The sequence below is a fragment of the Caretta caretta genome, chromosome 15 (assembly GCF_965140235.1).
Source record: "Caretta caretta isolate rCarCar2 chromosome 15, rCarCar1.hap1, whole genome shotgun sequence".
Taxonomy (NCBI): Eukaryota; Metazoa; Chordata; order Testudines; family Cheloniidae; genus Caretta; species Caretta caretta.
The window spans coordinates 29,283,392-29,776,224 of record NC_134220.1 but is presented as its reverse complement, the minus strand read 5'-3'; the positions used below and the strand labels follow the sequence as shown (position 1 = coordinate 29,776,224).

The 492,833-nt window shown below is 44.7% G+C and overlaps 11 protein-coding genes across 39 annotated transcripts; 6 read left to right on the top strand and 5 right to left on the bottom strand.

The window, feature by feature from the left end:
- The first annotated feature begins 54,552 nt into the window (after window positions 1-54,552).
- Window positions 54,553-80,225, top strand: FOXN4 (forkhead box N4). Of its 2 annotated transcripts, XM_048821504.2 has the most exons (10): window positions 54,553-54,737; window positions 55,615-55,703; window positions 67,174-67,337; window positions 67,889-68,004; window positions 68,103-68,216; window positions 69,494-69,621; window positions 70,137-70,233; window positions 71,146-71,353; window positions 77,065-77,445; window positions 78,108-80,225. In XM_048821504.2, the coding sequence occupies exons 2-10, from the start codon at window positions 55,618-55,620 to the stop codon at window positions 78,356-78,358; spliced, it is 1,545 nt and encodes a 514-aa protein (XP_048677461.1). In that variant the 5' UTR covers window positions 54,553-54,737; window positions 55,615-55,617; the 3' UTR covers window positions 78,359-80,225. The 2 variants fall into 2 exon arrangements, with proteins under 2 accessions (XP_048677461.1, XP_048677462.1); XM_048821505.2 differs by lacking the exons at window positions 54,553-54,737; window positions 55,615-55,703 and adding an exon at window positions 56,529-56,616.
- Window positions 80,226-83,060: 2,835 nt separating this feature from the next.
- ACACB (acetyl-CoA carboxylase beta) lies at window positions 83,061-167,264 on the bottom strand. Of its 9 annotated transcripts, none has more exons than XM_075120116.1 (53): window positions 167,088-167,264; window positions 153,304-153,971; window positions 139,598-139,730; window positions 138,119-138,257; window positions 137,534-137,643; window positions 136,613-136,694; window positions 136,136-136,234; window positions 134,858-134,967; window positions 133,193-133,303; window positions 132,459-132,668; window positions 130,660-130,830; window positions 129,907-130,068; window positions 129,440-129,603; window positions 128,426-128,576; window positions 128,215-128,318; window positions 126,664-126,745; window positions 125,748-125,893; window positions 125,353-125,503; window positions 124,994-125,128; window positions 124,295-124,441; window positions 123,373-123,561; window positions 121,891-121,991; window positions 121,384-121,472; window positions 121,163-121,287; window positions 120,013-120,126; window positions 119,784-119,897; window positions 119,177-119,266; window positions 118,878-118,996; window positions 109,279-109,416; window positions 108,437-108,536; window positions 108,249-108,356; window positions 107,944-108,000; window positions 107,421-107,462; window positions 105,501-105,716; window positions 104,334-104,489; window positions 102,969-103,172; window positions 102,104-102,259; window positions 101,541-101,663; window positions 100,446-100,715; window positions 98,124-98,221; window positions 97,627-97,747; window positions 96,981-97,091; window positions 93,107-93,250; window positions 92,611-92,731; window positions 92,313-92,409; window positions 91,844-91,940; window positions 91,439-91,574; window positions 90,653-90,830; window positions 88,514-88,626; window positions 87,581-87,735; window positions 86,736-86,906; window positions 85,108-85,244; window positions 83,061-84,851 (listed from the first exon to the last, which is right to left on the bottom strand). In XM_075120116.1, the coding sequence occupies exons 2-53, from the start codon at window positions 153,960-153,962 to the stop codon at window positions 84,725-84,727; spliced, it is 7,383 nt and encodes a 2,460-aa protein (XP_074976217.1). In that variant the 5' UTR covers window positions 153,963-153,971; window positions 167,088-167,264; the 3' UTR covers window positions 83,061-84,724. The 9 variants fall into 9 exon arrangements, with proteins under 9 accessions (XP_074976217.1, XP_074976216.1, XP_048677449.2 ...); XM_075120115.1 differs by lacking the exon at window positions 167,088-167,264 and adding an exon at window positions 166,572-166,601; XM_048821492.2 differs by lacking the exon at window positions 167,088-167,264 and adding an exon at window positions 159,285-160,386.
- A 1,101-nt stretch (window positions 167,265-168,365) lies between these two features.
- Window positions 168,366-175,972, bottom strand: UNG (uracil DNA glycosylase). Of its 2 annotated transcripts, XM_048821513.2 has the most exons (7): window positions 175,731-175,972; window positions 174,784-174,996; window positions 174,558-174,653; window positions 173,978-174,075; window positions 172,971-173,059; window positions 170,856-171,034; window positions 168,366-170,301 (listed from the first exon to the last, which is right to left on the bottom strand). In XM_048821513.2, exons 1-7 carry the CDS (start codon window positions 175,818-175,820, stop codon window positions 170,161-170,163), a joined length of 906 nt encoding a protein of 301 aa, XP_048677470.2. In that variant the 5' UTR covers window positions 175,821-175,972; the 3' UTR covers window positions 168,366-170,160. The 2 variants fall into 2 exon arrangements, with proteins under 2 accessions (XP_048677470.2, XP_048677469.2); XM_048821512.2 differs by lacking the exon at window positions 175,731-175,972 and having other exon boundaries at window positions 174,784-175,302.
- Window positions 175,973-178,032: 2,060 nt separating this feature from the next.
- On the top strand, window positions 178,033-181,598 carry ALKBH2 (alkB homolog 2, alpha-ketoglutarate dependent dioxygenase). Its single transcript, XM_048821580.2, has 3 exons — window positions 178,033-178,971; window positions 179,744-179,942; window positions 180,746-181,598. Exons 1-3 carry the CDS (start codon window positions 178,701-178,703, stop codon window positions 181,053-181,055), a joined length of 780 nt encoding a protein of 259 aa, XP_048677537.1. The 5' UTR covers window positions 178,033-178,700; the 3' UTR covers window positions 181,056-181,598.
- A 2,949-nt stretch (window positions 181,599-184,547) lies between these two features.
- On the bottom strand, window positions 184,548-205,078 carry USP30 (ubiquitin specific peptidase 30). Of its 3 annotated transcripts, XM_048821564.2 has the most exons (13): window positions 204,988-205,078; window positions 203,564-203,673; window positions 202,203-202,385; window positions 200,196-200,299; window positions 196,612-196,710; window positions 195,854-195,896; window positions 194,426-194,520; window positions 193,492-193,551; window positions 191,870-191,956; window positions 191,154-191,234; window positions 189,799-190,018; window positions 188,596-188,704; window positions 184,548-187,332 (listed from the first exon to the last, which is right to left on the bottom strand). In XM_048821564.2, exons 1-13 carry the CDS (start codon window positions 205,047-205,049, stop codon window positions 187,068-187,070), a joined length of 1,518 nt encoding a protein of 505 aa, XP_048677521.1. In that variant the 5' UTR covers window positions 205,050-205,078; the 3' UTR covers window positions 184,548-187,067. The 3 variants fall into 3 exon arrangements, with proteins under 3 accessions (XP_048677521.1, XP_074976214.1, XP_048677523.1); XM_075120113.1 differs by lacking the exon at window positions 202,203-202,385; XM_048821566.2 differs by lacking the exons at window positions 191,870-191,956; window positions 193,492-193,551; window positions 194,426-194,520; window positions 195,854-195,896.
- Window positions 204,195-246,699, top strand: SVOP (SV2 related protein). 8 transcript variants are annotated; one of them, XM_048821562.2, is made up of 16 exons: window positions 204,195-204,389; window positions 219,686-219,846; window positions 222,485-222,570; window positions 223,763-223,861; window positions 225,803-225,874; window positions 226,460-226,584; window positions 229,667-229,730; window positions 231,436-231,561; window positions 232,673-232,801; window positions 233,942-234,015; window positions 234,331-234,407; window positions 236,106-236,213; window positions 236,970-237,081; window positions 238,746-238,827; window positions 239,067-239,156; window positions 241,612-246,699. In XM_048821562.2, exons 3-16 carry the CDS (start codon window positions 222,493-222,495, stop codon window positions 241,816-241,818), a joined length of 1,443 nt encoding a protein of 480 aa, XP_048677519.1. In that variant the 5' UTR covers window positions 204,195-204,389; window positions 219,686-219,846; window positions 222,485-222,492; the 3' UTR covers window positions 241,819-246,699. The 8 variants fall into 8 exon arrangements, with proteins under 8 accessions (XP_048677519.1, XP_074976211.1, XP_074976212.1 ...); XM_075120110.1 differs by lacking the exon at window positions 204,195-204,389 and adding an exon at window positions 205,190-205,909; XM_048821561.2 differs by lacking the exon at window positions 204,195-204,389 and adding an exon at window positions 211,316-211,529.
- Window positions 246,700-248,280: 1,581 nt separating this feature from the next.
- DAO (D-amino acid oxidase) lies at window positions 248,281-275,019 on the bottom strand. 5 transcript variants are annotated; one of them, XM_048821575.2, is made up of 11 exons: window positions 274,719-275,019; window positions 264,397-264,606; window positions 262,838-262,952; window positions 262,364-262,440; window positions 261,661-261,726; window positions 257,764-257,818; window positions 256,881-256,985; window positions 256,180-256,262; window positions 254,253-254,370; window positions 252,836-252,934; window positions 250,246-250,732 (listed from the first exon to the last, which is right to left on the bottom strand). In XM_048821575.2, the coding sequence occupies exons 2-11, from the start codon at window positions 264,588-264,590 to the stop codon at window positions 250,601-250,603; spliced, it is 1,044 nt and encodes a 347-aa protein (XP_048677532.2). In that variant the 5' UTR covers window positions 264,591-264,606; window positions 274,719-275,019; the 3' UTR covers window positions 250,246-250,600. The 5 variants fall into 5 exon arrangements, with proteins under 5 accessions (XP_048677535.2, XP_048677532.2, XP_048677531.2 ...); XM_048821574.2 differs by lacking the exon at window positions 274,719-275,019 and adding an exon at window positions 266,443-266,553; XM_048821577.2 differs by lacking the exon at window positions 274,719-275,019 and adding an exon at window positions 266,391-266,424.
- An 800-nt stretch (window positions 275,020-275,819) lies between these two features.
- Window positions 275,820-340,827, top strand: SSH1 (slingshot protein phosphatase 1). 3 transcript variants are annotated; one of them, XM_048821559.2, is made up of 15 exons: window positions 275,820-275,983; window positions 282,496-282,536; window positions 305,438-305,541; window positions 315,257-315,321; window positions 316,011-316,132; window positions 319,475-319,543; window positions 320,115-320,180; window positions 321,554-321,748; window positions 322,009-322,102; window positions 323,089-323,217; window positions 327,960-328,006; window positions 329,395-329,541; window positions 331,432-331,632; window positions 332,665-333,286; window positions 333,813-340,827. In XM_048821559.2, the coding sequence occupies exons 1-15, from the start codon at window positions 275,918-275,920 to the stop codon at window positions 335,082-335,084; spliced, it is 3,240 nt and encodes a 1,079-aa protein (XP_048677516.1). In that variant the 5' UTR covers window positions 275,820-275,917; the 3' UTR covers window positions 335,085-340,827. The 3 variants fall into 3 exon arrangements, with proteins under 3 accessions (XP_048677516.1, XP_074976208.1, XP_074976209.1); XM_075120107.1 differs by lacking the exons at window positions 275,820-275,983; window positions 282,496-282,536 and adding an exon at window positions 302,256-302,338; XM_075120108.1 differs by lacking the exons at window positions 275,820-275,983; window positions 282,496-282,536; window positions 305,438-305,541 and having other exon boundaries at window positions 315,290-315,321; window positions 315,979-316,132.
- Window positions 340,828-364,183: 23,356 nt separating this feature from the next.
- Window positions 364,184-446,384, top strand: CORO1C (coronin 1C). Of its 3 annotated transcripts, XM_048821569.2 has the most exons (12): window positions 364,271-364,339; window positions 366,452-366,527; window positions 398,132-398,331; window positions 415,985-416,107; window positions 429,606-429,735; window positions 437,096-437,277; window positions 437,905-438,024; window positions 438,783-438,887; window positions 440,769-440,914; window positions 442,137-442,194; window positions 442,284-442,529; window positions 443,490-446,384. In XM_048821569.2, exons 3-12 carry the CDS (start codon window positions 398,137-398,139, stop codon window positions 443,607-443,609), a joined length of 1,425 nt encoding a protein of 474 aa, XP_048677526.1. In that variant the 5' UTR covers window positions 364,271-364,339; window positions 366,452-366,527; window positions 398,132-398,136; the 3' UTR covers window positions 443,610-446,384. The 3 variants fall into 3 exon arrangements, with proteins under 3 accessions (XP_048677525.1, XP_048677528.1, XP_048677526.1); XM_048821568.2 differs by lacking the exon at window positions 366,452-366,527 and having other exon boundaries at window positions 364,184-364,339; XM_048821571.2 differs by lacking the exons at window positions 366,452-366,527; window positions 398,132-398,331 and having other exon boundaries at window positions 364,261-364,339.
- ZBED2 (zinc finger BED-type containing 2) lies at window positions 430,079-434,891 on the bottom strand. The gene has a single exon (XM_048821582.2). It carries the CDS (start codon window positions 433,467-433,469, stop codon window positions 432,819-432,821), a length of 651 nt encoding a protein of 216 aa, XP_048677539.1. The 5' UTR covers window positions 433,470-434,891; the 3' UTR covers window positions 430,079-432,818.
- A 3,001-nt stretch (window positions 446,385-449,385) lies between the features above and the next one.
- Window positions 449,386-463,641, top strand: SELPLG (selectin P ligand). Of its 2 annotated transcripts, none has more exons than XM_048821573.2 (2): window positions 449,386-450,755; window positions 461,891-463,641. In XM_048821573.2, the coding sequence occupies exon 2, from the start codon at window positions 461,896-461,898 to the stop codon at window positions 463,006-463,008; it is 1,113 nt and encodes a 370-aa protein (XP_048677530.1). In that variant the 5' UTR covers window positions 449,386-450,755; window positions 461,891-461,895; the 3' UTR covers window positions 463,009-463,641. The 2 variants fall into 2 exon arrangements, with proteins under 2 accessions (XP_048677530.1, XP_048677529.1); XM_048821572.2 differs by lacking the exon at window positions 449,386-450,755 and adding an exon at window positions 454,581-454,920.
- Window positions 463,642-492,833: the final 29,192 nt, after the last annotated feature.

Below are 492,833 nucleotides of genomic sequence, written 5' to 3'. Positions count from 1 at the left end.
AAAGGATGCATATTTATATCTGATCTGCCAGACAGTCCCCAGGTATGAAATATTCTCCTAGGTTGTTTGTACCTGAATAGGCTGCAGTAAGGCAAGCTGCCCTGCAGAACGAAAGCTCAGTTGGAACAGTCAGTCATCCAAATACAATACTAGGAAGATCCTCAAACTGAAGTTTTCAAAAAAACTGCATTTCTCTAACCAGTGGGAAATTCAATCCTGATGTGGGTTTATTGGCACTGTGACAATTAGCTTCCCATTACTGTGAACCCCAAGCCTACTCAAGATTTGACCGTTAGAATGAAGATCTGAGCTTCCATAACAGATTAATATTTTTCCAGACAACCAAGATTAGACAGAAAGAAAAAAGAAAGCTCAGGTTTTCACATAGGGTTCTCTAGAACTTAACACAATTGCCCAAAAGCCAGACAAACCTGGTTCCTCAACTCAGATGAGCTATTAATTTAGACAAGCCACTAACCCCCTGTCTGAGTCATCTCAACTGCTTCCAGCTGAGTTGGTTTAGTTCAGATATAAGGAGATCAGGTGAGCTCCTCAAGCTACAGCAGCTGGGGCGACTTTAAAAAAAGGAGGGTCTTCCGAAAAACACAGGTGCTGCCTCTGACCTTATTAGTTTTCCCAAGGAAATAAAAATTAAACTTGTGTCTGCTGCATGGAGGACAACAATGACATTTTTTAAGCCTCCTACAAGCAGATGAGGAACAACAACTTTTTAAGTTTGGACAGCAGATGTCTCCATACACCAAGGAAAGCGTTCTGGACGTAAGGATGCAATGATTACTAGATACAACTGAGTTGTCTGGCTGGAGACACTGAACTTTTGGAGTGATCTGGAGATAACAATGCTGTCTCGGCTAGCGGTCTCCTCTCAAAACAGCGGAACACTGTGCCAGGGCTATTGCTGAGCAAAAGGCCTCTCCATTTCTCTGCGCTATTCATTTTTGACAGATTACCTTGGAAAAATACTTTTATAATTAACGGTCTTTCCCATGACTGGGATACAGCTATTCTGTTCTGATTTAGAGATTGCATTAGATTTCTTACCCTTCCGTTTTTAATGTGTTAAGTGGACATATTTAACACTAGCAAGTGGACAAGTAGGATATTCTTTATAATTTCTATAGCACTTACATTTCAAAAGTCCTGTATAAACATTACACATTTCCAAGAACTCATTTCTCACTCTGTGCATGATTTACTTTCCTTATATTGGGCCAAAAAAATTAAAAAAAAAATAAAGTTAAGGTGAGCTCAAAATGTTTTGAGCTGTTCTGGGACTTGGTGAATTAGACTAGAGAAATAAATTTGGCTGAAGATCACTATACTTATGTAAAGGTTTATCAGATATGGGAATTGTAATGTAAGTCTCATGTCTGGTATTATTGTGTTGGCCTTTATGACAGTGGTTCTTGATATTTTCTACTCTCTCAAAATGATGATGCACAAAAGATTGGGAACTGGCGTTGAAAGGATGTTGTGAGAGGCTATTTATGTAGCTGTTGTGGTGCTATTTTAGTTTTTACCAGAAACTACAGGAAAAGTCAGAATAAAATGCTATTTCTGCTTTTATTTCTAGTTTCTGATTTTTGGCAAACCTTGACTCTGGACTTGAGCTTTGGAGAAGGTCTGGATAGCATGAATGGAAGAAAGCAAGTCTTGCTGTCAGAAGTACAATCATGCAAGAAGAATTTCACCAAAGGCGTATCAAAGCACTGAACTGAAGTTCACAACTTGTTATAGACCTGGGATAAGGAGATTTAATTGAGCTCAGAGGCTAGTCATTCTTTCACAAGACATGCAGTACATTAACCCTGTCTACGAACACACTAAGTGCATTACCTGGTTTCATAAAAATGAAGTATCTCCGCGTCACAAAATCCATCCCGCGCCCCCCCCCCCCCCGATTTCAGAAGTAATCTTGCCACATGTTTCAGATCTACAGAGGTTTTGACCACTTAGTTATTAAAAAAATCTCATTGTAATTACTGGAGTTAAACTTTTGGTCCAGATGCAGGGACATTCTCTTAAAGGAATTTTAATTTTAAGTGGAAGAAAGAAATACTACATCCTCTGAATTGCTTCGTTCTATTGCTGGGCCCTCATTAAGCAACTTGTGTTCCAACCCAGAGGTAGAAGTGGCGGCTGTATTTTTAGTCATGTGTGAAGGACTTGATCTTTGTGCATGAAACCTGCCCTTACTCAAACATTGTATCTGGAGGCTCACCTTCAGAATTATTTTCAAGTTCTTAACAGAATAGATACCTACAGGAAAATACTGGACTCTCTACAGTACATAGAAGACCAGGGTGTACAGGAAGAGAAAAATCACCATGAATTCCAGCATGCTTTTAACACACTGTAAACCCTGAATTTGACTCTTTACAAAACTCAAAGTAGTGTTAGGGCTTGAAACCTCTCAGTTTTTGATCTGCATGGCATCACTACTGAAGCAGATGTGTGGAATGAAAGTAAACTGATTCACAAGTTTTATACTTTTAGTGCTGCCATTTTCCAAGATGCTAGGGACAGGAACAGTTAGGACACATTTCTAGGGTCTCTAAAGGGGTTACAAATTTGCAAGAATTAGTTCATTCTGATCTCTTTCATAATATAGTATTGAATGACCATTCTGACAGGAACAAAGCAGCAACTTGATTCAGTCTGTTTGGAACTTCTACAAAAACACAGGAGAGCATTCATATCTGGTTTTGTATCACTTGGTTATAGATGTCACAAACATCCAAATTCAGTAAAAGCTAGTTCTGCAGGAATTCTCTTGTCTGGCAAGGTATGAACTACAAGCTTCAGTATGCCAGAAATACTAAAAAAACCAAACATGTATTTATGATAGGTTTCAGAGGAACAGCCGTGTTAGTCTGTATTCGCAAAAAGAAAAGGAGTACTTGTGGCACCTTAGAGACTAACCAATTTATTTGAGCATGAGCTTTCGTGAGCTACAGCTCACTTCAAGTGAGCTGTAGCTCACGAAAGCTCATGCTCAAATAAATTGGTTAGTCTCTAAGGTGCCACAAGTACTCCTTGTATTTATGATAGAGTCACAAGAACTGTCCTCTTGATGTTCACCTTCCTTTCAAATGCTATTCAACATTATCTGAGAATACAGTTGCCACAGAGTCATGGGGCTAATGCTCTGGAACTACTCCATATGAAGCTAGTCAGGACTAGGGCAGCATGCCTCCTCTCTCTCTCTGAACATACTGTCACCAGGGCAAGAAGCTTACACAGCTTCGACCTTCCTGGATCTGACCTCTGAGCATTCAGCATCCCTTTCCACACCGTGCACTTCCCACAGTGAGTCTGCCCGTACAGGGCTCCTAGGGAAGCCAGAAGGCCCTGCACCCCAATTCTGCAGTCAGTTGTGACTCTCAACCAGTGTAAAATGGAATGTTTATTAGTTGACAGGAACACAGTGTAGAACAGAACTTGTTAGCACAGAAATCTGACTTTCAGCCAAGTCCATCTTGGTACCCTGGACTCCCATCTTCAGTCCCCCCAGGCAGACTGCCCAGCTTCAAGCAACCCGACCACAGCATCCCCCAGTGCTCCACCTCCTGATCTTTGTCTTGGTTCCCAGGCAAAGTGTCACCTGGTTGCATCCCCCTCCTGGGTCTCAGACTACGAAGAGCACCAGCCATAGCCTATGGGCAGGCAACTGGAGCAGTCTCACCTGCTGCCAAAGGTCTCAACTAGAGTCTCTCATCCTTATTCCCACCGCCTAGACATTGGTGCAGCACACAGAGAAACTGAGTCACACAGTATTCATGCAAAACAGTAAAAAACTCACATAGGCTCAACAGTAAGACTCACATACAACATCACAAGGGAAAATCTCCACTTCATCACAACGGTATAATAAGTGACATCTTTCCACCATGAAACAGACTAGAGTCTTTTTGGAAATACCATCCTACACTGTTTATCTGTAGGAGTCAGCCTCTAAAGAGGTGATTAATTTACATTCTTAAATACACATTTTATATTTATGCCACAGAACATACAGGATAAAGATTTACCTGGTAGGTCTTTGTTTTTCCCCCCAGCTACTTTCCTCACCAATCAACAAAGGAATGCTTTCTAATTTTAATCATCTGGACTTCCTTAAAAACTTGCTGCAATTTCAATTCTGATTGGAACATAGTCCCACGAACAGGAATTCACGAATACAGCCAGGAAGGAGAACAACTTTTGTAAGACCTGACCAAAGTGTACAAGAGTTTATCAGAGTTAACAGAGTCACTGTTTGTAGCACAGGTCATGAACGGATCAGAAGTTACTTGTTCCAGGGTGATGACAATGAGAGGAAATGAATGCATCAATTCAAACATTCATTCAGACTGTAGGATCTGGTGAAAGGAGGATTTTGATGGGTGTGGGGGATGAGTGAACCCAAAGTTTAGGGTTTGCATCTAGCCACAAAAGTTAAACCCAAACTCTTCAAGTTGTATTTCCAGCTGAGAGAGACTTTGCAAGCCCATCTGTAGAACACTGAATGGGGAGGAATGACCCAATCCCACTGGCCATGGGCTAGAGAAAGGCCTCTTAAGACACAGGCTCTTGGAGAAAATTCTAACTGATCAGAGCAGTTTCTCTGCTAAGGCAAAAAGGTAAATGGAAACCAACGAGCAGGCTATGGTGTGGAAGTTAAAGAAGCCTCGTCCTAGATTTGTCCAGTCAGAAGCATTCAGCACCTTCCCAATACACACTTTAATACTGACCTTAACTGGAAGAAAATGGCATTGAGCTACTCTTTTCCCTACACACATTCAGTCATAGCTGTGCTGGACTAGGCTGCACTGGTATCTCCCAATAAGTAACGAACCACAATATTTTCCATTGAACTATTCCTGAATATCCTAATTCAACTGTCACTAATTTTGGATTATCTTCAACTCACTTGAGCTGTCAGTTCTGGGGTGCCAGAGATCTGTCTTGGGCTTGGCATGTATTCCATGTGTCACTAGTATCTAAGCACCAGTCTTTAAAGTCTAATACATGTGACTACATGCATTACATTGCAATCATTCTTTTTTGGATCCTCCTCTCTCAGCAAGGTACAGCCTGTTCTCTTCCCAGAGCCCCACACCCCTTTCACCTTACAGTTTGTTGTATATGTGTCAACTCCCACCCCTAGCTTCCCTTTCACTGACCTCTTCTTGTTACCTGCATAAGACTTTCTATTTAAGCCTTTCCATTGCTGCTGCTTAGATGAGAGATGATTCCTTATCCTAACATTTCTCCCAGGGTAAAGCGATTCTTAAATGGGGGGTTTAAGATGCAAATCATATTTTAGGTGTTTTGCTGCTTGATAAACATTGCATGTGTTTAGCTAACTAAGAAGTGTCTTACAAGTCTGCTACTGACACTGCTCTGCCAAAGCAAACAGAACTGAAAACGGATACTGAAGGCCTTAACCCTGGCTGACCTAAGGAAGTTCAGAACCCAAACCATATCACAATATAAGCCATTTCCCCATATTTTTTGCCCCTGAACTGCTGGTGACATTAATTTTTCACACTGCTTTTGTCAGGCAGCTACTGTACTGTAGCCAGGTTGAGTGTATCATTTTAATGAGATAATGTTTAAAATGAAAAACACAGCCTGTCTGCATTTTCAAGAGGAATGTATAATTCTGATAGTATTCTAGAACATCCGCTCAGTATGGAATGCAAAGAGCCAGTCTTCTTTCCAAACCCAGGAACATGAATGCATGACTAATCCTGAAATCCCAGGAGCTGCCTAGCTGATCAAGTTTCCTTAGCTTATTTTGTTTACAAGTTAACATATCGGTAATTGGTTTCAAAGTGGTAGCCGTGTTAGTCTGTATCAACAAAAAGTATGAGTTGTCCTTGTGGCACCTTAGAGACTAAAATTTATTTGGGATAAGCTCATGCCCAAATAAATTTGTTAGTCTCTAAGGTACCACAAGGACGACTCGGACTTTATATCAGTAACTGACACTCTGTTCCCCTTTGGGCAAAGATCCTGCACTCATTTCTGGGCTTGACTGTGCTCAGATTAATGCAGCATTGTCTCACTACTGTGTTTGGCTCAAATGGTGGCAAACTCATTTCTTAATGACCATGTTAGTTAAGGTGGGATTTTTCCAAATCCAATGCTAATTATTCAGATGAAGTCCCACCCTCACCTAGTGAATATGGGAGACTCACTGTTCTGTCATCCTGAAATCTCTCCTCACAGCTTACCTATGAGAATCAAGGATTCTTCTGATTTACTGAAATGTGAGCTCTCTCGGGGAATCTATTCCTATTCATTTAGCTGGCTAGTTTAGCCACCAAGCAATTTGTTTTAGCCCCCAAAAAGATGAGATGCAAAGACAGTTCCAAAAAGAACCAAACTCTGAAGAGGCTTAGATTCTTCATCCACCTCCAAGAAGAGTTTGATTTTGGTACAAACAAAGAAAAGTCCACAAGAAGTTTTGCTAAAGTATTACCATTTTTTGTTAAAAGTGTGTGTGTTTTTAATTTCCCAATTGGCTCTAAAGCTAAGTGCTGTGCTTTTTTGGCTGCTTCTTCTTCTGTGGCAATACCGCGTAGCGAGGAATGGTCATGTCTGTTTAGGGGAACAGTGTTATATCTTATTTTGAAAGCACTGGAAAGCGTGCTGGACATCATTCAGAACTGACGTGAAGATAAGCTCTCTGCCCTAAACAGTGGGCTACAAAAAAACCCTGCACTCACACAAAGCACCACTAACTTTAACAGGGTGCCTTATGGCATTGGGGCCTAGGTGCTATATATGACAAAGTGAAAGTACCAACAAGGATGGTACAGTTGAAGGAGAACAAGGGTTACTAGAAGATCACTTGGTTACTCACTTTAGGTCTTCATTCAGACCAGTATTAAGCTTTATTTTTAAATATATGCAGGAATTAATGTTTTTGATAATATACAGCCATCATAAAAGATTTTTCAACAGATTCACAAATAATTTTAGTGTCCATAAAAAGTGAGGGTCTGAGAGCATGGGCTTGAGGCAGGAATAGCAGCACCACACAATGTGCTAGTTCCCACTACACAATGCTCCTAACTCACATCATCTTGATTTACCTACTTCAGTTTGAGGCTGAGGTTGCCAACAGGCCACTTCACCTTGAAGAGTCTCTTAGAATGTGATAACTACTTATGCTAAATAATTTGTTCCATCTCCTATTTAGCTGTGACACTGAGTATCTTTCCCAGACCTGAAGAAGATCTTTGTGTAGCTTGAAAGCTGCTCTTTCATTAAGAGAAGTTGGTCCAATATGAGATATTACCACACCCACCTTGTGTCTTATATTTTGGGACCAACATGGCTACTACTTGACTGACTGTTCAGTTAATTTGTAACACTGATCACCTAGCTGATTTCACTACAACATCAGTCTACATGGATAGCAGGATAGCACAGTCAGATTTCCTTAAATTACAGACCAATCCTATGAGACTTGATTTTAGGGAGTTTGTGACTCTCACTTCCTGCCATTCCTTGGTGAAGTTTTATCTGCTATACCCACCCCTCCCAAATTTACCAAGATAAAGTAGGCTAAAGCCATTGCAGTGGATCCCATTGACAGGCTGTACAAGTTTCTGGCTTGCCAACCAGACCAGATTTAGAAAAGCATGTCACAAGGCCACCTGTGCTCCTGTTGCTAATTATGTCCCTTGGGAACTAGCTATTACAATACCTTCTGAGTAAAAGCCAAATGTCAATGGTAGGTGCTGGAGGTAGGGGGAAAATTCTCTGTAGTACCAAAACAAGTGAGGGAAAGAGGAAGAAGAGCACCTTCACAATAGGGCTGCCACCATAATAACAGGTGCAGAGAACATGTACTTTGCTGCAGACAGGATTGGGTGGCCAAAAAAACCAAACTGAGGTAATTTGTAGGAAAACACTAAATCTCTCGTCAGTTGGTCATAAATAGAATTTCAGCAATGTAAAGCAAGTTTTTAAATAAAGGTTTTAATACTTAAATTTAAGCAAGGGACAGAAAGATTTGATGTCTATGATAAGCAGGAGTTCAAGTTTGCTTTTTTTTAAATGGTTTAAGCAAGATGTTTTATTCTTTTAGTGATAAAAATGGTGTCTGAATTCCTTTTATGTAAAATGTATTCACAGACCACGTTTGTTCTAGTAGCATGGAGGAATCTGTCTCTTCTGGGATTTGCGGGATCTAAGGTTTTTGGAGTGGGAGTGGGATAAAGCTGTAAGAAACAATGTGGGAGTGGGTATGGCAGGACAGGATGAAATAAGTAGTCCCATGCAGGACTCTACTTCACAAGCAGCACAGCCCTAAGCACATATGCCCTGAATTTTTCTACCTTCTCCACTCTAAGATTTTTGGTGGCTAAAAACTAGCCTTTTGTCTCAGCAAAAGCTTTTGTCTGCTTAAAATAAAATTCACTCACTGACTGGAACACTTCATGACAGATAGAAGCAAGGTCTTGTGATCTTCTAGAAATAGTGGGATTCCCAAGCTTTACACTGAGCTAGCATGTCCTATTTCAGGTTTGAGACACAAATTTGGCAGAGCCAATTACTGATGGCTTTGCACATCTCCATGACTGGCTGCCATCCTGAGAAACTGGTCACGATACATATAAGACCCCTTTTCAGCTCTTTCACCATTTACCCTTGAGATGTAAATAAATAGAAAGGCTAGTGGCAGTGATTTAGTGCAGTTAGCCTTTTGGGGCTTCTGGTTTAAATCAGAAGTGAAAATAAGGTCAAGCCCCTTGGTGATGCTCAGGACAGATCTCACAGCTCCCCTCATTAGCAGGGCTGCTTCCCCACACTAAATCTGCTTAATCTTGGACATGAGAAGATGCGGTCCATACATCTTCACTGCAACAGGTGGTGTTGCCATAGATAGTGCTCCTGCTCCCACTGAGTTCAGTGGGTGTTTTCCCTTTGACTTTAATGAGAACAGCCTCAGACCCTCAGTTGCATGGATCACTCCTGTGTTAGAGATGCACCAGGAAAGCTTCCCAGATTATATACCTGCCTCCTTTGCTTAAGTCTCAAGAAAGAGGCTGACTAGGGATGCAGTGACAGAGCTGAACCATGAAACCACAGAGTGGAACACTTTTTTTTATTAAAAGATGACAGGAACAAAAAAAGTCTTGAGGGCACACTAGTCAGTCTCCCTGGCTGGTAGGGCCTGCAGACTCACTAAGGACTGAATAGGCTTTGGCAAATGTACTTTCCTCTTCACCTCCCTAGCAGTTGCCTCAATCAGGGGCCAGGCTGAGGCACACTGGAGGGTTCGCCTAGGGATGCTCACAGTGCGGCTACCTGTGTAGTCCCTGTTCTGGAGATAGATGGGGCCCTGTACCACTCCCTGTCCCCAGGGCTGTAAATCTATCGTCTTCCATGAGGATTTCCATTGTCATGTGCTTGAAAGGTGCTCTTGAGCCACAGGTTAGAACTCAAACACTGAGCTGATGGCAACTGTAGGGTGATTTCCTCCTCTGGAGGACACCCCCCCGGATACTCTGGACACACCCTTGTGGCTCAAACACATATCTGCAGACTACTTTTCTTTTTAAAGAAGTGGAAGGGACCACACTGCACCAAATGGCAGAATTATAAAAACATTCCTCCTTAAAGGTTAACCCCTAAGCTCTTAAATGAGGTCTTCACTATATTGCAAGTGACACACAGTGAATAAATGTGCTATAATATTACTCACACTCTCACCCTTCCTCTGCCAACACTTGCATCCTGGGTCACAAGATTTATCAGGGGCTAAGAAGGGGACAGAACTTGGAAGCCCCTTGTTAAATATTGGTCAATATAAAAACTGCAACAAAGAGCCCCAAAATCTTAGAGATCCCTCTCTCCACAATAAGCACTGAAGGCCTTCTACCCTCCTTCTCAAGATAGTTTCTATGAGAAAGTTCTTCCAAGGATTATTTAGAAACCCTTATATACTCCTGGCACTATCAGAAATGTTAGAGACTTCTAAAACTCACCCAGCAAATCAAAACCTCAACCCTTGTGCCTGTTTGAGACAAATTAGACTCTTCACTAGAAATTAAAACTACACTGAAAATCCTGGGAGAGGGAAATTATTGATACTTATGTAGCTTTCCTAATGAACTTCTGATTTTAACATGAACAATGCAGACTTTACAAATACAAGCAACAATTGTGCATTTTCAACTTCAAAGAGACTGTGGTCCATACAAGATATCCCCATAATGTTTTTCACATTTAAGCGGCATTTCAGGTTTTCTTCTACAACTGCTGAGCAGTTCAATACTGCAAGAAGCTTGCTTGTTCCAGGGCTAAAATGTAACTAGAATATCTGAACTACAGTACACAGTTTACAAAGAACAGAATTCATAAATACAATTATATTGTGGAAAACATGTACACATTGTAACCTAATTTCTTTTCAAAAGAATACAGAATAAGAAGGTTTTCAGGTTAATCAACAGCCCAGAGAAATGCCAACAATTCTTAAGGCCTCTTGTCTGTATCTAGGGAATAGTCTACTATAGACTTGTTAAAGGGTGACTGTCTGTCCTTCTGAATAGGAGAGGTCGAGGTGAACTACTTCACTTTCAAAAATCAAAAGAAAGAAAAAAGTGAGAAAATCTCCAGAGTTCAAACATTTCTTTAAAACCCAAACTTTAAATACTAAATGGGCTTCATGGCTGCCATTTTGAAAAACATTAGTTTGCCAAAGGACCCTTTTGATTTCTATTCGAAATGCAAGAGCTCACAGATAATCCACTGAGAATCAAACCCACACAAAAGGCTTTTTGAAACAATCGTGGTGCTTGTGAAGGACAACATTTTTGTGCGCAAAATAAAACATTTTAATGCCCTACAATCCATTACACATATATTCTTACATTTCCTTTCAGTAATTATTCATTAGAAAACATTTAACGTCACTGCAGATTTCACACTGGGCAGTCTGCACACAAAGGAGAAGAGTTGGCCCATTTATAAGGGACTGAGGCCTTCTTTTCTAATCTGAGAAACTCCAAGGAGGTGGGGCCTACCGGACACAACAGGCAAGCTAAATTGTGCGGTTAACGGTCAAAGCCCCCCTGCCTACTTTGACACTCATTTAAAGATGACAGGGAACAATAGAGATTTGTTCTTAGCAACTCTTTCTTGTTATGCGGTCTACATCGGCTAAGCTGGGCGGTTCAATACATGAAACCAGTACAGATATTCTGTTCCACCTGCCATCTCTCACCCTCACTCAGTCCCGTCTCTCTTCAGCCCCCTTTTCCTTTCCCCACTTTAACACAATGAGACAGGTAAAGAATATCTTTAGAGAGTCCCATTCAACATGTCAGCTTTAATAAAACAATTGCCTGTCAGGTTAATATGAGGAGCTCAAATTTTGGGTTAATGCCAGTAATCCTGCTCCTCAGACATAGGTTAGTAACTCATCTATCCTTGTATAATGAAAAAGCATCTCAGGAACACTGTCAAATATCTAAAATGACTTCAGATGGCAATACTGTTAATTTTAATGTATTTTTGCATACTATTGATAAAAGTTACACAAAAAGTTATGAGTAACTGTTTTACACTAAAATGATATGAATATAGTGAGTCCAATGATCATTTTGCTGCCCCAGTGCAAGTTATCTGTCTAGACACTGCTGCAGCCTGATGTCCACCTGCTAACTCCTCCACAGGGAGGTAATAGGCTAGTAAACTGAAAGGAGGCTATGTTTCACTTGGGAACTTATAACGTGCTATATAGTACATAAGATTTAAAACTTGAACATAAAGAATTAGAGTGTCCTACGCTTCATAAATCTTTGCTTTCTAATGCAGCTACTATCACTTTCTTCAACAGTGACGTGCTCAGGTTTACGACCACTAGACCAAAGACAGCTGCTGAATCTTCATTATGTGTAGAACATCATGCCTTGCTAGAAACAGTGTTACTGCTGATCAGCTCCATTAAAAAAAAAATCAGAGCTAGATAATAAGCTGGTATCTTCAGCCAGAAAGAAGAAATTCAGGGTTGAAACTTCTGGAAGGCAAGAACTATAAGAACCCCGGCATAAATCTAAACTGGGGGTCATAAGGTTATTACGTGGGGGGCCATGAGCCATCAGCCTGTTCCCCCAAACCCCGCTTCTCCTCCAGCATTTATAATAATTAGAGTTAAATATATTTAAAAAGTGTGTTTTTAATCTATAGGGGGGGATCACACTCAGAGGCTTGCTGTGTGGAAAGGGGTCACTAATGCAAAAGTTTGAGAACCATTGATTTATGCAACCCTGTGGCTAGAAACAGAAGAGTCCTTGAATACATTAAGGTAATGTTATCATTAACCATTGGCAAGTTAATGGAATGGGGTTTCCCCCACTCCTGGGTAATAAAATTTATAGCATGACTAGTATCCTTTCCCCTTTGGCTAAAATGTGGGGCCAGACATCAATTTAGCTCTGATGACTAGAGATGAATACACAGGGTAGCAGGGCCATTTACCCCCATTTATTCTTTTCAAGTAAACATTTCTTCTACAATCAATTTCCAAAAACAAAACTACAAGATATTTAGTTTGATCTTATTTACCATTGCCTCCAGGCTTTGCACACACCGTATCTTCCCCTCAGGTTACAGTATTGTATTATTTTTATTACAGTAATCCAACAAAGATTACACTCCATTGTGCTTGGTCATGTACGTAAATTTAGTAAGAGGCAGTCAGTCCTGAAAAATTTACAAACTAAACAAAAGGGTGGGAGAAAGGAAGTATTATTCCCATTTTATAGATGAGGACACAGAGATTAAGTAACCAGCCCAAGGTCACAGGGAGTCTGGGCTAGACACAGGAACTGAACTCAGATTTCCCAAGTCCCATTCCTCTGCTGGAATGATAAGATCCTTCTATTGTACAAAAAAGACATATGCACTTTTAAATGATGGAACCTCCCCATTTGGAGAATTCCTCCTTTTTATACAAGTTTGACTCTAAAAAAATGGAACCAGCAAATGCTCTTTGACATTCTTCTCACCTGGTAAGAAACTACAAGAGAAAGGCATGTAATTTGAATTGGTAAACAGAAGAGGTAATCCAGTGAGAAATTTTTATTTTTGCAAATTAAACAGTAAGTGAACAAAATAAAAGTAATATCCTTTAAGTACATCTTGAAGAGATAGTGTGGGAGGGAAGACATATGAAGCATGACAAGAGTCTAAAAAAAAAAAATATCACTAGACCAAATTTAAATTTACTGAAATCAGTGACTACAGCTGTTATAGTATCCAAGTTTTGTGCAATGGATTTAAGCACAATACTATTGCCTGGAGTGTTACAAATATGATAGAATGCTTACTGGAGAATTAACTTACATTTATGATGGTACTTTTATGCTCACATTTTACTGTATTTACTACAGTACAACATTATTTTAACTAGATAAAGATTTGTTTAGCTGCTGGATCAGTCAAAGTATCTTCTGTGGGAATTCTCCCTGCATAGCTGCATTCTCTATCATCAGCAAGTGTCATTGTGGATAACACCACACAGCATGTAATAACACTGGTGACTATAGATGTAGAGCGTGAATCACAGTCTCAAATTACCCTGGAGATTGGTCAACCTCTTGGTAAAAATTAGCAAATGTACTTCAGTTTCATTAAAGATAGAGAAACCACATCTAATCAGTCTTATAGATATGGACAAGATGGCTGTTTTGGGCAGCGTCCTTGCTGGTTCATAACACCGTAATTAAGTAATTCAGACTTCTGATATTTGAGTAACATGATCTTCCATGCATGTTGTATTGCTAGTCAGTAGGCACTCATGCACTTGGCCTTGGATAGCGAGGCACAGGGAATGCTCTGGTCCAGGTGAATTCCAGACAAAATTTCTGTGCTTATCTGACATCACTCTCAGCAAATCCAACAGCTCATTTATCCAGTCTGCCCAAGGCTTCCAAAATGAAATGCCTTTTATCTTCAAAAAGGTAAATGAACCAGCCCACCCAACCCAGTTTCCCCACCTCCAGCTATGGCCATCTTTGATGCTTCAGAGAAGAGCAAAAACAAAAACAAAAATAAACAGCACCTCAAATCTTGAATACATTGGGGTGAAAAAAAAAAAACACTTCCTGACCCCTACAGGTGACTAGCCGAAGCCCTGAAGCCTGAAATTTTAGGCACGTAAGACACAAACCAGCCCTGCAGATAGCTTAATACACAGACATTGGCATTATACCCAAAGAGTGAACTATATGTTACAAAACTGCCTCAACCAGCAGGTAAAGGATGGATTGAAGCTTCACAGCATTATGTAAAAGAGTACCTATCCCCAGGCCTTTTAATGTTTAGTATTGGGCAAACCTGTTCTTTCAGCAAAAAGAGAACTGACCACTGGAACTTCTCCCGTTGACACACACATGGTGGAGGCCACTCAGCTAGAGAAAGAATGGGAAGTGCCCTCTAACAGACTTTCTGTCACCACTGTGGGTAGGGAGTAGTGGACAAAGGAAGAGGGCTCTAGGGCAGAGTATTCTAATTTTCCAAAAGAAAAAATAAATGTTTATTGTTCCCCACATACATGTCAGGACACTAAAGAGCGTGGGGGGGAAGGAGCACACCACAGGAGAAACAGACTTTTCCTCCCTCTCTAGAGATTTTCTTAAAACAGATATGGCCTTTTATACATCTATCAGAGATATGTATTTCCCTAAATGCTTTGTTTTTAAACATCTGTTCTTCTCCACTGGCCAGCAAATCTCTCCCCTTTTCCTTTTAGTTTGAGGAGCCTAGCTTACTACTTTCTTTCACATCCCCATCCTTTGGGGTTCTACAGACCATCAATCTAAGCACTAAGGGGCTGATAGGGCTCTTAATTTTGCAGTGAAAAAAAGAACTCTTGCAATAAAGTGTGTTTGCATAAAAACCTAAAAGATTAGCAACTCACCATCTCCTCCATGTTGTTACTGAGCAGAACAACTAACCCCACTCCCACCTAAACAACAAGCTGCCCTTTATGAGCACTTTATATGTTACTGGTGCACTACCTCATGGAGGTGACTCAGCTGTTTGAGCTTATGGCTAGAAGGATACTTAATCGCCAGAGATCACATGACACAGGGAAATCCGGTTAACAATTGGGAGAAAGCAGGTGCACATAACACATCACTTAAGGACATGGTTAAAAAATAACGTGGCTGTAAGTGAACGGGTGTCATTTGGTGGCAGCAATGAGCCCTTATTAAAGGCACTTTAGGCTTAAGTAATTATGTAATAAGTAGGATACTGTAGGATGGTAGCTGTAACTCTCCCCTTCTCTAGAAAAGAGAATGCTGGTTTAATAGCTTATCTACTTAATGGCTTCTGGAGTAGAGAAGAAAATATACTGCTGTCCATGAGGGATAATTTTGTTTATGTTCTAAGGTAGGGAAAGGGAAGATATAAAAAAGAATATTTGGCTGTAATATTTTCATAGAAATACAGTAACTACAGTCAGCTTTATTATGATCAATAAGTTATTAACAAGTTGTTAGATGTTGTAATGCCTTCATCTTTTAAAACTTCCACATAACCTACATGGGTGACTGCTTCAGGAAATTAGATTTTTGTAATGCAACTGTAGGCTGACAAATCTTAAAATCAATAGATGAGCTGACCCTTATAAATTTACTATAGTGCCTTTTAGGCTGCTACAAAACTTTCAGAGTTCTAAGCCTATTTGAGTTAGACGATATGACTATCAAAATGTCTATTTCCAAGGGACTCGAAAACAAAATGCAATTAAAATGAAGTAACTTTATATTGAGTTATATTACTTAGCTTTGATAATTACTAATCCTTGGAGATGAAGGATGGTCTGGGAGTTAAGGCACTGGCCTAAGGCAGGGAGATGTGGGTTCAAGCCCCTTTCCCCAGCACAGGCTTCCTGTCTGACTTTGGGCTAGTCACTTAACCTCTCTATGCCACAGTTTCCCATCTGTACAAGAGGCCTATACTGGAGCTGGTTGGCAGCCTAAGACAAGAAACCAACAGAAATCTGCCCTATCCAACTTTGGTGTGGGGAAACAGGTGGAGGAGGTGATGATAATTACCCTTAGCTCTGAATGTTCCCTGTGAAGCTAGACCTCACCACAGTTTGTCTGACTGGTAACTGATGTAGTGGGGAAGTCCTGACTGTGTAAACAGGGTATGTGGATTTTTCTAAGGAAAAGGGAAGGCTGGTTAGTCCTTATGAGTTTGTAATTCTTTCTTGCAATGACCCTTCTTGTTACTGAGGGTTATTACTGAATCCAAATCTTCGTGGAGTTAGAGAAGTTTCATTCTGGGTAGGTAGTGAATTAAGAAAGAAAGTGGAGAGAGAGAGAACAGAATGTGTTCTATCCTGTACATGGTAGGAAGCTTTCTCACAAACATTGCAGCTACAGTATTTGACCTGAAAGTGCTATTCTGTTCAAGCTAGGGTGACCAGATGTCCTGATTTTTGAGTTTTTTTTTATATATAAAGCTCCTATTACCCCCACCCCCTGTCCTGATTTTTAATACTTGCTGGCTGGTCACCCTAGTTCAAGTGCATCGTCTTGTACAGTGTTCAGATGTCTCATATTAAGCTGAGACGGTGACAATGTTTACTGGTACAATAACTGCAATGAGAATGTTCACTGAAACCTCCTTTAAAATGGTAACTAACTAGATAGGCACCTGAGTAAGAAGAGAAATAAAGACAAAGCTAGGCCTAAGCCACTGTTAAGTGTGCACAGCTCACTCCAGGCAAAACATTTTCTTTCCTTTGCCCTTCATTAATGTTCCTGTAAAATCTCCAATTTCATGGCTGGTGGCCACCTTCGCCCACCCAGATTAGAGTCCTGCTAACACCACCCACTACTCAGCTGGCCCTGCCCTGAGCTGTGACTTGCTATTTGCTGAGCCAGGACTCCCGAGGGCAGTGCGCTTGGCCCATGAAATAAACAGTAGGGTGAAGCTTAATTTATTTTTGAACACACTTTTACAAAGTTCTTCCACTCCTTTAGACTCCTTCGCAAATCCCAGGCTCAGTGCTTAACAAATAGGAAGAAACTGTTCCTGCATCTAGGAGATTACAATCTAGTTCAGATATTAACAAGACATTTCAGAAACAACTGGTAGGTGGCATGCTATCACGAGCTGGAAGCACTGCAACAATCTTCACAATATTACATCTACCCAGTCTGTGATACACAGGGTGACTTTGCCTGGAGAACTACTATTTGGCGTCAGCATGATTACTGTGCTAGTTGGACAGTATCTTTAAAGCTGATCTTCAAAGGCGAAAAATTAGGTGTGTGATGTGAGATTCTGCTCTGGGTTTTTTTACCTTAAAAATTCAGGTCTTGTTTTCTCTGTTTTTCCTGGAAGGACGAACTAGTTGTTTGCCATCACTGATATAAGGCACAGATGGTTAACTGACAAGGGGAAGTGATTTTTATTCTGTTTGTTTTTGTTTGACTTTGCTTTAACTCAAATTCCTAACAAACATTTGGAAAGATGGAAGAAAAGGTCTAATAACAAATTTACAACACCCCCAACCTTCAATAACTAAACCCCTAGATCCTTTAAAGAGACCACAAATAAAACAGGGAGAGACAGGAGTTGAAATTCCTGATATTTCTAACATAAAAGCAAAAAACAAAACCATTTTTTTTTCCAGGGAGGAATGTTTTTTTGGCCTTCTAGATACATTATGAAGAGGAAGAAGGGGAAAAAAAGACCACAAACAATTCTTCATCTTTAATGCCCCGATTTAGCAAGGTACTTAAGCATGTTCTATGGACTACCAATGTGCTTAAAGTTAGACATGTGTGTAAGCACCTCATAGAATCGGGGTGTCAGTTCGTGGCTAACCCAGCATAGGCTGTCCAACACAGAAATTGGATGATAATTGCTTTGAAAATGTATTGCTATATTTCAAATATTCAGACCAACATGTTGCATTCATTTAAATACCCTTGGTGGGTTAAAGTAAGCTCTACCCCAGAGCAGCAGCTTTGGAAATAACATGCACACTAGAATAAACATTTTAGAAAATACTGTTGCTGGAGCACAATGCTCCAGCAAACCCCAACAGAATCATCAGAGTTAAACACTCAGATCTTCTCACAATAAGTTTAACTATCAACACTCTAACTGATGAGAAAACGTAAACCTTGGTCACTCTCTCAGATCAAGTGGTGATACTAACGTTAAAGACCACATTATTTCCTTTAACCTCATCGCCTTATGCAGAGGAATTGAAAGGGGAAAAAAGGAATATAGTTCATTAAAAATTAAATGCAACTGAACTAAAAAAATCATCTTTTGACTTGAGTATGGTGACCTTCTTCCAGGGCTCCCTCCATCTGATTCAGAACACTGCAGTTAAGTAATCTTTCGTGCTCCCCCCTTGGCCACTTCTTATTCTGGAATCAATTTGCTTGCTTACTTCTTGGCTTCCACATCAAGTTCTTTTGTCTTGTCTTCACTGTGCCAACTGCACAGCTCCAGTCCTGACTACGCTCGTACTATCCCTGTGCCACTCTCCCCAGTGCTTACCTTCTCCTGAGCTTCTCCTCTACACTGGGAAGTACCTCCCTCTTCTTATGTGCCAAACTGATTCCCTCTCTGTTTAAATCACTTCTTGAAACACCTCTTCTGCAAAGTCTTTCAGCCCTGAGCCCCCATAGGACATCTAATTCATGTCATGAATGATCTTCATGATGTGTGTTGTGAGCGCAAACTCTATTGCCTCTAATATGTGTTATAGTTTCCTTTGTAGGTGGAAAGGGGAGATGGGAAACCATTTTTTTCCACATCTGAACAGGGCTGAGCACACTGATGTTCAATAAATAATAGGCTGGATAAAGAAACTTCTTTTGCTGCAGAAGAAGTGCTTAATGAATAGGAAGGCAATGGCTCTGGCTCAAGGAGACTACAACCTAGTCCAGACTTTAACAAGACAGTTCTGGAATAAGTAATACGTGGTATGACAGGATAAGATGCAGATGCTGTAGGAATCTGATGCTTGTCCGAATAGGCCAGTTTTCAGACCTTCCCAAACTCTTCCAAATCAGTTCAATTCAAATCTAGTTGGTATGCAGAAATCAGTTGGCATTAGTGATATGGTGTGGTGAATACTGCCTTGCACAGATTTTTACTTCCGTTGCCTGCTATTAAATTATCCCAAGTAAATAAATTCCTTTGTAAGCTTTTCTGCAGTCTATGGCAAAGCGAAAATCATCAGCAAAAACCTGACAACATGCATCTTGATTACAAGAAGCTGTTACAACCCTCTGCATTTTAATCTGCTGTTGGAAAAGCTAGCTGTCCTGACACTGGAGTTGTATCTGCCATCTCCATTGTTGATCCTTTATTTACATAACAGTGAAGTTGTTGGCTCAGCTGTAGCATCTTAAAAAGTTTCTTTATCTAAATCCACTTGAAATTAAATTTCTGAGTATGCAAATATCAAATATAAAAATAGTGCTTACTGCTTCGGAGTATGGTCCAAAAGAATCTTAACAACTACTGACTATGCACCATGACCTTTTTGAAATGAGTCTACAATCAACAGCTATTTATGACTGCATTACATCAATTATGTGCTTTCTTAGAATATTCATTCAAAATCACTACACCATAATCTAATCTATTCTAATGCAATCTCCACACATTTGCTGAAGCACTTAATGTCATCTAGAGCTGCATCTTCATCTACTAACTAATATATCCATGACTACATCCGCTCATAATTAACATTACCTGGATGTCCATCCTGTATGCTGTTAAAGCCAGTTGTTAACAATTATTCCAGCTAACCATTCAAAACTTGCTTTGAACTTGTTTATGGTCCAGTGTAGCACAACACTGTGCAGCTCGGTCTGACAGGCTACTTCCTCACCTGAATGGAGCACTGTTAATAATTTAGTCAGTGACTGTGTCCTATGGATACTTGTATCCCCACATTGGCTGCAGCTCAAAGATAAGAACTAGAAACCGTATCGTCTTTGAGATTATATTGCAGCCAGTGCTGATCTTTGATTAGTCAGTTACATTACATGCTAATCACTAATTACTGAAATGAGCACAAGTGTCTCATATTAAAATTCCCACTGGAGCCAGCTGAATCTAGAATAGTCCAGCATAGCAGACACAATGCTAGTATGTTCAACCTCCTTTTCAGAACCCTAAACTTTAGAAGATGAAGGAAGTGAGTCGAGTTGGGAGCTCTAAGTTTAATAATGTATATTCCCTGGGTTATGGTATCTCTTTTTCCAGGCTTGGTCTAGGTGCTGCTTAAAAATTTAAAATACATTTACCCTGCAAAGGAAGAACTGATGCTAAGCTGGCATGTTAATCTTTAATGTGCTTCCAACTCAAATAGTAAATTTTACCAACTTCTTGGACTCATTACAACCCCTGCAAGATCATCATCTTAATGCACAAAATGCCTGCTCAGTACAGCAGGCTGCACAGTCTGGGATTCAGATATAAAATGCCAAAGTACAGCACAATAAACAAACATCAAAAAAGTGCTTTTACCAACTCTCACCCTCACGTATTCTGCTCTCCTTCTTTCTTCTACAGGATTCTTACCTGTAGTGACCAGACTGAAGGAGAAGCCATCATACCTCTGCAGACATCCTCATGGAGTATCCTGATGTTTAGTCCATATCAGCCAATGCTAAAATAGAAGAAAAATCACTAGCTAGTTCCACAAATTGCTTACATCAAATAAAAGAGAACTCTTATTGGATGTTTACAAATTTACACAGCAGTTCATTCGCTTGTCTTGTTTTATATAATGATACATATGCAGAGATGAAGCGTGCCTATGTGTTTGTGTATACACACACACACACACACACACACACACACAGAATTATCAGCTATTTGCCCCAACTGTAATTTCTACATACCTCTAGTATAACTTTGCAATGCTATGCCTACTACACGATGGGTTGGGACAGAGAGGCACATAGGTACTACAGTGATGGTTGCCAATGTAAGAACTTAGGTAGATAGAAAATATTTATCTTGATATTATCATTACATGTTTCTATAACTCCCATGACTGCCCTTACCACCACAAAAAGCCCACAATTAATGCAAAACAAAGTTAGTTTAGATTTTCAGATCTGAAATACAACCCAGAAGGGGAGGCGGGAGAGAGGACAAAAATAAATATAATACATGGATGTAAAGTATGTGAACACTAGTTACTGGGGTCCCTGAAGAACTTACTGAGAGATGTTCTCTGGCCTCCATTATGCAGGAGTCAGACTAGATGATCATAATGGTGCTTTCTGGCTTTAAAATCTATTCATCTAATTTTAAGTGTTTAATCCAAAGTATTAGCCATACAGGGGCACTATAGATGTGTCTTTACATGTCTTTTATTGATCATCCATGTGCAAGCTATTAGTTCTGTTCACCCACAGATGAAGACAGGGGAAGTTTGTAGGTCCAAGATACAATAAAACCTTCCAAAAGAAACTTCATTTGCTACAGAGGAAACTGGAAGGTATGGAAGTTAAGTCTCTGTAAGCCGGAAACTTACACCAAATTAATGCTAACCAGAAGAAGCCATGAGCCCTGGGTATCATTCCCCAATCCATCAAAACAAAACAAGAGTTGGCTACATTCATTAATTACTGTATGGAGGGGGTGGGTGGGGAGGAGGGGGGATGATACTTTTTAGTGGTCTACTCAAAAATCACTTGAAACACTCAAAGGTTAGAGTCCAGTAAGTATTCCTCTCCATCACCCACCTATTTTGCTCATTGTATCATCTGAAAAGAAAGAAACCTCAAACCAAAGTCAGTATCTTTGCACAGATACAGCATGTGGATTCCGAAGCGCTCTGATTATCTGCTTTGTGTTGCTCATTCACGCATAGGCACCTAAGCACTTAGGGTGAAATCCCAGCTCCACTGAAGTCAATGGGAGTTTTTCCTGTGACTTCAGTGGTGCCCAGATTTCACCCTTAGAGTCCTCTTCATATCAGGAAAAAACTACAGAACTAACTGCAGACAGTCCCCCGGGGCACTGAGGATTCCATATTTGTGTGCTGTGAAATTCTCTGAGCTGCATAGCCCCATCTCTGATTTTTCACCATGCGATTTGGTAGTCAACTAAAATGATCATTTTAAGGAGTTCGGAGTCAATATCTCAAACTATTCTATCTGTAACAGATCCTTGAGATGATCACACACGGGGCAGCTCTCTAAAACCTCCCATTCAAGAATCTCAAAGGGCTTTACAAATATTAAAGCCTATCTACCGATGGGAGGTTGGTATTATCATCCTGAATTATCAACAGAAAGAAACTGAGGTAAAGTAAGCTAGTCTGAGCTAATCTTAGGAAATCTGCAGAAGACATGTGAACAGAACCCAGATCTCCTGACTCAATGAGACTTTAAACCAAAGCCATTCTTTCAGCTCAGTAAATTGCTCTAGACTAGAATTATTTGAATAGGCTCTGATGACATTCCCCTGAACCACTAGAAGGATTGTAGCTCTTTCAGATGGTTAGAATTTTGAAGTTCCCAATATGTCTGATACAAAACTGACCATTTCACAGTAAGGAAGGCTGAAGAATCACCCATGGACAGAGAAGGAGGAGAAGAAATAGAGGTGGAATCAAGGTGTAGTGGAAAGTAATATTCTATATTGACAAATTTACCTTCATTATAAACCTAGATACCATGATGAGGAGCACATTAGAAATATCTAATAGCTCACTGGAGGGCAGATAGTATAAAGAGAAGAAATATGGTCTTGTGTTTTGAGCACAGGACTGGGAATCATCAGGATAACTTACTTCTGTTCCTAGCTCTACTCCAGATTCCTTAGGACTTCCCCTTTCTGTGCCTCAGTTTCCACATCTGTAAAATGGAGATAATGCTGACTCATCTCATTGGGGTATTGTGAGGCTTTGTTCGTGAATACTCATAAAACACTTTACAATTCTTGACCAGAAATGTGACAGATGCTATGGATTCATGGACTATTCAAAGACTGTTGTATCAACTTTATGAGGTAGGCATATGTACAAGCTGCTTACTGTTTTTATTATATGTTTTTGGTTCTGAATAAGTAGTACTTTGCTAATGAGAGCTGTCTAACACTGTCACTGGCTAACACAGTCATTGCCTCTAGACGAACAGGACTGCAGGTGCTGAACTAAAGTCAGACCTGCTGAAATAATCATAGTGAACCACAGGAGTCGGTTGCCTGGTACCCTGTCTGGAGGGAGTGGATTGTGGGATCGCGCCCTGAGAAAGGTGACAGCTAGGGACTCGAGACTTAAGTTTGGCGCTCTCAGGGAGGCTAGAAAGAGGTCAGAGGTGCAATTTACCTTGGGAACTGAGACAAAAAATGCAAAGTATTATTAAAGAGTTGTGTTTCCCTTTTCAGTAACATAAATAAAAGGGAATTATCACTTTATTCATGGAGACGTATAAAGTATCCTACTGTTTTAACTGGCTGGGTTTTTTTTGCATGCACAAAATTTTCTTGGTGACTGACCTAATTAGTCAAGTAATATTTTACAGTCTGGAACCAGCTTCATGCTACAGTACCTTTGTGTGGAGAGACAGCCGTCAGTGATTATCTGTTTCAGGAGGTCAGAATCCTGTCTTCTTGGGACATGATGAATGACTTTTAAGTAACATAATATCTGGTTTCCTACTCCTTCACACACCCATTTCATTGACAGTTGTCTTCAGTGACCAACTCTGAAGGGATTATTTGCAGTTGAAACAGAAAGAGGAATTCTTTATCACATGCCTGGGCTTCTCTTGTTCAAATTTAATTGAATTCTTGCTTGTGTTAAAATGATCATCAATTATTCAACCATGCATTCATTAATTCTAAATATTACAAGCCAAAAGTAGGGCTCCCCTCTTCTGTTAAGGACTTATCCCCATAAATATTTTCTCTTTGCATTTCAACCCTGATTTCTGGCTCTAATAGCAAGTCAGGGAGTGAATCATGCAGTATGAGTAGGTATTCATTAAGTTGAGTCACTAAATGTATTTTAAAAGGAGAGCAGGCTGCAGTCATGTTATAGCATGTTGCGCTACTATATAAGGTTGCTGGGGAGCAGGGTTTTAATCTGTTTTGATCCTGAACCTGATTCATCACTCCCTGATGGAGGAGGAACCTTGAGGAAGAGTGTTTCTCTTTTCTTCTTTTCTTTTAAACTTTCTGTTTTAAAATATGGTGGGCTGGACAGCAGTCTTTTTTATTCTCCATCCAGGGCACCACAAAGGGTTAATGTATTACTGCTTGGAATATCCTACTACTGCCCAGAAATTCACTATTCTCCTTTCCAGAGAAAGTCAGTGTATTTAAATAAATGTTACAGTTGTGACATAAACCAATGTAACCAACAAATGAAGGCTAACATTCTGTCTTCAGCTGACAAAAAGTACCACTGTTTGAATTAGTGTTGGGGTTGTGGGGTAACCTTAACTTAGAAATCCTTGCAGGATTCTGTACTATCATAATTATACATACACCACTTACACTCTTGTTGGCATATCCACTTGCAGGTTAAATATATATTACAATATGGAATACTAAAAGTGCTAAAACCACATGTCCTACTCATGAGAGCTGACCAGCTTTGTTAAATACATATGAAAAATATTTGTAATACATGGCATGAAACATGACACACAAGGAACAAAATTTTCATTTGCTTTAAGGCCCTGATTCTTTTACTTCCTTCTGAAAGCTACCTATTCCCTCTTCCTTCCCTATATAAGATGAAAGTCTATATGGTACTTGCTGTTGGAGCAATGCTTTTCTGGATAGTTTAAGTGAGACACACATGGCTTTCTCACTAAAATAGCAGGACAATATTTAAAAAGCACCTTTCCAATAGGTCAGTGTCCTTTGGCATCTATAAAAGGTTCAAAATAACTTGACAAAGTAAACCAAAAAAAGGCAAAAACAGACATCTCTCCAGCCACTGATCCCAGACACACTATAAACTTCCCACCATACAGTTGTGCTTGTACAACCTACTGACATAAAACAATGGCTGTGTTCTCTCTCTTGAGGACACTGGTGCTGCCAGATGTCAGCTAGGATTGAATTTGGCTGCATGTGCCACAGTAAATAGGTCTTTGCACTGCACTTTATAAGCCGCTTACCAAAAAGAGCAAAATTACTCTGAACAAAAAATGCCTGTTAGCTATAAAATTCAGGTTAGGAGACAATGAGACAAGAAATGAATATGGATCTACTTTTCGCAAAGCAAAAGCTGGAGGATTCCACTGACTCAGAGAACTGGTAACTGGATACAGCTTTGCATCTCGATACAGCTTTGCATCTCTACGTCAACATTAGAATCCAGCTGTTTCTGTAGCATTTTTTTTAAATAAGTTAGTAGTCTTCTGTTTGCCAGAAGCTGGGAATGGGCGACAGGGGATGGATCACTGGACGATGACCTGTTCTGTTCATTCCCTCTGGGGCACCTGGCATTGGCCACTGTTCGAAGACAGGATACTGGGCTAGATGGACCTTTGGCCTGACACAGTCTGGCCGTTCTTATGTCTCTGTCCAGTGGTTTCTGAACAAGAGTCCACTTTTCAGCTGGCAGTCCCCACAGAAGGGCCAAGAACTGAAGGAGGTTGAACTCCCATCCCGCCCTAAAGTACATTTGGGCATACAGGCAGGGAGCAATGTGGGGGAAGTTTGCTTTGCCACTGCCTTGGCTGTAGGTGTTCTGTGTTTAGTTTTGATGGCTGTCAATGCAACACCTTTCCCCAGCATTAATGCCTCTTACTAAAAAGTGATAGTAGTGATCCAAGAACAACAGAACAGCTTTGTACAACAGACCTCCAATTCTGCCTCAGTTACATTTATGCTTTCTCACTGTCCAAGTGAGTGTCTTGATTAGCTAAATCAAAATCCTGGTTGTGCTTCATTAGCAAACCAGACGCTTACTCCTGTCAGTTGAAGAAGATACCCAAAAAATTAGGAAATGTGAGAGAATCTGATCCTGATAAGATATGGCAACGCTGAAATCCTATCCTTCGTTAAAGGCCTTAGAGCAGTACTTCAGCCCATTCTGAAAGTCATACTGTGATTACACACGATCCGATATTTCAAGAGGTCAAAACACTTCATTTATCATGGTAACTGGAACTAAGGAAAGAACACATGATCTACTCATCATATCTAGGGCCAGAATAGTAAACTTGACAGCGTTGCACAGGGGAAGTGTCATCAATATACATTACTATTTGATGTTGCTCTGTACAGGCACTTACTAATACTGAGTGCCTTAACCTTTAAAAGTCCACCAAAAGGTGCTTTTTAAAAATCTAGATATTAGAAATGGGACTGTGATAACCACATAGACTCCACACTGTAAAAAGTTGTGATGGAAGCATGTTATGGGTCCACTTCCTTTTTTTTTTAAAGTCTTTCATTCATATTCACAGGACAAGTGGTAAAGCAGAGATTGTGGTTGAATGATGGTGCAGGGAATCCAACATGGGAATGGAGAAATGCTCCCAATGTCCCCAATTCGGCATGCTGCCCTGGGATATTCTAGAAGTCTAGATTCTTGTGTTCTGTTTCCAATTCAGCAGATGATTCACTATCTGATCTTCAGCAATTCACTAAATCTCTCTGTCCCTCTGTTTCACTATGTGTAAAATGAAATTAATTCTACCCTTCAGTTGCCTCCCCTATTGCCAGTGTTTACAGCAGCTCTGGTGGGCTTTGACGCAAGACAAGTCTTGACCACAGAGTCTCCACAACAAGGGACCTTTGACAGCAAAAGACAAGAAAGTTCTCCAAAATAATTCCAACAGCAGATCCTTTAGAAAAACACCCAGTATTGATTTAAAAATGGTCAGTGATGGAGAATCCACCACAATCCTTGTAAACTGTTCCAATGGTTAATTACCCTCACTGTTAAATATTTGTGCCTTATTTCCATCCTGAATTTGTCTAGCTTCAACTTCCAGCCTTTGGCTCATGTTATACCTTTCTCTACTAGATGGAAGAGCCCATTATTAAATATTTGTTTCCCACGTAGATACATATACACTGTAATCAAGTCAACCCTTAACCTTCCTTTTATTAAGCTACTAGATTCAGCTCTTTGAGACTATCACTATAAGGAAGGCTAATTAATCCTTTCATAATTTTCTCTGAACCCTCTCCAATTTAACAACATCCTTCTTGAATTGTGGATACCAGAACTGGACACAGTGGTCACACCAGTGCCAAATACAGAGGTAAAATAATCGCACTACTCCTTATAAAGATTTCCCTGTTTATGTTTCCAAGGATGGCATCAGTCCTTTTGGCCATCGCATCGCACTCGAAGCTCATGTTCAGCTGATTGTCCATTATCAGAGTAACTGCTTTCCAGGATATAGTCCCCCAACCTGTAAGTATGGCCTATATTCTTGGTTCCCAGATGTGTACATTAATATTTACCTGTATTCAAACACATATTGTTTGCTTGCATCCAGTTTACCTAGCAATCTAGATCAAAATGTCGTGAGGAGTAATAACAAGTCAAATGCCTTACAGAAGTATAAGTATATTATGTCAACACTATTACCTTTATCAACCAAACTTGTAATATCATCATAAAAAGATATCAAATTAGTGTGACAGGAGCTAGTCTCCATAAGACCATGTCGATTGGCATTAATTTATATCACCCTCCTTTCATTCTTTATTAATTGAGTCCCATATCAGCCACTTCATTATCTTACTTCAGATTGATGAGGCTCAAAGGCCTGTAATTACCCATTTACCCTTTTTAAATATTGGCACAACATTAGCTTTCATTCAGTCTTCTGGAACTTCCATAGTGTTCCACGACTTATTGAAAATCAACATTAATGGTCCAGCCAGCCCTTCAGCCAGCTCTTTTAAAACTCTAGGATGTAAAAAGAAAAGGAGTACTTGTGGCACCTTAGAGACTAAGATGGACTACAAGCCGTCAAGAACACTATCCCCGATAATGTCACGGCTAACCTGGTGGCTGAACTTTGTGACTTTGTCCTTACCCATAACTATTTTACATTTGGGGACAATGTATACCTTCAGATCAGCGGCACTGCTATGGGTACCCGCATGGCCTCACAGTATGCCAACATTTTTATGGCTGATTTAGAACAACGCTTCCTCAGCTCTCGTCCCCTAAAGCCCCTACTCTACTTGCGCTATATTAATGACATCTTCATCATCTGGACCCATGGAAAAGAAGTCCTTGAGGAATTCCATCATGATTTCAACAACTTCCATCCCACCATCAACCTCAGCCTGGTCCAGTCCACACAAGAGATCCACTTCCTGGACACTACAGTGCTAATAAACACTGGTCACATAAACACCACCCTATACCAGAAACCTACTGACCGCTATTCCTACCTACATGCCTCCAGCTTTCACCCTGACCACACCACACGATCCATCGTCTACAGCCAAGCTCTGCGATACAACCGCATTTGCTCCAACCCCTCAGACAGAGACAAATACCTACAAGATCTCTGTCAAGCTTTCTTACAACTACAATACCCACCTGCGGAAGTGAAGAAACAGATTGATAGAGCCAGAAGAGTTCCCAGAAGTCACCTACTACAGGACAGGCCTAACAAAGAAAATAACAGAACGCCACTAGCCGTCACCTTCAGCCCCCAACTAAAACCCCTCCAACGCATTATTAAGGATCTACAACCTATCCTGAAGGATGACCCAACACTCTCACAAATCTTGGCAGACAGGCCAGTCCTTGCCTACAGACAGCCCCCCAACCTGAAGCAAATACTCACCAACAACCACATACCACACAACAGAACCACTAACCCAGGAACTTATCCTTGCAACAAAGCCCGTTGCCAACTGTGCCCACATATCTATTCAGGGGACACCATCACAGGGCCTAATAACATCAGCCACACTATCAGAGGCTCATTCACCTGCACATCCACCTATGTGATATATGCCATCATGTGCCAGCAATGCCCCTCTGCCATTTACATTGGTCAAACTGGACAGTCTCTACGTAAAAGAATAAATGGACACAAATCAGATGTCAAGAATTATAACATTCATAAACCAGTCGGAGAACACTTCAATCTCTCTGGTCACGCAATCACAGACATGAAGGTCACTATCTTAAAACAAAAAAACTTCAAATCCAGACTCGAGCGAGAAACTGCTGAATTGGAATTCATTTGCAAATTGGATACTATTAATTTAGGCTTAAATAGAGACTGGGAGTGGCTAAGTCATTATGCAAGGTAGCCTATTTCCCCTTGTTTTTTCCTACCCCCCCCCCGCCCCCCAGACGTTCTGGTTAAACTTGGATTTAAACTTGGAGAGTGGTCAGTTTGGATGAGCTATTGCCAGCAGGAGAGTGAGTTTGTGTGTGTGTGTGTGTGTGTGTGTCCGGGAAAGGGGGGGGGGTGAGAAAGCCTGGATTTGTGCTGGAAATGGCCCACCTTGATTATCATGCACACTGTAGGGAGAGTGGTCACTTTGGATAAGCTATTACCAGCAGGAGAGTGAGTTTGTGTGTGTGGTTTTTGGAGGGGGGTGAGGGGGTGAGAGAACCTGGATTGGTGCAAGAAATGGCCCACCTTGATTATCATACACATTGTGAAGAGAGTTGTCACTTTGGATGGGCTATTACCAGCAGGAGAGTGAGTTTGTGGTGGGGGGGAGGGTGAGAAAACCTGGATTTTTGCTGGAAATGGCCCAATTTGATGATCACTTTAGATAAGCTATTACCAGCAGGACAGTGGGGTGGGAGGAGGTATCGTTTCATGATCTCTGTGTGTATATAATGTCTGCTGCAGTTTCCACGGTATGCATCCGATGAAGTGAGCTGTAGCTCACGAAAGCTCATGCTCAAATAAATTGGTTAGTCTCTAAGGTGCCACAAGTACTCCTTTTCTTTTTGCGAATACAGACTAACACGGCTGTTACTCTGAAATCTAGGATGTAAGTTATCCGGCCTGCTGATTTAAAAATGTCCAATCTTAGTAGCTGTTGTTTAACATCCTCCAGAGAGACTAGTGGAATGGAAGAAGTGTTACCATCATATGAGGAGACTATACCTTGTTTTTTCCCCCAAATACAGAACAGAAATATTTATTGAACAGTTCTGCCATTTCTGAATTATTATTGATAATTCTACCATTTCTATTTAGGAATGGGCTAATATCATTGTCAGGATTTCCTTTTTGCTAATATACTTAAACTTCTCATTATTGTCCATACTTTTCTCCTCGTGTCCTTTGGCTTCCCTCATCATTTTTTTACAGTTTCTAACTTCTAATTTATATTCATTACTATCAACTTTCCCTTTCTTCTATTTGTTAGAGAGAGAAAGAGAGAGAGCTGCCTTCACTGCCATACTAAACTTGATCATTGTTTTAACCAATATGGCCTTCTTCCCTGATGTTGGATTGTGGCTTTTTGGGCATCTAGCAAAATGTTCTTAAAAAATTCCCAATTATCATTCATATTTTTTTGACTAAATTCTTCCTCCCAGGTAATTTGGCTTATAAATGTTTTCAGCTTTGTGAAATTGCCCCTTTTAAAGCACCAAGTGTGTGTGTGTGTGTGTGTGTATATATATATATATATATATATATATATATATATATATATATATATATAATTGGTTTATTCAGCATGCACATTATAAATATGATCAGGTCATGATCACTTGTACCTAAGATACCATTAATTTTTAGTTCTGTTATCAGTTCCTCTTTATCTGTCAAGACAAGGTCTAATATAGAATTCCTACATGTTGGTGGAAACACTTTTTGAGTTAGGAAACTGTCATTTATATCCTTTAGAAATTTCAATGATGCTTTAGTACTGGCAGCGTCAGGCCTCCAGCACATGTAACTCACATTTCAATTTATCACTTAAATCCTGTAGATTTTCTTTAGTGGATAGATAGCTATATATAAGTAAATCTGTGCTATGTGAGCAGGGTAAATATTGAAAAACTAAAACACTGAAAGCCTGATTTCAGAGAGAACTATTAGATTCATCAGCAGTCTGCTGTTTTGAATAAAAAAATCTATTAATTTCTATAATGTATATGCAAAAAGAAAAGGAGTACTTGTGGCACCTTAGAGACTAACCAATTTATTTGAGCATAAGCTTTCGTGATACATCCGATGAAGTGAGCTGTAGCTCATGAAAGCTTATGCTCAAATAAATTGGTTAGTCTCTAAGGTGCCACAAGTACTCCTTTTCTTTTTGCAAATACAGACTAACACGGCTGCTACTCTGAAACCTGTTATAATGTATGTGACAGTAACAACTTCCTTACGTACAAGAAACTCTATTAGTTACAATGCTCTTTTGCCACTGCAATAAAAATACATTGGTTGGAATAAATTAAACTATCATCCCTCCTTTCTTCTCTCTACAGGATTGGCCTTAAAAACAGAATAAAAATTAAATAAAAAATAAATTAAAATGCCAAATGGATTCTAACAATGTAAAATGACAGTCATTCACAACAAGAGGAGTGAAGGTATAGCAGTCCTTTCGAGGCCTTAATCTGTGATGTCACCTTTGTTCCTAAAAAGCACTGCAGGGGGAAAAAGCTAGAGATTATGTCCAGTATAATACACAACAAAGGACTCATTCAGACATTAATCTATGCTGTGAGTCTAACATACTTAAGAAAAAACATATTAGAGGCAGCTAAAAGAGGGCATGATGGAGATTTGGTCTGTAATGGATGCCTATACACAGGCCAAAGAAACCAGTTAGAAAGATATATGGAGTGTATAAATATTATGTACCTCTGTTCTTTTTCTCCAACACATTAACCTATAGTTTTGATCACAAATGCTGTGTATGATGAAAGATTAAACACAACAGATATAAGAAGCTACAACTTGTGAAATAAATATTTGACACAATATAAGTTGTGTGATATTTTAAGAGGGCTACAATTTCTTTTCTCCTGAGCCAAAAGGAAAAACACTGCTTTGGGTTTTAATATTCCTGGGCTCACACTTAGTTGTGAGAAATGTATTGTTTAATTTAGTTTGTCACATCCCAAAATAAAAGATACAATATTTAACTTCTTCCCCCCCCCCCCCCCCAGCTTCAAAACATTTGATCTGGGGACAAAAGCAGGTAGAGGTAACAAGACTTCTACCCATTAATAAAAAAAACTGTCAGAAAACCAATATTTTTTCTTTGAGTAGTATGTTGTTTTGAGTCTTCTTACTTCTTTTTAAGTAAAAGGCCTGATTGTGTAAGGTTTACTCGCATGATTATATCTTCTGCAAGTTGTCCCATTGAGCTCACTTGGTTTACCTGCATGAGTAAAGTACACTAATATGAATAAAGACTTCAGGACTGAACATCACAATATGTCCACTGTTCACCAGCTGCATGCTGCAAATAAATGGCAAACCCCCTACTTGCATGTCTAAGGACTACTAAGGTGAGTAAGGGTTGCAGGACTGGGCCCATCGGGCTGCACTGGTACGCATTTCTCAACAGCACCCACGAGAGGATGGCTTGATTCCTTCTCTGTCCCTTGGCATGATTACAGCAAACCAGCACTTGTTAATCACAGACACTCTGGCTTCCTTGCTGAAAGTACCAAGGATTCACTAAGTGACAAGGTCACATTTGGAGATCAGGAGCAGGGTTATTGCCCTTCTGGTAAGTCTGGCAACATTATCTATCAAGAGACACCATTTTCATTTTAAACTCTGTATATGAGTAGGAGTTGTGGGAAGCTGTTTATTCTTGTCTTGCCCCATAGCCCTACTCACTTCCAGGAGTTTCTTATACTTGTATGTCTGGCAATAGAAAATCTGTTGAATAAAGTCTAAACCTGCCAATATGAGGAGTTAATGAATCTCGCTTTGTATAACTGGCAGGGATGTAGCTGTAAGAGTAAACAGTGTTCTGCATCACTCACTTGGACAGTAAAGGAAAGTGAGACAAGAGAGTTGGTGCTTGAACTAAGGAGACAGATGAAGATTGAGGCCCCTTCTTTTTGTCCAGCTAAGTACTGTTTTTGTTCAAATAAAAAACCTTTTGTTTGTTTCCACATATATATTGAGGTCAATTCAAAGATCAAATTACTCTTTGCAGATGTATTAGCAAAGACACGTCTACAGTGCATATCGTCAAGGAAAAAAAACATGTGGAGATGAATCTTCATGTTTTTTTGAAGATTACTGTGCAACAACTGCACACCACCTCAGTAAACTCCCTCTCTACACAAGATTAAAAAGAAGAAAATAAGGGAAACTGACTAGCAAAATGTTCCATTTGATTATATCGGCAACAACCAGAGTCATATGAAAAAGTTAACTACCTATAATGTGTATGTTTGAAACTCTTGTGGTATTATTTTTAAAACACTCAGTATACGACTGCTTGTTCCCAAGGACTGACAGAGGCACAATTATGTGAGAGTTGTCAGAATTGCACTCTTCCATGACAGGACCTTTCTATTCCCCGGGGATGATTCTGCTGAAGACTGTTCCTCTGTTGTGAAGGGCCTGAAGCACATTATCTTTGGGGAAAGAAAGTGACTAGAATCATCATCCTGTCCCTTAGCATTCTCCTCATCCCTCACTTCATTGAAGATTTCCGACTTCTGCCACAGGAAGGGCCAAGAGATTTCAGATATATGTTCTGATGGGCACCTGATGACTTCAGATGCTCACTTCTGCCCACCATCACGCTGGGACACCACAGATCTTCTTTTCCAGTGGCACTAACAATGCTAAATCTCAGAGGTATGATATCTACTCGAATTGGGTATACTCCAAAACCTACATCCCTCCCCATAGTTACTGTCTTTGTTTTATAGACTAGCATTCCTCATCATCTGGAAAAAATCATCAGAATTGACCCATTAAACTTGGGTGGTTCCGTAATTTATAATACACAATATATAAACATAGTATTTGATAAACAAGATCCAACCATTAGCAATTAGTCTGATATTGTGCCTCCAGCAGTGGCCAGTACCTGATACTTCAGAGAAGGAAAGCTCTACCCCATTTACACTGCATCAGGCCAATTTCTGCAGTATTCCATATGGGAGAGAAATAATGCTTTCCTGACCCTTGTGGTGATAATATTATGTCTTGGAGCATGAAGTTTGTTTATCCATATATTAACTTCTACAAATGATATATTATTGATCACAAAATTATCCAGTCCTCTTTCAAATCAAGCTGCAGTATTTGACACTAAATACAGTTTCAGACAGAAAGCAATTATGTTTGATGTAATGAAGAGACATTTTTCTAAAACATTGTGCTCAGTTCTAAGAACATGATGCATATTGGTGGAGAGATGGACAAACCATTAAGGAAGTATTTCCTTCACTAGCATAATTTGCCTTCAGAAATGTTTGGAAATGTTTCAGCACTTTATGTGTGTTTATCTTGAAATCAACTCCATCTATATTTTAACCCATCCATCCTCCCAGGTTCGTACATTCATTAGTACACACAAGTTACTTAGGACTTTATATAAGCAAGGCATGTATGAAATTATTCCCTCATAATGAGATGGTAAATTCCTGCATTTCAAATCTCAACATGTATTTAATGAATAGGTGCAACAGACGTTTAGAAGTCTCAAATTACATATAGACATATTTCATTTAGATACAGTCAAGTTTCATACAGCTCACAGCAGTAAAGCCAATTGGACACAAAAACTGATGTTTTATAAAACTTAAAATACAACTTTACTCTGAGTCTGTCAAACCAATGCATATGAGCAATCTGCATTAAACTGTGTTTAATTTAACTCTAAAACTATAGGGACCAATTAAAAATAATGAGGCCTGTCTCCAACTGTCAGGCACAATTAGAGATAATGGGGACTGATAGCTCCTGGAATAGATTCATTTTTGTCTGATAGATGAATTGGGGCAGGGGTCCTGGCAGGGGTCAGTGGAATAGACCTGGCAACAAAACATGGGTCATTCAAGCTTAAGGGGTCTTTAGGAACCTAGTTATTAAATAAGGAAGTAAATCAAATCCAAAAGCACATGAATAACCCTAACAGATTCTCTTTCTATTACATATTATTATATTATCATTCATCTACCTTTTCAGCCTCCACCTTAAACCAATAAAATATTTCATCCGTAAAAGATGAAATGTATTTACTATGATGACCGAAAACTTTAGAAGAAAAATAAGGGTGCCCAACTTCATCCCAGTACTTGCTTTGAAGAGTTTAGGAAGATCAGGAATTTTCTTATTTAATGTTTAATAGATATAATTTTGATAAGATGATTTACACTGGATTTCAGAAAAAGTAGTATTAAAAACCTTGAAGAGTAATTTGGATCCATGAAAGAAACCTGGCTGTTTTGGTAGCAGTAAAAGATGGTTACTATACTATTTTCTTTTGGGTCAAAAAATAGGAAATATTTGCTTGTCATTATTTGCTCAGCATTTTCTAAATATACTATTGGAAGAGCTGACAAATGGAGAAACTTGACTGAGACAACTCAAGGTATTTGTGCTTGAAGTAACAAGGATGGAATGGTGAGTGACTACTCTAAACTTTTAGGCATTAGACAGTAGCTGTCATTTTAAATGAGTAATTAATCTTTAACTGAGCGGGAGATGTAGAGTATTGTTGCCTGTTTATTAGGCTACATTGACAGTCACTGTCTGTTCACCTGGGGAAGTGAGGAAACAGATTGACAGAGCGAGACAGGTACCCAGATATCACCTACTACAGGACAGGCCCCACAAGGAAAATAACAGAACACCACTGGCCATCACATACAGCCCCCAGCTAAAACCTCTCCAGCACATTATCAACGATCTACAACCTATCCTGGAAAATGATCCCTCACTCTCACAGACCTTGGGAGACAGGCAAGTCCTCGCTTATAGACAGCCCCCCCAACCTGAAGCAAATATTCACCAGCAACTACACACCACACCATAGAAACACTAACCCAGGAACCAATCCCTGTAGCAAACCTCGTTGCCTACTCTGTCCCCATATCTACTCTAGTGACACCATCAGAGGATCCAACCATATCAGCCACACCATCAGAGGCTCATTCACCTGCATGTCTACTAATGTTATATATGCCCTCATGTGCCACCAATGCCCCTCTGCCATGTACATTGGCCAAACCGGACAGTCCCTACATAAAAGAATAAATGGACACAAATCGGACATCAGGAACGGTAACACACAAAAGCCAGTGGGAGAACACTTCAATCTTCCTGGACATTCTATAACAGATTTGAAAGCAGCTATACTTGAACAAAAAAACTTCAGAAACAGACTTCAAAGAGAAACAGCAGAACTAAAATTCATTTGCCAATTTAACACCATTAATTTGGGCTTGAATAGAGACTGGGAGTGGCTGGCTCATTACAGAAGCAGCTTTGCCTCTCCTGGAATTGACACCCCCTCATCTGTTGTTGGGAGTGGACTATATCCCCCCTGATCGAATTGGTCCTGTCAACACTGGTTCTTCACTTGTGAGGTAACTCGCTTCTCTTCGTGTGTCAGTATATTTATGTCTGCATCTGTAACTTTCACTCCATGCATCTGAAGAAGTGAGGTTTTGACCCACGAAAGCTTATGCTCAAATAAATCTGTTAGTCTTTAAGGTGCCACCGGACTCCTTGTTGTCTGTTCACACCACTTTTACCCTGGCTGGAATTTTTAACCTCTCAGAGGCAAAGTTTGCTGGTGCATCTATTGTCAAGGTCAATGACTCTGAAGTTTGTGTTGGGCAACCCTGACACATTGTTTCTCCTTTGTTTTTCTTCAAAAAACATTTTTTTAACCTAATGATATCTTTCTCAATGTCTAATGATGCTCCTTGATTGCATTCTATCCTGCGTTCCCCTCCCCCTCATGCGTATTAACCTACGAAATCATGCTTTGCCTTTTAAATCTATTCTGTGTCTTCTGACAGAAAAAAGAATAGTCAAGGAGCATCTGTACTTATCCATGATTGGACTTTTTTCTCTTTGGGCTGAAAAAAATGGATTGTGAGCAAATTTCTCTTCAGGATTTGTAATCTTACCCAGTGTTCCACCCCACCCCACCTCCCTGTAAGCCCCACAAAAGGGATTCCTTATGTCCATGTTTGAAAAGCACAAACACATAATTACTAAAATGACAACATAGTGGTTATTAGCACTACAACAGGCTTTGCCAATCTGCTGCCATGACATCTGGGAGATACCCGTTTTGTTCCTGGGAGGAATGTGCTGTGCAGGCAGCATACTCAGGCCATGGGTAAAAAAATATGTGATGTTACTCAAATAGCCATCTGCCCGATTGCCTCTCTGGATTGGGGGGGGGGGGGGGTACGCAGATGGGAATAAACATAGACTGCAAGCTCTTTGGAGTAGGGACCATGTCCTTATGTGTGTTTATGTAGCACCTAGCACAAGGGGCACTGATCCTGATTAGAACCTCTGGCAACTATCACAACAGAAATAAACACATACACAATAATGAACTGGAAAGTTCACTTTAGCTGGAAGCCCACATGACTGAGATGGCACGGCAAGCCAAGGGGAAAATGGAAGGCATTTAGGGCCCTGAAAAGACTGGGGAGGATTCTATCACACCCAAATTACAGTAACATGCTTGCCTGTATTAAAAAAAACTCACACCTGTTAGTGTGCAACCAATGCCAGGTGTGTACATCTGTGGGCAGGTGAGGATTTGTGTGTGTATGTATAATTCCACTGAGATCCCTCAGTTTGTAATTTTCTAATTTTTTTCACAGCCAGGACTTTATATTTTTTCAAAATCTGTGACTAATCTTGAAATGTTAACAACTGCACACTTTAGTTTGAATAATTAACAAATCTTTCATTAGACTTAGCTCCACTTGCACATCACTCTTACGGTTAACACCAAAGGGCAGTATTCTATAAATTATTTACACCAATCTTTCTTGATTTCATCCCTTGAGTGTCAGAGGTAATGTGATGCTTCAAAAGAACAAATTTAAGTGTCATGGAATGGTTTAGCAAATAATGAAACTCATGTCATTTTGTCAGATGCTTAAAAGGAATTTGCACTTAAGGTGCTAACATTTGGAGCACATGGTTTAGCTAAATACAGATGAACACTATGCACAGAGTTTAAAATGTTCATATTAAAAAGGTACTTTTTAATTACCGTAAAAGCAACATCTCTGAGCTCAACTATAGTTAAGCATCCATCAGCATTTCAAATATATAGTCTATTTTTCTAGGATGTTATAATTTTGTTATCCACAACTGGGCCAGATTGAAATTAAGTATATAGCAGCTTTGCCTTTGAGAAAATTTAATTTTTCTCCTTTGTGGCAACAGCAGAACATATTATTTTGCCTTGCTATGGCATCTCCCATCAGAGGATCTCAAGTGCTTTACAAACACTAATGAATTAAGCTTTAGAGCAACATTGAGAGACAGATCCCTATTTTACAGCTGAGGAAACCTAGGCAGAGATGATCATATCATACTATTAAGTATTTGAGCAGAACACCCCATTAATTTCAGTGGCGACTTCAGCTTAAAAATTGATTACACCATGTGGCTAAGAGAGATTGAAGGTTAAATTTTCAACTGTGCCACTAATTTTGGCTGTTTTCGTTTTTGGATGCCCAACTTGAGACAGCTAAAGCCTGATTTTCAGAGGTGCTGAGAACATGCCACTACCACTGGCTTCTGCAAACTAGACCTGAGGGTATGTGAAGTTGGGCATTCCTTATTAAAGCACACAAAATTAGTTGACACTTTGGACAATGTAGGCCCCCTGGGGCTTGTAGAAGGTCACACAGAGGGATCAACGATAAAGCTAGAAATAGAACCATATCACCTAACTATTAATGCTGTGTTTAACTGCAAGACTAACCCTTCCTTATATTATATTAAATTATTCAAAGATACTACATTCATATATATGTATTAGTTTCTTCTTTTCTCTCTGCTTTTTACTGAACAACTCATTTCTCCTCCCCTAAATTGTCCCACCTAGTACTTAGATGACACGTCTAACTGGACAAGTAGTAGTCATTTCCTTCAGAACTCATGACAGTGCAGTTACAAGGAATGGGCGACAGGGGATGTTGCAAGATCAGTGCAGCCAGCACAGTCAACTGTGAAGACTGACTGCTGTAGTCATCTAGCCCATGGCCTTGAACCTGAATGTAGCCCAAATTTACTGAACTCCCATCTCCCACACAGAAAATACATAGTTCTTGCTCATTATCTTTGATGGTCTTGTTCCCGCTACTTCCCCAATAAAGCCCTACCTCATACACATTCTTAAATAATATGAAGTTGTAATCCCTGGTGTCAATCCCTAATACATACAGAAAACTATGAGGAAAATCATTGGGACTAGGTTTCTTTTTTCATAGTATCTTCGGAAATAAAAATCATGGATCTCCAACACCTTGGCTTAGAAAATATTCTGTAAATCTTGTGGCATTTATGGTGAATGCTGGATTTTCATTTGTTACTTTATATTCTCAAAAAGAAAAGGAGTACTTGTGGCACCTTAGAGACTAACCAATTTATTTGAGCATGAGCTTTCCATTCATTTTCCTGATCAGAATCTATAACTGACAAATGTGCATCCAAAACTCAAAATACTCAGCAATGTTGAGAATAAAGATTAAAGCATCATAGATATATGCTGAAATAACTCTAAACTCCATTTTTGCTCCCTCAAAACTTTCCTAGAAACTTTCTTCATGACTGAAATTTTTGCTGCATGAAAAATAAAGTCTCCAGTTCCAAGACTTCCCTAGCAGCTGATATCCTTATCTGTACTTTTAAAAAGGCAAAGAATCTTCATTTAAGCTGAAATATATATGTTATTAGTGGTTCTCATACTGAATACTTGACTTTAAGATTATTTTAGTGAATTAAACTAAATTATTCATTGTGAGCATTTCTAGAGTAGGACACTTCCAGTAAAAACATGGTATTACACCTAACCTAAGGCTCTCTTGAAATTATCTTTAAGACAACATTTCAATCACAGATCTGATGCTATGAATATATAAGGATGAGCAAGAACAATTTGTGCATTAGGAAGAAACCCCCCAAATTTGTAAATGCAGAGTCACACCAAAAGTTACACAGCAATCTGTGAAGCAACAGCTGAAAAGGAAGTTTGTGTGCCTGAAGTAGAATCTTGCTATTGCGACTGTCTTTACATACAGGAACATGCATATTTGTAGTACAAGAGGCCTTGTTCACTTATTATAAATTTGACATTTTATGTTTAAGACTTGTCAACATTTCTAGTAATAAAACACAACAGTCAGAGCTTCTAACTGAGCAGTAAAAACTTTGCTCCAAAAAGAAATTTGGTATAACATCTCAGTCCTCAAGTGATTTTTCTTTTAATACATGTTTAAAAGGTTAGATATGGCCATTTCTCCTTCTGTAGTTGTATAACTTAGAAATGGCTTCAGTTTATAAAATGCAATTTGAAAAGTGATTAAGCACAATGTTTCTGACAGGAATATTAAAATGATAATATTTATCCATTTAAAAACAGCTATTAAAACTGTCAATACCATGTTAACATTATTTTAAAGCTTATTAATATGCATACTAAATAATACACTATACAATATACCAGAGCAGCTTAGACTAAGTCATTCCAATCTATTGTTAATAAAACATCAGTAAAAGATATAGATATGTATTCAAAGTCAGGGAGTATCAGCTCTGTAACAACAGTTCTGGCAAATGCCTAACCAAACATTTCTGTTTAATTGGCATTAGCCTCCAGATTTGCAAAGGGTTGTACTGGATTTACTGGGCTGTTCTGATTAAAATCTGTTAGAGTCATGCAGCTAAGACCCTGGTCAACACTTTGAAAATTAAGTGGTAAGGGTCTGACAAAATGACAAAAGCCAGGAAAATTAAATGTAATGCTGTCACTCCATCTTCTCACACCATTGAACCATTTAATGCCTCACATCATTGTTTGGCATGGTGCCATAAAGATATGCATGCCTTAACTTGGAATTACCTGGCATTTGTAAGTTTATACAGTAGTTAGATCCTTAACTGAAGAATAAGTGATTTTTTAAATAAATAAGTAGAAAGGCATTGAAGTAATCTATATAGTCAGCACCCAATCAGTACGGCCCGTGATATGTCAAACATCCATTCACCAAGTTCACCCTTTTAAAATCCTACCCCCACAATGTTCTGGTGCTGAGTAAAAGAGAAACCTTCACTTGTCATTCATTCAGCTGGACAATATCCACTCCTTACTAAGTTGCTACACTCCTGTTTACATACCACTCAACGCAAAGCCAAAACCAAAGGCCAACTGCTGGTTTTTCATTTACACTTTTCTAATCTTTTGGAAAACATCACATCTCTTTTGGCCTGATCCTGCCTTCCTTTTCCAAAGCTCCCACTAACTTCATTGGCAGGACTTGGCCCTCAGTTTCCTTTCAATTCCACTATAAAATCTGGTCACTTTTGTCGCCACTGTAGCTGGACAGTATAATCTTTCCTCAAGGTCTCAGAATGGATAAACCTGATTTTTACCATCTTCTGAATCAATTTCTACTGCTCCCACAGAATGTCCTTAATTTGGAATTAAATGTTAGATGTTGCTGTCACTTAAATCTTGAGACTGTGGCCACTAGAATAATCAAATGTTTTCAATCTTTTATTTTACACTGGCATTTGAAGAGTTTTGAAAATACAAAGAAGCTCAGCAGGCAGCCTATGAATTCCCCTCATCCCCTCTTAAAAAAAAAAAAGTTATGTGGGGGAGGAACCAGCCACATAATATATCTTGAAGATTCAGGAGTTTTTCTTTTTCCTGTTGACTGGTTCCAGTTGTGAAAAGCTATATTGGTGCACACCATACCAGTAGGCCAGCACCCATCATTCAGTTGGTTGCCCAGATACTGTAGCAGAAACTGTCCAACAATTGGTTTATTCTCTTGTGATAGTAACCCAGGAAACAAATCTATGATGACACTGTTACATGCATTTGTGAACTTGGTAGCCTTGTAGGTCACTGGACAAATCTCTCTAAACTGAACTGTTGACAGTTCTTTGCAGGGTTCCCCACAGGAAACAGAAGGTTAATTGACCATTCCTTCAAACCATGAAATGCTTTTGAAAATGTTAGTTTTATGTCTTGTAGCCTAAACTCTGATGAAACAGCATGTCTGTACTATGGTGTCTTCTAATTACTGAAATTAAGAATTTGGTCAGGGAAGGTGAAGAAATGGTTTATTTATATTTCCTCGTCTTGTAAACATGAAGCAAAAGTCACCTAAATGTGGCAATGTTTAGCACACAAATGTTGAGGTAGCAGAGAACCTGCTAGAGTAAGCTATCCATGAGTAAAAGCAACTACATATCTCAATGGTGCTAATTTGATTAAAGCTGGTTGAAGAGAAGGGATTTTAGTCTTAAATCCTTAGGCAAACACACACATGCTCAACTTTACTCATGTGAGCAGTCCCATTGATTTAACAGAAACATAGGAATTGCCACAGTGACAATTTCAATATGACTACTCATGTGAGTAAATTTAACCTCTGTGAACGTGTTTTCAGAATTAGGGCCAGAGATTCCAGAAAACATCCATTCTTAGCTTTCATTTTCTTTAACTGTTCTTCTCAAGCATGTAGCAGGAAAAACAGATTTGCTTTTATGAAGTCTGATACACATTTGGAGGAAGTTGTATACTTACTTCATTTTCACTGTAGCTGGAAAAAGAAATGGAAACCAAATGTTATATCCCAGATTGTGATATTTTTTCCCACTGTCCTTTAAAAAATTATTGGATTGCTTAATAGGTGATTATGGGCTGACTGATTCTTGCAATTGTCAGATCTTATTAACTGCTCACTAAAAACCACTCCAGCTGAATGTAGTATACTAGAGCATACTTTATGGTAAAAATAGTTTTTGATGCTGCTTCTCCTAAATCATCATCATTGTATTTGGGTTTCACAAATCTACTGGATTTCAGCCTAGCAAGTCAAGGTTTCAGAAACAAATATACAACATAACAGTTTAAATTAGCCTGGCACTAGAGGAGCTTGAGCTAAACTCTGAACCAAAATCCTTAAGCTTTGCAAAGTTTGGATCTGAAGCTAAACTTTGCCATTTGGCCCGATGGATAGCCCTTGTCTTGGACACTGGATTTCTGACTAATGAAGAGCAGTTTTAGTGAGACTTTAAAGTGAGAAATGACAAATTATGATCTTGTATCCATTTGTGTCTGTATCTATATGATTCAGTTAGTAGCATAATTTCACTCCATCCACTCTATCAAGTCTAGACATTACCGTAACCTTCTCCGCAAAAGCTGCAGCTCCCCCTGAAGCTATTGTCAGTGCCCTCCGGGTGACCATCAGTGTATAAAGCAACTATCTTACAACCTCAGAGGATAATCACCTGATACAGCTCTCACTGAAGTAAAAAGAAACAACCAAAAACTCAAAGTGATCTTCTTCTAGGCCAATCTAGAATCAAAGATCCCAAACTCTGACCCCAACATGCTATGTTTCCACTAGATCTCCAAGCACGTGTTGACTTGAAACTCAGATGTTGAATGAAACTCCAAAATGGGGAACAAAAGAAAAATATTAGTGCAAGAAACAATACTTTTGACACCAACATAACATTTCAGCTGTACACTAAGCAGTAACTAGCTACATGACAACCCACACCCTGAAGGTCACTTGCTACTTTTAAAAACATTTCTTTGAAAAACAGGCATAAGCCTATCAGTGTAAACTCCTAGTAGAGACAAAAATCATATATGCCCAGCATGATTTGCTCCAATATAACTGCACAAGAGCACACTGCAGTACCAGTGTAAATCATGTCTATTGTAGGAACTTGCACTGGTAAAACAACATCAGTGGTTGAAACCCCAATACAGACAAGGCCCCAGTGTTCCAGCCACTGGAGGGCTGTGGATCAGATTTCTGCACCTGTTGCATGCATAGGAAATACGGCAGAACGCAGAAACTTGTTTTAACTTGTTCTGTGAGTTCCTTCTATAAGGAGATCAAAGGGAGAGGCACTTAAGTCTTAGCAATTTTATTGACATTTGCAAAGCACTATGCGTGGCTCAACAGAGTTTAAAATCTCACCATACACAAGCCTTATCCAAAGGGTAGGCTAAAATGACTCTAAGAAGCAAAACAGGAGCAGAGAAACGGGGTAGAAGGGCCTGTCACTGTCTGAATCCATCCCAGATTAGTTATGATTTAAGTCATGGCTATTCAGTGTTCTATGCAACATAAGTTGGTGATCTTGTCACCAAAATCAGCATTATAATTACCATCCTTCTTGACAGTCTGAGTCCACAAGCTAAGGACTGAATAGGTATGGTGATCTAACTCATCACTCACCACGTGAAGCCAAATTAAGGCTCTGGCAAGGGGCAACATAGATTGAAGCTTGCCTCCATGTTGTACCTGTTCTGTGGCTAAGTAAAGACTTTTGTCTCCAATACTGTCAGTATAGCATCTTTCACTAACACTAGACTCACTTAAAAAAAAGGGAGGATGGGAGAAAAAAGAAGGGATAGAGAGGATTCAGACAGTGCTTAATTTGTGCCAGGGCTTAGCCCCAGCACCTGTAGGCTTGGCAGTTCATACTCCCAGCATCTCTGGGCTTGCTGCATCAGTTATGAATGTAAAAAAATTGCTTGAGCCCCAGCACCTCTTTCATTAAGCCTGGATTCAGAGAAGTCTGTCCTTAGGAATGACTCCAGAGTCACTGTAAAGGAACAAATAGGAGAATGCCTGGACAGGTACAGGCTAGACAAAGACAGTCAACACAGATTCACAAGAAGAGGTCATGCCTAACAAATCTAATTATCTTTGTCAAGGAAGTGACAATGGGGGCTGATGGGATGAAGTGGCAGACGTAGTCTATCTATACATCTTGAAGAATTTTTATACTGTAATATAGAAAAATAACTATTGAATAAGGGTATCAAGGAAAGTGCTGATATCAAAGCTTTCAAACTGTGGAAAGAATTAGCTCAATAAGGAAAGGCAAGGAGTAGTGGTAAATGACTATATAAGGATACAAAAGGATTAGGTCCCTAATTGTTCACAATGAACATACCAGAAAATCCTATAAAGTACCTCCTCAGTAGCAGAACTGTCATTTGACTTGGTACATGTGATCACATGTTGCATCAAAAATATATATATTTGAACATCAAATAAGAGGAAGTTCCTGGGGGCATTTCTAGTTGTTAACAAGAGACAGCTGGTGACTGGGAAACCTTTAAAGACCATTTGGACTGTCAATAAATGGAAATCACCTCCTACAAGTATCTTGTGTGAAGGCAATGCTATGGCAAACAACAGGACTGGAGGCCAACATGAACTCTAAAGGAAGGGATCCAGTAGAGTTTATGACAAATGTTACACATTTGGCCTAAGCTGTAAACTGGTAGACAGAGGGGAATAATTCTTAATGGTCAGGAAAAAGGTGGAAAATTTTCTTCTTTGTTACAAATGTTCTTGTTTTACTTGTGTTGTCCATGAAGGGGAAAAAAACCCTCTATTGTGTGGGCATGAACACAGTTAAGAGCATGTATTATAGTCATTTGTGTCATACTCACAATTGGTCTGTGGAGACTGGGTTAAAACTATCATGAACCTGAGTCTGGAAAAGCCCACTAATAGGCTGTAGGAAGACATAAGTCACAACCATGCATGTTTCCCTGTAACTTGGATTGGATGGAGGGAAACTGTACCCTACCTAACAGCAACAGTATAACCAGGAATGTCAATTATGTAATTATGTAAGGTTTCAGAGGAACAGGCGTGTTAGTCTGTATTCGCAAAAAGAAAAGGAGTACTTGTGGCACCTTAGAGACTAACCAATTTATTTGAGCATGAGCTTTCGTGAGCTACAGCTCACTTCATGTAAGCAGTCACAACAGCAGAAATTCCACCATCCTCTCACCCAGTCACCACAAGACTTGTAAATTATATCCACAAATCATATTCCTATACATATTCCTTTAAAAGTGACTTTCATATTATTGTAAAAAGTTGGTAACAAACATGTTTAAAATAATTATCTTTTATTGCCAAAAATACAAAGTAAAATTAAAGCACAAATGCTCATGTTTAAGTAGCAATAAGGATTTCACTGAAATTCACAAATGTGAGCAAATTCAAGTTCAAACTGACAAGCTATTTCTTAGCACACCCTTTCATGCCTAGATGTTATAGGGGGTGTCTCTAAACATGGATGATATTACCTTCCTTATGTGCTGCAATTCCTACAGACAATAAGTAAAGGAAGTAACTTCAACTTCAGTCCTGAACTTCTTGCTTCTATGGGCTCACATTAGGGCCTGAATATTTAAAAAAGTTTTTAGGTTTATCATATGTCAATGTGGAAAAGGATTTAATGTTAGAAATGAAAATTCCACTGGCTTATATGTCTTCAATAATGATAACACTGAAGAACAAATAAAAATCTACAACTATACTTGAAGCGCATTACTGCTTTTGAGACATTTTGGGGTTACATTTTGCTAAGAAGTCCTGACGCTAGCAATTATGGTGGACATCGGAAGTGCTGCAACATGGGCCAGCAAATCAAGTTTATTCTTTCTCAGTGTCTGTTGTATAATATTTTATATAAAAACAATTACATTACACAATAACACTGCACAGAGATAAATTATGCTGTGCATCAAAGAACAAACCTTCTATCAAGGACATTCTAATTTTTGCAAACCATTCACAATGTACCATGCTGCAACACTAAGTTTAAGTGGAGAAATGATGGGACAGAGAGTTAGACTTTACACTGAATCTTCTACGTTTTGTGGGGTTGTCAGCCCTTCAAGCACTTATTATTATGTATTTGTACAGTGGTAGTTCTTAGAGGCCCTAGGCCCACTGTGCTAACTACTGTACAAACATATAATAATGAGGTGGTTCCAGCCCCACTGAGCTTACACATCAGCCTATGGCTTTATATAATGTTTATGGTAAATACATCTATAACTCTTCTAAGAACTTTGAGATAATTAAGAACAATGAGACGCAGTCTCCTGTAACTCAAAATTTCTCTCCGTTTGTCAGACCTTTAGAAGTATTTTATAATATTTTTTTTCTAAATGTACACACATATCATAGCCAGCAATACAAACAAAACCTAGCCTGTATTGAAAATACATATTTTTTGGATTTTTCTCTGCAAAGAGAACTTTATAAAACTCACTGAAGGAAATAAAGAGGAAAATCTAAATCTTCTGCTGTTTGAACTAAGAGAGTCTATCAAATTGTACAAGAAGTGCACTTGCACTAATACCATAGGAATAAAGGTATTTCACCTTTTTCCCATTCTTAAAATTGAAAAAAAGCAATTATGTTAGTGACAGAAGAGTATCTATGAGTGTACAGTAATGTGGATAAGTGTTATAGAGCTTGCATAAGACTCCTGAAACTTGTATAGTTAGCATTGCTCATGGCCAAAAAGAGAAGCTTCTTTTTAAAAAGCTATAAGTGGAGGCTGGCATACCAGGAAAGATGCTCTCCTTTTCTATTACTAGCCTTATCCTGGTGACCCCTTACATCAGGATAATGGATCCGTTCCTTGTGTCATCATGAAATTTGAAATCAGTGACTAGGTCAGCTGGCATTTTTCAAAGTCATGACAATACTAGGCGAGAGAGAAACTATCATTAGTCCATGCAGAGCATGACGACTTTCTCCCTTCTGAATAGAGAACAGCAGGTTTTAGTTTAAGTGCTGAAGACACTGGTAGTTAGAAGCTGCCAAACCCATATGTGCATAACTCCAACAAGTCAAAATACAGTTTTTGCTTACATGGATGCAACATGGAAAAAACAAATTTAAAAAAGAATAGGCATAAAGCTACTTTTGAAAATGAAGGGCATATTAATTAGGTTTTTCTTTGTACTACACATTAAACAAATCTTTTAAAAGTAAAGGCATTTTTAAAAGTAGCGTATTCTGAACAAGTCAGGCACTAGGACCTCCACTGTATTTTTCTTATCTTCGTTGTGAGGCAGGTCTTTTTGTCCGTTACATCCATGGGTGTAATCAGTGATTGTGCCTATTGTAAAACTCAGATTCACCATCTGTACACTCCCAAGTGGCTAGACAAGTGCTAAAACTCCATCCCTGATGGGCTTAATCTGCAATTTCACACTGAATGATTTTTAAGTGTAATTTGTTACAATGATACAGTACCATTGAATCAAAGACAGTGTTTTTGCATTGTACTAAGAGAGTTTGTAAGTTTGCTGTATTTAAATTAACTTGTATATAGTTCAAATTTACATTCATTTCATTTTAGACTTTAATATGAAAGGAATATGAATGAACAGATCTTGGGAACAGAGGTTTTTGGCAACTAAATAGTTGCATTTTATTTCTGAGGGAAAATGTATACACACACATTTGGAAGCTATGCACTGATCCGGTTAGCAGAGGAGGTAGAAGCAGATTCCTTGTATCTTATTTAAAATTAGGTATTTGCAAAATGAAGTCGCAGTTCCAATTGGAAATAGACTATGTAAGTTCTGGGTTGGAGGAATGAATTGTAAAAGACACTGTGCAAACAAAGGAGGAGCCAGGGAATACAGTCTTTCACATAAAACAAAGCGGCTTGAAGCGTGCAGGGAAATTATTCCTTTTCAAGAAGCTCTTACTTTTATTAAATAAAGGCATTACTCTTGGAGCGCATCATTATTTCCTCCACACGTTTTAAGATATTCTGCCAATGAAAAAGGAGCAATATAATCAGAAATCATGCCTACCCAGGACTATGGAGCTCAAAGGTCAGGACATTTTAATGTACTCTAACAGAAAAGATCAAGAGTAAACATGAAGCAGTTTTTCAGTCATGCTGGGCTGAAGATAGCAATTCTGTATCCCAGACCAAACAGCTTTGAGGTAGGGAAATGCTTATATTTTATCACCTGGCTGGATGGGGCACAGAGGTCACCATAGTTTTGGTAAATTTCTACAGTACCAGCTCACGTCTTACTATTCCTGTATTTTCCTCAGTTGTCTCTTGCTTTTCTGGAATTATCTCCTAAAGTTAATAAGAAAGAAATTAAAATGAAATGAATGCATTTTGGGGGAACATCTGTAGATAGCAATGTGAATTCAGTGCAAGTTAGTACAGAATCCAAAACAAATTACCACAACTAAATTAGCTGAGCTTCTTCATGCTTTTTCTGTGTCAGAAAAATGTAAGATTAGGAGAAACTCATATTTCAGAGCAAAGAAACTGGAGACCAAGTGCATTTATAAAGTAACTCTCTCTTTTGGTTCAACATTGCTTTGTTTCATGATTAATCTGCTGCAAAGCAGTTATTCCAAAAGAGGGAGAAGGTTTAACTACTGTTAAATTATTTTTAAAGGTTACATACAGGTTCAGCCATGTGCTTCTAATTAAGTTAGCCCAAATCTGAATGAAAGAATAGAAAGGGATAAGTAGAACTAGCCAATAAACTCTTTTTGCCAGTGTTCACCACAAAAATAACTTCAGTTATGCCAAATGGGCTGGCCTCATTCCTTAAATAGACAGGACTGTACAAGCCAAGTTCAACCACTTAATACAGAATAATAAGGAAAAATAAGCTTCCATCCAGCTTCTTTAACCCATTTCTGGAATTCACTTATTTTAAGCCTTGTAAGGAGGCCCAGTTGCTTCATGTACAAATGCAATTCAGTTACATTTCTTGTCCACATTGTTTTCATTGTTGTTCCTACTTCTGTCCAACAACCCAGTGTCTCCAGTGTAACACTAACTGGGTGAGAAGACTCTTTTAAAACTGAAAAACTGGCCACAGGCAAACTGTCAGAATATACCTATCAACTTGCAGTTCACCTGCACTCAGATTTCTACAGAACTAAACCTTAGCACAGAACAGTCAAAGGATCTCTGATAAAAAGCCAACTAAGGAGGTAACAGCAAAAAGAGTGACAATAAAACAGATACTGATGTCTTGTAAGGATACTTGTTTATTTAGAACAAAACCATTTTAAATATAATTTTTAATATTAGTTTAACAGTATGTTTAGCTTGTTATTGGGAGATTCCACTCCCTGCTCTGGCTAACAATAATAAAGGCTGCACTCTGTAAACACTTATGCATATGACTTTAAGGGAACTACTCATGTGCAAGAAGTTCTAAGTGTTTGCAGAATCTGGGCCAAACTGTTAAACTGCCCATCCCTTTACCTTCTTCTCTTATGTAAACTTCTCTAGTGAACAAAGCAGACATAAGCTGTACTGTCTATTCACTGCCAGAAAATACTTACCATGCTCACTAGTTCTAAACTGCAGTTGTGCAACTCAGTGATAAATTAAGCTTTCCAATTAATGCATTACTACAAGGAAACAAGACAACTGTAGAGTTTAATAGCATTTGGTCGTACAGAGGGACAGGAAGATTCTGAGAAAGCTTAGAAGAAATATTTTTGTATTTTACCCATTGCCCCCACCCACCTGATGAACCAAGGCCTTTAGTTTAAAAGTGCCTTAGCTTTAAGTTAAGCTTAATGTGCACCTATAAAGAAACTCCGTTACGGGAACCATGTAATAACATTTGAAACAACAGCACAAAATATCATTGTACTTGAATAATTTAGTGACAAAATCAGTATCTCTCAGGCTGTAACAGTTGTATTACTTTATTTTTAATGCTGCTAATATTGGCTGGTTATTGGTTCTACATGTGTGCCCGTTCCACTAAGGACCCCTGATTCTGGGAGGTGCTGAGCACTCTCAATTCTTATTGATAGGCAACGGGGGGGGAGGGCTCAGCCCAATTCCAGGGCCACTAAATCCAATAGGCTCTCACTGTCTTCAGTACCGATTGGGCCTTACGCACCCTTAAACTGTGTTTCTGAAATATTTCCACATCTGTGTGGAGTGTACAAACTCTGAATGACACCGTGATATTGCCACTGATCTATAAATGCACTCACATAAATCTCACTTAAAGGTATGGCACTTGTTTGATGGGAGGCAAGAGGAAAGAAAAATCCCAATTACCTTTGTAAACTAATGCAGAGAGAAAGCTAAGAAGAGCAGTTTAGTGACAATAAGCAGGGAGCAGAAACCAGGATTTCTGGGATCTATTCCTCGCTCTGCCACAGCCTCAGTGTTGGACTTTAGTTTGCTCACTTCCCTCTGTTTTCCTGTTAAGTGGAGATACGGTAATAAGACTGACCTACCTTACAGGTGTATTGTGTGGCCTCATGATTTAACCTCTGTAACACACTTCAAAAACCTCTGGTGAGAGGCTATAGGAAGGGAAAGTCGGTGTGAGTGTCAGAACATGTGGCTTTTCTTCTCCTATCTACTGATGTCTGTGTAGTGGTTTGCTAAAATATTACTCATCTGCATCTATCTGAAAGCCTTGCTTATCAACACAGTTCTTTATTATCCTCATAAAGGGAGCTATGGTTTTATTCAATGTATCTTTGCTGCATGAAATGCCCCTGGACCTGTCACTGGCTCTTCCACAGAGCACCAGCTTAACCAGTCCTGGTGGGCCCCACATCTATCCTCCTTCCTTCACTTTACACTATCCCCGCCCCTTTCCTCACATCCCATCTCTCTGCACCTCCTAATCTCTACAGGGGGCTGTCTCACCCCAAAAGGCCCTCAGGGAGGCTGTTTCTGTCTCTCTCTATGTTGAGACTTGCAGGGGAAATTCCTCCTCACAATCCATGTCCCCACCCCTCTCCCACAGGGAGGGTGTATCTCCCTCTCCTCCTAATTTAGGTTGGTCTGGTAGGGTAGGGAGCTGCTTCTTGGCATTAATCTGTAAATCCCCGGGGGGGCTGTGTCCCTCACTCCAACCTGCCCGCGGGGGACTGTGTGCCCAACTCTGACACTCTCTCAGGGGGCTCTGTCCCCCACTCTGATCTGCCCTCAAGGGGCCTGTGTCCCCCCCACTCTCCACTCTTCTCTCAGGGGGTCTGTGTCCCCCACTCCGACACTCTCTCAAGGGGTCTGTCCCCCACTCCAACCTGCCCTCAAGGGGCCTGTGTCACCCTCCACTCTTCCCTCAGGGGATCTGTGTCCCCCCCCACTCTTCCCTCAGGGGGTCTGTGTCCCCCACTCCGACACTCTCTCAAGGGGTCTGTCCCCCACTCCAACCTGCCCTCAGGGGGTCTGTGTCCCCCCCCATTCTTCCCTCAGGGGGTCTGTGTCCCCAATCCGACACTCTCTCAAGGGGTCGGCCCCCACTCCAACCTGCCCTCAGGGGGTCTGTGTCCCCCCCCACTCTTCCCTCAGGGGTTCTGTGTCCCCCACTCCGACACTCTCTCAAGGGGTCTGTCCCCCACTCCAACCTGCCCTCAAGGGGCCTGTGTCACCCTCCACTCTTCCCTCAGGGGATCTGTGTCCCCCCCCACTCTTCCCTCAGGGGGTCTGTGTCCCCCACTCCGACACTCTCTCAAGGGGTCTGTCCCCCACTCCAACCTGCCCTCAGGGGGTCTGTGTCCCCCCCCATTCTTCCCTCAGGGGGTCTGTGTCCCCAATCCGACACTCTCTCAAGGGGTCGGCCCCCACTCCAACCTGCCCTCAGGGGGTCTGTGTCCCCCCCCACTCTTCCCTCAGGGGGTCTGTGTCCCCCACTCCGACACTCTCTCAAGGGGTCTGTCCCCCACTCCAACCTGCCCTCAAGGGGCCTGTGTCACCCTCCACTCTTCCCTCAGGGGGTCTGTGTCCCCCCCCATTCTTCCCTCAGGGGGTCTGTGTCCCCAATCCGACACTCTCTCAAGGGGTCGGCCCCCACTCCAACCTGCCCTCAGGGGCTCTGTGTCCCCCCCCACTCTTCCCTCAGGGGGTCTGTGTCCCCCACTCCGACACTCTCTCAAGGGGTCTGTCCCCCACTCCAACCTGCCCTCAGGGGCTCTGTGTCCCCCCCCACTCTTCCCTCAGGGGGTCTGTGTCCCCCACTCCGACACTCTCTCAAGGGGTCTGTGTCCCACTCTCCATTCAGGGGTCTGCCCCCCCCTCCCCCGCTGACACTCTCTCAGGGGGGATCTGGCTCAGTCCCGGGGGTGGGGGGGTGGCAGCCCCTCCCCGTTTATGCTGGCCCCCGAGGGGGGCAGTGCCCTCCGTACCCCTCCTCACCCCTCACTCCTCCGGGGGCGGCCGCCCCTGGGCCGGTTCGGGGGGGCGGGGCCTACAGGGCCCCCCGCTCCCGGGCCCCTTCCCGCGGAGCGCAGGGGCGGGGGCCGGCCCCAGGCGCGGGCCGAGCGGCGGGGAAGGAGCGCGCCGGCCCGGGGAAGGGAGGCGGCACCAACCGCTCCCTCCACGCCGCTCCCTCCGCCGCGGCGCTGCAGGGACCGGGCCGATCCGGGCAGCTGCGGCTCGGCGTCCCCCTGCCCGGGAGGAGCTGGAGGGTCCGGCCGCGGCGCCCCCCGGAGGAGCTGCAGCGGGGGGGGAGTCTCTGCGGGACGGGAGCCTGCAGCTGGGGGGCAGGGGGAGGGGGCGAAATCTCAGTGCAATTGTCCCCCGTCCCATAGCGGTAGCCGGGGGGGCGGGGGAGGAAGGGGGCTGGTGCAAACGCCTGCACTACAGCAGCTGTCCCTCAGCTCGGGGTGTGTGTGTGTGTGTGTGTGTGCAAACTCCTTCCCAAGTGCAGTTGTCCCCCAGCTCAGGGCGTGTGTGTGCAAACTCCTTCCCTAGTGCAACTGTCCCCCAGCTCAGGGGGTGTGTGTGTGCAAACTCCTGCACTAGTGCAACTGTCCCCCAGCTCGGTGTGCGTGCAAACTCCTGCCCTCGTGCAATTGTCCCCCAGCTCAGGGGGTGTGTGTGTGCAAACTCCTGCACTAGTGCAACTGTCCCCCAGCTCGGTGTGCGTGCAAACTCCTGCCCTCGTGCAATTGTCCCCCCAGCTCAGGAGCCACAGCGGGCGCCGGGTCCTGGGGCTGGGTGGTGAAAGCTCTTGCTCTCGTGCAGTTTGCTGACCCCGATCCCTCGCAAGGCGGCGGCGCGGCTGGCGGAGCAGTATCCAGCGGCCGCTGTTACCCCTTGATCGTCTCCCCTTCGCACCTTCCTCCCCCCCCCCCCGTCAGAAATACGAGGCTGCCACCAAAGGGGAGCTGAAGCGGCGCGCGCGCTGTTGGATTTGCACCACCCCACTCAAAAGCAGGAGACCCTTTGTTTAAAAAAAAAAAAAAAAAACAATTTAATGTGGTCCGCGCCTAAGCCCGGGACGCCTTCTTAGCCCCCCCCCCGCCTTCTTTTTTTTTTTTTTTTTAAAGCGAGGGATGCCCATGTGGATGCCCTATTACACATTCTGCAACCGGTTTTTTAAAGGTTAATTTTCTCCCTTCCCTCCCAACTCAGCCCTCGAGGGACGTTTAAAGGCTACAAAAGATCGGGGAGCGGAACCGCTGGCCCCGAACCGCTCCCGCAGGGGCGGGCAAGCCGCGGGGGGGGGGGGGGGGGTTGGGGGGGGGGGGGCTGGGAAATGCAGCGGTCCCCTTGACCCTGCCCTGCGGCTGACCCTGCCAAGACACTCGCGCGCCCCAGTGCGCATGCTCCAGGCTGGACAGCTCCTGAGAGGGAAATTTAAAAACGGTTTGGAGCCCGAAACTGCAGCCAAATTACAAAAGAGAGAGATCCCCGTAGGCCAGAGAAGTGCCGCCGCCGCCGCCGCCGATCTCGCTCCAGGTACCATCCCGCAAGGCTTGCTTTGCTCACCCTTGTGTAACTAGCGCATTGCATTTTCCTGTCAGCACAGAGGATGTAATCTACGAGTTCCTCTTGAGAAATATGGGCAGAGACAGAATGTTTAGCTCCTGTTCCCTGCAGGGAGGTTGCAAGCTTTTTCTGAAAACTTGGGTCAGCCTTGTGGGCACATGTAGTTTTTATTTTTTATTTTTCCTCACTCCGCCTCAGCTGTACTTTGAGAACAGCAGTGTTGCAAACAGTTAGGCTTGGGGGCAAGTTGTGTGACTGAACCTTTCCTTCCCTTGCTGCTAAGATGAGCTCATTCATTGCCACAGCTGCTTGTATTATGGAGTGTTTTTAAAGGACTCTGCAGTCACCCAGATTTTTTGTAAAACTTGGGTCTTCACATCAGTTCTTTGGCAGATTTTTTTCTGGTAATAACTTAGATGTCCTTAAAATATTAGCCGTGGTCATTTTTAAATGTCGTTTAGTTTTCCTACATTTTAAATTGTCAGGTCATATGATTTTGTTTAGTATATAAAAACTGACACACAACTGTTTTCCTAATTTGGTTGGTATTTAGTGGACACAACCCTGATGCTGTAATGGATTCATTTGACCCTTCCATTTATTACGTCGTTATATATTCTGCATTATGTTCTCCTTTGCCTTTGTAAAATATTTAGACATTTCATAGCCTAAGTAAAACATTGCTCTTAAAAATGATAGGAAACATGACAACAACAACAATTATATCTTACATTCCAGGTTTTTTAATTTGGAATTTTTAAAATTTTCCTCCATACTGCTGAAATGCTGGATAGCTACTTCATACCTATATGATTTTTATTTTTTTTTTTTTTGGTCTTCCCCAAAGGAGATGATAGAAAGTGACATTACATCCATGATGTCAGGAATCATTAGAAATTCAGGGCAAAATCATCACCCCTCGCCGCAGGAATACAGGTGAGGAATTTATCCGTTTGTAAAGAGGTGTTGCATCCTCATGGCCCATTAGATGACTTTAACAGTTGTGTATGTTTCTAAATAAAATCAAATATTCCAGAAATCCTCTTTAATGAAGAAGCTAATTACATTTAGCTCTTGTCCTTAAAAGGATTTTTCTCTTTGGTGACTGCTTGTAGCATACTATGTGCTCAGAAACATCCTGGCTTAAAATGTTTTGATAGTAAATCATAGTCAGTGCAAATATGTTCAAAGCCTGGTGTGAACTTCTGGCATAGTCTGTGCTCTACGTGATTTGCCAGACTATGATACTCTTGTAAAATAGTAATGATTTAAAAGCCCCCTGTCATGTAGCATTTTGAATTGATAGGAAAAACAGGAGTCATGTTCAACTAGCAATTGGGAAGGTCCTAATTAAAATAAATATTTACTTTAGTTCCCAAATGCATTCATATGCCAAACTACTTATAATATGAACAGGAACAAACTTGGGTTTGCTGACAACCTTTAGCAAGTAGGCATTTATTTACTTATACCAACACTTACCCATTTACATTTTAAAAAAAAATCTTTTTTTCTGAGAAGTCATGGGACAGTTACGCATGAATTACAGTGCTTTGGGTTAATTCAGCTACATCTTATCACATGAGGTGATGTTTTATGAAACACATTATAGCATGTGAATCAGTGCAGCAAAGTGAAGAGGGCTTTTTTTGGTTTGTTTTTAAATGCTGAGTGGGTGACTCTAACAGCCAGTGGGTGTTTTCAACATTTCCTTGGGTAAAAGTGGGCAGCCGTATGTGTTCTCCTTCTTCTTCTAGCCTCTCTCTATTCAAAATGCAAACATTGCCAGGCAGCTTCTTTCAGCGCAACAAGTGATTTGTTATACTGGGTGAAGCCACTATGGAGAAAGGTTTGTGAAACCCTGTTTTGCTGTTTATTAAAGCACTGTTTGCTCTAGGCATTTTGTTGGTTTTGTAAATATTGGTAAAGAAATGTCTGTTGTTTAGGAAGGGTGTGGGTGACCTGTGGATGCTCAACTGTAAATCAGTATTAACTCTCTGAAGCATAAAGCACTGAAGCAAAAACCATTCATATAGAGGAGATTCTTTAATTCATAGTAGCAAAAAAAAACAAAAAACCCAAAAACCCCCAAGCATTTTGCAGGATATAACTTATTTTACTTTTAGGACACACAGCCAGAGTATCTTAGTTTACTTGTTTCAGAGTAGCAGCCATGTTAGTCTGTATCCGCAAAAAGAACAGGAGTACTTGTGGCACCTTAGAGACTAACAAATTTATCTGAGCATAAGCTTTTGTGAGCTACAACTCACTTCATCGGAGCATGCCACAAGTACTCCTTTTCTTTTCGTTTACGTGGAGATCAAGCAGGTTTTAAAACTGCTTTTAGTTATGTATCCTATAGTCTTAAAGCTAATAGCTCCTACATCACTAAAGTTGTTTTTAACTAGTTTGAGATTTTTTTAAAAAGTCTTTTCTGAGTTATGTGACCTCATTTACAAGTAGTAACTTCTGATAAAAATGCATCGGATCTGAACTACACTGCAAATGTGGAACAGTATTTGTCCTACTTCATGAGAAAACACTTTGGATTATGTAAAAGAAAATCTTTTAGACGGAATGATTTTAAGAAAAGAATAGACCTGTCAAATTCTATCAGCTCTGTTTACTCTCCTGCTGTCACCACAGTCCAAGACTGGAACCCACAGTCCTGAGTTCTCCATGGGGGAGCAGAAGGGCTCCGCAGAGTAGGAAATGGCCTCCAATTAGTGAATGGGAGGCTGGGACTGTGCTGAGAAGACCCTTCTGTCTCACTTAGAATCTTTCAATTGGACAGTTACACTTAGAGGAGACCAGGCTTTCCAGGAAGGGTAAAGAAGGGAACAGACAGAGGGAGAGAGACAGGAATGAAAGGCAGCAACTACAAATAATTTGTACATGTGGTTTATAGAGAAAGTGTGCCCATGCGGTTTAAAGGTCAGATTTGAAACATTACAAGGTCTCCCTTGTTTTAAAAAAATCACTTTGGCAGATCTTGAGAGCTTCCAGACCAAGAGCATATTTAAATGAGAGAGAGTGGATGGAGTGGGGATATGGACTGTATTACTCAGTAAAGTCCAGACACAGACAGACTTGTATGATGGTTTCAGATACATATTTTTGCACAGATTCAACAGTGCAACATAAAACACCATCCTTGCTAAGTGCCATCGTCTACACCCTCAACTCCTCCCTCCTATGGGATGTAGGTACCTGCCTACTTTGCATAAAAGGATGCATTTCCAACTCCTCCATAGAAAACATTCTCTCTCACCCTTCGAGGTTACCACCTTAAGGGTAGCAGGGACACACACTTCTATTGACTGCAGCCAATACTTTAGGGAATGATAAAGCTGTAGAAGAGCTTGCTGGGATTGGCATACCCTGAACATGTTGCTCTTACTAATTCATTTTTAAGATTAAACTGATTTTAGTGTAAATATTTTATTTTTCAAAACTGAAACAACAGGTGACAAGTTTATAATGCAATAGAGTATCTGTGGGTGTTCCAGTAGTGAGCTAAGCAAATTATAGGTTCTGAGTCAAAGCCTATTAAAGCAATGGAAAGACTCCCCTTGATGTCAGCGGGCTGTGGAGCAGGCCCTTGAGGAGCAAAGTTATTCAGCTTACAAATGCTGTGGTCTCTACGAATATTCTTGTTGGTAGAATTTTACAAGTAAAACAGAATGGCAACTTTGGAACCATTAAGGGCCATTGGGCCAAATATTCATGCACTAAAGCAACTTTACACAACAGAGATTTTAAAAGTTCCTAAATATGTACTGATCCCAAACACAGGAGTGGCTATTTATTTGCTAAACAGTGCTCTAGTTCCAAATCAGCATGTGGGTGAAACTGTGCATTTTTCCCAAAAATCAATTGATTGTCGATTCAGTAGACCCACTTGGGGGGAGGTATGGGGAAATATGGTTATCAAATAACATAAGGGACACGTCTCAAAATACATACTAAACTATTCTAACTTTTATAACAGTTTAAATCTAGACTGACTTGACCACAGAACTAACTGGCCCCAGAGCACGCCAGAGTCTTATATAATGGGTCTGATTCTGCACTGCAGTCTGTTTGTGTTTAGAGTATCAGGCAAAACTCCCAGTGTTGTCTCTGGAAGTTTCCTCAGAAATGACTGTGGCACTGGTCCAACTACTGTAATCCAGGTTTTAACACCTCCTAATGAAGGTCTGAATTGATTTTAACTGGCATTTCAAAAAGCCATACACATTTTCACAGAGCAAGTACATATTTGTTAAGGGTGGGACATTAACAAAAGTCAAAACATTCACTGTTAAGAAATATTCAACATTTTTGCTCACGTTTGACTCTCTTTGTTTTTAGAATATAGCAGCAGCATACTGGTTTTGGCCAATCGCTAACCTGCTTCTGGGCTACATATGTTACAGGGTGAGAACATTGACATGCCTAAAATGCTATGTTTGGACCACATGCCTCTAGAATAAGAAGGGAATGCAAGAGTAATTCATCTGGCCTAATCAGCATTTATGCAAATACAAGTTTAACAGAGTCAAAGAAACATACTTGTGTACTGGTATAGCAAGGAATACTTTTAAAAGCGTCACTAACTAAAATGAAATGTCACTTAAGGAATCACATTACAAATAGTAAATAGAGCTGGTTAGGTAAATTAACTATTGTCTGGAGCTTATCACTTTGTGTAAAGGTTGTTGGACTTTCAATGTAGTGTAGTATAACAGCATCCTCATTTTCCCCTATTTCTGATTTATTTGAGCAGCCTTGTACAATATTTTTGAAGGACTTGCAATGTGAGTATAAAGTCACTATTCATATTAGGTTAGAAATAACGGTTTAAATAGGTAGCTCTTAGCCAAAAGATGTTTAAATAGTCACAAAGCACTGACTGTATGAGTAGAAAATATCTACTTTACTTGCATCATATACTGGGTGAAGCGCACCCTCAAATAAATAAATAAACCTTTAGTGTTACAGGAATATAAATACACAAAATTATCACAGGAGCATTAACTCATTAGATATCCTGGCTAAATTCTAACGGATGTAATTACATTCTTCCAACATAAACTCCCCCCACAGATTCATCTGGTTAAGATATACCTCAGTTCCTGTCCTAAATGGTTATGTAGTATGACTTGTTCCAATAGGCCCTGATTCAGCAAGAGATTTAGGCATGTTTGTAGTCCTATTGAAACCAATGAGATGGAGAGTTATGCACATGCTTAAATAACCTGCTGAGTTAGACCCATAAACAGCTGTTATGTTCCACTCCAGAAATCGCTGCACTTCAGTGGTGGAAAAAGGGCCTTGTCTACCGCTTGTATATCAGTTTGTTTGTAAAATGTTTTGTGACAGGATGTGCTTGTAAGATACGACTACTGTATGTCTGGAAGTCAGGCTACAACATGAGCAAACCAAGTTTGGAATTTGGATCTGTGAGGAGCAATCTATGATTTAAATATTTTCTATATTCATCATTGGGGACAATCACGATCAGGGAGTTTGGATTAAAATAGAACTTGCTGCAGCTAAAAGGTTACAAATACATAATTAATACAACAGTAATTGTTCCTGAAGAGAATTGCAGCGTCCATTCCCTTGACACCGTGACGTGGCTGAGGGATTTTATCACCTTAGTTGCTTTAAGAGAGAAAGTTCCTAAAAACGAGTCAAACTCAGGGTGCTGAGAATTGGTTTAAATGGATTAGCTCAACTGTTGCCCATGCAGTTCCTGAAATTTAATAATCAATGTAAAATAAAAAATGATGGCCCTTGCTTCTCAAATTATTTTGCATTTACAATATTCTTACTTCTAGCTCTGCCAGTCTATGGGCCCCATCCTGCCAAGTTCCAAGACCCCTCCCTCAGTGTTCAATGAAATCAGTATAGAGGACCCTGAACCCCTCACCGGAGGGGCTTGGCACCTAGTTCAAGACCTGGGGCAGAAAATGAATTTGGTTTAGTGTTCAGTTACCACAAGAAGTTTCAAATACTTGTGGTACAGAACACTTCTCCTTTTATCTATAAAGCTCTCCCACATCCCCAGTGAGCTAGAATGCTTGGATCTCTGAAGCAGTGGGTAATACTCCTAACTTAGGCCTGGTCTACGCTAAAACATTAGGTCGACCCAGCTATATCTCTCAGGGGTGTGAAAAATCCACAGCCCGGAGCGGCATAGTTAAGCCGACCTCACCTCCGGTGGGGAGACCACGAGTCAATGGAAGAGTTCTTCTGTCAACCAAACTACTGCCTTATGGGGAGGTAGATTACCTAGGCAGACAGGAAAACCCCTCCCATCAGCGTAGATAGTATCTAAGGTGCAGCGTTTCAAGGGTACACAAACCCATGGTCATTTACACCTGTGCAGAGTGAATGTAGCATTCTACACTCAGTTGGCACTGGAGTAGATACAAGATGCAAGGCAAAGGGAAATCAATTCATTGTTGGTAATCAGGAGATCAAACTAGGGACATCTAATGAAAGTGAGCAAAATAGCTCTAGCTCACAGCCAGCTGCTTTTACCAGTTTACACAGCACCATGTACGTAGGGCCAGACTTTGTCTCCCTTCTTTACGCCAAGTAGAAGCCAGGTTTGCTTCCATGGAACAACTTGCAGAGTCAGGTGCTATGCAACATGAGTCAGTTTGGCAGAGTTGTGTCCACAGCAGGGAAAGACTGTTGTGTAGAGCACAGCAGGGAGTCAGCAGCTACAGATTCACTTCCCAGCTCTGCGATTGACTTCCTGTGAGACTTGGGCAATCATGCAGTTCCCCCCACCCCCACCCTCCTCTCTGATATTGATCTGCTGCCACGGGGCGCTGTGAAACTTAACTGAAATGTAGAAACCATTCTGATAGCCGTTAAGGTACCATCTACCAGAGGCTAAGCATCTTTGCTCGAGAGGTCTTTGAAGAGTTTTGTCCTTTTATCTTGACTACTATAAGAAAAAGGAAAAGTGAAACAGCAACACTGCACACAGTGATCAGGTTTTTGGTTTTTTTCCAAAGCCCTGTTTTTTTTAATGCCGGGCAGGGGTAGTCAATTATTTTTTGTCAAGGTCCAAATTTCTTGGTTAAGGTCCAGACTGCAGAGAAAATAATAAAACAACAACAAGTAGTAAATAAAAAGATTTCAGGGTCCGTTCAAAAGCATCTGGCAGTCGTATTTGGCCCACGGTCTGCCTATAGATTACCCCTGACGCCGGGGTTTCTAAACTGTGGTTGACGGAGCACTTGGTGGTGGTCCAGGGAGAGCTGTCTGGTCTCTAGGGCTACCTGAGGTTATTTCCAGGGGACCCAGAAATGAGAAAAGGTGCTGGGAACAAGAAGCAGCAAGCCCGCCTCATTGCCTGTATGTAGGGGACACTGAGTCCCTGTAAGAGACAGAGGGGAAGCTGGATTTGTTGGCAGAGACCCAAGCCAGCCATTAGCAGGAGAGGAACTTCCAAAGGAACTGTGGAGACAGAGAGAGGTGCTTGTGCTACATGGGAGATGGGAATCAAGTGGCAAGGAAGCATTTGCAGGGGCAAAGGAGGAAAAGGGGAAAGAAGAACAGAACCAATAAAGTGAGGGGCAAAAATAGACAGTGTGACTAATTCACTCCATTTTTAAATGACAGAACATTTCCTGCATTGGAGACAGCTAAAAATATGTAAGCAATTGGTGCAACTGCCTAAGGGATGTTTGCAATCACAGACGAGAAGGGAAGTTCTCTTTGTCACCACAGTGTGAGTGGAGGTTTCCATGAGAGCCTCTATGATACTGCCACCTACACTGACAAAATGTTTGAGAATGGCTGCCTAAGAATTTACCACTTTCCTAGACCATCCCTAACCTTCAAATCTGAGCTTAATATCCTCAGCCTGAGCAGTTTGCTTACAAGCCAGGCTGCCTTTATACAGCGTTAGGGCAGTACAGACAAAAAAGAACACCCGTAAAGTCTCCAGGAGAGAGCACAGCGTGCTCCCTCGGCAACAGCCGCCATCTTGAACAGAAACTGCTTTCCAAAAATGGAGGGCTTCTCAGCAAGCAAGCAGACAGACTCCTTAGACATTTTCAGTAAGTATGTGTTAGATAGACTCCATCGGTATTTAAATTAATCTGAGCCACACATACCTGGGGCTGTACAAACACACAGGAAGACATGGGCCCTGCCTCCAAGCGTTTACCATTAATTTAAGACAAAAAAGAGAAGAAGGATACAATGGAGATCTACAAAACAGATAGTTTTGTATGCGAGTTATATCTATGTAGTTGTACATTGGGGGGTGGGGAGGGGATTACACAGGTGGAAGAAGGTTGAACTCCATGAGTAGATAAATTGCCAGCTAGCTACTACTATGCATGGTTTAACTAAAGCAGATGGTTTGATTTGCATTTTTTCCCCTAAGAGTCAAAGACACACCCAGAACCCATCTACCGTTAGAAGAGTTGAATTTATATTGCCTAGTATATTTGTACATTTACAAAACCCAGCTATGGGACAGCTCTCCCTGTGTAAATCTTTGTAAAAGATCTGAGCTCTCATTGCCTGGATCGGGTTACTGTGAAATGGGAAGTATAGAAGTGACTTGAAGTCACCACTGCTGAAATTTATGTTTGTTTTGAAGACAACTCAAAGAATAATCCCTTTATGCCACATGCATTTTTGGTAACCTGCTTAGATTCTACAATTTTACTACAAACTATTAACATTTGTTAGAGTACTTGTCAGTCTATTTTAAAAAAATAGTTGTAAGAGAATACATCAAAGCTGTTTAATTGAACAAAACAAAGGTCTGTTTTGTTTTGATGGGAAGTACAAAGTCAAATGCAGACTAGAAGCCTATGCTAGGATGGAGGGGGCTAAAATTTGTTTTACAAATGGATCGGGGCACTCTATTTCACTGTACCCTTGTATCTGGTTTAAAATGGGGCATAGTGACTGATATATTATCTTTAAAATATGGCCTCTATGCCCCTCCCTGTCTCTGTTAGAAGAGGTCCATGCTTATGTCCAGTACACTGTCTGCACGCTGTTCTGCGATGTTGTGGAATAAGGATGCTGTGTAAAAGGAAAGATGTGCTTCAGGTTATACTAGGAAGTAGGAGAATCTTGAGCTTCCTACTGTTCAGACAGCACCCTATTCAGGCTGTTTGCAGTTAAGGTTTCTGACAACATCTAACCACACAAAGTGGATTACTAATCATTTAGGCTTCTAGAAAGAGCTGGATGGATCCACTTAACATTAAGATAAAGCAAAGGAATTCATCAGTTTTCCAAATAGATAAACGTAGAAAGGTTATTGTGCAAATATGGCTTCTGTGGTCCTCCTATTTGGAGCTGTTTAGCCTATGCTGTGGAGTGGAGAGAGGGCATGTGGCAGATTCATTTCCTGACAGGAGGCGTGTGCAGTGGGTTTTGACCCTCACCGCCCATCTGACCCCATTATTTGTTGAAGGAGCTGACTTGTTTGGAAGGACTGGCAGGGACCAGGGTGCCAGATGGCATGTGTGTGTCTGTGTGTGTGTTGTGTGTTGGCTGTCATTCAGCCAGATTAATGTGAAGTTTGTAAAAAGGAGGAGGGAAAAAAACAATTAAGCAAGAATGCCAAAAACAATGGAGGCCACGTGCCACTGGGCAACAGTCGTTTGCAACACAATGGGTTATCGGCTTACAATGAACGGGTCCAACTGTTGCAAACGACATGAGCCTGCCCAGTTTTCAAATCATTTAATGCTCTTGTTTACTTACAACCCAGCCAATCGCTAAGTAGGGAGAGTGGTCACCTGATGTTCTTTTTATGCATTTAAGTCCCAGGCCTCACAAAATAACTGAACAGTGGTAACCATGGCAATGCTAATTATTGCACTATAACTACAGTAGGAGAAAGAAACCAGGGTAGCCTCGGAGGAGGATTTGAAGACGTTTTTGGCCAGGATTTGAGCTTTGGCTTCTGCTTGTTTTGTATTTTAAAATCTTTGTGCAAACAAATAAAGTTCTGCCTTAGAGATCTACTGGGTAGTGGAGTTTGGGGAACTTTTGAACTACTGAAAATCTTGACTAGAAAAAGCTAAAATCTCAATAGCCTTTTGGGCTGCAACACACTGCTGTTTTTGCATTTTATGTTAAGCTGATTTAGACTCATGTAAAACGTACAAGATGCTTCAGCAGAAATATGATGTATTGACTGCCTGTGTCTCACCATTTGACAATGGACACACATTAGTGCCGTGCACCTGGCTTTTTAAAAGGTCACTAGTTGACTGGAGAACATTTTCAGTTAGGGTGTTTTAAAAAGAGAATCTACAGTCTCAGGCTAACCTGTGTCCTTCCAAAATAGAAACGTTTTCAACGGCTGATCTGTGCAGTCCGTACTCAGGGCTATGTAGAGATATCCCCCTTCCTTACGTGAAGTGGTGCCCGACTTTCTCAGCACAATTCAACATGAGTAACTCTCTCTCCCTCTGGACACCCACTTGTAATCGTTGTAACTCACTGACTTCAGTGGCAGCTTTGAATTGAGTAAGAACGTTTGCAGTTTGGCCCTCCATGTAAATGTGTTTGTTTTTGCTTTTTATGCAGTGATTTCTTTATCAGAAGTAATACAAAGTTGATCATCTCTTTCTAAGAGCACAGCCTGTGCAAGCAGGGCAAAATGTGCCGATTTCTAAATGGAACTTTTCACCAAGAGAAGTCTGGCCCGGTTTTCCATTGACTTTATCAATTAAGATAGTCTGCATTTATGGTCATAAACTCTTACAATCTGAAGATTTAGCACATCGGAGGTGGTTTTAAAAAATTAAGTTGGGTATAATTCCATTCGATCTCACCAAGGACCGAATGGAGGAGATCTGCAGTTCATCCCACAATCTACAGATTTTGCTTTATAGTGAAGATTGCAATATGCTGGTTTCTGAAGCCCTCCTAGGTTCTATTTAAGGAAGGGCTAGATCTGAATTTTTGTTATAACCTGAATCCAGTTTCCCTTCCTGGTTCTCATACACTAGCACAGTGCTGCACTGTTTGGTTTTGAGATGCTGCAGAGGAATGTGGATTTGGAATTAAAATAAAGATCATGGAAACAGTTCCATAAAAAAAAACTTGTTTTTACAAAATCTTATTCTCAGCTGAAGTTGCCCTAGCAGTGTCCATCTGGAAATGGACAGAGACCCTTTAAAGATCTTGTGTTAACAGATTTTTTTTTTAAGTTTCTCAGAGTGGTTAAAAGAACAGGAGGACTTGTGGCATCTTAGAGACTAACCAATTTATTTGAGCATGAGCTTTCGTGAGCTACAGCTCACTTCATCGGATGCATACCGTGGAAACTGCAGCAGACTTTATATACACACAGAGATCAAGTCTGCTGCAGTTTCCACGGTATGCATCCGATGAAGTGAGCTGTAGCTCACGAAAGCTTATGCTCAAATAAATTGGTTAGTCTCCAAGGTGCCACAAGTACTCCTTTTCTTTTTGCGAATACAGACTAACACGGCTGTTACTCTGAAACCTGTCAGAGTGGTTAGAATATTAATAATCTACTGCTTCAAAGGCCACCCCCACACCGTTTTAAAGTAATTTTTGAGATAAGTACAAAACAGTCACTCCTGTTCAGTACTTAGGTTCCAATTCTAAAAAGCCTTAAGCAAGCACTGGGCACAGGAATAGTCCCACTGCAGTCAATTTTCCATTACCAGTGTTCTGTGTGGGTTATTTTAAATTCAAGTATTTTTCTTTTAGCATGCCAAACTGGACCTTTGCCTGAGGCAACAAGTGCTCCTAGTGCACACCTGTTTGGTGCGATAACTGAATGTTTACAGCACGGGCTGCACGTTGAGAGCCACTTCAACCTCTGAAAAGCCGCATTTCAGATGGAAACGCCAGCAGCACTTGGAGTACAGCACCGCTGTGCTAATGCCCTTCTCTCTCTCTCTCTCTCTCTCATACTTCTCATAATGTTCAGCTGACCACGATGCAGGGAGATCTCGACAGAACAGTCTCCTAAATTGGTCCTGGTTCAAAACAGAAACACTTCAATGCCTGCTAAATAAAATGTTACCTCTCTTACAAAGGAACACATGGAGGCATTATGAATGGGAGATGTGCCTGAACAAAAAATTCACATCTTGAGCTTTGGATCCACATCCCAACTTTCATGCATCCGATGAAGTGAGCTGTAGCTCAGGAAAGCTTATGCTCAAATAAATTTGTTAGTCTCTAAGGTGCCACAAGTCCTCCTTTTCTTTTTGCAAATACAGACTAACATGGCTGCTACTCTGAAACATCCCAACTTTGTAACTCGGACCCATGTCTACTGTTAACTTACATTAGGCTGGGCCGCCCAGACATCCGTCTTACCCACAGACAATCTAGCAGAATCTTTGTGCTCTTTGGTAACCTCCCGCCTTGTTCCCTGCAGACTCTTGGCTTCCACCCCATCTCAGTTGAGTGAAGATGACCTTCCAAGCGATTTGCAGTCCTTGTCGTGGTTGACCTCTGTTGATGTTCCTCGCTTACAACAGATGGCTAGTGGAAGAATGGACTTCAGCATCAGCTCTCAAGAGTCGATGCTGCAGCAGACAGGTAACTTGCCCTGCTGTTAACTGACAAATAATAATAATAAAGAGAGACAAAACTCCCTGTAACAAGTTTTCTTGTTTGTAACTTTTCACAGTAAGTACATTAGATCTAGCTCTCTACATCCTGTTGCCTTTTGTTACAAGAGATACACCCTATATTTTTTGATTTATTTTTTTTTTAAAGGGGCACTGCGTACTAGGGGTTAGAACAAAGATCAAAGAGTCTGGACTTGACTTTTATGCCCAGCTCAGCCTCCTTGTGTGATCTTGGTGCAAGGACTTCATTCTCAGAACTTTCTCAGTACCTCTGGAAATAGTCATTTATCTCTGTGCCTTTGTTTCAACATCACTAAAATGAGAATAACTTACCAACCCTGCAGCTGTGCGCTTCATACAGCCTCTCAGTTAATGGTCACCAAACTTCTCCTTAGTCTTAACATTACTTCAGCAAACACACTTATTTGTGTTCACTTTATGGAGCAATTTATGCCATTAGACTGTACAACCTTTTGGGGCAAGGATTTTAATTTAGCCTTTGTTCTTTTTCATGAATAGGTCCCGTGCCAGGTAATATGCATTCAGCAGGTGCTCCAGGAGCACTGATTCAGGTGCAGGCCAGTCTGCCACAGGGAATTCTGGGACTGAATACTGTTACACCGCATGGAGCAAACGTAAGAGCTGACCTGAGCGGGTTAATTGTCATTGCAATGTTTGCCAAGGAAAGATGTTTGACTATAGGACCAACACTTCTGTCTTTTCATCCCAATAGATGAGCCAGTACACAGTCGGAGGGCAACCATCTCCTAGTTTACAGTCACAGCACTTGCTTTTCCCTGCTCCTCCTTCACAGCAAGTGTTTGCCATAGCACAGAATGTGCAACAGGTACTATTATTTGCCATGCAGCCTGCGTCTCAGAGTAGCTGTACAGATCGGATTTGCAGGCTCTTACACAGACCTACAGATATTCTACACCAAAGTGAACAGCCGAGCTAAAATCACCTTGAATCCCCCTAACCTAATCTCTGTGCATGTGCCTTTGAGAGACAGGTTCTAAAATGCCAATTCTAGGAACCCTTCAGGAGGAAAAACACCACTGCCTTCCCTACCACTGGTGATGTGCCATAGAAACTCGGGATTGGGAGTGTTCCCTTTCAAGAACCAGTAATCAGCTGCTTATTCCAACTAAGTTGTCACTACACAATCCCCCCAAAATTGGAAGAAAACATTCTATCCGTGTGTCATTTTACCCACCCTCAGCCGGCTTCTTGATGACTCTGCTCACTGAAACAGCAATGCCCAGGGTCTGGAAGAGTACCCCTCCAGTCCATAGCTGCAGCTTTTGGGGAGAATTCCATCACGGCCCTCTCCCCCCGTGACACTCCGAGAGGCCAAGGACGGAGTGGAAACAGAGACAGAGCTGCTCTCGTTCCATCCCTCTCCTCAGCTCAGGTCTGCTTTGCCGCCAGGAACAGACTGCACCACACAGCCCACATAGTTCTTCTACTGTGGATATTTAAAAAAAACAAAATCCCACTTTAGTCAGTCTCCAGAGCTTCAGGGCAGTATTTTACCAATGCCAGATTGCTCAAAAATGTGATGGACCTGAGATGGGTAGGGACAGCCTGGGATGGAGCTGTGACAATGTCACAAATTACAAACAAATTATTTGATAATAGCATTCGGATGAGCAAGAGCCTTGTGTGCTACTGTATAGTGAACCGGAACTGGGTAGCTTTTGGTATGTTCATTTTAATGATGTCCTGTAATTTGGTGTCTGAATCAATTAGAGTCTAAACGGCATAGGAAGTGCCTCCCCTTGCAAAAAGGGAGGGGGGTTGCACGGTGAGGGGAGGGGAGAGGAGTTTCATTATGAGAAAGAATGGAATTTGCTGTAAACTCTCCATGTCCTTTAGTCCACACTTGGCCTCACCAACTGTGGGATTGGTTAGAATCTCCTGTCTCTTCAGAGCACAGGAGCCTGTTCTGGGAAGTCTTTCTGTTGCACCCGTACTGTCTGGAATGTGATCTTTTCCAGGGAGCTTTCGTGTCTCATCAGTACAAAGCCAGAAATAACACATGGTGTGTGTGTGTGTGTGTGGGCGGGCAGAATGGGGAAAGCTGAATCTTCTGACAGTTTTCCCTCTTTCTTCTGAATACAGTGTAACCCAGCTGCAATATACAATGCATCCTATGGACCCCATCCTCAATATTCTCAACCTCGCCTTGCCCCTCACACTGCTCAGGAAGTCCATCCAAAACATTATCCCAAGCCAATCTACTCCTACAGGTGAGTGGAGGACAAGCTGGGATATTGCTCCCAGCCTGCATTTGGCATGGTTATAAATGTATCATACTTGGCACAGCAAAAGCATCCGTTTCCTTTCCTAGCATAAAAGTCATTTACTTTTCCCATGATCTTGACAGAAGCCTTCTCTGGAGAGGCAAATCTGCATCACTCCTCCCACAGCACTGTGCTGTTCTGTCCAGGTTGCTAGCATAGTTAATAATAGTGGAAAGACATTGACAAGTTAATCCCCTTCCAGCAGAACAGAGGTGGTGTAACAGCGCCAAAGAGCTTGGTTCCCAAGATTTCATTATCTTTTTTGGACCCTTAAACACGGAAGCTGGGTAACGTTACTGTAGAGCTGATGAGACCCCAAGTGCAGTGGGAAGTGACTGTTCACACGGGCACGTGTGTCTGGGCAAAGGTGGCTGTCAGGTTGCTAGGTAAAGAGGAGGATATTATGGGCCAGCACAGTCTGAAGAGGGAACTGGCTTTTATCTTCTCTCTCTTTCTTTCAGCTGCTTGATTGCAATGGCATTAAAGAACAGTAAAACGGGCAGCCTCCCAGTGAGCGAGATCTACAGCTTCATGAAGGAGCATTTCCCCTACTTCAAGGTAAGGAATCAATAAGCTTTTATGACTGAAGGGAACAAAACAGGCCTAGCCACTTGCCAGTGCATTCGATCAGTAGCATCTCAAAACACCGTGTACCAAAACCAACCACCCCAGACACCCACGCATCTCCCCTGCCTTTACCCTGACTGCATTTTAATTCTGGAGTCACACTGTGTCTAGGGGAGCAGGCTATTTATGCATAGGCCACTGGGCATAAACAGAGAAAACGGCCTGGGCCACAATATATGGCACCATGACCTCATCCCCCCTAATCCCCTCCTTGGGCTGTCCCCCAAAGCAAGAACACCCCGAGAAAAGGTGGCCTCAAGAAACGCCATCCCTGGTAGCCTTGGAGCCTCGCTCAGAACTTCCTAGGTTTTTACACGAGGCCTATTGCTGTGACATCTAAGGGCTGATATCTCCCCCCTACCCTCAAGCAACTGGTGTCCAGTTCCACAAACTCTGCCTTGGGCAGACCCATACATGTAACAAGTTCCACAGCCAGTTGTCCACCCCTGAAAATACCCTGCTGCCTCCAGCCTCCACAGAGCACGTCTAGCTGGTCAACAGCACAGCATCAGCTGAGAGCACCTGGCAGAAGGGCAAAGTGCCTAGGGAGAGGGGCTGTCTCAGAGATGAATCAGACCCAAACTGCTTTATTTAGGTTGACACCAATGCCTTGAGCTGTGCTTGGAAGCTAGTGCAGCCCAGAGCCTTGTGACGTACTAAAAACGTGAGCAAAAGGAGGCTGAGTGTGATATGCTGAAAGCTGCTTGCATTGCTACGTGGGTGGGCAGGTTGTTATGATCCGCGTGGCCTGTGAGAGTCTCCCATGGAGAATTCACAGTCCATCCACCCGACGGCTCTCCTCACTGCAGCAGCTTATTCGAATAACAACCTTCTGCCCTCCAGACAGCGCCCGATGGTTGGAAGAACTCCGTGCGCCACAACCTCTCCCTGAACAAGTGCTTTGAGAAAGTGGAGAATAAAATGAGCGGCACCTCGCGCAAAGGCTGCCTGTGGGCCCTCAGCCCTGCCAAGATCGACAAGATGGAAGAAGAGATGCAGAAATGGAAGAGGAAGGACTTGGCCGCTATTCACAGGAGCATGGCCAATCCAGGTAGACTGGCATTGGGCTTTGCCCGCTTGCTGTGTAGAAGAGTCACAGTAAACGAGATGGTTTGGCCAGTCGAACATAAATTGTTATACAGAGCAGGGCTTGGGAAAGGAGGGAAAGTGTTTCAGAGGACAGGGTCGCCCTGCGGGGCTCATTGCGTGTAGACATAAGAACATAAGAATGGCCATATGGTGTCAGACCAAAGGTCCATACAGACCAATATCCTGTCTACCAACAGTGGCCAATGCCAGGTGCCCCAGAGGGAGTGAAACTAACAGGTAATGATCAAGTGATCTCTCTCCTGCCATCCATCTCCACCCCCTGACAAACAGAGGCTAGGGACACCATTCCTTAGCCATCCTGGCTAATAGCCATTGATGGATTTAACCTCCAGGAATTTATCTAGTTCTCTTTTAAACCCTGTTATAGTCCTAGCCTTCACAACCTCCTCAGGCAAGGAGTTCCACAGGTTGACTGTGCGCTGAGTGAAGAAGAACTTCCTTTTATTTGTTTTAAACCTGCTGCCCATTAATTTCATTTGGTGGCCCCTAGTTCTTATATTATGGGAACAAGTAAATAACTTTTCCTTATTCACTTTCTCCACACCTCTTTAATCTCTCCTCATATGGGACCCGTTCTAAACTAATAATAATTTTAGTTGCCCTTTTCTGAACCTTTTCTAATGCCAGCATATATTTTTTGAGATGAGGAGACCACATCTGTCCACAGTATTCAAGATGTGGGCGTACCATGGATTTATATAAGGGCAATAAGATATTCTCCATCATATTCTCTATCCCTTTTTTAATGATTCCTAACATCCCGTTTGCTTTTTTGACTGTCGCTGCACACTGCATGGACGTATTCAGTGAACTATCCACGATGACTCCAAGATCTTTCTCCTGATTAGTTGTAGCTGAATTAGCCCCCATCATACTGTATGTTTTGTTTGGGTTATTTTTTCCATTGTGCATTACTTTACATTTATCTACAATTTCATTTGCCATTTTGTTGCCCAATCACTTAGTTTTGTGAGATCTTTTTGAAATTCTTCACAGTCTGCTTTGGTCTTAACTATCTTGAGCAGTTTAGTATCATCTGCAAACCTTGCCACCTCACTGTTTACCCCTTTCTCCAGATCATTTATGAATAAGTTGAATAGGACTAGTCCTAAGACTGACCCTTGGGGAACTCCACTAGTTACCCCTCTCCGTTCTAAAAATTTACCATTTATTCCTACCCTTTGTTCCCTGTCTTTTAACCAGTTCTCAATCCATGAAAGGATCTTCCCTCTTATCCCATGACAACTTAATTTATGTAAGAGCCTTTGGTGAGGGACCTTGTCAAAGGCTTTCTGGAAATCTAAGTACCCTATGTCCACTGGATCCCCCTTGTCCACATGTTTTTTGACCCCCTCAAAGAACTCTAATAGATTAGTAAGACATGATCTCCCTTTACAGAAACCATGTTGACTTTTTCACAATTTATGTTCTTCTGTGTGTCTGACCATTTTATTCTTTACTATATTCTCAACTAATTTGCCTGGTACTGACTTTAGACTTACCGGTCTAATCACCTCTAGAGCCCTTCTTAAATATTGGCATTACATTCGCTATCTTCCAGTCATTGGGTACAGTAGCTGATTTAAAGGACCAGTTACAAACCATAGTTAATAGTTCCGCAATTTCACATTTGAGTTCTTTCAGAACTCTTGGGTGAATGCCATCTGGTCCCGGTGACTTGTTACTGTTAAGTTTCTCAATTAATTCCAAAACCTCCTCTAGTGACACTTCAATCTGTGACAATTCCTCAGATTTGTCACCTACAAAAGACGGCTCTTTTTTAGTTCTTTTACTGTGTTTAAGTTGAGCCTCTATTATTGGTGTCTTTGAAAAGCATCCATGGAGCTTGCAGGGATTTCACTCTAGTCACTGTACCTTTTAATTTCTGTTTAACTAACCTCCTCATTTTTGCATAGTTCCCCTTTCTCAAATTAAATGCCACAGTGTTGGGCTGTTGAAGTGTTCTGCCCACCACAGAAATGTTAAATGTTATTATATTATGGTCACTATTTCCAAGCAGTCCTGTTATAGTTACCTCTTGGACCAGATCCTGTGCTCCACTCAGGACTAGATTGAAATTGCCTCTCCCCTTGTGGGTTCTTGTGCCAGCTGCTCCAAGAAGCAGTCATTTAAAGTATCGAGAAATTTTGTCTCTGCATTTCGTCCTGAGGTGACATGTGTCCAGTCAATATGGGGATAATTGAAATCCCCCACTATTATTGAGTTTTTTATTTTGATAGCCTCTCTAATCTCCCTGAGCATTTCATCATCACTATCACTGTCCTGATCAGGTGGTCAATAATAGATCCCTACTGTTATATTCTTATTAGAGCCTGGAATTACTATCCATAGAGATTCTATGGAACATGTGGATTCATTTAAGATTTTTATTTCATTTGATTCCACATTTTCTTTCACATACAGTGCCGCTCCCCCTCCCCAATCCCCATGACCTGTTCTGGCCTTCCCATAGATTTTGTACCCTGGAATGATTGTGTCCCATTGTTATAGCAATATCCTCCTTTAACACAAGGCACTCTAGTTCACCCATCTTATTATTTAGTCTTCTAGCATTTGTGTACAAGCACTTTAAAAACTTGTCACTGTTTATTTGTCTGCCCTTTTCTGATGTGTCAGATTCTTTATGTGAATGTTTCTCGTCTGATCTGGCCCATACTTTATCCTCTTTCATCCCCTCCTCCTGACTAAAACCTAGCAAATCTCTCTCAATAGACTCTCCTCTAAGAGAAGTCTCTGGCTGATCCATGTGCGCCTCTGCAGCCATCGGCTCCCCCCCCCCCCATCTCTTAGTTTAAAAACTGCTCTGCAACCTTCGTAATGTGAAGTGCCAGCAGCCTGGATCCACTCCGGTTTAGGTGGAGCCCATCCTTCCTGTATAGGCTCCCCCATCCCCAAAGTTTCCCCAGTTCCTAATAAATCTAAACCCCTCCTCTCGACACCATCGTCTCATCCACGCATTGAGACTCTGAAGAGCCTGCCTACCTGGCCCTGCGTGTCGAACTGGCAGCATTTCTGAGAATGCCACCATGGAGGTCCTGGACTTCAGTCTCTTTCCTAGCAGCCTAAATTTGGCCTCCAGGACGTCTCTCCTACCCTTCCCTAGGTCATTGGTACCTACATGTACCACGACCAGCGGCTCCTCCCCAGCACTACACAATAAGTCTATCTAGATGCCACAAGAGACAGCTGCCAAGGAAGTTGGTTTGGCTAGCTGAGTGATTAGGGAAGCACCATGCTCTTCTGGCACACTCCAAGAGTGTTTATTATTGGCCTAAAACCAAACAGGTTTCTCAGGAATCATAGAATCATAGAATATCAGGGTTGGAAGGGACCTCAGGAGGTCATCTAGTCCAACCCCCTGCTCAAAGCAGGACTGATCCCCAATTAAATCATCCGAGCCAGGGCTTTGTCAAGCCTGATCTTAAAAACTTCTAAGGAAGGAGATTCTACCACCTTCCTATGTAACGCATTCCAGTGTTTCACCACCCTCCTAGTGAAAAAGTTTTTCCTAATATCCAACCTAAACCTCCCCCACTGCAACTTGAGACCATTACTCCTTGTTCTGTCATCTGCTACCACTGAGAACAGTCTAGAGCCATCCTCTTTGGAACCCCCTTTCAGGTAGTTGAAAGCAGCTATCAAATCCCCCCTCATTCTTCTCTTCCATAGACTAAACATCCCCAGTTCCCTCAGCCTCTCCTCATAACTCATGTGTTCCAGTCCCCTAATCATTTTTGTTGCCCTCCGCTGGATGAGGCCTCACCAATGTCGAATAGAGGGGAACGATCACGTCCCTCGATCTGCTGGCAATGCCCCTACTTATACATCCCAAAATGCCATTGGCCTTCTTGGCAACAAGGGCACACTGTTGACTCATATCCAGCTTCTTGTCCACTGTAACCCCTAGGTCCTTTTCTGCAGAACTGCTGCCTAGCCATTCGGTCCCTAGTCTGTAGCGGTGCGTTGGATTCTTCCATCCTAAGTGCAGGACTCTGCACTTGTCCTTGTTGAACTTCATCAGATTTCTTTTGGCCCAATCCTCCAATTTGTCTAGGTCCCTCTGTATCCTATCCCTACCCTCCAGCGTATTTACCTCTCCTCCCAGTTTAGTGTCATCTGCAAACTTGCTGAGGGTGCAATCCACACCATCCTCCAGATCATTTATGAAGATATTGAACAAAACCGGCCCCAGGACTGACCCTTGGGGCACTCCACTTGATACCAGCTGACAACTAGACATGCAGCCATTGAATCTAGCACAAAAAGCAGGCCTGGGTTTGCTGGAATAGTGCCTTCCATGTGAAATAGTCAGCGTTGGCATCAGAACTGAGTCGCGGCAGCGCAGAAGAGGCAGATAATTTTTTTTAATGTATTTTTTGATTCAGCACTTCATCCAAAGCTTGCTTGGTGAGGTTCCTAAATTCTCCTGCCTCTGATCTTTCCAGCCCTGACTCACCCTGCCAGGCACTGACTTAGGTTCCCACCTACTGCCTCTCCCTGCCCTTCACTGTCTGATCATCACTCCCCTCACCTCTCCTGTGAGTGTCGTCTAGTGATTAATGCTGGGCAATGAAAGCCAGAACTCCTGGCTTTTATATCCAGCTTTGCCACTAACACTGAGAGATTTTGGGCAAACCAGACTTCAGCTCCCTGGGCCTCAGACTACTCATCTGCAAAACGGGTGCGCCACCTCCCACCTAGCAGAGTGGGAGGGAGGCGGAATTCATGCTGTACAATGCTTTGAGATCATCTGGTGAAAGGTGTTAAATTACCAACACCTATACGAAGCCCTGACTCCAGTTTTCTCAAAGTACCCCAGTCAGTTTTATCTTGAGACAGTAACCACGCGTCTTAATTGGGCATGCTGGCTCTTTCAGACTCAGATCAGATCCAAGATGATTTTATCTTCTGTCCCATTTTTGTCTGGTCGATTTATCTGAAGTCTTTGGACATTCTAGACAACTTCCGCTGCCTCTGCTGGTCAGTCCTTTCGCGCGCCGCATTTTAAACACCACATTTCATGCCTGTTCCGCAGAATTATTGAGATTTTTATTCATTCTCCAAGGATTTCCCCATTTTTATACAAACGGTGTATTTGTTAAGATTGTATTAGCATGGCCGTGGCTGAAACCAAAGCTGACTTTCCCTGGTAAGTCTGGAACGTGTGATCAGAATGACAGAACATTTTATTTTTGACTGAAGAGTTTAAAAACAAAGTATTATTGAAGCTGTCATGTGGCTGTCCTAAAAAAACATACTTAAGATGTAAAGACAAGTTAAGTGAATCCTGAGTCAGATTAAAATTTCCTAATCTCTATCAACAAGGCGCTCACTGTAGGTCTGCCCCAGGTGGTTTGAAGAGCGTTAGCCGGCCTGCCCTGGTAAATATCATGCCAGGGTTTTCTTGGCCTGATCATAAGACATCAAAGACAAGACCTGTGTATGGAAGGGAGGGAAGAGTGGAGGTGGCAAGAGCTACCTGTCCAGCTCCAGAACTGTATTTCTGCAGTGTGTCCCTATTTACTGCCAAAAAGCAAAGCCTGCATCGCAGACCCTCAGCAGCCTCAGGACCTATTAGCCCTGCTCACACGATGGTAGGCAAGTATGCTCAGTTGCTTGTTTTCTATGCAGAGGAATTAGATAAACTAATCACCGACAGACCTGAGACCTGCAGGCGGCCTAGTAAGCAGGCAGAATCCGAAGTGTCCACACTGACCCACATGGCAGCAGCCCAAGGCCGAATTTCCATCTCCAAGCTGCAGCCCCAGCCCATGACGCTCTCTCTGCAGTCCATACCACTGCATCACCAGCTCCAGACCCAGGCTCGCATAGCCCCGGACTCACCGGCACCTGCCCAGACGCCTCCTCTCCATACTCTGCCTGACATGAGTCAGAGTCCCCTTCCTCACCACCCAATGAGCCGCGCACCCGCAGACTTCCTGAATGTGACAGCAGATATGAACACTGAAGTGGATGCTCTTGATCCAAGCATCATGGATTTCGCACTACAAGGTAAAGGAGAAGCTGGAGGGGAGGGGAGAGGAGGGGAGGGGTGTGTGTGTGTGAATTTCCGTACATGCTTCAGTGTAATTTAGCCCAGAGGTACAGTGTCCAGTGAAGATCAGGAGTATATGTGGGGGGTTAGCTTAATGGTTCATAAAAAGGCACCGTGGTCATGGCCAAGTCTGAGAACCTGCCTAGAACAGGATCTCCCAAGTGCTAATCCTAGCTCAGACAAGGACTTCCTCTGTGGCCGTGGTCGAGTTGCAGCCTCTGTGCCTCAGTTTCCTCACCTGCTAAAAGGAGAACTTCTCCCCCTGCCAGGGTGGTTGTGAAGATTAGCTAGGTCGTGTCCATGCAGCACGGCAGGAGAGAAGAGTGCTATATAAATAATATGAGTGTGGGTGAAGAATACGTTTTAAGCAGGTGGGGAGGGACAGGAAAGTTAGCTGTGGACTGCCAGCTAAACCTATATTACTCCTGCTATTCTGAATGCCTTTGTACCACAAATACCAAAACCCTAGTTGCTCACAAGTGTCATCGTATGACTGAGTAGAAATTAAAATCTTTCAGTTAAGAGAGTTAAACAGTTACTCTTAAGACCATTGTACACCTTGACCCCAGCCCACGGCAGGTCAAAACTGTAAAGGGACTGAATTTATCATCTTTTAAAGGAAATATATGGGAAGAAATGAAAGACGACAGCTTCAATCTAGATACCTTAGGTGCCTTCAGCAACTCCCCTCTCCAGCTCTCAGACTGTGACCTGGGCACGGCTGGCCTCACCCCTGTCTCAAGTGGCAGTGATTATTCCTTCTCAGACTTACAGGTCACAGGCCTCTACACTACTTACGCCACACTGGATAATGTAGCCTCATCACAGTACATGAATGGTCAAGGCAACAAGCCCATTGCTCTGCTTTAAGATTCACACATGCGAGGACCTAAGTAACTTGTCACAGGCCTATTCCCTTTGAGGCCTTGGGATATGATCTGAAAGCTAGAAAGCAGCTCCTTCTGCAGACCCCTGCATCATGCAAGGTATTTACCAGACCTCTCAGTGTGATGCCAAAATGTATCAAGCCAGTACTAGCACAGGGTTTGAGAACACATCTCCCTCTTCATCTTCACTGAGATCAAAAAGGATTTTGGCTGTTGTGATACAAGAACGGGAAGCTGACAAAACAGAGCATGGAGTGCATCAGTTAGGAAAAACTTTACTAGAACAATTCACACACTTGTCACATTCTGGTTAAATGTAATCCAATGCTCAGAACTAACGTCGTGTGCAGGACTGGCATGCAGATCCTATTTGACCACAACACACACAGGAACCACTGCAGCAGCTCACTGCTCCCACAGGACCGAGTCAGAGATTCCAAGAACTACCTGATCGTATGTGTTTGTTTCTTTTTTTTCAAAGAGCCAAATAACTGCAGCCATCAAACAAACAGAGATCACATGCCATTTCTGGAAACACTTGCAATGCCAACACCTTTCTGATGTAACTGTCTTTAATGTATTGTTGCGGAGGCGGGGTGGGAAGGAGGGTTCAAGCAGAATTTTTTTAAATCAAACCCACAATTTTCTTATCTAGAGCTTAATAAAAAAGGAGGGTTAGGAGCTGACCACGTGAAGGCGGTTGTAGGGCTGAATTATTAAACTGATCACTGGAGTGGAATTTTAGGAATGACATTTATCTTAGGCTAAAAAAAGAAAAAGAAAGATTAGGTTTGTTACAATAGTTTCTGTGTATTGTGCTTCCATTGAGTCTTGTGCTAGGCAGTATTACTATTTGTAAATTTATTTATATTTATTGTTTGAAGAGAAAAGAAATTATGTAAACTGAGCACTGTTCAATTTTTTTTTTAAATGCAGTAACTCTTTTATTTGCATGAACTAAATTATTCATAATCACAAATGCAACACCTTATTTTAAATCACTTTTGTAGTACTTCAGTTTCATTTTGAAAGCTGAATTTAAACAAGCACTTTTGATACTGTGAAACACCTTTTAAAAAAAAAGTCAGACCAAATATTTTTTACCTGTACAGTACCAATTCATAATTGTCTTTTTTCCTAATTGATCTAAGCAAAATTGATTCTTACCATGCTTTTTTTTGGTAAACTTTTGAAAACTAGTATGTATTTGGTAACATTTTAAAATTGCATTTGAAGAAACAGTTCAAACGACGAGTTATGTAAAGCAAATTGTAAGAATTACACTTAAATGTAGTGTTTAGTTTTGTACCTCTGTGACATTGAAGTAATATTTATTATTATTTTTTATGTTTTGCTTATCACTGTGCCTCGAGAACAATTTTACACTTCCTTATAATTGTACCAACATTGTACCTACTTATATTCAGACAAAACTCTTCCCTACACTAAATTATGACTAAGAATGTTTTGAAGCAGAAAAAGGCCCCATTAGTTTAAATCTGTATACTGAAAAATAAGAATAAAATAAAACAGTCAAACTTTGCTAAATTCTACATACTGATACTCTGGGAAGATGTAGAACGCAGGTTCTTATCCCACTGAAATGTTCAGTGGTACTTTCTTGTTGAAAATCAACATTGTGAAAATGAGATGTGATAATGTCTTATGCATATATATCTTTTCAAATATGCACATACGTAATAACCTCTTCTAAAGTGGCATGATGCTCCATGTCATAATTTATTGTTTAATCAAGTCCCATTTAGAAAACAAAATAATGTGAACATCGATCATTTGATGTGAGTGGTATCATTTAAGATGTTTTAATTTTTTAATAAATATTTCTTAGTGCTAACACCCTGGGTTATTCTAGACGTACTGTGTTAAAATTAGTCTGGTGTACATAAAGTCAAGTTCAAAGGGTATTTTGCAACTAAGTGTTAAAAAGCAACGGCCTGGAAATTGCTATCTGAATATTACATGGTGGAGAATGGTTTTATCTGATTTAACAATGCAGTAAGTTCAGAAAATGTTGATCCTTGATATACTGTCTAAGTTTGCTGCAAATGACTAGAAACTTCTCTTAAACAAAAAGAAAAGGAGTATTTGTGGCACCTTAGAGACTAACCAATTTATTTGAGCATGAGCTTTCGTGAGCCACAGCTCACTTCAGAGCTCATGCTCAAATAAATTGGTTAGTCTCTAAGGTGCCACAAGTACTCCTTTTCTTTTTGCGAATACAGACTAACACGGCTGTTCCTCTGAAACTTCTCTTAAACATGAGACTATACATTATCTAAAGAGCCCACCACTATAGGAAAACAGTTGTGTCCCTCATTTCTACTATTGACACAAATTAAAACAGTTTACTTCTATACAGCACCTTTCATCAAACGTCAAACATAATACTACGCCTTGAAATCCACCATGACATACATCGGAATCACTCCCATTTTACAGCTCGGAAGAGAGTGGCGCAGAGAGCTGAGCGGCTTGTTGTAGGTTATTCAGCAAGCCATTTCTGCAGAGCCAGGAATAGGAGCCAGGAGTCCTGGCTCCTAGTCGCTTGCTCTCTTCAAACAGTAGCATTACAAAACAGGCTAACAGTTGATCCTATTTAGAATTTTCCTGAAATAGAAATAGATGTAAATCTATTGCCTTTTCCTCCCCTCCCCCCACCGCCCCCAGTTCAAACCTCCCTTGAGAAGAACACTTTTAAAAGGCGTATCGTGTACTTTCCTCCACAGCCCACTTGCTGCGGAGAATCTTTGAATCTAAACTCACCTGCAGTCACTGGTTTTTGTGTAGTTCCACTTCTCACAGAAGAAGTCCCGCAATCCACTGTGTATGAAAACAGATCTTAAAAAGATGAGCTGTTGAAATCAGGTTAAATTGGAAGGGCCTGAACGTTACCACCACTGGACAACTCTTAGGGGGCCTGTGTGAAAGTCACTGCCTCACCCCGCTCCTCAAGTGTCACTGGCTGCCCGACATTCCAGCAAAATGGCTCCTGAGAAGATGATGGAACTGGGTTCACATTCCTGAAAGGCCAGTCGGGCTCCAACCTTAGCTACCTCTTCACCTCCCTGTACCTTAGCCGATCCACCTGGAAGACATCAGAACTTCCCTGCAAATCAAATGCTGTATCGGACAGATGCCCCAGGGTTAGTAAGTGACAAGGAAGGTTTTGGATTGGGGCAGGGGGAAACAGTGTTTATGTTTAATTGCTGCAGAGCATCACACAGACCACTGTTGCCATGTTACTTACCCAAGGTCTGGTCACCACCTAGTCCTTTCTCCAGACGGTTCATCAGAGGACACTGCTGAACGTCACTCTGGTGTTCTCTGCAGCCGTTTTGACAGCAGCAAGTTTTCTATCCAGCAAAGGGCCTATGCACCCTACATTTCCCTACAAGTCTTTTCAAACATACTCCTACTAACTGGTGCCAGTGCTATAGTTAGGCCTCTTGCTCTCCAGGCACTGAAATCAAAGAGAGTTTAACCTGAGTAAGGATTGCAGGGCTTAGCCCTAAATGAATGCTCCAAACAAGCGTACACAGGGTTTCATAATTCTGCCTCAATTACACAGGCTTCCCCTACACTAAGGGTTACATTTAAACAAAATTTCAGAAGCTGAAAACTAAGCCAAGAAAAGCCATTACGTTCAGCCTGAAGCTTGAAACGTTGATCTCATCCCAAGCTCTAAGCCTCTCGTGAAACCAGTTGCACAACTCAGCAGCTTTGTGGTGAAAACCAGTGCAGTGCTATTTACCGGGAAAATACGATGGAGCTAAACTCCCATTTCAGTGCGAGTTGGGCGTCCAACTCCTTTAAACATCTTCGAAAATTCCAGACATATTTCATCCAAATAGTATTCAGTTTCCATTAAAAGACAGAGGGTTGCTGAGGGTAACTAGCCGAGCCGCCACAATAAAGTATCACCCAGTGTGCACATAACGTATGCTATTGGCTTTCACTGGTTTTAAATAGGCTTTGACATTGCAACTGTGATGATGGAAGAGAGTTCATCCCTAAATTTGGTGCAGTGGAGAGCGTTCCATCATACATGGGCTTTGCAAATATTCATGTTTTAAGAGATTTTATTTTGTAAGATTACCGGAACTATAGCTAGTTTAATAGCAGAAGTCTTCATTCTCATAGGTTACGTACAGAACAATCTAAAAGAATCATTTACTCTTTGGTCTACCCCCACCCAAGCTATCCCAGAATTCTCTTTTTTTTTTTCAAAAAACCTGCTCAGTTCGTGCACAAGTATTGCAGTGCAGGCCCCAGGCCATGCATCATCAAATGATGTTCCTGCAAAGTCCCCAATCCACCCAGGTAGGAAAGGGGAAAAAGAAAAAATCCCACAGTTACATGACAGACAACTTGGCTGTAGCACCCTTCCTTCCCCACCCCTCACTACCACAACTGGGTTAGAAAGAACCACAACCGGGCATTTCCGCACTATAACAGCAGCCGCTGGAAACCGTAATGGTAATCAACTTGGCACAGTTCACTCATGGCAGAGCAGGGGTTTGTGAATGAACACATTGCTCCAGGAAAGCGAGCTCCATGCCACTTGCTGGAAGGTGTTTCTGCTCTGCGCATTTAATGCAATGAGATGATACAGGTCATAGAACCTCTGCATTTAGTAAAGGCAAAGAAAAAGAAGTCACAGAATCCTCCCTGAAAAATGTGGTCATTTTATTTGGAGCACTTGGGCTGGATTTTCCAATCCTCCTTCCATACAGTGAGTTTTGTTAACAACACATCCTCCTCTCTCTGACAAAACTCGTGCACGTGTAACACCTTTCAAATCAAGGAGCTTTTAAAGTCTCTCCTGCAGCCCTCCTCTCAATAAAATACACAATACATTCTTTGGAAAAACCTCACCACTGGCATTGCATATAGTAAGTTGTTTCAACACATTCCCTAGCCCACTGTGTGCGTAACTGTCCTGTGCGTCTCTTTGGTTTTGTCATTATTTGGTTTAAAATCAACTGACGGGATCTGTAACATTGCCAAATAATGGCTTTAACACTGTATTTAAACTAAGTAACCAATTCTATTCCCATAAGGCCATATCTTATTCTTATGATTAAAGATTACTGTGAGACATGGTACGTATATTGTCATGAGGTTATGCAACCCAGTCGAAGGATATATTGGACCTGAGGATTTATTTTTAAAATGGCAAAAGGCTGGATCACCATTATTCTGCAGTTACATTAGGCAAATGGGTTTCTTAAATGCTACCCAATAGAACAAGGCACAGTAAGAGCTAAATCATTGCTTTTACTAAACTAAATAGTTTGAAGTGTGTGATACGTTACCCTAATTCATCAGGTCAGGTTAACCACTGACAAGGTCAGGTCCATATGTGCTTTCCTTTCCCACTCCAAATAGAGTGTACATGGGTGGGTCGGGATGCAGGTGCAGACACTGGAATAATTCCAAAGAATTCCAATATGAAATGGAAGGGGACACCAATTAAAGAAGAGATGGAAAATTCAAATGCCCCTTTTCATTCCCTTGTTAGAACTGCACTCTAACAAATCCTGCACCAAAAATTGTGTTAACAGCTGCAAACTTGGTGTCCTGACCACAAATAAAATGAAAGACAGGTTGAAATGTATGGCTCTGTCGAAACCTTCCCCGGAATCCCTGACCATGCTCCAAGAACTATTTCATAATCAGCTCTACTAAACACTGCCATAGCAGGGGAATGATGAGGATCTCCAATGGTTTTCTTGTGGTTAGTGTGAATGTTTTTCCAAAACACAGTTTTCTCTTGTTCATTAAAAATAACATTTTCTTCTTATGCTGGCAGATGGTCAGCAACAATAAACATTAGTACAAAAATATTTCTCTTTCCGGCTGTTATACAGAGTTTGAGTTCTACTCCCAGCTCCATTCATTCTAATGAAATGTATCTCAGCGTTGTATGGTTAAGAACTGGGTTTACAATAGAAAAAAAAAAGATTTTAAATTCAGTTATAAAATGACCCTGGGGCCCATCCCTACCGGCTTTGTGCTAGAGACAAGGCTCCCGAGGTCAATTTGGGTTGAATTTAAATCCCACAAAAATGCCACTGTAATGGATTTGGTTTTTTAATTGTCCCCACAAGTCCAGGATGAACATGGTGTTCACAGAAAGGCTATTTTCATGGTAGAAAATGCAACAAATGCATCATTTATTGAGAGACATCAGTAGAGTCTAAGGCTTCAAAACTAGGGTCGAATACACGCAGGCAAGAAGACATCTGGTCTCAAAGGAGTGGTTTCTCTCTGTGCACTTCCTTGTCTATAGTGATTGCTCCTGGAACCCCCACCTGTGGCCTCTCTGTCAAGAAGGGGGGGCGTTATCCATGGTAGATAAGAGATGAGTGATCTGGGCCCTCTGTGCACGGGTGATGTGCTGACTCATGTGAATCATGCAGTCCAAGGCCACCTCTGGGTTTGCTTGAACCAAGCTACAGTGGACAAAAGAAGGAAAGGAGGAGGGTGGCATCATTTAATTGCTGGCAGAGAACTGGGCATTGTACACAACACACAGGAAGATAGCTTCTGCTCTAAAGATCTTATAATCTATACACTATACTCAAACTGTGGTTTGATGAAATCATCTATTGTGGCCATTTATACCCAGGAGACATACTACTCAGTTACTTTAAACCGAGCAACACCCAGCTTCCTCCAGTAAGAGGCCAGAGCACCCCATGTACTCACGCCCGGATATGTCTGAGGGTGTAATCCCGTTTCAGATATTTGATGTTTTCTCGAATGGCTGATCGGGAACCCTCCTCTTCTTTCAAGTGTTTCTCCAGCCATTCCACCACCACCTGGTTATTGTCCCAGAGATAGCCCTAGAGAAAACAACAAGAGCATCTTCGCATACTCCTAGGAGAGAGAGGGGTCCTACAAAGTCATCCAATCCACCTTCTTTCCAGTGCAGGATTACTCCTGATTGTACTGTCAAATCCAGTTTTAGAATATCCCAGGACATACAACCTTCTCTGGGACACTATTCTTCATACCAACATATCTTACCCTCACATATCTTTTAAGGCCCATGCAGGTCCAGAAAGCTGAACCAGTTATGCAAACGATGTGATGCCTTAATTTGCATAGTAGGTGAATATGCAATGCATCATTTGCATAATTATACTCCCTCTCCCAAAGATTCCCTCCCACTCCCCCTCTCCCCTGAGCATTACTGTTCTGTCAGGTTTCTTTCTCCCATTTAATATCCCCACCCAGACATCTGGGCTAGTTTCCTCCCTCCCAGATGTATTGGTTTGCAGTTTTTCAATTGATTCTTGGTTTCTTATTAATTTATTTCCCCACTTTTCCTATTCTCTTTCGATGGTTCTGTAACCCCCTCACCTCCCATCCTTACTGGTATTTGCAACTCCTCTTTTCTCAGTGAATTTCATGAACATGCTCCACATTCCCTCTTCCTGATCATTAAGGAAGATGTTAAGTAAAACCTGAGCTAAACACAGATCCCAGAAATACGTCACTAGACCCCTCTCTCAGCTCCACAGATTACTCTTTACTCTGGGTCAGACACCCAGTTGTCAGTCCGCATGACAGTGTTCATAGCTAAAGCCAAACAAATTCAATTGGGGGAGTAAAACTTTGTGAGGTTGCAATCAACTCCTTTATTCAAAACTGAATATCCCTGAATCTTACATCGAAAGTATCTCACATTCCCTCCACCTACTAATTCCATCATTTCATTAAGCACTTGAGTTTGTTTAGTGAAACTTATTCTGAAACTCATGTAGTTGACTGCTTAGGGTTCTGTCTTTCCCTAGATGGTTAGTGGTTCTATTTCTCTTTGTATTGGTTCTATTATTTTACAAGGGACAAAAATCAGACTTACAGGATAGTAACAGCCACAACTGTCATTAACTTAAAGTTGATAAGTCATGATTTAGAGAATTTTTATCTAAAGATAAAAAAATACAACAAAGAAGCTTGAAGGCACAGGCATGCAATCTCTTCTTTCTCCACTGAGAGACACTGCTTCAAGATAAAGAGATCAACCATATGACTTCTTTTTTTGCACAGTTTTGTTTAAGTTTGATGATCCCTCGCATCCAGTGTAAGCCACCTGATCCAAAGAGACTGTGCTTGGATTTCAGTGGCCATGCACCATGGCAGGAACGTTACACTCAAGCTATGGAACAGCAACTCTGGTCACATGTTTCAACCAAACTCAGGAAGTCAATGGAGCATGTGCACGTGTGGGGAAGCACGGCAGGCTGTCGTTGGACAGTACTGGCTACACTGAGGAAACAGACTGCAAATCAGTAACATGAGAACCTGAAATAGCCAAGATGAAGAGATACCTTCACAGCTCCTTCCGTCTCCATGAACCAGCGGCGCAGCATGGACTGGATGTGAATGTTGCTGAGCTCACTGTCCGCATTCAGAATCTCCGTTTTCACTGCTTCCTCCAAGAGGAGGCGCCGCAGACGCCAGTATAAGAACGTGCGGGCATTCTTCCACTCAAGGATATCCTGGGGTGACGGAGGGAAGAGAGTTCAAAATTCAGGCTTGCAAAGGAAATGCTTTGGGGATGGCGGAGAGGAGGAAATAGCTGAAGTTCAGGATCCTGGTACACTCCATTTGTCTGGACAAATATTTGGGAGGGGCAGAGTGTATCCTTGCAATCTGCATCTCCAGAGAGATTCCCCCATTGTGACTTCCCCCTGCTTACAGACATGCTGCCCTTCTGAAAAGTAGCATCAGAATCAGAGGTAACACCTTTGCTGTTCAAACCCTGCAGAGACAGCAAGACTCTCTCCAGCAGCACAATGCAACTCCGATCACAATTTCTTTCCACATAGCACAGCGTTCTAACGGAGCCAGACACTGGAGCCAATGGGGTTCTAGGTGGGTGCAGCAGGGTTCACTCCTGCATTAGGAGTTGCAGAGACTGGGGCCTCAGAGAGAAATACCAAGTCAGAAATGTCATGTCACGCAGCAGCAATCTACTCCCATGCTCCTGCCCATCCCATGACATGACAGGAGAGGGTCTCACCCACACCAACCCGAGCACTGCCCTCTACAGTAATGAGATTTTTTTCTTTAAAATGCCTTGACCAGGTTTTCTAACGGTGAATCATCAGGGTTGTTACACTTCCCCAATATCAGCACAATGAAAGCTGAAAGCAAAGCGCTGTCGCTTAACTGTAATAACGCCCTTCTCATGCATTCTTCCTGGCGTGTCGTGAAGGTCAGCAAACTGCACTGCCACCTGGTGGAAGATAGGTAACATGAGCTCTTCCCGAGCTTTCAGCTGCTTCTCCAGCTCTCTGTGATCCTCTTCTAGGAGTTCTGGGGTACCTGTTATTCCAGGAAACAAAGCATGCGTCAGTCTAGATTTGAGTTCAGTTACCTGCAAGCCAGGCAGTAAGAGAGCAGCAAATTTTAAACTAGGAACAACCAAGAAAGGGTTAACAATTCTCCTTTAAAAAAAACCAAAACCGAAAACCCATGGACTTAACTACGGTACTAGTGACCTTAAATGGGAGTTTGTAGTTTATACACTGCCACAAATGTGCATGGCACTCTACAGAAAAATAAGGCACTGTCTCTGTCCCAAGGAGTTTCCAAGCTAAAGCTCTGCCTAAACAGACTATGTGAGTGCTTGAGTTTGACATACAGCATCTTTATAGGTTTCAGAATAGCAGCCGTGTTAGTCTGTATTCACAAAAAGAAAAGGAGTACTTGTGGCACCTTAGAGACTAACTAGCATCTTTATAGTTTCCTAAGGTCTAAGAAACAAAAAGTAACTTAGAAGAAATAACATTTGTAGAACTGATGATTGTTCTCTGAGGGCGCGTGTGAATGGGGTGAAAAACATAGACAAGGCACTATGAACACAACCCCTTAGAGAGATTAGTATTAATTTATATTTAAATAGTACGGAGTGGCCACAATCAGGTCAGGCACTGTCCAGGATTCACTGTCAAAAGAAACCTCCACTGGCACCTAAACAGGATTTCCCAGATGGTCACAGCAGCACCATTATTTACCCATCTCCAGAGTTCATGCCTCATGCTTTAAGGGAGCAACGTAAACTGGAACAAAAGGGGAAGGGGGAAACAAATTCTCTTCTTACCCAGCTGTTCAACAAGTCTGGCATAGACTGAATCGATTCTTCTCATGGTCTTTATCAAATCCTTCCTTCTGAATTTAATTTCCACTGTTCCTTCAGCCTCTAAAATGCCTCCCCTAGAAAGCACGGAGGTTTTGTGATGTCAAGTTTGGTACAGTGGAGACGTCTATATGGGGAAAATACATTCTGGGAAGACTTTCCAGTTTTACATTATTTTCAGCAGAAGTGTTGTTCTTATTGTTACAGTACAGAGGGTGTTTAAATTCAAGGATTAAGAGCAAAGACGTAGGAAATCTGCAAGGGTTTCCCTTCCCAATCTGAGCTTTCTGCAGTTTTCTCTTTCTAGCATTTTCTACTATTTGCCCCTACATTCAATAGTTATCACCAAGTATTCACGAAGATAAAAGGAGGGACATTAAAAATAATAAATATATTTAGCTCAGCAATGTATATTGTTGGAGGACCTGTTATGTAGAATATCCAGCAAATTGTGCTGTGAGAGTCCAACAATTTGTAGCTGTTGGCTCATGAGTTTGGCCGGTTAACAAATCTCAACTGTTAATGAGACCGCTGCAAATGAGTCTATGAACTCATAAAGGGATCACATAAGGGGCTTGTATTTCCTCTATAACGTGCCGTACATTTTGGGGTGTTCTATATGTATTATTTCCAATAATAATGCAGGTTCTCTCCTGGTACTTGGAAGATCTGAGCAGATCACAGTTACAGAGTTGTAGTTGTATAGTTTTAAATAGGACACTAGATAGGTATTGTTCAGACTTTTCACAATAATTGCATTTATGACGACTGCCCTGCTTGAAAGTGAGGCAGAAATGTGAGTGAGGTGATATCTTCTATCGGACCAACTTCTGTTGGTGAGAGAGAGAAGCTTTTGAGCCACCCAGAGTTCTTCTTCAGGGCTGGTTCAGTTGGTCCAGTAAACACCTTGTCTCTCCTATATCCTGGGACTGTCATGGCTATAGCTACACTGTATAAAGAAGAAATGTGTCTCTTTTCCCAAGTGCAGTTTAGTTTTCTCCTCCACCCCCATGGGCTGTTGGGAAGGTTTTATCAGTGAAAAGAACATCATTCAAAGGCCCAGGCACGTGGCATGGAGAATACACGCACTTTACGAGCACAGGAAAAGGAAGGTCACATTTTCATAGACTCTCAGATTCCAAGGCAGAAGGGACCACTGTAATCATCTAGTCTGACCTCCTGCATAGCATGGGCCAGAGACCTGCCCCCAAATAATTCCCAGAGCAGAACTTTTAAAAAAACATCCGGTCATGATTTAAAAATAGTCAGGATTGGAGACCCTTGGTAAAATTGTTCCAATGGTTAATTACCCTCACTGTTAAAAATGTACCCCTTATTTCCAGCCTGAAGTTGTCTAGCTTCAACTTCCAGCCATTGGATCACGTTATACCTTTCTCTGCTAGATGGAAGAGCCCATTATTAAATATCTGTTCCCCACGTAGATACTTACAGACTGTGATCAAGTTACCCCTTAACCTTCTCTTTGTTAAACTGAATAGATTGAGCTCCTAGCACTATAAGGCATGTTTTCTAATCCTTTAATCATTATTATTGGTCTTCGAACTCTCTCCAGTTTATCAACACCCTTATTGAAGTGCGGACTCCAGAACTGGACATAGGATTCCACAGTGGTCACACCAGTGCCAAATACAGAGATCAAATAACCTCTCTGCTCCTTCTCAAGGTTCCCGTTTACTCACCCCATGATCACATTACCCCTTTCGGCCACAGCATTGCACTAGAAGCTCAGGTTCATTTGATGACCTACCACAACCCCCACATTTTTTCAGTTGCTGCTTCCCAGGATCGAGTGCCCCATCCTGTAAGTAGAAGCTACATTCTTTGTTCCCAGATGTACACAGTTACATTTAGCTCAGCTGTATTAAAACACATGTCATTTGCTTGTTCCCAGTTTACTAAGCAATCTAGATCGCTCTGATTGTTTTGGGCTCATCATCCTTGTCCAACCCTTAAAAAAGTATGGATGGACTGATGAGAAACTTAAGCCAAAGGCTATGGAAGAATGCCTAGAACAGTAGAAAGTTACAAGGGAAGTACCAGAACAGGAGACCCCCCAAAAACTCTGAGAAAGATATTACCTACCTGCTCTCCTTGTCTGCATAAAGCTCCATGTACACAGGGTTGATTGTTGGATCAATTACTACCCAGGACCCTCCTCTTAGCTCGGCATGTGGGGGGATGTAGACAAGAACAGGCTGTTTAAACTGCCTGAGGCTATCAACAATGTACGCACCGAACTTCAACACCTGATCGTACATGTCTGAAAACCAAGACCTTTATGTTATCAATCATTTCTGGTAACGCCCTCTGCTCTGCGGAGCTACAGGGACAAGCTGTGGGTTGGGGACACATGCCAGGGAGAAGCGCCAGGTTTAATACTTCACTCCCTGTCCCTTCTCTGGACCCCTGCACTCACCTCTACTCTACAGTGCCCGCCTCTTCCAGGTGCCACCCTGCAGCCATCCCAGTTGAGGATACCCAGCGGTTTGACCCTATAAAACCTGCTAGATTTCTCACGTAAGCAACCCAACACACTTCCCTCCCCGACAGACTGAGCGGGCTGCCTCCACAGTAAAAAATAAACCAAACCAAAGACACCCCAGCCTGCAGTGTGACACTCATGCAGCCCTCCCGCCCCCGAGCCGTCAGCCCCTGCAGCAGCCGCCGTGCAGGAAAGCTACGCAGGAGGTGACTCTCGGAACAGCATCACAGAGTCAGCATGCTCCCGGGGAACCGCACACTCCTGGAAATAGCAGCAATAAAGGGGACATGCTGAGCTCGCTCAGGATCCCCATACTCCACAGAGGGTCATGTGGGATCACAACCCGGCTCTCCTCCCTGACTCCTGTTTAGCGAAGAGCGAATCACCTTTCATGCCACCGGAGAATCCCCTCCAGTTTGCAAAGATCAAGAGAGGGAGCCGCTCTCGGTCGAAGTCCCTTATAGCCTGGGCAGTTTTAAAAGCTGAATCTGGGAACCACACCTGCCCAGCCTGCTGGACTATCTGAAAGAGAGCGAGCAGGAGTGTTCAGTTCGGATTAGATCCCTCTTGGCAAACGAGCCTGGTAGGTCGACAAAGTTCTGTAGTTGGAAGGTTTAAAACCAATGAAGGGACTGAGGGTAGTTGATTCCACCCCCCTGAAAGAGGAGGCAGGATGGAGAAGCCAGATCCACACAAAAGGGTCATCCAGAGCAGGATTTTCTTCTAGCTTTACAATATGAAGCATTGCCACTGTACATATATTCACGCTCCCCAACGGTTTCCCAACATACCTTTGCTTCAGAATCCAGGTTTGCAGGGTCAGCTGGTATTGCCATCTCCACAGTCCGGGTCTCCACCGCTACCACACCAATGGGGATCCCTCCCAACCTGCAGAGAGCCAGGGACCAGGTCAGTTTCTCAAGCAGAGATGAATTTTCACTTCTATCAAGCTGACAAGTTCAACTGGTCTCCATGCAAGGCCAGGGGGCTTGCTTTCCCCACTGCTCAATAGAACAATGTAGGGGGAACGCCACAGAACCCGTTCCCAGGAAAGCCAGTCCCCCAGGAGGGGACAACGCAGCCCCAAGTTAAAAAGCACCCTTGGCTGACAGTCAGCTACCTTTTATACAGATAGTTTAGTGCCTGCTCCTGCCTGATTTACCACTCAGACAGGCGCACAGACTTCAGTGGGATTCTGCATGTCCAGGCAGGAAATGGCTCTTAGTGAGTACACTGTTAACAGCTGTGCTTTGTTGTTACCTTGCTCTGCCAACTACAACCGTCTGTGCCCAGGGCTGCATGATCTCCATGAAAGTGCCATGATCAAAGAAGCCGCTCTGCCAGGTTCCCTTAACAACTGTGCAATCAAACAGAGTGCGTAACTGTAAGGCTATTTTGCTGATCAGTTCACAATAAACTCCTAGTGCACATTATATCAAACAGTGGTAAAATTCTGCATACACAGGACTGGGAGGATTTTACAGCAACAAATAAATGTAGGATGGGGAGACAGAATGGAGTTTCCGCAGAAGGTCTAGGTTAGAACGCCCTTACTTACTTGGATGTGGTCTTCCTGCCAGCATCCATCTGGGGTCGTAGGGGGCTTTGGAAGGGACAAAATCAATTTCTCTTTCAATGGGGTCACTTGTAGCAGTAACAGGCACTGGGCTACGATTGTCCTATAAGAAGAAAAATCTCTAACCCAGTTTTACCAAATAGCACTATAAAAATCTGTTGGACAATGTTTGTTCCCACTTTACCCTTTACCCCACTGAAATGCTACTTAGGCTGTTACAGAAAAAGCATTAATCCAGACTAATTTCCTTACAGATAATTATTCTTCCGTACGGACAATATTTCACATTACTTTCTACAATGCTTCTAGTGCATTAGATGGTGTCAGAAACGCCTTCAAAAACAACTACAGAAGTAATTTCTGCACGTCAAATGGATTATAAAAAGTTGTTGGGTGTTTGTTTGTTGGTTTTAAACAAGGCATTACATTAAATAAAACGTCACAGCCAACACATTGCTGTCCCGTTGGAGCTACTCACCTTTGGCATATACGAAAGCCACTGTAAGATGGTGTAGACGCCCTCAAAGTCATCTGGGACAGTCACATGGGAAACACCATTATTATGCATGATCTGCACGCCTCCGAGCTGGTTATTGGATGTGTAGACCTCACGCCCCAGGACCTAGTTAAAGTTATAAATAGAAAAGATTATCACCCCTAGAGTAAAGTAGCTGTAGACCTTATGCACACACAAACTTGTGCCTGTTTAGTTAAAACCAGTGCAAACCTGTGTGTAGACATGCTTATTATGGTCTAAAAAGTGGCTTATTTTAGTTTAGTTTAAACCTATTCTTGACTGATTTAAGCTAAACTTTGGTTTTGTAAAATAAAAGTGTCCAGACCGCCTTTTGCATTGGTCTAACTAAATGGGTTTAAAAAAAAATCTCTTCTTAATTTAAGCTGGAGTAACTCTGCAAGTTCATACACCTGCCACGCTGAACTAGCTGACTGAGCAAGGCTCTGTCAATGCCAGCTCTGCCAATGACTTGCTCTAACCAATTTATTTGAGCATAAGCTTTCGTGAGCTACAGCTCACTTCATCGGATGCGTACTGTGGAAAGTGTAGAAGATCTTTTTATACACACAAAGCATGAAAAAATACCTCCCCCCACCCCACTCTCCTGCTGGTAATAGCTTATCTAAAGTGATCACTCTCCTTACAATGTGTATGATAATCAAGGTGGGCCATTTCCAGCACAAATCCAGGGTTTAACAAGAAGGTCGGGAGGGGCGGGGGGGTGGTAGGAAAAAACAAGGGGAAATAGGTTACCTTGCATAATGACTTAGCCACTCCCAGTCTCTATTCAAGCCTAAGTTAATTGTATCTCAAGGAATTGTATTTCAAGGAATCCTGTTGAGGTTACAGGGACAAACCATCCCAATGAGTCGAAAGAATAGTAAATATGGCAGGCGACCAGCTTGGCTTAATGGTGAAATCCTAGCGGATCTTAAACATAAAAAAGAAGCTTACAAGAAGTGGAAGGTTGGACATATGACCAGGGAAGAGTATAAAAATATTGCTCGGGCATGTAGGAATGATATCAGGAGGGCCAAATCGCACCTGGAGCTGCAGCTAGCCAGAGATGTTAAGAGTAACAAGAAGGGTTTCTTCAGGTATGTTGGCAACAAGAAGAAAGCCAAGAAAAGTGTGGGCCCCTTACTGAATGAGGGAGGCAACCTAGTGACAGAGGATGTGGAAAAAGCTAATGTACTCAATGCTTTTTTTGCCTCTGTTTTCACTAACAAGGTCAGCTCCCAGACTGCTGCGCTGGGCATCACAAAATGGAGAAGAGATGGCCAGCCCTCTGTGGAGATAGAGGTGGTTAGGGACTATTTAGAAAAGCTGGACGTGCACAAGTCCATGGGGCCGGACGAGTTGCATCCGAGAGTGCTGAAGGAATTGGCGGCTGTGATTGCAGAGCCATTGGCCATTATCTTTGAAAACTCGTGGCGAACCGGGGAAGTCCCGGATGACTGGAAAAAGGCTAATGTAGTGCCAATCTTTAAAAAAGGGAAGAAGGAGGATCCTGGGAACTACAGGCCAGTCAGCCTCACCTCAGTCCCTGGAAAAATCATGGAGCAGGTCCTCAAAGAATCAATCCTGAAGCACTTGCATGAGAGGAAAGTGATCAGGAACAGCCAGCATGGATTCACCAAGGGAAGGTCGTGCCTGACTAATCTAATCGCCTTTTATGATGAGATTACTGGTTCTGTGGATGAAGGGAAAGCAGTGGATGTATTGTTTCTTGACTTTAGCAAAGCTTTTGACACGGTCTCCCACAGTATTCTTGTCAGCAAGTTAAGGAAGTATGGGCTGGATGAATGCACTATAAGGTGGGTAGAAAGCTGGCTAGATTGTCGGGCTCAACGGGTAGTGATCAATGGCTCCATGTCTAGTTGGCAGCCGGTATCAAGTGGAGTGCCCCAAGGGTCGGTCCTGGGGCCGGTTTTGTTCAATATCTTCATAAATGATCTGGAGGATGGTGTGGATTGCACTCTCAGCAAATTTGCGGATGATACTAAACTGGGAGGAGTGGTAGATACGCTGGAGGGGAGGGATAGGATACAGAAGGACCTAGACAAATTGGAGGAATGGGCCAAAAGAAATCTGATGAGGTTCAATAAGGATAAGTGCAGGGTCCTGCACTTAGGACGGAAGAATCCAATGCACCGCTACAGACTAGGGACCGAATGGCTAGGCAGCAGTTCTGCGAAAAAGGACCTAGGGGTGACAGTGGACAAGAAGCTGGATATGAGTCAGCAGTGTGCCCTTGTTGCCAAGAAGGCCAATGGCATTTTGGGATGTATAAGTAGGGGCATAGCGAGCAGATCGAGGGACGTGATCGTTCCCCTCTATTCGTCATTGGTGAGGCCTCATCTGGAGTACTGTGTCCAGTTTTGGGCCCCACACTACAAGAAGGATGTGGATAAATTGGAGAGAGTCCAGCGAAGGGTAACAAAAATGATTAGGGGTCTGGAACACATGACTTATGAGGAGAGGCTGAGGGAGCTGGGATTGTTTAGCCTGCAGAAGAGAAGAATGAGGGGGGATTTGATAGCTGCTTTCAACTACCTGAAAGGGGGTTCCAAAGAGGATGGCTCTAGACTGTTCTCAATGGTAGCAGATGACAGAACGAGGAGTAATGGTCTCAAGTTGCAGTGGGGGAGGTTTAGATTGGATATTAGGAAAAACTTTTTCACTAAGAGGGTGGTGAAACACTGGAATGCGTTACCTAGGGAGGTGGTAGAATCTCCTTCCTTAGAGGTTTTTAAGGTCAGGCTTGACAAAGCCCTGGCTGGGATGATTTAACTGGGAATTGGTCCTGCTTCAAGCAGGGGGTTGGACTAGATGACCTTCTGGGGTCCCTTCCAACCCTGATATTCTATGATTCTATGATTCTATGTATCCAATTTGAAAATGAATTCCAATTCAACAGTCTCTTGCTGGAGTCTGGTTTTGAAGTTTTTTTGTTGTAATATCGCAACTTTCATGTCTGTAATCGCGTGACCAGAGAGATTGAAGTGTTCTCTGACTGGTTTATGAATGTTATAATTCTTGACATCTGATTTGTGTCCATTTATTCTTTTACGCAGAGACTGTCCAGTTTGACCAATGTATATGGCAGGGGGCACTGCTGGCACATGATGGCATATATCACATTGGTGGAGGTGCAGGTGAACGAGCCAACAGGAGAGTGGGTTTGGGAGGGGGGGTGGATTTGTGCTGGAAATGGCCCAACTTGATTATCATACACATTGGAAGGAGAGTGATCACTTTAGATAAGCTATTACCAGCAGAAGAGTGGGTTGGGGGGAGGTATTTTTTCATGCTTTGTGTGTATAAAAAGATCTTCTACACTTTCCACAGTACGCATCCGATGAAGTGAGCTGTAGCTCACGAAAGCTTATGCTCAAATAAATTGGTTAGTCTCTAAGGTGCCACAAGTACTCCTTTTCTTTTTGCGAATACAGACTACACAGCTGTTACTCTGAAAAATGACTTGCTCTGTGACCTTAACAAGTCTCTCAACCTTTCTATCTCAGGAAACACAGGCAAGTTGTGTATGCATTAATGTTTGTAGAGACCTTCAAATGCTGTGAATCACTTGTAATTCCCTTACTGGTCTCTTCTACACATATTCCATGAATAACTCATCTGGTTTAAACACCTATCACGTCCAGAGTACTGTGGAGTTTTTCTATGTGAAATATTAAGTATCCATTATGGAATTTTGCAGGTGGGAGACAACAAATGTTTCTGGTTCCTACAAAGGAGAGTGATAACTCAGCACAGGAAAGGACAATTTTCAGGGGAAAATAGAAGTGATGGGTGAAACTAAACTCCTCGTTACCTTATTTAAAGCACTAGCCCCAGTGAGGATGATGTGGGAATTCTCCACCTGTATCACTCGCTGCCCTAGCCTCACCAGGTAAGCGCCAATTCCAATGGCACGACACGTCACCTAAGAGATGCAGACAAGGAAGACAAAAGTTACTGACGAAAAAGGGCTACATAATCATGAGGAAGAATCAACAGAACTCTACATTCTTTTCTACCAACCTGGAAGATAGGTAATGAAATGGCTGCTGCTAGTCTGTTTCATCTAAATGATACGCCATTACCACAATCAAAGTGACCTAATGAAGACTGAACTCTGACATTGTATACAATAACCTTGTTGTTTCACTCTGGTTTCAGGTTTCCAGCTGATAGTGTCTAGTTCTGGTCAATACTCTGTTGAATGTAGCATACCACTGGCATTTTAGGCCAGAAAATACATTCTAAGCATTTCACAGCTTTAGCATACTTCATCTGAACATCAACAGCTAAGCTGGTTCATGGGGATTTCATAAATATTTGGCTCCACTTCACTTGGCCAACCCTGAGCGGCCTCAGCCTGTGTGGCTTTAGAAGCAAATGCGACAGGCGCCTCATGTGCTGGATAAGAGTGAAGGAGAATGGCTCATAAAATCAGCTAACGATTCCAAAAGCCATACCATGCTAATGGTCACAATTTCATCATAAGCAGTGGAGGACTCCCCAGCAATGGTACCAGATGCTCTCAGGTTCTCCACACCGAACCCTTCATCTTTACCGATGATATCGGTTAGGACATACCTGTGGGGAAGCAGAAGAGACAATACAGAGCCAGAGAAGACAAAAGACCTAGTTTTCACAAGGGGCTTGCAGGTAAGGCCTGGGACTCTGGCACAGGAGACACCGTGTGACCAAGCGTGAGGCACTTTGCCTCTCTAGGCTGCAGTTTCTTCATCTGTGAAAGAGGACGATACTTTCACTGTCTCACAGGGGTGTGGTGGGGATAAATCTAAACACCTGACAAGTCCACGACACTGGGTACATGCTCTGGGCAGCTAGCTCCGTGCACCACAGTGGCTACGGTCAGTGTGCTGGCTTGATCAGAGCTCGGCGGGGAACTTACACCTTCAGCTCACAGTGTAGACGTACGCAGGGACTTGAATAAAAACCCACTCACCTGGACTCTCCTCCTTCCTCTACATGCTCACAGTGAACAGAGTTCACAGAGCTGATCCTTGTGTAATCCTGTGGCGTCAGGTACAAGTACTTGAACCCCTTCCAATCAAGCGGGAAAGAATTAGCTGAAGAAGCTGCTTGCATAGCCATTAAATACACTATTTTCAACAGGCGCTTGCTACTTGCAAAAGTTAAAGTCTGTTACGATACAAGCATAAGCAGCTTGTGGTGCAGTTTTCACTGATTGATAGTTTAAAAATCTAATACCTTATATAGAATAAAGCTGCACTTGTATTTTGCTAATTTAAGTTTATAAAGCCCACAGTAATGTATTCATTTTATAATGCAAACACACATACTTTTATATCGATATACCACCTCATTACACATAACACACTGATACAGCATCACTAAACTGCAATAAAATGTATGCAAATGCCCACTAGTGGTTAAGAGAATAAACAGAAACCCTTAAATTCATTGGGTAAAATTTTCAAAGCATAGAAATTACTTAGGGTTCTTAAGCCCTAACGTCCCATTCGCTTACAATGAGTTAAGCACCTTAACTTAGGCACCTAGCTCGCTTTTGGACAATAAGACTTCAGTCATTTTGGGAGTTTTGAAAATTTTGCCCATTGTTATTTTAACCGTAGGGTTATTTTTTAGCCTGGACTGCGAGACAAAAAGAATAAACCTAGCTTTAGACCCAGTGATGAGCCGCCAAAATCTTAACAGCTGGTTCCCTCCTCATCCCACGAGGGGGTCGTGGCACACCCCTGCCCCCCAGGACCTCGACGCCCCTCCCAGGACCCCTGCCCCATCTACCCCCCTCCCCTGTCCCCTGACTGCCCCCAGAACCGGGCAGGAGGGTCTCATGGGCCACTGTAGTGGGTACCCACTCCGCCCCTAAGAGCCAGAGGAACCTGTCGAGGCGAGGTGGGGAATCCCGGCGGTATTTACCTGGGGCAGCTCCCCGGAAGCATCCAGCAGGTCCCTCTGGCTCCTAGGGGCGGGGGAGCGTAGCTAGGGAGGGAGGCGGGGGAGCAGCCACTCCCCCCACTGATCACATCAAAAGTGGCGCCTTAGGCGCCCACTCCCTGGGTGCTCTGGGGCTGGAGCCCCCACAGGGAAAATCTGGTGGGTGCAGAGCACTCACCGGCAGCTCCCCACCCTGCCCCACGCCCGGCCCCAGCTCACCTCACCTCTGCTCCGCCTCCTCCCCTGAATGCGCCACCCCACTCCGCTTCTCCACCCCACCCCCCGGCTTCCCGCAAATCAGCTGTTCGCGTGAGAAGCCGGGGAGGGCTGAGACGCAGGTGGCAGCTTCACGCTCAGGCCCAGGGAGGCGGAGATGAGCTGGGGCGGGGAGCGGTTCCCCTGCCTGGCCGCCACCCCACGGGTTACCTGCTGCGGCGCCGGCGGCCCTCCTAGCAACCCCTGCCCCAGCTCACCTCCACCTCCCTGGGCCTGAGCCCAAAGCTGCCGCCTGCATCTCAGCCCTCCCAGGCTTCCCGCGCGAGCTGCTGATTTGCGGGAAGCCCGGGGGGAGGAGGGGAGAAGCAGAGCGGGGCAGCACGTTCAGGGGAGGAGGCAGAGTAGAGGTGAGGTGAGCTGGGGCCGGGCGCGGGACGGGGAACTGCCGGTGGGTGCTCTGCACCCACCAAATTTTCCCTGTGGGTGCTCCAGCCCTGGAGCACCCACGGAGGTGGCGCCTAAGGCGCCACTTTTGGCCAGTGGTTAAATTTAGAAGCCCTTTTAGAACCAGTTCTCCCTCCCAGGACAACCAGTTCTAAAAGGGCTTCTAAATTTAACAACCGGTTCTAGTGAACTGGAGCGAACCGGCTTCAGCTCACCACTGTTTAGACCCATGCACAGCACAAAGAACCCCGAACCACATGCACAGAACTGACCATCGGCCACCCAGAGACCAGTCTGACTCAACTGAGCCTCTACAATCAGTCCACTGAATTCTCAGGCTGCCCCTTCTCCTGCGTCCTGCTTTGAGGGGCATTTTAGCGCCACCTTCTGGTTTCCTGATCCAGTTAGTGGGTTCACCAGACACTGCAGAGATGGGCTGGAGGGAGATCCCAAAGTCCAAAGGTGGCAGCCAGCAGACAGGATGTAGATGGAGGGCACGTGGAGGTGGGGGGACCTGCTCGTGAGGAGAGCTCTGCAATTGGACTTGTGTATTAACCCCGTATGTTATCAAATCCCATTTAATCTCAGGACTGCTGTTGCATCTTTCAACCCTTCTTATTCCCAAATTGCATCTTTCACAGAGCGGGTTTTTCCCCCCCCACTGTCGTGAGACACGTGCACCTACCTTGTAGGGATCCGTGGGATCCACCCAGGCTACCTGGAACATGTGCTTTATCTCATCTGCAAACCCTATCCGTGCCCCGCTGTTTGCTGCAATGTAGATCTGTGGGATGCCTTCCGAGCGAGCCAGCTGTGAAGCTCGCAGGAAGAGCAGATCCTCCTCGGGCCCAAAGGAGCCAATCTTGTAGGTGATGTCATTGCTGATAACAATGATGTCTCGGCCTCTGGGATACTCAGGGGTTTTCAGCTTCATTTTGAAAGCAACCATCCCAACCTGCTCAAAGAGATATCAAGTCACAAGGGCAAGTTTCTCGAGAGGAAGTAAATACTAGTTGTAGACTACACTCTGTCACAGATTAATCAATGGCTCTGCATACACACACAGCTTCTACTCCCAACACCATTCTCCGAACTTTAAAATGTTACTCAGGTTGATTTGTTCAACCTGCAGAAGTTCAGGCTTCTGATAAAGTGGCTAGAACACCTGGGAAACAGTCAGTCACAGCTCAGACAGGATTCCCTAACCATTTATGCGATTCAATTCATTCCTCCAAGATGCACCACACAACAAACTCTGCACAGCATCTTGCAGCGCAGGAGGAAGGGCTCCACTTGAAAGTGATGCAGCCAAACTAAAAAAAAAAGCCAATGAAATAGGCAGGGCTTGGAAAATTGTCCCAACACCTACTAGTCTAAGGATTCAGTCATACTGAGAAGCACCTGTGTCACCACACACCTGTGAGATAACGGAACAAACTGCTGTGCACCATTTATTGGGACTATATTTACTTGTAACGGGTCAATCAGCTCTCTACATAATGCGTTCGACAGAAGTGCAACTTACATCTCTTCCTTTCATTATTCTGTAACTAATCTCTCTCTCTGGTTCCACTCCATTCTCTCTCTCTTTTCCTTCCTATAACAGATCACGATCAATCTTTTTCTGTGTTGCCTTTGGTGCCTGTTTCCTTCTCTCTCCTTCATCTCTCTTTCCCCCCCACACCTCTTCCCTTCTGTTTTCTGTCTTTCCCACTCCCACACCATACCTCCCCAGCTCTACACTTGTCTCCCACCTACTCCCTACTCATTTTGTTCATACCTCATTTCCTCCAGGTATCCTGTTCATCTCCACCAGCTGCCCCTGGGAATCCAACACTAACTCAGTGTAGGTTAGAACATCTTTGGGGTACATTTCTGTAGAGCCCCACAATTTAAAGAGAGCCTGCAAAAGAACCAGTTAAGAGAATTAAACACACACACACACCACATGAGACAGAAAGCATGTGCTGAAGCGGTTCAACGGCTACTGCTGCACCACAAATGAACATCCAATTAATGATATTCTAGTTATTTAAATAAAGAGGGGACAAGAACAATTGACAACACAGCTCAGCTTTGTTTCTTGTTGTACAGGACATTCTGGTCCAGCTCCTTAGCTGGCATTCCCCCACTGAAGTCAGCAGAGCTGTGTCAATTGTACATCAGCTGAGGATTTCCTTAGAAAACACTTAACATAAATGAACCTGTTTTTATGCTAGTTGGGAGTAGAGAGGGTTCACCCCTCGGCCTCTCCCCCCCCCCCAAACAGGAAAACTGGAAATGGAACTAGGAAAGGAAAGGAAATGATGGGAATATTTCCAATGGCTACTTAGCAGGACTTACCTGCTTGAACATTTCAGGGAAGTCATACACATAGGTAGTGCCTAGCGACTGTGCCTGGAAGCGCTTCGATTGGAGCAGGTCCTTGGTAACATACGGTGTGTTGATCAGCATACCATGCTGCAACCCTTGCTTATCCCCATAGGAGTGAAACATAATCTAAAGGGAAGGTCGAGAGTCAGTTCCCCTCCCACGCAGGTGACTTGTTCTTTACAAAGTTAATGCACAATCCCTCAGATGTGAGGTGCGGAGAGTGGTTTAGAAATGTTAGATCAGTTAGTATATGACAACAGCTCTACACCTTCAGTGATAACGGGATTCAATATAAAACAACAACAACGTATCCAGCTTGGGTGGGGAAGTCACAGACGGTATTGTAATAAAACTAGCAGTGTCTGCATGCACCACTGCCCTCTGCTGCTCGGAATCAGAACTGTGCAACTATGTGTTATAAGACCTACACTGCTCAGAGCCGGCAGCAATCCTCTTTTAGCTTAAGTGGTGCTTTTGGAGCAGGAGGGTCAGAGTTCCGTTCCTGATGTCACTTGGAGGTTCCAAGTAGCTAGAGTGTGCAGCTGAATGACAACTGTGGCCCCAGACTTGTTACAATATTTTCAGGAATTGTAACACCTTGAGTGACAGCTCCCAGGCCCTGGTCGCCGTAACAGGAACTACTGACTCCAGCCCTAACAGGTGCAGAAATCCCTCCTGATGCTACCATAACTGAGTAACTGTACTTGCTCAACAATGGTAACAAGATCTGGTGAAAGGAAAGCCTGGGGAGAGACAGTCTGAGCAGAGAGGAAAACGCTTTCAGCCTTTTTTTTTTTAAATGCACTCAGCACTAGCTCCAGTGTAAATCACTCACATTCCCAGTCCTGGGATCATTCACTTCTTTGTAGAGACTAATATCCAGGTAGTAGCCAGACTCATTGGTCAGGAAGAGGCGGATAGGAATGGCTTTGCCAACAGGAGTCAAACGGATGTTGATCTTCACTTCAGCTTGCAGGACCCGGAGTTTCCACAACCTGCTGCCGTAGCGCATCACCATGGAGCGGACAGCCTCCTCAATCTAGGGACACAAACGCCAGGCACCTGGGAATGCTTGCAGATGTAACAGGCAAATCTCAAATAGTTTCATTCAGTGAAGCCGATTAGTCTCATGACTACGTAACACCACACTCTTGGCCGTAACATGGCACAAGTCTAAGCCCAAGAGCATCTTCCCCCTGTCCTGATCCTTTTCAGCTTTCACACACCGACATTTTAAATGCGTACCAATGAGAAATTGCTAGGCATCCCCCTTCCCTGGCCCTGCACCACCACCTCCCTGCTCTGAGCTCTGGTATGACTGCAACACCCTCCTAGTCCCTCCAGCTGAGTGCAACTTGGTGCTGCCAAATGTGTTTGCCTGACAGGAAAAAAAAAAAACTGGTTGTGTGAAACAAGTTACCTGTTACTGGTTGTGAGAAACAAGATATGGAATCTCAGTAACTGGAGGTTAACAGCAGGTTAGACAAACACCTGTCAGGGATGGTCTACATAACAGGTAGTCCTGCCTCAATGCAGGGGACTGGACTAGATGACCTATCGAGGTCCCTTCCAGTCTTACACATCCATTTGTTCTCCCTCCCTCCTTGCTTCTCGGTTCCTGACAGCCCAGAAAGCAAGGGTCCACTGATCCCCTGGCAGTGGTGGGCAGCCACTCAGTACCACTCATCAACCATTTTACATGAGAATTCCTGCAGGTCTAAGTTTAACATACTAGTTCATTCCTATGTTGGCGGTCTCAGCATCTCCCCAGCACACGGCACCTCCACCATGAATGCACAGTTAGAACAGGAGGCAAAGCACACAGCAACGCAGCCACATGGAGGTGTTGGGAGTCTGAGTCCTACAGCTAATGGAGTGGAATGGGGGAGAGGGTGGAGGGAGAACAGAACAGCAACAGGATGGTCACTACTTGGGGGAAGAAACATCTCCCATCCCTTCCAATTGCTGCCCCTATAGCCAAACCTACCACGGTGAAAACTTTGCATACAGGAAAACATGTGGCTGTTCCATTTTTAGTGCCCATTAGAAGTGAAAAAGAAAAGTTATGATTTGTATTACCATAGCGCCTTGCAGCCCTGGTCACGGACCAAGATCCTGGGATGCTAGGCGCTGTACCGATACAGACCAAAGAGGTGACTGCTGCCCCAGAAAGCTTGTTCTCCACTTCGACGAAGCTCACCTTGGACGGATCCATGATGACAGTAGGCACAAAGTTGAGGAAGATATGGTTACAGTCAGTGCGGACACTGGTGTTGCTGAAGGCCACTTCCAACTCATCCATTGCTTCTAGGAGTAACTGTTCACCCTCGTTCTGCAGGTATTCAAAGGAGGCCTCCTAGAACAGGGCACAGGGCAGCACGTGAGCTGGGAATGGACAGCAAGTGGCAATACCGCCACAGGTAAGACAGAAGCTTGTCCCTGCCCGAATCAGGCTGGCGAGCAAAAGCACAGCCTTAGCCTCCAGCTGTAATACGGAAGCGTAGCCCATGGCTGTGACAGGGTCAGAGCACAGCATTGGCACCTGCAGTCTCAGTGTGTCACCCTCCTCTATTAAAAAGGAGCAGAGCTGCAATACGTTCCTTCACAGACACAACTGGGCATGTAATCCTGAGCTTCTGGCAGGCCAGCCTTCGGACTGGCAAAGTTTGGGCACCCCCCAAAGCAGAAATGCCCCACACCCTAGCTATCCTAGATCGCAGTCCTTAAAGCCAGAGTAAAATAACAGCAAAGAAATCATAGCTTTTCCCACTAGGTGTTTCTGAACACTATCCATTCATGCTTCAGCAGCTTCGTGGAGGAAAAGGTGATCTCTGAGAGAAAGTGACCTGGTGGTGAGGGGCTATTTCAAACCTGTCTCCAACTGGTTGTGGCCAGAAGGATGGACTTGGGGCTAAGGCACTAGACTAGGACCACGGATACTGGGGTTCAATCCCCAACTCAGCCACAGATGCCCTCCATCAGCATGGGCAACTTATTTCAATCTCTGTGCCTCAGGCTCCCCAGAGGATGGCATGCGGTTGTAAAGATAAATTCATCAACGCCTGCGAGACACTACGAAGATGGGGGATGGAAAGTGTCATGGCTGGCCAGTAGTTTCTACCACATCTAGCCAACGTGTTTCTGCACCTCAGAACCATCCTCACAGCTGGTCCCCTTCTTGGCAGCCACAGCAGACTGTCTAAAAACAAGTGGCACATGCCTATTCAGAGAAAGGGGTAGGAATATACCACAGGCCCATCCCTCCCTGAACAACACTCTTCCAGAGAGCTGTACAGGTCTGGACAAAGCAACAAAAACATGGTGTTAATTTCGAGTCACAGCAGAAAGGAACGCAAAGTCCTTTTACCTTAGTGATGAGATCAGAGTGTCTTATAATGGCTCGTATGAAAAACCTGTAGTCAGTAACTTCATTGCCCTCTTCCACTTTGGCAGCTCCTAGATACAGGTGCATCCTGTGGTTGGCACAGGGGACAGCAGTCAGGTCAAAGTTACGCATCCGATTCAGCTCCAGCTGGAAGGCCAGGGCTGGTTCCAAGTGCCGATAAATGCGGTCTTCTGCAAACTGAGTGCACGCCAGAGAAGAGAGCAAACCTCTGTTTGACTTTGGAATAATTTCATTATTTCTAGAAAGAAAAGGAGTACTTGTGGCACCTTAGAGACTAACCAATTTATTTGAGCATGAGCTTTCGTGAGCTACAGCTCACTTCATCAGATGTGGACTTCCTGGACACTACAGTGCTAATAAACAATGGCCACATAAACACCACCCTATACCGGAAACCTACTGACCGCTATTCCTACCTGCATGCCTCCAGCTTTCACCCTGACCACACCACACAATCCATCGTCTACAGCCAAGCTCTGCGATACAACCGCATTTGCTCCAACCCCTCAGACAGAGACAAACACCTACAAGATCTCTGTCAAGCTTTCTTACAACTACAATACCCACCTGCAGAAGTAAAGAAACAGATTGATAGAGCCAGAAGAGTTCCCAGAAGTTACCTACTACAGGACAGGCCTAACAAAGAAAATAACAGAACGCCACTAGCGGTCACCTTCAGCCCCCAACTAAAACCCCTCCAACGCATTATTAAGGATCTACAACCTATCCTAAAGGATGACCCAACACTCTCACAAGTCTTGGGAGACAGGCCAGTCCTTGCCTACAGACAGCCCCGCAACCTGAAGCAAATACTCACCAACAACCACATACCACACAACAGAACCACTAACCCAGGAACTTATCCTTGCAACAAAGCCCGTTGCCAATTGTGCCCACATATCTATTCAGGGGACACCATCACAGGGCCTAATAACATCAGCCACACTATCAGAGGCTCGTTCACCTGCACATCCACCAATGTGATATATGCCATCATGTGCCAGCAATGCCCCTCTGCCATGTACATTGGTCAAACTGGACAGTCTCTACGTAAAAGAATAAATGGACACAAATCAGATGTCAAGAATTATAACATTCATAAACCAGTCGGAGAACACTTCAATCTCTCTGGTCACGCAATCACAGACATGAAGGTCGCTATCTTAAAACAAAAAAACTTCAAATCCAGACTCCAGCGAGAAACTGCTGAATTGGAATTCATTTGCAAATTGGATACTATTAATTTAGGCTTAAATAGAGACTGGGAGTGGCTAAGTCATTATGCAAGGTAGCCTGTTTCCTCTTGTTTTTTCCTACCCCCCCCCCCCCCAGATGTTCTGGTTTAACTTGGATTTAAACCTGAAGAGTGGTCAGTTTAGATGAGCTATTACCAGCAGGAGAGTGAGTTTGTGTGTGTATGGGGGTGGGGGGGATGTGAGAAAACCTTGATCTATCCAGGAAATAGCCCGACTTGATTATGTAAAGAGTTGTCACTTTGGATGGGCTAGCACCAGCAGGAGAGTGAATTTGTGTGTGGGGGGTGGAGGGTGAGAAAACCTGGATTTGTGCTGGAAATGGCCCACCTGTTGATCACTTTAGATAAGCTATTACCAGCAGGACAGTGGGGTGGGAGGAGGTATTGTTTATTATTCTCTGTGTGTATATAAAGTCTGCTGCAGTTTCCACGGTAAACATCTGATGAAGTGAGCTGTAGCTCACGAAAGCTCATGCTCAAATAAATTGGTTAGTCTCTAAGGTGCCACAAGTACTCCTTTTCTTTTTGCAAATACAGACTAACACGGCTGTTCCTCTGAAACCTGTCATTATTTCTAGAGCTGACTTAAGAGACATCAAACAGTAGAATCAGACAATGAGCCTTACCTCATCTCTTGCTCTAAATGTAAAAAACTTTGGAAATTCGCTCTACAAAAGGAAAAAAAGACACATTAACAAAATTAACTCAGCAATGGCATTAAATACAGACAGTAGACTCAAGCAATTCTCACCTGTACTAGCAAAAATGGCATTTAAACACAACACAGTGAAGTCTCCCCCAAAAGAGGAAGAGCAACTTGTAACATCTTTGTTTTGAACCCATCCCACCCCATCAAAAAATTGAGTTGACAAAATAACATTCACATTTTATATTAAGAGTACCCTCATATAAAGAGCAACACAATAGATATGTCAATCTATTGTTACAGAGGCTAACAGGTTGCTTATAACCATCCATAACACCTTCTACCGATGTCCTTCTTTTATCCCTCTAACACATACTACTCATGTCTGTAACAGGCTTGTAAACCTCTAGCCATCATTTATTAGCCTTTAAAAACTACATGGAGTGTACCTTTAAAAGTGTGACCAAAATGATAGTGCAACTCAAAGCCCTCTCCCTGCTCACCTTTTGCACAATTAAAAATGTGATTCTCCGGAGGCCACAGTCAACAAGGATGTTTTTCTGTATGAAAAAACAGGAGCCAAGCATCATGTCACCGGCAAAGCCTTCATGTGCCCAAGGGGATTTTAAATCATCACCCCCAGGAAAACAGACAACTCTGACAGACATTACCACTAACTCAGCAAATGAGAGCATTAGACATGGCCTGCCAGGAGGGCTGAAGTGACAGCTGTAGTACGTCGGGTGAGCATGTTGTACAGGAGCTGCACCCCAAGTTTACAAGCAGAATAGTGTATGAGGCACAAGACCTTCGACTGAGCAAAGGTTCTGAAGACTGGCACCAGCTCCTCATCCTCAAGGTGGCTGGCCCATCGGATGGCGGTGTTCAGGATGTGGATGGGCTCCTCTTGGACGTTCTGAAAACAAGACAGTGAGGTCAGTCCCAGAAGCATTCATGCTGCATCTCCAGAAGGACGCGACCAGATATCCGCCTCACCTTATTGTCCTCTTCTTCGTAGAGCGTGGATCGCGCCTCGCTGAACAGGGGACTCTCTGAGGGTGGATCGGCAAAGCAGGAGATCACTTCATCAAAATTCCTGGCAGAATCCAAACAGGTTGTGGTGGATAAGTCAGTGATTGTATCAAGCTAGAGAAGTCCTTGCACACAACCCACCTGATACAAAAACCAACAGCCTTGAACTATGGAGAGTGTTCCCTGAAGACAAGCATTCAGCAGGGAATTGGGAGTGTTCCCTGAGGACAAGCATTCAACAAGGAGTTGGGTACCATCAGCAGCAAAGGAAAAACTTGCCTGTGACTCAAGGAGACTTGGGTTCAATTCCACAGACTCCCTCTGTGACCTTGGGAAAGTCACATGTTAACCTAGCCTCCTCCAAAGTTCACAAGGGTGTGGTAAGGATTAACCCATTAAATGGCTGTGAGGCACTCAGATACTATGGTGGTAAGGGCCGTAAGGACCTACACACGGACAGGCAAGCACTCCAGAAGAGTTACAAGTTACAATCTGTTTAACAAGTGTTTCCATGAATTAAAAAAGCAACAGTTTGCCTAAGTGAATCATCATCTCCTCCCGCTTTGAGTGTCATGCTGGAAACATCTTCTGCAGCTGCCTGATACTGAGCTTTGGCAAGATCCTTTGAACTCAGAGCATTTCTTAATGGTCAGACTGAAGACCGTGCAGCACAAAAGTAAACACTCACATGTTTTGCTTTGGTATAACAGTGGTAGTACTGGGTTAGCATAATGGAGGTGGTGTTTGGCTAACACTATGTCTTCTATTTATTCCCCGCCCCCACCCCCCGAGTCTTCCCTCCATACCTTGTGAAATCTTCAAATCTGTCGAAAGCAACCATGGCTCCCATTCTCTGACACAGAGGAGAAAAGCCGCTGTCCATGAACAGCTCGGTGCTATGCCTGGCTAGGTCAGGGTTCGATACGCTGATCGGGATAGACATTCTGTACAAAGAACAAGAGAGCAGTTAGATAGGACATGGATACAGGTAATACGCATGTGACGCAAGGAAACAGCTTATCTAGAATTCATGCTCATTTAAAAAAAGAGAATACCTGAATAAATCTCCCTCTCCCTCCTCTTCCCTCCCCAGAGTTGAGGTGTCTAAAGAATCCCATCCACACTGCCTCCTTAGCCACCAGTGTCTTGTTAAGGTTTCCTTTTCTTTGCCCAGATCAGACCTAGTGACAACTATTCAGTGAATTTGTTTAAAATTTGCAATTTGTATAAAAACCCTTCAACAATCACATCAAGCTCACTGCAAAAGCACTCTGTTTGACAGGCCCCGGGGTTTCTGGGGAAACCTGAGGGTAGGTGGTTTTAGGGGCAGTGAGATGGGGTTTGCCGATATGTTTTTCCATTTTATTAAACTGCTGGGTGATGTTTTCACTGGTTGTGATTTTAATTGCCATGTGGTGCCTTGAGCTCTCTTCTCTATTACATTCTTTTAAAAATCGAAAGAACGACCTACCCAGCTTATGTATGTCTGAAAAGGGGCCTGTCATGGAGATCCACATGCCAATAACAATAGCAAAAACACACACACACAGGAAAATAGCCTTTCTGCACAAGTCATGTGGCTCGGGAGCTGGATGCAAGGTACCAAACAGAAATACTGGCAGCCTCAACTCAGCCCTACAAACCTTCCTCCTGGGTAGTCCCCCTGGAGGGCCCCAAAGCATCCTCTTCCTTTTCACTGACAGCTCAGTGATCCCAGTTCCTCCACTGGAGACAACCAGCCATGCAAGGAACAGGTGGGGATTTTAACTCTGCTTGGGCTCACTGGCTATCTGCAGCATGCTCTCCCCACGCCGTGCTAGCCATTTGTTTCTTGGAGTTAAAAACAGACTGCCTGTTCAGATCTCGTATGTCTCCTGGTTAGAGGATTCCCAGGAATTGCTAGTGCTTCGACTCGCAACACTGGCTCATGAGGACTATAAGAATTTCCCTTCGTTTCCAGGCCCTCCAGCAAGTCACGTTTAAAACACGCCAGTGTCAGCCTCAGCCTGACAATCCCACTGCTACCCTGTAGGCAGGTGTTACTGATGTCTCCATCACACAGTGCCAGTAGCAGCATTGGGCAGTATGCCATAAAGGAATCTGCTATAATCTTAATATACCCCATAGCCTCAAAGTCCTTGGGTCACTGATACTATTTTGCATCAGAGGGAGGTTAAATCTGGGGTGGAGTCTCACCGAGAACCCAATAATGCTGCCGAGCAAGGCAAGTCCCCTCTCCTGGCAGGGTTTGGGCACTGCCCCCCTATCATCAATAATTCTTCCATGCCAGTCAGGGAGCGTAAGATTGGATCAGTCTCCCCTGCAGAGCACCAGTGACTGAGTTCTGCACAGAGGGAGTCTAGTATTCCTGCCTCTGCCTGGGGCAGTTTTGCAATGAGATGAGAAAGCTACTCACCTTACAGTAACTGAAGTTTTTCGAGATGTGTGTCCCTGGGGGTGCTCCACTCTAGGTGTTGGTGCGTCCCGGCACCGTTGATTGGAGAGTTTCGGTAGCAGAGCCTGGTCAGGACGCACACGCTCAGTTGGTATCTCCCATCCCGCACTCTCCTCAGTTCCTTTCTCTACCATGGAGAAATCATACTAGTACTTCAAAGTAGAGGGGAGGAGGGCGGGGAGTGGAGCACCCACAGACACACACATCTCGAAGAACTTCAGTTACCACAAGGTGAATAACTTTCTCTTCTTCTTCGAGTGCTGTCCCTGTGGGTGCTCCGCTCTAGGTGAATGTGTAGCAGTTCCCACTATGGTCGGCGGGACTTTGGAGATGCGGCAGTGAGTGAGTACTGTATGGCCTACTATGGCGTCTGCCGTGGTATCTTGCATGATAGCATAGTGATTGGGAAACGTGTGTTCAGATGACCATATAGCCGCTTTACAGATGTCAGGGATGGGTACGTTATGTAAGAAGGCAACAGATGTCGACATAGCTCGAGTGGACTGAGTTCTAATGCCTTTGGGCAGTTGAATATTTTGAGTGTGGTAACAGGATCTGATGCAGTCAGAGATCCACTTGGCCAGACGTTGTTTAGAGATAGCCGTTATCTTTCGATCTTTCGGTAATGGAGACAGAGTCGTGGGGATAGAAAGTAGGCAAGTATATTGGTTGGTTAAGGTGGAAGGTGGATACCACCTTAGGGAGAAATTTAGGATGTGGTCTCAGAGTGACTTTATCTTTGGAGAAGATTGTGTAGGGAGGATAGGCCATCAGGGCGCTCATTTCTCCTACTCTCCTTGCTGATGTTATTGCAACTAAGAAAGCTACCTTCATGGACATATGAAGAAGAGATAAGGTAGCCAAGGGCTAAAATGGAGGTTTCATGAGACTGTGAAGAATGAGGTTAAGATTCCATGTAGCTGCTGTTGGGTAAATTTCAGGGCAGAGATTTTGAAGGCCCATGAGAAATCGTTTTATGGTGGGGTGGGTAAAGAGTGAGTAACCTTCTAACAAGTCATGGAAGGTAGTAAGCGCCGCCAGGTGTACTTTGATGGAGTTGAGCGAGAGTCCATCCTGTTTTAATTGCAGAAGGTAGTCCAGGACGTTATGGAGGGTCACCATATTGGGTGTTAAGTGATTACATGAGCACCAGAGGGCGAAATGCTTCCACTTCTGCAGGTAAGTACTATGCAGGAGGACGTATCGGACTTGCTCAAAACGGGCTAGTTCATGGCTTTGGAACCATGAAGGAACCAGGCTGTCAGGTGGAGCTTTTGGAGCTGGGGGTGAAGGATCTGTCCGTTGTCCTGGGAAAGGAGATCTGGCCTGCTGGGGAGAGCCTGTGGATGACAGGAGGACAGGCAGAGCAGGTAAGGATACCACGTCTGTCTCGGCCAAGCCGGGGCAATAAGTATGACCCGGGCCTTGTCGTCTATGATCTTCCGAAGAATCCTGTGTAGATGGGATAACATGGTTTTGGTAATTAAATATTCATGGTAAATAGGCCCAATGGCCTGTGATGGGCTATTAGATGGGGTGAGATCCGAGTTACCCAGGAAAGAATTTTCTGTAGTATCTGGCTGATGAATCTTGCCCATATGCTCAGGGTTTAGCTGATCGCCATATTTGGGGTCAGGAAGGAATTTTCCTCCAGGGCAAATTGGAAGAGGCCCTGGAGGTTTTTTGCCTTCCTCTGTAGCATGGGGCAGGGGTCACTTGCTGGAGGATTCTCTGCTCCTTGAAGTCTTTAAACTACGATTTGAGGACTTCAATAGCACAGACATAGGTGTGAGGTTTTTTTTGTAGGAGTGGTGGGTGAAATTCTGTGGCCTGCGCTGTGCAGGAGGTCAGACTAGATGATCATAATGGTCCCTTCTGACCTAAATATCTATGAGTCTATGGAAGGCGTAGAGGAGAGAGGTGTTCCACGGGATGAGGAACACGTCTCCTAGGGATGCAATCCCAAGTCCCGTTCTGGAGCAAAACAGGCGACATTTTCGATTCTGGGTTGTGGCAAAGAGGTCTATTGACGGGGTGCCCCAGAGGGAGAAGAGCTGTTGAAGTATTGCGGGGTGCAGTTCCCATTCGTGTTCTGTCGAGAAGTGCCTGCTGAGTGCATCGGCAGTAGTGTTGTGGCAGCCAGGAAGGTAGGAAGCAATGATTTGTACGTGATGTTGTATGCACCAATTCCATAGTTGGATGGCTTCCATCCATAGGGAATGTGATCGGGCTACCCCTTGTCTGTTGATGTAGAACATACATGCTATGTTGTCTGTTAAGACCCGAATAGATTTGTTCTTTATGAGGGGAAGAAAGTGAAGGCATGCTTGCCTCACTGCTCTGAGCTCTAAGAGATTTATGTGTAGGCATGTCTCTGACGCAGACCATCGACCTTGTGCCCCGTGTCCCCCTAGATGCGCTCCCCAGCCAATTAGGGAAGTGTCCATGGTGAACATGAGCATTGGGGGTGGTTGCTGGAAGGGAACCCCTGTAGAGGTTTTCTGGTCTTGTCCACCAATGTAGGGAAGCTAGAACATTGGGAGGAGGAGTTAGCAGCATCCCTACGGTGTGTCTGTTGGGTTTGAAGTTGGAGTTGAGCCAGCCCTGAAGACAACTCATTTGTAGCCTGGCATACTTGACCACAAAGGTGGTGGCTGCCATGTGACCAAGGAGCTGTGGGCAGATTCTTGCCTGTGTCCTGGGACGAATAGAGAGCGTGTGTATGAGCTGTGTGATAGCAAGGAATCTGTGATATGAGAATGAGGCTATGCTTCAGATTGAGTCCAGATGAGTTCCAATGAACTCGATCTGTTATGTAGGAGTCAGAGTGGATTTTTGGACATTTATTTGGAGGCCTAGGCTGTGAAAGAGTGAGATGGCAAAATGGGTAGCTTGAAGTGTCTCGCCATAGGAGTTGCCCTTGATGAGACAATTGTCCAGGTAGGGGAAAAGCATGATCCCCTGTCTGTGGAAGTGAGCCACGACCACGGCTAGAGTCTTAGAAAAGACCCTCGGTGCCATGGAGAGTCCGAAAGGAAGAACTCTGTATTGAAAATGGTCATGACCGATTGTGAATCGTAGGAAGCATCTGTGAGCTGGATGAATTGATATATGAAAATAAATGTCCTGTAGGTTGAGGGCTGTGAACGAGTCCCCTTGATCCAGTGCAGGAATTATTGAGCCCAGTGTGACCATCTAGAATTCTTGTATCCTCGCGAATTTGTTCAGTGGGCGTAGGTCTAGTACAGGCCTTCATCCCCCAGTCTTTTTCTGGGTCAGAAAGTAATGGGAGTAGAACCCTTTCCCTCGATGTTGTGTCGGCACAGGTTCCACCGCGCGTAGTTGTAAAAGGTGCGCCACTTCTGCGTGAAGTAAGTGTTCGTGAGAGGGGTCCCTGAAGAGGGATGGGGAAGGGTGAAGGGTAGGAAGGTAGGATATAAATGGGATAGAGTAACTGGACTGAACTATTTCGAGGACCCAGCGGTCCTGTGTAATCCGCTGCCAGGCATGTTGGAAACTCTGGAAGTGGGGCCAAATGGCAAGTAGGCAATGGAATCAAGGGGTGGTCATGCAGACCCTCGACCAATGTTTCAAAATTGTTGTTTATTCCCCGATGGGTGGGAGGTGGTTGCTTGAGCTTGATTTTGTCTGCGCTTAGGGGGTCTAGCACAATTCCTAGTTATGTCGTATCCTTTGGGTTGAGGCCGATAATATTGTTGTGTGCGTGGTCTTTGGTAGGGTTGGTATCGTCATCTCCTGGGAAGAGATGGGTGAATGCCCAGGGTGCGCAGTGTTGCTCTAGAATCTTTCATGGTGTGAAGGAGTTCATTGGTTTTTGTGGAAAAAAGTATATCTTTATCAAAGGGGAGGTCCTCCACTTTGGTCTGCAGATCTTTAGGGATGCTGGATGCAGAGAGCCATGAAGACCTGTGCATAACCACAACAGTTGCAGTAGTACTGGCTGCTGCGTCCACCACGTCTAGAGATGCTTGTAGAGCCGTTCTGGAAATCAGTTGGCCCTCAATAAGGATTGATTTGAAGTCTGCTCTCCTATCCTCTGGAATGGAGGAGGCAAATTCAAAAAGTTTATTGTAATTATCGAAGTCATAGCTGGTGAGGAGGGCAGAATAATTCGCAACTCTGAATTGTAGAGTGGAGGACGAATAAACCTTGCGACCAAGATGTCAAGGCGTTTAAGGTCCTTGTCTTGCGGGGTGGGCTGAGATTGTGGCTGTTTTGTCGTTTGTGCAACTGCATCCATGACAAGAGAGTTCGGTGGTGGATGAGAAAAAGGAAGTCAGTGCCCTTAGCAGGAACATCGTATTTACTTTCGGCCTTTTTGCAAGTTGGTAATAAAGAAGCTGGAGTTTGCCAGAGTGTGTCAGTGGGTTCCAGGGGTGCTTCATTTATCATGATCTTTGAGGGTGCAGACGGTTGAAGGATTCTGACGAGTCTGTGTTGTGTCTCCTGAACTTCTTCTAAGGGGATGTCTTGACTGAGTGCCACCCTCCTGAAAAGTTCTTGAAATTGTTTACAGTCGTCCACGTTCTGTGGAGGCGGAGGAAGAGGGCTCCGTCTGGAGCTAATGGAGAGTTAGGGGTCGGTGAGTCAGGATATGGTGCGTAGCTCATATTCTCAGGAAGGGGTTCAGGTACTTTAGAAGTGGACAGAGCTGGAAATCGAGGCACAGAAGGAGGTAGTGGTTTGGTGGAAGAGGTCTGAGGATGAGTGGAAGGAGGATGTGGCCAAGGGCACCACTGAGGCCAAGGCATAGGGTAGGAGAACCCAGGTGCCGCCTACAGGGGGGTGAAGTAGGGAAACTGAGGCTGGTGGCTGTGAGCCGTGACCAGATGTGGAAGAGGTTCCGGTGAAGGAGGAGAGGCAGGTGGGGAGAACTCTGCCTGCTGCTGTATATCAAGTTTGCTGTCAGTAAAGGTAGTCAGTTCAAGTGGGGCGAGTGGCTGTTCAGAAAGTGAGCCCTGTGTATCCAGGAGCAGGGAGTTAGGCTCAGGTGGCACTGAGAGGTCACACTGAGTGAGAAACTGTTGCTCCTGCTCCCTGGGCTGCGCTGAGCAGGCTCTGGGCTCTAGCGTGTTATCAAGTGAAAGGGAAAGTGTCAGCGGTGCCGCAGAGCGCTTGGAGGTGCCTTGCAGGGGGTCCGCTGCTGGTGCCGGGGTGGGAGGCAGGCTCGGTGCCGACGTTCTTCTCTGCACCACAGTAGAGTGCGCTGTCGGCACCGCGTCTATTTTCGGTGCCGAGGGGACCGGCGCAGGAGGTTGGGTCCCTGCCTCTGCGCGAGCCACGGCTGAGGCGCCTGCCTTTGGTGCTGTCAGCACAGAGGGTAAGGATCTCGCGGGACACCCTTTACCCTTGTTAAAGTCTCTCCTTTGAGACTGTTGTGCTTCTTGCCTCTGCTCCAGAGAGGGTGAAGCAATGCTCCCAACTGGTTTGGATCTGGCCAGGGAGTGTGTGAGAGCGGGTTTAACTTTCCCCATCTCCGAAAGCGGCTGCAGGGATTTTTCCATTAGAAGCATTTTAAGCCGCAGGTCCCTGTCGTGCTGAGCTCTTGATTTGAGGCTCGTACAGTGGAGACACTTTGCAGGGGTGTGGGTTTCCCTGAGGCACTTCACACAACGTTAGTGCCCATCCGACTGTGGCATGGAGTCCTGACAGGAAACACACTTTTTGAATCCTGAAGCCCCTGGCATTATGAATTAGAAATGGCAGGGGAGAGTATCTCAGAGGGAGACAAGCCTGAAGTGAAAAAAAAAATTTGTTTGTTTGATTTTAAACTAAGTAACTAACTATGTAACTACACTAAAGGAAGGGAAACAACTGGGATGTAACTAATAAAGAACACAGAAATAGTTGTTACTGTTTCCTACAGAGACCAGGGAAGAAAAGTAGCACTGCCCCGAGTCCCGTCTTCAGCCAAGGATGGTTGAGAAGGAACTGAGGAGGGTGCGGGATGCACACGCTCAGGAAGATTCCAACGATATGGGAGATACCAACTGAGTGTGAGCGTCCCGACCAGGTACTGCTACCGAAAATCTCCGATCAACGGCGCCAGGACGCACTTACACCTAGAGTGGAGCACCCCCAGGGACAGCACTTGAAGAAGAATGTTTCCTTCTTTCAGCAGGATCTTCCCCCCTCTCACAGTTAGTCCAACATACCAGAGGTTAATAATAAATTATTCATTTGTATTAACAGAGCTCTACTTGTGCCAAAAAAAAAAAAAAAAAGAGAGAGCAAATAATCACAAGGCTGTGATTTCTCTAGAACCAAGCTGGGTTTACACAAGGACATAGGCTCCAAATTAAGCAACAGGGTTAATTAATTCACATTAGAAACAGACTGGCAGATCCGAGAGGTCTTCCCTGACGTGAGCCCTTTTTTTGACTATGCCAGTACCGATTTACATCCTTTGGGCTCTGAGAAGAGAGCAGCCTACGTTTGCTGTTGGTACTATTTACGTTAACCCGACCAGCTTTACTTTGCATGGTCATGGGCCAAGCTGAAGACTGGGACTCAGGACTCCTGGGTTCTGTTCATTACTGTAGTTCTATCACTGAACTGCCGTGTGACCCTCGATGAGTCCTTTCACCTCTGAGTCCATCTATAGAATGGGGAAGACACCAGCTCAGTTTCCAGCCATGTGACAAGGAGTAACACCCACAGAGCACTTGGGAGATGTACAGCCTCAAGTCTTTATTTTATTCTCCTGCCAGGCATACTTGGCTGCCTTTAACAGCTCTCCCCTCACATTCTAAAAGCAGCATGCACGGACGTCACTTAGTAGCTTAGGGTTTGTTCTGATTTCGGCTTCCAGAGCAGCATCCACTCAGCTTGAGGGACAAGACTGTGTGCAAACTTCTGCCCATCTCCCAGCACCACTAGGGAAGCCTGATTCAGAAATAACCCATTCTGCCCTGCTGGCCAGAGAGCAAAGTGTCACCACCGCAGCCAATAAGTCACGGGGGAGAGAGAGAGAAATGAGCACATGGGGTAGAGTATTAATGCAGCGGGCGAAAATCACTTCTCATGCTTCAAAGAGAAAATTCTGCACTCTACCTGCTCAAAGCAGGGCTGCTTCCTCTGAAATCAGAATATTGAACAACTCAGTGAGCTACTGCATGAAACACCAGCTCTTCAATTCACACAGCAAACCAACACCGTGCACCAGATGGAAAAGGAGATTTATTCACTAAGAGCACCACTAGGAAGGTTTAAAGAAAAGGAGGACTTGTGGCACCTCAGAGACAAACACATTTATTTGAGCATAAGCTTTCGTGAGCTACAGCTCACTTCATCAGATAGCTTATGCTCAAATAAATGTGTTAGCCTCTAAGGTGCCACAAGTCCTCCTTTTCTTTTTTTGCAGATACAGACTAACACGGCTGCTACTCTGAAACTAGGAAGGCTTAGTAATTTCCCATTGAGGGTCTCCATCACTGAGTTAATGAGAAATTAAACAAACAGCTTTACAAAAGCAGGTGGTGAGGGGAGGATGCCCCAACCCCCTCATGTATCCATCGTTAAAGCTATCAAACCATGCAAGCATAGTCACCAACTCCGTGGGTGCTCCAGGGCTGGAGCACCCATGGGGAAAAAACGGTGGGTGTGGTCAGCTCCCCCTCGACCCACCCAGTGCGTCCTGCCCACCGGCGGGCCCCGCCGATTAGCACCTCCCCCCACCCAATCAGCTGTTTCGCAGGGTGCAGGATGCTCTCAGGGGGAAGAACAAGGACATGGCACACTCGAGGGGGGGCGGAACTGGGCAGAAAGAGGCAGGGCATGCATGGGGCCTTGGGGAAAGGGGTGGAGTGGGGGCAGGGCCTGAGTCGGAGCTTGGGGGTTGGGAACCCCCCAACACTTTCAAAAGTCGGCGCCTGTGCATGGAATAACCACACAGAACCGGGCAACAGACTAAGTGCAGGTCGTTCCTACCTATTTGGATGCGATGATGGCAACATAAACTGAAACTCTACCACACACGTGCCATCTGAGAGCTGACGATGCTGCAGGCTGTTTAGTTCATAGGCGATATATCCTCTCCTCACGTACACCTGACCAAAGAGGCAGGAGAAGAATTTAATTTGAAATCAGAGTGCTTTCCCACTGGCCAACCACTGAAGCAACCACGATGTGCAACACAGCCTCTCTCACTGGCACTAAAAGCAGCTCCAGCTCTAAGAGCTGCATTACTTCTCAATAAATGGCAGCCAAAGTCTTAATTCACCCTTTACCTCCAGAGCTGCCATGCACACCAGCTGGTTGGAGTGGTAGAAGAAGGTGGGGAGCACATCAAAGATGGTGGTTTCCGAGAGGATCAGTTTCTGTCATGAAGAAAACAGAATTCAGCGCGAGGCACGGTTTGAACAACCCAGTGCCGGCATGAAAGATGAAGAAGAGATGGAAGTTACACAGCTGCAGTTGCTCCAATCCTGAATCTCCCTCAGTAGCTTTTGCTAGATTCGTTAGCCTGCAGTTCACACTGAGGGTTTCAAATGATCTAAGGCGTAATCTAGAGTGCCCGTCACCACAGTTCTCAAATTCCTAGCATATGGCCCAGGTTTCCCTACTAGGGGAAAAGAATCCTCCATTCACTTCCTACCCCTTCTGAGGAGAAAGGCAGAAAGAGGGTGAACCTGTGCTACAGGCCTTCATCTGGAAGAGATCAGAAAGCAGCATTTCACATGGTCTGATATATACTAGCATCAATAGCTTAAGCTAAGACATTAATGCCTTTAAGGCCTTTTGAAATAAATGGCTTACAAATCAAACCGCTTCACTAAGAACTAACTAGAAGGTAAATCCCATGCTTTATAATTAATTGTAAGAAGCAGTCACAACCTTTAGGTTTTCAGGGCAGAACTGGTGGCCATACATGTCGATAGCAGACAGGAATATGGACTCCACCTGATTGTGTCTCAGTTCATAGGAAGGGAGGTGAGAGGCAATCAAAACCTACAAATAAAAAGAATCTAAATGAATGGCAGTGATTTGGAGGCGGAAGGGGAGGTTGGGGGGAAAAAAATCACCATGATTTAATAACATCGTGTAAACCATGAAACATACTAACCTGTCTGGCTCGCAAAGCCACTTTGGAGTGCTCCGTTTTACTGAGCTGTGTTAGCTCATTGAGAATGGCCATCAGCTCCTCCGTCATGGTGGAGTCTCGACCACACAGCTGGTCCTATTAAATATCCTTCCAGCGTTAATGACTAATCCTTATTGAACAGAAACCTCCATCTACCTACATTCCTTACTTTGCCTACAAACGTCTGTGCACCAAACCAGGAAAACGTGCATTTCTCTTCTAACATACACACACACAGAGCCAATTTTTTTGTTCTGGCCTTGGAATCTATATGAAGAAGGGACCACTGTGATCATCTAGTCTGATCTCCTTTACGGCACAGGCCAGAAAACCTTCCCTTTTCTTAAAAGTCAGCACAGAAAAGGGAAGATAATTTAATGAAGGCTCCACTAGTGAAGAAGCCACCAATAACAATTTTGGGGGTGGAGTCAAAGATGTTAAGAACAGATGATGTAAAGTTTGAAAAGAACTTTATGTTTTAAACGGGTAAGACCAAAATACTTCTTCAAAATGTCTGTGGAAGTTTAATTTTACAATAAAATCTGAGAGGGGAAATCTGATGTAATAGGCTGTATATCTGAGTTCTAATCGAAACTTGCCTCCCCATTTGCAAAGTAGATCTAATAAAGAGGCTTAATTAAAGATATTAAAGCACTCTGAAGATGCTCTACATCAGATGCTCTGTACAAATATTAAGTATTATTAAGTGCTGTAAGAATATTTGAGACCTCACACACACACACACACACGCGCACAATGTACATGATGAATCGATCCACTGTATTTGCTTTATTTTTCCCTTTCACAGATGACTGCAATATCTCAAATCAACTCTCTTATTACAGGGAAGCTTCCCACACTGGTAATTTTTCCAGAGTTCTCAGCTGCAGTTTGGCCTTCACTCTTACAACAATGCAACGGATCCCTTTTATAAAACTACTACCAGCAAGCCACTCGTCAAAACACAAGACTACAGACTGCTTTGTTCCCTCCCACCCTTATTTCTCGATTTCCTTGAATTCAGAATTTGCCTTCCAGGTCAGAAGTAACACTCTACAGGGCATCTCAACAGCCGTTTCTGATCCAACTTGACACCCACCCTAGTCTCACAGAGGTTGCCATTTTTACTTACAATTAACATGATCACCAGCAGATTCTTCTTTGCCACCTGGGCGTGAGAGAAGATGCACTCGAGCACCGGGGTCATGTCCAATTTGTACTGCTCCCTCAGGTTGATCACACATTTGTCATAGTGGGCTGGGGAGACAACAAGCATCCACTGGTTAGATTAGTTCCCCCAGGCCTGTGGAACAGCACTGGGCCCTCGGCAAACACGCCACCGCTTCCTCTGACCTTGTTGGAACTGGGTTTCCACTTGCAAGTATCTTCTCAGCAAGTCTAACACGACAGATTTCATGTAACCCCGAATGCCGCTGCGGTACCTGGGAACAGGGGAGAGGACCGAGTGTGCCACATCCCAGAGCTAACGCGCCATTGCATTGGCCACGCTGCTTTTGCTGGGAATCAAACATGGACTAGGAAGCAGTCAGGGTGGATCCTCCTCTCCTGGGGCAGGCAAATGACTCAAGCCAATAGCACTCGGTGCATGAGCCAGGAAGTGGTGCTCACCCAATGCTCTGCTTGCTCAGGACAAAGAGGGGTGCAGCATTACTGCCAGTCTTCCCACATGGCTCATCTTGCAGTCACCTACACCAGCACTGGTCCCGCTCGCCCTGCTGCTCTGACCCTTCTCCACCTCCCTCAGAGTCAGGGCTGGCACTAGTTTCTATGGAGCATTTCACAGCACGTCTGGAAACCTCCCACACTGTAGAGCGTGCCACGGCACAGAAAGGCATTCACCTCTGGACTAGCTGCATAATACTCTGCGTGTTCATGAAGAAGACTTCCCGGTCTGCCTTCCTCTGCAAACTGGCCGCATGGCTGTCCAGTATGCTAGCGATCTGCACAGAGCAGAAGAAACACGGGCATGAAGGAGCTAAAAAATAGCTTGGGCACAACAGTCTGGAAAACCAAGGGGATGTGACTTACAAGTACTCAGAAATGGCTAAGAAATCAAAATGAAGCTCCCTTTTCTCTTGCTCTACACATATTCCCCCTTTTAAGAGACTATATTAATTAGCAGGAACTCTAGTTGGATTTTCAAAGAAGCCACATGTCTAACTGTTTCACTCCTTTGAAATCCTCAGCCTGGGAGCAGCAGTAAGTAATTTCCATTTTCCCAAAGATCAGGGGCAGGTTCTGCAATGCCTCACTCATGCAAGTTGTCCCAACTCATGTGAGCAGTTCAATTAGTTTCAGTTAGACTAGTCAGAGTAAGGATTTGCACGACTGATCCTGTGTCTTTATGGTTGCCATTCTTGGACACTACAAGGCTGTAGAGATGTCTCCATAAATTGGAAACATTAATTCCAACGCTGCGAAGAGGAAGGGCAACAAGTATTATAAGGGGAAGAAAAACATCTCTGTTTGGTAAGCGCAGTACAGCCAGCCAGCTAACCTGCCTGCCACAAGACATTCCAAGTGTGCCTTGTCCCAGCAGGAATAATTCAGAAACCCACCACAATCCCCCCCCACTTTTTTTAATTAACATCATATGCACTGTTATGAACAATGAAATGTAGCTGTAGCTGTGTCAGCCCCAGGATATTAGCGAGACAAGGTGGGTGAGGTAAAATCTTTTATTGGACCAACTTTTGTTGGTTGGAGAGACAAGCTTTCGAGCCACACAGCTTGTCTCTCTCATCATCAGACACTAGTCTAATAAAAAGATATTACCTCACCCACTGTGTCCCATGAACAATGAAAGACAGACATTCATCAGTACACGCTCACTGGAAAGCCTTACAGCAGGGAAACGGTGCCTGGGTTGACAGAAATCTATTTACAGAAAACACATAGAGGTGAAGTACACTGACCTATTCCAGCCGCATTTACATGGAACATTCAGAGTAACAGCTGAGAAGACACTTAAATTTTTCAGATTTCAAATAGGAAAGGGATAGCTTAAAGAGGTTAGCTCAATTTTAGAGGGAAAAAAAATTGCTCCAGGGCTGAGAGCTGTGTAAAAGATTTCAAATTAAACTATATCTGTTACAAACGTTTGCTGATCAAAAAAACCATTTTTCCCCCACACAATTTTAAAAAAATGTATTGAATAGGACATTTTCCCCATTAATATTTTTGATGAAACCCCATCGTTTAGCAGAAAAACTTTTCAGGTGAAAAATTCTGACCAATTTAGCATGAAAAGAAAAAAAGACGGATAGTCACCAAGATATTAAAGAGGATGGAATACAAGACCATCCCTCTTGTATGGCTTACCTGCTGACTGGGAAACTGACACAGCACCGAGGTGATGTTACTAGCGTATTGTGCCATCACTTTTCGAATGGATTTCTCCACTGACGCTGGGATTCTGCCAGACACGTTGGTCATGATCTCCTGCAGCTCCAGAAGAGGCAGAGAGGGGTCCCGTAGGGTCTTCATCAGCTCACATACCCATTCTTTCATCTAAGCAAAATAAAGATTATTGCTGCGAAGATGTCACAGAAAAACATCAGAGGCTGATGTGTCAGGAAAGGCAAGTGAACGGATCTCGACATCCCAATGAAAACTATGCTTGCAGCCCTGTAACCAACAGGTCAGGCGGGCTAGCACAATGGAATTAAGGATGGTTTCTCAACTGTGGCACTGGGCTGGGAGTAGCATCGAACCAGGTATAGAACCCCAGTCAAAGCCACTCGGGGACTGATTGTCAGAGGTGCTGAGCACCTGCAGCTCTCACTGACCTCAGTACAAGTGGTGACAGTTCAGCATTTCTCATAAATCACGCCCTTAAAGTCCTTGTCTATAAAATGGGGATGACACCTTCCTACCTATCTACACACCAGGTGGTTGGTCGTAAGCCTTAACTTCAGGCTTGTGAAGGACTTTGAGATCACTGGATGAATGGAAGGCACAAAAGATGTGCTACAGCCAGTGCTTAGCATTAAGGAGCTCAGCAAGCTATTATCCATTTCCGCCAAGGTTGCCACCTAGAGAAATACTGTACGTGGTCTTTGTTATTACACTGATCGTGGGGGACCATTCCAAGAAGAATACAAGTTAAAGTAGATTTGAGAGTAGATCCAGGTCTTCATCCATGTATGAAAGAGAAATTGAAGAAAAGTTCGTTGGCATAAACATATCAGTTTAAACACCCTCTGGGTATTAGAAGCAGATGCCATTAGAGAAAGGCACTTACTTTTGCACTGAAATATGGCTCTGGCAAGCAGTACCCATTCATGACATTGATTAGATTTGACAGGACATGGTGAAAGACCTGGTGCAGCTTCAGGCCACCGATCGGCAACATCTGCTGGGTGGGGAGGCCACCTGTATACAACTGGGCCTGAGGTCGAATACAAGAGAAAGAAAGCATTTGGAATATAAAATGAGAGTGGAAAAGAGAAAAGTGAGGCAGATCTCATTCAAATTAAACAACCAACTAGAAAAATACATGAGACAACCTCAGCAGGCAAGGAAACTGCTCAGTATTGTCATTATTTTAATTAAAATGCAAAGGAGGGTGTCGCCAGAATGAATCAAGTGGTAAGTTTCCAAATAAGAGGCATTAGAAAAACGTATGTCAGAATTTCTTATTCTGGTCATTTTCAATCAAGTCTTAATAATCAAAATTCAGTTTTCTGTCCAAATCCCACAAAGCATATATGCTTAAGATACAGACTAGCTAGGGCCAACAGAATATTTTATATAAAGGCCACACTTTCAAATACCAAAATTCTACATCATTGCTAAGTATCTGGTGTGTTAAAACCTCAAGTGAACATACATATTAAGATACTGAGACATAAGAGACAGACAGTTACAAGTCACGGATGACCTGATTAGTCATGTAAGTAAATAGAAAATAACCTGGTTCTGTCCCAGCAGCAATACTCACTGAGTGCACTTTGGTAGGATCATCTAAGTCGAGTCTAGCTATGACACAGCCTGCCTCCAGCAATGCTCCTGGCCGTTTTATATAATGTATATGGCCAGATTCCTTCACCACCAGGGCCAAAATAATTTTCATCACCTGTAGGAGGGTTGGTGGAATAGTCAGAGTGTAATAAATGAATATCATCCATGCAACACCAAGAGCCTAGGGCAGTCGTTTTCTTCCAAGTGTCACAATAGTGACAAGACTTCTTCTTTTTTTATTGTAGGGATGCATGTACACAATCCGCATTTCTTTATCAAGCATACAGATTGGAAGCCATTTGCCACTCAGTGACACAATCTGCACTAACCTACAGTTACCTCTATCTCTGCAAAACTGTGCCCTACGAAGACGTGGCCTCCATCTTCCACCGTGTACTTCAGCAGTTTCCCAGCAGAGGGCGATCTCAGCACAGTCGGATCTTTCTCCTTTTCAAAGTCACAAGTTTTGTTACCAATGGTGATTCGGTAGCTTAAGGAGAGGGGAAAAAGAACAGGAGGACTTGTGGCACCTTAGAGACTAACAAATTTATTTGAGCATAAGCTTTCGTGGGCTTCAGCTCACTTCATCGGACGCATTCAGGAGAGGGGAAATTCTATTACTGTCAACCTATTTGCTGCCTGCTGCAGAAGCAGCTGCAATTGCTGCTGTGTCTAGTCGCGAGATTGGGAAGAAATCTGCAGCAGCGGGATAATGGGTCAGCTCTCTAACTTACCAGTTAACTTCTTCTTTCATGTACGTCGTGTAACTGTTACCATCATAGGAAAGCAGCACGCCGCCATCATTCAACCTGTGCACGTCTATCTCAATGTGAGTGTTATTCATTATAATGACATAAGTTGTCAGAGACTGACGGGCAACCTGTTGAAAAATACCAAAGAGAGAGGCTTTAAACGTGAACATTAAAATCTTCATGGAGATCAAGACGTAGGCTTGCCTTGCCAGGCTGTGGTGTATCAGCCCTTTGAGATGACACCAGAAGCAGAGCTGTCATTGTGTAGTGGGTGGGAGCAGGATTTAGCATGGAATACGGACTTGCTTCTCCATGCCCCCCCCCCACCCCTCCCGGTCACTTAGACCAGTGTTTCTCAACGTTTTTGATATCAGGGACCAGCTTGCTGCCTTCCTAAACTGTGTCAGGGAGATCTCAGGGACTGGTCGCTGAGAATCCACAGACCGGTCACTGAGAAACATTGATTTAGATCACAGGATTTAAGGTTAGTGTTTGAATTGCCAGTCCAGTTCTACAGCTCAATCATCTGTAATTTCAGCTGATCCTCCACTTTCCCATGATAAGAAAGTGATTTAACTAACTAAAGCTGCTACCTATCTAGGTTTATGAATGGGAGAAGCCAGCACTTTATTACAGGCATTAACTCCAGCAACAGTCCATCTGGAAGCAGAAAAATTCTCTATACTGTAAAAACAAATAGCTAAACTCATTTAAAATGAGACTTTTTAAAAAAATGGATAATGAAGATTTTTTTATCATCCTTTGATTGAAAGTACCCACCCAGAAGTGCTTGTCTGTACTGGTGAGAGACACATGTAGAATCTGCCTAGCCGCGTGTAGTAATGCCTGCGCGAGCCAAAGTCTCCACAAGCTTGGAAAAACACAAGACACTGTTTACCTTGAGAGCATACTTCACACCTTCATAAATAAGCTCCACTTCTACAATGTTCAGCAGGGAACCCGCTGGCAGAACTTGGCCCCTAAGGGACAAGGGTAAAAAGTCAGACACCAAGAGAACTCAGCCACACTGTATAACCCATCAGCACTAGTCCAAAGAGCAGGTTTAGATCGCAGTGGACTGCAGAAGAGAGCTTTTAAAGGGGACTTGCAGGGGAGAGAAATAGTTGGGTTTTGCAGCCCCTTTCTGATGTATAAAGGCAGTGTGAAAGTTTATAAAACATTTTAAAGGTGGTGAGGGAGGAGTTGTGCTGTTTCACATGAGAAATTAAGCTCGTCTCCCCTACAAGATTCTATGATGATGGCAGAGCTACTAACATGACACCATCACAGGAGTGAAGTGAGTGAAAGTTCAGCAACTGAGAGGGGAAGGGGCTTTTAGCCAGCCTGATTCAAACTTTGGTTTTTGTCATTATCTACTTAGCTCCAATGGCTAATGAACCATTGGGAGACAGAATGTCTTAAATAAAGATTCCACACTCCCACCCTTCAACTAAGGTGTAAAAAGTTCACAATACACTTCTCTGAAAAACCACAAGAAGTCCCACAGGAAAACTGGTGAAGAGTGACCTTGACATTTCCAAGGTAAAAAAACCCAGCAACTTAAAAACAAAACAAAAGAACCTTTATTCATAGACGTTAAAGACCAGAAGGGACCATTATGTTAATCTAACCTGACTTCCTACATCACAGAAGCAAAAAGCAAAAACCTTGGGTTTTCTATTTTAATATCTCATCTCCTTTGCTGGCCCCATTAAAGCTCTGGAGGTCGAACAGTGAAGTTTCCTTTCCTCCACTTAGCTGCCTTAGATAAAGAATATAGGAACACTGTCTTCACATCCCACTCTGGAAATCAGCAATGTAACCACGAGTCAACATTCTGTACCTTGTTTTAACTCCCTTAGTGGCTGGTCATGCCTTACTCTGCTAAGGTGGGAACTTGCATTAGACAAAATCATGCACCACTAGCCTGAATATGTGTGACAAAGGTCAGCTTATGTGCCGAAAAACCTTGGATCTCTCACCTCACTCTCTCACACATACATGTGCGGCTCAATAACAAGCATTTTATTATTACAATAGTATGTACAGTCCTCTACCAAGACTGGGACCCTAATCCACTAGGTGCTGTACAAACACATAGTAAGAGGCAGACTGAAAGAGTCCCTATCTCAAAGAGCTTTTAGTCTAAAAAGAAAAAAGGTGTGAGGAGAAACTGAGGCACAGATAGGGGAAGTGATTTGCCTGCGGTCACTCAGCAGGCCAGTGACAGAGCTGGGGACAGAACCACATCTCCTGAGCCGCAGCCCAGCACCCTGTCCACTACCTCTCAAACACAGCACCTTATGTCACATGCTCCATATACCCCTGCTCTCGCTGAAGACCATTACAAAACTCCCATTCGTTTCAGTGGGACCAGTATTTGGTCATAAGAACGGTTTAACAGCCACACTTCATTGTGCTTATCCCCATTAGTCACTTGGCACTTTACCTTTCAAGCGAATGCAGGAAGTCAGTCATACAAGTCCTAAACAGGGCATCTGCTACATTCAGAGCACCGCAAACCACGCCCAGTATGGTGTCTGGCTTCTCGGCCTAGCGGGGGAAAGAATGACACTTCCAGCACATTGTGGACAGCAGGTCCATGTGAGAATGAAGACGATTAGCCAGAGGGAAGAAAATCAGAGCTCAGCTTCTCCCACCTGCACTTTCTCAGCAATCAGGTGGTCCAGCCAGCCAGTATCTATCTCATTGTTCTGAAAACTCTCAGTCTCCAGCAGCTTAATCAGGTACTCGACTGTTGTTCTGAAATCCCCACGGATAGACAGCTCTTTCAGTGCCACAACCATATTCCTTTTAAAGAAAAGTTCCTCTGTTAATACTGAGTTTAAGATGCATGACAAATATTCAGTGCTAAGCATACCGATCTATTGGGGCACACAGGATAACTATTTCTTTTCCCCCTCTTAGCAAATGTCTTTGCCCACTTCATTTTCTACCATACAAAGTACTAAAGCCCGAGAATCTGATTTATCCAATACACAAGTGCAAGAGCAGACGTTAAACTTCTCTTTACAAAACATACAAACACATACGCCGCATTTTAATTGGATTTCAACTGACATGCAAGAAGGCTCTTCCACAGCAGCCAAGGTATATACAGCAAGCTACACAGAATTTAGTGGTTGAGGATGCTGCATATGGTGATAGGCAACCTTATAAAAACCTAGCTAGATAAAGTGTTTCTATAACCCGAGAGACAGACAGCCTGCAGTCAAAAGCTGTCTCCGAGTCTGTTATTAAAAGTCTGCCCTTTCTGCATGTTCAACTCTTAAAAAAATTTTTTTTTTTGGCCTACTGGGAAACAGTTTACTTTGAAAGATAACAGAGTAGCTCTGTGAGACCACAATGCAGCAAAGCACATGACCAGCACCAGTAAGAGCAATACACAGAGCTAAGCATTAAGTGCTTTGCTGAAGCAGGGCTAAATCACCACAATTCTGAATAGTTCAGTTTAGTTTGAACAGTCTCCCTAATTGCCCTGCAGGTCTCTTTGTCACAAGTCCACAGCTAAACTGCTCAGAAGAGCTGAAGCGGCTCATTGCCTCTTAGGGTTAAAACCAAATATTTTTTATATCTAAACCCATCAACATTCAGTGACACTTGAGTCCCCTGAAGAATGCTTATTGCTAATCCTACTGGGAGGAAATACTGACGAGATGGCCTCCTCGCGGTTCTCTCCCCAGGAGAAACAGTGCCCAAACTGCGAATCAGCAAATTCGTGCAAACCACCAGCAGCTGCCACACTGAAATAACCCCAAACGTTCTTGCTGCTACGAAAATTCAGCTCCTGCACTGTCCCTGAGCTTGGCTTGAACCCCTAGAGTCAATGTAAAAAAACACAAAGAAGTAAGAAAGAAGTTTACATTTGAAACCGAACAGGTGCAAGTCAGGAAAGAGGAATCCCATTGCAAACAACAGCTATGATATAAGTCCGCCTGTGGATTCCATTAACCCCACCAATCTCATCTGAGAATATGTCCAATATTCTGACATTTGATCAGTGGAGGGCCTCTCAGAGTTCAGATCTTGCTAAAAACAGGGTCGCGCCCTGCCCTCAGCCACATTTCAATCTGATCCAGACCAGAGCTGGAGCTTTCTAAACAGGGTTCCATTTACTCACCTCATCAGGGTTTTCACTGGTGACTCTAGCAGCAATGACATGGCCTCTGGGCACTGGGATATTTGCAGGGCTCTCAAAGCAGATGGGTGTATCAGCCCATGGCGACTCTCCATACAGCACTCGGATGTCTTTTATTCTGTGCAAGGGGACACCCATTGCAATCTGCACAAGTGCCCATCAGAAAAAGGAGACAAAGGAGACGTGGCTTGGATTCTTCTAAATTAGCTTTGAAATTAGGCTTCAGCATGACAATTATAGCCAATCAGTCAGACTGGCTGGCTCAAGTAAACGGGAAAGGGACAAGGAGCCTTTCACCCTCTAGATCTCCAGTTCAAATCCAACCCCTTCTGAAGGAATTGAAGGAAGCAGCCATCTGATGGCTGTTCAGAGCCCTGTGTGAAGTGACCTTAAGAGCAGTCATCCCAACTGGTCACTTTGTGGGCATATTTTTGAGGTGCTCAGGACTGATGGGGCCTTGGAGACCAAATGTCCCTCTCACTCCTAGAGATGGCTCCTCCGAGTTGGGAGTAAGACATCGCGCAGGGGCTTGGTCTGCTGCTGCCCATGTTCTACCTCTTGATGGAGAGAGAAATTCCTTCTCCCAGTCTGCCAATCTAGTTCCTTTCACAAGCTCCAAACTCACACACAACATGTGGCTCAAACCAACAAGCACCTCAGAGTCATTCATGTATTGCAACAGCTTTAAGGAAAGCAACAGTGGGAAAAAATGGTATGTTGACAAATTTCAAATACCTGTAGCTGAGCCGCAGGTAAGTTCACATCAGCAATCATTTCTGTGCAAGGATGTTCCACTTGCAAGCGGGGATTTAACTCCAGAAAGTGGAAGCCCCCATCTTCACTATAGAGGTATTCGACTGTCCCTGCACTCACATAGCCCACCATCTTTGCAAGGCGTACTGCGCACTGAAAACACAACACAAACAGATCTGGCTTTTGTGACGCGAGCTCCTGCTAGTCCACAACTGTAAAGCGCTTTGCCTGGTGTTCAGAGTCTATTACAGGCATGTTTCTGACATGTCCCTCATGTAATATTTCCAGGGCACTACATCAAACCGGGGAAAGACACATGTTGCAGCAATACAAATAAACAGGAAAAAAAAAAGCATCAGACCAAGAGGGAGAACGAATTTTTACACTAACACTGGAAAGCAATTTACAACTGTGATCCCTTTAGTGTGCAGCTGGTAACTGACTGTGAGCCACACAATGCAGCACAGAAACATGGAAGCAACAGAAGTCATTAGGAGATGGGACAGAGCGTCACTTGGGAACGGAGGAATAAAAGCCACTACACCTGGTTAGTTAAGCTGTGTCAGGTTTGCAAGAACCAAGACTTTGAAGTTCAGCCTGCTCCTTAATTACGTGCTTAATATGGGAGAGGTAATGTAGAACTACCAAACTCTACAGCAACCAGAGGTGGATAGTGGCAGCTAGAAAAAATTTCTAGTAGAGAATCAAAATCATCCATCAAAAATGCTAGTTAAATTAAACAAACCTCCCCACCTTAAGAGTCACTCATTCAACTGAGATGTTGGTAAGCACGGGGGTTGTTTGTTTTTCTATGTGTGTGTACAGCGCCCAGCACAATGGAGACCTGCTCCTTGATTGGGGCCCTTAGTGGCTACTATAATGCAAATACTGAAACAACAAGTGTACTGCAGAAAGGTGAGATCACATTAGTCACACAAGAGGTACCAGAGGCTTGTGAAGTAAGGAATACTCACGTGACTAAGGGCTAGACCCTTAGGTCAGAGCTGATCCACTGGGACAGTGTTTCCATACCGCAGCCCCAGGCTACAACAGTACATTTATCCCTCTAGAAAGGGGAGGTGGTCATGGCTCCCAGGCTGAGAACCCCCAGTTCAGGGAGATTGTGGAAGGGATACAAGAATTAACTTGCTGGACACTCATGAGTAGGGCAGGGCAAGCGGGGCAGCCACCCAGGGTGCAAAGCTGTGGGGGTGGAAAAGTGAGGTGGAATCAGGTGACACTTAAAGCCCTGCACAGCAGGGCTCGTGGAGAAAGCACCACCTCCCGCCCATGACTCACCACAACGGGCCACCCAGCCTGTCTGGGTTGGGGGCACAACCAAAAAAAATCAGGGGGTGAGGGCGGGACTGTAACCCTGTGTCCCATCTCCCTGCCCAAACATCACCTCTGGGAGGGGAAATGACAAAAAAAGGGAAGGGACCCAAATATGTTTGCTCGCCCCGGGTGTTAAAATGCCTAGTTCCAGCTCTGCTCATCAGGCAGCCTCTTGGGTTTATGATTTTAAACATTTGGCTGAAACGCGAGGGCTGTACACAAGCATCTAAACAGTTCATCCTGGTGGTTTTCCATTTATACCTGGAGTGTAAGCTTTCTGAGCCTGGCATGGTCTCCTAGCACAATAGGGTCTTGCTCAGGGTTCCTAGGCATTACCGAAATACATATAATAAAACTAGTAGCTAAAAGGTTCCTCTTCTTTAACATCCCCTCTCTCTGTCAGAGCCACCTCAGCCCAGCCCACAGAAAAGACCCAGAATATCTACCTGCTCCATAAAGTCTAACATGGAGGGAGCCGCTACCGTCACCGGTGCCTCTTCAATTATTTTCTGATGCCTGCGCTGTAGGGAGCAGTCTCGGCCAAACAACGAAACTGCGCTCCCGTACTGATCAGCAAGGACCTGCACCTCCAGGTGCCGGGCGTTCTGGGCTAATTTCATCACAAAGATGGGGGACCCTGGGGCCTCGCTCTGTACCTGCGAGGGGAGGAGAAGAGCGTGAGAAACACATTCACATGGTGGATGCAGGCTTGTGTATTCCCTGACACTGATGACATGTGTAAACCCATCCTCCGTGGGGGAAATTCACTACTGGACAGAGGGCTGGCACCAGGCCTAGGCACCAATACAAATATCATTCATGTTCCCAACTCCGTTATGTACTGAGCTTTACACATCTTTTTAAAACATAATATTAGCGTTTGAACGGACGATAACTCTGACCCCCAAAATATGCCTATAAAATCAGTCAGGGAAATAGTGGGGAATGAGTGCTCTTCTATTACATATACTTTTAAAGGGAAAAAATTAAAAAGGCAGGATTTGTGGGGAGGATAAGGCCCTCCTCAGAGCTTCGGGGAAGGGTGGGGAAAGTTAAAAAGGCAGGTATATGTTTGGATGGGGGTGGAGGGAGGCGTCCTCCTTGATGCCTCTTACTTCTCTGAGGGAGCAAATTAAAAAGGTGGGATTTGGGGGTACGAACTCTCCTCAGAGTCTCTCACTTGTCTGAAGCAGCCAGTGAATTCCTCTGTGTTCTCTGCTTTCCGGATTCCTTTGCCACCGCCGCCTTCTGAAGCCTTTATCATCACAGGATAGCCAATCCTCTCGGCTGCCTGGAGGAGGGAAAGGGCCAGAAAGTTGAAGGGAAAGGTTTAGATGTTTCTGGGCCAAATGCAACCCTGGAGTAAGTGGGTGCGGCACTCATCGAAGCCCACAGAGTCGGGTCCCCTGGCCCTGGGGTTCAATATGTCCAGAGCGAATACAACGGACACAGATGCACTCATTGAATTCCTCTCAATTTAACAGAGAGGGAGCTGGTAGCAGATCAGCTGCTTGGAGGGCCTCAGCCCTCAAACAGCTCCCATTAGCTCTGATCCAAACCAGTCCCCGTCTGCTGGATTTCAGGGTACCTCTATTTTTCACAGCCTGCAGCAGGAGGTGAGGTGTGGTGAGAGTTTGGATCTTCAATGGACAGGGGAGCATTGTACCAGGTAGAGGGGTCGGCTCTTCTGGCTGTTAGACATGTGACAGTCACTGCTGAGATTTATTTTTGTTTCTGTGACATGTGCTGGGGGCGAATAGCCCTGGTCAGGTCCCTTTCTATTACTATTAGGAATCCAATTAAGGAATAGAATCATAGATTCCCAGGGCAAAAGGGACCACTGTGATCATCTAGTCTGATCCCTGTACAACACAGACCACAGAACTTCCCCACAATAATTTCTAGAGCAGAGCTTTTAGAAAAACGTTGAGTCTGGATTTAAAAATTCCAGTGACGTAGAATCCACCATGACCCTTGGTAAATTGTTTCAATGGTTAATTACTCTCATCATTAAAGCTTTACACCTTATTTCCAATCTGAATTTGTCTAGCTTCAACTTCCAGCCATTGGATCATGTTATATCTTTCTCTGCTAGACTGAAGAGCCAATTATTAAATGTATGTTTGACATACAGTGACTTATAGACTGTGATCAAGTCACCCCTTAATCCTCTCTTTATTAAGCTAAATAGACTAAGCTCCTTGAGCCTATCACTAATCCTTTAATGATTCTTGTGGCTCTTCTCTGAATCCTCTCCAACATATAAACATCCTTTTTAAGTGAGGACACCAGAACTGGACATGGTATTCCAGCAGCAGAAACAATTACAGAGGTAAAATAACCCTCTCTACCCCTGCTCAAGATTCCCCTTTACTGCACCCCAGGATCACATTAGCTCTTTTGGCCAGTGTCACACTGAGAACTCATGTTCAGCTGATTATCCACGCCCACCCCCTCAATCTTTTTCAGAGTCACTTCTTCCCAGGAGAGAGTCCCCCATCCTCTAGGTACAGCCTACATTCTTCGTTTCTAGGTGCATACACTTAGCCGTATTAAAATGCACATTGTTTGCTTGCTCCCAGTTTACCAAGCAATTTGGATCACTCTGAATCAGCAACCTGCCCTCTTCATTATTTAGCACTCCCCCAACTTCTGTATCATCTGCTAGCTTTAGCACAGATGAATTTGTTTTCTTCCAGGTCATTGATAAAAATGTTAAATAGGGCAAGGGCAAGGACTGATCACTGCGGGATGCCATTGGAAACACACCCACTGGATGATGATGATTCCCTATTTACAATTTCAAATAAAATGAGCTGAGCCGCTGTTGGGCCCGGATCTTTACCTCCAGGCCTTCATCCACGTCCTTTACACAGCCTCGTGCATAAGTCTCCAGGGAGACGCTGATTGTTCTCCGCTGCTCACAATCCTCCTCCGTCCATTTTGCCATGAGACCTACAGAATGAAACATTGACCTCAGAAGGCCTTAATGCAGCAGAGGGGCACATGGTTATAGAGGGACCTCGCTAACTCATTCTCTTGCCTTGGAGACCCACAGCAAATGGCTGGATTTGACAAATTACTGAAGCTTCCTCACCACCAGCCCAGCCATAGGAACTACTGCAGCCATATTTCCACTGTGAATCATATGAGAAAGCAACCAGGGGTGCACAGTTTGTCTGGAGAGCAGCCAGGCCAGATTCAGCAGGGACCAATTGTATTCCCCAAAGCCCTGTTACACAGGAGAGCAGCTCTGAGCCAGAGAACAAACCTGCAGAGATCTCAGCATTGCTATTACCAAGGTTGTTTTGGGTTGTTTACCAAGGTTTTGGGTTGTTTTTTTTAAATCATTCTGGCTCTTTTTTTAAAACCCCACACAAATTGGGGTCTAGCAGCCCTCCAGCAGCGAGGCAGCCAGGCATCTCACCATGGCAGAGACCCCAGATTAGTATCTCAAGTCCGATAAACTCTGAGCTATCAAAAGCGCCAGGGCTGTGGCTGAGCTGAGACATGGACAGCAACACCTGTAAATTCTCTCTGCCACCCACTTCCCTGTACTGGGACAGTGATCAGGAACCAGGCTTAGGTACCCATCCCTAGAGAGCCGAAGCACAGACACAGGACAAACAGAAACAGAGGGGACCGAGAGGCAGAGAAGGGAAGGGAGAAAACAGTGAAGATGAATACGATAAGGTGAGAATGGCTAAGGCAGACGAGGAGGAGATTATGAATGGGAGAGTTTGGAAAAAAAAACTGGATGAAAAACTACTTATGAGGGTAAAAGCAACAATAGAAGCCCAAGGAAGAAGAAATGCATCAAGACAGAGCAAGAGAATTGGCGATTAGGAAGAGAAAAAAGGAAAGCACTAAGGATTCACAAAACTCCTGCTTTATACAGCAACTGGAGTCAACAATTTAATGATGGATTGGCTGTTCCTAGCAAGCAGAAAAGTAAGCACTTAAATGTGCCTGGGCAGAAGAGGGGTGACACCCACCCAAGATCTGGCCCGTTGGCTAGGAGGATCCCCACTTTTTCCCTTCTAAGTTTGATAGAAAACACCCAAATAAATCTGACACAAGCCAAGTTCAGAAAAAGCATCTCTCATGCAGAAGGCATTCTTACCACTTCCACTCCACGGCAATGTGGGGATCTGGACAGTCTGGGCTACAATGGTGGAAGCCACTTTATCTCCCAAAGCCCACATAGCTTCACTGGGAGGACCTTAAAGCCAGCAGGAAACAAAAACATGAAGTCAGTGCCTCAAACTCACAGCAGTAGTGGGTCCCTTTTCAAGGGGAGACAAAGAACTCCGTATCCCACCCACCCTCCACCCGCATCAAACACAACTGAGTACAAGCACACATTATGGGGAATGTAACTGGAAAGTCTCCATGAACCCTGGCTTGAGAGTCCCTACATTAGTAGACTAGTGTGTAGGGCCAATACACACAGACACCACACTCTGAAATAGTGGTGCCCACCAGAAGCCAAGGACACTAACACATTTGCTAACTTAGTGTATGAGACGCCCTTGGACAGTGGTGGGTTTTGCTGGTTTAAGCAGAGGGCTGCATTGAGGGGAAATAGCAAGAACCCTACCTAGGAAAGCCACCCCATGTTTCTGCAGCAGCTCCGGAAGCTTAGGGTTTTCAGAAGCATGGCCCCAGCCAGCCCACACGGCCTGCGATGAAAGAAAAGCAGTGAGTGTGTGAGGATAGCTGTCCGCACAAGTGTCCTCCCATCTTTCCCTCACAGCAGCCTGTGCTGCCCTCTAATAGAGACAGGCGCAGATCAACAGCATGGATCCCAACACCTTCAAACTTCAAAGTCCTAACCACAGTTTTGGCCTCTCTCTACAATCCACCTGTTCCCCTTCGAGAGTAAGAGTATTAGTCACAGTCTTTAAAGGCCTAAGTGGTCAGGGAGCCATTTACCTGAGGATTCAACCCCTCCCACTCTGTCCTGTCATGGTGGTAACAATCAGTGGGTGCTCTTGTTCTCAGTTCCTCAAAGGATGGAGCCATGGTACGCTAAACAGAGGGGCCACCTAGCCCGGTGGCACCTTCCCCCTCATGCCACAGCACCAAAGTGGCACCTCTGAGGGCACAGACCAAGGTACGGGTCTGCTCCGGGCTTTGAAGGTCATTTGTGTAACAGAAAGAGCAGGGATGGTTCCAGAGCCATTTCTGTTTGTAACATAGCCAGGAGACCCCCTTTGCTGCCACAGTGCTAGGCACTGCAAATAATTACCCCCCAGTCAGGAGCCAGAGCCTCAGCTCTGCAGACACATTCCATTCTCTCTTGTTGCCCACTGAAGCCAACGGGAATCTTTCCATTCATTTGTACAGGCACTGGCAGGCCCTAAGATCTCCAGTTGTCCCCCCAGAATTACCTGCCTAATGCCAGGACCCATTTCCAGACCATCAAATATGCCCAGGAGGATTCCTGAGCTTCAGGTTCATAACTTTTGTGTGACCATCCCTAGCCCATGAAGGCCAACCCCCTGTGAGCTGCTTGTACCTGCACCGGAATCCTCTTGGAAATATCCACGATCAGCTCTACGTTGGCATAGTTGTTGTTGTTGGCTCCCCCAGGGACGGGAACATAGTGATCAGCCATTTTGATGTACTCTGGAAGAGAGAGCCCATTCATGGTAGTGTACAGAGCAGTGGGCTGGTTGGGGGGTAACATGCATAGCAAACTGACTGCATCAGAGTTGACAACTTCAGCTCCTATTATGGCTGCTCCCCCAGGGAACTGCAGCCATGACAAGCTGCACACATCACTATATATTGCAAAGCAACTACGCTTCTAGAACCCGAGGAGGGGAAGAGGCTAAATCTATCAGTTGGTCTGATCCTATTGTCCATGCAAAGGAGAAACTCTGAAAACACTGGGAGATGCCCTGGCTCATGACTGCAGGCGTTTGTGCAGAATGGCCTCTGACTGAAACCAGTCACTACACAACTTCCCAGGTGATGCCGAGGCGAGAACAAAGAGGCAGCAGCACTGGTGCCTATCAGGAGATGTTTGCAATAGGTACCGCAAGGAAAGAGGGAACGCAAATGTCAGGTATTGGTTAGGTTTTATGGACCTAGGACTTACCTGCATTCGCTTTAAGATCTTCAGGTGTAACCATGACAACAAATCGAATTGCTCGCTCATTTCTGAACATTTCATAGGCCCACCTGCGGATGGAGCGCATGCACTTCACAGCAGCAATGCCATTATTTGCAATCAGAACCTGGAAGCAAGAAGGCAGAAAGGAACACAGGGGTCAGAGGCAGGTGTTTGGATCTGACTGGATTCAAACCTGCAAAAGGCAGAGAGACCCTTCATTTCCCCTGAAAACTGAGACGAGGGCACCCAGCACCTTGCAACATCTGGCCCTAATGCACAGCTATGGGAATGGTTAAAAGGCTGGTACCTTATTCAAATTCTGCCAAGACACCAAAATTGCAGACTTTAGATCACTGGAAGGGAGTTACGTAGTAACATGTATGTTGGTCATTACACACAAAGTAGTGTTATTGACATGGGAGTTTCATGGTTGTAGAGAGAGTAGAATAGCAGAATACAGAGACAGACACATTATAACAGCCCAGAAAGTTCACAAGAGCTCCTTTCCAAGAGCTGAACTTTTGCAGGAAGTCTCCAGATGAAGGAAGCATTAGGCTAGTTACCGTTTCTACACAAATGAGAAAAAGCTGAAATATGAGGTCAAATTCTGCTCTTGGTTACTCCACTGAAGTCAAAGTAGTTATTCTGGATTTATTCCAGGCACAATGGAAATCAGAAACTAGCCCAATGTCTGCAATACAATTCATAAACACCCTAAAATGACTCTCAGCCACTCACTAATAATTAATTGCGATGTCTGTTCCCATCAAACGAAACCAGTTCAGAAGCAGGCTGCCTGCGAATGCTGAAGTTGAGCCAAGATCAATGTTTCTAACAAACATGGTTTCTCGAAGCTGTGACTTGACTGCCAGTCTTCATGATGTCGAGTCTTAGCCAAAAAGCTTTACTTTTGGGATGGTGGGAAATAATTTTGACAAGAACAACTTGGCTGATTCAAGCATAACACAAGGCACTGCCCAGCCCTGGGCATGGGAAGGAATAAAATACCTCACAAAGCTCTGCAGAAGCCCTTTCTCTGAGGACCGAGAGCACAGCACTGACTGGCTTCAACAGGTAGCACCCTCTAGAAAGGTGTTGGACGCAACATCGGAAGTCAAGAGTTGAGGTTTACAATGAAAAGAAAAAAGGAAGGAACCTTCAGGCAATCAGCAGGGACAAGGGAGAAGCGGGTTCGCACACATGTACCAAGGGAGGAAAGAAGCAAAAAACTGCATATAGGAGACACCTCTAAGGAGTTCCAAAGAGTTTTGTATTTGTAGGGTCCATTTTGATGCTTAATGGTGCTTTGACATAACTGACCTATGTTAATATCCTCAGAACCTCTATGCCAGGACCCTACAGAACATAAGAACTGTTCAGGAAACCAGCATCCCAACTGCAAAGAGAGCTAGGAAGCCAGACGTCCCCGAGAGCATGCACTGGGCTGGGCTAAGGCCAAGGTACCTTTTCAATAATGCGGTTCCCCCCAAAACGAGTCATGAACTCAGCAGGTGAGGCCACAGTGAAATCCCTCTGGAGATCCAGCTTCTTCTGCTCTCGGCCTCTCTTGACCAGGTGCAGTCCTGACATGCTAGGCCTGAATCAGATACAAAACAACAGGTTTAAAAATCATCATCAAAGCAAGGCTGCTGTCTAGATACGCCAACAGTTCAGAAGGGCAGAGTCAGATTGATGTCAGGCTTGGGACTCTGAGAAGGAATGAATTTGGCAAGCCATGCAACAGCCTAAAACTTAAGATGAAAAACAAACCATCGCAGTAATACTTTGCTCCTCCAACCAAGGGTCTCAAAGCAATGAACAGCCATCAGTTAACCCGTACACCCCAGAAGAGGTAAATACGGGATATAAAGGATTGCTTTACCAATATGCAGACACTTTTGAGACAGAACACAGCAGCTGTTTAAATGGCACACTGAACAAGGGGTGAAGGAGAACACTGTACTCAATTGAGAGGCATGGGAGCAGTAAATTTAGGTAAGCAAAATGTAATTTGTCAGGGCTAAATCCCCTACTCTTATGCAAAGTGACAGGATATCTTTAATGATGCCAAGTGCCCAAGACCTTGGCTTTGTGTCACTGATTTCAAAACCATTGATAAAAGGCAACTGTGCTGCTAGGAGAGATGTTCTATCTCTACACAGATACCCTAAGAGAGGCTGAGAGCCATCCTGGTGTTTGCATTTCAGACCACAGACGCGCACACATCCAAAATCACTGGGGAATTTCAGGACTGTTGACGGACAAGGTCGAGTGTGTGTGTAGCTACCATCAGGAGAACAACAGTGCCATGACAAATACTAATCCGCTTCCTGCCTGACAAAGATTCACAGAGTACACAATGCTGGCAACGTGCCAACGCTCTGCTCATAAGCAAGAGAAACAGGAAGAACCCAGGGGTGACAAAATGCAGAGTGTACTCAACAATCGACAGCAAGAGCAAAGTCCCTTGCTAAACTTCAGAGGCTTATTAACACACACACACACACACACACAGAGTCTCTTCAGCTACAGAGGGTGCTGAGGCAACCTTTTGTCAACTAACTGAACTCCATGGGGGAAAGAGTCATTTCCTGGCAGGAAAGCGTTCTGTTTCCATGCCAAACCGGGCACTGAAGTTCAGTTAGCACAGTTACATAGCAAGACCTTTCCGGATCCCAGATCCCATCACGTGTCCACCTTCCCCTCATCCAAGGTATGCTTAGCGTTTGAGCCTTCTGTAGCGTCAAGACAGATTCAGCACAGGTCAAGTCTTCAGAGGCAAATCCTGCCCCCTGCACCACACACTCTGTACCTCTACCTTGGCAGGAACAGAAGGCAGTGGAATCAGTACAGTTCTCTTGCACAGGCAGGTGGGGGGAAGGCAGTACAGGGAACCCACGCAGAGGCTGGGGAACACACCTCTGTAGGCATTTCCCTCCCCCTAACTGGTGTGTGTGTGTGGGGGGGAGAGTTTGAGAGGTGAGCTGGAGAGGTGCATGGCTAGCAATTTCCTTTTTCACAGATCAGTCAACTTCACTTCCCACGCCACTCTCTGCACCCCCATGATACTCCCCTGCAGACAGACTCCCAATGTCTCAGGCTGCGCACAGAATCTGGAATTTGGCTCTTCCCAAGCAGGGGCCTGATCTTTGACTCCTGTTCCTTAGGCAGGAGAACAATCAAAGTTCCACACGTTTGAGAACAGACCTCTCAAGTAAGCATGACCTAAGATTTCAGTTAAAAAAAACAAAAAAGAGAAGTAAGGCCTGATTCGAGGCCAACGACTGGCTCTCCAAAGAGGGAAAGGAAAAGCTAGCGGCCTAAACAGCTTCATTTTTTACGATCAATACTGTGTGTGTTACAATCGTTCAATGAGCTGGGAAGGCTTCAAAACAAGGATCCACCCAGATCCTCTGTTGGCCAGGCCTGGTGCAGACCACAACACACCTACATCTAGCACACGGGGGTTGAGATTCACTCTCATACAGTTGCATCTTGTAACTGAAGTAGGCCACTACTGGTTACTGAATAAATTCGGAACGAGGCTGCCTTGGACAGGAATAGTGAAGCACATGGGCCAGGAGAGCATTGATGCAAACAGGAGATACTGAACTCACTGTGCCTTATGTGACAGAATTCTGGCCACACTGTGAAATACTTCCCAAGCATAGCATGGCTGCTGGTGGCGCTTCCCTTGTCTACAAATGTTGCTTCCATTCTGTTCTGCTGTGAGTCTGGAGTTTAATTTTTGCTTTGGTTTAAAATACTGTGCTGCTCTGCTTGGAGGGGAGGTGTGACGTTAGCATTGGTACTACAGTACCAGTACAGGTCACAGTGGAGAACAGAGCCCTGTCGTGTAAGATACTAGCCCTGTGCCAAAGAGTTTACACTCTAAACAGACAAAGGGTGAGAGAGGAAACAGAGGGGGTCTAGGTTACACAGCAGGTCAGTAGGAGAGCCAGGAATTGAAAGCAGGTCTCCCAGGGGCCAACGCCCTGTCTGCTGGACCACAGTGTTTCTTGTAGGGGGCAACTTATGCAAACGAGCCTGACACACAGGAACAAGCAAAGCATGTCATCCAGAGAACAGCTGCTTCTTCACTGCACCTAGAGCTGATCAAAATTATTATTTGTAAATAGTTCAGCCAGCAAGTTTTAACATAAACACTTTCAATTAAATTTTTCATAATTTTCTCCTTTGTGATTCAACCAGATCTAAATATTCTGAACCTCTGTCTAGTATTCCAGCAATTGCCATGCAGAGAAAGCGCACAGAAGGCCTCAGATACTAGAAATATATAAGAGAATATTTAAAATCACAACAAAGCTTTTACACTAGGAGATTCAGACACATTAAATCTCATTCTTAACATCTGGAAAGCTATATGTGAACCACTAAAACAGTAAGTTATTGATGAATGTGTCTATAGTACACATGCCTTGACTTCATTGTTCTGAATACTATATATAGAAAACTAAATAAGAACTGTAATAAATAAGAAGCAAAGTGATACAGAGAATCATTATGCCAATTTTAAACATCTCATTACAGCTGCAATATGAGAAGACCATTTATCAAACTTGGGCATCTAAATTAAGGCACCCAATTGTGTGCTCTGTTCTGCATTTAGGGACCTATGGGTTGATCTACACTGTGAATCTCACGCTGTGTGGGGACCCAGTTATAATGCAATAATATCTTAACAACTTTCAGAGTAACAGCCGTGTTAGACTATATTTGCAAAAAGAAAAGGAGTACTTGTGGCACCTTGGAGTCTAACCAATTTATTTGAGCATAAGTTTTCGGGAGCTGTAGCTTATGCTCAAATAAATTGGTTAGTCTCCAAGGTGCCACAAGTACTCCTTATCTTAACAACTGAAACAGGTTCAGTCATGCAGCACGGATGGGATCCAGTTCTCAACTATGAAAATTAAGTTGAATGGGTTACATCGTTAATTATTTCCTGCACAAGTTGCATTAATTGCAACATTTCTCTGTTGCTGCTACTGAGAAATCCTGACATTTCCGCATGCCCTTTAAAACATGGGAAAGTTCCTCCCACATTAAAAAGGAAATTAAAGCTGGATTGACATTTTAATATCAGAACCATTGATTAAAGTTACAGGACTTTCAACCAATGAAAAACACAATGTTCAGGGTGAATCTGTTCCACAGCTTTAGATGGGACTGTCAACTTTCCTAGCAAGTTCCTAACTGCCTCTTATTTTTAAACAGCACTGGAAGAGGATCAACTGACAGGATACAGCCAACAATTCTTTGGTCACAAGTATAAATAACACTTTGGACTGTGCATAAAATTAGACAATATTAGGGGGAGTATGAAGCCATCACGGAAAAATTCCCTACAGTTTTCCCATTAGCAAAGCACACAACAATCCATACGTTAAATGTGGTCACCTTCTGATCACCCTTTTGCTAGCAGACCTTGTTAGAATCTCAGTTTATCACCCTCCTACATCTTGCAATGATACTAAACTAGCCCAGGCCACTGCCCCAAGCACGGCACATGAATTTACATTTGTTCCCTACATAGCTCCATATTAGCAAAAAGAATACAGACTAACACGGCTGTTACTCTGAAACAGCTCCATATTAGCTATCATCACCAGAACCACTGTGCCTTCAGAGAGATTGGCCGATAACAGCAGCTTATGGCAGAATTATTTCAGTCTAGGGCTTGCTGCTCCAGCCTGTCAGGGAGTTGTGTATAAGATCCTATTAGGAATACAATAAAATCCCTCCAACCCTGCTGTCTTGCTTCTGTCCCTTGCTCAGCCCCATCACTTAGTCTTCTCTATTACTGCTGCCATCTGACCCAGTCAGCAGCTGATCTCAGTTCCTGGAAATGGCCCACCTGTTGATCACTTTAGATAAGCTATTACCAGCAGGACAGTGGGGTGGGAGGAGGTATTGTTTCATATTCTCTGTGTGTATATAAAGTCTGCTGCAGTTTCCACGGTATGCATCTGATGAAGTGAGCTGTAGCTCACGAAAGCTTATGCTCAAATAAATTGGTTAGTCTCCAAGGTGCCACAAGTACTCCTTTTCTATTTATGCTAAACAATCTGTTCCACCTTGTATTTCGCTGTGACACTCTGAATACATTTCTCAGCCCTGAAGAACAACTCTGTATAGCTCAAAAGCTTGTCTCTCTGACCAACAGAAGCTGGTCCAATAAAACATATTACCTTACCCACATTGTGTCTCTAATATAGTGGGACTGACACGGCTACAGCTACACTGCATATGGTATAATGAACAGCTTGGCTTCTGAGAAATGGGCATTGTTGAAATCAAAAGCGTAAAAGCTAAAAAGTGGGGTGAGGGAGTAAAAGGAGGAAGGTGCAAGCTGTATTTTAGAAGGGACAGAGAGGAAACTAAACACTCATGAATTCAATAACATCAGGCAGCAATTGGGCAGTAGGAACAGACACAGCTAGACACAAATACTTTTACTATAAATCACACTTTTCACCTACTTGTGATCTTTCACACAAGGGTCTCAAATTACTTTGCAAACAGTTATTAAACCTCACCACCCCGCTATGTGGGAGGCCTTTCTTATCTCCAAGTCACAAAAGCGGAGCCTGAGGCCAGGTCTACATGATAAACTTTCCCAGGTATAACTACTTTGCTCAAGGGTGAGGAAAAAAAACCACATCCCCTGAGTAACACAGTTTTAACCATCTAAGCCATGGTGTAAGACAGAGGTTCTCAAACTGTGGTCTGCGAGCTCCATTCAGGCGGTCTGAGGATAGTTCCCTCTAAGGTGCGTGCCTGGGTGGCCGCACACGGGAGAATGAAGGGCAACCCACCTAATCAGCTATTACCAGCAGGACAGTGGGGTGGGAGGAGGTATTGTTTCATATTCTCTGTGTGTATATAAAGTCTGCTGCAGTTTCCACGGTATGCATCCGATGAAGTGAGCTGTAGCTCATGAAAGCTCATGCTCAAATAAATTGGTTAGTCTCTAAGGTGCCACAAGTACTCCTTTTCTTTCCACCTAATCAGTGGAGCCATGCAGGCATGGCTTCACTAATTAGGTGCCTGGACATGTAAAGTGAGGTGGTGGCCTTGGGGGAAATACAGGGTAGGTGGCAGGGGGTAGTGGGGTGAGAAGAGGGGGCTGTGGCGGCCAGAAAAAGAGGCAACTTTCCCCAGCTCTGGGGCTGCCATGGCAGGGGAGAGACACCCCCCTCCCCCTCCTTCCCAGCCCCAGCTCAGGGGCTGCCATGGCGGGGGGAGAGAGGGCACAACCATCACATTAGAAAGGGAAGACTACTGATAGTAAAATACGAGTTGAGTGCTTTTATTTGTGGCGGGGGGGGGAGCGTTAATTATTAAGGTTTTTTTTATACAGCACTTTTATCCAAAGTGCTTTACAACAGTTAGCTAATGATACAAACAACATTTGGAAAGATCATTAAGTGGTCCGCCGAGACCCTCAGCAATTTTCAGTGGTCTGCGAAAAAAGAAGTTTGAGAACCACTGGTGTAAGACATGCAGGGCTTCTCCCATAGCTACTGCCTCTCCTGGAGGTGGATTAGCGACACCAACAAGAGAAACTCTCCTATCAACATAGGAGCATCTTCACTGAAGCGCTGCAGTGTTTTAAGTGCACACCTTCCTTCCGGCACAGAGATGCTATGTGACTTGCCCAAGGGACATGCAGCAAATCAACAGCAGTGCTGGGACCAGCTGCCAGTTCCTCAATGACCAGATGCTCAATCTACAAGACCATCCTGCTTCTCTGCTGCATACTTTGTTGTTTTTTCCATGGAAGCAAGAAATGACCTCCTGGGCCAGAGAGGCACTTTGAAGTAAGCATTGCCCTGCCCACGCAGATCAGACTGTAGAGTCAGAGCACTTGCTAGTCATGAAATCAGCATGCAACAATCAAATAAATTATGCTCTTTGTGCGTAGGACACATAAGAAAAACAAGCATGTAGTTCTGAACAGGAAATCAAACACATTGACAGAATCAATCTCATTTTCCTATCAGTCACTAAATACTGCAATAGTGGGCAGAATGCTGCCTCCCCACTGTCAGAGCCTTTACTCATAGGAGCAATTTGTACTCACTTTAACTCCAGTCAAGAAGTTCATTTGCAAGGGCTTTCTAGGACTGAACCCCTTCCTTTGCAAATCCTGTTCAGACAACAGTCTCTTGTAAATTTCATGGATGGGAATCCTTTAGTACTTAATGCTAATGATCAAAAGGCTACAAATAGCTTTAAAGACCAGATATTCAGATTGTTTATCCGAGGAGTGTCAACCGCAAGCATTCAAAAGTCATAAGAGTGGCTTACAAATGCCACGATTTTTTTAAAATACTACACTCTGGGTTCTTTTAATTGCCTTCTGGATTTTGAGAATCCAGAGCTCATATTTTTAAGTTTTTTTTCCTGCAACCTTACAGGCTAGAAATGTACTCCCCACCCTTCCCCCAATGAAATCAGAGATTCTCACATAAGAAAATAACTCCAGGAGGTGGAGCTTTAAGAAAAAGCACCAAATAATGAGGTTTGCAATAAAGTTATGAATGGGTTGCTAACTCAACAATAAAGCTAAAGTGCACAGATTCCCTTCCCTTCCCTCTCCCAAACCCCCAAAATACTCTTATATTTCAGTAAGAACTGTATCAACATCAACCCCAGCCCGCACTGGGTAGAACCCAAGCAATGCAGTGCAATGCTAGAGCAGGACAACATGACGACAACCCAGTATCTAAAGAGAAACTGACCAGTTCATTTTTCATTGTCCCAGATGCCTGAAATTCAAAGAAAACAAACTATAAAAAAGTTTCGTTTTACAAGATTTTAGCTTTAATAAATGAACAGGTAGTACAGGGAAGTTGGGTTTGTTTTTCAAATAATTTATTTTTAATCTGACAGCAGCTCTCACAAACGCAGAAAAAAAAATTAAATGCCACAAAAATATTTTTCACTGTGCAGGGAAAAAAAACAAACAAACCAGATATAACTCACTACCACACTCAGAAAACTAAAGAGAAAAAGTTGCATAAGAAAATCTGCTGCCTTAATCTCCCTAAGTACATGGATTGCTCTATAAATTCAAATCACTGGACAAACATTCATTAACTTTCACATTTCAATGAGAAAATAAAAACAACAATGCAGTGTGCAGGAGACAATGTTAGGGAACAATGCCTGGCTACCGCTAACTTTCAAGGAGTGCTTCTCTGCACGCATCTCAACAAGTACAAGGATTCATAGCTGGAACTACACTTAGAACTAGGAACCTGGTAAAGAAAAACCCTAGAAGCATATCGGAAAGGAGCAGCAGCGGCCTGTTGTTTTGCTAAGCAGAGAAAAGTTGCAGCTGCTCAGCAATTTACATTCTGCCTTGAAGTCCTGATCCCCTTTTCAAGGTACCCAAGGCAGAACATTTCTTTTGCCCCTGGTGCCAACCTTCTCAAACACTGGAACCAGCTGAGGCTGGACCCATCCTCTCACTCCATTCTGGAATTCAATGTGTGATTAGGGTCCCATTGCAGAGTCCATCCCGGGGGCTTCCTCTTCCTCCTCCATTTCTCCGTCTTTCTTCCCCTTCCCCAGGCAGCTAGAGTCGTAATAACAGCGAACTCTCTAGCAGCACCCTGTGGCACAGATTAGAAACTTTTCTGAAATGACCTCGGGCTGCCTCCATTCACTTCTCTCTTAAAGCAACAGTAGCAGTTTCACCTTTACCAGACACCTACAGAGGCCAGAGTTTTGTTTTGCAAAATCGAAATAGGGATGGGGTGGGAGTAGGGGGAGGAACCCAACTCTACCCTACTATAGTGTATGTGTAAAGGCAGAGACATCACCTTGATCTGGAGTCTGAACATTTGCATTTCCTGACTGGATTCAAGTGACATAAACTTGCATCAAAGCAGGTGTTTCCAATGTGGTGCACCAACACAGCTAGCCATGGTCTCCACCCAGAAGAGTTTACAGACCAAGACAAAGGACGACATACAAAGGGCAGGAGAGAAAGAGAATCAAGTCCATATGATGTTATGGACAATGTCATTTGCTACCTTTTAGCAAATGTTATAATTACATAAACAAATGAAGACCTCTGCCTAGCTTAGCCATGAAACATTGGTTAAGTTCTTCCAGGCATCATGGCAGAAGTGGGTTTGAATAGGGATTTGAAAGACTGGATTTTATTTTTGTTTCATGCTGCAATCTATTCCTATCAGCCTTATCATGTATAACGGGCTCATATCAGAGCAGGGGGCCAGCTCATGTCAATGACAATTTACATTCAGGGCGAGAACAGATGCAATGGGCAGAGTGGGGCCTGAACTGTCACTCTGGGTCCAAACCCCAATCAAACACCTTGCAGGAGTCCATGTCTGACTCCAGATCCCACCTTCACAGCAAGCCCAGCCCTAGAAACTGAAAAGCACTGACACAGCAAAGTGCCTTATCTGAAGAGCAAGCTCCCCTTCCTGGTAAACGAATACAGATAGGTCTATCTGATTCATTGTTTCATGGCTAGTCTGCTCCCAGATATACTGAAAAGCTGGATGCTCAGCACTGAGAGGGGGTTAAATTAATGAACCCTTCACCGTGTGACAGGGAAAGTTATTCCTACCCATGTCCCTGTTCTCAGGCTGTGGAAGAGGAACAAACGCTATTGCAAGCGGCTGTGAGCACATTGCACCCATCCTACATGCCCTGGGGCCTGGATCCTGCGCGCACTGAAGTGAATGGTGCAGCATCAGGGCTGATATAGGTCACCGTAGAGACAGCATCAGCCCTGCTGGCAAGGTGCCTGGGGAGGATCAGCACTCTGGTAATGCCACTGCATGTGCCTTCCCTCTTTACGCATAAGGTGGATGAGCAAGGAGGCTTTTGCTCTAGCGGCCACAAGGGTATGGATCCCACCCACCCCCTCTGACTCGCCACACATCTTAATCAGTCTCACTTTTTAGCAATAGGCAACCCAAAGTGTTAAGACCAAACCCCAGGCAAGACCCCTCTTTTTTAAAATGAGGGCACTTTGTTCCAAGCACATAATCTGCACTTTACTGCAATAACAGCACCATCTAGTTTGTAAGCTGTTTTAATTGTCTCACGTCCCATTCATTTGCTCAGCACCTCAAGTGCCTCAGCAAGAAGCTCTTTAGAAATACACGTTATTAAATAATATGTAACAGATAGGGCCAAATCTGCAGCTCTTGCTCTTGATTGTTTTGTCCAAGGAGGGCTGTGGATTTGATCCCATTAACACCAGCAGCTTTCCTCTCTGGATTTCAGGATAATTTACAAACACCAATTCACTCATCCTCATAACCCTGCCTGCAAGTTAGATCTGCATCATTAGAAACTGAGGTACAGGAAGATGAAGTGAACCTGCTCAAGGTCATCACAGGCAGCTGGTGACAGAGCTGGGAACAGATCCTAGGAATCCCAACTCCCTGGCCCAGCCACCAGGCCTCACACACCTTCTCCCACATTTGTACATGTAAACATTTTTACTCTGCTTTATGATTCTTCCACTAGCAAAGGCAGTTTCCTTTGCTGCCGAAGGAAGGATAGTGATGGTTTCCCCAAGCAGTGGTGCCAGCAGATAAAATTCTGCCTGGCCATCTCCACGGATAAGAATGAGGGACACAGCCTGTCACCGAAGATCACACACAAAAGTAACTTGTTTGGGATCCCAGACCCTCAGCATGACACACAGGTGAAATAAAAGCCTAACATGAATGACCCCTTTCCTAGCAGCGACTCTTTATTCTAAGCACCTGACCTGGCAAGGAGTGGTTCCTGGATTCAACAGAAATGGAGGATGCTCAGCACCTCACGGGATCAGGCCCCAAGTTTCACCAGACAGTCAAACACTGTGATCACTTAAGGTACATGCTCCCACTTTTGGGTCACAAGCAGTTCACCAACACTCACATCTGCATATTGTTATCATTTAGAGTTTTAAAAGCTCTTACCTCTAAAGGACACCAAATGAAACAATTCAGCAGCTAAAGAGCAAGCAAACCCTGCACAACCGCTATAATCTGCTGATCCAAGATGTAAGGAAAACAGCCCTTTGCTCAAGGCTAGCTCAGCCCCAGGTCACCTTATTGCTATTCCTTAAAGGGATACAATTCATTTATTAACAGCCAGTAGTCATTTCAACACACTCAGAAACCACGCGTTTACAAAGTGAAAAAGCAGAGAAATGGTCCTGGCAGGTAGCCTTCATTTACTCATTACAGTGTCTGAGTAACATCCCTCTCCCCAGCCCCTCCAGCCCAAAACAGAGAGTCAAATAATGTTGGAAATTTCTGAATTAAATATTACTTTTGGTGTAGTCCAAAGACAGGGAATAACACAGTTAAGTACAAGGCTGTATTTCTACCTGAGTTTAAAAGGGCAAAAAAGTTTAAATTATTCCTGCCCAAATCTCCCTAAGTGATGCTGGTAGGAGAGTATAAAGGTCTCCTACCCCCGACAGCACATTGCGAATTTATTTAGAATAATTACTGAAAATAGTTCCTTAAAATTCCATAATGCTCAGTTGGGACTAGACTTTCAGAACACGTAGGCATGAAGCATATTAACACAACTGTGTACCAATCTAAAAAAAAAGTTAGGAACTGCAGGGGGAAATGGCTAACTAGGCACATTTCAGAGTGATAGCCGTGTTTGCCACTTTTACAGATCCAGACTAAGAGTCCTGTGGCACCTTATAGACTAACAGATGTATTGGAGCATCCAATGAAGTGGGTATTCACACACAAAAGCTTATATTCCAATATGTCTGTTAGTCTATAAGGTGCCACAGGACTCTTTGCCGCTTTTCTAGGCACATTTGTATATGTATAACACACACAACTTCCAGGTGTGGTGTTCTGTCCCATCTAGTGGCACCAAGACCACTTAGAGAGAGTTAAATGAGTCTGCTCTACAGCCTTAGCTAAGAGCCAGTTGGCTTTTAGCTCACGCGGAAGAGGCTCATGTACAGAGGTCCCAGGTTAGATCCTGCTCACCGCTGACCAGGGTCTGGTGGCATTACATATGCAATCACCATATTTGCACATGAAGTTGCCATTAACTGTGCACTCATTCTGTGTGCTTAATGTGTCTAAAAATCATGCTGATACGTCATCCAAATAAAATTGCAGTTACTGAGCAAAACAAATACACCATACAGATTTCAGAGTAGCAGCCATGTTAGTCTGTATTCGCAAAAAGAAAAGGTGTACTTGTGGCACCTTAGAGACTAAGTCCTTTTCTTTTTACACCATACAGATAAACTCTAAGGTAAGTGTAACATACATGATGATGTTCCCCTCTATTAAATATGGTCTTATCCTCCCACCAGTGAGAGAAATTCTGCTCTTAGTTACCTCCATGCAACGCCACTAGTGAGGCTAGCATGAGGGTAACTGAGGGCAAATTTTTGGCCCATGTGGTGACTATTGGCAGTGACAAGGTAGCAACGTTTGCACATACCAACAGATGGCGTACTTGGAGAGAGAAAAAACAACCACCACCTCACAACAAGCACACAAGGGAAAAACCAAAATGAAAGAAAAAGCAGGGGAGAAAAAGAAGTGATCTGATTTTAACTTTAGTGACTGTGTTTAAAGGGGCACATCCAATGGACCAAAAAAAAAAAAAAAAAGCACATTTACATCTGATATTTTTAAACAGACAATAAATATCTGTTATAACAACCTTGGAAAGATTAGAAGAAAAAAAATCTATGTTTTGCAACGTTTCCTTTGTGCTTTTGACAGAACTTTGTGTATAGTCACTTTCTTCTCTCCTTTGCACAGTCAGCGCACATACACGATTGTAAAACTACAAAGGTTGGCAGGGCAACTCAGGGTCAAGCTGATTTATCAAATTACATCCCCCATCACAGTCCAAGGGTTAAAATACACCTTGTATTATTTCTCTCATTTTACGTTCCTTAATTCAGCTGAAATCTTTTCCTCTTGACATGTAAGAGCAAGAACTAGGATGACCTCTCTAGTTGCTGCATCCAAGCTGCAACTCTCTAATCAAACAAAAGTCCCCTCTTCAGACAAAAGTCACAGAAGTGCTCATTGGCAAGAGCGGGCTGACACTGGTGAAGTGTAGCTGCTTGGCTGGGACACTGTCTGAGCATGAATAAGGTGCTTTCAGAACTGTTCAGGCACCTCTGCTCCCATGACACGTATGCAACACATGCAGAGAGGTGAAAACTCTCTGCACAGACACTGAACACAGTTCTTGGGGCTACACCACCTCAAACAGCTGCACTGAGTTTATTATTATATATCCATTTTGAAGCCAAATCAGCAACATACTGTGCATGGTGGCATTTAGTTCAAAGTAGAGATGGGTCTGAGAAGCAACATGTGCATCAGGATCACAGCTAGGGGCCTCTTTAGATCAAGGATCCGGATCCAGGCCCATTTCTAATTCAAACAGGGGTACTAAATACTCCTACATGCTCACCTGAAAGCCCCCTCAAAACCCCAACTATATGTACACCTAAAGGCTTATCATGAAGGGGTCAAGTTTGGGCAGACTACACTCTGCAGTTTCATATCCCATTATTAATCCCTCACCTGCCCAGTCCACTTAGTAATAGATTTAATGCATCAGCAAGTTGGACATTGCAATGTTGTAATATACATAAATAGCCTCTCCAAGCATAACCTTGCAAATCTGCACTAGTGACCAGGACAACTGTTAGGAATCACTGACAATTGCAAATTATTGAGTGAGGCCCCAATTTCACAAAGAATAGCACACGCGCTGCTGCAAAGTGTAGCTCAGGTTTAGATTTAAAAAGTTTGCAACAGCGCTGGCTCTTCTTTTAAACCTTGGCTAAGATGCGGGCAGGGACTGCCTGATGTTTGGGGGCAAAATTCTAAAATGCACAGACCAGCGAAGTGTGGATTAGCGAGGTTCTACTCAAACTCCAGCACCCGACTTGTGTTAACAGAAAATAAAACACTTCTTTTTAAAAACAAAATTTCATTAAAAGAAAAAGAGCAATTTTCAGTAAAATGGGAGTGGGGTGGGATTTGGGGGGTAATTTTTAATTTTATACACCGACTCCTACTTCCCACATTCCCCCTCACTTATTTACAAATAGCTTTGAGCAAAAGAAGCTGGAAATAAATCTCAAGGCTCTTTACCTCATGGTTGTGGAAGAAGATCCAGTCTCTGACAGTGATATTAGCGAAAAGGACTCAAAAGAGGAGGAGGAACCAACGCTCACCACGCTACTTCTGCTAGTGACTTTAAAGGATCCAGATACCAGCTCATCATCAGACGAGTTATCTTCAAAAGAGCCCAGGACAAATTTTGCCATTGCTTGCCTTTTGAGCTGTACCTGAGTGTTTTCTATAAACTGCTCCTGGTTTCCTCTGGAGATGGACTTCTTTAGCTTCATCTGCTGCTTTGATGAAGGAAGCGCAACTTGATATAAAGGCCCTGTTAAACTGTTTTCTGGAACATCTTGTACCGGCTCTGACACGTCAGGGGAAGAAGGGAGATTTGGAAGTTTGTGTTGCCAAAGCGTACTTGCTGCTTGCTGAAAGGCATCCACGAACACTTGTCCAGAGGTAAGTGAAGTCTGAGCAGGCCCTGTGGACTGGAGTGCTGGTACAGCCCTCTCCTGCAGTTGGCATGTTGATCCTTTTGAAGGTTGCTCTTCGTCTTCAGAGGCTGCTGGCAGCTCTGGACTGGATCTCTCAGTCTCTGAATTTAACTGGTTAATGGGCTGAGAATTTGCCATTTCGATCCAAACAAACCATAGCAAAATCAGACAGGACAACAGGGCCAGCAGTACCATTCAGAAACCCTAAAAGAAGAAGAAATGCATATGTATAGAAGTCACAATCTATTCAGCTAATGCTAACAGGCTGCAAGTGGACTGGGACTGCCTTATTCTAACAGAGAAAGACTGGTTGGATTCCAAATGCTACCACAGGATCAAACAATACTGTAAAACTTCTGTGGTCACAGCTGATGTCAAGACGACCAATATGTATCCTCCCAGAGCACTAGGAATTGTATTATAGCAGTAAGGATAGAAATCAGATCCCCCTTGCTCCAAAACCAGAGACCCTTGCTCCTCGAGCCAGCACTATTCTCTGTTAGCTGTTTGTTAGTGGTGTATGTTAGATTAACAGAACGAAACGCAGCCGCCAGCAGCCAGACCTTGCAGACCTCCCTCCTATCACCCCTGTGCACACAGATCCTGTGAAAAATAATAACAGAAGCATAATGCTGGTTAAGAGATCTTCAGTTATATTTCTAACACTCAAAGAACATTCAATACCAAAAGCAGCCAACTACCTTATCTTTTATCCACAAAATCCTTCTGACAAATCTCTTTGCTTGGTCCTTCATTCAGCACTGCAATGTACTTACAGGCAATAGCTAAACTGAAGACACTGTTACGGCACAAGCTATTTTTACTTCCTAAAAACAGAACCTTGGCAAGAGCTGACTGGTACTATGCATTGAGCTTCTCCTAGATATGCCTAATAGACTAATACAAGTCAACAGCCTGGCTTTTCCCCACAGAAACGTGACAGTCGAATAAGTTTACGAGACTTATGGAAGCAGCAAATGTGCATTCACTTTGACATCAAATCCTAAGCCAACACCCCCAGTTGTGGGCTATTATGAAAGATCATCTACAAGGACTTTGGTGTAGCCATATTTAGAAAGGGACACAGTCATTTTGGATGGGAAAAATATAAAATCACATTTCTCCCTGAAAACTGGGAGTCCCCTAGTCACTAGCGCCATCCAAGATCACTAGAACTGAAAGACGTTAGCAGAAAAATTATTTCCCTCTAGGTTTTTTTAAGCTTGTTCATTTTGTGTACTTGACAGAACCTTGTGCAAAGTCAATTTTCCCTGCAATGTCAGTTTCCTCTTGGCTGAAAAGATCCCTATAAACATCAGAGAAAGAGATCGTAACTTAAAAGAAAAATCCTCTGTCACGGGACAATGGTCTCCCACTGCTGTCTAATGTCAAAGACTCTATTACGCTGAGTGTTGAGGCAAAGCTGATGTGGTTTATTTTTAAAACAGGACACACCGATCCTGTAAAAATATTCTGTGACAGCCAATGACTGGTGCCTGGTCCACCGTGCTGCTGACAAGTTAGCACACTAGGAAGGAACACAGTGTCTCATGGACATTACAGGGATGGGCTCAGAGCTCTCTAGTCCAGCAGGACAATTTATAGTAATTACCTATTAACAAGATCTGCCCTGCAAGTTAGCATTGTTATTACTGTTAACTATCTGTACTGTGGTAGCACCTGGATGCCCCAGGTGAGATTAGATGCCCATTGTGCTGAGCACTGTACAAACACATGGAGAGAGATGGTCCCTGCCCCGAAAAGTTCACAAACCAAAAAGACAATACAGACAAAGAGTGGGAAAGAAACCAAGGGCCCAGAGAGATGAAGTGACTTGCCCAGGGTCATATAGCAGGTCAGTGGCAGCTATGGAAAAAGAAGTTGCACTCTACGTTAGGCCCAAATCCACTGGACCTTGCTGTTGCTCATCCTCGCAGTTTTGCATTCACAGATGAGAAGGCAACAGACAAGGGTTAATCCTGGAAATACTTATTTAAATAGGACAGCAAGGCTCCACACAGACGTCACCACACGAAAGGACTAAAATCTGTATATTAAAGTGCTTATTGGCAGGTTATTCTGTTATGGAGTTTCTGGTAACATCCTCTGCAGCATTTGGTGTTGCCCCTGGAGGAGGAGACCAGACTCCGGACTAGATGAACTACTGCTCTGATCTGGGAAGGCTACTCCTATGTTTCTATCAAACCAGGAGGTTTTCTGTAAAGGGTAATCAAACTAAAATGGAAAAATCCAGACACAAAACAAGGGCCCTGCCAATCTCTGAAGGTTGCTGCCCCAGACCAGGATCACTTTCACATACGATGTATGCAGACAACAGAATAAGGAATCCTTGGATTTGCACCTCAAGACTAAGAAGTACATTTCCTTATCTGTGTTAGGTAGCAAAAAGACCATACCCCACAAAATACACCAGAACCCAGCTAGCTGATAGTACGGTCTCCCACAGTCTCTTCAGTTCTCCTCCTAAGCCTGCCTGGCTTGGTTTCCTGCCTGTGCTGAACGGATACCCCTCTCTTCCCATGCAAACATGCTCCTCTCTGCCTGCTGACACTAAATCCAAAAGAAAGACACATGGCACACAAGTGGCACAAAGAAAACCTCATGCCCTTATTTTATGTAAGCTTCATTCTTCATGTCCCATTCCCTTTCCCCTGCTTTTTTATCCCTGCCCCCCGCTTTTCCCATGCCCAACTAAGGGCCCAACCCCATGAGGTGCCAAGCACCCTCCAGCCCCATGGACATCACTAAGGGAGGCAGGAGTTCAGCTCCTCCCACGATGGAGCTGTCTTGAGGCAGGGGTATCATCTCCAAAGTGTCAGGCCCACCAGGGGTGCTGCTGAAAAAGCAACAATTCCCTTGTTGCTTTACTTTTCAAAACTGAGCAGAAACAAACAGGAGTGAGGTCTGGGAGAAACGCAGGCCCTGCTCCTATCAACACATGGGCATGTGCTCAACTCTACTCTGAGAGCTCTGAAGTGTAGGATTCCACAGGGCACCGTCCTGCCAGCCCTCCCATTCAACGTGTGTATGGGGCGGGTAGGAGGCCTGGGCTGCAGTGTTGTCAGTAGGCTCATGACTCCCAGCTGTCTGTCTTTACCCCATCTGCAGGGGCACGAGAACAATTTAGACAGTGAAAGCCACAACAAAACTGTAACCCTACATGTGACGGGAGCCACACATTCAGTTGCTATTATTACTTTAAGCCACAGGTGCTGCCGCATCCCTAGCGCCCCTGCTTGTCTGACTTGGACAACGCAGTTCAGCACCTCAGCAAGCATCTACTTGAGACTGGGGGATGGATGAGGGCAAGCTGGCTGAAGCTTAACTCAGACAAAAACGGAGTTAATGGTGGTGGGCTAGGGGAAGCAGCCAGAGGAGATGGCAGAGGTAATCTCAGTCCTTTAGACTGAGGGAGCATGTCCATCATGAGTTACTAGGGTTCACAACTTCGGAGTGATTTTAGACCCCAACTTGCTGTTTGATGGCCATATCACAGCAGGAATCCAACCAGCTTTTTACCACCTGGCTAGGAGGTTGTGACCTTTCCTTTTGGATACTGACCTTGCCACTGTCACCCATGCCTTTGTTACCTCAAAATTAGACTACGGCAATGCACTCTACATGGGGCTAAGCAGCATCAGAATCATTTAGACACGAAGTCAGTACAGACTGCTCCCATTGAGACACCGCTGCATGTGTCACCAGTGCTCCTGGATCAGCACTGGCTGCCCATCCATCTTCAGATGGACTTTAAGGTGTTGTTTATGACCTATAGAGCCCTAAATGGCCTGGACAAACCTACCTGAGCAACCACCCCTCTCCCCAGGCCAGGCTGCCATAGCTATGGTCTGCAGCGTTGCTAGAGCCATATTGGTCCCGAGATACTAGAGACACAAGGTGGGCGAGATAATATCTTTTATTGGACCAGCTTCTGTTGGTGAGAGAGATAACCTTTCGACAGAACTCTTTTTCAGGGCTGGGAAAGGTACTCAAGAGTGCCACAGCTAACTACAAAGTGGAACAAATTGTTTTGCATAAGTAGTTAACACATGTAATAAGGGAACACTCACAGCTGTGGTTAGCAGGGACACTTTAGCTGGATCTCTCTCGCTCCAAAAGAGAAGGAGAAGTAGATTGCCAGCTACCCTACAAGGGCTCCAGGAATCTGGAACTTCTCCCCCATTTGGTCCAATGTAGCCCAAATTTGGTGACCTTCTGCGCATGCTGGCTAAAGCCACCTGTTTGGTTGGTTTTTGGAGAGGGCAGCAGGCATGCTGTTCCCAACAATGAAGGGGTGGAAAGGCATTTCTATACATCAGTGGTTCCCGAACTTGTTCCGCCGTTTGTGCACGGAAAGCCCCTGGCGGGCTGGGCCGGTTTGTTTACCTGCCGCGTCTGCAGGTTCGGCCGATCGCAGCTCCCACTGGCTGCAGTTCGCTGCTCCAGGCCAGTGGGAGCTGCTGGAAACGGTGTGGGCCGAGGGACATACTGGCCACCGCTTCCAGCAGCTTCCATTGGCCTGGAGCAGCGAACCGCGGCCAGTGGGAGCCGCGATCGGCCGAACCTGCAGATGCGGCAGATAAACAAACCAGCCCGGCCCGCCAGGGGCTTTCCCTGCACAAGCAGCAGAACAAGTTTGGGAATCACTGCTATACATGATTGTCTAGCTGAGTTTTTGTTGAAATCATTATTTTAATGGTGCTGAGATATTACTGGATTATTGATGATGTCTTATGGCACTTAGAGCCTTGGATTCTTTTTATCTAAAGCTAAATAAATAAATTCCATGAGTAGTCTCATTATTTCAGTAGCAACAGTAAGCATGTACACAAGCGTTTGCAGGATCTGGGCCTTAAGGGGCAGAAAACAAATGCACCCATTGTAACAGCTAGAAGACTATTACAATCAACAGCTGAAAAAACATACCAATGCAACATTTAGGATGTCACTTTAAAAGTAAGCAGTTTTTATATTCAGACCTGGGCTTTCAAAACTCTACATAGCATTTAAAACATTCAGTATTTGATCTTTAAACAGCTTTTGTAAGAGTTCAGCGTAACATAATCCATTTAAATAAGGTCAGGTTTCAGAGTAGCAGCCGTGTTAGTCTGTATGCGCAAAAAGAAAAGGAGTACTTGTGGCACCTTAGAGACTAACCAATTTATTTGAGCATAAGCTTTCATGAGCTACAGCATCCGATGAAGTAAGCTGTAGCTCACAAAACCTTGTGCTCAAATAAATTTGTTAGTCTCCAATGTGCCACAAGTCCTCCTTTTCTTTTTAAATAAGGTCGTAATGCTCAGTTTAGATCCAAGTAAGGAACATCCAGCCCCATTATCAGTTCTTCTTCATGACCATAGGATTCCAAGAAGCCAGATTCAACCCACACTGGCAAACAATCACATTATCTCCCTGCACAGATCTGCTTCTATTTCCACATAAGCCATATTAATTTTTAAATAGCAATATTAGTTCCATTACAATTAAGCCACTTACCATCCTATCTGGTCTCTGGATCTTCACACATGCCCTTTGTTTCATGACTGCCAGACTCTGCTTTCAGCATTACACAGTTCTTGAAGACTAAATATTTATTGTACCTTGTCAGGCTACTGAACTAGAGGTTGAGCATCGGAGACTGTATTTGGCAGTGGAGGCTGTGATGAACATAAATTTTAGATTATAACCAATCCCGGCTGTACAAAAGAAGCTTATTAGCATTTAACCAACTGAAGAGAGTTAATAATCCTCTAGTAAGAATGACAGACAGTGCAGCAATATATATACTTAGGCACTTGCTATGCTTCCTAACACAAAGTTTACCTTAACGGATTCCCAATTTTCCATGGTTTGTTTGAAATTCAAAGCCAGGCTAGATATTTAAGTATCTCCAGAACTAGAATGATCTGAAAACATGCAACAGAAAACCCAAACTACTTTCGTAATGCATGGCCCACACCGAACAGCCCATCTGACCAAAGCCATATGCACATAGAGGATTATTTTGGTAACTTTCCCATGGCTGCTGGTATTTCCAATCATCAGAGGCCTTATGGGGTTAAAGACACCAAATGTCACCTGCGTTCTTTGCATGGTTTCACATTTCATGCAGTTTCCCTAAATTAAATTGCTCATCTTACTTGCGACATTGATATTAAATAAAATTCCTTCAGTCGTTCTGCTTGAGAAACTTTTACCGAAGCCACGTTTAAAAAAAAAAAAAAAAGGCCAACAACGACTCCACATCAAGCATGTGGAGAGCAGCTACAAGTTATTCTGTCGCATACCAAAATGGGATTAGATTTATATGGGACAAAGGTCACCCAGTGATGCAAAATGAACAACTGCTTAATGCTGTGTGCTCAGCACAAACATTTTTTGCTTCAGCCTGCTCTAAAATTATATAAACAAATAAGGGGAGATTGATCCATTGTGGAAAGTTTTAATTAAAAACACACACACAAAAGTCCTGAAAATAAGTAAAACTGGCACTGTGCATAAAATCATTTGTAGCTAACCTATGGCAGAGAACAGCAGAATTAAAAGCTGAAGATATCTAATTCTTTTAATGATTAACATTTAATTAAAATTATAAGACCAAGACCTATGTTTGGTCTTATTTTTGTGTGTGCATATGGGTCTATTTACTATTGTTCCAGAAGAAGTCAGATCAGGTCATGAACTGATTTCAATTTGGATTCTGCATCAAGCCATCTAGAGTTATTGATAGGTGTAGCATATTAAAAAGACAATATACATGTAGAAGGTCCACTTCCAGTAAACAAAAGGAGTTTCTTTTGCATGGCTATTAACCAAAGATTTTTCTGCCTTCATTTACTCAGAGCCCTAACACTGTCCAATCCAAAAGCTCCCACCTCATTTTTTTTGTTTTATAGATTAATTGACTTCACATTAAAAAATTATTTGATCAAAGCCCATAGTTCTGTGGGAGAAATTAGTTGGTTACTAATCGTGCAAGGCTTCTACACAAATATATATACTACAATTTATAAAGCTGAAGTAGGTTTCTTATTCTTGGTATCAGCCCCTTATTTGTGGTTCCCAGTTCCTTACTCAAAGTCCAAAATTATTTAAAAATGCATTAATGTAGGATTAAATTTTTAGAAAAGGTCACCAAATTAATGATTGAATGTGATAAAAATTTTAATTACAGATTACTTAATTATTTATTAAATAACCAAATAAGGAGCTGGGTTTTGACTGGCTGTTTGTGAGAAAATGAGTTTTGAATGACCCCAAGCGACACATCCTTGTGACTGACAGACTGTTCTGAAGGTGCCAGGACATGCCACTCACCAACCCAAAGCTTCGTTCCTGCGCAATGGGCTGCCACATGTCACACCCTCATCCCAATTCTATATTGGGCATAGAGTTTGAATAAGGTGCTGTTTTTTGACAGACTGTAGGTGATTAAACAGGTCTCAGGTCACCCAAAGCCACAGTCCTCCTCAACCATCAGACTGTTCTGAAGGAGCTGGGAAATGTTAACTCCCCCACCCGAAACTTCATTCTTGAGCAATATGCTGCCACATGTCACACCCCCATCCCAATCCCAATCGGGCAAAGGAGGAGGGTTTTGACTGACCTACTGACTGGGACAAAAGGAGTCTCAGGTCACCCCAAGTGACATGTCTCCACAACCAGTGAATAAGTCTTTCCCTGAACTAAAGCTGTGCTCCTGTGCAATCGCCTGCCAAATAGCACACCCCCACCCCACTTCCATTCTGAATAAGGAACCAGAGTTTGACAGTAGGACCATTCTGACCTAGCTGAGGCATGGAACTCCCTAACTTGAAACATTTTCTTTGTGAAAAACTGTGGTCCTTGTCACAAGTCCTTCTCACCCTCCAGATGCACAGACATCCTTTAGCGGGGCAAAAGGAGAGGTTCAGAGGATGAAGCTGTGCATCCTATGCTTGCAGGGAGAGGGACTTAGCAAGTGTTGCGTTGTTCCATCTGTTTATTCTCCACAGAATGTTGTGTGCACCCCTGGCTTTGGGCCCCTGAACTGACCAGCTGAGTCAGGTTTGTTTGTGTCTCAAAGAGAGCTTTGTTGCTGGGACCCTTCGAACAGAACCAGTGTTTGAAGTCTCTAAGTGGTTATTCCCTCCCTGTTTCCAAGGAAGGAAGCTGAGCAGTGAGGCTTGTATACAAGCCAATTGCCAGGTCAACAGGAGTGGCAGACAGGCTGTTCCTGTTGTAGGTATGGCTCTGCACCAGAGGTAGCAGATATGGATGATGAAAGAACAAACTGCTGCGACCTGCTTTGAATGTACTATGTTCTCCTTTCTGCTGGAAGACAGAATAGATTTCTAGTATAGAAAATGCAAGCTGGGAACCTTCCTGGAGGAGAAGACGTGGTCTGGAAGCATGAGTTGCCACATTGTGCAGCAGCCAAGAAAACAAAGACTTGGACAACCAGACTTGGAAATCATGGTCACAGACACCACAAGGGAAGGGATCATCAATAAGGGAATTAGTGAGAGTACAAACCAAAGAAGTGGACAGGTGATCTGAGACCAAGAAGGGAGAGAGCCAGGAGACATTCAACTCAACTAGAAGTATCACAGAATCATAGAATGTCAGGCTGGAAGGGACTACTGCATCCACTTCTGGTGTCCACATTTTAAAAAAGGATGTTGAAAAATTGGAGAGAGCACAGAAAAGAGTCACAGAAATGGTTCGAGGGCTGGAGGAAATGCTTTATAGTGACAGATTTACAGAGGTCAATCTGCGTAGCTTATCAAAAAGAAGATTTGATTAAAGTGTGTAAGTACCTTCATGTGGACAAAGAGCAGGCACCAAAGGGCTTTTCATCTAGCAGAGAAAGGCAGAACAAGAACCAATGGCTGGAAGCTGAAGCCAGACAAAGTCAAGTTAGAAATTAGGCACAAATCTTTAACAGTGAGGGTGATTAACCATTGTAACAGACTACCAAGGGGAGTGATGAATTCTTCGTCTCTTGAGGTCTCCAAATCAAGTGGATGCCATTCTAGAAGAACAATGCGGAGTCCGGTGGCACCTTAAAGACTAACAGATTTATTTGGGCATAAGCTTTCGTGGGTAAAAAAAACCCACAAAAAGTGAAGAAGTGGGTTTTTTTACCTACGAAAACTTATGCCCAAATAATTCTGTTAGTCTTTAAGGTGCCACCGGACTCCTTGTTGTTTTTGTGGATACAGACTAACTTGGCTACCCCTCTGATACTTGGCATTATAGAAGATATATTTTAGTCAAACAGAAGCTGTTTTGAGCCCAGCAACAAGGGTAACAACTGGATGAAATTTGCTGGTAACATACAGGAAGTCAGACTAGATGGTCCCCTCTGGCCTGAAAATCTCTCAGTCTATGAAACCCCATTACTGGTCCTTTTGCACACACAACTTTGTCGAAGTTTTCCTCTCCACTTGGAAGTTTAGTGCAGTAGCTGGTTGTGTACAGACCATAAAAGCCTCCTTATGGAGAGGCAGACAGCACCACATTATGCAGCAATTCTACGCAGAAATTTATGAAGAAACTTCCCTTCTATGCAAAACAGGGTCTCAGCATGCAAATCCTTCGGAATGCTTAAATATAGGGGTCACCGGTGATCAGCACCAACAACTGCTCAGGTAAATTTTTTTTTATTATAATAAATGACTTCTTTGCTTATTTTATAATTTCATAGTCCAAGTAAACAAGTGCAATGGATTGCATCAACTGAGTACATGTCATTTCATTAATCGTGATCCCTGCATCTTTCTGTGCATCACAGGAAATAAACTGAAAGAAAACAAGATGCATTTTAGTGGAATCCTCTTAAAGCAATGACCTGCCTCTTTTCAATCACCACTCACTGACTATTCAGACAAAAATGACATGCCCCCAACCCCCAAAAAATCCTTCATCTGTCCTCTCTGTAGCTCTTTTACATGCAACTTGAATAAATCATTAATATTTAAAATAATGTTTTAAATATTGCTTAGTTCAACAGAAGTCATCAAAATTATTTGCATAAACAACAGAGTTTATTAAAGCAAAGCTGTTGTCATTATAGGTACAAAGTTGTTGAGATAACATACAACACCAGGAAGCATTTTGTATGTTTCCACATGCTTAATCAAATTTAAGGCTGGCATTTCTACGATGGAATTAAAAAGGAAAGGTGGTGATATTCTAGCCACCAAAAAGAGTTATCCAAATTCTGTTAAAGTGCACTAAGACACATCGGTGTTGTACAAATCTCAGAGCAATACTAAAGACACTAGCAGGTTCAGTAATTGTAGTATATAAGAATATGGTAGTATTCATTTAAGTAGTTTGTGAGCACTCTTGTGGTACTCCGTTTTCTATGTTTTAGAAGCCATCAGAAACCACTCAGAGCAGCAGTGTGCATTCAACTAGGCCTTGTATTTTTGCATAGAGTTAGTAAACATGATTATTTGGGAGTCAATGGTGTCCAAGCAGTGTCCCCTTATTATTTTTGTTACATAATGAGCACAAGACACAACACTGACCATAAGCCATGTGTTTATATCTGTCACACAATTAAACACGGTTCTATCAGTTTAGCCAGTTTTCCTGTCCTTAACTCATGTAACAACAAACCAAAAGTTCCCATAGACTTCATTTCTAACCATCATACAATTTCTGTGAAAACATTACAACTGCATTTGCAGCAAATTTGCCAAATACTGCTTTTGTTGATTTTTTACATGCATATTGCATACTGCATTTTTCTTATTAGTTAAGACGCAAAATAAAAATTGGGGTAATACATTTGTCAGACCAGAAATAAAAGTTCACCTCTGGGAGTGGCATATCCCCAGCTCTTCGTAACAAAATAATGGTCGTAGTGATGTGTCACTTGGGTTAACCTGAAGCTTTTTTGTCACATACAATCTGTCAAAACCCAGTTCCTTATTCAAGTCCTGTGTACAAAATGGAAGTGGGGTGGGCACATCATAGCTCACTCCACACTGCTCAAGAACAAAGCTTTGGGTCAGCAAGTGAATGTCCCAGTGTTATGCTGATCCTACTACTATACAAGCTCCTTCACAACAATCTGACAGACATGGGGACACCTCACTTGGGGTGACCTGAGACACATTTTGGCACAGTCAGTCAAAACCCAGCTCCTTATTCAAGTCTTGTGTAAAATATAGAAGAAAGGTGGAGGCATGCTGCTCAAAAACGAAGCTGCAGGTGAACAAGTGCCATGTCCTTGCTCCTTCAGAAGAGTCTGTCGGTCACAGGGACACATTACTTCAGGTGACCCAAAACTTAGTTTGTCATTTACAGCCAATCAAAAGCCAGCTCCTTACTGGATTTTTAATCAATAAAATTAATTAATTAGAAACTGAATTTTTATCAGATTCAATCTTATTAATTTGATGAAATTGCTAAAAATTTAATCTTACACTGATGTATTTGTAAATTTTAATTTGTAATTTTGGCCTTTGAATAAGGGGCTGGACCATGGATAAGGAGCCAACTTCAGCTTCTTGTGCAATTTTTCACTGCACTTTTGGGATTCCAAACTCTCCCTCTAGTGGTTAATTTACTATGGTACCTGACAGCTGTTGCTTTCTTTTGGGACAGAAATAGCCTGCTGTCTGGAAAGAAAAGTTTGTAACACACAGCAGGGAGGTCTAATCTTCTTGGGAGCTGAATTTCCATTAAAGTTTCTCTGTTTATCTCAGGATGTGATAAGGAGAAATAAATCCTCACAACGTCATTGCCTTTCTAAGCAAGGAAAATAAACTGTAGCTAATCAAAGGCTTTTAACAAGGTATGAAGGACAAAATCTTGTTTTAGATCACAGAGGAGAGAGAGTCCGAAGGTATCATCCTAATCCTTGTTTAAGCCACATTATCAAAACCACAAGTCCCTGAAGAGAGGCCCAGGATTAGAGGAGCAGGACTGTGATGCAAACTAGGCCGGAGATACATTTTCAGAGCTGGAAGGGAGTACAAGCCACTGCTCCTAGGACTCTCACCACTCAGTTCACCCACCCTTCTACAAAAAAAAAAAAAAAAAAAAAAAAAATAAATCAAGCTTGGTATGTCAGTGGGAAGTTAAACAATAAACGCTCTTCCATAACCCCTAAGCGAGGAGTGACAGATCACAGTGCAAGTAACAGGCAAGAAAACCCTGAACTTATCTTGTTCAAAGACCCGTGGCCAGGGCGGAGAGGTTCCTGCTGCTTTGCTTTCCTCTCACAAAATCAATGCCTCGCCGCTCTCTGAACTCCCCCCTTTTGTCGCGCTGCGCACTTAGGGGTTAACTCTGGACAGCCTGGTTCACAAGCCCACCGGTGACAGCGGGTTGCATATTAATCCAGCCTTGCCCCAGAAAGCCCACGGTGAAGGGAGCTCCCTGGCCTCTAGCTTCGTGCCTCCCACGGGTGCGGTGCATTGCCCTCCGCGCGCCGGGGTCCCTCGGGGGGCTTTGGAAATAAAACTGAAACACCAGACACGTCCAGCAGCAGCAGCCACCAACCCGCCTGGTTCTCCCTGGGCCTCACCCCGCGCTGGCCATGGGGCAGGTCCCGGTTTCAAAGGAAAGGGGGAGTACGGGGGGGGGGGCTGGAACAGTGTGGGTAGTGGGGGGGCGGGGAGCCCCCGAGATGTAAACCCTGCATGTGATGGAAACCACGTCAGGCCGAGGTGGGGAGCTCTGGGGGAGCAGCTCTGAGGAGCAGGGGGCTTGGCAGGTCCCTGGCCAACGACCGCTTGGCGGACCCCCCTCAGGCCGCGCAGGGAGGCCTTGGGCCTGGCTCACCTGCCCGGGGAAGGCGCCTGCGGCGGCTGCGTGCCGGGGCCAGACCCGCCCCCCCGGGGTGAGGGTAGCACGGGGCGGGGGAGTAGCGGCAGCCCGCGCCCCACCCTGCCCGCGGGGCCTGGGGAGGACGCGCCGCCCGGGGGGACCCCGCAGCGGGGGCAGCGCCCCGCGCCTGGGAGGAGGCCAGGCCGCACCTCACAAGCGGCCGGCTGCCATGGCAACCGAGGCCGGGCTCCGGGGGGGGGGGCGCGAAGGGATCCCCGCCCCCGCGCGCCCCCTGACGTCGCGTGAGCCCGGGCGCCGCCGTGCTGGCTCCTGGGGGTGGGGGGAGCTCGGGGCTCAGCCCGCGGCTCTTGCCCGGCGGCGCCCCGGGCAGCAAAGCGGCTCCGCTCGGGCCTGGCCCGGGGCGCGGTTTTGTTTGCGGCCGGTCCCCGCGGCCGTGCGCGGAGTTCGCGTTTGCAAAGGCCCAGCGCGGAAAGGCTCGGGGCTGTGAGCGTGCCTTCGGCCCCCTCGCACCTCCGGGAGATGCGGCCCCGCGCGTGCCCCGTGCGGCTCCCTGCCGGCGCTTGCCGCGTCTCCGTGAGGCCAGCACGGCGCTGGGGAGTTCAGGCACAACGGCTACCCCGGAGGTGTGAAAACGAGTCTAGACACTCGGATCCAAGTCTGTTTGCATTTCGTTTTGAGCCCAGATCACTCCGCTACGCTCGGGGCTTTCCTCCTAAGGTCTCAGAGCTCTTTATAAAAGGAAACGCAAACCTAGAGCATTGCAAGGCGACGTCTACGTGTGACACGCTAGCCCGTTTGCAGAGTAACCAGCTCCATGCCTCCTCCAAGCCCTCCCAGCCTGGAGCTGCTGGAAATTCCAACCACAGTAAGAGCATATAAAACACTGGAAATAGTTCCACTGGAATTGTGCAAATGCCCCTAAAAGTTCCCTACACCAGACTTAAGGCCAGGGGCTACGTTGTGTAGTCTAATATTCTCCAGTAGGGGCCCTAGGGAATGTTGCCTAGGGACTGCTGAATGGACTAAGAGAATGGCCTAATTATTGAAGGATACTATCGAGGCCCATTTTGGTGAAAGGTGTAAAACCTTGCACATGTAAAGCGTTCTGCAGAAGGAAACAAGTGATAATGGTCTTTGACTAACAGCCATGTTAGTCTGTATTCCCAAAAAGAAAAGGAGGACTTGTGGCATCTTAGAGACTAACCAATTTATTTGAGCATAAGCTTTCGTGAGCTACAGCTCACTGCATCCAATGTAGCTCATGAAAGCTTATGCTCAAATAAATTGGTTAGTCTCTAAGGTGCCACAAGTACTCCTTTTCTTTTTGATAGTGGTCTGTACTTCAGTTGCTATGAAGGTGGCCCATATGGGTAATGGGTATATTTCATACAGGTGTTTGGTTTTTGTTTTTAATTTACAGGATGCCAGCTGAGGAAACACTCTCAGAAAGTGGTATGTTCTATGTGACTCTTAGAGTAGAAGGAAGATTTAGATGAGGTAAGCTACTAGGTTTTATTTTCATTTGAATTACAGAATTTAGAAGTACAAAAGAATATTTTGAGGGGAAAAAACAGGTCTGTGAAAACAGAAAGTAGGATGGAGAAGTAGGAGTAAGAGTTCAAGTTCAAAGATTACTATGTTTAATATGAATTTTTTTTGGAAAACAGTGTGCTGTAGACAGTTTTCCAAAAAAAATTCATATTAAACATAGTAATCTTTGAGAAAACATTTATGATAAGAGGAACTTAACACGGGGGACGCTAAGTAAATGATTCCAGCACAATAGCATAAAGAAAGTAGAATTTTTATTTAAAAACACCCTGGTTAAACAATATCTATAGAAAACATAGAATCTTTTCTTTTGTACTAGTGTTACCTACTGGGACAAAGATTCAGAAATGGCTTCTCCATACATAGGTACTAGTGTAAAATGTACTAGTATAGTACAAAATAAGGATGCAGTTTCAGAGGGGATACACTAAACTTTTTCTCTACTCAGTGACAGTTAATAGAAAAGAATCAATTAATTCAGAGCTAGATCTGAAATCCTAGAATGTCATCAAGGCCCCACCTTGCTCCCACTGACATCAGGGGGAGTTCTGTCACCAACTTTGTGGGAGCAGAATGAGGTCTTCAATTTCTATTGGAGCCAGCCATCACGGTGGCAAACAGATCCTTTTCTCCATGAACATTTTGCTCACTGTCACTTCCATACTGCAGTTTGCAACATACTGAAAATAAAAAAATAAAAGGCAATAATCCACTCTGAAGTAGTTGACCCAACTCCTGTAGATCTTACTCAGGCAAAACTTCTATTGTTTTCAATGGGAATTTCAACTGAGCAAATATTGCTGGATCAGTATGACATGAGAAATAGGTTTGCACAATCTAACCAGATGCCAAACAGGGACTATGAACAAGATTGCTCCCCCTTGTGATGTGCTAAAGAACAGATGTATCTTTTCAGAAGAAGGAACTCCGTAACTTTAGAGATGCTAGGCACCTCCAACTTCAGACCAGCTCTGAATGAAAGCAAAACTGTAATTACTGGTGGGAGAAAGGTACACACTGGAGGAGAGGAGGTTCAAAAAAGTGAAATAAAGACAATTCTGTTCATTCATGACTATGAAATGCACAGAACCAATTCTACATCTGAGGTGTCCTGATTTTACTGTACATTCAAAACATGTTGAAGAGTGACATGAAATGTTCTAATACCATCCTGAAGGATCACCTTGAAGTTCAGCTGTCATCAGCAGGTACATATGCAGGTGACAAAAGACACGTAACTAAATAACATGAGAATACGTCTTCTGGAAGTCAGGCTGTTGTGGTAGTTAGAAGGAGGTGTTATATGCCCAATGGAACTTTATGGTGAGTTTAATACGATCAAAGTACTTTGCATATGAAAAAGAGAAACATCACTAATATTGGTCACAACTTCCCCAATTAGCCCTGAAATCCTCAGGGAGTTCAAAGGCATGTTCAGTAACACCACACATCTAGTCCAGCTGCCTGATAGAAAACAATTGATATCTGGAAAATTAAACTGGGTTAAACAGATCTTTAGCAGAACAAACAGTAACTAGCTTTTTTGCTGTAAGAGTATAAAGGTGCTTCCATTTTCCCCCCATGTTTAAATCTAGATTTTATGTTTGGGTAAATACAGGGGAGAAAATAGCAAATAAGATGTGTCTCACTAACCATAAAAGGGTGCTCACAAAAACTGAATTTTGTATAAGTTTAACTCAATATGAGAATTCCCTATATAGTTCCATTTGAGCAAAGAACAGACATGGTTTTTGGTTTGAGAACAGGCTAAACAGATTTTAGCTTAAAATTTTTTGACAACCTAGAAGTTTCATTATTCTTTACATCAAACTCTAGTTTTCCCCTTTAACATATACACTATGTAAAAAAGAAAGATACTTAAAAGGTAGCACTTCTGCAAAGTAGGCCATTTTGTTTTTCAGTTAGACCAAGTGTAAAGAATAATTCTCATGCCAGCCCAATTTTTCAAGAATGGGATGATCCTTGATAGAAGGGCTATTTCAGGTTACACTCCCCAGTTCATGTTTGTAGCTCAGAGTGCTTTCCAGTCAATGGGCTTCTTGCCAGACTTCTTCAGCAGTTCATTGGTTTTAGAGAAATGCCGACAACCGAAGAACCCTCTGTGCACAGAGAGAGGCGAGGGATGGACAGTCTGTAGAATATGGTGACGTTTCTGGAAGAAGTTAGAGATAAGAATGAGAAATTTTGCAGGTTTTCAGATCCTAGATGGAGGTTGCTCATCTGTGCTATTATCAAATACAGAAATGAAATTGCAAGTATCTTTTCATTATTCGAGTTAAAAACAAGAGCACATAGGTTTGCCATGAAGCCCAGGCTTTCTGCACTCAATAAATGGCTGCATTTCTAACAAACAGCAACAAAGAGTGTAAGATGTTCTGGGAAGTTTCCTAGGGGAGATGAACTACACATCGTAATGTTGAGGCTCTTCACACAACAGTATCTTAACTTCTTCCACACTGATTGTTCTTGTTCCTAGAGGATAAGCATTCTTGGAACAAAAAGAGGTGACAGAAGTGGACACGCACAGTGGACAGTGAACTTGAGACCCTTAACTGTCTACTTGCCTTTTTAGTTTAATAGTAGGCAGCAGCAACCAGTTTTTCCACTTATGACCAAAAGCCCCCTGTGGATGGCATCCTACCAAAATGTCCCAAGTGAAGCAAGAAGCAATAGGACTTCTAGAAAGATGGAATAATTAAACCATACCCTGTCAATAGAGCTGCCTTTCTTCTGTGCATACGCTCCCCACAACATGAAGACAAGTCCATCCAAATTATTGTTTAGCCAGGACACCACTGCATCAGTGAATTGTTCCCAGCCTTTGTCCTTGTGTGAATTAGGTTGGTGTGCTCGGACTGTGAGGACAGCATTGAGCAAAAGTACTCCTAATCACAAACAAGACATGAACATATCAGTGTGGACAGAGAATACATGAATTAGTTTACAAAGTAGTAAGCTCTCTTCCAGTCTTTTGCTGGATCTGCAATGGTAAAAAAAATCATTTCATCTTTTGTTCACGGGAAACTATCGATAAGAGATACCAGTACAAAGTTTTCAAACAATCCATTTGTCGAAGCAGGGAGAAAATAAGTCACTAAGAAACCCATTTAAGAAACAGACCCATTTAGGGGCTAAATATAGTTCCTGTAAGTTAATAGTGCTTTAATGGAGTTTTCCTTTAAAATTACAGCATGCCCGCATAAACAGATTTACCACTATAATGCTGAGTCAGTAGCATTAAATCATAGGACTGGAAGGGACCTCAAGAGGTCATCTAGTCCAGTCCTCTGCACTCATGGCAGGACTAAGTATTATCTAGACCAGCCCTGGCAGGTGTTGGTCCAATCTGCTCTTAAAAATCCCCAATGATGGAGATTCCACCACCTTCCTCGGCAACTACACAGCAGCCAAGCCCAATTAAAAAAAAAAACAAAAAAACAAAAACAGAAATTAAATAAATAAATAAATAAAAAGGATGCTATTTCACTCACTCCTCAAAGCTATTCCCCAGGCAAATAGAATTTTGCCAGAGTTATTACAGAGAATATACCCCAAGAAAAATTTTAAACTCTTATCTTTGTTAAAAAGGCCAGCACATTGCACATGTGCTTTGTCGGGAGAACATGAAGACAATTATTTGGTGTGAGGCCAAGGCTGACATGGTTAAGCTGTGCATAAGCACACGCTCACTTTTTACATGCTTCGACTCAGTATTATTTACCCGCTTTACGAACATTAAAAGGGTGGGGTTTTTAAATGGCTCCTTTTAATAAATCTCAGCCAAGTAGTTTGGAAAGTACCAATAGATCAGGGGTGGGCAAACTACGGCCTGTGGGACCCTCCTGCCCAGCCCCTGAGCTCCTGGCCTGGCAGGCTGGCCTCCAACCCTTCCCCTGTTGTTCCCCCTCCCCACACAGCCTCAGCTCACTGCTCTGCCAGCACAATGCTCCGGGCGGCAAAGCAGTGAGCTCCTGGGGCAGTGCAGCTGCAGAGCCCGGCCTGACCTGGTGCAGCCGCAACGCCAGCCGCCGGTGCTCTAGGCAGCGTGGTAAGGGGGCAGGGTTTGGATAGAAGGCAAGGGAGTTGAATGGGAGCAGGGGTCCTGGGGGGGACAGTTAAGAAGGGGGGGGTTGGATGGGGCGGCGGGGGGCAGTCAGGGGACAGGGACTGGGGGGGTAGATGGGGCAGCAGGGGGCAGTCAGGAGCAGGGGTTCTGGGGGCAGTCAGGGGACAGGGAGAGGTGGATAAAGCAGGGGTCCCAGAGGGTCCACCAGGCAACAGGAAGGTTTAGATGGGGTAGGAGTCCTGTGGGGGGCCATCAGGGGGGTGGATAGGGGGTGGGGACCAGGCCACGCCCCCCTCCTCTAACAGGCCCTCCATACAACTTCCAAAACCCGATGCAGCCCTGAGGACAAAAAGTTTGCCCCACCCCTGAGCTCGATTAGCATTGCTACTACAACCTACTCACTGAGGAGGAAGGTCCCCACTTAGGCCACCTCTACACTTAAAAGCTTACAGCGGCACAGCTGTGCTGATAGAGCTGTGTTGCTGTAAGAGCACTCAGAGCCGCGTTATGCTGACAGGAGAGAGCTCTCCCTTCGAAATAATGAAACCAGCTCAACGAGCGATGGTAGCTATGTCAACAGCAGAGCATCTCCCGCAGACAGAACCCTGTGCACAAGAGCGCTTATGCCAGCACTACTTATGCTGCTCAGAGGGGTGGTTTTTTACACCCCTGAGCGACAAAAGTTTTGCCAACATAAGTGCTAGTACAGACACAGTCTAAATGAAGAGCCCAGGAAGGATGAACGGATTGATTACCTTGCTTGGCCCACCCAGTTAGATCTCCATGACCGGGATGGGTGAAATCTTCTATGTCTGCAGACAGCTCTTTGTAAATATTTTCTAAACTGCAAACAAAAATAATGGAAGCGATTTTTAGAATATTTCTGTGAAATTATCAAACAGACAAGTTAATGATTGTGTATATTACAATTGGAACTTTTACCAAGAACTAAAAAACTGAACTCCCATTTAGGAAAGTTATACTCATCTGATGTGTATGACAGGTCCTTTTCTTCACCTCTCCCTTTAATTTATACCAAGTCCCTGATCCTGCTAACTTTTATGCAAATGCTTACTGAAGGCAATGGGACCACACTTCTGCTTAAAGTTAAGCATCTGCTTAAAGATTTGCAGGATGGAGGCCTGAGTAAATAACTGGATCTGGTAAAAAACTGGATCGGCATGGAAACCCAATTTCATAGGTTTGGAGCCTAAATCTGTGGAATACATCACCACCTTGGAAGAGCCAGAAGTCTATTCTAGAATTCATCCATTTATTTTTGCAGTAATTCTTTCCCAGAAAGCTCTGGGTGCGGTGGTACGTGCCTGTAATCCCAGCTACTTGGGAGGCTGAGACTGGCAGATCGCTCAGAGGTTCTGGGCTGTGGTGCACTATGCTAATTGGGTGTCTGGTGCCACAGACAGCCTGTTTAGCGGGTGGCTGAAGGACTGGCTAGAACAACACGAATGATGTGTTGTGATTAGCGCTCTCTCTGTGAGGACTGATGGACCCATTGATCAAGGTGATCTTTCCCACAAAGCATACACCTTAAAATTCAATACAAGTCACTCTTCTGATACCTTTCTGCTCCCCAACAAGTAAAAATACTGGGTCATATGTTATAAAATTAATTTTTCAGCAAATCACAAAACAATTACCTCAAAGGCAGTCAGAAAGGCAAAGTCACAAACAGCTGTATGTTTATAGATAACCTACCTAGTAAACAGTGGCAGATTTTTAAACAGATAAAGCATAACCATACCTAGGTGGAGGTGGAACAGGTCTCTGGACACTAAAGCAGAGTCCATGAGCTTGACTGGGTCCATGATAAGGATCTTGTCCCAAGATGACAACCTTTACCTGAACACAGACACAAATTAGTACTGATAAGCCAGCAATATTTCTTAATATTTCAAAATATCTAGTACTTAATATATTGCTACAAAGCAAAAATTTCTAGATCAGAGCCAAGCTGCATCTGAAAGAAAGCAGTGCAGAAACAGGAAAGGCCTGGGGAAAAGAGGCCAAGAAAACAGCTAAAGTTTTTAAGAATATTATGTTGTAGTTATGGATGGAAATAACCAATGTATAAATCCGTATTTCAGTATCTAGATGAGAAAACAGGGGCAAAGTATACAAACGCTACAGGAGACAAAGCAGGGTTCACATCCTAAAGCACATCCTAAACTTTCCAGGGAGAAAACTATGAAGAGTCGAACACATGCGTGGCATGCTGGAGCCTGACTGCAAATGCAGCTTTCATCCTATTATCAAAAACATCAGAAGGCGGCAAATCCCGACTCTCTCCCCGGCACTGCAGGGGTCGCCCCAGGGACACTTACCTCTCGGACGTCGCACATCTGCGTCCAGGTGAAGACTTGCTGCGGCGGTGGGTAGACGGTGTGACGTTTTCGCTCGTCTGCTACAAATGCCGTTAGCTAGAGGAAGCAGGGGTGGTGCGCGGTCAATACAGGCAAGGGAGAGCGGCGGGCACCGGCCACCTACAGAGGAGCTGCCGCAGCAAGACGCTCCTCCCCCGGGCAAAGCCTCCCGCGCTCACTCGCTCACCTGGGAGAAGTAGGGCTTAGTGAACTCCCCCGCCAGCGGCCGCCTCCAGCCCTCTCCGAACCCCGCGGGGACGCTCCGCGAAGCGAGTCTCTGCAGAGCCGCCTCCTTGTTCCTGCGGATCCGCTCCAGCTGCTCGGGGCTCAGCGGAGGGGAGCAGGGCGAGGCCTTCTCCGATTCATCTTCCACCGGCTTCTGCTTTTTGGCGAAGTTGGCCTGGCGGTCGCGACACAAGAGACTGCTACAGGGGAGGCGCAGCACGCGGCGGCCCTGCCCCGCGCGGAGAAACCAGGTGCAGGCCCGCCCCATGGTGGAGGGAGGGGCGCGCCGGGCCGGGAGGGCGCAGCTCGCTCCCAGCCACCCCGGGGTACCGCAGGAGAGCTACTGTGGCCGGAGCGTCCGGGCTCGGGCGCAGTGGAGGCCGCTGGGGGCCCCCAGCCTAGGCGGGGCTAAGTGACAGCTGCTCCCTGCGCCGCGCAAACACGTGGCTGCTTCGCGGGAAAACAGCGCGTGTTTCCCCCACGGGAGCGCCCTTCCTATTGGACGTTCAGTCACAGAAAGCGCACCTGGCACTCTAGCCGCGCCCTCCCGTTCCTCATTGGGCGCTGGCAGGGCCACCGCTCCCCTTATTGGCCCCTTGCTCTGAAGGCCCGCCGACTGACCTCCCCGCGTTATCAACCCCGCCCAGGCACACTCCTCCGATTGGACACGGAGAATAGAAAACAGCTCCCTACCGGCCAGTGTCAACCGAAGTCCCGCCCAGTTGTTTGGCCCCACCCCTCTCCCAGCTCTGCGCTCCCATTGGACCGTGGGTCACGGAGAGCCCTCCTATTGGTCAATCCCCCAAAGCGGCGCCGCTTTGATCGGCGGGACTTTTAAATGAACTGTGCTCCGGGCTCGCCGCCTCGCCTGTCCGGATTGCCCCCGGGTCCCGCCCGGCCCCTCGGTACCTCAGCGTCCCCGCCCTGCTCCGGGGAGCGCTCCCGCTTCCTCGGCGGCGCCGCGCGGAAGAACGAGTGCAGCGTCTTCTGGCCGATCATGCCGGCGGCGGGTGGGCTCCGCGGGTCCGGCCACACACGGGACCCGGCGCCGGTCCGGCCAGCCGAGGACAGGCGGCCTCTTCCCCACACGGGAGCCGGCAGCGGCAGTGGCCGGCGGCTGCCTGGCTGAAGGACTGCCCGAAATTGGCGCCAAGCGAGTGCGCATGCGCGGGGAGGGGAGGGGGGGCCATGGGCGTAGCACGTGCAGGAGAGGGACCCTAGACGCAGTCAGCGCGTGCGCATTAGGGCAGTCTCCTCCCCCGCCCCTCAGAGCCCTCACGCACGTGGGTAGCAGGCCTTGGTTTTCATTCCCAGTTCCCGTGTGGATCTAACCCCCCTGCCCACGCTCAGTGACTCACCCCGCCCACCTGTGGGTCTGTCCTGCTCCCCCCCTGCTGTGTGTATCCCACCTGCCCCCCACACTCCCCTCTGGCACTCCCATGCACCCCCTCGCCCTGTTCTCCTGTGGGGTTCACCCCCGCTTCACTCTAATCCAGGTGCTGTGCGGCCTGCAGGCAGATGGGGTGGAAGCAGCAGTGAGGGGGGCAATGACAGAGCATCGGGGAGAGGCGGGCTGCACGGCCCGTAGAGTGCCCAGCCCCATGGGGCCCTGACCCTGACAGCTCTTTGGGTGCTGCTGTGATAGAAACGGAAGAACTGGGCCTGAATAAAGCAGGGGGATGACACCAGGAGGGGACACGAGCCTCAACTCCAAAGGTACTGCCCAAGTAGTGGAGAAGCTAGTTCTGCCCGTTGAAAGCTTTGGCTGTGCTTGTGTGGTTTGTCGTCCCAAGAAGGCACAGTGAACATGCACACTTCTCCCCTCTGTTCTTGCAGTCAGCTTTGTCCATTCCCAGCCTGCCCTGATCTTGTTTTCAAACTCAGAAATTGGCACTTTGAGGCTGGCCACCACATCTCTCCGTAGCTTCAGTGCAGTGCAACACAGGTGGGTTTTGATGGATCAGAACAAGGGCTATTTGGCAAGCAAAATAAAATAACTTAACTCTTACATGACAGGTTCCTCAGAGCTCTTTACAAATGCTAAGTAACTCATCCTATCATCGTGTCGGAGGAAGCTGAAAAAAATCAACAGGGACTTGTGTGCTTTACAATTAAAGTTAATTATTATTGTTTATATGACTGCACCTGGTTAGTAACCTCAACACATTAGGGCCTCATTGTGCTAAGTATTATACAGATGCTGACCCTGCCAACCCTGAGTTTACACTCTAAATAGAGGAAAGTGACTTACCCAAGGTCATCCAGCAAGTCAGTCGCAGAGCCAAGACTAGAACCTACATCTTCTGAGTCCCAGCCTATCTCCTTATGCAGTAAACCAGGCTGCCTCTTAAGTTGTGCCAAAGACACTAGGGGTCCAGAACACCATGGCCCTGTCAGTACAACTGTGAATAGCACTTGCACCTCAGTTTCATTCCATGCATGCCCCTCTTCTGCCCTGTCTCCCTCCCCTTTGCATTTAACTGATCCCCTCCTAAGTACACCTACACCAAAAATAAATAAATAAGTAAAATAAATTTAAATATGGTACTAACATGGCATTTGCCACAACCCATCATTCACTCCGCTGGTGTGTTCTACCCCTTTTCCCACCCTGGATCTATCTGGTCTGTTTAGATTGTTAGGTCTTTGGCATAGGGACTGTTTACTATTCTGTGTTTGTACAGCACCTGACTATGGGCCCCATTCTTGATTGGCCGTCAGGCACAACTTTAATAAAAATGATTAATAATATAACTGATGTGGGATAAATCCCTCATTTGGTCATTTTGTTAGCAAAGGAGTGAACACACACGTGACATGGATCCTGGAATGCATGCATGAAATGCAGCCTTAAATTTTCTAGGCCAGAACACTAGGAGCTGTGCTATAATGAGTGTTTACTAAGCTATACACATTACAATAAAAGCAGGTTTCAGAGTAACAGCCGTGTTAGTCTGTATTCGCAAAAAGAACAGGAGGACTTGTGGCACCTTAGAGACTAACCAATTTATTTGAGCATGAGCTTTCGTGAGCTACAGCTAACTTCATCGGATGCATACTGTGGATGCATCCGATGAAGTGAGCTGTAGCTCACAAAAGCTTATGCTCAAATAAATTGGTTAGTCTCTAAGGTGCCACAAGTCCTCCTTTTCTTTTTACAATAAAAGTGACATTGAGTTTTGTAAAGCCTTATATGAAGCCCTCAAAGCCATACAAAATAAATAACATTGTTCGGCCCAGTCACCTGTTAAACAGGGCTGTGTACACTTATGATGCATATAAATAATGTGGTGGATTCAGTAAGCAGGCAGATAGTGGTTTCTAATCATTTATAAATGATTCTAAGAAGAGCCAGTAGGTGGTGCCAGGGGACCTTGCTACAAGCCTTGCAGAGCACAACAAGCGCTTGGCTGGGAGAGCTGAGCAAGGGTGGAACATTTGGCTCGCTGTCTCAGACAGGAAGTAGTGGGAGGGAAGTAGGTATTGCTGCTGGAAATGAGGCCTGCCAGAGCTGTCTCCATAGCCTAGATGCCTTTAGCGAGCTGACGGCCCGGCCAGTTTCAGTGGAGTCCTCGGTAATGATCTGTCTGACCCTAGGAGCATTGCCCAGACTGAGGATTACCCTGGAATAACTGAGTGCATTGGAGCTGGCCCTCCATTCCGCAGAGGTACAGCGATCCCCCCTCTCAGTTAGGATTCACATTAAGGTATTTTTAAGTCTCTGTTACTTGGGAGCAAGGATTTTACAGGTGTGTTTCAACGAAGCATTTAAAATTTCCCAGGACACTGTAGTTCCACGCAGCCCAGAATCTAACAGAGTGAAATCCCATCAGGCCCTTTAGTTGCAGGCTGATGGCTGTTTCTTAGGGGCAGCTAGGAATGGATAAATTCTTGGTCAAAAGGCCTTCCCCAGGCAAGAACAAACAAGAGCCCTTAGAGATGAAGGGAGGAGAGCTGGACTGTATGAGAGATGGGGGAGAGAAGAAAAGGCCCCGGTCAGAAATGCCAGGTGCAGATGAGTTCTTGGTGCATTCTCCATGGAAGCAAATCCGGGCTGAGGGTCTGAACTGCGATTACAAGATCCTGTTCGGCAAAACTGAGGCTGACAAGATTTTCCAGGAGCTGGAAAAGGAAGTGGAATATTTTGAAGGTAAACAGACTAACGGACCTAATGTCTCTTCCATCTCTAATTGCCATGACAAATTCTGCCTTATGACTTCAGTGCAGGATTGGATAGGTGGGAGGAAGTTTTTACGCATAAGGCCCAAGCCTGCATGCAGTCTGCACACTCAGACTCTTACTTCTAAGTGGATTCTCATTGGCTTTAATGGGATTAAAGATCCCAATGGGTAGATGTGTTTGCATGATCAGGTAAGTGGCAAACGTAGGCTCTGATCCTTCAAATATACATATGCTTAACATTAAGCACATAAATGCAGCGAGCTCACTCACATTCTTAAGTTTATGCGTGATCAAGGCCACAACATGAAACATACAAAACACATGAAAGGTGAAAGGATTCAAGTTTTTAGCTCTGTTATTCTACAGTTATTCCCTCTCATTCAACAACAGGGAGTGACATGGGAGAAGCTCAGACCAATGTGCTATTTCCATCCCTCATAAGGAGTCTCATACATGTAGATCTCTAGTCTTAGTCAGCTTCCCGTCATTTTCCTGGACAGCAACATTTAAAAATTGAGAGGTTTTTAAGCTAAGACGTGCAGTACCACTTAGTTGCATTGTCATTCTAAGTCACACTCAGAGCAGCTGCACAGCAAGGAATATGTTGTACTCTGCTCTGCAGAGGGAATGATTGATAGTTGCACTTGACCTAACTCTAAACTTTAAAAAAAACACTGCTACTTAGCTATCTAAAAGGAGGGCAAATTGGTCTTGACTTTCTCAAACTCTTATTCAAACAGGTGATCTTACCAAAGTGCAAGTGTTTGGCAAATGGCACAACATCCCAAGGAAGCAGGTGACATATGGAGATCCTGAGTTAACATACACTTACTCAGGTGTTACCTTTTCTCCTAAGCTATGGATCCCAGTTCTCAACCGTATCAGAGAGCGCATCACCCTGGCCACTGGACACACTTTTAATTTTGTTCTTATTAACAGGTAACATTTGATTTCTGATGGCAGTAAGCATCTCTCTGTTCAAGCAACAGTTTGATTGTAGGACATTTTACTAATCAGGTATCATTAAGCAGTTATTCGCCACTTCATTTTACCCTCGAAAAGGAATTTGTGGATATGCAACTTCCAATTTAGCGTTAACTAGCTAATAGAGTACTTGAAAGCATTCAAAAAGCTAAGCTCTTTCTTTAGTGTCTGCATTGTAGTATCTAAATGGAGACAGTTCTGTTACAGCTGCATGATTAAACACCGGGGACCCAATCCTATGTTCCTTGCACACCTGTTGAGACAAGGAGTAGGCTCAGCCGAGTGGCATCCCAGTGACTACAAACCAAGCAAAGAATTGGTGTTTGAACTGGGTCATTTTCGAGGAGGAAAGAGAGAAGTGAGGGAGGGAACCTCTCTCCAAGATATGCGTTTGTTCCAGATTTTCAATGTGTTCTGCAGAAGCATAACCAAGTCACGGGAAACTCTCTTCCATTCAAGCCCTGCACAGAATGCAGATTTGTCTGTGAGGCTAAGGCAGTTATGTTTCAAGGGAGCCCCTCAGTCTTTCCCATCCAGATAACCAACTCGCAAGTGTGTGGGTCAGTTTTGTGTGGTAGAAAAGCATCCAGGAGGGTGAGAATGCTAGACTCATTTGTGACTAAATTAAGATTTGAACTCTGGTTTCCAGGAACAGTCTCCATGTGTGGGTATAAAAAATAAATATGCTGAAGTAAAGCAGTGTCTTGGCATACGCTTGTACAGTTGATGGAAGAACTAATTTAATCTTCCCCTCACAGATATAAAGATGGCTGTGATCACATAGGCGAACATCGAGATGATGAGAGAGAATTGGTTCCACAGAGTCCCATCGCGTCAGTGTCCTTTGGAGCCTGCAGAGACTTTTTCTTCAGGCATGGTGCTTCCCGTGGGAAAAACGCCTCATGCCACATTGAGCCCGTCAAGCTGCAGCTGGCCCATGGCAGTTTACTAATGATGAACTACCCCACCAACGTGTACTGGTATCATAGCCTGCCCACCCGCAAGAAGGTGCTCGCCCCAAGAATCAACCTGACATTTCGGAAAGTGATGGCTTTAGCAAAAAAATGAAGTTATTTAACAACCTGACATCTAGCTTTAAACAGCGCCTTTTACCTCTGAAAATGAGAACTTTCTTTCCATGTCATAAATCAATTTCTCTTTCAAACACTGCCTTTTCCTTTGCATATATAGCAAGAGATAGGAACCTTGCTGTGGTGCAAGCTTTGTCACATGAGTGTATTTAAATTAGGAAAGCAAACAGGGGGAATAACATGCAGTTGTTTAGATACAAATATGGCAACCACTTGATCTTGGATGTCAAGATTATATTCCTACAGCCAAGTACTACTGTAGACTCATAGTATATTTTTCGAATGCTATTCTCCTTGGTTCAGAAGGGAGGTTTATTTTTAAGCCCATGGTAGTCCTATCAGTGAGTATGCCTTGTTTTTTGTTTTTAAGTCTCAAGTGTGTACAGCTGCCTACTAAATACTAATGTACCATAGAATGTAATAATTCCCAGTAAGTCTGAAATGTATGGGAGTGCATGACTGCTCTACAACTGAGTCATGTATATTTTTTAAATAAAAATAAAAGATTCTTCTACAAGAAGGGAATGCTGATTGTTTAAATGACAAACTTCCCCTTTACAATTTGATTGTAACTGGTGCAGGTTTGGAAACAGGACTGCACAGTTCTGGAGCTTCTGAAGATATATACCAACAAACCAACAAGAACTGTTACTTATCTTACAGTAACTATGGTTCTTGGAGATGTATTGTCCAGATGGATTCCACTTTTGTTGCGTATGTGCCTGAGATAGAATTCTTTTGGCCAGCAGTGTCCCCTGGGATTGCACCTACTCCATAGATAACCTCACACACCGACCTCCCGAGGGCAGAAGGGGATAAGCAGGCCTTCCTCAGTTCCTTTGCCAATACAAATCCAGGAGGTATAAGACATCATCATGAAGCCCTGCACATCAGTGGCAGTAGTCATTGAATATGCTGCCATATTAGATGGGTCTAGAGCTGCCTGCAGAGATGTTTGGCCCACTAACTACCCCTCAGACAGTAGGGGACTGTGCTGAGGAAGCTTCTCTATGAATTGTGACACCTTGTCCCAGTTCAGATAGTTGTATTTTGAGAGCAGTGCCTGATAACTGGAAATTTGCTTCTGGAGACTAACTGAGGAGTTAGAATAAATCAAGCTTCGTAGGATTCTATGATTCTGATTCTTGTTCCTACATCGTGTCTTTGGATGCCCCTGTTGCTTAGATCTTTCATCTATCGCCGCCACCACCACTAGTGATCCGGGGGCGGGGGTGGGGTGATATTGTAAACATATTCTAATCTCAGAGGGTAACTGATAGCACTTGTCAGCTCTTTTGGAAGTAGATGCCACTGATGCTAGGATCTGTCACAACTCCTTAGCTGGTTCTAACAAGTAATGTACATGACAAACCTACCAGGCATGAAGGAGTGCAGGAGGCCTAGTAATGTGTGACTTTTCTTGTACAACCTCCACTAGAATCTCTGAATTATCTGCCATGCATTTTGGAAGGCCTTGAAGTTAGCTGGCTGGCTAGGAGTAGGAGTGACTGCCTCATCTGGTGAGGAGGAAGAAATTTCTGTTGGAAACAGCTGATCTTTCACCTCCTGATGCTATTCTTCCTCACTGCTCTCTTCTTGTTGTAGGATGTGGGTTTGCACCAGCTAACCCTGTTGAGTAGATCTCTCTTGTCTTGGAGGGAGATTAATTCTAGAGGGGGTAGTAGAAGGTGATCCTAGGTTACATATGCTAGGGAGCCCAAAATGGCCAAGATTGCATGCTGTTATAATACAAGGCTGGACACCACATGGGTGGAAACCATAAGGAATGTTCTCTATGAGATCCTGGAGTCCTGTGCTTATTAGGGTGACCTATGACTTTCTATCAGACCAGTGATGCTCAAAAGTGTGAAACTGAGGTGCAGAGGAAGACCATCTTCCTTACTATGTGAAGGAGAGAAAGAAAATGAATATTCTTCCTCATGCAGGGGAGCTACCCTGTTAGGTATCATAGGATCCTCCTGCAACGCAGACTTAACAGGTGAGTTTATAGGTACTGTGGTAGATTAGAAGTTGGTACCAAGACAGAAGCACCTCTGTTGGCTGATGAAGATAGTAGGGGTGAGTCTCGTTGCTTGGTTACCATAAGATCACTCGGTACTGAGAATGTCTTCAGAGCCAAGTAAATCTGTACTGGAAACATCTGCACCATGGAGTCTGGTGTCAAAATCATGGGCACCAAGGTTATCCATACTGAGGATTTGGTAGCTGGGAAAGTGCAGACCAGAGTTTCAAGTGGCATTGCTAGTACCTGGTGTTCAGCTAGTTCTGAGGTGTCAGAAGGACCTGGTCTGGGCTGTGAACTGCCTTTTGGCTGAAGGCATGAGCTGATTCAAAACCATGGTGGGTTTTGTCTTACTGCGTACGAGGGTGGGTGACCCTTGCCTGTGGTTGTCCTTGGAGCAATGCTTCTTCCTACCCGTTTCAGACAATGGCTGGGTGAAGGAATGCTTGTCTGCTCTGCCATACCCAGTAGCAGAGGGGTACTGTCTCTTCGACAAAGAATGTGCCTGGGAACTCAACAGGGCACTTCTCAAAAGAGACAGAGGCAGCTTAAGAGGATTTTTAGGTCCAGGCTCTGAAGAGGCCCTCATTGAGCAGTCTAAAAGGAAGAGCTAGGAGGCTTCCCTGGGTTTGTTATACTCTTGGGAAAAGAGCGGCAGACTGAACCTTTATCAGGGCTATATACCCGAGACAGAATAGTCTTCAAGAATGTCAATCATTGAGCTGTACAGCAGCTTCACAAGAGGGACAAGTTTTAAATCCTGAGGATTTAGTCTCAGCCACAGTAGCTATGTACCATGGTAGCCCCTAAACATATAGATGTACTGCCAAAAGGTGTAACAAAAACAACTATTAACTACACTAACTAATGAATTATACTAACCTAACAACCATTGCTTAGTGTGCAGAGTATGTGGATGCTACAGGGGTTCTGTTCCACTGCCATGGGCGGTAAGGAACTGGTTGGGCCCTATATGCCCTCAGGTTGTAGCTGCAGGCATGTCCCCAAGAGACAATGCTGGCCAAAAGAATCCAAACTCATGGTTAGGGGCTCCATACACACAAACACTCCAAGAACTGGTTGCCTATGCATGTGTGCTGGTGTAGCCCTCACGTTGATATTTTACTGTGTGTATACAAGATTTGTTACACTAACTAAAAACTCGAACTTTGAGTACTACAGACTTGTCAGTGTCTTGTGTTCAACCACGGAACAGAGCAAATCAGGAGCTCACACTGGCCGGTATTGCAGGCCACTGCATTAGAAAAGGAAAAGACATCGCTGCTGCCTCTCACTAGTCTTTTGTTTCAATCCATCACCACCTGTATCCAGATACCTTTTCTAATAAGTTGGTTCTTTTATTGCTACTGTACAGGACAGGTACAAAAACTCCCATAAGGCAATAGGAAGTTCGAAGACAGCAGTGTTGGAAATGAAGTGCAGTGGTTTGGACTCTTAACATCATACCTTTTATTAACATGTGCATTAAAACAAGAATAATTCAATTAAAGAGCTGTTTTCTTAGTTCTACCAGAGTAAGCAGAGGTCAGTTTTCTATATGGTTAATGTGTCATAACATTCCTTTATTCCATTCATAAGCACCTTTTCAACAACTCTAGCCTTTGAGAAATTAAAATACTGTTATTGGCTGGCAGAGACTAGCCCCACAATCCTACAAGCTGAGCCATTTGGGTGTACCCCTCCCCCTGAACAGAGACATATTGCTTTCAAAAGGTATCTGCCCAGGAGGCTCAGCTGGCCAGACTGCGTTCAGGGTCTGACTGTGAGGGGTGCCAACCATCTGCAAGTCTCTGAAGCCAATGTAAGTTGTGGTTTCTCAGCATCATGACCAAGATGCTGACACTTCTCCACAACCAGTGGACTTGTTCAAATACTATCAATGAGCAGACACTCCCACAAAATCAAAGGAGTTACAATTTCAAAGCAGACCCTGTTGAGCCTCGCTATGGCAGCATATACACTGTCAGATGGAAATGTTTTGAAGGTCAGAGGTACAACTGGCAGGATTTCTGTAGACAGATGCTTTGCATGCGTTTCTTGCCCCGCTGACAACCAGCACTGCTTTGCAAAGCCCATAGTGCTCACTTCTATCTATCTGCAATAGAGAAGCATCAGCCTCAGGTATTCTTTTTTTGCTTTTGTGGGTCACATGCTGAGTTTAGGTCTTATTTCAATAGTCACAAAGTTCATTGGTATTACATATTTTTTTAAATAGTAATAAAATTAGTAAGGTAAAAAAAGTGCTTCTAACACAGAAGCCAAGGTTTCTTTGGACCGGATAGGTCAATGGATTTATACAGACTTCTCTGGGTTATGAGCATTATTCTGAGTAGAGATTATGATCCCCACTCTGGAATGACTTCAGTTAAGTGTTATATACATTCATAGCCTCTGATCTTGTGGCTGTTTTTCTCAGTCTTCTATTAAAAAGCTCCGAATGCATATGAACAACATTGGGCTGTTGAATGATATGGATCCAAAATATACAAAATTACAGTAAAAAACTTTTTGGAAAAAAAAGCTACTTTAGAGAGGCAGTAGATATTGTCTGAAAAGTCAGTCAATGTTTTCCACTGAAAACATCTAGTCTGACTTCCTCCCTCACACGCACACACCCAAAGTACATAAATAGAAAAGAACTCCCATGTCTGTCCATTTTATCCCCATTAATTTAAAAACAGCCAAAAGGATTTCTTGACTCTGTCCCCATCTCTCTCTTTTTTTTTTTTTACACACCAAAGAGCACAGAGCAGCAATATACGGTTAATATCAAACTCTTTAAAAACAGCAATATCTAATGCAGTGATACCAACCTGTTCAGGCTACTGTACTATTTTACTGGACTAAGTGCCAACCACTGCCCATGCAATTGTGTGTATTCTAACCCACCATGACACATGTTGCTTTAAATCCCAGGCTCACAATCACAACCGGTTCAAGCGCCATTGCAGATCAGAAGGCATTCATTAGGAGGGATGATAGGGAATGGCAGTGTTCATCATTAAGATAAGAAAGGTGAGTTTAGAGTACCAATCAGTCACCTTTAAGATTAGCACTGAGAAGCACAGTCTACCTGATGCTCTAAAGCAACAGTATCGAATTGTTTTACAGAGACAGAAGACATTACCATAGTGATTGCTAGCAGACACTGCTCTCTCTTCACATCTTTTAACAGTATGAGGATATGGAACAACAAATCAGTGTCTCAGTTCCAATTGATCAACAATTTGAGTATTTCCCTGAAACAGAAAACTGCAGTTTGGATTGACATAAATACTTCTATGATGTACAAAGAAATGAAATATTAGGGGAAAAAGATACAAATAGGAAAGGGTTTTTTTGGATCAAGCATGTTTGGTAGAGACAACTTGTTTAGTTGCTTAGCTGGGGTTATGACAAGAAATGTGATTCAGTTAATAGTTCTTCATATCACTTTGATATCAATGTTTACCAGAATGTAGACAATGGTAATGTAACCATTTAAATAACCTCAAGGCACTTCATTTTTTAAATCATTGCCTTTGATAACAGTAATTTCTCATCAATCACTTCTCGGGCTCCCCTGCTAAGAAATATCTTAAGGAGACACTAAGCAGCTCCACCTGAAAACATGCATACAGGTCAGAATAAAAAGATGTGGCCCTGGAAAGTCCTTGTTTTAAATTCCATGTTTCAAATCTGTGGTGCAGAGAGAATATTATCTGAACAGCAAATATGCTTCTCTAATGCAGACACACCCTGGAGTGCCCAGCACCAGCAGACCAACTTTGGGCAGCGTCGTTTTGGTATCAGACACTAGCTCCCTGCAGTAGCCAGGCTCCATTGCCAGGCAGGTGTGGACGATCGAAGGGCATCCAGTGGGCTATTTGCACAACAGCCAGGAGGTGCAATGTACACCTCACAAGAGCAGTTTTCTCATGTTTTATCCTTCTCCAGAGGCCCAAGTTATTCTTCAGCCCTGAACTCCTGAGTTTGGTGCTGCACTCTTGAGGGAACACGCTCATAAAAGAGCAGGTAAGCACTAGATGAAAGCACTTCTTGCAAACTAGCTTTGCGCACAGTGTCATCTGAAATCCACAACCACTGGTTACTAACAGAGAGTGCGGACTTGGCAGAAGGCGGAGAGCGGCGATATGTCACAAAGTGTCCAGAATGCATGTCCCCATGATGAACTACAACAGCCATCAGACGGTAGAGGTACACTGGGGAACTGAAGGGCAAATGAGACAAAGGAAGAGGTCAGCGGCACTTGTGTATCAAACACGTACCTGGAGAATCACCAGTCACTTTAATTTTCAGTAGCAAGTTCATTTTAAAGCATGTTTTTCATTCCATGGACCCCCTTCATAAGAGATGCACTCTCACACCAACACATTCCCTCATAACACCCGAGGCCTTCACTGTGATTGTCAAAATGCTTCACTCTTCTCCATCCGGGAGAACAGAACTGCTGCTTTGAGGACTAACGAAAACAGTCTCTGGAACGTCTTCTGGAGAGGGCCACTGCATACTGTGCAGCACACTGGCTCTGAATTTTGCAGGGAGGCCTCCCACCTGTTTCCTTTAGTGTGTGACTGCTAAGTTCTGCAGCAGTGTCAATGGTAAAAGTTATCCCAGGACATGTGATTTTAACAGAAAAAACATAAAACTACACGACACTATCCCTATATAATAATGGAAGCCTCTCAAGTACTTGCTCCATGCACCTGTTTTTCTAACCTATGAATCTCACCATACCCTTCCTGAAACAAGTCATGGGTGCAAGCAAAGGCAAGGAATACCTTAAGTCAGTATATACCCCAGGGAAAAGATACATGATTACAGATAAGAACAGACGTTATAGGAGCTATATATCAGCCACATGGGAAAAGTGAATATTCTCAGAAACTAGGAGAGCTCTGGGAAAAATATTTAACAGGACAAATATTAGGCCTGATCATCACAAGAGCAGGGTGCCCACAGCTCTAACAGAAGCTGCAGGGAGCAGCAAGCACACAGCTCCTCTGAAAAACAGGCTCCTTAAATACGAGATTTTTTTTTTTTTTTAAGTCTACACGAAATGACAAACACTTATTTGTTCTCAAAAGTCAAGAGAAAAGAAAAGGGAGATATCAGGGAAGAGGCAGCAGTTAAAAGATGACGGCTCTGCAGTAAGAAGCTTGCTGCACTCGCGATTTTTTCTCCATCAGAGCAAAAGCAACCAGAGAAAGGAGATTTTGAACTCTTCACTTATAATTCACACAACTCCTTTTACTAGCTGGGGACACAGGGAGCAGAGTAGAACTGCCAAATCACCCAAACAGAAAGGGGTAGAAATCCTTTGCTAACGAGGAGGACACTTGCAGTAGCTGGGATAAATGGTAAATTATGTGACTACCGAATCACAGTAAAGATGGAATAAAGGAAATTATTAACCTACATCAGTTTTAAGCACAGGTAGAAATTATGAAATAACTTCAAAAGTCTGTCTTACCTGCAGTCTGGAACTACTGCAAGTGGGAAAGTTATCGGGGACGTTAATAATGAAGAAGAGCAGGCACCATTCATAAAGAATGATTTAGTGCTACATGTCTGCTCCAGATCTGCCAGAGAAATGATACATTCAGTGATTTAACTGATCTGCAGCTTAACTATTAATATTACAAATAGCCCTGTGCTCTCTATGGCACCTTTCATTAGAGAATTTGAAAGCACTTTACCATTAATTAATTAAACCTCACGATTCCCTAATGAGGAAGGGGAACATTATATCCAAGGACACTGTTAACAGCTCATAGTACAATTGGCTGCAAGAGACCTGCTCTTTTTGGGTTATTTGAAGTAGTAGTTAGCCTTCGATTCAAGTAATCATTTGAAGACTTGGGACCAGCAGCAACAAGGGAATTAAGCTCTAATGATGTGATACAATATAGTCATAGAAATTTGAGCAAACTGTTTCCAGTTTGTGACTATTTTCTTTATTTCTTTAAGCAAAAAGTTGTGGCATTATCAAGCAAGGGCACAGTCTGCATGCCTAACGCCTCCTCAATGGCTGTTCCTGCCAACAAAAGACTTCTTTAGAGCTGAATTCTGACTTTAACGGGCACCCTGCACACTGAAGGCTGACTGGATCCGGGGCCATTTTTCAAATGCACAGTTTTTGACACAGGATCCTATAAACTCTTTCCTATGTGAACAGGCCCCATGAACTCTATAGGGTTCCTCACATGAACAACGGTTTGTAGGATCAGGCCCCTTTCATTAAACACTGTATAATTTACACCTTGAACTGCCCTGCAATTTCAACATTAGTTTTGACACAGGGTCTGATTGTGACCACATTATATGAAAGCTCCAGGGTCTGCACTCCCCCTGCAATACAGTCATAGTTGGAGCTCCCTTGGTTTAAAAGTGGTAGTCTACGAACAAGACATTCTCTGTGAGGACCTATCGACTTTGGAACTCACTCATCCTTTGGGGCTAAAGCAGCACAGTTCTCCACAGCCCACCTATACTCCAAGTATTTTGGAATGGGAATGAACAGTAAATTTGTAAGAATTGTATTTTAAATATATGTCAAGGGGCCAAAGCCTGCTGGGAAAGGGGATCTTTCTAGGTTTTAGTAAAATCAAAATAAATATATTTTTTCTTATACACTGATAAACTACCTGATATTTTTTATTTTCAGATCAAATACCTGAGGCTTTTACTGCTGACCCATCCTTTGTTTCAGACGACATCCATGGATTGCCTTTCTGGTTTAGATCATGCTGGCTTGATTTATGGACAGGGAGGTGGTATTTGTAGATGTCCATGATCAGGAACTCGTTGAACTGCACATGTTCATGACGTTTCAGAGGCATACCTTGGTCTGACCAGCTCAGCCTTTGCAGATGGATACATAGACACTGAGGGAGCTTCAAGCACATTCCACAGAAATATGTCAACAGACATATTAAAAATAAGAAGAAACGACTGCTTGATTTAAAACTATATTCTTGGAACTAGAATTAAAGTCCAAGAGAGTAAATGGTGAAGTGGATTACTAAACTGGTTTCTCATCTGCTACTATATCTGTATGTAAGCTCATTAGAAGTAATACCTATAATACAAAGTATAAAGCATGACAGTCAGAAGAGAGGTTTCTAATAACACTAGCATAATTTATTAGATAGGATGATGGACAAAATTAACAGGGTTTGCCACATGTGGGAAAAGTCAATAAAAACACATGCATGTTTAAACTTGTCCAGCGCAGACCAAAGATTCTGATCAATATAATCCCTTGGGGACAGAGGATCCGGGTCCCTTGCAGTTAGTGCATTCTACTGTACCCAGAGCTAAGTTTTCACGTGCAATGTTTCTGTGCCTGGTCACAGCGAAACGAGCAAGCGCCGTGGAAAACAGAATCAAACAGTTACATTGTTTTACATCCAAAATGCAGCACAGGGTTTTACTGCCTCTTTCAATTAGGTTATTAGTATTACCGTCGTGCCTATGGGCTCTAGTAGTAGATCCAGACCCAATTGTGCTGCGGGCTGCACAAACACAGAACAATCTAAGTTGTTTCAGCTGTTTATTACCATGTTCGCCCACCCAATCACCGGGATGCAGAATGGGGCTTATTTATTTATTTTAAGAACATGCAATTGCTTAGGGATGGCAAAGTGTTTAACAAAATATACATAGGAATTATTTCATTCACCACTGAAATACAGAATCACATATTTTTATTGCTGAATCTCAAGGGACATATAAGCCACAACTCAGCAATACATATGTTTACACACACTGTAGAATTAAGGTGAGATTATTCATGTGCTTAATGTTAAGCATAGGCTTAAGTGCTTTGCTGAGTCAAGGTGTTATGGCATACAAAACTGCCAAATGAGCTCACATTTAAGCGCAAAATAGAATATGAATGGGCTCCAAGCTCAATGCCAAGAAGTGGGTATCAAAATAACAGACTGAAGAGATAAGTCACTGGATTGTTTTAGAAGACACTTCTGTAAAGGCTTTAAAAAATAAATTTTCCAGATCAATTTGTCTCACCTTCCCTAGCTTTAATTGTTTAACAAACGTTGTTCTCTGGTTTTCTGTGGTTTGCCCATTCAGTGTCTCTTCTGCCTGAATCTGAAATCAAAGGAAACACAATTACAGCCATTTAATTATCCATAATATTAAATTACACAAACCAATATTGGGGGTGTGCATATGCCGAAAAATAGTAGTTTCTTATCTAGGGCTATGCTCAGGTTTAAACAGTTTGTTTTGATTTAACCATTTGCCAGCTATTTGTAACTTCAGAAGTGCAGAACTATACCAGTGCATGAGAATTAAGAAGTGAAACTAAATAGAAACATTTATAGAAAGTGCCCATGAACACAGAAGTTCTGGGTTCAAGTCTAACCTTTAGCCATTCTCTGTCTGATCTTAGACACGTTACTCTTGCTCCCTGTGCTACAGTCAAGTTACAAGTATTTGTAAAACAATGTTTAAAGATCAGAAAAAAAACATCCCACCCAGGATATTATAAAATTTAATAGTTGGCAATCTCTGAGTATTCCAGGATCTGTAAAGTGCTTTACAAACTACTAATAATTTAAGACTCCTAACAGCCTGTGAGGTAGTATCCACACTTCAGAGGTGATGAAACTGAGGGTTCAGCAAGTCAGCAGCAGTGCAAGGAGTAGAACCTAGGAGTCCTGACTCTGAGTCACTTGATCTAGAAACTGAGCTGGAAGAGTATATAAATTAAAATTACATACTTTAGTGCAATTGTCACATACAACATCCTTTACTGATTCAGAAGAGATGAAATGGTGGAGGCAGTGGTCCAGTGTCATAGGACGACCCTGAGTGCGAGAAAAAATAACTTTGCACTGATTTTATGATGTACACAATTAAATTCTGTTAAAGGATTTTAGTCATCTATTTAATAGGAATTAATACATTCTGAGCTAAATCCTGGCTCCTCCACAAAGCTAGAGTAGAAGGGCTTTGAGCAGAGAACATACAGAAGGTTGGTGGGGGAAATGGAAGCCTCCTCCTTCCTCCCAGTTTATCCTTATAGTCTATGTGCAGGAGTAGTAGCCATAGGATCGTAAGACTAGAAGAGACCTCAAGAGGTCATTTAGTCCAGTCCCCTGCACTAAGGCAGGATTAAGTATTATCTAGACCATCCCTGACAGGTTTGTCTAACCTGTTCTTAAAAACCTCCAGTGACAGAGATTCCATTACCTCCCTCGGTAATTTGTTCCATAACACTTCCTGTGTCACCTTCTTAGCGGGGTTTTGAACCAGTGGATCCCTGGCCCTCTTACAATACTTCCCTCCACAATTACACAGTGCCCCATGAAACACCTTCTGCAGCCCAACCCCTTGCCCAGCAGGAATGTGGCCTTCTGGCTGTATTTTACGTCTCATGCATTAATTGCTTTCTTGCTATTTTTAGCTGTCTTTTCGATGGCAAAAATCTATACTGCTGGTGAGCTGGGGTCATCTTCTACTTGGGTATACAAGTAGGAAACTAGCACAGACAAAGTGTCAAAAGCCTGGTTCTGTTCTCCCCTAGGCATTGGCACAAAACTCCTATGAATGCAAATGGCTGTTCCATGAACACACTAAGGGGATAACGGACCTCTTGTCTGGAGACACAAACTTGTAGCACACAGTATATGAGGGGCCCAAACTTTGCAATACCAAGGACCACACAAATTTTGAATACAAGTGGACTATTGGTAATCTAATAATAACTTTGCACACAACAATAATATTTGTCCAGACTTGTATCTCCTTTAGAGCAGTGTTTCTCGATGACCGGTATGTGGACCAGTACTGGTCCCTGAGATCTATGAGACACAGTTTAGAAAGGCAGCAAGCTGGTCCCTTGTATCAAAAAGGTTGAGAAACACTGCTTTAGAGATTAACAGAAATGGCTTCTTCCTTGAAATTACCAGCTCTAACAGCCTACAATTTGGCAGCTTTGTCCTCACTCTACTCATAGGGAGAAAGCAAGCAGAGGCACATTCTAGGACTTTGCAGGAAACACACAGCCCTTGGTTGCACTTTGGTATCTCTAGATATGCAGACAGGGCCAAATTTATCACTGGTGTAGGCAGACAACTCCATTGGTATCAGTGAAGTTACACTTGGTTACCTCAGCTAGAAATTTGCCCCACTACGTTCAGAGTAAGATACTGAATCAGAAAAATCTACTAAAACAACAACAAAAATTAATAAAATTTAATAAAATTAATTCTAAATTACTGATTTACAATTTCACCCCATCATCTTAAATTCAGACATAGGACTAGAGTCAAGAATAAAGCTTTGACTATAAGGCAGCGTGTAATACAGAATGGATCATGCTTCAGCAGAAAGCACATACCCACATGGCTGCTGGAATACTCAGCGAAAGACTGTCAAATGTATCACACCTCACAGGACTCTGAAAGAAAACATTTCACATGTCCACAGGGTTACAGTCCACCTTCAGCCTAATGAAAACAGGCCCAAGCACTCTCTACTTCTATGGACCTAAGTGGTAGTTAAGGGTACTAACACCTCACAGGACTGGACTCTAACTAGATATAATCTGATCTGGATTTGTATTTCTACAGCAAATACAGCAAAATTAGTTACAAACAATTCAAAGATCGGGTAAAAATATCTTCTGGTTAGATCAGTGGAGGGCAGGTTCATTTTTTTCTGCAAAGAAAGAGTTTTGGAAATTGTTTTGTAAATATTTGAGTAGAATTTTTCAATGGCAGCAGAAGATATTCTGTAAGCATTAGGTACTGTTTCCTCTGTCCAGCACAGAAGTCAACACTCCCGGCTCAATCCCACATTTACTGCACAAGAATCAACAGGAACACTGGCTGTTTGAAGACTGAATGATCAAGTCTTAAAATGCTACCTGTGCTACCGGATGTCTCTTATAACACAAATCTGCAAGGGAAGGGCAAATACTAAAAGCAATATTTAAGTTACAATCACCACACTTATAAAACAAAGCATGGTCACAATTTTGTTTTTTTCATTATTATTACATATTTGTACGCACCAATGCTGTCCTAGGCACTTTACAGACAAATACAAAAACAAAGTCCTTGCCCTGGTGTGGTTACAATGTAAGTCCCCAATCCTGCAAATTTTCAGGATTGCACAAAATAAAACAAAAGATGGTAGTTGTCACTAAAGAATCCACTAGAATGTACTTTGATTAAGCTTTCCTTTTTTATTTATAATTATATTAATTTTATTAATTTTAATATTATATTTATTTTATTTATAATTAATATCAAACACACAAATTCTTGTACCTGGTGTTTGCAGTGTTTGCAAAGCATGTTACTTGTCAACCTTCCATGAAAAGGATGTTGAGACTTCCAGTGACTTGACATGGGGTGAAGTGACCCTGAATACAAAGTTGTAACTGTCTTTAATATTTAGTACTTCCATGTTCATCATGATCATTATAATACCTGGATTTTTTATTTCTTTGGGGTTGGTTTTTTTACAGCTGTTAAAACCCAGGTTTTTTAAAAACACTTTACTTTCGGTTTACAAATCTTTAATTAACATTGTCTTTGGAGACATTTAAAGATGCATTCCAGGTCACTAGAAACAGATCAAATAATTGTTGTCATAACCATACAGCTAAGGGTAGCCTAGAATTCCTCTTACCTGTAAGGGGTTAAGAAGCTCAAATAACCTGTTTCAGAGTAGCAGCCGTGTTAGTCTGTATCCGCAAAAAGAAAAGGAGTACTTGTGGCACCTTAGAGACTAACAAATTTATTTGAGAATAAGCTTCGTGAGCTACAGCTCACTTCATTGGATGCATTCCCGATGAAGTGAGCTGTAGCTCACGAAACCTTATGCTCAAATAAATTTGTTAGTCTCTAAGGTGCCACAAGTACTCCTTCAAATAACCTGGTTGGCACCTGACCAAAAGGACCAATGGGGAAAGAAGATACTTTCAAATCTTGGGGTGGGAGGAGAGGCTTTGTTTTTGGTGTGTTCTCTTGGGAAGCAGAGAAGCATCAGGTCAGAAAACTCCTTCTCCTATAAACCATCCTAAAAGTCTCTCATATTACAAATTGTAAGTAAAAGCCAGGCAAGGTGTGTTAGATGATCTTTTGTTCTGCTTGTTAATGTTTCCTTTGCTGGAAGGAGGTTTATTCCTGTTTTTTGTAACTTTGAAACTAAGCCTAGAGGAAGTTCTGCTGTGTTTTTGAATCTTTTGTTACTCTGTAAAGTTATTTTCCATCCTGATTTTACAGAGGTGATTTTTACCTTTTTTTAAAATAAAATCCTTCTTTTAAGAACCTGACTGATTTCTCTATTGTCCTAAGACCCAGGGGTTTCGGTATGTGATCCCTTTGTAACCAATTGGTTAGGATATTATTCTCAAGTCTCGCCAGGAAAGGGGGTGTAAGGGCTTGGGGGGATATTTTGGGGGAACAGGAACTTTAAGTGGTCCTTTTCCTGTTTCTTTGTTAAATCACTTGATGGTGGCAGCCTACCGTCCAAGGGCAAAGAATTTGTGCCTTGGGGAAGTTTTAACCTAAGCTGGTAGAAATAAGCTTAGGGGTTCCTTCATGCGGGTCCCCACATCTGTACCCTAGAGTTCAGAGTGGGGAGGGAACCCTGACAATAGTAATATTACTTCAATAAGTAAAACAACTACTGTTGCCATGTCTATAAGCAAATGGAAACATTTAACATTTTTTCAAGGGAGAAAATGTTACCTCTTGTCCTGCAGCTTATTTGCTTTTGGGTTATTTCTGGCTGCTACAGAGGAGGAAAAAATATTGTATTAAATCTCACCTTACAAAATCTTAAATATGCTCTCATTTTAGTCTAAAAATTGTACCTTTAAAAAATAATATTTAGGGACAACCAATGAAACTGAAAAGCAATTAATTTAAAATGGATAAAAGAAGTGTTTCTTATATAATGCACCATGAACGCTGGAACTTGTAGCAACAAGATACTGAGAGCTTACAACTGCTTACAACAATTGCTAAAAGCTGAACAGATAGAATAAAATTGCTAATTGTGGAAGATTAGGAAGAAACTTCTCCTCTGAGTAGTTTATTCCATAATTGTCCATTATAGTTTCTTGTATCTCCCTCTAAAGCACTTGGTGTATTGACAACTATTAGAGACAGGATATCTGATTAGATGGACTAATGGTCTTGGCCATTATGGCAATTCCTATTGTCCATCCATACAGTATACTGAGATTCTCAAATGGATGGTGCTGTGGGCCCAATCCCATGTGATGCTGAGTGCCCTCAACTCCCACAGCTCCTTGCATGACTGGGTCAATATAAATGCAAAGCACTAAAATATTATATTGCTTTGAAAAGTTTTTTTTTTTCAATTTGCTAGCTTTATTAATTCATTTTTATCCAAAGATGGAAGAACAGCATTGCATATTTAGTATCTAAACAGGCTCTATCACTTTAAAGGAAAAGGAAATAACATTTTTATACAGTTTTACCTGTAATGAATGCACATCAAACAAGTGTGTGATCCGGGGCTGACGATCTCGCTCATCTTCCAACGAAGATGTAAGGACATGGAATAGTTCATGAGCATCCTATTAAAGGGGGATATACAACTTAGAGGGAAATCAAACAAGACAGCATCAACAAACATACCAAGAATGTGTGTGCACATAGGAATCTGTAATGGCAAAATGGGGTGTTAATTTTTCCTTTAAGAAGAAATGATTACACTTTTAGGACCCAGTTAATTTAATAATAACCACTTAGGCTGAGAGGAGATATGATTGCTCTCTCTAAATACATTTGAGAGTAAACACAAGAGAGGAAGAAGAGATATTTAAGCAAAAGGACAATGCTGGCACAAGAACAAATGAGTATAAATTGGCCATGAATACATTCAAGCAGGAAATGAGAAGGTTTTCTAACCATTTGAGGAGTAAGGTTCTAGAACAGCCTCCCAATACGAGTAGTGGGAGCAAACAACCTTGCTTATTTTAAGATGGAGCTTTATAAATTTATCAACAGGATTATATGATGGCGTTCCCTGCAATAACAAGGGACTGGACTTGATCATCCACGAGGACCCTTCCAGTCCTATATCCCTATGCATGTGCTACAATTTTGCTAACAATCTTTTCTGCAAAGCTAGGCCCACAACAGTGTACAAAATATTTTTTAAATGTATTTGTGGCATATAACACTGAAAGAATACCGAAGAGTACACACGCAAAAAATATACTCACAATAATGACCCAAAAGCCTGCTTTCCACTGAGGTCAGTGGTGAAATTGACTAACTTCAATGAGAGCAGAATTGAACTCTTACATCATTTGTTTTGGATATGAAGTATAAAATATACAACGATATTTATAGAAGAGCAACTGAACCAATTTACTGACCCCAACCAACTTCACACACTTAGGAGCAGAAAATATTTTTCAAATACAATAGATTCTACTTATTCTCCTCAGTTTCCAGGAAAAAGTTGCCTTTATCCGGCAGTTGCTAACAAGGAGAAGGCAGGTTTGCGAGGCTGCAGCGAGAAAAGGAAATGCTGGGATGTGCCTTCCCTGGCTGCACCCCTGCAAACCAGCAGGATGATGGAGTTTCTATTGGGAGCTGGGGGCTCATATCCCTCTCTGTGCTCTCTGGGGGTCAGAGCTTAGCATGTGCCAGCACATCCTTCCCTGGGTGCAGCCCCTGAGCAGGGTACAGCCTGGAGAGTGCAGGGAGAGGTGCCATGCAGCTCTGGCATGTGGGCTGCAGCCTCCCTACCCACTACTGCCCCGTCCACAGCCTCTTACCTTCTGTGCCATCCCTGTGCGGCAGCATGTTTGTTGGCCTGCAACCCCAGAAGGAAGCATTGGGATGGGCTGAGCACCAGCCACAGGCAGGTTTGTAGGGCTGCAGCCAGGGTAGGCAATCCTTAGCACTTCCTTCCCTGGCTGCATCCTTGCAAATCTGCTGACAGCTGGGACCTTTTTTCCAAGAATCAAATGAATGGTGTTACTAAGCAGCATGCTGTTGCCAATATCTGCATCCTGTGAACATTAAAGTCAATGTAATGGGATTGGTTCCTGGCAAAATGCTACTATTAACCGGAAGTTGTCAATACACATGTTGCTATTAAGTAGAATCTACTGTATTGGGTGTCTCTGCACAACTTGCAGACATATGCACTGTGTACAAGATCTAGAAGCCCCGTTGGTTATGTGTAACTAAATCTGGGAGCCTTAAGAAAACAGAGGGAACTTCCTTAGAAACAGAAACCAGGTTATTTTATCATGGCCCTGTTGAAGTCAATGGCAAAACTTGCATTGACTTTAATGGGGCCAGGATTTTACCCCCTGGAATCTTGTCACTACTGGCAGCATCATACCAAACACTGACAGTTGAAAGGCATTAGAGTCTGAATCAGGCGTCTCTAAAACAAACTGAAGATGTCATGTATTAATCACATTGCTGCTTACTTTTAGTTACTAAAGACAACTTTTCACCATGCTGAAGAGGATCTTTGAAAACTCGTGGCGAACAGGGGAAGTCCCGGATGACTGGAAAAAGGCTAATGTAGTGCCAATCTTTAAAAAAGGGAAGGAGGAGGATCCTGGGAACTACAGGCCAGTCAGCCTCACCTCAGTCCCTGGAAAAATCATGGAGCAGGTCCTCAAAGAATCAATCCTGAAGCACTTGCATGAGAGGAAAGTGACCAGGAACAGCCAGCATGGATTCACCAAGGGAAGGTCATGCCTGACTAATCTAATCGCCTTTTATGATGAGATTACTGGTTCTGTGGATGAAGGGAAAGCAGTGGATGTATTGTTTCTTGACTTTAGCAAAGCTTTTGACACGGTCTCCCACAGTATTCTTGTCAGCAAGTTAAGGAAGTATGGGCTGGATGAATGCACTATAAGGTGGGTAGAAAGCTGGCTAGATTGTCGGGCTCAACGGGTAGTGATCAATGGCTCCATGTCTAGTTGGCAGCCGGTATCAAGTGGAGTGCCCCAAGGGTCGGTCCTGGGGCCGGTTTTGTTCAATATCTTCATAAATGATCTGGAGGATGGTGTGGATTGCACTCTCAGCAAATTTGCGGATGATACTAAACTGGGAGGAGTGGTAGATATGCTGGAGGGGAGGGATAGGATACAGAAGGACCTAGACAAATTGGAGGATTGGGCCAAAAGAAATCTGATGAGGTTCAATAAGGATAAGTGCAGGGTCCTGCACTTAGGACGGAAGAACCCAATGCACCGCTACAGACTACGGACCGAATGGCTAGGCAGCAGTTCTGCGGAAAAGGACCTAGGGGTGACAGTGGACGAGAAGCTGGATATGAGTCAGCAGTGTGCCCTTGTTGCCAAGAAGGCCAATGGCATTTTGGGATGTATAAGTAGGGGCATAGCGAGCAGATCGAGGTACGTGATCGTTCCCCTCTATTCGACATTGGTGAGGCCTCATCTGGAGTACTGTGTCCAGTTTTGGGCCCCACACTACAAGAAGGATGTGGATAAATTGGAGAGAGTCCAGCGAAGGGCAACAAAAATGATTAGGGGTCTAGAACACATGACTTATGAGGAGAGGCTGAGGGAGCTGGGATTGTTTAGCCTGCAGAAGAGAAGAATGAGGGGGGATTTGATAGCTGCTTTCAACTACCTGAAAGGGGGTTCCAAAGAGGATGGCTCTAGACTGTTCTCAATGGTAGCAGATGACAGAACGAGGAGTAATGGTCTCAAGTTGCAGTGGGGGAGGTTTAGATTGGATATTAGGAAAAACTTTTTCACTAAGAGGGTGGTGAAACACTGGAATGCGTTACCTAGGGAGGTGGTAGAATCTCCTTCCTTAGAGGTTTTTAAGGTCAGGCTTGACAAAGCCCTGGCTGGGATGATTTAACTGGGATTTGGTCCTGCTTCGAGCAGGGGGTTGGACTAGATGACCTTCTGGGGTCCCTTCCAACCCTTATATTCTATGATTCTATGATTCAGATTTGATACTCAGATCTATAAATACCATATATTACATAAGGCACCTATCATCACAGTATCTAACATATACTATAATCTAGTTTGAAATTTGTAATCACCTGCTCTTCAAATGACGAGATCTGCCACCTGTACAGCCTTAACACTTCTAACAAACAGCTTGCATCCAGGACATCATCTTCTGTGACCTCTTGGCAGGATAAAGCTGGAGGTATTAAATTCAAAATGATAAATGGAGCCACTAAGATTGGTTAGATCACAAAACCTGGATATAGTGGGCCTAATTTCTTTTCACTTACAACAGTGGAATGATTTAACACATGCTTAAGTACAAGGAGCTGCCCCAGCCACTGATCCACAGCTGCGCAGTTATTTCTTAGTTATGTCTGAGAGGAATGATTTGCAGAATGCCTTTTTTTCCCTTCCTCAACAACTGTAAATGATTGTAAATCCTTGTTCTCCAGTTATATTTATTTTAAAACCTCGCCCTCTGATCTCTCCTTCAGATTCCATAACAACAATGCAGGTGGGGGCAGGGAAAGGGGCAAGACCCTGGCACCTCATTCAACTTTACAACAACTTTGAATGGAAAAATCCTTTTTCAAGGAAAGAGGAGAGTAGAGGGGACTTGGAAAATGAAATATTACTTATTGTGGAGCTAATCCTTCCTTCAGAAGTAGAGGTTTGAGAGATTCCTTGGTGGGACTTAGGAAGGAACTAATAACCTGAGGACAGGGTGGATAAAAATCAATTATTTTTTTTTTTAAATCCAAAAAATCTATCAGATTTTTTTGATAAAATGCTTTTTGAGGAAAAAACCTATCTAAAGGTAGTTTTAATTAAAATACATTACAGCTCAAAGATATCTCATCATGGAATAGGGATTATAAATTCTAATTCTATAGTATGAGACAATATATTCATGTAATGTCAAAGAAAAATTTTGTAAATGAGTTCCAATAGTTCATGGATTAGGAACCCAATTTTATGGGGTTCCAGGGGCTTCTGTATAGATTATTTAGGTTAATCTTTCTATCTACCCAATGGGACTCAGTGCTCAGCCTAGAAGATACCCTCATAGATGCTTAGTTTTGCAGTTCTCAGACTGTGGATTTGTGTCCCCAGAGATAACAGGCTTGTTAACAGCAACAATGTTTTAAAATAAATAAATAAATATATAGAGGTGAGACATAACAAACCTCAACCTTATTGTCCCTCTGCAGATTTGTGTACACACAATCCCTTACCTCTCTAAAAGTTTCAAAAAGTTCAATGAATAGAAGACTACTGTGGGAGGAATAGATCTGGACAAGGAGAAGAAGTCTGGAGATAAATGTGAGAAGGGAGGGACAGGCAATAGAAAAAAAGTGAAACTGTTTGAGCAGCATATTCCAGAAGTCTTGAGGTCTTTCTGAGTGTAGCCTTCATTGATTTGAGATCTACCATATCATTCTCTCACTAGAAGGGAAAACCTATAATGGCAGCAGGCAGTAAAAGAGACCCAGTTTGGGAATATTTTAATGAAGTTCCTCTACCTGCGAAGAATATGTATTAAGGTTATAATAAACAACAAGAACGCACTTTTATGTAGAAATCCATGACTAAATCGAGTCTTCCTGATTTAAATCACCCTACCTCAGGGAGCTGCATTGACTCAATAGTAATGAAAATCTGGGCAAATAAAAAAATCTGAGCTTTCAACAGAGTTAATGGACCCCAAGATATAGTCATTTCTTTGTACATAGAGAACACCATCAAGTCAGCTAATTAAATTTGCCTATTAAATCCCACAATCTTCATTAAAGTATAAGAAATTTAGTTTTCTGATCTTTTTATCCAACATCACATATGCTCTTTCATGTATTTATCTGAGAAATTTCCTTCTCTCTAGGAAATGTTTACATTAAATTATAGTAAATGAAAGTACTTTCTGATTGAATTCTGAGCGTGACAACTGTTGTGAGACACCTCTGTGATATTAAAAATTAAAGATTTCTTACTTTCTGCACCGTGCAAATTAGTTTCTTAAAAACAGTAACATATTAGGTTTTATCAATTATTTTCTTGTTAATGTAACCTAATCCCTTAAAAGTTTAACAACATGATACCTTTCAGGAGGCACAGCAAAGTAAGGGACAAATATTGGTGCTCCGATGATTCATTCTGATCAGTCTTGTATTGGGCTGTAAAGTCCTCCAGCCACTTGATGAAAGATGGACAAGCAGATAAGCCTTGCAGCAAAGAGTTCATGAAACAGGTGTTTCCTAAGTTGAGAAGGCCAGGCACAAGCCCTGGAAATATGCATTAACAATTTACATTCTAGAGTCTAGGACAGTTTTTTTTAATGGAAAGTGACATGGTGCATGTGACCTTTTATTTGGTATTTACAACTGTTATTTAAGAAATCAGAAGACACTCAAACATACAATAGTGTTATGGTCTCTAAGAATCATGCCATTGTAAAAAAAAATTTAAACTTTCTCTGAAAAATGTTCTTGACTGAATTTTAGAAAGCAGTACTTTAACACTATCAAGCATGGATTACTGTAGGATTATTTGAAAATTACCATATAAATTGGAATTAACTGTAATGTATTTAATTTTCAATTTGTGACTTGTTATACTATCTGCAAGGTTAAAGGCCCTGATCCTGGGGTCCTGCCTCATGACTGCGGCTCCTAAGTGTTAAAATAATACATAAAATAATTAGTAATAATAAAAATAATAATAATCCTGCTAACATTTACATATGTGCTTAATTTTTACACATGTGAATAGCTTGTATGAAACTATTAAGATGTGTGAAGTTAAACACATTCATAAGTGTTTCCAGGATGGGGGCCTAAACTATGTGCCTTTGCACACCTCGTCTCAATTTAGTGAGATCTCCTTCCCTATGAGATTAGTATTGTATTAGGGATGCTCTCCAGTTCTCAAAGATTTGTGTAAAATATTTCTTTACTCTAGCTATTTGTAGTATGAATATTTACTTTCCAAAGCAGAAGACATTAACTTATCCTGTGCTTATGTTCAATCAAAAGGTGTTTATTTTGTGTATTTGTTTAAATTTTATTGAATTTCGGTAGGTAATACAAACATATTACAAAACACAAACAAAGCATGCCTAATATGTATCATCATAATTTTTAAAATTTTAAATTTACATAGAAAATAAAAATCTTTTATTGATACAGACTAATTCAGATAGGAGGCAACATGATCCACTGACCAAAATTTAAATTTTGCTATATAACAAAAGGTTTTACAAAATCTAATGATTAAAAGAAAAGGAAAAACATTTCTAACATCCAAAGTCTCAGCTCAAAAGAAATTTAAACCCACAATAAAATGAAAAATTTACTATTCTCTCCTCCTTTCTAGATAATATTATGAGAATTTATTAATCATTAGCACACATTTTTCTGTTACTGGATATGGATAATTTTGATCAGTTTAGAACTTTCCCCACCTTTCCTGCGTTTCTTTCTTTCTGTGATGGGACCCCAGAGAACATATATGCCTGCTGCCAGAGCAGCAGCAATTCCACCAACAACACCCCAGTTCTTCATTACTTTATGCCTAAAAAAGTAAGGGGGAAAGTCTGCTTGCTGTCTTCTACTGGAAAATCAGTAACAACATTAACACATCATGTAGGAATTATAGGCAAGGACACTGTAATACACAGAACACTGTTATTTTTCTCCGGTACAATCCTATTTTTGTGTGTTTTTACCCCCAGTCATGTCTTTGGTAATTGTTACACCATCAGTACATCTCTCCTCTAAACAAAGGATCCAAAGTTTGCAAATCAGAGGACTAGCTTTCAGCACAAGTTGCTAATATATGGTCCCTCTGAGTTGGGGTGCTGCGCTCAATCCAGTCGCCCTTAGGCTGGCAGTATTACAGACACAAGTGCCTGCTGTTCCCTGGGGGAGGATCTCTCTTTCTACACGCTTCAGAGTAGCAGCCGTGTTAGTCTGTATACGTAAGAAAAGGAGGACTTGTGGCGCCTTAGAGACTAACCAATTTATTTGAGCAGAAGCTTTCGTGATCACTGCATCGGATCCGATGAAGCGAGCTGTAGCTCACGAAAGCTTACGCCCAAATAAACTGGTTAGTCTCTAAGGCGCCACAAGTCCTCCTGTTCTTTCTACAGACACGGTAACACACAAGAAATAAATCCTGGCTCACGGCTGAATGAAACCGGCCACATGACAAGTCAGTAAATTGAAGTTCAGAATAACGCCAGGCAGTCGGAGTCCACATGCCAACACCGCCCCCTCCTCGGCTCTGAGGTAAATTATTTTCTGGATGTGTAACAACGGAAAGTGAAACGGGCGGGGGGGGGGGGGGCAAAGATCTTCAGTGAATTCACAACCCAGGAAGGGTTTCAAAATACAAAGTCCCCGCTGGCCGGCCGCCTTCCCGCTGGGGCGAACCGCACGTGTATCGACCCCCCGGCGCCGCGACATACCCCGGGCTGACGCCGAGACCCGAGCGTGCCCCCGGGCAGAAGTGAAACCCCCGCGCACGCCGCCTCTCGGGCAGGGCGGGACGCCCGCTGCGGTCACCCCCCTGGGGCGAGGAGGCTGCAGCCGGTGGCCTGGCTGGGCCCCGTCACTCAACGGCCTCCCTGCGAGCCGGCGCCAAGCTGCCCCCTCCCGGGGTGTCAGATACGGACCCGGCCCACCTGGGTGCTCCGGCCTCCGCCGCGCCGCCCCGGCCTCCATGGAGGGGCCCCACACGCTGCCCCCCTCAGGGCCTACTCTCCCCTTCGCACCCGCCCCCACTCTCCTCCTACCCAACCCCATGTTTCCTTCTCGCCCCTCCCCCCTCGGAGGCGGCGGCGGCTGTAGTAGCCCTCCCCCGCACCCGGTTCCCGCCGTTCCTGACCTGACCGCGCCTCCGGCCCGCAGGAGCCGCCTGACCGCTCTGCCCGTCTCCCCGGCCAGCATGCCCCGAGCCCTTCCTGCTGCCGCCGGCCGGAACCAAAGACACCGAGAGGCGCGGGGTCCAGGGGGCGGAAGATGGAGCGGACCGGAAGCGGCCGGGTCGGACCTTGTTAGCGCGCGGATCCCCTAGCAACGGGCTCCTGGGGAGCGGCTGGTTGCTACGGCCTGGAGACTGGCGGCAGGATTCCTCCCCTTCCCGCCACCCCAGCTGCGCTCGGCGGGGCCGGGTCGATCTGGCCGGGCAGCTCAGCAGAGCAACCAGCTGCCCTCGATGTGTTGCCACTGAGCCAGTGGGAGGTTTGCTCCTGGGGTCAGCTCCTTGTGCGACAATCCCAGCTGGCCCTAAACGAAGAGCGAAGTTTGGCGCTGGGTGCAGAAGAGCTGGAAAGCACAACCCCTGACGCCCCAGCCCGGGAGGCCACGAAGGAGCCAGTAGTCCCTGTTGTTGTAATGGAAATCTCACCATTTTTCAGTTACTCTCACCATTTTAGGGGCCCCGAATCATGCTTTTTGAACGCTTGGGGTTACTTCTAACAACACCGCAGCCGCCACTCACAACATCATTTTGCAGCATCGCGAAATGTCGCCAGAAAAGGTTTCTTCTGCCTTGCCACAAAGTGTCACCAGGAAATGTCACTGTGGTGCCTCAACGTCTTGCCCCGAAATATCTCGGGGGCACTGCAAATGTCTCTGCATTGCCACAGAGTTCTGCTTGCGCACCTGCTCTGCGGCCGCCTCTCCTCTCGTACAGCGGCAAGACTGTGGTGGCGCTGGCGTGGCTCTGCTTGTGTTCCCCAAGCTGGTGGGTGGATTTCACTCTGAATAAATTTCAGAGCCAACTGACTTAATTTACAAGTTAACAGGTGAGTTTTCTAGCTGCCATTGCTGCAAGCTACTCAACTGGGATCTAAAGACAAGCTGAGTTCTATCTGTCTCATGCATCTCTGCTAGTAGTAAAGATGTTGCAGTTGGAAATTAGCTGTCCATGTTGATTAATGGCCTCCAGAATAGAGGCTCCAGCTCATTCTCCTATAATTGGATTGGCTCCGAAGAGCTGACAAGAGGAAAAATTAAAAGTCAGATCTGCTCACCTTCCTCTTATGAGTAGTCCCACTGATTTTAAGAGTGAGTGCCGTTAACTTGAACAGTTACTCATGTGAGTAAAGTGAACATGATTTGGCTTTTGGTTTTATCGATAATGTAAGTGGATGTGACAAAATATAGGCCAATTTAATGAGTAAATGTTTTTTTAAACTAAATCTTGAAAAACAGAGTTACTGTAATATTAATAGAATACTTTGGAACAGTTAAAAATCACAGATTATAAAGATGAACAGAAGGGCTTTCACTTGTTCACAGACTTCTGTGTTTGTCTTGCAAGTCAGGGATGTCACAGATGTCTAAAGCAGGGCAGGAGTTACTTTCCTTAGGCTGCTTTAGGGGTACATGATGTTTATCATCCACTCTAGCAAAGGTAAAATAGAACTCTGGGCTTAACAAGTCAGCCAGATAGAAACTGATACGGAACACTTTTCTTTCAATAAATATTTATGAATAATTTTGAAATCTTCACGTGTATTCAGTTTAAAGTTGCCAATTTTGGTTGGATGTATTCCTGGAGATTTCATCACATGATATAGTATTTAATTAAAGATTAATCTTTAATTCCTGGAGACTGCAGGACAATCCTGGAGGGTTGGCAACCCTAATTCAGTTAGGCCCAAATCCTCTCTGCTGTCCAAAGCCAGAATAAACAGGCATGCATGGCACAGCAGCCATTGGAGAGAAGATAGACGAAGAATCCTCCCAGACTGTGGAAAGGCAGTGGATCTGTTCAGGAAATGCTACTGAGACTTTTGAGAGCACCTCAAGATGGCAGCTGCCACTCATTATTAGGGGCCTTGGCAGTTAACAGTCATTTTCGTTTTCAACTAATTACTAAATTGATTCTAAGGGCTTTTGTTAGCCAAATGTCTGGCATATTAGATGTCTTTCAGGCCGAGCTCCTATTTGCCTGAGATCATTCAGTGCATGGCAGAATGACAGGGGAGCAGCTGTTAGAGAGAAGGAGAGCAGCTGGAAGGGTAGGGGGAATAGACAGCAGGGGGTTGATAGAACCAGGGGAGCATTAGAGAGAAGATGAGAGAGAAATTTTAAAAAAGAAACAAACCTAGGCCTGGCAGCTGTAGGATGCACATTGAATGTATCATTCTCATAAATGTCTAATGCCTATTAAATGCTTAGTGCAGGAGGAGAGGGACAGTGTATGGCAGTGCTTCTCAAGCTATCTGACGTGGGGGACCGGCAATTTTTTTTCCAGTGTGCGCGCAGACCGGCAGCCGATGGCTCGCGGACCGCCATCGGTCCGCGGACCACCACTTTGAGTAGCACTGGTGTCGGGAACCTTATATTGCTATTTTAGACCTTTAATTAGTGCATAAATTGTCTTATCCAGGGGCACCTGGCTTAGTAAAGGAGTAGGGTAGTCACTGTATTGTTTAAAAAAAAAGTTCTCTCTGCTACAGAATGACCTTTTTCAAATAGGACATTAATTTAAAATGCCATTTACTACCAAGATTTTGGAAGAAGCTGTAGCTACATACAGTTGCTGTGATCTCATCTTGTCAGAGACAATTTTGTGGATAAATTTCACTCTGGGATTAGGTCAGTCTGCCCTGCTGAGCCAATTCTGGTTAAGGGCTGTAATGACGGCTTTCCCTTAGCAGTTTCAGTTCAATAACTTCCCTCATTGTAGTGGATTTATCTGCAGCATTTTATTCTGTGGAACATAGCAGCCTTCTTGGATCATTTAATGAATTGAACTGTGTTTGCCTTAACCTGGATTTTCCGAAGAGAAGACACAAATCTTCTTGAAATTTATGATTAAATTTTGTCGGGTGCTCAATCCTGTCTGCTGAAGACTCTTTAACTCTGTATGTTCTGTCTTGAACTATTATCTTCTTTTATTAAAATAAATGTATTGCCTTAAAAAACATTGAGAATCTTTCTATTCCAGGGTTATGGACCTCTTTCATCTCTCTGTGCTGAATCAGTCACTGCCTCTGAATGTTTCCAGTATTCAAGTGACATGACAGGGGTGTGTGGAGGGATGCTGGTTTATTTTAATAGTCCCTCAGAATAATTCCTTGCTCCTCCTTTGTTGGCCATTATTTTTTCATCTTGTCTCTATAGCCAGGACTTAAGAACCAGTTGGCTTGTCAAGAATTACTGCCAACTCTACTTTCTTAATATGAGAAAGCAGCAAATCTAAAATCTTAGCCAGTGATCAAGAATTAATCAGTACTGGGTTAAACTATTAGCCAGCAAACACTAACAGGAAATATTGTCTGGCTCTAGCAATATCTTTTGTTGCTGATTCCTTTGTTCTTTTGGCCTTTGTCTTATGAGTCTTTAAGGGAAGCACTGCAGCACATTCCCTACCAGATGGCCAACAACAATGCTGGCCAGCACAGAGATTGGGGAGAACCACTGGTTCCACCTACTCTTTGTTCCTCCTTTCCTCTTAGGGGAGCTGTTACTAATTAGGGAGCAGTCCCTGCACTCCGTTCAGCACAGGGACTGCAATTCTACCTGGCCCTTGTATGGACTGCACAAGGAGAGAGGAAGCTCCTCACTCCTACTTGCCAGTGCACACCCACATAGGAGTTTGCTGGAATCTAGCCCATAGTGTGGGTGGTTGGGTGGGCACAGATGAACCCACTATTGTGAACTAGGATGTATCTTTCAAAACTCTAGGAGAGGTCTCTGCTGGAGTACTGTGTCCAATTTTGGGAGCCACTTTTTAGCAAAGATGTGGACAAATTGGAGCGAGTCTAGAGGAGAGTAACAAATATAAAAGGTTTAGAAAACCTATGAGGAAAAGTTAAAAAAACAGGGCATGTTTAGTCTTGAGAAAAAAAAGACTGAGGGAGGACATAACTATTTTCAAATATATTAAGAGCTGTTATAAAGAGGACTATGATCAGTTATTCTCCATGTCCACTTTAGGGAAATCAAGAAGTAATAGGCTTAATTTGAAGAAGGGGAGATTTAAGTTAGATATTAGGAAATATTTTCTAACTATGAGGGTAGTTAAGCTCTGGAATAGGCTTCCAAGGGAGGTTGTGGAATCCCCATCATTGTAGGTTTTTAAGAACAGGTTGGACAAACACCTGTCAGGGATAGTGTAGGTTTACTTGGTCTTGCTTCAGGGTGGGGGGCTGTACTTGATGACCTCTCAAGGCCGCTTTCAGTCCTACATTTTTGAGATTCTGTCTCTTGCCGTGACCTCTTTATGCCATAAAGGAGACAGAGTGGCCCCTAGGGAATTTCCATAGCACAACAGTGGTGTAGGGCTCATGTAAGTAGCCTTATGACATGCTCCTGTGCAGCTGTTAGCATAGGATCATGCCAGGGGCAAGAGGAGAAGTGCCTAGAATACTCTCTGCTCTGGCTATTCTAGGCTATGGAAAAGCCCATAGATAGCTATGCAAGCCTGCCTCAAATTACACTGGCTCCTGGGCTTGCTTTACCTAATGCTAGGGGTGGCATCAGACCTTGGAGCTGCCCAGAATTATGGAGATGGGTTTAAAGTCACCTTCACACTTTTTCCACCTAGGCTCTGACTCCTGTGCTGCATCTTGTCGGACATGCAGGCTAGAATCTAGCCCATTGTTTCCCATGGAGGAGAGGGGAAGTCCCAAATTGTTTCAGTGCACAATATGCAAATTTACCAATTCTGGTTATAGGGAAACCCCTCAAGTTATTTTGTAGGAATAAGTGACTTCACAGTAACAAAGTCCCGCGGTGAATTAGGGAGCAACTGTGTCATCCCTAGAGAAGATGGGAAATGTATCTCCTGCTATATAACTCCTGGCAGCCCTTCTGTATCAGCAATGCACTTGTTAAAGTATGTGCATGGTTGGAGGGACTGGCTGGCCAAAGAGCAGCAGTTAGGGGGCAGCTGCTACCCATAGGATTCTCTCACCACAGCCACAGCTGTTCCTTGCAGTATTAGCACCCCGTCCCTGGCTTTCACCGCACTTGAAAGATGAAGTTCCAAACAGGCATAGAAGGGGAGTCAGGAGCAACATAGCCACTGAACCAGCCATCCGAGGGGTGGGAGGCTGGTCAGTACACAGAAGGCAGGCATTCAACCTGGATGTTCCTACATATGCAGCGTTGGGGCTGGGATTCTCCATAGATCCTCAGAGTCAGCATTGTTCAGTGATCATGCCCTTGCTTCTTCTGCCTACACAAACCCTGCCAAGGGGAGAAAGCAATACTGTTTCTTCATCCTCCTAGAACATTTTTCCTGTAATTTTTTCTGTTGTGTCTTTCTGTGGAAAGGAATAATAGATATATCCAGTCACACACAGCTAAATTACCCTTTCCATCTATAGGAAAATCCTGTAGAAGGAGAATATCAACAGGAAAAGGTGTGCTAGGTTGATGGTGCATTCTCTCAGATAATGAAGTTACATATTTTGCACAACTTCACTCAAGTACAGGTGCACACACAAGTAAACATTGTGAGACCTCTACAACAGATCACCTTTACTAGGCAATCTCTTGCCTTAAGAGACTGCTCCAATGTATCTCCAAACTAAGGGCCTGAGCCTGCAAGCTTCATTCATGTGAACAGCATGCAGTGAGTTCACACACATAAATGTTTGCAATCTCAAGGCCTTAGGGTGGAATTTTAAAAAGTGCCTAAGTGAGTTAGGCGCCTAACTGCCATTGATTTTCAGTGAGGGTCAAGCACCCAACTCCCAGGGTCACACAAAATAGGTTTTACTCTAATCTATCTACCATCATAAGTATGTGTGTAGGTGTTGTCTGTCATTTATCTAAATTAATTTCATTTTCTGAGAAACCCCCATTAAAGGAAGCAGCTGGACAGCTCAGCCAGTTCATAGCTAGTCATTTTAAGGACCCTCTGCTGCCCCTTTTGTGAGTAGATTCACCCCAGATAACTTTGAACCTCCTTCTATTTGTGACTCCTCATTAGAATGTTAACTGCATTTTCCTGTAGTGTTTAATATTCCCTGAGACTACATCTTCCTAATAAGCAGATGTTTTCACACTAAATATTGATCACAGGGACTGCAACCTCATAGAATCCGGTAAAATACTAAAGCAAAAATACAGCAGCCACCCTGCTAAAATAATAGTAAGGAATCTGTGAGCTTCTGTGGCCAGAGCAACCTCCTGCCCTGGACTTCCATCAGCAGCAGCTTCTCTCTCTCTTCCCCAGGTCTTCTCTTTCTTTCCCCTCCCTTCCTCCACTCCCTCTTGGCTGCCGCTTTGTTTCGGTGGCTGCTGGTGCAGCTGCTGCTGCTGTAGCGGAGGGAGCTGTCCAGCAGCCAGCGCTCCTGAAATCCCAGCCTCTCTCCATTAACCACAATGTAAGAGCAATGAGAACAGCTCTACCAAACCCAGCCTGGCAATGGAGGATGATTTATTCCAGCTAAGACAGCTGCCGTAAGTAGCAGGGGGAGACAGAGACACACAGGGATTTTTTTTTTTAACAAACTGCAGGATGCGAATCCCAGTGATTTTTTTCAATTGAAACTATTCCTGGGAAATGGCTCAGGCCACAGGAAGCAGGCCATTTTCCTAGTCTGTCTGCCCAGGTTCAGCATCCTTGATCCCTGGATCTGCTGTAGGGAGCTGTTTGCTTTATTAAGTCACTCAATTTTTATTTTTACTTGAACTTCGGGTGGGTGGGTGTGCATGTGGGAGGTGGTTATATAATCTCGGAGGGTGCAAAGCGTTCTAGTGAGAGGAAACATTAGCAATGCATTTGCAATGTGGATTGCATCTGTAAATAACATCGTGCCAAGGTAGGCATCTTCCCAGCCTTCTACTTCATGCAGCCAACTGATTGCAGATCACAACGTTTCATCAAAGGGTATGTTTGCAGCGAGGGCCACTGGTGTTTGTAAACTGTGTGGTTTGAAGATGCAGACATTGCTGTACAAGGAATGCTTGTGCATGACAAACTCCTTGCTGTTTGTACCTAAATGCTAGATCTGCGCGAAGAGCTGATAACAACCTGATTGCTGGCTTTGTCATTTTGAAATGGTTTCACTTCTTCTGAATGTGAGAGGTATCCTTTAATAATTACATTTTCTCCATGCTTTGTTGCCTTGCTGCTTAAAACACATCCATATTTATAAAACATTGACTCACGGAGGCAGAGAATAAAGGATTGAACTGAATTAAAAATAACATTGAGGTGATGTAAATTAAATAATTTAGTTAAATGTTTAATCAGTTAGGCTTATACAATGACATGAACTTCAGGCTGTGTTGAAAACCATTTGTTATGGTGCAATTCTGCTTTTCAGAAGAGAAATGATGCATGTTTTCATTAGGCCATCTTTTTTCTATTCTGTTATTTTAATGTACTTAATAATTATCTACAGTGCCTTACAGTGTAGGAATAATTGGATTTATTCAGTATTGTGGGGTCTTGCACAAAAATGCAGCTCTACAAGGTTCTTCATTAGTGAAGAATTTCCGAGGTATGCATCAGTAAACTCATCACTGTGTTTTTCTTCTGTTTCAAATAGTTTCACAGGTTCTTTGTTCAAGAGCTGTGTTTTATTCCTTACAATGAGGTTTGGAGCCAGGTTCTTCAGTCTTTACTCAGGCAAAACTCCCATTGAAGTCAATAGGATTTGTTGATCATTTACAATATGTTTGTACAGCATCTAGCACCATGATGCCCCAAACTGGTCACTCTTTAGGTACTACCTCAATATACTTGTTAAATAATAATAAATAATTATTAATAGGTGGGGTTCAAGATCAGGCCCTTTATTAAGAGACAGGTATTCATTAGCACATATTTTGTATGAAACCTAATAATACACTGTAAAATAGTGATATATGTTGTATGAACAATTTTCAGTTATAACCTCAAAGAGAAATTGGGTACGACAGGCCCGATCCAAAGCCCACTGAAGTCAATAGAAGTATGACCTGGTCATGCCCTGGGAGTGCTGAAATTCTAGCATGTGGATTTACTATACAGATAATGGTGCTGCTAAAAATAGCAAAAATACAACAGAAAACAAGTCAATTCACATCCCACATAATTAAGTCTGGTGCTCATAAAGCTTTTGTACATAAAATATGAATGGAACATTCATATTAATTGCCTTTTGATAATAAAAATCTTACTGAAGTACAACTTTCAGTATGTGTTTGCGAGCATACATGCTTTGTAGATCATATGATGACTAAATATGCATTCTGTTGACAAGCTGACATTGTTATAATGACAATTCTCAAGAGAATGTAAGAAAGTAGTAAATTATTTCATTCATGTTTTAGGTCCAGCAAAGGAAAATTCAAAGCAATTCTGGTTTTATTGAGGTAAAAATACATTTGGGAGAATTTAGAATTAAATTTGCAAATGGAGTTGAGCATAAACCTGAACTGAGAACCTTTTTTATTTCTACTGAATGCAAAAATCCTTTACATATCCCACATCAACAGAACATGGGCTAACTCCTAGTTCCACTGAAGTCAATGGGGCTTTTGCCATTAACTTCAACAGGACCAGGATTTGGTCTTATATAATTAGATTTCAAATTTACAAATGCATGTATTTTAAAACAAAAATTGATGAACATCTGTTCTTCCTTTGCTTACCTGCCAAGGCCTAAATCCTTTAGACCAGATGCTCTGTTTGTCCTGTTGCAGCTGTTAGCATTACTAAAGAAGTATAAAGAATGCAAGGAATTAATGCAAGGGATGCATTATTATGCAGTGGATCAAATCCTGGGATACGCTGAGTACCCGAAGAAGACCCAAAACTTCTTAAAATGTTTTGCAAGTCAGTTGTTCAAGTGAGCAATAGCAGTGATATTCCCACACAGGTGGATGCTGGACCTTTCCACTACCCATATGCAGCACAGATTTTAGTGATGAATGACTACAGGTCTTCAAGTGGGGTGTAGTGGGAGAAATAATGCATGTGCCAGGATGGGTCAGCAATATGGTGTGATCCATGTACTGCCTGATTCCACTAAACCAAAACTCTGCACTATAGGGAAACAGCAGGCCACGTTCACTACTCCTCTCCATGGCCTGTATTAGTGGCTGTGGCCCAGTTGCACAGACACTCTGGTGGGGTGGAGCTGAGGCTCAGCCCCTGATGTTTTTTTCATGGATCAAAGTCCTTTTACCTGAGCTTTGCTGATTCCCCAGCACTTTGCCCTATTTTAGGTCTAGTGGTGTCATCAGCTTTTGCAGAAGAAATAGAGAACTCATGTGTCAGGGTTCCTTCCCCACTCTGAACTCTAGGGTACAGATGTGGGGACCCGCATGAAAGACCCCCTAAGCTTATTTCCACCAGCTTCGGTTAAAACTTCCCCAAGGCACAAAGTCTTTGCCCTTGGATTAGGTAAATGCTGCCACCACCAAGTGATTTAACAAACAATCAGGGAAAGGACCACTTGGAGTTCCTATTTCTCCAAAATATCCCCCCAAGCCCTTACACCCCCTTTCCTGGGGAGGCTTGAGAATAAACAAGTTGAGCAGAAACCAGCCTTGGATTTTTAAGACTCAAAAAACCCAGTCAGATTCTTAAAAAATGGAACTTTATTAGAAGAATAAAAAAAGATAAGAGAATAACTCTGTAAGATCAGAATGGAAGATAATCTTACAGGCAGCCAGATTCAAAACATAGAGAATCCCTCTAGGCAAAACCTTAAGTTACAAAAAGACACAAAAACAGGAATACACATTTCCTCGAGCACAGCAAATTTCACAAGCCAAAACAAAGAAAACCTAATACATTTTCTAGTTAGATTACTTACTAACTTTACAGGAGTTTGACGGCTTGCATGCTTGATCTGTTCCCGGCAAAGGTATCACACAGACAGACAAAAGCCTTTTCCCCCTCTCCAGATTTGAAAGTATCTTGTCCCCTCATTGGTCATTTTGGATCAGGGGCCAGCCAGGTAACCTGAGCTTCTTAACCCTTTACAGGTAAAAGGACTTTGCCTCTGGCCAGGAGGGATTTTATAGCACTGTATACAGAAAGGTGGTTACCCTTCCCTTTATATTTATGACATCAGGCTTGCCAAGTATAAAGTCTTTCACTTCACCTTTTAAAACTGTCATATGTGCATGTCTGACTACAGCAGCTGCAGCATGTAAGGATAATTGGTGGGTATTTGATGTTGTTGTCCCTTAAAGAGAAGGAAAATGAAATTAAATAAGATAAAGACCATCACAGCTAATCTTTATTCTAGGCTAAAAATATTAAGTTACTGAAGACCAGAAGAGACACAATCAAGGCTAAGATAGTTTCTCCAAAAAACAAAACAAAAAAAACAAAAAAACCGTATTACACTGAAATACAAGAGGGTGTCAGTGGCTAAGCTCTATAAGTTACACAGGTGTTACAAAGGGTGGGGATAGAGTGAAAAAAGGTTTGAGGACTCTGTGACATTAGTTGTGCATTTTGAATAGAACTATTACAAAATATTTAGCCTTTAGCTGTATCCTGATTGTTTGGCACACATGTGAAGGTAATAAGATGGATCGCTCTTGGCTCTAAGCCATAGAGAGGCCTGGGATACAATTGTGACTACAGAGAGTGCCATTATGAAAATGAATATGGAAATGCTTGTGAGCAGTGTTCTGACATATACTGCAGATTCCAGTGTGATGGACTTTTACATAGGTAGACGCCACAGTTTTAATTTTCTATTCTCAATTATTTTTGGCGCCACCTTGTATATAGGAGGAAGGGTAGGAAACCTTCCACTTCCATGGTAGCATACAGTGTGCATCCAAAGAGTAGGAGGGACACCTGGTGATAAAAGAGAGAATTTTGATTCCTTAATAAGTATTTGGTTGTCCAACAAACCAATGAAAGAAAAATGCACGGATCTGAGACCAGGGCCATAAAACAATATATATTTGCTAACTGGTCCCTCTCAAGAATACTTGCGCTGGATTCTGCAAGTTCTTTAACAGCGCACAGCAGGATGTGCACGTTTTTTGAACGATGTGCTCGCTGCTCCTTCAGCCTCTCTTCTACTGCTAGGCAGGAGTCGTTTGGCAGTTGGGCAGCAGCACTTTCATTAATGCAGGATTGGGTTCCCCTGTACTCCCTACTCATCGCTTGATACCGTGTGCTTATTCTGCACTTGTGCTGTGCAGGGCCAAACTCTTAATGACTAGAGTTGGGAAGTGATTATTGCACGTTAGATAATAACCTTGTACATTGAAATAAGAAATAAGTGCTGTAGCGTTATGTTTTCTTTCAAAAGACTCAACGAAAATCTATTCCCCAGGATAATAAGTCCAAAATAATTTCCAAGAAGGGTGCAAAAAAAGTCTTTTTGATTTCCAGTGGCTTTTGCCTACATGATTATGTAAATAAGGAACTTTAGTAAACGTTTCCTTCCGTTTTTTATAAACAGCATGTAAATCACAAATCTGTAAATCCGGAGATAGCACATTTATTCTTCATTTGCTTTACTACAGTCATGTGTACCTCCATTTTGTTGTATGTTGTGAATATTTATAGTCCTGAGCAAGTCTCCTTTCTGAAAGCAGCTTTATCCCAATGGGATCTATTTCTAAAATAATTGTACATGAATAAAAATGGCCAAATCTTGACTACCTTTCTTTGGGGAAAACTTGAAGAGGCTAAAGTTCAAAATGGCAGGCAATTACAGTAGTTTCTCACTGCTATATTTCTCAGTTGTGAATTTATCTTTTCTGGGACGGTCTATAGGAATCATCTAAGATTATGGATCAAGAATTCAAAGGTTTTGCTATGCATATAATAACAGCAAAAGAAGCTACCATATATTTACAATGTCAAACTTTCTAGAAATGAAGTATTTGTTTGTATGCAAGAAAGGTAAAATACTGCTTAATATCTGTTAACATGCAGAGACTTTCACTGTGGTTCTTTGCTCTGCTGGCTAGTCTCACAAATGGGGTTACTTTTTAGGGAGCCAGGATGAGAGGAAACAGAGGGACAACTGCATGCAAAACTTTCTGGACCTGTTTCTTTGCTGGTTGTTGGTGTGATCAGAATGCCCAGTAAACCTTTAGGACAGTGTTGTAGCAGCCTGTACAAGCAGTCTTAATCCCTAGAACTCTCTTAAGCTCTGGGTTGCAATCTTGTCCTGCTGCTGCATCAAGTAGAAGAGGCTCTCTTCCCCCCACAAGTGATACCTGCACAACACAGGGCAGATTTTGTCCCATCAACACAGCTCAGGGCCAAATACTCAAGTCCTTACTTGGTTTTTACTCATTCCTTACTCAGGCAAATCCCTGGAAGTATGCCAAAGTAAGGAGTGAATAAAGACTGAGTGAAAACCGAGTAAGGACATCTGGATTTGGTAAGTAATGTTTGATGTTTTCAGCCTAACTGTTTACATTGATTATAACCATACTATCCACATAAATTAAGATTAAGAAAATGACTGGCCAATATAAGTGTGCCCTGAATCCTCTGGGGTGCTGAGATCTCATACACTTCAATGGGAGTTGAAGATTCCCCACACCTTGAGGGAGGTAACCAGATTGGACCTCCATTCCATATACATGGTCTAACTTAATAAAATCACAAGTATATTAAAATATTAATATAAATTAATATATTAATTTATATTTATTAATATAATATTAATAAAATCACAAGTATATTAAAATAGTTTGCTCCCTGTCACAATATCAGAAGATGGATCTGCAGAGCAACCAAATTAATAAGCAACCAAATAATAACTTTACATATAGTTGTTCATGTTAACAGCACAGAATTGTAAGTTATTTTCTGCCAGGGATTTTCTTTCTGACTACTTGTCTGTCTGTCTACATGCGTATAGGCACATGGATTAAATAAAGTTGTGTCATTTAGTTTCAAATGCTTTGTCCTTGTTGTAGAAATGGACTGTATTTAATTTTCTGCATTGTTTTCAGAAGACTGATTTGTGTCCCAGAGGACAATTAGAAATCTTGAAATTTGGCAGGTAGCTAAATATTACATAATGAAGCAGGATTCATAAAATAATTCAATATTAGAAAACAACTGGCTATCTGCACTAAATTGACTTTCTTTTTTCTAGATGGTCACTGTGATAGATCTGTGACTACAAATCTGATTGCTTTTACATGCTACTGTCTTAAACTGAGCTTGTGTCTTTAGCATTATGGAATTGTCTAAATATATTTATTCAAATAAATAATCTGAATTAAAGTAGTTGTGTTATCTGTGTGTTTCTGGAACCTCAATATAGTAGGTGAAGTGATGAATGATAATATTTAAAAATGAACCGAGGGATGCTAAATGGCTAGCGAGACTGGTGATGTGACAGCCTTTTACATTTGGTCACTACCTCATGTTCATCCCAAGTCAGTTGTGAAAGTGAATGGATATTGTTATTCTCTGATGGCTGTAAGGTACCCTATGTGAAATAATTTGGTGATTCTCATTTTGGTTCCCAGTAGTCAAGTGTCTGTATTTGCCATCATAATCCTTTCTAACTGGGCCGTGCCTTGCTGGTAATCTCAGCAGCAAGGCTGAGGATTGAATGAGTCCTGAAAATTGAACTTCCTTCTCACTTTCAGAAGGTTGTCCTTCCTGTTCAGGGTTGAGATAAATTTATAGGAGACTGTGGGGATACTTTCCCTTAAGTAAAAAGAAAAGGAGTACTTGTAGCACCTTAGAGACTAACCAATTTATTTGAGCATGAGCTTTCGTGAGCTACAGCTCACTTCATCGGATGCATACTGCATACTACCGATGAAGTGAGCTGTAGCTCACGAAAGCTTATGCTCAAATAAACTGGCTAGTCTCTAAGGTGCCACAAGTCCTCCTTTTCTTTTTGCGAATACAGACTAACACGGCTGTTACTCTGAAACCTTTCCCTTATGTGACGCATGTTACACCTACTCTGTGAACAGAGCACTTCAGTCTCCAGTGCTGTCAAACTGGCACTTTTCTGCCTGCACTAAATTCATACACTCGTTTTTGTTTTGTCAAAAAGTGATTTTATGCAGTGTTAACTGTATATGCAGCAGCCCTATCCTTTGAGTCAATTGGCATTAAGAAAACTTTGCTGTCAAAAAGATTAAACCTTGTAAATTGTTAATACAAACATTGAATTCAAGGCATCACTAATGGTCTTTAAAGCCTTGAATGATATGCGACTTGGATATCTGATATCAAGCTCACCTCTTGTTTTAAGATAGGCTAGGAAACATCCACTTTCAGAACCTAAATATGAATGCTTAACATTTCAATGGCCAACTATGTGATTCAATCAGGTGGTTAGATATCCAAATGCTCATCCATTGTAGATGCAAAAGGTAGGGAGACAACAGGAGGTTAGTTTTAAAATTAAGATCTTCCGTATCTAGTGGCTGGGCTTACACCTCAAAGCATGATACAAGACACATTTGTTTTGCTTAGTATTTGGTTAAATGGTTTTGGTTTGTGCTTTAATCTCAAAGGGTCCTGCTACCACAGCAACAGGCACTATAGAAGTTAGTAAAATAATAGTTAATAAAACATAACTAAATGAAGCTTCAGCAAATCATATTACTATCCGAGAAAAGACCCACAGGAGAATTTACTCTCATTTCTATATTCTTAGGGTGGTCAAGTTTCGCCGAACAGGGGAAAGTTCCAGGTCAGACGAAGATGCCATTTCAGGAGAGCATGAAATTCAGATTGAAGGTGTTCGGACAGAGCTAGAGGCTATAGAGCTAGAGGATGGAGCTGCAGTGCCAAAGGAATTTGCCAATCCAACTGATGGTAAGCAGGACTTTGGTTCTCCTCTTAGAAAAGGGATGTGGCTTCTACATTTCACTCAAACTGCAGCCAAGCCTGAGCCTACTGGTTTTAGAGAACTAGAAAACCTGCAGGTCAAAGTGATAAATAACAATATGGATTAATTATGATGCAGCTGATACATCACCATTTAACTAAACCGTCTTCTGAGGGGGTTGGATTGTTTGCTTGTTTTGATGTTATCAGAACTGGAGCCAAAGCAATTCTCAGATCAAAACACACCTGAATTTAGGGGATGGTCAAAGTATGAATCCAGAACTGGTTCCATATTTTCCAAATCCTTCCTGTCTTCATAGCTTGCCAAACCAAAACTCTGGATCCAAACACTCCAAAATTATGGACTGTTCAAGATCTGGATCTGAATTTGGGATCTTAAACCCATATCTAGATATTGTAGATTATAGGGCAATACAACTGACATACTGATCAGTTCAGATGAGTCAAAAGGTCAAATAAAAGCATATTTAGGATTTATTGCTTGATCCTGATCAGTGGGTTTGGATTGAGCCCTTGCAGCACTATTTCAGGAAGATGGAGGATAGTTAACTCAGTATGTTAATTTTGTAGTATACGTTCAATTACATGATGGTTGAAAGCTGATGGCATCTGACAGTTGTTTGGTAGCCTGCATGACACGAGTTGATGCAGATAGTTGAGTACTTAGTGGAATTTCTCCTAGCTTCTTTGTTTGGGGCATTTCAGCACTGAATACTAAATGTGCACATTTTTCTTTAGGTACTTGATTGTTACCTTTGGATAACACAATATAAATGTGACTAATTTAATTCAAAATGTTCTGTTGACCTAGTATTAACAATCACAGTGTATCTGGATATTTTTTGTTCATCCACTTCTGTTCAGTATTTTTCCTTACCGTTTTCCACCACATCTCTCTCCATATCCATAATGAGAAGAACACAACACCAGTCAGGAACACCATGGCCTCCAGGAGGGGAAAGATGGGAGAATTACCTGTTTGCTACCAAAAAAGCACTTTTACTGCCTTTGTAACCCTCCATCCTCCTTGGAACTGGGTCTTGGGTCACCACATCTTTCCTCTGTTTGAGAGGGCTGGATAACTTCCCTTTAGAACTGATCACTGCTGCTCCTAAATCATCTTGCAGGGCTCACTAGAGCAGTAACACATGGCCTGAGGATGAAGCCTCTGCAGTGTTGCTGGCTCCCACTTGTCCAGGGGGAGAAACTGAGCTGAGCATTCCAGCTTTTGTCTGCTGGGACAATTGCCAGCCAAGGGAGCTTATTTACTTAAGAGGTTGATGTAATTTGAATGCACTGTAGCACTTGGAGTGACTTGTAGACTGATTGCATAGTATGGGCTGTGTTTCTTTTCCCTTTTCTGTTTCTTCTCATTCAGTTATGGTGGAAGAAGTGGGATGGAATTATAATGTGATATGCCCTCCTTCTTTAGAGTATTTTATTTGGGGTTTTCTGGCTCACTGTGCATTTTCTCTGTTGCACAGTTGTGCCTTTCTATTTATTTATTTTACTCTAAGTTTCCCAAAATAATATTCAAACCTGGGTGAATCTCTCCAAAGAGCTCAGCGTACCAGGGAAGGTCTGGACATGCATTAATATGAAGAGAATTTCTGTTTGCGATCCGCCCTAAAGGAAAGCTCAAAAGCATTGAAGAGACATACAACCTACGGCAACACTGTGTCTCTCAGACACATGGATGTGAAACCACATACTGACTTTCTGAAAAATCTCAGCACTGGTTTATTTGGGACCTGACTTCCAGCAGTGTATTACAAGACTAGTTGAAGTTTTACTTTTTCTTCAATGAGGGCATTTTAATGGAGAAGTTGACTTTATATTTACTGATAGTTGGTATTGGTAAAACTTTGAGACTTAAACTGATTTCAACCACTACAAAAATAAAAATGCATTTATACTGACATCTTTTTATTCTAAATTTTAGACAGATGTGGTTTGTAATGTCCAAGATAGTAAACTGGAGATGTTTGATAGTCTTCAGATGAGACATAAAACTGTGGTCCAAAGCATGACCATTTGCAAGATTCAAAACCCTGGGGGCATTTTTAGAAACAGTATCAGTGATTGTCCACGTGTCCTGGCCAAAGTATCAACTCAAACCATTACATTCTACCTTCTTAGATTCCCTCTGTAATTTTAATTGGATAAAATATCCTTCACTTCCTGTCCTCTTGTATAGTATTGCTGTGTGCTGTTAAACAGCTGCTGTGCTTCACTCCAAAGAATGCTGCATTTCAGTGGTGGGTGAAGTGTCCCCGTTAAACTTAGCGTCAAGTCTTCAGCTTTTACAAATCATTGGAGCTCCTCCAAAGTCATTGGGACTACACTGATTTATATAAAAGTGCTGTATAAATGTAAGACATTATATTAATATTTAGAATTATTGTATTTGGGAAAATCCTTGAAGAGAATGAAAGTTTGCCTGAGTAAGAATTGAATAAAAACTAAATAAAGCCCTAAGGATTTAGCCTGTTATTAAATTATTATTATTAATTAGATGTATTATTAGAAGTTCTGTCTTAGAGTATGGCTCTTGTAGGAGGGAAAGGAATGCAGCGCTGAACCAGAATTGTTGATTCTTTTCTAGATACTTTTATGGTGGAAGATGCGGTGGAAGCCATCGGGTTTGGGAAATTCCAGTGGAAGCTCTCTGTTCTTACTGGATTAGCATGGGCAAGTAATTGTTGCCAAGGGCAATGGCATATCAGCCCCTCAAGGAATCCATGTAATACACTAATATCCACATGATGTATTCATGCTCGGGGACAAACACAAACAAACAAAAATGTAACGAACAAGGACTTGAAATGTTAATAACTACCAGAATGAGACCTAGCATGTGAGGAGAAAGCTGGTTAGGCTTTTTCTGTATGTCTTATAAGACAGGGCTGGAAGGAACCATTTGGATCCTGTACTCCAAAACTTTGCTTCAGTTAGGAAGGGTCCCAAATTACACGTACAGTAAATTAATCTCACTTTTCTTTAAAAACAAGCTAGAGATTTTTCCATATTTATCACATTAGGCAAAGTGTTCTATATTCTCTGTGAATTCATCATCAACATGGTTTTCCTGATAGCTGAATATATCCCTGTTGCACATCAGCCCAGTGCTTTTAGGGGTTGGTATCCAGGGCAAATGATTCTGTTTTCTATTCTTTAATTGTCAATATTTTACTTATAAAGAGCTATAATGCCCCTCCTCTGTAATATTTTTTGGCTAAACATGTCTAGATCCTTCATTTTCTAATTATTGTCTATATATAGGATTACAGTCTGCCCTGATTTATATCCCTGTGGGTAACTGAGGTAGATTTTGGCCCATAGATGATTTCTCAAAGTATTTGGACCAAAACCAGCGGTGATTATAAGTTATCGAGGTTATAAGTTATATGGCAATAAGTAGGTCTAACTCAGTCTGCTTTTAGGGGAGTCTAAAGCTAATACAAATCTTGCTAAGTAACCAGAAAAAGGAGCTAAAATAACTTAGACTCCCTGAGACTCACACCACCTTATGCACCACTTCTGAATTTGGCTCTTTGAATCCTACCTACTAAAAATTCTGATATCTCATAGGCTTAACTACTTTAACATAGCAGACCATTCCAAGGCTATGGGGGCAAAGAGAAATGAGTTTTGAAGTGCTCATATCCCAGTGTAAAGCTAATGCTCAGAAAATATAGTGCTTATTTCACTGCACTGTGCAAATCTGCAATACAATATCTGTCTTTCAAACTGCACTGCCATGTTATACCTCCACAGCAGGAATGGCTTCAGCAGGGAGGTGTTAACTTAAAAGAGGAATATAATTGGTTGTTATAATGATACTATTCAGGCAGTCATTATTTTTTCTTTATTGCCCTTCTAGATGGCAGATGCAATGGAAATGATGATTCTAAGTATCCTAGCTCCTCAGCTTCATTGTGAGTGGCGATTACCAAGCTGGCAGGTTGCATTGCTTACATCGGTAGGAAAAATAGCTGACAGCTCCTGTATTCTGTAAGGTTTTTATACTCATTGCTGTTCAGACATTATAGTTTATATCACAATGTAAAATCTGTTCATGGCCTTTGCAAAGGGGAGGAGACTAGACTAGTATGGATCTCTCCGACTTTGGCTCACTGGTGTTGTAGGAGCCTTTCTTTTTAAGAGACAGAATTTGAAAATATGAAACTCAGCCAGAACCGCAGATTTTGCCTTATGTGGGTTTCCCATTAAATGTAATTTCCAGCCAAACTTATAAATTGACCCAGGCTTATCCCAAAAAAACTCAGACGCCCCACTTTGACTCACAGAAAGGGTTTGTAAATTTTGGTCATCTTTTCAGAGGACCTGCTTTCTCACCCTGTTGGGAAAGTCTAAGCTCCTTTGTACATGGAAGGAGTGGGAGCCCTGGGGTAGAGTGGGATTTTCTGTTTGAGCTGGGCTCTCTAATAATCCTGAAAGTAGAGCCCTCAGAGAATGGTGCAACAGTGCTGGAAATGCAGATGGGCTTTAGGGATGAGAAAACCAGAGTGTAGGACATGGATGAGTGTGAATACCTTCTACTTACAATTATTGCTTCTTTGTGGCCTACAGCTTAACTCTCAAATTCCCATAACATTTTTCTCTCCCATGGCCTTTGATGGCATTTTTGAACTATACCGATATTGCACAAATTTGTAAATATGCTAAATACATTTAAATCAAATAGCCAGTGTAAACATCATGCCTTTCACCTAACTGACCTCAAACCAGCCCAGCTAAAGGAGGACCTTAGCCAGTGTTTCAGCATAGCACAGTTTTGATCTCAGTGTGTAAAAGGTCAAAAGGATGGAGTATCATCAAATGTGACATGAAAGCTGGTAAATGTATAACTTTTAGAAATGGACCCTTCCTTGCACCACATATTGCTTGAGGCTGCAGTTCTTTCTTAGATAAAACTCCCATTGACTTCAGTGGGATTTTTGGCCATGTAAAGACTGCAGGATCTCACCCGTGGGTGAAACCTGGTAGTTTTTGTCATTAACTTCAATGGGACAGGATTTTACCCTTATGTTTATTTGTGGAGTATGCTATATTTCCTGTAGTATCACTATTACTAAAGTACATTTTTTTCTTTAACATTATAATCTTTTTAATTGACTTCTCTGAAGTTGTAAAATCTAATTATGTCTCCGTTCAAGGACGGTTATATAACCTGTGAGACCAAACCTCACACAAATTGCTGGTGAAACTGTCAGAGGTTAGAGAGGAGCTGAGTGAGACATACCTAGTGTCACCAGGCATCCGGAGGAGCTCAAAGCTGCAAGGTATTGAGCACTCTAGCCTGATTCTGTAAAAAGCTTAAGGCCATGTTTACTTTTAAACATGAGTAGCCCCACTGAAGTCAACAGGACTGCACATGCACGTATGCTTCAGTGCTTTACAGGATCTGAGCCAGAATGCTTAGCATCTTGCAGAATCGAGCCTCAGATGAGTAGGATACCAGCATGCACACTGTAATGTCAGTCGCAGATTATCTCTGTGGACAGGGCCTTAATGACCTTTCATTTATTGGCAACTTACACTAACTAGTCGTTGTCTCATAATTCATTATCACTTTGTTTATCAAAAATATATGCGTTGGGTTTTCAGAAATACTCAGCATCAGTCTAACTGGTCCCATTGAAATCAATAGTAAAACTTCCATTGCCATCAGTGGGCATGGAGTTAGTCCATTGTTGAGTGGTTTTGAAAATCCTATTTTGTATATGTAAATCTCCTTTAATGGAAACTGGACCCACAGCACCTTAACATAATACAGTAGTGACAATGAATGTTTGAATTTTCTGGTTTGATGGTAAAGTTGTGCAGCTTTCTCTTCTGAGCTCTTCTCTGGAAATTTATACGTGCTGTTAAGAGGAAGACTATTTCTGATTTTCCACAGGTGGTGTTTGTGGGAATGATGTGCAGCTCTACACTCTGGGGAAACATTTCAGACCAGTATGGCAGAAAAACTGTAAGCCTCCAACTTTTACTGAAATAGGTGCCATTATAACACAGTTACAGTGCACTCCACTTCAGTGCATAACATTGCTGAATTGCATAATCCACATACTTGTACTAGAATCAAGCAGACCAAAGCCAACCCAGTTCCTGCTTCCAGTGAGGGCAACAGGGTTGTAACAGTAAATGAGAGCTGACAAAAAATAAAGAATGAAGTAAATAACTATCTGACTGTGTTATGAAATGAAGCATGTTTTCTTTAAAGAGAGTCTTTATGATATTCTGGGCTCAGGTTCAGCAATGCATTAAAGCACATGGTAATTGTCCATGTTGCACACAGTATACTTATTTGCTTGTGCAAACTACAGGGATTTTTGCCTAATGAGGGCCACAGGCACGCAACATTTGCACATATAGTTCTGAAGTCTCCTTTAACTATTTTGGGCCTAGCTTTATGAAACCCTTGGCTCCCAGCTTCACAAAACTATTCTCCTAGAGTACTTTCTATGCTTCCTGATTTAGGAGATCTGGGCATTAGTCTATAATTTTCTAATTTGTGTTACAGCATCATCCTTTTTCTGTTGTTTGTTAAATACAGGGGCTAAAGATCAGTGTGTTCTGGACCCTGTACTATGGGATCCTCAGTGGTTTTGCACCAGTATACAGTTGGATCCTTGTGCTCAGGGGACTGGTGGGCTTTGGGATTGGAGGGGTACCTCAGTCGTAAGTAAATATTCACGTTTCAAAATATTCTCTTTCCCGTTTTTCTTAACACTGAAATCAATGCTCCTGTGGAATTGTGTATGTCACTCTGTGTAGAGGCCTTCTGAAACTAAGTTCCTCTAAAGGTGTTGACACGAATGTATTAAACTCTAGGAAGGCTTTTGAAATGCACAGTATTTCTGTGAGGAGGTGATTAGACCCCTGATGACTAACACATCCTTCTGAACAAACTGGGTGTCTGAATTTAATATGGTCAGAAGCGTTACATACTTGTAAGTTCTATTGGATTTTCCTGTACTAAACTAAGGCAATTAGTCATTGATGTTCAGTCTGCAGATCTAGAGCAGGTTTCAGAGTAACAGCTGTGTTAGTCTGTATTCGCAAAAAGAAAAGGAGTACTTGTGGCACCTTAGCGATGAGACTTTAAAGCAGTCAGTGAGTTAGATCAGCCGCTTATTTTGGTGCTTTTACACAGAGCAAGTGGAGTGATAATCATTGGAGTTCTGCCTCCTTCAAGCAGACAGAGCAGAACAGACTGGATGCTTCTCTGTCCCTTCAAGTGTCTAGGAAGTGGGGTGAAGGCAAAAGGCACTAGCATCCCACTCTTGCAGCAGCAGGGAAGAGAGAACAGATAGTGTGAAACTCTCAAAGAGACGTAAAATAACCCAATAGCAATGGCTTGACATTGCATTTCCATGTTTGTATGATAAAATTGAGCCAATAAGTGATGATGCTGAATTGTGACAATACCAGATCATGACATGAACACTACTAATTAGAAGTAGGGCCAACCTGGTGCCCCCTTGAACTTTGTGAAACTTTGGATTCCTATCCAAATCTGAGCCTAAACTTTGAGCCTCAGGCCCATCTGTGTAATGGATCCAAACTGGAATTCCAAATCCAAACAGCGTCCAACTTGGAACAGTTTGAATAGCTTCATGGATGAGGCCTATCTCTGGTCAGAACAGAGAATCAGGACATAACTCCTTGACTTTGAGGCTCCCCTCACTTTGGAAGAGGCTTTCCAGATTTTCAGGGGGAAGACCCCTGCTGTAGCCTTTTAGTTGTAAATGGAAGGGAATGAGTGTAGCTGTTTACTCTCCCCTTCCCATTGACTGTATTCTCATTAATAATTGATGTGTTGCACCGCGAGAGGTGCTATTTCAGTGCCAGAGGAGCCTGACTTAGATTGATGGCTCATGGATTTGTTTACGAGATGAGTCAATATCCTGCGATGGCTGCAGCTTTTCTAGTGCCATTCCCACAAATCCAAATAAAGGAACCACTGCTCTGAGAGGCTTCTGTAATACTATTAGTATATTTCCATTGCTCTTTAGCCTCCCTCCAGTAAGACTGCTAATGACAGCAGTATGTGTGTAAACTAGGAAAGTCATTAATCTGCCACGTTTATTAAGTATGAGCCAGATTCCGCCACACAGCTCCCAATATGCATTACTAGAATGGGGCAGAAGAGCAAAAGAGGCACAGCATCAGAGTTAATGCTTTGCATGGCAAACACTTATGCAGAGATAAGTCCCAATTAATGCCATTTTGCAGAAGAAGAAAGTAAAGCACATGACTTTCCCAGGGTCACAAAGTGAGCCAGTTACAGAGGTCAGAATAGAACTCAGATCTCCTGAGCCCCTGGCCCGGACTCTAATTCTGAATGGTCTGATTGGCAAATGGAGAAATGTACTCACGGCGGCAGAAAGAGCTGGGGTTTGTTTTTTTTAATAGTCTTAGACAAGCTACAATATTGCATATGAGAGGCAGAATTTCTGTAGAGTGATTTAGTCCGTAGAGTCACATGATTGTATTATTGCATTCTGTAATGCATTTTGCGATAGAGTTTTTATGAAAGATGCTGTTTAAAATAATGCTTTGTACAATTAGAAATTAACATATTACATGTAGGAGCACATTTATCTGCATATGCATGAGCTGTATATAGGAATCAGTGGCCTCCAAGGGAATCTTACTATGAGATACTATGTGACACTGAGTAGGACATAATTATTAGCATTCACAGCATCCCATAGATACAAAAGTAGGAGATGCAGAGCATTCCCCTGAAAAGAACAACCCACACACAACTCTAATCACTGTACTCTATTACATTATATGGGGAATGCTCTGCATTTTATTACACTTGACTCTATTTCCTTCTGTTTTTTAATCACTGATTTAATATTTGATATTTGCAGTGTTATCCACTGATTAACTGAGCTCTGCAAAGTCACTGAGAGCTCAGACCTGCACCTCTGAAATCAGTAGGAGTTTTGCCATTGACTTCAAAGGTGGCAGTATTGGACCCTAAAGGTGTTTCAGCAGCAGATACAGGGCCTGGCAAGTCAATGGAATACAAATATGGTAGGAGCAGAGAAATACAAGTCCTAACAGACTGTTTAAAACAGACAGGACAAACCTTTGATTGGCTTCTGCCCCTTGCATTAATCCTCAGGAAACACTCACACAACAACTGTGCAATTCAAATGTATTGCCCTTTGGCACAGTGGGGTACAAAGGCATTGCAGAGAATCAAGTCAATTTTTTGAAATTCCAGCTTAATAAAGGAATGCAAATTATTTTATACGAGCAACAACAATCACAGCCTCAGGGTTTTCATCTCCTGAAGGACTGAAACCTAGCAAAGATGAGTGACCAGCAGTGAAATTCTCCTAACCAATTTAATTAAGCCCTGGGGAACTACCCTGCCCAGCAACTGTAGGAGTTATGCATTGAATCCCACTGTGTGAATGCCTGTCCAGACCAGAGCTCTGGGCAAATACACATCAAGGTCTGCTAGATCTAGCAGGTTTGAGTCCGAGGTTACAAAGCCACAGAGAGGATCAAATTCTGTCCTCCATTACACTGCTGCAGTCCATATTAAAGTAAATGAGATTGTGCTGGTGTAAATGAGAGAAGACTCTCATCCAGTGTCTGTAGTACTGCTGGCTGTGTGGGCTGGGAAGGGTTTTTATGTTGTCACTGTGGTTTGGCAGTTTTAATAGGAAACAAATCAAATGCCTGAATATAGCTCAGTGTGATAACATGACATTTTTCTCAATGTTTATCTTTACAGAGTAACCTTATATGCTGAATTCCTTCCAATGAAAGCTAGAGCAAAATGCATTTTATTAATAGAGGTAAGTGGTGTAGCAAGCTGTACTTGGTCCTTAGACTTGGAGGCCCAAATTCTGCTTTCAGTTGTGTCCATTTAATCCCACTGACCTTAGAAAATTCAAAACCGGCTACAAAACATAGATGGCTGAATTCAGCTCTCTATGCCAGCGTCAGAGAGAGCTGAATTTAGCCCATAAAGTGTTAAAATGGAAAAAAGTATGACTGCTTCATGGATGTTTGAAGGCAGCCAGGTGTTACTGTTGAGAGAGCTGTTACTTGATCTGCACTCAGCGGCTTTGAAAGGGCTGTCCCTGTGAAATCTTGTCCTCCCTGAATTCAAATAGCCTTTTAACAAAATTAATCTTCCAATATAATTGCTGCCTAGAATTAGTTTTCGTTGCCTGACCTTCACTAAGTAGAGTTCAGTAGATGAGCAACTCTCTTTCATGGTGCTGGTATTCTTTTACCCTCTTCTTGGTCTGGCTAGTTCTGAGCATTCTGGATCCATGTAATCACCCAGTGGAATCAGAAATTTATCCTAAGCATTGACTAGTTAGTTAACAGGAAAAGGAAATTAGTCCCTGAGGGAACTAAAAATCAAAGGGAAGAAAATATCAGATGGACCTGGGTGGCTTTCATGACAGAGTGTCCCAGCTCTGGCCTTACTAATAAGGGTCTCAATTCCTTCCTTTCCTTTGCAGGCAAAACTCCTGTTGGTTTTGATAGTTTTACCTATGTAAGGAGAACAGGACTCTAGATCTCACAGCAGTTTATAAGAATTATACTTAGAGAGAGATTATTATTATCCTAAGCTACTTTATTATGTCCGGGTATCAACTGAAGGGGATCTAGAATCATGTCTTAATCATTCACACCATAAGGAAGTTGCAGCTGTTTTGAGGAAACTGTAGGTGATGTGAAGTATATGTGGCCAAAATCTACTGTCAAGTGACATCATTGAGGCAGCCCCTGTAAATTGGAGCAGAATTTGGCCCATCAATCACAAATTAAGTGTTGACTCATTATTTACCTGTCTGCAGTTCTGCTGTAATAAATGAATACAGCACATTGATCTTGCTGAAGGTGAAATTTAACTGTTTGAAACCACCAACATGAGTAGCAGAAAATGTCCCATCATATGAAACCTTTTTTTTTCCTTACTCAAAGTTTTCAGTAACCTGAGTTTTAGAATGGAATATGGATTTACGAAATGCTTGGAACATAGGGAGAGTTATGGACAAAGTCTGAAGACAAAAGGTATACAAATATAGAAAAGCCCTCCCATATATGAAATATGAGACTATTTTATATAAGAAGCTGCCTCTGATACCAGTTTATTCGTCTACATTTAAACATGGCTTTCCAGAGAACATTGGTAATAAGTTTTCAGAGCTGAGCTCGTGGAACATGAGAGAAAATCCCATTCACAAATGGCAGGATTTCTCTTGGCTTACATCTGTGCACATTTTACATGTCTCATCCCTGATTCACCACCAATCTCTACGGTACAGAGTTTACAACAACAAATGCTGTATCTTGGCAGGGGATTAGACTGGATGACCATTGCAGTCCCTTCTAACCCTATGATTCTCTGATTGTAGAACTTCCAGTTGAAGAGGGCATTAATAGAGATGGTCCTTCTCCTTTTTAGTTACTGTGCTGTTATCAGTCATGCATCTCAGAATTCTTTTATCCCCCTTTGTGACCATTTCCTTTTTGCTTTTGCAGGTCTTTTGGGCCATTGGGACTGTATTTGAAGTCCTCCTTGCAGTGTTTGTGATGCCCACTCTTGGCTGGCGTTGGCTGCTCATTCTTTCTGCTGTTCCACTCTTGCTGTTCGCCATCTTATGTTTTGTAGGTATTCTTTACTGGAGAGATGTTTGTGCAGCAAATCTAACATTTCACAATAAAAATATAGTTAATATGGAGCCTGATTGAGTGGAATGTGACAGCAATGAGTTTCCTGATGGTACCCTGTTAATAAATCTGAAATTATGATGTAAATGATACTGCTTCAAATGATGCTGTTTCAACAGCTAGTAATAGTAGGCTTCTCAATGAGAGTTGTTCAGATGATGTAATGCTTGTAATCTGATGCCTTACTATAGAACGCTGGTAGTTTGGAGTTCTGTGAAATCAGTCAGAACTGGGATTCTCTCTCTAATTTACTCATGTAGTTTCAGTCAAATTCAGTGGAATCAACCTCTTACTCTTATTAAAATCAGTTATTTTCTGATTCATCTTGGGACCCTTAAATAATTTTACTGCAAGTCACAGCTTCCATCTAATCTGTTGTCAATTAAAAACTCTCAGAGCGCATGGCAATCTCAGCATGATATGCTATTTCTATATTACAGGTCAGATTCTTAAACAGATTCACATATTAGTGACACTTGAACTTGTCTACCCTGTTTGATGAAAGTATATGTGATAGCAACCCATTCCCTTACAAGCTATATATACACTCCTGTCTGAGTAATAATTTGACTGTTTGGCTGCTGTTATTTTTTAGCCATTGTCATTGGTTTTTCAGGAATCTCTCCAGATAATTACACAGGTGTTTTAAAATCTTATGTATTAAAAAAAAACTTTAAAAATGGACAATTTTGAATATCTTCAGACTCCTGCTAACTGATTGACTGTTTTGCCATTCCTGCTGTGAATGTAATACCAAAAAATTCCAAAGATATAGTCAAATCTTTCAAGAATAAAAAGCAACTAATGGAGGAGACCTCTTGTGGAATAGATTTAGGGATGGATGCCTGATGATATGATGAAAGTGATATCTGGAATTTCTTAAAGCCTGTTGCAGAAAGACAAATCTGTAATTCATCAAGGGCTGGTTCTGCAAGCCTTCGCATCTCATTGCAGTTAATGGGACTACTCACATCTGCCCCAGTCAGTTTATTGTCCTGTCGTTGACAATATTGTGTCTGATCTGATCTGCTGTGCTTTGCTTTCATAGTGGCTGCCAGAAAGTGCAAGATATGATGTGTTATCTGGAAACCAGGAGAAGGCTATTGCCACTTTGAAGCGGATAGCAGCAGAAAATGGAGCTCCAATGCCTCTGGGAAAATTAATCATTTCCAGACAGGTGAGTACAGGAAACAGACATATTAACAATACTGGATATAATAGAAACTGTGCTACTTTCACAAGTAATCAGTGTTAAGATTAATTTTCACATCTTTACCAGTAATAAACACTAATGAGAAGTGATCACATATGCTACATTAATGGGGAATTACACCAAGGGCCTCATTCTGATTTATACTAAAAATGGTGGTAGTGTAAAGGGGCCTTTAAAATGGGCATAAATTACATTTACGCTCACTTTTAGGCTTCTTTATACTGAGACTCAGACCATGAGAATACTGAAGGGCGCAAATCAGAACCCCAGATCTAAACACCTCAGAACTATATGTGGAATTTTGGATCCCAAGTTGAATCTGAATTTTGCAGCTAGCACCCATCTCTATAATGAGACAACCCCAAATCCCACCCCCAAACTTTGGGGAAGTTCTGCACAGGATGGCTTGCCTCTTTGTCCTTCAGAAATTCTTGGGCCAGCCAAAATTCTCCTGCTGAGAAGTGAAGAAATGCTTTGCTTGCTTTGGAGGTTTGGTTTTTAGGGTTGGATTGCAAAATGTTTTTTCTAAACCACAAAACTATGGATCAGATGCTCTCCTGTTCCAAGATCCATCCTGCACAGGAGATGGGGAGGAGAGTCATCAAGGAGGTGCTTACAGCCCCTTGACTCTCAAGCTGCCTTGGCCTCAGCCCCAACCTAAATTAGAGCTATCTAGAGGCTGTTCTAATTTACAGCAGCTACTAGCTGTCATTCCTAAGAGATCATACACCACCTGTGAATTGGCATAATAGAGCTGTGTCCCTCTCTACATGCTGACACTCTCTCTTCCTCCCCGTGTGCTAGGGTGGTATGAGCCAGCTCTGATGACTTTACACCAGCTGAGAATTTCTTCTGGCAGGGGAATTCTTAACTTGGCAGCTGCGACCAGATTGTGTCTCCTTTATACTGCTCGTGTGCATGAAGGGACCTGAACAGGGACTGAATATCTGGCCGTAAGCTGTGTAATATATATCAGATGGCCCGACATAAGAGTGGAAGCATGTGATTCCATGCAATCAAGTTTCCTCTGACTCTTTATGACCCGAACTCAATTTTAAATAGAAACCAAATCAAAGAGCTGTATTTTTGCTTGTTTCAAAACAGGAAGACCGGGGGAAAATGAGGGACCTTTTCACACCCCAGTTTAGATGGACAACATTGTTGCTTTGGTTTATATGGTAAGAGGAGATATAAACTGTTCAATGCCAGCATGCTTATGTATGTTTTTCAATGAGTGCATTTACAATATCGCTAAAATGGAGAAAATCTCACTCCCCTCAAACCTGCATGACACTGTAATTTCTTAAACCACCAAATAACATTCACTCAAGATCCAGTGGCCTATTCATTTTCTGGGTGGAAGTAGGAACCATACTTTAAGAAAGTATTTAATGGAAGTCCTCACTTCCGTTAGGTTCCATTTTGATTCACATTGCTCATTATATTATATGTCTGACCATCTCAGACTTCCTCTCTCATTTCCTTCCTCGCAGGTTTTCCAATGCCTTTTCTTATTATGGGTTAGTTTTATTAACTACAGAGCTCTTTCAAGCAGGGGATGTCTGCAGCAGTGAGTATTAGCTCTTCTCTTCTTTCTAAATATGCCCTGTAGATGAGAAAAAAAAGGTGGGATTCCTTTTATTGGACCAGCTTTTGCTGAAGGCTTGGAAAGGGTCACAATTTCTAGCGCACACTTTAGGAAACCTTGTTAAGAGTTTGTTAATTTTGAACATAAGTCAGCTCCTGTATCATGCTTGCTGCTTGATGCATAGGGGTTCTGTGGTGGCCACAGGAAGGATTCCCCAAATCCAAGTTGTGAAATAGCAGTGGAGCCTGCAAAGGAGGCTTATTAGAGACAAGTATCTATTCTTGTTGAGTAAAGTGTGATTCCATAAATGTGACTTTCCAGATTTGCCACTCCCAGGCCTAATTAGGTCTGAAATGGAGAAAATTGCCAGCTGCCATAGGGCTTCTGGGTGCTTGAAATGTAAAGAACTGCTGGGGGAAAAGATTTGCATAGAAATTCGGCATCTTTTCTGTTGCTTGTTGTGTTATTGTCAGTGTTTTAACTGTATAAAGAAGATCTTTAAAACTCCTTGAAAATTAGATTCCCCTAGGGAGAGTGTTACTGTGTTCTGAACACACTAAATTAGGGAACACACCCTGGTGGTTGGGAAATTATACAAAGGGGACGGGTATTGCTGTGAGAAGGTATCAATTCAGGGTTTGCCTAGCAGCCTGGGAATAGAGTGAGAAATCTAACTCTGGATACTAGAAAAATGTGGGTAGTTATTGGGAGGCAGTGTGGTCTGGTGATTAAAATGCAGGTCTAGGAAACAAGACTACTGGTTCTTTTCCTAGCTCTGTCACTAACTTGCTGTAAGGCATTGGACAAGTCACTTCACCATTTAAGCCTCAGTTTCCCCACTTGTAATTTTGACCTACCTGGCAAAGTAGAGGAGTCTGTACTGGTAGAGCACACCTGCTTGTGCTACAGAGAATCACTCACACCCTGTGCTAGAAGGCGCTATACAAGTATGATGTGTTGTATGCTTTGGGTGAATGTGAGGAAGGTTAAAGACCTTTGGAAAGGGAATACAAAACACTATAGACAACTGACATTGACCTTGTATTTTAAAAGGAAGGATCATGAGAGAGGGTTTGGCAATAAGAACCAGGAAGAGGAGAGGAGTTTGGGTTAAAGGGGCAAACAGGAGTCCTGGTCTGTGGATCTCAGAATCATAGAACCATATGGTTAGAAGGGACCGCAAGGGTGTAGTCTAACCCCCTGCCAAGATCTTGTTTCAAGCAATAGAATAAATGATCATAATACTTTGCTTTTCTGTAGCACCTTCTATCCAAGCTTCTTGAATCTCTTTATGAATCCTAATGAGTTAACCGTCACAACCCTCCTGTGGTGTAGGTAAGATATTATTATCCCCATTTTACAATTGGGATTACCGACATCACTAGCCTGAGGTAACAGAAGCCTGTTCTGATTTAAAAAATAGTGTAAATCATCAGTCTGCAGGTCAGGGTTGCGTCCTACTAGAAGCAAGACTGCTTAGGAACAGTTTGGTTTTGGCTCGGTGTTCCGCATAGTCCGGTAAAGTGCACCTGCTGTGCTGCTGAATTCCAGCCACATCCACTCCACTGGTTTCAGCAGCAAGTTTACAGAATCACAAAAGCACAGCAGGCGTATGGGAGGGTCAGCAGAGAAGAGATTACTTAAAATATCAACAAGTGCTTCTTCTTTCTCCTCCCACAGTTTCCAGTAGAAGGAAAGCAGTTAAGGCAAAATGCAGCCTGGCCTGTGAGTATCTGACAGAGGAAGACTACACTGATCTGCTCTGGACCACTTTGTCGGAGTTCCCAGGTAAGTGACCGTATAAGTGCCGGTGTATCCCTGAATGGAGGCTTACTGCAGAAGCAGTCTCTGGAAAGTGTCTTGAGAAGCCACAGTGGCCAGTCTGGTTATGGCTCCAAATCCAAACTGCGTGCCATGTATTCTGAGGCAGAGTAACAATTCAATAGGATTTTATCATCCAATTAATTTCTGTTGAAGCAGCAGAGTCATATAAACTTTCTTCCAGATGTTGGCTTTCCAGAATTATTTTTAAAGGATCCTGGGTATGGTTACTCAGTGTTGGACCTGCTTCCTTCAACCCCTTCTGTGCACAGCCTTGCACACCATCAGAGCCATGACTTTTAAAGTCACCATTATTTAAATGAGCAGTGTGACAATAGAGCAAGAAAGATAGGTGACATATGGTAGCAATATGAATATTGTTCCATTAGACTTATAACTATATCCCTAGGTATTAATCGGCTTGAGATGGCATATCACAAGGCAGTGAGTCAGCATATTATCACTGCTCTGGATTAAAATCTCAGCTCAGAGAAATCCAGCTCTGGTGTGAGTGCAGTTCCATTGCCTGTGTTATACATGTTTCGTCCATGGAGAACCCCCTTCCCTTGGATCGCCAGTCTGACTCCTTTCCTTGCAACAGGTTCACACAAAAAGGAAATAAATTACAAAGCCAAATAACATTGTGTGGTAATTGCTGGATGCTGCAGCTCAATCTGAACTCATTCCACAGATGTGGGCCAATCAATTTCTCTTCCCATACAGGTGTCCTGGTGACCCTATGGATTATTGATCGGATAGGCCGTAAAAAAACCATGGCGCTGTCCTTTTTTGTCTTCTCGTTTTGTAGTCTTCTGTTATTTCTCTGCGTTGGAAGGTACGCAACACAAAGTGAAAACTAAACCCTGATTCATTTACTCTTCCATATGGGACAATAGGTTGAAGGTGATGGTTTTAAGAGTCAAGAACTGACCAAGTTAATTTGTGAAAAGATTTCAAAGGAAAGTTAGGCTTTTCTCTACAGAGTGTTTAGAAGAAAAATAAAAGAGGCAGGTGGGGAGAAAGCCTGTCTTTTCCAAAGTCCGGTGTTCAGAATATGCCAAAGGGGGTAATAGTTGACATCAAAGTAGGAAATAGCTCTCTGAAAAAAGTTCTAAATCAAGTCTTGTGCAGTGGGTCTCAACTACCGTTACATGTAGTGATGCTGGTATCTCTAGTTTTGCAGTTAGTTATCTAGGTTTCCCCCTTGCCAAATGAATGATGTACCTCTGGGCTGGAATCCACTGCTGTGTACCTGCCTCCCATTCAGTTACTCGTGCCAATTCGCAGCAGAGCTTGGCCTTTAATTGTAAGACTGGGGTTCAGAGCAGTCTAAGCCGTGTTATGGATTAGAATGTGCAATTATAGGGCAAGTGATCGGCACTGACTAGTGAAGTTGAGGTGTTGGCCTGGAAAACTGGTACATTTGACCTAAGAATTTAGAAATTACTGCACTGCTGGAAGGAACCTGTATTTTGGCATTGCAGCCAGTTTGGGCCCACTTTTCCAAAGAGCTCAGGGCTAAATTTTTGACTGCTCAGAACCCACAAATGAGGCCAGATTTTCCAAAGTTCACAGCACCCAGCGTCTTCCATTGTGACACTTATGGCCAGATTTTCACAAGAGCTGAGCACCCACCATTGACTCAGGGCGCTGAGCTCTTTGGAAAATCTGCCTCTGATTATGAGTGTTGGGCCTTCTGGAATATTTTGGCCTTCCTGTCACTTGTGCACAGTTCTTTCTCTACTCTGGGGCTGAGGGTGGGGGGCACAGAAATGGCATCTTAGTTGTTGCTGGACTGTTTTGTGTAGAGAGAGCTCCTAGAACACTTTCAGGCACTGTATAAATAATAATAATAAATCCTAACAATATGAATACATAACCAAGTGTGTCCAATTTCACACCTTTACACAGGAAGCCCACAGCCTGATTCTGATCTCATTTACTCCAATTGTGCTCCAGTTGAGTTATCCCAGTGTCAGACTAATGTAAGGTCAATCATTTAGTGCATATTTTCCTCATCCAAATATCTTTAGGCTGGGACTAGTACATGTAATTTACTTCACTGGTCACTGGCTGTTGATAGGTTTCAGAGTAACAGCCGTGTTAGTCTGTATTCGCAAAAAGAAAAGGAGTACTTGTGGCACCTTAGAGACTAACCAATTTATTTGAGCATGAGCTTTCGTGAGCTGTAGCTCACGAAAGCTCATGCTCAAATAAATTGGTTAGTCTCTAAGGTGCCACAAGTACTCCTTTTCTTTTGGCTGTTGATAGTGCTCAGTCGAAATGCAGACTCTTAGAAAAGCCCAGGTGTCTGTAGTGATAACAGATTTTTTGGAACCATCCTTGCATTAAAGGTCCAGAAAAGTGGAGGAGGGTCAATAAAAAATAAAATGGATCTAGCTAATAAAATTTAGCATCTTTTTTTAATTGCTACTTGTCTCTAAATTCAAATAAAGACTGAACTGAACAACCCAACCCCTGCTCTCCTTATTCTCACAGAAATGTTCTTACTGTGCTGCTCTTCATCGCAAGGGCTTTCATTTCAGGAGGATTTCAGGCTGCTTATGTTTACACTCCTGAGGTGAGTATGGTCATTTTTGTAACAAAAAGGTTTAATGGGAATGAGGCCCTGGTGGGACAGCTGAATTTTATGATCTTCTCATAATAGGCCTTATACAGGCTACAATTTATTAAGCCATTATGTTGTCTGAGAGTTATAGACCTGACAGAATTTACATTTAGTATCACTCTTTGATAAAGAGATGTAAGGTAGGAAGAGAGCTGTATCCTAGGGTTAATGTGCTGATGCTTTGTCTACAGGTTTATCCAACAGCTACTCGTGCTCTGGGCCTAGGAACATGCAGTGGAATGGCCAGAGTGGGAGCCTTAATAACTCCATTTATTGCACAGGTAAAAATCCCTCTCTTCCAAACATTTTAGTAGCACAGGAATGCGATGGATAAAACGGCCTTTCTGTATTAAGGGCCAGTTGATGGCAGTCCTCCCCAAGTATGTTGGAGTGGAGGAAGTACATTGGTGCCTGTCAGAGGGTGAGCTAGCCCTTTAAGGGAGAGCTGGACTCAGCCTCTCCTGTGACTGATTTACCTTTCAATCCAGGGGTCACATGATGGGAGCATGTGAGTAGGAATCAGGCCTGCTGGGGGATATAAGGACAGTCTGAGGTCAGTTGTGGGAGAGTCTCAAAGCAGGTAAAGGGGCTTTGTGAGTGGTTCCATGCAGGTGGCTTGCAGAGTGCAAACCTGCAGGGAGCAGGAGCCAGCTAGGAAAGGCTGGGGTGGGAACAAGCCTCAGCAGGGATAGGACTAAGAACCCTGCACCAAGGGCCCTGCCCTCACAGAAGGCTGCATGGAAGACTTGTGGTGTTTTGAACTTCATGTAAATAAATCAGACTGCTAAAGGGGAGGGTTATTGTGAAAATACCCACAGGGAGAGGTCTGACTAACTGGGGAAGAAGGGAAACTGAGGCAGTGGGGGGCACCTGAAGCCAAACGAGGTTAGCCCCTAATGTAGTGCCCTTTTCCCACCATTGCTCCCACACAGTAGAGACCCATACATGACAGTATAGGGTGCCATTAACACTGCTCATAGTGATCAGTATCTCAGGAGGACATAGGCTAGAAGGGTAGGGCCTGGCCATTGCCCCATTATCTCTACACATTGGGAATTGACTGGAGACCTGTGCTTCATCTGAGCTAGATGTCTGCTCTCCCCACCGCATACCAGGAGCACTGTACCTTCTTGAGTCTCCACAGGCATAATGCACTCAAAAACCCACACTTGGGTGGCCTACCTCTTCCCATGCTATCCCAAGGGATGCGGATTCTGAGAGTGTCACTGAGCCTGAAGTGGATTCCATCTGTAGTAGTAGTCACCACACCACTGAAAGGGGATTGTTGCACTGGAGAGGGTGTGTGCAGGGCAACCAAGATGGTAACAGGTCTCCACGTTTTTCTGATCTTTGAACCTTGAGAGAGATGATCCATTTCTCATAAGAACATAGGAACGGCCAGAGTGGGTCAGACCAGTGGCCCATCTAGCCCAGTATCCTGTCTTCTGACAGTGACCATTGCCAGATGCTTCAGAGAGAATGAACAGAACAGGGCAATTTCAAGTGATCCATCCCCTGTCATCCAGTCTCAGCGTCTGGCAGTTGAAGGTCTAGGGACACCAAGGGCATGGGGTTGCATCCTTGACTTTCTTGGCTAATAGCCATTGATGTACCTATTTTCCATGAACTTATTTAATTCTTTTATGAACCCAATTATACTTTTGGCCTTCACAACATCCCCTGGCAAGGAGTTCCACAACTTGACTGTGCGTTGTGTGAAGAAGTACTTCCTTTTGTTGTTTTAAACTTGCCACCTATTGATTTCATTGGGAGACCCCTCGTTCTTATGTTATGGGAAGGGATAAACAACACTTCCCTATTCACTTTCTCCGCTCTCTTCATAATTTTATAGACCTCTATTATTTCCCCCTTAGTTGTCTCTTTTCTAAGCTGAACTGGAATATAGGAGACTTTAAAGTGATATAATATTAAAGTCAATAAAGAGGCATTTTTCACACTAGCCAGAGGATCAGGATTAGTTGATACAATCTGAAGAATAAGAAAATCAGAATAAGCAGGGAGCTCAGGCAAGATTTTTTCATTCAAAGGGCAATAACAAAAACAAATGGAATAAGCAGGCACAGAGAATGGTTGAAGTAGAGACTATTGATGACTTCCAGACACTGACATATATTTCTGTTAGCAATGGATCTGAGCCACTAAGTTCAGAGCTGAACCTTCCCAAAGCAGGTATTGTTCAGATATGGGGTTTTCATTCCAGTCCATCAGGACTTGCTGGAGAAGGAAAAGACTGAAGGACCCATTCAAAAGGGAGGGAGACAGTAAAAATGACAGAACTGACAAGTGGGTCAGTACGTGAAGTCTGAGAAGCTATTTTCTGTTCCTTATTTTATTTGCATGGTTGCAAATCACTTTCATGAGACTCCTAAGAGAGAGGGTAGCCTAGTGGTCTGACTACAGGACTGGGAGCCAGGAAGTCCTAGCTCTGACACTGGCCTTGGGCAAGTCAGTTAATTTCTCTGCCATGGTTTCCCTGTCTATGAAGTCAGAATAACATTAGCCTATCTCAGATGGGTGATGTGAATCTTAATCCAAGGTATTCTGTGTGTATTTAAGGGATAAGTATTATCTAAAAAGAAAGAAAAGTATGTAATATAGTGGCTTTTAAAAAGTGATGTTTTCCCCTAAAGGAGTTAACATTTCTACCCCAGTCTTGTTTTCTTTAGCAATGGATTCAGTTCGTCCTTTCTTACCCTTTCACTGACTTTCCCATAGGTGATGCTGGAATCTTCAGTCTATTTAACTCTGGTGGTTTACAGTGGATGCTGCCTGTTGGCAGCCTTGGCTTCCTGTTTTTTGCCCATTGAAACCAAAGGGCGTGGTCTGCAGGAGTCCAGCCACAGAGAATGGGGACAAGAGATGGTTGGGAGAGGATGCCACAACATGGGAGTCACCAGGTCAAATTCTGGATCACAGGAATGATAGGACATGAGCCCCCCCGCCCCCTTGCAAGGAAGGGTGAAACAAGCAAGAATTGTATTTTTAAAAACCAAGCGTATAAAGCCGACCGTGCTGTCACTGCCAATGTCATGTGTCAAAAAGCAGGAACTTTTGATTTGGACCTAAGCAAATTGTGTTTTTCCTACTCTTTGCTCACACTCATAAAAATTTACTTGTGTAATGAGAGACATTTGATCAGGATGTCATTTGAAGTTCAGAGAGAAGGGGATTTTTAATAGTCTGTTGTGCTTGCATGGTCAGATACTGAGCTTAAAATGTCCTGTGTCAAGCAAATAGCTAACTGAATGCAATTCAGTATCAGCTGTAATTTAAAAAAAAAACTACTTTTGATGCCTAAACGCAAAAGATTAATATTTACTGTGTACCTGGCATAGCACACGGTGGGTTCCATACACTACAGAATAGGGTTTTTAAATTAGATGCCTGCCTTGCACTTTTTAGACATCAACAACAACATGTTGTAACAGCAAACCAACCAATGCTTTCCAGTTCCCTTGCCTATAAGTTCTGTTCCTTGGAAATTACCAGGCACTGAGAAGGTTGTTTGGAACGTATCTTGAGTGTTTGCTTTCCTCAAGGCAGAGTAGTTTGAGTCTGTGAAGAGTGCTGTTGGATGTAGAGATGGGACATTATATAAGAAATGTAAATTCTAGCGGTTTGGAACAGAATTTACCTTTTGCCAGAAGCATTGAGCCCTCTGTCTGTTGCATTGGTGAAGACTGCTTCAGCTGTCCTGATGTCTCTGTGTGTGTGGAGATGCACGCTGTGGTTTACTGCATGGGTCCAGATATGTTTCTGTTCAATTTGCGTAAGTACATTCCCATAGTGGTGTAGCCAATGCCTATGACACAAATGTCTTAATCTGAACAGCTGCTTGTAGCACTTTCGATGGAACTGCCTTCATGTGTCTCCCAACAGGAGCAGGTTCTCTGTCAGCTGGGTAGAGCTCTAGGGTAGCTGCCAGTTGTACATGGAATGTAATGGCAAGTTATGAAGGAATGTAACTGACGTCATATCTTAAATGAGAAGAAGTCCTGGGAAGAGCTATACCAGTGTCATCAGCAGAAGATTGACTCTCCCCTAGCAATTTTGGTGTAGTTGATACAGTTCTTTCTCTCACCACAGGGAGTGGTATAGTTCAGGTGAGGACAACTCAATTCATATGTACTATCTGTGTAGCCTTTTGGTTTGTAAGGAATCTGTCTGAGAATGGGGATTCAGATTTCAAAACTTGATGGATGTAAAGCAAAGAAAGGTGTAACAAAATCAGACAGTTATCATCCATGGGTCTTGGTATTTTTCCAGAAATCCAGCCTATGGAATACACCATCAGATGTAACTGAGAGGTACTTAATTCTAGTCGCTAGGCTGTGGGAAGCCATGTGTTTTCCATAATATGTCTGGTCAGTCGTTTCACAGAAATATAGGGTTGTGCATGCTATGGATTTTGCACAAGACCATATTTAACTACATGGTGGATCAAGCCATTCCCTACAAAGGCCTTTTCTCTGGGGCTGAAATAGTTCACTGAGTATGCCGATGGGTGCAAAATAAGAGAACACGATCTACATGTGATATATGCCATCATGTGCCAGCAATGCCCCTCTGCCATGTACCTTGGTCAAACTGGACAGTCTCTACGTAAAAGAATAAATGGACACAAATCAGACGTCAAGAATTATAACATTTATAAACTAGTTGAATACTTCAGTCTCTCTGGTCACTCGATTACAGACCTAAAAGTGGCAATACTTCAACAAAAAAACTTCAAAAACAGACTCCAACGAGAGATTGCTGAATTGAAATTAATTTGCAAACTGGATACAATTAACTTAGGCTTGAATAGAGACTGGGAGTGGATGGATCATTACACAAAGTAAAACTATTTCTCCATGTCCCCCCCCCCCCCCCACCTCCCACTGTTCCTCAGATGTTCTTGTCAACTGCTGGAAATGGCCCACCTTGATTATCACTACAAAAGGTCCCCCCCACCCCCGCTCTCCTGCTGGTAATAGCTCACCTTAAGTGATCACTCTTGTTACAGTGCGTATGGTAACACCCATTGTTTCATGTTCTCTATGTATATAAATCTCCCCACTGTATTTTCCACTGAATGCATCCGATGAAGTGAGCTGTAGCTCACGAAAGCTTATGCTCAAATAAATTTGTTAGTCTCTAAGGTGCCACAAGTACTCCTAGGCTGTTTAACTTATACCATTATATGAAATTACACATGGGAAATTCCTTAAAGGAATTTGAAGATCTCCAAATTACCAGGAAAGGCCAAGTCAATTGTTGGCATTCTGCCTGGAGGTGTCTTATGGTGCAGGAGGTGTAAGACTGACAAGGGACCCAAAGTCTAAATATTCACCTAGCATTAAATGATGGTGGTTACAATGAAGTACTCCAGAAATAGCTGGCTGATCTGAACAGGTTAATGTTACATTTTCGTATTAATGTTAATATGAAAATGTACTTCACTTCAGAGATATCCAGCTTTATATGTGTTTGATGTCATAGGAGAATGTTGTCCATTTCTAATACTAACACTTTACATTGGTATGAGTATCTCTGCCTGTCTATTAGTTCGGTATTCAGTGTTGACTCTCCAATATGCTAAAAGTTCCAATCAATCTAAAGGAGGGGTTCTCAAACGACCTTGCACCATGACCCCCTTCTGACAACAAAAATTACGACAAGACCCCAGGACGGGGGACCGATGCCTGAGCCCGCCTGAGCCCCAGCACTCCGGGCGGGGTGCCAAGCTGAAGCCCAAGGGCTACATCCCCAGGCAGGGGGCCTGTAACTTGAACCCTGCCACCAAGGGCTGAAGCCCTTGTGCTTTGGCTTTGGCCCTGGGCGGTAGGGCTCGGGATTCAGCCCCAGGCCCCAGCAAATCTAAGTCAGCCCTGGCCACCCCATTAAAATGGTGTTACAACCCACTGTGGGGTCCCGACCTACAGTTTGAGAACCACTGATCTAAAGCGAACAGAAAGTATTCTTAATCAGAAGACAATGGGAGTAGTTCTTTCTTATCTCCTCACCATTCAGATTCTAACTGGATATCCCTCCCTCATGTATTATGCAACTAGAGTGGCTCAGTGCTGCCCTCAAATTCATGTGGCACACCTGCTTGTTTACCTGGGGCTCTCATGGTAATGTACACAAAATATACAGCATGTTTCTGAGGGGAGAAACAAGCCCTGAATGGGTTTAAATTGCATATTGTAACATTCAGATAGCCAGAGTGCAACTCCTATTAGCTTTTGGATTCATGAGCACAGCTGTGTAAGATGGTCCCTGAACCTTGCAATGAGAACACTATATAGGGCCGAAGCCTGGTCTGTAATTTGGCACCTGTAACCAGTTGCAAGCACAAATGATAGAATTTAGATTGTTACCTGATGGTAAGCATGGTTAGACACCCAACTTCTATCATTTGTGCTTGCAGTGAGTTGCACTGGCAGTTAGTTGGATGCCCAGAATTGGAGACTCTTTTGAAAACTCGATTCATTGTAAGTGTGTTAGAGGAGAGAACATATGCATGAAACCTACAACCTCACAGGATTGCTGTGTTAACAGGCTAGCTAATGAGCCTTTTAGCTTGCTATTGAGCTCCCCCTCTACTTAAAAATCTACTTCTGCCTTTCAAATGGTCATATGCACACACTGCTTTGATTTTTGAGTCAGCATTCAACAGTTTGAAGATATGATATTGCAATGGCCTTCAAAATGTGCATTCAGAGAGTTTTATGTGAAGTGTATGTGTGTGTGTGTGTGTATATATAAGTGTGTGTTTATATACACACACTTCCAATAAAATATTTCATTTTAATAGATATTTATAGGCTATGTAAAGGCTTTTAATCCTGTTGAGAAGCTGGTACCTGTTTAACCTATGACATTTACAATATTACAAAAAGCCATTTAGAGGCATTTTTGATTTTCATTTTATATAAATGCTGCATTGAAAAATGTACCTTGCTATAAAAATACCAGGATCAGCCCTGCTGAAGTAACTATAATTCATAGGCCTTCAGTCAAGAGCAGTGGTCCCTACCTGAGGCCTGATGGAAAGCCCATTAAAGTCCATAGGAGTGTTTCCACTGACTCCCATGCCCTTTGAATCAGACTCCAGGTAAAAGGGGACAGGATTGGGCCCTTAAGAGCTGATTCTGTGTCACTGAAGTCAATAGGAGTTTTGCTGCTGACTTGAGTGGGAGCAGGATCTGGCCTTTAAGCAGCTCAAGTGAGTGTCCCTGAATGTTGTTAATAATGGAGGAGGATGTTCCAGCATGTCCATTGAGAAAAGCTGAAGAACATTTCAGTTGATGCACTATAGCCTATAAATAGTCACGTCATATTTTGTTAATATGGCAACATTATTAATGTAGATAATTAAGCTTCCAAAGATTTTGTTTTAAACACTGTTGTGTATTTTTCACTGGGGAAGGAATTAATATATCTAGTTCATTTTAAAAAATAAAATAAAATGAGATCATTTTGAATTAAACTTAGGAGCAAACAGAATTGTGGGGTTCACAGATACGTTAACTGTCCAATTAATTAATGTGCAGAGCTGTTGTGGGGAACGTAATTCTCCCAGCATGCTCTGACAAGTGATTTAGTATTCCTAAATGCTTGCTGAAAGAACATTGAATGTTATCTTGTGTTTGAATGTACAGTTTCTAAGCTGGATACATTTTAATGTTTAAAAAACTTTGTGTATATTGAGCTTGTTGTACAATATTCATTTTGTTCCTATGTTAATAATGCAACATTGGATAGTTTGATTCCACACTTGATATTTTATGTTGAATAAATTAATAGTTTTTACAGTAATGATGCTTTTGCTGCCCTAGATGTGTAATCCATTATGGGACCTTGATAACTGCAGGTGTTATGAAGGGTCAGTAGTTTCACAGGATATTTGTGTCCTGATTTTTAGATATCCTAGACATCTGAAACTCCCACTGATTTCAGTTGGATCTGTAGGTTCTAAAAATTAGACCCTTAATTGTGTATTTGTTTTACACTTGAAGGGATACTGTAAGGTGAAAAATTACACGTTTTCTTAACTCCTTTATAAATAACCCATAGCTTATGAAAACTGAATGGGCTTTAAAGACTTGATTTACTTTTCATTATTTAAGATCTTTGTTTACTTTTTGAAATGCACATAGCTTGTGCATTAGAATAGACTGTCCATCTGTAGTAACTTTCTAGTAGATTCCACTCTCATGTCCTCAGTGCTGCATACACTGCAAAGGAATGTTTATTTGTTAAACCTTCCCATTCAGATTGTATTTGATGGAAACATACTGGCTTTAGATTTTGCAAATGATTATTTTTATAAAATTTCAGGCCATATTTGACCTGACAATGTCCCTTTAACCCTCAAATGATTTATTCTCCTTCTGCTGTCCGGTAATTCACGGATGGAATTTCCTTCATATCTGGGTCAAAATGACCAATGGGCTTCAAGCACTCTGTAACCTGAGGTTGTACATTCTTAATGTGCAGCTACAGTAGAAGCCACAACCCATCTGGACGGAGACACCTATCTGCTGGGGTAGGAGTAAGCAATAGCTACAGAATGGGACTGGGTTGTGATGGTAGTGTCTGGGAGTGGACTGGAGGGTTAAGCTTTTGGAGGTTTCTCTGAACTTACTGGACTCTCAGGCCATTTCTGAGGCTCTCTCATCACTTCTTCCAGCGCAAGACCCTCCTTTGTTTCCAGGGAACATACTTATTGACATTTGACCTACTTTTGGCTTTGCTTCATGACAGTGTGTAATTGTTGTGGAGAACTGAGAGGCAAACAGTGCTGATTGGCAGCCCCTGGAGATTGGGATCTTTCGTCTACAGAGCAGGTACAAGGTGGACCACGGCAGTGCAAGCTTCCACCCCGCTTTCCCTGCTTATGTGCCTCAACCCTGAAGTAGGAAGGAAAATCTCCAGTTCTGTTCATCCTGGGAATCTCTGTTGAGACTGTTAGCAGAGCCTAGAGCTTAAGTGTAGCTTGTATACACTGAAATGAACAAATTATCTCAATTACACAGGGTTCCAAACAGTGCCAGCTGTGATTGTGTTTTTAATGGTCACTTGCCCACTAGCAATAAGATTTAGCCAACTAGGTAATTTCACGTTATACAGTTTCAGAACCTTCTGTTTGTCCACGCCCTAGAATTGTGGCAATTCATCAAATGTTAGTTACAAATTGATAGAGCTAAAATACTGGAAACATGTAATGAAGATCTGGAGTGTTTCTGTTAAATTAGCACTTCAGACCTTGTCAATCCCATCACTAACAGGAGAAGTATCATGCATGGGCACATTTAGATCTAACCTTTAGCAGGCACAAATATTAGAATCTGGCCTTTAAGCTGTTAGACTGCAAATAGAATCACACACCTAATCAGCTCTGTTAATATTTTTTAATAGCCAACTTAGGAGCACATTTGTCATCTCAAGCAATGAAGAGTAATAGCTCCCATGTGCTTTAAGCTCTGATGAACCCAACATTTATTTAGGGCTATATGATGATTTGTTATTGCAGATTTACACTGATGTAATCTTCTGAAGTCAACTGAGTTGTTACAGAATTACACCAGTCTGAGGAAGAGCAGAATCTGGTCCTTAATATCTCATATTGACACTAAGCGAAATTGAGTAGATGACTATTTCATTTGGTGGTTTCTGTTGAAGTGCCATCACAAATCATTAGGATTCACATTAACCAGTTTCATTTTTTTTAACTCTCTTGATCTTACCCTTTTGATTGTGATTGACAGTCAGTTGAGTTGGGCACCTAAAGTCCATTTGTGCCTTTGAAAATCTCTCCCCTATGAATTATAGCTCACAACCACCTTGTACTGTACAAAATGGGGCACTTGAGACAAGTAAAATGACTTGTCCAGAGGGATGGAGGGAGTTAGTGTCAGAGCTGAAGTTCCTAGCTCCCAGGCCTATGTTCAGACCTCCTCCCTCTCCAAAGGGAGTGCTCCATCAAAGGCATCTTTTATTACATCCAGCTGCTCTCTACCACCTGGGATGTGTGACTCTGTCATGCATAGGCCTTTAAAAGAGGCAGAGAAAGAGAAAGGAGGCAGAGCTGTAGACACATGCCTTTCAAACGTTCTGGTGCCTCTGCCTTAAAGCAACCAGCCCTGCATTTGTCAAGTGGCACAAGCCTAACCGGCATCCTGAACAAGCTGTGTTGCGTGGGATGGGAGCTGGTGGCTCTCAGATTTTTTACTGTTAAGTTAAAGGAGGTAAACGGTGACCCACGAGACCCTGGTCCACACTGTGAAGATGTACATGAAAAATGAAACCCAATGGGCTAGGCTTGGCAGTATGCAGCCTGACAGCATTACAGTGAGAAGAGCCCCACACCCCTAATGGGGTTACCCATTACCATGGCAACCACTGGGAATAGTCTTGAAGATGGGAAGGGCCCCATATTTGTAGACAAGGCAGCAGACCTGGGTTCTGAGGGGACTTCGTGCTGTGATTCTGAATGCTGGACACAGCCTTCTTGGGGAGTGCTCTCCTTTGAGCACTCTCTGGTCTTTTGAGTTGGGGGCATGTTCTCTTGACCACTAAGAGACCAAAAGGTACCTTTCCTGCTTCTTATGCTTCCTGATCTGGACCCTGACCAGACCAAACTGAGGGAGGAGAGACCAGGCCAGAGCAAGCCAACTCATTGCACAACACCTTGCTGATGACAGCCCTAGTTCCTGCACAGGATATACCCCACCCCAAGGCCTTGTAACTTCCTGGCAGCCCATATGCAATTTGTACAGCAGGTGCAAGCTAACAAGAGTCAGACCTTTTCACAAGCTAATGTTTCCAGCGATGTACCAAGGTGAAAGGAAATGAGAGACTGAAGTGCCAACGTCTATTTTAGATGCAGGTGCAGCTATTCTGCCTATCATCTCTGCTATATGTAGAATTTGGCAAACACAGCCTGAGTTCCCTTAGGATGTTCCCTTTGGTGCTGTATAAATTATGTGAAAACCCCGTCTTTGGGAACATGTCTAGCAGTAGAATGTGTACAATAGCCAAACGCTTTAGCCCCAACTTCAATGTAAGAAAAACTACTCTGCCTTCAGCTTGTATCTTAGACCCGCTGCTACTTTCGCAGGAGTTCAAGAGCCTCTTTCTATTAAGGAGCTTTTATCCCTTGGGCAAGGCTTACAAATCTAACTGTGTGCTGGCTGGCTGAACAGCAAGTTAAGACCTCAACTGACATTGGATCAGCTTCAGGTCCTGTCCAGCAATGCTACACATCTCAGAGATGAACTGCAGGCCAGCGAAGAGTTAACTGAACTCCGTCTGCCCTTTGGAGACTGACCTAGCAGCGTCTGGGTGCTTCACTAGAGACCATTTACAATAACACAGGATTTATGTGTATTTCCATGATGTAGTTATATGAGAACAGAGCAAGGATGAGCCAGCCACCTGGCAAACAATAGCAACAGGGAGTTAATTGGTAACAATCCGAAACCTGTACCCTAGAGACCCGTCTTGGAGCTGCTGAGGGCATCAAACAGCAAACATGCATCACTGAGTTATTTCTTTTTGCCTTCGTCCGTGACGTCTGAGCTACTGGTGCTATTGTAGGACGGGTGATTCCTGCACACAACCCAGTTTCTCCCCATCCACCCTCCAGTATTGCTGTGGGCTATCACAGATTTGCCATGGAAGAAATGTGGCTGATCATTAGAGTATTTCTGTTAAATCAAAGGTGGGACTGTGGTGGTCGGGCCAGCTTCTTTTCTTCTAGAATCCTTCCGAAGATCCTGGCAGCTTCCATGGCACATCCCCAGTGGATGGTGAGTCCGAAACCACCATGGCCATAGTTGTGTATCACCTAAAAGAGACGGAAATGTGGATGTGGAAAAGCCCTGGCAACTAAACACTTGGGTTCAGATGCCACAGTGTAACCCTGCAAAACAGTGACCTGTCCAAGAGGAGTCAAATCAGCAGTTATAGTTTTGAGGCCAAGAGAGCTTCACAGCAGGAGGACGACAGCACATGACAGGGTCTGGACTGCATCAGTATGCACCAGCATTGGATACTAGGTAAAAGCACATCTCGGTTAGTTGTTTTTCTCTTTCTCCTGTCATCACCTGAAAGTGATTAAGCCCCCAAGTGCTGCAAGCTGGCCCTATGGCCTAGCGCAGGGATGCCTTTGTGTAGCTGAGAGCTCTTGTGGCAGCTTGCCAGGAGCCTGGGGGCTGTACCCAATTTACATAAAATGGAGCAGCTTGCAGCGGCCCTTGTTTTTACTCTGGAGAGATGTCCCGCATAGGTGAGAGCCCAGCCTCACCCCAGGGCCTGCATCTACCATAGAGCCCTCATGTCAGAATCACCTTCCTGACTACAACCGCTCTTTAAATCTGGAAGCCTTGGGATGCATAGTGAATTCACTCATTGCAAGTTCCCTCCCTCCCCATGTATTGGGCCAGCATCTGGTTTTGGGCAGGGGAACAACTGATCTTTGAGTGGTTCACAACATGTAGCTCTGTTTTCAGTTTTATTCAGCAATCTCCTGGTTGAAGTCACAATAGCCTTGGCCACAGACAACTGGAGCCTGATCCAAAGCCTACTGAAGACGAGAGAGTCCTGTTGAGGGCTCTGGATCAGGTCCTTACCAGCTACCTTCAGTGCAGCTCTTCACCAGTTAGAATCACAACAGCAGCCACGGCACTGACAGTCATGTTCCTGCAAATACAAACTGTGATACCCAACTTCTTATTTGTGCCTGCCAAGGTAAATTACTTTGTTTCAGCAGGAGAATGACTCAGGGTCAGGATCGATAGCCAAACGTCTGTCTTCTATCAAGATGATGTAGAGAGGATGTGATGATAAAAGAACAGAGAGATCTATAAATTAATTTTAATACTGCACTGCTTTGCGCCATGCTAAGGGTCTCAATTAATATGCTGGTTTCTTTCCAAGAATCCTAACTTGGAATAATCTCCAGCTAAATTGAATATATTTTAATCAAATTTAATTACATTTCACAGTTGCCCGTCTCTATTAGAACTTTAATCTCTTCTGCAGAGCTTTACACACATACACACCCAATCAAATCACAGCGTCCTAATACAGACCTACCAACGAAAATTAAAATGAAATCACTGAGGAGTGATTAGGGCATAAACAAAATGGGGCTGCACAGAGGGCCCTAAGAACAGATGGCACATATAAACTTGGATTCCTAGAGCTCCTTTATCACAAGATGCAGATAAGCAGGTACATTTCAAGGGATGTTATCCTGGTGAACTTTTAACACACAGGCCAAATTTTAGAAACTAGAGTGCCCAAAATTAGACACCTAACTCCACATTTAGGCACTTAAAGTGGTATGATTTCAGAGGTGCTAAGTAACTACAACTCTCATTCATTTATTTTTACAATTCTGTGCCACATTTCGAGTAAACTGGGTCCCTGTCCACTCAGCCACTAGATGTGTTTTAAACTGGGAATCACTGGAAGAAATCTGAAGGTGGCCGATAATTCTTACAACAGACGTTTCATGGCATTTAAGTTGGTAATATGGATAATGATCCTTGAGACCCCGAGCAGCTGGGTTAGAGTCAGATTTTTATGACGGGAGACATAAGGTCCACATGCAAAAATGCCACAGGCTTTGAGCTCCAATTTTGTAAAATCAGCCCCTGAGTATACACACCCACTTTCAGCATTAAGGGACTAGATTCAACACAAAAATATAAACAACCCTGCATGTTTTAAAGCGGAGCTGACCTCTGTAGTCTGCATGAAAACAAAGCAATGTGAGTGGAATGTTGATGCTTCATTACCATCATCAAAATGAAAGCTGCTAAATTAGTTTTGCACTAACTGGTTATTCTGTAGAGGAGCTGCGTGATTGATCTGACAAAACGTATTGCTTCAAGTGCCATTACTCAGGACTCCAGCGGATTTCTACGTACAGAATGCTGTGTACCTCTGATTTTAAAGGTCCATGACGAACTGCCTCCCTCTCCAACCGAATTGTGTCACGCACAGGGCGGAAGCCACTCCATTCATCCACAATCTTTGCCTTCTGGAGATGATAACATGTCACTGGTTTTAGCAGTTAAATGTCAGTAACACAACTGCATTAAACAACCAATTGGAGTGAGGAATTTTGTGGACTCTTGTCCACTGGGAACAGAACTGAATCTTATCTGCTAACTCAGTGTACGTAGTCCAGCCAAGGGCCATCAGACAGGAATAACTTTTGATCAGGACCAGTCTTGGCTACCTGAGAGCCAGTTTCACAGACGCAAAAGGCTCTTGGTCCTGTTACCAATTGTGTGAGCCAGCCAGTGCCCTGAGCTGTTTTTCATGCTGTCCCAAGGTAATTTGGCAGCATTACTGTGAGTTGATGCAAACTGCCACATCTAGACTTCAGACTTTCCTTAACACAGCACCGCAAAGGGGCATGGGGGATTGAAACACAGCCATCATCGTGTAATAGCAGAGAGGGGCCTTGCATATCAGTTTAAGTCTGTGAAGTGCTTCAGAGCTCTGTGATGAAAGGGGCCTGTAGCAGGGCATATTACCCCTTTAAGGGCCAGACAGGAGCCGATAGCCAAGACAGCCTGGGTGCAATCAAGGAGCAACCTGTCCTGCCTCTGGGGCTGGGCTATATAAACAGGAAAAGGAAGCTGAGCAATTAGAGAGCAGAAGCCATGCAGGGTGCTATGGGTAGCATGTCCCAGATCACTGGGCTGACCTGAGCCTTAAAGACTTTGGGTTTTGACCATATGTTTGGTTGCTCTGACTCAAGGCTCTGCAGAAAGGGCCTTATGAACAGGGTTAAGCTACTCCCCAGAGCTGATGCTTAAGGGAAAGGAAGAAAGCCTGCATGCCTCCTAGAGCACTAAGAGAACCAAGATCTCCACCTACTAGAGTTGATTTGGAAGCCTTCTTAAAGGGGACATATTTTTTTGTTAGCTTGGTTTTGGCCTCCTGCTTCTCAGATCCTGTACAATCCCATATACGTGTATAATATTATGATATGCCCTCATGCAATATCAGACACTGACCCAGGGTCTCCACAGTACTATGACACTGTACTGATGAGTTTGAAAGTAAGATGGCCATTACTTTATAAGGGGAGATCACCTGAACAAATCCATTCTGTCCATCCAGTTTGCTGAAGCTGGATCTCTGATAATTTGCATTACTGAGATAACAATTATACTGAGAGGTTCATCTTCAAAACACTTTCCCAGGGGATTCAGCTTAGCCATGGGGGGAAGTTCTCCTTGGCCCATTGTCTAATACTTACATTATCCCCATATGCCACAACACACAAATCAGCTTTCTAAGGCAACAGCTGTTCTATCAGCATTGGATGATATAACGTAACGTACCTGGAGACTCGGGAGCAACCTACAGCAATTTTCCCAAATTGTTTTGTGATCCTGGGGGCTGTTCTCTTTGTTCCAGTTTCCCAGCTGAAATATCCCTCCCAGGGTCACAAGCTTGCTCCTGGAACAAGGGCAGAGGGAAAGGGTTTACAGTGAGGGCTCAGCAGTGGCCTGGTACCACAGACAAGGATGCCATCCATATTACTAGCAACTGCCCTGCTCAGCTTCTACAGCTGGTGCAAGGGAAACCAGACTGTCCACACTAGGACCAGATACTGAGGACGGTTTAACACAAATGGTTAGTCAGACCTAGTTCTCCTCCAGAATCCCTTCGTCAGTATGACAGCACTTAGTCCCAGGTACTCTCAGAAGCAGAGGCACTGTTCTTTCGCGACTGTGTAAACTGTGTCCCCTCCCTGGAACCTGCACCTGCCGTTCAGAGCTCCACAGTTTGCAGTTATTCTTAGTTTTTAAACCTTTGCTGTTTCCCTTGGAACTCTGCCTTGTCCCCCAGCTAGCATGGCTGGGAGCTGAAATAAACCCACTAGAAGGAATTACATCTGCAGCTGGTGCAGACACCCCTGGGAACACTTTACTTGGGAGCCACAATTGTTCAAAGTTCATATTTACACAGAGGTTTTATGGCTAATCTTGAACCATTAGAGCAAAAGAAAGTGCCCAGAAATGTAGCATTCAGATTACAGCTAAGAAAGCTCTCCTCTCCCAAAGTGGGGCCAGGTCTCTGTTTTCCAGCAGAAGTGGAGACCATGCAACAAGCATGTGTTTGTTTATCCTGAGGCTTGGTTCTCTCCGTGTGTGCAGCTTCCAGACTCATGAAATTAGCTTCCAAATCCACATGAACACTCCGCTTCTGGAGCCACTTAGGAAGTGCAAGTTACATGCGCAAAACTAAGATTTTAGATGTATAATGAGGCCAAGGCCTGCCAGTCACTGAATTCAGCACCTTGGCTGAGTGGCGACTGCAGGATCAGGCGAAGATTTCAGAACTTCACACTGATGTGGAGACGATGACACAAGTGGGGTTTGTCCCAAGGGCTCATTTCTGGTCCTGCTGGTAGTGAACAGGGAAGCCAGTTACGTAAGCTAAGCAAATCTCTGCCAGTGGTGGAGACCCTTAGTCATAGAACAAATGGCCAAAGCTGCAATTTAAATGTTGCAAAGTAGACTGGTGTGGAATGGACGACATTTCTCTCATTGTAGTTGGAATGCAAAATTCTAGGGAAGTCAATTTATTAACCAGTTAAAGGCCCAAACCTGCTCCCACTGAAGTCAGTGGGAATGCTGCCAATCCTGCCCTTGATGTTAATGGGTATGTGACTGCTCGAAGCGCTGTACAGAAAACGAGGACCCAGAGCACAAGTGTTGAATGGAGTGTGGAAAAAGAACAGGCTCCACACAAAAGTGCCTGGGCTTCAATGGGAGGTGGGCGTGCTCAGCACCTCTCAGGATCTGGCAGAATTCTGCTGAAGTAAGGACAATGGACGGCAGGGTTTGCCTATTGGCAAAGAGCTGTACAGGTGCAATGAATGCTTCTTGGTGTCCCCAGCTCCTACCAGCCCAGGAAGCTCCAGAGCCAAACCTGAACCTTGCTAGACCGAGGGGAGTTTAACTGTGAACTTGTGCAAGCAGCCCTCTAAGTCAGTGCAGACACTGGGAATTGCCTTGCTTTTTCCATGCATGCCCACTGCTCTCCTCCCACACACCTAATAAAAGGAACATCAGGCAGGGTACAAATCTAAGCCCTGGTTTAATATTTAAAGTGTTCTTCTCAGAGGCTTGCTCTTGCAGGATTTCTGCATTATAGATGTCAGTGGGGAGCCATTTTAGAGTCTTTGTTCTATAAGCAAGGTTGGTAGAAACATTACTGATACCTGATGGATCCCAGGGCAGTCTGTTAACTGTTACTTACCCAGGTATAATGTATGGTGAGTTATAGATTCCAGATTCATGATCATGAGTCAGGACAAAATGCTTCACCCAAGGGGCCAGGACCTAAGAGATGAAGAAAACAGAGCAATATAGATCCACAGATATTGGAATTGAACATCTAGGGATTTCTTTGCCCAGGTGGATGGAAAATTGAACAGGCCAAAGAAAGTCAACCCCTGGCCCAGACACACAAAAGGAAGAAATGTTCGCTCATTAGTAAACACCAGGAGCAGGGGTCCTACCACGCAATTTCTTTCGTTATATTTATATTATATTTACGCCACGTCATCAGCATTTCTTATAATGCAGCGTTAAGACAGAGGGGCAGATGGATGGTAGGTAGGTGGGAAGATGAGTACAAGTGCTTCCCACCTCATATTACTGTGTTTTTTCAGAATAATAATAATAACTCTTCAAGACTTTGGCCAAGGATTTCACAGCATGTTACATATATGAACAACTGAGCCTTAAACCCACCACCCACACATTACAGTTGGGGAAAGAGGTTTAGGGACCAGCCCATGGTGGCATTTGAGCCCACAGCAGAACCAGGACTCTTAGTCCTGTGCTTTGGCCACCAGACCACACACATTCATACATCCCATGAGCTGGGCCTCGTGAGTCCAATCATCCAGCAAAAGAAACAAAATCTGGCACCCGCCCCCCCAGTACCATCCTCACCTTTATGATTTGTCCTCGGCCTGGCATTAACCCTGGGTCTGGTTGCAGTTCCCCTGCATGGACCCCGGTACAGTTTATTATAACATCCACGCCCTTGGCAACCATCTAACAAGGGAGAGATGCACAGCCATGAGCAGGACATGCAATCTGGGGAGGCAGAGGAACTCGTAGACCCACTTGGGGAGCACCTACCATTGGTTCTGCAGTTCTCTTCCAGGTGGCAAAGCCAAGCCAAGCACCTGAACTGCTACCCTCAGCTAGTAATGAATGCGCTAGTCCATAAAGCAGAGAGGACAAATCCGGCACTCAGATCCTCAGGCACAGCTCTCACTGAAATCCCATGTGTGCACATGAGGTCGGGATCTGTCACAGCCTCCCCTGAAGGGGAGACCGGGATGGCTATGGTAACTGAATTCCTATCCGCAGGTAAAGGGATAAGGAGATTCCAGCACAGCCAGAGCACTCGGCTCATTTGATATTCTCCTGCGTGCTGTGCCAGCCCCTCCTTGCAATGCACATAGCACAGCCCAATGATCGAAGGGAGTAGGGTCTGCCTGAAAGAGGCTCCCGCTCAGGGATAGTTAAGACTGCTTCTCTACCCTGACTGCTGCATTCTAGTGAAGGCAAGTACTTCCCCACAGCATCTTGGAGCGCCTGGCAGATTACACGCCAGATAGAACTCTTGCCTCCCCATCAGCTGTGGGAACCATGGTTGCTGTTAATAAGGCATTCATGCCGTGTGGTGTCTCCCCTGCCCTGCCCCTGCACAAGGCAAATGCTCTTCCTCTCCTCCCGCCACAACTCAGGAGTCTCGGACTTGTCTTTCTAAATGTCCAGCCAGCCCTTCCCCGGCAGATTGTCTCCAATTAAATTCCAGGCCAACCTCCTGGAAGGATTCAATCTTCTTATGAAAAAACTTGACTCCTCTCTGCTGTAACCTGTAAGAACAAAGTTCATTTGTTAATGACAACTAACAGCAACAGAACAATTCAAACCAGCCACCAGGGAAGGGTTATTACTCTTCATGTACTACCATATACCCCAGTCTTTCTCAATGGCTCTTAAATGGTCTCCAATCATTACCTCATTTCTTTAATGCACTGGGATACCACTAATTGACAATCATACTAATCATGCTAAACCATACAGCATATTCCAGACTTTCACATGTATTGTAAATGGCTCATTCATTACACATTTTAAAACAAACAAAACCCTTTTCTGCAACGATGCACCATTTGCAATCTTGCATTGTTAACTTACTCCATTTTATTTCTTTTCATATACAAAATACAAAGTTAAATCCTAGTAAGGAAAATAGAAAGGAGCATAAACTCTGGCAAATTAAATGTAAAAATATAATTAGGAAGGCCAAAAAAGAATTTGAAGAACAGCTAGCCAAAGACTCAAAAAGTAATAGCAAAAAAATATTTAAGTACATCAGCAACAGGAAGCCTACTAAACAACTGGACAATCGAGGTGCTAAAGGAGCACTCAAGGATGATAAGGCCATTGCAGAGAAACTAAATGAATTCTTTGCATCCGTCTTCACAGTTGAGGATATGAGGGAGATTCCCAAACCTGAGCCATTCTTTTTAGGTGACGAATCCGAGGAACTGTCCCAGATTGAGGTGTCATTAGAGGAGGTTTTGGAACAAATTGATAAACTAAACAGCAATAAGTATTCACCCAAGAGTTCTGAAGGAACTCAAATGTGAAATTGCAGGTCTAGTAACTGTCATCTGTAACCTATCATTTAAAGCAGCTTCTGTACCAAATGCCTGGAGGATAGCTAATGTGATGCCAATTTTTAAAAAGGGCTCCAGAGGTGACCCCAGCAATTACAGGCTGGCAAGCCTAACTTCAGTACTGGGCAAACTGGTTGAAATGATAGTAAAGAACAAAATTGTCAGACACATAGATGAACATAATTTGTTAGGGAATAGTCAACATGGTTTTTGTAAAGGGAAGTCATGCTTCACCAATCTACTAGACTTCTTTGAGGGGGTCAACAAGCATGTGGACAAGGTGGATCCAGTGGATGTAGTGTATTTAGATTTTCAGAAAGTCTTTGACAAGGACCCTCACCAAAGGCTCTTAAGCAAAGTAAGCTGTCATGGGATAAGAGGGAAAGTTCTCTCATGGATTGGTAACCAGTTAAAAGATAGGAAACAAAAGGTAGGAATAAATGGTCAGCTTTCAGAATGGAGAGAGGTAAATAGTGGTGTCCCCGAGGGGTCTGTACTGGGTCCAGTCCTATTTAACATATTCATAAATGGTCTGGAAAAAGGGGTAAACAGTGAGGTGGCAAAATCTGAAGATGATACAAAGAAGTACTCAAGACAGTTAAGACCCAGGCAGACTGTGAAGAGCTACAAAAGGAGCTCTCAAAATTGGGTGACTGGGCAACAAAACGGCAGATGAAATTCAATATTGATAAAAGAAAAATAATGCACATTGGGGAAAAATAATCCCAACTATACATATAAAATGATGGGGTCTAAATTAGCTGTTACCACTCAAGAAAGTTCTTGGAGTCACTGTGGATCGTTCTCTGAAAACATCCAATCAATGTGCAGTGGCAGTCAAAAAAGCAAACAAGATGTTGGGAATGATTAGAAAAGGGCTAGTTAAAAAGACTGAAAATATCAGATTGCCTCTATATAAATCCATGGCACGCCCACATCTTGAATACTGCGTATAGATCATAGAATCATAGAATAACAGGGTTGGAAGGGACCTCAGGAGGTCATCTAGTCCAACCCCCTGCTCAAAGCAGGACCGATCCCCAATTAAATCATCCCAGCCAGGGCTTTGTCAAGCCTGACCGTAAAAACTTCTAAGGAAGGAGATTCTACCACCTCCCTAGGTAACGCATTCCAGTGTTTCACCACCCTCCTAGTGAAAAAGTTTTTCCTAATATCCAACCTAAACCTCCCCCACTGCAACTTGAGACCATTACTCCTTGTCCTGTCCTCTTCTACCACTGAGAATAGTCTAGAACCATCCTCTCTGGAACCACCTCTCAGGTAGTTGAAAGCAGCTATCAAATCCCCCCTCATTCTTCTCTTCTGCAGACTAAACAATCCCAGTTCCCTCAGCCTCTCCTCATAAGTCATGTGTTCCAGACCCCTAATCATTTTTGTTGCCCTTCGCTGGACTCTCTCCAATTTATCCACATCCTTCTTGTAGTGTGGGGCCCAAAACTGGACACAGTACTCCAGATGAGGCCTCACCAATGTCGAATAGAGGGGGATGATCACGTCTCTCGATCTGCTCGCTATGCCCCTACTTATACATCCCAAAATGCCATTGGCCTTCTTGGCAACAAGGGCACACTGCTGACTCATATCCAGCTTCTCGTCCACTGTCACCCCTAGGTCCTTTTCCGCAGAACTGCTGCCTAGCCATTCGGTCCCTAGTCTGTAGCTGTGCATTGGGTTCTTCCGTCCTAAGTGCAGGACCCTGCACTTATCCTTATTGAACCTCATCAGATTTCTTTTGGCCCAATCCTCCAATTTGTCTAGGTCCCTCTGTATCCTATCCCTGCCCTCCAGCGTATCTACCACTCCTCCTAGTTTAGTATCATCCGCAAATTTGCTGAGAGTGCAATCCACACCATCCTCCAGATCATTTATGAAAATATTGAACAAAACCGGCCCCAGGACTGACCCCTGGGGCACTCTACTTGACACCGGCTGCCAACTAGACATGTAGCCATTGATCACTACCCGTTGAGCCCGACAATCTAGCCAACTTGCTACCCACCTTATAGTGCATTCATCCAGCCCGTACTTCTTTAACTTGCTGACAAGAATACTGTGGGAGACCGTGTCAAAAGCTTTGCTAAAGTCAAGAAACAACACATCCACTGCTTTCCCTTCATCCACAGAACCAGTAATCTCATCATAGATTATATCTCATCATAGCTCACTTCATCGGATGCACTCAAATAAATTTGTTAGTCTCTAAGGTGCCACAAGTACTCCTTTTCTTTTTGCGAATACAGACTAACACGGCTGCTACTCTGAAACCTTCCCTTTATATTTATGACACCGCTCTTATGTTCTTATGACCTTTAAGAAAGCTCCATTAAAAAAACATTGTGAAAGCTGCAAAGTTAAGCACTTCAAAGTTAAGAAATGCCAGAATTAAGGTTCCCGATGCAACCTTAATTCAGCCCCCCCAGAAGCTGCATTATGATATAGTCTTTAATTTCATGATCACATACTATTTTCTTAATTTTTTTAAGGAACAAACTGGAAAAAAGAAAAGAAAAAGAAGTTGATCATTTGGACCCTAATATGTATGCATTTTTTAAACATAGGCAAAGCAACATGTTTTTCCCTAATTTCATCCTTAGAAATGGCTGAACTGTTTTTGCTAAAATGTTCCCAAAATATTCAGCCTGAGGCAGACACCCCAGCATGGAAAATTTCATCCCAAACAATTAAAGTCGGGCAAAGTTACAAGCAACTGTAACAAGGTCTTATAATGAACAGCGTCAGCCAACATTAACCATTGGCAGTACTACCATCTAAAATACATCCAGCAACTTCGGGTTAAAGGAGAATCTTGAATAATATTTGGTGTTTTTCCCCCTTTTGTCTGAATGAAAATGGAATTTTCAAAATTATTTATAAGTAGGCTGATGGGTGAACTGAGTAAAGAAAGCTGTTTTTTATTCACCCTTAAATCTACAGATTACTGCACACGTCTGAAAATGGGGGCATAATCCACTCATAGCAGAACAGAAGAAAGATAATAGGCTGGCACTCACCTCTTGGTCAGCCAAGGCAAATAGCTCTTGCCCTCTAAGATTAGTGCTGTGTTAAACCAACCATAGCTGAAACCAGAGGAAGAGAAAAATGGACGTGCAATGTCATGTGATCTCGTCTTATTGGCACAGAATTTGCTTTCACGTCTACTCTTTTTAGGGCATCTCCTGAAATATTTTTAGCAGAGGAAGGAGCTGAAAAACTCCACATGTCCCTCTCTTCTGTCTTATCTGAGTTGATTCCACCTTCTTATTTATGGAAAAGAGCTACAGCTCCATAATAACTCAATAATGCTTCGCACTTACCTATTAACATCCACTTGAACCCGTTCACAGAATCATAGAATATCAGGGGTGGAAGGGACCTCAGGAGGTATCTAGTGCAACCCTCTGCTCAAAGCAGGACCAACCCCAACTAAATCATGCCAGCCATGGCTCTGTCACTTTAATCCTCATGACATCCCTGGAAGATAGGTAGTATGACTATCCTCGGGGGGGGGAAGTGATGCATGGAAAAATTAAGTCACATAGTGGGACAGTAGTAAAGGCAGGAATGGAACCCAGGAGTCCTGGGTCTTGGTCACCTGTTTTTTGCTCTAGATCATGCTGCTTCTCACTGTCTTTATGTCTAGTACACTATACCTATTGTATGGTGCAGTGCATGGGATTCCTGGAGGTGTAGGTATATTTATGCATTGTATAATACCTGTAACCAGGGAAGAGTTCAAGCTCTTTTGGTGTCAGATTCCTAAATCCCAGGACAATGTCCTTCCAAGATGGATTCTGCAGAGGGGAAAATGTTCCAGGCTCGTTAACGTTATTTAATCACTATAACACATTCCTAGAGTCCATGTAGCTGAACATGGGAAGGATGACATGGGACACCAGCGCATGGCTCAGTCCAGAGGAATGGAGGGCCAGACCCTCTGCTGGTGGAAACTGTCATTGCTCCATTGAAGTCAACAGAGCTACTTCGGTTTACACCAGATGATGGCTAGCCCAGCATTTACATTTACATATCACTGGAGAACCAGCAAGTGCACAGTCCAGACAAACTGGTGACAAGATGAACTGTCAGCTGATCTGGTAAAGCTGTATACACCAGTAAACAAAAACCACAGGTTTGCCCCGCAAGACTTGAGCCATTGACCCTTGGTCCCTTTCATCTGTATCTGCTTACCGGAACTGGCTGTGTGAAGAGATTGTAGCCAGAAAGTAGGAAGAGTCCCATTTCCTCTGCTTCCAATGAGTTCAGGTGTCCACACAGGTAATCAAATGTCTCTTTGTTCCAGAGCCTAAAATATAATATCACACAGATTTATCTTTCAGAAGGCATCCTAATAACCTACCAGCTTCAGTGCGTGTACCGGCACTCCCTTTCTCCCAGGTCCCTTCGACTGATGGCAGTCTACTCACCTGAGTAGGGTTTGCAGGGCTAGACCATCACACCTTTAGTATGGATTTACAGTTCCAGAGTCATCATTAAATCATAGCAGAGGGAGAGAGAAATGAAGAGGCCCAGCCAGGGGGATGGGAGGTGGGGAAGAGATGAACTCCTCTGGGATTGTAAATGAGCAAGGAGGCAGGTGGTGGGAGCTGCAGAGAGGCAAGCTCTCGCCTACAGCTGGTGAGGTTAGGTGAAGGGGCAGGGAAGAGGCTGGTGCTAGCCAAATGCAGGAAAAGAGGCAGGAGGCAGACAAGGTCCCTGAAGGTGGCAGAGGCAAGTCCACAAAAGGCTTTATTAAAACAACTGGCAAGCTGACCCCAGCTCCTGGTGGAGTTTAGGAGCCATTGAGTCAGACTGGAGGGCGGGGGAGATGCCTCCTGTATATGGAGCAGCAGCATCCTGCCTGGGCTGGAGTCTGGAGAGCTGGGGCTAGGGAAGGCTATTGGGACTCCAGACAAAGGAAGTTCTGCTCCATCGATGCCCTGACCTCAATTTGAGTAACTAACTGCTGTGGGATTGTCTGTCTGCAACGTGCCCCCTTTCAGAGCTCATGTCTGAGCTCTGGAGCACTTTTGTTCATGAGGCAGAGCGCTGGCGGAAGGTGGGATTTCTATTTTCAGCTCCTCCAGGCAAATTTCTTGCAGGGGACTGCCATCAGTGCAGTGGCAATGATGAGGCACGTGGCCTTGTTTACACTAGGGATCTGCACTGATGCAGCTAAGCTGCGGGCTGAAACCCCAGCGCAAGCAAGGCCTTAGAAACTTTCCGGAGACTGGTTTCACACTTAGTTTGCCAGCCCCTCCCAATCAGTGAAGAGCTGGCAGAATGTAGAGGAGCTAGGTTTCCTTCCAACCGTTGATCAGGTTTGTACCAAGCGTATCCCACATTGTGTGGGGGCATATCAGATTCTCAACAGCACCGTGCCAGGAGAGAGCACCTGCAGAAGGCAGAGCTGATGATCTTGATTACACAGCAGTGCTTTCGTCAGGGCCACTCAATAGCCATCAAGCTGAATAGCAAGGAGATGAAATGAATGACCCTCCAGGCAGACTGGACCCAACTGATTACGAGATCTGGAAGCGACCCAGAACATATTTGCCTTTAAAAGCATTTCAGCCTGAGCGGACAGTGGTTTGCAAATGATGAGGGGAATTGATTTGGGATGTAATAATTATATAATTGCCATCACTGGGGCACCTGAACACACTGGTCAGTATCACCCACATCCTTGCTTGCCAGGCACTGACAGAACAACATTACAACCGTATGAGAGCCAAAGCCGCCTCTCTTACGTTTCTTGAGCGTTTCTCTTATCGTCCAGGTAGGGCTGCCAGAGCCCTGCTGCTCCATCGCTGGTGGTGAGCGGCGTATACTGGTCAGCGTAGACCTCAATTTCCAGGGGTTGGACAACCGAGTGATACTGATCGTAGATGCACAAGGCTGTGGATAGCCCGATCACCCCCGCCCCGATCACCACTACGTGCATGGCAGCCAGGTCCCTCCTGCAGGGGCAAGACAAATTAAACCAAACCCCTAAGACTGTGCCCAGGAAGGAAATAAAGTCAGAGTGCCGGGGAGCTGCTTGAATGGGCCTGGTGCATCCCCGAGAAGGCCTGCCCCTACAAGGCTGTCCTGAAAGTCCTCTGATGACAATGGGACAGAGCCAGTCTGCAAGGGCAACAGGCCCAGCAGCAAAGGGGCTAAGCCACATCTCAGTGTTTATATTTAACCCCATTTCTCCAACAGTAAAAGCAGCTGCTGACTCACCTCTCCTGCCCAAGGGAGGAGGAGTGCACCACAGACTTGGTAAGGGAGCGTCGTGGAAGCTTTTCCCACTCTTAGCCTTGCAGGACTTGTGTAGACTGGATCGCATCCTCAGCTATCCCCACCCCTGGCTAGGTTGCTACACCAGGCTGATGAGCCCGAGCACATTATTCCTGAGACACTGCCCGGAGTCAACACACTTTGCTTCTCTTTTAAAAGCTATTTGCGACCACCCTGGCCATTGCAATTCTGAAGCAGAATGGGCATTTAGCGAGCTCCTTTACATCTCAATACCCAGGATGCTCGCTCTTCCAGCTCCCATGGCATTGCTGGCTCGGACCTCTGGCAGTAGGCAGAGACTTGGGCACACAGGCATCTCTTTCCTCAGAGGGGAAGAACCGGGGGCTGGTGCTTTCTGGGCCAGCGTGTCGCACTCACCACGTCCCACTTGAAGGCTTCAGCCTGCTTTACAAACCCAGCAATTCCTCCAGCCACTCAAGCTAGCATCTAACAAGAGAACTCTCTGTGCTCTGGAATGGCTCAACCCACCTCCCGCGCCTGTGTTCTCTAAACTCTGCTCCCGCCTGCCAGCACTCTTGGCACCCCAACGGCTGGGCTCTGAATCCTTGTCCTAGCACAGCAGAGTCTTTTGTAGAAAGACACCCTGGAAACGGTCGACATTTACCCAGCAAAACCAACGCCAGAAACAACAAATGGAAGAAAGGTTTTATTGTACTGGCTTTGCAAACTTCCCCACTCAGCTCTGCGAATGTACCTGCAGCCTGATCTGCATATCCCAACACTGGGGAAGCCCCCAGAGCTACACTGATACCCTGTAGCTCAGAACTACAGCCTCAGAAAGGCAGGATCAAACCAGTCATTCCTAAAATTTGTGCCTCTTCCCCTGTATAAGCCTTAAGCCTCACCCATCCCTTAAAATGCTGCATTGATGACAGCTCAGGGATCAAAGGGTTAAAGTGCACGTCTTTCAATTCACTGTTGACTGGCACAATGTCCCTCTGCTTCTCATGGCCAACATGCAGCTGCAGCTCTTCCCATGGGCTTACCAGAGCAGCTGTTGCTGCTAAATGCATCCTGGCCAACAAACCCCTCTCTGGGGTCCTGTCTGGCCAGCTCCCTTAGCAGCTGCTGCTCCCCAACCTGGTACTAGTGAGCATTCCAGCACAGGTGTGTGAGCAGGTAAGTGCTCAGGTGTGCTTGTGCGGATCTTTGCCTGCACACACACCTGAGAGCTCCGCTTCACCCTTTTGAAGATCGGCCTCATATTTTTAAAATAAATGTTAATTTACTCTGTTACCAACCCACATTCCTAGAACTCCCTTAGCACACATGGAGAATTAAACTCTTGCATAGAGTCCTGCTCCTTCCATTACTGTGACTAATGATCTGATCAGATAACAGAAATTACAGTCAGAAAAGGCCTATGTGCCCCGCCCAGACCCGTCCCCAGAGCCAGGACAGACTGCCCCGACTGTGCAAATTGAACAGACGGCTTTCTCACCAGTTCTCCAGCTGGTCAATAAACCAGAGACAAACACATTCCCCAGACTAACCTGCAGAGTGACAAGTCCCCAAGAACGTTCCTAGACCCTCCGCACAGAGCCTTCTGCACACAAGCTGTTTATCGCTAAGCACGAACTGTACAGTCTGAAGGTCATTCACCAGCGGCAGAAAGAGCAGCATCAGCAACTCGCTCTTCCTAACAGCTGGGCAGTAGGTCAAAGTCTCCCAGACAAAGTGACACTGGGCAGGGAGATGACGTTTCACAGTCCTGGTGGACTCACTCTGCCCAGAGAGCATGACTGGGATCTTCCCCAGCACAGGGCAGAGCTCCACCCTCATTACTGCCATTGAGCTGCCTTGCCTGAAATTAGGGAAGGAAATGGAGTGACAGGGCCTCCCAGGACTCCTGAAAGGGGTGGTCACTGCCACTGGTCACCATGGAAATTTTTCGTTCCTCTGACCCCAGAGAAAGGGAGAGGCAACTAGTGGGTAGAAGCAGAGGAATGGGAGTCAGGACTCTTGCGTTCTCTTCCTGGTTCGGCCATAGGCTTCCTGCAAGACCCTGGGTGTGTCATTTACCTTCCATGCCTCAGTTTCCCCTTCTGTAAATGGGAATAACTCTTCCCTGCCTCACACGGGGGCTGTGTTTACAAAGCGTTCTGGGATCCCAGCTGGAACAGGGAATGCCCTGTAGCGGCATCCCAAGCGTTAGTAGCTGAAGGAGCTCTCACACCACTGGGGTCTTTGTGCCTGGCTGTCCCCTGGCAATAGGCTGACAGCCCTGCAGATGGTTTACTCCATCTCCATCCCTCCTATTCATAGCTGTGCCTGGAGCTGGAATAACTCTCCTATGCAGCAGTGACTTCTTTACCTCAGGGAAGCAGCTGGGAGTATTTACTTAGCCATGGACCTCCACTGTGCGGAGCAGACCCCTCCTCCTAACACATCCGCTTCCCATGGAAGAGCCAGGACCCCTCAGCTTCTAGGGCAATGGTTCTCAACCTATTTACCATTGTGGGCTGCATATATGTGGCTCTCCATGTGTTATGTGGGCTGCATCCACACTGCATGGCCCTGATGATGTCACATGGGCCACAGCTGTGTACTGATTGGGCTGCAAGCAGCCCATGGCCTGAGAAACGCTGTTCTAGAGTTTGTGCAGCCTGGAAAGCTACACTCATCTGCATATTCAAATCCATCCTGTTTAACCTCTAGACACCTACAGATATAGTAAAATCTGCCCTAAGCAACCACACAAAGCAACCAAACAAGACAATTGCCTAGTAAGAGTGAGTCCTTATGTAACAGTCAAAGAAAATTGTCCTGGAAATCTTGGGGAGATTTCCAAGTGGCTTCTAACAACAGGAAGTTGCCTATAGGAAAGGGATCAACCCTTAGGGCTGGTGACACATATTTATGGCATTTGTATATTTCTGTGGGTTTATCCTATCCAAAAGGTCATGTGAACAGCCACCAGTAGTAATGTGAGCTGGGCAAACAGCAGAAGCATATTGTGTTTACAGAAGGCCATGCTACAAGCTAATCCCTTGTGTAGCCGGTTTCTAGCAGTCCTGGCGTGAACTCTGGATTACAGCAGATGGGACAATCTTACCTTAGAGTGGTTGTACTGCTATCCATGTTTCCCATGTAATACTTTAAAGAAGGGAAGCTCTGTTGCAGTGAGGCTCATTCCCCAGTGTAATAATACCCCAAAAGGCCTCCACATCTCTTTCTAGAAACTGGTGAGATAGAATCACCAGTTCTCCACGCAGATTTGAAATGGTGCGGAAAAGTGCCTCTTTGACTTCTAGAGCATGTTTCATCTAAGGATCTCAATGCTTTAAAAAATGTCAGTTAATTAGCTAACCCTTGTGAGATAGGTTAGCATTAGCACTCCCATTTTATAAATGGGGAAACCCCAAGGCACAGAGATTTACACCTGAGATCATACAGTGAGTCAGTAGCAGTGTGGGAATAGAACCCAGGAGCTCTGACTCCTGGTCCCCTGCTCTAAATGACAGACACACTCTTTCTCAATCCTCCTCTAGCTGGAGAAACCCATAATTTCATCCCCTGCCTCAAAGACAGGTTTCTTTGAGATTGTGTCTCTGTGTAGATACCCAAAATGTTGAAGAATGAGGGAAGCATACAGTGCATGGGCAGGATGGTTACAGACCAAATTTTTGGTGAGTATTCCAGGAGCTGTCAGTAGCTTTTTAAAAATAAAAGGAGGACTTGTAGCACCTTAGAGACTAACCAATTTATTTGAGCATGAGCTTTCGTGAGCTACAGCTCACTTCATCAGAGGAAACAGAAATGTGGACTGTTCTCCTAAGTAATGAAACTTAACATATGTATATGGACTTCTGGGCCAAGGATTTCACTCTGAGTGGGTGGATGAATTTTTTTTTCTCAACGCAAGGGGCTGATCATTTATTTATTGGCTAATGTACAAAGACGCCATCTCGCAAAAGTATCTGGGATGCTGTGCACAAACTAAAATGAAATCAAGATTGGCTTGGGGCCCGGAGGAATCCACCTCCAAACAATGTGAACAAAGGAAAGGATCCAAGAAAGGACAGAGGTGATTAAAAGAAAAGGTGCAAGGGGGTCAGAGGCAGCTGGCAGGAACAGAAAGGCCTTGCACTTGGCAAGGAAGGAGGCATGCAGCCATGTGTATATGCTCAGTCAGAGGGAATGACAGAGAGAGAGTCGAACCTCCAAGCTTCTATGTCTTGATCCCCGTGCAGCCATTGATGCTGTTGACGATCAGGTGCTGTTGTTCCTTGTGGGCCCTGGCGCAGCACTGATGGGGCCAGTCGTGCCTGACAAATGTTCCTGTCTACCAAGAGCCTCCATGTGGAGTGACACAGAGGTCCCTGCTGTCTGCCCTTCTCTCCAGCATCCACATGAGACAGCTAGTGGGTACTCCGCGATCTAGAGCATGCTGACAACACAGCTCTATGCACCTCCTCCGTTGTTATACCAATAAAATAAAAACCAGCAGGATCTTATTAAAGGGGAAAAGGCAAAATGCCACATTTATTGTGAATACAGAAAGAATCATAGTAAGCAGTTAGTTATAGCTATAACATTCCATTCAATTTCATATTTATTCACACATTCATTCATACACACACAGGTTCTACAAGGTTGTTATCATAGTTACCAGCCTTAGAGTTGCTCATGCCAAGCCACTGGCCAGGTGGCCTGGACATGAGGAGGGAGCAGGGCCTCGTCAGATGCTCATCGGATGCTCCTGGAAGTTGGTTTGCAGAATCAGACCCCAAAGTTCTCACTTTCTAGAGTCCATTTTTATAGGAATTTCTTCCTATGCCAGTCTATGGGAATTGCTTCATCATACTGTTGCTGAATCAATCAGCAGATAGCACATTCCTGACAGCTCTGTGCTGCCAGATGTTATCTTGTTCTTTGGTTCTCCCATCCTTGAGGCTGTTGGGTGGATTCCAGTCTGCCCTCCGGGGGTCCTCTGGTTATTTCCACTCGACGCCTTCTTCAGCCAATGGACACTGGATTCTTAGGCTGGCACTTCCCTGAACATTCAGTTATTATCCACACCAAGCATCCATCCACATACATCCTCTATCTCTATTTTAATCACAATTGTTAACAAAGCGAGATGAATACAACAAAAGGGCGGGGAGTCTCTGGGTGCTGTTTCTGTTGTTACAGAGTATTGCTTTGAGTCTCTCTCTGTGTGAGTAGTTGTTGTTACAAAGAATTGCTTTGAGAACAGACTCTGTCTTAGAATGTACTAACACAATTAGCAGCTTGCACGTTTCACACATGGAGGGAGAGAAACAGTACCAAAAACCAAGAGACCTCTTAATTAGTAATACCCTGGAATTTAAACTATGGGGAATCAAACTCATTTGTGATTTTAATACAGAACTTCTTTAATATGATCCAACACCGTGAGTGCACCCCTGCCATCACCCAGGAGCACCAGTTGGCATATGGATGCATGACAAACATTTGGTACAGGTTTGATCCAGGGAAGTCAGAACTGATGATGGAGACAGGGAAACACTGGGAGGAACTGAGGACACTCTCCAGCCCCCAGTCATCCAGGCAGGGCAGAGCCTTGGGGCCATGCTTAGGGTCCTCACTGCACCTGGACGCATAGCCCACACCAGTGCTGAGGAGTGTTCTCCACCAGCTGCAGCTGCCCGAAGGCAGGGAAGCACCTAGCTGCTGCCTTTGCTCATTGCTTAGGTATCTTAGATATGACATCAGACACACTGATCGGGGCCCTGCGACAAGAAGGCCTGATTTGTATGAACCCCTAAGCTTCAGATGCCTTGGAGAGATCTAGGGGGAGAGGCAGTTGCTCAAGAGCCTAAATTATTAAGGGCTTTCTATACAATCAGTAAAGCCTATTATACTAATTACCCTATTACTTGTCTGCCTCTTGCTTTTGGCACTGCTGACCCCTCACACTTTCTCCTGTCTGGCAATTAGACTTTTTCCTTGCATGGTGCCATGCCTTTGATGCTGTCAAAATGCTTTACAGACAAGATCTGTAAAGGCCCTAGACAAATTAGAGGATTGGGCCAAAAGAAATCTGATAAGGTTCAACAAGGACAAGTGCAGAGTCCTGCACTTAGGACGGAAGAATCCCATGCACCGCTACAGACTAGGGACCGAATGGCTAGGCAGCAGTTCTGCAGAAAAGGACCTAGGGGTGACAGTGGACGAGAAGCTGGATATGAGTCAACAGTATGCCCTTGTTGCCAAGAAGGCCAATGGCATTTTGGGATGTATATGTAGGGGCATTGCCAGCAGATTGAGGGACGTGATCGTTCCCCACTATTCGACATTGGTGAGGCCTCATCTGGAGTTCTGTGTCCAGTTTTGGGCCCCACACTACAAGAAGGATGTGGAAAAATTGGAAAGAGTCCAGCGGAGGGCAACAAAAATGATTAGGGGACTGGAACACATGACTTATGAGGAGAGGCTGAGAGAACTGGGATTGTTTAGTCTGCGGAAGAGAAGAATGAGGGGGGATTTGATAGCTGCTTTCAACTACCTGAAAGGGGGTTCCAAAGAGGATGGATCTAGACTGTTCTCAGTGGTAGAGGATGACAGAATGAGGAGTAATGGTTTCAAGTTGCAGTAGGGGAGGTTTAGGTTGGATATTAGGAAAAACTTTTTCACTAGGAGGGTGGTGAAACACTGGAATGCGTTACCTAGGGAGGTGGTGGAATCTCCTTCCTTAGATATTTTTAAGGTCAGGCTTGACAAAGCCCTGTCTGGGATTATTTAGTTGGGGATTGGTCCTGCTTTGAGCAGGGGGTTGGACTAGATGACCTCCTGAGGTCCCTTCCAGCCCTGATATTCTATGATTCTATGATCTAACTTGAACAGAAGCTGCACCCGTGGGGGGGGGGGTGCGTGTCAGAATTATTACCCCCATTTCACAGATAGGGAGGCAGAGGCTCAGGGAGATGGAATGATCTGCCCCAGGTCACACGGTGAGTCAACAGCAGGGCTGGAAACAGAGACACCCCCTCCAAACTGCTAGACTGCACCCTCCTCCTGCCAGGTTGGGTCTTCAGCCAGGAAGGACTGCGCTGTGTAAAAAAAACCAGCATATGACAGTACTTGGCTAATGGCAGCTCCTGCTGCCACCACTTCTGCTCTGAGAACATGGGAAGCTTCTCCTTGACCGGATTATGTAGCTGTTTAAATATTTCATGCAACATCTTTGTAGCAATTCTCTGTTTGATCAGTTACCTCTGACTGCCCACCTAGCGCTCCAGAGGCAGCTGTGACTCAGGTCTCATTAGGAAAAGGCTAATAGTGACACATGTGAAAGGGAATAATTTTCATGCCTGTCTAACATGGTCAGATGCTTTAAAATACCTTCTGTACACTCGGTCTGTATGGATTGCAGGGTGCAAAATTTGCACACAAGAGTCCATCTCCTACAAAGCAGGGCAGTTCAGGGTCTGCTTGTTTCACTTTTATAAGCATCTGTGATTATTACTGCAGATCTGTATAACTATGACTATTCACAGAAAACTGGTTATTCAGTGACTTTAGAGCTTCCTTCTGTTGACAAATTAGCTGTAGGCAGACTGAGCTCTTACAAATTCATCCACTAATAATATAAATAATAACAACAAATAAAAACACCTCTCTCTTGTACAGTGCTTTTCATCCATAGCTCTCAAAGCACTCTACAAAGGAGGTCAGTAGCATTATCCCCATTTTACAGATAGGGAAATTGAGGCACAAAGAGTGGAAGTGACTTTCCCACGGTCGCTCAGCACAACAGCGACAGAGTTGGGAACTAAACACAGGTCTCCTAAGTCCCAGATCAGCACCCTATCCATTAGGACACACTGCCTCCCCATTAGTCTACACTGTTTAGTGAAAACAACGAGGAGTCCTTCCTTGTTGTTTTTGCTGTACAGACTAACATGGCTACCACTCTGAAACTGTTTAGTGAGTGGCTGATGTGAACGTACTTCAGCCTACAGGCTCCATTTGCCAGGGTTGTTATAATTCACTATCCGTGCTATGTGCTGGTCGCCTGAGTCACATGGTATGGTTTGTGCTCCATTATTGGATGACTCCATGAAACGTTTCAAGATGGCAGTCAGGTGTTTCCAGAAAGGCACGTTCCCATGAGTATCTGTGACGCTTTCTCATTCCACAAACAAATTGCTCATGCAAATATTCACAGGAAATGAGTAAAAGGGGCCGTGAATACTGTCCAGATACATTCACAGGGCTTACCTGAATGAATGTTTGTGGGTGCTTTGGCACAGTATTTATCCAGCTCTAGCTAGCACCAGGAAGGTTTTCTTCCTGAAAAGGGCCCTCATTTGGAATTAGTGGCTCAAATTCAATCCTGGTTTAACAAAATCCCCTGAATCATAGGGAGTTGCATCTGTATCTATGGGCTCAATCCTGCAGTTCTTACTCAGGCCAAGCTCCTACCGAGGTCAGTGGGTGGGAGTATTGCCTGAATAAGTCCCATGTGTAGATCTTAAGTTGTGCCACTCCATGTTTGCCCTGTCCTTTCCTGAGAGAGAGGCCCCAGCCTCACCCTTTATGCTTATTCTAGAAATTGATTCACTCTTAAAAATAAATAAAACGCATATTGGTCCCACAGGCCTGTAGAACTGACCTGGTCCTGGTGCAGGACAGAAACCGTACTGCGAGGGACAGAGTGAGAGTCTGGAACTAAAGCCAATGTAAAGGCAGAAAAACAAAGGGAGCGTCTCCAATGTTTACAGTATGCAGCACTGATTGTCAGGAGTGGTGAGGGCTACTCTCCAGAGAGCATAGCTAATATCCTTCCATCTGGACAGGAATTTGGTCCAGCTTAGTGGATTCTGAGAGTGAGGGCTTGTTTGCCAGTCCCTTTATTCTAGAAGGAAGGTCTCTCTGCAGGACACTCCCTGGAGGCCTGGGGCACACACAGAGAGGAGCCCCTTTGCCTTGTCTTTGCTGAGAGTCGAGGGGAGCCAGCCCTCCTTTGTTCAGTGCTTCCACACAGTTAAGGGGAGTAGAACTGTTCAAACACTATTAGAGAGGACACATCAGTGAGGTACGTGTCTCCAAGACAGACAGATGTAATAGGCTCCCAGAGGGACTGCGAAACACTCTTTGGTCTAGTGTGATTTTAATAAATGCCCCTGGCCATAATTACTCCAGATGACAATCCTGAGTATTCACATTAGCAACAATGTAGAAGGAGAGATCTAATAAGTCACGCTCCCCTATTCCCCAAGTATCATTATTCTCCTCACTGACATGGAGCATCTTTATAAGACGAGACAGATTATGCCCATAAAATTGTAATTGACTTTTATCTCCTTAAAATTCCTTGGCTCTTTCATTTGTGAACTAACAAGCCTTCAGTGCCTTTGTTCTATACAAATGGAATCACAAGTATTCTCCCCCTCCCTTTCTGCCCCATTTGCTTCTACAATAAACCACAAGAGTGAACCCCTTGTTTGCACCCGTGCAATGGCACTGAAGGAGGTCAATAGAATGGGTAGGATTTGCTCCATTATTTGGGAGATTCTAATAATTCCCTTTGTTTTCACAGTCATGGTTGCATCCGATGAAGTGAGCTGTAGCTCACGAAAGCTTATGCTCAGATAAATTTGTTAGTCTCTAAGGTGCCACAAGTCCTCCTTTTCTTTTTGCGACGTTTCTGACAAGGAGCAGAGATGTAAAATGACCCACATTTCATTCACTGAAGAAATCCCCTGTAATTTATTTTGCAAACAACACCGTTAAAGAAATCAGTATTGCACTTGCCAATGAAAAGGATTCTAAGCAGTACCTGTTTTCTAGCACAGCCTCCAAGGGACAGACAGAAGGTTGCCAAGTGCCCGTCAGCTGAGCTGGATCCTCCCTCACCAGGTGTCACACAGGTCAACAGAACATGAGAAAACGGTTTTGATTTGCACTGAGAACAGTGCACCTGATGCTCCTCTCCTGTGCACCAGTCACCCTCAGTGGGGATTAACGCCAGTGCAGTCCAGGCAGTTGCCCCAGTGACCAAACCAGACCCAACTCTGCTGCCAAGAGGCCCCCTCCTGTGCAGATATCCCCGCAGCCCTGCCAAGCTTCCTTTGCAGCTTCCCCCGCCCACACATACACCCCTGCCAGAACGCACTGCTCACCTGCTGCTGCCCCCCCCTCCATCCCCAGCCTGCCCCCACCTCCCCTGCTGCCCCCTCCCCACCCTCAGCCTGCACCCCAGCCCCCCGCTGCCCCCCAGCCTGGTGCTGCCCCTTTCTACGTCCAGCCCCCCACCCTGCCCTCCTGCGGCCCCCCCCACCCCCAGCCTGCCCCCCACCTCCCCTGCTGCCCCCTTCCTGCCCCCAACCTGCCCCCCACCTCCCCTCCTGTGGCCCCCCCCACCCCCAGCCTGCCCCCACCTCCCCTGCTGCCCCCTCCCCACCCTCAGCCTGCACCCCAGCCCCCCGCTGCCCCCCACCCCTGCCTGCACCCCAGCCCGGTGCTGCCCCTTTCTACGTCCAGCCCCCCACCCTGCCCTCCTGTGGCCCCCCCGCCCCCAGCCTGCCCCCCACCTCCCCTGCTGCCCCCTTCCTGCCCCCAGCCTGCCCCCCACCTCCCCTGCTGCCCCCTTCCCGCCCTCAGCCTGCCCCCACCTCCCCTGCTGCCCCCTTCCTGCCCCCAGCCTGCCCCCCACCTCCCCTCCTGCGGCCCCCCCACCCCCAGCCTGCCCCCCTCCCCTGCTGCCCCCCGCCCCTTACCTGCACCCCAGCCCTGTGCTGCCCCTCCCTACTTCCAGCCCCCCTGCTGCCCCTTACCTGCCCCCCACCTCCCCTCCTGCTGCCCCCTCCCCGCGGCCCCCCGCCCGCCCTCTCCCGGCGCCGCAGCCCGCTCGCCCCCCCCGGCCGGAGGCTGCGCAGCAGCAGCGGATGGAGGCGGCCGGAGGCCGGGAGCCGCCGTCGCTGTAGCCGGGCCCCGCGCTCCGCCCCGGCCCGGAGCCGGCAGCCCCGCGCCCCAGCCATGGCCCTGGTCACCCTGCAGCGCTCGCCGACCCCCAGCGCCGCCTCCTCGGCCAGCGCCAGCGAGGTGAGCCGGGGGCGCCGGGCCGGGCCGGGCCGAGGGGGAGGCCGCGCCAGGCCCCGGGCGGGGAGCGGGGTCCGGGGTCCGGGCCGCCCCGAGGGCTGCGGGCAAAGGGGGATGGACCGGTCCTGCCCCCCGCGCCGCTGTACCCCCCACCGTACCCCCCAACCCCCGCTGTACCCCCCGTACCCCCCACCCCCGCTGTACCCCCCACCGTGCCCCCCGCCCCCGCTGCACCCCCCACCGTACCCCCCAACCCCCGCTGTACCCCCCACCGTGCCCCCCGCCCCCGCTGTACCCCACCGTGCCCCCAACCCCCGCTGTGCCCCCCGCCGTACCCCCCGCCCCCGCTGTACCCCCCACCGTACCCCCCACCCCCGCTGTACCCCCCACCGTGCCCCCCGCCCCCGCTGTACCCCCCACCGTACCCCCCAACCCCCGCTGTACCCCCCCGTACCCCCCACCCCCGCTGTACCCCCCACCGTACCCCCAACCCCCGCTGTACCCCCCACCGTGCCCCCCGCCCCCGCTGTACCCCACCGTGCCCCCAACCCCCGCTGTGCCCCCCGCCGTACCCCCCGCCCCCGCTGTACCCCCCACCGTACCCCCCACCCCCGCTGTACCCCCCACCGTGCCCCCCGCCCCCGCTGTACCCCCCACCGTACCCCCCAACCCCCGCTGTACCCCCCGTACCCCCCGCCCCCGCTGCACCCCCCACCGTACCCCCCAACCCCCGCTGTACCCCCCACCGTGCCCCCCGCCCCCGCTGTACCCCCCGTACCCCCCACCCCCGCTGCACCCCCCACCGTGCCCCCCGCCCCCGCTGTACCCCACCGTGCCCCCAACCCCCGCTGTACCCCCCACCGTGCCCCCCGCCCCCGCTGTACCCCACCGTGCCCCCCGCCCCCGCTGTACCCCCCACCGTACCCCCCGCCCCCGCTGTAACCCCGTACCCCCAACCCCCGCTGTACCCCCCACCGTGCCCCCGCCCCCGCTGTACCCCACCGTGCCCCCCGCGCCGCTGTACCCCCCGTACCCCCCGCGCCGCTGTACCCCCCACCGTGCCCCCCAACCCCCGCTGTACCCCCCGTACCCCCAACCCCCGTTGTACCCCACCGTGCCCCCAACCGCCACTGTACCCCCCACCGTGCCCCCCGCGCCCACTGTACCCCCCGTACCCCCAACCCCCGCTGTACCCCCCACCGTGCCCCCCGCCCCCGCTGTACCCCACCGTACCCCCAACCCCCGCTGTACCCCCCACCGTGCTCCCCGTGCCCGCTGTACCCCCCGTACCCCCAACCCCTGCTGCACCCCCCACCGTGCCCCCCGCCCCCGCTGCACCCCACCGTGCCCCCCGCCCCTGCTGTACCCCCCCGTACCCCCCGCCCCCGCTGTACCCCCGTACCCCCAACCGCTGCTGTACCCCCCACTGTACCCCCTGCCCCCGCTGTACCCACCTGCCCCGCTGTACCCCCCACCGTGCCCCCTGTCCCTCGCCCCCGCTGTACCCGCCACTGTGCCTCCCGCCCCCGCTGTACCCCCGTACCTCCTGCCCCAAACCCCCGCTGTACCCCCCACCGTGCCCCCCACCCCCAGCCTCGCTGTCTCCCCACCGTGCCCCGGACCCCACACCCTGCTGTCCCCCCCCACGCCCGCTGTCCCCCCTGCCCTACCCCCTGTCCCCCCACTCTCCGCAATACACTCACCCGCCGCAAATACTCCCTGCCCCCCACTGTGTCCCCACCCCCTGCCCACCACTGTATCTCCACCGAGCCCCCTGCCCCCACAACACCCCACTATAATTCCTGCCCCCCACTGTACTCCCTGCCCCCCACCCTCTGCAATACACCCACTATGACCCCCGCATTCCACTGTACCCCCTGCCCTCCTCATCTCTCTGTCCCCCCTGCCCCCGTTATACCCCTACCCCCACCATAACCCCTGCCCCCCACTCCCTGCTATATCCCCACTGTGCCCCTTCCCTCACCCCCACTGTGCCCCCTGCCCCTGATATAACCCCACCCCCCACTGTGTCCCCTGCCCCCCCTCTGCTATATCCCCACCTTACCCCCACCCACCACTATACTCTCTGCCCCCCACACCCTGCTATACCCCCACCATGCCCCCTGCCTTCACAACAGCCTGGTATACCCCCAGTCCCGCACAGCCCCACTGAGCCCCCTGCCCCATACATCTTGCTATATAGCCCTTCCTTTACAGAGCCAATACCCTGCTATATCCCTCTGGCCCATGCCCCTGCTGTACAACTCTGCCCCATTCTGTCCCCTGCCTCTATACATCCCACACCTGCTATACCGTCTCTGCCCTATTCACTCCACTATACCTCCTCTCTCTGCACCAGGCCCCACACCTTAGTATAGTTCTCTGCCTTATTACCACCCCCATAGGCCCCCACTTCTGTTATCTCCTCTGCCCTGTTCCTCTTCTCCTGCCCTATACGCTCCTGTGTCCTTCCCCTGCCTTATAAACCCCAAAGACAGGCTCTGTGTTCCCCTACCCTAACTCCTCGCTCTCCTGTGTCCTTCCCTACACCCCCATGCCCTCCCTTTACACAGCATCCCACTTGCCTGGGCCTCCCTCCCATATACTTCCCCCTGTGTCCGTTCTCCTATCAGGTTAACAGCCCTATTTGTCACCTGTCAAATCCCTGTCACTAACCTTCTCCCACTGATGATCTCAGCTGAGTATGGGAGGTGGTGGGGAATGGCTGGTAAAAATCTCATTGACTGTCCCCAGCTCAGGGATGCTCTTCGTTTACTTTGTTCATTCCAAACTGTGGGCCTTGGACTCAGCCTTTAATTCCCTAGTGGCTCTGCCCTCGCTCCAGGTTGTGGGTTTGAGTTTACCAAGCCACAGAGACACGGTTTATTTTCTAACTGTGTTCACTGAAAAATATGGAATGCAGTGTTGTTGTCGCCGTGTGGGTCCTAGGATGTTAGAGAGACGAGGTGGGTGAGATAACATCTTTCATCGGACCAGCTTCTGTTGGTGAGAGAAACGACCTTTCAAGCTACACAGTGGTCTTCTTCCTGTCAGAAGAAGAAGACCAGAAGAAGAGCTCTGTGTAAGCTCAAAAACTTCTCTCACCAATGGAAGATGGTCCAATAAAAGATATTACCTTGCCCGTCTTGTTTCACTGAAAATGTTATGAAATCATGAAGATATTTCTGTTTCCATAAGGGTTTTTAAAATCTTTACTTTGTTTAAAAAAAAGGTATAAAACCTAAATTTTGAACATAAACCATTGATCGTCCTGTGAACCCGTGAAAGAGAGAGACCTGATTCTCATCTCATTTACACAGTTGTAAACCAGGAGTAATCCCACTGAAGTCAGTGGGGTTACACGGGTTTTAATCTAGTGTATATGAGAGATGAATCAAGCTTTTGGTGTGTCTGTCTTGTCTTTGGAGTGTTTCTGCATTATGTCTGTTCAGTATCATGTTCTGTAAGGGTATAAAGCCGTTTTTTTTTTTTTTCCAAGGAAATAGGGGTCTCCTTCCATGAGGATTGGCTCATGCCTGCCATTGGATGCAGTAGAGTAGTGATTCCCAAACTTGTTCCACCGCTTGTGCAGGGAAAGCCCCTGGTTGGCCGGGCCGGTTTGTTTACCTGCCGCGTCCACAGGTTTGGCCGATCGCGGCTCCCAGTGGCCGCGGTTCGCTGCTCCAGGCCAATGGGAGCTGCTGGAAGCAGCGGGCAGTACGTCCCTGTGCCCGCACCGCTTCCAGCAGCTCCCATTGGCCTGGAGCAGCGAACCGCAGCCACTGGGAGCCGCGATCGGCCGAACCTGCGGACGTGGCAGGTAAACAAACCGGCCCGGCCTGCCAGGGGCTTTCCCTGTGCAAACAGTGGAACGAGTTTGGGACCCACTGCAATAGAGTGTACTCCAAAGGCAGGGCAATTCCTTTTCAGAAGCACCTTTATGAGCCAGGAATAGAGATGCTTTAAGGGGTACCCAGAGAAAGGCTGAGGTAGGATATCTCCCCCTACTCTCCGTCCTAATGGTCCCTTCTGATCTAAAAGTCCATGAATATATGAATCACCCCTGGAAATTTAAACATTGATTTTTGTATAACGTTAATAAAAAACAAAGAATTTCTAGCCAAACTGTGTCTGTGTTTTCCCTGATCTGTTACGCTCTTTCTTGTGTGAAGATGGATTTACAGGCTGAGTCTGTAGCAAATATGTATTTAGAGACTTTTTAAAAAGGGAATTATTGACCCAAAAGTTCTTACTATGAAAGAGCTCTTACAGCCTGCTTCTTAACAACACATAAACCAGTATGGATTTATAAAATGGATGCTAATGTTGTCTTCAGGGGAATTGTGATAGTGTCAATGTGGCATGCTAGAAACCCTTATGAATTTTTTTCTGAGCAGAAAACCAGTTTGCACAGTCGCTAATTTTTTATAAATTCAAATAGCTCCCTTGCCCTATCAGATCTCCAGCATCTTTTCTGCTGTAGCATTGCAAGCTGTACAGGCTCAGCTGTCTGCTTGGGCAGGTCACGGTGCGGAATCAGGGCCTAAAGATGGATCTATCCCTCCACGATGCAGATTTCAGGATGCTCTCACCTGAAGAGCCATGGCTTGACATCACTCAGAGTGCCTGGGACAAACTGGGGGATGAGTGGATGGTTGAATGGCACTGCCAGTGATGGGTCCAGTACAAGATAATTATATTTGTATATAACCCAGCAAATACCCAGTCAAGTTGCCAGCCTTGTCAGTTCAGATAAATGTTCTGCCCAAAGAACTAAAGCCAGTTAAGAAGGTTTCTGTCCTCTGTAATATTGAGCCCTTAATTCTTCCTGTTGTGCCTATTTTTGTTTATTTTTTAAAAAGGTCAACTTGAAACCTAGTCAGTTTGAAAAGATGAGTGTAAAGTAGCTTCAAGTTCTGAAGCTCCCTGATGATATCTGTGGTTTCATACATATTTTTACAATCACAATTAAAAAAAAATATTTGTATGTTCCCCCATTGCTGTGTAACAGACCCAGACAAGTGGGGGAGCTCACTAGGTCCCCAACACTGCAACTGAATCCAGGCAGGTGGACCCTGTGTCCAATGATTTCAGTGGATTTCTTGAAATCACTGATTTATTTGGGCATAAGCTTCGTGGGTAAAAAAATATTTCTTCAGGTGCATCTGAAGAAGTGGTTGTTTACCCACGAAAGCTTATGCCCAAATAAATCTGTTAGTCTTGAAGGTGCCACGAGGCTCCTTGTTGTTTTTGTGAATGCAGACTAACAGGGCTACCCCCTGATACTTGAAATCACTGGGACTCCACATGGGCCCAGGGGGGTTTCTGCAGGAGTCTGACCTCAGGATAAGGGCTCAACTGATAGTACGCTAAGTGGTGGTAAATGCACAAAGTAAACAAACTATAAAAATAGAGGAAATATATTTTTCTTCAAAGCTCTATCAGTCACAGTAATCTTGCATTGCTTTTTAATATCTCCTTTCCACTGAATAGATACGTCTAATATACAGATTATGCAAAGCTGTAATAGAACTTGTGTGTCATCATTTTAATGTCCAATAACAAATTAAGAACCATAACTACTAGCTATGAGCAGCAAATTCCTTTACATCATTAACTCTGACCTTTTGAAGTCTTAATATTAAAAACCCCATCTAACCTTGAAAATGTTATGTTAACCTCTTTTTTTTAGTTGAGGTCCACAAAAAACATTTCAGAGCATTGTTTGTACATTGTACAGCAGAAAGGGGCTCCAACTGGCCTTTGCACTACTGCAGTAGAACTGTTCATAAAAACCAGTAGGACTCTTACCCTTTTTTAAGTTTAAAGGCCAAATTAACTTCTGCTGATTTGTGTAAAAGCTGCATTTGTGTGGAGGCTCACCAGCTGTGTTAGGTTTTACTCGTGCTTCTAATGGCTGGGTTACCTTCTCTTGGTAGGTTAAGGTACTTGCAAAAAAATCAGAAAAACAAATCCATGGCCGTTTAGGAACATGACATTTGTCAGTAGGCTACACGCTTTGAACTGGGGATAGAGCTCAGATCTTCCTGGCCTAAACGCATAGGCACCTCCCAGAGATCAGCAGCATACGGCTTATAAAACCGAGTTGGACAGTTTTGATTGCATCCATCATATTGACACACTACTCCATTCATTGAAGGATTTCTTTATGCCCCGCTCTTTGCTAACATTCTGATGCTCTATTCAGCTCCTGTTGATTTCAATGGGAGGGCTGTGTGCACATCCCTTGTGATGTCTAGGCATTCCATCCGCCAGCTGATCTGCCCTCCAGCTTGCAGGATTGGTGTTTAATGGTTTTAAACTCCCTGTGAGCCCCTTTGACATCCTGTACCGGGGGAAATGGTGGGAGGGGATATTTTATGTGGCTGTATAGTACTATTTTTCTGTGGACATTGAAAAAAAATCATTGTTTTAAAAAGTGTGAGGAATTTTTGACAATAAGGTAGAAACAGCCAGTGCATAACACATTCTCTATCCCTCTTTTCCCTCCTTAGCTGGAGGTTGGCAGTGATGAAGATCGCAAATTAAACCTGAGGTGAGCAGAACCGTTTAATTCATGCTGTTCTAAACATTGTTTCCAGCACTGTTGAACTTCTGCCACGTGATTTCCTACGCCCTGATCCCACAATGAGCTTTGGACGGGCAGATTCTTGCTCCTGCGCAGACCCCAGGACCTCTAGTGAGCTGAGGCCAGATCACTGACCTCTCTCATTCAGTTATTTTATTTTTGATCTTGGAATTTAACATTTAAAAACTAAAATGAGGTTTAATTTTCTTGTCAGGAAAAAAGTGGAACATTGTTTATAAAATTCATCCACAACGCTTATTAATTATCTTAATGTGTCTTGTCTCTAATAGCTTGGGCTTCTTTTGTGGGGCAGGGAGCCTATACCCTAGTTGGAGGTGGCTGGAGAAATGGTGGAAATAGAGCCATCCTCTGTTCACTTTTGACTGTTTAATGGTCAAGGATTGAATTCATTTCATGTTGGAAATAATAAGTTGCTGTTATGAAGTGAGGAGGGGGGAAAGGAAAGGAACAAAAGAAATAAGTGAGGAGAGGGCTGAGGTAAGTAACCCAGAGGAGATGGGAGCGGGCTTTCATGTGCAGAATCAATTGTTGGCCCACAATCTCCAAACGTAGCTGTCTGAAAGGTAAGGCTTAGAAACTCTGCAGTATCTCAACAGGCTTGTTCTTGCCATTTGCTCTTCTCCTAGGTCCTACTCCCCAGTTTTAATGTCCGTTTAGGCAGTTTATTGGTTTTGTTTTCTGTTTGCCATTTGTCATTGCTTTTTTTATACCTTCAGGCACACTGAGTTCATGGGATATTGCATGATGTGTCTCTGTTACACACTACTGGAAGTTTGATTCCCTTTACACCCTAATACACCAGCGGATTCCATCAGATGCATAGATATGTTTTGGGGCTGGGATAGAACCTGTTTTAATTTGGAACCTGTATAATTTTCTAATTTTGGCAGTGGGTGGGGTTTTGAGGAATGGACTCTTTTTATTCTGCATAAATTGACGTTAGAAAGCCGAGTCGTCTTCTCTGTAAACAGGTGAGGTAAGCTGCAAGCGGCTGTATTACAGCCTCTGTTATTTGGCTCAGCAGTGATCTGACTTGAGTTACAAATCACTCTAACAAGCCTGACTATACAGCAGAGGCACTGTGCATTTGATTTTGCTCAGCAGGACTCTCTGGTTTGTAAGTTCTGATTACAGGTTTTAGTTTTTATTTCTCAGTCCTTATTCTGTAGTGGCAGTGGTGTCTAGAAGTTCAAGGAGAATTAAGTACTCCTGGTTCTACTCCCAGCTCTGCTACTTATTCACTATGTCAGTGGTTCCCAACCAGGGGTCCGGGGCCCCTTAGGGGGCCATGAGCAGGTTTCTGGGGGTCCATCAAAATAAACCAGAGAGCAGGGCTGGCATTAGACTCACTGGAGACCAGAACAGAAAGCCAAAACCCAAGCCTGGCGCCCGGGGCTGAAAGCCGAAGCCTGAGCAACTTAGCTTCATGGGGCCCCCGGAGGCATGGGGCCCTGGGCAGTTGCCCGGCTTGCTACCCCCTAATGCCAGCCGTGGCTTTTAATCTGCTGCATATGCAGAACACCAGTTGTTGTGACACAGGTGGGCCATGGAATTTTTATAGCATGTTGGGGGGAGGGGGGGCTCAGAAATAAAAAGGTTGAGAACCCCTGCACTATGTGACTTGGGGCCACATTTAGCACCCCTGAAGTCAATGGAAAGATTGTCATTGATTTACCATGGCCCTGGGCCTATGCCTTAATCTTGCTGTGCTTTTGTTTACCCTTTTGTAAAACAAATAATAATATGTAACCTATTAGGAGGGTCATGAGAACTAATTAGTGTCTATAAAATGTTCCTTTGCTGAAAGCTGCTGCAGAAGTGCAGATTGTTGTTGTTGTTCTTTATAAAGGGGCAAAGTGATGGTGCAATCGTAGGTCCATAAGTCGCCGGTCTACGTAGACACAAGGCAGCAGAGTTCTAAGGAAGGTGTGTCAAACGGCAGGTTTCAGCCTGCTTGGTGTATCATCTGGTCGTTATGACAGATATCGATTCTGTAGAATGCCGGATTTCATTTGCAGAAAAGTATCAAGTATCTAACCAATATGGTCACAAAGAACCCTCTGAGTGTAGCCTGACGTAATGCTGCCTCAGGGTATGTCTGTGCTGGATCTGGAAGGTTTAAATTAGGTGTTCAGCTGATCACCTGCGTAACTTAAAAATATAGCCATAAAGCCTCTTCATTAGGTTTTGAGCTGAACGAGATGGCGTATCCTTCTCAGAGTCATTTCAGGCTTAGGATCGGTAGAGTTAGAAGGCGTAAATTCCAGCTCCAGGAGTCACCCCTGTGCTAGCTCCGATGGAGCAATTGCACCAAAATAGAAATGTAGCTGTGGTGGGCATGTGGCAGGAGAGGCTAACCGTCCTGGGTATGTACCTAGGGTATTGGACAGCATAGTACTGGGGTCGGCTAGCTCCTCCCACTGCTCGCACTGCCATGGCTACACTTCTGTTTTTACTATGCTAGCTTGATTAGAGCTAGTGTGGGTATGTCTCCTTGAGTTGGAATTTACACCTTCCAGCTCCAGTGTAACCAAACCCTAAGGCAGCCTGAAGCAGCTCTGAGAAGTGTGCACGGTCTCATTAAACTCAGGTTAGCTCTGAAACTTAACGAGAGGAGGCTTTATGGCTAGTTAACATAGGCAAACAGCTGCGCCCATAGTTTGAATGCCCAGCCTCTGGATATATATGCACAAGTCAGGCATTTGGACTCACCAGTGGCCAAATAAACAAAAGGGGAGATTAATACCAGTCTTAAAAGGGGTTTTGCGTAATCTTACTCACTGAGCGATGCTGCGAACAGCAGTAACTTTACGAACTAAGGTCTGATTCCCTGACCACTCAGAGCGTAATGGGGCTACTTGTATGTATATTTGCAGGACTGAGGCCTAATAATTAGTTGCTACCCTTGATCTTTGTCTAACCCTCTTGCTGTGATGAGTGGAAGCTGTGCAAAAGATTGATGGGAATTTATGTGGCACCATGGCCTATGAAATAAAATTTAAAAATGGATTGTAACCTTCTGCACAGAAGGAGTTTGTCTCCCCTTTCATAAGGTGCTTTCTGTAGAGTGACTTACTGAGACTCTACCTTGTGCCCATAGGGTGGCAGAGTTGTTCAACTTCATTGTTCTTTTGCTGCAAAAGCAGTCTAAAGCTGGGGTTGTGTTTGCTGCAGGAAATGAAGGCCCTGATTGGTGTGGCAGTGAGATATTTTTGTCTTAACTTTGAGATCCTAGACCGAGAGAGACTGACATGACAGCAGTTCTCTGTCACGTGTGGTGGGCATAGGGTTTGGCAGTGCGTGACTTAAAAGACCTCATAGGATCCTAGCAGTCAGAAAAAGGAAGAGTGGTTGGAACATAAAGTCCATCTGTCTGCCAGTGCTGGGTGAATTTCCCTGATACAGGATTTATCAGATATTACACATTTACAGCTTTTTCATAAACTTGCCGAACAGATTTCTCATTCACTGCAGAAAGTCCCAGAATTTTCATTTGTGATAGGACAGTTGGCTCAGTGTGTTCATACCATCAGGTTCCTTCTATAATTGCTGAAGGTTCTCTTCTTCCCCCCACGGCCCCTGTCACAAAGGGCTAGCTGCCGCACCTCTTAACTCCTCTTTGCAATTACACGACAGCCCCATGTATGCAGTGTTGTTGTAGCCGTCTTGGTCCCAGGATATTAGAGAGACAAGGTGGGTGAGGTAATATATTTTATTGAACCAACTTCTGTCACAGCTAAATACAAGATGGAACAGATTGTTTAGCATAGATAGTTAGCACATATTGTAAGGGATCATTCACGGTGGAGAGGCCCATTAACACCTCAGCAGCCATAGGACAAAAAATGGGGAGGTTAGTGGGTTACAGATTGCTGTAATAAAGCATAAATCCAGTGTCTCTGTTCAGTCCATGATTTTTAGTGCCTAGCAGAGTAATGAATTTAAGTTCCCAGCTCGTCTTTTGAAAGTGTTGTGCAGGTTTCCTTTGAGGATGAGGACTGAGAGGTCAGCTGTAGAGTGATCGCTTTGTGAAAGATGTTCGTTCACCCACAGGGGATAGGTTGTTTTTGTCTTTTATCATTTTCCTGCGTGCGTTCATTTTAGAGCGCAGTAATCGTCTGGTTTCACCCACTTAGTTGTTATTGGGGCATTTAGTGCTCTGGATGAGGTACACCACATGTTGTAATAAGCATGTCTAGGACCCATGGATCTTGGAGGGTGTACGGGGTTGAGGGTTTGATCATTGTAGCAATGGAGATATGCTAGGATACTCACGTTGTCCTGGGTGTATTCCTGTAAGCCATTTTTTGCCACCAGATATGTAAAGACAAGCCCCACTGCAGGCAGAGGGAATTGCTGGCCCTTATATGAATTTGATTCATTGCCTATGATACGTTGGTAAAGTTTCAAATTGCTGTGTGTAATTCTGTCTTTAGGGTTGCCATAGCTGCTGAGTGTTTGTTTCTTGTATCTGTCCTCGTCACAGGGCATTTGTGGTTTGATTTTTTTCAGAGATGCTGTACACCCACAGGATCCTGAAAAAACTTGTGTGCTCACCTTTAACCACGAGTGATTTCATTGAGTTAATGGGACTACTGAGATGCTTAGAGTTTTTGCATAAGATTTTCCAGGACCAGGCCAGTTGACTTCAATGGCCAAGTAATGTGTGCTCAGCATCTCTGAAAGTCAGGTGGCTTTAGACCCCGATTCCTCTCCGTTACACTGAGGCACCCTCAGTGAAGTTAAGAGTGTTGCACAGGAAGAACCCATCTGTGTTAAGCTGTTCTGGAGGACACGGGTAGTTTTTTCTTTGTACAACTCATCTAACTTCAAAACCAGAATTTACCCTGTTGTGACGTGAGAACTGGGAGAGTTTGTCACTTGGAGAGTCATAAAGCGAATCCTGTAATGTAGATAATTCATCTAATTACACTTCGCCTGTTCCCTTTTATCATCCATGACAATAGGTTGTCTTGTCCTAAGTCAAGGAGAATGTTTCACACCTAGCCAGTCCCATTCTGAATATTGGCTATTGCTCAAATACACTCGGCCAATACATCCAGATAAGCACTGTCTTAATTACAAATATACAGTAAGTTTGTTTATCCAGTCATTCCATAATGCTCACAATTATAGGGTTTTCAGTCACATCCTGAATGTGGTTGAAGAGAGACAATGTGTGGGTGCCTTCAGACGCTGATTGCCTGCACAGAGGATGACGTTAGAGCCATGATGCGTTGAGGTCTGTCTGGGGGATACCTATCCAGATCTCTGATCTGGTCTGAAGGTCTCTCTTGAAAGAATTGGTTTTGTTTGACAACATTAACTACAGCTCTAGGAGGTAGCTCCACTCTGCATTGAGTGAGCTAGGGTCATTGTGGGGCACCTCAGCCTTGGAGGAGCCAGAAGGAAACCCCGCTACCCGCTAGCACAGTAACGTGGTCATGCGCATGTGCGTTAGACTGCCACAGTTTAACTCACCCCATGCTAAGCGTGCAGCAAACCAAAGGCTGAGAAGGGACCTTGTTGCTCTCTATTAATACATCAGGTGGTAAACACCAGGGAAGGAGACGATCTATTTAAGCTGAAGGACTGTGGTGATACAGGAGCCAATGGGTATAAACTGGCCATGAATGAATTTAGGCTGGAAATGAGCAGAAAGTTCAGAGGAGGGAGGTTTTGGACCAGCCTCCCAGTAGGAGGAGTTGGGTGCAAACAACCTAAGTTGTTTTCAGAGGGCGCTTGATAAGGTTTTGAATGGCATTGTGTCCCTGCTGTAGTAGTGACTGGACTTGATGACCCAGGAGGTCCCTTCCAGGCCTAAGTGCCCGTGTTCCTGCAGCGTCTAGTCTCATAGCAGTCTCTGCATTGTGTCTTTGCTTCTTCACAGACTGAGGGGTAGGAGCCATGTCTGAAATGGTTACGCAATGCTTCTGCAGCCCCACAACTCCTTTTGAGAGCCATGCGACTGTTGGAGTCTCCACCGAGCCTGATGGCTACATACAGGAATTGTGTTGGGGCAGCACTGGGCCTGGGAAGTAAAGGTAGACCAAAGACAAGTCTCTCGGTGAAACAGACCTGTAAATGGGCTTGGATCCTCTGCCCGCCTCCCGTTCCAGTTATCCTGAGCACACCTGGGCACCTCTCACTTCTTTACCAAACAGTAAACTGTAGGCGGTGCTTTTATGGAGCGTCCTTGGGAGAAGGGGTAAAGCTGCATGGGTCTCTGCTCTCTTTGTTGTCTGTGTGCCTGATGGAGCTCTGAGGCTAGCCGCTCTACTTTGGTAGAGGCAGAAGATTAGAAAGCTAAAGCAATAACAATGCAAATTAAATTTGTCCACAGCATGGCAGAAGATTCTGACTGGAAGAATGTGCCTTTGGGGGAAGATAGCTCTGAAGTTGTAAACACTGAGAAACTGGTGCTTCTGGGAGCGGGGAGCAGGGCAGGCCAGGAAATATGCTGCTGATTTTTAAAAAGAACATTATATGAAACAATTATGGCCCAATCCTGCATTTCCGAGCCTGCAGGACTGGGTTCTTAGAGCTTTTTAAAATAACAGTTAAGGAGCAGATCCTGCAAATGGGGTTTGATGTGTAAATAAAGGTTTGCAGGATTGGGCCCTTATCTACCCATGAAGGCTTTGACGAACTCCTGTAGACCTTGTGCTGTTCAGGATGACTTCAGTTGAGTGTGCAATACAGTATCTATACCAGTGAAATGCTACACATTGCTGGCAGTGTGATCCAGTTGATAGAGAACAGGACAGGGACTAGAAAGAGTTCTTTCCTCCCCTATCCCTGCTCTGCTACTGACTCACTCTGTGACCTTGGCCAAGTCACCTAACCTATCCTGAGCCTCATTTTACCCATCTGTAAAATGGGAGATAATACTTTGTCATCTTTGTAAAACGCTCTGAGATGCAAAGTGATGTGTATGTGTTAAGAATTATTGCTTTCATTCAATACCTTTCAGCTGTCTCATATATAGGACTTTTTATCACCTCTGAAGCTACCATAAGTTGATCTAGCTTTAAAAATGTAATGAGGAAGTAGCATTGTTTCCCCTGTCTTCGACTTTCAGTGATTTACATGGCTGAGTACTCAACTATTCCAGTGGGTTACCTGGTCAGAAATGAACATGCTCTGCTTTAAGAGACCATATTGGTTAATAACTAGCCGAACACTCGCTTTTGTTGTTGTTTAATAAAAGAAAGTTATTTTCTGATGATAAATTGGTTAGTCTCTAAGGTGCCACAAGTACTCCTTTTCTTTTTGCAAATACAGACTAAAACGGCTGTTACTCTGAAACCTATTTTCTGATTGTGGTTTGGAAACCATTGAAGGCATTGGAGTTACACCAGGGTGAATTTGTACCCTTCTGTACTTTGGCTTTGTGTGTCTGATGGAATCTTTGGATTTAGAGAAGTCACCAAACTGCTCTGTAATCGACAGCAGAAAAACTTGCTGCAAGCAAGTTCCTTCCAAGCATATTCTCATGCTTGTGTATAAACAGGGAGGTGATTAAACTAAAATCATATTTAAAAAATTCTTCCCCGTGATACCAATAGTACCTTAAGTAATTGAAACTCAAAGAAGTTTAAAAATCCAATTTACTGTTCTCCATTCTGCTACTTGTTTACTTTTTACACTTCACTTAGCTCTGGTTGTGAAAAAAGACTGCTTCGTTTCAGCTTGTTGTTTTCCCCTGCTAGTCTTGTGCTGTGTTTACGATCCCAGCGCAGCACAGGGATGTTTATATACTTTAGTGAATACACATGTATCTTTAAATATTTTTATAACCCCCGCACACACACACACTCACACACCTTTTTTAATGTAATTGTTTTGTCCAAACTGCCTGACAAACGTCCCTTTAAGTGTATAAGGAATTGTGTACATGCAGTGAGGGGAGAATAGACTTGTTGTATTTTAACAACAGACCAGACTGACTCTGAGCCTTTGGGCTGGGGAGGATGTTGGGGCTTGGGGAAGTCAGAGTGGCTATCTTGAGCATTTATTTGGTAAGACAGTAGCCTCACTGTGTTCTTGTCTAGCTACTTCGCTCCACTATTTGTTGCCTTAAAGTGAGTCGGTGGGAGATCCAGAGGCAGAAGTTGAAGAGTGTATTAAATGTTCAAAACAGGATGCTGAATCATATCCTGACAAGGCTGCTGCAGCCTGCCTTAGCGTGCACTGTACAATGGGGAAATGAGTTCTCAGGCCCCTGACCATTTGTAACCGTCTGCCCTGTGGGTGTGGCCTTGGAAAATGGCAAAGTTATAATTAGGGTTTCACATTCCGCGCTGTCTGGTGCAGGAACATTTGAAAGAAGTGGAGTAGGAAAAAGCCCCGGCTTAAACAACGGCTGGGAAGGTGGCGTCTCCATCGGTCGCCTGCTCGCAGCTGAGCAACACTGTGTGGTTATACAGACGCGGGCAGAGTCTCAGCAGGAGGCTCCAGGCGGCCACTCCATTGCCAGTCCAGAGACCTGCTATTCAGACATCAGGTGTGGCGTGTGCAGGGAAGGTGATGGGTGGCTTCAGACTCCTCCTACAAGCTCACTTCTTTCACGAAGGCCGTCCCTGCAACAAAAAATACGGTCACCATTTTTTAAAAAAGGTTTTTCTTTTTCTAGGCTTGGTCGGCATGTTTGTCTAACAAATATTGTTCTAAAAACCAGTTGTAAAAAACCTAATACAGGCAGGGCGTCTTCATGGATGTTTCATTTCAATGGAAAGGGCTTTGTGGTTGTTTTTTTCTTTAGACAAGATTTAAAAATCCCTCTGCTGCCTCTGAAGCGGCAAAGCAACAGCACCATGCTAGTGCGAATGAAATGCTAAAAGGAAGCAAACTGCAGCCATTATTTAACCCACGTAAATACAAAAAAGGCACCTCCCTGCTGCTCTCGCGCCCCTCCCCCCAGGTCATTGGAATCAAATCCACACAGACATCCATTAGTGTGCTCCCATTCAGCACAAGTACATCAGTGCAAACGACCTATAATTTGGAGCAGAAAGTACGCCCTGACCCCTCACACTCAAACCCTGTGTCTTCCCCCAGAGTCTTAGCAAATAGTGACAGGTTTCAGAGTTTCCACAGTATGCATCCGATGAAGTGAGCTGTAGCTCACGAAAGCTCATGCTCAAATAAATTGGTTAGTCTCTAAGGTGCCACAAGTACTCCTTTTCTTTTAGCAAATAGTGTTTGCAGCAAGACCAGGGGGTGAACAGATTCTGGCAGTTCATATTGGCTGGCTGGTTCCAGAGGCAGAGAGACCTCGTAGACAATGCCCTTCCTGTAGCTGATTCTCTCTTTTAGGGCTTGATCTTGAAGATGCTGTATGTATTGTTCAGTGGGGTGTGGAGTGCTCGAGCCCCTTGTAGGATTGAGGCCACGGTCAGGGGCAACAGTCAAAGCGAGTGTGCTGACCAGCGCTGTGGTACACAGGGAGCGACTGAGTGGTGAATTAAATTAGAGTGGGGATGGATAAAGCTAGACTGGCTTAATGGTAGATAGTGCAGAACTCAGGTGGTGGTGGTAGGAAAGAACTTTCCTTTTGAGTAGGTGATACCGTAAGCCTGGTTGTACCCCTTTACGGGAGCTGGTGGGCAGCTTGAAAAGCTCCAGCTGCATTGGTTTGGAGGGTTATGAGCAGCCACATTCAGTCGGAAGAACAACACCCTCTTACGGTTGCTGTTTACTGTCCATCCTACGTTGACAGAACCGCTACAATCACAGCAGCTCCTCTCTGCTTTTTTCCTGTAGAAATCCACATTGTAAAGATCACTAGCAAAGGCACCTGCTATGGGATTAGGGGTCTGTGTGAGTGACAGAAAATAGCCCCGCTCTCGCCAATGGGCAGACGGCTGCAGGGTCTCAGCATCTCCAAAAACGCAGCCAATTTGCCACGATGTCCTATCCAGATCATTCCTGGAACGCTGCCAGCGTGTGTGTTTGCCTCTCCCCAGTCCAAGTGGCCACTTCCAAAGCAAGCATCCAAGCATTGCCCACTTCCTTTGGGGCTGCTCAGAGCATACCTGGTGTGTGGGCATTTCCCACTTCCAGCCCACCACAACTTTGTAACAATGCTCTCTTGGTTCTTTCAAGTTGGCGGCCCTTGCTCTGGTCTTAAAAGATAGGTGGTTGGGGGGTGGCCCCAAGATTTCCACCCACCTCCACTACATCATGGGCTGGCTTTGTCACAGGCTATTGTTTTCTTGGGCTTTCCTCGTTACCTAGCATGGGGGCTGTACTCTCCCTGCCGCTGGGAAGGCAGGCAGCCTGAGACGCTTCAGTGCTGCTCTGCAGTGCGCCACTAGGGAATGTGCTGGCCTGGGCTGATCTAGATGAGAGGGTTTTTGGCTTTTGCTCAGTTACTCTGCCTGGTTTTGCTGGGTTTATTTTGTACACATCTCTGATGTGTCAGATATGCCCTGGCCTCTGCTGCCTTTTTTGGAATCGTTCTAAAACCCATCAGCTCTGCATTTTCTGGGCAGATGCACTGCTGTGTTGCTGGGGTTTTCCATCACTCTCTGCACTGTTGTCTGTCTGTTAGTGGCTGACCACTGCTCATTCCATTTGTGGTCTTGTTTCTTAATCCTGGAAACTATTATTCACCTTCCTGTGCTTGGCCACCCAGCCTCACCTTCCCCTTCTCAGTGGCTATGGGGGCATGAGGTTGGGAGCCGCTGGCAAAGGGCAGGTGACGAATAAAATAGTTTAAAGGTTTAAAATAATGAGTTTGGGAACGGAATGGAGGCAGATTGGTCAGTGTGCTGGCAGCTTGGCTGAGAGAGGAGCAGATTTCGCTCCTGCCTGAGAAGCAGCATTCCTGACCCTCACTCTCTGAGGCACTAATGCACAGCACTGTCTGCTAGGCCAAGCGTTCCAAACTGTTCTCTAGCAGGGAGCAGTGTAACAGAGTTTTTCTCATGGACACCTCCCCTGCCATTCCCAGTTGTGTGGTCTCCCTCCCCTCACACAACCCCGCTGCATCTATAGCAATTGTTTACACGGCAAAACACTCGGAAAGCATTGACTGTTTTTTCAGTTCTTTTAATACAGTCTGGAGCTGGAAATAAGGAGGCAAGCCAGCACCATGTGCCTAGCTGGCTCGCTACAGACCACCAGGGCATTGGGGAGCAAAGTCTGCCCTAGGCTACAAAGCTGCCCCACTGTGTCTTTGCTTTGTTTTGTTGAACTTACTGATAGTCCCCTTCCCATAGCTGTTCTGCCACGTTGTAGCCAGGATCTCTTCAGATCAGTCTGGACTGTGATACTGTGCAAGGGACAGCACTGGGGGGTATTTTGCCCCTGTGTACCTAGCAATATAAGCAGGTGTGTAGCGGTTGAGACAGCTGCAAGAAGCAAAACCATACAGGTCTATTCTGAATTGTTAGGTGGTTAGGAAAGGATGGATGATCTTGTGGCTGAAACCTTGAACACGGGACTCTGGAGTCCCCTTTCCCCATTCTGTGCTCACGCCCATGCTAGAATGCTGGCGCTTTGCAGACGGCCAGACAAGTGAATGCTTTGGTGTTTGTGGTCATAGGGTGAAATGTCATCTTAAGGGTTAATGTATAAAAAAGGAAAAGCACCGCTTGTTTATTATTGTTTAATGAGCACTAATGCAAGCAGAGAGGCTTTTAAAATATCTGACACTGGACTCTGAGGCAGCTGGTGTCACAAATGATGTCATTTTTCAGCGGGAAGCTCAGAAATGGTAATTGCAATTAAAAACATTCGTTCCAAGTCTGTTGCATACTTGCCTGATGCTGTGATGGGCCTCTTGCCTTTTTGAACTGTGTTATTAATGGGATGGGCACAATGCGTAGTTTTTCTTTTCTTGTAAAACAGTCTGTAGTTTTGTTTGGCTTTTCACCCGCCAAAGTACTGGGGATTCTTAGAATTTTCTCTTCTCTAGCCATTTGTAGTCGCTCTGCTAGCTTGTTTTTGTGTCCGTCTTGGAATCCCAAAGGTTTTTCCACCTTCCCTTCCCTGCATTCAGATACAATTCTAGCTTGAGGGGCTTACCAAAGCTGCTCCTTCATTGCCTGGGGGAGCAACCCAGGCTGCCCCTTCCTGCTAGGAGCTGATTGTGCCAGCTTTGCTGAGCTCGCCGCTCCACTGGGAGTAAAAGGGACAGAGCTGGAGCACAGAGCTCTGGCTTGCTGATGGGGCTGGGAGCTGGATTTTTGGAGTCACTTCTCTAATCCCTCTGAGCGTGCTGGCATTGCACCTGGCCAGCAACGCTTTTCCCTGCGAACAATTCAGGGTGAGGTTTTCCTGTCAAGCAGGAGGAGAGTGATGTGTGCCATTGAGGCTGACAAGGAGGCTAGTCAGGTCTGCCTGCAGGACGGTTATTGTTTATTCCTGACATAGCGCTATAAATGTGCGTTCTGTACAGTACAGATGAGGGCAGAGACCGTGCCCCAGAGAGCTTACACCCAGCGAGTTAAGACAAGAACAGTGGGAAGGGATGACAAACCCAGGGAGAAGTCTGGAGGAAGGCTGAGAGTGAGGCCAGTAAGACTATGCCACTACCTGTTGGCCTCCTGGAAGAAATGTGTTTTGAGGGGTGGAAGCCTGGCAGAGGGCAGCATAAAGGCAAGTATGGGGGGAGGACACAAGTGGGGTGCAGTTTGCTGAGGGGCTGGGAATGTGGAGGAAGTGGAAGGAGGGAAGTTGTGGAGGGTCTTGGAGGCAAGAGTGATGAGCCCTGAATATGGCGCAGAAGGCAATGGGAGGCCAGTGAGGGGATATCCCAAGGGGCTGAATGTGCATGGCAGAGCAGTGCCGGATGTATGGCCTTAGACAAGCCAAGGTGTTGCATACTAATATAGGGACATGGTGTCTCCTGGGTTCACTTTCTGGCTCTGTAACTGACTCACTGAATGATCCTGGCTAATTTACTAAATTGCCAGTGTGCCTTGCTTGACTCCTCTATGGAAGGTCTGTGACCCCATCTCCTGGCAGGATTATGGGGCTTAGTTAATATGGGTGAATCCTGTTGTCATCTGAAGGTGAAGGGTGCTGTGTAGCTGCAAGGTATTGTGAGCATCTTAACACACTGGGTCAGGATGAGCTCTGCCAAGGTCACTTGTTTACCAAGGAGTGAAGGGAGGCTGCCTCAAAGAAGAAGGTGATGAAGAACTTCCAGAGAGCTCCAGGTCAGCGAAGCAGCACACATGAAAGAGCATTCTCCAGCTATGGAGTCCAGAGGAGAGCTGGGAGGGTAACACCGGAGACTGAGGCAGGTAGGGCAGAAGGAGCAGCTAGGGGAGTATGTTGCCAGGGAGGTCTAGGGAAACCAATCTGGGCAGAATTTGGTGGTGGTGGTTGGGGGGAGGAGCCAGGAAGATGTTCCTGAAATAGTACACTATGCAGCTGGTTCATAAGCTTCTTGCCAGCCATTTTAAAAACAGAGTAAAATTTTCAAAAGTGCCTAAGTCCAATTTTCAGAAGAGGTTGAGGTGCCATAGGGTGTGTTTACACTGCAATTAGACACCCTGCTCAGGGGGCTGTTTAATTGCGGTGTAGTCGTTCAAGCTCTGGGACCCTCCAACCTCGCCTGCTGTCTTGCCCGAGTCTGAACGTCTACTCTACGATATAGTTAAATAGCCCCTTAGCCCCAGCCCCATGAGCCTGAGTCAGCTGGCACAGGCCAGCTGTGGGTGTCTAACTGAAGCGCAGACATACCCTAAGTCTCAGTGGAAGTCAGGCTCCTAAGTGCCTAAGTCATTTCTGAAAATGGGATGTTGGTGCTTTTGAAAATATAACCCCTATTCCTTTGGGTCCATAATGGACGGGCAGACAGCGTGCATGAGACACACTAATGTGCTCCAAATGGGGGCGCTTTAGCACTGTGGTAAACGCGTGTTTCCTTGCCCTTCCCCCTCCAGTGCTCTGGCATCCACGGTTGAACTTGGGGTGAATATGTGAAGCGTGATGTAGCAATCTCGAGGTACACTGGACTGACTCGAAGCATGTCACTGTAGGTCCATTTATGCTGGGGAATAAGCTTTGGTGGGTTTAATGATTGGTTTCATTTTTCTTTTTCCTTTTTGTTCTGAAAGAGAGTTTGTATCTGGTGCTGTGAATGGCCTACAGTGTCTGAAATGCTTCTTAGCATTCTTGTGCTGTGAATGCAGCCTACGCCTTTCAGCCAAACAATACAGGCTCAGAAACTCCTTTTGTTGCTGGAGTGTTAAAAACATTTAGAGTGAAGATTGCCAGGATTTCTTGCTCACTAGCCCCCTTTTTGACTTGAAATGCACCAGAGGGCTGGAATTTTCTTGCATTATCTGATGTGAGTTGCTGATGGGGGTGCTGGGGAAGCCCTGCTGTTCCCCGCACACACTGGATCTTGGGGTACAGGATTGTCTGTCTCTTGGAAAGAGAACATTTGCTATTGTGGCCAGATTGGTGCATGTAAGAGTGTATTTCCAGTTCCACTTCCTTTTAGTAAGGTGAGGGGGTTCCTTCTGAGGCAGGGCTTCCGTTGGTTTGGAGCACCTCTCACACCTAAGGCCCCTTCATTGTAGTAACCTGTTTTCAGCTTAGGCAGTCTGGGTAGGGCTTGCTTTAGCAATCTCTAGTTCAGCCAAAGAGATGGGAAGAGCTTTACCATCTCAGGAGCGGGTAATGAAATGCACAAAGACAAAATATTTTTAAAATATCCCCTAATTTCAAGTGCCTGATTTGAGACGTACGTTCTGGGGGGGTTTAGAGGTGCTGAGCACCGGCAGCTCCCACTGACTGCAGAGGGAGTGTGGGTGCTCAGTGGCTCTGAAAATCAGGCCTTAGATGTGTCACGTTGGGCATCCAAGATATGGCCCACTCTTCAAAATGTAGGTCTGAGTGCTCTGAATGTCCTCTAAAGGGAGCTCTATTGAGAGTGCTTCTGTGTGCTGGAAATAGCCCTTTGTAGTGCACTGTTCACAACAGGAGGTCAGGTGTGCCCGTATTTGGAGAGTGAAAACAAACCATGGTGGATTTTTAGCACCTCTTGCAGTGTCCATATTTCTGTAGTAGAATCTCACTTGTGAAGGGTAAAACACAGATTGAGATCGGTCCCTTGAGCATTTCCTTTTCTTCTGGTCCAAGAAATTTAACCAAGTCTTTTGCATGGCAATGCAGATCATTAGGTACTGGGTTGTTCCATAACACATTGTGTTTAAGCAGAAAATGGGAACGACAGTGCTATCAATTAGCTTTATAAAGGAGACTCCATTGTATTTTATTTGCTGGGGCATGCCAGGCTTTCTGTACTACTGAGACGATAGTATGTGTTACACAGAGCAAATAAACATTTTAAATATATGATGCACTTTGTTAAAGTAGGAAAAGTGGAGAAATAAGCTGCTGTTGCTTTAAAGGGTTCTAATTTCTATTTCACAGATTTTACAGGAACATGTAAATGAGTAGCTATAAAGTTAATTTTCCACCAGCTCTACTGTGTCACATAAAACCCCTTCCAAAGGCCCCTATCTTGGTCAGGAAGTGTTAGCTGATTATCTCATATCAAGCCAAAGCAAGCAGTCAGTGCACTTTAATTGTCCTCTTGGCTGAAGAAGCAGGAAATGTATTGCTACACGTTTATCTTCCTGATACTTGGTTCCCTGAATCACCCCTTATATTTTGTTTGCATTTCAATGTTTCAAGAAGTCTGCAAGTTTGCTGCTTAACTGGCTTCGCTAATGGGTCAGACTTCAGTAAGAGACTAACTTGTGAGGTGGTTCAGCCATTTGGAAACAGCCCTGTGAATGTGCTGTGAAGGGGGCCTGGGTGGTATCTCACACTTCTAGGAGTGCAACTGGGGAAACTAAGCAAAGGGCTCCATTACATTTTGCTGCAGAATTGCCTTGAGATATTTTGGCTTTTCTGAGCCAATGACTGGACTGAACAGAAAAGGAAAGATAGCTGGAGCCTCCTTTGCCAAAGGCATAGTTACAAAGCAAGTGTTTTTAACAGCGGAGCTTGGAAACTGATTTCCCCTGAACTAATTAGCTTGGGAATGGGGAGCAGAAGATCATGTGAAGATAGGCAGCTGTTATTCTGTGGGGTGTTCTCAAGTGTAACAAGGTAGGGGGTGGGATTGGTAGAAATGTGTATTTGTTTCATCTAAAGATGATGGGGTGGATTCTGCCATGGCACACAGAGGCACAACGCCCATGCCGTGAACGAGTGAATGCTAAGGTTGGATTTGGCCAGATATTGTCAAATACACCATGTAAAGTCCTCCTTTTGTTGGAAACCTTTTAATTCTCCTGGAGCCAGACTCTCTTTTAGATGAATCTGCCCCCTCTTGTATTTTGGAATGAGGAGGCAGACGTTCTGTGTGGTGTTTGGCAGCTCTAGGCTAGTGATGGTCACTGCTAGATGAGATCAGGTGCGAGCTCGCTGATCCACAGGTAACTGGGCAGGGGGTGGGGGGGAGCAATGGGGGGGCAGAGCCTGTTGGAGAACATGGAGAAAGTGCTCATTATTCTCCATGCTGGATGGGAGCAGCCTAGGGATTGCAGCATCAATGGTTGTTGAAAATGCTTTTGACCATGTGGAGGTCACATGCCTGATCAAATTGCTGAGGTTAGGGGACTTGTCTGTTCAATGGATTAAGGCTGTGTGCTTCGCTGCTGGGCTGTGGGCTAGCACTAAAGGACTCATGTCCTTCTCCCCCATCCTACACGTACACATCTTTAAATTGACCAGGAGGTAATTATGAATCTTGATTTTGACAGAGTGCATTGGAAATAAGGCGTGGCTTTGTGCCTGTGGAAGGCCTGGTTACCAAGTTTCTGGAGGGCAAAAGGCTGTCCAAGCTATACAAGTACATGCCAGAGGCTATAGAGGAACCATTGCCCATGATTAAAGTTTAACTGAAATAGAAAAAGAGCATCCTGGGAGTATTTCTCTGGGCTCAAATTTGGGAGGAGGCCCTGAAACTGTTCGGGACATCCAGAATACAGGCTTCTTCACAGAAGCTGACACCCTAAATATGATAGCCAATTATCCGTCATTTACAGACCTTAACTTGAAGGAGGCTCAATGAGCACAGTTCCTTCAGTGGTGTTGCAGCCAGGACACAGAACAATGGGAGAGAATTGCTGACCGGGTGAGCAAGGAGCTGGAAGGTTAGTTATGTGTGATTTCTCCCCTGCAGTTTCCTATCCAGTGGAACAAAGATCCTCTATCACCATTTCCTGTGGCCAGAGTATGCAGTCTCTGCGGGGAGGTTGATGGTAATGCTTAGCCAGAAGGTGTGGAAGTCTGCCGCAATAGTTCAGAAATTGGGAAAATAAAGTTTGAGACTCAGAATTTCCATGATTCTTTTAGAGACTAGTTGGACCACAATTCTAAGTAATTGAATCTGAACTCCAGCTGCCCTCAGTGTACTTCATCAGATGTGATCAGCCGCAAATGCAGTGATAATCAGCTCATCATGCCCTAGGAGGCTCTGTGATGCTAAAGATGCTTTATTGCAGTGAAACTTAAAAACAAAGTCCCTGACCATTATGTTCATTAAAGATCCCATGACAGTTTTAGTAAGAGTCAGAGTATTCTGGGCAAACATAAACTCTGGTGATTAAGTTCTGCCATCTTAAATTCCTCCTGCAGTTTCAGTTAGATATGTTTTTCTACTTCCTGTCCTAAACTGTTAAGGAGCTGCTGCTTTCTACCCTGGAGGTGCCTCTCCCTTGTGAATGAAATGACCTCTGTGCTGAGTATGGACATTTACTCCGAGATGAAGGGAGTTGGATAAATGTGAGTTGAAGATACAGTGTTGTGCTGTATCCTGTAATGCACAGTCATTACCAATATGCGAGCTTTCCCTAAAATACCCTAAGCGTGCAAGTTTTGTGCCCACTGTGCACCACTGCCTAAGGCATGATGTCAAAATGAGCCTGTCAGGGGACGTTATGTAATTGGGTTATGCTGCCAGCTGTGAGCATCCGTTCAATAACATGCGTTTTGTCTTGAGGTCAAAGACGAAGTATTTTTAAAAGACTTAAACTGCTTTTTTTATATTTGGGGCCATAAGGAGACAGGTTTTGAAATGATCAGAAAGTGCCGCAAATTGTCTCTTTAAACAATTGAAATGTAATTGCAGTGTGTCTGCAGCCTTGTCCTTGTGAGTAACTTTTTGAAACAGCAGTAAATATTTTTCTTTAAAATGTGAATGGCCGTGTGGGTCAGTGGTTAGAGCCGAGGACTGTAAGTCAGGAGAAACTGGGGTAAAAGTACTGAGTTGCTGTGTTTCTGTAGTTTAAGCAACTGGCCCTCTGTGCCTCAGTTTCCCCACCTGCAATGTGGGCGGGGGGGTCCTATTTACCCAGTTTGTAAAATACTTTGAGATGTACGGATAAAGGCCCTATACGAGGAGGGCAAAGTAGCATAAATATCAGAGGAACTACAGAACTTGGACCCGCAGGTCCTCACACTTGTAAACAATGGGACACATACTGCTCGCCCTCTGGTGTAGATCTGAAATAGCTCCGCTGACTTGAACTTGCTGGAATTTTCCTGGATTTGCCCTGTTGTGACTTTAGAGAGGATGCCAGCCACCATGTCACAAGGTTCTTTGCCATGAGGGTTGGAGAACCCCTGCTTTCCTGACAGAGAAGGTTATCAATTGTAATACATGACATGGCAACATCTTCACAGCGGGGCTCTCAAAGCATTTTACAGACACTAGTGAATATCGCCTCACACCTCTGAGGGCAGGGTCATGTTCTTGTCCCCCAATAACAGACTGGGAAGCTGGGACACAGAGAGATGAGTGAATTTCCTGAGGCTGGAGGTCCGTGACAGAGCTGGGTATAGAACCCAAATTTCCTGACACCCTCAAAACCCTCCCTGCCCCTCAAATGTCACTTGGACTCTGAGCATTGTATTTAGTCCAGAGCCTGAAGTGACTCCTCTTGGAAAGGGACAGAACTGGTGAGAATTTGGTGTGTGTGGGCGGGTGGTTTTGTTTTCTGCCTGGTGTGTTTCCTAGTTGAGAGGGGCAGGCAGGGCAAAAAACGTACAGAAGCAGCTTCTTCCTTTGGTTAACCCAGTGGTACTTGCTTGATGTAAGCATGTGATGATGGTTCATGCCTGTAAAAAAACCCTTGACAATTAGTCAAGGATTTGTAAGATGCCTTCTTCAGCGACTTTGGTTGTGACCAGCTGCGAACAAACAACAATACTAAACTGTCTGAAAGGCTTCATTTTACGAGTATCTCACTTACTCATGCTTCACCCTGTAAAAGAACGAAGCAAACTTTGGTAGCCATACTGTAAGCAAGGAAAGACTTAAATTGATGCTTTTCTTATAGCTACATTGCTGTATTGGTATGCAGTGTATGGTTATGAAAAACAAATCGTCATCAGTCAATGTGACACTTTTTATCTAGTGATGTCCGAATGAATTTGGCGTTTATTTGGAGCCCCGCTGTTTGGCTTTGCATTTTCTGATCTGTGCTGTGTTGCTTCCAGAGTGTGCAAAGGGAAAAAAAAAGTCTGTAGGAGGGGAAATGATTAAACAAGCTTCAGCTGTTTTTTCCCCCTTTGAATAGCCCTCTTTCATCAGGATATGTTAGGACAAGTGCTTTTTCAAGCCAGGATATCAGTGGAAGACAGTGTTCTCTAAAAGTCATCCAGTTCCTGGGTAGCATCAACGGACAAGAGATTTCTCTGCTCCTCACAGAATATGCGGTCTATCTTTCTTTTCTTTTTTTTTTCTAAGGGTTTAGAAGCAAAAGGATGTGAGTTTAACAGTTGGTTATGAATCTTTTTGGTTTTATTGACTTCTGCCTGTCTCTTGGGCCAGCACAGTGCTTCTGCTGTTCAAAGAAATCCAGTCCAAATTAGTATGTACATGCCACTTGTTTTTATTCTGCTACCAAATGTCGCTCACTTGAGCATTGCCAGGGCTGCTCAGGCTCAGCAGGTTAGGGTTTGTTGTGTAGTGGGGGGTGGGATATTGGTTTTTGGTTTTTTTTAAAGACATATTTTACTGAAACACCTGAAAAATCCTCTGTCTCTTGCAGAGATAATGGCAACTGAGATCTGGAAATGAGTTCTGTTGCTTTTATCAAAATAACATGATTTAGAAATGTGCTCCTTTTTAAGAACCAATGTAGAAATGAGTTGGAATATTCTTTTTTTTTCATTTGTTAGCTGTGTTCCGGAACAGTTGCTTGAAATGTTAGAAAGTACAGAAAAATCTCTTTTGCAGGAAGCCCATGTTCTTAGAGTGTATCTTTGGGATAGTGTTGGGCAGCATTCGCATTATAATAAAATTTCTAAAATAAGAGCTTTCACAAAGGGGAGCTTTGACATGTTGATGTATTGGATCGCTGGATATTTGAAATCCACTATCAAAAAGGGTTATGTGGGGACATGAGAGCAGTTAGTGGTAGGGAAATATGAACTGTGTGCTTTTCAGAGAGCTGTCTTTTGTGAGGCTGGGGCCATGTCCGAGAAATGTGCATGAATTTTTTTTTTTAACTTCTTGTGTTCAGTGAGTTGTTTGACTTCTCCACCTTCATTTTCATGTAGATGAATACATGGCCACAAAAATCATCTCAGGCGGGTTGCCCTTTTACTATGATTTCACACTGGTCCCGAAATGTGGGATGATCTCATAAACATTAGATAATGCAACATTCTCATTTCCCTGCAACTGGAAATTCTCCTCTTTATTGTAAGAGATGTATTGACTGCCATCACTACAGCAGAGGGAAATATCAGACAAAGATGACCCACCCGAGCTATGGTTACGAGTGTGGGGACAGAATCCTGTCTTCATCAGTTTATCTTTGTCTCAAATAGAGATTTCACAGTCATTGTTTTATCAGGGGTAAATATATTGTACTGTGTACATTTCCCATTTTCCAAAGGGAAATGTAAAGGAATTTGATTTGGAGACTGTTTCCCAAGTTTCTCGAGACAGGGTTGCTGCTAAGTATTTAGCTGTGGGTTATTTTAACTGTTCTTTCCTCTTATGTACAACTGGAGGAGGATGAGTTACAGTCAGAAGCATGACTATAAAGGTGGTACGTTCCTTAGCAGATCTGCTCCCAGAACGTATTCAGAGTCAGAGCTGTTCATGTTAGTGATGCTATTCTTATATAACTCTCTACCCTTTTGACTACTTTACTCTCCCATTAGTGCAGCAGAACCAACGCAGTTATGGGAGAGAGAGCTGGATTCTTCTGTGGTGCACACATGATGAATGGAATTAACTAAATTCCAGTTGCAGAGCCTCTTCCTGGTGGTGTACAAGTCAAAAAGATCACAGCTTGAGTTTCAGATCCTAGGCACAATTTACATGTCTCCCAGTTAGAAAAAACTGTCTCCCAGTTAGAAAAAACTTTGTTTTACTAGTAAACTGAACGAGTGTGATATAGAGTCACTGTAAGAGAGTAAATGTAGAAATGCTGTTTTCAGTCACTTCTCAGAGTATGACCATGCCGTAAGGCTCTCACTTACTGTTCTAAGAAACATAACCTTGGAAACCTTGAGTGACAGAATTTTCACTAACTTTCAAACCAATCAAAAATTAAGATTTAAACCTGATTGAACTAGCCTGGGCTGCCCCAATGCACCTGGAAAGAAGGGATGGAGACACCACTGTATTCCCAGAGAGGGGAGAAGCGGAATGCCGTAATTCCATGTCTTTCACTTGGAAGTCCTCGCTTAGAATTGAGCAACAGAGTGTGAGCTCCTCCCCGGGACAAAGACCCAAAATAAGGCCAAGGAAAAAGATAGGGCAGATAGTTCGGGGAGCTTTGACCTGCGTGGGGTTGATTTCTGTAGCATAAATAATTTCCTCCAGTCACAGTCTCACAATGCAGTGTTTTAGCTTCGTAGATAATTGACAATAATAAAGAAAGATGAGAACCCCAGGTTCTGTGGTATGCGATGGAGGCAAATTTGGGTCTAAAATGAGGGACCTGCCTTGTAAAGATCATTACTTGATGTCTCGATCCTTAGAAGAAATGCAATGTAAGCAGTAACATCGGTAACCAAAAACTAGCTTTGTAGATGCTGATTTTCAGTGTTGTGGGAAATGCTAACTTTAGAAATGGACACTGACACAAATGGCAAATGCTCACCAGTACATCATGATAACATGTAATTAGACTTGAGCTGACCCTTACTGTAACTACTGATTTTGTTAGTTATGTTCTCAGATCCATGTTCCTCTCAGTCTTGGGGAAATAGCCTCGCACCTTTGCACATATCGGAGCCTGGCCTGCTGTCAGTGGAAGCTTTACGTGCATGAGGACTGTAGGATCAGGCTCCCAGGAAGCAAAAAGTCATTCTTTACTCGTTGCACAGATTGTGAGGGTTCCAAGCAGTTTTGTTTGACTTGTACGGTTTTCATGTAAAAAGGATTTTTTTTTTGCCTTCTTGTAACTTAAAAAAATGATGTATAATTTCAGTTTCTTGATTTTTTTTTTCCATTCCTAAGAAATGTGTGCCGTGGAAACAATGACTGGTTCAGCACTTTACATAGTACCACTTTACATTAGTACCACATCATCTTAGTGGCAGAGTTCTTGCAATTGCTGTTTTTAATTTGTAGAGTTTCATAATCAAATGATGTTGTATAATTACTTGGAAATTTACTTCCAGCTCTGTAAGAGCGCATGCAAATAACTCCTTTAGTGACCAAGCATTGTAATCCTGTTGAAAAATGACATACCCTCCAGATGTAACTCCCAAGTTTTGTAATGTTGGACGTTATACCCCGTAATGTCTGAAGCTTGGGACTTTCCATCTAAATGTATCCTGACCTTGAGAGTGTTTTGCTGATCTTTTTCTTAGGTTGATTTCCTGTGTCTTTTGTTTTCCAGCTTAAGTGAGAGCTTTTTCATGGTGAAAGGAGCAGCGCTTTTCTTACAACAGGGAAACAGTCCACAAGGCCAGCGGAGTCTGCAGCATCCTCACAAGAATGCAGGTTATTGATTAAATCCCTTATTGAAATACTTTCTTGCATTTGCTTATGTTGTGCACAGTGACAGCCGAATAGCGCGAGCATGAAAGTGGGGGTCTCCCCCTCGGCATTAGAGTGTGGGCCATTGTGTAAACCACTGAGTACAACTAGATTTCCACCCCACTTACGATGAAAGAAGTTGAATTGGAACATATGAATGCCGTGTCCCTGTTTAAATTTCTGTAATTCTCTTGTAATTGTCACTCACTGAAGTAAAAAGTGGTCCTCTATGAACATCATGAAAAGAAAAGGAGTACTTGTGGCACCTAAATTAAAATAAATAAATTAAATAAACCTTGTGGAGAAATTGGAGAGAGTCCAGCGAAGGGCAACAAAAATGATTAGGGGACTGGAACACATGAGTTATGAGGAGAGGCTGAGGGAGCTGGGATTGTTTAGCCTGCAGAAGAGAAGAATGAGGGGGGATTTGATAGCTGCTTTCAACTACCTGAAAGGGGGTTCCAAAGAGGATGGCTCTAGACTGTTCTCAATGGTAGCAGATGACAGAACGAGGAGTAATGGTCTCAAGTTGCAGTGGGGGAGGTTTAGATTGGATATTAGGAAAAACTTTTTCACTAAGAGGGTGGTGAAACACTGGAATGCGTTACCTAGGGAGGTGGTAGAATCTCCTTCCTTAGAGGTTTTTAAGGTCAGGCTTGACAAAGCCCTGGCTGGGATGATTTAACTGGGAATTGGTCTTGCTTTGAGCAGGGGGTTGGACTAGATGACCTTCTGGGGTCCCTTCCAACCCTGATATTCTATGATTCTATGATTCACCTTAGAGACTAACCAATTTATTTGAGCATAAGCTTTCGTGAGCTACAGCTCACTTTATCGGATGCATTCAGTGGAAAATACAGTGAGGAGATTTATATACACACAGAACATAAAAAAAATGGGTGTTTATCATGCACACTGTAAGGAAAGTGATCACTTAAGATGAAAAGGAGTACTTGTGGCACCTTAGAGACTAACCAATTTATTTGAGCATGAGCTTTCGTGAGCCACAGCTCACTTCATCAGATGTATACCGTGGAAACTGCAGCAGACTTTATATACACACAGAGAATATGAAACAATACCTCCTCCCACCCCACTGTCCTGCTGGTAATAGCTTATCTAAAGTGATCAACAGGTGGGCCATTTCCAGCAAAAATCCAGGTTTTCTCACCCTCCACCCCCCCACACAAATTCACTCTCCTGCTGGTGCTAGCCCATCCAAAGTGACAACTCTTTACATAATCAAGTCGGGCTATTTCCTGCATAGATCCAGGTTGATTATGTAAAGAGTTGTCACTTTGGATGGGCTAGCACCAGCAGGAGAGTGAATTTGTGTGGGGGGGTAGAGGGTGAGAAAACCTGGATTTGTGCTGGAAATGGCCCACCTGTTGATCACTTTAGATAAGCTATTACCAGCAGGACAGTGGGGTGGGAGGAGGTATTGTTTCATATTCTCTGTGTGTATATAAAGTCTGCTGCAGTTTCCACGGTATACATCTGATGAAGTGAGCTGTGGCTCACGAAAGCTCATGCTCAAATAAATTGGTTAGTCTCTAAGGTGCCACAAGTACTCCTTTTCTTTTTGCGAATACAGACTAACACGGCTGTTCCTCTGAAACCTGTCACTTAAGATGAGCTATTACCAGCAGGAGAGTGGGGGGGGCGAAGAAAACCCTTTGTAGTGATAATCAAGGTGGGCCATTTTCAGCAGTTAAAAAGAACGTCTAAGGAACAGTGGGGGTGGGTGGGGGGGAATAAACAAGGGGAAATAGTTTTACTTTGTGTAATGACTCAAGCACTCCCAGTCTCTATTCAAGCCTAAGTTAATTGTATCTAATTTGCAAATTAATTCCAATTCAGCAGTCTCTCATTGGAGTCAGTTTCTGAAGTCTTTTTGTTGAAGAATTGCCACTTTTAGGTCAGAAATCGAGTGACCAGAGAGATTGAAGTGTTCTCCGACTGGTTTATGAATGTTATAATTCTTGACATCTGATTTGTGTCCATTTATTCTTTTACGTAGAGACTGTCCAGTTTGACCAATGTACATGGCAGAGGGGCATTGCTGGCACATGATGGCATATATCACATTGGTAGATGTGCAGGTGAACGAGCCTCTGATAGTGTGGCTGATGTGATTAGGCCCTATGATGGTGTTCCCGGAATAGATATGTGGGCACAGTTGGCAACGGGCTTTGATCCAAGGATAGGTTCCTGGGTTAGTGGTTGTGGTGTGTGGTTGCTGGTGAGTATTTGCTTCAGGTTGCGGGGCTGTCTGTAGGCAAGGACTGGTCTGTCTCCCAAGATTTGTGAGAGCGATGGGTCGTCCTTCAGGATAGGTTGTAGATCCTTGATGATGCGTTGGAGAGGTTTTAGTTGGGGGCTGAAGGTGACGGCTAGTGGCGTTCTGTTATTTTCTTTGTTGGGCCTGTCCTGTAGTAGGTGACTTCTGGGTACTCTTCTGGCTCTGTCAATCTCTTTCTTCACTTCAGCAGGTGGGTATTGTAGTTGTAAGAATGCTTGATAGAGATCTTGTAGGCGTTTGTCTCTGTCTGAGGGGTTGGAGCAAATGTGGTTGTATCGTAGAGCTTGGCTGTAGAAAATGGATTGTGTGGTGTGGTCAGGGTGAAAGCTGGAGGCATGTAGGTAGGAATAGCGGTCAGTAGGTTTCCTGTATAGAGTGGTGTTTATGTGACCATCGCTTATCATGTGGCTCACAAAAGCTTATGCTCAGATAAATTGGTTAGTCTCTAAGGTGCCACAAGTACTCCTTTTCTTTTTGCGAATACAGACTAACACGGCTGCAACTCTGAAACCTATGAACATCATAATATTCAGCACCGTGTCCTTTAGTCTAGGGCCTTTGAGGAAAATCTGCTGAGCCATATGATGCTCTTTTGAATGCCATTCATGTTTTCTGCCTTCTTGTGAGAAGAAATGTCTATTTTTTCCACTTTACTAATTTGACTAAACCTGCTTTGCGTTCCCCTCTCTTTGTATAGCAAAAAGATTAACCCATTGCACTGGGCTGTTCCCTTTTCTTGATCAGTGGTTTTATCATCTGTTCTGTGGGCACTGAAGCCTTGGTTCAGTAAGGTCTTGTCAGCTGACCAGTACGAGGGCGCTGTAGCCTAGTGGCCAGAGCGGGAGACAGGCATAGTGGCTGGAGTCAGAGCCGTAGTCAGTCGCCAGAGTCAGAATCAAAACTGGAGATCAGGAACTGGATACCGGAGATCAGGAACTGGATACCAGAGCCAGGTGGTCGAGTCAGAGTCCATAGTCAGGAGCCAGAGCCAGGGGTTAGAACCAGAGATCAGGAACTCGAGAGAGCAGGGAGGGGCTCAAGGCAGGGACAGGACAGAGACAAGGCTGGATGCAAGGCAGGAGCAGCAGGAACAAGCTAGGCTAGGAGCAGGCACAGCGGCAGGCATGAGCGTTGAGAAGCCAGGGAGCTGCTGCGGCTGGCTTAAGAACCAGGCTATCAGGCAGCTGCTGCAGGCCAGCTGTATTGATGAGGGTGCCTGGAGACTAGCTCTGTTGCAGGCCCTGATTCCTGACAGGTCCGTAAGCACGGGCCTAATTTTAAGTGCATGAGTAATCCTTTTGAAATCGAATATAGTGCTTAAAATTAGACACAAGCCTTGCTGAATCAGGGCCTGAGATGGAAATCATGTTGATTCTATTACTAAATTTTTGTATACCAGGTAAGATATTTTATCCCATCCAAACATCCTAACCCAAATAAATACGTAGTTATTATGTTTAAAGAAGTAATTTTTAGTTAAATCAATTAATTTTGTTGTTCCTACCTTGAAAAAATAGCTCATCAGTAATGGTTTGTATATTTTTATGCTATGTTATAACCTTGACTTTTAATAAGAACTATAACCGGAGTGCTAGAGGGAATGCATGATAGATGTATAATAAAAAGCAACAACAACAAAACAACCCCACTCCCTTCTGCCGATTTGTCCACTCTAGTGTTTGTCACTGGGCTGTTGAAAATAGACAGTTTTAACAAATACCCTTTGAAATAAAAATAATTGACTCTGTTGTAGATGGAAAATGGAAAAAAAGCTAATTGCAGAATTATGTCATGCAAGTGAAAACGGATCATGGGCAAGGATTACCAGAACTGCATTTTAGTCTCTCTTTACTGTCTTTGATGTGTAACCAATCTGAGCCAGGCGCAGGGACCAACTCACATAAGGGTTTGAGTAGGCAGAATGAAGGCTTTTCCACAACGCATACAGTCTCCAAATGAACCATGGGGGTAACACAGTACTGAATGGAATTGTGGAGCTTCATTTGCAGATCCGCTTGCTGCCTTTGGCATTGCGTCCTTAGGATTCAACCTAAAAGGATCATAGCATTTACCAGCGGCTCAGACTAACCAATCCAGTGGCCAATGCCTGATGTTTCAGGGGATGGCAGCCCCTTTACCCTGTTAATTCAGCTGGCCAGTTTTGGAGGGCGGGAGAAGAATGGCTTCTGGCCCCATTTACATCATATTTATTCAATGGAGACTAAGAAGATGCAAGGTTACTGCTTAGTGAGGTTCATACCACAAAAGACAGGTGACTAGCCCGCTTCAAGCTGTTTTAGTGTGAAGCAGTCTGTAGTGCTTTCGGCTAAGGAATAATTGTTGAAATGGAGAAATAGACCAGGAATAGTTACCAGAAATCCCCACACCTCAGGGTTCTTTTGAAGCCTTCACTTAATATTTTGGTTATTGTAGCCTTACATAAACCCCATTTTCCTGTGATGTCCAGCTTAATCAAGACAGACACAAGAACAGTCTAAAGAACACAGTTCAGGCCCCACTCTTGCAAAGATCTCCAAGTGAGTGCAGAGGTGAGGAGCTCCTTGTGGGATCGGGGCCTAGGATGTACATGACCCAAAGCCCTTGCCTCTTAGCTCCATATATTTCATTTCTTGGCTTTAGGCAGGAAATTCTAATTTAGATGCTACATCTAGACATTGTTCTTAAAATGTTATACATGTTTATGAGTTTATATAGATTCTGGTTGTTTCCAGTGTGCTAAAAGGGAGAGAAGAGACAGTAGAGAATTTAAATTAAAAGTATATTAAGACTGATAAGAATACACAGGGTTAAAGAGAATGAGCCCCACTCACCCTGTATTTTTATGCCTTCTGTCTTTGACAGCTTTGGAATAAGTGGTTAGCTTAAAAAAAAAATCGCCATCAGGGCGCGTTGCGTGAAGGAGCATGTGGGAAAGGCACAGTGTGGTACTGTATGTCTGCTGCTTAGTAAACACTCCAGAATAACAAAGAGCATGTTTGAATGCCAACCCTGGCTTTTGGTTTCTCAGACCGTCAGCAATTCATATGCCCTGCAAGTATCCTATGGGAGGAACTGTATCTTGTATAGAAAGTTATGCTTGCGTTATCACATTATTAGACAGAGTCTCATTGTATTTTCACATGTATGACTTAATCATATAACCCAGTGGTTCTCAAACTTTTGTAGCGGTGACCCCTTTCATACAGCAAGCCTCTGAGTGTGACCCCCTAATAAATTAAAAAATCCTTTTTTATATATTTAACACCATTATAAATGCTGGAGGCAAAGTGGGGTGGAGGCTGACAGCTCGCAACCCCCCAGGTAATAACCTGGTGACCCCCTCGGGGTCCCGACCCCCTGTTTGAGAACCCCTGCTATAACCCATTTGTACCAAACAGGAATGTGTCTGCTTCTGTAGATTCCAAGTATGCTGTTGCATGAATGACAGGTTTCAGAGTAGCAGCCGTGTTAGTCTGTATTCACAAAAGAAAAGGAGGACTTGTGGCACCTTAGAGACTAACCAATTTATTTGAGCATGAGCTTTCGTGAGCTACAGCTCACTTCATCGGATGCATTCAGTGGAAAATACAGTGAGGAGATTTATATACAGAGAGAACATGAAACAATGGGTGTTACCATACACACTATAACAAGAGTGATCACTTAAGGTGAGCTATTACCAGCAGGAGAGGGGAGGGGGGGAGACACCTTTTGTAGTGATGGTCAAGGTGGGCCATTTCCAGCAGTTGACAAGAACATCTGAGGAACAGTGGGGGGTGGAGGAGGGGGAAATAAACATGGGGAAATAGTTATACTTTGTGTAATGACCCATCCACTCCCAGTCTCTATTCAAGCCTAAGTTAATTGTATCCAGTTTGCAAATTAATTCCAATTCAGCAGTCTCTCGTTGGAGTCTGTTTCTGAAGTTTTTTGTTGAAGAATTGCCATTTTTAGGTCTATAATGGAGTGACCAGAGAAATTGAAGTGTTCTCCAACTGGTTTTTGAATGTTATAATTCTTGACGTCTGATTTGTGTCCATTTACTCTTTTACGTAGAGACTGTCCAGTTTGACCAGTGTACATGGCAGAGGGGCATTGCTGGCACATGATGGCATATATCACATTGGTAGATGTGCAGGTGAACGAGATGGACTTTACAAAAACTAGACAAGCCATTTACAACACATACTTTGCTTCTCTACAAAAGAAAAAGGACACTAAACTGTCTAAACTACTACATGCCACAAGGGGCCACAACAGTGGTTCCCTTAACCTGCCCAGCAATATTGTTAATCTATCCAACTATACTCTTAGCCCAGCAGAAGAATCTGTCCTATCTCGGGGCCTCTCCTTCTGCCCCTCCACCCCCACGAACATGGTACAGTTCTGTGGTGATCTAGAATCCCATTTTCGACATCTCCGACTCAAGGAATATTTCCAACACACCTCTGAACAACATACTAACCCACAGAGAGCTTCCTACCAAGACTACAAAAAGAAGGATTCTGGGTGGACTCCTCCTGAAGGTCGAAACAACAGACTGGACTTCTACATAGAGTGCTTCCACCGACGTGCACGGGCTGAAATTGTGGAAAAGCAGCATCACTTGCCCCATAACCTCAGCCGTGCAGAACACAATGCCATCCACAGCCTCAGAAACAACTCTGACATCATAATCAAAAAGGCTGACAAAGGAGGTGCTGTTGTCATCATGAATAGGTTGGAATATGAACAAGGGGCTGCTAGGCAGCTCTCCAACACCACTTTCTACAAGCCATTACGCTCTGATCCCACTGAGGGTTACCAAAAGAAACTACACCATTTGCTCAAGAGACTCCCTGAAAAAGCATAAGAACAAATCCGCACAGACACACCCCTGGAACCCTGACCTGGGGTATTCTATCTGCTACCCAAGATCCGTAAACCTGAAAATCCTGGATGCCCCATCATCTCAGGCATTGGCACCCTGACAGCAGGATTGTCTGGCTATGTAGACTCCCTCCTCAGGCCCTACAATACCAGCTATCTTTGAGACACCACTGACTTCCTGAGGAAACTACAATCCATCAGTGATCTTCCTGAAAACACCATCCTGGCCACTATGGATGTAGAAGCCCTCTACACCAACATTCCACACAAAGATGGACTACGAGCCGTCAGGAACAGTATTCCCGATAACGTCACGGCAAACCTGGTGGCTGTACTTTGTGACTTTGTTCTCACTCATAACTATTTCACATTTGGGGACAATGTATACCTTCAAATCAGCAGCACTGCTATGGGTACCCCCATGGCCCCACAGTATGCCAACATTTTTATGGCTGACTTAGAACAACGCTTCCTCAGCTCTTGTCCCATAATGCCCCTACTCTACTTGCGCTACATTGATGACATCTGCATCATCTGGACCCATGGAAGCGAAGCCATTGGGGAATTCCACCACGATTTCAACAATTTCCATCCCACCATCAACCTCAGGCTGGACCAGTCCACACAAGAGATCCACTTCCTGGACACTACTGTGCTAATAAGCGATGGTCACATAAACACCACCCTATTACCAGAAACCTACTGACCTCTATTCTACCTACATGCCTCCAGCTTTCACCCAGACCACACCACACAATCCATTGTCTACAGCCAAGCTCTACGATACAACCACATTTGCTCCAACCCCTCAGACAGAGACAAACGCCTACAAGATCTCTATCAAGCATTCTTACAACTGCAATACCCACCTGCTGAAGTGAAGAAAGAGAATGACAGAGCCAGAAGAGTACACAGAAGTCACCTACTACAGGACAGGCCCAACAAAGAAAATAACAGAACGCCACTAGCCGTCACCTTCAGCCCCCAACTAAAACCTCTCCAACGCATCATCAAGGATCTACAACCTATCCTGAAGGACGACCCATCACTCTCACAGATCTTGGGAGACAGACCAGTCCTTGCCTACAGACAGCCCCGCAACCTGAAGCAAATACTCACCAGCAACCACACAACAGAACCACTAACCCAGGAACCTATCCTTGGAACAAAGCCCGTTGCCAACTGTGTCCACATATCTATTCGGGTGACACCATCATAGGGCCTAATCACATCAGCCACACTATCAGAGGCTCGTTCACCTGCACATCTACCAATGTGATATATGCCATCATGTGCCAGCAATGCCCCTCTGCCATGTACATTGGTCAAACTGGACAGTCTCTACGTAAAAGAATAAATGGACACAAATCAGATGTCAAGAATTATAACATTCAAAAACCAGTCGGAGAACACTTCAATCTCTCTGGTCACTCGATTTCTGACCTAAAAGTGGCAATTCTTCAACAAAAAAACTTCAAAAACAGACTCCAACGAGAGACTGCTGAATTGGAATTAATTTGCAAACTGGATACAATTAACTTAGGCTTAAATAGAGACTGGGAGTGGATGGGTCATTACACAAAGTAAAACTATTTCCCCATGTTTATTTCCCCCTCCTCCACCCCCCACTGTTCCTCAGATGTTCTTGTCAACTGCTGGAAATGGCCCACCTTGACCATCACTACAAAAGGTGTGTCCCCCCCTCCTTCCCCTCCGCTCTCCTGCTGGTAATAGCTCACCTTAAGTGATCACTCTTGTTATAGTGTGTATGGTAGCACCCATTGTTTCATGTTCTCTATGTATATAAATCTCTGCACTGTATTTTTCACTGAATGCATCCGATGAAGCGAGCTGCAGCTCATGAAAGCTTATGCTCAAATAAATTTGTTAGTCTCTAAGGTGCCACAAGTCCTCCTTTTCTTATTGCATGAATGGTACTAACTGCGTTAGGGTAAAATGTTACTGTGACCTCAGCTGGGTCAAGTCCTGCAGCCTTCACACATGCAAAACTCCTATTGTGTTCAAAAGGAAAATGGCCTGAGTTAGGCCCACAGACTCAGGCCCATTGTCTTGTATGAAATTCACAAATTTATTTATTTTTTATAGCCTTAATCTTTCAGGAATCTCTTGTTTCCCCATTATCCCCTCCCTCCCAATCCCTTGCCCACAAATCTTACTGTTCAGTGCAGGATGTGGTAGCTATGAGACAAATCTTGTTGGTTATAATTTGAACCAGTAGCAGAGGCATTCCTTATGTATCTAATGCCTGCCAAATGCCAAAATGTCCAGGTCCCATGACAGACTAATTAGCCTGGTATCCAGGGAAACTCAATTCTGTCGTTATCATCTTAAGAATGCTCTGAGAGTCTGAGGCTTGAATGGCTTCCCAAATTTTCTCTAGTTACAGGAATTTAAGTTTCTCTATACATCAGGAGGACATGCAGAGCTTAGTGCACTAAGTAGGGACCATGGCAACATCTGTTGATTATTTCCCAATCATCTCTGTAGGTGACTTGCCCCAGCACCTTCAAGTGATGATCAACCTTCTGCGCTGTGAGGACAGAATCAAATTGGTAAGAGGGTCTGCCGTTTCTGCCCTTCTTTCAGCCGGAGGAGTCTGAAATAGCTCTGTAAAATAGCACCATGATCACTGGTATTTCTAACAGGGCCACGCTTCCCTTTTAAAGAAGGTAAAGAATCTTTTATTAAAACCCTGCCTGTCTGAGTAATGCAGACAGCCACACATGTAGAGGATATGAAATATCACATCAGAAGGGAAAGGCCTCGTGAATTACCCGAGGTAGGGTCACTGTGACACTGCAGTGTAAAAATCATAAAAGGTAACGATGGAAGAGCCCTCTTAGTACCTTCCTATACCCCAGTCCAATGCAAGATTGGTACTTTTATCAACTTTCCTACTTAACCTACATTTTTAAAAAATCCCAGTTTATTTTCCCCTCAGACTTCATCTTTTAACAAGCTTGAGAATGGACACTGGTAATCTAGGCAAAGAAACTGCACTTCCACTGTGCCCCTTCCCTCCCCTCCCCTCCTATAGGCTTTTGGTTAAACTAGTGGCTAAATGTGTGCAGAGAGCGGATGGACTGTGTCTTCCTATGTGTTTCTGCAGCAGCTAACGCCACAGAGCCCTATGCTGACTGGGGCCTTTGGGCCCGACTGCAACACAAATAATGAACTCTAACATTAATGGCAATAATGGTCATTGACAGCAGGTTTGCAGAGCTGTGTTGCCCTGTTTTAGGCTGTACGCTTGGAAAGCATGTGGACAGACCGAGTCAGATACATGGTGGTCGTGTATAGCAGTGGGCGGCAAGACACAGAAGAAAACATTTTACTGGGAGTGGACTTTTCCAGCAAAGAAAGGTACGTCTGGGAGACTTCTTGTGTGCCACGGTGTTGCTTGAACAGGACATTCTCTCTGTTGTACTATAAAGTCACCTGATTCCCATAAAGATGAAGGACCTGATGTTGTAAAGGCCTTCAACTCTTCGGCTGCATTGCAGCCCTGCAAACAGCTCAGGGCAAAGTACTGTGTGCACAGTCCTTTCATAGCACTGTGGCATCTGACTGATCTGCAGCCGGTTAAGGTAGCTAGATGTCTAATGGCCCCAAAATGTGTCTGCAGCTACTTAGAGCTGCAAAACTGAAGGCCACTCTTTCAAATCAGACCCAAAATGTTGTTAATGTCCTGGAGTTGGACAGTGATGGATCTGCTTTAATTTCTAAATAGCATAAAGCTCCTGCAAAGAATAAACAAACCCAAACTGCTGAGAGATTAGGGATTTATGTCTAGCTTTTCCCAAATTTGAGTTCTGTGTTCTGTCTGGGATACAGACCCATCTCCTGATAAGAGTGTTTACTATTTCCAAAGCCCCATAAAATATTAAGTAACCCTCAGAATCCTTGTGTTCTCCTCATTTTATAGATGAAGAAACAGAGGCAGAGAAGTCATTACTTGCCCAAGGACACAGGCGGAATGTGTGGTAGAGAGTCAGGACTTCTAAGCTCCTAGTTCTGTATTCAGACCACTAGCCCTCTGTCATATTACACTTGACTATACTCAAGGAATAGCCAAAATGTAGGGTTTTTTTAAACGTTTTCCCTTGTCTTCTAATAAATCAGAGTGGATTTTTCTGTACTATAAGTGAAGAGGGTAGATATGTGTTAGGAGGGAGTATATATACTAATATAATATACAGTAAGAAAATGTTTTCATTGACAGTAAACCCACTGGCTGTTCCTGGCTATGAAGTTCGTTCTTACTTGCTTTGGTGCTATACTTCCCACTGTTGTTAAGTGCTGTCAGAGGGGTAGAGGAGCTCCTAACCCAGCACTACAGAATGAAACATTAGTCTGCATTATAGAAAGTCTAGGAATGTTTGCTACATCTTGTCCAAAACTAAGATGGACTGATTTTGAAATAATTTCTATTGGTGGTTACTAGTGCAAAATGAGGGGGTAACCTGGGAAATAGCCCTGGCAGATATCCCAGAGCAGCCCAGAACTCTGGGTAGGGCATTCTCTTCATTTACAATGATCCCTGCGAGACTAAGGAAGCTGACAGAGCTGCACATGTAGAAAAGATCGTCAAAGAAAGAAGGCTCAGGAGGCAGGGACATGTATATCGTATGAGAGATGGGAGCCATGCTCCGCAAGCATTGCATTGGGTGCCCAAGAGAGGGAAGAGAAAGCGAGGAAGGCCAAAGGAGAACTGGCAGAAGACAGTGACAAGATGGTATTGAATCTGTTGGCATCACGTGGGAAGAAGTACCACAGCTAATGAGTGACCATCCTCAGTGGAGGAACTGGTGTGCCCCATGTGTCAAAGGCACAGGAGGGACTAAGGACCTTATGTCTTTGTAGATTAGATTAAAGAAAACCTTTCAGTACAAACCAGTGTCCATCAGTAATGGCAGTTTTACCCAAGCAGCCCTGGATCCTGTGTTGAGGCTGGAATGAGAGTCCTTGGCTATCGCCATTCTGAGTTACTAGCGTGGGGCTTTTGTACTGATACACACGTTTTCTTGGAAGGCTCTGAAGTGCGCACTGCCCACATGTGCACTGAAATTAGCCGGTTGGCTAATTTGGTCTGTTGTATCAATGGTTATGATTTTAAAAAAATAATCATTCTGAATTCTTTACAGACTGGCTGATGCATACATGCTCATTTCCTTTAAAAGTTTAATATCTTGGCAGCTTAATTATTTACTAGTTGAAAGCGTCTGGTCCGCATCATGGTCTAGTTTTCTTGACAGATTTCTTCTCTCGTACAGAAGTACTTTTTTGGATTAGATAAACTCATAAAACCCCCTTAACCCCTTACTCCAGTCAAAGTGATTCAATGAAAACCCCACAAACAGCCCATTAAGGGTCCAGACAACTGGACACACAGGTGCCTGACGGGCTGGAGTGCCTGCTGTCTATGTGCCACTCATTGAGGGACTTGTCCTTCTTTTGGGCTTTTAGTGGGGAAGATGAAGTAAAGGTCAAAGGTGGCCTATGATAGGATATGTGGCTTCTGGCGAGAGGGGGAAAGAGATGGAAATTGTAACTGTTACTTCTAAAAAGTTGCTACTCCGTCACTGAAAACCAGCACACCGGTGCCAGAGCAGCCCTGAAGATTTTCATGCATGGCTGTACAGTGTGTGTGTGTGTGTGTAGACACTGTATGTATAAGCTTAGATGTTGCAGTGAGGGCTGCTAGAGAGGAAGGTGAGGTTTTTAAATAAAGATACATAGTTGTCAGGGTTCCTTCACCACTCTGAACTCTAGGGTGCAGATGTGGGGACCCGCATGAAAGACCCCCTAAGCTTATTCTTACCAGCTTTAGGTTAAAAACTTCCCCAAGGTACAAACTTTGCCTTGTCCTTGAACCCCATGCTGCCACCACCAAGTGTCTTACACAAAGACCAGGGAAAGAGCCCACTTGGAGACGTCTTCCCCCAAAATATCCCCCCAAGCCCTACACCCCCTTTCCTCGGGAAGGCTTGATAAGAATCCTCACCAATTTATACAGGTGAACACAGACCCAACCATTGGATCTTAAGAACAATGAAAAATCAATCAGGTTCTTAAAAGAAGAATTTTAATTAAAGAAAAGGTAAAAGAATCACCTCTGTAAAATCAGGATGGAAAATACTTTACAGGGTATCCAGATTCAAAACACAGAGGATCCCTCTCTGGGCAAAACCTTAAAGTTACAGAAAACAGGAATAAACCTCCCTCTTAACACAGGGAAAATTCACATAAAACAAAAGAGAAACTAATCCGCCTTCCCTGGTTTACCTATACTGGTTGCAATATTGGAGACTTGGATTAGGATGGGGTGGAGAACATGGATTTCTATCTGGCCTCTCTCAGTCCCAAGAGAGAACAACCACGTAAACAAAGAGCACAAACAAGCCCCCCCCCCCCCCCCCCAAGATTTGAAAGTATCTTGTTCCCTTATTGGTCCTTTGGGTCAGGTGCCAGCCAGGTTAGCTGAGCTTCTTAACCCTTTACAGGTAACAGGACGTTGCCTCTGGCCAGGAGGGATTTTATAGCACTGTATACAGAAAGGTGTTTACCCTTCCCTTTATATTTATGACAATAGTATTCAAAATCTACTCGGAATTAACAGTAGAAAGTAACCTTATTGTGTCCTGCATTTGAACTCCTTATACCAATAGCATTGAATGCTGTCACTTCTTTCCTTTTCCATGGTAGTAAAAGCTGCACTATTGGGATGGTCCTGCGCCTGTGGAGTGATACCAAGATACATCTTGATGGAGATGGGTACGAAACAAAAACATTTTAATGTCTAGAAGGATGAATTTGAGTGTCAGAGAGCGCAAGAGCCTAATAGCTCAGGTTAGAGCTCAGAGGATATTAGGGTTGATTTATTTTGCCCTGTTAGAGGGCTGTTTTAAGAGTCTCTTTCATTTTTACACTTAAGGAGAATTCAAATTTAGGTTCTTTCACCCAGTCTATTTAATTGATCATTTATTTTTGCTTATTGCTATCCTTGTGCTATCTGATAGAATGTGTTAGATCTTATTAGTGATTTCTTAAAGTAAACAAATATGCAATATTTTAATTAATTGCAGTGCGCTTGGGCAAACTTTTCCCTTCACAGTCTTGTTTGCAAGGACATTAAGAGCTGTGTTAGACAATCAGGTTGCATAAATTCCCATTTCTGATTCTAGTGAACTGTCAATGCCAGCCCACACGTACTGCAATGGCCATGATTTGTTTTGCCTTGCAGCATGGGCGTTACTGTCTTAGCAGGAAAACAGTGGTGGTTTGCTGAATGGAGCATCTAATGCAAAAGGGGGCATTGTATGACTTTTTCTTCTCTCTCTGTTAGTGGATTTAGTGTGAGCACTGCAGGGAAGATGCATATCTTCAAACCAGTTTCTGTACAAGCTATGTGGTATGTATGTTGCTGATTTAGTTTTACTAAAAAAAAAAAAAAGATGATCATTTATGTTAGCTTTTTTTAAAAACAAACAGACCTGCATTTAGCGTTTTACATAGCTGTTATTTAGTACCTTTAGAAAAAAATTCCATTTGTAGAAAGCAGGTTGTCTCAGCAGGTAAATATGCTGAAAGGAGTAATGAGCGTGCTATACCATTTTCCTGATGGGAAATTACATGCTTCTGTTCTAGTATAAGCACTGAGGGAAATTCCATGAATAAGATGATTAAATATGAGAACTGAGTTGAACATGGAATTAATCAGGCTGCAGACCCCATACTGGCTCTCTGTATTTTTGTAACTATCTTAAGAGGGCATCTCAGGAGCTCTTGCCAGTCTCACGGAAATTCCAGTGCTCTTTGTTGCTGCAGTGTTGCCCTGGAGTTCCTGCTGTCTGATAACTTTCCATGAAGCCCAGGGTTTCACTTTGCAGCTTTTGATTATGTTGGCTGAGCTTTTATAATCACACCCACCTGTGTACAGACATCCCAAAACAGCAAAATGGGGATATTTGAATATCGTGAAATCCCTGACTGCTATGACCACAGATTGCCTTTAATGGTGGTGATTTTTAAGGGACTTGTTCTGATATGTAACAAATTGCATATATTTTAGCACATACTTTATGTGGGCTGCACTGAAGTTTATGAAATCTGAGCTCTTGTAACATTTAATAGGGAAATGATGTGGATATGGAAAAAGATGTAATTGTAGGGATTATTTGGTACACAAACAAACAAACCCCTTGTTACTGCCATTTTAAAACTCTGCCCCTCCGGTTAGCAGCTTCAGATGTGGTTAATGTGTTCAGTGTAATAACATCTACAGAACTGAGAGATTTTTTTTAAAGTTAAATGCTATAATTTGCAAAAACAAATTACCCAATCTGGGCTCTGTTCTCGATGTGTGCCAGGGGCTAGGAATGCTGTTAAATGTGCTTTTCGACTCCTTGGTAGAGGTGGTTTGAAGTGTCCACATTCTTACATTTTTTGTCTGAGTTTTTAAGTTAGCTAATGATTAAGACCCAGCAGGACCCAAGTGGTGCATAGTCCTTGTGCTGGTCTCTTGCATGGGGTGAATTTCGTCGTATGTTCAGTTGGTTACCAGATCACAAGAGGACATCCAAACCATACTGTTTAGAGTTTTGTGACTCCTCTGTCTGAAATCGGAAAAAGCAAACCTTCTGCTGTCAAAAAACCAAACCAAACCAAAGTTGGAACAAAGTTGAAAATAAGTCTCCGCTGAAAATCTCTAGGGCCCTGGCTTCTGTGTGCTCCTACTCCCCATGATGCTCACATTCTCCCCTTCTTTGCTTTTGAAATTTGCAGGTCTGCCCTGCAGATCCTCCACAAAGCTTGTGAGGTCGCACGGAGGTACAATTACTTCCCAGGTGGAATGGCCCTGGTCTGGGCCACATACTATGAAAGCTGCATCAGTTCAGACCAGAGTTGCATCAATGAGTGGAACACGATGCAGGACCTGGAGTCGACACGCCCTGATTCTCCAGCATTGTTTGTTGACAAGTCAGTTCTGAGTTTTATTTTGAATGTCTTCATTCACTTCATAAATCCCACATTTTCCCTTTCATTTCTCCAATAGTTTGATCTCCTTTTGGTTCATACATATTTTTGTGAAGTTTTCCTCTGTCATCAGTGTCAGTTTAACTTGAGTCTTTCCCATCCCTTCTCCATGTAAGAGTATCATTATACAGAGAGAGCATCGCTGAGGCCTTCTGCCCCAGTGAAATGCCTGTCTGGATAGTTCCTTTAATTTTCCTTTGCAGGCCAACTGAGGGGGAAAGAACAGAGCGGTTCATTAAAGCCAAACTCCGAAGTATCATGATGAGCAAAGACCTGGAAAATGTGACCTCCAAGGAAGTAAGCAAAACCGACCATTTGCTGGCCTGTGACCACTCGGTTCCTGTTGTTGTCCAGAGTATGGGAGGTAGCACTGGATAAGGGTCAGAGAGGACTGGGAGTCAGGACCCTCAGGATATATATTTCCACTGTGCTTACAAGATTCACTCCATGTCCTGGGATAAGATTTCTGTTCTCTGCCCCTCAGTTTTCCCATCTGTAAAATAGGATATCATCAACCTCACAGTGGGCTTTTAGAGTCCTTACAACAAGTGATTGAAATACTCCGATGGGAGGTCCTATCGGAGCCCAAGGTATAAGGAAACCTGGAAACTGACCCACAATGTACCCTGAGTGTGAACTTGCCTGGAGCTTTGTGCAGTGGTAAAAGCCATACAAATTGGTTGCCAACATTTCTTCTTAGGCTGCCCGGAAAATGGTCAGATTCTTCTGTTTTATTAGAGTTACTCACATGCAGTGTTATAATGTAGAAAGCTGTGGTAGGTTTGGCTTTTAAAGGGAGGGGATAAAGAGGAAAATCTATACACCTTAAAAATGTTCTTACCTTCCAACTTAAAAGTGAGAAACTTTAAAAGATCTAATTCCCTTTTCACAATGATGCTGCTGTTTTTCACTTCTTGTTTCTAGGGGGGTTTGCTTTTGTTTCTTCGGAGCTAGCACAGTGCAGGGTGTTGAGCACTTCAGGGGAATGCTTCATAGTGAAAAATACCAGAACAGTTTTTTGTTCATATTGGGTTTTGCATGAAACTTTATTTACAAAGCCTGAATCTGGGGCCTCACGTGACCTTTTACTGAGGTTATTTGTCTCTGAAAGCATTTACATACTTCTCTGTGGACTATAGTCTCTCTCTCTCTCTCTAATGCATGTATGTATAATTTATTGGCACTCTCCTTTTAAAAGTGGACAATCATTCTGCACAGCCCACTATCTAGGTGGTATGCTATCATTTGCTAAGTGGCATACTTTGTCATTTTCTGCCCCACAGATACGAAATGAACTGGAGAAGCAGATGAATTGCAACTTGAAAGAATTCAAGGAATTTATAGACAATGAAATGCTGCTTATCCTGGGGCAGATGGACAAACCATCTCTAATTTTTGATCATCTGTATCTGGTAAGCCACGGAGTCAGAAGCTATGCTGGGTGTGAGGAGGGGGCATCAGTCAAACACTAGCCACCACTGGGCTCCAGGCAAGCTGCACTGGGTATAAAGGCTGCAATGGGGAGAAAAACCAGCAGGTGCCGTAGCCTAATGTTTAGCCTATTATACAAGGAAACTATAGGCCTCCTTTCCTTCCTCTCCCTATGTCACTTCCAAAGGCCCACATCCCAGCAGCTCTTTCTGCTATCTGAGCCTTCATTCTGAACACACAGGGCTGCACTGATGGGCTGGCAAGAGGGACAGGGTGCCTTCCTGATCCTTTCTCTCCCTGTGAGTGAATGAGCTGCATCAGTGGTCCTCTCCTGGCCAGCTCAGCTCAGGAGCAGCACACATCATGGGCCTGGCGTGGTGGAGGGTCCTGTATGTGGTGACGTGCTGTGGGGGGATGTTTGTTTCACCTGGCCTTTGAAGAGAAGTAAAGGAGCTGAGGAGCAGACTGACGTACGGGGGCGCACATAACACATGTAATGTTGGATGAGGACCTGCTTCTAGGCAGGAGGGTGATTTGGCTGAATGACATTTTGCTTTTGTAATTGTAGATAATTGGCAGGGGCTAGAGTCTTAGTATGGGAGCTTCTTATTCTAATGAATAAAAGAAAATAAATAAGAGGTTGCCAGTGGTTGATACAGTACATGGGAAAACAGCCTTCCCCCACGTCCTGAGAACTGCTCTGAGGAAGTGCTTCGTCTTTCCCTTTTCATCATTTATTCCCACTGCTGTGACTTTGCCATGTGCACAATAACCTGTTACCCTGCTTTGGAAGTAAGTAGATTGAATAAAATGGTGTTCCTGCCCTGATGTTTGTGCTCCTGTTTCTTGGGTGCACTGTGAACAGGAAAGGCTGCCTTTTATGGATTTATTTCATATTTCTAGGAATAAAAGGAGTCATTTTTCTTTAAGACGGGATAAGGACCTAGATCATGACACAGTCCAAATGTACCAGTTATGTGCCCTCTATTTTTGCCTTGCTGAATCAAAGGTAATGATAATACACTAAGAGAGTCAAAGTGCCTACCATGTAGATAATCAATGGCTCCATGTCTAGTTGGCAGCCGGTATCTAGCGGAGTGCCCCAAGGGTCGGTCCTGGGGCCGGTTTTGTTCAATATCTTCATAAATGATCTGGAGGATGGTGTGGATTGCACCCTCAGCAAGTTTGCGGATGACACTAAACTGGGAGGAGAGGTAGATACGCTGGAGGGGAGGGATAGGATACAGAGGGACCTAGACAAATTGGAGGATTGGGCCAAAAGAAATCTGATGAGGTTCAACAAGGACAAGTGCAGAGTCCTGCACTTAGGACGGAAGAATCCAATGCACCGCTACAGACTAGGGACCGAATGGCTCGGCAGCAGTTCTGCAGAGAAGGACCTAGGGGTGACAGTGGACGAGAAGCTGGATATGAGTCAACAGTGTGCCCTTGTTGCCAAGAAGGCCAATGGCATTTTGGGGTGTATAAGTAGGGGCATTGCCAGCAGATCGAGGGACGTGATCGTTCCCCTCTATTCTACATTGGTGAGGCCTCATCTGGAGTACTGTGTCCAGTTTTGGGCCCCACACTTCAAGAAGGATGTGGATAAATTGGAGAGAGTCCAGCAAAGGGCAACAAAAATGATTAGGGGACTGGAACACATGACTTATGAGGAGAGGCTGAGGGAACTGGGATTGTTCAGTCTACGGAAGAGAAGAATGAGGGGGGATTTGATAGCTGCTTTTAACTACCTGAAAGGTGGATCCAAAGAGGATGGATCTAGACTATTCTCAGTGATAGCAGATGACAGAACAAGGAGTAATGGTCTCAAGTTGCAGTGCGGGAGATTTAGGTTGGATATTAGGAAAAACTTTTTCACTAGGAGGGTGGTGAAACACAGGAATGCGTTACCTAGGGAGGTGGTGGAATCCCCTTCCTTAGAAGTTTTTAAGATCAGGCTTGACAAAGCCCTGGCTGGGATGATTTAGTTGGGATTGGTCCTGCTCTGGGCAGGGGGTTGGACTAGATGGCCTCCAGAGGTCCCTTCCAACTCTGTTATTCTATGATTCTATGTGGCTGGCTTTATATAAATCATCAGTTTGGAAGGTGATTTGCTTGTTCAGCCTATGAACAGGCTCAGAGCGGGGATGAGTTTCTTGTAATCTCTTGCCACTAGGTGGTACTCCAAACAAAACTGGAAGTTGCCATCCAGAACAAAGATTTAATTGAGACGGGAGCAATTCTGCACTTTGTAGCAGTGTCATCTTTTCCACGATAGACTCAGAGGAAATAGGCCTCTGAGGGTGAATCATATTTTAAAATCCTCTTTGTTCTCCAGGCAATGTGTTGTACATGTACCTCTGCAGTAATTTCTCCCATGGCTTTTAGGGGCCATCTCACCCACTCATCCCCAGAGCCCACACCCCCAGCCAGAACCCTCATCCCCCACACTCCAACCATCTACCCCAGCCCTGAGCCCCCTCTCACACGCCAAACTCCTCGGCCCCACCCCCACCACATGAACTGTGTTATGTGCACCGATATGCATCGCTTCCATATCGGTGCACATCACAAAATTCATTCCGCACATGGACTTAAAAAATTAGAGGGAACTCTGATAACGACCACTTTATTTTGCAGAATGTCTGATTGGTTTTCCTATGCAATTTATGATCTTGAAAAGAGGGAATGTTCATTTGTGGTGGGTTTTGTGATGTGCTAGGAACCACCCTGAGACTGTCTAACTCACTTCGTGCAAGTAAGCGAGCAGATCCAGTGCTGCTCACTACCAGCTGAGATTGGATCTGAACAGGCAACCTGGAGATGCATCCTTAGTGTCCCACATCCCATCTTCTTTTCCGTTCGGTCCCCTTCATAGGATCGCTCTTTGTGAACTTTCTTGATTGAAATCCTGCTTATTATTACTTTGTAATCTGGGAACATTCCCACTGTGCTCCTAACACACTGCACGCATGTTGTCCAAACGTGCCATCTCTGTCGTTTTCTTTAAGTAATAGGCCTAACGCTTCCTCAGTTTAGAGGAGGGATGGTTTTGTGGCTAAGGCACAGCTTTGGGACTCAGGAGATCTGGGTTCTTTCCCTGGATCTGTGAAAGCTCCACTCTGTGACCTTGGGCAAGTTACTTAATCTTGTGCTTCAGTTTTAGGGATCTGTAGAATAGGAATAATAATATTCTCTGTCTCTTGCCCTTTGTCTGTCTGGCCTGTTTAGGCCTGTTCAGCCAACAATATGATGTGGTTGCAAAAAAGGCTAATATCGTTCTGGGGCATGTTAACAGGAGTGTCGTATGTAAGACCTGGGAGGTCATTGTCCCGCTCTGCTCAGCCCTGGTGAGGCCTCAGCTGGAGAACTGTGTCCAATTCTGGGCGCCGCACTCTAGGAAACATGGACAAACTGGAGAGAGTCCAGAGGAGAGCAACAAAAATAATCAAAGGTTTAGAAACCCTGACTTGTGAGGGAAGGTTAAACAAACTGGGCCCGGTTAGTCTTGAGAAAAGAAGACTGTCAGGGAGGGGGGCCTGAGAACAATCTTCAGATATATTAAGGACTGTTGTAAAGAGGAGTGTGATCTGTTGTTCTCCAGGCTAATAGTAATGGGCTTAATCTGCAGCAAGGGAGATTTAGGTTAGATATTAGGAAGAAAATTCTGCCTATAACGGTAGTTAAGCTGCTTCCAAGGGAAGTTGTAGAATCCCCATCGCTGGAGGTTGCTTAGATCAGGTTGGACAGTGCAGCCTGAAATTACCTGAGGTGCAAAGTGCACCGGTCACAGTTAACAGGTTCTTTCCCTTCGTGGCTACGTAAATTATGTAACAGGTGGGATTGATGAATCACGGGAATATGAACATAAAAGTTGTATTTATCATCCAGATAAACCAAAGCATTAATGCTACTGAACAAAAAACAGATACATATAATAAGAAAGTCAGTAGTGCGATCATACTCTCAAACTCTTGGGACCCATGAAAAATACTGCTAGAAGAAGGTAGTCAGTGGAGTACACTGTAAGTGGGAGGTGACAGTACAGTTTACACCAGCCTCTAATCCTGATGTGCCCACCTAGGGTCGGGCACACACTTTTTACTCTTTCCTGCTAATATATATTAGCCCAAAAGCTTCCTATGTCATAAGTCAGGTCAAGAGCCATAGCTTAACAAGGAACACCTGTCAGGGATGGTCTAAGTTTATTTGGTCCTGCCTCACCACAGGGGGCTGGACTGGATGACTTCTTGAGGTCCCTTCCAGGCCTCATTTCTATAATTCTATGGTTGTAAGCTGTTCAGGGCAGGGACTCTTTCTAGGTGTATTTTGTTTGGGACCTGTATGTGCTCTGTAATATAAATAATAAACCTCAGCCTGAGCTTCCTAGGGTTTCTTCCTGCAGACTGACCCCTCTCTCTCTCCCCCTACCTTCCTCTTGCCTCAGAGAGACTCTCAACATTTTATACTCTTGGGTTGTAGCTAATAGGACCAGTCTGGCCCGGTTGCTAGGATGAGTCAGCAGAATACCTCTGCATTGTTATACAAGGCCCTAGACCCTCATGTCCTGTTATACTCTTTTCAGAAACCATTGCCTATGTTTTAGTTTAGTGCTCCTGAGAAAATACTGCCCAGATTGCAAAGAGCACAGTGTTTGATCAGTGACTGTACAGTGCCCAGCAGAACCAAGGCTTACTCTGTGTGTGTGTGACTTGTATCCTAGGGGTCTGAGTGGAATGCCTCCAACCTGGAAGAGCTTCAAGGCTCGGGGTGAGTACTGGCCCTTTCCGCTACTTAATGTCGGCTGTTACACGTTAGACTCTTAAATCCTCAAATCACTTGTTTTCAGTTGCGTGTTCGGGTGTCCTGTGAAATGAAATATGATACGTGCAGGCCATACTTCAGTGGATAGGGCACAGGATTGGGACACTTGCCTTCTGTTCTCAGTAGTGACCTTGGACCAGATGGTTCCTCTCTTTCTATCTCAGTTTTCCCACCTGTACAATGGAGATAATATTTGTCCTCATTTGTAAAGTGCCTTGAGATCTAGGGAAGACAAATCCTCTATAGGAGTCTAGTTAATACTGAGCAAGCTTATTGTTGTCTGAGGTGTGAATTCCCAAATACTTCAGAAGATTACGCATTACAGTATTTGGGGTAAAGCTCTTATCCAAATGGTGAAAAACTGCCTGGAGATGAGCAGAGTTGTGTGAATTGTTCTCCATTCCACTAGTGCAGACAGGTGGCTGCAGTCGTGTGTGTCAGTGAACTCTCATCACGACATCACTTCTTGGCTTTATTTGCTTTACGTGTTTTAGGCCAATGGGAATTTTGTGTATAAATACTTGCTGCTTGCCCAGGACACATGTCAGCCCCTATAATGAGACTCTGAAAAGTTATTGCTCAACAGCAGGAATAAAGATGTTTAAACGGTAGTCCTTGGGAACAGATGTCTGAACACTTTTGAATAAGTAAAACAACTAGCACATTAATCCTTTGATCTGTAGTGATGGTATCCTTGAAATCTATTTTTAAAAGTCAAAGCTGGACAAATCCTTGAATAAATATCATGTGCTATTGATTTGTCTGAATTATATGAAATAATAACTTAATATGGGCATGCATTCTCTCCCAGTATACGCCAATTGTATTATAAAAATCCTGCTGTTATATCCTGCAGAAGTAGAGTAAAATGATGCAACTTTCATTTCATATTTCTGGTTGGAAGAAGGAAGAAAGGATGAGCTTGTTACGAAAGCACAAGTTTGAGAATCAGGACTCCCAGGTTCTTTTCCTAGCACTGCCGTTGATTCATTGAGAGACTTGGATCAAGTTTCGGCACCTCTCTCTCCCTCAGCTTCCCCATTGGTAGAGTGGGCAAGTCATTTTTCCTCTGTTCTCCATCTTTACATGGGACCATAATAGTAGAGAGAGATGAGCTGGGGGCTCGATTCAGCTAGTCCCTCACATGTAGAACTCCAGCTGATTTAATCGGAAGCGGAGGGCTTAGAGCTGATCTAAGGGCTGCTGATCGTCCCATGCAGTAAGAGCACCCATGTTACACTGGGTTGTGTATGGTTTATCACATGAATTCCAGTTCCCCTTCCAGGGCTGTGATAAGTAAACTCTCTGCCTTTGTTTCCTTTTGCATCCTGCAGCGTCTACTACATTTTAAATGTCACCAGGGAGATCGATAATTTTTTTCCTGGTCTGTTCGCGTATCATAATATCCGGGTGTATGACGAGGAGACGACAGACCTCCTGGCTCACTGGAATGAGGCATATCATTTCATAAATAAAGCCAAGTAAGTGGATGGAGATGAGCGAGTCAGTGCTTGGGGACATCGGAGGCCGGGATAAGAACCTGTCATCGGAATCTGTGGAGTGATGTCGAGTCCTTGCATGACACTGAGGCGCTTCCTCCAGCAGGGGGCGAGGGAGCTCCCTCACCAGTACCGTGGCTATTGTAAGGATAGTGTTGTGCCTCGGCATGCTGCTGAATAGCATTTCAGCAGACGATATGGAACCATTTGCAGAAGCTTTTTGAAACCTGCCTCCCTCTGAATTCCCTGTTTGTCACAGAGCTGTGCTTCCCATTTGAGAAGTGTATTCAATAGGGAAGTAACCACCCTGCTGTCTAGTACTGGAAACTCATTGCTTTCGGAGAAGTCCTGAACAGTGTCCATGCATCTGTTCTGGCTTTGACTCTATCCTCAGCAGCCAGTTCTGCTGGACTCCTTCGTGCTCCCAGCTCGCTGTCCCTAGGTTTGGCACAATAACTCATTCAGTGCCTTTACTGCCATGTCAGTTAAGTAGCTCTACCAAGCCAATTAAGTAGCTGTCCCTTTGCTGCTTAATTGCTGGGCTCTTTGTGAGGCGCTGAAGAGGTTTCTGGGATCCCTGCTCTCGCAAAGGCCTTTGAAAAGGGAGTTCCCTCGGGCCCCTGGAATGCCCAAATACCACATCTGTTCCCGTCAGTGGTTAATCATTAACCCCTTCACAACCAGTCACAATCGTGCTGAGATTTTATCTTCGGCGCCTTGTTCAACTTGCTTTTTTGTTTCCCTTTTTAAAAACAGAATGTTTGTTTGTTTCCAGTAATGAAGCTACATTCTGTTTGTGTTTGCACCTAACGCCCTAAAAGATTCAAGAGCCCCTAAGGGTCCTTCTGATGAAGTAAAACATTTTGAAATCCTTGAATTTTGTCTGTGATAGAATAAGCAGAGCAATGGCTCCCAGCTACAGTTAGTGACATGAACCACTCACATTCTGCTGAGGTTTCAGCGTGTGGCTTGTAACTTGATGGGCTTTTCTTCATTCGGATCTGCATGGGGTAGCTGGACAGTGACACCTGGTTAATTTGGCGTCTTTCATTAATCGGCCAAATCCTGCCCTAAGTAAGGACCAAATCATTAGGGTTGCAGGGGTGTAACTAGCGATTGAATTTGATTTTGTCCATCAGCCACATTGCCAGGATTAATAATGGGCTCAAAAAGTAAGGAACTGCATCTGAAGCTGTGGAGGTCCCATCCCTGACAGATTGTGGCACAATTCTGTCAGGTGATGTAATAGGCGTTGAGGTTCATAAATACATAGCAGGAGACATTTATTCCCATGTGTGATCCATCATTCAGTTGCCTTGCCTCCACCTTTGAAGATGGGGACCTGGCATAAGGGCCTTCTTGCCAGGCCCCGCTGGGCCTCCAACCCTGTTACTTGCTCTTCGGATTGCACCAACCTCTCTGAGGAAGTCTCTTTATTTGTCAGACTTCTTGCTCTGTGATTTTCATTCAGTCACTCCACCCTCCAGGGCACAGGTGATACAGAAGCCCTAATGTGCAGTGAACAGTGCAGGGGGGTTTGGTAGGGAACCCACCACGCCTGTTCGGTCCACATCTCCAAAGACAGGGACATGCAGATAAAGGGAGCTTTGGATAGTATCTGAAATAGCAGTGTGGTTGGCGTGAGAGGAGAGTGGTTAGGGGGTGTCACACTTCTCCAAATTCTAACTTTCCTTGAGAGTTTATTTTCTTGGACCATTTAACCCAAACCAATTCACTCCCTCTGAGCTGTGACGTTGGCTCGGTAAGGTGAACAAATGACCATCCATGCACCATATAAACCTGTGATAGTAAAACTTAATAAACAAAAGGATTTGAGATATAGTTTTTCTTATTTTTTGCCTTCCTCTCTAGGAAAAATCACTCTAAGTGTCTGGTACACTGCAAAATGGGTGTTAGCCGGTCTGCCTCTACAGTTATAGCTTATGCAATGAAGGAATTTGGCTGGTCTTTGGAAAAAGCCTATAATTACGTGAAGCAAAAACGCAGCATTGCAAGACCAAATGCAGGCTTCATGAAACAGCTGCTGGAATATGAAGGGATTTTAGATGCAAGGTAAGGTGATGGGTGGAATGAGAAGGTGACTTGCAAGGAAACGAAAAGAGCCTGTTGCAGAGTAGGATGTCTCACAAAGCAGGATTAGCAATTTGCAGTTGTGTGTACGCGCATGTGGGGCCTATGCTGGGCAAATAAGTTAAAAATTATCAGAGTTGCTTGGAAAGGGGGGGCACAATTTTGTGAAAAACGGGAAGAGAAGGCAGTTTTTGGTCAATGTTTTAGTAGCTGTTTCAGGCGCGGTTTGCAGCTAGGGCTGCTACAGGAAGCGGTCTGGCGCAGCTGCTGCCATGGAACAAACACATCGAGGTGCCACTGTGCTACTGTTGCTACAAGGCTTAAATGGTGATCTGTTGGCTCTTCTGTCCACTCAAGGAGCACAATGACTGAGTAAGGGGTATTGGGCCCAGCGAGCTCATTGGGTGGCTGGGCTCCCATGCCTGGAGCTGACTGAGTTCCTGAGGCTGCATAGACATACATAGGACAAAGTCCTGAAGTTGAGGAAGTCTTTCTGAGCGAGAACAACTGGATTCGGCCCTTAGTTGGTTGTTGCTGAGCATCTTGTTTAAGTTATACTCGAGTGACTCTGGTACATGTTTTGTGTGCACTTGATCCGGATGCTTTCAGCTGCTGCATAATTTCTGGGGGACTTTGTTTCTGTTTCTTCATTATGTGCATATCGCCTTCATTTCCATCACAGCTAACTGCGGATGTGATCAATGCCATTTAAATCACAGTCACCTGATTCTTGAGGACTTTGGTTGCTGTTGTTTTTCTTCCCTTGAATCTTACGTAATGACCCAGCCATTTGTTCCCTTGTTTAGACCAGAGCCTGACTGCTTCGTACATCCTGCTCCTCTGCCCTGTGTTGCCACTGTCCTCTGTAGTGGGTGATCTGCTGGGATTGCATGTTTCCTCCAAAGGTTTCTGAGGGGCGTGACTTGTATGGGGCAGGGCACTGTGATGCATTTACATACAACAGCTGCTGAGTGTTTGATTGTAGTAATTTGTGCCTTTTATTTTTCTCCCCAGCAAACAGCGTCATAACAAGCTGTGGAAGCAGCAAGCAGAGAGCAATCTACCCCAGAATGCAGATGATTCTACGGGGCCCAGTGACTTCCTGCTCGATAGCTTAGACATCGATCTAGAAAACCGCCTATCTGACCTGGACGCACCTTCACAGTCCACGTACTTGGACAACAGAGCCAATATGGAGGCCGGGGGGTTTCACTACTGCTTCCGACGCCTGTCTGACTCGCTGCTGGAGAACAAGCTGCCTGGTGACAGGGAAATATTTTTCCAGGTGGAGGATCTGGAGCGAGACGTACTTTCGGAGCAGGCCAATTTGCTGGTGGATCAGCCTCCCCCAATCCCTCCTGAGGCTGTGGCAGAGACAATGAAGGCTAAGGACAAAGTGGAACCATTGGCAGAGCTGAGAAGTTTCTGCGAGAAGGAAGTGAAGAAGTTGGAGTCCAGCATGCCAAAGGGGAGGAGTGTGCCCAGCCAGGCGGATCTGGGAAAGGAAAGCATCAGGGAGGAAAATCCCGTGGAGAGGTGGAAGCGGCGCTTGTCTGTGCACAAGGAGGAGAACTTACTGAACAGAGAGAACTTGAATAACAACAACAGCAAGAGGAGCTGCCCAGAGGAGTTCGAGGTGCGTATGGGCTTAAACGTAGATGATTAGTAACACCCGACACCGTGTGCATGAGACAACTCTCCACGTCCTAAGAGTATGATGTAATTTGGTTTGGAAGTGAAGGCTCCTGTAGTAGCGCCTGTCTCCATGCTGAGCCTTTCCTTGTAGAAGTGCTTCTGAACATCGCTTTGCTTGTGTGGAGCCAGCCACCAAAGAGAGCATGCAGCTACGTGAACATGCTATAAACCTCTCAGGGGAGCCGCCTTTCATGACCATCACTTGAAATGGTTGGTTTCCTCCAACACTGTCAGCTGGGAATCCTCGTGGCTTGACTCCCACTGCTGAGCCCAGACTTCAGCAGTAATGGAGAGGGGCTTCCTTTAAAGTCCCTTGGAGTCCTTATAAATAAAATGTTTCCTATTGTTCTGTGTCTTCCCTTTCAATCTGCAAATTTGTCTTGTTTTAAACTAACCTGACTCTGCTATTCTGCATCCACACTAAATTGTTTGTCTGACTTCTTATTGCCTATTCTTTCCTTTTATAGCGCGATGCCATATTTGGAATCCTCAGTAAGGTCAAGCCTTCCTACCAGTCATGCACTGACTGCATGTATTCCTCAGCCAGTGCATCCGCTGAAGCCTCTGGAGAGCAGTGTGAAACGCTGAATCCAGCTGCCGCATGCTGCAGTTCTACAATCTGCACTCAGCCTTCGCTCCTCTCCCATGTGACTTCTAACTTGTTGGACCAAATGCCTAGCAAGTCGCAGGCTGAGGAAGTAATCAGGGCTAAAAATGATGTCTTGCCTCCATTGCTGCAGGGAACTAGTGTTTTGGAAGGTGGCACCTGCAAATCCGTGGTGGATCAGCATTGCAATATTTCTGAAAAGCCAAAAGATGCACCAAAAACATCTGTCAAAGCACTGCTTGCCAGGAGAAATTCCCACTGTGAGAAGAGCCCTCTGAATACAGAAGTGATGAAGGAAGAGTCTCCATCCAGAAAAGATGTCAAACCAACGAAGGACCTGAAGTACTTGCTGTTTAGTAAAGATCTGGAAAAGCCAACCACAAACAGTTATTTGATGCAGCATCAAGAATCTCTTATTCAGCTTCAAAAAGCTGGTTTAGTTAGGAAGCATACCAAAGAACTGGAGCGTCTGAAGAGTGTGCCATCAGAATCCTCGTCACTGGTAAGAGAGAGCTCCCTGAGCAGAATTGATGCTAGTATACCAGAGGAAAACCAAGATTTGGCTTTGCACCGAGGCCCAGTATCTCTTCTGGGTCCAGCACCTTTAATATCCAGAGAGAATGATGTGGAGAAGTTAGAGGCCAAAAACCCCTTACAGGGACTCTCTCAGAAAACCTCCACACCTGTCCTGTGCAGGCTAGAACACATGAGCAGTTACACAAAGGACTTTCTGAAGACCATATGCTATACGCCATCATCTTCCAGGAGTTCCAACTTGACACGCAGTTCTAGTAGCGACAGCATACACAGTGTGCATGGGAAACCCGGCCTGGTAAAACAACGTACTCAGGAAATCGAAACCAGGCTACGACTTGCTGGTTTGACTGTTTCTTCCCCTCTGAAGAGATCCAATTCTCTTGCCAAGCTAGGGTGTCTTAACTTGTCCTCCGAGGACTTATCGAGTGACATGGACGTGTCAACAGTAATGAACTCAAAAGAGGCCAAATTGAGTGAGTCTTCCATGCTTTGTGAGTCACAATCCTCTCTGAGGAGTGTGGACGTAAGCTCCAAACTGCTAGCAAATTCAGCCACAGGAAACTTGAAGAGCACACTTTGGAAGGGCAAAAGTTGACACGTTCTGGTGTATGTGTTGTTTTTTTAAAATCAGCATTTATTGCCTGAACCCAATGCCATTTTATCATCTGAAACAAAATAGTTCAGCTGATGCCACGTCTTTACCCCCTTCCTTGTGCAGTAAGTGGGGAGAAAGAGGGACATAACTGACATGGGTGAATAGCACAGTGAAAAAAAACATTGCATGGCTTGGAAGAGGACGTGGTGTGTGAACTGCCTACTGTTCCTATAGGACAATATTCCCAGTACTGTTTGCCAAGTATAGTTGTGTTAACATATATATAATGTAAAAAAATGCTGAAAATATTGTTTCAAAGTCTCAACAAAAGTCATGGCATTTTAAATTTTTTTTTATTTTGCAAAACAAACATAGCACAAGTCTCTAGTTTAAACAGCCACTTGTGGAAAAACCTGTAGATGGCAACATAAACTCTACCTCTGTTCTTGCTGATTTCTGTGTTGATTTTTTTAAGGCTTATTCCAGGATATTTAAAGTTTTTTGAAAAGCATTCCTATGACATCAACTGTAAAGATCCAAAAGAGTGTTGAGGTGTAGGCTTTACTGTACTGAGTAACTCTAACTATGAAGTCAAGTGAAAAAGTGTAGAGCTGTTGTTTTATTGACTGCGTGATCTGCTGACCCGATAGTTCCTCTTTACTGTATAATCAGGGTTAGCTGTCACAGTGTCTTGTGTTAATAACAGAATGACATCTAGGTTGTGTGTTTTCAAGGTTTCTGTTAAAGTGGAGAAATATCTTGTTCTTCAGGTATTGTTGCTCTTGTTGTGGTTTTATAGTTATCCCAGTAATAATGACAAGCCTGGCCAGTAGGTGACCATGAACCATTGTGAAATGTGTGTGATGCTGGAGTCAGTGGTGTAGCACTTGTGTTTTGGAAGCCCTGCTTTATCAGACTGTTGATGGCATGCATTGCAGATGAAAAGACGACTGACCTGTCTCATCCTACAGAGGGCAGGCTTTATTGTCATTCTGTACGTTTGAAACCTGGGGAGATAAGTTAGTTTATTTGGTAGAACATTTCTTGCATCCTGGAGTTTGCAGCAGAAATGCAAAGCAGCAGCAGGTTATCTCAGGAAGGTGTATGGTTGTCACTGAGCTCTGAAGCTTTTTAGAAGTCCCCACATTGAGTAACATCCAAAGGGTTTATTTTTTCATCATCCGGAAGCAGTGCGGGAGGATGAGTATTCCTGCTCTTGTTCGTTTATAGTACATATTGTCTGGGATGCACAGGTTAATTTCAGTGATGGTCTCCTCCTGATGACAACAGAAGTGCAAATTCTGCTCTCGGGTGAACGTGTGGTGCTCCCCTGGGCTTCCCTGATCTTACACACTCATCCAAGGGCAGAGTTTGGGGCCAGTGCAAGGAGGAGGCAGTAGTTTCACTAGCCTAGCCTAAATGGAATATTGCAATATCTCAGAAAGGAAGGAAAAGTGGAGAGCTAGGTTAGTTTCCATAGTGTTAAACAATCATTAAGTCTTCTACATGGTACTGCTAGCTAGATTTCTGATATGGTAAGGCATTTAGGGCTCAGTCCTATACCCTCTGAAGTCAGTGGCTTCAGTTGTGCAGGATTACCTCTTAGAGCAGCGCCATTGGCTGTATAGGCCGTTCTTTTTTCATCAGCTGCTTGGTACTAGTTTCTGTTGGAGGTTTATGGCCAACTCAGAAACACTCCATTTCCACTTAGTTCTCATTCAGGCAATGGGGGGGGCTGTATAATCTTGGGCACAGACCTCAGGATTCAGCCCTTGATGATGAAACAGAATTCAAGTAAAAATGGGGATGATCAAAATGAGTGAGTGAGATTATAAGAAATCTGTTTGAGCCACTTCCAGAGATAGGCCGGTTGGACACACAGATAACCCAGGTTAGCCCTAAAATGCTGTCCCTCAACAAAGGAGCACTCCCAGCATCATGGTAACCAGCCCCATATTCATTTGTGGGTCGTTGTCGTCACACCCAGTGACCGTTTATTACAGAACGATTTCAGATAAACACTGTTGTACCATTGACTTCCCGCCCCTGCCAGGTGCAACGTGCCTCAAAGGAGGCCCTTTGCCTCTAGGGTGTGTAACACATTGTGGTAGAATGCATTTGCCAGCCTGGTAGAAAAAACACATTTAAAAAAACCTCCAAAACTCTGGGAGATACATTTTTGCCAAATTTAGGATATAATTTTCAAAAGTGCCTCAGTCACTGAGGAGTCTGAGTCCCATTGCGTATCAGTTGGATTTAGATTTAAGTGACTTAAGCGCTTTTAAAAATGGGACTTAGGCTCCTAAATTTTCAAAAATGCCTGAATTCCATGTGTTAGACTAACTTTGGTGTCACAGTGAAATTTAAAGTGTGGTGACAACAAACTATGGATTTGTTGTGGTCCGTGGTTTTAACAACCAGGTCCATGTGAGTCTGAGCTGTTTTTTTAAAAATCTGCGTTTGCAGAGCCGTTGCTGGATAAAGTCTTTCAGATGGGGATGGAAAGTGAAGAGTGCAACTTTGAACAGCAGATCCTACAACCTGCCATTTAAAATGTTTGAGTACCCATTTGGGAAGTGTCCCTTGGTTTCCACTGTTTAGAATACCAAGGATTCCTTTTTTTTTTTTTTTTTCAGTAACTCCCCCAATTTTGTACTAAAAACAGGAGAAATATGGGCTGGGAAGCAGTAGATAAATATTTATCTTTTGATAGAGGGGTCAAAAATATATATACATCTTGAGCATATGGCAAATTTGCCATTTCATGTGTGAAAGAAGCAAAAGCTTCTTAAGCAAGGCACACAATGGCAATATCTCGGAGGACGTGAAATATTTTGTAATCCACGTTTTCTAGTGTCGGGAAACTGATGTCATTGTTAGAGTTGGACCTTCCCTTAGCTGCAATGTTTGTGTTATTGTCTGGCTATAAACCTTCAGAAGTGGATTTAGCATGGACACTTCCTTTGATGCTGTGATTGTCGTTGGTTCTTGGTGTGGTTCTTTTCACTGAACCCACCCTTTTGTGCATCTTGGAAATCAATACTGACTAGATCACTTCAATACACTGTGAATTCACTGACGCATGCCCCCCTTCCCTCCCCAGTTGTGACATTTCAGTTTCGCTGTATCTGGGGTGTGGTGGTATATCTAAAATATTAATGTTGTTATTATGTGCCTAATGTCAAAGCATCATGGGTGCGTTTCCAGGTCCATATCTACTGTAGTGTATTCCATATATTTTTATTACTTGTCTTTTAGTTGTTCTTACTTAGGTTTTATTTGTAAAAGATGGATTGGGAAGGAGGGGTGGTTGTGAGCATGGCTAAAGCCATAGCACTGTGCTTGATTATTGCATGGCGGCAAAGGGTTTCTTCAGAGCCTATTAGCCCATGCTGAAATTATCAGCTAAGGTATTTTTGAAAGCTGTTAATCTGTTCACCAACTCCATCCAAACCACAACATTGTGCTAAAGCCAGTTGCACAGTTGTTTGGATTCTTCCTGTCTGCAAATTTGTGCACCTGTTCACACTGACAGTCTTCTTTCCCGAGGAGAGGCCCTTTCCCATCTGACACAGTTGGACAAAGACTGCCCTTATTTACACCCATGCTGTTCCATTGAAGCTGGATCTGCAAGGCAGAATTTGACCTAGTTATTTTATTTAATTTCTATTTTCCCGTGGATTTTTGCTAGCCCTCTTTATCCAGATAACCCTAAAGGATCCCTAATAGTGTCACTGTAGGATAAAGCAGATAGTTAACTCCTCATGGCTAGGACTCCACAGTGTTATTAAGCAAGATCTTGTGCTTCTCTTGTGGAGAGATGGTCACTTAGGTCCAAATTTTGCATGCAAAAAGAAGTGAGTGTGGTGATATTTGTAATTCTCCCAGTTGTGTGTGCAGATCACACATGTGTGCATACAACACATGGGCTAGGTTAGACGAGGATTGTTAAAAGTGCTGATCTCTGGTCTAATTGCTCCCACTGAAGTCAATGGGAGTCTTAACTGTTGATTTCAATGGGCGTAGAGGCAGGCCAATGATGAGTGCTTCTGAAAATCCCCTGTGTAATTGCCTGTTTCCAAGAATGGCAGGAGTGACACACACAGATGTGGCCATTTGTTTCTGCAGGTTGTTTTGCACCTGTGAATTGGCTGCTGCCTTGTGAAGATGCCTTAACACCTACTGTTCCCATCCCCACTGCCAGTGAGCTGTAATTCCATCTATTTTCTTGGGGTGGGGACATGCACTTTTCACAGCACTAACTGCCAGTAGGGAACCAACCCCAGGCAGTAAGACACTGCAGTATATTAATACACATTGCCTTTGTTCACAAGGTCATTGCCACGTATGCCCAATTTGACATTTGTTGGCCAACCCATTGTAGCTTGTACTAAGAGAGAAGCTTAATAGGTGCTTAGACTTGAAGAACTTCTGAAAATGTCCAAGTTGTTTTAACAATACAAGTGAACAAACCTATTTCCTTCCTGTTTTCTTCTTCTATGACCTGCCAAACTCTGCTACATACAAACTACTGCTGTGGTAGTTTAGTTTTCAGTTGACTACAATGCCCATATTGTGATTGGAAAAAAAAAATCACACAGACTCCGTTATTTTGTGGAACATAACTGTGTCACCACACACATAATGTAGCTTATCAAACTTGAAGATCCATTGCTGCTTAGTGCAACACAATACTGTTGATACATGTAGTTTATTTTTAATTTTTTTTAAGTCAATATATGCGTAGAGGCTATAGCATGCCAATTCAAAGATTTTGTAGCCAAAAAATGCAGTGCTTGCAGGGTTGTTAGTCTCGATGCATGAAAATATAGTTGTTTTCTTTCTCTCCTATGTATTGTAATTGTTCTTTTACAATTGAGTGCCTTAATAATAGTTTACAAATACTGTGTATTTATGCTGAGCTGGTAAACGCTGCTGTTTTGCTGTTTTGTCTTGGTGCTTTGATGTTTCAGTGTAAGTAAGACCATTACTATTTGCGTGTATGATTCCTGTATAACTCTGATGGTCCCTGATCTCAGAACTGCTAATCAGTTTTCCTTTGTTATGTGTATGGGTAAAACGATGGGCTTTGTAAATGGATCCCACATAAATTCCAGCTTCCGTTGCCCTGGCCTCATCGCTTATGATTTATCTCTGCATTGCTGCAGACAGTGCAGGCAAGGGAGGGCTTGACAAGACATTCCAAAGATGGAAGGCCATCGTTACACTTGGAAGAGTTACAGGCATGATCTAAGCCAAGGAACACTCCAACATCAAATCTGAAATGCACAGACTGGCACCTTATTTCCAGCGTATGCTTTTTTTGTTCCTTGTTTTAGAAATAGCACCGTTTTGGTCATCATTTCTCAGTGTGTTCTTTAACTAAATAATATGCCCCTTCATGTCACAGACTTTGGTCTGCTCTCCTTGCCTGAGACTTGACCTAGGGCCCATGAATAGTTACCACCCTTGTTAGATAAGCTGCGGACATGAATGAATGGGTGAATAACCAGTCGCTGTTTCAGTGCATTGCTGTACTCTTATGATAACAGTGTTCTTTTTATTTCATTGTATTTCTTGATTCTGGTTTTTATATTTAAATATGCAGTATCTTTTGTACTGTACATTTGCAGTAGGGGATGCATAATGCACTTTTTTTTTTTTTTTTTACTTTTGTTGGTAAAAGTGTACTGTATGTTACATGTGCTTCTTGTGAGGAAAATAAACATTTTTTTCTTTACAAGTGAGGTTTCCACTATCTCTTGAGTAACGTCCATACGCATAGTCAGCTTGTGATCAGCATTTCAAAGCAGATGACTGGCCAGTGCAAGCCTCCGAACGTTGTGTACAGTATATTACAGGGGAGTCAATGTCAGTAAACAGCTGTCGCTGAGAAGGGGGTACTGACCTATAGGGCTTTGCGGCTGACCTATAGGGCCAGACTCGGTGATGATGAATGTGGGGATGTATGTCACAAGCCAGATTCTTATGTAAGTGGCCACCACTGCATTGCCAGCCCACCAAAGCCTGTGGAGTGGCGTTGGTGAAACTGAGATCAGAATCTGACCCCAGGAGTAAATGGGCATGAACAGTCAGGGAGGGTAACTAGCACCAATCTCTCTGGTATTCGGTAAGGGTGCAAATGCATGAAATGTTTTGTGTCAAGTGATAGGAGTGGTGTGGGAAGCAGGAAAGAGGAAAAAGGAACCAGCAGGTGGTGGTGAGATCAAGCAGCTTCCCTCTCTCCCCTCACAAGTTTTATCTCCTCCACGCCTCCTTTTTGTTACATGCCCTCTTTCTCCCTCCACTGTGTAAGCCAGGCTTGTGTTGTACAATCACCGAGATCAGACTGGAGCGTGCTTACACCCCTTTCCACCTGCAGCTGTTGTCACAGTACCACTGCTGAGTGAACTGTGCCTATTTGGCCCCAGTAAGATCTTGTTACACCAGTGACTTGCTTTCTTCCTGAAACACCTGACCCAGGGAGTGCAGAGTCCAGGGGTAATGAGGAAGGAGATACAAAAATGGGGACTGGGTTAGAGAGGCAGCAGACCCCAGAGATCCAAAAGAATTTGGTCCTTGAGATGACCTAGAAACGCTGAGGTAACTGATTCATGCTGCAGCTTCTCCAAGCTCATGGTGCAGTTTCGCTAGCATTCTTCACTGTGAAGAGATTTTAGCATCAGCATTTGACTCTCATCTCCCAGTGACTTTGCTGTCTTTTAACTTTGAGAATGTTTACCCCTTTGTTTGCTGGGTTTATTTAATCCCATTTACTTAATTTTTGGAAATAAAGTCTGAATATGGGCTGCAAGTCTTTTTTAGTTTCTTTTGGGGGGGAGGGGGCTGTTTGAAATAAAAATAGAAATCCATTTAATGGAGGAGGAACAGGAATTAAATATACAATGCCAGTAGATTTTTTTAAGAGACTGGAGTTTGGCTTTAAGGAAACTCTTTCAGACTCTGAGCATCTCAAAGCATCTTTCCCAGTAATGAGTCAAATGCCAATAGCATGGTGTCTGTGCAGGCAAATGCAGCAGCTATTACATGCGAAGCAATATTTTGTCCACAGCACAGGAGAATTTATTTTATTTGAGAGGATACATGGCATTATCTGACAGTGCCATGGGTTCTTTAACTTCCAGCAGATGTAGTGAGTGGAAACCTGCGTTTTAATGTCTCCTTCAAAGAACAAATAGCTAGCATTAAAGCAGATTAATTGTAAGTTACAAGATGTAACTGGGAAAATGAAGCCTTTTTATGATGAGTCAACTCTGCTCCAGACCAAAGTTCCATAGGACGTAGGATCAGCCCTTCCAGTGTATTCACCAAATTTTGCCTTTAAAGGCAAACAGCGAGCATCTGTCTCTTGTGCCTTTAAGGAGTCTTGTTACTGCCTGGAATTGTTCTTGCTCTCTAAGCTGCTTCAGGGAAGAAAATGTCAGTGTTTACCTTGGCAGAGTAACAAAGCACAGGCTGAGGATGTTCTTCAGCTTTGGCATACTTGCTAATTGTCTGGGAGAAAGTCGTTAACCCCAAGAAGTATTGTTTTAAAATCACATTTCAAAAATTGATTCAGCTCCGATTTGACAGGAGATTGGCATCTGTCATTTAACCATTGGTCAGGAAGAACATGGGCAGTGCCAGCCCAGGCCTGAACCCCATATTACACTGCCAGTTGGTTTCACTGATCTCTGGGAGAGCTTCAGAGAGGAGCTCGTCTCCATAACCCATTGGGTCCTTCAGCAGAGGCTGCCATGCAAGCCCCAGTTAGTGCTAAAATGCTGTGAGGCTGCTGGGAAATAATTGACACTTCCACACGTATTTTAATCTCTTGCCAACATTAATTTGCCAACTTCTCAAAATACTAAGTGTGAAAAGTGTAGGCCGGGAAGTCATTGAAATGAGTCAGGTATCCAACACCTTTAAGCCTCTCTGGAGTGTGGTGTCATGTGAGCTATGGTTTGGTCCAAATATTAACACACACAGCTATTCTCTGCAGAGAGATTAGGGACAGAAGGGGATGCAGGGAATATTTCAAACCTGTTCTCACTTTATGGGTTTATAAAGTATCATCCTGGAACCACAGCTCTTCGTACAGCCCCATGGATTTGGCTTCTTTGTTTAGCCAAATGGCATGCTTTTGAACTATGCTAGTGACCTTATAGAAAGTCATTTGTGGGGGAAAGATGAGCCCATGGAGAGGAATTCACCACCTGGGTGAGCAGTGCCTGTATGGAAAGGTAGCATAGCCAAGCCCTGGAATCTGTAGAAAGAACTGTGGCCAGTTCTTGGGAGCCTGGAGGAGAGACAGAGTTTACAAGTTGTGCGTGAGTGAGAGAGAGTGCTATGGATTTTTATTACACTTCTCGGGGTGAGACTGTGTGTTCATTTTGCTTAAGAATTGTCCCCCTGTTCTTCCCCATTCTCTCTTTCACCACCGTGCCTGACAGAATTGTCAGTCCTTGTAGGTTTCATGCTGATTACAACCCTAGTACCACATTCCATTCTCACTAAAGCCTGCATCAATCTAGACTGGCTCCATTGACTTTGGTGGCATTACTTCAGATTTACACTGATGTAAATGAAAAGGGAATTTGGCCTTGGATCATTTGACACCAGTCCCAGGCCCCTACAGCCTAGTATAGTTTCAGTTTAAATGGAGGAGGAAGAAAGTCCGCTTTTGGTTATAACTGGGCAGTGAAGAAAACAATGCCTCAAAAGCTGAGCCCTTCCCAGGGATGTTTTAACAAGAGGTGGGAGCTCTCTGTCAATTAAACAGGACTAAAGGCAGCTCTCCACGTGAATGAGCCCCAGCACTGGTGTCATTATGAGCTAAATTCTGCTCTCAGTCAGCAAATGAAGATGGCTCCAAAGTGGGCCACTGAACTTACCCAAGACATTGCTGAAGGGTTGTGCAAAGGTGGGCATCTAGGCAATGTGTACCCCACAAATAACTCCTAGTTCAATTGTGGTCTGATATGGACTGTATTTAAACAGGGATAGGACACATTTCAGGATGCTGTCAAGACTGATGGCCCATAAAACTGGGTCACCTTTTGAGAATTATACCATGTGTGGATCCTTATTTTCAGCTGCCCTTTGTATAATTTTTTCTTACCAGTCAATTGTTCCTAGTTAGGTAGTGACATAAGATCAAGGAATGCACTGAACACATCTTTTCTTGGATCTGCAATAGCTCTGCTACCACATATGTGACCAGCCAGTTGTTGGTTACCCATAGCCACTCTATGCATATGCAGGTAATGAGGACAATAATTCAGACTCTTGGTGCCTCATCCTTAGTCAGTGTTATGAAAGGAGAGGAAAATATTCAGTCTTGGAGAAGGCCATATGGCATGCTCGGAGAGCAGCCACTGAGGTAAATTCCCATTCTTGTCTGAATGTGCCAGTTTAAGGTCAAATGTCTTAGAGCTGATGGGAAATGACTGCCTAGGCCAGATTGAGGATCTCTGAATCTGCAATAATGAAAAGTGTATTTGAATTTGTCATTCAGACTATCCAAATCTCAGTTATGCTCAGAACAGTCTCCAGAGAGCTGGTTTCAAAATGCAGGGTGGCACCAATTTATTAATTTTGTATTCTGAACTGTTGATATCCACACCTACCCTTGTGAAACTTGTGTTCCTTTTATGGCTGGTTCCTTTTCCTATTTGTTGCTTTTGAAACTCTTTGCACAGGGCCCCGTGGTTGCTTCTTGATATTTGTCTGAATTGTGCTCACCCCAGATTACTGGGGAAACACAAGGAAAAGGTACACACATGAAGGCACTGTGATTGCTGTAGAATTAAACAGAGCAGAAATTGGCTGCTTTCATATTTAGCAATGGGGAAACATACACCACCCAGGAAAACATCTTGATTTGAAATTCTCTAATGATCCAAGCCTTTTATTTATTTTAGATGTTTGAATTAAATTAGATAATCTTTCTGTCTTTGTGGGTGGTTGAATGGCTCATGACTAGTAACAAAACATGAAGACTGTCCTGTCTAGGTCATGGATTTGATCCCGGCCCAGGTCAATGGGGGCTGAAAGTCACTGCCACATGACAGCTGCTCAGCAGCTTATGTGAAAAGACTTGGTGGTCTCAGGTCAGTTCCTAGTGGCCATGTCTGCATCACAAGAACTACTATCACAACCTGCACAGAGCATGGGTGTGGTGGTGAGACTACTTTGTTGGTCCAAACTGCAGCAGAGCAGAGCGGGCGACCTGGCTCTATCAGCATTTGCTGCTGACTTGACGGACTAAATGAAATTGCAGTACAAACAGAATTAGAGCTAGAGCCCTGCCAGGAAGACCTGAGTGGAAATTCCTGCAGCCATGAAAACAGGGCCTTCAGAGACTAACTGTTTTCTCATAAACATTCGGCTCACAGAAAGAGAGAGCCATGGAATAGCTAGATGAAAAATGAGGGTTTAATGCCGAGCAGGGAACACCTCGTAATGAAAATCTGAGAAGGCAATTGTCACAGGCTGGCTGGCCCTTTAAGGAGAGTAGGGCTTAGCTGGGCCTGGGATGAGCAGCACCACCACCCTGCCCCCTGAACTTATCTTGATGGCCTGGGGATCAGGTGGCTCATAAAGGGCTGGGGAGGGGAGCTGCAGGAGGGTGGTTGTTTCCTGGGCCTGGCCATGAATAGAGTGAGCGGCAGGGGAGAAGGAGGCTGCTGGGGCAGGCCTGGGAACAGTCCACCTCCCCAGGCAGATGGGCTTAGTGGCAGACTGGGAGACCCAGACTCGGGGAAGGAGTCCAGGGAGGAAGCCCCGAGGCTCAGCAGCTCGGATCGGAGCTGGGCCTCCAGGGAGAAAGTCCCTCCACCAGTGAGCAGGGCTGAAGAGTAGCCTGGGAGGGGCAGCAGACCCTGTTGTTTTTGTTGTCTTGGGACTAGAGACCACAATGTGACAAAGCCTCCTAAAAGAAGGGATAGGCCTGTTGGAGGGACTAGGAGGGAAGGCAGAGCCCCGCAAGGGGGTGGAGGGAGGGTGTGCTACACAGGCATAAAACCCTGCATGGGTGCTGGGAAGGGCAGAGCAGCAGAAAGCTGATCCCAAGGAAGAGACACAACTCAGTACAACACAGTCTGCCTGCTGCACTGCTCTGCACTCCCGAAACTGCCCTGTGCTGACTGGCTGTGTGCTCCATCCTGCCCCCAGTCTCTTCTCCCTGCCCTGTCTCCCTTCAGCCTGTTCCCTTCAGAGTCCCTCTCCCTTGCCTCTAGCTGATCCCCTCCTAACCAAACTCTTCTCCACCCAAGAAAACTGGTGGCACTAACCTGACATTTGCCACTGTTCCATAATTCACTCTGCTGGTGTGTTCTACCCGTCCACCACCCGGGGTCTGCTGGGTCTGTTTAGATTGCAGGCTCCCAGGACAGGGGATGTCAACTACTCTGTGTTTTTACAGCGCCTGGCACCATGGATGGCTCTGGGTTGGCCCTTAGCCACTACCATAATACATGTGATTGATAATAAAGGAAACAGAATTCTCTGAACCAAAGTCCTGAGATTGAGGTTATCTGTAAATCAGGTTTTTACAGCCCTGCCAAAGTTCCTGACCGTCCTGATATTTTTGCATTTCTCTTTAGATCAGAATAAAATATTTCATCCTGTGGAAGTACAATCCTCCACCCTAATCCCCCTGTCCTCTGTCTACCCCGTGAGCCTGGCTTGTACCATAGCTCTGGATATGGTACAAGCTGGATATGAGTCAGCAGTGTGCCCTTGTTGCCAAGAAGGCCAATGGCATTTTGGGATGTATAAGTAGGGGCATAGCGAGCAGATCGAGGGACGTGATCGTTCCCCTCTATTCGACATTGGTGAGGCCTCATCTGGAGTACTGTGTCCAGTTTTGGGCCCCACACTACAAGAAGGATGTGGATAAATTGGAGAGAGTCCAGCGAAGGGCAACAAAAATGATTAGGGGTCTAGAACACATGACTTATGAGGAGAGGCTGAGGGAGCTGGGATTGTTTAGCCTGCAGAAGAGAAGAATGAGGGGGGATTTGATAGCTGCTTTCAACTACCTGAAAGGGGGTTCCAAAGAGGATGGCTCTAGACTGTTCTCAATGGTAGCAGATGACAGAACGAGGAGTAACGGTCTCAAGTTGCAGTGGGGGAGGTTTAGATTGGATATTAGGAAAAACTTTTTCACTAAGAGGGTGGTGAAACACTGGAATGCATTACCTAGGGAGGTGGTAGAATCTCCTTCCTTAGAGGTTTTTAAGGTCAGGCTTGACAAAGCCCTGGCTGGGATGATTTAACTGGGAATTGGTCCTGCTTCGAGCAGGGGGTTGGACTAGATGACCTTCAGGGGTCCCTTCCAACCCTGATATTCTATGATTCTATGATTCTCTGTGTGTTGCGGCTGTCAAGTCAGCTTCCGGCCCTCGCAGAGCAGTGCATGTGTGAGTATATTTAATGAGACCCACATCTGAGCTGTAGCTCACGAAAGCTCATGCTCAAATAAATTGGTTAGTCTCTAAGGTGCCACAAGTACTCCTTTTCTTTTTGTCTGTAAACTGTCCCCTTATCGTAAGCAAGAATCCTCCCATGAGACGGTAGATGTCCAGTTTTAGGGATGAAGACAGACACTGTACAGTGTGTGCTCGGTGGGGAGTTCTTAGCTTTCTGTCAAGGCCTTTTATGATTTGCCCAAACATACTCACATGATGACACTCGTAGGAAAACTAATGCTTCAGGTAACATGCACTTGTGTTCAGTTTTTACGGCCTGACTCTCAGGTGCAGAGAATTCACTTTGAGTTGGGAGTGTTGGGTCTTCTGAAAATCAGCCCTGCAGTTCTGAAAAACAACAGCTTTCCCTGTGTTATGTGCTTCTAGGTCCCCAGCCCTGACCTCCATCTCTCAGCAAAACTATGTGGAAGCAGGTGTCTGTATGTGAAGGAGCTCTGAGTTGGTTATTTACTGATTAACCCAAACGTTCTCATTAAATTAATCCTGGTTATTTACTGATTAACCCAAACATTCTCATTAAATTAATTCCCTTGCTCCTCTCTGGTCTCCAAAGATGTGCTGAATGCCTCAGTTCAGAAGCTGCTTGAAGGTTTGCCTCTTTAGGTTTTTGCACATAAAAATAATTTCTAAGCAGCCATTATGAGACAGGACTAGAAACCTGATGAAAGTTCTTGCTACTATTGCCGGTAAGTTAATATTTTTTTCTTGTTATGATTGAAAGTTATATCCTGTTATGATGTTGCCATGGCAAAACCAGACAACATCTGGAGCAACACAAATTCCGTCTGTTTTTGATGACTGGCATGGAATTTATTTCTAGGCTTGTTCCCAAACTGTGCTGCTTGAACATAAAACACCGAAGGAGTCCAATACCCAGTGTGTGACCGGGGCTCAATATGTAAGGTGGCCTGAATGGAACATTCCCCTAACTTCCCTCTCGGTGTGATACCTGGAAGAATATGAAACAACATTAGGACAGAACAACATAAAGTGAAGTCTTCTCCACTTACTGTGTGTCCCTGGTGGTCCATTAGTCTTCATCGACCAAATGCTATCATCAAGCATAGCCCATTTCCCACCACCCTGACCCCAGGCACCGCAGGATTGTTTGTTCCTTGTGGCATGTTTTCTCGGGATCTGTCCAGTTTAGTTTTAAAGGATTCGGGTGACTGGGGCTTTCTATCACTTCCCTCAGGAGGCTATTGCACAGTGGAAATGGGTCTGACGAGTTAGCACTTTTTTTCCTGATGTTCAGCCAATATTTTCCTTTGCTTAATTCAATCCCATTACTCCTAGTTGTAAACCATTTTGTGTCACCCTGGATATGTTGACATCTGTGATATGGTGACAGCCATGAAAGCAAAGCCAGTAACTGTTTTAATAAACTTGAATGTGGTGAACACACTGATATATTAGGACCAAGCAAGGGCAGGGGAATGACTAGATTCCAAGGCCAGAAAGGACCACTGGCCTCATCTCATCAGACCTCCTGTATAGCGCAGGCCAGAGACTTGCCCCATAATAATTCCTAGAGCAGAATTGTCAGCGCTGGGGAATCCACCACCACCCTTGGTAAATTGTTCCAATGCATAATTACTCTCACCGTTAAAAAGTTACACCTTATTTCCAGTCTGAATTTGTCTAGCTTCAACTTCCAGCCATCGAACCTTGTTAGACCTTCCTCTGCTTGACTGAGGTGATTAGAAGACCACGTGGTGATGTCTGGGCCTGTTTGGCATGATTTTGTTACCGTTCTAATGAGGGCATTGCACATAAGGGGAAACAAGCTGCTGGTGTTGATTTAGCTTTCACGGGGTGTTAAGATTTGTCTTGGTTTTGATTGCCCCTGCTCCTGGAAGCAGTAAATGGAATGAGTAAATAAACGCTCTGGGATGTGATTAGTTCTGGTGGGTGAGCAATGGTGGAGGAGAGAGAAGAGGGAGTAAAAATGTAGCCACAGTCCCAGTCCCTGTGTTCCCTGAGCCAAACCGGTCATGGATGGGTGGGGGCGAGGTTCCACACCTTCCCTTTGGGGAACAGACTGCAGCTGACATTGGGGGAAGGGGAGCGCATGCTACACCTTTTGACCGTGTGTGGCGGAGGCCATGGCAGATTGCTGTGGAGTGGTGCCAGATTGGAAGTCCTCTATCCATGACTGAGTAAAGCATGGGTAGCAGCAGGGCAAGTTTTCCTCGCATGCTGACCCCTGCCAACATGCCTGAGTCCTGATTTGTAAACATCACAGCTGGCAAGAGGCAGGTTCAGTTCCCAAGGGCTGTTCCATCCTTGGCCCATCTGCTGAGTATCCCTCATGTGGTGTTACTTAAATTCACTTTATTTCACTGGGCCCATAGATTTTCCATTTTTCCCACAAGTCACGTTATTTGTATTTTTGTAAGGTATTTATGGTGCCAATCACCACAGTATCTGAGCACCTCATAACCTTTACAGTTTTGTCCTCAGACAAATCTGTGCCAGCCTCACCCCGTTAGACAGGGACTTGCTTTTATCCCCTTTTTATAGATGGAGAAACTGACACATGGAGAGATTAAGTGATCTGCCCAAGGTCACACAGGAAATTTGTGGCAGAGCAGGGAATTGAACCTGGGTCTCTGAAGTCCTAAGCTAGTGCCCTAACCACTTCCTCAATGCACAGTGGTTTTGTAGACATTGTCAAGGAGAAGCTGGAGGCTCTGGCAGCTGCATAGATGGGCACTTGAAGCTTTTGGAACCTGTAGAAAAATGGAAAGGTGGTATGGGATTGTGGGATAAAGATGAGGCAGAATATATAGTAGTGAAATAGCTAACTGTATCGATATGGCAATGACCAGAATTAAGTTTCTGGGTTAACAACCCATTGCGATGAACAGGGCAGCCTCCTCCTCTTTGCCGATTACTAGTTTCAAGCTGTCTGCAGACTCATGAAGACAGCTTTGTATCAATTTACACTCCAGTCACATTTAGACAGCTTCCTTGGCAGCCATAAGGGCTAGACATGTAAATGTTAGCTTAGATTTGGCATCAGAGTTCTGAGGCAAGCGGTGGGTTTCTGCAGCAAATTGCAAGGTCATGAAATCTCAGGATACACTGGGCCCTGTTTATGGTGATCAGCAAGCTGATCTTGTTCTTTATGGAGTCTTTTATGAGCCTGTCACTTGCATTCACTGACTGCCCAATGTGTGTTACTGATTACACTGCGGGCAGAATGGGGGTGGAAGAGCCCTGGCCAGCATGTGGATACAGATCTCAAATTGCTAACAACTCTGCTTACTGCTCCAGCTTTGGGAAGCTAGTTGGGTAAGCAAGTGCTCTGACAGCCGATGGCCAATCTGTGCCAGCCTCAGCCCTCGCCTGGCGTTTAGCATAGTCCCTAAAAGTATTTCACTGCTGCCCTGTGCGCTACAGTGAATTTTCCAACCATGTGGAGGCAAAGTCACTGCAATAACAATTTCCTTTTATGCCTAGATTTAACTGGCAGCCACCAGCTCAAATCATAGAAGCCCTTGTCAGAGTCTGCCAGGTGCTTGATAAAGAACTCTTTGAAATAAAACACTTGATGTGAAAGGCCCTCAACTGGGGAAGCTTGAAGTTATGTCATGATGTCACTTGGCTTGTGACACATTGACCATAAGGCTTTAGGGCAATGGGGTTCTTCTTGCAGGAAGTTGCTTTGCAAATTCAGCTGGAAATGTTTGGTTTTTGTAAACTTCCCGTCATCCCTAGAAGGCTGCAGACAACACTAGTCCTTCTTCCCTGATTTTAAAGCATCAAGCTGTATTTACCTTATTGTGCAGATCTGAAATCAGTTCTAGGGGTAATAAAATAACTGTGCAGATCTAGCCAAAAAATGGATATGTTATCTCCTGTTTATGGTAGGAAGAGATATAAAACCCCACTTCCCAAGCAGCATTTATTATTCTACTGGGAGCTCTATGGCTTTAGTACTTTTGAGAAATTGAGGACAGGAAAAGGAAAGGGCTTGCAAATGTTTTAGGGATGGAGCATGCATGGCTAGGTGGAAAACAGTCAGCACCAGAGGCATGGCCCTTCAGATGTAGGTACCTGTCATGACAAAGGCAAACGCATATGAATCTGATGTCCTTATGTTGATAGGAAGTGGCCTGGCTTTAAGGCTTGTCACCCCACCACCTACTTTCTCCAAATATTGCTCCAAAAGTGAAGATGGGGTGGGAATGGGGGAGAGGGAGGCTATTCAAACCAACTGAGAGACCTGTTTAAAGCCCCTGCTCAGGAAAGCAGCTCCTGCGCCTGAAGGGATGATGACACAGTGTTGTTCAAAGCATGTAGATGGAAAACACTGCCGCAGACTTTTTTGCAGCACTCAGCGTGTGACCCCAAAGTAGGGCAGTTGTTTGTTTTGGGCAGCCTTGCTGTGGATGTAGAATTCCCAGTGTTATGCTGTGTTTTGCCTCGCTGTGTGCTGATGCTGTTCCCCACAGTGGGGCTAGCTGGCGCAAGGGGCTGATGATGATGATGTGGATAATGGAGCCTTTCACTTCTAGGTCACTGGTTCAGATCTGGCTCTGGATGGTGGCGGCAAGAAGTTATTACTTTTGATGGCTGTCGGGTGGCTTGTGTGAAGGGGGTGGGACATCTCTGTTTCAGGTCCTACTGCACAAGTGGCCACCTAGCAGAAATCACTGGCACTAACTGGCCCTCTCATTGGCAGTTTCAGCTCAGAGGCCAAAGATTAAAAGGGACATGGAGAACTAGCTGTGCTTCCACTTCTAGAACTGATCTTTACAGGCGAGGAGCAAGGTTGGTGGCAGGTGGCCATGTGGGAGAAGCTTTCCCTGACCTGTGCCTGATCTGTGGATAAGCTCAGGATTTCAGCCTCCAGACCTGTCAATCTGGCACCTTTTGCCAGCAATCAAATCATTTAAAAAAATTCCCCTGAACTTCCACTGTTAAATAAACAGATCTTGGGGCCCTATTTCCAGACCACTTGTGCTTTGCATTTGGCCAGCTTTCAGAGGTACCTCTACTCTGCTCTTCGGCTTAGCCTCCAACAGTAAATAGGCAGAGACAAGGAGGACAGAACATATAAGTTTCAGCCTTGCCGAGCCATAGACTGAGTATACCACGTCGGCAAGTAACTGTTGAGGGATATGGAGAGAGTTCTGTATGCATAATGCACAGTTGCTCACACAGCTAAGGGACTGATGTATTTCTTCAGCTTTTTTTTAATATTCCCACTTGCGATTCTGAGTGAGATACAAATAGGGAAGCCCGACACCTAGCACACCCTAAAAGGCAAAGAGCTGGGGAGAGCCTATGGGACGAAAGTAGGTCATTGGTGGGATGCCATGTTCACCATTAGTGAAAATGTCAGGCATTTGGGACTGTATATAAATGGATTAGGACTCTTTAAAAATCTCTCCTTCCCCGCCTTCTGCCTCATTCTCAAGAGAGTTTACAGGCACTTATTTGGCAGAACTGTAATCTGGAGAGAGGAATTTTCTGCATGAAGGTTTGTTTAGCAATGCCCAAAACTTTAGTAAGGGTTTTTTGATAATTTGTGTGTGTTTTTAGTGTCTTAATGGAATCTTATTTCTGAGGCTGGTGTTGGGCTTCTCTGTTTATCTCTGGAATACTTTGATGTCACAGTAATTCACTTAACAATAACATATTCCTGCAGATAATTCCAGCCAATCTGTCTCTGCCCTAAATACTTTGCGTATACAGTATCTTTCCCAAGTACGCTGCGATCCAGACCAAGGTCCCAGCATCAGTGTGAACTGCTCACAGCTTCCAAGGAAGAAGCGTTTGGGGAGAAGGGGTTTGTGACAGAGGCTCATGTTAAAGCACTAGAAAATGAACCAGGGGTGTGGACATATATTTCCAAGATCTCTATAAAAACCACAGAACAGTTGACAGAAGATGATCTATCGTAGATGAACTACAACAAATTATGTAACTGTAAATAACCATGAAAACAGCTGTGGGGATTGCAGCAAGATCAGTCACCAAAGGGAAACCATAGGGAATCGGCAGAAATTACTCTCACAGTTGGGGAAAGGAAGGAGATTAACTGGAGGAGAACACAGATATATAGCAAATCCTGCATGTCAAGTGTTATGCACCAACAGATTAGAAGCCAGTGGACTTTGGATGTAGTTGTGTCTGCTCAGGTAGGATAAGTCTGGCGAGCATCAAGCGTAATATCAATCCTGACCCCCTCTATTGTGAGGAGACGACATCCTGCCCTGCCACAGAGAATGGACTCCATCGCTCCAATATGTGTTTTCCACCTGTAGTGTCTGTGATTCTGAATAATCACAGTTGTGGTTCCCATAACCTAGTAACGGAGGTTTCCAAGCTGTGTCCGGTCTCACTGAGGAGTGAAATAAAGAGAAGGTGGTGGTGAAAACTCTGTGGAGACCCAAAGTGGGGAGAGAGCTCAGTTTGTCAGTTTCAAAGCATTTGGATAAGTGATTAAAGCACTGAGCTGCTAGTGATGGAAACCTCTACCTGGCACCACTCTGGATATTTACTTGATGACAAAAGTAAGATGAGAAGGAGAGACTCTCCTCTCTCCAACAAAACGTCCAAAATGAAGTGCGAAGATTATGTTTTGCTGAGTAAGAAGCAAGTTGGCTATGAGGGCCTGGGACTCCGAACAGAGAGAGGTGAGCCCAAGGGCACTGATTATGATGTGCATGTTTCCACCAAGAAGTTACAAATAAGCAGAGGAGTGTGTGAGAGACGGACCCAGGGGCTGATGGCAGAGGAGTCATGCTCTGAAAAGCGAACTGTGACCAAAGCAGGTGGGAAAGGTGTGGAAGGTGAAGTCTCTTCAGAGGTGTTTGAAATGCAGTTTGGACAACAGTGTTTGGGAGACGAGGCTGAAAGCAGGAAGGTGAATGCTGTTGTTTATAGGCTGGAGGAAGCTGAAATCAATATCTCCAGCCAAGAGGGAGAAATTCATCCATTTGTTCACATGGAACCTGAAGGGAAAAAGGAAATGACAGAGTACAAGTTGCCTCTGATCCAGAGAAATGCCAGCCACCAGGAAAGTTATCAAGGGGCAGAGCAGGCTGCAACTGAAAGTGCAAATATGATCAACACTTTTCAAGGAACACTGAAGAAGCAGATAAGCCGATCGGACTCAGAAAGTAGCATAGAGAGCAGACAAGTTAACAAGCTGACATTGAACTCTCCCTCGGAGGAAAATAAACCCAGCGTCCAGAGCAGGTCAGATAGCAGGGAGCGAAAAGCCATGGTGATGGATTATACATTGCAAAGCAAAGAGGACAGAACAGTGCAATCTGCTTCACATACTCTTTGGGAAAGCAGCAATCCAGGTGGAAACTTTAGGCAGACAGTCAATTTTTCCTCTCTGACTGAAAGCTCTGCAGACCATTGCCCAAATGGTCAGACTGGTGAAAAGGATCCTGCAGGAAAGCTTGATAAAGATAAGCAGGTAGTGAAGAGCCTTGAGATAATGGTCTCAGCAATTTCAAATTGTGCTCTGGTTGCTGGAGATTCAAGAGAGAACGACAGCCAGGTCCTTCACCCTGACAGTGGAGAAAACCTCATAAGTGAGGCAGATTCAGTGGTATCTGATTCAAACAGCCAGCAAAACTCCTCGAAAGCCCCTTCAACCAGGTTACAAACGGAAGGTTTAGCAGTGAGTTTCAGTGAGACTGTAACAATGTCAGAGGTGCTACAGAAACCACACAATAAGACTACTTCTAACAAAAACCAGCCAGAAGCTACATTTCCAGATAGTGCAACTAAAATCACCGGAGAAAGGATCCCAAAAGAAGGCTCAGCTCAGCAGGAGCAAAAGGGGGAGAAAAATCAAGAGGATGAAAAAGTGCTTAAAGTTGCAGATGTGAAGAAAACTTTTGAAAGACAGAAGTCTGCAGAAGGCAAAGCGTCAGCACCTCCGCACAGTACAGCCAGAAAAGGTGAGCCATGGCAACTCTGCTGGGGGGCAGGATTTCAGAATACTTCTCTGCATTTATAGCTTTGGATTGCAGTGCTCAGTTTAAAATAAACCACAGGTGGTGGTTCCGGGCTGAGATGAGTCTGATGAAATGTGTTGGTGACCCTCTTCAAGAAATAGCTATCTGATTAATATTGAGCAACACATGGGGTCCATTCATAGCAAACTGGGATCTAGCAGACCTCTACAGTAAGGTAGAGTGAAAATCCTAGATTGTTTCAATGCAGAGTTTAGTAAAACTGCCACTTATAGTTAAGTTGTTTTGTGAAAAGGGGGCTTTATTATACAAAAGTTTCACTGAATAATAATACCTAGCTCTTGTATAGTGCTTTTTATCAACAACATGCTCTTTGATGCTGTTCTTTCACTCATTTCCCCATGTTCACACTTGCTACTGTCTCTCTGGACCAATATTTTGATTAATTTACTCCTGTTGATATAAGATGCAGTTTTTTCCCTTAGTTTCTTTTACTCTTGTGGTGTGACTTGGCTGTATTACTCTCTTGAGGAGTAAGACTATACTAGCCTGAAGCTGTGCCAAGCTGTGGGCAAGCTTACATTGTTAAAATGAAACCAGTAAAACTGTAAAAACAGACATGGGTCAGACAGACATCAAACTAAAAGTAAAGACGTATGTTTGTAGGTGTGTTGTAGACCTATGCTGACTACTGATGATCTGGTAGGTTATTATACATTTTCCTTTGGGGAAAAGTCACATTTTAAGACACTGGAAATCTATGTTAACCTTGAATATTTTCCAATTAATAAAAGCTTAATTTAAAAATAGGCCTGGATCACCCCCCCGCCTTGCACGTTACGTTGTCACTTAAACCAATGCAAAGAAGGTGGAAACCTGAATCAGAATGGGAACAAGGTGCAAAGCAGGGGAGAACAAGTGCATACTCTTGAGAAGTAATGGTTTAATGTTTATAGCCACATCAAGTCAGGTTCCAGGGAAAATATCAAACAGGTGCAAAATGAAATGTGTATGCAACTGCAAATTATCAACAACCCGAAAGACTTGGGTTACGTACACCAAACGTCCCTGATACTGATCCCTGGGTTTAAAGACCCAGACCACTACTCCGTGGGAGTTTTATCTGACTAAGGAGTATGGAGCATCTGGCTCTTAAATTCATTCTGAAATAATGTTTACATCAGCAAAGAGGCACGCAGCATTTTGGGGAACAGAAACTGCTGGTAGATGCAATAAGTTTTCTTACAGGAACATTAGTTTTAGCTATGGATATGGAATAGTGGCCCTCCATTGTGCCATGTTCATGATCTAACTGTTCCAAAACCAAACAAACACACAGAGGAATTAATGTTTAAAAGAAATGCACCCACCTGACCCAGACAGTCCCTGGCTGATGGCAAGGATTTGGCTGCATTCGTCTCCTTTTTCTGACTCTCTTGCAGCTTTTGTAATGGGACCTTTTACAGAAGTGAGTAAAAAGGGAGGAGATGACAAAAGAATTCAAAATAGATTGAATAATCAGGATGTAGATTTCAAATGTGATAAATGTAACAAGAAATGCTACATGAATAAGGCTGTTAAATCCACACATTACTGCTCATTTCCAAAAGCCTGTGTTTACAATGCAGAGCCTGGCTGAATTCTTTTTTACTATTCAACACAAGAGGAAATAGTGGTCCCAAATTATTCATTGCATAGCTAGAATTCTGCTTTTTCTTCTCTCTCTCTCTCTCTCTCTTTTTTTGGGGGTGGGGGGTGGGTTCTTCTTTCTGGCCTGCCTCTTTATAGTTAATCATCTGCTATGTCTGAGACAGGCAACAAAGAAAACCCCATCTGTTGCAATTAATTGCAGCTTTTTTATTTAGTGTCCTAACATTTTAATTAGGAATTAGGACTGAAACATTAAAAAAAGGAAAAAGAAATCTTAAACAAACCACTACAGTGGAGAAGGTGAAACAAAAATATACTGAATATATATGTATCTCTCTATATATATATCTGTTGATAAGTATTGTGTGTAATATATTGCACAATTGTGTGTGTACATAATATAAAAGCCTTTTTATATAATGTACTTGTATATGATTTGGAACAATAGTTTTTCATTAATAACTACCCTGGACACAATTACTAATACTCTGTTTATTGGTCCTTTGCACTCTATAGCACTTTCCATCCAAGCATTTCCCGTTACAAACAATGCATTAATTATATCACTCCATTCACCGCAACAGACTGTCACAACACCCTTGTAAGGCAGGTCAGTATTATTATCTCCACTTTACACCTGGAAAACTAAGTCACAGAGATGTGAAGGGACATGCCCAAGGCCATGCAGCAGGGCAGTAGCAGAGCTGGGAATAAAACCCAGCACTCACGATTCCCAGTCCTGTGCTTTAACCGACACATTCATCCTCATTCCCTGTCCTGATGACACACGCTATTGAGCATGCTCCTGAATCCCTTTTTTTTACCAGATCAGACTCTTATATTGCACTAGTTATCGTCATTGCATAATTCTATAGCTCCCCTTTCTGGCCAAGAACTGCATGAATCATAAGGCCAACCAAAAGTGGTTTCTCTCTCTCTGTCTCTCACTGAACAAATGCTTAGCTAGGTCTGGGGAAGAGATCACCACAGGCCAGTGTTTCATTGAGATGCATAATTGTTCTACCACATTCAAGAGCTGTTGTATACTGTTTTATCTTCACTGCTCCTGAACATAGGACAAGAACTGAAATGCCCCCTCAAAATAAGGCTGTTTAATCACTTTAATGAAGCTATCCTCACCATTTGCTATAACATATCTACTGTATACTAAAGACCATAGTGTATGAAGAGAAATCTAATGCTGCTACACAGAGTGAGAATGATCTTGTTTCCTAAATTACAACCATTTCATGTTTCTCTGTATTAAAGACAAAAAATGACCCCTGCATTTAAATAACTTTAAAGGGTAACATAAAGGGTAACATTTCCCCTAAAATATAGGGAAATATAAAGTTGTATCATTTATTTCAATGAGAGTGGCACCCAATTGCGCCAGTGCTGAATTTGCAAAAAGAAAAGGAGTACTTGTGGCACCTTAGAGACTAACCAATTTATTTGAGCATGAGCTTTCGTGAGCCACAGCTCACTTCATCAGATGTGTACCGTGGAAACTGCAGCAGACTTTATATACACACAGAGAATATGAAACAATACCTCCTCCCACCCCACTGTCCTGCTGGTAATAGCTTATCTAAAGTGATCAGCAGGTGGGCCATTTCCAGCACCCACCTGCTGATCACTTTAGATAAGCTATTACCAGCAGGACAGTGGGGTGGGAGGAGGTATTGTTTCATATTCTCTGTGTGTATATAAAGTCTGCTGCAGTTTCCACGGTACACATCTGATGAAGTGAGCTGTGGCTCACGAAAGCTCATGCTCAAATAAATTGGTTAGTCTCTAAGGTGCCACAAGTACTCCTTTTCTTTTTGCGAATACAGACTAACACGGCTGTTCCTCTGAAACCTGTCATGAGTGCTGAATTTGTCCATGTGTATGTAAACCATGCTGTTTTGAGGAAGGACGAGGTATAACAGCGTGAGATAAAGGTGAAACGGCCTGATGTGTCCTGCAATCTGAGCCTTCATGTTGTTGAAATGTAATTTTGTTTGTACTGAATTAACATGCTTTAAAACAGTAATTCTCAACCCGGGGAACACACAACCCTTGTAGGGGGTATGTCAACTCATCTAGATCAGTGTTTCTCAACCTGGGAAATTGCGAATCTCACAGGGGTCACAGGACAGGGTGGTCACAAGTGCAGAGTCGGCATTAGGGGGTGGCAATCAGGGCTATTGCCTTGGGCTTTACGCCACAGGGGGTCCTGCGTAGCTAAGTTACGTGCTTCAGCCCCGGGCAGGGGGCTCGGGCTTCAGACTCCTCAAAGGGGTACAGTATTCTGGAAAGGTTGAGAACCACTGCTTTAAAAAATAAATAAATAAATCATTGCAAATGTCCTGGAAAGATGTATAACCTGGGACATCTGTAATCAGGAAGTGCTCAAGCTAAACTATCATGTCTGGCATATTTTGTGTGACTCAGAAGTTAAGCTACAAAATAACAGGACTTTAAATTGCTGAGCTCCCTAAACCCCCTGCAAAGCAGTTTGCTTAATTTAGAACATACTTAGCAGTGAGAAAATTCAGCCCATGAGGTCTAAGCATATTGAAGTGTTTGTGCCAAATTCATCCTTGATGTATAACGCTACCAGTTCTGAACTACTGGATTGATATGTTGGTCATCTGTCCAAGAGCACATGCAGACACCAGTCCATCCTTCCCACCAGTGGGCAAGCCCAAGTATACAGTTACTCTCAGCAAGGTCAAAAGGCCAAAGAAAAGCTCTCCTCAGCTGGAGATGCAGTGGGGCATTGCAGCTGTTCTGCCACTACCTGCCCCCTTGGAACACTGTACATGCAGTATACACCTGAGAAAAATGGGACCTAGTTATGCCCCTCCAGGAAGTAATCTGTACTGTATAGTTTTCCTTTAAGGGTTGGTTTCCCCCATTTTTCCCCTTAAAACACCAACACACACATACCCTTTTTAGGATGGAGTAGATAGAATGGTTATAGCAGGGACTGGGAGTCAAAACTCCTGGGATCTGTTCCTGGTTCTGCCATTGACCTTGGCCCAGGTCAGTTATGGTTTGATTTTTTTCAGAAGTATTGAGCACCATATTTAGTGAAGTGTGGACCCTTCCATGCTTCACTTTCTCCACCTGTAAAGCAGTGAGGCATAGCAAATTAGTTACTTGTAAAGCACTCTGAGATATTCACATGATCAAAATAGCATGATTATTGTGCTGGTAGAATAGATACGTATTTGCAAGTTAGCTAAATTTAGCTACTGACATGGCTTTCAGAGTCAGGGGTTAGTGTGGGGATTGATGGTTCACTCTGCTCCCTTTCCTCAAAGAAATTACATTATCATTTGGAGCATGTGTGGGAGGCGGGGGAGGGGGGGATAGATAAAACTGAACAGCTCAACTTGAAGGAATTCTACACCTCCATTTTGTCACGTGCCAGCATGTAAAGTTAAATTTCTAGTCATCCTGGTAGTGGTGAGATGTTTGAGGAATATAAACTCTGTTGTGTAATCCTTTTAGCTACATTAATTAACAAGGTTTCAGAGTAGCAGCCGTGTTAGTCTGTATCCGCAAAAAGAAAAGGAGTACTTGTGGCACCTTAGAGACTAACAAATTTATTTGAACATAAGCTTTCGTGAGCTACAGCTCACTTCATCGGATGCATGCAGTAGAAAATACAGACTGTATTTTCTACTGCTGCATGCATCCGATGAAGTGAGCTGTAGTTCACGAAAGCTTATGCTCAAATAAATTGGTTAGTCTCTAAGGTGCCACAAATACTCCTTTTCTTTTTATTAATTTACTAATAAAACATAAACTTCATTGGGAGAAAAATCAGCCTTTAATGTGATGTTTTAAAAATATTTTTGATAGATATAGGCTAATATTGATATGCTTTGTAATTGTAAGCAACATGCTAGTTAGAATAGTGTTAGCCTACAAATAGTGAAGATGACTGCCCTGAAGGGAATTGAAGAATTTATATAATCTTATACTTATTTTTCTATACTTCAATGAAGACGATCTATAAAGGTTTATGATGTCTCTGCATGTCTGCCGCCATACCAAGCCCTAACCAGCTCATTGACCCAGGTCAGAATTTGGGCGATATTTGGCCCTTTCTCATCTAGATGCTGGAGGAAATGGTGCTGAGGATTGAAAGGTGGCTTCCTTCCTTCAAGTCAGTACTGAGTGAATGTTCCAGTATGGTTTCAGGGAGGAACTGTGCTACAGTGTCTTTTGGTTGCAATGTAAAACAGGCCCTGTTAGTTGTGGTCATTGAAGATACCATGGCAGTTTTTGAAAAGACAGGGTGACCAAATTTCAGCTGGGTTCATTACATCCTCCTTATCTGAAATGTCCCACTGAAAACTACAGGGATGCAAAATTCTTATTCACTTCCTGTGCTGCTTACCTTGTTGTGTAGTGTAGTGTGCTATAACCATAGCTGTTATAAACCAGTGATTGGCAAAGCAACTCAGGTGTATGCTTCCTAGCAGATTTACAGCAAGGGGACTGGCAGTCAAGATGCCCAGGTTCTAGACCCATCTCTATCACTGACTCACTGTGTTTGCCCTTCACCAAGTCACGTGAGTGTGTGGAAAATATGAATCACAATTCAAGTCTGCTAAGATAAAAACTTTAGCTGCACTATTACTTAGGTAGTGCTAAATTTCTTTTTTAGTGTTTCTTATTTTTGATGATGAAGGGATTTTTGTGGATGAGGGTGGAGGGGAAATGTGCTAGGCTGGATTTCAGAAGCAAGATCTTGTTCCAAAATGGTTAAGACACTGAAGGCAGCTCACAGCAGGGATGCACCCAATTTTAAACCTAATTTTTCGGTGGAGTAGCTATTAGCAGTGTGGTGTTGTTTACAATGAGGGAGACCCTTCCACTTACTGAAGCTGTGGTTAAACTTTTGTCAGGTTTTATATGTTTGTTTGCTTGACTTGGAGCTACTGTATCCCATGCGGTTTCTGCCAACTGTGACCCAGCCAAGCCAGCAGGAGCTGTGATAAATTTGTCTCTGCTGAGACTCTCTTTGCATGTCTTACACCTTTATCTGTCATGTACCATGTATATCGTTAACAAGTAAAACCCCTGGGGTCTGTAATATGTGGCACAAAATGGACCACTTTATTTTAGGTTTCAGAGGAACAGCCGTGTTAGTCTGTATTCGCAAAAAGAAAAGGAGTACTTGTGGCACCTTAGAGACTAACCAATTTATTTGAGCATGAGCTTTCGTGAGCTACAGCTCACGAAAACATCTGATGAAGTGAGCTGTAGCTCACGAAAGCTCATGCTCAAATAAATTGGTTAGTCTCTAAGGTGCCACAAGTACTCCTTTTCTTTTCACTTTATTTTAGTGTTCTGATCCCAATGCATCAGTGAATTGGGGGACATTTTTCAAACTTGAGTGACGTTAATGGGAACTGTGGGTGGTCAGCCCTTCTGAAAACCAAATAACTTATTTAAGTGTCTAATTGTAAGCAGCCAAATTTGGTCAACATCTTCCAACGATATAAGGAGCCCAAATTGGTCTTTTGTTTTGGAAGCATTGTGAGCAATGTGAGCACCATAATTTGTCTACACATAGTGTGCCTTGCAGGAACAGGAAAATAAAACCTTGCAAGTTACATTATGTTGGGTGCCTTGACATTCATTGTATGTCTGTACTGAAGTCAGTAGTTTTGATCTATTATATAAATCTCTATTCTAGGTTATTTAATTGAACTAGAGAGAAAAGTTCTGTACCTAAGTGATGCCAACATTCAAAAAAATGTGGATGTATTTTTAAGGCCAGGAGGAGGAAATCTTTGGGTTTTAAGACAGCTGGCTTCCTTGTTTCTCACTGCAAAGTGTTATCCAATAGTCATTTGGGGTCTGAGAGCATCTCTCAGATCAGTTTTTTTTTTACTTGATTTGATAGAAGGCTACTTCCTCAGCCACCATATGAAGAATCTAACATGCTTGGGCAAAACCAAATAGAATTACTAATGGCTCTGGAGTTAAATTTTCTTTTAATGTAGAATAAGTCAATTATTTTCATCTTTCACTTTGCTGGGTGTGTGTGCTGGATTCAAAGCACTGGTCTGTGCAGGTTTTGATAGTTACAAGCATGGGTCCAGTTATGGGGGTTATTCCATGCAAATATGGCAGCAGCTGGAGAGTGGCATGGGTGCACAGTGATGCCCCGAAAAGTCAGAAGATGCCAGCAGGACTGGGGCCCATGTGCCCCTTTAATGGTGCTCCTATGCATGTGTGTTCATTGCTCTTATAGGCACATATCCATCGCTTCTGTGTGCGCGCATCTATTGCCATGGGCTGCACGACCATCAGTCCCGGGTGTGCATCCGTCCCTCCTCTGGGGTGCATGTCCATGGCCGTGTCCGTTGCTCCTCTGGGGTGCATGGCCATGGCCATGGCCATGGCTCCCGGGTGCCCGTCCATCGCCCCGGGGTGCCCGTCCATCGCCCCGGGGTGCCCGTCCATCGCCCCGGGGTGCGCCTCTCTCGCGGTGGGGCACCTGCCAGCTACTCTTTCTGTTGCTGTCGTGACCGGCCCCTGCCCTCAGGGCAGCCCCTGGCCCTGGGGGCCTGGAGAGCAGGCCCAGCACCCTGGGGGCGGCCGGGCGGCGGTTGGGCAGAGCGAGGCGGAGCCGGGGGTGGGCGGGAAGTGGCTGCGGTGAGGCGGCGGGGGCGGAGTCTGCGAGGGGGCGGCCTGTCAGCAGAGCCGGCCCGGCCGGTTACCCCCGCGCCGGGTGAGGGCCCCGGCCCCGCCTGCTGGAGCAGCGGGCGCCGGTTGGGCCGGGGCGGGGGGCCCCTGAGGCGATGGGAGGCCCTGACGGGGGGAGGGGTTGCTGCCTGGCTCCGCCCCCCTGGCGCGCCTGGCTGGTGGGGGTGGGGCAGCCGTTGTTCGGGGCTCCCGCAGTGTGGCCGCCCCGCGCTGCGATTGGCCGTCCGGGCTGCCGCTCAGTTTCTCTTTGGGACTGAGAGGCGGGGCTAGAGTGTGCGGAAAGGGGCGGGGCCGGGCTCGGGGGCGGGGCCTGTGTCGGCGCTGCCCCCCACCCCCCCACGCCGTGGTCAGTCGGAATCGGGCGGCGGCAGGAGGCGGCTCCGCCGGGCTGAGGAGCGGTCGCAGCGCGGGATCCTGGTGCGCAGCGGGCGGGCACTGTGCGGTGAGTGGCGCGCGTTGCTTCGTGCAGCTAGATGGGGAAGAGGGAGCTGGGTGCGGGGAGTGCAGGAGCTGGGTGCAGGGTGGGGAAGAGGGAGCAGGGTGCGGGGAGTGCAGGGTGGGGTGGGAGCTGGCCTCAGGGTGCGGGAGCTGGGTGGGGAAGAGGGAGCAGGGTGCGGGGAGTGCAGGGTGGGGTGGGAGCTGGCCGCAGGGTGCGGGGAGTGCAGGGTGGGGTGGGAGCTGGCCGCAGGGTGCGGGGAGTGCAGCGTGGGGTGGGAGCTGGCCGCAGGGTGCGGGAAGTGCAGGGTGGGGAAGAGGGAGCAGGGTGCGGGGAGTGCAGGGTGGGGTGGGAGCTGGCCGCAGGGTGCGGGGAGTGCAGGGTGGGGTGGGAGCTGGCCGCAGGGTGCGGGAAGTGCAGGGTGGGGTGGGAGCTGGCCGCAGGGTGCGGGAAGAGGGAGCTGGCCGCAGGGTGCGGGGAGTGCAGGGTGGGGAAGAGGGTGCGGGGAGTGCAGGGTGGGGTGGGAGCTGGCCGCAGGGTGCGGGAGCTGGGTGAGGAAGAGGGACCTGGGTGCGGGGTGAGAAGGTGAAGGCTTGGGGGAATGTTAGAGCTGCATACGGGCTGGTGGGGTGATCGCAAGCTGCTGCGGCTGGGGAAGCTGGATGGGTTTGCTGGGGTGGGATAGGAGCCAGAGGCATGGAGGGGTTTGATGTTTAAACAGGTTGCAAATGGGGTGGGTGGGCTGGGGATGGAGCTATGTGCCTGTATGTGGATTGGGGGCTTTAGGAGCGTTCACTCTACTGTGATGGGTGAGGGAGGAGATGGATAGTGTATGTGCTGAGGCAAAGTATGTCTTCCACCGGGTTTAGGCTGTATGCATTATAAGGACAAAGCTGGGAATGGCTAATAGCAGGGACAAACAAGGGGAGCTAGGTTCTCTGCTGACCAAGGGAAACAAAGGGAGGTTTTTAGAGATTGAGCTCGATAAATGAGATGCTTAATATTTGCTGCTGAAATTGAATGAGATCTTTTTGTGGGCATCCTCACTGCAGGTCAGGCTGGTCTAGCTGTGATTATTGAAGCTCTTTCCATATTTAAAGGTGGGATGCTGTCACAGCTAAGTGGCTCTGCTGAGATTCTGAATGGGGGGGAGATTTCTGAAAAGTGTCACTGAGCCTTTAAACGTCTCATTGAACACACAGCAGAATCTTTCTCCCCAAGAGAGATGCAATAAAATATTACGTAAAATTAATTCACAATGAAGGCTTCCTATAGATAAGTGAGACTTGGCAGGTTGATTTCTGACTTTTCTCATGGAGGAGAGAAAGAGAACGAGTGTCTCTTTAAGAAAGAAAGGACTATGAGGTGCAGATTCATAAACTCCGAGAGTCCAAGGCCAGAAGCGACCATTGTGATCTAGTTGGCATTGTATAAGGCAGGCCGTAGAAGTTGCCCAAAATAATTCCTAAGCATATCTTTTGAAAAAAACCATCCAATCTTGATTTAAAAAATTGGACACACACATGGTAGAAAGACTAGCCTTTTTTTCCCTGTCCATCTTTCACACATGACTTTTGCACTGCTGTTTGCTCATGATGATGCATTCTGAGCCATACATACATCAGGCTTAAGGGGTGACATAACATATATTAGTATGTGAGAAGAAATCTGATTCTTTTGTTCTTCAAACTGTTGACTACGTACAAGCGGAGGTATTAGTCAACACCACATAATGTGTATGTCACCCTGTGGAAGGCTCTTCTCTCTCCCCCTAGGACATTACACAGCAGCAGCAGAAGATCAAGTTCCTTAGGCTTGTTTTGGTGTAGTAGATGTCATGCCATATTGATGCCTATTCTAAATCCTCTTGAAAGCTAAGGAAAGCACAAAACTATGTGAACAGTATCCTTTGGGTTTGATTCCCTTACCAAAAGGTACTTTCTGTGACTGCTGCCAAGTGAAAGATTGGAATTAAAGGGGTGTCAGTTGTTAGCCCCAATTTCTGCTTTTTTGAAAAAAGTTTCTACAAAATTAAAGATCAATAGAAATATTTCCAATGAATCAAAATACAATAGCTACCATTTTTAAACAAATACACATTCCATTGTTGTGTTTCAGCTGCAGACAATGGAGTATTGTGACAGTGCATGAGAACCTGATAAAGAAATGGACTAGAAGCTGGCTGGAAACAAAAGTAAAAATGATTGGTGCACTTATTGTTCAAAACAATTGACCTGATTTTTTGTATTATTAATCTAAAGTTTCAATCCTGGAAATGCATACACGAGTAGAGCTATTGGAACTATGCATGCAGGTTTGCATAATCAGGCCTAAGAGGTTAGCAACACATAAGAACTTGTTTTTGAAAACTGTTAACTGGTGCAGCCCATTTACTAATGCCAGTCCTTGCTTAGCCGTTGGATGGGTTATAGCTAAACTATTTGAAGTTAACCTCTATTTACATACACGTGTAGAGAAGAGCATGATGGTAGAAGCCATGTGTGTACAATGCAGTTTGGGGAAAGCTGTGTGAATTGACATTGTGCCTGCCATAGGAATTAAATATGCCCATATGTAATAGGGATGTGTGGCTAGAGAAAATGGCAAATACCTTAGCTGAAATGCTTTCATGCACCAAAGAGAACATCTTGTTACCACCAATATTCATGTTTGCTAAAGGTTGTGTGCACACTACAGAGGTAAAAGATCAATTAGTGTTGTGACAAAGCCAAAGCAAGTTTATTTTTTGTGTATTTGCAATAGCAACAGTAAGACCCAGTAACCCATAATATGCATGTGGGAGTATGTGCCTTGTGTTTGTTTTTGATATCACTCTTCATAATGGTAAATTTTTAATGGTCATTTGTAGCCTTGCGCACTGATTGCTTTAATCAGCATCTGTGTCTCCTTTTTATGTACTGTGTTGGGATTACAGTACTCTGTCTTCTAGTGAGCTGCCTTTCCAAACATCATTGGGTTTTTCAAGTTAAATCTTCATGCTTATTGCATCTGTCACTTCTGGGATTCACTCCAAGCACGAGGCAGATATTCAGTGTAATAGCAATGAAATGGAATGCTCGAAAGAATAAAATATCTGCTTTCCTTAGTGATATAGCACAGAGAAGTATGAAGGATATATACACTTAACAATCAGTTAACTTAAAGATTTTAATGGTGACTTCATGAAATGTCCCATTTAAGCACAACATGGCATTTTAGTTGCAAGAGCATGTAAGTGACTGTTTTCAATTTCACTGTTGCCTCGGTAGAATAAAATGAGTTTGAGTGCCGGCTTCCTATTTTGAGGACATGAGCAAAACACTTCCTGGCCTGAGTTTTCTGCTTGGTGAGGTCATCAGTGCACCACTCCCAGGGTTAAGAATGTTGTTTCATGCAAACTCACAAGCACATTTTCCTGATATTTAAAGAAATTTTTGTATGTTTATGCTTAATTTTTTTAATAAATATTTCAGTCCCTCCTTAAGGACGTAGTGGAACAGTAAGTCACTGAGGGATTTAAGTGCCCTAGTTTAAAATCTTTAAGTGTATATGAACAAAATTTTAATGTACAGTGAAAAGAAAAGGAGGACTTGTGGCACCTTAGAGACTAACCAATTTATCTGAGCATGAGCTTTCGTGAGCTACAGCTCACTTCATCGGATGTAGCTGTAGCTCACGAAAGCTCATGCTCAAATAAATTGGTTAGTCTCTGAGGTGCCACAAGTCCTCCTTTTCTTTTTGCAAATACAGACTAACACGGCTGCTACTCTGAAACCTGTCTTAATGTACAGTGTTTCTCCTGAAGTCCCCCTCTCCCCGCACCCCTCCAAAGAAAAAGCTTGAACCCACTTGCCTTGTGGTGACTATTGGGTCAGGCTGGTTAGAACTGCTTGTTTAAAATCTACCACCAGATCAACTATTTCAAGAATCAGAATGTCCAACTGCTCCAGGCTGGTGAAATGTGAACTGATACTTCTTTGTAGTGTTATAATTGATAAGGGCAAGTGATGCTGAAGTTATTAGGATTAGCTCTTAATAGCAGAACTAAAATAGTACAGACTTAGGTTAAATGAAGTGACTCTGGCCGGCTGCTTTTTGAAAGTTGGTTATTCTAGGCGTATATTTACATGCCATTAGGTAGTTCCTGTCTGTTCTCTAAACTTATCCAAAAGAGGATTCAGATTGGTCAATTCATCCCATGCTCATATTGACAAACTTAAATAAAACCATTTAGATTTTTTTAAAAAATGTTTTAATTTTAGTCCTTGACTTTTGATCCGCTTTAAAAAGTGACAGTGATGCTCATGAAAAGTGTCTGCCTCACAGGTACAGTGGAGTCGCATCTTACGCGGGGGTTAGGTTCTAAAGTCAGCACATAAGGCGAAAATCGCATATAGTCAAAATTGCCCTTGAAAATCCCTTAAATTGCCCATAAAGTACAGTATACTGTACATGGTTTTGTGTATACAACCCTGTACAGTAATATATATAATGTGTACAGTATTGTACAGTATATAATAGAGTACATATGCAAAATATAATTTTACAGTACTGTATTTTTAATTAAAGGGGGTAATTACAGGGGGTTGTCAGGGCTTGATGTTGATCCAAGAGACGGACGTGATGGAGAGCATGGGTGACAGAGAGCGAGTCGTAGACGAAGTGGTTGGCTCTGGTTCAGCTCGAGAAGTTGATTGCATAGGCTCATCTGCTGCTGGTTGTTTTTCCTGGAAAAACATGGTGATCGGCAACTGTTGCAGTTGTCTCTTGAGCTGCTCAAACATTTCTTGATACGGTCTCAAATAGTCCATAATGCTACGTGTGTTTTTTGAGGCTTCGTTCCATAGGGGGATCGTATTCAGAAATTAAATCATTCAAGTGTTTCGCTGCCTGGAACACTTCAGCAAACTTATGAAGATTCCAACTTGCTGGCTCTTCCTGTCATCATCTTCGTCTTCTGTAGACGATTTTATCAGTTCCTCTAATGCTTTGTGAGTCAATGTTTCTCTATGGCTCTCAATTAATTCTTCAATTTCTTCCTCAAGGATGTCGACGAAGCCATCACCACCAACTTGCCTGGCCACCTGAACAATGCGTTTCACTTCTTTGTCAATGGTTGGAAAACCCTTAAAATCATTCACACATTCTTTCCAGAGGTTTCGCCAACATGCATTGACTGTTTCAGGCTTGATTGCATCCATTGCCTGTTTAATATAAGTGATGCAATCGGCAATGTTGCGGGACTTCCAACACTCCATCACATTAAGATTGGGATCAGCATCCGTAGCGCTACGTATCCATGAGAACATAAGCCTCGTGTACGTGGCCTTGAAACAGCGGATCACGCTTTGGTCGAGAGGATGGAGGTGGTATGGGGTGGGAGAAAGATGACTTCAGCGTTGTTATGCGCAAACCGGAGTGCCGCAGAGTGGCCAGGAGCATTGTCAATGATCAGCAACGCTTTAAAGTCAAGTCCTTCCTCTTATAGATTCATAGATATTAAGGTCAGAAGGGACCATTATGATCATCTAGTCTGAACTCCTGCACAACGCAAGCCACAGAATCTCACCCACCCACTCCTGCAAAAAACCTCTCACCTATGTCTGAGCTATTGAAGTCCTCAAATCGTGGTTTAAAGACTTCAAGGAGCAGAGAATCCTCCAGCAAGTGACCCATGCCCCATGCTACTGAGGAAGGTGAAAAACCTCCAGGGCCTCTTCCAATCTGCCCTGGAGAAAAATTCCTTCCCGACCCCAAATATGGCAATCAGCTAAACCCTCAGCATATGGGCAAGATTCTTCAAGGTACTGCTTGACCTCCGGAATGAAACACTTGTGGAACCAATCCAGAAATAATGCTGCCTTCGCCCAAGCCTTTTTATTTGATTGCCAGAACACAGGCAGAAGATTTTTGTTCTTGCCTTTTAGGGCACGGGGATTTGCAGCCCTGTAGAGCAAGCCTGGCTTTATTATATGCCCAGCCACATTGCCACAAAACAACACAGCCACATAGTCATTAGCTACTTCGAAGCTAGGGGCTTGTCTTTCTGATTTCAAAATGTAAGTGCGGTTGGGCATTTTTTTCCAGAAGAGCCCAGTCTCATCAGCATTAAAAACTTGTTCCGAAAGATAGCCCTTTTCTTCTATGATTTTCTTTAATTGTTCGGGGCAGGTTTTTGCTGCTTCTTCATTGGCAGATGCAGCTTCACCAGTAGTCTGCACGTTTTTGAGGTTGAAGCGGTTCCTAAAACTCTTAAGCCAACCTTGGCTGGCTTTGAATTCCTTCTCATCAAAGGCTGTCCCTCTTCAGCGGCAGGTCTGAACAACCCGTAGAGGCTAAGAGCTTTTTCTTGCAACGTGTTGCCCTCGATAGGCATACGTTTACAATTCATGTCTTCTAGCCATAAGTTTAATGCCTTTTCAGTCTTCACTAAAGTCTTACCATGCACCTGGCTCATCACCTTAGAAGTCATTGGAGCACTTGATGCCACGGCTTGATGAATTTCTCTCTCTCGAATCTTGATGGCATGGATGCTAGATTAGTTGCGGCCACATTTACGCGCCACGTTGGAGACTGACATACCGTCTCTCAATAAGTCCAACACAGCCAGTTTTTTCTCCAGCGTTGGAACAGATGGATGTTTCTTCAGTTGAGCAACAGGTGAAGTAGTTGGCTTGCGTTTAGGGGCCGTGTTGTACGAAAAATATTTATCTTTAAACACTAGAATCACACTCAGTGCAGCGAGATGCTCACACTATGAGAGGCACATGGGAACTGAGACTGACCGACTGATGGAACAGTAGATTCACGTCTCCCATCTCGTGCTCACTCCGGGGCATACACTCATTGAGTGGAATGGTGGGCAGAATTCCATCTGCACTATTTACAGGTATCTTGTTGTTTGTTCGTTCGTGGTTTTTTTTTTTTTTGGCCGAGTGCGTATAGTTGAATTTGTGTAAGTTAAATGCGCGTATGATGCGACTCACCTGTACGGCAGTGACAGGTCCAAGCTGCCTCACCATTGTCTCAGAACTGTGTTCTAGGAGACCCACCTGTAGGGTGGAAGGCAGCTGTATCTTTAGTCTTGAAGATTGCTAAAAGGGGACTAGTTCTGGTTTATGAAAAGTTCATAACTATCCAGTAGGAAATGTGCTGAGACCATCTAACTCCTCTCATATTGGCCACTGAACAGATGGCAGATAGTAGTATCTCCTGGTCACTACTGCCCTGGTCAGGATTGACCAGTGACCCAGATGTGAGAGGCTCTGTAAAGCTCTGCTTACTTTTTAGAGCATCAGCAGGTTATGTTAGTAGGTGTGGTTTGTTACTTTAGTTTAAAATAAAGTGTATATATATGTTTTGTAAGTAATGAAGCAATGCAAAGTGACTAGAATCTCTGCAGGATCTCTGCTAGTGATGTGATGTACAATGGTGTTTGCTAAATCTTTGAGATAGATATCCTTTATTCAAAATGTTAATTAGTCATTGAAGTTAAAGGATGAAGGTGTTAACAAAACAAAAATGTAAACAATGACTAAAAAGCCCTTCTTGACTCTTAGGATGTCACTAGTCCTCAGTCTTCCAAGATAGACAAGGCCTTAATTTCTAATATTAAAAATAAGCAGAAAAAAACTTTAAAAATGAGCTGTGAATCTCCTGCCACCTCATTTTGACTGCTGTTAATGCATCCAAAAAAATAAAAGGCAAGAGACGGCACAAGCTTGAATTAAATAAGATAAGGTTAAATATGCAGTTTAAAGGAAGGGCCAACAAAGAAAGGAATGAGAATTTCTGTACCTTTTTCAAGGCATCATATTCAAAGGTTGAGTTGCCTGAGTTTATTTTGGGGTGTCTGGAAGGAAGGAAGAATCCTTTTAATTGCACTTTTGGGGACTATTTTAATTCTACAGTTGGAATAATTGGTCTGCAGTTCAAGAACTATAAATTCTGTGTTTCATCCAGATTATAATATCTTTTTAAAACTATGCACACTATCTTTGCAATGGACTGATGTAATGGTTCTGTAGGAGGCATTCTGGTGTGTGGTGAAAGGCTACATCTGGTCTGAACATAGCTGGAAGTCCCTGTGATGGTCCATGGTATCCTGTGTTTGGAAGAATCAGAATGATTTTTGTCACTGAGCTGGGTCTCTCTTCATCCATTATAATTAGTTTTTTCCTTCTTTTCTCCTTCAGCCGTCCACTTTAAAAAGCAGTGGAAATGAAATTAAAACAATTGTGATTCAATCTGATTAAAACACGGGAGTCTGATATGATTGTGTTTGCCTGGAATTCTCTGGCTTTTGTTGGTTCACATCTGATTCTAAAGTTTAACGTTGTCTTAAGAATGGATTAAGAATTGTTAAGAATGGATTTTTGATTCCAGTTACCTTTCGGTTTAACTTGAGTTATAATCACTATGATCTCACTGTTTCATATTCTCATTGTTTCATATTCTCTGTGTATATATAAAGTCTGCTGCAGTTTCCACGATATGCATCTGATGAAGTGAGCTGTAGCTAACGAAAGCTCATGCTCAAATAAATTGGTTAGTCTCTAAGGTGCCACAAGTACTCCTTTTCTTTTTGCGAATACAGACTAACACGGCTGTTACTCTGAAACCTATGATCTCACTGTTTCCTTGTACTCCCCTGTCTGTTTGTATCCATCGTTTCTCTCATTTCTTAGACTTCGATTGTAAGCTCTCTGGTGCAGGGACCATGTTTTTGTTCTGTTCGTACAGCATCTTGAACAATGGCATCCTGGCCCATAACAGAGCTCATAGGCTCTACGGTATAATATGTGGTTTCTATACACATCCTATAGGTCTAGTTCCACTTGATGTGACTTGCCTCCAAACGATGCCATGGCTATTACCTAGTATTCTGTGGATGTTCAGTAGTCTGCCTTAAAGAGGACCATTCCCGCATTTTCTCTCTCTTCTCTCCCCCCCTCCCCCCGTTCCCATAACCACTGTTTTCAAAGGCTCTTGCTCAAGATTCTTTTGAAAGCTTTTTACATCCTTCTTCACCTAAGAAACACACGGCACACACCGTCCCTGAGACAAGCTGTCTGTAGAAATGAGACTTCAGGTCACTCTTGGTCAAAATATTTAAAATTGTGGAAACGCTTCCCCCCGCCCCACTGCACATCCTGTCCTCCTATTGTTGCCATAGTTACTGTGTTCTTGAGTCTTTGGAAACCCATTATGTCTCATGTGAATGTACAAAGGTGATACCTTGCAATGCTGCATTTTGAAAGATTTCTTTACCATACGAAACTAGCAAAACATTGACATCCTAAAATATTCCCAACTTGGAAATTGGACATGGGGCAGACACAACCCAGTGCTGATGCATCCGTTACAAACTGTGTGGTTTAATTAATATCAGTAGAGGTTAGCAGGAGGTAACTGGTTCAAAGCAGAGTGTGATCTGTCTCCCTTGAGAGACAAGCCAGACTGGCAGTACATACAGATGATAACCTAGGGCTAGTCTACACCAGTGGTTTTCAAACTTTTTTTCTGGCAACCCAGTTGAAGAAAATTGTTGATGCCCGCGACCCAATGGAGCTGGGGATGTGGGGTGTAGGAGGGGACTCAGGGCTGGGGCAGAGGTGAGGGCTGCGGGGTGGGGCTGGGAAGGAGGGGTTCAGGTGTGGGAGGGGGCTCTGGGCTGGGGAAGAGGGTTGCGGTGCAGGAGGGGGGTCAGAGCACTGGGCTGGGGGTGCAGGCTCTGGGGTGGGGCCAGGGATGAGGGGTTTTGGATGCAGGAAGGGGCTCTGGTTTTGTGGGGGCACAAGGCTGGGGTGCAGGCTTACCTCCGGCGGCTCCCAGTCAGCGGCGTAGAGGCAGGCTTCCCGCCTGTCCTGGCACTGTGGACCGCGCTGCAGCCATCAGCAGGTCTGGCTCCTAGGCAGAGGCGGGCAAGCAGCAGGTCCGGCTCCTAGGTGGAGGCGTGCAAGTGGCTCCGCGTGGCTCTCGCACGCAGGCACTGCCCTTCCCCCCCCCCCCCCCCCAGCTTCCATTGGCTGGAAACTGGCCAATGGGAGTGCGGAGCCAGTGCTTGGAGGGGGGGCAGTGCGTGGAGCTCTGTGGTCCCCCCCTCCGCATAGGAGCTGGACCTGCTGGCCACTTTCGGGGCGCAGCGCAGTGTCAGAACAGGTAGGGACTACTAGTTTTTACTGGCCGGCTGCCAGAGTCCCTGGGTGCTGAGCAAGGCGACCCAGTGCCTTGCATTCTGCCACCCGGTACTGGGTCATGACCCGAAGTTTGAAAACCACGGGTCTACACTACAGTGCTACATTGGCGCAGCTGCTGCACATCTGGTGAAGACGCACTGTGCCGATGGGAGAGCATCTCATGCCGACAGCATGCATCTCATGTAGCAGCAGTATGGTCAGCGCGTCGTTCGCTGTAACGGGTGTTGCTTGGGGGGTGTCTTTTTCACACCCCTGAGGGACGTAAGTTACATCAACTTAAGAGTAGTCTAAACCAGCCCTTCATGTAGAAGATTGTCCTCAACAAAACATCAGTCCTGGAGCCCATAGTAGAGTAACTGATGTTTTCTTTAGAAACTGTTCAGAATTTTTCTTTGCTTTAAATACCAACAAAACCAGGGTGTTTCAGTTCATCCGAGACACTTTTTAACTACTTGACTGATGCAATCTGCACAGTGTACACTTAGGATACGTTTACAGTTGTACTTTGCATTTATGTAACACTTTTCATCAAATTATCTCCAGTTAATCTTACAACTAGATTTTACAGTATCCCAGTGAAATAGATAAATATTCTCAGTTTACGGATTGGGAAATTGAGGCATAGAGTGATTAAATGACTTGCTCAGGGTCATTCAGTGACAGGGTTGGGACTAGAACACAGGAGTCCTGGCTGCTGGTTTCTTGCTCTGAACTATAGGCCACATGCCCTAATTTGCAGGTAATTTTCTCTGTACCATCCCAGTCACCATGGTATCTGAGTGCTCTTAATCAATACAGTATAGTAAAGAGGCAACTAACTTTGTATTCAGGAAATTAAAACATGAGAAATGGTCATTTATCTTCCCATGGTATGTAACAATGCAAATATATAAACTGTCTCCCCCAAGAGGATTGGCTTATTGAGTGGAGAGAATTGCTGTGTAAGCTAGATGCCATAATGGTTATGGTTAAAGTATTTACAGTTTCAGACATGCTGTATTTTTTTTTTGCAAGTTGGGGAGACACTGGTGCCAGTTTATGCTAGCATTACTCGTAAGAGATAGTGAAGAAAAGTTTTACTGTCTTCGCAAAGCGTGAACCACAGTGCTAAGCTTTCCTAATCCGAGGTGTATGGTGCTTTCCAGGGGCCATCTTTGTGCTAAAGATTTCTCCAGAAAGGTACAGTAACAATCTGTTTTGTGTTGTATCTTAACGTGCTCTGCTCAAAAAAGGGTGTGCAGCTTCATTTGGCCTCCTCTTTCCCGAGACAGCAGCTGCATATGTGTATCTCTGTACTGCACACCTTGCCCTGTGGCATTGCTTTGGGACAGGGACTGTCTTGGTTCTGTGTTTGTATAGTATTTAGCACCATGGGGTCCTGGTCCATGACTAGGAGTCCAAGGTGCTATGGCAGTGCAAAAATAAATAGCAAATACTGAAACCCTGTACTCCTCGGTGTAAATGGTGTTGCTCACCTCCAGTGGTCTGGCCCAGCAACCCTCATGGTACTGTAGAAAATGGTCTCACAGGATCAGAGTTTAGGGTGCAGGCTCAGTGATGTCTGTCTAGATACCAGTGCTTTCCAGTTGAAAGCGTGCCTTGAAGGTTATCAAATCCAGGCTGTGACCCACCAAGGAGAGAAACGGTTTCCAAAGCCGAGGGTCCCTCTTTGAGACCACCTTGCTGCCCAAGATCAGTCCGTGCCGGCAGCAAATCAGAGCACAACTCGGTGTCCTTGCTGAATGAGACTTTTCATCCCGTTGTTGGGATGGTGACAGACTATCAGGGACCATCCAGCATGCTCTGTGTTGGATTGCCATAAATGGGCTTGTGGGTGCAGGAAAATTCCTCTGTCTCCTGCACCTCGGATATACTTTCCTCTTGTTTGTAATGCACCATCCAGGCTGCTGCCCAAGTTAGCGTTGCTTTGTGGACTATCTTGTAGTTGTCACCATAAGTATGTTGTTAAAGGCTGAGGTAACTAAATGTGCATCCATAAGCCAAAATGTTTCTTTCCTGCCCTCTGAATGAGGTGGCAAATGTGCTTGCTCTTACACAAATACTTTGGTACTTGCCTGCTTAGGTAGCTGAACTCTTAGGGTATGTTTACACAGCAAAGAGAAACTCACAGCTGGCCTGGTGTGCCAGCTGATGACTCCGGCTTGTGCTGCGGGGCTGTGTAGACTTCCAGGCTTGGGCAGGAGCCTGGGCTCTGGGATCCTGCGGGGTGGGAGAGTCCCAGATCTTGGGCTCCAGCTTGCGCCCAGAAGTCTACACAGCAGTAAGACAGCCCTGCAGCCTGAGCCCCGTGAGCCTGAGTCGGCTGGCATGCGCCAGCCACAGGTTTTTCTTTGCTGTGTAGACATACGCTTAGCTAAACTGAACAATATCTGTAGTGTGTATGGGTGGGTTCTGTACTTCAGTAGTTCAGGATAATAACTTTGGCCTGAAATGGGAAAAGGTTTGAAGATACAGAACATCTGTAAGACAAAAAGGAAGTATGTTTTGAACTTGACAGTCTTTGTTAAAACAGATGCTGGGGGAGCTGTAATTAGTACCACAAGATAAGGATTTAAAATCAAGTTAATGCATTGAAATATCTGGATGTTAGTTTTAGTCCAGCCCCCACCCCCCAAACCCCTTACTGCAAACTGCATGTTTTGGTACCATGACACAATGACAGTTTTACTCTTTGACTTATTGGCTGCTTGACCGGAGGAGCTGACAGGATCTCAAGTGGAAATCTGAAGAAATGTGTGACAATCCCAGATGGGACAGCTGAGAAATTCATTTTGCAGTTTGTTTGTACATATTAAAGTTTAAAAACACTTACTCATTCACTTACGCAATACTTGCATTGTCAGACTTGAGCAGTTCTTTAGGTCATCTACTGTCTTTCGTATTGAAATTACTATCTTGTATCTGGCAGTTAGTGATTGCTTTTGCTTCAGAATATACTGAACAATTGCAAGTGATGGTGCTTCATCTATAGATGGCCTCAGCAGTCAGGATGGGAGGGAATCTGGGAAGTTTAGTTCCCTAAACGAGGTTCTAATATACTGAGCGTTTGGATTAAGAAATTACTCAGAATGTAGTAGTTCAAGACTGTTACCGTTTCTTAGAGTGGGAAGATGTTTTATTGTTAATTTACCCTGTTCACTGTTACAGCAGGGGTTAATTTGACCCAATGTAACTCCAGTCTGGCCAAGTGGCACATTTCGGGTACATTGGCTTATGTTGGACATTTTTGGATTGCAAATAAACTGACAACTCTGCATAGCTGTAGGACTAGCCCAACAAGTTGAGGCTAGTAGCAAATACATCTCGGTGGATTTCAGAGGCAGTGTGCTGGAAGAGGAGCACTCTATTCTTTTGCCCCTGCCTGCCCACTTTTCCCTACCTCCCCTACAGGTGGGTTAGATAACATTCATTCTTCCTCTCCTATATTATTCCTCTACCTGTAGCGCTGGGTGCCTCACTTGTTGTTCTGCCTGATACACCTCTACATCAGGCAGGGCTGTCTGGGGAAGTGTCTTTACTTGGTGAGTCTGACTCAGTGTCGGTTTGTATGTTTGCAAGCTCTGGCTGTGCTAGATTGCGTAGTTGTTGCTTTGGTTTCCAGGCTGTGATAAATCTGTGTCCCACTTATATTTGTAGTAGAGGTTCTTGGATAGTAAAATTTTAGTGCATCCAGAAAATTGACACCTGTAACACCTTCACAGTCAGGCAGGTTCTGTCTTTAGAAATCTGTTGAAGTTTGTTCTTGTAGACATTAAGGCATGTTGCAATTTGGGGAGATAGAGCAGTTTGTTATCAAGCCCTCAGTGGCTTTCTCCCTCCTATGCATTTTCCAGTCAGTTCTCAATTGGTAGCTGGAATGATTTAGTTGATTGTGTAACTCAAGAAGCATTTCCAACAATACCTTGAAGCCAATAGGGTTTATATTCTTTTCTGTGGCCATTACTCTTGTTAAGCTTAATCAAACTAGTCACATCTGTTTCTTCACTAAGTGTTTGTAAAGTGAGAAATCCTACTGTTGTATAAACACCTCAAGAGAATAACTAGGCTCATCTCTGGTGTCTGAGCACCTGAGTGTATCTGTCATAATTTGGCTTCAGACTTTATTTACCATGGGAATGGCTAGATTGGATTCTGATCAGCAGTTTCAGGTGTGGTGGCTAGTGCACCTTCTTGTTTATCATTTTATAAAAAGCCTGAATTGCTTATTAATCAAAATTGATGTGGGCATGTATGTTTCCTGGGAGGAGATATAAGAGAAGGATTTTAAACCCTCTTCCGCTATCATGACTCGTAGTAATGTTGCAAACGAAGTGTTCAGACCTTAGATGATTGGCCAGAGGTGGTTGGAAAAGGTAGGGTTTGAGACTCCAAATGAAGTCCAAGGCTGGTGCCCTGGTAGGAAACCACCTTCCGTCATTTGGGCCATTGGACCAGAGTTTTTTTCAAACCTAGTAAGTGCATGTTGTGGGGAGACCAGAGCCCACGTTTGGCAGTATGTGTCTAACAATTTGCTTCCTAGGTAGAAAAATTCTTTGATATGCTCATTAAAAATACAATCTGGAAGAGACCCATATATATAACTTTCAAAAGAGTGAGAAAAGCCCGCAAGTAGAGTAACAAAATCAAGCAGATTGATACTGCCTTGTTAACTTTGTTGCCTTGATAAGAAAACTAGGTCAGCTGCATAGAGGAAGGCATTTTATTATCTATATACCCCTCTTGACTGGAGTCCTGGGCTTATTTTTCTAGTAGGGTTGCTGAATGGTAGTTTTGCAGAGAGGATTGTGTGCTCTGGCTATCTAGGGTTTTCCTCACCACAGAAGGTGGAGTCAGGTTCTAGTCCTGAGCTCTGTTTCTGCAGAGGTGATGCATTCAGTCCCTTGGAGTGTAGGTAGCACCTACCTTTACTCTTGAGCAATGCCTCTGGCAGAAGCACAGAAGAACATTGCCTGCCTGGGTTGGGAAGGATACCGGTCTGTTTCTGGGGGGTGAATAAAAATGTGAGAGGGATTCCCCCCCAAGGTTTCTTTCCTACACCATTTAAAAAAACAAAAACAAGACTGTACGAGAGCTAATAAGTCACCCAGATTTCCCATCTGTCCCAATGTGGGAAAGGCCTTTCGTGGTCTTTTGTGGGTGTTGGACATTTGCCCTCAGGACTCCTTTTTTCTTTTGAGTAGTTCTTTCTTTGTTCATAGTCATTAATCTAGAGGTCCTAAAGAGGTGGTTGAAGGCAGTATCCCAATGGAGGGATATAGTTTCCTTATCCTATTAGGCTTTGTCTAAATGAGCACGCTTTATAGCCATAGCTCATCATCACTGGTGCAGCTCCCCTAGTGGAAGCAGAAGTGGAAGTAGTAGCATAGATTGGGCTTGGGAGCCTTTACATTTGTCTAACCCAGGGGTGGGAAAACCTTTTTGGCCCAAGGGCCACATAAGGGTTGCAAAACAGTATGGAGGGCCGGGCAGGGAAGGCTGTGCCTCCCCAAACAGCCTGGACCCTGCCCCCTCTGGGGACAAACCGCCCCCCGGGACCCCACACCCTATCCAACCCCCTTGCTCCCTGTCCCCTGACTGCCCCACTCCCTATCCACACCCCTGCTCCATGACAGGCCCCCCGGGACTCCCATGCCTATCTAACCCCTAATCCCCACTGCTCCCTGTTTCCTGACTGTCCCCCAGGACCACCGGCCCTAACTGCCCCTCCACCCCATCCAACTGTCCCCTGACTGCCCCCCAGGACCTCCTGCCCCTTATCCAACCGCCCCTCCTCCTGCCCCCTTACCAGGCCGCTCAGAGCAGCAGGACAGGCTTATTTGAAAGCCTGGGAGGTGGGCAGGCGCAAGGCAGCGTAGCTGAAAGGGAGGGGCCGAGGGCAGCCTCCCCGGTCAGGAGCCAGGCAGGATGGTCCCACAGGCCGTAGTTTGCCTGCCCCGGGTCTAACCCAACCTTTGCAAGCACGGATGCAGTGTAACTGAATGTCTCTGTTAGATTTCATTGTGTGCACAAGTGTTTGGGGTTTCATGAGTTGTTTTGCCCTCATTGCCTGGATCTTTGTTGTGGGGTTTTTTGCTTTATTTATAATATAGCTCACTCCCCTCTTCAGTTATCTTCTATTTATTATATTGTTCATCATTAGCAGTCTTTTTATTCATTTCTTTGTCCAACTGACGTGATCAATATATGTTCCTAAGTATGGCACAAACTGGCTTCTGTACAATAGCTTATTTCACTAATGATTTTTTTCAGCTGAATGTAAAAGGTTAAAAATCGTATTTTAAAAAACAAATTTCCTTACCTTCTTGACAAAGAACACCTGATCTTAAAATTGAAAAACAGCCTTGAAAATCTGCTTTGCTTTCCACTGGTTTTGCTGTTTGCATTTTGGATGGTCACTTATCTGGGATGATGAAAATAAAGAGGTTAGTTTCAGATCTGTTCAGTCAATTTCTGGTCCCATTTAAATGTCAGGATCTCATGCAGGCACAAAATTACAAAGTGGGGATTCAAAAATACTGAAGGGGATTTTTTTAAACAAGTTTTATTGAAAAGTTGGAGAAAATGAGTGAAGGTTATGTGTTTAAAAAAAAACAGAATAGACCAAACTGACAAAAGGAAAAGATGGAAAAAAAATGGTACTTTGGTATGAGATTAAGCAATGGTAAACAACAAGATTTAAGCGTGGCTCAGATTATGAAAAAAGCACTCTAGTGTCCCTTTCCTCCTCCCCCTTTGTAAATTATCATATTAGTTTATAAGCTCTTCATAAGAACGTCCATACTGGAGCACGCCAACGGTCCATCTAGCCCAGTGTCTGACAGTGGCCAATGCCAAATGCTTCAGAGGAAATGAACAGAATAGGGTGATTTCAAATGATCCATCCTCTGTCATTCCAGTCCCAGTTTTTGGCAGTTGGAGGTTTAGGGACACCTGGATCATGGGGTTGCATCCCTGACCATCTTGGCTAATAGCAATTGATGGACCTATCCTTCATGAACTTTTCTAATTCTTTTTTGAACCCAGTTATAATTTTGGCCTTCACAACATCCCCTGGCAATAAGTTCCATAGGTTGACTGTGCGTTGTGTGAAGAAATACTTGCTTTTGTCTTAAACCTGGTGCCTGTTAATTTGAGTGACCCCTAGTTCTTGCGTTATGTGAAGTGGTTAATAACACTTACTTACTTTCTTTACATCATTCATGATTTTATAGGCCTCTATCATATCCCCCCTTTACTCATCTCTTTTCTAAGATGAACCGTCACAAGCATTTTAATCTCTCCTCATATGGGAGCTGTTCCATCCCCCAATCACTTCTGTTACATTAAAATTGGTAAAGGTGCAGAGAAAGGTATCTTTTTTTGAGATGGGGTTATCAGAACTGCGTTCCATATTTAAGGTGTGGGGTACCAGGGATTTATATAGTGGCATTTTGATATTTTCTGTCTTATGATCTATCCCATTCCTAACATTTTGTTTGCTTTTTTTACTGGTGCTGCACTTAGCAGATGTTTTCAGAGAATTATCCACGATGACTCAATCTTTCTTGTGTGGTAACAGCTAATTTTGACCCCATCATTTTGTTTGTGGAGTTGGGATTATTTCTTCCAGTGTGCATTACTTTGCACTTACCAAATTGAATTTCATCTGCCATTTTGTTGCCCAGTCATCCAGTTATATCATAGAATCTCAGGGTTGGAAGGTCATCTAGTCCAACCCCCTGCTCAGAGCAGGACCAATCCCCAATTTTTGCCCCAATCGCTAAATGGCCCCCTCAAGGATTGAACTCACAACCATGGATTTAGCAGGCCAATGCTCAAACCATGTTCAGTGAGATTCCTTTGTAACTCTTCACAGTCAGCTTTGGACTTAACTAGCTTCAATAATTTTGTATTGTCTGCATATTTTGCCATCTCAGTGTTCATTCTCTTTTCCAGATCTTTTATGAATATGTTGAACAGCACAGGTCCTTGTGGGACCCTGTTATTTACGTCTCTCCATTGTGAAAACTGACCATTTAGTCCTATCCTTTGTTTCCTGTCTTTGAAGCGGTGGCTGATCCATGAGAGGACCTTCCCCCTTAACCCATGACTCCTTACCTTACTTAAGTGCCTTTGATGTGGGACCTTGTCAAAGGCTTTCTCAAAATCCAAGTATACTATATCAACTGGATCACTTTTATCCATGTATTTGTTGATTGCCACTTGAAGAATTTTAATAGATTTGTGAGGCATGATTTCCCTTTATAAAGCCATTTTGGCTCTTTCCCAACATATCATGCTTATCTGTGTGTATGATGATTCTGTTCTTCACCATAGTTTTGATCAATTTGCCTAGTACTGAAGTTAGGCTTAAAGCCTGCAATTGCCAGGATTGCCCCTGGAGCCTTTTTTAAAAATAGGCATTACGTTAGCTACCCTCCAGTTGTCTGGTAGAGGGGCTTATTTTAGTGATAGGTTATATACCACAGTTAGTAGTTCAACTTCATATTTGAGTTCCTTCAGAACTCCTGGGTGAATACCATCGAGTCCTCAATTTCAGTTTGTTCCAAAGTCTTCTCTATTGACACCTCAAAATGGAACAATTCCTCAGATTTGTCACCTAAAAGGAATGGCTCAGGTGTGGGGATCACCCCCATAATCTCTGCTGTGAAGGCTGGTGCAAAGAATTCATTTAGCTTTTTTGCAACACCCTTGTCTTCCTTGAGTGCTCCTTTAGCAGTTTGATCATCAGATGGCCCCACTGACTGGTCGGCAGGCTTCCTGCTTCTAATGTACTTTAAAATACTGTTTGCCATTAGTCTTTTTCTATGTCTGTAGGTAGTTGCTCTTCATATCTTTTTTTTTCTTGGCTTGCCTTATAATTTTGTGCTTGACTTGCTGATGCTCCTTTCTATTTTCCTCAGCAGAATTTAACTTTCAATCTTTAAAGGATGCCTTTTTAACTCTAAATACCATCTTTAGCCATGGCAGCATTTTTGGGCTGTTTATATTTATTTATTTGGGGTATACATGTAGTTTGAGCTTCTATTGTGGTGTTTATAAATCATCTCCATGTGGTATGTAGGCATTTCACCCTTTTGACTGTTCTTTTTAATGTCCATTTAACTATCTTTCTCATTTTTTGTAGTTCCCATTTTTGAAGTTAAATGCTACTGTGGTGGGTTTCTTTGGCATTTCCCCCCCTGCAAAGATGTTAAATTTAATTACATGATGGTTATTATTGCTGAGTGGTTCAGCTGTATTCACCTCTTAGACCAGATCGTGTGATTCACTTAGTATTAAATCAGGAATTGCCTCTCCCCTAGCAGGTTCCAGGACAAGCTGCTCCAAGAAGCAGTGGCCCAACCTGATGATCACTTTAGATAAGCTATTACCAGCAGGACAGTGGGGTGGGAGGAGGTATTGTTTCATATTCTCTGTGTGTATATAAAGTCTGCTGCAGTTTCCACGGTATGCATCCGATGAAGTGAGCTGTAGCTCACGAAAGCTCATGCTCAAATAAATTGGTTAGTCTCTAAGGTGCCACAAGTACTCCTTTTCTTTTTGCGAATACAGACTAACACGGCTGTTACTCTGAAACCTGTCAAGATTTTATCTCTGCATCCCTTCCTGAGGTGACACATACCCAGTCAATATGAGGATTGTGGAAATTCCCCACTATTATTCCAGGCAGGAACTTTTCATTGTATAGGTCTGTAAAGTTCCTAGAACACTCTTAGGTGTTAAATAACAATTGGCCTTTTAAAAAAATTCATCTTCTTAGAAATGTTTTTTCCCCCCCCCAATAGTTTGTGTTCATAAAACTTAAATTTGTTCTAATATGACCTGATAGTGTCCCTTCAAATTTGAAGAGACAAACTTGGGAAGTGGGTTATTTTCCATCATTTCTCTGTCAGTTATGAAATCTGAAAGTGCTTGTCTGTGGAAGTATTTCAGTGATTGTACGGTCTCCTACATCATTTTTCCTAAGAAATTAGTACAGGCTTTGTTATATATTTTGTCCACATAAAATTTGGGGCCAAGGATTTTTAAGTAGCTTTTTTTCCTTGCCTTCTTTCCATCAATATCCTCGTGATAACTTACTTTAATGATTTTGTGTGCACTTATTGCAATGGAATTAGGGCAAATGACACGGATTAAATGCAGCTAGATATGCTGTCTTGTCTGGGTTTTTAAACAGTCCAATGCCTGTACCACCCCAACTAACTGTGAATGGCCCTTGAAGACCCAACGTGAGACCACAAAGGTGTCCTGCACCATGCTGTAAAAGGTCACTCACTCCAGGACCTCTCAAGGAAATGAAATTTGCAGAATCACACAATGTCCAATCTGCAAATATGCGCTTGCTAGTATAGTCAGCAACTGCATTTCTGATCACCACCTTAGCATAGCATGTGTACGTACGTTAGTCCTAAGGTACCCAGTTTGCAAGCCATGTAGTTGTTACTGTGTGTATTTATAAGAGTTAAGCATTATTATACAGCCTTGTTAATCTGCAACTCTCCGAAGAATGGTGGTCTCATTGCTATTGTATCTGGGTATAGTTATAGGGATTCAATGATACCAAACAGGAATTTCTAGGTTAGAGCCAGTAACCTTGAATTGTGCCCAGAATAGCAATTTTAGCATTTTTAAATGATTAAATTTAGTACAAATTTTACATTTCTGAATTTGTTACACTTCCTATTTGGGGAAAAAACCAAATTTCCTGCTAGTTTACGTGACTTAGGTTCTCATCACATAACAGAATCTTGCCAGGGTTTTTTTTGTTTTTTGGTTTTTTTGACAGCTGGAAATTTCACTGTTGAGTTTATAGTCTGGCTTTTTGTCTTTAAAATGAACTGAAGTCGGGGGGTGGGATCATCTTGCTCAACCTAGACTTCACTTCACCAGGCAGATTATTTGTCAGTACACAAATAAGATGCATCCTAGGGCTGTGATGTGTGACAATGTGCAGCCTGGATTAAATTTTTCTGAATGCCTGAAAATAAAGGTTTAGTCACTGCTGCAGTGGGTTTGAATAGTCCCTTGACATGGACAAGCTGCCTTAACACAAAATGATGAGATGCAACAGGAAGAATGGCCTTGTGTTTACAAGCACAAGACCTGGGACTTGGGATATTTGGCTTTTAGTCCTGCCTCTATCGGCGTTCATCCTGGGTGATCTTGGACAAGTCACTTAACCTCCTTGAGCTTCGATTGCCTCATCTGTAAAAAGAAACTAATAAGGTGAAGTGAGCTGTAAGTGATTAATGTTGTAAGATACTTTGTAACCCTGCAGTCCCGTCCATCAGAGGATCTCAAAGCATGAATCTTGATATAATGCTATACAAGTGTATTGCATGATGTACAGATGTTAAAAAATGACAACCTAGGAGTTGCCATATCAAAACATTCCAATCGTCTATATTCTCAGTCTCTGATAGTGGCTGTTTTGCCAACCCTCAGCATTCAAAAATCATGAGTCAAGCCCCAAGAAATTGTGTAATTTAAGAAAGAAAAAACATCATAATTTTGGGCTCTTCTTATTGGCTTTAGAGTTTGTTTTCAAGCTTTCCTCCACAACTGCCGTGGGCTAAAAGCTGTCTGCTTTCTAAAATGAAATCTGAGATTCTCATGTATTCCCATGACCACAGGAGCTGAGGCTTTAGGGAATCACAAGGCTTGATAAAATGGAGACTTGGCATCACTGATTGAGTGGCCTTTGTGAGATGTTGCTGTGGCAAGTGGCGAGTCCTTCAGCCCCTTTATGATCAACTTAACTGTACACCGTGACACCATGTGGGTGAATGTCTTCTGACCTAGATGGTGATCTTGAAGCATGGCCTTGAAGCATGACGATTGCAATCTCTTGTTACATACAGTGTTCCTAGTCTAACTGCAGATGCAGTTCTTAACTTTTTCTAGAGTAAACTGCTTGCTTTAATATCCTGTGGCATTGAGCTCCCGGGACAAACCTGAGTGTCTCTGGATTAAATTTAGAAGTGTGTGCAACAAGAGTGATGTAGTGGTGGGAGTCTGCTATAGACCACCGGACCAGGGGGATGAGGTAGATGAGGCTTTCTTCCAGCAACTCACGGAAGCTACGAGATCGCATGCCCTGATTCTCATGGGTGACTTTAATTTTCCTGATATCTGCTGGGAGAGCAATACAGCGGTGCATAGACAATCCAGGAAGTTTTTGGAAAGCGTAGGGGACAATTTCCTGGCGCAAGTGCTAGAGGAGCCAACTAGGGGGGGCGCTTTTCTTGACCTGCTGCTCACAAACCGGGTAGAATAAGTGGGGGAAGCAAAAGTGGATGGGAATCTGGGAGGCAGTGACCATGAGTTGGTTGAGTTCAGGATCCTGACGCAGGGAAAAAAGGTAAGCAGCAGGATACGGACCCTGGACTTCAGGAAAGCAGACTTCGACTCCCTCAGGGAACGGATGGCCAGGATCCCCTGGGGGACTAACTTGAAGGGGAAAGGAGTCCAGGAGAGCTGGCTGTATTTCAAGGAATCCCTGTTGAGGTTACAGGGACAAACCATCCCGATGAATCGAAAGAATAGTAAATATGGCAGGCGACCAGCTTGGCTTAATAGTGAAATCCTAGCGGATCTTAAACATAAAAAAGAAGCTTACAAGAAGTGTAAGGTTGGACATATGACCAGGGAAGAGTATAAAAATATTGCTCGGGCATGTAGGAATGAAATCAGGAGGGCCAAATCTCACCTGGAGCTGCAGCTAGCGAGAGATGTCAAGAGTAACAAGAAGAGTTTCTTCAGGTATGTTGGCAACAAGAAGAAAGCCAAGGAAAGTGTGGGCCCCTTGCTGAATGAGGGAGGCAACCTAGTGACAGAGGATGTGGAAAAAGCTAATGTACTCAATGCTTTTTTTGCCTCTGTCTTCACTAACAAGGTCAGCTCCCAGACTGCTGCGCTGGGCATCACAAAATGGGGAAGAGATGGCCAGCCCTCTGTGGAGAAAGAGGTGGTTAGGGACTATTTAGAAAAGCTGGATGTGCACAAGTCCATGGGGCCGGACGAGTTGCATCCGAGAGTGCTGAAGGAATTGGCGGCTGTGTTTGCAGAGCCATTGGCCATTATCTTTGAAAACTCGTGGCGAACTGGGGAAGTCCCGGATGACTGGAAAAAGGCTAATGTAGTGCCAATCTTTAAAAAAGGGAAGGAGGAGGATCCTGGGAACTACAGGCCAGTCAGCCTCACCTCAGTCCCTGGAAAAATCATGGAGCAGGTCCTCAAAGAATCAATCCTGAAGCACTTGCATGAGAGGAAAGTGATCAGGAACAGCCAGCATGGATTCACCAAGGGAAGGTCATGCCTGACTAATCTAATCGCCTTTTATGATGAGATTACTGGTTCTGTGGATGAAGGGAAAGCAGTGGATGTATTGTTTCTTGACTTTAGCAAAGCTTTTGACACGGTCTCCCACAGTATTCTTGTCAGCAAGTTAAGGAAGTATGGGCTGGATGAATGCACTATAAGGTGGGTAGAAAGCTGGCTAGATTGTCGGGCTCAACGGGTAGTGATCAATGGCTCCATGTCTAATTGGCAGCCGGTATCAAGTGGAGTGCCCCAAGGGTCGGTCCTGGGGCCGGTTTTGTTCAATATCTTCATAAATGATCTGGAGGATGGTGTGGATTGCACTCTCAGCAAATTTGCGGATGATACTAAACTGGGAGGAGTGGTAGATACGCTGGAGGGGAGGGATAGGATACAGAAAGACCTAGACAAATTGGAGGATTGGGCCAAAAGAAATCTGATGAGGTTCAATAAGGATAAGTGCAGGGTCCTGCACTTAGGACGGAAGAACCCAATGCACCGCTACAGACTAGGGACCGAACGGCTAGGCAGCAGTTCTGCGGAAAAGGACCTAGGGGTGACAGTGGACGAGAAGCTGGATATGAGTCAGCAGTGTGCCCTTGTTGCCAAGAAGGCCAATGGCATTTTGGGATGTATAAGTAGGGGCATAGCGAGCAGATCGAGGTACGTGATCGTTCCCCTCTATTCGACATTGGTGAGGCCTCATCTGGAGTACTGTGTCCAGTTTTGGGCCCCACACTACAAGAAGGATGTGGATAAATTGGAGAGAGTCCAGCGGAGGGCAACAAAAATGATTAGGGGTCTGGAACACATGACTTATGAGGAGAGGCTGAGGGAGCTGGGATTGTTTAGCCTGCAGAAGAGAAGAATGAGGGGGGATTTGATAGCTGCTTTCAACTACCTGAAAGGGGGTTCCAAAGAGGATGGCTCTAGACTGTTCTCAATGGTAGCAGATGACAGAACGAGGAGTAATGGTCTCAAGTTGCAGTGGGGGAGGTTTAGATTGGATATTCGGAAAAACTTTTTCACTAAGAGGGTGGTGAAACACTGGAATGCGTTACCTAGGGAGGTGGTAGAATCTCCTTCCTTAGAGGTTTTTAAGGTCAGGCTTGACAAAGCCCTGGCTGGGATGATTTAACTGGGAATTGGTCCTGCTTCGAGCAGGGGGTTGGACTAGATGACCTTCAGGGGTCCCTTCCAACCCTGATATTCTATGATTTATTCTATTGTGTTCATTCAGGATTTCGCTCTTTCCAGTGTCCCCTGTTTTTGTTAGGGTTCCATCAGTTATGCCAACCTCATGACTGCTTGTCAACCATAGACCTGCTTGTCTACCCCTCCCATGAACATTTGTGCACTTTCTCCCAAGCTGACTGTTAGGCATCAGATGCCCTCCCAGAACTGATCTTGTGAGGCTGTTAGTATCTCCAGATGTCTTCTCAAAGCCTTCTTCTGCTGGACTATCCCCAAGAAATCATCCAGGGCTACATGGCTAGTCAGAGAGGTGGTTGGGGCAGGTGGTTGGGGCAGGTGGCTGTGGAGAAGTTGCAGAAAATCAATAATTCTTTGTAATTAAAAATATAAAAAGTGGTGTGTGCATGTGCGTGCAAACATGTGGGCGCACACAAGGTATCACATGCATGCATGTGCACACAATGTTAAAAGAGCATTTTGGAGGTTGCAAAGTCAAGCATTCAAGTTAGGAAATGCTACAATTAAGGCTTCTTGTGCAACCTTTCCTAGATTTTTTTAAAGTGTAAATGGAAAAAACAAATTCCATCATGTGACATCATATTGACACCCATGTGGTTCATCAGCAGGGTTTGAACCTCACAGACTTCTGCCACTTGAGCTCATGGAGTAACTGATAGTAGTAGTAGGTTGTCATCCTCTGTGAGGACCAGCACTAGGAGAAGATGAGACGCACACTTTGCCAGCGAGTTTCACAGTTGTTTGCTGACAGCAGTGGAATGGTGAGACTCTGGAATCTTGGGTTCCATTCCAGGCTCTGTACTCTCATGGACACAGCCTTTTTCGCTTGTACCCCTCCTCTCCACCTAACTTTACTCCTTCTGCTCCCTTCCCACTGACCTATCCTCCTCCCAGCTCTGTTTGTTCCCCACCCTGGCTCCTCATCCTGGTTCCATTCGTATCTAGCCAGTCTGTCTCCACTCCTTAGGTGTCTCTTCCCAGTCCCAATCTCCTTGCCCAGCCATTACTAGCTTCCCCTCTTGTCCCCAGCCTCTTTTCCTAGCTTGTTCCGGTTGTCTTCTAACCCCCGAACAGCTCCTTGTCTGATTTTTTTTCCTACACCCCCCCACCCCCCCAGTCCCCAACTGGCCTCTTGACAGCCCACCGCGCATGTTCCCCATCTCCACTGTCTCTGTTTCCCTTCCCAGGCTGCTTCATTCAGTTCCAGCCTTCCACACCCCTTCCCTGGCTCCTTGTGCCAGTCTCTTTGCCCTGCCAGCACCAGTTGTCCCCTTGCACTCTGGCTGCTCATCAGATCTCCTCCCCCATCCCACTGGTTCCCAGCCCTAGTCTTCTTGCCCAGCCAGTCCCATTTTTCCCCCACATCACCGCTCAGCCCCCCTCCCCCCCAAAAAAAACCCCAACCCCATATTTTGTGTCTGCATATCAATTCTACAGCATCCTCCATTGAGAGTCCAGGAGAGACAGGCACTCTGATCTTACTGCCTGGGCCTGTCATTGCAGGGAGAGTCCTGCTCAGCTCACTGGAGCCCCGGGCTGAAACATGCTTAGTACAGATGGAATCTTCAGAGATTTTATCTGTGGTCTAGTGAGTCTCTACTGAGCATGTGCAAAGTACAGTTTTTCAAAGGCTTATAACTTGGCCAAATGTGGGTGGATTTTCATGGGAATAACAAAAGACGTATCCATGACACACAGACCGCCCTACCCCTCTTGCCAGATTTTACATCCATGCTCTAAAGCCGGGGGGGGGGGGGGGGGGTTAACATGGACAGGACCTATCTTTCCCTAGCCTCATTCTTGGAAATGGCTGAACCATTTTGGCTGAAGTTGTCCGAACAAATTCAGCCTGAGGCAGACACCTAGGCTGGAAAAACTTCAGATTGAATGGTTAAAATCCGGCAAAGTTGTAAGCAACTGAAAACAGGGCCTTATAAGGGACTGTATTGGGCACCCTGAGTAGTAAGCAGTGCTGCCAGCCGTGCTTATAACATATTTGATTATCTCACCACTTCCACTGTTCATATGTTGCTCATTGCTAGATTGTAAACTGTTTGGGTCAAAGACCACGTCTAGCTCTCTGCAGTTTCCAGCACAACAGAGTTCCAGTCCTGAACGAAGCCTTTGTGGGGGGCTACCATAAAATATGTAGTTTTCCTTATCTTTCTGGGAATCTTGTCTGGAAGGAAAAACACCCTCCTTTCACATCAAAGGTACCAACTTTTTATAAGGAGATTCTGCAAAGAAGCTCTTTCCGTAAGGTTGGCGTGTAAATTGTTTTTACTGAAAATGGCCTCTGGCTGAATTAATGTTTTAAACCAGCCATTTCTTTTGAGTGTCTGGCCCTCCCAAAGGATCACATCCATGTGGGTTGAACAGGATTTTGTCATTCGCAGGGGGTTTTCCTGTAAGCTGTTCCCTAGCAGGATGTGTTTCCTCTCACATAAGCAGGCTGAAAACCCTGCAACCCACAGAACTATATCTGGACTTTTTAGACAGATAAGTCCTTTATAAACAGGATGATGGGCAAATCCAGGGTAATTTTTGTGACTCTTCATGATGGAAGATCAGAAGGAAATTGAATGAATGGTACTGTGCAGGCGTGCAGTGTCAACTCCTAGAATCTTAGAAATGTAGGTCTGAGGCTGGGAAGGCCTTGAGAGTTCCCCTAGTTCAGCCCTGCCATGCTGAGGCAGGACCAGGTATACCTAGACCATTCCTGGCAGGTGTTCGTCTGACCTGTTCTTAAACATCCAATTGATTTCTAAGGTCCACTTGAACACTGTTGCAAGGTGCCTAGTATTCTATGCCTAGTACTCTGGGCCTGTACAATGGCTTCTGCAATCAGTCAGGTTTGGATGGATGTAGCCAAAGGTAGAGTTTGGCCACAAGTCTCTCAGCATTAGAAAGCTGAAGGGTGTTTATCCAGATGCGCCCCGTACAACATGAGTTGTAAGACGCTCTGCATTATAAAGCATTGAATGGGAGCTCCATGTATAGCTAGAGGTCTGTCAGCACTTCCATCGATACCCTCTTGGAAGGGTATATAAAGCTTCCATTTTCATTTTGCTGAGGGTTGTAACGCTAGCAATATTAAAACACTTCCAAGTAGGAGTGGTGTCTTTAACCCTCCTAATTTGTATACTTTGCTGAGACAAATATCCAATATTTAGCACACATGCCCTGATATCCTCTCCCCACTTCTCAGCAAAGATTTAAAATGAACAGTGCTGTAATGAGTCGTCTCTGACGTTCTCGCTCTTAGGAGACACTACAATATCCTTACTGAAATAGCGTTGGTAGGTAAAACTGCAGTTAGCCAAGCAAGTGAACAAAGGACATTTCGTGATGTGCTACCCTGCCTAAGTAATTCACCCAGGCTCCCTGGTCGTTAGCCTGAATTAGCCAGGTCCTACTATGTTTTGCTTATTTAATAAAGGGCTGAATCATCTTTTAAAATGGCGAATGGCTTCAGGTGCACATCAGGGTTTATCTAATAATTGCAGAGGTGAAAAGCCTATCCACTTTGCTAGACAGAGTAACTTTTTTCCCTAAGGGTTGCCTTCTGTTCCTGCAGTCTGCCTTGTTTGACTCTGAACTAACCCTGGGAAGAGAACCAGTGGCAGTCAGGCTTCAGCTGTCATTTTTTAGATGGTGGGGGAGGGGATCCTTTGCTGCACTTGACTATTGGGAAATTAATTAGGATACTAAACCCTCTTCAGGCTGGAATTGCAGGGAAAGAGAGCTCTTCATTGGCTTTCCAGGACCAAGCTAACCCTACTTATATTTTTTACCTGATCGCTTTCCTTGGTGCATTGAAGGATCCATAGTCACTGCTCTTTATAACTAGAGCCTGCATGTCTCTCGCGCCCCCCCCCCCCCCCCCCCCCCCCCGGGAAAAGAACCAGATCGAAATGGCTGTGATCCAAAGCTGAGAATCACTCACTAAGCCCTCATTTCCATAGCAAAGGGAGCCTGTTCAGCGTAGGCTCATCATAGAGAGGTTCCCATTGAGAACAGGGCATTTTGGATTGAGGGAAAGGGTGGCAAAGGTGTGCTTCTTGAGCAGAAAGATCTTAAATGAGGCTAACTTCTAAAGATGACTAAAATGAGGGAAATTCACCCTGGGGACTGGGGAGAAGGGAATTTTTCAGCAGTTGGTCAGGGAAGAATAGTAGAATTAAGGGCATCGGATTTGTAAGCTGGAGAACTTGACTTTTTTTGGTGGGGTCTCGTTGTGAACCAGGTGAAATTTTTGTGCAAGCTGTATACACAGTAAATCTTACATTTTACTAGCATGTCCCTGTTCCCAGTATTAAAGACAACAAATTGAAAAATTCCTGTATATGGTGTGCTGAGATTGGGCAATTTGGGGTTACTTGCAGGAACATAGATTTTAAGTACTGGCTTTACTTTTCTAAAACAAGATTTTTAATGTTTTGACCCACTGTGGAGTGGGAAGAATGCTAAACAATGAACAGTATTGCAGTGTCTTCCTGAAAACATATACAAAGCCTGCCCTGCTCGCCTGTCTTACCTGGATGACTAATATTTTAGTTGCTCATCAGAAGAAATTACTCACCCCATGTAAATGAGCAAGTAAAACTTTGCTGCAGAGCATTGTACCTGTGAGATGTGTTATCGGGTGAGAAATAGTTGAGCTGAGTGTGCACAGTTCCGGTTGGGTCTAGTTATTGCAACACATGGTGTTTGAGAGCAACCCTCTATCTTCTCCCCATCAATGGGTTTGGCTAATTCCTAAGTGCAATACCTGTGTGTCCTGGCAAGATGTGAAGCGAGTGACTGTTGAGAGAAGAAAGTTTCATCAAAATTAGAGCAGAGGGTTATAAAAATCTGGAAAGCTGCAGTATTGCCAACCCCAAGCATTTCAAAATCATGAGATTGGCTTAAAAACAATGATACTTATAAAAATAAATCTGGGGAGTTTTATAGTTACCTTCTGGTTTCTGAGTCCCTAGAATTCATGTTTTGAGGCTTTTCTGTGCAATCATGAGGGTTAGAAAGTCTGGGGGCAGGGGTAATTGGAAAGCTGTAATCGTAACGTAATCACAGGACTCCAGGAGCTGAGGCTTAAAAATACACATTGAGAGACTTACTGTAAAATTGTGAGAATTAGCAATACTTATCATATCTTTCATATAAATTGTATACCAGAATGTTTTACAGCAAGTCAGTGTCAGTTTAAGTGTTGAATAATAGCAAAGGGAAAAAAGAAATGAAGATATTGAGCTCTCATGTTTGGAGAAGAAGATTTTGGGGGCAGTAATACTCTTGTTGAACATTTTACCTATTTTGAGGTATTGTCTGTTTTTAAGGTGTAACATAAATAAGCCAGGGTAAAAGCCGGTGTCTTAATTGTGCATCTCTCCAAGTTGCTGGCATTGTGCAGTTAACTGCTGATTGGAATGATGACATGGCCTCCTAAAGGTAACTTTTTGTACTGAAACGCCCTATGTTTGTACAGCTCCTAGCACAGTGGAGTTCTGGGCCATGACTAAGGCTCTACCACAGTACCAGATAAGGGTCTTTTTAGAAGTGCTGTTGATCAGATCTAAAAGATTTAATAATGTGAATTACTAGTTAGGTGAGATACTGAATTTTTTACATGACTCATCTTAACTGAGACCCAGACAACTTACTTGTACAATCCTTGGCCCTTCCTGGGGGCATTCATTCCAGCAGCTGGAAATGCTTACGACAGGTGCGTTTTGGCACAGACGGTATAAGTGATTTGCTTGAGATCACACAGTGAGTCTGTGGCAAAACTGGGAATGGAACCAGGGTCTCCTGACTCAGTCACCTGCTCTGAACACTCCTTCCTGTTTGGGGTCATTAAAATTCCCATGCCACTTCTCAAACAGTAGGCTTGCCTTCCTGTTGTCTTGGCAGAATCCAACCTTAAATTATTACATACAGGTCTATTTAGCGTATCTCCCCCTGCCAATTCAGCTTGGGACAGCTTGCTTTTCCCTTCCTCTCTGAAAAAACTGCAGCATTGTTGGCAGAGTAGCTGTGGTATTTCATCGCACAGATGAGTGTGTTTCAGTGATAGGGGATCTGCCAGTTCGTATATTAGTTTGTTTCTAATGTGCTCTGGACTCCTGCTGGATGAAAACTATTCTATATGTCAGGCTTCAGCGGTTCCATTGCGGCTGCTGCACAGATCTGAACGTTTTCTGTCATGGTGCTGCTATGGCTTGTGTGTGTAAAAAAGTTATTCGTGTTTGTGGGTCACTTGGGTTTTTCATTCTGATTGCGCAACTTATGTCAGAGGTGTGTGGAGCTTGGGATAAGGCCCCTTAGACTTTTTGCTACACATACTGCATATTTTAACAAACGTTTGGATATTAGCTTGTTAATTTTCAGTTATTCACTTCGTAAGTGTTGAGGAGGCATAACCCCATCTAATAATACCATCCTTACTTTTTCTGCAGTGCTGCCTTTCTCTAGATCTCAAATTCACCAGTTGTTCATAAAATTTTATTTTTAAAACAGCTGCTTTTCTTTTAAGCTACAGGCATTTGTAATAAAGTGCTAATTGTGGCACTTCTGTCGTTCAAAACCAGCTAATTTATTGTGGGAAATTTAGTGAAGCCCGGATGAAAATAGCCCTCCCCCTCCTGTAGATGCATAGGTGAGATTGTGTGCTGTCTTAAACAATCACTTAGGTTTCCTGGGTGAATTGGAGAGACCTGAAAATGGGTGAATCTATCCACGATCTAGTGGTTTGGGTTATGTTATCTGATGGAGAAGAGACTCTAGGAAGCTGAGCTGTAAATCTGTCTGGTCATCCTTAGTTTTCTTCAGAGTGAGGGCAAGGCTAACTATTTGGGCAATTTCATTATGTTCTTGATAGATTGAATAGCTGCTTGATGCTAGTACAATAAAACTAATACTAATGAGAAATACTTTTTAAAAAAAAAAAAAGTCTGGACTGGATAGGTCAAGAGACTTGGAATAATTTCGAGAGCTTTTTGCCTCTAGGTCGCTGGTCTGAACTCAGTTAAGGTCATCAGTGGCTGCAAGTCATTACCATCCGACAGCTGTTTGGCCTGTGTGAAAGCCGTTCGTGGTCTCTATCCTATTCCTAGATAGACGGAGATCCACATTGCAGAAATCACCACCGTTACTGGGACATGTATTATCCATATCTGAAAGGAAACCCATGAGTGCCTGGGCATGGAGGCGAGCTCCTGCCTTATTCTGGCAATGTGTGGCATTTAGTAGAAGCTTCTGCTCGCTGCTTTGGCTTTGCTGCATGGGGTGTGTCTCTGTGAACCAGTGGCTTCGTTCTCCAGTGCGGTCAGTCCAGCAGATTTAACCAGTGCTACCATTTCACTTTAAATGTATGGTCTGCTTAATCTGTAGATTTTTAGATTTGGGGCAAGTCTGCTGTGCAGATGTCCTGCTCTGAGTTCTGGTGCTCAGTGTTTGACGTTGTCACCCCAGGCATGGGGATTTTGCAGGAAAGAGACAAATTGCAGAGAATTTCTCATATTTATGTGGAAACTTGAGGTACTTCACTGAGTAATTGAGTTTTCTATTAAGAGTGATATAAATGTTCTTTTAATTGTACAACTACTTGGCCAATTCTGGTGAGAGCTTTACTCCAGATGTACAGACCATTAACTTTTTAGCTCCCAGACTTTTTTACAAATAAGCAGTTCTTAAGCCTGTCTTGCAGTGTACTTGCGTGCAGAGTTCTGGAAGTAAAAATGGGATGTGTTTTGAGTAACCTTTCACAATTTTTGCTTGCAGGCAGACTATGCACACATAAGTACACCCACTGTGTGGTGTGAAAAAGCATTTCAGTTTACCACTTCACTGCAGGAATAATCAGAACCAGTATTTCCTTAACAAGTAGCTTTGTGAACTGGAGCAGCATTTTCCCAATCCTGGTGTGTAACCATGGACTTATGGAGAGGCAAACTTAGAGCAAGACTCTGATTTCTGTTGCTCAGAGATTGGGCATTGCAGAAGTCCTTTTCACATCTCTAAAGGCAAGAAGGTACGTGGAGGTTCCTCACTTACCTATGAACTGATAAATTGTGGAGGAGAAAATCTCCTACGATGGGAGGACTCCTTTGATGTTTTTTGGTAAGTTTCAGAAGGGATCAATCTGGAAGCTGGAGATGCTAATGGAAAATATACTGCCACTCACTCCCCTTGAGACCCAGTGTTCCTATGGAGTGTTACCCCCCTGCGGTCTATGCAGAGGCAGGGGGCTGGAATTTTCCATGCCAGTCAACTTCCCTCTATTCTAACTCAAGACAATTAGTTTCTTAGGCAGAGGAGGAGCAATGCAAACAAGCTAACAAAGTTAATTCAAGATTTCAGAGTAGTTAATTCAAGTCATTAGCTTGCTTCCCTTCTCCCTGCTTAGGAAAGAAATTTATTTTCAATGAGATTTTTGAGTTAGTATAAAGTAAGCTAGCTAGCTTGTGAAACCATTTCACAGAAGTACCTGTTTCTGAGAGTTTTATCTACTCTCCTGGAAAGTAAATAAAGTAATCAAAAAACAAAATACATTTCTCATCCCGTGCCCCCAAATGATTTTTAATTATGTAGAAACTTACCTTAAAAATCCATTGAGTTGGGTGCTTTTTTACTGGAATAAAAGGAAAAAAAAATCACAATAGGGAAAATGCCATTCTTTGTGGAAAATTAGTCTTACCATTTTTGTTGTAAAATACAATATTGGTTTAAAAAAATCTAATTCTGTTATGCTTGGTACAAGTCAGTGTAATTCTGAAGTCTTATTTAAAAAAAAATAGAACTTACCCTTTAAAACCAGTTGTTACGAGCCCTATTTGAACTGTAGAGTGGTCAGGATCTGAAACTGGGCATCTGTATGCGTAGGAGTAATGAATGAAAGCTGCTGCATCTCCTGCAATACCGGGTACTTGTCTGACTCTTTGAGTTCGCTAGCGTATGTAGGCAGGTGGGTTCTAGAAAAACAGACCAGACAACATGCACTTAACTGGCCAAGTTTTTCTGAAACTCCTGTTCTCTTTCTCCGCAGACACAATGAGGCGAGTGGTACGACAGAGCAAATTTCGGCATGTGTTTGGGCAAGCAGTGAAAAATGACCAGTGTTATGACGACATCCGGGTTTCCCGTGTTACCTGGGATAGTTCCTTTTGTGTAGTAAACCCCAAATTTGTTGCAATAATCATAGAAGCTAGTGGTGGTGGAGCGTTCCTGGTGCTGCCCTTGCACAAGGTAGGTGCTTTTGAAAGTTTCTCGTTATTGCCTCTGTAGAGTGAAGCTATCATCTCAACATGATTTATGAACCAGACTGAGCCTGGGAAGTCTTACTTCAGAGCTGTTTTTTGGAATGACAAATGCCAGTTTCTGATGCCATTAGATGGAGTCTTGCATGCCTCAGTAATCATTCCAATGCTTCCTTTAAATGAAACACAGTAAATAAAAATGGTTTGCTTGACTAATTTGGACCAGCTCTGTATGAAAAAAGTGCATGATTAGAATGATGTGCTACCACAAAGAAATTCTGTTTACTATAGTGATGGTCCATTCTTTTACCATCAGGAATTTAGCTTTCTAAGATACCCAGGTATCTCCTAGGTCTCAGTGCAGTATTGCATTAATTACTTTCTGCATTTGACAAGCAACAGCTAGGTGGCAAAATAAAGTATAAGAATCAGACAGCCTCCTTTTTCAGTCTTCAAAGACCCTGTTGCCATGAGGTCTTTGAGTATATGTCTGCACAGGCATAAAAGACCTGCAGCATGGCCATGGCTGGCCCGGGTGAGGTGAGTTGGGCTGCGGGGATAAAAATTGCTTTGTAGGCAATCAGACTTGGGCTGGAGCTCAAGCTCTGGGACCTTTCACCCTTGCAGGGTTCCACAGCTCAGGTTCCAGCCCGAGCCTGAACATCTACATAACATTTGTTCAGTCCAGAGCCCGAGCGTTGCGAGCCCAAATCAGTTGACCCAGGCTAGTCGCTGTTTGTTTTTAAATCCATGTATAGATGTACCCGAAGAATCAGATGACCACCTCCTGTTCAAGCTACTGTTTGGCTCTTTAGGGTAGTCTTTCACTCTAGGCTCTACCTGTTCAGTGCTGGTATAATACCAGAATAACCCAAGTGAGATAACCGCTCCTGCCACATCTCCAGCCATTCTCTGAGATCACATGAATGATTCCCTGTGCAGACTGCTACTGCACTTCGGCGAGAGCCCTGTTATCTTCAGCAGCTGGAGTATGATGGGGGGAGACATTCCACATATCTCTGACAGAGATATTTTAAGATTCTGTACAAGCAAGAGGCAGCTATAACTGATAAATAGCCATACAGGGAAGCTGTATTATACGACCACCTCTGGTTCCCTACTTCTTCATTAGACTTATTTCTGTAACCTCATAAATATATGCACTCACTTTACAAAACCTATTGTCCCAAAGGCAAATACAGAATGCAGGATAAGTGCTTAGATGGAAGGACGTGGGGAGAGAAGGTTGGAAGAGATCAGTGCTGGGAGGCTTCATGACAGCCTTTGCAACTATGGCATGAGAACGTATAAAGCAGTAGGGTGGTGTCTCGTGGATATATCAAATGAAAATAAGGGTATGTCTATATGTAAAGTGCTGCAGCTCTGCCGCTGCAGCGCATCCGGTGAAGACGCTCTATGCCGATGGGAGAGAGCTCTCCCATTGGCATGAAAAGCACCTCCGCGAGCGGCAGAAGCAGCTCTCCCACCAACATAGGACTGTACACACAAGCATTTATTCGTGTAACTTATGCCGCTCAGCGGGGTGGAATATTTACCCCTCTGAGTGACATAAGTTTTGCCGACATAGGCTGTAGTGTAGACATACCTTGGGGTGATTGTGTGTAAGGACTGAGGCTATCTCTGCAGTGGGTCACAAAATACCTTTGTTTTCTGTGCTGGAAAGAATTATTCAAAGCTCCCCTTTTGATTGACTTTTATCACAGTCAGTTGGTAAGTCTTTCATAAACTCATTTAAAGGATTTGTAACTGAAATTATCAGCTTGATCACTTCATGTGCTATCTATTTAAAAAAAAACAAACAAACCCTAAAACCCTGAATACATCACCATTGACTCTTGTTTCACAGCACTAGTTTCTCTTCAAAAGAGGACTTTCATTTTGGAAGAGGGCTAAGATTATGACAAAACAAGAGAATACATTGGTCCAGGATGATTGGGGGGAAACAGAAAAAAGAATAGCCCAGTCTGCAAAAGTGTGTATGTGGGATCTCTAAGTGAGCTGTAGCTCATGAAAGCTTATGCTCAAATAAATTTGTTAGTCTCTAAGGTGCCACAAGTACTCCTTTTCTTTTTGCGAATACAGACTAACACGGCTGCTACTCTGAAACCTCTCCAAAACTGTAACTCTGGCTTCATGGAAACATTAGTTGGGAGCATAGGCCTGGTCTTACCAGCTCAGACAAGTGGTCCATCTAGTCAAGTATCCCATCTGACACTTAACTGAACCTGGTGTATTCCTCTGCTTGACTGGGGAATGACATACCAGGCAAGAAGTATCTTCCTAACCCAAGCAGTGAGATATAAGCGCCACTAAGCCAGTGGTCCCCAAACTTTTCAGGGTCACCCCCCCACTACGCTCAGTGATATCTTGAGGCAGTGTGTTCCATAAGTTAATTGTGTTGCATAAGTATTTCCTTACGCGTCAAAATTTCTTTCAATTTCATGGCATGTTCCCTTGTTCTTGTTTTAGGAGTGTTGTTTTTTACTTGTTTGTAACTCATTATTTTATATTCCTTTCATCATGACTGCTCTTGCACTTCTCCTGTTTCAGCTAAACACTTCCAGTGTCTTCAGTCCTTTCTTATCAAAGTCTGTTCTGGCTTCGAATCTTTTTATTGCCCGTCACTGGAGCACTCCTACTTCAGCTATATCTTTTGAGATAGGGTGACCAGAATTAAGCACAGTGTTCACATGAAGTGTCTCATACCATTGATTTATATATTCACATTATAATATTTTTACTATTCTCTTCCATTCCTTAAACATCAGAGCGTTTTATTTTCTGATTGCCACCATTCACTGAGCAGAAGTTTTCACTGAGCTGTCCGCAAATGGCTTCCACTAACATCCTTGCCGTCATGTTCACTTTCAAAAGGACTGATTTAAATTTAAATTTTTTGTTTTTTTGATGATTTCCAGAAAACTACACTCTGTGCAATCCTGAGAGACCAGGGAGCTGCCAGAGTCAGTAGGGAGAGAACCTCCTTCTCCGCTTAATTGCAACGTAACTATCAAATTCCTCACTTAGCGTGTGGGTCTCTGCAAAGTACTTTTAATGTGGCTTAACCTATTATGCAGGGTTAGAGCAAACTCATGTTACAAAAGGTCTGTATAATCTTGAAAGTAAACAGCTTATTTTCTCAAATTTGTCTTTTCCTTTACGTTTTCAATAAAGTTTTTTGTGTTAACAGTTTTTGGTTCTATTCAAGTGGCTGTCCACAGTCTTACATGGACATTTGACATAATTTAAAGTGCAAAGGTTAAAGAATGGTAAATGTTGAGGTGATGGCTGATTTATCAATTGTTAAACATTATCAAGGCCTTTTTTTATCAAGGCATCTGTCATGCCCTAGAATACCCCTCCTTTTAAAAGGAAGTGAAACATTTATTTCTTCTTCCCAGCATCTCTACTTGTTGTTGCTGTCAGTTGATAAGCAAAGCTTGTGTAAAAACACAATCTTTGATTTGTGGCTTCTGCCATGGAACATTGTTTTTCTCTGACTCTGCGGAAGCCTGTCTGGTTCAGGAGCAAACAGGTTTTGAGCCCCAGCACCCGTGGAACATCTGACTAGCTTGGAGCAAACATGCCTCCCCCATCTTCTTGTGTATAGAAGGCCCACATTGCTGATGCCAAGCTGACTCATCTAGGCCATGCTGGGAGAGAACAGCTACGCCAACACAATTCGGAAAGCACCCAGAGGCTCAGATTCAGCATATTTGCAGCCTTCTACATTCAAAGGGGACCCTTCTGCTTACACCAGCCTCTCTAAACTCTGGAGCATGATGGCTGCAGCCAGTATGGTGGTCTTTCTACCTGGCTTCAATGCGTTCTTGCCCAGTCGGGGGTTGAGAATGGGTCCGCCGAAAACAATATGTTCAAACTCCCAGTTCAGCTCTGATACCCTTAGTTATTCTGTCACCATGAGAGAGAGTTTTCTGGAGTGGATTGTATGTGTGTTTGAAGATCACCACCAGCACAGCTAAACCAAAATGCCTGCCCTGCAGCTCTTTAGGATCGTGTCACTGGTTTGGCAAGTTCTTCAGAGATTTTTCTGCTGTTCTTTGCATGTGAAAGAGATGTGCAAAGCTGTGTGTGGAATATATACAAATTAATTACCTAAATACACTACACTCTCAAATTTTTGGTTAAAGCACTTCGGTAAACAAATCTAAAATTGCTTATGAGTTTAAAACCTTTATAATTGATACTCTGCAAGCAGAGTATCCTATCAGATGCTTGACTTGCAGCAGTTTTGTTTGCGTAGTGCACATTTAATGCATTCAGGGCCAAAACCAGATCCTAGCACCTAGCCATACCACAAGTGGGAGCATGAAGAAGGGTCAATAGTTGAAGTAGCCTACATGGAATAGTGACATGCCTTTCACTGTGGGGGGAATGGGAGGATCAGTGAACCAGATCCTCTAGGCTGTCTACATGCTGCCATATGAGGGGCTCCCTGATCAAGTATACATCTCCATCCCTGCATGACTCCCCCACACTCTCATCCCTTGTCTAGAGTCCTCTGTGATGGCCAGGATGGATTCCTCACCTGCTTCTGTAGAACTTCAGAAGTTGTTTTTGGCCCCTTCTGTGGGAGCTTCCTGTAGGGAGACACTCAGGAGCTGAGCCCTAATGCCACTGGTGGCTAGTCCCCACCCAGAACTTGAATCATCTTCACACAGCACACCTTTCTAAAGAAGTCTTAGGAGCTTTCCAACCAAACCTGTTTCATGGTTGCTCTTGGGTTCAAAGTGAAAGTGTCGCACTGGGGACACACAGAGATTTGAACTGCCTCCCACCCTTCCTCGTGGAGGCTACATCGTATTCTCCCACTAGTATTAAGGTCCCGGCTGGTTAGGCAATACCAATAGCATGTCTTGTGCCGTAGGTGGGAGATAGATGCATCCTCTTGAACTGTTTTAGCAGCATGGGGGGATGACTTAATGATTTTAAATACATCTAGACTTCCTGAAACCACCTATTCAAATCCCAGCAGGGCCAGCCCTTCATCCTTCCGGGGAGGAACAACTAAGTACCATGCACAGACTTTAAAAGCTATGGCCCTCTGTACGAAGATACCACGGAACTTGCAAGAGAAGGGGTTGCCCAAAAATTCCTTCTCCCGCACAGTTGTGCAGCAGGCTTTGCTTGCTGTCCTCCGCTCCCGAGGCAGCTTCCTTTCAGTGGGTCTGCGTGCATGTGGCTCGCGAAGCACTTCGGGATGAAAGGCAGGCGCTGCAGTGAAATAAAACGCTACTGTTAGTGAAGCGTGTTCAGCGCCCGCCTGCCCTTTTGATTCTGGCTCGTGGCTCCTGTAAATCTGTCTGCTCCGTGGTGGCACCTGGAAATGTGAAATGGACGGTGGCGGGGGTGAGCCAAGGGGATGGAGGAGGCACCAGGTGCTGAATAATTAGGGCACGGACTGGCACAGTCCCAGCGTGCTCTAGTCTCATTACCATAAGGTGCAAGCAAATGGCTTTTATATTTGCTCCCAACGAATGTGTTTGCCGTATTTTTAAATAAAATTGGTCACACTGAGCCCAAAGTCCGGGCACAGAGCCCCACGCAGTGTCCCCCCGGGGGTGATTTTTGATTATACTGAGTGATTTTTGCCTGTGCCCTGGCAGATGAATGGCTCTTCCCTCCCCCACCCCACCCCAGTGATGAGCGGCTTATTCTTCTTTGTGTTTCTCCTTGGCCCTGCCTCGGCTGCTGCATTTCACTGATATGTCTCACAGCAGCAGCGCTGCAGGGCGCCTGACAGTGGTTTTTACCATATATGGTCATCACGGCTCTTTGGGCTGTCAGACATCCCGAATAATTTCCACCCTTTGCTTTGATTGGCCACGTTGGGCTAGGACTGGAGGATGGTGGGATAGGGGCTGTACTGTACCAGAGACAAGTGTATGGGCTAGTTAACTCTTAGGTTCCTGGATCGGATCACTTGCCAAAGGGGTTACTGACTGCCCTGTTTTGGTTTTTTTTTTTTTGTGAGTTTCTGCTGTCCGTAGAAAGAAAAGGAGTACTTGTGGCACCTTAGAGACTAACCAATTTATTTGAGCATGAGCTTTCGTGAGCTACAGCTCACTTCATCGGATGCATACCGTGGAAACTGCAGCAGACTTTATATACACACACAGAGAATATGAAACAATACCTCCTCCCGCCCCACTGCCTATCCGTAGGCGAGTCTTCACACGTGAAGAGCTCTTGGCAGTGCCTCTTGAAATGTAATATGGACAGGGATTGGGAAAAATGAGTGGAGATCAATACTGTTAACACATCCCTGCTGGATCCTTGGCTCTCCCTACCCTTTTGAGGAAGGGAGGGATGTGGCTGATGCCCGGAATTGCAGCAAGCTCTGCTTAGCAGTCTGATTACACTGAGTTGTTTTAAAACCCCACGTTTGTTCTTCAGATGCCTTTTTGGGGTGAATGGTGGTGCTGCCTCAAGTGGGAGCTGGGCTGCTGGTGTAATCCCTCTGTGCCCCGCCTGGGTTTCTTTGCTAGCACAGTTCAGAGTGACAGTGTAACCGACGCAAAGAGATTTTAAACCACGCTTTCCATTTTTATTTAGAACAGCTGGCTGGATGTGAAGTGCCTAGTGATTTAGTCTCTGAGCCACGCAAGCCCTGAGTTTGCTGCCAGTTTTGGGGGGAGGGGGGAGATTGTCATGAGGCCCCCTCTGGCAGCTACTGGGTGAGTGGGTGGAGATGCGTGGAGGCCGGAGGCCTACAGATTGTCTCCATTCATGCTGTTTTACCAGCAAAACAAATCCTGATGCTGGTTTAGTAGTCAGACTTGTGCAGCTGATTCTTTCCTTTCTGGCTTGCTGTTGAAATGCTTTGTCTGAGTTTCTTGTAATTTTTGGTGCATGCATATGTAGGGAATTCACCATTTCCCGTGCTAGAGAGAGAGACAGCCTGTTTTAGACCATAGTTTGGTCTTTAAAAAGAAGTATCAAATGGAATTACCCACATTCAGCTACATAATACTATAATACTAAGACTCGGATTTTATACTGGCCATAGCCAGGAAATTATGGAGCCAAACGCTTTAGTTTCCCATTGCGTTGCATAGATGCTTGAGATGTGATACTGTAGGTTTTACCACTATGCAGACTGCAGGAACAAAGTGCAGCATGTTGTAGCTGCCGTGTCTTTAACCTTGGAACTTCCTTGCTTTTAAGAGTTAGTCATTCATTTCTTTTGCCTCTCTTCCCAACACATCACTTTGGGTGTGTAGGAGAGGACACCTCTGATAAACGTCACTAAAGATCCCCATGAATTGATCTCTAATTTTTAATCTTTGTTCCATGAAATCTAGCCAGGCATTGTCGTCGTCCAGATATCTCTATCCAAAATCCATGTATGGCCCGAGCACCATGGGATCGGAGATTTTTGACCTAATCCACTTTTATCCTTAATCTGCTGCAAGGGGTCGCTATTGAGCTTCATCAAGTCTTCTGCTGAAATGAGCATGCTGCAAATACAGTAACTTCAGCTCCTGCTTGCTCCTAGGCACGAACTGTTGGGCCCGATTTACAGCTACTTCTCCAGCGTAGCAAGGCAGGACAGTTTGTTGTCATTCATGGAATTAAGAACCAGTAAGGCAGACAAGTGGGGAAGGAACACTCCTGTTCACACCCGATTGAGATCTTTGATGTGAATGGAATTGAGGGGTGCTGGGATTTTGTCTAGTTAACTTGCTGTTCAATTTTCTGGGTGTTCGTTAGGAGTGCTTTCACAGCTCATTGCATAAGACCACAGAGTCATTACTGTACCAAAGACCCTAACTCATTAAGGGTACATCTATACTGCAAAAAACAATCCCCAAACCAAACCAAAAAACATGTGCAAGCCTCCGGTAGCTAGTCTCAGACCCCAGATCAACTGACTCAGACTCATGGGGCTCAGGCTGTGGGGCTAAAAATAGCCGTGTAGATGTTTCTGCCCTGCGCTCTGAAACCTGGCCTGGGGGATGGGTCTCAGAGCCTGGGCTCCAGCCTGAGTGGGAACATCTACACCGCTATTTTGAGCCCTGTGAGCCCAAGTCAGTTGACCCGGCTCCGAGACTTGCTGCTGTGGGTTTTTTGGCAGTCTTTCATAGGTACCACCATCTGTAGTGGATATTTTAAGCAGCTGTGTGGTGATCAGCTGCTTTGAATAAAACATTGAACTTTGAACGATGAACTTGGTCTTGTCTCTTAACCACGTTGGGGCAGAGGCCATGCCTCCTCCTTTTCTGTGCAGTGCAATGTACTTATTTAGCTTTGTACAGAGGATTGAAGCTGAGCAGCATCCATCGTTGAAGGAACTGGGCTGTGTGGGATATACCTGCCTAATCCTGACAGATCTCTGCCCTAGTAAAAGGGGGAAAGCTCTTATATTCCCTGATAGACTGGGGGAAGTGACTTGAAAATATCTGGATTTAACACACCTGTGTACTGTAACGGTTAAGTCCACACATCCCCAGAGTAATTTGAGATACATTTTTTATATCTCTTTACAAAATCTTTGCAGCTTGCCTTTTTGAAAAAAAGCTGTGGCAAAAGGTTCCTCCTCTTTACTTAAACTGATCTCTCCTAAGAAGACTGCCAACAGCTGAAATCATGTAGAGTAAGGTCTTTGAGAGAGAGGGATGATGCCTGTTGTTTGTGCATGTGACTGAGGGCTTACTCAGACCCATTTGGCAAAACCTTTTGTTAGATTTGTCCTTTGTGTGTTTGCCGCTTTATGACTGTGTTTCTAAACTGGCAGCATTTCCACCGAAACCCTGAACCTGCTATTGCAAATAACATGTATAAGGTGCTTGCACACCCAAGAAATGCTGATAATCTGTCAGTGACATGTTACTGTGTTTCATGATTCAGCCATGGGGTGTGTGTGTGTGTGTGTGTGAGAGAGAGAGTGTGAGAATGAATCAAGTGTTTCTGCTCTGGCCGAGATTCACTGAACCCTTCTAGCTGTTTAGATGGAGTGGTGATGGAAGGACATAAGTTTTGTTGCCATTGGGGGGCTCTCAACACTTAAACTTATCCATGAAACTGTCTGGGTTTTTTAGGTTAAAATTTGGCATGCGAGATTGAAGCCCGGGGGAAGGTTCTTCCCTAATTTTTGATTAAACCTCTGTCTAGCTGTGCACCTTTGTATTTTAGGGGGAAGAGACCAGAATTAAAGATTTGCATCTTTTTCATCCACTTATTGGAGAAACTTGGGCAACTTTAAAATACTCTGCAAGACTGTCTCACTTGCATTCAGGCAGCAGTCAGGTCGAAAGCAATGACCAATGTTAGATTACTTCAGAGTCTTAAAGCCTGAGGAACAAATGGAAGTAGTCTGAAGGAGCTGCTCCTGACAGTTTATGGGCATGTTGGCATGAAGGGGGACTGGCATGCGGAGAGTCAATACATGGATACTTGCCCAACCTGGAATTATCACCTGCAGATCAGATTTCTCGGTCTCTGCCCTCCTCTCTCATACGTATTTATAGCAATGCTGCTGAAGTTGACAGTAAAATCTTGAAAATCCTGGTCCAGTGCTTCAGCCATTTAAAATTTCTGGTATAAGCAAACTGCAAATCCAGATGCAAAACTAGTTTTACAGAACTGGTTAGAATTTGATACTTTTTTTTGTGATCTGTCCAAACGTATCCTGTTTTTTCAGCCCGCTCCCTCCTTGTCTGCTTTTTTAACAGCCCTATATTGGTCCAGCCTGGCCTAGTAGACAAGTTGGATTGGATATGGCTCTCACTGGAGCATGTGAACACCACTTGATGGTCACCTAGATGGGGTTGCTCGAATGACTTTCTCCTATAGTGCTTCCAGCCAAGTTAAGAGCTCAGACAGATTGGGCAATATGGTATTGCCATGTACGAGAGAGCCCAGTGGTCTATGTTGAGTCCAAGAATGTTTTTCCGCCCAAACTCTAGATGATAAACTCAATGATCACTTCAAAGAATTTTCAAGGTCTCATTGTAGCAGTAGAATGGGCTTTAGAACTCAACTCTTCTGACCCCTGCTGTCATCACTGGACAACACTTTTTCCTCTTGTGTGAGTTTGTTTCTAAACTCCGTTGAAGCCCTTTTGGTGGGATGCGGAAGGGTGCAAATTTAAACAACAGCTGAGAGGTTTAATTCTGGAAAGTTGTGCAGGGTTTTTCTCCAGAATGCAGGAGTAGCAATCAGATGTTCGGTAGCTGAACTGGAACAGCCAAGCTGAACACCCAGTTCACTGCAGAGGGAGCTAGCCGTTTGTCTTGTTTAAAAAGGCAGCGTGTGTGAGAGCAGCTGATCGCTACAGCTAATTTTGTGGAGGATTCTGGGGATTAGCATACATTTTCCAGTGCAAAGCATCCCTCAGAACTATTTTAGTTGTAGAGTCCATTGTAACCAACCCTTATCTATCTCTCCTTTTCTGGTCAGCTATGAGCACATGGCACAAACAATGAAGTCATCCCACTGCTGCATTTCTAGTCTCCCTGCAGGCATGAAATAAACCTTGTTTCTGCTGCAAACTACACTAGGCTGATGACACTCCTGAAACTCTCCAGAGTACCTTGAGCACTAATACCAAATCTGCTGGGGCACAATCATAACATGGCTTTAAAGCTCTGCATCTCATTCAGACTGATCAGAGTGGATTTGTTTGGGAGAAACATTCCTGTCCATTGCTGCAGCCCTTCTTCCCTTCCTCTTTTGTCTGTATATCAGCTTAGATTTAGGCACTTCAGAGCACATACCTGAAGTACCATGCACACCTATGGAGCTGTAGAAATAACGAACGATCAACCGAGCTGGAGCAGAGCATTGTATATGGATTTCTGGAAGATATAAGGAAAATCCAACTGCAATATTTAGCTATGAATGCTTTAAAGGCTTCAATAGCTTGTTTGTCACTGTGACACACAGCACAGTGGGCCTTTTGGGAGTAACAGTCCTCATTTTGAGGATTAGCCATGGATGCCTTGGTTGGTTGGCTGGATGACTAATAGCCATTTGTCATGGTCAGGAATGAGCAATACACTTTCATTACATCCTGCCATATTTTTTTTTTCATTCTAACAGCCTCTTATGTGACCATCTGGCATGGCTATGGATGGGTGTTCTGTGGCCACAGCAGTTCACATTAAGCTTCAGTGACAAGTTCTAGGTTTGTGAGACTGAGTTTATTGTAGGGAGAGTAGAAATAAAGTCCTGTCCCAGTCTGAGCAGTGCATCTCTGAAGTATAAAAGTTACTGGTCAATTAGCATTTCAAACCCAGCCTTTGTGATCTGATTTCCTTCTCCAAACCCCTTCTTCAGCATGCAGATAGTGGAATCGCTTTCACTTGTGCAATCTGATGCTGCTTCCCTGTTTTCAGTTGTGATCTTACTGAGCACAACACAAAATCAGAGGAAGCAGCTGTTCTCTGCACATATTTTTACTGTAATCCATGAACTGTTTCCTCTGACCAACTGCCCTTTCCTGGCAGAGAATCAATTGTAAAAGACATTCAAATGACTTAATAACACTGTCACTTTTAGCAGCTATTTTTCTGTGCTGCTTATCCATCTCTTCTGGACTTAATCACAGAAGTTTCTTGCTCATCTCTTTCAGGAACTTTGTTTTTGGAGGCATGAAACAGCTAGTTGACTTTATTTGGTCAAGTTAACCTACTGCCTGCTAAAGGACTTGAATATTGAGCATGCATCTCTTAGCCTAAACCATCCAGCCTGCTAAAATCTTAATCTTTTAATTCGCCTTTCTGGATTGGCTTCATTATGTACTAAATGTAAAACCACATCCATTGAACTATCCTAAATTTACTGTGATGTATTGCTCATCCTAAATAGTAATGGATTATGAAAAGGGTTTAATTTCTCGTAGTTGTACTGAGTTAATATTAAGCTGTGTATCAACACTTGAGACTTACTGTAAATCCTTAACTAATTAAAAGATTACATTTTAAAAAAAACCTGCAAGGATTATGGCAGGATGAAAACCCACCAGTTTGGCATAGAAGATGCAAACTTTGTACTACACTTCACTATTATGTAGTCTTGCATGTATTTGAAGAGTTTTAAAAACTTTGAATGTGGCATCCCTCAACTGTAGTGGCATTTCTAGTATCGAAGTCCAAAATGACTGTCCCTAGATTCTTCATCTTGGGTCTTTCATTTTTGTGAATGTTTCATAATGTAGTGTCCTATATTTAATTCACCTGTTTGTAATGCTTTCCTATAGTGCTTTACTTTTTCAAAGCATGTACAAATATTCACCTTCACATCGCAAAGGAAGTATCCTATTGTCTAGCTGGGGAGACTAGGAACAATAACTGACATTTTCCAAACCCACGAAGTGGCAAAGCTGGGATTAGAACTAGGGAGCTCCTGACTTCCAGCCTGCACTTTACTCCACTAGATACAATATCCTGCTGTCTCCCTCTTCTATTTTTGGAACACTCCAGAAGAGCAGTTCAGCAGAAAGGGGATTCTTCAATGGATGACTCCCATGTCACTAAACTGAACCAAAACCCCCAAACTCTTTCAATGCCCCTTTCCACCCAAGTGATCCCAGAGTGCTGTAGACTCATCCGAAGCTCGGTTTCTCCTATTGCTGGAATGGGGCCCCCAAGGGAAGAGGCAGCCAAGAACATTTTGCACCAGCAATCTTACAAAACTGGTTTAGAGATGCAGCCAAGGTTCAATATCCAGTTGAAAGTAGAGGGAAAGTACTGACTCCTAACAAGGTTAACCTTGGTAGCCTGGATCAGTTCTAAAGCCCCTATCCTTGTGAATAGTGCCCAGTGGTCCCAAATCTCAGTCAGGCTCTCATCTGAAAGGTGGCCCCTTTCCTGCCCACCCTGAACCATGCTGGGGCACTGGCTCAGTGTTGAGTAATAAAATAAAATATGGCAGTTCCTGAGTTTTCTTTAGAAGGCTCCTGTCGAGCAGTAACAGTGTTTGTTCCTGCTTAGCTTTTGTGACCTGCCCGCCTCTGTCCAGTGTCTTGTAGCTATAAAGGAGGTGTTGAAGGTCTAGCTCTGAAGGGGTTACATGAATTTTGGCTTTTGACAGCGCTGCTGATTCCGTTCTTGAGGGTAATCCTTTCAAATCTAAAATATTTTTAAAAATGTAACCCTAAAGAGAACGTGTCTGTGAGCACGGCTCTTCCTCTTTCGCTAGGGTTTTAGGAGAATCTCCTGGTTTCCTGTGTGCTGTTTTTTAAGACCGGCTGTTCTTGTCCCTGACCACAGTTCAGTAGCTCCTCCACAGATGTTCAGACCTCTTCTTTCATCTTTACCGTACTGTTAGACACCAGGGCAGTATTTCATTCAGTCAACCATTATGTCCATTTACATTGTCTTGCTTAGTTATTTTTATTTGTGCTTTTGGGAGAGCATTCTGTGTGGGCCAGAGTCAGTGACTGTATTACCCTTTCAGTCTAGTAATGGCTCAGTTATTCATGGCAGCAGCAGGGTCTTCTCCCTAAATGTAAAAATCAGTGATCTATGGCCGTTTGTACTGCTGAGATAAGTGTTTCCTTTTGTGTCTGCTAGAACGTCTAATGTAACTGCGTAGTGTGGAGCCTGTGATCCTGTGTTATGTATGTGGGTGGCATGGTACGCAGTCACTTGCTTGCACTGGGGGAATGCTGGTCACCTGCACTTTTGTAAATAAATACACTGCACATCACTTGCCGTGTAGCTCTCCCAGCATCTTCCTCCAAACTTGTTAATAGATAAACATTTCTCCCCGCCAGTTTGTGGCTAATGGCCTTTATTTGTTACTTCCTAGTCGCCTCTTTTTCCATCTTTATGCTCCTGCTTGAGGTGATAAGTGTTTCGGCTATAGTAATAATCACCCTGATGGCTTCCGTAAAGGAAAGGGGTATGCATTATAAATTGTAGAGAGAAATGACTGTTCACCTGTAACAAAGGAACATTTCTGCAGACTTTTGACTGACCTCTTCACTGTATAACTCAGTTATTTTCTCCTCTCAGTTTGAACACTTAAAGTGCAGCTCTGCTCTGAAAAGAGACTAAAAATACCACTTTCTTACTGTTGCTGACGGGTGCCTCTGGGTGGCTAAGCTCTGCAAAGTCAATGGGGTGCCACGGTCCGTATGAACAGTGGTCTGTCTTATCAATACTAAACTATACCAGAGAGTCTGTCTGCATTTTAAAGGGACGGGGGCTGCTGGCTCCCACTCCCCACATCCTTTCAGTGGAGCCCCAGATTCACTACCCCCAGGGACAGCTGGAGTACCAAATGCAGTGGGGGCTTGCTGGGGCTAACCTGCGTGGCTGGTAGACTGGAGTCTGCTGCCTCCTTGTAGGGGCATGGCACTGGTGAGTACCCTTCTTGAGGGCAGTTTTCAGGGATTCCTCTTGGGAGCTGTAGAGCTAATGTCCATGCTCTTCCAGAGCCGCCTGCCAACTGACTTGAACTTCCTGCTTTTAAACACTCTTGCACCCATTGCATGATTGACAGGGCTGGAGGGGTGGAGTCAGCCTGGCTCACTGTAGCTCTTTAATCACTTGTCACCATGTGGGGCATCACACTTACCAAGAACAGCTGCTCCCCTGTGTTCTGGGTTATATCTAGTCACTTAAGTGACAAGAATGAGTTTTGCTACAATTTATTTGTTACATTCTCTTAGCTGCAGCATGGTTAAGATGGATTTATTTTCCCCTCCTTGTGCGTTCTGAACAGAATTGTTTCCAGGGTTCCAGTTACAGAACCAGTCAGTTCCATGTGTTAATCCTCACTGAAGACCATGGGTTTGCACAGGTGTTGCTGAGCTGATAATGTGAAGACGGTGGAGTTTGGCAGGAATCAGTGGCCTATTTTGGCTCCCAGTTCTGTTGTGGCTATCAGTAGCCAAAAAAGAAAGAATCCATTTTGATTCTCAGAGCTCAGGTGGTTTGCAAGGCTGGGTATAAAAAAATAATCTTTATTTGTAAATGGAGCACATTTAATTCACAAGTCACTGATAGACGATAAACATGGAGACCAATCATGTCCTTTTTAATGTCATTTCAGAGTACAACAGCTTATTGAGCTAATGGTACTGCAAGATAGCTAGTTTTAAAATGAGCTGCATTTTAGAAAATGAGAAGCATGAAGTACAATTATTTAGGAGGATAAGCTTGTAACACAGTCTCCTGTTTGCTTGCAGACTTGGTGTTCAGGCTTTATCTTGATCATGCAGACAGGAAAAATTTTCTAGTTTAATTCATTTGTTCAAACTGATATTTTTCTCCCAATAAGAATCTTGATAATGATTGTTAAAAACCCAAATCTAGACTGGCAAGTGCTCACTTTTCTCAGTCTGCAACTAATCATTATAGCCCCCTCTTTTGCTAAGAAAATTAAAAGCCTTATCTAGGAATAGCCATTTATTTATTTACATTTGCAGACAGTACCTTACATGACCATCTATTCCTTTTGATTTAGCTCTTTAGTTTGGATTTAATTTGTGGCGTGTCTTTTAAAAGATGCTCAGTCTTGAAATGTTAGACTGTTTTTTTTTTAAAAGTTGATATTTTAAAATGTGGTGACTTCATACATCAGTTCGTTGTAACCTGTTTATACGTTTTACCTTGTTGCATGCAAAAAGGCATAAGTAGATTCTAGCTCTCAATTTGAGAGTTTCTGGTTTATTTGTATTGTTTCAGTCTTCAACATTTTAATTTTAAAAGGTTTCAGAAGCAACTGAGGAATTGAGACAAGGACACCATTGTTTGTTGAGCCTGAATTTAGGTTTTTAGGAAATGGTTGCGCCTTGTTTTTATAACTGCGTTGACTTGTATTCCCTTAAGATCTACATCTTGTTTTATTCTTGACAAATACATCTTAATGTCAATAGTACTTGAAAGCTAATGTCCAGCCCCTTTGTAAATCCTTCTATGTAGAGAACTTGGAATTGAATAATCATCTCCATGGGAATTACTAACAGTCATGTGAAGGCAGCTCGCGCCCCAGGGTCAGGAAACCACCACACAGTAGAATTGAGATTAGATTGCAGCTCTTTATGTGTAAAGAAACTAGAATCCGGTCAGGAACTTCGCTGAACCCCTTCTTATAGGTTATAACTTTGCAAAAGGAAAGGACATGGTCTGCTTGAAATCTAGTCAGTTTTAAAGAATGAGTTGAAGACAATTTCAGGTACTGCACCTGCCCAAATCCTCCTTCCAGTCTTTCCAATTTATTTGAGCATAAGCTTTCGTGAGCTACAGCTCACTTCATGTAGCTCACAAAAGCTCATGCTCAAATAAATTAGTTAGTCTCTAAGGTGCCACAAGTATTCCTGTTCTTTTTGCGAATACAGACTAACACGGCTACTACTCTAAAACCTTCCAATCTTTACAGTTTTTAGTCACATTTCCCTATCTGAAAAAATATTGATTTACTTGTTTTTGTGTGAAAGACCAAAAGGAACAGAAGAAACCGTGCGAATGACTTAATATAAAATGTTCCTTTTTTAATTTTCACTTACAGCAAGCTCAAGTGTTTTGCACCAATAGTAGGTAATAAAAGATTATCAGACAATAGAGCAATGTCGAAGCTGCCAGAGTCCTTTTATTGTAGTACCAGTGAACAATTTGAGTAATTGAAAGAACTATAAATTACTAGAATTCTGTCTTCTCAAACTCAGATGAACACCAGGCAGTAGCTAATTTTCTTGTAAGATTTATCCTTCCAATTGGCTTGATTTAGGCAAGTGCTCTAGAGATTTGCTAACCTCTTGATAGAAATGTGAATAATTTTTGTTGCAAATAAGTGTGGAAATTGTTTTTATAGAGAATCTTGTCACTCTCTTGGTCCCCGTCCAGTTCCTAGTGCAGAGAGATCCACATCACAAATGGCACTAATTGATGGTCTTGTCAGTCAGCAGTTTGGGCAAGGATTGAATGGGCTATGCAGACAGAACTCTCACCGTAGACAAACTCCTTCCAGTAGAAGGCAAAGATGTCTCCTGGTGGGTAGGTTGGTGTATCTATGGGAAGCCTGCATGGGTGACTTTTTTCTTTTCTGGGAATAGAGGGGTACACTCTGCACAGCTGTCATGTGTTTTCCACAAAAACTAAATTCATGAAAGGTGACAACAGTTAAGCTGTGAAGAAGTTCCAGTGTCCAGAACGCCCCTTTGATATAACTCTTATCTCGGGTATCTGTAACTGTTGCCAGTCTCCACAAAAAAAATTTAGGGTGGCAAAATAAGAACCTTTTTATATTCTCCTTGCTATGTGGAGGACACAACTAAGCAGGTGCCACCACTCCATAATCCCACACAGTCGGGAGAACTTGAGGGTCTAACTTCTTTTGCCAGAAGTATGTCCCAGTAACACCCATTGGAGCTGGGCTGGCAAAGCAGACACGTTGCTGAGAGAAGAAAGCCCCCAGGTTTGCTGCAGGTCTGTGTATGTACATGTCTCAAAGTCAGAAATTGTCAGGATATTGATGAGTTTGGGGCAGTGCTGCATGAGAGTCATAAACACACGAAATTAAGGCCTATGAAATTGTTGTTTGGAGGAGATGGTGGAGTAGAGTGTGGGAAATGTTCTTTTACGCTGTGAAATGCTGTGTGTTGCCTGGTTTGGTCTGCACATTACAGCTCTCCCTCTTTCTTTCTTTAGACAGGTAGAATTGACAAGTCATACCCAACAGTATGTGGTCACACAGGGCCTGTGCTTGACATAGACTGGAGTCCCCATAATGATCAAGTCATTGCCAGTGGTTCTGAGGACTGCACTGTCATGGTAAGTTAATAAAAAAGCATATTTAAAAGCCTGAGACCTGGTTTCTATTCAGAAAATTTCACTTGTTTGATCTTCAAATAAAATTTCTTTGGAAAAGTATTGGGTGAGCTTTTATGGTACTGATGCTTCATTGACTTCAGAAATAATTCCACTAGAGAGGCTATTCCCCCCAGCTTAAGAGTTGACCGTGCAGGTGACACTCTGCTTCCAAAGACAGGTAAGTGTCTCCTGTAACAGCACTCTGCTCTCAGCACCCGCTGGAAGTCTCATTCTGCAATCTGCTGAAGGCCTCCGCTCCCATTGACTTCGGTGATAGTAGTGGTCACTCTGTACTTGCAGGATCCAACCCTGGCTAAGCAATGACATTAGTGTATCTGGAGGAGCCAATTAAACAAATTGGAATGAAGAGGAGGGTGTTTAACAGCCCCATCAGTACTGCACAACAGGATGGATGAAGTCACCAAGGAGCCAAGTCCCCCTTTGGGGATATCCATGCTCTATTGTAGTTAAGTGAGACACTGAAGGTCATAAAGGGAAGTATGAGACAGGATGCAGCAGGTCAGATAACATATTACCATGATCAGCGTTCAGAACAATACTGTGTGGTTTTTACATATGATGGTCACCCAATTATTAACTGGGAAGAAACCTGTAAATTTGAACTCTATGTGAAAACACAGATTACAGGATTTTGAATTTCCATAATTGTCCATTTGACATTTCATTGCATTGTTCAAGAAAATCAAAGCCCAAAACTCCTCGAGGAACCTTCTCTTCTGAGAATCCAGATATCGGGTCTGCCTTGGCATAATTGGTTTGGCCTTTCTCCATCCTTCCTAACTGTTCCAAAAACAAAACCTATAGGTAAATGCAAGTCTCTTCCCTGGTCTCACAGACAGGGTATTTAAGGGTGAGGAGGAAGAAAGAAGTGATCATGACCGAGCCAGTCATGGACATGTATCCTTCTATAGTGCTTTGAAGAAGGCACATGTGGCTCCGACCCCCAGAGCTCGCAACTGGAGAGGTGTGGGATTGAAGAAGAGTCAGGAGGGTGGGAATGGGGCAAAGGAGGACAAACCCAGTTTCTCTTAGGACCGTTGCAGCCCTTGATTTAAGGGTGAACACCTTACTTTTGTCTACATCCACAAGATGGGTAGATATGTCAAAACTTTAACAGGGTTCTAAATTTTGCACCTGCCAACCTTGAACATGGGTTCCCTTTTAGCTTGGGTTAGAGCACTTTGAACAATAAATGGCCTTGATCAGTGATAGGCATTGACTCCATAACAAATATAAGAAAATCCTTCCAAAAAAAAAAAAAGTATTCACACACCAAAAAAACCCCTCAAACTTGTGATTTGTAAAGTTCACACCGATCTAGAATTGTTTGAAATGGTGTCAGAATGTTCTGTAAGAAACCACAATTCAGAAGGCATGTGAAATGGAACGAATACTCTCTGAAATATAAACATCAGTAGAACTGGTAAACCTTAAATCTAGAACTTCTTTGTAGAAGAAGAAATAAGCCCCTAATCCAAGTTGCAATGAGAAGCACGTTGGAACATCCAGAGGTATTGATTTATGTGGAAAGATCAGCAAAGTGCAATTATAGCTTGTCTAAGTAACCGCTAATGTAGGGACAAACTGTCTACAAATACCCGGGTAGGATGGGGGAAATGGCGAACCGCGGCTACTGGAAGCTTGGGGCATCCGTGCCTGCGGACAGTCAATGTAAACAAAAGGTACTGCGACCCACCAACGGATTACCATGACAGGCTGCAGGTTGCCCACCACTGATCTAATGGGTCTCTTTCCATCTCTAATTGCTATTATATCTTGGCACTGGTAATTTAGCATTGTCTTCAGTATCGGTTTCAAATTCCTGCTTCCTAAACTGTCTGTCTTATTAGTTTGAATAAACGCCAATATATCTAAGTTGTCAGTTAGTTCTGAACTCTTCATTAATGACTAAAATGAAGCAAGAGAAACATGCTGGTGCCCTGACAGAGAAATCCACACAGGCTTGTGCAGGAGTGTGCAGTTCACTTTTGGAAAATTCCATTTTTAATTGACTCTGAATTTGGGGCACACTGTTCAGGAATCTGTACTACCTTCAGTCCACAGCAGGTCTCCCACTGACATCAATGAGATGTTTGCAAGGAGATGCAGGATAGAACATAGCCTACAGGTAGGAAGTAACCTAATAATGAAAAAAGTCACATTGTCTTTTGATGGAAAAATCATTCTTACCTATAGGAGTCCTGCCATTTCTGCCTTATGTTCCTCTCTTCTCCATCCTTCTTTTGTTTTTTTCTGTCTCCCCTCCATTTTTGCCTCTGCATTTCCTTTCCTCCAACAGTTCCCAACCATGGGTTTCACGCTGATGTCTTTTCCATCTGATAAAATGATCAGCAATGAAATAGTTAATGACATGTAAGCTGTCAGTAGGCTTTAGTTAGCATCCTGTTAAGATAAAGGGGGTGGGGGAGTTCGTGCCTCCCATAGCCGTTGTTTCATGCTCTCTACAGACTCAGGAAGACGCCATTGCATCGTTGACATTTGTGTTCCATTGCGATGGTTAACTTTGCGTGAAGGCTAGAAACTTTTTATTGAAATGAAAGCTCAGATTCTGCAGACTGGAGATGCAATAAGAAGAGCTGCCTTACTGGGTCAGACCGTGGTCCATCTTGCCCAGTATCTTGTCTTCAACAGTGACCTGTACCAGATCTTCAGGAGGAGTGTACAGAACAGAGCAGTTATGGAGTGATCCACCCACTCCTGGCTTCTGGTAGTCAGAGGTATGGGGTTGCATCCCTGGGTATCTTGACTAATAGTCATTGATGGACCTATCCTCCTTGCACTTATGCAGTTCTTTTTTGAACCCAGTTACACTTTGGCCATCACAACACGCAATGGCAATGAGTTCCACAGGTTAGATGTATGTTCTTTAAAAAAGTATTTCCTCTTGTTTGTATTAACCCTGCTGCCTCAGTGGGTGATCCCTGGCTTTTGTATTGGGGTGGAAAAGGTAAATAACACTTCTCTCATAACTTGTTTGTACACCATTCATGATATCAGACCTCTATAATATCCCCCATTAGTCATCTCTTTCCTAAGATGAACAGCCCTAATCTTTAAAGTCTGTCCTCATATAGAAGTCATTCCATACCCTTGATCATCTTCATGGCATTTCTCTGAACTGTTTCCGGTTCCACTATATCCCTTCTGTGAAATGCTCAGGAGGATTAGAGAGGCTATTAAAACAAACTCAGTAATAATGGGGGATTTCAACTATTCCCCATATTGACTGGGTACATATCCCCTCAGGTAGGGATGCAGAGATAAAATTTCTTGACACCTTAAATGACTGCTTCTTGGAGCAGCTAGTCCTGGAACCCACCAGAGGAGAGGCAATTCTTCATTTAGTTCTAAGTGGAGCACAGGATCAGGTCCAAGAGGTGAATATAGCTGGACTGCTTGGTAATAGTGACCATAACATAATTAAATTTAACATCCCTATGGCGGGGAAAACACCACGGCAGCCCGACACCGTAGCATTTAATTTCAGAAAGGGAAACTACACAAAAATGAGGAGGTTAATGGAACAGGAGGAGACTTATCAAAGGAGACTCAAGGAGCTTGGCTTGTTTAGCCTAACTAAAAGAAGGTTGAGGAGGGATATGATTGCTCTCTATAAATATATCAGAGGGAGAGGAATTATTTAAGCTCAGTACCAATGTGGACTCAAGAACAAATGGATATAAACTGGTCATTAGGAAGTTTAGACTTGAAATTAGACGAAGATTTCTAACCATCAGAAGAGTGAACTTTTGGAATAGCCTTCCAAGGGAAGCAATGGGGGCAAAAGACCTATCTGGCTTTAAGATTAAACTCGGTAAGTTTATGGAGCAGGCGGTATGATGGGATAACATGATTTTGGTAATTAATTAATCTTTAAATATTCATGGTAAATAGGCCCAATGGCCTGTGATGGGATGTTCATAGAATCATAGAATATAAGGGTTGGAAGGGACCCCAGAAGGTCATCTAGTCCAACCCCCTGCTCGAAGCAGGACCAATCCCCAACTAAATCATCCCAGCCAGGGCTTTGTCAAGCCTGACCTTAAAAACCTCTAAGGAAGGAGATTCTACCACCTCCCTAGGTAACGCATTCCAGTGTTTCACCACCCTCTTAGTGAAAAAGTTTTTCCTAATATCCAATCTAAACCTCCCCCACTGCAGCTTGAGACCATTACTCCTCGTTCTGTCATCTGATACCACTGAGAAAAGTCTAGAGCCATCCTCTTTGGAACCCCCTTTCAGGTAGTTGAAAGCAGCTATCAAATCCCCCCTCATTCTTCTCTTCTGCAGGCTAAACAATCCCAGCTCCCTTAGCCTCTCCTCATAAGTCATGTGTTCCAGACCCCTAATCATTTTTGTTGCCCTTCGCTGGACTCTCTCCAATTTATCCACATCCTTCTTGAAGTGTGGGGCCCAAAACTGGACACAGTACTCCAGATGAGGCCTCACCAATGTTGAATAGAGGGGAACGATCACGTCCCTCGATCTGCTCGCTATGCCCCTACTTATGTTAGGTGGGTTGGGATCTGAGTTACTACAGAAAATTCTTTCCTGGGTATCTGGCTGGTGAATCCTGCCCACATGCTCAGGGTTCAGCTGATCACCATATTTGGGGTCGGGAAGGAATTTTCTTCCAGGGCAGATTGGAAGAGACGCTGAAGGTTTTTTGCCTTCCTCTGTAGAATGGGGCATGGGTCACTTGCTGGAGGATTCTCTGCTCCTTGAAGTCTTTAAATCACGATTTGAGGACTTCAATAGCTCAGACATAGGTGAGAGGTTTTTTGCAGGAGTGGGTGGGTGAGATTCTGTGGCCTGCGTTGTGCAGGAGGTCGGACTAGCTGATCATAATGGTCCCTTCTGACCTTAGTATCTATGAACAGAAATTAAAATGTACAGCACCAAAAATAAAATCCCTGCAAGCTGCATGGAAACTTTTTAAAGACACCATAATATAGGCTCAACTTAAATGTATACCCCAAATTAAAAAACATAGAGAACCAAAAAAGAGCCACCATGGCTAAACAACAAAGTAAAAGAAGCAGTAAGAGGAAAAAAGGCATCTCTTAAAAAGTGGAGGTTAAATCCTAATGAGGAAAATAGAAAGGAGCATAAACTCTGGCAAATGAAGTGTGAAAATATAATTAGGAAGGTTAAAAAAAGAATTTGAAGAACAGCTAGCCAAAGAGTCAAAGTAATAGCAAAAAAATTTGTAAGTACATCAGAAGCAGAAAGCCTACTAAACAACCAGTGGGGCCGCTGACAATCAAGATGCTAAAGGAGCACTCAAGGACGATAAGGCCATTGCAGAGAAACTAAATGAATTCTTTCCGTCTGTCCTCACAGTTGAGGATGTGAGGGAGAATCCCAGACCTGAGCCTGAGAGTTTTAGGTGACAAATCTGAGGAACTGTCCCAGATTGAGGTGTCATTAGAGGAGGTTTTGGAACAAATTGATAAACTAAACAGCAATAAGTATTCACCCAAGAGTTCTGAAGGAACTCAAATGTGAAATTGCAGGACTACTAACTGTTGTCTGTAACCTATCATTTAAAGCAGCTTCTGTACCAAATGACTGGAGAATAGCTAATGTGACGCCAATTTTTAAAAACGGCTCCAGTGGTGACCCCAGCAATTTATAGGCCTGTACTCCTGACTTCAGTACTGGGCGAACTGGTTGAAACTATAGTAAAGAACAAAATTATCAGACACATAGATGAACATAATTTACTGGGGAATAATAGACATGGTTTTTGTAAAGGGAAGTCATGCCTCGCTAACCTACTAGACTTCTTTGAGGGGGTCAACAAGCATGTGGACAAGGGCGATCCAGTGGATGTAGTGTATTTAGATTTTCAGAAAGCCTTTGACAAGGACCCTCAACCAAAAGCTCTTAAGCAAAGTAAGCTGTCATGGGATAAGAGGGAAGGTTCTCTCGTATTGGTAACCGGTTAAAAGATAGGAAAAACAGGGTAGGAATAAATGGTCAGCATTCAGAAAGGAGAGAATGTACCGACCACTGTGATGGTCAGTACTGGGACCAGTCCTATTCAGCATGCTCCTAAATGATCTGGGAAAGGGGGTAAATAGTGAGGTGGCAAAATTTGAAGATGATACAAAACTACTCAAGATAGTTAAGTCCCACGCAGACTGCGAAGAGCTACAAAAGGATCTCTCAAAACTGGGTGACTGGGCAACAAAATGGCAGATGAAATTCAATGTTGATAAAAAAAAAAAAAAGTGTAATGCACATTGGGAAACATAATCCCAACTATACATATAAAATGAGGGTGTCTAAATTAGCTGTTACCACTCAAGAAAGAGATCTTGGAGTCATTGTGGATAGTTCTCTGAAAACATCCACTCAGTGTGCAGCGGCAGTCAAAAAAGCGAACAGAATGTTGGGAATCATTAAAAAAGGGATAGATAATAAGACAGAAAATATCAGATTGCCTCTATATAAATATCCCTGGTATGCCCACATCTTGAGTACTGCGTGCAGATGTGGTCGCCCCATCTCAAAAAAGATGGACTTGGAAGAGGTTCAAAAAAGAGCAACAAAAATGATTGAGGGTATGGAACTGCTGCTGTATGAGGAGAGATTAATAAGACTGGGACTCTTCAGCTCAGAAAAGAGACGACTACGTGGGGAAAGGATAGAGGTCTATAAAATCGTGACTGGTGTGGAGAAAGTAAGGAAGTGTTATTTATTCCTTCTCATAACACAAGAACTAGGGACCACCAAATGAAATTAATAGGCAGCAGGTTTAAAGCAAAAAAGTATTTTTTCATACAACGCATAGTCTACCTGTAGAACTCCTTGCCAGAGGATGTTGTGAAGGCCAAGACTATAACAGGGTTCAAAAATTCATGATAGATAAATTAATGGAGGATAGGTCCATCAATTGCTATTAGCCAGGATGGGCAGGAATGGTTTCCCTAGCCTCTGTTTGCCAGAAGCTTGGAATGAGCCACAGGGGATGGATCACTTGATGATCACCTGTTCTGTACATTCCCTCTGGGGCACCTGGCATGGGCCACTGTCAGAAGACAGGATGCTGGGCTAGGTGGACCTTTGGTCTGACCCAGTATGGCCGTTCTTATGTTTTGATGTGGGGCAAACGGAACTGAACAGAGTGTTCAATATGTGCGTGCACCATGGACTTAATTATTGGCATTATGATATTTTGTCATATTTTCTATTCCTTTCCTAATAGTTCCTAACACACCGTTAGCCCTTTTTGATGGCTGCTGCAGATTTGGTGGAAGTTTTCAGAGAACTATCCACAGTCACTCCAAGATCTTGTTCTTGGGTGGTAACAGCTAATTTAGAATCCAACATTGTATATATATAGTTGGCATTATTTTTTCCAATGTCCTTTACTTTGCATTTCTCAGTGTTTGAAATTTATCTGCCATTTTGTTCCTTTGACACCCAGTTTTGTGAGATTCCCCTAACTCCTTGCAGTGTGTTTTGGACTCAACTGTCTTGAATAATTTTTTCTTCCGCAAACTTTGCCACTTCACTGTTCGCACCCCGTTTTCCAGTTCATTAATCTGTTGAACAGCAGAGGTCCCAGTACAGATCCTTGGGGGACCCTACTGTTCACCTCACTTCATTATAAAAAAAATGATTTATTCCTACCCTTTGTTTCCTGCCTTTTAACCAGTAACTGATTTATGAGAGGACCTTCTCTCTTATCCCATGGCTGCTTAATTTCCTTAAGAGTCTTTAGTGAGGGACCTTGTCAAAGACTTTCTGAAAATCCATGTATGCTGTATCAACTGGATCACCCTTATCTACAGACTTCTTGATTTCCCTCAAATAATTCTAATAAATAGGTGAGGCAAAACTTCCCTTTATAAAAGCCATGTTGACTCTTCCCCAACATATCGTATTTATCTGTGTGTCTGATAATTCTGATCTTTACTACAGTTTCTGCCAATTTGTCTGGTACTTAATTCTGGCTCACTGGCCTACAGTTGCCAGGATTTCCTCTGGAGCTCCTTTTAAATATTTGGCATTCTGGTCCATCAGGTACAGAGGCTGATTTCAGTGATAGGTTACATATTACAGTTGTTCAATTTCATATTTGGGTTCCTTCAGAACTCTTGGGTGAATACCATTTGGTCCCAGTGACTTATAACTTTTTAATTTATACTTTTTTTTTTTTAATAAAACCTCTTCTATTGACACATCAGTCTGGGATGGTACTTCAGAAAGCTGATTCTGCAGCCTGAAGATGCCATGTGGGCCCTATATATGCCTCAAGCACGTCTGATATGTGAGACCGCTAGTCCAAGTGGTTAGAGCAGAGGACTAGGAGTTAGGACCTCCTGCATTCTATTTCCATCTTTGCCACTGATCTACTTTATAGCCTTAGGCAAGTTATGCTGAGGTTTAACTGTTTGCAGGGTGCTTCGAGAGCCACAGATAAAAGGTGCTGTACATCTGATCTAAGTGAAATATTTGAAGTACTTACCCCAGGTGTAAATTTTCCACCAAAAATTTGTATGAAAATGCTAAACCTTTAGGCCAGCTCATCCCTGTAAGACCTTCTTTATTAAGATGGATGCACTAGCCTGTGTAAACATACACAATTAGGCCTGATTTACTCGTGGGGGGGGGAATCGATCTAAGTATGTGAATAATGTAGCTGAAGTCAGCGTACTTAGATCTACTTACTATGGTGTCTTCACTGCAGTAAGTCGACGGGTGACGCTCTCCGGTCGACTCCACTTGCGCCTCTCGCCCTGGTAGAGTACTGGAGTTGATGAGTGTGTGCTCGGCAGTCGATTTATTGTGTCCCGACTAGACGCGATAAATCAAACCCCGCTGGATCGATCGCTGCCCGTCGATCCAGATCCAGCAGGTAATGTAGACAAGCCCTTAGTGTCTTTGCTTTGGGTGCAAAGAAATGAGAGCAGGAAAAATTCACATGCCTGTCTCTAGTCACATAGAAATAGGTCCTCAATATATTGGAAGAACATTCTTCTGTGTCTCCATGATACAAAAACAAATCATGCCGAACCAACCTTAATTTCTTCCTTTGATAGAGTTACTAGCCTAGTGGATAGGGAGAAGCAGTAGACATGATATATCTTAATTTTAATAAGAGTTTTGACACAGTCCCACATGACATTCTCATTAGTAAACTAGGAAATGTGGTCTAGATGAAATTATTATAAGGTGGTTGCAGAACTTGTTGAAAGACCACGCTCAAGGAGTAGTTGTCAATTGTTTGCTGTCAGACTGGGAGGTTTCAGAGTAGCAACCGTGTTAGTCTGTATCTGCAAAAAGAACAGGAGGACTTGTGGCACCTTAGAGACTAACCAATTTATTTGAGCATGAGCTTTCATGAGCTACAGCTCACTTCATCAGATGCAACAGGGAGAGGTTATCTAGTGGGGTTCTGCAGGGATCAGTCCTAGGTCCAGGCCTAGTCAGTATTTTCTTTAATAACTTGGCCAATGGAGTGGGCAGAATGCTTGTAAAATTTGTGGATGATACCATGCTGGGAGGTGTTGCAAGGGATTGGAGGACAGGATTAAAATTCAAAATGACCGTGACAAATTGGAGAATTGGTTTGAAATCAAGAAGATGAAATTCAGTAAATAGAGATCCGAAGTATTTCGCTGAGGAAGGAAAAACCAAAGGCACAACTACAAAATGGGGAATAAGTAGCTAGGTGAAAAGGATCTGGGGTTATAGTGGATCACAAATTGAATCTGAGTCAACAGGGTGATGTTGGTAGAGTAGGTCCCACTCTACTTGGCCCTGGTGAGGCCTCAGCAGAAGTACTGTGTCCAGTTCTGGGTGCCACGCTCTCTAGGAAAGATGTGGACAAATTGGAGAGATTCCAGAGGAGAGCACCAAAAATGATAAAAGATTTAGAAAACTTGACCTGTGAGGAAAGGATAAAAAAAATTGGACATGTTTAGTCTTGAGAAAAGAGGGCAGAAAGGGGACCTGCTAACGCTCTTCAGATGTTAACTGCTATTTAGAATATGGTAATCAGTTGTTCTCCATGACCAGTGAAAGTAGGACAAAGAAGTAATGAGCTTAATCTGCAGCCAAGGAGGTTTACATTCAGGGTAGTTAAGCTTGGGAACAGGCTTCCAAGGGAGGTTGTGGAATCCCCATCACTGGAGGTTAATAACAGGTTGGACATACCCCTGTCAGGGATGGTCTAGGTTTACTTGATGACTTCTCGAGGTCCCTTCCAGCCTTACATTTCTAAGATTCTATATTGGAAAAGGAGCATCAATGGCAAAGACCAGCCTAAGTCCCTCCTCTGATCACTGATACTTATTAGGATGTTGTGCTAAGACTCCCTGCGAGTCCGCCATGTGGCAAATGAAGCCTATCTAGGTCATATTGGCATGTGAATAATCACACAGAATTACGTATCTCCTTTTTAATACTGAGACTCTAAACTCTACAGAGTAGGGCCTATCCTTTATTCTGTGTTGGCATAGTGCTGATTTACAATGAACCTCAATCTGAGATCTGTTGCAATGCAGATCTATTGTTTAAATAAATTCGTTAGTCTCTAAGATGCCACAAGTACTCTTCTGTTTTCTAGTAAGTTACCTTCACTTTCCTGCTCTCTGACAGAAGAATGAGATGAGCAGTTCCCATCATTTCCTCCTCTCTGAATTGCTTTCAGAGAGACTTCCTTTAAAGTGCTGTGCTATGCAGATATGTTGGATGTTTCCTTTGAAGAATGATTCTCTTCTGCCAGCAAATGAGGAACTACTTAGATATTCATGCTTAAGAACCTTGTGAATGACTGTAATGTACTGCAGGTTTTGTATTCAGCTGGAAAATGTTTATTATGGAAGGGCTTATAGAGGATATCAAATGGCTCTTCTCAGATGGGAGGAATTAATTCTAGCATAAGCGAGCAGCCTTTTAAATAAGGTGAACTGGTAGGTTGTTTTCATGGATTGGCCCATAGAAGTTGATTTGGTAAATTGTTTAACACATTCAATGGTCAATAATTTAATAAAAAATTTAAACCAGAGCTCTTGCTCTAACTAGAGGCACCAGATAGCTTAGCTGGAAGCACCACGCTAGAAATGCCAATGACCCAAGTGTTGTTCTGTTAATGTTTTTGTGGCCTTTAATTACCATAGTATCCAAGCACCTCAAACAATGAATTAATCACTCAGATCCTGTGGTGATGGGCATGGTACAAAAATCTAAATAGGACAGTAATCCCCCTTCCCCCCATGAAGTAGGGAAATAGTCTCCTCATGTCCCAGATGGGGAAATTGAGGCACAGAAAGACATAGTGATCTCCCCAAGATGATGCAGTCATTGGCAGAGCTGGGACTTAAAACCCGGGCCTCCTGATTCACTCCTTTACTTCAACAACCATATATAACAATTTTCATCTCTGAAATGTTTGTAGTAATAAATCTGTCACTTCGAGAAACTGACTCACTGAGTTTGTTCACTAATTTAGGGAACATGAGTGAATAGCCAGTTATTAATACTCTTTAAGGGTATAAAAGGAAAGCAACCACTGAAAAATGGTGGAACTATCCTTATTCTCGTGTGTGCTTTTAGTGCAAGAAAACCTTCTCTCTCCTGCTGTTCTTCACCAGCAAACTTCCTGGTGCTGCTTCGCTTCCTGTATTGAAAGCTGATGCAGAAATGCCAATCTAGGAAATGCAACTGATGATAGAAAATACAACTGATGTCAAAGCAACGACTCTCACAACATTTTAAGCTTTCCTTTGTGTGCCTCATTCTGGGCGATTGTCCCATGTCTCAATGTGTCTCATGTCTGGGTTTTAGCAGGCTAGATCCTGTGACCAAACTGGAAGCTACTTAACTTGCCCCACATCTGATTTCATCCCACACAGAAGAGACTCCCCGCCCTGCACTGGAATGAGTTGGCCAGTTCACTCTAGAGCATCGTCTGACCTTTTGCTTTCCCTGTGTTTTGCAATACCAAGCAGGATTATTAGACCAGTAGTTTTGCAATTTGCAAAGGATTACAGTGCTCTACGACTGCTGTGGAATGCATGTGTCTCCCCCCCCACCCAATAGTTCTCCCAGTTTCAGAATTTGTTTTCTGTAGCTTTTTAATTTGTTTCACTGGTATTTTCTGTGGGTAACCCCTGTTTATACCTGATACGTGAGCTCTCCAGACCAGTACCAAATGATTTTCTAAAATTCACTGTGGAATTTTTTCCCCCATAAAAATGCAAACCAAACTAGAGGTGGGTGGGTTATTTTGAGGTAATCTGATTTGCTTTGAACATCTGTGTCTCAAAGTTGTGGGGGTGTGTTTTTGTTTTTTGTTAGTGTCCATGCTCTGTTGGAGTGGAGAAATTGGGATTAGTGCTAACGTCCACGCTGGCCCCGCTGTGTGCATCTACCACCCCCATTTTATTTCCAAAATCTGTTTGAATCACATCTTATTCTGGCTGACTGTGGACTTGACTTTGACAGCTTGCTTCAGTATTGCGAGCAGAATCTGACAATCCTTAATCAATCCTTCCAAAAAAACAAACAATAGAAAGTTGAAGCAATTTGCGGTTATGCTGCCATCTGTTGGTAGGCCGTTATAGTTTGTTTTGTTACATGTAGGTCAGATTTGGTTGAGAAATGCAAAACACCGATGAATCACGGAAACCACCTTTATTAAATGTCCCGTCCCGCCTCCTCACTTAAAATTTCAAAGAGACATGATCTTTAATGTTTGGGATTTCATGATCTCTGCTGTTTCCTCCTTCAGACTGAGTTCTTCAGCTGCCTGGAGACATCTTGCCACACCTCTAGCACACAAATGTGGTGCTGCAGATTGGAAGTGGAGTAAATCGGCAGCTCTTTGTGTAGACGCTTACACGGTACTGACCTGCACCTCTCTAACCTCCACCAGCACCGAACTGCACTCCCCGTGTAACCAGACCTTGAATTTTAACATAGAAGCCCCTGTGAACATTCTTAATCCAAGTATAGCCACCTCTATTAAAACTAGGGAACCCCCATCCTAAAATGGCTGCCTGTTCTTCCCAACAAGAACAAAATGCAGTAAGGAAATGGATCAGTTTATTCAGATGCAGTTTGAGATGCAAGAGAATTTATTTGAATCCGCTTATTTAGGAGTGTGTCTAAAATGAAGCGTCTCCTTGGACGTGGAAATGTGGGAGATGTGGATTCAAAATATTGCTGGCCAAATTGTATGCCCCCGAGACACTGATCTACAGAGCTATGTTCCAAGCAGCCCAGTCATTGCACAGACTTATTTGGGACCGTGAATGAGTCCCTCGCTTTCTTACCTTCCAGCCCAGATCAAGAGGGGTGAATTTGGACTTCTGTTAATGGTACAGTACACACGGAATGACTGGTGTGTCCTTTGAAGTTGACGGCCCTTCAGTAATAATTTTTACCTACCCCTTTGCAGGTCTGGCAGATCCCAGAGAACGGACTCGCCCTCTCCCTGACGGAGCCTGTGGTGGTTTTAGAAGGCCATTCAAAGAGAGTTGGCATCGTTGCTTGGCATCCAGCTGCGCGCAATGTGCTGCTCAGTGCAGGTAGGAGGTGTAAGCATTGCGGGGGGATGAATGACTCTCGCCTACGGCTTGTTCGTACACCAGGTAATTGGAGGGGAATGGATGACCCTTCCCTGTTACCATTTGCCTGAGTTCCTTTGGTTTCTAGGACTGGGTCACTCACGATACTGTTCTTGTATTACCATAAGGCCTGGGAGCCCAGTCATGGACTCCATTGTGCTAGGTGCTGTATACACAGAATAATACTGCCCCCCCCCCCCCCCCCGCAAATGCAGAGGGTTACCATCTTATCCCACTCTGTGCTGAGTGCGTGATGTCTCTGATTTGCAGATATGAGACCTAGGAAATTGTCTGCAGGAAACAGTTGTATTTAAACCATTCCAGACTTTATTGATAAGCAAGTATAATGACCATTTCAGGTTCAGCTATCAAACAATTCACCCACTACCCCTGCCCTCCCCCCCAACCACACACACACACACAGACACACTTGCTTTTAACAAAAGTGTAAACGTTTCTCTTGTCCAAGTCAGTTTCTCATATACAAACAGAAAATAACAAATGGGGGTGGTGTTATCTTATCTTACTGATAATCCAGGGTATCAAAGCAAAGGTGTCAAAGATTATAACCTACATATTACAGGCCTCCTCCATCTGTCCACTTCCATCTTTGTCCCTGTCCACTTTAGCAGAAGTTTGCAACAGTGTTGGCAACAATTTTCAAATACTGTTAGGCTTGATGTGGTTTGTTTTCACACTCAGTGCAATGTACAACTATATGTGAATAAACTATGATGGAAACCTGGTAGGGGACTGGATCTGCAACTTGGGTGTCTGCTAGCAGGGATACCTAGGAAAGCAAGTACCTCTGCATGCTGGTGAGAACAGTATTGAAAATCAGCTGTAGCTAGCTACAGTGAGATCATGTAAGGTTCTGGCAGGACCCTGCTTCAGATGTGTCGCTGCTGTGGTTTTGTTCCCATGTGGACAGCACCTAGGGTGGGGTAATCGATTATTTTTTGTCACGGTCCAAATTTCTTGTTTAAGGTATAGTCGAGGTCCAGACCCCTACCCAGGTCCCCTCCCTTCACCCCTGATTGCCACCAGCTCGCTGCCCAGAGCGCAGAGTGACCTTATTTCCCTAAACTGAAAACAGGATACAGGGGGCTGGCCTGAGCCACCTGGTGTTGCCGCTTCCTCCCCTCCCCCCAACGTTCCTCCGTGTCCCCAGCTGAGCCAAGTGGCAGAGATGGGGGCAGGTGGAAGGGGAATGGGTATGGGCTGGGATCTGGGCAGCAAAGCAAGGTGTGAATTTTGAGCTCGAAGCCAGGAGGTGAAGCTATTAGACTATGATCCAGCTAGCGGTGAAATGCCCCTTTGGAGGCTGGAATAACCGAGGGGCTGGAAGTGGGAGGGACCAAGGAAACTCCAGAGAGCAGACCCAGGGAGGGATCGGGAGGCCAGGATGTGGCCGTAGTGGGTGACTGGAGGCAGACTGGGAAGGGAAAGAGGCTGGTTGGGGGGTGAGGGGGGCTGGAGAGGGCTCTGGGGACTGGCCCTGAAGGACGGGGTGGGGAGGAGATAAGGCTGGGGTGGGGGGCTCCGGGGAGTGCCCGGGTGTGTGTGTGGGGGGGTGTGCTGCGCTTGGTGCCCAGGCACAAGCGGATGCTGCAGGATCCCTTCAGGCACTTATCAGCTGGGTGGCCAGGTAGGGCCCGAGGCCCATAAGTTGCAACTCCATGGCCCAGCCAACCCCGCCATCTCCAGGAAGAGCAGAGAAGGATTTGAATTGGGGCCCAGACAGTGCTGCCCTCTGCTTGGGCTGCAGAATGAGCGTGTTGCACTCCATCGCTTCCTGATTGGAGGGGCAGGGCATAGTGGAAAGACATTAGGCTGCCCATGGGGGTGCAGACATCCCTTCCTAAATGTCTCCACTCAGCCCCACCCCTCCACACCTTCCCCCAGGCTCCATCCCTGCACTGCCAGTGGGGCTGAGGCTGCACAAGCAACCGCCCAGGGGAACACTCTGCCCCGCAGCCAAGGCCAGCCACCAGCCCCCTGCTGGGGGACCCTGCGCTGGGGAGTGGACACGGCTCCACGCGGTTCCAGCGTTGGCTCGGGTTCAGCCTGCGCAGTCCACTGAAAAGCGTCTGGTGGATGGGATTTGGCCCACGGTCCACCTATTGACTACCCTGGGCCAAAAGCCTTGTCTGCACGAGAATTGTACTGGTGTAGTGAAATCTGCAGCCCTGTTGGGAAGATGCTTATTTTGGTTTAAGGATGCCATATCAATTTAGCTGAATGGATATAACTTTCCCATGTAGACAAAGCCGAAATCCCGTATGAGACTAGCCAAACAGTCTTGCATGTACATCTGAATGGTACCTGCATGTGTTTGGAGAGTCTTTTCACAAACTCCTATTTTCAGTACTTACTGTCCCCTTTATTTGCGCAATCCATCCAATGGGATTCTCTTAACCTCTGTTACAATTACATTCTTTGACAGGCATGCCTAAGAAAACAAGATGAAGAAATATTTTTGTGGTCCAAGTCAATATCAGTAAAAGTGGCATGAGGACTTTATTGCATAGCCTGAAACTTGTGCGAAACTTGGCTAGGTTAGTTTTGAGCCTAGTAATGGAAACTAACGGAGTTTCACTGGAATCTTTTCTGGGTCATCAGATCCTCTGTGTCCTCTCTGCATAGGCAGATGTCTTCTGAGACTTCGGTTTGGTTTCAAACTTGTCTCATAACCAAAGGTTTGACTGACCGCATTGTTGGCCTGCTCAGGCCATGACTGGCTGAGTCTACCTGCAGCATTGCTTGTGTTGGGGCCTTGTTGAGACAGCTTGTGCCTCGTGGAGCTCTGTGTTCCCCAGTGTCAGAAACTGGGACCCAGCTTTGAACACACGAGCCATGCCTTTTGTTTCGGAAGGAGGCTGTCGGAGGCTGAAGGGAATCAGGGAGATTGGTGGTTCTGTTTTGCAGGTCAGAGGCCTGGAACACAGTCCAGACCATTCATACCAGGTCTTAAAATATTGCTTTAGTCACCTGCCTGGGTGTTGATCTTAGTCTCCCAACATGGGCCTAAAGCCCAAGTATTCCTACACAAAATGCATGGGGAGATCAGCAGCTGAGGCCAGGGCGCTCTCCCTCTCGCATGTGCCTTTCAGCCGCACCTGAACCTCCTCAGCCTTCATCTTCAGCACCCTCTCTGTCAGAGACCTCTCCTCCTCTTCCACGGCCCTCTCGCGCCGCTCCACGGCCCTCTCGCGCCGCTCCACGGCCCTTGCCCTGCGTTCCACAGCCTTCTCCCTCTTCTCCACTTCCCTCTCCCGCTGGCTGGCACGCAGAGCCAGCGCCCCCATCTGCTCCATGAGCTGAGCCCATTCCCCCTCTGCAACCGGCTGGTGCTGTACCACGGGCAAGTGCGCCACTGGGCATTGGTTCACCTGCCTGTGCCCACTCTTCTCCAGCTCCTCTCTGTGCATGCTCCGCAGGTGTTTCCACAGAGCGGTGGTCCCAACGTTGAGCCCTGGACCACGGCTGACCTGTCGGCCGCACAGCCTGCAGGCAGCATATTGGCTGGGGTGGTGACCAGTCCGGGGTGGGGCAATGTGGAAGTACTCCCACACCTCAGAAAATCTCACTCCTCTGCCATGGTGTGTGTGGGTGGGCACTGCACCTCTTCGTCCTCCTGCGTTACCAACCTCTTCCTCTATCCTCACAACCACCTCCTCCTCTTCCTGCTTCATCCCCTCTCGAGAAGTTCAGTACACAAAGAAGTCCAAAGTGCGACCAATGTGCTAAAACCCCTGCACCCCAAGTGTGAAACCTCTTAAACCTCAGAATGCCTCAAAGAAACAAATGCATCAAATGTGACCAGTTGACTCCAGGACCGTCTCTCCTCTCCTTATTCCTCCCATAGAGAGAGGGAGTGATTCCGTCTTTCTCTTACGTGACCGTTGTCTCCTGAGTAGCTGAGTTCCTGTTCAGTGCCACCCACTTGTCCCCTCTCCCCCTGTTGGATGAAACCCCTCTCACCCATAGGTGATGCAGCAAAGCTGAGCAAAAGTCACTTAGATGTGTCTCCAGTTTTGGATTTGAATGAAACTAAAGCTTGGAGGGTCCAAAACTGTGTGAACTGAAGTTGCTGCAATAACCAAATCTCTGCGGGCTAGAATGGCAGAGTCTTTTAAGCTTTTTTTCCTCCTCAAGAAATTCTCAGCACTTACCTAGTGCTTTTCATCCACGCCCTTCACAAATGTGAGCTAGTCCTCATGACACCCCAGTGAGGTAGGTCACGTGTCGATACTTAGCCAGTTTGCAAGGCCTCTGAGTGCTTTGGTAACACAGCTGGGGTTACAGGTTAGAAATTGCTGGCTCCCAGTCCTTTGCTTGCCAGGCCACACGACTCCCGCAAAGCATATTCCAAACCAGTGTGCAAAATCCTCCGCACTTTGGTTTCTTACACAGGTCTCTTATTCTGGAACCCAGGCTCTCTGTGCGATGGCTCCTGGCCCGGTGCAGTCTGCAGCGGTACAGTCACAAAGTGGGCAGGATGATTCCTCTTTCCTTTTAATAAAAGCAACCAAAGCCCACATGTAACAGTTCATGATATAGCCATGGCTGCGTGTCTCTCTGCCCAGCTGGGGGCCCCCTCCCTAGTCCCTTGGGTTGCTGTAATCCGGAGCCCCAGGAGTTCTCAGTCAGCACCCGGTGTTCTGAGTCAGTCTGTACCTTTCCCTGGTAGCCAGTACGAGCCGAGGGTCTCTCCCATTATCTTTCCCACGGCACCTTTCTCTGCCCTACCAACCCCGGGCTGGGCCAGACCGCTTTGCTTCCCTTCCCGCTGCTCCAGCTTCTCATCAGCTGAGATACAAACTCCAGGCAGGCTGTACAGCCATGGAGGCACAGACCCCTCTCTGCAGGCTTGGGGAGGAGGAGGTGGAGCCGGGGGTTCCTCTTCTGGCACGCTCTTTGCCTTGGCGAAACTCAGCTTTTTGCAGGTGGGGCGTGGGGAGCCTTGGTGCCCAGATCCTTGAGGATTCGCTGGCCCCCAGGCTGGCTTCAGCCACTGTTTTCCCTCTCCTCTGCTGCTTCCTCCCCCAGTTACTTCTTAGTGTGTGATCAGACCAGGAAGTGCTGGCCGACTCCTGTGTCAATCATTCTCTGCACTGGAGAAATTTTAAAGAGACAGGATCCCAGGAGATCTGAGGCATTGCTAGAAGCAGCTGCGAGTCCCAGGGACCGGATTCTTCTTTCACTGGATGGCTGCTCTAGCCCAGTGTTACGCCGTTCAGTGTGGCATGCGGAGCAGTGTAACCGGCATTTCCAGCTGTTCAGGCTGCACTGGAGACCAGCTAGCAGGGAGGATATTAGTGTGACTATGTATTTGGTGATGAAACAAATCTGGGACCTATTTTGGGTGGCTCCAGAAGAGGAGGGAGGGAGCTGGGTGGATTTTGATAGCTGGGCAGGGGGCATGTATATCTCGAAGGCGGGAACAGGGAGTGTGTGGCTGTTTGGGTCCAGGGTTGTATGTCTTGCTTGGGTTCGGGGGTTGGGAATGCATATCAGTGAGGGAGAGGATGGTTTCTGAAGGTGCCTGTCTTAACTTCTCCCCTGACTGAGCTTTGCCCAGGTGCCATATTTGAAGTGTTCAGGACATTCTGGGCTTGATTTGCTGCCCACATACTGATTCTTAGTGCAATGCCACACTGGGAATTAGGGGGCACAGTTGGGATATCCAGGGTCCGTAGTGCTTGAAAAGGGAGTGGCTAGCTGGGCCTGGAAAGGGCCCCGCTGTTCTAGCCGTGCAGTGTTTATAGTAGAGGAAGGGTGCTGCGGGAGGAGGCAGAATGCCAGGCCAGGAGGAGGTGGGGAGAGCAGGATGAGCACAGGGCAGACAGGCTGGGAGGGCACAGATTAATTAGAACCAGGTGGGAATCTAGGTTTCAGAACACTACATCCACCCCCACTAAACCTGGGATCTGGCCACTGGATGGGAGACACATTTGTGTCCGGGTGTGAGGCTTATGAAGTGCTTTGAAGATAGCAAGTATGAAAAATCAGGACCGAGTGTGGGGGGTAATCCCCAAATATTGGGACTGTCCCTATAAAATCAGGACATCTGGTCACCCTGTTTGAAGATGACAAGTGCTGTGTTTGTGCTGAGTATTATTGCCTGTGTGGAACGGCTTTGCGGTGCGAAAGTCTTCATTCTTGCTAGCCCCTTACTGCTAACCTGGGTCGTATGGAAACTGGGAATGGGGCGGGATAAAAAGCTGTCCCAGCAGAGGCGGGGGAGGGATCTTGGAGAGCCTTTGGGGCTGTTCTCTTTATCCAAGTGTGGCGGCTGAAGGTCTAGCACAGGAAGGGAAGAACAGAGCACAATAATCTAAGTGGCAGATAAAATACCAAGAAGTGGCTTTTTACTTCCTGTGTCTAAGAAGGGGAAAGTTTCCATGCCTGGGTGTTAGAGGCAGCCTTGACCTTGCTGGAACCATGCAACAAGCCAGCTGAGCTAAGCATAAATCTGACCACAGCAGAAAGCAAACCCTGCCGGCCTTTCGCCCAGTCAGCCTGTATAGTCATCGTTGCAGCAAATGGAAGTGTCCTCCAGCCTGACACCAACTTCTCAATAGCCACCTTCTGCCCCCAGGTTACCCAGGAAGTCTTCAAATTCTGCTCATTAATTTGTATCAAATGTTCATCCCCAGTCCACTAATAATCTACAAGAAGGGTTCTGTGTGAATTCTCCTGAAAGCTGCTTACACCTGTGAATCCTTCCTGTTTTGTTCTTGCATTGCAAGCACTGGGAACAGATTGTACAATGCTCCTTATCAGGCACCTGCCTGGAGGCACTAAGTCATTGTACCTTCTGTTCCTGGCCTCTGCAGGACATCCTTAATGCCACTGACCTTGAGAAATGTTCTTCATCCCAAACACAAAGCTTACGGGCATCTTTAAACATGCCCAGGTGGTGATTCCTGGAGGGTTCAGGTGGCTCTAACCTGCTTTGCAGCTTTGATTTAAATACCCCCTTAAAATGGAAGCTGAGCTTCCGCATATTCTATCTATGGCATGGCTACACAGATTGATACTGACTGTGCATCTGCAAACCATATGAAGTGTGTGGGGGTGTGTGTCTCTTTTTACTCTGGAGAATCTGCTTTTGTTGCTAGCATCATGGGGTCTTGGTCTGTTACTAGGGTTCCTCGTCTCGTAATGATGGAAGCAGAACATCAAGTTTTTTCCTCTTCCTCAGAATAGAACTGGCTGCCCTTAGAACTATCCTTTGTTTTAAACCCCTCTGAAAACCGGCCTGTGTGCTCTGTATGTGGGTTGGCTCTAAGGTCTGGTTACTGTTCTCCTTTAGGTTGTGATAATATAGTCATCATCTGGAATGTGGGAACAGGTGAAGCCCTTATAAATCTGGATGACATGCATCTGGACATGATTTACAATGTGAGCTGGAATCGCAACGGCAGCCTGATTTGTACAGCTTCTAAAGACAAAAAAGTCCGAGTGATTGACCCTAGGAAACAAGAAATCGTTGCTGTGAGTATGCTAAAATCAGTGGAGTGTCAGTGCAACGGATGCTTAGCAAAAAAAAGCATGTAGACAAACTCAACGTTTGCGTTTTCTTTAACGGAGTGAGATATTTGCAAAGCTGGTGAAATGTTACAGGAAGGGTAGCAGTGCTGAGGTACTCCACCTAATTTTATTGGCATTTATGCTTGAATTATCAACATTTTGGGCCCAGTTTTTCAATCTGCACAAGGGTAATTTCACACGTAATTTTCAGGCACAATTATAGTACCACAATAATGTGTGGAAAATTGGGTACCTGTAGATGCAGAGGGAGGATTGGTGGCATAGCTGTCTATTTTCATGTGCTGTAGCTTGCTGAAACATCAGTTTGTTTTAATCTTGCTTTTAGTATATGTGATTCTGCATGGTAAGCGTAGCTGAAAGAAACCAACTGAATGGATGCTGCTTCTCTTGTACATTAGTAATTATTTTTTCACCTGGAGCTTTGGGCAAGGACCTGGTGGCTGTATCCCATCTGGTCAGCTTCCTGGGGCAGTGGTTCCATGCAACTTGACAAATAGAATTTGGGTTAATTCATCATGAGTCCGGATTTCTGTTTAGTGCTGAATCTTGTTCTCTGAAAATCCATTTCAGGAGAAGGAGAGGGCCCACGAGGGAGCACGGCCTATAAGAGCAATATTCCTCTCCGATGGCAATGTCTTTACCACCGGCTTCAGCCGCATGAGTGAACGGCAGCTCGCCCTGTGGAATCCTGTATGTGCCCATCCAGCTTGTCCTTTGTTATAATGCTGTCATAAGTTACTGGCCAAGACAGCCTGCTAATTACTGCAACACTTTACGTTTTATTAGTGAGATTATATTCCCCTTCTCAGCTCTCTCATCCTGCCCCTACATGTCACAGCCGAGCACAGCGCCAATCTGTTTAGGCCCCAAATTGTATCTGTAAAGGAAATTTACTCTCGTATAACCTCCTTGGAGGAAGTCTACTGTGTCTTCCCAGGAACAGTGAAGACGTAACAGCAGCTAAATGTTCAAAGCTGCATTTATTATTGAACAGATCAGGAAAATATATGCAAAGGAGTGATGTCCTAGAACAAGCCAGCTGAGCCAAACGTAAATCTGACCAAAGCAAAAAGCAGATCCTGCAGGCCTTCCGAGAGGGCCAGTTCCATCCAAAATCTTTCATGTGCCAGTGTAGTGTGGTACCTAACTGTGACGTGGTCTGTTTCCTCGACTGTGCAATAGACTTAGTACCATGATTGTGTGTCTAATCTCTTCCTTAACTTTGTGTGTGTTTGGGGGGGCCTGTTAAAAACAACTTTTGATGGAAGGTCCTCAGAAAACCAGTGTACTCTCAAACAATGACCGTATGTGCTACAACGTCAGGCGCTTCAGAGTAGTGAAATTGCTGTTGGTCATTCCCCTAAACAGTAGGAATCTCAAAGGATTTAGCTAATGAATTTACTGGGGGTTTCCGTTCTCTAATGATCTGATACAAATCTCATTTGCAGAAAAATATGGAAGAGCCAATAGCCCTGCACGAAATGGACACCAGCAATGGGGTGCTGCTTCCATTCTATGACCCAGACACCAATATCATTTACCTGTGTGGCAAGGTAAAGAGCAACTTCCAAGAGGAGTGAAGTGGTTGCAGCCGTTTGCTTGTGGTGCTGGTGACTGGGTGCTGCTGGTGAAGGGCGTTCCGTTCAGCTGGAGCGCACAAGGTCCTTCACTGTGCGCAAAAGCGTTTCTTAAAAACCACGGGTTGGAAAGTTAAACAAAATGTTGCACCTCTGCAGTTGTCAAGGCTGCAGATGAACCTGCAAGGATCTGGGACTTGGCGTGATTATTCCAATGCCATAAGACTTTACGACAGTCCCATGGAGCCTAAAATATGATTGAGGGATGCTCACCTAACCTTGTTTTTATTTTGGCAGGGTTTACTTAGGCCAAACAAAGCTGTATGGGAAGAATACAAGTTAAACTTGCCTTACAGCCAGACTCACCCCTTTGGATGGTGACCCAAGTGACCCCTGGCATTAATATAGGATGAAGGCACCCACAGGTGGTACCTTCACTGCCCTTTCAGACACCTGAATGTGTACAGAGCCAACTTTGTTTTATGGGTCAGTTACTGGAATTGTGCATGTTGCTTCTGAAAGTGATTTACTGTTGGTGTTACGTGCTCTAAAGTGCCCACTGCTGCTCCAGTTTTCCTTCAAACACGCAGCTTAAAGATAAGCAAGGTAAACGAGCAATTACCGAGAAGGATCCATACAAGCAGATGGAAGAACATTTTCATAATAAGCAGCTAACAAGAGAGACTCATTTTCCATTCTTACTACCTCTTCTGCTGCTTTAGAGAGACAGCTAGAATCCCCTGGAACTCATGAGGAGTAATTGTTTTCTAGCTCTCCTGTCCGATATCTCCAGACCACCGACCCATTTTTATTAGTCTGTACTTTCAGCCAGACTCAAACATGTGCCAGATGCTTCCTTGTCAATGCTGCATGTTATAAATGGCATGCTTTTGCACATCCTTTTCAATGCAATACTTGTTACAAGATGACGACTCCATATTATATAGTTAAATACATGGCACTTTCAAAGTGCTGTGCAAACAATCATCCCCTTCTACATGCTTGCAGGGAAGGCAAGAGTTATTCCCAGTCTGCTGATGAGGAAACTGAGGCAGGGAGGTTAATTCTTACTTGCCCAAAGCTACAGAGGGTGGTAGAGATGGAACTGGACCATGGAAGTTCCTGGTGTCCAGTCCTGTGCTGAGATTATGACACCACTTAGATTTCTAAATCCAGACCGTATCCCTCACTTGTGAAAGCCTGTTGAGATAATGAACCGTGATTACACTGGACATCTGTTTTACGATCGCCATGCTAATAGGTCTATCTGAATGCAGCAGCAGACTGATAGTGATTGAGCTGGCTGAGATGAGGCCATTAGCCTGATGATCAGTGAAAGTTTCAGCTGGAGAAAATTAACTATAAAATGTACATTACTCTTGGGGCAATTGTTTCTGATGCTTCTCTCCTTTTTATGTGATGCTTTTTGAAGGTCAGATTGTTATGAGATATTCCCTTTGCCTCCCATGTAATGGAAACGCCACTGGTCCCTGCAGTTAACCCCTCCATTGTGGCTGCCCGCATCTCCAGCACTGCCTCATTCACGTCCGCTTTGGGCTGCTGCCGTTCCAGGGCAGCACTGTGTTCCTAGTATTGTCATTGTGTTTGACGGCTGCATAGAGGCAGCCAGTGGGCTGGAGGCTGCTTGTGTATTGGCATGATGCATTTCTTCTCTCTTCAGGGAGGGGGATCGATAGCAGACTTCAGCCTGCTTTTTGTGTAAAGGACATGGTGCCTCATTAGGAAGGGAGCCCCCTCCCCACATGTTAAGCACAGTATCCCATAGCCAAGAGGGGATCCCAGGGCCATGGAGTCGTCACAGTCCCTTTTATTCGCCTTTGTTTTTGTTCCCTGTAGGGTGACAGCAGCATTCGCTACTTTGAGATCACCGATGAATCCCCGTATGTCCACTACCTCAACACCTTCAGCAGCAAAGAACCGCAGAGAGGGATGGGGTTCATGCCAAAGAGGGGCCTGGATGTGAACAAGTGTGAAATAGCCAGGTAACTAGAAATGCTGAGTGGCTGGCATGTGGATGTGAGCAACGCAGCTAATTTGAATTCCTGCTTTTGGTACATGTCCTGGGCCGCGCTGGCCAGGTTCATATAGTACAAAGCAAAACAACCTCACAGAAGCAAGAGGTGCATTTGGTACAAGAACTGATAGAGTTGAGAGCACTTAAAAGCTCAATTTGATGTGTGGTCTGACATAGTGGCACAAATAATGACCGACTTAGAGACCCCTCATTTGAGAGCAAGCGAGAGAGGAGTTCCATGTTCCAGCAGGATTTCTGTAGTACCCTTCGCTCCCAGTGACAAGTACTAATACGTCTGCTAGGGATAATACGATCTGAACTGAAAATGGATCAGTGTTTCGGCTGAGACCGTAACAGACTGATGAACAGTATCTGACACAGCAAGCTGCTGGAATCAGCCTTGCTAAAACCAAGTGTGTTCCATCTAGGCAGTTCTGATCTATATTGGGTCGGACATAAGCCTGGTTTACTACAGGGTTTAATATTAAGAGGATATCTCTTTGATGGTCTAGCATTAATCTCCTTCCAGGCTGCACAATGCTGCTTCATAAACTTAGATAGAAACAATTTCGGACTCTTGGAGAACAGTACAGCAGCACTGTCTTAACCAAAGATTGCTGACATGACTGAAAACTGCCAGCGAAAGCCAGGCCAGGTAAACATCCCACGACAAGGAAGAGGCACCCACTGTAAGGGTTTAATTGGTGATGGTCTTCTAGCTCAAAATACTGAGTAGAGGTGGAAGATGGGGATGGAGATAGGCAGTGTGTAATGCAGCAGCCTGGTGACCAAAGATACAGTGCGTGTAGACGATATCTGTATAGTGCTCATCGCCATAGTCTCGGCAGCACTCTGAGACATGCTGAGAGATCGTCAGGCCAGACTGAAGACTGCCTAAAGAATCTTGTTTCCATGTGCTGTTCTCTTCGCACAGGCTGCCCTTCAGTCCACCCAGTCATTAAAGGTATAGAAGCATTGGCGCACAAAGCTGGGTCGTTTTCACCAGCCCTTAGAAAAGCCCCTTCAACTGCTGGGTGTAATGGGGGGGGGGGAGAAATTACCCAGCTGAAACCTCTTAATCATTCTCACTTGTCCACTAGTATCCATTTGGGTGAACAGAGGAAAGAAGCCCAGCTTTCATGTGCCACTGGCATTTGCTCCCACTAAGTTGTGCTTTTTCTTTTTGAAAGGTTCTTCAAACTTCACGAGCGGAAGTGCGAGCCCATTATCATGACTGTCCCCCGAAAGGTGAGGTGCTCCCTGCAGTTACGCGGTGGAAGTTATATAGCGCCTTCCAGCCCAAAGCATGTTACTAATCAATTCCTTCTGACTTCTAGTCTGACCTTTTCCAAGATGACCTGTATCCCGATACGGCTGGCCCAGAAGCAGCTCTGGAAGCTGAAGAGTGGTTTGAGGGGAAGAATGCTGATCCCATTCTCATTTCTTTGAAACATGGGTACATTCCAGGCAAGAACAGGGATCTCAAGGTGGTCAAAAAGAACATATTGGACAACAAGCCTGCAGCAAACAAGAAGAGCGATCTCATTAACACCCCAAAGAAAGCAGCAGACACCTCAAATATTGTGAGTAACATCTCACAGGCCATCAGGGAGTCTCAGGCAGGGCTGCTCTACCCTCTGACTCAGTAAAAAACCAAATGCCCTCGTTACACTGGGCCCATCCCTGTAGTAACAGCTTAGCTAGCTAGCATGGACGTAGGGCCCAGGTGCTACTAGGGTATGTGGTTTCCCGGACAAGAGGTAAGTCTAAGATCACTTGTAGCTATTGAAGTGCCCTGTGAACCTTTTGCACAAATGTGTGCTAGGCCTGGTGATCTGGTCACACACGTATGTGGGGGATTTACATTCCCTCAGCCCAGAGCTGCAATGGGAGGAATGGTTTTGTGCTGTTAGGCACTGGAAGTGTTTGAAATGGCTTGTGACACTAAAAGTCCTGTTCCCACACTGGGAACTCGTTCCAGGGGTGGCGGCCACAGCAATCTGCCTTTCGTATGTAATTCAAAGAAAGCAGCTGGTTAACAGAGGAACTTTGGATCCTAATTCATGAGCCCATCATTTGTCTAAAACCAAACACAGCAAATCAGACTGGATAACCCTGGCAGAGTGGACTGCTGAGAAGGAGGGTGTGAAATGCCTTGTGCTCTGGTGATACTGGCTGACAGGTGCTCTAATAGCGTTGGTTATAAGAGCAGATTCAGTGTATTGGGCCATTGAACTGATGGCTATTAATAAAGGAGAACATAAACTCCATTAAAAAGCAAACCATGGCCCAGTGTACCCTTTACATTCGCATTAACTCCATTAGAAACGCTGCTGTGCCATTAGCATGTTACCCTGTGTCAGAAGCTTCATGGTAGCACTCAAGAGCACATGATTCCCAGCCATCTCAGCTGGTTTATCTGTAAGAATCTCCCTTTGTGTTGGAACACGTTTGCTTTGGAAACCTCAAACTTGAATATGCAGAATTGCTCCTTCCAGGCCAATTTTTAATGAATTCTGGTTTTGTTTTTTGTTTGGTTCCAGCAAAACGAAGCCAAATTGGATGAGATTTTGAAAGAGCTTAAATCTATAAGAGACACAATCTCCAATCAAGATGAGCGCATTTCCAAGTTAGAACAGCAGATGGCGAAGATGACGGTTTGAGAGCAAAGGGAGCAGAACTTTAAGCTGGAGCAGGGCTGGGCAGGCATTGCACTCAAGAAGACATTCCATTTCAGAAGTTCGGCAAGCAGCAGCGTGCAGCATTCCAATAAGAACTTTTTATTCTCCTAAATTAACTTCAGCGAAAGCCGATGATTAAAAGCCAAGCTTTTTAGTGAAAGATTTTTCTGATGTTTTAATGTGTTACATGACTTGGTCAAAATTAAGTCAAAAGCCTGAGTGCTACTTTTACAATTTGTTTCCAGATGTTATGAATTTTTGAAAACAAACTATTCTGACTTTGTGTTGTGCCCAAGTCTCCTTAGGGACCAACACCACATTGTTCTTAACCATTTTTTTTTAAAAGTTGCCACACACAAAAAAGTAGCCTTTTATTTTTCCTATTTGGCATTTTGCAGTATTTGTGTTTTAAATCTAAAGGAACAGCACTGTGTGAGTGTGTCGAGGTTGGGGTGTGGCTGTGCATGTGTGTGTTTATACTGTGTGGAGAACAAAATGAGGCTATTTTGTATAAATCTTCATCTTTGAACAATCTGATCCGTTCCATTTGCAGTGTGGACAAAGCAGTTTATAGAGACCCTCCCATAAACCCATGTGAGTTGACTTTACTGCCTTTTTAACAGTGTCCCAGTCACCATCAGCACCTCGCTAAAAAACTTGGTTGTGAGTGAAGTGACTCATGTCACCACATAACTCTCTTCCCCTTCTACATTCGAGAGACTGAACCCTTGTCCTGGAGTCATGCTGTCCTCATTCCAACACCCTGTGCTTTGGATTATTCTAACATTGTCAGAATGGGCATTTTGTTTTTTAAAGGCCAAATATTTTTACACCGCAGACATGTATTCTGTTTATCAGCTAACATAAGGTGTAAGGGTGCGCAGCGAGATGAGATAGCGAAGATGAATGGCCAGAATTCTGATTTGCAAGCAAGCAGGACATGAGCATGTAGCCAAGTTTTCCATTATGTCTATTCCAGTCCTTTGCCTAGCTGTACATTTTTGTGTCTGTATTAAATGCTGCAAGACCAGGCTCCTTTGCTTTGCAAAGAAGCTCTTAAATTTGTGAGCTTAAACTATTTCTGCCCCCATTTTTGATTCTGAGAAGTTCCAGCCCAAGTATGGCTTTCAAAGCAGCATTAGAAGCAGTTGGGTAACTTTACAATGACAGGTCTCCAGAAATAAAACCCCTCCAATACCTATCCTCCCTCTCTCTCTCACTCCTGGTAACCCCACCAGCTATAATAAAATCCCATCCCAGGGAACACAAGATTTCCTGAAATATAAGTAACCTTTATCTCCAGTCCCATTGCAGTCCCAGCTTTTCTGCCCTGGTCTCAGAAACCTTTGAGATCCCCAGGTGAAAGACTCGGTGTAAGTGCATGTTAATCCAAAGCCAACATGCTGACTTGGGTGTGGGGCTCAGAGTGTCCAGTGACTGCCTAAGCCCAGTGAACGTCTGCTTACCATGAGGGTCTGCGTTATGAGAGGGAGCAGCGTTTGGTGACAAACGCAGCTTCCCAGGTGGGCCCTGATCAGGCTTGCAAAGGATTTACCTGCAGGGGTGAGCAGCTTCAGCACCTGTTGGGGCAAAGGGTGCTAGACCTCTGGTAGTCTGCACAGTTTGCTGTGATGCGTGTCGACCTTCGTTTGAGCCATACCCAGGCCAGTATAACCTGCCTTGGCACCAGGGGAGGGGCTGATCAAACACAAGTGCAGTTAAAACCTGTCTGGGGGCCAGAGCAGTGAACCAGCTGATAAGCCTAAAATACCCTTTTCCACCTGAGGTTTGATCCTTGAATCACCTCACTGCAGCTTAATATATATATATATATATATATATGCATATGCCCGTCAGACACACACGCACACGAGGGCTGCTTTCCCAATTAATGAGGGAAGTGCCAGACAAGAGGCTGCCTTTGCATGGGACAGGTTCACATTCCTTCATCTGGGCAAAAGAGTGAGTGCTGAATTTCTCTTCAAGTAGTTTAGCTAGAATTTCTTAAGTTCTCCATTTTCTTGTATTTGCATGTTCAAAACTTACGATGAAGGAGTCTCTTGTTCTGGAAGACGTGAGTGTTCCTGACCTAAGGTGAAGTCGTACCATTGGGACAGTTAAGTGAACTTTTAGCAGGTGAAGCATAAGAAATTGATGAGAGGACAGAAAATGTGTAGTGTCACAGGATGAAAGCTTCATAAAGCCAGCTCTGGGTTATTTAAGGCAGCGAGCCAATGTTCTTGGCATTGTGCGTTGAAAATGGAGTTTGCAGCCTAGACAATTCTGGGGTATTTGAATGTTTGGTGTTTTTTGTACTGCGATCAATGGCTGGTGGGGTGGGGTGGATTTTGGCAAACAAAATCCCCTGGGTAGCGATCTCCTTGTTAATTTGTATGTGTGGCGTCAAGTCTGTGTGCTGGGGGTCTTTGTATTTCTAACCTGAGGGAATGAAGTTCCTGAAATGCCAGATTTAACTGCCCAACCAACCCTGGTGTAAGGTAGCGTGATGGTTTGAAGAGAAGGGGGCGGGGGGGAAAGTCCTCCGTGGTTTTTTAGTTTTGTAGCTTGTATTTTATTTAAATGAACGGATGATGCCTCGCCAGGCTCAAACGGAGTCAGTGCCTAAAGCTTTTTTTAGCCGTGCTATCCCAGAAGAGAACCAGCGAAGTATTTGAGAGATGCGCTCTTATAGAGCAGCCATAGTACCCTGTCCAAATATTTGCTTCCATTTTCAAAGATAAAATCATTGATTACAAAGTTCCAATGTCCGTTGTTTTTCTTTGACACCTTGTTCCTGTGGCATTCTGCGCTGCTCAATTACATTTGAATGCGTGTCAGCAACCTGAGCTGGTAGGGAGCAGCCAGTGTTTTATTTCTGGCTGGGGTTAGGATTTTTGTAAACTAGCGGAGGATGCAATAGTCTAGATGCACAATAGACAGGGTGAAACTTTCACAAATGTGCCTGAGTCCCGTCTTCAAAAGTGACCTAGGCACTGAATCTGAGCCCTGCTGACTTGCAATGGGACTGAGGCACATTTGAAAATTTTACCCGCAGCCATTTATGAGAGAATCTTGGTCCTTCCTTTAGTTTGACGCTCTTGGAAAGAAGCCCAGAACTCACAAACTGCTTTTGTATTTTCATGTATTTCAAACATTCCCTTTTTCCAAGCAGGCCACGAAGGCCTTTCATTTCCAGTCAACTTCCAGCTGTGCAGAACTGACACTTCTCGAAAGGAGCTTTGCCCTCCAATATCTGTGGGTAGGTGGCTGAGGAGTGGGTATTGGAGCCTGGAGCTGTTCACCTCCGGCTTGCTCATTTGAATCCAAGCCACATCAGCAGCGACTGAAAATTGTACCCGTCCCACGGCTGCTTAGAGGCTTTTGTGAAATGGCTTGTTTCTCAATCCAGTTCCTAGCAGCAAATAAGTGTGTGCACCACACATCCTGCCACGCCAGGATGGCATACAGCCCATGCAGACTCCCTTGGCTCTCCAGAGTACGGAGTAGACACGATGGTAGAGCCCAATAGGGATTCTTACCCTATGCACCTTGTGTAGGCAGAGCATCATGTTCTCGGGGGCTGCCACTACCCCAGCACCTTTCAGATACTTGATCAAAGGAAAGTTCAAATAGCTGTGGCATTCCTTGCTGGGAGTTACTCTGGGGATGCAAAGAGCCACGCAATGTCTTCCCCCTGGAGTCTCTTCCTTCAGTTTTTGTGCCTGACTTGCCTTAGCGCCTGTCTGCCTGCAGACTGCAGTGTGGTGGCCAGGGCAGACCGTCTGCAGAGCCTGGCCACTCCGCTGTGTGATTTACTGCAGGGGCCATCTTCACAATCTGCAGCTGTTGAGAAGCTGCCCAGCCTGGAGGATTTGGGAGCAAGAGGCTGCTTAGAACAAACCATGTTCTAACTTCTCTATAGCCCCTAACAAACCTGGACCGGGTGGAGACAAATCAAAGGTGATAGATTCTGTAATTCTACAGGTTAAGACTGGGGTGACTGTTTTACAAGCTTTACAAATACAGTATGTGGATTTGGGTTATCCAGCCACATGGCAGAGTCATACATTGTCAGGTGACCCTCAGCTCCTTTTGCCCTCCCCCAGTGAGGTACCCCTACGTCCCCCCACAGGCTGCTGCAGCTGGGTGCAAGAAGCATTCAGCCAGCTGCGCTGGGTGAAACCTCAGCCAGTCTCCATGCTCCAGGGTTTGCCTGTGCCAGCTGAGACTTTGGTATCTCGTCTGTTTGTTCCAAGGCAGAGTTTCTCTGTTTGTGCCAATGGGCCCAGCTTCTCCCCACTCTCACCAGGCAATTTCACTCCAGCCAAACCGGTGGCTTCCCCAAAGTTTAGGGGCAAATTTCAACTTTCCCATGTGGCAGTTTCCTGGCTGAGCTGAGAAGCCGGGGTAGGTGAGGGGGTGGAATCCAACCTGACCCTGCATGCTGCTGTCATGTCTTTCTCCATGTCGCTCTGCAGAGCTTAACAGATGCCAGAGAGAGTGATTCTTAGTAGGTCTGTCAATTAATCACAGTTAACTCACGCGATTAACTCAAAAAAAGGAATTGCAATTAAAAACATTAATTGCGATTAATCAGTTTTAATTGCACTGTTATCAATTGAATTTTATTAAATATTTTGGATGTTTTTCTTTTTCATATATATTGTATTCTGTGTTGTAATTCAAATCAAAGTGTATATTTTTGATTACAAATATTTGCACTGTAAAAATGGTAAGCTAGTATTTTTCAGTTCACCTCATACAAGTACTGCAGTGCAAGTTTTGTTAAAGTGCAACTTACAAATGTAAATACTTTTTGTTACATAACTCCACTCAAAAACAAAACAATGTAAAACTTCAGAGCCTACATGTCCACTCAGTCCTACTTCTTGTTCACCAATCGCTAAGACAAACAAGTTTGTTTACATTTATAGGCAATAATGCTGCCCTCTTCTTATGTACAATGTCACCAGAAAGTGAAAAAAGAAGTTTGCATGGGACTTTGTAACTGGCATTGCAAGGTATTTACATGCCAGATATGCTAAACATTTGTATGCCCCTTCATGCTTCGGCCACCATTCCAGAGGACATGCTTCTATGCTAATGACGCTTGTTAAAAAAAAAAAATGCATCAATTAAATTTGTGACTGAACTCCTTGAGAGAGAATTGTATGTCCCCTGCTCTGTTTTACCCACATTCTGCCATATATTTCATGTTATAGCAGTCTCGGATGATGACCCAGCACTGGTTCATTTTAAGAACACTTTCACTGCAGATTTGACAAAACACAAAGAAGATACCAATGTGAGATTTCTAAAGATAGCTACAACACTCAATCCAAAGTTTAAGAATCTGAAGTGCCTTCCAAAATCTGAGAGGGACGAGATGTGGAGCATGCTTTTAGAAGTCTTAAAAGAGCAAAACACTGATGCAGAAACTACAGAACCCAAACCACCAAAAAAGAAAATCAACCTTCTTCTGGTGGCATCTGACTCAAATGATGAAAATGAACATGCATCGGTCCACTCTGCTTTGGATTGTTGTTGAGCAGAACCAGTCATCAGCATGGACGCTTGTTCCCTGGAATGGTGGTTGAAGCATCAAGGGACATGTGAATCTTTAGCGCATCTGGCACGTAAATATCTTGCGACACCTATTCTCGCTTTCAGATGACGTAAACAAGAAGCGGGCAGCATTATCTCCTGCAAATGTAAACAAACTTGTTTGTCTGAGCGATTGGCTGAACAAAAAGTAAGACTGAGTGGACTTGCAGGCTCTAAAATTTTACATTGTTTTTATTTTTGAATGTAGTTATTTTTTTGTACATAATTCTACATTTGTCAGTTCATCTTTCTTGATAGAGATTTCACTACAGTACTTGTATTAGGTGAATTGAAATACTATTTCTTTTGTTTTTTACAGTGCAAATACTTGTACTCAAATATAAAGTGAGCACTGTGCACTTTGTATTCTGTTGTAATTGAAATCAATATATTTGAAAATGTAGAAAACATCAAAAAATATTTAAATAAATGGGATTCTATATTAACAGTGCGATTAATGGCATGATTAATCGTGATTAATTTTTTTAATCTCTTGACTGCCCTAATTCTTAGACTTACTGTGCCAAGAGATGGAGGAAACTGTTCCCCTGTAACAGAACCAGAATCCATGCCGACGGGCTTAACTCTTCCCACCCTTTGGCCCTGCCAATGTGCCATGCATCAGTTCCCCTCTGAATATTCATCACCACCGAGCAAAGTCGACTTGTGGCAAAATCCTATTTTGGAAGCATGTATTTCTGGGGAACTGTTTCCACGGATACCAGAAGCACTCCTGTGGATCTGTCTTATGTTTCATGTGTGGGTTTCCATGTCATGGTGGAGCACTTACCATGAGGGAGCTGCTCAAATTCGGTGGTGATGGGCACGGTACAGGGACCTAGATAGATGGCTGCCATGATAGAAAGATGGACCCTGCACCTCAAGGTGCGACTGGCCTGTTAAATTACATGATCAGTATTAAATCATATTGATACAGCTGTAAACAAAACCATTCCAGGGATGAGGGTGGGAGGAGCCAGCCCACTGGGATTTCCCCCCATTTCCTTCCCTTCTTGTCCAGGAGTCTCCTGAGAGAAGAGGCTGGGAGGGAAAGCAAAGCTCATGTTGGATGTGAACTGCCCAACAACGTCCTTTAACTGAAGTAAGCTGCATGGTGTTTTTCCATTTACACAATCCCCACTGTATTACTGCTGGCTCAGCTGGATTGGTGACACCTTCCAAGGTCGGCAGAACAGTGAGTGTGAAGAGAAAGGAGAACAGAATCGGCCCACTCTGGCTTTTGTTGCGTAGAGCTAGGACGCAATGTGCTGTCTACTACCTATTTCCCAATTTAAATCTGTTTGAAATTTACCACAGGGAGAAGAGAAACCTGGCAATGTCAAAGTTCAAGGCTGGGGTTGGAAGTTGTGGGGCTAGGTTCCCACGTCGGCTATGAAAATCTCAACTTGAAGGAAAAGTCTACAACAGGGAGCCAGTTGTATATTTTCAGGATAGCAGCTGCCGTTTAGCAAACGTACTGGCACTCACTGCTGGCTTTGTTCTCCAAGGACCCTGGAATTTACAGTAAGTTGCAGCAAAGCGTTTCACAACTGTGTCTGTGCACTTCCTCCACTCTGATACCCTGAGCAAGCCTTGTGTTGCAACTGCCAGCCCTGCTGACTCGTAAAGGCCTGTGTTCCTCCCAGGTTGGAGAACGATGTGCCAGGGACAATATGGAACCTTGTTAACGCTGGACACTCCTCGTTTGTGCAGAACCCCAAATTCTTTAAAGCAGATGCAGGTCCTCTTTCAGTGCGGCAGCTGTTCCCCAAGAGCTTGGCCTCTGCACAGCTGCGCCATGTCTGGAGGGCTCAAGTTTCACACTAAGTAAATCCAGGGTGGGCAGAAGGAGTTCAGAAACTAATGGGAAATCTGTTCACAGCTGAGTGCTGGAGCAGGCTGGGTCCTGCTGGGTGAAGCAGGGAGCTAGGGGTCCGGACTCCTGGGTTCTGTTTCAGGTTGTGCCACAGGCATGGGGCACTTGACAGCTGTCTGTCGGTGCCAGCCTTTGTAAGATGGGGGTGATGCCTCCATCACTGAAGCTCTGAATGAGAATGCCGGCGAAGGGTGTTGAGCTAGTCATGGGGAGGGGCGGTAGAAAGGCCAAGTGTCATAAGGAAGTCCGCACGAGGAGAGGCTGCTCTACTGTCATGGAAATGTCGGGCTGGAAGCGACCTCGAGAAGTCGTGTCCAGCCTCTCGTGCTGAGGCAAGACCATGGAAACCTAGGCCAGTGCTGACAGGTGTTTGTCCAGCCTGTTCTTAAACACCTCCCATGACGACCATTCCACAACCTACTCTGGACGCCTGTTCCAGAACTTAGCTAGCCTTAGCGTTAGAAAGCTTTTCCTAATATCTAACCTAAATCTCCCTTGCTGCAGATTAAGCCCATCACTTCTTGTCCCATCTTCAGAGCCTGTAACATGATTGAAGATTGTTCTCACGTCCCGTACTTAGGCTACTTCTCTCAAGACTTAATCATGCCCGTTTTTTTAATAGGGCAGGTTTTCTAAACCTTTGATCAAGTTTGTTGCTCTCCTCTGGACTCTCTCCCGTTTGTCCGCATTTGGTGCTCAGAACTGGACACCGTGCTCCAGGTGAGGCCTCACCACCGCCGAGCAGAGCCTTACGTAGAACGCTCCTGTTAAGACACCCCAGAATAACATTAGCCTTTTTCACAACTGCATCACGCTGCTGACTCGTATTCGGTTTGTGATCCACCTGTAGTCCCCAGATCCTTTTCAGCAGTACCACCACCTCCCCAGGTAGTCCCTGTTTTGTAGTCGTGCATTTGATTTTTCCTTCCTCAGTGGAATACTTTGCACTTGTCTTTAAATTTAATCTTACTGATTTCAGTCCAATTCTGATTTGGTCATTTTGAATTCTAATTCTGCCCTTCAAAGTGCTTGCAACCCTTCCCAGCTTGGTGTCGTCTGCACGTTTTAGAAGCATGCGCTTTATTCCGTTAACCGAGTCATTAATGAAACTATTGAATAGTACCAGACTCAGACCCTGTGGGAGCCCACTGTTGAGTATCTGGTCACCATTAACCTTTATGGAAAAGACTGAAGCAAAATATGCATTAAGTACCTCGGTCTTCTTGATGTCATCAGTTATTAGCTCTCCCTTGGAAGTAGACCTACCTTCTCCTTGGTCTTTCTCTTGCTCCTAATGTATTTAAAGAACCTCCTCTAATTGCCTTTTATGTTCCCTGCTAGCTGCAACTCATTTTATGCCTTAACCTTTCTGGTTTTGTCCGACATGCAAAGGTTTGAAACTTCTTGATTTGACCCAAACATAATTTTGGGAAGGGATGTATGGGCACTTCTTAAAGTTCCAGCAGGAGCTAAATTGTCCTTGCCTGCTTAGTGTTGCATTGGAAACATACCCCAGAGATGGATTTGTTTCTGGATGGGCAGGGCAACCAGCTGTGACCTTCCTTCATCTTTTTCTTGCCAACTTGCCGTTTGCTTCTGCTGTTGTGATGTGGTTAAATAGACTGTTTAGAACAGTCAAAACCAGAGAGCCTCTTCCAGCTAATGAACTGCTGCTTATCTCTCCACTATGCTCGTCTCGGATGTGAGAAAGGCAACACCCAAGCCTATCTGAGGTTCCCCCATCATTACAGTAGCTACATTAGCCATGCCAGCTTTTTATGGGGCATATCTCACCCCCCACCCCTCCCCCCCAAAAAAACCCCAACAACCTCAAAATACCAATAACACTAATCCAGCCCTCCAGCCTTCCCAAGAGGGCAACTAGAGTGATTAGACAGCAAGTGTGGAAAACTGGGGTGGGTGGTAATAGGCGCCTGTGTAAGACACAGCCCTGAAAATTGGGACTGTCCCTATAAAATCAGGACATCTGGTCAGCTGAGGGCAACATGGGATGCTCAGTGCAGGGCGTGAGCTTTGGACGATCTCCTTTTCCTGGGGTATATAGATCTGCCCCTTCCAATTGCAGGGGGGTGGTACATGCCGGATGTGTGATCCATATGGAAACCATTTTTTAGATATTCTAAAAAGAGAGGCCCCTCCAAACAGGCCAATCCTCCTAAATGCAGTGCCCTGCTCCATAGAGGAACTCCATGCACCCAGCTACTGACACCATTTTTGGCCTCACTTTCAAATCTATTAAGAGTCCCAATTCCCCAGCTTCCTTGTGTCCTGCAAGTTCCAGCTTGAGGGTGAATGTTACTAATTGCGCAGCCTAGGTACCACCAACCAGGCAAATGCAGTGTTTTCCTAGCTGCTCTCCAGGATTGTCCCCTTTCCCTGTTTTTTCTATTCTGAGTAACACCTGAAGGGCCCCATTGTGCTAGGTGCAGTAATATACTCAGGTTACAAATCGTGAAGAAAGAGGTAAAGGGACTTGCCAAAGGTCACACACTGTGTCTGTGGCAGATCCCCTCCCAGTTCCAGTCTTAACCGCACTCTTGTTGGTCTGATCTCAGCAACAGGCTTTAACTCTAGCTCATCCCTGGCCTCAGCCTTCCCCCCAAGCCCTGGGAAATCCTCAGCTTTGTGCTGCAGTAACTGAGCGGGGCGTGCACAGAGGAAGCCTGGTGCTGAAGCACTTTCCAAATGCCTGGATTTCAGTTCCTCATTCAGCTTGGGGATGATGCTGCTGGTCCAGCCTCAGATGTGTGAAATCAGGGACAAAGGAGGAAGGTGGGTGTGGAGTGGGGAAGGGACGGCACCACCTGTGTCCTACCGGCTCCTGCTGTTCCAGCCAGCAGCCAGCCAGTTGCCCTTCCTGACCAGTCAGGTGGCGAAGTCAATCGGGTAGCCTGCTGCTGGCCAGCTGTTCTTGTTGGGAAGCCTGGAGACTGACTCTGCTGTGGGTCCTGAGCGGGAGTTTTAAAACACATCATTGGGTTCATTGTTTTCCCCTTCTGCTTTTCAAAGCCAGGTTCCCTTCGTTGCCATGAATCCAACCAGGCAGGACTCGGAGAGCCCTTAACGGTAAAGATTTACCTGCTGCATTTCAACGGCCACTGCAAAACTTGCCCTCGTTCCCCATTCAAAGCCCAGGGAATGCTGCAAGTACCAGTAAATGGCAAGAAACTAAGAGCGCCCACAGGCCACCCTGTACATAGTGTGTAGGGATGGTCTGGTGCCAGCAACGTACGTACCGTTCCGACTAGGAGGAGTGAGACGCTGCCTCCGTCTGCCCCGGGCAAGGAGAGGCCGAGGCGTTGCCCAGTTGGAGCAGCCTTGCAGCTGACTTTGTAATGTGTTTACCCCCTCGAATTCTGACTCTCCTGGGCCATTTAACAGGGGCTCAGCTGCAGGGTTTCCATCGTCTCCTGCCTCTGCCATTGCTCTGGGTAAGGTTTATCATGCTGCTAAGCCCAGTGTGAGTCTGAGATGCCCTTTACTTGCTGGCTCCCCAGCTAGTGAAGCATCCATTAAAAGCCGGCCTGCGGGCCCGGTGGCGATTCTCCTTTTCGGCTGTGATGCACTCTTTCTGGGAGCGGCGTCACGTGTTCTCTCCAAACCACAACTTCTCTTCCGCCTTCTTCTCTTGCTTGTACACTGGCAGGGAGGCTTCCTGAATTATTGCTGGTAGCGCAGAGACCCAGTCGGGCTTTGAAAGGGGCGTTAAGCATTTCCCCTCGACACACGCTGCTCTGGGTCTCTGAGTGATGCCTGCGCCCGTCCTTCGCTGGCAGCCCTCTTCAAGCCAGGGTAAGCGGCTATCAGGGTGGGGAAGGCAGCCCTGGGTGGGTGGGTGGGCTTGGAGCTCAGTCAGCCAGGGGCATGTTACAAGCACACCGAGTGATCTTCCTTAACAGCTGCAGTGCCTGGAGCCGCTCAGCCAGCAGCTCCTTGAGGGAGATGCAATCAGCGAGGCACAAGGCAGAGCTGTGGATCTAGTATGACGATAGGCTCAGGTTTATTTCAAATGCCAAACCTAAGACTTACCCTAGACCCACTGGGCTGATTTCCATGCAATGGGGTTTCATGGCTGTAGAGGAGGGCAAAAACCTCGTTCTGACTCCATGCCATTGTGTAGTTAGCATCTGGGTAGGGCTCAGCTGTGGATCGCTGTGTGCTTTACTGAGCTGGGTAAGTGCTGTTCTTCCTGCCTTTAGAGATGGGAAAACTGAGGCACACAGGGTGCAAAGGCTTACCAGTGTAAAATATGTGACCTTTTCCAGGTTAATCCATAACACAAGTTGGGGCAGAGCTAGGGTAGGACCTTGATCTCTTAGAACCCAGTCTGGCACCTTGACCATTGGAGAGCGCTGCCTGTCTAGACGGGGATCTTGATGCTTAATAGAACGTGACCTGGAAGGCTCTGGAGCTGTTAGCCTCTGTGCAGATGTGACGGGTAATGGATTTCAAAGCAGCGCCCATGTTACCAGGGCTCTGTGGCAGCTGCATGAGAGTCCAGCTGTGGCGGTGGAGCCATTCTGCCATGATAAGGGACCGGAAGGGCTGCGTCATGGGCAGAGATTTATTATCTTTTGGCCTAAGACATGGGTGACATCCTGGTGATTGAATTCTTGCTGGCTTTGTAATAGCGTCTTCACCTGGCCCTTTGTAAGTGTGCTGGCCTTCCTCCAGCAGATCTGCTTGTCCAACCTGAAATGTTTAGGGCTGGATCCTGAGCCAGTATAATTCAGCACAGCTCCAGTGACCTAAACCTGCTCAGCGTCCCCCTACTTCCGGGTGTTCTAGGGTGCCCTGAGGTGGGTTCGCACTGGAAAAGCTCTTTTAGATCATGGAGAGCTCTGTTGGGAGACCCCCGGAAGGTACATCCCTGTAAGGGTTTAAATTTGGCCTAAATTCCGACCCACTGTGAATGTGGAAGTTCTCTGGAAGCATTCTGGCAAGGGAGACTGAACAAGGAACAGAGAGGGGAGGCCATGCCCAGAGAAGTCGATCTCTTAGCTGCTCATGCTGCATTCATATTGCACCCCCACCCTGAGACGGGAGGACACATGCGTCCTACCCTTGCTAATCCAGGGCCCACGCGTCTCATTAACTGGGAAGTCAGGGCCTTTCATTTTTAGTTGAACTGCTTCTGCCAAAGAAACCCCCTGGCCTTAAGTTATAGGGAAGTAATTGTTCATCAGCTCTTCATGGTGCCTCAAAATGGGGTGGGAAACGAGGGGGGAATTAAACTAGTGATTTAACTCACCTGTTCTAATCACAGTTTAAAGCAGCGAGTAGGAAAACTTGATTTAAGTGATCAATTTTAGTCTGGTTTTGAATTTGTGCTGTAGTTACCTTTTTTCTCTTTTAAAAAAAAGTCTGATTCCCACTAATGGGTATAATTTGTTATTACTTTTGCTAAGCAGGAGGAGACACTATCTCTATATCACTTAAGCAATTAGGTAGCTTACTGTACATTTATTCAGATTCTTAATTTTTACATTTTTGATGGTAAGGAAATAGTGAATGATGCATTTCTTATTTACGAGGCGATTAATTTTTTACTTGTGGTTTGTGTCCAGCTGCATTTGTAGAGAAGTTGGAATTAAATTAAAAATGCACAAAGCCAGCATTTTAAAATTTGTTTTTAAATAAAACTACATTAAATGTGCTTGATGTATAAGAAAAAAAGTACATTTCTCAAACATCTTTTGCACTTAAAACTAAATGATTTATTAAACAAAGGAATTATTATCTGTAGTTAATAAATCGAACTAATTATTTCTGGTCACCAATCCCTTCAAGATTTTAGAACTAGTAGATCTTATCCTCTCATGCTTCATTTTTATTCATAGATTGGAAGCAGAAAACGAGCTTTTCTGCTCTTTCAACTCCCAATCAGTTTCTCGACTTCAAATGAACTGGTCATTGAACTGAGTAAACTGAAATGAAGGAAGTATTCTCTCTGAACCTGCAGAAGAGATTAGTGCTGTCAAAAGCTGCTTTAGCACTTCAATGAACTCTGGTTCCAGGTGCTTAGCTAGTGACATCCACCAGTTCAGGAGTTTGACTTTAAAATTTTGGCAGCAAACACGTACTGCTTGATTACTATTTATTTAATTTACATTATTTAAATAGATTATAGTGAATTTAGGCCTTAATACAGGTTTTCATAATGTCAAATTTAATTTATATAGGTTTAGTTTTAAAAAGAAAAAAATATTTAAATAATAAAAGGACATTTTAAATAAAAGCTTCTCTGATTATTTTATTTTTAAAAAGAATGGATTTTATCCATCGTGTTGCAAACCTTTCACCTCCCTGCAGCTGGCTGCCTGTCCTGGTGTCAGAGTAGCAGCCGTGTTAGTCTATATTCGCAAAAAGAAAAAGAGTACTTGTGGCACCTTAGAGACTAACAAATAACCTCTCTGACAATAGGCCTGTGTCATGCTGGGTAACTCCCAGGAGTTACTCCTGATTGCCACTGGTGTGAAGGAGAGAGAGATCAGCCTCAAGACCTCTTCTCTGTCACAATATGTGCAACCATAGTGCAATGCACCCCATCTTGGTCCTGGACTCTTGTCTGCCCTAGAGAATCTCCAGCAGAAGTTCCCAGTGGTAGCTCCCAGCAGCACATGTAGACCAGGCTCTGGTGGGCTCCTGTGCTGCTGAGATCTGCTCCTGAGCACCAAACCCAGGGTGGAGTGCTCACAACCGGGGTCCTGTTTGTGGCAAGCGGAGACGCCCCTGATCAAAAAAGGGTGGAGTGCTGCCCCTTGGGTTTTCCTCCTTCACACTAGCCTAGCTGCTGCTCACATCTGAAACCTGGCTCTAGGTGTGTTTGCCGTTGTATAAACCTCGTCTTTGTGGTTTGCCGTATCTTCCTGCCCATTCTGAAAATGTTTTCTCTCTACCTCTGAGTGGAGCCACTCTAGAGACGCAAACACACACCCAGGCTCCTTGCTGGGCCACTTTCTTGCTCAGTCCCTCTAGAAATGTACCCAAATCTCTGTCATGGCTTCCCTCTCCGCCCACAGCCTTCCAGTGTGTGAACTCTGCAGTTGGGTCTTTGCTTGAATATTGCAAGTCAAATGGCTGCTGAGGATCAGGAGCGAACAAACTGCACCTAAACCATGAGAATAAGATGGGTGTCCTCTGCTGGAGGATTTAGGCAGCTGGAGCACAGTGTGCTGGAGGATCAGTGGGTGGGACAGCCTTTCCCCCTGACAGGACAGTGAATGGCATGTTTTACAAAATCTGCGTTCTGCCCTAGAGGGGGGTACCTTTCAGTGGTGACGTGGGTTTTTTATATGTACACAGTTTGAGTGCTTTGGGAGCTACCTGGAATGCCAGTGCTACCGCAGAGCAGGCTGTTGTGTTACATCTAACCCTTTTAACACCGCTACTCGTGCGTTAACAGGACTCCAGAGCTTTTACACAGTTATTTTTCGAGCTGCTTTGAGATTCTACTTCCTTAAAGTGCATTTCCTTACTTGCAAACTTTCTCCAGCTCCCCAGCAGAGATGTTATCTGCTGTCCATCATAGCTACCTTCTCTCTCTGGGAAGGAAATCCTTGTAAGGTAATTAGCCCATAAATTAAATTAAATTACATCTGAAAGGGACATTTAAAACCACTCAGGAATAACAGCCATTTGGACTCAAAATAATCTAATTATTTGGCCTCCAAAGGCAGTGATCTCACTAGCCATGTTAGAGAACCCCCCCCACCCCCCCAACACACACTCTCTCTCTCTCTCTCTCTCTCTCTCTCTCTCCTTGTTTTCCATTAACCCTCTTTCCACAGCACTTGACTTAGGCTTTGTCTGTACGGGGGTTTGGCCTAGTGACTGCTCCCCACTTGGTTGCACTGGTACCAGACCACTCATAATTGGGTTCTGAAAGCAATCCTGCAGCACTGAGAGGAGGTGTGGGGAAAGATCCACTCAACAGAATGGCTGCAATTAAATCTGTGAACCCCTCCACAGGTCTTAAAACTCCTACAGTGCATGGAGCCAGGGGTGGGGGGGGAGGAGAGAGGAGGAAGAGAAACGCTGCAAAACAGGACGCATACGAACCCACTGCTTTTATCTGCAGTTTCCATGGGTGGAGCTGATTCCTGTTTTGAAACGGGGTTTGTGGCACTGGAGTCAATTGTAGCTGATAGTGTCGTGGTTTCCTCTGCTAGGGGCTTGGAGCAGTGCAGGTCTTTTCACACAACACAGTCAACCTGTGGAACTCTTTGCCAGAGGATGTTGTGAAGGCCAAGACTATAACGGGGCTTCAAAAAAGAACTAGATAAATTCATGGAGGTTAGGTCCATCAATGGCTATTCACCGGGATGGGCAGGGATGGTGTCCCTAGCCTCTGTTTGCCGGAAGCTGGGAATGGGTGACAGGGGATGGATCACTTGATGATTACCTGTTCTGTTCATTCCCTTGGGGGCACTTGGCATTGGCCACTGTTGGAAGACAGGATACTGGGCTAGTGGACCTTTGGTCTGACCCAGTATGGCCGTTCTTATGTCTTCGCTCCCCTTAGAACTGAGCCCCCACAAGCCTGCCTGTGAGTCCAGCTCTTCAACACCAGCCCCAAGCTGGGTTTTCCTGGTAGTCCAGGAGGGAGCTCGTCCGTCTCCCTTTTTAAATTTATTTTATCGTGCTCACAACCTGCCCCTCACCCCATCAATACTATAAATTGCATGAATCAGAGAGACTCTTGTATGGGTGTAAGGGCAAAGAGGCAGCACCATAGATCAGTGCCACAGGGAGGGGACAACACACCCACCTCACAGAGCCAGTGGGGGGCATGGAATTGAAATTGGGGGGGAGTTCAGAAGTTTGCAGGAGACGAGCTCCCCATAGGACCCCACAGAGTCATTCCACTGTCCTCTGCCAAATCCCCAGGGCACTTGGCAATGGCTGCGCAGAGGGGTGAAGGGAGGCTGACTCTGGCTGCAGCATTGCTCCCTTGGGTGCCCCGCTCCTCTCCCCGGGTTTTTGCGGGTCACGAGGTAGCCAGCAAGCTACGTGAGGCAAGGCCTCTCTCTTCATACTGCATAGAACACCTAGTACCACTGGGGCCCTGATCCTCGACTGGGCTCCTAGGCCCTATCAAACAGAGAAGCATTGCCTCACCACCTCCAGCTCTGAGCAGCCGCAGAAGTCATGCAAGTGACCCATGACTGGGCACAGGTAGCTGGCGTACAAATCCCACTCAAGGCTCATCGGTTTTCCCCGAGGGTAAAATATCCCAGATTTTTGCAAGCCATCTGGGGAGGGGTTAAGGTTTTTCTTTCCCAGCTGCGAATGTGGCAAAGCTCCTTCACCAAGGAGGGGGGGTCCCTCATGGAGTGGCGGATGGTACAATCCATTCATTTAAAATGCAAGTGTAACGTGTTTCCATCAGCAGCCAGAGTCTTTGGGGTTTTGGTCAGTTCCAGTTGCTATCAATCAGACAACTAGGCACTGCTCTCTCTAGCATGGCTCCCTGATGGAGAAGCCCATTCTCTATAGCAGAGGTACTCAAACTGGGGGGCCCAGAACGTATTCTGGCAGGGCATGAGAAGCCGTGGGGGGCGGAACTTCCCGTGCACATTCATGCTCTTACACCCATGAAAGCTGGGTGGCTGGAGAGCGGCGGCTGCCGGCTGGGCGCCCAGCTCTGAAGGCAACGCCGCCGCCAGCAGCAGCGCGGAAGTAAGGACGGCAATGCCGTACCCCGCCACCCTTGCTACAACTGCTGGCGGTGGCGTTGCCTTCAGAGCTGGGTGCCCAGCCGGCAGCCGCTGCTTCTCTGCTCTGTCTTCAGAGCTGGGTGGCTGGCGAGCGGCGGCTGCTGGTTGGGCACCCGAAGGCGGGGGGGACGCACAATCTACTACAACAGACACACAGAAGTGGGGCACAATCAAATAAGTTTGAGAACCTCTGCTCTGTAGGGTAGCTGGAGGGAGGGAGGAGCCCTACAGAGACTGGCACATGGTTAACATACCCAGACTGCCTTCTGCATATGCCTGCAAACTGAAGGCCCATGCTTGTTAGGGTGCTGAAGGCGGCGGTTTGCAGGTGGCATGCTGGGGTGGCAGTCAGGCAGACATACCTGTTTGCTAACAGCTCCCTGGTGGCTCTAGCATAGGGAGAGGTCTAGATCCCACTCTGTCATTGTGCAAAATACAGTTGTTGTTCGTAAACACTCCTCCTGCCTGGAGCAGTTCTCTGTGCCACCTAATACCCCATGAGTGACCTGGACAGCTTTCTGGAACCCCGGGGCTGAGACTCCATTCTGCAGCCAAACACTGTTCATTGTCTCCCTCCTCCCCCGCCTCCCCCCCGGGAGTGTACTCTCCCTCGGGCGGAGACAGGTGTCTTTCCTTATCTGGACAGCACCTAGCGCAGGGGGGCCTTCGTCCAGGGTTGTGGTTCCTAAGTGCCTAAGTCATCCTCCTTCCTCCTCCTCCCAACTCGCACATGCTGGAAGCGACAAAGGGGTTATCAGGCTGTGAAGACATGAGGTGGGGAGAAGAGGCAGCGAACGCATTCTGATGTAGGGACGCTTTCAGCCTGCAGCGTTGCCACTGGCCATACCCAGTTAGCGTCAGGGCGACGGAGAATGGAAATGCAGCGCTGAATCCTCACAAATGTTGGGACCTAATTTTGCGTCTCGAACTCATCTCTACGGGGATGTTTGATCAGCTGCTTCCTCTTACTTCCTCAGCCTTTTCTTTTTTTACCTTTAATTTAATTTACCGTTAATTTAATTAATCGCTTTTTCTCCTCCTAGGTCAAATGGCTCCAATCCGGGCCACGCTGCTGCTGCTGTTTGCGAGCCTGCTCCAGGTCTCTGCCCACAAGCTGCCAGCCATCCAGCTCAGTGGCCGAGATGGCACAGTTCAAGAGAGCCCGGCAGCAGGCGGGCTTCCTGCGGCTGGGGGCTCTCAGCGGGGCCAGTGGGTGTGGGACACAGCAGGGGCTGGGAGCACTGACTTCCCCGTGTTTATCCGCGAGAAGAGGGAAGCTGAGGTGAAGTCATCCAATTCTTCTGCTGTAGAGACCACCACCACCGGCCACCACAACACATTCTCCATGACTCCTTCTGAACATCCCGTGGAAGAAACTGAGGTCTCTCTAGCTCCTGAGGAGCTAGATGAAAGTACGTCCCAAGAAAACTTCTATGATGATGATGCTACCACTACAGCAGAGCCATTGTCTGCTGACAGCTCTGACGTCTCCACAGAAGCGGCCGGAGTTACAGTGGGCAACCATCTTGATACCTTAGCCAAGGTGGTTCCAATTCAGGGCTCCAGAACCGTCTCCTCAGAAGCGGCAGCCACTGGGATAGAAGATATCCTCACGAGCAGCACGGAGAGTCGGGAACATGGCTCCTCCATCAGGCCAGTGGGAATGAAGGGGCTGGGGGAAAGCTCACCGACTTCACCACCTGAATCTCTGACACAGTCCTTTGAAGGGGACCTGCTTGTGAAAGAGTTGGCCACTTGGAGGCATGGCCTCTCCAAGGTGGGAAAGACCCATTCTCCTCCCATGTGGCCCCCGGCAGGTGGCTCTGTCACAGCAAATGTCCCCTTGCAGAAGCTGCCAATTCACACAAACATCCTGGTGGGGAAGTGTTTGCTGGCCATCTTCATCCTAGCCCTTGTGGCTGCCATCTTCATCATCTGCACCACCGTCTTCGCCACCCTGCTGTGGCGCCAGAAGCGTGTCTGCCAGGTGCGCCAGCTCAACACTGAGATGGTGTGTATCTCAGCCCTGCTGCCCGACAGCGAGACGGTGGCCAACGGGGAGAAGCCCAGCAAGGTAAAGAGGATGAAGATGCCCACAGACAATAGCTCAGAGACCGAAGGGGACAACCTGACTCTGAGCAGCTTCCTGCCGGACCATTAAGCACCTTGTCACCTGCCCAGGGGTTCTCCGATTCTCATTTCCTGGGCCATCCAGCCCCCTCCTGGGCACTGGAGTGACCCTCTCCATCCTGACATCTCTTGGGTGCAGTGTCCTAGGTGGCCATTTAACTCGGCTTAAGGTTGCCTCAGTCTGTGTTACGTGAGTAGGAGATGTACTGTACTTAGCCACGTACTTAGCTGAGCAACCACAACCCCAAAAGGCACTTGGCATCTGGCAAGAGAGTCTTCAGCGAAGAGCATTTGCCAGGAGCAGACACTGCTGATCATATGGAATGGGGGTCCTGGTGAACCTGGTTGGTTTTTCCATCTGGCTTGGGGATTTTGAAACTGCTGTTCTGTCCTCTTGACCTTTACCTGCCTGCTGCATTTTTGATGTTCTCTCTAGCATGGGCACAAGGGGCCAGATCCTTAGCTGGCATGAATCAGACTGCTCCTGGGAAGCCGAAGGAGTTACCCCCAGCTGTGGACCTGGCCCAGACAGTGTTACAACTGGGACGCTGCTTTAATTTATACTAATGTACAAGGGGCATGTTACTATTTTGCACTTAAATGGGTGAAGGAATCTCAATTTAATGTTCTTTGTTCAAATGAATAACATAAAAATCTCTGTGTACCTGTCTGTGGTTGTCTCTTCTGTGAACGCCTTCTGGCATGGCCTGGGCCCTTTAAGACAGTGGCTCTTAACCCTTCCGTACAGGGACCCACTTCCCATTCAGCAATCTGGGGAAGTCCGGGTGGTCATACCCCTGACACCTCTTCAGGGGTCATGGCCCTGGGCTCACATGCCACCACTCGGAGGGGAATGGCAGGGCGGGCTGGTCAGAGACAGTCCTGGGCAACGTCACCTTCCGGCCCACTCTTCAGAGCCTGTTCCCTCTCCAGTGCTGCGTGACGGGCTGTGGGCATCCCAATGCTGAATCCAGGCAGTCGCTGGCGGTAACTGTAGGTATCAAACACAGGGCATGTACTGTTCCCAGCACCCCACACTGGGAGGGAAATGTAGGGTGATGTTTCTTTGACCCCGTTCCTCTCTTGACTGTCCAAGTCATGGGGCTTTAGGTTCTAGTCTTTGTAATGTGTCCCTGCCACACGGTCTCCAAACAGTGGGCTTCATGGTGACACTGGGTGTGCTTTCCTCATAGGAAGGGACAGGTCAGAGGACAGTTACTGTTTGCTGCATCTTCTCTTGTAATGAACCTTTTGCCCTGTGGGCTGTAGTGTGCTATTCACAATGAAATTGCAGGCTTGTAGCTAAATGCACTGTGATTGTTTTTATGCCTTATGTACCGAGTTCACCACTGTTGAAATAAATATTACGGGGGCTTCCTAGTTCCGTTGAACGCTGACTCACTGAGCCCTATCTGATCAGACACAGGGAAGGAAACGGTTCTTTGCACAGGATAGTCCTAGGAGCTTGTGGTTAGTTAGGGCCCAACATGGCAAATTGCTGAGCCCCTCCCTGCCTCATCCGTGTTGAGCTGTACGTTGCTCTTTTTTGACCCGCTCCGTGTGGCATCATCTGTTTCACCATCAGCAGGAGCAGGCCTCCTTTAGCTTCAGGAAGATTGTAAGCATGCCCATTAAATGTCTGCCTTCATCACTAGCTCACCTGCACTTGCAGCGGCTAGGGAGAAAAAGGGAGGGAGGGTGGATTCTCCAACAGAGCAGCAGCTGAGCAGTGAACTCCATCTGGCCTCTCTGTGGCAACTCAAAACCGGGGCGCGCGGGCGGGCCTCTTGGGCGGAGCAGGAATCAGGTCTCCCGGGTGGAGCAGGAGTTGGTAAAGTGGCATTGGAGCCCGGGGTCAGAGATGGAGTCAGAGGCCAGGTGCCCGAGGTCAGAGCCACAGTCAGGAATCTGAGCCGAGGGTCAGGACCGGGTTACCGGGAGTGAGGCAAGGCAGGAGCAAGGCTGGGAACAAGCGTGCGCTAACTCAGGCGAATGCTCTGAGCAGCCGCTGCCCTGCTGCTGCATGGCTTAAGAGCTGGATGCTACCTCTTCCGACCAAGCCGGGCCAGCTGCCTGCTGCAGGCCACTGCCACGCACTCAGTTGCCTGTAGACTGGCTCTGCTGCAGGCCCTTACTCCAGACAAAAGGGTGGGCTCGTGGTTAAGACGCTGGACTGGGAGTCAGACGATCTGGGTTCAACTCCCGGCTGTGTGCGACTGTGAGCAAGGCAGGTCATCTCTCTCTGCCTCAGTTTCCCCATCTGTAAAACAGAGAACGGCACTTCCTGTTCCCAGAGTGCCTTGTACACGTAAATAGCTAATCGAGAAGGTGCTGGTAGCAGGCGCTCAAGAATAGGTTTGGGGTTTGCAGGACGAGTGCTGCTCGTGGTGGTTATGCATCTGCAAATGGCTTTCTCCAGCAGCTCCAGGATGTGCCCCTCCCTCACCAGGGAGCCTCAACTGATCCAAATCAGGTTTCTCTGCAAGCACCACAGCCGCTGAAACCCAGATTAAACACCACCCTATGCTAGTCCGTCCTCTGCTCTGATCGGGGGCAATGGCTTGCGGCGATCAATAACAGTACGAGGAGCCCGTGTCACCTGCCTGCCCCGGAAGCTGACGAAGGAGATGATTAAATCTCCATCCTGTGGACATTCAAATACTCCCCCGCCTGAAATAGGGGAGATGTCGCTGCATCAAATGGAAAGTGAGCAGCTTGGCTGAGAAGGCAACAGTGACATCTAGGGCTCTCCAGAGGGACAGCCTGGTTCCTAGCTCACCCATCTGCCCAAGAGCTGTCCCGCTGGCGGACCGCCCCTCCGGGGTGCCTTCCTCCCCTCTGTCTGTTAGGGCTCTTTTGGGCTATCCCCACCTGCACGGAGGCCCTGCTGGATCCCTGTGCTTTCCCGGGCACGCAGCAGGGTTAGCTGGGCTGCTCTAAAGGCCAGTCAAGGCACGGCCCGTCTCCTGCTGCTCCTGGGCCTCCGTTCCCGCCCCACCCCTCCTTTCTAGAGCCCCTTCCCCAGGATATGGGCCCGGGTTACCACCTGGCCAATCACAAGCCCTGGGCACAGAGAGCTCCTCTGAGATTATGCCACTGCTGCGTGCCGGGCACCGATTCCTCTAACGATGATCGTCTCCTAACGTGGGGCATGGCTCAGAGCCAGGCCGCAGGTGGCGACCTGCTGGCCACGCTCCCCCACTGCGTGCTGTGCATCGGTCCAGCGTCCCTGTGCGGTGGGAGCAGTGATTCTGGGAGGGGGGATTCTGAGAGGCGCACACCCAGAGAGACACCTGAGACAGTTCCCGAGGGACTCACGCTGGCCCCTCTCTCTCTCTCTCTCAAGGGAAGTTTTGCAGCCCTGGCACCGTGTACCAGCTTAACTCAACATGGGCAGGTTTGGGGCCCTGTATTCGAAGGGAGGGGATGCTGTGAGAGGGGAGAGCCTTGCTGGGGCAGGCAGGGGATGCAGGGAGCAGTGCGATTCCGGAGGAGAACAGGGTGGGAGGCTACGTAAGGTTGGTGTGCGAGATACACCCTCCAGCAGAGACAGACGTCAGCAACGGCTTCTGCACGGTACCCAAGTGGTGGTTTGGATCGACGCTGACTCTGTCTGAACCGGTTCGTGCAGCTGTCCAAGAGCGCATGCAGAAAGCCTCACTCTTCCGAGCACAACGGCACCCAGGAAACTGCCCCTTCCAGGAACCTGCCTGGGCCCCACCTTCCCACATGGGCACCTTGCAGCGGCGGCTGATACAGCAGGGTTAGATGCTCCGACTGTGAGGTCTACAAGCACCCCTAGAAGCTGCATGCATGCAGAGCAGCTCTCCTGAATCTGCCTCTGCTGGCTTGCACCTGAGCAACATGTGCTTTGGAAGATGGGGACCACATGTCTGCAATGGGGGGGGGCACAGCTGGCCTTGCAAAAAGAACCCCTCACTGGCACAATCCTTTGGCTTCTTGGGGAAAAAATGACTGGCCAGTGGGGAGGGCTTTTGTAACAGTCGGTGGCTTGTCATTCCAGACTGGACGGGACGGACATACGGGTGTTGAGGAGGACAGATGATGGAAAATGCTTAGCAATAGCTGACTTCTGGCTGCTTGCTTGAGTGGTTAACCACAGCAGTAAGCCAGCTCCCTGAAGGAGATAACTTGCTTTGCAGGCTTTGCACCTCTCAGCACAACTCGGCAAATAAGCTGAGTATGTCCTAGCCCCGTGTAATCTCATATGAAGCAGGCAATGCGTGAGCCATTATGGTCTTCTGTTATAGTGGGGAGCTTTGAAGCAGGCAAAGCAGTGGGACAGAGGCCACTGAATTTAGGTAAGAGCGATGATCCAGGGGAGATATTCTGCGTGTTCCTGAGTAGGACTTTGGATCACAGACTAGACTGACCCAAGAGAATCTGTCCCGGCTTTTATATCACATGGAACCCCTGCATGCAGGGACAGGACTTTGGGAGTGTTATGGGCTCCCCTATGCGGCAGACGTAACCAATAAAGCCCATGGTTAATGTGTTTCAATAGAGAATCTCAGTGTCTTGATTTAAGGAGCTTCTCAGTAACCTTGGAGAGAACCAGAATGCTCTTGGAACCTGCATGCATAAGCACCCCCAAAGGTCCAGTAATTCCCTGTCTCCCTCTGAAGTGCAGATCCAGGGGAAAACAGCTCTTCCAGTCTTGGCTGTGCAGATCTGAGTGCCAGGGGAGCAGAGATTAGCAAAGAGGAGATCTCAGAGGGTTTGGAGGCCAGCACATGGAATTTCATTTTAGTTGCACAGAGATGCCTGGAGACAGCATGGTGCAGAGATTGCTGTTCTTGGCTTTCTCTGGGGAAACGCATTGGAGACCAATGTTTTTACTGAGGTTTGAAAGCCAAGAAATGGCATTTGACAGTAGGTGCTTTCCAGTGTTGGATATTGTTCATCTACCTACGAGCTGAAATGAAATGCAGGGAGCAATAGTCTCTCTTAGCCACGCTGTTCATGCCTTAGATCTGCAACTTTTCATCGGACTCGTGCAAAGCTGAGACCTCTGCCTGTGTCCAGGGAGCAAAGTGACTCAACGTTTCTCTGGATGCCCACGTTGGTAGAGTTTTCAGACTGAGGGCAGCAGGAAGAAATCACCTGGTTTATTTTAGGTTTCAGAGTAACAGCCGTGTTAGTCTGTATTCACAAAAAGAAAAGGAGTACTTGTGGCACCTTAGAGACTAACCAATTTATTTGAGCATGAGCTTTCGTGAGCTACAGCTCACTTCATCGGATGCATACCGTGGAAACTGCAGCAGACATTATATACACACAGAGATCATGAAACAATACCTCCTCCCACCCCACTGTCCTGCTGGTAATAGCTTATCTAAAGTGATCATCAAGTTGGGCCGTTTCCAGCGCAAATCCAGGTTTTCTCACCCTCCGCCCACCCACACAAATTCACTCTCCTGCTGGTGCTAGCCCATCCAAAGTGACAACTCTTTACATAATCAAGTCGGGCTATTTCCTGCATAGATCCAGGTTTTCTCACATCCCCCCCACCCCCATACACACACAAACTCAGGAAATAGCCCGACTTGATTATGTAAAGAGTTGTCACTTTGGATGGGCTAGCACCAACAGGAGAGTGAATTTGTGTGGGGGGGTGGAGGGTGAGAAAACCTGGATTTGTGCTGGAAATGGCCCACCTGTTGATCACTTTAGATAAGCTATTACCAGCAGGACAGTGGGGTGGAAGGAGGTATTGTTTCATATTCTCTGTGTATATATAAAGTCTGCTGCAGTTTCCACGGTATGCATCTGATGAAGTGAGCTGTAGCTCACGAAAGCTCATGCTCAAATAAATTGGTTAGTCTCTAAGGTGCCACAAGTACTCCTTTTCTTTCTCCCTACAATGTGCATGATAATCAAGGTGGGCCATTTCCAGCACAAATCCAGGTTTTCTCACCCCCCCCCCCCCCCATACACACACAAACTCACTCTCCTGCTGGCAATAGCTCATCCAAACTGACCACTCTCCAAGTTTAAATCCAAGTTTAACCAGAACGTCTGGGGGGGGGGGTAGGAAAAAACAAGGGGAAATAGGCTACCTTGCATAATGACTTAGCCACTCCCAGTCTCTATTTAAGCCTAAATTAATAGTATCCAATTTGCAAATGAATTCCAATTCGGCAGTTTCTCGCTGGAGTCTGGATTTGAAGTTTTTTTGTTTTAAGATCACTTTAGATAGGCTATTACCAGCAGGACAGTAGGGTGGGAGGAGGTATTGTTTCATGGTCTCTGTGTGTATATAAAGTCTGCTGCAGTTTCCACGGTATGCATCCGATGAAGTGAGCTGTAGCTCACGAAAGCTCATGCTCAAATAAATTGGTTAGTCTCTAAGGTGCCACAAGTCCTCCTGTTCTTTTTGGTTTATTTTAGGGGCTTGCTCAGCTCTGAATAAGATGCTGGTTGGGTTTATGCTAGAACATGGTATTGTCACTAGAGGGCGCTTAGACTTTGCCCATTTCAGGGCTGCATCGGTGAGGTAGCTCCGTGCGCTAGCAATGCATGGAAGGGGAGCACCGGGGATGGATTCTGGTAGCTTGAACGTTTTTCAATTATGTTTTTAAAAAATCATGTACTGAATTTAAAAATACAGCTCGTTAAAATATGCAAAGGGATTTTCTGCTCTGCTCCTAATGTTAGGAGGGTCTTTCTGTGTGGGTGGCTGTGACAGACCCAGATCAGTGGGGTACAGGAGTCTGGTCTTATTGGGATCTACGAAGTGAGCGGGCGAAGCCCGTCCACTGCTAAAGGATCCCCCCCCAGCCTAAGGGGGGGGTCCACAGGACCTGGAAAACCAAACAATTACGGGGGACAACTAATGAACAACAGGGACATGAGTGCAGTCAAAGGGTCAAACGAAGGGAACCTGACGGGGACACTGAGCAGAGAACCCCGGACAGCACCCACCGCTCCTCAAAGGCATCAAGGGAGTCAGTGGACACCGCCCAGAGGAACTCTGCCCGAGACCTGAACGGACAGAGGATCGGAAATCGGCCCCACAGTCACAGAAGACTCCATCGGCCAACCTCCTCACCCTCGTTTTATAGATGGCCACTTTAGCCAGGGCCAGAAGGAGGTTGACCAGGAGGTCCCGTGACTTAGTGGGGCCACGGACAGGGAGTGCATAGATAAGGAGGTGAGGGGAAAAGTGCAACCAAAATCTTAACAAAATATTCATGAGGAGCCAGAATAGGGGCTGCAGCCTGGCGCACTCCAGGTAGACGTGCACCAGGATTTCCCTCACGCCGCAAAAGGGGCAGGTGTCCGGGACTGGGGTGAACTGCACCAAGTACACGCCCTTGCTCACAGCCCCGTGAAGGAGCCGCCAACTGATATCCCCGGCGGGCCTCGGGTCTAAGGTGGAATATAGGCCGGCCCACCGGGGCTCCTCACCCTCTAGAGGTGGCAGGAGGTCCCGCCACTTTGTGTCGGGGCGGGATGCAAGGCTGAGGACGCGAAGGGTGTGGAGCACGAGTGTGTAGAGATGTTTCCTTGGTGCAGTCTGGAACCGGACCGGCTGCAGCTTGTGTAGCCGGCTCACGGTGAAGGGGCGGGGGGGTCGGTCGGGTCCACAGGGCAGGGGCCCGATGAAAAGGTCCGGAGGGCCAGGGGTGGAGGGTGGGCGGGGCGCGCCCTCTCGCAGGACCCGGTCGAGGTAAACCTGAGCAGCGGGCGGCAAAGCGACCCTCACCTCCTGAAGTACGCGCAGGGCAGTATGAGGTCTGGAGAACCCCATGCGCTGAGCGAGCATCAGGGGATCCAGCCAGTCTCCCCGGTCATAGTCCAGGAGGTCTCCGACTCTGGTGACTTCTGCCAGGACCGACCTCTGGCGCACCAAGGGGGACTCCGCCACCTGCACATGGAGCTGGGGGTTGTGTAGCAGGGGCTCCGCGAGGAGATCTGCCCCCACGGAGGCCGCCACGGACCTGGTCGCTGCGAACAGTTTCCAGGTCCAGAGGAGGTCCTGGTAGAAGACCGGCAGCCCGGAGAGGTCTCGCGGAAGACCCCTCGGGTGGAGATAAAGGAGCTGCCGGTCATATCGGAGCCCTCGGAGGCGGCGCAGGAAGGCGTGCGCCAATGCGCTCCACGCCGGACTACCTGCGCCGTAAAGGAGCCTCTGCAGGGCCTGGAGGCGGAAGACATGGACTTGAGTGTGGAGACACTTCAGGCCCTGCCCTCCCTCCTCCAGGGGCAGATGGAGACCCCCTGCAGAGACCCAGTGCAGTCCTGACCAGAAGAACTCCAGAATCAATGTCCGGAGGTTGGCCAGGAAACCTGGGGCCGGGACCAGGGTGTTGAGCCGGTACCAGAGCGTGGACAGGACTAGCTGATTAAGCACCAGTGCCCGCCCTCGAAGGGAGAGACACCGGACTAGTACAGGAGTCTGGTAGAAGGCAAATATACTGGCCACTGGATGAAAAGTTTTCTGTTCCCTGAGTGACCAGAGCAGGGGCTGCACAAGAGCAATCAAGAACCTGCTAGAACCAATTAAGACAGCAAGCTAATTAAGACACCTGGAGCCAATTAAGAACATACTAGAATCCATTATGGCAGGCAGACTAATCAGGACACCTGGTTTAAAAAGGACCTCCCATCAGTTAGGGGAGGGTGTGCAAGGAGCAGGGAGTGAGAAGGCGTGCTGCTGGAGGACTGAGGGGTACAAGCGTGATCAGGCTTCAGGAGGAAGATCCTGCGGTGAGGGTAAAGAAGGTGCTGGGAGGAGGCCATGAGGAAATAGTCCAGGGAGTTGTAGCTGTCACGCAGCTGTTCCAGGAGCTACTGTAGACAGCTGCAATCCACAGGGCCCTGGGCTGGAACCCGGAGTAGAGGGCGGGCCCGGGTTCCCCCCATTCCCCTCAACTCTCTATTTGAGACAAGAGGAGGTGACCTGGACTGTGGGTCACACCAGAGGGGAAGGTCCCTGGCCTATCCTCCGACCCACGAGGTGGGACACAGAGACTGCGAGGATTGTTCTCCGTTTCCCTCATGCTGGCCAGTGATGAGGTTAGCTGAGTGAATGGCAGGTTTGAGCCACTAGCAAAAGTGGCCAAACTGAGGGCGGCCGTGAATCTCTGAGGCGAGCAAATCCGCCAATAAGCGCAGGACCCACCAAGGCAGAGGAGGAACTTTGTCAGAGTGGCCTAAAGCGAGAATACTAGCCACCCCTCCTACCCTTCCACTTCTCTTCACATGCCTGCCTGCAAGTTTGAGCTTTACTGCTCCTGGGAAGAGCCCCTTGCAAGGCCTGGGGCATAACTTGGACATGAGCTTCTCCAGGGCAGCATGGGAGCGACAAAGTTACACTCGTGCAAGAGATGCACAGTGCAAATGGCCATCAACTGGGGCCCAGCGTAGTCTGGGAGCAGTCATAAAGCTGAGATGAGAAGAGTGAGAGCTGGTTGTTAATACAATCCTCTTCCCTCCTCAGATTGCCAGCTGGTACAGATGGGCTCTCAGACCAGAATATACCCCATCGGTACATGTCCACACACGCTCCCTCCATGGCTTTTGGTGATAACTGGAATGAAAGTAACATGATTGTTAACCTCAGCTGATGCTTTATGCCCATGCCTGCTCATTCCTAGAATTTTCCTTGTAGAGATCTGTCTTCTCCTGTACACCTGCCCTAGTGCCCTCCCGTCACCACTTATCCCAAGCACCATGCCTCCCCCGTGATCTGCAGGCACCACCTACCTAACCAAACCGTGGGTCTCTCTAGCCAGAGGGTCTGGCCTTCCCCTGAGCTAACAAGCCCATACCTATCTCAAAGGGCCAGTAGAACTTACTCGGAAGCTAACTCCTGCTAACAGGTCGGGCCAGGAGAAGACCTCGGGCTATGCTGACACCCATCGTTTTTTTAGCCCTCGTGATGCTAATATGTGATGTCTGGTTACTTGCTATGGCCCCAATTCAGTAAAGAATCCTTATTCAGCTTCAGTGGTTTGCTGAACAGGGATGGGCATGAGCATATCTTTCATTGCTTTCCTGAATCCTGGGCACTGTCTGTTGTCTACACACTCCGACAAAACCAGCTGCTTCTAGCACCTGCGGTCACATGGCTGCCGCTGACTCGGAAGAACAGGCCATGTCCTGGCACGACACGATAGCTTGGCATGAATCATCTTGTTTGAGGTCACTGACTGCGGGTGAACAGCTGCATTATTTGGAGCTGTATTTTCTTCACTAACTGCATAATTTTAAAAAGCTTTTAAACTCCTGACCCCTACCATCCACCCAGTTGTGTGGAAAGGACTTAGCCACTCACAATGAGGCTCAGATTTGACCCTTTAATCTTTGAGTGTCAAAGCATTTTCCATCATAGAATATCAGAGTTGGAAGGGACCTCAGAAGGTCATCTAGTCCAACCCCCTGCTCAAAGCAGGACCAATCCCCAATTTTTGCCCCAGATCCCAAATGGCCCCCTCAAGGATTGAACTCACAACCCTGGGTTTAGCAGGCCAATGCTCAAACCACTGAGCTATCCCTCCCTCCTGCTTTCCTTCTGCTTTCCCCTCAACAACAGCGCCTACCTGCTTTGTTTTGTCCCAGGATAGCAGCTGCTTATCTGAGATCACCACCATCAAAGGCCTGCTTTGCTTTCTTGTTTAGCTAACTAGTAAATGTTTCGCGAACATCATGCAATGCTTTCACGCTTTGTTTTTTGTGAGGAAACTAGATGGGGAGACGTGGCGCTTAGCTCTACTTTTAGAAAGCCATACTGATCATTTTAAAATAATGACTCTCTCCTGTGGGGCCAGTTACATGTATGCACTAAATAATCGCTAGCTCTTATACGGCATTTTTCATCCATAGATCTCAGAGATTTACAAAGAGTGTTGTTATCTCCATTTTACCAATGGGGAAACTGAGGGACAGGAAGTGACTTGCCCAAAGTCACCCAACAGGCCAGTGACCAGGCCAGGAATAGAACCCAGGTGTCCTGAGTCCTAGTCCAATGTTCTATCCACTAGGCCATACTGCCTCCCACCTACAGGCCACATCTGAAATCCAATGAAAGCAGTGGCAAGACTCTCATGCGCTCTAGGGCATCGGATAAGGCCCTGAATGGGAGTTTGTTTTCTACTTTTAAGGCCTGCTCCTCCTTCCGCTGAAGGTAACAATCTCCCACTGCTTTCAGCAGAAGCAAGGTGAGGCATGAATACTTGTACAGTCAGTGCAGCCAGGCCCTGTGCAAGCTTCTCCCGTGTTGCTCTGCAAGCCTGGCCCAGGATGCTATCACTCCTAGGCATCTCTTGTAGGCATCCCGAAATCGGTGGGTGGGCAGGAGTTCCTCAGTGTGATACAAGGGGGTTCAACCAGGAGCCTGGGGCTGCAATAAAGGACAGGAAATGGAAGGGAGATAGCAAGAAAAATGTCCCGCCAGTGAGATCGGTTTGACTGTGGAAGAATCTCCTAGGGGAACTGGTTAAATGAGATTGGAACGACACCACCCTGACTCTGCTCTAGATGGGGTTCCTCCAGGTCTCTGCCTCTGAAATGCCCATTGACCTTGAGACCATCAGACTCCTTTCACTTGTGGCTGATGCTGGGAGAGGAGGGTCTAGGAGAGGGTTTGGAGATAGGATTTCCTTTCCTGTAGCCATTGCAACGTGCATCCCACCCCAGACGAGGGTGGAACATGTGAGGCCTTTCCTGCTGTTCCAGAAACGCTGCCTCTCAGGCCTTGTGATCGTTGGGAAGCTGCAGACCGAGGTCGGGACAGCGGAAGAATTTCCCCAGTCAGGCTAATGAGGAGAGAGCGCGCTTTGGGTGTCTGCCACGTGGATGCCGACTGCAGAAGTCACAGTGGGTCTATTTGGAGCATTTCCTTCGTCAGCTGCCATCCTGGCAGAGTTTGTGCACGCCTTAGACCCGTGCTGGCTGCATCTGGCAGACGGTGCCAAGTCACTGGATCAGAGAAATACGGAGGGAGGTTACTTTGTGCGGGGTGAGCAAGCTTGCCTAGGCTGGTTCCTGACACTGTTTCCTTGCAGTATGTTGTTCAGCCACTTGGTGACTCCGCCTTGTCTACAGCGCCCCAGATGGGGTGCGGATCGCGGTACATGGTGAACAAAGGAGGCCAAGCAGGAACCTGAGTCCTGTTTCCATGTGTAGTTGTAGCCGTCTTCTGTAATAAATGCCTCCTGTTTAAGATGGACTGAGGGGTCGAGACTACTACAGTACAAAACCACAAAATAGCACACAGACGCTCCACCCAGGGTAGGAATTCCCCATGAATTGTCCAAACTCCTCCTTGCCTGGTCTCCGGTTCAAATCCGGCATAGCCTGTACCACCTCAGAACTGGTTGGGAGCTTGTGAGAAGGACAGAGGGATGGGTGTGTCTAAAACCACAATGGCTAGCACCAACTGTGTCCCCCTTTTGGGTGCTCTCAGAGAAGAAGCCAAGGAATGAATGGGACATGCAGCCAGACGTCTCCTTTCACCCTCAGCAGCTGGTGCCTGCAGATCAGAGGTGAGCCCTATTGCCTGGGATGAGTGGGGATGGGCAGTATGTCTACTGGCTGCATTATAGCTATACCATCGAGGTACGGAACAATCCAGGGCACATCTGCAGCACCTTCCATCTGAGGAGCTGAGCGCTTTGGAAAATGTAACTCATTCTCACAGCTCTCCTCGGGGTCCAATCCCCGTCTCGTTTGCAGACGGCTCTGCCAAGGTCGCATTGCGAGTCTCCGGCAGATCCAGAGAACGAATCCAGCTCTCTTGATTCCACATTCTAGACATAACCATCTTCTCCCCCTCTTCTCAGTGTGTAGATAAAACTTCCCACTCCAGGACTGTCAACCCAGGCACCTTTTGCTGAGAGAGGAACTGAACGAGACAAACTCAGATCCCAGCTGTGGTGCCCTCTTATCTAATAGATACGTGATAGATGTCCTGTTCCATAACAAGCCCTTCCGTTCTTGGGCATGAGCTCTAACCCTGAGATTCCGCTCACAGACCTAGACTTAAATTCAGTCATTTAGTGTTTCCATTTCTAGGGGTTTTACTTTAAATGTTTCCTTTTTAGTGCTACTTAATAGAGGCCATGGTTTGCTCCTGAACTCGAGCCAGATGTTGGGCACATGACACCAAGGCTGTTGACCCCAAAGGTGGCCAGGTAAGTAGTCCTTTGTCACCAGGACTAAGCTCTGAGCTGGATTTCTTGGTCAAAGTTAATAATTACACGTGTTATTTCTGGGTCTAAAGCGGCATTGCCACATGGCTGGGAGTGCTGGGCGGGGCCCAGCAGAGAAAGCTGCGGGGGGGTGATCCTGCATTTAATGTTTGTAGCAGAAATGGTCCCATGTGTGACCGTGTGAGGGGGCGGGCAGGAGACGAGAGAGACTAATGCCCTGTGATGCAGATGCCACACTCGGTCAAAATAGGAAGGAGATTTAGGACTATGGCGGGGCTGCAGACTGGGCCTGGATACTGTGGGCCAAACTCTTAAAGAAGCCACGCACCGCCTGTGCCCTTCCTCTTGGCACTGCGTCTGTTCACCCCATCCAAGCAGCTGGGTGTCTGTTTTCCCCGTGCAGCTCGTGTGCCTGCAACAGTCAGTATTCTGGTGGGGGTGTGAAAAGTTGGCCCTGGCTGTCACTGAGCTCGCAGCCTTAAACCCAAGAAGTGCCAACTGGCTGACTCTAGCTGACCCTCATGCTGATTAACAGAACTACTAAGTATGTGTTTTCCCTGTTGTTCAGATGGGGGAAGCGCCATACAGTGGTCACCAGCAGCATTTCAGGGGGAGGCAAATTGGAAAAGAAAAGGCTGATAAAGGTTGGTCTTATTTTTCTTACTAATACACCGATTAACGTCTAGGGTACTTAGTCCATGTAGAACTCATTGGCTTAGGTCATGTGACCTTGTCTCCCTCTAGTGGCGGCATCAGCAAGTACAACAGGGTGCCCTTTACCACTATCCGCAGTTATTCCTCCAGCTCCAGTGGGAGGAGCTTGTGCTGTTCGGAGGCAGTGATGCCCAGTGGAGAGGCCACTGAGCTGGGAATTGAGGGACCAGGTTCTATTCCCGTCTCTGCCTTGACTTGCCGGGCAACCTCAAGCAAGTCAACTCCCTGCTCTGCGTCTCCGCTTACCATCTGTAAAACGGGGACCGTGATGCGGCCCTCCTTGTCTGAAGTGCCCGGAGAGCTGTGAAAATCTGCTCTGTTGGAGCTAGCGTAAGTTTAGTGCTAAGGATCCCAGGGTCAAGCTCCATTTACAGCCCATAGCACATGGCTGTGGTTTGTTAGACAGAGTCAGGCCAAATTTCTGTTGCAGATGATACTCTCCTGCTTCGGCTTCCATGGAAGTTGAGGGGAATTTTGCCTGAATAAGGCATGCAGGGCTCGGCCCAGAACTGTAATAAATTGTGAGATTCCGTTGCTGAAGTGGCCTTCAAAGGGATGTGGGTGAGCACAGGAAGATGGTCTGTGATGGAAACTTTGCTCGTAATAGCCTTGCAAAGAATCTTCCTGTAAATAGAGAAGTGAGGCCAGTTTGGTTGTTTATGTGGGCTGAGGATTGATGCTCCTTCCCCACCCTGTGAGTTAACGGCTTATGTCCGTTACAATGCGACTCGGAGGTCAGCTGTGGTCAGCACCGTCGAGGTCCTCATAGCTCAGGAGCAGCCTTCGCTTCAGGGGAACTGGTTTTGGGTCTGTTGTGAGTGGGATCGAATGCTGCAGTCTTTCCTCAGGCAAAACTCCTCTTGAAAGCGACAAACTCCTCTTGCAACAAACTCCTCTTGTTTGTTTCCCCCCACCAGCTGCGAGCTACCGAACTTGACCTGTTAGGTGATTGCTAGTGTCGCACGCTCACCAGTGGGTTCAGCTCTAGCTCCTGGTGTGAGTGATGCAGTGCACACCCGCTGTTCTGGGTTGCGGGATCATTTCACGGTAAAGGGATTTCCAAGGACTCTTGTGGATATTATTAACCGGCCCCATGGCAGGCTGCAAATTGTCAAGTCTTTTAAAATACCATGACCAAGTTCCCCTCTGAGCTCCAGTGCCAGTCCTGGCCAAGGGAACTCCATGTGTGCAGAGAGAGGCAAATATTTGCATTGAGGTGGGAGGGGAAATTGTGCCCTGATGTATTTTGGGCTAAATTTGGGAACTTAAATCCCACTGCGGTTTTTTTTGTTGATTTAGCCCGATGTCCAGCTTGAACCAGCTGTTGCTATTTCGGCTTACGCTCAAGTCCCGTTAACTTTAGTGAATAGTTTTTAAAAGTGCAAAGACGTCTTAGATACAGTGTTTTGTGTTTAGAGCATTGGCTGCCACAGAGATAAAATCTGCCTGCTTTATGAGCTCCATCTCAGAGGCCTAGGGGCTTGTAGGAAGCCATAAAATGCACAAGGGAAAGAGATTCATTAGCAAGCTCATTGGTGTTATTTTTTTAGCCCTCCTCATCTGGCAAGACCGGAGAGATTAAAAACCAGGACAAAACAGCAGTTGGGGAAGTAGAATAACCTTGGAGAGTAATTTTTCCCACCAGGACACAGAGCAGACCCAAAGGCTGTCTCTTTTGGCACATCGCCTCTGCGATGTCTATGAATTTTTCTCGCAGCACTGCTCTTCTGAGAAGTGGCTCTAAAAATGGTGTGGCTCCCTGTTTGTTGTCATCTTGACTCCAGCTCTCAACTGCGCTTCGCTGACAAGTCGAAAGATGGCAGGGTGGGGGTTCTGACTGCCAGCCCAGCAAACTTCTGCGGGGATCTCAGAATCAAGCTGGGTCCTTCGGGTTTCTGCACCAGGGTCCTGTAGCTGGAACTTAGTTAGCAGTTTTGCAGATGACATACGAGACCAAATAGAATCCAGCTCCCTTTCCGCTGCTGCAGAGCGAAGAGGAGTAAAAAGGGGTGTCGACGTATTTGTCACTGATGTCATCAGCTGTAACTGCACATTATTAGTAGGCCTGTGGAATAGGAAAGGCTCGTTTCACCTAGTCCCGTTCCAGATTAGAACCACATTTCAAATGACTGTCTCTGTGTTAAAAAAAATTGCTTTTAACTCAGCTGCTTTTGCCTTCCTGGCCATGCCACTGACTGAGACCCTGGGGAGGCTGACTGAGGAGCGTGGCATGCTGCTAGACCACAGTGGGTTTTGCAGAGCAGCGTAAGACATCTGATACAGCAGCCGTCTCTAAAGTGTCTGGGCTGTGGGTGAATTTAAGGCAGCATTTTTTGCTTTCAGGGCTGAGAGTCCTTTAATTTTGGTGAGGGCTGGGCTCTCATCAAAGATCCAGCCCATCAAACCAAAGACGAGAGAAAAATCACATATTTTTTTTGAGAGGAGCAGTATTTGCAAGCTTTCCACTCACCTTCTGGTCTAACATTCTCAGAATTCAGTCGAGGGGCATCAGAACAAATTGCTTGAAGATCACACTTGAAGATTTTGGTGTTTACATTCATACTCTGCTTCAAATATTTTCCATCTGAGGCTAATAAACCTCACTCTCCCCTTGCTTTATCCTGGTGAATGTAAATGTTTATAAATGAGTCAGCAGCTGGTTAGCCTGTGGCCACAGGAAATGGGAGCTTTGAGCTCGTTAGTTTAAGCCCTGGGTCAGTAGGAATCTGCAGACTGTGATTTTTCCATTGCAGGAATGGAGCCTTGAGCAAAGCTCTGACTTTGCAAATTAAAGGAAAACTAGAGGTGATCCAGATGTTGGCCATGGCGACTTCCTCCCCGGGAGGAGGGGGAAGGGGGTAGATAATTTGCTTAATTGTGCAGCCTTGTATTTTAAAGCTGGGGCAAACTGGTTCTGATCGGCACCTGTGCTCCTTCTGAATCCTGCTCTGTCTGCCCTTTTTGAAAGATACAACCCGCACCTCCTCTCGGTAACCAGCCCTTTCCTAAGAGTCAGGCTTGTCTGTCTGTGTCAGTCTTTCCCACTGCTCAGGCATAGATCTGTTTGTAATAATCTTGTCCTCCAGAGACTGGAGTGTTACTCCTTCTCCTTGAGCTCAAGTGGCAGAGTTTGGTGATTTGGGAGCAGTGAGGTGTGAGTTCTGCTCCCTGTGCCACACAGAGGACAACTCTGATGTCTCTGTTTTGTACGGAGCCATGGACCCCTTCACATTGTTTTGGATTGAGGTTGTCTCTTTGTTAACGCTACTTGGCTGCCCTGGTGGTGGTGGTCCTTGCATAGGTGTGCAGTGGGTATTTTAAGTGCATCCATGAGTACAGGAGTACTGTATTTCAAACCTAGCCAGATTACAGATGAACAAAGGACATGGTGGAAGCATCATAGCTTGAGCCATTTGACACTAGCCTGGAGAAGGCAGTGGGGAATATGCTGTAGGGAAGGATGCTGTATCTGCTGAAGTTTTAAAGGGTCATTTGCATACCCAGCTAATGCACAAACGAGCAACCAAAGTCCAGAACTGACTCCTGTAATTTTGTGAGCTGGGGTCTATTTGTGTGGGGTTTTTTTCAGTACACAGTGTTCCCATTCCCTTGGTATGTTGAGGGCCATGGAATATTGATTCAGTGGAGAACTAATGCAAGTGGTACCTGAATCTGGAAATCCAACCATCTCACCTACACTTCGAGTTAGAGTCTGAGATGAACCCCTAGGTTTAAAGCTGCCCCTACGGTTCTATCCAGGGTCAGATCCCTGCCAGGAAGGGGCTATTTTCCAGCTCTGATTAAGAGCCACCTGCAATCTCATGGAAACTGTTCTCATGCGATTTGGACTCCAGGCTGCAGAAATCTCAGATCAGAAGACTTCTACTATTCGGGCCAGAAATCTCACAAGAACAGCTTTTTCTTTTCTTGGGACTTTTGTGGCTGTTGAATCTGGACCTTTTATCCCTGATATGGACTCGGCTCTGAATCCCATCCTAAAGCTCCTCCAGATCCCAGCACCACCCGTTTGGTCATCCACTAGTTAATTACACCACCTCCATCTTCATCAAATGTCCTAGTTTTTTTTTTACAAGAACTCTCTTCCCTTTACATGATCTTTTTTAAAACAACCTTTCTTCATCACCTAGACCTTTCTGTCCACATGAAAAGTCTGTGGTTCCATAATGAAAGCTCCTGCTAGTTGTTGTTATACTGTGTAACTGCCGTCCACCCTGCTCTGTGTAGTGTATTTCTGGATTATAATTCAGCCATGTTTCCATAATTAAAGTGTTCTCAGCTGAGACACACATCAGAGGAACTCCTGCTACTGGAGACGGCTCTTAGCGTTTCTTCTTTTAGAATTTGTTTAAAAGGCCTGCACTATAATTTCCTAGCCCTCTGAAATACAACATGTGTTACAGAAAGCCCGTTGTCCAAAGATAGATGGGAACACAGTTGTTTCTTGCCAGCTGAAGTTTTTGTCTCATGATGCAAGAACATTTTTTATATAGAATATTTGTTAATTTTGTAGAAGAATTTTCACCACTTTGAAAATAAATTCCCATTGTCGGTCAATGCCAGACAGATTCTTGAGTTTCTCTCTCAGCTATATTCTCCTTTCCCATTTTAACAGGTCCGGCAGCTCTGTGGAGCTCATTCAATATTCCTGGGGACTCAGTTCTCTGTTTGGAAGTCACTGGAGTGTGATGGGAAAAGTCCTTCCAAGTTACTTTCAGCAACATGTGTTAGTTCCCATCAAGTCCTGTCATGCCAAATAATTCAGCTTTAAGAGGCAGCTCATATTTTTACAAGGCAATCCGTGAAAGCTCTTCTGTGGAGAGATTCTGAATGCCTTTTGCTTTATTTTCTGCCCCTTCTGTTCAGAGTCCTTCTCACTCACTTAGAAAGGGTGCTGAATTCTCTCCCCAGCCTTTAGGATTTACCAGTCTCTTACCCACACCACACCTTTGCTCTGGCAGCTTTAATTTGCTGTTGTCTCTTTTATCCTGCAGCCACTGATTGTTCATGTTATATTGGACTTTCCCTATCCGGTACAATAATTCCTTCATTTACAAACATGATCACACTTTGATGCTTTGAATTCAAATACTCTAGTTGGAATTTTAAAAGGACTGGACAATATAGTCACATGTGCTCCACTAAGCTTAAGTACTTTCTAAACAGTTCCTTACATAGAATCATAGAATATCAGGGTTGGAAGGGACCTCGGGAGGTCAGCTAGTCCAAGCCCCTGCTCAAAGCAGGACCAATCCCCAACTAAATCATCCCAGCCAGGGCTTTGTCAAGCCTGACCTTAAAAACTTCGAAGGAAGGAGATTCCACCACTTCCCTAGGTAACGCATTCCAGTGTTTCACCGCCCTCCTAGTGAGAGAGTTTTTCCTAATATCCAACCTAAACCTCCCCCACTGCAACTTGAGACCATTACTCCCTGTTCTGTCATCTGCTACCACTGAGAACAATCTAGATCCATCCTCTTTGGAACCACCTTTCAGGTAGTTGAAAGCAGCTATCAAATCCCCCCTCATTCTTCTCTTCCGCAGACTAAACAATCCCAGTTTCCTCAGCCTCTCCTCATAAGTCATGTGTTCCAGTCCCCTAATCATTTTTGTTGCCCTCCGCTGGACTCTTTCCAGTTTTTCCACATCCTTCTTGTAGTGTGGGGCCCAAAACTGGACACAGTACTCCAGATGAGGCCTCACCAATGTCGAATAGAGGGGAATGATCACGTCCCTCGATCTGCTGGCAACGCCCCTACTTATACATCCCAAAATGCCATTGGCCTTCTTGGCAACAAGGGCACACTGTTGACTCATATCCAGCTTCTCTGTCCGCTGTAACCCCTCGGTCCTTTTCTGCAGAACTGCTGCCGAGCCATTCGGTCCCTAGTCTGTAGCCGTGCATGGGAGTCTTCCGTCCTAAGTGCAGGACTCTGCACTTGTCCTTGTTGAACCTCATCAGATTTCTTTTGGCCCAATCCTCTAATTTGTCTAGGGCCCTCTGTATCCTATCGCTACCCTCCAGCATATCTACCTCTCCTCCCAGTTTAGTGTCCTCTGAAAACTTGCTGAGGGTGCAATCCACATCATCCTCCAGATCATTTATGAAGATATTGAACAAAACCGGCCCCAGGACCGACCCTTGGGGCACTCTGCTAGATACCGGCTGCCAACTAGACATGGAGCCATTGATCACTACCCGTTGAGCCTGACAATCTAGCCAACTTTCTATCCACCTTATAGTCCATTCATCCAGCTCATACTTCTTTAACTTGCTGGCAAGAATACTGTGGGAGACTGTGTCAAAAGCTTTGCTAAAGTCAAGGAACAACACATCCACTGCTTTCCCCTCATCCACAGAGCCAGTTATCTCATCATAGAAGGCAATTAGATTAGTCAGGCATGACCTTCCCTTGGTGAATCTATGCTGACTGTTCCTGATCACTTTCCTCTCATGTAAGTGCTTCAGGATTGATTCCTTGAGGACCTGCTCCATGATTTTTCCAGGGACTGAGGTGAGGCTGACTGGCCTGTGGTTCCCAAGATCCTCCTCCTTCCCTTTTTTAAAGATGAGCACTACATTAGCCTTTTTCCAGTTGTCCGGGACTTCCTCCGATCACCATGAGTTTTCAAAGATAATGGCCAATGGCTCTGCAATCACTCTGCCAACTCCTTCAGCACTGGTCTGTAGCAGACTCCCACCACGACATCACCCTTGTTGCTCACACTTCTAAACTTAATCCAGAGACTCTCAGGTTTTTCTGCAGTTTCATACTTGAGCTCTGAGCAGCCATACTGCTCCCTTACATACAGTGCAACTCCCCCACCTTTTCTGCCCTGCCTGTCCTTCCTGAACAGTTTCTATCCATCCATGACAGTACTCCAGTCATGTGAGTTATCCCACCAAGTCTCTGTTATTCCAATCACATCATAATACCTTGACTGTGCCAGGACTTCCAGTTCTCCCTGCTTGTTTCCCAGGCTTCTTGCATTTGTGTATAGGCACTTGAGATAACTCGCTGATCGTCCCTCTTTCTCAGTATGAGGCAGGAGCCCTCCCCTCTCGCGCGCTTCTGCTCGTGCTTCCTCCCGGTATTCCACTTCCCCACTTACCTCAGGGCTTGGTCTCCTTCCCCCTATGAACCTAGTTTAAAGCCCTCCTCACTAGGTTAGCCAGCCTGCTTGCGAAGATGCTCTTCCCTCTCTTTGTTAGGTGGAGGGCGTCTCTGCCTAGCACTCCTCCTTCTTGGAACACCATCCCATGGTCAAAGAATCCAAAGTCTTCTCTCCAGCACCATGACACAATGATCGGTGCTCCCATGCTCACTAGCCAGCCTGCAGGTAATGGGGTGGAGAGCCTGGGAGCCCATGGTGTCTGGAGGCATTTGGACACAGACCTTCTCGGTCAACCTGTGGAACTCCTTGCCAGAGGATGTTGTGAAGGCCAAGACTATAACAGGGTTCAAAAAAGAACTAGATAAATTCATGGAGGATAGGTCCATCAATGCCTATTAGCCAGGATGAGCAGGAATGGTGTCCCTAGCCTCTGTTTGCCAGAAGCTGGGAATGGGTGTCAGGGGATGGATCACTTGATGGTTACGTGTTCTGTTCATTCCTTCTGGGGCACCTGGCATTGCCCACTGTCAGAAGACAGGATACTGGGCTAGATGGACCGTAGGTCTGACCCAGTCTGGCCATTCTTATGTTCTCCAGAGAAGTTGTGCAGGTGGCTAGAAGGCGTTCCAATCCAGCTGTCACTGCCCCTGGCTCGAGAGCTCTGAGTGCTGTTTCAAGTCTTAGATTGGTTTCTGCCTTCTGAGGGTCTGTCCAGGGCCCCCCTGAGTTTTACAAGCCAGCCAGATGGGGAAGGAATCGGCTCTTTTCCTTAAGGATAACATCAAAAGGGGGCCCTCCCTTGAGGGGACAATGCCAGAAAGAGGGGCAGATCTCAGAGGGTTGGTGTTTGGAGCAGCACCCAGGAATGCTTCTCTGGCCAGCCCAGAGCTCCAGAATAGGGCAAACCCACGAGAAACAGGCCCTGCCTTCTGAGCTTGCTGATTTTCACCTCCTTCTGTGGCTTTGGAAATGGCCCAAAAAGAGTCCCTCGCGCCGTGTTTCTGGTCCCGCCAGCGCTGAGCGGGGAATGAAAAGCAAAGGGGAAAACGGGAAATTAGAGGCTAGGCCTGATGGCAGCTCTCACTGGTTCTAAATTAGCCCAGCTTGTTTGCACATCCCTTTTTACTCTCATTACCCCCCTGGGGCCGGCCTCTCTGCAGCCGTGTGTTTCTGCCCCACATCTCCTCTTTGCATCGCTTGATCCCTTACCACGGCTTTGCCATTGCAGTTCTCTGTTGCAAAGCGAGCTCAGAGAACTACAGCATCCAGACCCTGGGCTCAGCTCGGCTCCCCGGCTGGCCCATTCCCCAGCTACTCTGGAGTCTCAAGCCCTGCCCTGGGGCTGCTCCAGAACACTGCTGGCTTTCCCAGTGGGGCCTTGTCCCCTCGATTTCCTGCTGATAGGGATGTGTGGGGAACTGGTGCTGAACAATCTGATCCCGCAAAGTGAGTCTCTGGCAGAGGATCAGACCGAGGAAGCTGCAGGAAACCCGGCCCCCGTGTGAAGCCACAGGGGAGCAGGAGCTGGTGGGAAAGAAACCCCCACATAACCCCACAGCTGGTCCGATTAGCAACGGGCAGCCCCTGCGCTGTGCGTGCGGAAAGCCCCCAGGGAGGCCGGGCGGGTGCCCCTGTGAACTGCCTGGCCTGTGCCACCCCCAGCGAACGGAGCAGGCTGCTGATAGTGCAGGAGGACATTTACCTGAACCGGAGACTGCTCAGCATGACAACAGGAGCTTCGCTAAGTCCCCTTTCCACTCCCAGGAACCTTCCTCACACCCAGGACTGTAGCCAGGAACTGGGCCCAGCCCCATCCCCAGCGTTAGGGCCGGGGGGGGGTTCAGCACATAGGGGGGGCCAGTCTCCCCAGCTCTGTGCCGGCCAAACCAGCGGCCGAACTCGCCGTGACTTCAGGCTATTCTAAATCCGGCCGGGAATGTGTATCGCTCCCACCGTGGTGAGCCAAGTCCGGCCCGGCTGGGGCTCAGCAGAGGACATTAGTTGAGAGCCTGGGTGGGAAGACTGATCAACGGCCGTTGTGCGATCCAGCCTTGAGGCTGCCTCAGAGAACAGACCCGCGGTGTCCACCCGCTGGGATTTCTTGGGGAGTGGAGCTGGCCGGGGGCGTCTGTTTAAATTCCCGCAACCGATTTTTACCCACTGCAGGAGGAGACAGGTGGGGATAAGACGTGATTCTCCGGGGCTTTTGTGGGGGGGCAGCTGCCAAAGGGTGGAGCTGTTAGCCATACTCTTGTTTCTAGCAGATCCTGCTGATGAATTGTTTGATCTTCGGATCACCGAGATCAGCCCTGGTGCGGATGTTGGGATAACAAGCTAGATAGCCCCAGAGTGCTGAAGTGGTGTAACACCCAGGCCTCCAGCAACGTCTCCTGTCCTCCCCTCTACCTGCAGCTTGCTCAGTGATTCCTTCCTGGGGCCTGCTTAGGTGCTGAGAGGGGCCTGGGATCCCGCCCCTCCTTCCTAAAGACATGTTATGGTGCCAGGCAATGCACCCACCTGGTTTATCCTGGGAGCGAGTGCGTGAGGCTGACTTAGTGGAAGCAAAGACCGTGATGGTCGAGAGTGCGGCAGTGTGTGGAGGGCAGATCACGTTGGGGGAGCGAAGAGAGCGGCCTCCGGCTGCAGATGGTGACGCTGGTTCTCTGCCGCCGCTCAGAGCGATACAAACGCCCTGCTCACGTGCAGGGCCTCCAGCAAGCATCGTTCAGCCTGCCAGGCCTCTTTGGATGGGGCTTTAGGAAAGTCACTGAACTGACTTTGCTTTCCCAGTAAAGTCACCCAGTGTGTCAGTTGCAGAACCAAGAACGGAACTCAGGAGTCCTGGCTTCCTGCCCTGGCTCAGAGGCCCTGCGCTCCCTCCTTACAGTCGCGATGGTATGAAGGATCCTAGTCTCAGACTCCTGTTCTAAGCCCGGGAACCTGACCTTAGGGTCAGGACAAACCCAGAAGTCCTGAATCCCAGAGCCAGCTCTAACCCATAGTCCTCACTGGCGCTGCTTGCTCTGTTGGATTATTATTAAATATTTGGGATGAATGTAACATCAGGGAAAGGTGCTGGACTGACCCCTCCGTCAAAAGCTCCCCCGCCTCTGCCAGCATTCCTGGGCCCGGAGGGGCCATGTTGAGCTTTCAGAGGGCAGCTTACTCTGCAGGCCCATCAGTCCTTGGCCTCTCAGCTGAAATTGCCAACAGGGGAATTTTTCTGGCGTGGCCACCTTTGCCTGGGTCATGCACTGAGCTCATTTCACTCAGGCCCCCGATTAGGGAGAGTCACTGCTGACTTAAGCTGGGTTTGAACCGGCAATTTAACACCAAAGGGCTCTGTAGTCTACTATCCATTTCGTGGAGGTATCCTGTCCCGGCTGCCAGCCGGCGTGAGTGGACAATACCCAGCTGAGTGCTGCCTGGGTTCAGAGACCCTCACGTTCCTCTAAGGAGTGTGTTAGAGGGAAAAGGCCATTTTGTGCTGAGCCCCACACATCTGGTTGTCACTTTTTCTGCATTAGCCACATGGCCAGCAGCAGCATTCCTCAGGGTAACGTGTAAAAGCAACCAGTGCAAACTGTGATTTATGCAGGGAAAGTGACTGAGCTGGAGCCTCAGCTGGTATGAGTCCGGACGGTCAGTGGAATGACAGTGATTTCCACCAGCTGGTCCGGTGTTATTGTTTATACACATCCCCTGGGTGCACCTCTGTGGCCCAGTAGCTTCCCCTTTGTGGTGTCAGAGTATGGAGGGCATGTGACTCGAGCCTGGAGCAAGAGGCCGCTGTTCGCTTGGAGAGCCGTGAGTAATACTCAGACGGTGACTGTCCAGCGTCATTTGGGGCAGTCTGAGCCCCCATGGCTTCATTCAGGGCGGTCTGAGCCCCCCTGGCCATGTTACTGCCGTGGACTATTGACGATGCAAGAGAAACATCCGTGAAATCCTCGGGCCAGATCCCCTGCTGGGGTCAGTTGGACTTCAGCTGGGTTCTGCTGATTGACACCCTACTCACGGAGTCGTCCATCCTTCCATCTTCACCCATTCTGTTGTAGGTGTTTTCATAGAGCCTTTCACTGGGGCGTCTCAGGGCTGCTGCCTAGGTGAGTTTTCGAAGCTGGTAGTGGGCATTTAGCAATGCAGCCGTATGGGCAGCTATCACCTGGGGGGCTTCTCTCGATGATCCTAGAGCAACGGAGTCCTGATCTCAGCTGAGCCCTCAAGGTGCTAGTGGAATAGTAATAATTCTCTTTTAATACAGTAGCTGGCTCATGGTCAGGTCCATTTGTTCCCTGGAAAAATCAAGAACCAAACCAAGGGCAAACCGGGAGGACTGCAGAATGTCACTGGCTGATGGCCCATACCCAGCGATCCCAGCTCTACCAAGTTCAGATAATGGACTCTTTGTGCATGGGGAAAGGAATCTCTCTGTGCCCTGCAAATTACTTTTCTACCTTCAAGTAATTAAAAATCACATGCTACGAATATTCCATTGTGAGAGTCATGGATAGATGCCAGCGTTTGTTTCTGCCCCTTTATCGAAGGCTTTGGCTAGCGAAGAAGCAAGTTTCCAGATAACCCCCCTTGAATTCTTTCTGTAAGTCAAAGCAGCCTGAGTCCACCTCATACCCCCAATGCTGTCTCCCTTTTGCAAAGCACAGGACTCTGTTACTGTTTGCAGGAACACAGATAGTGGCAAGCCAGCTTCTAGACATAGAGAAATGCAAAGCTATTAATTACAATTTGCATTTTCAGCTGGGATTCATGGGTGTGTGCTATCAGCAATGCAAGGTAGTGATATGGCCTCCATCACCATCGCATCAGAACCCCATGCATGCTTTACCTTGTGCTATTATCCCCAGTTTACAGATGGGGAACTGAGGCACGGAGACTAAGGGACTTGCCTAAGTTCACACCAGGAAGTCAGTGGCAGAGGTAGAAATTGAACCCAGGTCTTTTGTGATCTTGGCTAGGGCCCTAACCACTGGACCATCCTTCCTCATATGCCTAGCTCACAGTTCTGTGTACAAATTCAGCCTGTCAGCTGCAGTGTGAGGTACGTAGGCAGGAAGCTGTTCTAGCCCTTCTATAAATGGGGCTCCCAAGGCACCATGAGTTGAGAAAATAGTCCAACGTGTCCACTGCAGAGGTAAGTGTGGAAGCCAGCAGGATGGCTCTTGTTTCTCTGTTGTACCCACCAGACCTAGTTCCCTCCCAAATACCTGGGACAGGAAACTCTGGCATGTGGCATCTCCTAGGGCTTCTCTCCGTGTCTCTGGGGCATCATTCTGCTGGCAGATGTTTGGTTCTATGGGGTTTTGCTCTGAGCTGGTTTTTGTGTTGTGTTGTTTATCTGCCAGGCAATAAGTATCTGAGCATCCACTTAGCACATGGGCTGAAAGGAAAGGCTTTGGAATGGCGGGATTGGGTTTTGAGTGCAGAAGAGTCCAAGAAATACTGCAGGGGGGGGGGGGGGGAAGGTGTCTTTGTTCCAACATTACTTCCAGGAGATACAACTTCTGCTCCTACAAGCCTGACCTTGTCCTCTGCTAGCAGAGGAGACAACTAGCCCATAACTCGCTGATCCGGCAGGCGGCTACTTCTCCTACAGCTCCAGGGGTATGGTAAGGGGAAGAGGGAAAACGATACTGCTAGGTGGCTGAATGATAACACTGCGCATCTCCCAGAGCTTCACACTGGCAGAGCTTCTCCTATCCAAGGATCTCAGAGCTCTTTATGGATAGCAGTTAATAACCCGCACCGCTCTGCTGTGAAGGACAGAGCCGAAACCTGAAATTCACCTATGTTTTGTAGGGCATTTCCCGCTTTGCAGGGTGAGTTCTACTGAATTACTAGTCAAAAGACCCTCCCTTCTGAAGGACGGGGCTTTCTAAGATTCCAGGGCTGTGGGTAGTAAGTGTTTTTATCCCCATTTCACAGGGAGGGAAATTGAAGCACAGAGATTATTGAAGATGAAGGTCACACAGTAAATGTGCTGGCCCTGTGATGAGCACACAGGAGGTCCTGTCCTCACACCTGTTCTTAGACCATGAGCACGTGCAACTTTCTCAGCTTCAGGTAAGGAGAGCACCATGTTTCACTGCGCTGAGGCTGGTTTTGTTGCTCTCAGCTGTCCCTCATTCTACACCCAGGTTTATCTCCATCCCATAAAACCCTCCTGGCAACTTCCTGATACTGCAGACCCCCTAGAGCTCAGGCGACAGAAGATGGGGTTTATGCAAATCAAACTGATGTTGTTTGCGGCCTCCTGTCCTAGTCACTCACTTGTGCCCATCATTGAGGGCAGGGGTGGGCAAACTTTTTGGCCTGAGGTCCACATCGGGGTTCCGAAACTGTATGGAGGGCCAGGTAGGAAAGGCTGTGCCTCCCCAAACAGCCTGGCCCCCGCCCCCTCCCACTTCCTGCCCCCTGACTGCCCCCCTCAGAATCCCTCACCCATCCAACCCCCCCACTCCTTGTCCCCTGACCGCCCCCTCCTGGGACCTCCCGTCCCCTGACCGCCCCCTCCTGGGACTTCACCCCCATCCAACCTCCCTGTCCCCTCACTGCCCCGACCCCTATCCACACCCCTGCCCCCTGACAGACCCCCCCGGAACCTCTTTCCCCTTATCCAATACCATGCTGCTCAGAGCGACCAGGACTGGCTGCCGTGCAGTCTAGGGCCCTAGGGCAAGCTGGCGGCTCTCGCAGCCCTGGTACCCGGCAGGAACTCGCAGCCCCGCTGTCCAGAGGCTGCGGGGGAGGGAGGACAGCGAGGGAGGGGCCGGGGGCTCAAGGGCCGGGCAGGACAGTCCTACCGGCCGGATGTGGCCTGCGGGCCGTAGTTTGCTCACCTCTGGTTTAGAGCCTTTAGATGTTCACTGGGGCCTTGCTGGGATGGGGAAAGGGGGAAGAAGCCTGAGTAACGACGAGCTTTTATGAGCCTCCACAAAGAGTAAACTCTCTGCTACCCTTGGAACGAGAGCCTGAGTTTAGAAGCATGGCATCGCCCTATTTGGCGTCGTTAATGACTCCTATGTTGTTTGCCAGGTTGGCGCGCAGAACAGAAGAATCTGAAAGCCTAACGCTGCCGAGCCAGTCGGTTCTCGTGAGCTCACTCGCTGTCTGCACTGTGCGTTTGTTAGCATTGGCTGGGCTGTGGTTTTTGTTAATAACCAGAAGCTTTTGAAACTGCAGCTTCCATAGAAATGTCGGCTGCAGGCCTGTAGCAAACAGCCCATGCTGCCTTCAGAACACGGGGCTTTTTCCAGTCGTGGAAAATCAGGGGGCTCTGGGCATTGTGCTGTATAGAGATAGTGAAAATGGCCTTGGCTGCTACTCAATCCTTCTGCATACACGTTTCCGGGCTGGAGCATGTGGGCATGGAGAACGATTCTGTATTGTTATGAAATGGTTAGTTTGTTATTTCGATAGCGCCAGAGATAGGCCTGGCACTTTGCAAACACATTGACAAGGGTGTTATGCTCCTTCTAGCTTACGGGCCATGTCCGATGAGGTGCTGGAGCTGAAGAATCTCAGGGTTTTGCAGGATCAGGCCCTAGATCAGACCTATAATGCAGGAGTTGAAGAGCAGACGTGAATGGGAGCAGCGGCGATGAATAATGGGAAGGGAAGGGAAAGGTGGCAGTGAGGTCAGTTTGTGCACAGGAATTAGGGGTGTGTGTGTGTGTGTGTATACACACACGTTCTTTATGCTATGCATAGGGCAGCTGTATAGGCAGCCTGTGGTGCACACAGTCTGGTAAGTTCTCCATGGAGCTCTGCAGTGAGCCGTGCCAGCAAACATCCACCGAGAAAAGCAAATGAGAAGCAGAGAGGGGCTGAAATTTGTAAAATTGCATGGTAGAGCTGAGCCTGGCTTGCAAAGGGTCCCACAGAGCCCAGACAGCTGCAGGCACCGCATTTCATCTGGGCTAAATTACAAAGCAGGAGTGGAGCAGCAAGACCTGCCCAGTGTCGGAAAGCTGAGCCACCCCATCCCGCAAGCTAAAACGGCATCATAATGTCTGGGCTGCAGTGCCCCTGCGTGTGTCGTGTCCAGGCTGTCACACATGGCTGCTGGGGGCTGACAGTTCGGCGGGACCTCGCCCGTATGCAGCAGAATCAATGTGCGGCTGCTGGGATCTGCTTCCAAGTGCCGAGCGGAGGAGGGGGAGTGTCTCAGAGGCCCCATGTGGGTAAATGAAACAAACTGATGATGATGTTGATGATAAAAGGGGACTCTCTGGGCTCTGTTGGGCACCCCCAGTCACAGCATCCTCTTCAGCGTGGTTTTGGCCTGCAAGGAAACTCCAGGGTCATTCTGGGTGACCTTGGGCCAGTGTCTTCCCACCCTCTGTAATGTGGTGATAATGACACTGATCTCCGTTGTAAAGCGCTTTGAGAGCTACTGATGAAAAGCGCTACAGAAGAGCTCCGGATTAGTATTTTCGTCTCCATACTCTACCCCTGTTTAGTGCATATTCCATACAACACACCGTGGGGTGTGCAGCCTGGCTGAGACCTCACTGGCTCCTGACAGCTGGGCCAGCAGACACAGAGTGCATTTCCGATGGCACTAGCCCAGCTCAGTAAGCTAAGTTTGTACAGTTCAGGGCCAAAACAGCGAGCGAGTGGACGAGCCATGGAAAACGCCCATGTCATAGAATCATAGACTATCAGGGTTGGAAGGGACCTTAGGAGGTCATCTAGTCCAACCCCCTGCTCAAAGCAGGACCGATCCCCAATTAAATCATCCCAGACAGGGCTTTGTCAAGCCGGGCCTTAAAAATCTCTAAGGATGGAGATTCCACCACCTCCCTAGATA

Excerpts from the sequence above, each read along its gene's own strand:
- FOXN4 (XM_048821504.2), top strand. The coding sequence starts at position 55,618 with ATGATAGAAAGTGACATTACATCCATGATGTCAGGAATCATTAGAAAT. Across the intron at positions 69,622-70,136 it reads AAGCCAATCTACTCCTACAG|CTGCTTGATTGCAATGGCAT; the intron begins GTGAGTGGAGGA and ends TCTTTCTTTCAG. Across the intron at positions 71,354-77,064 it reads CAGGAGCATGGCCAATCCAG|AGGAATTAGATAAACTAATC; the intron begins GTAGACTGGCAT and ends TTTTCTATGCAG.
- ACACB (XM_075120116.1), bottom strand. The coding sequence starts at position 153,962 with ATGGTACTGCTGGCCCTGTTGTCCTGTCTGATTTTGCTATGGTTTGTT. Across the intron at positions 128,319-128,425 it reads TGATTGCTGAGAAAGTGCAG|GCCGAGAAGCCAGACACCAT; the intron begins GTGGGAGAAGCT and ends TTCCCCCGCTAG. Across the intron at positions 87,736-88,513 it reads CAGACTTGTTGAACAGCTGG|GTACCCCAGAACTCCTAGAA; the intron begins GTAAGAAGAGAA and ends CTGGAATAACAG.
- UNG (XM_048821512.2), bottom strand. The coding sequence starts at position 175,089 with ATGGGGCGGGCCTGCACCTGGTTTCTCCGCGCGGGGCAGGGCCGCCGC. Across the intron at positions 174,076-174,557 it reads AGATGTGCGACGTCCGAGAG|GTAAAGGTTGTCATCTTGGG; the intron begins GTAAGTGTCCCT and ends GTCTGTGTTCAG. Across the intron at positions 173,060-173,977 it reads CCTGTTCCACCTCCACCTAG|TTTAGAAAATATTTACAAAG; the intron begins GTATGGTTATGC and ends TTTTGTTTGCAG.
- ALKBH2 (XM_048821580.2), top strand. The coding sequence starts at position 178,701 with ATGGATAAATTCTTGGTCAAAAGGCCTTCCCCAGGCAAGAACAAACAA. Across the intron at positions 178,972-179,743 it reads GGAAGTGGAATATTTTGAAG|GTGATCTTACCAAAGTGCAA; the intron begins GTAAACAGACTA and ends TTATTCAAACAG. Across the intron at positions 179,943-180,745 it reads AATTTTGTTCTTATTAACAG|ATATAAAGATGGCTGTGATC; the intron begins GTAACATTTGAT and ends TTCCCCTCACAG.
- USP30 (XM_048821564.2), bottom strand. The coding sequence starts at position 205,049 with ATGCTGGCCGGGGAGACGGGCAGAGCGGTCAGGCGGCTCCTGCGGGCC. Across the intron at positions 190,019-191,153 it reads AACAATTAAAGCTAGGGAAG|CTCCCTCAGTGTCTATGTAT; the intron begins GTGAGACAAATT and ends ATGTGCTTGAAG. Across the intron at positions 188,705-189,798 it reads GTCAGCAGTAAAAGCCTCAG|ATCTGGAGCAGACATGTAGC; the intron begins GTATTTGATCTG and ends TTTCTCTGGCAG.
- SVOP (XM_048821560.2), top strand. The coding sequence starts at position 211,919 with ATGCAGCCAACTGATTGCAGATCACAACGTTTCATCAAAGG. Across the intron at positions 234,408-236,105 it reads AGCAGGGGATGTCTGCAGCA|TTTCCAGTAGAAGGAAAGCA; the intron begins GTGAGTATTAGC and ends CTCCTCCCACAG. Across the intron at positions 236,214-236,969 it reads CACTTTGTCGGAGTTCCCAG|GTGTCCTGGTGACCCTATGG; the intron begins GTAAGTGACCGT and ends CTTCCCATACAG.
- DAO (XM_048821575.2), bottom strand. The coding sequence starts at position 264,590 with ATGCACGTAGTGGTGATCGGGGCGGGGGTGATCGGGCTATCCACAGCC. Across the intron at positions 262,441-262,837 it reads TCTTCACACAGCCAGTTCCG|AATCCATCTTGGAAGGACAT; the intron begins GTAAGCAGATAC and ends TCCCCTCTGCAG. Across the intron at positions 250,733-252,835 it reads ATGGACCTTTAAAATCAGAG|GTGATACACAACTATGGCCA; the intron begins GTACACAGCATT and ends CGTCTCTTTTAG.
- SSH1 (XM_048821559.2), top strand. The coding sequence starts at position 275,918 with ATGGCCCTGGTCACCCTGCAGCGCTCGCCGACCCCCAGCGCCGCCTCC. Across the intron at positions 315,322-316,010 it reads GTGAGGACAGAATCAAATTG|GCTGTACGCTTGGAAAGCAT; the intron begins GTAAGAGGGTCT and ends GCCCTGTTTTAG. Across the intron at positions 316,133-319,474 it reads GACTTTTCCAGCAAAGAAAG|TAAAAGCTGCACTATTGGGA; the intron begins GTACGTCTGGGA and ends TTTCCATGGTAG.
- CORO1C (XM_048821568.2), top strand. The coding sequence starts at position 398,137 with ATGAGGCGAGTGGTACGACAGAGCAAATTTCGGCATGTGTTTGGGCAA. Across the intron at positions 438,888-440,768 it reads TCATTTACCTGTGTGGCAAG|GGTGACAGCAGCATTCGCTA; the intron begins GTAAAGAGCAAC and ends TGTTCCCTGTAG. Across the intron at positions 440,915-442,136 it reads AACAAGTGTGAAATAGCCAG|GTTCTTCAAACTTCACGAGC; the intron begins GTAACTAGAAAT and ends TCTTTTTGAAAG.
- ZBED2 (XM_048821582.2), bottom strand. The coding sequence starts at position 433,469 with ATGAAGCAGGAAGAGGAGGAGGTGGTTGTGAGGATAGAGGAAGAGGTT.
- SELPLG (XM_048821572.2), top strand. The coding sequence starts at position 454,878 with ATGCCTGCGCCCGTCCTTCGCTGGCAGCCCTCTTCAAGCCAGG. Across the intron at positions 454,921-461,890 it reads GCAGCCCTCTTCAAGCCAGG|GTCAAATGGCTCCAATCCGG; the intron begins GTAAGCGGCTAT and ends TTCTCCTCCTAG.